This window comes from Bactrocera tryoni, chromosome 4 (assembly GCF_016617805.1).
Source record: "Bactrocera tryoni isolate S06 chromosome 4, CSIRO_BtryS06_freeze2, whole genome shotgun sequence".
NCBI classification, from domain to species: domain Eukaryota; kingdom Metazoa; phylum Arthropoda; class Insecta; order Diptera; family Tephritidae; genus Bactrocera; species Bactrocera tryoni.
The window spans coordinates 55,365,571-55,833,751 of NC_052502.1; the positions used below are offsets into that span (position 1 = coordinate 55,365,571).

Genomic DNA, 468,181 nt, shown 5'->3' on the forward strand with positions numbered 1-468,181 from the left:
AAAAATTTAACTCAACGGATAGGCCATTTGAGAAGTAGCCGCGGTCAACATTTGTCTTATCTTTATTTGTTTAATGTTCAAAAAATAAATGTCAAAGAATGTTCTTTCGAAAGATTGTAAACATCGCCCATTAAATTTGAAGTTTCTGTATTTTTTCTTTAAAAAGTGGGGAATCTCGAAATCGATCGCCCTTTGAATACTATGTAAATATTGAATAGGTATAATTGGAGAATGGAGCTATGTGTAGCGGAGGATGTGGCAATGTATAGAAGTTCACGCAATTGAGTAAAGTTCTCTGATTCCATTCAAAAGTGCGGAGTGGCCAGACACGATTCTTTTTCATATGGCTCAAGCAGCTCAAGACTTACGATCTTAGACCAAGAATTCTCTTGTTAGCCAAAAAACATCCGTTTGAAGTCGAGCTAAATGAGCTAAAATGAATATGAGAAGTTGAAACATTCCTCCACAGAGTTGTGCGCTGGATTTGTGACCCGCCACGTAAAAAAACACACACCCAATGAAAAGAACAAAACAGCTTCGGATGGGAGACCTCTCTTTTTACGACGATCACTGGTTAAAAAGATTCTTCACCGAAAGAAGGCGTCTTGATTATGTTAATCAGAACTTAACTGACAGATAGTTGCTAACCAAACATTTAGGAAATGAACAAATTGATCAAACATTAGAGCCATCATCGGCGATTGAACACACAACAAATTGAAGGCTGACTTACACTGTCACGTGCAGTAGAATTGCTTTCCTCAACGTGCACAAACTGTCTTCCGTCAGTGAAATGTGTAAAACATCACGTTTTATCGCAGATTTACAACCCCACATTGCTTTGATATTGAATATTATTTGCTGGATTTTACCGGAGATAATATTTGTGCAACGCATGTCCTCCATTGTCAATGCTATCATGGACAACATCAGCAGAAACGTGCGGAACCGCAACTGGCTTTTAGCCAGCAACATTGGACGCTGGAATGCGTCACGGAATGTCACGTGAATGTATAAACGGAAAGCTTTACGAATGTGTGTATGTCTGTGTGTGATCGAAGTCCTGCCGGCGCTGGCAAAGTCAGCATAGTATTTACACATATACAAATAAGTACAAATGTATTTGTGGACTCATGATTGTTATCATCACTGTCAATTGTGCACTTTGTCGATGATCACAACAACTTTATTTGTAAACAAATCCTGTTTTGCTATTTTCCATTGAACTTGTACACATATTAACGCACATTTATTTAGAAGACAGTTGCGACTTCTTCTGCGAAATTTTATTGTATTTTTATATTTTATGTTAAATTTATTCGTTTTGCTTAGTCGCATTCATATACATATGTAGACAGGTATATACATACATACATACATGCAGCCGTATTGAGTACTATATAGTGCAGAGGTTGTAACTATTTGCACAGCAATGAACTTGAATTGAGAAAGGATAATAACGGATTCAAGAAAATTGTAAATAAAAAAGAAAAAAAAATGAAAAGTGAAGCTCGGCGCTTTTCAAAGTCACAAGGATAAGCTATTGATTGAACTCTAAGTATATTGCGTGCACAATTTCATTCGTTCATTCAATACATTATTTGCCTTACGTTGCGCTTTTTATACACTGGCATGCTATTCAGATAAGCTGACAAGTGGCTACAGTTATGTGCATAGGAATAAGTACACTTTTGATATTATTGAAAGATTGAGAAAATGTCAAAAAGTGAAAAAGGTAATGATACAGAGAAACGGATTAAAATAAATTGAAAAGTGTACACTCTGTAGCAACATATTGCAAAATTATAAAAACAGCAGTCACTCTTTATTATTGATTTCATACATAGAAATATGTATGTACATATGTATATGTATGTAACTTACTTGGTATTGTTGTGATTCTGCCTACAGAAAGGAATTCATTCGCGCACGAATTCAGCAGCAATCATTTACACTCTCTTTCGTACTCGCGCATAATCAGTTTTTTTAGCGCACAACCAGGAATAAAGGGATAATTAACTTATTCCAGTGTGAGAGCGCTTCAAAATTAGCGTTTTTTATAACATTTTCCAATATGGCCAGATTGAAAAAAATAATAATTTTTGGTCATTTAAATTAAAACACCCAACATTTAGTACGAAAAAATTACTATATAGTGGTTATTTATTATATGGAGAAACTATTTACATCTTTTTAAAGTATATTCGAACAACTGACTTTTGACCTTTCAATACCCAATAACAGGATTTAAGCTTGTTAGCTCTCAATTATTAAATGTTTTTAATCATTTTCCAATGAAAATAATGCTATGATGCTTCAAATTACAAAACGTTTCATCAAATACCTTTAAATTTCACAAACTTATTTAATTTTCATTGTTTTACATTTTTTATAAGAGGTCTTGAACGATGCAACAAATCCCTCCGTTTACATATTTTTTTGGTATGATTTCAATCTGGCCATCGCTCTTTTCCAATTGCTAAACGTCAAAACCTCCCCAATCCAGTCAACTGTCAAAGTTTAGGTGGTTTTGACGTTTAGCAATTGTGCTCTCACTTCCAGTAATAGAGGAGTAGGCCATCTCTTTATCTCTGGCACAACTTTATCCAGACACTCAATGAATTCCAGTTGCTTTTGTTTTGTCTCATTCTCATTTCACCTGTCAATTATAATCATTAACAAGGGCCTTTTCAAAAATACATTAGCATACATACTTAAAGAATAAGTCGTCGTTTTGTTGTTGCCTGTTGCTAATTCTCTTTCTTCAAATTACTCGGTTGCACCGAAGCTAAATACCCTTCACAGGTGCATTTCTGTTAGTAACTATGTGTTCAGTTTGTATGTATGTATTGTAGCTATATGCTATAGTTAACCGATCTACACCATTTCTTCTGATATTACATATTTGCTTTAGAAAATAATCTATACCAAATTTCGTTAATACATCTTGTCAAATGTGAAAGTTTTCCATACAAGCCCTTGATTCCGATCGTTCAGATTGTATGGCAGCTATATGTTATAGTGGTCCGATTTCGGCCGTTCCGACAAATGAGCAGCTTCTTGAAGAGAAAATGACGTTTGCAAAATTTCAAAACGATATCTTGAAAACTGAGGGACTAGTCCGTATATATACAGTCAGACAGACGGACAGACAGACGGATATGGCTAAATCGACTCAGCTCGACATACTGATCATTTATATATATACTTTATAGGGTCTCCGACCCTTCCTTATGGGTGGTACAAACTTCGTGAAAAACTTAATATACCCTGTTCAGGGTATAAAAATCGTTTAAAATACTTTTGTTTCACTTTTATTACTTCTCGAATAACTTTAAATTAGCTCATAATAGAAAAATTAAACATTGCATATTTAATATAAATTCACGAATTCCATTGACTACCTTTGAACTGCTGATTCACTCGTTAGCTGAAGCGGAACTGACGAGCATCAACGTCAAACGGATGTAGGGTTGCATATCCTTCTTTACACTCTCGCAACAATGTTGCTAAGGAGAGTATTATAGTTTTGTTCACATAACGGTTGTTTGTAAGTCCTAAAACTAAAAGAGTCAGATATAGGGTTATATAAGTTAAGAAATTTGATGTTAATTTCTTTAAAAAAAAATTTTATTTATTACTTGTTCGTTTCATTACAGAGCTAAGACTAAACTTAAGAATTAATTTACTTAAAACCTAAGCTATGTTGCACTGGCCAACTGCTGACTTTGTTGCCGATTCTCCGAATTGGCTTATTTCGGTTGCGCGTGTTGGATTTCCGCTTCACGCCGAAAAATGAGCATTTATGCTGATGAAAGCGTCTGGCTTTTGCTGTGGGAAATATTGTGCAACTAAAGATGCATTTCCGCTATGATATGCTAATTATTGCTGATTATGTGTTATTACTTATTTAGTAATTGTTAACATTTGCCATGTTAACATATATACCAAAATGATCAGGGTGACGAGTAGAGTCGAAATCCGGATGTCTGTCCGTCCGTCTGTCCGTGCAAGCTGTAACTTGAGTAAAAATTGAGATATCATGATGAAACTTGGTACACGTATTCCTTGGTTCCATAAGAAGGTTAAGTTCGAAGATGGGCAAAATCGGCCCACTGCCACGCCCACAAAATGGCGGAAACCGAAAACCTATAAAGTGTCATAACTAAGCCATAAATAAAGATATTAAAGTGAAATTTGGCACAAAGGATCGCATTAGGGAGGGGCATATTTGGACGTAATTCGTTTGGAAAAGTGGGCGTGGCCCCGCACCCTACTAAGTTTTTTGTACATATCTCGGAAACTACTATAGTTATGTCAACCAAACTCTACAGAGTCGTTTTCTTCAGGCATTTTCATATACAGTCCAAAAATGGAAGAAATCGGATAATAACAACGCCCACCTCCCATACAAAGGTTATGTTGAAAATCACTAAAAGTGCGTTAACGGACTAACAAAAAACGTCAGAAACACTAAATTTTACGGAAGAAATTGCAGAAGGAAGTTGCATCAAGGCCTTTTTTAAAAATTGAAGTATATGGACCAAAAACCATATCTCAGGAACTACTACACCGATTTCAATGAAATTCGGTATATAATATTTTCTTAACACCCTGATGACATGTACGAAATATAGGTGAAATCGGTCCACAACCACGCCTTCTTCCATTATAACGCTATTTTGAATTCCATCTGATGCCTTCTCTATATAATATATAGTACATTAGGAACCAATGATGATAGCGGAATAAAACTTTACACAAATACGGTATTTGAAAAATATGTAAATGACGCATAATGAAATCTCGATTATCACTGTATCATGCGAGAGTATAAAATGTTCGGTGACACCCGAACTTAGCCCTTCCTTACTTTCTATAAGTATATTTCTTAAATCAAGTAATCAGTTCATAGTTCCCCATGCAATATATTTGTATTTTTAAGAAAATAAAAAAAAATGTCTCACAAAAACTTTTAAGTTTTAAATATTTTAGTGGAAATGCAACCCTTTTCCGTTTCCCCTACTGTTCTCGCTGATTCCGTTTCGGCGAATGAGTCAGCTGTTTGGCAATGACAAGTAATTTTTCTTTGTGACATTTAAAATTTGTAATCTGGAATAGTGCGCGCAGATAAATGTTCAAAAAATCAATTATGTAATAAGTAACAAGTGCAAGGGGGGAGAAATTGGAGTACTACTACGCCGGCTTTCCATATAACACAATATTCGTTTGCATATAGTTCTTGTACTTTCCACTGCACAAATCAAGCACTAATGAATTTATTCAGTTAAAAGTTTATACTAATAGTGCCTTTCAGATATGTCGTCTCAAATCTAAAAAATTGTGTAAATTGAACAACAACTGTTCAAGCCCCAGGTACCAAATATGGGGAATCCAAAGACTGTTGCTAACTTTTTACCGGGAATATCGGTCAAATTGTGGGATAAATTATTGTAAATCGGAGGAAGTACTTTTCTGATAATAGTATGTTCTTATGTTGAAAATTTATTGAATCGGGTTTAATATTTTCCTTAGCTTCTAAATCTAAGAAAGTTTTCGGGCTTCCGGTTCACTTTCTACTGCATACAAGATCGATCAATATGTGAGTTATTTGTATATTATATAAAATCGAAAGAAAATTTGTCCCAACCTTTTTATACCCTGAACAGGGTATATTAAGTTTGTCACGAAGCTTGTAACACCCAGAAGGAGTCGTCGGAGACCCTATAAAGTATACATATAAATGATCAGTATGTCGAGCTGAGTCGATTTAGCCATGTTCGTCTGTCTGTCTGTCCGTCTGTCTGTACATATGCGAACTAGTCTCTCAGTTTTTAAGATATCGTTTTGAAATTTTGCAAACGTCATTTTCTCTTTAAGAAGCTGCTCATTTGTCGAAACGGCCGATATCGGACCACTATAACATATAGCTGCCATACAAACTGAACGATCGGAATCAAATGCTTGTATGGAAAACTTTCACATTTGACAAGATATATTCACGAAATTTGGTATCGATTATTTTCTAAGGCAACAATGTAATTTCCGAAGAAATTGTTTAGAACGGATTACTATAGCATATAGCTTCCATACAAACTGAACACATAGTTACTAAAAGAAATGCACCTGTGAAGGGTATTTAGCTTCGGTGCAACCGAAGTTAACGTTTTTTCTTGTTATAACTAAGTAATATCAGAATTTTAGAACATCGGATCGGCTTTACACTATTGGGGATGGTATATACATATGTATGTAAAGTAAGGAAACTGAGGGAGTATTTTATTCAGAGTGGTATTGCCAAATATATTTAGACTTAAAAAAGATTTTTAAATTTCCGCTTTGCCTTGTACCTAATATCAATATGTAATATATTTTGGCAAAATTTACTTGAATCTTTATTAGATATGCTATAATTTAATGCCGAAAAAATTTGACTTTAGTTCACGTTTATCATAGGATTCAAACTGTTGATCGGTTACGTGTTCAGATTTAGTTATATACTTATATATTACAAATGTAGTTGCTATCAGAAGTACACCTGTGAAGGGAAGTAAGTGATACGGTTTCACTGAATGTCAGTAAACATCATTTAGAATTAGAAGAAAATTGTTCGAGGTTGTTGTTGTTTTTGTTGCAACGGCAGCAAACATTCTTGGAGTAATTTCGAGAAATGGTGCCGTGTTGGCCGGATAAAAATTCGGGTTCGTTCGCGTTACTTAATTTGTTTAATATAGATCACTGGTCACCATAAATAGATTATAATAATTTGTATGAAATTTCGAATCCGAAGATGGAACCAACGCTTTACAATAATTGTTTTTGTAATAAATTTTAATTTTTTTGAAAAATTCTTAAAACAATTACAACATCCGGTGTGTTTAATGTGAGTACCTGCCGACGACGGCCTTACCTTATGGAGCCCAAAAGCATAGCGGATCAAATCTATGCGTTGATCAGCGCCCCGAAAATGCAATTCGAGTACTTAACCAAGACCACCAGGATACTTTCCGAGGAGCCAGTCCGCATGAGCAGGTTAAAGCAAAGTTCCCTAGTGGTACCGGAATTAAGTCACCAGTCTACTACCTACAGAACTTCCATACTGCTTTGGACTGGTGATCAGGATATAACAATCAAAGCAAAATTATCATTTCCGCCTTAACCTTACTTTCTTGGTATTGTAGAGCGCTATCAACTCTAATATTTTTAATTTTTTAACTGTTACATTGTTATTCATTGTTTACATTGTATTTCCGATAAGTTCTGGGTTCATGACGTCATAATATTTAACATATTTAAATATTATAGATTCTTACGAATATATTCGCAGCAAACTAGAATTCTTGCATCGAAGCATAAAATTAAAAATAGCTCTTTCTTCTTCTGCATCAGTAAAAATATTATGTGTAAACAAGTAATGTTAGTGGTTTCACGTAAAATTTCTTTGCGATTTTCTTTAACGATATTGCCGCGTGTTAAGAGTCAACGGCAATGCTATTTCCAACTTGCTTGCCACATGTTGCAAGCCATCAAATATTGGCCATTGATTGAATGCGCCAACATAATGGTATCGATTAAGTACGTTGTTATTGTTATTGCCGTTAAGCACATAAACCGTTAGTTTACCCTCTACCCTTTGGCAATGTGTTGCAAATAGACCACGCCACACAACTCGATTGTTTTGCGCCAAAGTAGATGATAAACAGCACCAAATGCCCGAGCACGAAGCAATGTGTAGACGCGAGCGTCATAAGAGAAGCATTAAAATTATAGCAGATAATCGTTTATAGAAACAACAACAATGGTCGCTGCTGTAGTGCCGAACAATGGCAACAGGACAGGCGAACGGACAGTGGAATGGGCAGCGAAATGTGCAACATCACGTTGTAAATGCAAGTTGCAAGCATTCAAGTGAAGCGAACGCGTAACGATATTACACCGCTAATGCCAGCAGCGGCAAAAAAGACTAAGAGCGTAACAACAACAACACTAGCAAAGAAGTAAGCAAACAAAACGCTTTTGGCGGGACTAATAAAAGACGTATTAAGCGGCCGTTTCTGTGCGTGTGTATGTGTAGTTTCAACCAATTGTATATATGTTTGTATGTAATAAATCGCCACAGGAAGAAAATTGAAAAATATGAGAAAATATTGAACGTGCAAAGCGTGCAACACGCTGCTTGCAACAACGACCGTTAATACTTTCCTATGTAGCTGATGGTTTACGCCAAAGTGTGGTAGAGAATTGTGAACATAACTCACGGTTAGCGCATAAATACATACATACATACAAACATACACAGAGTCCAGCCTGCTTGGTTGTATTTTACCATAGGAAAGGTAAATATGTGTGTATGTGTGCATATTAATGCGGGTCGATCACTAATTATTGGAAAATTTTAAGGACAAACTTCTCGTTTGGGAGGAGTTTCTTCAAAACTATCTTATACTTTGCTTAAGCAAGTCGTCTATGGTTAAACCGAAGCTTCAATACCCTTTACGAATACAAGAGATTCCATACAAGAACTAGATTTTGATCGTTCAGTTTGTATAGTAGCTATATATTATAGTGATGTGATCTGAACAATTTCTTCAGAGATTGTACCGTTGCTTTTGACAATAATTTATGCCAAATTTCGTGAAGTTTTCTCGTCAAATAAAAGAGTGTTCCATAAAAGGTCTGGATTTTTCTCGAACAGTTGGTATAACAGCTATATTATATGCTGCCGGTATCGGCAGTTCCGATAAAGAAGCAACTTTTCGGGGAAAAAAGGACATGTGAAATTCTCGGATCGATATCTCATAAACTCAGGGACTAGTTCGCGTATACACAAACAGAGGGAGAGACGAAAAGACAGACGGAAAGGTATACGAAACGACGGAGATGGCGAGAATAACTCACCGCATCACGCTGATTATTTATACTATATATACTTTATGGGGTCCACGACGTTACTTCTGAGTGCTACTATTCAAGGTATAAAAATACTGTACAAAATCAATAATTAATCGTAAAAAAAAACACAACTTTCGGGAAAACTCATTTAAGGAACTTTGAATAACTGGATCTGGAATAGTCAGTGTGGTATGGTGTGAGTATACATAGTTATATCTACATTAGAAATATATAGGTAGGTAGGTAGGTAGGAGTGCAGCCCTATCGGGCTCAATTAGCACTTGATGTGCCATTTTGATACACTATTCGTAGAACCACCTGTATCTGCTATTACGTTTCACCTTCTCTCTCAAACCATTTTGAGGTTTCGATGAAACTACTTATGTCCGATATGCTTTTGGTGGAAATCCATTCAAGATTTGGTGCTTGGTGGATTCCGAGTGTTTTATGTCGGATCTGTGCTAGAGCTGGGCATTCGCAGAGAAAGTGGAAAATTGTTTCCTTGTTCCCTGCTACTCCGCAGCCACGGCAGATATCGTTGTAGGGCAATCCCATTTTGGACGCATGTTCTCCAAATGGCCAGTGCCCTGTTTTGGTAGCTGTTATTCTGTAAATACTTTTTCTTGACCTATTTAATAAATCATTTGTTCTTTTCCTGTCATATGTTGGCCATAATTGTTTAGTTATGACGCATTTTGTAATGTTTTTCCACCTGTTGTTTGCAATTTGCTGAAATTGTCTATTGATCTCTCCTTTTATCGATCCTAGCGGGCTTGGTATTAGCTCCGCCTCGGATTCATTGAGGAAAGCTCCTGCCTTTGCCAACTCGTCTGCTTTTTCGTTACCGAAAAAGTTCCTGTGTTCGGGAACCCAGATCAAGTTTAGCTGGAGCTTGTCTTTTATTGAGCTTAGTGCTCTCTTGCAGCTGTGAACTATACTGGAATTTTTCATGGGAAATACATATATAGAAATATATTTTTTTTATCACTTAAGCAGATGATCGCCTTAAAGAGTTAAGCCAATCTAATGCCTTTAAAAAAGGTCTTAACTTTGACAATTTCTTCTGGGAGAGAAGCAACCCGAATCGAGTTTCTCTTTATCAGTCTTTATCATACATCTATTTGACATTTGGATATAAAATGACGGACACTCTTAAGGATTTAGAGGTTGAACCCAACAACTCATTACGCCATTTCTTTGTTGTATCTAAAACTCCTATATAATATCTCATGAAACCCTCACAAAACAGCAAAGTGCTTTGAACTAATAACAAATTTGTTGCCAATATCAGTTTCAGTCATGACTTCTAGTTGTTCCATCCTCAGTCTTGTAAAAGCCGGACAATGGAGGTGAAAGTGTCATGATATTTCCATCTCAATACTCAATAGAGGAGATACAAATTTTAAGTACTTGCGTCCGTCAAGATTATTAGCCTTACCGCATTGAACCCTCACTCCCCAACGCTCCTAAAGATGAAACTTGCCAAGGATAAGTAGTTTGTTCGATCTCTTGTGTTATACTGTAAGACAAAAAAATCTTGTAGTCGCATAGAAGCGCTTTTCAAGCACACGCGAGGTCCATTGGTCCAGTGCTAAAACGCAGATGCATATAAAGATCCAACTCAGTCCTATTCCGATTTAAGCAGGACAAGTGCGCCCCTATCTGGATAGCTCATCGGTCCGTTGTGTAACCCAAACTAGTCCGATGGTGAACATTTATAGTTAGAAGGGACACTCCTTGACTTGCTTTGAACGCACAGTTAGCGAGCTCAGCGCTAGTACTTTACCCTGGAAAATATCGAATTTTTGTAAATCCGAGACTAACATAACTTCTAATTTGCTTTAAATTTATGAAGAGTAAATGTAAAGTTGGGGCTAATGGAGTTTTTTGGACCAGGTCAACATCTTTGATAAACACACCCAAAACTATTTTTGCCGTAGTAAAATCGAGAATTTTAATTAAGAGATTGTCAAGAATTAGTTTTTTTATGATGCTCCAATAATATATGTATATTTTTGTGTCTCCAGTCTTTCATTACACAAGTTATATATTATAACTAAACCCCCGCCTAATGTTTCCACAGTCGCGGTCAACATAATAGGAATAAGAAATAATAATATCTAATTTTCTTAAAAGATAGAGCATTTCATCCACTTTTACCCGTCTTTGAGTTAATAATTTGCTTACATATTTGGTTGAGGTTGCCACTTGAATGAAATTTTAAATTAAAAAATCAAAAAAAAAAGCAAATACAAAAATTTATAAGCAATTTATTATTTTTAAAAGGTGGCAACCCTTCACATAATATCCGCACCTAATCAGCCCTTCGCAAAAATATCTCCTATTTCAATTTCTCTTCTTTGATTTTCGTAATAATATTTCATTATGTTCTGAACAGAGTATATTAAGTTTGCCACGATTTTTGTAGCACCAAAAGGAAACGTTAGAGGCCGCATTAAATATATACCTAATATATAAAATATAACGCATATACCTGAATGATCATGACGCACTGAGTCCATTTAGTCGTGTCCAGCTGTCAGTCCGTCTGTATATATCCGAAAAAGTCTCTCATTTTTGAGATATCGGTCCGAAATTTTGCATGCGCTTTTTCCTTACCAGGAAGCTGCTCATTTGTCGAAACCACTGATATCGAACTGCTATAGCACATAGCTGCCTCACAACTAACCGATCAAACTTAAATCTCTAGGGAAAACCCTCTTTAGTAGGGAAAACTTTTTATTTGACAGAGATATCTTCACGAAATTTGACAGGTTTTATTATCCAAACCATCGCTACAATATCTGTAGAAATTATTCAGATTGGACAACTATATCATATAGCTGCCTTATGAATTGACCGATCCAACTTGAGTCCTTCTTTGGAATACGCTTTTATTTGACATGATATTCAGGAAATTTCCGAACATATTGTTTGGATCGAAATACTATAGCTTATAGCTGCCATTAAAAGTGACTGATTTTATTATTATAACATTATATTAAAGCTTAAGAACAGCCGCACTTAACGTTTTTTCACGTTTTGCAGTTACTTGATACCGACATTCCCATTATTTTGGCAACAGCTGTATTAGTATACACACAGCTAGCAGAAGACACAACCTTCCTTATAGACAATTTATGGCACTCCGTTTTCGGTGTTGCAATTGGAATCGTTATTGTTGCAGTTTTATTAGTTTCTAGCACTCAATGACACCGCGAACAACGTGCAATGGCATACTGTGAAATTGCAAATAAAGCGGCAGGATCATGGTCAAACATACATATATATAAGTATGTACTATACAATTGTTTATGAATACTTTGCTTATTTCTACATGTTTCTGTTTATTCGAAATTTTGTAGGTGTGCGTTTGATTGTGGCTTCTATTTATTTGTACCTACAGGATATCCGCTTATGGCCCTTAAAGTGTAGGCGCACACATTTATCATTTATGCACATATTTGTGCTTTTTAATGTCCTCTCTGCGTCGGCGAGGGTGCGAAGGCGTTCAAGCTTGAAAAATCCACATAAATTATTTAGAGTCCAGACAATATGGCATATGCATCGTTTTTTATTAGAAGCCAGGCCGGCAAAGGCAACTGCACGTACAAGTTCATGCATGTATATATACATACATACATACATACATACTTATATATGTATGTATGTATATAAATTAAGTAATCACCTACGCATTGCCGGCATTCAGTAGCAGTGCAGTGTACGCCCTCTTGTTTGTTGTACCCTTCTTTGCTGCAACGCGGTTGCAAGTTCATTGACAGCAGTAATTTGCATAATTAATTAACGGTACACATAATGAACAATTTCACGCCTGAGATAATTCAAATCTAATATGATGTCCATTTAACACGTTACATGTACTTAATGGCTATATGCTTAAGTACATAAGTACTTACGGTGTGTGTTTATATAATTTAGAAAAGGATGCAATTTTGAGTGCGTGAGAACAACTCATTTAGTAGATAAAATTATATAGTAACATATGTATGATGAACACTAAAATATAGCTGTATATAAATTATATCCGAATATGTGCCATTAAGAGGCAAATTTAAAAATTTCTTTAAAAAAATTGATGTTAACATTTAAAATTTGGAGGGATATGCTTGATGAAAAGATCAAAATTGTCTCCGAGAGACAACATCAAATTTTGTATTTAGAAGTTTTGATACATTTTGATACTCGGAAATTGTAAATAAAACGTAAATATTTAATTTTTCATCGACATTTATGTTGTCGCCTTCAAAATAGTCCCCACCAGCTGTAATACACTTATGCTAATGATTTTTCCAGTCCTCGAAACACTTTTTAGAAGCCCTTTTTGGAATGGCCTTCAGCGAATTTTGTTTTGGGGAACAAGAAAAAATCACATGGAATCAAGTCTGGTGAATACGGTGGTTGATCAATGGTATTCATTGCTCCCTCGGCTTTAAGAGGCTATACCAGTGTGACGGATGAAAAATTAGGCGATTTTCGTGAATTTTTTTAAGAGAAAGAACGCAATTGAATATTTCGATCTTTTGAGCATAGTAAGGTATATTTTCAGCAATATTTTAAGATTTTTTTCTTGTAAAAATGTTGAAAAGTAACGGAGTTATGGGCTGTCTTCGAAGGTGCCATGAAAAGTGCCCCAACTGCTGACATGATTCCGGCCAGACGAGTAGCTGAAACAAAAACCTTCAAAAAATTTATTAAACTTAAAGATATTTCCTATACAATGACCTACGATCTATAAAAAATATCAAAAATTAACAAAATGGTGTAATTTAAAAAAAAAAAATCGTTTTATTTTAGGTAAAAAATTGTTGTTTTTTAATGCCAAATTGACAATTTTCAACAAATGACAAATAATAGGTCATTGTATAGCAAATGCCTTCAACAATACTCAGTTTGAATTTGAAGTTGATCGGTTAATTTCTCGTTTAGTTATGATGCCAGCACTTTTGAAAAATGTCGTTTCGAGAAAAACGCGTTTAAAATTTCACTCATATATGATTATACCTGCGAGCGGTCCCTCTTTAGAATGCTGCCATCTAAAAACTATTCGATAGGACTAGCAAGAAATGTCGGGCTTACTTGCCTTCTCTCTAACAATGGTCTGACGATTTTCAGAAACCATATCTTTCATTTTTTTAATATTTTCTTCAGTTGAAGAAGTCGAAGGTAATCCAGAACGAGACATGTCTTCAACAATCTCTCGGCGGTCTTTGAAAGCTTTGTACCGTAAGCTTGTGGGTTTGATAACGAATTTAGCGGTAATGCTTATTGCCGAAACTGAAGCCCCTCGAAAATACATATAATACTCTTCACAGGTTTATTTTTCAAAGCATAAAAGTGTATAAAACTATCTTTGTCTTGATTTTAATCGATCAGTTTGTATGCTATATGCTATAGTTAGGTAGTTATGAGTACAGCCACTTCGGACTCAATCGGCACTAGATGCGCCATTTTAATAAGGTTTCATATAATCTTTAAATTATTGCTATTCGCTTCATTGTTGTGTTCAAACTATTTGAAGCCCTCCATGAAAGTATTTATACTTTTTGTAGACAGACATTCAAGCTTTGATACCTGATGCATTCCAAGAGATCTTTCGTTTGCTTATCATAAAGCTCGCAGAAAAAGTTTAGAGCCGTTTCCGTATTAACTTCGACTTCGCAGTTGCGGCAAATATTGTTATAGAACATTTCCATTTTTAACGAATGTTCTCCAAATGGTCAATGCGGTAAGTCCGTATGTTCTTTTCCTGGACCTACTTAATAACTTCTTAGTTCTTGTCTTGCCATATTTTGGCCATGACCGCTTCACAATCTTGCATTTAGTTACAGACTTCCATCTGTTCTGAGTTAATATGATGTTATTTATTCAAATTGCGTATTGAGCTTCCACTTAGTCATTCTTAGTGAACACGGTATTATCTCTAACTCGAATTCGTTTAGACAAGCTTCTGTCTTGGCCTACTCGTCAACTCAAATTATAGACAAGTGGAGTTGACCTGCTATTGAACCTTAAGTTTTCCTACATTGATTATGCGAAAATTAATCTTTGACGTAGTTATACAGCAGAACCCCAAAGACTTTCTATATGCTCAGTACTTTCCCTTTAGAAGATGTTAGCAGCGTTTGGTAGACGGCTGGAGAGGGAATGATATCAATATCCTTGAAGTATTTATTTTGGAACTCTATGTATACTTGTATTTGAGATAGTATTCTCCTCCCCTACTAAATTCTTCTCCATTCACGCTTAGAGGGAATTCTCAGTACTGAAATCCAACTTGCGGAGGATAAATTCCGACCCATTTAGATTTGTTTTGAGCTGGTACAGAATATTGCTATGCTTATAAAATTTCCTGTCCCAACTACATATGTATGTATATCCATGATTCCTATAGTGGTAAATGTTTCTACTTTTCTTATGAAAACGTCTTTGGGCATTTGATGCTGGAGTATATTTAGCGCACATTACTTCATAGCCCAATTAACTCCTACGCCCTTTGCATTCTATTTAATTTTCAGATAATACATTGCCCCTTAGTGTTAGCCACCAAACTAGTACTCCACATGTAAGAACTTGAGTAATGACGACTGTCTAAATTCACATCATAATATTCGGGTTTTAGGCTCTACTTTTTGCAGAGTTGGCCCTTGTACGTTTAATACGCCATATTAGCTTTTGTAATTCGTTGCTCAATATTCATTTTCCAAGTCAGCTTGTTGTGATTTCGAATTCTTGATATTTGCTTTAGACTATAGTGGTCCAATCTGAACCATATGTTCAGAGATTGAACCATTGCCGTAGACAATAATATACATACATATGTAGGTTAAGCTTCGTTACCTTCGATATCTTATCGAATAAAATAGTTTTCCATACTTGAGTTTTATCTTCAGAGTTGTTTCGTAGCGACAGCAGAGTCGAGTCATCAACATAACGTATATTGTGTGTATATGTTTCAAATGTCTGAAAAAATTGTATGTATGTAAATTCTAGAATCTAGATGAAGCGAAAACTTGTATTTCCACACAAGAAAGCGCCTCACCGCAAACACATGCCACAAAACGACCAACGTAAAAAAATCCAACTACATTTAGTTGGAAGGGGTAATTTTCGGAACAAAAAAAAAAAAAAGAAAATACACACCCCAAAAATAAGGATTGTTTTGATTTGCACATTTTATGTGATTTTTTGCGGCAACGTGGCTCTGTGTGCAAACATCTTGAACTGCGTAATTGCGGAACAGCAGGAAATGTTTATTGCAGGCTAAATATGCGCTGAAAAGCAAATCATTTCATAATAATTGAAAGCACGCGTTGAGTATTAAATGGGCATATTAAAAAACACACGCACACAAACATACATACATACATAAGTATATACATGCATTCATTCGAATCCCAACCCCCAGACTCTTTCAACGCTACCAAAAGGCGGACGTGCGTTCAGCCTTTAGGAAAACTGAGCAAAAAGTCAAGGGGAAAAGTTAAACTGCGGTGTTTATTTGCTTTGAGGCAAGGTGAAGTAGGGAATCGGGCGTAAAATTCCCGCACTTTTTTTTTTACTTTTTGTCACAAGGATTATGCGCCGCCAAATGTATGCAACAGATTTGCAAAATTAATATTATTCAAAAGCAGGATTTGACTTCCTCACTGGTTAGGGCAGACATGAATGATTAGAAGTGGTTGATAGTGAATTGGTGACAGCTGTCAATTTGACAGCGCCACCAGCGAATGTCACTTATGAGTATAGCAGGCAGAGAGATTAAATTTGTATGCCCTCACGAAGACATATACTTATGTAGGTATGTATAAATAATATAAAGGCGGAAGTAAATTCTCGAGTGCGCTTCTGGTTTCACTTAAAAGTTCCAAGGGCATTAGAGTTTTTGCAAATCCGTTCTACTGCCTTGTGTTTCTTATTATACCATATATGTAGGCTTCTTTTTAATCCTTCCATTGTGTGTCTGGAAACCTCAGTCGTGTTTTTTATCTGCCCCCTGTGTTGCTATCGATTTCGAACGATCGGCGTGATTGGATTGCCAATTCTTCTATTGAGGGTCGCGTATAATAACAAAAAGTAATCATGTGTACATACATATGTTGGGTATATGTGCCAGTAAAATAAATTTCCGCAAATCCCACGGATTACATTGCTGCTCTATTTATTTCTACAACAAACAATGTAATCATAAAAATTGGTTCAATGGCTGGTATAAATCAACTAATTGTTATCCTCATTGATCACTGACAGCGTCAGGTCGTGAATTACGAGTTTCGATTAAATAAATAAATGAAGTGGAAAATTTGTTTAAACGTTGAGACATTTTTTAGAGCGTGATTTTTAGGGTTGTTTTTCTATGACATGTATTAAAAGAGCAAGGAGTAAGAGAAATGATTATTTGTTGTAAAAGGATTCCATTTCGAAGTTCCCTACTTTTTTAAGGAAAATACACAGAAACTCCAAATTTAATGGGAAATGTTTTTTTATCATTTCAAAGGACATTCTTGGCTTTTATTTTTTGAAAATTATCTCTTTCAAATATTGGCCGCGGCTGCGTCTCAGACGGTCCATCCGTTGAGTCCAATTTTCGAAGACTCGTTTAAGTATTTCGACTGGTAACTGGCGAATGACACGCGTTATGTTCTGCTTCAAGAACTGAATTGAATTGAAATTGTCCGCATAGGCTCTAGAATGTACATATTTCCACAGGAAAAAGTCTAACGGTGTGATATCACACGATCTTGGCGGCCAATCGACCGGACCAAAACGTGGAATTATCTGCTTACCAAAGTGTTCTTTCAATAAATTCATGGTTTGATGTGATGTGTTGGAAGTGGAGCCGTCTTATTGAAACCAAATTTCGCCGAGATCACGAGCATCAGTTTCAGGTATCAAATAGTCGGTTATCATATCACGATAACAGTCGCCTTTGACGGTTATGTTCTCACTGGCATCACAAACACATACTGCACCGTTGTTCTGGATGAAATAGCAGCTCTTGAAACACTTTAGGTTGCTCTTCGTCCGAAATGTGGCAATTTTGTTTGTTGGCATGCCCTTTGAGACGGAGATAGGCCACATAACTGAACGAAATTTGACTCGAAAACGTCGAACCTTATTGGAACTTTTCAAGAGCCGAATTCCTTTAGGAAGGTCGAAATTTTAACTTTGGGAAAAAGTTCTAAAGTTACTAGTTGAGTTCTACACAACTAATTACCCAAAATAAAAGTGCGGCCAAATTGATATTTTGGGAATTCTCAACTTTAAAGTCTTTTAAGCAAACCTCAATCTAATTTTATTCCTTCTTTTTTTGAAGACAAGAGAACAAGCAGGCCTATATTAGCCGTCTTCGATTCGCCATTTCTCTAATCATTATCTTTGCGCACTGCTCTCTTGCCATGAAAATTACATGTAAAGCAACAAAAAAGTCATCAGTGAAATTCGTGTGAGAGAGCATGCGGATATCTCACTAAAATGGTATAACTGTTAACTTCAATGCTAACAAAATTTGTTTTGCATACTCGTATTTAGATTAGATTAGATAAATAAATTGGATTGCACCGCGACCTAAGGTATATTGTACGCTCTCCCAAGTCAAAACGAATCCCTATTTGGAAACATGGAACCAAATGCCTTTATTTTTCGCCGGCAGACTGCTGTGCAGTCAATTGACAGGTGTTCTGGAGTTTCAGGCTTGTCGAAGAACCGGCAATTTGCTCAAGAACGAGGCCCATGTTATATTAAAAAAGTGCGATTTGGGCTTACAATGCCCAGTGTAAAAAGCGAAAAATAGCTTGAGTTTGTCCTTTGGGAGTTTGATTAGATATTTAAACCATTTAAGGTTGTAACCACACATTTACAACTTGGCATGGCGTGTACCTTGAAGTTGTTGCCAATACCCCTCCCCGTACCTTCATCCTTGCGGGTCCTTTATGGTATGGGGACCAACCGTAAGGAAAGGTTCAGGTTCTACCATGTTGGTGGATACTGCGGAGCGGGCGAGCTCATCAGTCGTTCATTACTATACCTTTGTGACCGTGCATATGTCCGACACCCAGATAAGATGCACTTGATAACTATCTGATAGACTGTTCAGGCGTTCTATACATTCCTGCACCAATAGCCATTAGATCTCGTAAGCTGAGATCGCTTTGGGTGCCGCGTGACTGTCGATGAACATTCATTGCGAAAGTTGCGTTGAAGGTTTATCTCTACGCATCGACTTAAAGTAAAGATCTCTGCCTGGAACATGATTGAAAAAATTTCCATAGATATGGAAAGCTTGGTGAGGGGCCCTGCGACTTCTGTACCCACGGACGTTTTCGAACTCTCGGTGTACCACTTGACTGTACTATCTTTAAGTAGTAGCCCGAGAGTGCAATCATACTATTCAGCATGACTGCTGAGGGTAACCTTACAGTTTTTAACGAAGTTTACTTTTTTGGTAATGGAGGGACAACCTTGGGAAAAGAGCCAGTGGTGTTTCGCCATGCGCTGGGAAGAGACTACCTTACCTCTACCAAAGTCTTCTGCTGTCATTTGGAGCAATGTATGTTTGACTATCTGACCGATTAATAGGTGAAGCGGTGTGAGATCCAGCATGACATCTAGTGACGCCGCGAGGCTCAAGTCGCTGCTCGATATATGATAATCGCTTGCACGATTATGGTGTACAACCACCTGACAATCTTTGACTTGCAGCCCGCGATTTAGCAGCTAGCCGATTGCATACCATAAGTGCTTTTGACCATGGTCAGGTCAACATGCTGCTTCCACCGCAGAGAAAACAAAATTAAGAAGTTACTAAAACGTTTTTTGGCTCGGAGGGAAGAACTGATTTACCAAACGGGATCACAACACAATTGCCCATGCGTTAAAAGACAAGATGGTTTTCGATACCGATTTTCACAAAAACATTATATTCAGCAATGTAGCTCTCCCTTGGTTAAATGGGTACATTAATATCCGTAAACAAAATTGTCGCATTTGGAGTAATAATATACCATCATCCATAATGGAGACGCCTTTACATCCTCATAAAGTCTCTGCTTAGTGTGGTGGAGCGACCTTCGGTTCCAACATAACGATCCTGCTATACAAACTTGAAGGAAACTATTGGTCAACGCATTATCTCGCGTCGTGGACCTAGGGCGTAGCTTTCAGGGTTTGTACGATTTAACACCGCCGGACAATTTTTTTGCGGGGTTATGGAAAGTTGCTTGTTCACGCAGATAAGTTCGAGACGATTGTCGCCTTGGAAGATAATATTCGGGCATACGGATCCAAAATTCATAAAATAAGAGACCATGGTTTTTTTTCAACGGTGAATCTTTGTGCTTAGAATAAATAAAATCGCAAGTTGCAATAGTATGAAATGCTTGATTATAACCGAACTTGGCTCTTCCTTATTTGTTTTCTGTTGCCTTTACGACAAAATACCTCCGAGGGGGAATTCCTATGGCATTCAACGAAACGACGCTTATCGTCTTATTATACTATGCGATTGCGGCTTATTATTTACGAAAATATTAGTACCAAAATACTTTCTACCTTTTCTAGTAATTTAACTCTGTTGAAAATCAATAATTTTTTCCGAGAATTAATGTTCACACCCAAAAGTTATTAATAATATTATATTTTACTGCCACAACAAATGTGCAGACACACATGCCATCAGCAGGCCACACCACAAAGCAATTACCCAATATAACCTCGGCATTAACGGAGTTCCAATAATAATAACAACACAAGCAATAGAAATTATATAAGCACTTGTCTTCACTCAATTAAAGGGCCACACACGTGCATTCGCACCTTCGAGCGGACAAAGCGGCCAAAGTACTTGGGGAACTTGCTCAGGTAACTGAGAACGCGGATGTGAATTCGTGGTGGTCCGTGGCCTACAGAGAAATATGAATTCAATTACATAAACACATACACGAACGTAGCATTTGTTGTTATTGCTTTTGCAATGGTTTTTATAGCTTTGATTGGTGAGTCCAACAGTTTTGCAGACATACGCGCACAACCGTACAAACATTTCGGAGCAGGCGAAGTCGTTGGTCAAGAATATAAATAGTCATTTGAGCTTTTCATAATGACAAGTCTGCAGTGTTGACGCTTCTGACGGTATTTATGTAATGTGAATTGTCTAGACTTACATCAGTCATATTTATGTTTGTTGCAAAAAGTGTTTCGTCTAATATTTCCTTTAAGAGGTAGAAGCATTCACCTTATATTATTGCTTGCCCCATAAAATATATAAAAAGTTCCTAAAATTTTCTTATTTGTTAATAAAGAATTATAGCCACTTGGTCACTTTGAGCGGATTGGTATCTAAGGATCATCTGTCAGAATATCTAGCCTTCGGAAATTTCGAGAAAGTAGTAAAATTTTTTGACTTTGTCGGATTTATTCCAAAAACCATACATATAATTTTATGCACAGTCACTGTTACCTTATTAACTTGAAAAGGTGTAAGAGGTGGACCATTTTAATTTTTACACGCACAAAATACTACCTGCTTCTACTTGAAGGGTCGTGTTTCATTTCATATAGGAAAGTTATGAACTGTGGAAAATGAATAAGCATGAATTCAGACAGTTACGAGTGTCAAAAATGGTTGTAAGACCGAGACAAATTTTATCAAGAAACGAATAATGAGATCTGTTGATTCATGGCACTTATAAGTTTTATTGGGAATACCACCTTGTACTGCGGAATGAAAACTTTACTGAAACATCTAGAATTGAGAATAGCAATAAATTAGGTTAGGTTAGACAGCTTAAATTGCCGGCCATTTTAGTACCTAGAACTGCTATAAAATTGATCACAAAAACCCCTATGAATCGACACAGTGCTTAGAGCCGATCACATATTTGTTGAGTAGACCAATGTCAGTGTCGGCTACATTTTCAATAGCAACAATTTTATGAAGTTTTGGGACTGACGAACTTAAGTCGAGCAATATTAGAGATTATCGAGTATGTTTCAGGATTGCAACAACGATTGATCCTCGTCAACAAGCCTGGATGGCTGAAGATATTTCTTGTAAAAGGTACCTCAAAAGAGTATATTAAGGGGTTACATGGGTATTTCTTCAACAATTTTTTTCTCATATAAAAATTAATAAAGAAATTCTGAAAACTTTGGAATAAAATAATTTGTCAAAAACCTCCGTCCAAGTCTTTAAGAATTGTATCTGAAATAGCTGTGTAAAAACGATCGGTTGAGTAGTTCTCGAGAAATCTTGGCAACCGACTTCAAAAACACAATTTCGAGAAAAACGCGTTCAAATACGGCGCACTTAGCCTAGCTAACCTCGAGCGCACAAGTTATCAAGGCTGTATTTGCGAAACTTTTACTCGGATCAACTTGGAAAGTAGGACAATATTCTAGAAGTATTATAGAATTTAATAAGACAATAAATAAAATCGATTTTTTGAAACCCGTAAACCCATGTAATCACTTAAGTTTGCTTCGAAGTTTGTAACACCCAGAAGGAAAAGTCGGAAGCTCTATAAAATATACTAATCATCGGTGTGACGATCTGAGTCGATTTGACCATGAACGTCTATCTGTCTGCGTACACGTCTATATATACGGTAGTTAGTCCCTCGGTTTTGAAATATCGATCTAAAATTTGGCCAACGTTGTTTTCTCCCCAAGAAGCCGCTCATTTGTCGGAACCGCCAATATTGAAACACTGTAGCATATGCCATACAAACCGAACGATCAAAATAAAGATTTTGTAAGGAAAACTTCAACTTGTGAAGGGTATTATAGCTTCGGTGCAGCCGAAGTAAACGTTTTTTTGTTGTTTTACAATCAGTTCAGTGCACAGTCGCATAAAAATACAAGTATAAAACAGATTTTACAGTAATAAAGTTTTCAGGATGATATTTCTAGCTTTGCTCACATACTTCTTTTATAGTTTTGACATATTTTCATGTAATCGTTGAGAATAAGAAGAAAGTTTATACGCGAAATATGGGCTTAAGTAGCGAGTCCATGATAATAGCATCAAGGAATATATAGTGTTCAAAATGGTAGAAGTGAGAAGTGCGGTTAGTGATTCAGGACAGCGAGAGAATTTGGTCATGGAGTTCATGAGTTTCAAAAGTATTGTAAGAAATGTATGCAAGGGATAGTCTGTTAAGATATTTCACAATTTAGTAATCGATCTCTTATGTATATTTGTGTTTATATGTAATTAAATGTGAGTGAAACCATGGTTCATTATACATATATTCTACTCATATATTATACGTACTCACATGTATGTATTCTTATACAATTATGGGTTTTGACAGTTTGAAAGTTCATTGGTTGTGGACTTACCTGTAAAGAAGAAAAAATGTATAAATTTAAAGTTACAAAAATCGCTATTTTATAAAAAAAACTATCATATTTTTAATAAAAAATTTAAAATTTTGTGTAAAGCCTATCTATACATATGTATTTTTGTAGGTACATACTTATAATTATTATATAATTGAATTCCAAAGCTATCAGCATTTTCATTTCAGAAATATTTCTTGGAATGGCATTTTTCTCATTTGCGGAAATTATAAGTTCTTTAGCCAACAGGGAACAGAGTACGTTAACTCCTGTTAATATCGCTAAAGGCAAATTAAGAAATACATACATACATGCATATGTAATGTATTATGTATATGGTATATGTACGTAAACTTAATAAGTGAAGTATGCAGTGCGAACTGTTGCCTACTGTTCGTGCATCATTCAATGTGGCATGTCCTGCAGCGTTGAGGCTAAATATGTACATATGTCTACTGCGGGTGCAACGAAACCATTCAAAAAATTCTTCAATACTTTGATGTACAAGTAGTTGTTGTGAGTATTTCATGTCGCTGGTTTAATGTTGTAAGAACAGACTTGCAAACATGTGACATCCTACATATGTACATACACTTAAATGCTGTTGGTAAATGTTTAGTCAGTGGGTTGGTCGAGCACGAAAGAAATTGTGAGTTTTTTCCTTTGTACAGTTTGTGTAATTGGGAGCAATTTGATTGGGTTATACATGTAGCTTTATAACTGTTGCATACATATTAACACATTTCAGACGTATAAAGAACACTGCAGGAATTCATTATAACTTAAAATAAATATAGTATACATACTATGTACTTTATGGAAAAAGTTATGAGAGTTTTGTGACAAAAAAGTACCGGGATTATTCATTAATATTAATTTTGTCCGCTTCAAAGAATCCTCAACAGATGTAATACACTTATGCCAACGATCTTTCCAGTCTTCTAAACACCTTTCATAAGCACTTTTTGGGATGGTCTTCAGCTCCTGCAGCAAATTTTGCTTTATCTCTTCGATCGACTGAAAACGGGTTCCACAGAGCAGCAATTTCAGTTTGAGGACCAATAAAAAATCACATGGAGCCAAATCTGATTAATGCAATGGTTGATCGATGGTATTCATTACGTTTTGGCTTTAAATTCGGTCACAATCGTGGCTCAATACGATGGTGCATCATCATCGTGTAAAATTCATGATTTTCTTCCACAATTCCGGCCGTTTACGACGGATGTTTTCACGGAAATGCCTCACTATGGCCAAATAGAACTCCTTATTGACTCTCTCTTCCTCCGGAACAAATTATGATGCACCAAACCACGAATATCGAAAAAACAATGAGCATCATCTTGATTTTTGAGCGGCTTTGCTTGGTTTCGATTTCTTTTTTTTCTTCTCCTTTCCGATGATTATTGATTTGTTTGGATGTCAAACTCATAAACCCGTGTCTCATCGGCAGTTATAATGCTCCTCCATGAATGAGCTTTATCGGTACGAGTCGAGCAAGGACGCGTTTCATAGCCAAAATATCCACCACAATAATTCGAACGGACTGTCGAGAAATGTCGAGCTCTATGGCCATCTCTCTAACGCTTGCGTGTTGATTTAAGCAACATATTCTTCACTTTTTTAATATTTTCATCAGTTGAAGAGGTCGAAGGTCGTCTAGAACGAGGCAAGTCTAAAATCTAATTTTCAAAAGCGGAGATTTTTCGAAATTTTCATGGACCACTAGACGTGGTTTGACCCATGTACATTAAACCAATAAGAGGACGGGGCCACGCAATTTGTAGTAAATTGGCTTTCCAAATGGCTGCATGGCATTCGGGGAGTCAAACGAACTCTTATTTTAGTAGATATTCAATGGAACTGTTGAAAATTATGACTGGAAATGCTGAATTCTCAGTTCACGTGGAGCTGAAGGTAAAATTTGAAGATACAATTGTACCTAGTGTAGTTTTTATAAATAATTTTCATTTAGACTATGAAACTATGACGGTAGACAATACTTTGGTTAAACCCATTAAAATTATGGTTGCAGGTTTTCTGCCAAAATGTACCCGATGGTCAATCTATTTGTGACAAAATTATCGATAAATGCACGCAACTAATACTTTCGTAGACCACTGATTTCCACTATCTTACGATATACTGCGTAGGCACTTGAAAAGTCCATCATTATCGATTTTCTGTGAAATTAAGATATTCATAGTAATGAATAGCTTTCGTAAGCTAAATGGTACCTGAAAATTTAATCATAAGCTTAAACGCAAATCGCAAATAATTATAGTGTCTTGCGCCTAATAGTTCTATCGATATTCTATACAAATTTATTTGCGTTGCAACTTCATGTCGTAAAAACAATTGTTGCTACAAAACACCGACGATTTATGGCTTTTTCGTCAAAAAACGATCGAATTACATCAATTCAGTTTGAACTGCAGTAATTCATAGCAATCGAGAATTGTTTGCAATGCATGGGGGGCGGCTATAAAATTTTGCACGAGTGCCTTGTGGCAAGTGTTTTTATGACAGCGGAGGCTGTAAGCACCAGTAAATAAATTTGTACATACAAACATATGAATTTTTTTGCAAAATCGCGTGGTACATACATACATATTTGTATATGTATATACAATATGGTGAGCCAAAAAGTTATTATAACGAATTTACGTGTTGAAACTACTCTAATTAAAATGAAAAAAAAAATATCCCATGCAAGCAGGATGTGGCGCCAATTCGAAGAACCAATTGCCACCACGTCCTTCTCCACTTGATCTTTCCAACGGAGTGGAGGTCTACCTCTTCCTCTGCTCCCACCGGCGGGTATCGAAAACGTTCAAAGCTGGCCTCTTGATTCGCTGAACTATCGCCGTATATCTCGACCAGCTCATTGTTCCATTGACTGCGGTACTCCAATGTGCAAAGGGCCATTAATCTCCCGCAAACATTTCTCTCGAATAGTTCTAAGGCCGACTCATCAGATGATGTCATTGTCTATGCCTCTGCACCATATAGCAGGACGAGAATGATGAGGGACTTGTAGAGTTTGGTGTTTGTCCGTCGAGAGCGGACTTTAATTTTCAATTGCCTGCTCAGTTCGAAGTAACGCCTGTAGGTAAGAGTGATTCTACGTTGGATTTCATGGCTGAGATCGTTACTGCTGTTAACACTACCACCAAGATAAACGAAATTATCTACGACTTACGAAGTTATGACTGTGAACAGTGACGTACGAGTTAAGTGGCGAATGCTAAGACTGTTTGTTTGATGAGAGGAGATATTTTGTCTTGTCCTCGTTCACAACCAGACCCATACGCTTTGCTTTCTTATCCATTCTGGAGGAAGCAGAACCAACAACGCGGTTGTTGAGGCCAATGATATCAATATCATCAGCGTTTACCAGCGCTCAAAGTTAATCAAGGAGTGTCTCTGTCCCCACTAGAAATAGCCTCAATTTGGGTTGCCTGGTCATAGCGGAATCGCTGGAAACTGCCAAACCGATAAGCTAGTAAGAGGGAGAACCCATACCTCGCTCGCATCGGAGTTGAAACGAGTTTGATCTCCGTTGGCATCTTGCGATCCAGAACTGGTCTGGAGGAACTCGCGTTCACTTAGCAGGTCGACGACCAGCTTCTGTGTAACTGCGAGCTCTTTCTAGCCTAGAGTAAAATGTAGGTGATCTACTGAACTGTTTTTCTTCACAAAGTGCGTCTTGCGTCAATCGTAGGAGTTCTTACGAGACTTTGCTCTATACTAGGTACGTATGTTGTAAAGCTAAAAGTCCAGTCGGACGCAAATTGTCAAAGTTTTATGGAATAAGGTGAGGTGGAAATATCTAAGCTTCTTCTCTTATATTGCCCAGCCTTTGCAAGACTGAGGTTGGAACATCTGGGCAGTCATACCTTCAGCCAATCAGTAGTCATAGCAGAAACTGACATTTTCACCTCAAGGAATTTGTGATCCACTCAAAACATTTCGTCGATTCTTGAGAGTCTTCATGATAAATTATATAGGAACGCTGGGCACCCACCAATAACCGACGTTCTAAGCTGTTTAAGTAAGATTCCTATTAACGATTTCTCTCGTAGCCCTTGGCCCACCCTAATGTACACATATCTACATACCATACAAATACATACATAGATATATATGTACATGTAATGTTACGTATACATGTACTCAAGTTCCCCCGGTTGTGGGCAGCGGCGTGTGTTGTGTTGTGGCACTTCAGCTACTCACAAATTTTTTTGAGCTTTTTTCTTTGCATTCTTTTTCGCCGCAGTTAATTGCGCAGTTTCAGAATTAAACGCTTTTTGCAAAACAGTTGAGCTTGATCCCTTTTTCATTATAATATTTTTTGTATTTCGTTGTTTGCTGCTGTTCAAGCGTTGGAGTTTATTAATGCTTCTAGCGAAAACAACAACAACAAACACAACAACGTGTACAGCAATCATAATAGAACAATAAGCATAAACGCAATACAGCAACTAAGAAAAAAATAAATCCAACAAATTACAACAACATTGGCGAACTTAAGAGTCCATAAAAAGCGATAAGTTTCGAGCTTATTTGTGTAGACTTTCCACTTTCAGCAAGTTGTGCTGCAGATCGAGTTTATAGGTACCAATGTAAGACTAAATGCATATAAGCGCATACATACTTATGTATGAATGTATGTGTGTGTGTCTGTCTGCAAGTGTTTGAATTTGTTTTGAAATGCGATATTGGAGTGCGGTCGAGTGCGCGTGCGTCTCGTGGCGAAGGAGGTTATTACAAAAAGCGGCTGCTAACACACATACATACACACAAATACATTTGAGTAGCCATACACACATACATAAGTAATTAAAGTCGGTTTATGTTGCACAATTGCTTCTAAGTAAATGCAGTTAGTGCATTTGAGTAGGCGCATTCTACAGTTGTATGTCTGTCCCGAGGAATGAAATATGACTTCACATGAATTTTCAAGCATACACTGTGGGTTCAAAGCGGTGGTCTAGTTGGTGCAAAAATTAAAAATAAAAACAAGCAAAAACTTCAACTTCGGTTGCATCGTTGCTATAATACCCTTCTCAAATAAGATATTACCCTTAGAAAGAGTTGATTTTTATCGTGATATATATGTATGTATATGACATACTGAGGTTAGGTCAAAAGGTCAATCCTAAGATGGATCACATTTGGACAGCTTAGAACGACTGTTAGTTATGGAATCTATAAACTAATATGTATGTATATACTGAATCATATGAGCCGTATATAAAGCGCTTTGAGCCTGTCACAAATTTGTTGAGACGGCTTATATCAGTTTCTGCTCTGTCTTCTGGTTCGCCGAAGGTAAGATTTCCGACATGTTTCAGCCTCAGTCTTGCAAAGGCTGGACAATTGAGAAGAAAATGCCTGGATGTTTCGACTTCCCATTATTCAAACTTTGACAATTTGCGTCCAATTGGATTTTTACTCTGACAGCTTGCGCGCCTAATGGCTGATGGCAGGCTTACCCCACGTTGTTCAAAAGCACAGCAGATCAGGTCAATGCGTTGATCAGCGCCCTAAAAATGCTAGGCATTTTCAGTTCCAATTGGCATTGGAGAATATACACACTAAGCACCTTGGTAGGATTTGAGGCCCATCTAAAACCTTTGCCATACTTTACGTCCGGCACCATGTGGCAATGCAACTCGACATCCAACTGACAAAGTGCCAGTTATTCCCGCCTTCGGGCTGTAACCACAAAAACCACGATACTTTCTGCGGCCAGTTCACATGAGCAGGTTGGACCATACCATTAGTTCCCATACCGCCCAGATTCGTAATGTTCGAGTACATTGGTCATTCTGCATTTACATGCATCCAGTCTTCTCTCCCGTCCCACATAAACAACCCGACCTATCAGATGAGCAGAAAAACCAGACTAATACAAAATCCGAGTCTGGTTACCCTCAACCTGACATTAACTTGCGTCACATACCTGATGCTGACTCTGTTCACCCGGAAAAAATTGTCCTCCCGCAAGCGACCTTTGACCAGAAGAAGAAGGTCGTCCGCATACACACAACACTTACAGGGTTTCTCGAGCTGTCCAAGCAGAGATTCCATCATAAGATTCCAAATATATGGACCACAGATGGAACCCTGCGGGCAGCCACGAACCACTTCAATCTCCACACTCCCATTTAAGCCGACTAGAGAGGCCTTTCTGTCCGAAAAGTAACTCCGCCAAACTCCGTAACAAGATTCTGAACATAAAACCTTGTATCCTCAATACTGCGTCCTTTCCTGAACCCATACTGCCTACCCGACCACATACCCCGTGTTAGCTCTTTAAGTTGTTGCACAATAACTTTTTTCAACATTTTTCCAAGTACTGAAATGAGACTGATGCCCCGATAACAACGAGCATCGCTCCTGATCATTTCAGGGGACTTCAAGAGAGGAACAACTCCAGTACTTTTCCACTAGCGTGGAAAATATATCTCCCAGACGCCCTTATTATAAATGGCCTCTAGGTACTCTGGAATGAACTTCCCACAAGCTTTTCCACAATTCTTCGCTCAACCCATCATGACCTGTGGACCGTTTAGACTTGACCAGGTCAAAGACGAACCCCAACTCCCCATCATCTTATGGAGGAACAGGCACCTCTTGTGCTTGACGTGTCTGTACCTTCGGCCTGGGAAAGAACGCACCTAAGAACTCCAACAATTGCGGCAGGAGGAACTTTGTGCAGGGCAAGCAGTTCAACAGATCTAAGTCAGACTGATCTCGCAGTCGCAAAGGAACTACTCGTCGACCAGCGCCTGCTAAGCGCACGCAGGGTCTTTTGGTCCAGTGTTAGAATGCAAGACGCCAATGGAGCTCCAACTTGATCCCATTTCAATGTGAGCGGAGCTGAGAAGCTAGCCATTGCTAAATCAACTCAGCTCGTCACTCTGATCATACATACATATGTACATATATACTATATTTATAATTTACAAAGTCTCCGATGTCTCCTTTGGGGTTTTAGAAACTTAGCAAAACTTAATATACCCTTTTCAGAGTATACAAAAAACGTTCTAAAAGTATGTTACCGGAAATTAACAAAGAAAAACCTTAAGAATAGTTGAAAGAGAAATGCTAAATGATATAGTTTATCACTGTAATCTCATGCTGCAGAACTTGTGAATGACGGTATAAATAAAGTTAAAAATTGTATTCAATAAAACACTGAGATACTCTCAGAGTCGCTTGCTTTTGTTTTTGTATTAATTGCAACACCAAAATAAAGTTGAATGAAGTTGTCGTCCAAGGCCTTGGAAATGCTTTTAATGCAACGGCAAGGCGAAAATGCAACTCGAAATGCTAAAACCTTCAGAAATATGACCAAATGGACTGCCATATTATTCACCTGCCTACACGGGCTCAGTTCGTGGATTTTGTGAGCAAATTAATTTGCGTTTCATCAAGAGTCGCATTAAGCCACAGCGCATTTTCAAAGCAAGGTGACGCTTGTCAACCAAGATGAATGCAAAAAATTACAAAGTTGAAGAAGTGAATGAATGTAAGCGTGTCAGAAAATACGAAGGCAACTCGAGTGCTGACTTTTTGCATTTGCATTTTGGTTCGTATTGCACTTCCCAGCCGGTCAAGTGGTGCAACAAGTGAGAGGATTACTCGCGAAAAAACGAAAACGCATTGGATTACAATTATGATTACTCATTTACATCAATTTATTGTTTTGATTTAATAACTGTTTTAACTTCTTAAGTGGTAAGCCAAATTGGGCACAAGGCTTTCCAGGGCATTAAAGTCAGCCAAAAGTCGAAAGTGGAAAACTTATGCGAGGTTAAGAGTATTGTCAAAAATGTCAAGTTGGTAATGGCAATGGAAATATGGACTTATGTACATATGTCGACTTGATTAAAAATATTAACTAATTTATTATAAAATATTGTTCAAGTCTATTGCAATTATAGTCCATCCTTTCTGAAAGAAATTATAGTATATACATATTTCCTCGTAATCTTTCTTTACATTCTTGTGAAAATTTCAATATTCTTTGCTTTCCTTTAGTTGCGTTGCATTCAACCATTCCTCAGCTGCTCCAACATATTTATTTGCATTCGCATTGAGTTCAACTAAAAATAGAGACTTGCGAAGTCAATGGAATTTGCTAAAAATAAAGAGATATGTATTGCTGGAGGGTAACGGAAGATTCATGTAGCATTAAAGAGTATGCACACTGCGTAACCTCTGAAGGGCAATGACGGTGCAAAATAAGTGTTGCATTGTGACTTAAAGTACACATATGTATGTACATTTTACAGAGTGTGTTTTTAGAGGAGAAGTAATTTTATTGCATTCGACCATTTCAATGAATATAATAATGTTGGGTCTTATTAAAATCACAGTACTAATTCGTATATTTTTCTAGCACGGCCCTCCTTACTTCTTCAATTGGAATGTTGGTTTCCAATGGGTTAGCCATAAGTTAGCTGGTCCATGCTGGACTGACTTGACGTTTCTCTATATAAAGGTGTCTGACGGAATAAAATCACAAGACTTAGGTTTAGGTCGCCAGTTGACAGATTCAATACTATTTTCAGTTTTAAAGAATTATGTGCCAGGTGGCTTGGAAGATCTTTTTAGACTTGTTTGCACTTTAAACTTGTAATTTTATACGTAATCGTTAAAATTAGAAATGTTCTCAGTCATATCCAAACCGAAATGTGTTCCAAATTCCTTGCAAATTTCTTGCATAAAAGCTGAGTTTTTGAAATAAATTTCCATGTTTATTATATGTACGTCAAGTGTCGAAAAACGTTGAGATCTCAAACGGGTGTACATATGTATACCACTCAGAATTTTCTGTTCTCCGTTGTTATAGTGGTATGTTTGCCATTTTGCACTTTTTCCAAAAAAGAAAGGTAACCATTTGCTTGCAAGTGCTTCTTGCGCGAACAATTTTTGTTCCATTGGGCTCATTCATCACCTGTCACGATGTCATAGACGGATTTCGAAGCACCGCTGTCGTATTTTTCTGAACCAATCGACACGATCCTTTTTTCGAGCGATTGACAAATTGTGTGGTATTCAAAGTGAACAAATCTCTTTGTCAGTCAAATGTTCAGGCATATATTGAATGTATGTTAGTCTCATTTATGGCCAAAGTTATTTCAATCTCACAATAGGCATGATCATACAATAACAGTTTGCGCACATCGTCAATAGTTTCCGCGGATGAAGTTATACTTCTTAGTGATATTCCAAGAAATGCATATCATTTTGTATGGAAGAAAACTAGAAAAGTTAAATTCACATTTTATAAATTTATTATGCACATAAAATGAAGAATAAAGCAGAGTCTAAATGAAGGAACTTTGACTAGAAAAGTAGTTCTGTCTCTTCGTTGCGGAAGAGAATATGCAGCGAATCATCTCTCTTTTGTAATCCATCAACACGCGTTGAAGGCCCAGCAGTTATCGGTGCGCGTTCAGAAATTGAAATCATATTTTCATCACTTATCAATATACTTATTACATGTGCGCGCATTGACTTGCATGTTCATACATTCATATATACTTATATGTACATATACATATTTGCATACATTGCCAAACAAATAATGCACAAGCATACAAACATACATATGCGTACACATATGAATATGTCACCAACAAAAAATTGATCTTCACAAGTCAATAAGGCAGCCAAATTGGCGAAGAACAAGTGTAGTACATTTTACAGCAAAAACGATTTCATTCATGAACGCAGGCGCAAATTCCACAAGCGATCTCGCTTTATTCATAAAAATAGAGGCCGTAACATCTCCCCGAGCATGCCTTTGCCAACAAGTCGTCTTTTTGCGACGATGGCAAAAGCTAAAAATCATAAATTGCACAACTTTCTGGTGCTTCTCGCAAAAATCTGCGTCGATATGTATTCACGATCATACGTATACATACATACATATTTACGCATGTTTGTAGGCGAAGCTGCTACAGCGGTAAGGGGTGACAATCGGCGGCCATTACTTTACTTATGCCATAGAAATTCTATTGCTACGAATATGGAAATGACAACGAAATAAGGCAAATATGCATATTTCTAAATGTCAATAATTTCTTTGAAGAAATGAAAGGAATGAATGATCCTGAGAAGTATAGTCTTAACTTTTCAACGGCCAATGCAGAGCATTTCAACCAAAAGGAATTTATTCATTAAAATCACCACTCACAAGTCGTTTTATCCGTTGTAAGCGAACGATTTTCGAAGAAACATCATTTCTAATATGCCACAAGACAAAATTAGAAATGAACTTCTTAAACCTCACGCTGTCAGATAAAACGAAAATACTTCGTCATCGCGGGTCGATTTCCAAAAAATGGACCAACGTGCAGGGTATTTCAACAAAAGGTCACATAAAATAGTTAAGAATTCGCAGAAATGAAAGACAAACGAAAGAAAAAGCAGCATAACTTCAATAATGAACAAGCATACAAACATACATATGCGCAGCAGCAGCAAGGAAAGAGGTAACAATCGGCGATCCATTGTATATATTTTTTTCATGCATAACCAAACCATAATTAGGACAACGCAATACAAGTGTCAATGGTGGTGTTGGTGGTAGGCGCTTGAAAAGTTACGACGAGCACGTAGGTTCGAATCCCAACAGAATTTATTTTTAATTGAATATGTCACCAACCAAACATTGAAACATTGTTCTACAAAAACAACAACAGCATAAACATGGCAACATTGTGTTGTCGGTAGAAAAGCCGAGCTGTGCCGAAAGAAACGAACAAACGATCGCCGATTGTCACCGCTTCGCTTTCTGCTCGAACATCTTCGCAGACAAGGTTGCGTGGATTCATATTGAGCAAGGTTGCGCAACCTCAATCTATCGCAACCTTTTCCGAACTCGTATAAGAAGTATAATTTCAATAAAAAAACCGTAATTTGTAAGGGCACCTCTGATTTGATTATAGCATCACTGATCTTTAGATGAAGTGTATATTTCAGGATTTCAACCAAAATTGGTTCATCACATTATCTCCACATACTTATGCTACATTGTGAAAATGGATGAACTCGGACTATAACTACACCTACGTCCCTTAGAGCACAATTTTAAATTATTTAAACTTCTCTCATTTTACAATATATTGGGTAGTCGAAAAGGTCTGTTCGTATTTTGTCAATAGATGTCATTTAACCAAAAAAGTTGAATTCGGGGAAGTTGAAAAAAAGTTACAGCTGTTTAAAAATGTGTGAAAATAACCAAGAAATTCGCTATATTTTGAAATTTTTGTATAAAAAAGGGAAGAATGCTATGCAAGCCACCAATGAAATTTGTGAAGTTACGGAGACGATGCTGTTTAAAATTCGTGTAGCTCAACAATGGTTCGCTCGCTTCCATTCCGAAAATTTCGATGTGAAAGATGCACCTCGCTCTGGTCCACCTATCGTTGAAAAAGTCGATGAAATTATGTAAAAAATTGCTAGGACCGTCACATAAGCAGCCATGACATCGCTAAAGAACTTAGCATTCAACATGAAACGGTTTCGAACCATTTAAAAAAGGCTGGCTACAAAAAGAAGCTCGATGTTTGGGTACCACATGAAATGTCTGTGAAAAATTTAATGGACCGAATTAACATCTGCGATTCTTTACTGAAATGAAATGAAATCGAACCATTTCTGAAGCGAATGGTAACAGGAGACGAAACGTGGATCAAATACGTCAATAATGTGCCAAAAAGACCATGGACCAAGCGCGGTGCAGCTCAACAAATGGTCGCAAAGCCATGATTGATGCCTCGAAAGACTATTCTGACTGATTGGTGGGATTGGAAAGGAATAATCCACTATGACCTGCTCTAGCCTGGTCGAACGATTGATACTATATTTTACTGTCAATAACTGGTGAGATTGAAGTAAGCAATCGAAAAAAGAACGGCCAGAACTGATCAACAGAAAAAGTTTCGTCTTGTATAAGGACAACGAAAGACTACACACATCTTTGATGACTCGGCAAAAACTGGAAGAGCTTGGCAGGGAAGTTTTGATGCATTCACCATATAGCCATGACCTTGCACCATCGGACTACCATTTGTTTACGGTCAATGCAGAACTCTCTTAATAGAGTAAAGTTGGCTTCAAGAGAAGCCTGTGAAAATTAATTGTCGCAGTTTTTCGACGAGAAACCAGAAAAGTTACACACTGATGGAATAATGCCTCTAGTGAAAAAGTGGCAAAAAGTGTTCGACCAATGGTTCAATAAATTTCATTATAATATAATAAAATAAGTTGAAGTTTGATCAGAAATACGAAAAGACTTTTTCGACTATCCAATATGTATAAATTGAGAGGCAGTGATATTATTGGAAGAAAGCTTTGCACAAGAATTTGTAGTGGTTTTTAAGGTTTGCCATTTCACGTCCGAAATTAGCCGGGCGGCAACTTTTAATGTCGCCAAACACCAAATATGTGGGTCACAATGCATATAGCTGATTTTTTACCGCAAATATCGGTTCATATCTGAGGTATTTCTTAATGAAATTCTGAGGTATTTTTTACCGATAATAATGCGCCCTTGTATCCACAATGGGTAAAATCCGGCCAATATTTCCTTTAACCCGTATGTTAAATTTAACCACATTTGTTTAAATGTATACCCAATTTATTGGGGAACACTCACCACTGCTTTGATTAAAATGAATATATCTGTATTTTATGGTTTTATTTAACAATTTTATTTAAAGCACTAAGTTTGTATTTTAACAAGTTAATAAATATGATGCCGGTGCCGGCGATCAAGTTTCTTCGGATCGTGGTCGAAGTGCATAAATCTGGAACATTAGCGAGACAGTATCCGGCTGCTTTAGAATTAAAAGGTGAACGTTGCGCGCAGGATAGACGGCGATCGAAGTGTACAGCTGCAGCGCGGCGGAGATGGGCGGTGACGATGTCGAACGTTTTTATTACACCTAAAATGCTGTGCGTGAGATGGGTGTCGCAAAAACCTAAAGTTGAAGTGCTGTTGATAAGATGTGTACCGAAATGTGTCTGCTTGCTCGTTTTCCATCCTTTTTGATAAGTTTGTTGATGTATAGGCATGGTGAGTTGTGTTGTGGTGTTCTCAGCTGTGTCTATGATAAAAGTGTTTGGGAGAAGATGGGAAGGTCTCTACAACAGATGATTCTATACCCAAACTTTGATAGGAAGTTGTAAATTGATTTGAACAAGAATTGGTTTATGAAACTCGTGCTGGTAATTTATTTTCAACCGAAAAAACACCAGGCACGATCGTTCAATAGATCTATATGATAATACTTCCTCGGTTAATCTATCTATATAATAATAAAATATAATCTCTTCATAATGAAAGAGTCCTTAAAAGTCAGTATCTTAAATATGGCAAAAATCAAAGACAATGGCGGCTTTAAGAAGGATTATACTAAGCAACAACTATGCGAGTTGAGAAGCCATACTTTTCCTAGAGTATAGAGATAATTTCGTGACCTCAATCCACCACAACAACACTATAACAGTAATCAATTGATTGATCACTTGGGCGATGCATAGTTACAGATAAAAGGTATTGTTGGTCAAGAAAACTTTCAAAGAAAAAAACCAATTATTGTGGAAAAAATTCTCCAACTTAAACTGCTAACGTTGCCTCGCTTATAAGAAGAAAACAAAGCAAGAAAAACTCTACAAAGGCAATATGCTCATTGGAAGCGCTTGTTGCACATTACCACACAGTGGCAAAGTCAGCGAAACTTTTAAATAGCAATTTCTGGCTGACTAAGCAACTATGCGTCGCGAATGGGTTTTCGAACTTTGCAAAGGTAGCGAGGAAGGTGGAAGTGGAAAACAAAATAAATTACACATAAACTATTTAGGCATGAAAGCCAAAAGTTGGCAATAACTTTACGACCGACGTCGCATAACATTTCAACGAATTACAGACACACAACGACATACACACCTGGACCTAGATAGGTGCTAGTTTCCTTACATTCGCAGCTATCGCAACGCAATCGAACAGTCGTGGCAGCCCGCCCGCACAATGCCTTATCTGATCGTCGGCATTCGCAATGGAAAGTGAGTTAATGCATCGAACATTGGAAATCGAATTCATTCAATTGGGTTAAATTGCGAATAGTTGGAGATCAAATGGCTTTTTCTACCATTTGCGAGCGAGCAAGAATTTGGTCAATCGAACGGTCAAATGCCAACTGCGGCAAATGCGAATGAAAGTCAAGCCCAACCAGTTTGGGTAGTAAACAATCGAAATACTTAGAATGTGGCACAAATTGTTGCTTAATTTGGTGAGCGTGATGTTAATTGAGGGCTACCAAAAACTGCATTCTAGAAGGGTGAGCGAAAAACTGCCGACCGCATATTGTATGGCAGTTTAAGCCTTTAGAGAAACTGCCGCAGGGTTACAAATGACAAATGACAGATAAATAATTGAAAGGCTATTTCAGGATGTGCGTTGGCATATATCTATGTGGGTGCCACGCGAGCTCACATTTGTCGAAAAACAACGACGAGCAGATGATTCGAAATAGTGTTTGGAGGGGCTCAAGAGCGATAAACTCGAGGTTTTGCGTCGATATGTGACACTAAATGAAACATGACTTCATCATTTCATTCCGAAGTCCAATCGACGGTGAACCGAACAGAAATTTATGTAAATTTACACCTATTATTGAAAAATATAGAAAGTAACATACAAGAGACCTTAACCGAGCTCTAGTTAACCGAAAACGGAGGATATTTATCTGAGATTGTAGTGAAACATTCCTGGTAGAAACTTAAAAAAAAAAGATTGAAGAAATTGCGCGTCAAAAGTTTTGACGTGTTTTGAACCTATCTTAAATCTGTTTAGAAACTCTATTTCTATTTCCGCTATTTCACCTGGATGTCGAGTAAGAAGTGTGAAGAGTGACAACAGAGAGAGAGTGCGGAACATCCATGAAGGAAGTATTGAGATGATTATATTGTTCTGGTAAAATTTTTAATCTTACCTCATGAGTTCGAACTCCTATAACTATTGAAGTGAACTTTATTGAGGGCGAGGAGCGAACTAGGTCACCGATGATTAACTCTGGATAAAAAGAACCTTGCCTGTTTATTTGGAGCCAGCATTAACCAACAGCAACGCCAGCCTCGAAATCCAATGCAGGATAACTCTTGCCAACAGGTGCTACATCGGACCGAGTAGGCAATTGGGAAGTAAAATTCCCTCTCGACGAACAAAGACCAAACTCTACAAGTCACTATCATCCCGGTCCTGCTATGTGGTGCAGAGGCATGGACGAAGGTAACATATGATGAGTCGGCGTTATGAGGTTTCGAGAAAAATGTTCTGTGGAAGATCTATGGGTCTTTGCGCATTAGCAACGGCTAATAACACAGTCGATGGAACTTTGACCTATACGAGATATACAACGACGTTGACGATGGCTAGATGAAAACACTCCAGCTCTGAGAGTATACGATGCAGTACCCGCCGGGGGAAGCAGGAAAGAGGAAGACCAGAAGAACCTTGTTAATATCGGACCAGTGTTGGCGGAGCTGACTTCCAGCAAATCAGTAGTGAATCGCAAGAAGGCAGTTGAACTTCGTTTGCATTCTGCAGCAATTAGAAAAATGTATCTGACATAGAATGCTCATCAGCATTGCAGTATCTTGTAAATCCACTATATCCTGACCAACCAAACCAGTTGAGTTATGAAGTATGCCAAAGGAAAGAAGTGGAGACATCTCTTCACTAGTTAGCTGAGGGCGAGGAGCTCACTAGGGCTCCGATAAGCCCTGGATCAGAAAGACCTTACATGTATCGGACCAGTGTTCCACTATGTCCTGATCAACCTAGTTTCGCGTGTACAGTTCGCGGGCTCAAAACTAGTATTGCCGTCCTTTTATCTGTGGGGATAGTCAACTAGAATTTCATTAGAAGGCGGAATAAAATTTGTCTGCTATTATATTTTTTAGACTTTCAGTCCATTATGCTAAATGCTGCTCTTCCGATCGTGCAACAGATAATGCAAAAAGGAATCGCTTGAAATTACATAAAACATCCCAATCAAGCCATAAAACTGGCTAAAATTAGTACACAAATTCACTCCTGTAATCATCAGGCAGTACATCAGACAGATTTTTGAATTTTATTTTATTATGCAATATAAAAATTTTATTGAAATAATAGCAAAATGTATTTATTTCCGAAGTGTGTTATTTGATTTAGAGATAAACTTTTAAGCTCTAAATTTTTATGCACCATATGCTTCCATAAAGCACCGCCTTTCGCCTCTCGAAGCGCGAGTGTGGCGCATATCTATGCATCTCGGCACTAATCTCCCACCGCCTATCTGTCTGACTGCATGTTTATTTGCGTTATCCGGCTGCCAGTTGCCGTCTGCCCGCGTAGTTGTGCAATTTTTTGAATGTTGCAAACAAAGATCCGAAAAAAAAGAAACCAACCTAACCTCACTCCAAATTCTTTCGGCACATTTGTTTACACAATTGCAACATTTTCGCCGTAAAAATTGTCAACAGGCATTCAATTATGTGAGCGTTTGCGCCAATAAAGTTGTCCGATTGCCAACAACACCCTCATCACACCCCCACTCCTTTGCACGCCTACTCAATCAACAACAAAACATGTCGCTGTTTACTTCGACGCCATCGAATTGTGTCACATTCCATTTTCAGTTCTTTTTTAATCTTGTTTGTTGTATGTATGGTCTATGCTGTTGTTGTAATAATTTATATTGCAACGGTGTTGCAATTGCGTTTACAAATGTCAATAGTGTGCCGGCATTTTTCGGTGAATTGCCTGTTAAATTCATCAATTTCCAATCACTTTCCGATAAAGTTGACTTTTTTTGCAACAAAAAAAAAAAACAAAATTGGGGAGGATTGTTAGTTTGTGTAGTTTTTAAAGTTATTTTTCAAAATAAAAAGATTTTTGTGTAACTCTAACTCGACGAATTCATATCCCAGCTGGAGTAGATTCTCTATTTATATTGATGTTTGGGGACGGCTTAAAATTACTGATTTCGAAGCTATCCTTCACCGGTATATTTCTTACAGTATAAAAGATCTTTATCTTGATTTATCGGCCAATTCGAAGGGATATATGCTACCGAAACACTATTGAAAAATATGCTCAGAGATTGTAGTGTTGCCTTGAACAATAACCCTTGCCAAATTTCGTGAAAATATCTTTAAAAAAAAGTTATCCATACATGGACTTGACTTTGATTGATGTTAGCTAAATGTTATAGTTGTCCGATATCGATGGTTTCGGGGGTGAAAAGGACGTGTGTACAATTCGAGATCCATATCTCAAAACTAAGGACGCGATCGCGTATAAACGATCATGGTTAAAACGACTCAGCTCGTAACAAATAAGGCCTCAATACTTGAATATTCTGTTCAAGATATAATAAGCTGTTATAACTGCAGTTTAAAAACCATCTTACAGCAAGTCCCTTGCAGTGGTTCTATAAGTTGAAAGAGTTGTGTCTGGGGTAAGTGAGTTCAAGAACCAGGTTTTCTGCGTCCACGGCGAAAATTCTGAACATTTTTAGTTGGAAATTTCCGCTTCTAACAGTTGTACAGAAATAATTTAATAAGCCTACATCGTAATTGAAAACAACATCTTTTTTCTTCAAATCGAAAATCTTCACTTATTGCATTAATGAGATCACGAACTAATGTATTGCTGTCAAATTCACTCCGACAATTATAACGGAACGAAACCTTCAAAATCTATATTTCAATCATACTTGATCACAGACATGAGATAGAAGTTGAAACTAAACCATTAGTTAAATAGCTCCACAAATCACTGAATAAGTGTTTAGGAAAGATAGGAGAGTGGAAAGAGAACAACCTTCCTAAGAGATAAGAAAGCTATCCATACTTGCAGCTATGAACCATCTAGGTTATACTGCTAATTGGCTAGGTTAGACTGTTAATTGTACAAAATAAATTCGTTGAGCAAAAAGTGATTATCATAGTGTGAAGCACTATGACCCCCTTACACCGGTCCAAACTATCAACAAAGCATTTTTTTGATCCTTAAACGTCGTTTGCGTCAAGCTATTCGTCAGAAAAGGCCGAATTTATGGGCGAAAATCTTGGTTCCTTCATAACGATAGTGCACTATGTCATATTGCATTGGTTCTTCCCGACGTTTTTGCCATAAACTTAACTCATATCGTTCCAGAACTCTTGTACTATTACCCTGATGTGGCTCCGTGCGAGTTATGACTATTCAACAAACTCAAAACACCAATACAGAGGTACTGTTTGGGTACGGTTGAAGAGATAAAGACCGAATAGAGGAAGGTCTTGAAGGCTGTACTGGAAAATTACTATTCCAAATGTTTCGAAGACTGGAAAAAGCGTTGGTTAAAGTGCGTTTTATTGGACGGGTATTCATTTGAAGGGGATGAAATTGAGTTGAAAGAATAAATAAAGAACCTTTGATTACAGTAGTATACACTTAGTACCCATTTTGGTAGGGTGTATTCTGGCTTTTTCTCTTAAAATATTTGAGCTTTTATATCGATTTATCTAAATTTAAAATTTTCTCATCACTAAAAACAAAAATTTCAAGTCAATGAGTAAGGGTCAGTTCTATGGACACCATTATGTTGTCCAACGAGAGAGCATACAAATTTGGAATTCCTTCCACCAAACTTGAGTGCTGTCAGTGGACAAAATATTGATGTCGATAGGGTTAATAAGTACATATATCTAACTTGGTTAGCTAATAATATATTGGACTGTTGGCCACAAGACACCTCAGAGGTAGGACCAACATTAAGACAATAGAGTTTTAGGTTATGTTGAATATTTGTTGATGTTGTTGGACAGAAAAAAACATTTTGGAAAGAGAATGATCTTATTTCGTACCTCACATAAAAACAATATGTTTGTGTTTAGATGAAATTACAATACCTAGACTTTGGTATCCACTTTTGTTTCTTTGTTTTTTTAGACCCTATATAGTACGACATCCTACGTGAGTCGTGTATACACTAAAAACATTTCCTTTCCTATCATGCCTTTGCCTTGCCTCCGAACCGCTTTAGCGTTACATCAGGAAAGGTTTTCAAAGTGGACCAATTGCAGGTCAGTTTCTACGCACCCTGCGATTTTGTATTCAGCATCAAGCTGTTTGGCTCACCTTCTGTTGACTTGAATTCTCTGTGGCTGGAGGTTCTGTGTCCACATCTCTTTTTTAGTACGTAGTACATATTCCACAAAGCAGGTATTTTGCTGCCAGTTTTAGTCGCAGGCTATCATTTGTTTAGTAGATTTTTCGCATCGACTTATGTAAGCTTGTTTTTTAATATTCTCCGTGCTTCTTTCCATCGTCGACACTTAAAAACGGTATGGTTTGCGTTGTCTAGTGTCCAGTCCGTAAATACATGCAGTGCTTTCTGTTCGTTTCCCATGTTTTACAGATATTTTCGGAAATACCCGTGACCGGAGAGCATTTGTGTTAAGTAGTAGTTCAGCTCGCAGTGTTTCCTACTCCGTCAGATCTCTACCATATATCTTCGATTAGTTTAGCGGTCCATATTCCTTTGTGCTCTCTTGCCCACCGATTTTGCCAGAATTCAAATGTTTGCTTCCTCACTGGCTTAAGCACATGTGTATTTATATTCCATCATTCTACCATAGTCAGAGTGGTCTTCTCTCTTTTGCATGTAGATCTCTTGGAATTCTTCCTTTGATGATTAAAACCCTGTACCAGAAAATAATCGCTCACTCTTATATACGAAGTTTTGAACGACTGGTGAAGTGGTTTCTTTTATTTGGTACAAATCGCTGCAAATCGGTGACCAGTGTAGCTTCCAGTGAAATATGTGCCTGTTTTCATTTCTAAGAATGCTCACAGTTTCTAGACTCGGTACAAATATATTTCTGCACCGAGAAATGCAAGTTCAACTGCATAAATGTTATTGTGGCAATTGTCGGCAGCAGCAACAACAACAAAACAAAGCGAACACAATAACGAAATCAAAGATGACTGCACAGCAAAAAAGCCAGAATAGAAGGGCAAATAACAGTAGAATGAAAGAATCACAAACACAAGCACACATACACCATCATATTTAGTTGCTGTTTTCTTCAGCTTACTTTTAGCTTTTATATTTTTATCGTTTTGCTTTCAGTTTAGCTGTGTTTTTATGTGTTGCAAGTTTTATTTATTTTTGCTTTTGTTATCTTGTTGTAGTTGCAGTTCGCATGGGTTTGTTTACCTCTTCAAGTTTTTGTTATGTCTGCGAGCGCTGCGGGCAACAATTCGCCGTAAAGAGAATTTGCTGCAACAACAGCATCAGTGGTTGTTAGTGCAACATGGCTAATGCAACACTAGATACAAAAGTGAAAGAGAGAGAGATGTTGCAAGATATAAAACTTTACACGATAACTTTGCTAACCTAACGTTTTCGCCGATTCTGACATATTGACGGCAATTTTTAAGATTTTTTTGTTCTGATAATTTTTTCTTCTCGAAATTGCTGCTCTTCTAACGAATAATAATTGACAATAATTTTAGCAGAACAATATGAATTTTTCAGACAAGTCATATGATTACGCTCATTCATCTATTCCAGGTACTATTATAGAAATATTTGGAGAAATCTTTTTCATTAAATTTTTTATTTGGTAATCTGTGTAGAAGGACACAAGTCGTTAAGTAATTCTCATAATTCATATAATAAATTTCGACATCTCTTCTTCTCCGCGTTACATAAACTTGAGTTTACGGCTTCGTGTTTACAATCAGCTGTGTTGTTTGCCGCTGTTTGAACGACTTTAAACTTAATTTGGCATTTTTCTCTTCGCTATTTGACGTAAATTCCCGATTCCAAGTGCAGGCAGGTCCTTTTCCACCTGGTCCAACGGAGTGGAGATCTTCCTTTTCCTCTACTTCACCCGGCGAATACTAAATCGAAAATCTTCACAGCTGAAGTCTCCTCTTCCATATGGACAACATGACCTAGCCAGCACAGCCGCTGTCTATTGATTCGTATATCTCGTACAGCTCATCTTTCCTCCGACTTCAGTACTCGCCGTTCCCAATGCTCAAAGAACCATAAATTTTCCGCAAAACCTTTCTCTCGAAAACTCGCAACGTCGACTCATCAGATGTTGTCACCGTCCAAGCCTCTGCACCATATTGTAGGACGGGAATCATGAGTGACTTATAGAGTTTGGTCTTTGTTCATCGAGAGAGGACTTTACTTCTCAATTGCCTACTCAGTCCGAAGTAGCACCTGTTGGCAAGAGCAATACTGCATTGGATTTCCAGGCTGACATTGTTGGTGGTTCCAAAATAGACGTAATTATCTACGAGTTCAAAGTTATGACTGTCAACAGCGAATGTGATAACTGTTTGTTTGATGACAGAAGATATTTCGTTTTGTCGTCATTCTCAACCAGACCCATACGCCTCGCTTGCTTATCCAGTCTGGAGAAAGCAGTGCTAACGGCACGGTGGTTATGGCCAATTATATCGATGTCGACGCTATCGATATCGATGGCCAACGCCAGCAGCTGTACACTTTTATAGAAAATGGTACCTTTTCTATTTAGCTCTGCCGCTCGTATTATATTGTTCAGCAATAGACTGAAGAAATTAACGATAGGGAGCCTTCCTGTTTGAAAACTCACTTGATATTGAACGGCTGGAAGAAGTCCTTCTCGATCCCGACGGAGCGTTTGGTGTTGTTCAACGACAGCTTACACAGTCGCTTTAGATTTGCGGGGATGCCAAGCTCAAACAAAGAGGCATAGAGGCAGTTCCTTTTCTTCTGTCGATGGCGGATTTAAAATTGGCGAGGAGGTGGTGTGTGTCGATATTCCTTTCAAGGGTCCTTTCCAAGATTTGGCGCACGGTGAAAATCTGGTCGGTAGTAGTTTTTCCATATCTAAGCCACACTGATAAAGTTAAATCAGTTTGTTGACGGTGGGCTTCGGTCTTTCACACACTACCAACGATAAGACCTTATATGTATGTGATATTAAGGACGCTTATCCCACGGTAATTGGCGCAGATTATGAGGTTCCCATTTTTGTGGAGTATTCTTCGCCGCCGTATTTGAATAGCTCGGCCTACAATTCAATCCAATCCGGCGGGTCCGCTTTATTGTTCTTCAGACGGGAAATTGCTATTCGAACTTCTTCATGATCGGGCAATGGAACGTCCGCTCCATCGTCATCGATTAGGGAGTCGGGTTCGCCATTTCCAGATGATACACTTTCACTGCCGTTCAGCAGGCTGGAGAAGTATTCTCTCCATAACTTCAGTACACTCTGAATATCAGCCACTACATCACCATTTTGGGTCCTACAAGAGTGTGCTCCGGTCTTGAAACCTTTTGTAAGTCGCCGCATCTTTTCGTAGAATTTTCGAGCATTACCACTGACGGCCAGTTTATCAAGTTCCTCATTCTACGTCATTTCGGCTTCTTTCATTTTGTAGCGATGTCTTAGATACATATGTATATGTAATCAAATTTTATAATGATACCTTGAAAAAGCTTTCCATAAAAGTACTTGATTCCGATTATTCAGTTTATATGGCGGTTATATGTTATATTTGTTCGATATCGGCGGCTCCGATTGAGCGGCTCCTTGTGGAGAAAAGTACGTATGCAAAATTTTAGTTCGATATTTCAAAAGCTGAGAAACTAACACTCGTATATACAGACAGACCGACGTATGAACAGACCGCAGATGTTGCCAATCGGTTACGAAAACGCTTCCCAACCTGTCGGTGGAGTCTTATTAGACTCACCCTTTGTCGGCTAGCACCTAATCGGAGAATATGTAATTTTCATAAGAATTAGCAAGGAATTTGTATATACTTTCATATATGTATATAAACATATGTATGTATGTATGTACATATACTTATACATATGTATGTAGATTCCGAAAAGTTATCAAATTACTCTCGCCTTGCTGCCGCTGTTTCTGTCAAAGTGTCATTCTAAGTTAATTTTTCAATGACACTTTCGTACTCATTACGTTTTCTATCGTCGGCATTTAGTGTTCTACTTTTCGGATACGCACTTGAAGCATTTGTCATTGCCAGACCGTTAGGCTTCCTTTCGAAACTGACTAAGCGACTATACGAACATTGCTATATAAGATATAACGATATATATGGTATATATATACATATGTATGTATATGTACGGCATATCAGCAATTTGCGTCGCACTGTTGCTTTCCATGCAGCAGCGAAATCCGTCACTTGACAACACTTTGTGGGCTTTACACAGCAAAATGTCTGCTAAACGTACACTTCATAAATCAACAACGTCAGCGTGGCTTTCCTCTTCTGCTCACTACTGTAGATATTTGCATCAGCGTTGCGTGTGTAAGCGCAGCTTGAGTTTGAGTTTAAACTGCAGCCGTAATGCATTACTCTTCTTGTGTATGTTTGCCTGCATGCAAAGTCTGCCGAGTACTAACAAAACGGTATTAAATGCATACAAAACTCCTTGAATATTTTTTGGCTTTTCAATGTGCCGTCCGTCTGTCTGCTCCGTCTGCTTTAGCACCAAACTGCACTGTCTGTTTGCTGTCTGTACTCTGTCTTCTGCCTGTCTGCAGCCAAATATCTTTCCCCCGGTAGTCTGTCTGTCTGTCTGCTTGTCTATTTGTTGGATTGTCAGCATGTCTGTCAGTTTTGTACTAGTTTTGCATTGACAGTAGAACAAACAGGTAACATCAGGTAAATATTGGCACAGAAATTTACTCGCACTTGCAGTTAAATGGAAATTTAATTATAAGGCTGAGAGTAGGTGTATTTTTAGTAGACATAAGGTATTTGAATGGAAAAAACCAAAATCAAATAATGTTGCCAAAAGTACAAAAACTGGTTGGTTGTGAAATCATTGACTTACTTAAAAATGTTCTACATGAAAAGGTGGGTTCTTACAAGATGAGTTAAAAGGGAAAGTGAGTTTTCACAAAGTTATGGCCAAAATGAATTATATTATGAGCAAAAAATAGTAAGACTTTGTTCATATTTTTAAAATTCTTAATTTATTCTTCGAAATCTATCCAATCCAATCCTCGAAACAGTTGTTAAAGTCAATTTCCGGAATAGCGGTCTCAACATAACCTTGAGTTTTACGTGGTTTTTTCGGATTCGACTCACCTTTGCCACGATTTTCGGCCGATTGATCGTCTGTTTCCGGGTCGTAAGCACAGATCTAAGACTCATCGCTAGTAATAATGCGTTTGATGGCATCCCGGTAGTTGGAAAGCATTGTTTCACAGACGTTAACGTCACGCCGTTTTTCAAAAAAATTGAGAGATTTTGGAACCATTCGAGCTTTCACTTTTCTTAGGTCCAAATGATTTTTCAAAATGGTTCTCACTGGCACTTCCGAGATTTTAATGATGCCTTAAAAACCGCTGGTTCGAAATGGGTTTCAGATCCCTAGTCTCTTAGAAAAATTGTTCAGAATGATCGGCAGAACATTTCCCACATACGCGATTACATAAAAAAAAACACTCTAATGTAAGTAACTACAAAGGAAGTATAGGAAGCTTTCATGGGAGCCGAATATCGAAGAGAGAGCAAGAAAGGCATCGATTATTATCTTATATTGCTGTATAGGTGCCATTCGCAAAACGTGGGATCTCTCACTAAAAATGGTACTCTGACTCTATAAAACCATAGTCAAGCCATTATGTTCCACGGAGTTTGTATGTTGTGGAATGCTCTAGAAAAGACGACACTTGCAATTAAACTCGAGGGCGTTCAGCGGGTGGCGCTCATTAGCACTAAGATTCACCCCAACCATGTTACTTGACCATGTTTGACACATGGTGCCCATAAACATCCTCGGAAGGTATATGGCTGTGAAAGTTGCTATCACACTCAGAGAATCTGAGTTCCTAAAAGAACACGTGTCTGAACACTCGGAAATCCTCACATACTTTGACTTCATACCGGATCACTTGGATTATGGAGTCCCCAAACCGAACTTTTGCGGCTCCTTCTCTGTCCATATACCGCCGAGGGAGTTGTGGCGCCCTAAAATCGCTATCATTAGAATGCTCAGTAGAATGTCAGTACTCCCATATCCTCCTGTGTTATTAGATAGTTGGGCTTCGGGAGTTTAGCGAACGCTGGTCCACCATCGGTACATGCGTTGTCGCAAAATCTTTTTGGCCCAAGATCATTCGCAAGAGATCTAGTGATCTCTTTGCCCTTAGTTTGGCTAACCTAACTCCCTAGTTATGGGGGTTGTAACAAGTCATTTATTGGCGTCCATGCTGTATGGCTGGGAATCCTATCGCCTGCAGAAGCTGTATGGAAGAAGATGAAGTAGAAATAACTCAACACGCCCTTCTTGACGTTCCCGCGTTTGGGAGGTCAAGGCTGGAATACTTGGGAGCGCACACCTTCAAACACCCAACCGAACTGGCGGGAATTTGTATTCGCTTTGAAGCATTTTACTACATTATAAGTTCGAGCACAGGAGTGCACATAGCGATCCACGTGCGATCTCTCTAAATTAGCCATGTAGCCTAACCTAATGTATGTACATACATACAGGTATATACAAGCATACTAAACCAGATCGTTGCTGACAGCAGAAACTTAATTAGAATTAATGTCACACTTGCCTTTGATTACTTTCGCACCCTGTTTGAATAAAATGCAACATGCCATATTACTTGGTTTGTTATTGTTGCAACTCATCGGCTGGTTTGTTCAGTCGCTTCTAGCAAACGTTAGGTGTGCAGTTGTGACTTTATCTTCGTACGAAATTTTTGTTTATATTTGCACTCGCACGAACGTTTATTGTCAATATGTATGTGTATGTGTTAGTGTGTGATTGCCGGCAGTTATTTGTATGTTCGTTTGCTTGTTAGTTATGTTTACAGTAGTTGGGAGTTGCCAGCTGACATTTACTAGTTGGTTGTTAGTCCGTTGATTTTACTCGGTTTTTATTCGCGTCACACTCGTATGAAGCACACTTTACGGCGCGAAATTTCGTCGTTTTTCATTTCATTGCGAAAGATTTTGAGCTTCACGACCGACAATTGCTACACTTTAAGTAAGCAGCATCACGTTCGTCTTGCAACTGCAGTTCGTTTTTTCCCGCAGCGAACGCGAATGCTTCGTTAGTTGTTGTTTGTCGCAGATTTAACTTTCCGCTTTGCAATTAAAACGAAACGAAATGGACATCTTTGTTGTTGGCAACACTATTTTGTGGCATTTTTCTATTGTTGGCATTTTATACACTGGACATAATAGCTTCTAACGCTTTTTGATTTTAAAGAGTTCTTGTGGTAATGATGGTTTAAAGTGGTGCCCGGATAATGATATCTTCTTCTTCTTTATTGGCATATTGGAGATTCCAAGAGTAGCCAGGTCTTTCTCCACCTGGTTTTTCCAACGTAGTGGAGGTCTTCCTCTTCTTCTGCTTCCACCGGCTGGTACTGCCTCGAATATTTTCGGAGCTGTAGTGATTTCATCCATTCGGACGACATGACCTAGCCATCAAAATACCTATCCTATGACCGGGTTATGACCGGGACCCCACAATTAGTAAAACAATAATTTTAAACAATCTTACCTCGGCGTAGGTAGTGACCGATAAGATATCATCAAAAAGGCGAGGTTATCAGTTTTTTGAGGACGCAGGGCTGGAGCAGCCAGCAGCCGTGCAATCGCAAGATTCTTTTAACCCACGATAAATCGGAAGAGGTCTAGAGAGTTATTTGCTCGGAGAAAAGTTTACCTTTTATTGATTTTAGGAGTATAACAGGACACTGTTCGATCGGTATTCAGGCGGTAAGATTGAAGATTTTCTGGATGACAGCTGCGTCACCTGTTTGGAAGAAGGTCACCACATCCTCCTCAAATATCCTGATTTTGATAGATCAGGGCAAAAATACCTGGCATCTCGTATTTTTACTAGACATCCAGGTGAAATAACGAAAACATAATTACAACACCTAAGCGGGATAGATTCAGGCGGTTTTGCCAAAACTGTCTACCTTAACCTAACCGAACCTAACTATCGCCTCTGTTTGTAATTGAACTTGAGCTGGCCCGTTTGCGGTTAATATTTGGAAATAAAAACCATCGGTTCCAAAATAAGAACTAGTTCCGAGGTTGGTAGGTGAACATGCCAGTCAAATCTGAGTACTGAAATGCTTCCGAATTTACTCTCGGTACTCTCTGCTACGCTTTACTTTGATCCACCTCGGAACCACTTTTCCTTGCTTCCTTATTTTGGAACCTTTATTTTATATTGCGATATGAATATGCTAAACTAAGAAGTACATATATGTACTATATGTGTATATAAATTCATACAGGCATACACATCTCATGATATATACCCGACTTCTTCGTATATACCGATGTATCCAAAATATGTTAATGTTATCGTATCGTCTATCAATCTATTGCCGTGATGTGAGTAATTAGAGTTGGTATTGATTTCGCAATATTTGTCACACTTCACGTATGTGCATTAGGGTGGTTATAAAAAAAACAAATATGCAAAGGAAACGTGCTGTTTCGACGCGGTTGGACCATAAGGAGAGGTGTATCAGATGTGTGGGATAAGCCTGGTATGCAAAGAGGTGATTAGATGTATGCGGGGACTCGTTGCATGCTGAACATATATTTGATATGGCGGGGTCGATTCTGGATAAGTAGGAGTTTAACCTGCTACAGTATCTAGAACGAAGCTGCGCAAGGGTCACATTAGATTCTCGCGGCAACTCGAGCTCGTCGTCTGCAATGGGTGATGGTTTGACTCCAAGTACGCCATTCACTGACAGGGAGTGGGTGAAGGTGTTAATGGCTCCACTGTGAATGGCCGCCAGTGCATGTCTGAAGTTAGTTTCGTTGGAAATCAGATGAGCACATTTTTGGGCGTAATTGAGGAAAGACCTCATGATTCTCCTAAGAGGCGGTGCCGTTTCAAGCAGGTGACTGCAGGGATGCTTTCTACGGAAGCACTCCAGCAGAAACTGCTTGTGGAGGAGTTCATTATGTTCCTTAACTGGAAGCATGCGGGCCTCACTCTGCAGATGTTCGATGGGAGACATCAAGAGGCATCTCGTTGTAGTCCGGAGTGACTTATTCTGGCATGTCTGTAACTTCTTCGTCTGCATTGCTTGGCATCCAGGTGACCATATTAGTGCGGCTTAGTTAAGAACCGGTCGATTTAATCACGTCCGCCGGTCTGTCTGTATACTTGTATAAGTGTACTAGAACCTCATTTTTGAGACATCGATTTGAAATTTTACACACATGCGTTTCTATCAAATGAGTTGGTTATTTTTCGAAACCGTCGATATTAGACAACTAAAGCATATATGTAGCTGCAATTAAAGCTTAGGAAATCTCTTCTAGGAATTTTCAAGCATCATCTAAGGATAACCATAATGCATTAACATATCAATCTATATACACTATAACCATATGCATGTATGCATTCACTGACTTCAAAAGCTGTTTACAATTATATTTGTCTTATAGTTTTTTCTTTGCTTGCCCGCTACAGTCGGTGTGGTGCTATTTCTGTCAGTGACACATGTGCAACACGAAAACGCAAAATATTTTAGTATCTAAAACAAGCAACATTAGTAGCGGCAAACTAAAATAGCGCATATAGATACACACATACTGGCATAGCATGGGAATAAACAACGGTGTCAGCGTCGTCACGATTGCCAAATGAGCAAATGGCGGCGTGGAGGAGATCTTGAACGGCGTATTGTGCCAATGCAACGAATATTTGCGCCATGCACTTTTTCACATTTCAAATTGCACACACGGAGTAAGTATGTATGTTTGCCAAAGTGCTTTAATTATGTGGACGGTATGCAAATAGCAGGCGAGTGCTTCAGTAAATATGCGTGTGTGAGTTTCTAATTAGTATGTGTTGAAATATTTGCGATTGAAATTGGGGGCATCGTGAAATATAAGAAGTATTATCAGCGCATATGCAAATAATAGGAGACTCATGTGGAAAATTATATAAGTTATTTGTACTATATGCAAAGGGTAAATTAATTAGGAGAAAACACATAAGAACATATAAAGTATTATAAAGCTGAGTTTGCAAGATCCAGGATTTCAAAGCTTTTGATATCTTCTCAAATATATTCAGCTTTTAGAACAATCAATAAATAATGGTAGGATGCTTATCGCCTCATCAATTTAAGATTATTATCGGCGTGCTCTTTGTCTAAAAAATCAGACTTTTGAGATCTCGAGCTTTGAAGATAAGCTTCTGACAAGTAAGAGTCTGTTCAAAAACCATTTTTCCTTTTTATCTTAGGTCATTTTCGATGAGTTTCTAGGTTAAGCCCACTTTAGTACACTAGTCGCTTAAAACTTATAAATCGACCTACACTTACTAGTCGCAGGGAAAAGCTTAACATTATATTCTTAGTAAAAATCCTGAATGGAAGAGTTAGAAGTTCTGTTCTCCTGTCTGAAGTTAATTTGATAAAACTCGTTGAATCAATTTTTCTTCTTCACCGTTAGTTTAGTGCCACAGGACTGCTCTTTTTATACTCTTGCAACCTGTTGCTAGAGAGTATTAGGAAAATTACGAGTTCGTAGATGGGCGTAATCGGACCACTACCACTACTACAAAACACCATTAAGAGAAAACCTATAAAGTGCCATAACTAAGCAGTATTAAGATATAAAACTGTAATTTGGCATAGGGGATCACAATAGCAAGGGGCACCTGAGGGCGAAACATTTTGAAAAAGTGGGCATGGTCCTGACCTTTAATAAGTTTAATGTACATATGTATCTCCTAAATTACGAAAGCTACAACAAAATAATAGTATGAAAACTCCTACTTACAGTGTAAAAATGGATCACTCCCCTTATAACGGTACTGTTAAAAAGTACTAAAGGCACGATAAATCAATAACTAAATCGCCAGAGACATTAAATTTTACCACGAAGTTGGAATGAGAGAGCTTTATGAGAACTGGTGTGAAAATTGGACGATGGGTGTGGCACCGCCCTCATACTGGATTGGTTATTCGTTATCATTTCGCCACATTTTCTACCAATATCGTGCCGCAACCGCCGCATTCGCTTGATTTACCTTCGTGTAACTTCTGTCTATTCAACGAATTCACATGACCCCTCTGAGGACAACGTTTTGACTCAATTGAGGATATAAAAGCTGAATCGAAGAAGGCTCTTTTGGCCATCACGACAGAGGATTTTTCCAAGTGCTATGATGACTGCAAAATTGGCAGGAGGAGAAGGAGATGAAATGAACAAAACAGTAGTATTATTAAGTGCTCATGAAACACTTCGCTTTTATGTATTTAACATATTCAGTTATGAATAATTAGTTTACATTAAAAAAAATTATGAAGAATGGTATATTTGTTATCTGTCTTTAAACATGCTGTATAAGTGAGTGGTCTAATACTGCCATATCGAACTATTCGCTTCGGGTCTTCAATAATACAAATATTTTTGGGTCAGTATTTCTGTCAGTTTATATAAATAACTATTCACTTTCACTTTTTAGTTTGAAGTTGATTTTTTGGTTTTCAAAAATGATCTACCTTGGTCTACCAGCAGTATATGCTTTCTGCGATTTTCGTTTCATATTTTAGTGTTCAACAAACACTTCTTCGTATGATCGTTGTACATAGTATAAAATATTTATTTTATTCAAAAAAGGTAGGAAATAAGTTATCCGCAAAATACTCACAAAAGTAGAAAGTGAAAATTAAAGGTCATCATAAAGAGTTTTTCTTCTCTTGCTTTGTAAAAGTACTTTTAAAATCAAATGTTCATTTAATCAATATATTATTACATTTTATATTCAATAAGCATTTTAAAATATTTTCAGAGTATTCAAAAAATCGCATGCGACTTCTTTCATTTGACACCATGTCGCCAAATTTCTGCTAATTCATAAACAAAAAACTTTTCAAGGACAAGCAACAACAGCTACCGTGATGTAGTAGACATGAAGCGAGTGCATCACTTCTTCGCTATGCTGCGATGAGCAAACGCAAACAAAAAGGTGGACAAAAACAACGGACACCTTCGCCACATGCAAACTCCAACTCCCCTCATACAGCATCACCACTGTTAGGGAACTCTACACACTCACTACACATTTGCTCAGGGACAGTCAATTGGATTTTTTCAATCGCGATCGGTCAACGGTCAAATTGAGCGTATGTTCGTGTTTTGGAAAAAATAGTAATAAACGCGTTAGAAATTAATGGCAAAAGCGCTTTTTAAATCATTTTGTGTAATTTAAAATCTTGAGTTAGAGCTGTGCAAATTAAATAAAAACTAAAATTAAGTGAAAAGTTGTAAATGTTCTAGTAAAAGCAAAAAATGTGCGAAGTTTAGCGTTCGTTCTTTCGATGTTCGCCTCACGTCATTTTCTAATTTATCAACAACGTCGTTCGTATAACAAACAAACAAATAATACCAGTCCAGAAGAGTAATGAACTTAAAGGGTGTTTATATACAAATTACTTTATATATTATTTTTAGGGAAATTAAATCTATTTTAAGAATTGATGAAATAATGTGAATTCATGGAAATGCAGAAATAATCACATAAAATGCAAAACAACGTATCAAAAAACAAAAAATGAAATTGAGTTCTTTTTATTTCTTATGCTCACTACAGTATATTACATAAGTAGCATTAAATTTTCAGTTTCCGTTGGCAGATATAACCAATATATAACCTATACATAACCAATATAGAACCACTTTATAACCAATACATAACCATTTTATTTCCAATCTCAAATTTTGTTTCATATGAATGGTTTCAATTATATCGTTTTTCCTTCGCTTGTAAACTTATACAAATTGATGTTACGTTATTTTGCATTTTACGTGACGATTGGCAAATTTTCAATACTTTCATTTTTAATTTCAAATTTATTTCAATTAGAATAAAATTTAAGACTTTACTTTAAATTTATTTATTTAATTAAATTTAAAACTTTACTTTTAGATCGGATTTTAAGTAAAATTTTAAATTTTTTTAATATAAATTATTTGGAAAGTGTCATAAAATAAATTGCTCACTGACTTGAAAAATTTGGGAAGTGTTGTGTCTACTTATGCTTTAAGGGGTTATATCCACTTGAAAGTAAAATAAGTACACTTTAATTAAATTAAAAACACGCTTTTAATGCTTTGCAAGCTTAAAAGTCAAAAATAAATCTATATACTACAAGTAAGGAAGAGCTAAGTTCAGGATGCAACCGCATATTTATACTCTTGCAACTTAAAAGAATCAAAAATACTTTAAGGTGTAAAAGGTCAACCAGAGGATTGAAATCCAAGCAACTATGTATACATATACATATGTACATATGTATATACTATATATATTTATCAACAGAACGATAACTCATTATATGAAAAAATGCCTTCAATATTTTTCAAAAAGTCTTGCATGGGATTTTAACCCATAAATAAATCAATGTTAGTGATGAACCAATTAAAAGTGTCCACTTTTGAGATTTTGCGGAGACTTATACATTTTTTTAAATACCTTTTCCTATTTCCAAACACAATTAATGACACTTCAGGAATACCAGCTGAAGAGTGTGATTGGGAATCAATAGGAAATAAATAATTTGTAGCTCTCGATTGCTAGTTATGTACGTATTTAATATAGAACTTCGTACGAAATAACTACATTTTTAATTAAATTTTGTTATATCTCCTTGTGTAATGCAAATTCGTAAGTATGTTCCAGCGAAAACATTGTCATTTAATTGATATTTATATTATATGCTAATACACCCACTACCAACAACTTAAACTTCTCTATTCATTCTTTCTTTACCCGTCTTACTTATCCTCTCATAACTCTTTTCTCATTTCATAATTTCCATATTGATCTTTGATCTTTTCTTCAATCTCTTAAATATTACGTTAAATTAATAAACAACGCAGCAATAAAATATGTTTGCTTGCTCTTCTAGCAAATATTCCCTTTGTTTATATGTATAACAAAGTCGACTAAATTTCTATTGCAGCATTCACCTTTGGCACAAGCATGAAAAAAAAACAAAAATCACAGCTGTTAAAAATCAAATGCAATAAAACAAATGAGAGCAGGAGAATGATTCTCAGCGCAACTGCAGGCAATCCATGCAAATGCACTGAGTGCGCGCCGTTACTTGTGTTGTGCAGTTACAAAGAAGTTTCATTAAGAAAAATGTGCGTGCGAGTTGAACAAAATTGTAAATTCATTAATAACTCAAAGAAATAACCAATTTTAATGCAATTAAGAAGTAAAAATTTGTGCAAATACGAGTAATTAGTGTGAATGAGTGGAAGTATTTGAATACTCAAGGTGGAAAGAATTTAAAGCGAAACAGCGGTTTGTAAAAATGTGAAAAGTAACGTGTTTCAAATTTCGTATAAAATAGTAAAAAAAAGTGTAAAGGGAGAAAAGAAAGTGTGAAGTGTGTAAAAGTGTTTGGAATAATATTAAATTGTGGAACAGTATTGTAAGCAATATTGATGAGCCTTTTGTTTGCGTGCGTGTTAAGTAATGCATTGTGGTGTAAAAATAATAATAGCGCACGGAATTCATACCAGAAAAGTTTGCCGGGAAAATGCTGTTGACTATAAGGAACAACAAATGTAGAGGTGAGCCATTTAAATGTTTAGTTTTAGCTAAACTTTCGTAAATTATAAATTCAACGGAAGAAGAAAGAGGCATCAGCAGCAGAAAATAATAACCTTGTAATATGTACATATATGTTTGCTTTTAGTCTCTGTAGTGCAAAATCGGCACAAAGAACACAATATGTTGACAATTTAGAAATTTTAGAATTGTGTTGCTATTACTTATTCAACGTATAGCATAACATAGAACTTTACAACTTCTTTAAGGGGTTACATGGGTTTCCTCGAATAAAAAACAGTCGATTTTTTTCTCTTATAAAAAATTAAATATTTTATTAGATTTTTTTATTGTTACAAACATACACTGTTAGCAAAGAAATTCTGTAATTTTCAAAAAAAAATATTTTAAACTCGCCCATTGCGACGCCATTTCCAGTGACCCCTCGGAAAAAAGATACGCCCACGTTGGCAGGATAACTCCTTCCAGGAGCATCTAAAGTGAAAAAATATGTACCTGTTTTAGTAAAAACCGTAACTTAGAACTTGGACTAAGGTAAAAAACGGAAATTTGGATTTTTGGCAGACATTTTTACAAAAAAAATTAAAATGTCTGTGAAAATTTCGTCGCATTTTTTTTCAAATATATATTATAATCAAAAAATAACTTCGTCCAAGCCTTTGAGATCCAATTTAAAAAAAAAATCATGAAGATCGTTTGAGTAGTTCTTGAGAAACCGTGCCAACCGACTTCAAAAACAAAGTTTCGAGAAAATGCGTTTAAAGACGGCGGACTTAGCCCAGCTAGCCTCGAGCAGCACAAGCTGTATCTCTGAAACTATTACTCGGATTAACTTACAATTTAGGACAATATTCTATAGGTATTATCGATATTAATAAGACAACAAAAAATCGACTTTTGAAATCCGCAACCCCATGTAACCCCTTAAAGATTTTATCTCAAATATTTTTAAAATTTAAATGCACACGAATTAACTTCTTCTATAAATCGCATAACAAATGCTGACATTTATATTCAGCGCATGCGTGGAGCAAGTTTTGCGTGCCGCTGTGTGCGTCGTAACGTAAAAGCACTTCAAACAGTTATCCACGCACATTGCCGTTGTCGTCTTCACGCTGAGCGCTGTCGTGCTGCTGTTGGCGCGCTTGTCACTCAATTAATTAATGATGTGCTGACAATTTTTCACAGATATTTTGACTCGCTGTATAAATTGTCCAAACGATTAGTTACTTTCGCGTTTATGGCGAAGCAAACTGGTTGCGCTAACCGATTCGGTACAATGAAATATTGGTGAAAATTACGGTTTTATTAATTTCGACAATCATAAATAATGATAATAGTTGCTGCTTATTAATTCGCAATGATGCGAAAATATATGTTTGCGATAATTTTTTAAAAGAAGGTGAAAAGGTGCGCTGCACGCGGATTTGTGAATAGACAAAGCAAGACTTTCGAACAAAAAGTTTTTTGCCTTTTTTCTGGTTTTGTTTCCTTTTTTGTTTTTGTTTTTTTTTTGGATTTTCTTTCTTGTTTTGTTTTTCTTTCTTTTATTTCTTCGAAGTACCATTACTTTCATATACGACTGTTTGTTGCATGCTGCATTAAATGTTATTACATTTGTTGTTTTTATTGCTGCAAATAACATATGCAATCATTTCTACAAGTCTTTTCTTTCTGCTTTTCCGCTGTGAATTCTCATTTCGGCAGCACCTTTAGCCACACATAATACCGACATGCCGCCTATTTTGTCTGCTTTTGACTGTTGGCTATTTTTGTGTCAACATTTTGGCCCCTTTTGGCCTTTGCTGACCATTCGCCTAACTATCGGCCATGTCGTACATGAAATTCGTGAAGTGTCACTATTTGGCGGTGCAAATTTTCCGGTAGTCAGACCCTTAATGGCTAACCCAGCAGCCAAAGCTGGGCCAACACGTTGAAATAAACGCGAAAAAAGGGAAACCAAAAGCGAAAAAGCACAAAAGCAATGTGGCAAATGCGAGTGAAAGTGTTAGCACTTAAAAGGAGTTGCCACTAATGGTTGCACATAAAGAAAAGGCAAACAAATTGCGCTCGGACCGACCATTAGAGGGCCCACTCATACGCAATCAGTACGACAGCACGTATGAGTGACATTAATTAAGTTCGCAGCGCGACCTAAGCAATGTATACAATAACACAGCACAGCACAGCATGGCTTGGCATGCCATGCGGCATGGCAGCGCGGCACAGCACCTTAGGCAACCGTCAATTTAGTTTACATGTTTTGCAAATGAAAACTGATGTGTTGATATCGAAAATCATTGACGCGTCGCATTGAATTTGCATAATTTCTGCGCAGGCGCAACATTAATGGGCGCGCGCACAGTGGGAGTGCGCCGGTGTACGCCAGCCAACCAAATAAAACACATTTACATATGTAAATTTGTTGTTGTCATATATGAGTTTAAGCCACTTTGTTGCGCGCCGCCTTTGCTACTCCCACTGTTTTGCTGCCGCTGCTGCTGGTTGCCGCTACACATACACATATCCACACACACACAAACATGCTTACAAAGTACAAGTGTTCGCTTTGTACGTCGCAGTGTGTTGTGCGATTATGCAAAATGTGTTTTGTTGAATTTTTAATTAACTACAAAAGAAATAACTTAATATAAAACAATGGCAGTAACAAAAACTGAAAATAAAAACTAAAAATAGGAAAACAAAATACAAAAAAATTAACTTCGGCTGTACTGGAGCTATAATACCCTTCACAGCTGCATTGTTGTTAGCAGAAAAGAATATAAAAAGATATTTGTTTTGATTTTGAACGGCATTTTGTATGGCTATAATGATCCGATCTAACCAATTTCTTTGGAGATTATAGCGATGTCTCAGATATTAAGATTTGTCAAATTCTCTGACGATAGCTTGAAAAATAAAAGAGATTTTCATACAAGAACTTGATTCTAATCGGTCAGTGTGTATGACAACTATATGATAAAGAGGTCCGATCTGAACATTTTGCTCAGTCTCAGATATTAAGATTTGTCAAATTCTCTGACGATAGCTTGAAAAATAAAAGAGATTTTCATACAAGAACTTGATTCTAATCGGTCAGTGTGTATGACAACTATATGATAAAGAGGTCCGATTTGAACAGTTTCTTCGGATATTATAGCGATGTCGCAGATAATAATCTGTGCCAAATTTCGTGTCGAAAGCTTGCAGAATTTCCATTTTTTCCGTACAATGACTTAAGTCTGATCGCCCAGTTTGTGTGGTAGTGACGCATAGTATGTTATAGGCTGCTATAGTGGTCCTTCGCGGCAAACTCATTATAGCTTGTTCAGGGTATAACCATAACAAAACGGTAACAAAAACCGAAAGTGTGCAAAAACTGCGCAAATTCAAAAAGAGTACGTGGGAATTTTTGCATGGCAACTTGTAGCCGTGGTTTGGTCAAATCTGTTGCATTGTAATCCCAAAATGCCAAACTACAAAAAGTTGTATGTGTGTGTGTTTGACTTTTGTTTTTCCATTAACTCTGAATTTGTAAGCAAGTTTTTACCGTTAGCTGGCATTTATGATGCCCCTGATATGGCTAATGTGTAGCGTTTCGCAACTAAAATTTGCGTTTTTTGTTGCTTTTTTCGCAGTGTTGCAACACATCTGATATGCAAAGTACATAAATGTCGTACATGCAACAACATGCAGCATGGGTGCAACATGCCGCTTAGTTTGCATAAAATGTTAATTAAATCATTTAATTATGTCGAGAACATAAATCACAGCGAGTCAGTAATTATTCACCGGCGATAAAGTATTGGAGATCTCAGATAATTGACATTCATAGCAAATTAATTTGTATCTCTGCGATTGGTTTGTAATCTTGCTGTTGGCGCTACCAGTGTTATGTGTGTGTGTGTATTTGGCTAATATGGTAGATAGTTTACACCAATGAAGTAATAAAATGTCAAATAATGGTGGCTGACCGATGGTATTCAAAGCGAAAGATGTCGAGCTCCCTTGAATTTCTCTTACACTTCAATTTTCAAGCACCATCTCCTTGGCTTTTTAGGCTTTTCATCAGTTCTTAGACTGGGGGAATCCTCCTATTAGTCGTCTGTAATAAGTGGCCATCTAAGATGCTTAGGAAGCTCCTCTTTCAATTTTGTATCACGGACTTTTGAAATCCTTTGGAATTAAACATAACTTCGGTCGTCATTATAGCTTTCCCTTAGAGATAACAGTGCTATAGAGAGTTAGATAGAAACAAAGGTATAAGGGCCTATAACGATGGGCCCAAACTAGATAATCTAGCGGGAGGTGGTAAGAAGGAGAGATCACTGCAGTGTTCAAGGAACAAAGCAATTAAAGAAAGCTTTTTTGTTAAAAAAATATATTTTTATATATTTATAAATGTGACCTGGTGCAGTTATCCAAGCAGCTTAAAAATCGCGTCGATCGGTTTCATCGAAGATAGCGAAAAAATGTATTGACCTCTTAGTGGATTGAGCATCCTATTTCCCGAATAACCTGCAATGAATTCCAGGACATAGTGATATTCCAGGTAACTTTAAATTAGATAAAGTAGCCAGAGCAGGCCCCCCCTACAGCCAGAGCAGGCCCCCCCTACAACTATACAACTATACTTCGATAAAGAGAGAAAATACCATATATGCCCATGGCAACTTGTAAAAGGAGTGGAATCAATCAAAAGGAATAACACACGAATTCTAGTAAGATTGCTAACAGGTCACTGACTAATAAAAACGTTCAGAATGTTGGTAAAGGCCTTCGGGGATAATTGTTTATTTCTTGCAAGTGTTTTTGATTGATACAAATTATTCAAAGAGGGTTGGAAGCGCGTTGACGACGAACCACGTCCAGGACGAACATCACCATCAACTGATGATCAACACGTCTATAAAATAAAAAAAAAATTGATGCTTGAGAAACGACGATTAACAGTCAGAGATCTTACTGGCATTGAATACCGGTAGGTTCTGTGAAAACCATTTTAAAATATCATTTGGGCCTAAGAAAAATAAAACGGAAACGACCAATGGGCCGAGCATCGTGGCAAACTGTCCTCCACAACAACATCCTATCTTTGGATTCCAAAGGATAAAAAAACACCTATCTGAATATTGAGCTGATTAAAGGTACGAAATTCATCTTTCATCTTCTGGCTTGTCACTACAGGTATGTCTCCAAGGGCGACGAGCACTTTAACTTTTAATCAATTTGAAGTCTAATACATTCATCATCCTACTCAGCATAGAAAGTTAAACAAGCGCTTTCACTACTGCAAATTAAAAACTAAAGCTTTAGACTATACCCCCCAACTTCTAAATGAATAAATGAAAGATTAATATGAATTTGACCTGACCCAAAGCAAAAATCATACAGTTTTAGATACCAACACACATTCGAAGAATTTCTATATATGTATGTATGTATTTTAATTTGCAAGTGACAGAGCTAATTGATCAATGCTAAAAGTTGCTCTTGATTTTGCTATTTTCGTTAGCAAATCCATATGAGCGAAGACCAAAAATTTGTTTCGTCCAAAAAAATATTGAAAAGAGATAAAAATCTCAGCGGGCAACTAGCAAATTGCACCAACTCGCACGTTGTTGTTGCACAAATTCAAATGTGGCAACATGCTTTAACCATGAACGGAACGGACAATGGACTACATTGGCATCGAATTCGCTCAACCAAAGCCAATAACAGGCGAGTACACACAACAACTGTGCCGCGGCAATATTTTGCTAGCCATTCGGTGACTCACTATGACTTTACTTACATATGTAGTACTCGTATGTGGTGCATATGTGCCGCTCGCCCCTGAAAAGTTAGCGGATATGTTGGTCCGCAGAGCTGGTGTGAGATTTGTTGCGCTTTAGCTGCGCTGCTCGAAATTTGTGGAAATTAATGGTGTCAGCAATTCAACGCGCTCATACATAACCACACTTTTACATATGTATGGACTTGCATACGAGGAATTGCTGTTTTGGTTTTCCGCTTGGGCCCTGACGGCTATTGCCATAGCTACGGCGTAACGGTGTTTGTCAAAATGTTGTTGACAGTTGGCGATTCTCTTCATGCTGCTGACATTGTGCGGTTTCACATTCAGCTGAAGGCGGAGTAGCGGTCTTATACGGTGATAAAAAATGTGCATATGTATGTATGTGTGTATTCAATGATAGTGAGATATGTATGTATGTCGTTTTAGCAAATTTTTTTTGGCAGATTTCAATGCAAAAATTGTGAAAAGGAAGATTGTACGACGACAAGCGCGACGCTTGTCAAATTTGACTATTGTCAAAATTTATTGCCAACAAGTTTGACAATGTCACTTGTGTACATGATATTGATGGCGAATAGATAAAATTTGATATATAGCAGAGATTCATGAAATGCAATACTAATGGACATACATAAACATATAACTATATATTTATATATTTACTTTCACATATGCAATAGAAAGAGAGAGAGAGAGAGCGTTCGAAAGGAAGCCTTCAAACCAATAATTCCGGTAATTTGTCCGAATTCGTTTCATAAATGATTTATGTACATACATATAAGTACATATGTGTGAGTATGTATGAAATCGTGTGAGTTTTTAATTGTCTACAAGACAACCAGCAAAAAATTGTTGTACACTATAATAAAATTGTCCATTAATCATGCATGACTACAAGCGTAGTTTCAGTGAAAATTTCCTATGTGAAAAATGAAAATCCTGCTGCAATTTTTTAGTGCGAGAAAATCGCTGAAATATAAAAATATTTTTTTTTTTTTGTGGTTTTCGGTTTCCAAATGTACTATACATATGTTGTTGATAAAAATTCCGTCGCAAAAATTTATTGAAATATGGCAGAAAGGAACTGCATAAAATTCGAGCACCATGTGAGTGATGAATGAAAACTATAAACATTCCAGTAGAATTCAAGGGTCTTAATTACATACCATATACAGGGTGGGCCATCTAACGTTTTAAATTTGAATTATCTATATTTCGACATTGGAAACGTCAAATACCATTCGAAAAGTGACAGATATTCAGTAAAAAGTCTAAAATTTCCGAAATGGGTCGCCATTCACTAGAAGAAAACTGGGAAGTTTGACCGAGAATGGTCAATTTTACGGAAAAATCATCTTTTCGGACGAGGCTCATTTCCACCTCGATGGTTACGTTAACAAGCAGAATTGTCACATTTGGGGCGCTACGTGCCATACAGCAAACGCTACACTCAATCTTTTACGCCCTATCTTCGAAAATCGCATAATCAGCAAAAGAGGTGATGTGAATTGGCATCCAGAAGCTGCGAGTTAACTCCGTTGGACTATTTTCTGTGAGGAGCTGTTAAAGATAAATGTTACGCCAACCATCCAGAAACAATTCAAGATCTAAAATACGGGATTCAAGCTGCTGTAGCTGCCATAAGGCCTGAAACCATCGAGAAAGTACTCCAAAATTGGGTGGATCGGATAAGCTACTCTAAACTCAGTCGTGGTGGTCATTTGTCCAAAGTTGTTTTCCACAAATAAATTTCATAAAACAACCTTTTAAATAAATGTTAGACCTTTGAAAAATATCAAGCCGTTTTTTCTTTATTGACTTTTTAAATTTAAAATTTTAGATGGCCCACCCGTTATTTGTAAATCAACTTGAGCTTTTACTATATAACGGGCAACCACATTGATATTTTTTGTGATAATTTTCGTAATTCCAAACAAATTTACTTCAAGTCTGTCCTAAAACATATCTAAAAGTAACAATATTACAATTTTAGTATATTTTTTCTTTGGCAATTCGACATATTACCGATCCATATTCAAGCTATGCTATCCAGAGCTTATTTTGGCTGAATATTTTTAAATACATATTTTTATAGTAAAAGCCCAAAACTAGTTAATACTTGGTGTATCATGGGTTAGATAATGACGAAAAAGGTGTTAAGTGGGTTGGTTTTATGATCAAAGGGCAAATGGTCTCCAGCATGCTCGACAAATTTTTAATATGCCGGTCTTGCAGTATCCAAAATGAGGTTGACAGAGACCCACTTTAGTTTCGCGAGTTAACTCATTATTCTGGTAGTGATTATTCTGCAAAGACGCTATTTACTGGGAAGGAGTCAACCAAGATGTTTACAAATCATTTGTCAGTTACGTTCAATACTTCTCTTAATTCTGTTCATAAGCATCGTTTGAATCAATCCATATATTTATGTAGTAAGTAGTCATTGTTTACTCTCTTTGTTTTTGAGTAGTAAAGATAGAGATTCTCGAAGCCCGTTAAACATATATCCATAGTTTCCGTTTTTTTATATTCTGTTCATGGAATCAAGTCAGAAGGAATAGTCAGAGACTCTTTAAAGTATATTTATAGAAGTTCAGCTTGTACATATATACGAGAATCTGAAAATTTGCACACATCTTTTTCTTCTCAGTAAGCTGCTTATTTGTCGGAACCGTCGATATGGAACTGCTGTAGGATATAGGTGCCATACAAACTTATCGATCAAAAATCAGTCCTTGTATGGAAAACTATTTTACTTGACGAGATCCGAGGAAACGGTACATTCTCCATAGAAATTGTTTAGATCGAAATACTATAGCAAATAGCTGCCCTACTAGCTGACCGATCAAAATCAAGATTAAGATCTTTTTATACCATTTTATGCTATAAAATATGCACCTGTGAAGGTGCGGTCGAAGTTAACGTCTTCTCTTGTTTCTTTTTAATACTAAATACATCCTGCATGATGCACCACTTCCCCACTTGTTACTTTTGTTCTCTAACTTCTTGCCCAATAATTACTTGCAAATTTGGCTAAGTCAAGAGCTTCTTAACCAAATCTTTATCCACTTGATTTTAATATAAAATTAAAAAGTCCTTTTTAAACCTTTTGTAATCCATCATTCCATTCCAGTTGGTTATGGTAGTTCATGCCTGTTGTCTGGTCAACACTCTAAAAGTTCTGACCAATAGTTGACAGCAATAGAAATTTTGTAAATTTTATTATTTATACAGACGTTAGCTTTTTAGATAACATTTTAGTTTTCTACATTGTTTTCAAACACTTATTTTGGAATAGTGAAAAAATTAACGGATTACTTCTTTCTTGTAATTAAATAAATTATCAGCTTCACATGTTAAATAACTCGAAAAATAAGTTCACTCGCTAGTATGTATTATGTTGCAGTACTTGAACCTGCTAAGCTATTTGTTTTAAATTTATGCGCTGACATTGATTAATGATAATTTAAGTGGACCACTTCTGCGCGCTATGATCGCCAGTCAGTGCAAACTCAAATGCCATTCTGAGCAAACAAGGAAGGAATGTGTGTGGAAAAGTGTGGGTGATTGTGCAATAAATGGCTTCAAATTAAGACCACAAAATAGAAATATTAACGCGATGGAAAAGCAAGTGCTTAAACGCATTAGCTCGCAGAATCGCCCTTAAGCGCTTTAAACGCAGCCAATAATTGGAGAAAAGTCTGCTTGAGTTCATGAATGCCTTTGCCACGGCATTGGTTCATTGATGCTTTGAATGTTAACTATGTATGTTGGGTTGTGGTACGCAATCTTCCATTCTATAACAACTGACTGCAATGGAAAGCCCTTTCCAGCTGTCAATGATGTCAGCGTTGCACTATGAAAGGGTCATAGCTCGCGCCAAAGTATCTCGGCACAAGTGTGTGCAAAATAGGTTTACAAATCAAGTTTATTAAAGTTTAAATGACTTCAATTAATGCACATGCGGCATACACTTAAATAATATAACTGCTGCGCATGCGTTAAATTACTTTACAATAGCAAATACATACTATAAAAGGTCGAATTAAATTTGCGCAAATAACCGATTAAAAACTCAGAAGGGATGGAACGGCCACAAAGTCGTGTTTACGCTGCTGCAGCGCAAATATTTTTATTCAAGCATAAAAGCCCTTACTACGACTGAGGCATAATAAATGTATTAAATTTTATATGAAGTTCACAAACGAGCGTGGTGAGCGCACTACCGCGTACAATAGGTATTCGCCATTTGATTGCTCCGCCAGTGAGTGTCACGCTTTAGCTGCACTTACTACATAACGCCCTTAGTCATTCGACATAAAGCAGGAAAATGCTTTAAATTGCGGTAAACACATAGTAGACGTGTTCGATTCGCCATTTCTTTGCTCGCTAGATTTGAGCGGTGCTCTCTTGTTAAAGGAAAATTACATTTGGAAGCGCAAACAAAGCTATCATGTGCTTTTCGACACAAAAGAAGTTTGAAGTCTTACGGCAAATGCGGGAGAGCCGCTTACAAGTAGAAGGAAACTGCTCAAGGACACAAGACAATCAGTACTATTATATGGCAAAGAAATCTGGTGGGACTCAACAGAGTCCGCACTTTTATAAGGTAGAGAAATCTGGAGCTGAATACATTAAACGTAAAAGGCAGAAACGCAGACGGAAATTACTGTTAAGGTGTAGAGGACAGCAGCCCGCAGTGCTGGTGATAAGCGGCGTCATCCCGAACTGGGGTTCTTCTAGATCTACTCGCAAAAGAGCAAAGACAACTCTGGCTATGGATGAAGCATGGAATATAAATACACATGTCCTTAAGACAACAAGCGAGGAAACAAACACTTGGGAAACATAGCGAGGTGAACTCTTTAACACAAATGCTCTCATGACACTGATTTTCGGAAAATATCTGTAAAACATGGGAACAACAGAAAGTCCTACCTGTGTCGTTGTATCTAACTAGACGACGCAAATCATACCGTTTTTAAGTGTCGACGATGGAAAGAAGCACGGAGATATATTAGAAAACAAGTTTGGATAACTTAATATGGAAAATCTAGTAGAAACAAGTAAGGAAGGGCTAAGTTCGGGTGTAACCAAGCAGTTTATACTCTTGAAACTTGCAAGAATCAAAGTCCGAGAAATTCCTTCAGGAAAATATATGTAGGTTAGTATTGATGCGATTTTAAAATTGGCAGCAAATTGCCTCCTATGTACTACGAACGTAAAACGAGGAACATGGACGCAGACTCTCCGTCCTCGGAGAATTCGAGTCAATAAAAGGCGCAAAATAACGTAGTGCTACTTGCAAAATCTTAGGCGTCCCTTGACGCAATAGGTCCATCTGGGAAACCTTGCCCTGAAGTATTGCAAAAACGGTCCCAGAGCAAGGAAACAAAACCATGATAGAAAGGTAGAGTGTTTTAGTGGACACACCACTCATGTAGGGTGAAGATCTCTGTATTTGGTGCGAAGGCATTGAAAACATTTTTAGTCATTAATATTTAACAAGCATACAGGGTTTGTCCGGAAAGTAATAGGACTGATTTTCTTCCGCCGCGACTGTACTTCGGAACATGCGCGTACCGACTGGATTCGGTAGAGGGCGTTCCTAGCTAACGAACAAGCGGCTGGTCAGTTGTCTCCTAGCACCTGGAGAGGCAGGACAAACATTTTCATGCGACGTGTTTCTATGAGTGGTGCAAGCCGAAAATGCAGCGTTCGTTAGAGCAGAGGTACGCGATTAAATTCTGAGTGAAACTCGGTAAATCTGCGACAAAGACGTTTGATATGATCAAGCAGGCTTATCCAGATGTTGCTTTAGCAAGAAGTGGTGTGTTTCGGTTTCGCCAGGCTTTTTTGCGGTCCCGGGAAGAGGTCGCTGAGAAAGACCGTGCTGGGAGACCTGCGACCTCAACAGACACCGACATTTTGAAAGTTTTTAAAGAATTGTAACGATTGGTTCAATAAATTTTTTTAAATCGACTCAGTCCTATTACTTTCCGGACAAACCCCGTATCTGAAACCAATGCATTAAGGCCAGTCTTTTTATGACTCGGCTAGTGCAACTAAAGTCATGAATTTCTAACCTCAAATTAATATCTTTTCTGACTGTTGCGATATTTCACCGTAGGCTGTTTAAATTTAAATCATTGGGTGAGGTTAGTTCTACTTTAGCCATTCGCCAGTCACACTATTTTAGTTCGTGTTTACTCATTGTTGTTTTTTCTCCATTGTGCTTGTTGCCATTGTTTATCTATGTATTTATTTATTTATTTAACTTACAAAGGCTCATCCAATGTAATCACAAAGGGCCCTCACGGTCCACACTGAATGCCGAAGCGGCCTTAATTAATTTTGGTGCGCTTTTGAACTGCGCCCTTTTTCCACATAATTTAATCACAAATGCTTGTTGTTTGTTTCTTTAATTCATTCGTAGATATTCGGCTATTTATTTTTACTCACTCTCCGCGTATTCGTTCTTGAAATAATTCTAATTCAATTTGAGCTAATGATTTAGTGCTTTTGGGTATTCCGTTTGGAGTAATGTAAACATTCGTGCTCGTGCATACTCGTATACATTCGTGCAACATACATATTATTGTCTATGGTCTAGGTCGATTGATTCACATGCTGTTTCGGCCCGAGTGGAGTTTCAACTCAAATGTAAAAGCTTTATTTAGATTCTCTCAATTTGTTTGTGATCTTTTTGCTTGGATAAAATCAAATTTAATGATTTCATATAGTTAAGTGTTGTTGTATTTCTGTCATTTTGTACACCCACAATTTTCTGAGTTCATGTTTATTATATTTTCATACATATATCTACATACATACAAGCAGACTTGTAATAAAATTTATTAATAGTTTTGAAATATTTGGCACTAAATTTATAACACCCAGAAAGAAATGTCTGAGACCTTATAAAATATATCTATAAATACATACTATTATATACTACATACATAATATACCACATATACATACAAGTACATATACATAAGTATATCATCATGACGAAATGAGTTTATTTAGCCATGTCAGTTTGTCTGTATATACGAGAATTATTCTCGCAGTTTTTAAGATACCACTCTGAAAATTTTCCCACGCCCATTTCTCCCTACGAAGCTGCTCATTTGTCTGCACCGGCGATACCGGTCAACTACAGCATATACTGCATGTATTTTATTTGATGACATTTAGCACAGATTACCTCATATATAGTCAAGGCTACAGTAACTGAAGAAAATTTCGAAATGGGACTATAGCATACTATATATATGTATAGCTAGCATACTACTATAAGCGAAGAATAGTAAGACTTTGTTCATAATTTTAAAATTCTTAATTTATTCTTCAAAATCTATGTCGTCCCCCTCTAAGTAATCTCCTTTGGACCCAATACACTTGTGCCAAGCTTTTTCAATCCTCGAAACATATTATCGGAATAGACTTTAAAGCGCGTAGCGATTTACGTTCAACGTCTTCAATTGACTCAAAACGGGTTCTCCAGAGCGATCGTTTGAATTTTCCGTTTAGCCAGAAGTCGCACTGGGCTAAATCAGGCGAATACGGGGGTTGCGGCACGGTATTGGAAGAATCAATGCAGTATGCGACGATGCATTACCATGGTGCAAAATCCAAGAGTTGTCGGTCCATAATTCTGGTCTCTTTTTACAAACACCTTCACGCAAACGACGCATAAGTCTCAAATAGTATTCCTTGTTGACAGTTTGGTCGGTCGGTAGCAATTCGGAGTGCACCACACCTCGATAATCGAAGAAAACTGTCAACATTACCTTGACCCGCTTTGACTTGGTTTTTTCGACTTTGGCTGACCACGATAATCGACCGATTGATCGTTTGTTTTGAATGATTTTGAAACCAATCGTGCTTTCACCTTTTCTCGCCAAAATGATCTTTAAAAACGGTTTTCACTGATTCTTCTGCTATTCGAACGATGTCAGTAAGATCTCTGATCGTTAATCGTCGATTCACAAGCTTCAATTCCTTTATTTTACTGACATGTTGATCATCAGTTGGTGTTGATGGCCATCCTGGACTTCATTCGTTGTCAACGCATTCTCGACCCTCTTTGAATAATTTGTACCAATCAAAAACAGTTGCTGTCAACAAACAATTATTACCGAAGGCCATTTCCAACACTCTGAATGATTCGGCATCAGAAGTTTGATTCAGCACACATAATTTAATGGAACTTCTTTGTTGAATACTTTCACTCATCGTAAAAATCGCCAATTAGAGGATATCGGGTGTATGAGCTATGAGCTACATATGTATATATGAGCCTGTCCATTAGTAATAATATAATACTAATTTAAAACCCTGGAAGTACATCGGTCATCAACGGGAGGAACCCTGGTGAGAGAATTAAGTACTTAAAGGTCATTCTAGACAAAAAGTTATCGTGGAAACCCAATATCCATGAAAGAGGAATATACTTGTAGGCATAGGTTGTCCTATACTGCTGGAGAGTAGCTATTGTTAAAAGATGGAGTCTCGTAAAAAGCAGTTCTTAGACTCTATGAAACCATGGTCAAGCCTATTCCATATTATATAAAATATTCTATATTATATAAAATTTTTGTGTGGCGGAACACGCTAGAAAATACAACGCTCGCGAATATATTGAATATTGCATCTAGTACTGAAGATCATAGGCGTTAGCGGTTTGGCCACGAAAGATGCTTTCAAACTCAGAACACCTGGGTACTTAATGATTGCAAAGCACTTTGGAATCCTTACAGATTTTGATTACATTCCAAAATACTTATTAGACTGTTTTCGGCGCCTGGCCACAGCAATATACTAGGCAAAGGCCTTGCTTAGTCAAGTACTTTAGGCTCACTAGTTGCAGAATGGGACGGGTAGGAGGAGCTCCGTTGGCTTCTTCAGTTTCATTACTGAATGGTTGGGTCTCGGACTAGCTCAGCGGGCGTTGATCCACAACTAGCAAATTTGGTTCTTCTGGCGCAGGGTAAATCGTAAGAGTTCTAGTGAGATCTTCGTCATCTACAATATTCACCGTTGATTGGTTGAAAACTTCTAACTGAACACTGTTCGATTGGGATTCAAGCAGTAAGATTACACATTTTTCCGGATATCAGTTGCATCGGATGCTTGGAAAAGATTAGAAAGATAATCTGAACACTTCCTATTTTTTTAACGTGGTGAGATCACCGAAATAACAGGCCCTGGCCGGTTAAAATTCGGGTCAATTCCGCATCACTTGCTCTTAGAATATCCCGTCTTTGTCGGTAAAAGGCTAAAACAGTTCAGGTCTTATAATTTTAGCCATTCAGCTGAAATATCTGAAATAGAACTAAAGTGCTTTAGCAGATTTATGATAGTTTCAAGGGGCCTTTTCGATAGTTGATATCGAACTGAGTTTTTATCTGGTTTTCCAAAGTACATAGAATGTGATCCCGCGCAAAATTGAGGTAGCAGCCATCTAACCGAACCTAATCAACATTAAGCCTATTCGATTCTGAGATCAAGGTTAGTTTTCAACATTTTTTAATCTAAACTTTTAAATACGAATCAGCACTGTGCCAAAAGGAGGAATATACGTTCTTTACTATTCTCTTAAAGCAAAGACTATACTACTTATATCTTTAATATTGATAGAATATACATTTATTATACTTAGCATAGGTCGAGTTAGGTTATATGCTTATAAATCGTCAGTCCTTGATTTCCATACATATAACCCACCTTGACCTATGTTGACTGTAATTAAATCTATTAAATGCCATATATCCGCAAAATAAGACATTTGTATACTGCCTTAAAAACTAATTTCAATATTTTAGGAGAAGCAACTATTAAACGTTTTTTTTGTTATGTAAATGAAATGATTTTCAAAATCACCAACATGTCATTGGCAAAATTATTTGCTTTCCATTTTGAAAAAGAGATGCTCGCTCAGCTGTCAATTCATAATAATAAATATAACAAGCTTATGGACTTACTGTTTTTGGTTGTAACAGTAAATTAAGAACAAAACTGATTTGCGCAATTTTAGTTAAAATCACACAAACAAACAATCGTATTGACCTAACGAACTATTTTCGGCAACAAAATCGAAACGAAAAACATAATAATTTTTGATGGATGGACAGGCGTTATAAATAAATAATAAAAATTTGAAAAAAAATTTTATTTTTGGATACGAACTCGTTCGTTAGAAGTGCAAAAGAGCAGACAAGAATAGAAAATCAAACAAGAACAAGAAATAATATAAGTATATAAATAAAATGTGAAAAAAATCGCTGCTAGACATTGGAGGTGTTCGAATGAGCTCAACACACTTGTCGACATGAGCACTGCCAAAAATAAAGCAACAACCAGTTCGAGCGGCCAAAGCCAAAATGAAAATGAATGGCGAATCAAAAAGTAAAAATTCAACTGGTGCTGGTGTGGCGTGCCAGCAGTCGGCCGCCAACGGCATGACTCACAATTAGACAATTTTAGCGAGACTTTGATGGGGCGCAGGTTGATGTGATGCTTCAGGTGTAGCCCATACATATCATTACAAATATACATATGTACATACATATGTTTGATTGTAGCGATGGGTGTGTTTAGAAAGTCAGTGTTTCGAATATACCTATGTGCCTATTTAGACACATATATACTTACATACATACTATACATAAGTATATACAGAGATAAGTGCGAAACATATACAAAAGTGCCTAAGTTGCTTCGCTGACTCATGATGCCACCAAATAAAACACATCAAGTTTGTAGCACCCAACCGATTTGATTAACTGTGTGCCAGCGCGCATGTGTGGCCAGCTACATGTCGCTGTTTGTGGTTGCGGTTTTTGAATGCAAAATGTCAAATTGACAATTAATGCGAAATGAATGCCCAAGCGGTGATGCGCACATGAGCTTTATGCTGTGGCTCTGTTGTGATAATGTTGTTGTTAAACTGAAGGTGTGAGTGGTGAACAATGTAACGAATTGAATGCTGGCATACATGTGGAAATGTTGGCTAACGGTATTTACAATAAGTATCTTTTAATGCTATGTGGTTTAGGGGAGTGTTTATGCCGTATGTGGGCTGGGTAGAGGGAAGTTGCGATTTATCTCACTTATAAACCAAATAAATGCCCATTACAAAGTTGTATCTTAGTGAAATGGTTTTCCAACAATGAATGTTAGTGAGTTGGTCACGGTATCTCTTAGCACTTGCTAACATAATTGAGACTGTGAAGTCATTATAAAACAAATCATAACTCTACTCAGTGTTCCACTGGCGCTATTCAAATTTCAACAAGATGGGAAGGAGCATGGTGCTACTTCGGACTAAGTAGGCAACTGAGAAGTAAAGTCCCCTTTCGGTGAACAAGGACCAAATTCTACAAGTCACTCATCATCTTCGTCCCATTATTACTATCATTTTTGGATACAAACCGATTTGATTAATTGTGTGCCAGCACGGCTGTTTGGCCAGCTATAAGTCGCTGTGCCAACAGCTCCGTCAGGATCGGACCTTTCCGATCCGTTCGTTGCCAAACGAGGTTTCAGACAAGCCGGCTCCTATCGTGTCACTTCTTCAATCCACTCCTGTGGAAAATAAATGTAGCTGCTGGTATAAATAGAAAAGGTACAATGTTCTACAGGAGTATTGCTGCACGCCGATGATATTGATATATTTGGCCATAACCCGCGCCTTAGTTTGGCTTTCTCCAGGTAGGACAAAGAAGCGAAGCAAATGGGTTTGGTAGTGAACGAGGGCAAGCCTCGAAACCCAAGGCTAACTCTTGCCAGCAGTGGGAAGAGGAACACCTCCATTCCGTTGGAAAGATCAGGTGGAGAAGGACCTGGCTACACTTGAAATCTCCAATTGGCGCCAAACAGAGAAAGGGAGGAACGACTGTTCTTCTGTTGTAAACTCGGCTATAAACACGAAAGCGGTGTCTACGCAAATAAAGAAGAAGGTACCAGCTCCGGAAGTTAGCACATCTACAACAAGCATTTGTACTCTTAGAAGCAAGCAAACATCATCTCTTTTTGTAGTGGAGACATCGATATATAAAACTAGCTATAACCGTTTCGAATTGCTACTTCTGTACTCCGTTCTTTGAGCTCTGTTCCCTGGAAAAAAAGTATATATGGAAGCAGCAACCATTTAGTTGAGTTCGTTAAAAAAAGAGAATGTGTTACTATCTCATTAAAGTGGCGATCTCAATTTGATTACAGCACTCTATTTGCTTTTCATTTAAATTGTTTGATCGATTAGTCTCGCTCTTGTGACGAATTGGTGATCGCTTATGTTAGTTACCTATGTATGCATGTGGCTTGGGTAGTTTATGTGTCATACTCATATACCATACTAATTTTAAAATTTTATTAGTCTCAATGTCCATTAATAAAAATAAAGTCATAATATTGAACTTTCATGTTGTGACTTCTATATTTTTTTAATTGTTTAGTGACAATAATTTTATCATTTAAATGTATGCATATGTGTACCTCATATTATATTACTCACATTTTAATAGAACAACTCCATTATTATGTTGGCCGTGATGATGATGGTGGACACTACCATCCAGTGCGGATTTCAGCATTTGGAACGCCATCTCTTTGATTCTAGCAAAAGCTTATTTATGAGTTTGAATATGCACTTTAACATTACTACTTCACATTCACAAAAACACAATTTTCATTCACTTTAACTATTTGTAGATATTCTTTAAATATATTTCGGGATTTTAATTTACTTTTGCTTGAAAATTTTCAAAATTCACATTGGATATTTATTGAGCACACCAAAAATTTAATTAACTATTTTATTTATTCAAATTTTTTATATATGTACATACATTTTTTAATATATTTTATTATGAGATTTTTTTCGGTTTATTTTCAAGAGCTTTGATAACTTTAATAGAGATTTACACTGGAAATCATAACTAAATGTTTAGTAAAAATTTGGTTAACTTTTATAGTTACTTTTATGAGATCAGCTTACACTACACATGTATTAACTATTGTGTGAAGTAGAAACCACATTGAGTGAAAAACTCGGGAATGCAAAAGAAAAATGATTAAAATCACTTCACTTCTATTATTACACAAACATTTTGAGGTTGTGTGAAATGATGTTAACACAAAAGTTGTAGATCGTGTCCATATAATTTTTTTCATGGTGCTCGTCACTTTGTTAGTTTTAACCCTTAAAACTTCAGCCACGCCCCTTTCTTTACTCTTTCTGACCTCAGTTTGCCCGTAAATCAATATTCGTTTCATTTTTGTTCCTTTCTTTCCCTAAGATACTGACATATTATTCAGGAAAATTTTGGTCTGAAAACTCAACAATGCGCTATTTACCACGAACTAAGTATGTGGCATCATTTCGCTTGGAATTCAGCGCATTTCTTTTTATTTAATTGCTATTTTCATTACTTTTCGAAACCATCAACCCTTTCACAATTTTCCATTAAGTAATGAGAAGAAATGTGCAGGCTGCCGTCGATCACTTGCATTTCTAAATACATACTTTCAATTACCGTAAACATTCTACTTTGAATACATATCTATATATTTCTATGTATGTATAGTATAAGTGCATTTCGATTTCTTTGTGCAGCAGGGTGAAGCTGTTCTTTATCGCTAAAGGCCATAAGTGCCATTGAAATGCAATTAGAAGCAAAGAATGCAACATTATTGAGCAAAAATACACAATTCACGAGCTAATCTCGATTACGGAACAAATGTGTCCCACTTCATTACTTTTACAACAACGACAAGCATGTCTGGAATGGAAATTCTTCTGGAAATACAATGTTAATGCTGACAGAAATTTTACTACATTTCGTTTTAGAAAAAATATTTAGAACCCAAATGACTCGTTAAAGGGAGGTGGCAGGGTTTAAATTCCATGAGACATTATCTGCTATCAGCTACCTGCTGCATAATAAATTTGTCAGGTAAGCTAGAATAAACTCATCGTATGGGAGTTGTTTCAGGTTAGACTAGATTGAATTAGTCGTTGTTAATTTTCTAACCGAGATTATACTTAGAGCTTTTCAAATTCTCCCACGTGCTTCCAAAGGCCATGAAACGAAAGTTCTTTAATATATAACCAAAACATGTTGAGCTTATCAGAAATCAGCTAACGGCACTATTTTCAGTGGCCGGTAATTTCACTAAAGGCCTTCGCAGGCGAGAATCAGGGTGTTTCAACCTACAACTTAGTTTCTTCTTTGACGACTAGGTAGCATCCAAAAATTTGCCAATCATAACCTCTTTTATTGGAGAGATTTAATTTCCGTAGAGAACCTTTTACGAGTAAACATGACTGGGACAGCCTAAAAGAGAGTGGATGGCGAGTAGCGGAACTTACAACATTCATACAAAATCAAAAATGGAGTGGAAGCCCGATCCAATTGCTCGGCGATGGATCTCAGGCGAACCTTCAAGCTTACGGGATACTGCAGCATCTTTCAGCCGGAAGTCTTTGCGGTAAGGAAAGCAACTGAAATAGCTAACAACGCACCTATTGCTCGGTGATGTATCTCAGGCAACCCCTAAGCCAACAGAATAATGCATTATCTTCCAACCGGAAGCCTTTGTAGTCAGGAAATCTGAACAGATAGCGAACAACGCAGGAGATTATATAGAGGAGATCAATACTTGTATATACGGCGATAGGCAGGCGGCAATTAAAGCAATAATCTCACATCGCATTACGTCAGAGAATGTACGTAGAAGCAGGGAGGCAGTAGATATAGCGGCTAAATATATACTGGCTTCCAAGGACATAAAGGAATTAGCGAAATATCTGATTGCCGAAAAAACCGTCCATCTGACTACCGAACCAGTACAGCAAAAACGATATAGAATGAAAATTCTGAAAGGGCTGACAAACAGATCAGGGAATGGATGGAATATCTTAAGGACAAGCAAAATACATTTCGCTTACACAGTCTCGAAAGGACTACAGAACAGTTGTTGGTCTATTAGCATCACATTGGAGCCGGGTGGGCATAAGTAACGACGATACTGCTGTCGTTCCCGGTTTTATATCCGGTCAAGGATTGTCAACTCGGCACAATTCTGCCACTACAACAACAACAACGATACATGCAGAAACTGCAGGGGAGTAGGATTGAGAGAAATGGTGGAGCACCTGTTTAAATATGTCCAGCATTATCTAGCACTCGTCTAGATCTCTAGGTGCTTCGCAGTTCAAAGGACTACAACATATCATAAGTAGATGTCAAGTTGCACAAGAACCAGTAGGTCTGTGTGTAACGTGACAGCCGGTAACCTAACCTAGCTTGATTCGGAAGAGCCTTGCGAAAACTCAATTACTCAAGTTTGTCTAACGATCGCCATCTTGTGGTAGACCCAACCGTTCAAATAGATCGGTGATGAAACGCAATATGTTTTGTTCTAAGAAGATGATTGGCTATACTTACATATGTATCTTGCAATTTAAGGCATATGCCTCCAAGTTAGCTGGCAAACTATGGATGGAAGAAGGCTTAGTCGTTATTAAGAACAAAAGCAGTCATTGTATATTCTGGAATATTATGGATCGATGGTCATCACAAAAAGAGAGTGCAAGCAAAAGTTATTTGCTCTTCAGATGTTTAGTTCTCACCATCGCAAATAAAATGAAATTTTAATTTTTTCCATTATAATTAATTCACGAAAAGATTTATAATTTTTTGCCGTGCTGTCATTGCTCGTGTGTTACGAGTATATTGTTGGTGTTTTTGCCAATCCAATATATTAATAAATATTATCGCCAGATGACTGATGACACGACGCAACGCTGGTCATATTGCACAACAGTGGCTGCGTTCCAAATGCATAAGTGAGCGTGTATGTTGAAGCAATGAAAACGTCGATATGGCAACTATTGGTTGGTTGCTCGCTTGCTTTTTTTTGTTGCAGTTGTCGCTATGTACAAATGGCTGTAATTTGTAGCGATTTAAAGGTAATTAATCAGCCAAAATATGCTGCCAGCACATTATCGAACATTTGCTTGTATGTGTGTGTGTGTGTGTGTGTCGACAGCAACAATGCAAATATAATAAGCAAATGTGTGCAAGTTTGTACCACTGAAGAAAAATAGCACAAAAGGGAGACTGTGCAAATTGTTTATATTTTTGCTAATTTAATTTGCTTAGTGAAGTTTAAAAACCAGAGGCTAATGTTCGGTGGCAGAAAACGTATGCAAGAAAGAGAAATAAGCAAATGAAGTTGAAGTTTCGCGTGATTGTTATGAATAATCGGCATAGCCGGTAACACCCTCCATTTAGCTCCAACTCCAACTATATGGAAAACAAAATAATTTTTAACAAACATGCAAATACATAAACTGTATGTACATCTACATATATATTTACATATATAAAATCATAAAGCCCTTGTTAAACTGGTGTTTTAACGGGTGATCCAAGAAGGGGTACTTTTTTGAATGGTCTTTTCTTGGCAGATCACGCGTGAGGCGTGTCAAGCTGTCATGTTATTTCTGTACTTTAAAAAGTAGAGAGCTTCGAAGTGGATCACCCTTTACCATTCATTCGCCATGATAACCGACTATTTGATGCCTGAGGTTGAAGCTCGTGATATCGGCGAAATTTGGTTTCAACAAGACGGCGCCACTTCCCACACATCGCATTAATTAATGGATTTATTGAAAGAACACTTCTGTAAGCAGATAATTTCACATTTTGAACTGGTCGATTGGAAAACAAGATCGTGTGATATCACACCGTTAGACTTTTTCCTGTGGGGATATGTAAAGTTCAAAGTCTATGCCGACAAACTCGCTTCGATGCGGGCCTTGAAGCAGAACATACCACGTGTCGTGTGCCATTTACGAGTCGAAAGGATCAATCGAGTCATCCAAAATTGGACTCAATGTTGGACCACCTGAGACATAGCCGCTGCCAACATTTGAAAGAGATAACCTTCAAAAAATAAATGCCAAAGAATGTTCTTTCGAATGATAGTAAACATTTCCTTTTAAATTTGAAGTTTCTCGGTTTTTACTTTAAAGAAGTAGGGAACCTTGAAATGGATCACCCTTTAGTTATAAAGTTTCTTTTAGTACAAAAATATGGTATTTAAAAGTTTAAACTATTTACTGTTACGCATGAATCCTTATGATCTATTTTACAAGGCTTTAGAGTAATCTCACTTTTTTGGGATTTAATTTGGGGAGATATTTTTTAAACTAATGTAAAATTTTTTCTACTAGAACAATTTATTGTCGTTGTATCCACAATTTTTAATAATACACATTCAAGTTCACATTTGACCCGGACAAGTCTACTTGATTAGGAGCAGAAGTATTAAGGCCATGTAGTTGTCGAAAAACAGTTCTCAGGCTATTAACAGAATGACGTTAAATTCCTAAAAATTAAAGAAACAGTGCTTCAAAATCATCGTGTTGGAACCAGAGTGATCTCATCTCTTATGGATTAACTCAACACATTTCGCTTAAAGTTTTGGGTATGCCTCATGCCAAAATACTTAACTGCGTCGTCACATTCTAGTGTGATTGTGACTAACTTTTTGGCCGAGCACGATACGAGAGTCATAGCTCAGCCACTGTATTCGCTAGATTTGGCTCTCTGTGACTTGTTTTTGTGTTCAAAACTGAAGGACCTTATGACATATGGAGTTGAAACTTCACACGATCATAAAAACAAGTCGTACCAGTCTAGAAAAACCAATTTTATTGATTTGGTCCAGCCCGGTCCGAGTCAAATTTGATCTGGATACAAAACACTGCGCAACTGATTTAGAGATTGTTACTTGGCTGGCAGTATTTGATTGATATAAGAATATGCTGAAAGGAAAACCCAAGAAAGCATTTCTGGCTCCGCTACTGAAGGTGACATATTATTGACTTATATTACAAGCCCTAAACCAAACAAAGCTCGTTCAAAAAGAGAACTTCCTAATTTTGTTAACTAGGGAGACAAGTCGAAGTAAATAGTCGATTGTGTTTAGGTGTTGATAATAATAGTGATGATGAAATAATGTCGTGTTGTATAGTTGGTGTAGAAGGAATATTTGGAACTTCATAAAAGCCATATATCATTTTGCATCATGCATCCTGCAAGATCAGAACAACGATTTTATCTGTCCGAAAAGATCCATTGAACTATTGGCTTTCAGTAAGTTCAACTTAACCGAGTTGTAGGGTTCTAAGCGGATATTATAGAATAAGCCTATATGACTTTCGGTCAACAATAATCAAAGTGATCTCAAAGAAGGCGAAGTAGAAACTTTGCGCTACCTGCGCTTGCTCGACTTTCCAGATTTCGTTTAAGTAAGGTTGTGTGTCCTGAAGTCGAAATCAGCTTTATTTACAGATGTTTTATAATCAGTTAGAACTTTTCTGATAATTAAGAAGCTTTAGATCCATATTGGAAAGTTTTTGACATAAAAAATTATCAGTATCTCAACTAAACTAGTGTTATACCTGGTATTCTCATCGTGGAGATCAGTTTTGCGACCTAATCTGTTTAGGTAGCTAAAATTGTGTATTATTGAGTTGCCTCGATTTGACAGAACAAAATGTTTCGAGTACTGACGTGTATTTTGAAAGTAGACCTCATATAGTATTTCATAATATTATTATATATAAACACACAATTTCAATAATTGTTAAATTTTTTTATGTCATATGTCTACTATCTATATAAATTTCTTTGTATACGAAATACATATGTATATGTACGTACACATATATGTTTTAATATTGTATTTTTTGTCGTAAAATTTTAATTTTGTTTCACATTTCAAATTTTCGCTTTGTCCTCTCTGCATTACTTATCAGTCGGCTTGTCTCTGGTAACATGGCCTAGTGCTCTCATACAAACGAACTTTTACAATTAAAAATTCTGTTTTTGTGCAGAGTGCTGTATCAATTTTGCGTTTTGCGCATTCCATTATCAATTTTTCAATAACACACTGCTGATAATGCAGAGGAAATTGTAGTGCGGAATAATTAGTGCAACAACAAAAGTGAATATGGAAATGAAAGCGAAATAAAACCAGAAAAAACATTAGCTTCGATTGAATCAAAGGTGTTATGCTCTACACAGGTGCATTTTTAATAGCATAAAAGTTAAATTTTGTGAAGATAATTTGTCAAGTAAAAAAGCTTTCCATACAAGGACTTCATTTGTATCGCTCAATGTGTATGGCAGCTATATGGTATAGTAGTTTGAACTGAGAAATTTCTTTGGAAGTTATAGCGATGCCTTGGATTATAATCTCTTCCAAATTTCATGAAGATATCTTGACAAATAAAAAAAACTTTCCATACAACGGCCTGAATTGGATCGGTCAATTTGTATGACAGCTATATGCTATAGTGGTTCGATCTGATTAATTTCTTCAGAGATTGCAGCGAGGTCTTGGACTATAATCTCTGCCAAATTTCGTGCAGATATCTCGTAAATTAAAAAGTTTTTCCTACAGGAACTTGGTGTGGACCGTTCAGTTTGTATGACAGCTATATATATAGTAGTCCGATACGGGCGGTTCTGACAAATTGACAGCTGTTTGGTGAGAATAGGACGTATACAAAATTTCAGACCGATATCTCAAAAATAAATACGTACATATGTAGTATATAGAGGCGAACATGGCTAAATCGTCACGCTGAAGACTTATGGGCAAAGAATAGTAAGACTCTTTAAATTAAATTTCGCGCGAAAACCAAAGGTTTTAGAGGGTCTCCGACGTTTCCTTTCGGATGTTAGGAATATCTTGACAAGCTTAATATACCATGGTGATGGTATAAATACAAAAAATTTTAGTTTGTGCAAACATTAAAAAATATTTGTTTGTGTATTTGAATTACGTGGCCTTGACCAAAAGCCAATTTTAGCACCATAAAATAATTAAATAATTTTTTTCTAATTTGTCTATAATTATCTTGGCCATTTACAGTCTCCAAATGGCAAATGTATTGCTTATTTACACAACAAACAAGTAAAACGGTTCGTGGAAGAAAATATTATTTCAATGTGCATCAAAGGAATTCTTGGAGCGCCGCATTCCATTCTAAACAGATCACAAAATATTTTCTACCACAACAAACATGTGTCTTCTGCGAAATATTCACCACCCTGCACACCTGTGACGCACTCACCGATCGATAAAAACTCGCAGTTTATATGTATGAACTCACACAGACAACTATATTTCGTCTCGTATCGGAAAACTCATCATTGAATAAACAGAAAGGTAAGAAAACCACACCACAGAACAGCCAGTACAGGTGAAAAAAGATAAACACGCACGAAGGCAGCGACCAAGAAAAGTCGGCGCACTCGCTCGTCTGTCACACACGAGTCACACAAACGTCTACAAGTGCGAAAATGTCGCACCACATGCGGCGCCCGAACACGGAAGACTGCACGAGCGCTCTTCTTTTGTTTACAAATAACACTGGCGATTCACTTTAGACACCTTTCATATGTAGTATATTAAATCTTGTAGACTCACTTTATTCTATACCCTTTAATTGAACTTATTCGAAATTTCTCACTTTTCTAATTCAAATGGATATTTATGCTCCAGTTACACTTTAATACAAAATCAAAGGCAACCCCAAATAATTGGAAAGGGTTTTGTCAGTTCATTGCTTCACCTGAAACATTCACTATTCACAAATTCACTATAAACTATGCCTAGGCAGTTAGTTAGTGCTAATATCCGCTCGTTCATTTGCTCGTCTCGACAAGATCGATTCTACTGAATCCAGTAAACGCGAGCAGCCGTACGTCCGCGCCGCGTCCGCAGCATTCACTTTGAATTGTTGGCAAAAAGCGTACATTCATTCGTTGTTTGTGTTTACTGTTTACTGGCCGATCGCTGACGACGACGACGACGGCGACGACTCCATTGACGCGCTCCAATGCGGCACAACAAAACCAAACACACACCGCTCTGTCTACCCATTTGTTAGACACTTACACAAATACATACACACACACACACACATCCATAAATAGCTATGTGTGGTGCTCATGAGTTTCTGTGTTGTTTGGCTCTCCTGTGGCGGTGCACGGCACCACCTTCCATCGCGTGGCGGCACACCGAGTCGCACCAATTCTCTCATGAACTAGCGAACCGGTGCTTATGAGCATTTTTACTTTGTAGTTGTTGATTTTTTTTTCGCTTTTCAGCTTCTCTAAAAATCAAAAGCATTGCGCGCTGAAGAACTGTCTGCAATCGACGAGTGACACTGTAGTGTGACCAGTGCACAGTGTCTTCGTTTTTTCGCTGATCGGTTGGATTACTACTCCGAGAATTTCAATCAGATATTACTTAACCTTCTTTAAATAGGAAAATTTGTGGGAGCAAACTTTGGTCGAAAACTAATTTTTATCAACGAGACACCTTTTTTGTGTAAAGGAAAGTCGACAGCTTAAAGTCTTTTCTCCAGTCCAAATTCAACGTCAACTCTTCTTATATAACATTTATTGCCCAACAAGAGTCACAATGTTTTAAACTTTTGGGAATTCTCATACCTAGGTTTGCTAAATATGGAAGATGTCCAATTTGCTTGATTGTTTAGTTGACAGGGGCATAAATCTTCCGAGTTGGCAATCCTTCATCGAATAAAAATCCTGGTCCGTTCCGGTTACGTAGCTTCTGCTGTTGTGGGAACGGGTTGAAAGGATAGGTCGAAAGAACCGCCGACTGCTAACGATAGCTCTAGAGCAATCATTAACCTCATTGTGTTCTCAAGTGAGTTTTAAATGTGTTCCAACCAAGTATTTGATGTCGCTGGAGCTATATACTGCTTCAACTGGCTAAACACTGGATTTCCGCTGAAGTAATAGTCTAACCATTCATTATAAACCGCGTCAAGTTGGTGTTTGAAGACCTGAAATTTCCGTTACTTCAAGCAAACTTGGAAGGAGTTGAGTAATCATAGGTAGTTTAAGGAAACTGTTTACTCGCTCGCAACAGAGTGTTCCAACTTGTCTTGTAGCCTCTTTCTATAACATTAAGCTATGAAAATTCACCTTGGTTAAATGGATCGACTTAATTGCTGCTCGGCGATCCACCTTCGTGTTATGTGGATTTTTAAAGTTATAGCTTACTTGGGTACTCAGATGATATTAAATGAGTAACCTACTTAACCCTAGGTCTAAGAGGGTATTGTCTGCATGCGAAACCTAACACAGCGAGACCTAGTTTTGGGCCACGGATAGCATTAATTTTCGCTTGACTGTCCACTAGCTTGTTTATGAACTTTCTGGTTAGAAGTCCACTTGTCCTACAATTACAGTTTCCAAAGCTAACAGTTTCGGGCAGAAATACTGAATTGTAGTCATATAGTTTGAAGCTACTACCTACTGCGTATGGATTACTAGAGAAGAAGCCGACGCCTCTTCCTATGTCACCTTTTGAATCGTCATTGAATATAAAAAATCAGGCGTTGGAACTGTCGATCAAAGAAATCATTGATCCATTTTTCTCTACTGAGTGATGAACACGTCATGTTTTATTCCTCGTGGATCTCTTTTTCTCGGTCGCATTGCCGATTTTGCCCAAGTTCTTTAACAAAGTCGAGTTTTATGCCCGATGTAACTACGGGTTTGGCTCCAATGGTCGAAAATCATGAGCCGGCTGGTCGTAATCATTGCATCATACTTCAGTTGAACTTGTTTCTGTGTAGCTAAAGCTTTAAAGACATCAGAGGATAGCTTCAAAATTTAGCCCTATGTATTTAACAAATTCTTAGGGAATTGGACTTCTTCGATTGATGTAATTTTTTGTCTCGATCTCATATGAGATTCTATAAATAATTTAATAACAGGGTCTTAAGCTGGTTGGAGAAGTCTTCCTTTCATACTTTCAGTATGCTCTGGGCATCAGTCACTAAATCACCTCTAGGAGTTCCACAAAAGTATGCTCCGGTCTTGAAACCTTCTGTTAGTCACCGCATCTTTTCGTATAATTATCAAGCATTACCCCTTCGTACTCACGTATTTCGACCTCTCTCTTTTCTTTATCTGCAAATACGTTTCGATTTCTTCTTCAACTCTAGGTATCTGTCCTATCCTGCACGTGCTGCGGTTGATTGTAACGACAACCTGGTTTCGTTTGCGGCTGTACGTAAGGAGCTTGAAATGCCGTCTCACATGTCCTTTATACCGAGTTGTTGATGATTGCTTTCAGAGAGCAGGAGTCAAGTCGAGTAGAAAAACGTTCGGCTGCCTCTTGTGATTGCAGCAGAACCACCTCGGAGCGTACGCACGTCTAAAATACTGGAGACGCGTCTTTCGTCTATCACGTCGATCTGGTTGGTGGCTTTTCGATCCGGAGGCAGGTAGCTTGACGAATTTTTCTATGCTAAATAAACATATTTCGGGCCCCGACGAAGTCGATCAACCTCAACCCATTTGGGTATGTTTTATCATGGAGGACGTGATCTTAACTATATTATCGTCAGAAAATACTCATTTCTACCCAAACTTTTTTATAAAAATCTTGTTATAAACTAGCCAACAATATGATGTTCAAGAATAATGGATCTCCTAGAATCTTGAATGAGGAATTCAAATGATAGTCTTCTGCATTATGAAGAGATGTTGAATATTTGAGTAAGAGAGAGAGAGAAAAGAAAGTTTGGCAGCTTTTCTTAAAAATAGAGGTTTTTTAAGTAGTGTTGCCTTCAACTAATTTCCGAGATACCCGCACTTTGAACCACTGTTCCTTTGCAAGCTTCGTTACTCTTGAGAAAATTTTATTCTTTTTGCTCTTTAAGCACTTTTCTTTAGACACCATTGTAGGTGAGTTATTCTTTGCTTGTTTTATATGTATGGCTTGTTGCTGAACCTCGTATTTTGTGTGACGAGTATCTCTAACTCCAAACAAAGCGCAGTGCATTGTTTGATGCTGAAGGAGTTGGAAATATAACCCAGCAAATACAAGTCACTTCGTAAATACTTATACATATATATACATATATGTACATATATACTCGCATATACTCTGTGCACTTATTTGTACGTCTTCTATTATGTATGGTTGCATTTAAGTGGTTTATTTGTATTCAAATGGCTATATATTTGCAGATCCCTGCAGGAAATTCCTCTAGTAGGCACTTATTGCCATATGCCTCTTCAACTATCTTTATAAAAATGCCTTAAAAAACTAAAAAGCAAAATATTTGTAAACAATATTTTGTTCACAACATATCAATAAAGAGTCTAAACTGCACAAGCCTTGTTGTTCTTACTAGGCAACCTTAAGCCGTTCATAAGCAGTTCAATGCTATAAACTCCAGTTGCCGCAATGACATATAGTCACAAATCAACTGAATTGTTTTATTCTTCAACATTTTTTTTTTCTTAAAACAATTTCCTACAGGGTAGGTATGTAAATTCAAGTGTTGCACTCTTCACTGTATCTCGCGATTGGGGGTCGCAGCGGTGGCACTCTAAAAAAATCTCCATATTAATTTTGCTGTTAGAGGTTTTTTTAAAGCACACTTTGCCATAAATTATGATTTTGAAGATACATACTGTCTGCATAGCGTACTAATAGAACTACGTCTTCTTAGCTTAGAATGTTCAATTGTTCATTAGTCCCTTTCCGGTTGTACAGTATTTTCATTTGCCATGTCTAAATGTGTTAAATTGGCGTTGAAATGTAAAACACACATTCACTAAGCAAGTGTGGTCCCGTCGTCTTTACCTTCAAGCTGCTGCTAAAAGGCATAATCTTAAAGTTTCATAATACTGGGTACTTTTTACCTTGAACAGGGTATGTTAAGTTTGCCAAGATGTTTGTAACACCCAAAATGTCACCAAAAAGACCCAATAAAGTGTTTACCATCCATCAAAGTCCATCAAAGGACTTTTACTAAAATATACGATTACTAAAAGAAATTCATTCCACTCTTGACTAAATACTCCATCAGTCCTACCACCAAAAATTACCAATTGATGTATGGTGTAAATATTTCCAACTAAATCTCTTCAAGAAGACTTATATGTATATAAGATTCGCCTTCACCTCGCCTTTGAACTTTTTAATAAATATTGTATATCATTCCCCGACAACAACAACATTTGAGACAGAGAACGTTTATAATAAATTATAAATTATAAACGCTCTCTGTTTGAGATTTACGTGATCACATTGCCTACTACAAAATATCATTTCCTCTTTAATATTATAGGAATTTTTCTCTCATCCCATTTATCAACTTAGGCCGCTTTTAGGCGCAAAATTAAACAAATTTTGAACACACATATTGAACAGTTTTACAGCCACTGCAATGACACGTACAAGAAAATGCTTAACAGCTGGATGATGTCTTTGCTTTCGTTTACCGAACACACACATACCAACCTATGCAAACTCTTCCGACAACATTTCACACACAGGTGGCGCTGCACTGAACTCTAAGTTTTTTTCTGTAAATTCAGTGAAGAAGTGATGTTTGTGATGGATGGCAAATTGCTTTAACTGTTTAATATAGTTATATAACTATATAATATAGTTAATATTAAGATATGTATGTATATCTCATACATGGATTCATATATATGTAGCTCATAAAGATTTTTTAATGCTAATATGCATATTTTTAGTTTATGCACAGATAAAAATTCATACATATACACATATTATACAATTACAAATATGGATTCAGGATATTCATATATACATATGTTTGTTTGTATGTATGTTTATAGATATGGAAATTTCTTAGATGAGAGCATACATACATATTATAAAGTTTAATTACCAATCTTAGTTAAGAATACATATGTATATATGTATATATATATATATACTCTATATATGTAACATGGAAAGTTCTTAGTTGCATATGCTTAAAGCTGATATCTGTAGACTTAACAGTATAATTTAAAGTTAGAGTTAAGTTTAAATATTTTATGCCTTTTTGCTGTTTATATGTACATATGTAGGTAGGTAGCATAAGGTAGGGCGCCAAACCTTAAGCCAAATAATGTGAATACAGGTGCCTGTTAAGGCAACTATACTATACCTCACAGCAAATTCTATATGTGTGGAGTGATTTCACTGAAATGAATTGAAGTAGGCGTAAGGAAACTAGAAAAGTTAATATTGGCCTAACATTCGTCCTTCCGGTGGGTAATCTTATTATGACATTAGCAAGTTTTGAAATCGGTGTAAATTGACTTAATCTGAAATGAATTGGAAACAACCTTATTCTCCATACCATAAAGAAGATGTCCGCAAAGAAAAAAAAAAGAGTGAGAAACATGCACCGTAAGCAAACTATTAATCAAAGCCATGCAAAAATATTGCTTGGAGGATATAACCTGAAAAGGTTAAAGCAAATATGTAGGGTTAAAGTTATGATTTTGGTGGCAATATACTCATATATAGGACACGTCACGGCAAGAGAATTTGGACATAAACTTATCGGACTAATGTCGCAACTAAAAAATAAATTTAGAAACACTCAAGTATCTATTTCTTTATTGCTCAATAGAAGAAGGCGTATAGTTCTCGGGTTTCCAAATCCGTATAAACCTCCATTGACCATAAGCTCAAATCTTGAATTTATTAGAACGATGGGAGAAACATTATAAAGAGGGAATGGTACTATAGGACTCACGTTGTAGTATAAACCTCAACTAACTATTCTAAGCTCCGCCTCGAATATTATAAAAGTTATTTTACAATCTTGAAGGAAAAATATGAAAATATGTCATTAAAGACTAACTAACTTTATTCACGATACACCTACTGTTACTCTAATTACGGCAGTTGTCCTCTCCTCCGACTTCTTCAACCAACCGATTGATTATTTGACTGTTTTGGAAACACATTCATATTGTCATATGACTTACTTAATTAAAAATATTTGATATTTCCAATATATCCAAAAAGCATATAATAGAGCCCTATTGATCAATGAGCAGCTCAGAAGTGAGCTCTTTGAACTAAATAACTCTTTCAAACAGCATTTCGTGTTTGGGATCAACTAAAAGAACGAATTTAGTTTTATTGAAGTTATACTTCTTATACGAGTTCGGAAAAGGTTGCGATAGATTGAGGTTGCGCAACCTTGGTCAATATGAATCTACGCAACCTTGTCTGCGAAGATGTTCGAGCAGCAAGCGAAGCGGTGACAATCGGCGATCGTTTGTTCGTTTTTTTCGGCACAGCTCGGTTTTTCTACCGACAACACAATGTTGCCATGTTTATGCTGTTGTTGTTTTTGCAGAACAATGTTTTAATTTTTGGTTGATGACATATTCCTTTTAAAAATAAATTCTGTTGGGATTCGAACCTACGTGCTCGTCGTAACTTTTCAAGCGCTTACCACCAACACCACCATTGACACTTGTATTGCGTTGTCCTAATTATGGTTTGGTTATGCATGAAAGAAATATACAATGGATCGCCGATTGTTACCTCTTTCCTTGCTGCCGCTGCGCATATGTATGTTTGTATGCTTGTTCATTATTGAAGTTATGCTTCTGTTTATTTCCTTTGTCTTTCATTTCTGCGAATTCTCAACTATTTTATGTGCCCTTTTGTTGAAATACCCTGCGTTGGTCCATTTTTTGGAAATCGACCCGCGATGACGAAGTATTTTCGTTTTATCTGACAGCGTGAGGTTAAGAAGTTCATTTCTAATTTTGTCTTGTGGCATATTAGAAATGATGTTTCTTCGAAAATCGTTCGCTTACAACGGATAAAACGACTTTTGAGTGGTGATTTTAATGAATAAATTCCTTTTGGTTGAAATGCTCTACGTTGGCCGTTGAAAAGTTAAGACTATACTTCTCAGGATCATTCATTCCTTTCATTTCTTCAAAGAAATTAATGACCTTTAGAAATATGCATATTTGGATTATTTCGTTGTCATTTCCATATTCGTAGCAATAGAATTTCATAAGTAAAGTAATGGCCACCGATTGTCACCCCTTGCCGCTGTAGCAGCTTCGCCTACAAACATGCGTAAATACATATGTATGTATGTATACGTATGATCGTGAATACATATCGACGCAGATTTTTGCGAGAAGCACCAGAAAGTTGTGCAATTTATGATTTTTAGCTTTTGCCATCATCGCGAAAAGACGACTTGTTGGCAAAGGCATGCTCGGGGAGATAATAAATTATAATAAATTTATAAAATGTGAATTTAAATTTTCTAGTTTTGTTTCATACAAAATGATATGCATTTCTTGGAATATCACTAAGAAGTATAACTTCATCCGCGCGTAGGGACTCCACGCACCTTTTTTTTTATTTGAATAGAGTTGCCATATATTAGGAGCACTATATTATATTTCGATATCTTAATTGATCATTAAGGGGCACACATAGTCTGATCGCTTAAAAAACTGATTTTTGGGTAAAACCCAACCAGACTAAAAGTCTCTCACTCTATTATGTCTTCTCTGAACCACGCTGTGCATGAATACAAACAGTTTGATTTGTGCAACCTCCGACACATCGTCACACAAATCATCGACCGACAGCTGCGATTCGTTTCCTATAAAAAGCCTTGCATTCGTATGGAAGATGTTCTATAATCCGTTCTACCGCTTGATAGCATTAGTCAGTGACCTGCTAGCAATCTCATCAAAAGTTTTATGTCATTAGCCAGAGGCATATAAATTCTCTCTTTTTTCGAGTCTAATTTTAGGGTGATACCTGTTCCGGCTAATTCAGCTGATTCGTTGTTATCAATGATATCATTATGTTCAGTTACCCATTGTGTTTATCGTGAAATATACTGTTAGATCCACTAAAAGATTAAAGGATTTTTTTCGCTATCTTCGATGAAACCCTAAGAGACTAACGTGATTTCAAAGCCGCTTGGCTAAATTTATATATAAATTATTTCTTGATGTGAGCACACCTCTAGCCAGAAAAAGAAGGCTTTCTTTAGTTGCTGTGATCTCCGCTTGGAATACACTGTTGTGGTTTGGTTTGGAAGGCGATTCTGGTACCTAATTTTTCTGAAAAGACACAACATTCCACTTAATTATTTACTTTGGACCCATCCATATAGATCCCTTGTCCACCTCACCCTTACATTGCCTGTCTCAACAAATTTTGTGAGTGCCTCAAGGCACTTTATTGAGATTTATAAGCGTCACTACGATACATTTTTATAAGAGCTCTAGGTACCAAAACGGACCAGCGTTATGAGGTGTCCAAGTGAGATCCCCCCTTTTAAGATCGATGGATCGATCATTTAGCCCAACCTATTCTACTATACCAGTCCCCAATTCTATCCAATTCTATCTGTACACCATTGCACTGTGCTTCTAAGAAGGTGCCCCTCGAGGATGAAGTCCTCCCATTCACTTATGCTGCCCTGTGAAAGCAGCACACATACGATGTTTCATCACGATATCTCAATTTTGACTCCAACCATCGCTTGCGCCGGCAAACAGACGCATGTCTAGTTGTCAAAAAAACCATTATACCCTCTGCAACATGTTGCGAGCGTATAAATATTTTCAACAAATTGCTGTTACCGCTATTCAGCCAGCCGCTGATTTATAAACACAACAAAGTGAGGCCGATAGCGAGCAGGAAAATTGGACAACACGAAGAAGAATTGCCGAAAACTTGCAGTTTCGTTGCGAGTTAAAACTATTCACTGGTGGGCTTATGAGTGTATGTACATATGTGTGTGTGGACTAGGACTACTGATTTCCATAGTGAAACTATATAAATATAAATATGAGGGTGCATTCATTAATTTAATCAAGCGCATAGCTTAAAAACAAAAGCGCGAACAATGCAGCTGAAGGCAAATGCGCGACTGGAAAAGTGCACAAACACACAATAAAGATATATAAATGTACATATATGAATATATAAAAATATATCGTTACCTAAAATGCAAAATAACGTAACATCACTTTTCATCAGTTTACAGGCGTAGGAAAAACGATATAATTGAAACCACTCATGTTGAAACCAAATTTGGGTTTTAATTATAAAATAGTTACGACAAATGGTTATGCATTGGGTATATAATGGTTATATATTTGTTATATCCGATTGGGGAAGTGGAAGTTGGAAAAAGTTTTGGTTATGAAGTGGTTATGATAAATGGTTATATATTGGGTATACATATATGAGTTATATATTGGTTATATCTGTTTGGGGCAGCTTAATACATACAAGTATGTAATACTATGTAGTGACTCGTAAGTAATAAAAGACTCAGTTTCAGTTATTTTGATGATACGTTGTTTTGCATTTTAGGTGGCGATATACATATATACATACATACATACATACATATATGTATGTATATATAAGCCTTCGGTTATGGCGCAGTTGTGGCATTTTTAGCCATTTTCAATGCATTGCATGCATTCCTCTCTACAAAATGTGTATGTAGGTGTGCTTATAACGGATTGTGCAAAGCACTTCCTTGCATTTTTGTTGGTTGTTGCAACATGACTGACACTGAGCTGACAGTTTTTAAAAAATTATGTTTCACATATAAAAGAAAAATCAGCGAAAGCCCTGAAAAAAATACAGAACAACGGAAAATCCCTCACACACGTGCGCACACACATGCAAATGGAGTGTGAAAATCAAGCGCAGTGCGAAGGAACAAAGCTTGTGACAACGGAAAAAACGAAAGTAAATAAGAGTGTAAACAAAAAGTAAAATGACATAATAAAATTTCATAAATAAAAACAAAAACAAACACATAGAAAATGAACACTTTACACGGAAAAGGATTAAACAAGAATAAATGAAAAACTGCACACACACCCCCACACACAGACTAACATGTGCGCGCATTGTTTACAATGAAAAGATTATTAAAACGAAAAAAGAAGAACGCATAAAGTGAAAATGAAAACAATAACCATTTTAATATAAAAGCGAAAAATACGACAACAACAAGTGTTCGTTAGGCTCATGCCCTCAACGAGGCGACACACACACGCACACGTACAGCAGTATCCAGGCCCAGCCGTGTATTTGTTGCACGGGTTGGCAGGCCAGCAAGTTGCCACTTGTGGGGCACGCTGCATGCACTCGAGTGCCGTACAAGAAGTCAATGTCCTGCCACGCGAACGCAGAAGCCAGCGGCAGGCTCGACCACTTGCCCGCCCCCCACACAGTTTTAGCAGGGGTAACGCTGTACCAACGAACTTGTGCTTTCATAAATTCTGCAGCGCTTTCACTCGGTGTTAGTTATTAGTGAAGTTGTTGACTTGAGTGCGTGTGTGCCATACAGGGTGTGTCCTCGCATATGAAATTCTAAGTGTAACAAGTTTTTTCAATTATTGGTTTTGCTCTTAAAACAAAAACAAAATAAATTATAACAGTAATTATGTGATATAAAATTGGTTTTCGTATTCATTGTAATTAAGTGTTTTTTCTACTGGTGTATGTGTGCATTCATCCATCCACGTCGAAAGGCAGAGTGACAGTAACTTGATAGGTGTTGTCCGCCCTATTCTTCAGGCGTAGCAATCATTCATTAGTGTTTTGCTAAAGTCCGGAAACATAAAAAATTCTCCAAAAGGGTGGGGAGAAGTCTGCTAAGTATATGAATTTAAAAAAAAATAAACATTAGGGTGGGTCAAAAGTCAATGAGTGCGTTTTTTCCGTATTAATTGGTTGATAGCCGCCCCTAAAAAAGTCTCTTAATTGTAACGGGCAGGTCAACCGTCTTAGATTTTTTTGTTTATTTCTTATTATCATATAGAAAAACTCATTTCTTGCTACTACTTGACAAAATATCTCGTTCCAGAGAGGAATCTCATTCAAAGTTAATAATATCAATTCAAGTTGAGTATTATAGCACTAACCCGTGTGGAGCCTGGAAAAGAAAGAAAGCTTCAGCGGACATACTCCGACATATTCGATTTAGGGGATCGCTGAAGTCTAATTGCAGCTTCTGTTCACCATAGATACGGCTGCGAGTGGGCGTCGGACTTGAATCAAGCGGTTCGCTTTATAAATGTGTACAAAACTCTATACTACTCGCCTAACGTGGGCTGGACTTGGAACCCGCCACGTAGTAACCATTCCCATTGAAAAAGAGACAGCAGCCTCAGATGAAAGACCTCACTTTTGATGACGGCGATGAGCAAACGTAATAAGTACGTCCAAGAAGTGGGAAGGGCAGAGACGAGTAGGTCCTTATGACATTTAATAAATACAAATCCGGTCTGGGATTCGTGGTGGGAGAAACAATCAATCGTTGGGTCGTGGCATTCACTCGAACGCGATTATGACATACATCTGACACGATGTCAAAATTTTGCTAGGCTTGATTTTAAGGTCAGGGGGGCCAAACCTCTCCTAATGAGTGATCGACTTCGACAGGGCCCGAAATATGGTAGTTTTAGATTTCAGCACAAGAAAATATATCAGATGATGACTGACATCAGATGGCAGAAGTGAAAGTCGATTAGAAAACCGTATAGTTCGGCTCTGATTGTAGCTACTCGACGTCACACCTTCTTTGTGTTTGTTGACATCGAGGACACTAGAGATATCCATCCATCATCACAACATGATCGAACCAGCTTTGAACTCTTAGTTCCGGTGAAATTCCGGTATAAGGGAACGGTGGGACCATATTTTATGCTCTTTACATACAGCTGTAACCATTGGTTTTTAGAAATGATGGAAGAACAGCAGATACGATGAGGACTGTCATCCGCAGTGGAGAGAAAGCGGACAGCCTACATCGCGATGTTGCAATGGTATATGTATGAAGAGCTTGGGCATATACGCGGCGACTAACGGAAGGTTAATACTCTTGTAGAATCCCCAGAGGTGATCTAATGGCTGATGCTCAGAGCATACTGAAGTTATGTAGGGAATACTTCTCCAGTCGAATACGATGGTTTGAATAGCAATTACCCGCCTGAAGAACAACTAAACGGTAGGAGACGATGGCCTAGCTCTTCAAATACGGCGGCGAAGAACTGGTGTATGAATCAGTGTCTTTACAAGATATGGTCGGATAAAAGCATTGCTCTATATCTAAGGTCTTATCGAGCATGGTATGTGAAAGACTGAAACCCAACGTCAAAAAACCGATTGGATCTTACCTGTGTGGCTTTAGATATGGAACCCTTCACAACTTCTTCGTCGATTTTATTGCCGTCTTCGACAGCACGAAAAGTAACTTTATCTAGGCCGCTATGAGCTTATACTTGGGGGGACTTTTTAGGTTTAAGAGTACCAAGCGAAAAAAATCGTATTTTTTGACCCACTCTATTATCTAGATGTGATCCACGTCGACCAGATATATCTTTTATGCATTATAAGATCAATATAAACTCAGCGGAGCGCACTTAGAGTCACAAGATTTGGAAAAATGTTGGTTCAAATTAAATCTAATCTCTAAGTGAACCTTCAAAAAAAAGGTGCCTGGCGGTGAGGAAGGTTTTCTGCTTATAATTATCTCATAGCAAAAAACTCAAAAATATATTTTCCAATAGATGTTGGAAGGACTAGTCAAAATTTTGACCAAATGGTGCCTTTCCGAAATAATTTCGTTTTTTTTAATTCACAATTCTTAAAAAACCGAAACTTCAATCAAAATTACTCGAGAAATATTTCCAAGTAGGTCGACCGGTCTAGCCATTTCGGAGAAATGTTCCTTCGAGCCTCTGTAAACAGAGTTTCGAGAAAAACGAGTTTAAAGTTTCATGAGCCGATTACACTTTGCGATGTGAGGTCAGCAAATAGCTGCTCGTAGCAGATTTGGAGAATACGGTGGATGAGAAAGTAATTCGATGCCCAATTCATAGATTATGGCCATCATTTTCACTGTCTTGTGACACGGTGCATTGCCTTGGTGAATTAGTAATTTCTTTTTCTTCAAATGCGGTTTTCGGCGATTTTGTCCTTGAAACGGTTAAATAACGCATTGTAATAGTCGTTGTTTATGATCTTACCGTTTTGAAGATAGCCAGTAAATATTTTGCAATGCGCATCTCAAAATACAGACACCATATACTGGCCAGTCGGCTGTTACGTTTTTCTACGTTTTAGAATGAGCTCATCGTGTGCAGTCCATAGGGATAACTGTCGATTGGACTTCGGAGTGAAATGATGCGTTCACAGTCTTCTGTGCTCATTTCACCACGTCTAAACTTAGCATACCAATCCTTGATAGTAGATTTTCCTAGGGCAGTGTGCGGACACTCGTCATCAAGTCAAGTTTTAGCTTCAACTGTATTTTCTGTCTTCAGAAAGCAATTTTTTTAGAAATTCCTTTTATCTAGTTAAAAATCAAATGGATATAATTCTAGTAGTGCCTTCTCTGTGTTAGCCGGGGGACATTTCAATTGTACTGTTATGTATACTATTCTTGATTTTATGATAAAAAATCAAGTTTTTGAATTTCGCAAGTGGCTACAACCTCTTAATATGAGTAACACTTGTACCTTGTCACCAATAGCTTCATTTAACAACTCAGAGAAATTTTATTGAAGCTTTAAGAGAAGCGTTTTAACATTTTGGATTTAAAGACACATTTTTTTTATTATCTGGCAACTTTAATATGTAAAGCACTTGGCTCACATGTAAAACGCGCAAAGTACGCCCAAATATTGCGCATTGGAAGCTAACTGAAAAATATGAAAACTCAAAAAAAGTTGTCTCGTCATAAGCTGTTGCTTTTTGTGCAACAATTCGTGCACTCAACCTGCTTCCGCTTTGAAGCATCAGTTTGCCGTTACGCCTATTTGTTGTTGTTGGCGTTACTTACACGGCTTAGTTTGCGCCAGTTTGTGTTACTTTTTAAACGCTTATTTACTGTTATGCAAACACTTTCGCTGAGCATAAAAGCGCTGCTTATTTTGCACGCGTTAGACAACAACAAGAACACAAAAAGTGTGTGAGTGGAGTGGCCAAAGGAATTTGCTCATGTGTGAGTAGTTGAGTCACTCACGCGGAGTTCGTAGCTAAAGTGGTCTCAACACGGCCACTTATGCCACGAAAACTGCGTAAGCGCCCGTACGCAGTCTGACCAAACGATAAGCAGGCCAGCGCCGAAGTGGTGCGCCATGGCGTATACGCAACTCAGTTTGAATGTTGTGTTTATGCACAAACAACAGCAAAATGCGCTGCGCAGCCGAGGGAGTATAATGAAAGCAAGTGCGAAAAAATACAAAAAAGTAGAAAAATAACAACAAACAACAACAACACAAAATATTTATCGCAGCAGCGTTGGCCAAACTAAATAATTCAGCTTAGCAAACGGCTTGTTGCCGAAGGGGTGCGGCATGCCATGCTGGCCGGCACAAGTAGTGGCAGCACACTATTTAGCTGCTTAAAACAAAACAAATAATAATAATAGTGCGCGGCAAAAACTGCCAAACCCAGCAACGTGCCCGTCGTGAGTTCGTTGAATGAATGCCGGTTGTTGGGGAAGTTTGTGGCGCAAGTGGATTGATGGGCGGGTGTGGTCGGCTGGCATGCAGTGCGGCGCGCAAACAATGCTGTTGCATGTGAGTGAACGCCCAAAAGTATGCATTTCATAAATTTCGGCACTCATAACCGAAATTCCGCAAAAAAAGCCAAACAGAAAAACGAAAATAACTAAAAACTCCAGTGAAACACAAAGAACGAAAATAAAATGTCGGAAAACTATAATTGCGGCAAATAGCATCCGGGCGAGTGCGCCGCACAAATGCACAAATGTAGCATACCCCACTTATGTGTGAATACGCTATGTTGCATGCAACTCGACATGGTTTTATGTTGATTTTGATTTGGCTTGCAGCCACACAGCGCAAGAAACAAACAGTCTTGCCATACTTGTGTGTTCTCCGCTCCGAAAGCAAAAACCGGCGGGGGAAAAAGTAATAATAAAAGAACAACAAAACGCCGAAAAAACAAAAAAAAAACAGCAACTCTTGCATTCAGACGCAAAGTAATCAAGCGAATGTGAGCGCCGAATTTCGCAAATCTACATGCCAGTTGGTGGGTAATACACCAGCGCACAACAACAAAAAATTTTTGGGTTGGCAAAAAACGTGAATAAATTTTTGTGTGAACTTTCCTAATTAAATGAAAATGAATTAAATTTAATTTCTTTGGCAAAAGGGGGGAGCGTGGTAGCCAAATGGAAGCCACAACATGAAATTCTAGCATCCGTCATACATTTCAACACGCGCACACACAGCCAAACGCATTCTGGCATGCAGACACTATCGGATACGTATAAATGCTTGTTTTATGTAATATAGATGGTATATTAGGGTGGGGCAATAACAAAATGTAATAATTTTATTCTCAATCTCTTTTCATACAAGAACTTAATTTTCATCGTCCGGTTTGTATGGCAGCTATATACTATAGTGATCCGTTCTGAAAAATTTCTTTGGAGATTATATCGTTACTTTTGACAATAATTCTTGCAAAGTTTCGTGTGGGTAACTCGTTAAATAGACAAGTTTTTCATATAAGATCTTGATTTAAATCATTCAGCTTGTATGCCAACTATATGCTATAGTGCTTCAGTCTGAGCAATTTCTTCGTATGATATAGCACTGCTTTTGAAAATAATTCATACCAAATTTTGTGAAGATACCGTGTCAAATAAAAAAGTTTTTCATACAAGCACTTGAATCCGATAGTTCAGTTGTATGGTAGCTATATGATATAGTTGGGCGATTTCGTTCATTTCGACAAATGTGTAGCTACTTACAAACAAAAGCACGTGTGCCAAATTTCAGATCGATATCTTCAAAAAATTTAAAAAATATATTTTCACGGTCCCTAAAAAAAAAGTGTTGGTTCACCATAATACATATACTATGTACATATGTATGTATATACATATCTGTGTGTTTGTGTGCGCGCAGAGTCTCTGTTATTTGTACGTGCCTAAGTAAACAGGCGTGCGCTTGTAAAGCGCCAAACATGCATACATACACACACATACATAGATATATAAAAGCGAGTCAGAACTTTGCTGCAAGTTTACCTTTTGGCATACTAATTATTCATGCGAAACCGCGAAAAGTCATTAAATTTATTTGCAGCAAATAGACTCGCTTTCCAAACACATGCCCATACATACATACTGCTATACATAAAAAACATCACATACATGTATGCAGGCAAGCAGCTGCCGATAGTAGCTGTCTTAATTACGTGTCTTCTCGAGGCAGATAGGACGACACACAGACAAGAAGTTGCAAGCTTTCGACTTTGGCATAATAAAATTAATTTCAAAATTAGTCAAACACACACATACACTCTGGAATAACTCATTTATGTCATTTATGTACAAACACACACACTCACATATACACTTATGTCGTGTACTAACACACAATACACTCGGGCATTTGCATTTTGCATGAACTCTCGTGAAATTTTATCTGCGAATGTCACAAATCAATGCAATCAATGCCACTCTCTGCCTTCCCCCGCTCTCTCACCCTCTCACTCTCGCCAGCCACTAATTAGGTTGATAAATAATATTAAATTAATATTTGATTTCATTATTAATGCCATCGGGAAATTCATTGGTTGCACACATAATGCCAGGAAAAATGATTATCGCCACCGATATTCGCCGAACGTCCATTAAAGGTGTCGTCGCTTTGTCCGAAGTGTAATGAAATGAAATGTGTTGCGTAAGTGATAAGAAGGACAAATGAGCACTGGTCAATTATGCACATATCTGATGTGTGTTTTTGCAACTGACTCTACTCTCATATACATTTGTATGTTGTCATATATGTGTGTACAGTCGCTTTATGCTCTTTAGGGGGACACATTTACCATTAAATTTAAAAAAAATATTTTTTTTCTCCATATATCAACAGGTTTTATCTTCACATATAACAGACAAAAATTTTTAATCGATATCTCAGATACTTTTTGAGTTACAGCTTTCTAAAGTGTGGACGTTTACATAGTTTAATCAACACTATCAGTTCAGTGTTCTTCTCGAAGCAGCATTTTTGAATTTGCTACTGGGACAACTACTCGGAGGCAAACGATCCATTCAATATCAAATTGACAGTCAAAAACGAAAAAAATTTCTTTTTTTTCAAACACTGCCATTTTGCAAATTCTTCATTTTTTTCAACCGTATGTCACTGTGCGGGTAATATTTTGTAGTATTACGAGGGCTGCTATATATATTTCTGGCCTAATAATGAAATAGGAATATTTATCAACGAAAATGGTTTTATTGTTTTTCAAAATATTCTCCATCAAGATTTTTACACTTTTGCATGCGCTCAAACCAATTTTCGAAGCACTTTTTCCACTCCGATTGCGACTCCTCCAAAACATGGTTTTTGAATGCTTCAACAGCATCTTCTGCCGACGAGAATCGTTGACCACGCATTATTTTCTTGATGTGTGGGAATAAAAACAAAGTCATTGGGTGCCAAGTCAGGGCTGTACGGCGGATGACCCATTCGACATTTTGGCCGGTCAAAAAGGCGCTGGTTTGAGCCGATGTTCATGGTGCACAATGATTCGTCTTCTCTTGTTCGTTTTTCGAATTTCTCCGAAGACTTCAAGCAAACAAATGGTGGTGTACCACTCAGAATTGACCGTCCTACGTTGCTCAAGCGGAACAGTCGCCACATGACCAGTTTTGCCGAAGAAACAGGCGACCATTTGCTTCGAAGTGCTTCTTCCACGAACAACTTTCTTTGGATTTGGCTCGTCTTGGAAGACCCACACGGTCGATTTCTGTTTTGTTTCGGGCTTATACACATAGATCTATGATTCGTCACCTGTGACGATTTTATAAACGTCTTTTGAAGCACCGCGATCGTATTTTTTCAGCATTTCTTTACACCAATCCACACCAGCCTTTTTTTGAGCGATTGTCAAATTGTGCAATATCGAATGTATGCTGGTGAAATGCATAGGCATGCCTCTATCTGAAGGTATGTTACATGACGGTCTTGCATTATCAGTTCACGCACGGCATCGATGTCTTCTGGCACAACGGTTGTTTTTGGACGACCTTCACGGAATTCGTCTTTGAGCGAGCGTCGGCCACGATGAATTCGTTGTACCAGTTTTTCACAGTGCTATAGGATGGTGCTTCATAGCCATACAAAGATTTTAGTTCATCGATGCACTCTTGTCGTGATAATCCACGTCGAAAGTTGTGAAAAATGATCGCACGAAAATGTTCACGAGTTAGTTCCATTTTGTGGCCGAGATGAATTTTTTAATTCCCTGTAAATAAAACAATTCAAGATTAAATGACAAAACGTTCTGAGTGATGTTATGCTAAAAAATGTCAAACTTTCCAATGGAAATGTCAGATTGCACCTGGCAACACTTAGTGTTGCCTAGGCCAGAAATATATATAGCAGCCTCCGTATTAGTGTAGAGGATTTTTTTTTTAATCTCATCCACTACTCATATACATCAGGCTGCATGAAAAAATCGCATTACTTCTAAGGGAAAGCGCCACTATAAGTAGGAAAATTAGCTCGTGAAATATGCTACTGTCGCCGCTTCAAAGTATTCCCCCTTAGCCCCAATACGCTTGGGCCAAAGATTTTTCCAATCCTCGAATTAGTAGTTAAAGGCAATTCCCAGAATAGCCTTCGATGCACGTAGCGATTCACGTTTAATGTCTTCAATTTCTGGAATAGCGGCTTCCCCGGAGCGGAGTTTGCTGAATAGCCAGAAATCACACGGAGTTAAATCAGGCGAACACGTTGGTTGCGATACGAATTTTACGAAAAACTCAAAAGTGCATGATCGTGATGCAAAACCCAAGAGTTTTCGGCCCTTAATACCGGCCTCTTTTTACGACTAGCTTCGCGCAAACGATGCATTACGCTAAAAGAATATTCCTTGCTGATAGTTTGGCCATTCTGAAGAAATTCGGACTGCATCACACCTCCATAATCGACAAAAATTTTCTACGCAACCTTAATTTTTGACCTGCTTTGACTATTTTATCGGATCGGCTCACTTTTGCTCCGATATACGATGCAGTCGTAAGCATAGATCCAAGACTCATCGCCTGAAATACCACGTTTCATGACATCCTGGCAGTCGGAATCCAGTATTTCACAGACGTTAACGCGATGCTGTTTTTTCAAAAAAGTTTTGTGTTTTTAGAACCAGTCGTGCTTTCACTTATCTTAGGCCCAAATGATCTTTCCGATATTCCAACGATACCAGATAGATCTCTGCCTTTTAATTGTCGATTATCTAGCATCAATTTCTTTATTTTATTGACATGTTCATCATCAGTTGATGTTGATGACCGTCCTGGACGTTCTCGTTATATCTCGTTATATCCAACATGCTAAACGTTTTGACATCAGAAATTTGATTAACACACAAAATTTAGTGGAACTTCTTTGTTGAATAATCTCAGGAAAGCCAATTCTCTTTTCCGTCGTTCCGCAAAACAGGCCAAGCGTAAATGTTTTCAGGATTTCACAAGCAAAATAAATCCTTCGTCTAGTCCTAAGTTAATATGGAACGCTTTAAAAAAACTTTCTGGAGTGCCTAGAAATCTAACCATTCAATGCGTAAAGGGGCCAACAGGTTTGGTAACCAATCCATCCGATATTTCCGAGTTATTTGCAAACCACTATTCTGAAAAAAGATCAGATATTTCTTTCAGCACACAGTTTCAAACCTCTAAAACCACCACACTGTCCGACACTTCCTACTCTGTCTCCCCTCTTTCTTTTTCTGCTAAACAAATAGAAACCAGCATTTCACTGTCTGAATTCGAGTTTGCTGCATCTACCGTTAAGGGTAAGTCCCCAGGGCAAGATAAAATTTCTTATCCAATTATCAGACATATGCCAAAAAGTCTCAAGCTCCGATTGGTAAAGCTTTATAACAAAATTTTCAATACTGGTGTCTACCCCCAATTTTGAAAATCGTCCTGTGTTATACTAATACTTAAACCACACAAATCCTCCGATGAACTTGCTAATTATAGGCCGATTTCCCTCCTTCCATGTATGGGCAAAATTTTGGAAAAGATCGTGGCTAACCGCTTGATGTGGTATGCTCAGCCAAACAAGTTCATATCACCGAATCAAGTCGCCTACAAAAAAGGTCAAGGCACGTTAGATGCTTTAATCCAACTAGACTACTTCATTACTAACGCTTTGTCCAGCAAAAACCACGTGTCTGTACTATCTCTGGAGTTTCACAGAGCTTTCGACAAAATTGGAGCCCATATTATTATTCGACAACTCAGAAAATGGAAAATAGGCCAGAATATGATACGTTTTATTACTAACTTTCTCACAAACAGAAAACTCAAAGTCAACGTAAATGGTTTTCTTTCTTCAACACTCCCGCTTTCTAATGGTACGCCGCTAGGCTCACCTCTTTCAGCCCTCCTTTTGATCATTGCTTTCGATGATATTAGTAGGATGATAAAAAATTACATAGGAGTTGAGCACCAGATCTATGCTGACGATGTCCTAATCTACACAAATGTCTCTGACGTTAATTTAGCTCAATCCTTATTTACTAATATACTCGCCAGAATTGAGACTTGGTCACTGGAGTCTGGTGCTTCACTTTTCTTAGACAAAACACATATCCTTCATGTATGTAGGAAGAAAAATTGCAACGGTATTTCACTTACCCACAACCAAACTAACATCGAATGTAAAACACAGCTGAAAATACTAGGATTAATTTTTGACTCTAATTATAACTTTAATGCTCACTGTAAATATGTCAGAAACTCAGTTAATGACACGATTAAATATTATTAAATATCTCTCGTCTAAGCATTCATTTATTCATCCGAACACACTACTAGTCAATGTTGTCAGAGCTCTGCTAACTTCAAAAATAGATTATGGGCTCCCCATCTATGGCAATTGCTCCAAAAGCAGTATCAACCTTTTAAATGCACCTTACCATTGCGCAATACGGCGAAGTCTCCGGGCCTTCCCAACCTCGCCAATAAAAACGATAATGGCTGAATCTGGTTTACCAACTATTCAAAATAAAATTATAGATTCTTCGCTTCAAATTCTTGCGAAAACGGCTGAGAACACCAACCCATTAATAAATACAACTATCACCCATGCCACGAAAATAAGAAAAATTCCAAGAATACAATCGGCTATTTCGAGATGCTTAAGTTTCGCTGCAGAAAATAATATTTTACGTAACGCAACACGCAAATTCACCACTCGACATTCTCCCTGTCTGATCAATGATAAAATACTACAGAATAAGCTTATGTTTTTGTCCAAACAAAGCACACCAAACGAAGTCTTTCAACAAACCTTTGCTGAACTGGGATCTAATTACATAAATAATGGCTGGAAGTTATTGTTTACGGATGGCTCCAAGTCCATCGATTCCACTTCGTTAGCAGTTGTCACTGCCACAGGAGAAATTATTTGCAATTGGCTTCTTCCCTCAACGAGCTCTGTATTTACCGCTGAAGGATCTGCTATCCTTCATGCAGTTAATTACGCAAAAAAGACTAAAGGAAAGTTCCTCATCTGTACAGACAGCAAATCGTGTATGTCTGCAATAACGTCTCCTTCCAACCGCAATCCCATAATAGAAGTTATTAGGGACGCGGTCATTGGTGCCCCTCAGAAAATCCAAGTAATGTGGATCCCTGGCCATGCTGGTATTACAGGCAACCACTTTGCAGACCTCGCTGCGAAAAATGTAGCCAGGACTCCTGCTTTAACATACTACGTCTCATCCAAGCAAGACATTCTTAACCTTATTAAGCACAAAAGGCATCAAAAAAACGCAAGCGAATGGAAAACATTCAAACATCACTACGCGGTCATAAACCCAGCCAGAAATCGTATAATCTACTCGTCAACAGTTCCAACTAGCGCAATGAAGACATATACTCGATTAAGGATTGGACACACTATCATAACACACGCCCACTTACTATCGGGTAAAAGCCCATCCATTTGCCCCCTTTGCGATGACACCGCTTCTATCAAACACTTACTCACACTCTGTCCGATGCTTCACCCAACAGCCCACAACTCTGGCAACATTGATCTCATAAAACTACTAAGCGAACTTTCAGAAAAAAACGTGATGATTGTATATAGATTCTGAAAAACCAACGATTTGCTAAAATATATTTAAGCAACTTACATCTTTACTAACCCTTAGCAAATAGAATTTTTCACCTAGTTATAATTACAAGACGGCTGAAGGCTTCGTAGCCAGTGCTGCGTTTATGTATTTATATAATAAAACTCTTTTTGTTATATGAATTATTATAAATAAATAAATAATCTCACTCATCGTAAAAATCGCCGAATGCACTTTCTGTACTTCAGAAAGATAAGCGTACACCAAACACTAATGATTATTTTTATGTGACAGTTAGTAAAGATGTCCTTGACAATCATATCAATCTAGAAAAGAAAATATTTCGACGAATGGGTTTTCGCGCGAAATTTAAATTAAAAAGTCTTACTATTTTTTGCCCACCGTAACTAAAATATATGTATACAGGGGTAATACAAAGAAATTTTAATTTTTTATCAAAAATATGAATATAATATATATAGCATTATATTATATAATAATTTTGTAACTTGAAATTAATTTTTTTCTTCTTTACAGGTAAGTCCACAACCAATGAGCTTTCAAACTGCCAAAGTCCATAATTGTATGAGAATATGGTATACATACAAACATGTGAGTACATACAATATTTGAGTAGAATATATAATGAACCACGATTTCACTCACATTTAATTACATTTAAACACAAATATAAGTGATCGATTACTAAATTCTTGATTGGCTTAATAAACTATACTTTCAAAACTTATGAACTCCATGACGAAATTCTCTTATGATTGTAGAACAAAAAAAAAAACGTTCAGTTCGGCTACACCCAAGCTATAATACCCTTCACAAGTTAAAGTTTTCTCTACAAAAACTTAATATTGATCGTTCAGTTTGTATGGGATAACGCATTGGCGGTTCCGACATCTTTGGGAGAAAACGACGTTAAATTTAATTGCACATTCTTATTGAAAATCAGAGGTGTGCCACCTAATACCATCTTCAATGCTGTTCAAGCACTGCAAGGTACCAAATTCTAAAAAAGGTAGCTATTTCTCTTCGTGCCTTATCGAAGCCTTTACTGAATCTTTTCCAATTGTTTCATACGACGTGGTCTTTAGAATCTTATGCATATGCAATATTGCACGCCTTCGTCAGTTCCAGAAGCTTCATAACATTTTAGCCATATGTTTGTCGTCGTTTTTGCTTGGTGATTCAGTTTTATCATCGGGCTTGCAAACATTTTGGCCGTTCTCACTGCCTTTACACTCGAACCATACTTATTTAAACTTACTTAGTCCCACTTGCAGTTGACAAGTTGTCTACATAAGTACGTTTACTTTTTTATAATTTTTCTATATGAAACAAGATACTTTTGTAGAAGCATATGTTTTTTCGGGCATATAATACAACACGGCGCAGAGTTCATAGACCTGATGTCAAACGCTGCATTACTGTAATCAAACCTCTACTTTAAATAATATTGTATTATATATAGTATATTCGAAAAGGTTGCAGTGGGCACAGGAAAACATCAACCATCTTTGGATCAATTTAGTATTCATAAATGAATCAAGTTGTGTATTGTTTAACACCTTGAGGTATTTTTGGCTAGGAAAAAGACAAAACCTTATTCAAAGGAGTGTTAAGCAACCCCAAAAAAATCCAAAAAAAAAATACGTTTACGGTTGTTTTACTGTTCATGTTCATTTGTGGTTTTGAGGCGCTTCACAGAACACTTAAACACCTTTAGATTGATAAAATTGTAAAAAGGATTTACTGATCAGCTGAAATGCTTGCCGGCAAAATTAACCATAATTTTATACTGCAAGAAGACAAAGATAGGAAACAAAGGAACAGACTCTTTACACAATGGAAATAAGACAACCATATTGTTAGTTTAAATTAGTCATCATAGTCACCAGACGCTAATTCAACTTAGAGTATTTGGATTTCAGTGAAAGCAAATATTAAGAAAACATTTAACGTCAACAAAATTTTTATGCGGCTACTTCAGCATGCATGGAGGTCAATTTCAGCAGAATATGCGGAAAATTTAGTTGCAGTCTGAAGTAGCTCAGATTGTTTGATTCCTTTCCAATCCCACAAAACAGCGGCTACGCGTCTAACCTTTCGAGGCGTCAATCCTGGCTTTGCGACAATTGTTTGAGTTTCAGCACGGTTTAATCATAATCTTTTTCGCACATTATTGGCGTATTTGATCCACGTTTCGTCTCCTGTTACCATTAGCTTCAGAAATGGTTCGATTTTATTGCTTTATTTCGTTTCAGCAAGGAATCGCAGATGTTAATTCGGTCCATTAAATTTTTCACAGACAATTCATGTGGTACCCAAACACCGAACTTCTTTTTGTAGCCAGCCTTTTTTAAATGGTTCAAAACCATTTGATGATGAATGAAGTTCTTTAGCGATGTCATGGCTGCTTATGTGACGGTCCTGGTCAATATTTTCCATAATTTCATCGACTTTTTCAACGATAGATTTCAACCAGAGCGAGGTGCATCTTTTACACCGAAATTTCCAGAACGAAAGCGAGCGAACCATTGTTGTGCTACACGAACTGATACAGCATCGTCGCCGTAGACTTCATAAATTTTTTTGGGACTTGCGTGGGATTCTTCCCTTTTTTATACAAAAATTTCAGAATATAGCGAATTTCTTCATGATTTTCACTCATTTTTGCGCAGCTGTATTTTTTACAACTTTTTTTTTAGTGAAGTGAATTAAAAACTCACCTTTCCATCACCGTATGATATGACACAATGGTATTGATAGCACTGCAGATATACGACAGCGACGACATCTATTGACAAAATACGAAAAGACTTTTTCGACTACCTAATATTTTCTATAATTACAAAATTTTTCGCAATAAACAGTACCCACTTTGCTATTTATATGTAGTTCAAAAGGGCAGATTATCTTTATAGACTTCTCTTGTTCGATACAATTTCATAGCAATTTTGAGTGTTATGTTTCCATTTTCTATTGATATTTTCCATGGCGTGTTTTGAAATTAATTCACAATTTTCAAAGATTACAAACTCCTTTTTACTATTTTCAAAAATCCAGCTAATGTCAACAAAATTGCATTAGATCCGTTTGACTAAATTAGGTATTATTACTTAAATTCATTGAGTAAACTCTCTCGCAAATTTTGTTGTTGTTTAAATTTATATCTATGGACAGTGTAAATCTGCTATTTACATATGTATGCGCGTCGATAATTTCATAAAATTTTAATGGGCTAACTGCTAATGTGTTGGCTTAATGCGTTTCGTATCGATCGCAAATGGTTTACTTTTCGCTTTTAGTTGCAATTCACAATTTTAATGCGCAGACAATTTTCAATTAATTGCCGGTAAATAAATGGCTTTTCCGCCAAACAACAACAACAATGGGTGGCAAAACCCACTCCCACAAACAGCTGGTCACCCACAAATGTGTAGTAATTGTATGCCAAGGCAAACAACAAATAAATGGCGAACAAACAACCGAACGAGCCAGTCAACCAAAGAATCAACTAACTAAATAACTACAGACATTCGTTTAAAGCAAATGAATACGAAATTGAATGTCAAAATGCCAAACTAACGAAGGGAATGAATGCACAGCCAAATAACGGCACTGAATAGCGGCACAAGCCAGTGCTAAGCGCTGGTGCGCCTGCGTCTGCGCCTGCATGCGCGTTGGCGGCGCTGCCGAGCCGCTGAGCTGCTGAACGCCTGAACGATTGAATGCACAAATGCAATTTATATTCAAATGAAACAATAATAGCTGGTAAATCCGCAACAAAACTGCGGCTAAACAACATGGCAATAAAACTTTTTCGTGGTAAAACACGAACACAATTGAAACGAACACACAAACAAAGAACAAAAACGAAAAAACACGAATGAATGGTAAAAATAACGAAGCAACAACAATAGTTATATAAATTAATACTATTTGGAATTGTAAAATATAATCTAAAATGATTCGCGAGGCGTTATTGCTCACCAACTCGCACACACACACCCACTCATACATACACAGACACATAAACGGGCGAACAGAAACTCGCTGTATGTGTTTAGCTGCAGGGCAGTGCAACTTTTATCAAATAGACAATAATAACAACAACAAAAACATAAATTGCTAAAACTACAAAAACAAGAATAACAATATTTTAATGCGGTTGCAACAACACTCAAAGCAGAAGCACTTGTTGTATGACAAATGTTTTTATTTAGTAGACAACAATAATAACAACAACAAACAATAACTGTTACAACAACAACAACAGCATAACTAAATATAACAACAACAATAATAATAATTGTAGCTATAACAACAACAACAACTATAAGAACAACTTTAGATGTTGTTGTAATATAACTGTTTCTATGCAGTATACAACCAAAAACAACAACATTAACTATATCAAGTACTACTTCAACAACAAGAACAAAAACATTCACACAAAACCTCCTGTTGTTGTTAAACAAATAACAACAACAACAACACTGAGAACAAAAGCAGAGGTTGTTGTAATACAAATGTTTTTATGCAGTAACAACAAAAATAACAAATACTTTAATAATATCTACTGCTGGTTTAACAACAACAACAACTACTACTACTACTACAACAACAACAACATCGCTTAAAACACATCGCACACATCGCACTTGTTCTTGTAACACAAATGATTTTAACCATTTGACAACAACAACAATAGTAACTGCTACAACAACATCAAAAACAACAACAATACAAAGAAAATTTCAAACAACAACAACACCAGCTAGCACAAATACGCCGCAACAAAAGCACTTGTTTTTGTTGTTGTTGTTGCAAAACTGCTGTGCACCCTCAGCGACATTCCCATAAACTCGAAGTGCGCGCGGCGTGTTCGCCAGTTCGTTAACAACAATAGCTACACGCGGCGGCAACAACAACAAACGCTCTGACATTATTCTAAAATTCGACAATCGCTTATCGTTTATTTGATGCAAATTCAATAGGTGGCTGATCTCCTAAAGCGCCAGTGCATTAAAATTGCACACACTCACACACATACCAAAACAATGGCAATCACATACACGTGGCGGCGACGACGGCGACGGCGACGGGGAGCAATTGGCTGATTGCAATTGCGTGAATCGAAAGCTAACTGGGCTTGCATTAATTTTGCAGCAGCGAATTACGAATGCCCAAAGGAGTTGGCGTCCATGTGAGTAACCGCCAAACTCACACCTTGAATGCAGCAGCAGCAGCCTTGCAACGTGGTCGGCGATAGGATGTACTATTAATGCCAGTGGATGGCTGTGGGCGACAATCAGCATGCGCCGCTTTACCCTACACACACACACATACCAAATGCAAGTGCGAACGAATATGTGCCGGCAGCCTGGCACACGCTGAGCACAAATGTCGGTGCCTGCTTGTTTTTGATTATGTATAGGCGTACGAAGCTTTGCGTGTGTGTTTGCAGTGCTAGCTGTGAATTAGCTATCAAATGCTCATCAAAATTAACGTTATTAACGGAATGGCTTTGTGTTAGAGAATGGAAGTGAAAAATTAAAGGATTTTTTAATCCGTAATTTTCAACTGTGAATATTTAATGTTGACACAAAGTATATTAAGCTTTCTGTCACAATAATTTAAATGCGGGAAATATTTCATAATTTCATAGCGAAGTGAATAATTTACAGTTATCATAGCGAAACTGACTTTTATTTGGAATACTTGAGTGAAAATATTAGGGGGACTCACAAGGCATTCGGGAAGGTTTAAAATTCACACACTTCTCCAGTTTTCGAATAAATTTACAGGGTTTGTCTGGAAAGTAATAGGACTGAGTCGATTTAAAAAAAAATTCGAAATAGGCATTACGGAAGGAATTCTCCGGAATAGCCTTGAGAGCCGAGGTGCATGCTGCTTGGATCTCCTTTCATCGGCCTTTTCAGGCAAGGAAACAAAAATAAAGTCTGTGGGGGTCACATCTGGGCAGTGGGGCGGCTGCTGAAGAGTTGGGATGCCGTCCTTGGTTAGGTAGCTGTGAGCCGGGGCGTTGTCGTGGTGCAACTTCCAATCGACTGCGATGTCTTGTTAGACCCGCTTGATCCTTCGTTTGAGTCTCTTGAGGACTTTCACTTGGCGTTGACGGTTTGTCATTGTCAAAAAAGACAATGAGCATCGTTTTCACTTTGGATTTGCTATTTCATCAGCGACCTCTTTCGGCCCTCCAAAAAGGCCTGGTGCCACCGAAATACACCTGCTTGATCATATCGAACGTCTCTGTGGCAGATTTACTGAGTTTCTGCTCTAACGAACGCTACATTTTCGGCTTGCACCACTCACAGAACCACGTAGCGCGAAAATGTTTGTCCTGACTCTCTAGTTGTTCGGAGACATCTGACAAGACGCTCGCTCGTTGGGAATACCCTCTACAGAAATCGTTCGGTGCGCGCATGCTCCGAAGTACAGTCGCGGCGAAAGAAAATCAGTCCTATTACTTTCCTAACAAACCCTCTACGCTTCTCGATAAATCAAAAAACGGTTGAGCCAAATCTTTAACAATGAAAATTGGTGCAAAAGTGCTTGAAATAGGACTATTTAATTATAGATTTCGTAGAAACTCAGAACCGGTTTACTGACCGAAGAGAACAACCGGTACGTAGAAGTGCTGCTACCATGGACTCAATTAGCGCTGGATGCGCCATTTTGATGGACTATCGTTGCACCTCACAAACTAGCTGCCACATTTTCATCGACCAAGCTTTTTGGTGCCTTCAATGAAACGACTTATCAAGGTTTGGTACCTGATGGATTGGAACAGTTCGATGTCGGATTTATGACAGAGGTGGGCATTCACAGAGGAAGCGCAGAACCGTTTTCTTACTCCCTTCGATTTTGTAACTGCGGTAAATATCGTTAAAAGGCAGATTAATTTTTAGCGCATGCTCTCCAAAAGGATCGTTATACGAACTGTGTATCTTTATATACCACTTCTGAACCTATTTAATAAGTAATTGGATCTCTTCCTGTCATACTTGCACAATATCAACTTTATTAGCTTGCAGCTTGTTGTTGATTCCATCTGCCATTGTTCTAAATATAAACAAGGCTCTCATTTGAACGTTCCCAGCATTACTTTTATCAAACCGTCTCTGATTCGTTTAAAGAGATTCCCATCTTTGCCAAATTATCTGCTTTTTCGTTGGCAAAAATGTTCAAGTGACCAAATTATGGACAAGTGGAGTTGACTTTCCAGTGAGTCGAATGCCTTCCTACATTTTTTGACTACGCTGAAATGAGTCTTTGGCCACGACAAGACTATTTATGTGTATGGTATTCACGTAGTTCTTCAGTAGAACTCCTCAGGACTTCTTGGTAGACTTATAGACAGAGAGATATCGGGGTCGTTGATATATATCCCTGCCCTTACTCTGCAGTCCATTTTGAACCCGTCGGTATAGATAGACGTAGTATCTTCTTCCAAAGAAAATGTTGTACCTCTGAGTGAGGAAGATTAAAATGAGGAATTTTCCTTTTATTCGTTATTCGCAACTTATGGGTATAACCCATAGTAACTGATAGGTGTAAATTTGGTAGGGCTCTTTCCATAATCTCACTGATTTCGAAAGGAAATAGCCCTGATACCATCAACACTATGTCGTCTGCATATGCTATAACTTTCATGCCTTTCCCATTGAGTTGAAATGGTATCCAATTCGGCGCCTCCACCCACAAAAGCGTGGAAATGACACCACCTTGAGGAGCGCCGTGTGGCTGAGCCATTTCGTACTATAACCATTGAAGTAGTTGAGTGCTGGGCGTATATATCTTCGCTGTTTATAGCGTATAAGGTTCTTTTTACTTACTTTAAGGCCGTATTGGTTTGCTGTATTCGCAAGTAGTTCTGGTTGCTTCTCCACTGCGGTTTGCCGATTTCCAGGGAAGTGCGTTATGAGTTCTTCTGGCGATTCACCTGCAGAGGAAGTCCATTCCAGTCCACTCATCATCAAATTTGTGCCTATAACTTTTATTTAAAGCTTTTCTCAAGTGATTTTTTGGATTTTACAGTCACCATTCTACTAAGGAGGTGCTTTCCTCCTTTTGAGAACCAAGAGCGGTGCAGATTGTTTGAAGGAGGTGGTAAAGACCTTATGTATCCTTTCCACCTCTTTACCTAATTCTTAAGCGTTATATATATTATGCTATGTTTTCATCTTTTTGTTGCTTTTTTGGTGAATTTATCTCATGCTGTTCTTCTAGGGTTTCGGTATTATAGGGTAGTACTGGGTTTCTCCCGAATGCTAGAGAGGATCCAAAAGTAATCAGACATATGCACATGGTTCCTCGAACACTTTCCAGTCATCAACGACCAGAATATCTGTTTCTGTTGAAAATTTAATGTCTAAGTCTTGCCCCGATAATAAATTTTACCGAGCATGGAAAATGAAAGTAAGCTTATCGACCCCATTGCAAAAACTGAAAATGTTATTTAGAATATATTGTAAGACTTAGCGACTCAGCTCTGGTGTTTGTGTTGGAGCTTCCCCATATGTTGTGTCTGGCGTTGGCGTTACATCCTATTAGAATATCTTTCTTACAGGAGTATACATAAATTTCTATGCAATCAGAGAAAATCAAATTTATATATGGGAAACGAATTTTCAAAAGCCTCTATTATTGTTTTCCATCCAACTGCCTTTTGGTTTGAAGCATTGAAATACGGTTTCAACTCAACCCATGAAAAAAAATCAGAAAGCAAGTTTGAAACTTCAACTTGTTTTGGTATTTTCAACTCGGTGCCAGTGGGGTTGGTTAGGTTATGTTAGCTTAGATGGCTGGTCAAAGGTCGTAGTCCTTTGTGAAGCCATAGCTAATTTGCACAAGTGTTTAATTTCTGAAGGTATGCGCTCCCAAGTGTTTAAGTCTTGACCTCGCAAACGCGGGACAGTCAAAAAGGAAGTGGTGAGCTGTTTCCAACCCATCTTCTTCCATACAGCCTCTGCAGATGGCGTCTGGTAAGATTTCCAAACTTACAGCATGGACTCCATGGTACGTAATGCACTTGACTATGGTGTCGTAGACAGAGGACCACTTTCGGTGAGAGACCTGACCTTTTGCCAATGGCTTCTCTACCGTAGTATAAGGTCATCTTCGCCTTTTTTGTTCTCTTCGATATTCGGCTTCCATGAAAGCTTCCTGTCCGGGATGAGCCCTAGATATTTCATTGTATCTGTAGGTTGCAGACGGATGGCTCTTATTTGCGTCAGCGGTGCCACCAACTCGGTTGTACTTGGATTGTTGGCGAGACCACTTCCGACTGCCCAATTTGAGTTGGAGTTGAACCGATGGAACCGTAAAGGGGTAAAAGTGTCACGAAAGAGATTTAAAATTATTTTTTTATTTTATGCATCCAGAGTACGTGGCGTGTGTTTGAAATACATGCAACATGTGAACATTTTCATTATGCGAATTTCAGCTAACCGCAGCTATAATTACGAAAATGCCATTTATTCCACATTCATTTTTACGCAATTAATTGTAATACAATCACTTTTGGCCGTAACGCACACATGTCGGGCCCTCATTGATTTTGCGCGTACACCGGCGAGTTGGCGGTTCGGTGAATCTGCATAATAACAATTTTCACAATTTGGTGTCAATGTCAATAGCCTCAGATGTGGACAGCATGTGTCAATATTGGCAATGCAATCGCCAAATTATTATTAAGCTGACAAAGCGTTGCTTTTAATGCACTCTCTTTCGTGCCCAACAGCGACTTGCATACTAATTACGGTCTATATATTGGACCAAATTTGTTTATGTATTTGAGTTGTGGCTCAAAATTGATAGCGCTTAATTGAATTGTCACATATTTGGCAATTTTCAACATTTTCAAATGAATTTAAATTTCATTTTCAGGCGCCACACTCATTTCCGGTTTGTTTGCCTCTGCCGTAAATATAAATATACACCTATTATAAATATATGTCTCTGTGTATATCTCTGTGTGTGTGTGCTTTTAAATATTTGCGAAATTAGTCGCATAATTAATTTCTAATCGATTAGAGTAGTGTAATTTATGCGCCGCCATTAGTCGCACTGTGTAAGTAGTGGTGTAAGTTAAAAAAGACACTCGAAAAAACACTGGCACTACGAAATTTTAATTAGCTAATTAATTTAGCGGATTTTGGTAAATATATAAGCACTCAACGCCGTCGGCGTAGAAATTGTCTGTTGGCCTCTCAGCGTTTGCAAACTGGCAAATTATTATAATAAAAAATAAGAAAATCACAATGGTCGCGCGGAGCCGACAATTTAATTAGCTTGCAATTTATCATGCAAAATGTTGCGTATAAAATTCGCAAGCGGATTCAATTAATCTGTGTTTTGCCATTTTAACCTAGTTTAATGAAGTTGGTTTAGTATACAATATCTTTAGCTTGAAGTCTCTTTGGAAAATCTGCCTATTCAGCCTTTTACCACTAGAGAAGTTGCGGATCAAGTAGTATTAAATTGCAGCCATATACTGGCTAAAAGTCGTGAGTGCAACGGAAGTCAAACCACGAAAGATTAATGCCATAGATGTCTCCTGCCGTTTTTAGAGAATTGTTATCCAATCGAAGTAGCAAACCACACTCCATAAAGGGAGTATAACCAGCAAGTGGAATAAAATTGTTTGTTTGTAAAAATGTTCGAAGGGGCGTTTTATTTATTATCATGCCACATACTAAAAAATGTTCCCTGGGTTTCATTAAGGTGCATTACATATAATCAACAATTATATGAAGTAAAGTCAGCTAAATCTCGAAAATCCTGATATTGTTGACATAGCCCCCATAGGTCAAGATTTCGCGCCATTTTATCCATTTTAGTCACAAAGATATTCTATAATTTTCATTGAGATATCTCAAATATTGGCCGATATATGCAGTATAAAGTCACCTGAAAGATCGAAAGTCTTTATATTAGTTATATGGGGCACAAGGAAGTATTGATCCGATTCAACCAATTTTTGATAAACAGAGTTACTATTCTCAGAAAAGGATTATCTTTGAATTTCAATTGTATATCTCAGACATTGACATTCAAAAATCAGCTGTAGATACTGGGGTCCACCTATTCGGTACCTAGGGTCTTAAACAGTTTGGTTGAATTGTGCTATGTGGGAACTGGGCGTAGTTGTAGTCCAACTGCTACATAGCAATATAAGAACTACCAGGTATTAAATTTAGTCAAAATCGGTCGGTCGGGTCCCAAGTCCCCATCGTCCAATTTTCAGACTGAATCCCATAAAGCCCTCTCATACCATCTCGGAATTTGATTTATTGCGCTTTTAATAGTTTTAAACAGTACCGTTATATGTGGAGTGGAGGTAACATGAAGATGTGGTCAAATAATCGGTCACAAGCGTCGATCGATGAGACGGTGCATTATCGTGCAACAAACCCCAACTCTCATCTTCGCGATATTCGGGCCGAATACGTCGAATACGGCGCACTAAGCGCTTCAAAACTCGAAGGTAGAATACCGCATTAACGTTTTGACCAGGTGGAACAAATTATTTGTGGACAATACCCTTGGAATCATACTATAAAAACATATCAGCATTGTCTTCACTTTTGACTTCTCCATGCGCAATTTTTTGGGTTTCGGCTCGGCCTTCCATTCAGTACTCTGGCGTTTCGTTCGGGATCATATTAGAAACACCACGTTTCGTCACCATTCACAATATTGTGAAGGAAGTTTTTGTTCTCTTTGACCTCTTTAATGATGTCCTTCGAATGTTGGATTCTGAGCAATTTTTCGTCGTCACGCAATTTGTGCGAAACAAACCGTGCACACACCTTTCGTAATCCCAAATTTTCGGTTAAAATGCGCTAAATCGATATTTTAGAGATGTTCAATTCCATTTCCATAATTTTCAATGATGATTTCGGCTGACTTTTGATGAATTCACGCACAGTTTCGATGGAATTTCCGGTGATCACGGATTTTGATTGGCCCACATGTTGATCGTCATTTATGTCCTCACGACCACTTTGAAAACGTTGAAACCACTCGTGCACTCTGCTGCGGGATAGGCAATCATTGCCATAAACTTGTTTCATCAATTGAAACTTTTCGGTAAAAGTTTTACCAATTTCAAAACAAAATTTAATGTTGGTTCTTTGTTCGAAGCTCATTTTCGCACCGAGAACACAAACATACTGACACTTAAAACGCAATAACTTCAGTTCCAATCAATGAAATGTCATGAAATTCTCACTGGATAATCGACAAAGATACAGATTCCAACGCAGCAGTCGACATATAGATGGCGCCACCAGGGGGCGCTAGACTCAAAAGTCCAGTTTACTTTGGAAAGCTCCTTGTACTTGCGCTTGGTAAATTCGGTTGTTGTAGCTTTTGTGGTTTAGGAGATATGTACGTTAAGCTTATTAGAGGGCGGGGTCATGTTCATTTTTTCAAAATTTTTTTTCCCAGAGGTGCTTCTTGCTGCTGCGACCTCCTGTGCCAAATTATAGTTGTTTGGTTATGGTATTTTTTGATTTTCGGCTACTGATGTTTTGTGGGCGTGGCAGTGATCCGATGACGTCCATCTACGAATTCGTATTTCTTTTTTGTACTAAGGGACAGACAGATAGTCACCCGGATTTCAACTATATAACCAAGATCTCGATTAGTTTTAAGTGATTAGGCGTTTTGCAAATGTTATCCACCCCTAGAGAGACATTATATGTTATTATAATATATTAAGAAATATAAATTTGTTAAGTCCTACGTTAAATATTAGTCAGTGCAAGTGCTAAATATTGTACAGGCCGAGTGATCTCCTTGTAACTATATCATATCAAAAATATGGAAAATGACTCTGCTGGACTATTATGACAGGTCTATGGACCATGGTACATTGATAAACCTGATCATCTGTCTGTGTGTATAAGCGCGAAATAGTTCCTCAGTTTTTGCGATATCGATCCTCGCACACGTCCTTTTCTCACCAACTAGCTGCATATTTGTCGGAACCGTCGATTTTGAAACACTATAGCATAGGACTATAATCTGAAGGGACTGGGGTATACTCCGGTAATTTTGATCTCTCTCTCTCTCTCTATCCATCTACTAAACTCAGCTAGCTTCTTCCAAGTGGAAGTACTAGGTATAGAGAAAGTCTGTGGAGTTCTAATGAGTAACTGCGAGAGTATACAGAAAGCTTCTATATCCAAAGACAGCCAAGTGCCATTGTTAGCCTTTTTGCTACCAAAGATTCATCTCAGCATTGTCAGCAAATGTAGGAAAGCTGTCGGAGGACAGTCTACGTTGATGACGCTCTTTGTACCTAAGGGTACCTCAGCTGGTCCTCCAAGTGGACAAATAAAAGCAGCTAAGCCATCAAGTAAAACTGAAATGGATTTACCAGGTGGCATAAAATTCCGGAAGTCTCTCTAACCTTACGCGGAGGTTCACGCCCTACACATGTTGAAATACCTTGGGCTTAGCCTTGAAAGAAAGCTTTCATACTTTTAGAAACGAAATATTTAGGAGAGGGTAAAGAAGAGGCATCAGTTGTCTTCTACTGCTGTAGAACAGCTGAAGGGAAGAAGTGAGGACTCTTACCAAAGGTGTCAAGCCAATATTATTCTATGGTATATACCTCTGTTGGAGGACACTCGAGAAGGCTACACTCGCTAAAAAGCTTAAACTTGTCCAAAGATCAGCTTTCATCGGCTTCTGTGGTTCTCTGCGAACAATACACCAACAATAGTAATAAATGCTATTTTACACATAGCACCCGTGGATATTGCCAGCATACACATTGTCGCTGTAAGGCTCAAAGATGCTGGGAATAGGAAGAGGTCCAAAGGTCCATACTATTGCATCTCTGAAAACCTGGGTCACTACGTCGCACAGGCTAATCCTGGTGGCTGATTCCCTCTCACACAACGACGAGCTATATGTGGCCGAAAGAAAGTCCCGCAGTTGCAGGGGAACTTTTCTTTTCATCTTGCCACCATCCTAAGGGTTCTTATTGAACTAGATCCAATAGGCATTCAAACTGTAAGGTTAAAAATTCAATCGGACGCAAATTGTCAAAGTTGAAAGGAAGAAGGTGAAAACTTTCAAGCAATTTTTCCTCCGCAGGCTAGCTTTTGAAACATTTCGGCAGCAATATCTTCGACAAACCATGAAGGGTAGCCGAAAATGACTTAGCCGCCTTAAATGGATTCAAGAGTTTCATTTTGGTAAATTTTATAGTTGTCCTATATATGTATAAGCTGCTGAACTGAAATCGACCCTTTAAGCTTACCTAATCCTTATAATATTTCCCTCAGCATATATTAAAATTTGTTTGTTAATTTAAATTTTTTTAACTTACGTGTGTAACCTTGAACTCTTCCACATAAATAATAATTTCGAAAGTTCCAAAAATTTCGTTTCAAAAGTAAGCTTTCAGCTGATGAAACAAAAAAAATTATAAAAATTTTGTTACCTGCTCAAGTGATGGTTTCTTTGCCAAAAAGTCCAAATAGAAAAAAAACGTGCTAATTAATTTTGATTTTTTATAATTTATTTAACTGTTGTTGTTTTCGCTTACATCGATACTTAAGTATTACTAATTTTAGTATCATCATCAATGCATTTTTGTGTATATTCAATTGATGCTTTAAGTTCAATATGCTTAGTTTATATGTGTTAGTAAAATCTGGTATATACAGTGCTACAATTAGATACAATATTTAAATTCCATTTGCAAAAGTCAAATTTAAAATATTTCCACATTCCACATATCTCAGCGCTCGCCGCTCACCGCTCATCTCTCATACATAACGTTTTTTTGTTTCGCATTTTTGTCATTTCATTTCAAATCGTTGGTGCAGTCTTTGTAATCATTAACTGGCATATACTCTATATATATGTATGTGTATATGTATGTATATGTGTGTATATATATCTAAGTATGTTTGTATGTATGTTTGTTTGTGTGTGTATCTAGTTGCTACGTACAAAGTAAACGCAAATAATAAAGGCCTCACTGCTGTATGCGCCGCGCCGCTCGTCTGCTCGCCACCATGCCCCGTCCGCGCTCATACGAAAAGCCCAATGTGATAAATCAAAAACACATTTGCGTGATTAGCGAAGTGAGGAAGATCGCAGCGTTTGATTGTGCGATACAATGGCGACAATAACATATGTACATGGCTAAATGAACTCGTATCTACAGCGCTGTGTATGTGTGGCTGTTTGTTGGCTGTTGTACAGGACAGTGAAAAGTAGCGCTGGATATCCCTTAAGCCTTATAAATTACCACCACAAGTCAGACAGTAGAGCAAACGGCGACAAACCGTTCAACAGAATGATCAGAGCATTATACATTCTACTTACAGCCAACCGTACAAAAGCGCACATACATAAATACAAATACATATATATATATCTGTATCTATGTATGATGGTTGTAATGCATATGCATGCGGCAATGCTTGTAAGTATGCCGATATGTTAAGTCATGTGGTCGCTAAGCCCGCAAGTCGGTGTTGGTCGGGCTGCTGGTTGAAGTTGAGCGGATATTAAGTGTTGCCGGCTGCCTGACTTGGCTGCTTCGTTAGTTAGCTGCTTGGCTGGCTGGTTGTTTGGTTGGCTGGTCACAGGCAGTACAACTCAACTCAAAAGCACTCGCTGCTGCGCGCGCGTTTCCACACGACGCCAGGGCGAGGGGCGTCGCGCGCGCATATGATTTATAGAAACGAGACAAATCTTTGATGGCAGAGCCATCAATTGTTTCACCTTGTCGCAATGTCGGCAACGGATGCGCTAATGCAATGCAGAGCACAGCAACAACACCAACACACCAAAACCAACAACAATAATGGCAACGACAACAGCAACAATAAAGACATATGTACGTATACACGCCACCGCAAGCGCGCCAATCCAAGCCACTCTTTGACACCCATGGCACTTATTCCATTCAACGGCACTTCGCCACTTTACCACTTCTTCTCGCTCTCGAGTCCATTCGGCCACTCCATTCGTCCATTCCAACTCATTCCATTCCACAACACACCAGAGCAGACAGAACAGCACAGCACAGCACACAATCAAGAGGCAGCAAGCACATCAGCAACAATGTTGCACTGACAAATGACACTTCACCAATTAAGGTCAGCGTTTTAAGCAGATTAATGGAATCGCCTTTGTACTCGTATTTTTCGTTTTCGTTTTCGTTCTTGTCTTCGTGTCTGTTGTTGTTGTTGTGTTGTTGTCTCCTTTCACATTTTTCATGGAAATTGGCTCACCTGTTATGCCAGTATCGTTAATGCTGGATGTGGACGTCGAGAAGCCGGGCAATTTGCGCCAACCTTTACGATTCCAGAAGCTGCGCGCTTTCGACTCCGTCGGTACCACCGGTCCCGGATCCTCGGCTGCACGTATTTTGGCGCAATTGAGTATGCGACGACCGCACGAGGCGCGCGTTAAGAAGCCCGAATTTAAATCATCATCAAGCGTCAAGTGATGCGGTTGCTTCGTCGACGACGAACGCTGAAAGGAGCGACAACTCTGTGTGCCATAAGAAAAATTGCAGGATGTCGACAATGGTGCCGCACTATTGGCTTGCGTTTGACGCGTGCTCATTATATGCGACAATGCGGCATTGGTTTTGTGTATGCGCAAACTGCCAATATAGCTGGCACCGCTGCTGCCGCTAAAACCGCTATCTAAGTCGGCCGCACAGAAGGCGGCATTTGTTGACGACTGCACCGGCGAGAGTAGCTCATCTGTGGGACCTACAGTGCCCAACAGTTCGGAGAGATTTCCATCACAGATATTATCGGCTGACGTGGAGGAGAGACGTAAGCTGCCAGCGCCTCCGGTGGCAACAGCGCCGATATTCGGCTGTCCGGAAGCGGTGGTAACGCTAACGGTGGGGGCCTCACAATTGGTCGGACTGCTGCTGGGCGGACTTTCGGGCATCAGCATGGCCTCCACGGACAAATTTAATTCGCCCAGTATTTTATGATGACGACTCTGTACGCGCCGCAATTCCTCCTCGACCAACGATTGATTTAGCGAACCGGCCGAATGTGATGCGCCCGTTGGCCGCAGATGATGATGATGATGATGGTTGTTGTGGTGATATTGCAGTGCCGCTTCATTTGAGGATATCTCTTCGTAGAAATTCTCACTGGTCGCACCCGCCATACTGCGCAATGTAGCGCTATCACATGCTGTGGCGCCGCCATCTAGACCGTAATGCGCCTGGTAGGCATGACGTGCGGCCGGCGATGCCAACAATTTGTTCTTCTTACCCTTCGAGAGCAATGCGCGTATCGAGTTGGGCGGCGGTGGTGCATGGTGTATCGTGTGTGCGCTACCAGGTACCATCATTTCGGGCGGTGGTATGTTCGAGTGACGCATCGCGGCGCCCGGCTCATAATACGCATACGAGTAATCATGCTGCGAGTGCGGATGTGTGGCGTGCGCATGTTGATGCAACAGCTGTAAACTTGTGGTCTGTTGCACCGCAGACCATTTCGCGTCCGCGTTGAACAATTCATTTGCGCGACCGAGTGTTTTGCTATTGTGACGTGATGACATTCGCGTAATGTTTATGGGCTCCTGCTCGTCGCACACTTCAATGGCGTCCGGATCCGGGTCGGGGTAGCGTGGCAACACTTGTCGCCTGCCATAAGGGCTGACACCTATAGTCGTGCCACTGGTCGCCGACGAGGAAGACGGTGAGCTGGAGGCGGACGAGTGGTGGTTGTTGTTGGTGGCATTGTTCGCGGACGACGGGGTCAAAGTGGCGTTTACCGCAAGCGTAGCGGTGGCGTGTGTGGCTGCGGACACAGCAGGTGGCGCCAGTGGTTCCAAGTGCGTCAGTACATTGTCGGTGTGTTGTTGTGGATAGTGATGTGGCGGTGGCAATTGTTGTTGTAGTAGTTGCTGCTGGTGTTGTTGTTGTAGATGTAGCTGTTGCTGTTGTTGCTGTTGTTGGTGATAATGCTGATGGTGTTGATGGTGATGCCCGATGGCATTCGCATTCGCTTTGTTTGCCAGCGGTGTTGCTGTTGCTGCTGTTGTTGTCGCAGTCGTTGGCGCTCCTGACTTCGCGCTGGCCGTGGACATTGTTTTAGTGGCTGCTGTGGTCACAGTGGCACCGGTGCTGGCCGTTGGCGTTTTCGGTGGTGGCGGTGGATAATCGGGCGGCGGTGGAAAATGCAAACAATTGGCGACCAATTTAGGTGTTGTTGTCGACACTGACGCTTGGCGATTGTGCTCCGCTTCCGCGGCGGCCAATTGATAGGCAATATCCCGCTGCTGCTGCAGTTGTTGGTGTTGCTGTTGTTGCAGCTGCTGTTGTTGCTGTTGATGCTGCAGCGTCAATTGTTGAAACGGATGTATGAGTTGTTGTTGCTGCTGCTGTTGTTGTTGTTGTTGGTGCAGTAGTGCTGCCGTTTTTTGCAACTGTTGTTCCTCTTGTTGCAAGAGCCTTTGCTGTTGCTGCAATTGTTGATGCTGCTGCTGCTGTTGCAGGAGTTGCTGTTGTAGTTGTTGTTGCTGCTGTTTGATAGTTTGCGCTTGCCGATGTACCTGTGGCTGTTGTTGCGTGTAGAAATTCTGGTTCGGTGGCAACTGCTGGCATTGCTGCTTCAATTGTTGTAAGTCCCTTTGTGCTCGGATGGTACGTTTGCTGCCGCCTAAGCAATTCTCCATGGCACATGTTGATATATGACAAAGTGGTGGCAATGAAGTTAACTCCCGTTCTCTCACTGGCTGGCTAATGATATGGCAGTTGTTGTGTTGACGTTCAAGTACTCAAATTGTACGTTTATGGCGAGGCGCCTCAAATTCTCCTTCTCCTCACTTCTTCACTCCAATTCCTCCTTTCTTCTTCCTCCCGCAGTCGCTGCGTGCGCTGAAACGAAGAAGAGAAATGAATTGCTTACAATAAATATAACAACTTGGGTTGATGGGGAAAATTGTAAATAGTCGTCGTTTGAATACTCGCTGCGCTGGCTGCTGCTAACGAAAAACAGCATAGAATTTTAGGTAACAAGCAGCTCAGCGTCGAGAAGCAATTAATTTCTTGTAATTAAGCGATAAAGACAATTCCGCAGGCTTTCAAATAAGCAGCCGAACGGTATCTTCCATTCGCATTGTCAATTTGACTGACGAGCGCGCGTTGTGAGACGAAACTGAAACTATTGTGCTTTAGTTGCTCGCAGCATGGCTCAGATACTGTTTTGAGTTAGTCAGATAAGCGAAGCTCATTTAAGTTTCTTCGACTTACTGACAATTTTAATGCCTAATTTTTAGTGTTATTTGCCAAAAGAAACGGCGATAAGCTCAGTTGGACATTTGATGGGTAAAAAGATAACGCGAAGTACACAGTTTTTCAGTTTGTGAAGGTTACTTTGCTTTAGGTCGCGAAAGTATTTTTAAAGGTAGGGTAGGATTTCCAAGTAAAATTGAAAATACAGAAAAATTTTCATTTTCTCTTAATTTCTATCAAGAGGCTTAACCAAGCCGACTGCAGATCCCTAGCTGCAACATTTCCTTATATAAACATAGTTCCAGTTTCTTAAATTTACAGATATTTAAAAATAATATGAAGTAAAAACGAGACTTATGAATCTTCTTTATTGACGAAGACGCCGCTTACACGGTTATGGATGATTCCGAGATTGTTTTCAACTTTCCATTAGGGCCTTTTTTACGCGGCTGGTCCCAAACCTAGCGCACAACTCTGGAGAGGAATGTTTGGCCTTCTTTATCGTTATTGGCTGTTCAAACATTTTAATATATGAAGCGAAGAGGGAAAGTACAGTAAAAGGGGTTAAGATTTTAAGTTTGAAAAATTGATTTACTTGAAGGTCATTGAATTCCTTATATCTAGGTAGGTAGATTCGTAGAGAGAATGTCACACCTTGACCTAAAGGAGGTGCATTGTCAAGCCACCGGGACTAAAATCCCTTCACTATGTTATATCTCTGAGCTGCTGATGAAGTTCGCAATGCGAAACGTTTTCTTGTGATTATTTTATTTTTTGACCGATAGTTGCGATTATTTTTCTATGCAAAGCTTTGCATTTGCATAGGAGATGTATGTACTATTCTTCTTCTACTTTCTTGACAACAACTTTTGCAGTCATTGTATCATGTTCGCAGACATGCCAGCTGCCAATTAGACTATACCCTGTTAGCACTCCTACCAGAGTTCATAAACCATTGTACTACTAAGGTCACGTTTGCCAGCTTATTGAGCAAGTTAGGGATTGATTTCTCAGTGGAATCAGCTATATTTATAACATGTTTCTCGATTAAATATCTACAAATAGCTAGAGGTATAAAAATTTGTTCTTTTTCGATGTCTAATTGTAAGGTGGTGTCTGCTCTGGCTAGTTCATCTGATTCAAAGTTACCTAATATTCTTAGTATCAAATATTCTTGGTAACTTTGCTAGCCAAAGCAGGCACCACCGAACTGGATCTTATGGCAGATTTATCGTGAAGTGGGATGTTAGATGTACTCAGAGTTCAAGGAATTCTTTGATGAAACCCTAAGAGTACAAAAATATTTCTTGTTGTGAGAATAGAACAAGACGGTTTTTTTTCATCTCCACTCCGCTTGGTCTCCTTTGAAAAACACTGCAGTGGTCTGGCAGCCGGAAGGTGAATCTGGTACCTAATTTTGCAGAAAAAATGCCAGATTGGGCCTTCTGTATAGGACTTGTCTTATGTCCCTGTTCTACTCACACCTTTCACACACTTTTCTAAAAGGAAAGGCAACATTGGGGACCCAGATAAACATTTCCTATGATAAAATTACTAAGTATTGTGCTTACAGAGTTCATTTAAAAAATTGAATGTACAGTACACATATCGTCACCTAAAATGCAAAATAACGTATCATCATGGTTATATACATATATGGTGTAGTGAATCGTAAAAAACTCAGTTTCGATGTTTTTGATGATACGTTATTTTGCATTTTAGATGACGATATACTTTTCTTTCGTTTCCTTGAAAACAGCAACGACTTTGTGGCATACAGCAAAATAAATTTGCTTAAATTTTTATTACTTTGCTTACCATCTCGACTACATAGCTACTTATTGTTTTGGCAAGAAACATACGTTAATTCTAGATTTTTTTGATTTCTGGATAATACTTTATCTTCTAAATGATCCTACAAAAAGAAGTGCCAGAAGGGCCATATCACTAAATCGTGTTGACCAGTCAATGTCAATTGTTTTTAATAACTAATCTAGAAAATTTTAAACTTTTATTGTGTTTAAAATAATAAAAAACAATAATGAGTTTGGTCAAAACAGTCACTTCTTGGTGAAGAAATAAGGGTTGAATGCATAAGCAATTCGAAGCCCTATTTATGAATTTTTTACATCGCATTCATTGATTTGCGACACGGGGCGTTAACTTGTTGAAACAGCTCTTTTTTCTTCTTCAAATGGCGCCGTTTTTCACGATTTCGTTTTTCTAACAGCCTATTTAGAGCGTTCACTGTTTTTATCGTCTCGTTCAAGCTTAGCAAACCACTTTTCAACGGTCGACTTCCTTTGTGCAGAGTCCAATCTTCAATTATTAATTATTATCCAAAAACATAATATATGACGCATTATGTATGTTGTTTACTAGTAAGAGATTACTCTTCGCTTTTAAAGACAAAAAAAACACTAGCAAAATTTTTAAATGCAATATATTTTACTCGCAACTATTTTATACCCTTTGGAAGTTGTAAGCAACCCATGCGGACCTTTATTTTTGTAGCGAAAATCTTATGATGACCCACATTATAATTCATAATATCAACATTTATTGCACTAAATACATTCATTGAGTAGAGTGTGTTTGCTTTGAATTAATTGCTGGGAACCCTTTTCCATTAATTCCATCAATTTAATAAACCAATAATAAACTGTCCATATACGCTACCCAGGGCGGGGTTGTTTACCAAGCAAGTTGCTAAATTAAACCACCCTTCCGTTAGAAGTGCTAGAGCTTTCACGGTAAATGAAATTAAATGCCAGCGACACCCTTTCAATATTATTGACAAGCCAACACGCGTACATACATACATATGTAACTACAACAACACCAATATAGAAATGTTATTAATTCTCGCCGCAAAGTAACCCTTTTTTCATGACGCACCGCCCTCGCCGAAAGCGGCACGAACCAAATAATGATGGACGACTAATGTCTACACACATACAAAATAGTGACAAAAAACATTGACATGTATATATGTATGTATGTCTATATGCATATCCCTCCTCAAAGTCAAGTAAAACTATTTAGAGGGAGTCAAGTATCGCCACGCCGCCGCATCGATATTCTGCCGACCCACAAGCAGTCCTGTCCTGTCATTGTAATTAATGAATTTTTCCACAGAAACCGTTAGCACGACAAAGCAACAAAGACTAAATTAAAGAGCGCAAAAACTGAAATAAATTAAGGAAAAAAGCGCGCTCCTCACTAACTTGCCTCAAACTACTAACGCGCCACAAATTCTATGAATCCCTAGCAATCAAAGGCAATTTGAACGCGCTTCGTATGATTGTTTTTATTGTTTGTTGTTGTTTTTTGTTTTTATTACGCTTATTTTTTATTATCAAGTCCGAAGGCGTCTACGGCAGTTGACTTTCAATAAAAAAGCGCTGCTAATTACGATTGTGAATCCGCAATGATACGCTGCCACGCACAAAGCGCGCGCGCACACAGACACCCACACAATATAAGTATAAAAAATCGTTTACATGTAAATATAAACGTAGTTGTGTATGTGTATACAGCAGTGTGGGCATAAGCGCGAGATGGATGACTGGCTGAATATATGGGTTGACTCGGCGGCGGCGTTGGACTTGGGCTGGCGTGCGTGCACGCTTTCAATTACAGCCTCTTGCCGATGTAATGAATGAAAACAATTTGTCGTCACACCGCCAGCGCCTTCGCCGGCGACATACACCACTGCGCGCGCGACAGCTACAACGACAACACATTGACATTAGCACAGTAAACACATATGCGCGCACTCCGCACGGCACCCACTCCCTTCTCTTGTATGGGCCTATAAAGGACTTCAGACAGGCATGCGGCTTTGTGTGAGAATAGTGCGCGCGTCAGCGCCCCGCGCCCACAGCTGGCAATCGACGCGCGCGCATCGTCTCGTCAAGCGCTTATACTCAGCGCGGTGTGTGTGTAGTGCGGGCAATCACTTGGGTGGGGGAATTAGGAGCACATACTCGTACATCTACCGCATGCCACATACAGCGAGTATGTAAAATAGTGTGCTTGTGCGCGTAGTTGTCGCGCGGGCAAAGCCAAGGCAAAGATATAGGCGGCATTCATTCTTCTTTTTAGAATCTCTATGAATTGCAGTCAAGATTAATTGCTGCTAATTATGAGCCTTTGGATTTCACACCACCACCAACACCGCTGCCACTACTACAACAGCAGCGTTCGTCCATCAGTCGGTGTATACAAAGCTAGTGTGGCATGTGCCTACACTACCGCTAGCATCTTTTACTCTAATCCCTTCGCCATAAAGTCTGCAATATGCCGTTCAATGCCCACAGCCTCATATGTACAATATTACATATATTTGGGTGGAGTACGTGTATCGCCGCTTCAAACAGTGTGTCATAAAAGTAGTGATTGAATCTGTTGCAAACTTTAAACTGAAAATAGATTTTTTTTTTTGAAAGTGTGGCATCTCGTGAGACTAATAACGCCTTTATCAGACCTCGGAGACTGTCTTATCGTCCTAATAACATTTAACTTGGAAACTTAAAGCTTTTCAGAAACTCAAAAAACATCTTACTTGAATCAGGCTAGTTATTACCAGCTACAGGGTGCCTCATATTACATAAAACCTTTGTAGTGTGGTCTAAATTTGAGATCGTTTCTATGTTCTGTAAATTGTTATCGGTAGAACATCTACTCTTATGAACTTTAATCTCTTTTATTTGAAACCTTGTTAAATACATTCACTGTCGTAAATAAATCCTATATCTGGGAATGACTCAGAAAAGTTTGCTTGAGTGTCATTTACTAGAAGATACAAAATTCCTTATGTTACTGTCCCCTTGTTGGGAGGCTCTATTCTTCAGCCGGTGGACAGACTGAAGTTTTGGGCCTTATCCTGGATTGGAAGCCCACACAAACAGCCAAACAGTGAGGAGAGAACAAGAAGACATCGGTCGACTAATACTGTTGTAAAAGATCCATTGGAAAGAGGTGCGACTTCTCACAAAAAATGTTGTTCTAGCTCAATGAAACCGTGGTTAAGCCAACATTATTTTAAGAGTCATTATCTGGTGGTGGGCGTTTGGAAAAACCACACTGGCTAAGCATGAAGCATATTCAAAGAGCGTTCCTCATCTGCATCTTTGGTACACTTAGCACAACAACAATAAGGACACTCAATGCCATTCTACATGTTGCACATGGTTGGTAGCTGCTTTGATACTAATACTCGTATACTTAGGAAGCTGGGAAAATTTGAATCAAAGGGGGGAGGACACACCGAAATTCTTCACAACTTCGATTGTATTCCTTACAACCTATAGTTTACTGCATCGCTGAACCTTCTACGGGCGGTTCCGTCTCTGCTTAAACATTTGTGAGATTTGTGGGCGGGACGAAGCCATTGGAAAAGGGGTGCAGTCACGTTTTTCACAAATATATCGGAGTTAAGAGTAAGGATAGGATCTTCTGATGTTCGGGAGTTCTACATCAACTCTAATCTCAGGCTACCAGAACACTCTAGCGTCTAACAGGCGGAGGTGGTCTTCAAGGTAGCGGTGAATATAGCGATCCGAAGTGTAGCTTTCTTCAAAGAGGTGTGCATAGCCGAACGGCGAAGAAGTGCATGACTTCCTTAGTAATAGCTTCAAGCCTTTTCATATTAGACTTGATTGTTTGCCGGGATTGCCAAAAATTTCAAACCCGATGAGCATGCTTAGGAGGGCACCCTAACCCAATTTCATATAATTGGGAGAGAATCGGTTATCCAATGAACTTATAAACCTTCAGTGAGGTAGGTAAATGCAACCAAAACTTGTGCGACCGTTAGAGGTCCTCCGAACTAATTATACTTCGCAGAATCAATCTTGCGGCAATTATAGATATTCTGACTGGGTACTGATACTGGGTATACACACGGTGCGACTAAATGTTTTTTGGACGTTGTTTGCCAAAGCTATATGAAGGAAAGCCAGGTGGAATCATCTTGTCACTTTCCTATTTCCTTATTTCCAGACTAGGAATGAAATAACTCAGTAGACACACTTTTAAAGAACCATGCGAAGTATCTGAGATATGATAATGACCGTCTTAATAAATTTGTAGTAAGCTCAAAACGCTTCGTTAATCTATAAGTTGATGTACTTTAAGGAAATTTTGGGTAACACAAAAGACGCGGATTTGTCCAAGTGAGATCCATTGATTTTGGATCAACCCTACGAACTAACCCAACTTCACTGAAGAGGTGTAACCCAAACAATTTTAAGAGGTCTAAATGCTTTTGCAATCAACATTCAAGTATCACTAAACATTTCGGCTCATCATTGGGAATATTATAATTGTATACGTAGATTACCACCAGAAGACCGCAGATTAGTATATTCTGAGTGCCAGTTTTCTTTCAAGTAATCAGGAAAACCAACCGCAGAAGATGGATCGCTCTTCGCCACGACAATGCAAACTTTCTCACATCGACTGAAACAACTGCATTTTGGAGCACTCCAAACATCACTTTGATAGGGTATCCATAGTAAATCCTTGACTTAGCACCGGACTCTACACTGCTACTGTAAGCTAAGGGGTACTTACATAATATGGGCCTAGCTTTTTGTTCGAATCGCCAGTTCTGCGACAGGGAGCCTGAAACTCCAGAACACCTGCTAATTGACTGAATAGCAGCCTGCAGACACAGGATAAAGGCACTTGGATCCATGTTTCCAAATAAGGATCACATCCCCTTACTAGCACCTAGCAGTATATTGGAGTTTTTTAATATGCTGGGGTAGGAGGGTCGTTGCGACTTAGGAGAGGGCGTAATGGTCCTTAGGTCGCAGTGCTGTCCTCACCTATGAGAATGACTGCTTTTTATTGCCGTGAACTAAGAGATAAACGTTTTTCGGCACCTGATGAGGCGGCTAATGCCTTCAGAACGCATATTGTGTAGATACCTCAATTAGATTGGCAAAAGTGCTTCGACAAATGCTGTATATAGACCTTAATGGAGAATATTTTGAAAACGATAAAGCGATCTCCGAAGATTACTATTTTTTTGTTTCTGATGCCAAAATGCTGAAAGCAATCCTCATATAGAGTATGCTGTTTGAGTCATGTTTCATTGCAGTTATTAGTGGTATTACGAGTCATCAAAGTCTAATTGCTTATAGCCAAGTCAAAAATCTGACCCTGGGGACAAACAACTTACATTCCGGCCAGAAGTGGGGGTAAAACAAGCTTACAATAAGTTGCATAAATCTTGCCACTTTCCGCTGGCGATACTGACAGCCAAACAGCAAGAAGTGAGCGATAACAGAATTTATAGTCTGTTATTTATGCGACTCAATGCGGCTGTTCTTTTGCACACAAATGCATGCGCTTATTTTTTGGGTGTTATTTAGCCAATTCAACCAATTTAGCCGCAATCTGCATTATTTTTTGGGTCAAACTCATGCATAATCCTCACATTTGGCCCACAAGCGGACATTGATATGCGAATGCATGCGCCGCAACGGAAGTGTAAGAGTGTTACCTCATTTATATGCCGTATGCCATGTGCTGCCTAATTTGCTTCGGTATTGATATTTACTACCCTTAATGGCGATATTACGAATTTCTTACAAATTGCGCTTTTGCCCCGCACAGCTGGGAATTGGGTGCGAAAATTTTTCTTCCACACTGTGCAATGTGCGAAATTTTATATGTACATATGTGTGAATTATATGGTTGTGTTTGTATGTGCAGTTTGTGTGCGATGCTGTGTTATGTGTTGGCGACTGCCAAGCAAAATAACTTGACATGGTATTTGGTTATGCTAGAAATGTCATGAAGGCAAAACATGACATGTGTATGCCAACACTTACATGACTGCACCAAGACACACACACACACACACACACACACACACACACGAAAGCACGAAGAGTGGGACACAGACTAGCGCAGGCAGGCAGACTCCTTGCAACCAAGCAAATAGAATCGCCATCAAATGCCAATTCACATTCAAGCATACCTACGTAGGTAGGTATGTGGTATGTGGCATGTATGAGTGTATGCGCTGCAGCTCAAGTTGAGTGTGCCACAAAGCATTCAAGCGATTTGTGCACTACTCCTTTTGCCGCGACTGTGTGTCTGCCGCACGAGCGAGAAAAAAGCACACACGAATTACTGCAATATATTCTAACTGTGGCAGAAATAGTGAATTGTAGACAAAGCAGCGGCAGGGCAACAACAAAAAAGTCAAGTGCCAACTATTTGCAGCAACACTAAATTGCCATTGCTGCAGCAATCTAAGCGGACGCGTTGGACGGCGAAAAAGTGTTGCAGCTCGTTAACGTTTTGCGTACAACAACAACAACAACAGCAGCAAAAACAACAATAACAAGTAACGACAACAACCAAAACAAATAACAACAAGTAACAACAACAACAGCAACAAGTAACAACAACAACAACAAGTAACGACAACAACTAACGGCAACAACAAGTAACAAAATAACAGCAGCAGCAGCAAAAACAACAACAAATAGCAACAGCAACAAACAAAAAGTACCAACAACAAGTATAACAACAGCGGCAACAACGACAGCAGCAACAAGACAGCTTTAGTAGCAGCTTGCCACAAACGCACCAACGAACTGCGCCTGCTGCTCAAGTAACTGCTGTTTCGCTCTGTGTCTGTGTGTGTGTGTTTAGGCAAATTGCCGCTGTCTGCCAACCAGCCAGCTGGTTGTTGTGTTGTTGTCACTGTTGGTTTTTCTATTCCAGCAGCCATTAGTTATTGTTATTGTTGCCGCTGCAGTTGCTGTTGCACTATTTATGCTAGCAATTGCATGTGGCAGCGTGCACATGCAACCAGTCAACCAGTGACAACGCATCATTTGCCTGACTCGTTGCCTGCGTACAGCAATAATAAGAATAACAATAGCAACAACAACAATAAAAATAATAGCAGTCATAACAGCAGCACTAACAAATAGTGGCAGCACACACACACATACACATACATGTATAGGAGCGTTGGAGATTTACGCGCATGCAACGCATTTGTCGCTTGCCTCCTGCCACGAGGTTGGCTGCATAAGTCGCAGCAACTTGGCATAATTCGATTTGTTGCAAAGTAATGCAATTTGGCTTGATAAGTAGCGGAGTTAAGCTGATGAATAACGGTAATTTGGCGCTGCTTTTTCAAATAGTTGATGAGTGGGAGGGAGTTTAAAATGGATGCCATGAAATATTTCTTGTGAAAATTACCAAAAAGTTGGACTTTCTTGCGTAAAAAATGTTAGCATTTTAATTTTACTTAAGTGAAATCCTTTAAGGGTTATAGACGTCGGTGAAAGAGGCTTCCAGTCGCTCATCTTGAGACCCAGCATTCAATATCCAATAGTTCGACCGAATAGACCACGTCTCGCACGCAGTAAAGAAAATATAGCTGTCGATTCAGCGCCGTCCGCAGCAACTCGGACTGACGTATGGAACGACCTGGCGCATTTTACGTCGTGAAAAGTACGAAATACAGCTTGTGCTAGAACTGAAGACGCTTCCTAAGCGACATTGCTTCGCTCTGTGAGCTCTTGTAAATTTCCAAGAAGATCCGATGTCTTCGAACCATATTTTTTTCAGCGATGAAGCCCATTTCCGGCTGAATTCCATTTCATAAAGAAAAACAATGGTTTTGTGTGGTTTGTGGGCCGGTGAAATCGTGATAATAAACATTCCCCCTTAAATTTTAAAGTTTCTACGTTTTTTCTTTAAGAAAGCAGAAAGTCAATATACTGTATAAATGTTGATAGGCCGGATACTGTCCAAAAGGTTAACATGCGATGCAGCTAAAAATTTTGTCGGACGTTCTTTGCCATGGAGGTAGGCGATGTGGAATCATCTTGTCACTTCCTAGTCTATTACCCGGCTTTTGCTAAACTGAGATTCAAATACATATCTCCGTAGACACATCTTTGGCAAGCCTACCGATGTGTCTGGGATTGATATTAATCGCCTCAATAAATTGAAGTTGAGCTCAAAAGGCTTCATTGGTTTATGAGATGATGCGTTTTAAGTAGTTTTTAGGTAACACAAAGGAGGAATATCTCTCCAAGTGAGTTCCGTCCCTTTTGGATCAACCCTCTGACCTAAATTAATCTATTGCTATTTGGCCACAATCATAAGAGGTTTCGTTTCTGAGTTTAGTCTCATTTGGAATTCAAGTAAAGCGAAGTGATTTTCTGAAAACAAAAGCTATGGAGCCATGAAATACCTTGAGGTACTGCTATAGAATACAGTGTTGCAAACTTAGCAAGCATCTAATGGGGTATGCCTTCGTGTTTCCATCGTCCGTGGACCCATATTAGCCTTCATCGATTCGTCATTTCTATGCCCTCAAACTCTGGGCGTTACTCTCATGTAGAAAAATTCGTACGTAAGAGCAAAGCTGTAGGCATGAATTATGTCACTTCGGATAGGTCGGTTTTGAGTGCTGGCTGTCAGAGTAGTTGGTGTTCGATTCGCAACTCTCTAAGGTTTGTTCAACTGCAGACAGGAATTATTTTTCCACTTTCACATGAGGCCAAAGTCTATCATTGTAAAAAATATATGTATAATTCCGTGAATTTTTAATCTTGTAAGCTCCTACTTGCTGCACCCGCAACAAACTTCGTTGGAAAGAGTTGCGGCCCGTGCAAGAGTTCGATGGAACAAATTCATTGCAGCGGGTTCAAGTGTTTACGAGTAAAAAGTGGTCTAGCCTAGGTATATGTATGAGTATATATACAAGCAAAAGTAGAAATTTACATACATATGTATGTAGCAAGTGAAAACAATTCTATACTAAATGCTACACGTAAAATCTATAATTACTACAATTTCCATGAACTTATTGAACCGCCATCGCAGGCGCGCTCGCAATCACGCGTTTTATGCGTTCGCATTTGTACATTTATTTGTATGTATTAGTGCGCTTTATGTACGGGTGTGTTTGTGTGGCATTTGCGCCAACGCGATTTGCGATTTCGGAATCGTTTCACGGCTTGACAGATGTTGATTCATTCATCTTTGCTTTGTGTTTAAGTGAAAATTCAGAGGAAATACTGGATTACTTGAATGGCAGCAATGCTGATGAGTTGGCATTGCAGCCAATTGCCGCTGTTGCTCCGGCTGCAGCCGTCGAGACCTTTTTGTTGTGCATACTTGTAGTAAGTCAGCAGTTGGCAAAGTGGCATGCCACACCAATTTACCAGTGCATAACTACAAGTAAATTCCCGCGTGTCTACATAAATTCAAACTCAAGTACTTGGCGGCGTGCAAAACATTTGCGCAGTCATGTGCAACATAATAGTATAGTGGAAAGATATACTAATTTTGGGTTACGTAAAAATTATAAAGGAATGAGAGTAATATTTTTACATAAGTTTGTAGTGATAAGGTATTATAGTTTGGAGATTTTACTAAACTTTATTAAGTCCGAAAGCTAAATAAAAATGTTTCCAAAAAAATACAACGGATAAGGAAAAAATGTGGTTACACTATTTTTTAAATTTTCTGAAAGTTCGTGGCTAATTGATACGGATATATGGCAATAGTGGACAGAGCTAATACGAAATATTTTCCGTTATTAAAAACAATCAAAGCAAAAGCATCTATGCTCCCACATGACACATTCCGATAAACATCTTCGATTCTTATAGCCCTGACAGACGACAGCGCTAATATGCATTAGCGGGCTTAATTTACATTTACTTGCGCATTTGACCCATGTTAATGCAAGTTTGTAATGCACAAGAATTTCGTGCATTTAGCTGAATTTACCAAATTTGAGTAGGCAACACTGCTCAAAAATGGCCGATTTTTGCTATTTTTTGACAGATGTCAAGATGTCTTGAAGTCTGCTGGCTCCTTTGCGTTTATAGCATCAGAGGTAAGCAGTTTTATATTGCTAATTAAATTATGTGCAAGTATATTAACAAAAACAAATGTAAATATTTTTAGACGGCAGAAAATAAACAACGCACAGTTTGCTATCCATTTTTCCAATATTCTTAACTTTTTCGCACACTTTTTTCGCATTACAATCAATTATTGCTTTTAATTTCACTCTATTATCTTTGAACGTAGTTAATAATAAACGTATTTTTTTCGTTAAATTTATATTGATTTTCCAAAAATACCAAAATTTCTATTAATTTATATTTATAATTTATCTTATTCATTTATATTTCACTTTTTTTTCTAAATAAACAAATTTCACTGTCAGCTGCCTAAATGCACAAGTCTGACGTCTGTCACCATAAAATTTCAATGCACATTTGCGTTGCTTAAGGCGCATTAATTTTGCTCGTCTGTCAGGGCTATTAGTCTTCAGATACAACATCGAATCACTATTGATGCGTACCTTGCCTTTTATATTTCGGGATTCGGGAACAAAACAAATTTTAATCAACGAAAAATATACTTTGGCATGGGCTTGAACTAGTTTTCGAAGCACTGTTGCCACTTTGATTGAGGTATCTCCAAAGCATGAGTTCTGAATGCATTAATCGCCTCTTCAGGTGTCGAGAAACGTTGATCTATTAGATTATTTTTAAGAAAGGGGATGGATCGGTGCAAAATAACGACTATATGGTGAAAAACTCGTCAAATCTATGTTTTGAGTGCTCAAAAATGAAGTTGATTCAGTCGATGTAGGAGATCTAGCATTGTCGTGATGAAGAGCGATCCGTTTTTGCCGGTTGGTTTTCATGATTTCTTGAAAGGAAACTGGCAAAAAATGGTTGTATACCACTCAAAATTTACTGTTCTGCGTTGTGTGGTATGGTTGCGCTATGTTCAGTTTTTCTAAAAAGACAGGCAACCATTTGCTTGGAAGTGTTTGGTGCGTAAACAACTTTTGTTGGATTCAGCTCATATTGAAACACCTATAGTATACTGGTCCACTGCTGTTCACTTTCGGGCTCATTTGCGTATGTCCTTGATTAATCATCTGTCACGATGTCACAGACATGTTGCGAAGCACCGCTGTCTAATTTTGCTAACATTTCTCTCGACCAATCGACACGACCTTTTTTTGAACGATCGACAAATTGTGTGGAATCCAAAGTAAATAAATATTTCTTGCAATCAAATGTTCATGCCATATTTATTGTATGTATGCTGGCCCCACCAATCCCTATAGTTGTCTCAATCTCACGATAAGTCACATGACGATTTTGCAATATTACTTTGCACACATCATCAATAGTTTTCGGAACAACAACTGATTTTGGACGACCTTTCCGAAATTCTACTTGAATTGATATACGACCTCAATTGAATTCACCATACCATCGATATATACTGTCCTTGATGGAGCTTCCACGTCGAAAGTTGTAAATAAAATAAACGCGCGAAAATGTTCGCGATTTAATTCCATTTTTGGGTCGATAATAATATTTTAAGTTACTGTAAATAACACAAATAGCGCGCATATGTCAAATCTGAGTATGCAGACATTAAACTGTCAAACTTTACCATAAAATTGTGAGTTTCCAGATTGCCACGCTAGTGTTGCCAAATCCCCTCATACATAGATATAAAAGGCAACCTGCTCAGAGTGCTCTCCAGGCTAACAAAAATAATTTGCAACATCTTTTGATGGTGTGGAAAGCAAGGAGTTCCTATCGATAGGCTCTTAGAGTCTTTAAGAGAAATTCTTTGTTAAACAAACATATGTATGTATATAAACCATAACTTGCAATGATGGCGGAAAATATCTAAAATGAACATGTATCATCATAACAATTAATGTTGTTTGGCTGGTTTGGCTGGCCATTAGTCGTCTTCAGTAAAAATAATGTATCATCAAACCCAATCGTCATTCAAAATATGCTTATAACATGGAAGCTCCTGTCATAATCTGAACAGGGCATAGTTAAAGGTTATGATGCCACGAAGTTTCTAAAAAGGAATCCCTAAAAACAGTATACATAAATGATCAGCATGACGAACTGAGTGAATTTGTGAAATTAACCAGCCGGGGCGGAACTACAGAGAGTTCCCTCCCCAAAACTTAAAAGTTATACTATACATTATTTCCATCAAAAGTCACACTCCGCGAAGAAAAAGACTTTGAGTTGCAAGTACAAAATTATATAGTTAACCCCCCCCAGAATCCATTCTTGTATGGAAAACTTGTTCATTTGAAAAAATATCTGAAACAAATTTTGCATAGATCATTGTGCAATGCAACTTTGCAATCTACGCAGAAATTGTTCGGATCGAATCCCTATAGCATATAGCTGCCCCACAAACTGAACGTTAAAATTGAAGTGTTGATTTGAAAAACTTTTTTATTTGGAAAGTTATCTTCATGAAATTCGACATAGATGATTGCTAAAGTCAACGCTAGAATATCTGAAGAACGTCTACCGATCGAGCTACTATATGATATAGCCGCCTTAGAAACTGAACGATCAAACCTATATTTTTAAAGGGTATTCGGGATTCTTTGTAAAGGAAGTTAAGGCTGTTTTCTTGTTTTTATAAACCATTTTTGTTATATTTGTTGTCCTATTCTTTCTATTCTAAAATAATATTATCCAAAGAATACACATATTTGTATGTGTTCATACTTGTGCACACCACTGTACTTTTACGTAATTCCTGCTCGCAGCAAAAGCTGGCATGCGGCTGTGCAGAAAACTAGGAAGCCCATACGAAATTCTTGTAGCTATGCTAGCTGCTAAGCAATCATGCCACATGCGCCTTCAAACACTCACGCATGTTTGTATGTATGTATGTATGTATATGCGTATGTGTGGTATGTACTACTTAACGACGACGCACAAGTAAGATATATTTGGCCCCTTTGTAATGCCTGCATTTGGACGCATAATTCCTGTTTCCTATCATTTTTCATACTCATCATACGCACAAGTCATACTTACATGCTTACAAACATATGTACAAAGCGCACAAAGCTTAACAAACTGCAAGTCATCATGTCATAACCGAGTGTGTGGGTTGTGCGAATGGCTGTCTGCAGCAATTTCTACGAATTTCCACGCACACAAAACACACACACACACACAAGGAGACATGTATGTATGCAGGAAAATGTGGTTATAAGCAGACATTTAGAGATATATAGACAAATAAAAAGATATATATAGGTGGAGCTGTTATGTAAATATATTTATGAGTGTGTGTATGCATATGTGTGCGACTTCTTAGGGTGCGTGCACCGTCGTCTTCATCTCCATCAAGTCGAATGGAAATATTTGATTTTGTTTGATTTGGCTCATAATCTGCGTTGATTTTCAGCTCATTCTCGTCAAACATAATCCCCATACTTATCCACATGTTTACTACCCTCAATGGTCTACAGTGCCGTCACCGTACACCGTTATATGAGGCGCGCCGGCTTCGCAGTTAAGTTTGACCATATGCCATGCACCCTCAAATTGATGTGCTATTGCGTTTCATCGCTTTTTCCAACACACCGCACCCCGCGCCCCGCACCAAGCAAGCCAAGCCAAGCCAAGCCATCGCCTTGTCTCGCTGAGATTTCTTGTTCCTGCCCTTTTACGATTATCCGCTTATTTTTATTGAGTTTTTCTGGGCAGCGTGTGTGTTTGTGGCTTTGTTGTTGACAGGCTTCCTTAATTTTACGGCGTCACCATAAAGTCACTCAGTTGAAATGTGCATATCATGCCTGTGCATCGTAAAGTGTTCGCTTTAAACACTAATAAATTAGGGATTTTACAAACACAAAGCGAAAAATCCAATTTTCCTACACTTACGCGCATGCGTGTGTGCTTGAGTGTGTGTATAATTGTTAACACCCGCAATGCGCTTAGGTTTGTTGTTGGCATTTGTCTGTGCTTAGTTCAATTTTTCTAACCTCAACGCTTTTATCTGATTTCATTTTAAAGTGTTTGTGCGAATGCAATTTCGATCTTATTGCGAATGCTTAATGAAATCTTGAATGGAGGAATTGTTTAGGGTTTTTGTCGCAGCGCTGCCATAATGTGCTGCTTAAGCACCCCACCACACCAATGTCATATATTGTCATATTACGTATATTACGTAGTACTTAACGTGCGGGCATTAATGTCATGCCGTTATTTATTGATCCTTTTTGATTTAGATATTAATGGCTTTGATAAATATATTTGTGTGCCCTGCTAAAATACATGCCAATCGGGGGATAGTTATGTGTGAGTGAAATGTTGCCGGAAAAACTGAGCTGTCAAAAGGTCAACGGAGGTGATATCTTCGTTGCTGAGAAAGGTGTTGTACGCTTTTTAACACGAGTGTCGAACATGTGTAAAACTCGAAGGTATAGTTTTAGCAATTTTCCAACAAAATAGTACTGTAATATAATAATGCAGTGAGGAGTAATAAAAAAAAAATGTGTGCTTACAATTTTGCTATTTGGCTCGGCGAGCTTTTCTTTCATTTTGTTGAGTAGAGAGAGGCATCAAATATTGGGTAGTCGAACAAGTATTTTCGTATTGTGTCAATAGATGTCTTTGAAGTCGTATATCTACAGTGCTACCATTACCATTGCGCCATATCATACAATGAGTTTTAAGCTTTATTTAACAAAAAAAAAATTAATTAATTCGGAAAAGTTGAAAAAATTACAGCAGTTCAAAAATGAGTGAAAATAATGAAGAAATTCTAAATGTTTTGAAATTTTTGTATAAAAAAGGGAAAGAATGCCACGCCAGCCACCAATGAAATTTATTAAGTTTACGGAGACGATGCTGTATCAGTTCGTGTAGCACAACAATGGTTCGCTCGCTTCCGTTCTAAAAATTTCGATGTGAAAGATGCACCTCGCTCTGGTCGACCTATCGTTGAAAAAGTCCATGAAATTATGGAAAAGATTGACCAGGACCGTCATCATAAAACGGTTTTGAATCATTTAAAAAAGGCTGGCTACAAAAAGAAGTTCGGTGTTTGGGTACCACATGAATTGTCTGTGAAAAATTTAATGCACCGAATTAGCATCTGCGCTACTTTGCTGAAACGAAATGGAATCGAACTATTTCTGAAGCGAATGGTAACAGGAGACGAAAAGTGGATCAAATACGACAATAATGTGCGAAAAAGATCATGGTCCAAGCGTGGTGAAAATTTCAAGTGCCAATAAGAAAGAATTTTGAGAAAGGATTTGGGCTTGCATCCATATAAAAATTGTTCTCACGGATGAGCTGAAACCATTGACCACCGTGGACGTCGTGAATTTGCCTTGGAGCAACTTGAAAGCGATAACGATATTTTAAGATAATCAGCTTCTCCGATGAGGCTCACTTTCAGCTGAGTGGTGAGGCAAATAAAACTGTTGATTCCGGTACGACGAAATCTACAAATTATTTATTAAAACCATTGCATGCACCTAAATGAACAGTTTTGTGTGGTTTTTGGTCTGGTGGAATTAACGGTCCGTACTTCTTCGGAAACTGGAAGCTGGTGACACCGTCACTATTCATGGAGAGCGGTATAGATAGATGATAGCCAATTTTTTATGGCCGAAATTGGAAGAAGCTGATCTTGGCAACTTCTGGTTGATGTTCCGAGAAAAGTTTGGTGGTTGAATTACAAGGCGCGTTCCAAAGTAAACAGTACTTAAAAAAACAGAACAAATGGTTATTTCGTCAAAATCAATATATTTTATTCAAAATAGTCTCCTTCTGCTTCAATACAGCTTTTGGCATGGTCCAAAAGCATGTCGAACGATGTTTTAGCTCGTTGGCCGGTATAGCCGCCAGTATGCCGGTGCAAGCCTTTTGAATGACCTGTACGTCTGCATAACGGTGCCATAACAGGTGAATACGGGAGTTATTAATTGATAATATGTGATTTTTGGTCAAATAATCGTCCTTCGAATTTTGGGTTCTGAGCAATTTTTGGTCGTCAGTCAATTTGTGCGAAACAAACCGTGCACACACCTTTCGTAAGCCTAAATTTTCGGTCAAAATGCGATAAATCGATGTTTTGGAGATGTTCAATTCCATTTCGATGAATTTCAATGATGATTTCGGCTGATTTTTGATGAACTCACGCACAGTTTCGATGGAATTTCTGGTGATCACGGATTTTGATTGGCCCACATGTTGATCGTCATTTATATCCTCACGACAACTTTGAAAATGTTGAAGCCACTCCTGCACTTTGCTACGGAATAGGCAATCATCGCCATAAACTTGTTTCTTCAATTGAAACGTTTCGGTAAAAGTTTTACCAATTTCAAAACAAAATTTAATGTTGGCTCTTTGTTCGAAGCTCATTTTCGCAACGAAAACACAAACATACTGACACCTAAAACGCAATAACTTCACTTCCATTCCATGAAATGTCATGAAATTCTCACTGGACAATCGATAAAGATAGCAGATTCTAACGCATCAGTTGACTTATAGATGACGCCACCAGGGGGCACCTTGTATTTAAGAAATTATGACATAGAATGAACCTTCAAGAAGTTGTGACATTGAATGGCCTCCAGGTACTTGTGATTTAACACCATTAGACTTTTCTTTGTGGGGTTAAGTTATTGGTCTATAGCAATTAACCAGAATCTCTTCAAGCTTTAGAAATGAGCAGCGTGACAAGATGAGTCGATTAGGCCAGTCCGTCTGTATATACGCGAACTAGTCTCTCAGTTTTAGAGGTATCGATCTGAAGTTTTGCACACGTCCTTTATTTTCCAAGAAGCTGCTCAGTTGTCGGAAGCGCTAATATTGGACCACTATAGTATATAGCTGCCATACAACCTGACCGTCCGAAATCAAGTTCTTGTAAGGAATTGTTTGTATATGTGAGAGTTTTATAGCTCACAAGTTAACTATTTTACCTTTTTTCATAATTTTTGAACTAGTTGGCAACACCATAAAAATGTATTTTACTGATGAAACTTCTAACAAAAAGTTTAAATTCAAAAACGCAAAATTCCATCACTCAGTTTATGCGACATGTTGGCTCACATAAATCTGTTATTATTTTTTCTATTTACTCATATTTATTTGAACTTAAAGCAATTTCGTAGTAATTCACATTTATTTGAATATTCGGTTTGTGCGCCACACGCACAGTTTGCACGTAAAACCGCGCTTCATTTTAATTATTGCCGCTTCGCACACACACACACACACACACACACACAAAACAAATATTCATATTCATTCATGGCCACGTCCGTTTCCACTTTTCACGTTATTATTTAAGTCCTTTGGCATTTCACCTCCAACTCCGACGAAAATGCCAAATAGCATTGTTATCTCTTTACAATGTAAATGCTCGAAATGCAGCTTATCCCTTTCTAACGGCGCACATAACTCACTTTTGCGCCACCAGCGCCCGCACCAAGCTCCAAGCACAGGCACCCGAGGAGTGTTTGCCTGCAAGTTTTTATCAGCTTTGAGTATTCAATTCCCAATTCCGGCAACGTTGTAGGGATTTATTAGAAGAAGAGTGGGTGCGTGTGGGGGCGAAATGATGGATAAAACACAAACAAAATCAGCCCACTTGCCACTTCAGAATTATTATCTTCATTTAAGCCTCGAAGCGCGCGCGCGTATCAGCAGCGCTGGTTTTGCATTCCACCGAACGTACGAGAGTACACCGCTTGCCACATGCCACATGCCACACAACACATACCACTTGTGAGCGTTAACCGCACAGTTTAAAATCCCCGAACAACGGTACAAACCGCCGAAACCAATTCAAACTATTTGCCACGACTTCGCTCTGCTTTTAATTTTTATGGAGCTGCAGTGCATTGTCATAGGTGAATACTCAATTGGGCGGACAATTGGACGTTGCACGAAGCCATCAACACATGTATGTATGTGTTTGTGTGTGTGAGTGCTTTGTAAGTGAGTGCGCTTGTTGTGCTGACTGCGCGGATCATGAACCGAGAGCAGCAGCTGCGACTATCTAACTGCAACTTTTCAAAATGACTTCACATATCCACTTCCACTTCATATGTGCATGTGTGTGTGTGTGTATGTGCGTGTATAACAGGAAACGCAGTTTTTATTTAAGCACATTTAACGGTGGAAATTTGTAAAAAGTTGAAAACAAGAAATTATGCAAAAACAATTGTACAAAGTGCTGGATTTGAAAAAAATTCCGCAAATATTGGCAAATAAAGCGAAGAAAATGCAAACATTTTGAAACCATAAAACGCTTTGCATGATATAAACAACAACACAACGAGGTATTAAGTTGTTATGGCCGAGAAATCGCAATCACTGCGCGGCTGCCGCACCGCCGACCCTCCCTCAGCTGTCACAGTCGCTCCCGTTGCGCATACAAAACTGACATTTAATTGGTTTGAAAAAAAGCTATGCGAGCGAGCTTCAAATAAAAGCTACAAAAAGCGACTTCAAACATGCTAACTAACAACAAAAAAACTTTACTATCTCGAGTGATTTCATTGCTGTATACCCTGCACACATAACCTCTATAATGGGTAAAGTGTAGGTATTAAATTTTTAGAAATAAACGAAAATGTAAAGAAGTTTTCGTGACATAACAAGCTGTCTCTACAGCGTTACTTTAAAAAGCGAGTTTAGTCCTTTTTTCTTCCTTTACCGGAGTATAAACGGCTTACGCGTTTATAGCCGAGCTAACAGCAGAAGCGACTGGCGCTTTCTTTTTTCAATATTTGGCACCAATTCGTGATACGAACCCTACCTGAACTCTCCAACGGAGTTTCGGTTTTTTCGGGAGTGGGAGTGTTCGCTTCCATCCGGACAGCAAGACCTAGTCAGCGCAGTCGCTGTCTCTTAATTCGCTGAACTATGTCAATGCCGCCATATATCTCGTACAGTTTATCGCTCCATTGACTGCGGTACTCAAATGTGCAAAGTACCTTTAATCTTCTGCAAAACTTTTCTCTGGAACACTCCTAAGGCTGACTCATCAGATGATGTCATTGTTCGTGAATCTGAACCATGGGGTTATGGAGTATAGTTATCCTTCTGAGTAAGCAGTTACAGTCGTACAACTATACCTAAGTCCTACTCGTACGTCCTAGGCGCGCACCTTTGAAACGTGAGTAACGCTTGCGTAAGATGTGGTAGCAACACGGGTTGTGTGGAGTCCGTGGTCACGGCTAAAAGAGAGCAAGCTTCAGCGGAGCCACTCCAACGTATTTGGTTTAAGGGTTCGCTGAAGTCTAATAGCAGCGTCTGCTCACCATCGGTGTGGCTGCGAGCGGGCGTCAGTCTTAAAACAAGCGTCTCTCTATAATAGTGTATAAAGCGAGTTTAGTCAGTGGTTTTAAAAAACGAACTCTTTTACGGGACAGCTGGAAAGAAGAGGGGGGGTTACGGCTATCTCTTTCTCACTCTCTATCAACATTATTATTGTTTATGCTGGTCCATTTGATTTATGCTAACTGTTCGTTCGATTCGCCATAATTCAGATTGGTTGAGTGTTGATTTAGTCAAATTCATTAAATTTATGCCAGTTCGGTTCGGCCATCCTTGAAGTTTAGTTAGTGTTACTTAACCCTATGAGGGGGCATGCCATTAGCTAACGCCTGATATGACCAAATGGTGTTTTTGATGCGAATATACACCTTATCTCCCCCAAATGTCTACCTCATCTTCAAGTGGCACCCCCTGTTTAATACTAACGAGACTCTGACGAACTAGTAAAGGAAGAAGGCGTCTGTTTCGATCTGCTAGCCAAGAGGCAAACCGGCAGCCCTGGGTCCAGGCTCTGATGCAAAGAAGGTTAATCCACTCATCTCATCTCACATTACTTATCTTAAATGTAATAGATTACAGAAATCAATATAAGCAATGAAACTAATAATTCAACATTTTTACTGTTTTCGCACATTTTTACCGATATCAACAAAACTGACTTAGTTGTGGTCCTGTGTTCCACCTAGAAACTTGTGGAAAATATATGAGCCTTATGTCAATTGCTTGTTCGATTCACCACTCTTTAAGTTTAAGTCATTTTAATGCAGCTTTCGCAGTTTTATAAACTGACTCAAGATAAGCCTGTAAAGGACAAATAGAAACTGATTCAAGAGAGTATAGACAGTGCGAGCTGTTCGCCTTTCAATGCTGGATGAGCCGAAGGTTTAAAATTAATTGTATTAATTAATTGTACAGAAAAACCAAGGTACAGCATGAAAAAGGTTTCAATGATCTGGAAACTATTAAAACTCTAGATTTATTGCAGAATAGCGAGACATTTATGCTGATTCGGAGTATGAACTCTCTGTCGAATACTTAGCAGAGATAGGAGTAAATGAAACTCCTATATGATGGACCATAAGACACTTACAAATCTACAAATCGACAAAGCGCTTTGAGCCAATCGCAAATTGTTTGAGACGACTAAAGATAGTTTCGGCTACTTATGACTACTGTTTCCACTACTTATGACTTGGTAATAGTATCGAGAAAAAATTGCCTCAGTCTTACGCAGGCTGTACAACGGAGCAGAAAGTGTCTGTATGTTAACATAAGCATAAGGTTAGGTTAATCTGGTAAGCCAATAAGCCATGCATAGACCAGTTTTGTATTTTGCGATACCAGATGGAGTTCACTTGCTTAGTTCAAGAGGAGTAGTAATCGTTCGGCGCGAATTTTAACAGACTCTGCGGACTCATACCTCTGCGGACGATACCTCCTCCAGTGTATTATACTGTGGAGACACTAGATGCTTACAGCGTAGTCTTGTCAATGCGGGACAGGTGCAGAAGAGATGCTGTATTGTTTCCCTGGTACCCTGCTCTAGGCATATCCTGCAGTTTTCTCGATTTGATAACATAAACATTACTTATTTATAAAATCTTATGAGATCATTTTTATTATATGAGGAGCTGGTGTGGCAATGCCTTAATCAGACCAACGGTAAGGATCGGTTCTACTTGAGTAATCTTGAATGTACATTATCGACCTATATTTAAATACTGTTAATAATAGGGGTTTTCGAACTGCTGGATCTATGACTTAGATTATTTGCTGCCTCAGCGTGCATTAAAGCTGTGCTCTCGGCATTTTTTTGTGCTTGAGAGCATACATGGCACTACTGAAGCATTTGAATTCGAAAATGTCAACATTGAAAGCTCATTCAGAGACCCTAAGATGGAGATAGGAAAATCAGTCTACATTGTATGCGAAACATTATCCGAAGCCATTTGCGCAACATAAACGAAAACATCTATATTCATACGCACATATGTGTATTTAAGTGTGTCTGTGACAAGGCAAGCAGCATAAAGCGTGAGGTCTCTAGTGATTTCTTTAATGTCCGTTAATGTTTATGCATCCTGAAGGGCATAAAATGCGAGATATGCAAAGAACAAAATTGCTAACTGCAATGCAGGAGGGGCGAAAGCAGCACAGAAGTGGCACAAAAACCAAGGCAAATGTTAGTGTGTAGAGAGCGAGCGAGTGAAAAACACGCTAGAAAAATCGTTGCAACGCTGGTGGTAGTCATGCATGCATGCAACGGATTATGGTGCAACAAATCGCCTTACAAAGCTGCGGATAGCAATAGCATATATCCTATGGCCAACTGCTGCCGGTAGCCGGCAGCCGGCTGATGTGATATGCCGAACGCATGTGCGCAACACATGCGGGCGGGCGGTCGGCGTATGGGGTGTACAGTTATCGATTTCATTTTTTCAATAACTTTGATATTTTTACGATTTGTGACGATAGCAATAGGATACGCTTGAATACACCTACGCACACACATGCATGTACATGCATATCAACTTGGTAGTTGGCAACTAACTAGTTGGGGTTTATGCATGTGACTAAGATGCCGTTTTTTGCGTGCGTGGCGCGCAGCAGTGCAGTGGCACAGGCGGCTCTGGCGTGTTTATCGATTGGACGAACTAAATTATAACCAGCAATGGACACGCAGACAGGCAGACGGTTCACGGTGTGGCAGCAACGGCTTCTGCCCTGCTTAGCCATTTTTTATGTGCCCCAAACTAAGGTGCAAAGCCAGGCCGATTGTTTAAACTCGTGTTTATGCTCGTATATGTATGAGTATGTGTGGGTTTTGAGGACCTTTGCGTGCCGTGTCGGTTCGTCAGCGCCGTCGATCGGTGTTGGCGGTAACTGCAACAGGTAATTTGAGCTTTAAATACACAAAATTTAAGTTCATCGTAAATTCCGCTGCTCATTTGCGTTATTTTGCCACGCGAAATATGATATGCTCAACAGTGGAAGCGCAGCAAAGCGGAGCACGTTGAAACAAGTACCTAAGCACAACAACACAAACAAGTAAAAAAGTTTATTTTTCATAAGGATATTCGGATTTATAGCATTTCTGTGCCATGGCAGCCGTCGTGCAGTTGTGCAAAGAGCAAACACTAAAACAACAACAAGGAAAAAGGAGGCAGGCATGGAAAAAGGTTGTTGTTTCGGTTGCTATTTGCCAACTGTCGGCGCATGTTTCTCGAATTAGTGTCTAAATTTAGCCACTCAACTACTTATTACCTACTTATTTTCAAACTTGCAGCCGGTAGAAGAGGTCGGTATTATGTTCGCGCTGTGCCGTAATTTGCTCGGCATGTGAACTTTTTAATTGCGCGGGAAATGAATAATGTGCCATACACAAGCGTATGCAACTAAATACATACACATGAACGAGTGTATACACACAATATATTTCTATTGAAGAAAGTTGGTTATGGACTCAATGTGATTTTTTTTTTGTTTTTTTTGGAGTTGAAATTTTTTATGCAAGACTTATCATAAATACCTCGCATGTCTAGTTTTATAAAGCCTGATCAGCGTTCTGTAAAAAACAATAACAATGGGTGATCCAAGTAGAGGTACTTTTTTCAATAGCTTTGTTTTTTCAGTATTGTTTGATGAAATGGAAAGACTTCTGTCTGAACAACGTTTACAAATCAAATCGTTCGGAACCATCTTGAGACCCAGCATTCATTATTGGATAATAGTCGACCAAAGAGACCACGTCCAACACGCAGTGAGGAAAATAAGGCAACCGTGACTGAGCGTTTACACGAAGACCGAGGAAAGTCGATTTGGCGCCGTTCGCAGCAACTGGGACTGACGTATGGAACGACTTGGCGCATTTTACGTCGACATCTTAAACAGAAAGCGTACAAAGCGGCATCGCTTCGCTCTATGGGCTCCAAGTTCCAAGAAGATCCAACGTTTTCAAGGAAAATTTTGTTCAGCGATGCGACCCATTTCTGGCTCAACGTGTATGTAAACATGCAAAATTGCCGTATTTGAGGCGAAGAGCAATCTGAAGAGATTTAAGAGCTGTCATTTCATCCAGAAAAAACAACGGTTTTGGTGTGCGCTTTGTGGGCCGGTGGAATCATCGGCCCATATTTCGTCAAAAATGATGCTGGTGAGAACGTAACAAACATTGCCGACCGTTATCACGCCATGATAACCGACTATTTGATGCTTGAAATTGAAGCTCGTGACCTCGGCCAGATTTGGTTTCAACTAAACGGCACCACTTCCCACGCACCAATCAATGGTTTTTTTGAGAGGACGCTTCGGTAAGCATATAATTTTACGTTTTGGGCTGGTTAATTGGTCACAAAGATCGTGTGATTTCACACCGCTAAAGTTTTTCCTATGGGGGATATGTAAAATATGAAGTCTCTCGCTTCGATTCAGACCTTGGAGCCAAACAGCACGCGTGTCCTTCGCCAGTCACCAGTCGAAATGCTCGAACGAGTCATCGAAAATTGAACTCAACGGATAAACCATCTGAGACGCAGTCGTAGCCAACATTTGAAAGAGATAATCTTCATATAGTAAATACCAAGGAATGTTCTTTTGTATGATGACAAACTTTTCACATAAAATTTGTAGTTTCTGGGTTTTTTTTGCTCAAAAATGTAAGGAACCTCGAAATGGATCACCCTTTATATGCTATTGTGTCTGACAAATGATCACCCTTTTGAGGAGAAAGGGATATGTGCAAAATTTTCGTCCGATAACTCAAAAGCTGAGGGAGTAGTAGGCATTCATATATACAGACATACGGACATACAGTCGGGCATGGCTAAATCGACTCAATTCATCAGGCTGATTATTTATACGAGTATATAAGATCACCGACATTTCCCTCTGGGTTTTACAAGATTACTGGCAGATTAAATGAGGATAGGACGTGGTCATAATTAAATGAGAATAATGGAAAATCGGTTACATACTAAATCATTAAATTTTACACTCAGACATAAGGCCGAGAAACGATTCGCTCCAAGGTTTACGAAACTGTAATATACCTAGCTTCATTTTATATCACCATAACAACCAAATGTATCGTTCCAATTCCTGGGTCTGTATTGGTACTTTAAGTTGTAATCGTCAAAGCTATGTTATTTTGGCTGAATTCAAGACATTAAACTTCTTTAACTACGACAAATTCGTAAAAAGACGGAATTAAGCGGAAACAATTATATCATAAATCGCTGCTTGTAATATATATAGGGATATCTGTAGATTTTTTATTAAGAGCGATTATAATTTTTTTACGGCATCCCTTAAGAGCTTAACAATTTCTGGAAACTTTCTTTATACTTGTTTACTTCAGTACTTTGATCAAAGGATATAATAGCAGAAAAGAATATAAAGGAACTATTAAAGTTAACCATAAATTAGTTGATTTATTTTGAAGTTTATTCGGATTGTGCGTCTACTCAAGCACGTAAGCACAGGCGCACACACAAGGGTTAATATTTGAAGTTTATAAGCAAATGTAAAGCACACACACAAAAAAATAACTTTTCTGCCTCAAAATGTAAACTTTTTACAGCGCTAACTAAATGGACTACAAAGGGCTTACATATGCTCACACACATACCAACACATATGTAAATGTATACACATACATATGTATATATGAGTACATGCATTGCTATAAAGTTTGGCGAAAGTTCTTGTGGTACACGAGTAGTGAGTGTAGTTTTGCTCTTATTCTGCGAGCATAAGAAGTTAATTATATTTATAAGTTTGTAACATAAAGTAGTGTGGATGCTGTTTTCGTTTTTGTCATTTCCATTGTTTTCTTGCATTGTTGTTATCTCGCCTGGCATACTAAGGAAAGTTGAATCTTTGCCATTGCAAAAGCATGCAGTTGAACTTAAAAAGCTTCACATGAGTTAAGTTCAAACTTTTAATAGAATAAGCTTAAAACATACCACAGCTCTGAGGAGCGAGCGAAAATATTTAACACAATTTATGCTTGGCCTTTATCTGAAAAGGATTACGGTGCATAAATATTTTTATTAATTGGTTCGAAAATTCGATTTGAATGAAAATTGGGTTTTAATGGAATGAAAGTGGCTTAATATTTTTTTTTTCATATCACAAAAGTTATACTATGGAATATTTGAAAATATTGCGGATCGGCAAAGGTATACTGCGGCATCTACTTAACTTATAACAGAATTGACTTTGAACTTTGTGAGGCTTTCTGGCAAAGTATTAGAGATTAGCGAATCGAACAAAACATGCCAGTTGTTCAAAAAAATTGGCAGCACCAGCATTGAAACTTTGCGCAAACATATTCTCTGACAAAAGAGCTTATGACCGCGCCAAATAAGTTTCCCCTAAAGTTCTTTAAACAAATATACTTTATTCCCAGTCGTTTATTGAGTTAGGCTAGGTAAGTCTGTTAAGCCAATGAGCCACGCATAGCCCAGTTTTGGTTCTTTGTGTTACCAGAAGGAGTTCAGTTAATAGCTCCATGAGGAAATTTTAGCATACTCTGTGGCCTCACTATCGATATTTCTTCCAGTGTATCATACCATGAGGACCCCAGATGCTTACAGCGCAGTATTGCTAATACGGAAAAAGTGCACAAAAGATGCTAGATTGTTTCCCTGGTGCCTTGCTCCAGACATTTCCTGCAGAATTCTCGATCTGTCAGCCCCATTCTGCGGGCATATGCCGCCACCAGACGTTGGTTTATTAAAATCGATGAAACCAGAAAAAAAACGTTTACTTTGGGTATGAATACATTATTATTCTGATTTTGAACGGTCAGTTTGAATATGCTCGGAAACTGTAGCAATGCCTTGGATAATAATTTATGCCAAATTTGGTGGAGATACCTCGACAAATGAAAAAGTTTTTCGTACAAGAACGTGAGTTTGATCGGTCAGCTGCATGGCTATGCTATGCTATGTCTTAAAATTGAGGAATTAGTTCGCTTATAAATCCAAGTAGTGAAAATAGCGAACAGAAGACGGCTTCTTTATGTCATATAGTTGTTCGTCAAATTTCGCTTTCCTAGTCGCCGACAGCAACACGTTTTCAGAGGCGAAATCTTTATATTGAACGAAAGGACTCGACGAAGCAGATTGATAACATAAGCGCTAAACACGTGGTAATAGGCTTCTATCCTAGCTGAGAAAGAAACTACAAATACGGAAAGCGAGACGGCGAAACGGTGACGATCAGGAATATTTTGCTATGCGTTTGGCGGGAATGCCAGCAAACTATATACCATAAGCTGCTCCCCAATACTCTTAACTCATGGACCGACTTTTCATGCTCGAATCTCTACTGAATCGCAAAAAAATCGATCGAATTCTGAAGTGGACGGTTACTGATGATGACAAGTGGTTCACTTACGACAATGTTAAGTGGAAACGGACGTGGTCGAATTGCGGTTAGGCAAAACAAACGGTTGGCCAGGCCAGAATTCACTGTCAGAAAGTATTTGCTGTGTGTTTGGTGAGGCCGGCAAGGAAACATCTTCTATGAGCTCCTCACCTACAGTCAAACTCTTAATTTGGATTTGTACTGTCAATAATTGGACCATTTGTAGTAAGCAGTTACCCAAACATGGTCAGCTTCGATGAATAGGAAAGGTCTTGTATCATCAATAGTGACTCACCAGAAGTTTTTATGCAAGCACCTTATAGTTATGTGGAGTTGTTCATGTCTATGGCGAATGATTTTGTTGGTGAAAAATTAGCCTAAAGAGAATATGCGCTAATGAAATCGACTGTCCCAGTTTTTTCGCGATAGGGGCGTGAGTTTCTGTGAGAGTGACATTGTGCTAACTACTGGACCTTATACTTATTTTGGTTATTTAATTGTGCAAGATAGTACATGATATTTCTAAGTAAAGTATTTACTGATTCAACTCAGAAACTATGTATTTCACCATATGCTTCCTTGATCAAAGAGTTCCAAATGATGATGAGCGCCATAAATGATCGACTGAGGTGTAGCATAATTAAATATTTCAAAGACAAGTAATTAAACGACTAGGAAGGTGTGTTGACGCAGCGATGGAAAGCTCGGAAGAGAAAAATAGAGAAAGAGATTTGATTTGGTAGAGTGCAAAACACTTCGGGCGACAGTCACTGTGATAATAATTAATGTTTAAACCAAATGAGGATATATACATACATACATATACCTTAAATCACTTCACAAGCAAGAGATCCAATTCTATAATATAATATTTACCAATCCAAAGTTTTCACATCCAAATATATTCATTTGCAAATGGTGAAATTAGTTTTATTTCAATTGAAATATTTAAAGCAAACAAAAGCTACATATGCCCCGAAATTCCTTTGTGTACATTAACTTAGTCTACAAAAGAAACCGAGCAGAGCTCATCAAAGTGAACTGCTTAAGGAGCCTCCTTCGCTCACACGACCTAACAACTAAGCCAACAGGTAATACAGCAGAAATTATATTCCTGCCACAGCCATAAAACTGGCGAGCAATTTGTAAATGTTGTGTAGCATGGATAGGAGCAGGCAGCAGCGAGCAGCGAGCAGCGAGCAAATAACAAACAAACAATATTGGCCAACAACAAAGCAGTAAATTATCGCTTGAGTCAACAAATAAATAAATATGTACACATGTAAACACATACATACATACTTATGCACATATGGGTGAGCAAACGCTGCAAAGATGCTAGGCAAAAGCGCTGCCGATGCTAACAAGCTGAGTAGCTCAAGCAGGAATGGGGCTCTAAGGCAGTCGAAAGCTCCAGCAAGCAGGCTGCGCGTTGGCTTGCAAGACACAAGACACATGTTGGCCCCTTTATAAATATACTATACATACATATATTGATATATACATATGTATATAACGGGTGTTTATTAGACGTGTGGTTTTCAATGAGACAGTATTTATTTGGAGTAGGTTCTTTGGACAACTGTTACTTGATTTATATTAAATTTTTGCCATTTCATAATCAGCAGACCTAGACTGAAACTACATTTGTAGTTCGTGCTAATTTATTACCAAATTAATGATTCGACTCGCGCGGCACATCGGGCGCTGTGTCTAACATAATACGGTCGACATAATCACCCAGCAGAGTACATAATTGGAGCAACTCTAGATCGGTTTCGCACCTCGGATTCCCAGAGATGCCGTACAATGTGCAACGAAGGCGCTATTGCAGAGAAAACTATCCAAATGAGTTCATTCGACATAGCGCACAATAGTTGGAGCAGAGCCTATTCATTTTATAGAAGATTTTGCGCAGGCTTCTGTCTTATGGCCTTACAAAATCCGACTCGTGCAAGAACTGAAGTCGAACGTCCATCAAGCGCGTCACATGTTCGGTGAACGGACCCAAAACGAGATGGCCACCGATCACAAGTCTCAAATAAAATAAATATGTTCAGTGATGAAGCTTACTTTTGGTTCCGTGGATGCGTTAATAAACTAAATAGTCGCCTTTGGAGTGATGATACACCACAAGCCATTGTTGAGACGCCGTTACATCCTTAAAAAGTCACTGTTTGGTGTGCTTTAAAGGCAGAAGGAATCACTGGTTCATATTTCTTCGAAAATGAAGCACGCCAGCCATAATGTTACAGTCAATAGGGAACGCCATAAAGCCATGATGAATGACTTTTTCATACCTGAATTGGAGGATGTTGAAATGGACGCCCTTCGGTTCCAGCAAGACGGCGCTATATGCTGTAGATTCACCGCAAGAAACAATTTATTGAAGGAAACTTTTAGTGAACACGTCGTGAGCATGTAACGTGACCGTCAAGACCGTGAAATTTAACGCCTTTGGACTATTTTTTGTGGTGTTATGTGAAGTGCTTGTCTAGGCAGTTATGTCCGAGACGATTGACGCCTTGGAGAAGAATATTTGAAGCGTTATTGCTGGCATACGGGTCAATTGCTGCAAAAGATCGACGAAAATTGGACCTCTCGGCTGGAATATATACGAGGGTGGTCGTTTGCCGGAAATATTCTTCAAAACATAATGACAAGCTCGAATATTGATGATGGAGTTGGTGCGGGAATACACTGTCCACTGTCTAACTGAGTTAGGCATAAAGCAACCTTTTAAGTTACTGGACCACTACAGTATATTTTAAGCTGAGGTCTTTACTATTGCGAAAGCAGCGAAGCTGGACTCTAATGTATCTGCAGACAATTCCAGAGTCAACATCTAAGTAGACAGCCAAGCAGCAATGAAGGCAGTAACCTCGCATTTCGGCCAGAAGTCTTGCGCAGCAGGGCAGCGATGGAAAGTGTTGCCGAAAGTAAGCAACTTCACTTTTACTGTGTGCCAGGCCACTAAGGCAGCGAGACAATGAAATAGTGGACGAGATTACAAAGAATGGTGTACGGCTAACATTGAGAAACCCATGCATTGTCTATATGATGATCTCGGCAGAAGCATGGTAAAGAAAATCAAAACCCGATGGAACGAGCTACCTGGGTGCAAGACTGCAAAAGTCATATGCAAAGCGGTAGATCAGAAGTAGACAAAATTCTTGTTGACATTCAATAGAAGAGACTGTAGGAACATGATCGGAATACTAACTGGTCGCTATCTGGTGGTGACATACGTCCGCAGAATGGGGCTGACAGATCGAGAAGACTGCAGAAAATGCTGAGAGCAAGGCCCACGGAAACAATGGAGCATCTCCTGTGCACTAGTCCCGCATTGGCAAGACTACGATGTAAGCATCTGGGGTCCACACGGAGAAGGTATCGATAGTAAGGCTGCAGAGTCTGTTCGCGTGAGGCGCAGACATTCTAAAAGATCACTACTTCTCCTGGACCTAGGAAGTGAACTCCATCTGCTATCGCAAAGGACCATTACTGTCCTAAGCGTGACTTATTGGCTTACTAGTTTAATCTAACCTAACCTAATGACAAACTCTCATCTTTATGATAAAAAAAAACTACTAATCTAAAAATATCACCCTTTATGGCAAATATGCGGGACAATTGCCATCTAAACGCTGCCAGGAAGCGAATATTTTCATGCTTTACTTCTATTTAGTTTTTGTTTTATTTTGCATTTAAAGCTTACGGCTTTGCTTTTTTCTCGCTATTCTTCGTTAAATACCGCAAGTCAGCGTTGACGCCAGCGACTCGTTAAATACGAACGTTTGCACGCAGAATTTATTGGAATGCATTGCGGAGTTAACGGGCTGGCAGTATTTTTCAAAATCAATAGCTCGAATAAAATCTGAGCGTTTAGAAGGAAATCACCTCGCTAAAGGATTAGTTATGGCGCTGCAGAATGCGCAGCAATGCAATGAAGTGCACAGCGCCGAGATGAAAAGCGATATGCGAACGCAACTACATAGCTGACTGTCTGTCTGTACGTCTTTGCGTGTGTGTGTAGAAGGCAGAGCGCGCAAGCCATTCAGCAAACTATGCGCCGCGAAATAGCGCGGTAAGGTGAGAAGCTCGCTGTTGCCAGCTCAGTTGCCGATGAACTGCCATGAAAAGGTATTATGGCAAAGGCGGCAAAGCAATATTCGGTTTGATTCGGTCTATTGGCAGCAAGCAGCAAAGTTGCTTAAACGTTTAGCCGCATTTTAGCTCTGAACAACTGCGCTTAGGTAAAATACTTGCCAGGCAGGCAGCAGAGTTTACAAAAATTTACAAAAACCAAAACAAAAAGTCAAACTAAACGGCAGACAAAATCAGAAAAAGAATGCGCTGCGCCAATAGCGCTCGCTCTTCTCACGACGAGTGTTGTCCGCTGCGCTTTTAAATATCATAAAAATTGAACGTTTATATAAATATAAAATAGCAACAATAACGAGTGCTATCAGCAACGTGAAAGCTGCATTGAATGCAATCAACCGCACAAGAACAACAATCAAGCGAGTATAACTATTAAATAGTGAGAAGTTCACATTTTCCCGTGGCACTAAACGATTTTTTATTTGATGGTATATTTTGTAACGCTTTATTGCCGGCGCGTTGAGTTGGCCGCGCCATCCAGTCATCCAACCAGCCAGCCAGCCACTCAGGCAGTCAGTCCGGCAGTCAGTCCGGCAATCAGCCAGCCTGTTAGCCAATGCTAGCTACGCGTAGTGCTGGCGTGTGTTGCAGTGCCGTTGCGGCGGGTAGGGGTAGCGCGGAGCTGTGCTTCAGTTCAATTTTTGATTTAGTATAACTGAAGCATTTATATTCATTGCTTTTGATTTTTCAGCTTTTAAGTGCGAAAAGCGATATTTATGCATTTCAACGGCTGTCCAAAGTGTTATGTCCATAAATACATATAGCACTCGTACATATAATATATGTATATACATATGTGTAGAGAAAGCTTTACTATCACTTCTAAATTTCACGATTTCGATTTTAACAAAACAGTACCCGGAAATTGTAGAAAAAAAGAAAAATATTCATCAATATTTATCTTGCCGCCTGCAAGGTAATTCCCACCAGAATTCATAAAGTCCTCGAAACACCTTTCATAAGCCGTTTTTGGGATGGCCTTCAGATCCTTCAGTGAATTTGATTTTATCTCTTCGATCAACTGAAAATAGGTTCCAACCCGATAATAGTTGACTCGTTTGCATGTCCAACTCATAAACCCATGTCTCATCGGCAGTTATAATGCTGTCCATGAATGTGGGATTGGAGTTCGCAAATCAAGCATATCCAAAGCGACCTGTTTACGGTACTCATTTTGGAAAAATTCAGCTTTATCGGGATGAGTAGAGCAAAAGCGCGTTTCATACCCAAAATATCCATCAAAATCATTCGAACGGTCTCGCGAGAGATGTCAAACTCTCTTGCCATCTCTCTAACACTTGCCTGATGATTTTCAAGCACCATATTCGTTACTTTTTTTTATATTTTCAACAGTTGAAGAGGTTGAAAGTCGTCCAGAATGAGATACATATGTCTTCAATGATCTTTTCACCGTCTTTGAAAGCTTTGTAAGCTTGTGTTTTTGATACAACTGAATCAACATTTCTCCGAAACGACTAGGCCGATTATGTTGAAGTTTTTACACGGACTTCTTAGATATATTTGTCAGGTAATAATTAAAAAAAAATTATATTTCGATTTCGATTTAAGCCATTCGCTCCCCGATACTGCCTTCCCTACCAAAGAAAGTTGGAAAGAGGCGTATAGGAAATGAGCGCAGGGATAAGCAACTATACGGATGGCTCCAAAACTAGATAAATCGAGTGGTAGTGGCGTCTTTTCAGGAAAATCAGCAAAATTGAATACGATAATCGCCATCCAACTACCAGACCAACGCAGTGTATTGAAAACGGAGATCAAAGCAATTAAGGGCAGTTTTCTCGCCCGTTGCCACGACATTTGGGTCTACGTAACCGGAACGAACCAGAGCTTTTATCCGGTCAAGGACTGTCAAATCAGCAAAATACTGCCGCAATAACAACACAACAATAACCCTCTTGTTTTGAAAAAGAATATGCTCAAAGGAAGGAATATGTTTATATAGTATACATAGAATTTCAGGCGGCTTGGAATCACTAAAATCTCTTAGAGTTTCATCAGAAGTATTGAAAGAATGTCTTGACATATTTCACGATAAACCTACAATGGGTAACCGGACAGAATGATATCCCTGGTAATTGTGAAGTAGATGAAGTAGTCAGAGCAGGTCCCACTCTACAATTAGACTCCCGAAAAGAGGGAATGACTTTGGCTACTTGTATTATATTTAATCGACAAACATGTTATAGATACTCGTCTAGTTGAGTCTTGATGGAATCAATACCTAACTTGCGCAACAAGCAGACAGACTTGGCAGTTGTTCGATCAGACCGTTTCCGAAAAATCATCCTTAGAATATCCAAATATAACTGAGTATTAAATTTCTTTCGGATATCTCAAAATCAGACGAACAAATTTTTATAATCCATGAAAAACTTCGCCTTAAAAATCGTTGGTTCAAAACCGGTTTTAGACCCATAGTCTCAAAGGCAAAGGCCTACAGAATAATTTGTATAACATTTCCCGCAGACGTGATTTTCCTTTTCTTTTGGCTCCCTGTAAATCAACTCACTCGAATAAGTATTCACATAACCGAAGCGGCATTCAAAACAGGGTATAAGATAGGTTGAGTCCACAACTCCTAAAACTCCTCCGTTCCTACGACAGTCGGGTGTAAGTAACCGAAACGCACCCAGATTTTTATCAGACAAAGGACTGACACCTCAGTGCCATGCCTCGAAATTACTTCAAGAATGTTTTCAACATCTAGTTTCAACAACTAGACAATACCAATCAGAACATCTACCATTACAGCAAGGTCGACTAAGAGCCAGTAGTTCAGAGAACTTTTTACGTTTCGCTCTAAGGATCCCACAGACGCAAAAGTTCTGGTTGTTGACCAGCGCTTACCGATATCTTGGGGGGTCCATGAGTTCAACACTAGAATACAAGATGACAACGGGGTACCGACTGGCTTCTAACTGAATGAATGAAATTGGTTTAGCAGGTTATATAAGAGGCTTCTTATAGGAAGTCGGCCGCTCATTGTACTTAATTAGGACAAAAGCAGTTACGAACCAACTTTTCGTTTTTATATCTTGACCAGGAAAAGTTTTACAGTTGTCGAGATATCCCCACGGTATGATACACTGGAGGAGGTATCGACAAAGAGGCCGCAGAGTCTATTAAAATTCGCGTCAAGCACAGGCATCCTGAAGAATGACTACTCCTTTATAATCTAGCGACTGAACTCTATCTGGTATCGCAATGGACCAAAACTGATCTATTCGTGGCTTATTGGCCTATCAGATTAACCTAACCTAACCTATCCTAAGATATTTTTATGAGATAACGGTACCACCTCCGAAGAAATTGTTCAAATCGGCCTACTATAGCATATAGCTGCCATACAAACTGACTAATCAAACTCCAACCCTGACGCAGAGCTGACCCCTTTCTTCCCCACCGCAAATATTCCTTACCCACGCCACTGAGCCATCAACGTTGAAGTTTGTCCTGTCGCTGTTGGAGCCCCAAACAAATGGTCAATTCACGAAACGAGTTCTACTTGTCTGAAATGGCTATCTACTATATGCACTTTCACACACACACGCAGGTATATTACGGTACATAGGTATGGGCATGTATTTATTTATACTTGCAACACTTCTTATTGCACTAACACACACACACATACATGCAGAAATATGCAGTTTGTGCACGGCGTTGTTGCAAGTTTTTTAGCCAGCTTCTGTGGCAAGTTTCACCTTTGCTGTGCTGAGATTTTTTTCACATCCTCCTGCTGCTGCTACGGTGTGTTAAAAGGGGGCGTGCAACGTGCAACGCGGACAGATGAGCTGCTGTTGAGGGCATGTTGCACAGCAGCCGGCCGCAGCAACAGGAGAAATGCATGCATGTGTCGAGGAGGCACAGAGATAGTGAGAAGCAAGCAGTTATTGGTGCAAGGGCATTGATTGCAAAATGCAAAAAAGAAGCAAGAAAATAGAAAATAATAAATACGAATAACAAATAAGAGAATAAGAGAAAAAGGTGAAAAAATTGGAAGAAACGAAAAATACACACACACACACACAACCAAACTGCTGTGTGTGTTTGCAAAAGCAATAAAATACGAGTTGCATTGAGTTGTAGCTTTTGTTGTTCATTGTAGATGTTGTTGTTGTTGTTATTTGTGTTGGAGCTGTTATTTTATTGACTGTTGCTCTCTTTGATTTGCTTGCTATTGTTGGCGCATACATTGTTGCCACGGGTAACACGCGAGACAGCAGCAACAGCTTCAGTTACAGCCACACACACACACATACACTCACATACAAAACAACAGCAACAACACAGCCAGCGCCGGCAACTGCAGCAAATTTAAATTCAATGGGCGTACATTTGATGTGAAACTATTTTGTGTACTTCTTCCTTGCTTCCTTGCTTCTTCGCTTTTTTTTGGTTTTTGCGTAATGGCTAAATATATTTCCACAAATTGGTTAGAATTTGCAAATTTTTTGATTAGATTCGAGATAAATGCTATGAATAAACGAGTAATGATGTCATAGTGGCTCCGCTGTTGCGAGTCCATCAGACAGCGCGTTGCAACTGCGAGATGTTTAGAGGGATTTCTAGCAAGTTTGCTTGCCAAACAAAGTCATCATGATCTCTAATTTATCTAGATACATGAAATACACGCTCATTACTACTAGCCTTAAAAAGAATTAGGTTGGGAGAATCTTCAAGAAATGACAAAAAATGAATAAAAACAAAAAAAGACCTTTACTTCGGTTGCATCGAGGCTAGCATACCCTTCACAAATACAAAAAGCTCAGTTTGTATGGTAGCAGTTTGTATAGTAGTCCGATCTGAACAATTTATTTGGGGACGGATGATGGATGGAGTCTTGTGTAGAAGTTCACGCATGTGAGGAACGTTCTGTGATTGTCATTCACTTGGGAGTGGCTAGAGACAATACTTTTACACATGGCTCAAGCTGCTCACGACTTCCGGTCCTAGACCAAGTATCCTCTGGGTAGCCAAAGAACATCCGTTTGAAGGCGAGCTAAAGTGAGAAGGCGGTAGATTCCCTCCACAGGGTTGTGCGCTGAGTTTGGGACCCGGTTGAGAGACCCCCCTTTTGATGACGACCTTGGCAAACGAATTAAGGATTAAGATTTGAGGGCATGCACTTGGAATGTCCGGTTCATTAATTGGGAAGGTGCCGTTGCCCAGATGGTTGATAAAAGCCGACATCTCCGCAGTCCAAGAAGTGCGATGGACGGGACAAGGACTGAGACGAGTAGGTCCTTGTGGTATTATTTATTGTGGCCATATAAAATAACGCAAATTCAGTGTGGGATGCGAGCAAAGATGCCTTCTAAGAGCGCTTGGAGTGCGCCTATGAGAGCTGACCCCGCCACGTTGTCAAAATCGTGCTTGACGACTTTAACGGTAAGGTGGGTAAAGAAGGTATCTTTGGCACAATGGTCGGTAAATTCAGCCTCCACCAAGAAACATCCCCAAATGGGCCCGAAATATGGTTATCTGTAGTACTAGATTCCAGCATACGAAAATTCATCACCTGGCTGTCTCCGGATCGAAAAGCCACTAACCAGGTCGATCATATTGTGATAGACGTAAGACACGATTCCAGTGTTTTAAACGTGCATACGCTTGGAGATCCTAACATGGACTCGGAATACTATCTTGTTGCAGCGAAGATACGCACCTGCCTTGTAGAACAAAAAACGCACGTCAACAAACTCACGGAAGGATCGACGTCGAGAAGCTGCAATCACTACAGACAACTGAACGACTTGCTTTCCTGCTCTCTGAGAGCACTCATCAGCAACTCGGTATAAGGGAGCTTTGGGACAGCATTTTAAGCTCCTTACGTACAGCTGCAAACGAAACCATTGGTTTTTGGACAATGCAAAAGAACAGCTGGTACGATGAGCTGCCGTGTCGCAGCGGAAATACTGTCTATCTCGCAACATTACTATAGACCACAACACGGTTTTAGTTACCCAAAATTAGCAAGAAACAACCTCTGACATCACAGTCTCAAAATGACGGTAAACTAGTGTCTGTTTCAACAGTTTCATAAAACTTCAACTATTCCCAGCGGATCATCTCGTAAGAATTATACAATGGGGAAAACTGTGAGTTCTTCAATATTTCTTTTACGCGTGTTTGATAATACAGCCATACAAAGAAAATGGTTGCCATATAATGTTGGGCATAACCAGGAACAAGAAGAAGACGTCATTATGTTAGTTAGAACATTCCAGTGTTGAAGGTTTTTGATTCAGGCATCCACTCCGTTGGAGAGATCAGGAAAATACTTGGCTGTATTTGATATCTCGTATTGGTGCCAAAAAGCGCAAAGAAGAAACGACTGGCGCGCTGTTATTAACTCGACTATAACCGCGTAAGCGGTGCCTACGTAAATAAAGAAGAAGAAGAAGAAGAATTATATCAAAACAAATTATTATTTTTCAAGTCAAAAGATAAATGAAAATTGAAATTCGACCCTTCAGCTGTATAGACTTGCCACTACTTATGAGAATGATAGCTGAATAAATCCATGGAAACGATAATTTTTGTAAGCTTCAATTATAGCAGAGTTCCCATCTTATATGCAGCGCCTTTTTTGATCATATAAGGAAACAGTTTGAGTGTCAACTGAATTCAACGAGAAAAGAATTGGTTCCACAATGCGACCTAGGCATCTCAGCCCACCAAACTCATATACTCCAAAAAATTCTATTTTGCTGAGGTAGAAAAGTAAGGACTTGTCTTAAGCTTAGATAGACTGTACATAATCAAGCAAAGTTACATGTCGTTTCAGACACTCTGAGCTGATTAACAACCTAGAAGTAGTAGAAAATACGGCAGTTATTCGAGGAGAATCAAAGTACTCCATACTAAGAAAATTAGGTTAGAGCTCGGACTTTCTAAGCAGGTTCAAACTCATTACTGTTAAATAGCATGCCGTTATATAAGTAATAATATAAATCTAACCGCAAAGGATGTTACGGCAATCGTTGGAAAAGGTGGGCAATAAAAAAACGGACTTCAATTCCACCAGCGGCCTTTTGCAGAAGATCTGATTACCGTTACAAGGCATGAATATGACTTTAAAATTAATGCTGATTATTGGACTTTAATATTTCGCAATTTAGTAATTAGGACTCATACTCAATCAAGTATTGCTTACAAACGCCGCGCAACGATTAAAGCAGAAAGGCTGTGCGCGGTGGAAGAGCGAACGGACGAACGGTGCACCACGCTCACCGAAACTATTCCAATCAAGTTTTATATCTTAAGTAAAACATTTATTATGCGGTTACGGCAAGGCAACAGCGCGTTGCGCCTGCAACTGCAACGCTTTTGCGACACGACGACGGCAAGCAGCAACAACATGCCAACATGCCAAGTTCATATCAAATTTTCGAATCAAATGCAAAAAATTATTTCCATTTAAAACATTCTTTGCCACATTTCATTTTATTTGCCGCGCGCGCTCGTCTGATCGCCTGACTGCCTGCCTGCCTGACTGTTCGTTTGTTGCTTGCTGATTCCTTCATTTAGTTGTTGTAATGTGTGCGAGTGTCTTGTTTTCATTTTTCTTTTGTTCTTTGTGCTTTTCCGTGCTTTTATTGTGGCGACTGCTTGCGCTATCCTTCGCAGTTGGCCACATGCTATTGACTGGTGCGCCTTTTTGCCACAATCGCAGCGCCTTTTTGTTGTGCGATTTGTTGGCATTGTTGGTGGTTGTTGCTGTTTGTTGTAGCAGTTGCATGCGTACACAATAAATTATTGTATTTATGGCTGAGCGGAAGATTGGCAAGGCGGCATAAGCTGGCAGCAGCAGCCGCCAGGACGGCGGGTCAGCAGCGGCAGTGGCATGCCAACAAATGAGTTGATTACAGAAGTTGGTCGAAGCGATTGCGGTTGAACGAGCGGCCAATCGCATGCAACAGACAGAAATAGCCGCACCGACAGGCTGAAAGACAGACAGACAGACGGACAGACAAGGAGACAGGCAGGCAACAGGCTGTGCGCAGTCAGCAGTGTGATTGTGTGATTGCTGCCCGCGGTTGGTATGCAAAAATGTGTTGCAAGGACAAAATTCTGTTGCACAACTGGCGCACACACAGCCACACGCACAACGATAAATATTTATTTAATAGTAAATTAGTGTTGCCGTCGTGTTCTTGCCTTTTTTACGGCTGCAAACACACACAGAGACACATGCAACTTGATTGCTGATTGAAAATTGTCTATTTGCTGTTTGCCATATTGAATTAGTGGCATGGAAATGGCGAAATTCATTGCATGCCAAACCGAATGCAACAACAACAACAACAACAGCGGCGATGTTGCATGCCACAACAGCAACGCTTAGTGAAACAATTACGTACAAGAGATGCGTGCCACCGCGGCATGAGCACCGAACGACTAACAATACACAAATATTTGTGTTGTCGCATTGTTGTTGGTGCGCTTGCCGCATGCCACGGCAAAGCGTAAAAAAATGCAATGTGGCAAAGTAGTGCGCCATGCATTTGCAACACGCTTATGTGTGTTGCACGTCACAGCGCGCAAGCGAGATTTATACGTTTGACATCACAACACAACAACAGAAACAATAACAGAAATAGCAACAGCAACAGCAACATGAATGACAACATCAAGCGGCAGCTGCAGCAGCCACAGAGACAAGCCATAAGTAGGCAGTCATCATTGCGCGCAGCAATTGTTTAGCCGCCGTAAGCTGGCTGACTGGCATAGCTGCCAAGTTGCCGCGCTGATATTGCCACATGCGCCTGGTGCGGCTGTTGAGTGCGAACAAGTAATTAGAAAATCGCATCCTAAAAATATCCAATTCAAAAGTATGTGTACTCGTTTCTTTTCAGATGTGCAATTGCATTAACAGCGCCAACAACAACAGCAACAGCAGCAGCCACATGCTGACAACATCAGTCTCAAAGCGAGCAGCGATAAATTGGCAAAACAACGCGCGCGGCAAACAACGAAGTGTTGTAGTGGGGCCAAAGTGCCATGTACCAAACAACAAACTATGTGCAACACACACACACACAATCGCACTTAGTTAGATGCCAGGGAATGTGGCATAAACGTATGGGGCGGCGCGTCTCCCATCAGCTGCCACGTAAACGCTGCCGCGCCGCTGCACTCTTGCCAAACTTTCGTTTCGCGCGCTTCGTGTTGCAAGCACTTTAACTCAACGGCAGTGTTTTTCAAATTTTTTCCCGCTTTTTCTTCTCTTTCTTCTTCTTCTGCTTTGCGCTTTGTTTATGGCGCGGCATATTGGCGAATCGTGTACGCTGATAGAGCAGCAATGTTTTTATGAACACGAGTTAGCCTTATTAAAATACTAACGTGACTATTTAGCCCTCCACACCCGTGCGCTGCCTCCACTCTTCTTACATTTCCCACCCTCACTCACTATTGCTTGTTCGTTTAGTCACTGGTAATTTACTTTTCGGAAACACTATATTTACTGCTTTTATTAGGCCAGCAAAGCACTCTTGCGGCAAGGCAGCCACATACGCCGTGGGTAATGTGCTCGATTGCCTCGAGTCGGGGCTTTTTATGACTTAATCATCACCACGAACGAAGACTTTTTGGTGTAATGAAAACCAAAATGATTAAATGCTTACATCAAAGCCGATGCTTAGTGGATGGCATTAAAGGACACTCATGAGTTCTAACCAAATGAAAATGTAGGCGCAGACAAAAACATAGACGAATTCAGCATAAATTTGGTTACTAAAGCAAACACAAAGCCCACTAATCTTTTTATATGTACTCCAGATGAGCGACAGAGCGCTTGCACCGGTTGATACAAATTTATTTTTGGGGCGAATTAAGCTTAATTGCTTTAAGACATTTGAAATTTTCTGAATTTGCCGAAAGCGGTTATTGTTCAATTGCGGTAAATTTTTTTTATTTGGTATTCACACTACGGGAAAAGAAGCTGCATTTTGTAGTCTCATCCCATTAGCATATAGCATAGATCTGACATCAGAACAGAAAAAGTCATACTGCTAGAACAAAAGTCTTTCTTAAATATTTCAAGATACTTTTTTGGAACACGTCATTAGCTTTATCATCGAACGATGTTCGTGAGCACTACTCAGTTAAAGAAATCATATGGAACACGTTGCCTTTTTTGAGAGAAAATCAAAACAAAAAGCGACGAAAATTGTTAACTTCCGGACCGAAACTGTATGACCCTTCAGAGATGAGTTTCTTATAACATAAAAGGTTTAAGTTAGGTTAGGTCGTAGGGTTGGGGTTGATCCAAAATCGATGGATTTCATACGAACAGATATTTCTCCAATGTGTTACCCATAAACTCCTACCTACTTACACCAAATCTTCTTAGATCGATGAAGCGTTGTGAACTTACCACAAACTTACTAAGACGAAGTATTTCAATTTGAGTCGGGTAAAACAGACGAAATAGCTGCGGCGCGTGTAAACCTATTGGACTTTGTTCAGTCAGAGCAATCAAAATTCTTGCGATATTGATTTTGCTAAGAACAAGTAGTTCGGGCATCTATTGCGGTTCACTTGGAACTCGAGGATCTCGCAGTCGCACTATTCTGTTTGTTGGCCTGCACTTGCCGAGCTTCCTTCAGGTCCTTAGATCAAAAGTCAGAAAGAAGATGTCAGATCAGAAGAAGATGTGCGGCCCCATTTACTGCTACCTTGATGGCAGCCACCTCCGTTTGAAGGATATTGCAGTGGTAAAGTAATCTGTAACCAAAACATACTGAACACTTCTCCAGCCTGCTGAATGGCTGTGAAAGCATAACGCCAGGAGATGGTGAACCCGATTATCCTATCGATGACGGTGGAACGGACGTTCCATTACCCCACCATGAACAAGTTTGAATAGAAATTTCCCGTCTGAAGGACAACAAAGCGGCGGGGCCGATGAATTGCCGCCCGAGCTATTCAAATAAGGCGGCGAAGAACTGGCGACAAGGCGACTCTCTATCGTGCGACTTCTTCCATTTGCTGCGCGAGAAAGTAATTCGAGCTGCCGAGCGGAATAGAAAAGATACAATTTTCTACAAGAGTGTACAATTACTGGCTTACGCCGATTTCATTGGAATTAACAACCGCGCCGTTCGTAATGGTTTCTCCAGGTTGGACCAAAGCAAAGTAAATGGGTCTAGTAGTGAATGAGCACAATGCGAAATATCTCTTGTCATCGAACAAATAGTCCTGTTGGCAGTCATAACTTCGAAGTCGTAGATAATCTTGTTTATCTTGGAACCAGCAGTAACACCAACAACAACTTCAACCTCAAAATCGAACGCAGAATAACTCTTGCCAACAGGTGCTACTTCAGACTGAGTAGGCAATTGATAAGTAAAGTTCCCCCTCGACGAACAAAGACCAAGTTCGACAAGTCACTCAACATCCCTGTCCTGCTATATGGTGCGAAGGCATGGGTGATGACATCATCTGATGAGTCGACGTTACGAGTTTTCGAGAGAAAGGTCTGTGTAAAATTTATGGTAATTTGCGCATTGGCAAGTCCGAATACCGCAATCGATGAAATAATGAGCTGTACGAGGTAAACGACGACATTGACACATTTTAGGGGAGGGAGAGCCTACGCTGGCTAGGTCATTTCGTCCGAATAGATGAAAGCACTCCAACTTTGAAAGTATTGGACGCAGTACCCGCCGGTGGAAGCGGAGGTAGAGGAAGACATCCACTGCATTGGAGAAATCAGGTGGAGAAGGATATGACTGATCTCGAATTGGTACCGAATAGCGAAAAGGAAGAACTGCTGGCGCTCTGTTGTAAACTCAGTCTACGCCAATAAAGAAGAATAATATACTTATTCAACTTTTTTAATCCCTGACATATTTCGTTCGTAGGAGGTTTTTCGGATCTACATTTAAATGATAATACTCAAAGGCTGTAGAAGTAGATCTTTATGGCGAGAGGCATTAGTTTCGAATGTGCCTTTTGGTTACGGCAACTTTGAAATCTACAAAGCAGTAAAGAGTAATTTATTATTGTCGCAATCACAACAGTCAAATACAAATTAGAAAACTGAAAACATGTTTATTTTATCGCTGAAACGCGATCAGCGCCTTGATACAGAGGGAAATGTAGTGTAAAAATGGATTCTGCTAACCTTTCGACGCAAACATTTTTAATTGGAATCTAACTCATTATAATTCTATTTATTTTAGCACAAAGCTATGCAGCCAATTTTCCCCTGATAAAATTGCAGCTACATACTTTCCGAGATACTTAGTGTGATCCCCTCAAGATGCGCAGGCACACACACTAACAATTATTGTTAACTAGCAGGGAGATGAGCTAATTTCTTATGAACCGAAGCAGCACAACATTTTCTAGCTCATCCTGCGCTGCAGCGCCCGCGGCACAACCAAGCCAAGCCAAGACAAGGCGGAGCAGAAAAACGCTAAGCTCGACAAAAACAGCTTTTATGCGCAGCGCAGACGGACGGACGGCCATAAACATTGCTACAGATGCGGCAGTTAAATGTGAAATACAGCTTTAATCGCCGCCAACACACAGTGGCAAACAGGCAGTCAGCCAGGCAGGCAGACGGGCAGGCGGGCGGCAGCACAGAAGCAGCGATGCGAAGCCAAAGATTGCGATCTGTCGCAACGACAATGGCAATAGTACAACAGAAATCGTTGAAGTTATGTTTTTTCGGTCGGTCCGATATCCGTTGGCTGGCCTGGTAGCTGCCACTACTGCACTTGACTGCAGTTATCTTATTGTTAATCGCTTTTGCAGCAGCACAGCACAGCGTAAGCGCACAAAAAGCTATAAAAGGAAGTCGTAGACACTACAAAGCTACTCCAGCGCTTGGCAACTGCATGCAGAAGACCTGTGTATGTGAGAGTGAGTGTGTGTGTTGCGTAAAATCTTATGCAAATAGAAGTAATTTTTTTCCAACAACGTAATACACTTAATTGTGAGATTACGATTACGTTGATGAGGCTGACGCTGGCAATGGCGCTGCTGATGACGATGACGATGTCGATGGCGCGGTGACGATGCCATCGGTAATGGTAATGGGAATGCAAATGAAAATGGTACTAAGTACATTTTCTTTTTATGTGCGCGGCTTGGCTTGTATTGCTGCTGAAATGCCATTATGCGCGCACGTACCGCCAATCCCCGGCATTTTGGCAAACAAGAAATTACGCTGTACGTGCGCGCCGTGCATGGGGAGCGGAAATTGGCAGCAGATAGCGGCGCAGCTTCAATAAAAAGTGAAAGTAGCTTGAGAACACATCTAATTGGCTCTAACAACAGCGGCGGCAGGTGGTGCGACGGGGTGGTATGAAGTGCTGCTGCAGTTCTTCAACATCAAATTCCACTTCAACTTCAATTTCAGTTGCAGCAACCGCTTGGCGCGCCTCCAAATGCATACATGTACATGCCAGTGTGTGTGTTTGTGCGTGTGAGTGCATGACGAAATTGAATTGACTGCACATATGTGCACGAGCCATTGGACTGTCCGGCATGTCGACCGTTGCCGGTGTGTGCCTCACTTGTGCCAGTCAAAGTTCGGGTTTGGCGTTTCACCTCTCAAATGGACCCTGTCTCGCACTTTGGTCTGCACTCTGTCGCCTTGGCCCGGCTGTCTGTCTGGCTTCTGTTGCCTTTATTGCGGCCAGAGACTCAAAACACATGCAATTGCCCGCCTCCGCTCGCTTCATTGTGCACACACACACAAACGCCTCTTTACGCCCATCGACAATTTGCACTAACGTACCACACTAACAACACGCTGTATGCTGTATTAAAGCCTATCCGCCCCCGGCACTGTGAACGCTTTCAGTAAGATTAAGATTTCTAAGTAGGTTATATACTAGTGATGAATGCCTAAATATTCAGTCCCGATTCTGCGCATCCCAAAGACTCTGAGTTTTGAGTTCCTAAGGGCACAATAAACCATAGGTCGCAGTGCAATTCTCATCTATTCCTCTTATCTGAGATCCAAAGCCGTTCCACACGATGCTGCTCAAATTTATTTCACAGGTCCTGTGAATACTGTTATCTACGTTTATATCGATACTCAGCACTTTTCGAAAGCTCACTACTGTAAATAGACTCCAAATATTCAAAACCTGAATATGGTATATTAAGTTTCTGGCGAAATTTGTACCACCCAGAAGGAATCGTCGGAGACCCTATAAAGTATATAACGAGCTCAGTCGATTCAGCTATGTACGTCTGTCTGTGCGTTTATCCGTCTGTCTGTGACATATGCTGCTGTCATATACGCATACTCGTCCCTCAGTTTTTGAAATATCGCACATGCCCTTTTCTCCCCAAGAAGCTGCTCATTTGCCGGAACCGCCGATCGGACCACCACAGCATGTAACACATCTGTCATACAAACTGAGCCATCAAAATCCAATCCTTGTGTGGAAAATTTTTTATTCAACAAGATATCTTGACGTTTTATAGTTTCCGTGCAACCGAAGCTAAAGTTTTTTCTTGTTTTTAGACCAATAATATATTTAACTAAATTCTAATTTGGAACCTACTACTACTATTCGTAACACCACCACCCATCTTGAGACCCAGTATTCATTATTGGATAATATTCGACCGAATAGACAACAACCAGCACGCAAGGAAGAAAATATGGCAGCCATAGTTGAGAGTGTGCGCGAAGACCGTGGAGAGCCGATTTGTCGCTGTTCGCACCAACTGGGACTGGCGTATGGAAAGACTTGGCGCATTTTATGTCGAGATCTTAAACTGAAAGTATACAAAATACAGATAGCGCAAGAACTGAAGCAGCTCGACCTTTTCAAGCAACATCGCTTTGTCCTATGAGTTCCTGAAAAGTTCTAAGAACTCACTTTCGAGCCAAATTCTTCTCAGCGATGATGGCCATTTCTGCCTCAATGGGTATGTAAACATACAAAACCGCCGCATTTGGGACGAAGAGCAACCTGCAAAGATTAAAGAGCCACCATTTAATCCAGAAAAAGAACGGTTTGGTGTGGTTTGTGGGTCCATGAAATCATGGCTCAATAGTTCAACAAAAATAATGTCGGTGAGAACGCAACCATCAATGGCGACCGTTATCGCTCGTGATCTCGGCGACATTTGGTTTCAACAAGACAGCGCCACCACAATATATCATTCAATAGATTTATTGAGAGAACACTTCGGTGAGCAGATAATTTCACGTTTTGGGCCGATCGAATGGGACAGAATCGTGTGATATCACACCATTCGATTTTTTCTTGTGGGGAAATGTAAAATCTTAAGTCTATGCGGACATTCCTGCTTCGATTCAGGCCTTGGAGCAAAACATCATGCGTGGCATTCGATAGTTACCAGTCGAAATGTTCGAACGAGTCATCGAAACTTCAACTCAACGGATGGACCATCTGAGACGTAGCCGCGGCCAACATTTAAAAGAGGTAATCTTCAAAAAATAAATGTCAAAGGAGGCTTTTCGAGTGATAATAAACAGTTTCTATTAAATTTGAAAATTCGTGTCAGGGTCACCTCCTATAAAAAATTTAAATTATGCTGAAACAGGGTTGGCACTCGCAATTAATTAAAAAAAACAATCTACATATGCTGAAATAGGGTAAAAAAATTAAAATTATGTTCAACTAGGGTTACCACCGACCAAAAAATTAGGATTAAGGATTTTTTAAACTAGAGAAATATTTAATTTGAATGCTAAATTGAAATGAAGACCTTCCCCCAATCAAGCTCACCAGCTCATTTTGAAATGTGTGCCGTGGATCCCGTCGGATTTCGATAACCTACGCCTATCTCTAATACTTGCACGTACCCACAATTATGTGGACCCACCAACACATGCACAAATATACATACTATATAGTTAGTATTATAGAGAGTGCTGCTTTATCATTAGTGGCGCTGTATACAGTCGCATTATGCCGAGCCACACAGAAAGCTAATAATGTAGCAACTCGTCTTGCTTTTGCACTATTTCTGCCACTTCTCTGCTTCATTGACTGCGCTCCTTCTAATGGGTGATTCTGCCACTTCTGCTTGGACTGCTATGACATGCATTTTTGTTTATTTTATAAACGCACTGCCGCTCCACAATACCGCCCTACACCCGCCTCGACTAACGAGCATTACGCGACGCTTGCAATTTTCTGAACTCAGTTTTTCTTCACTTATTTTTTCGCACTCATTTCCCTCGTAACTTCATATGCCTTGGCAGTCGCGTGCTTAAGCATTTGAAGCTCAACTACTCCCCCGCAGCAACAAGATGCGGAGAAAAAGGACGCACCCCTCATCTCCACTCATCGCCACTCATTTATTTATTCTTCATGTTGTTTGTTGTTGTTTTTTTTGTGTTCGTAGAACCCCACTTGTGACCCTCGCTACTGCTCGTTGCGTACTTTTGTACGCAACTCAGTTGTTGCTTGAAAAGCAGGACACATGGCTATTGGCAAGGAAATAAGTTAGCAGCAAGAAAAGCGGACCGGAAAGAATAAAGCGCACCAATATGAAAAAGAAACTGAGGAGGGAAATGAGACGGCGGCGGCCTTGGGGTGAGCGCCGACGAGCGCAGAAAGGACTTCTCTCGTAAGAGTTTGTTGACAGGATACGCGTCCGCCTGCCTGCCTGCCTGCCAGCCTGCCAGCCAACCACCCGGCCGCCACATGTCTGCTTGTGCGACAATGTAGATGCCACATGTGTTGTGGCGCCGTGCTGAGTTTGCGAAAAGACGCAACTGACGAAGATGGGCAGCCGCATAGCCAATCTTTCAGTCAATCCTGCCGCAACAGCAAGACCAACAGTAACAACAACAAAATGCTGCAACATACTCGTAACGAGCGTACAAAAATGGAAACGTATGCATGACGAGATTGAAAAGGATATTGCCCGCTTAGCTCAGCCAAGTTGCAAGTACAGCGCACGGCTCATCCTTGTCCTCTCGACCGTCTGTGCCTGTGTGTGAACTCTTATATAAATGCATGTGGATCGGTGTGTGGCGCCTTTGTGTTGCGCTGCTACATAACAAGAAAATTGCAAAGATTTTGTCGACGTCGGCGTCGGCGTCACTTCGTTTCGTAATGCTGCTAGGGAAATATTGTTGGAGCAAGAAAAAATTTTACTTTTCTTAACCCTGTGACCAGCTGAAAGAAGTGGGTGCGAAATTGAAGAAATTGAATTGGCAGCGTCTAGGCAAGTTTGCCTTTTCCTGCATATACATATGTGTGCGTGTGTGTGTGCGTCCATGCATATGTTCCAGTTAGTTTAGAATGGGTTGCAATCAACGAAGATGCCGTCGCTTTAAAGAGAGCACAGCAATCAATGAGCGCCACACACACACCCACACACAAGCCAATGTGCGAAGAAATAGAAATACAAAAACAACAACAAAATTTAGCCTGCAACTTAATATTGATGGAAATTAGAGCTGTGCGAAAGAGGCTTGGCTTTGAGGCCCCCAAAAAAAGAAACCGAAAGGAAAATTTCCTAATAAATGGTGTTCTCTTGCGGCCTATATAATCATGAAAGAGCCATATATTATCAATCTTATGACGACCTTTGTAATTGTAGATTGCCAGAAAAGGAAAAAATTCACAACAACAACAACAACGGAAGCCAATTTGTTTGTGCTTGTATTTTTTATAATACTTGGGGCGCTATTGTACCGCTAGTTCATTGTGTCTGTGGATTTCATATAACGTCGGCATTTATATTGATTTGAAAATAGCAGAAGAGTTGTTGCAACAATATAGTCCTAACTGTTTAATCACGCTAAAAGTTTGTCATAAAATGTTTGGTAAACTTTCGGGGTGCTTAAACGTGGTTTAACTTTTGTACCAACTGACTGAAAAAGTTGCTCAAAAATTGGTTTTAATTTCGATTCAAAAGTGTCCTAGATCAAGAAAAACCATTGAAGATTCTTCAGAAGCTCGTTATTTTGCGCTTACAACTCAACGAAGAGAAGCCCCAACCGATCAAAGATTCTTTCTAGAAACGAGATCGGAACTAAATGTGATGATTTCAATGCCGAAATCAAACTGAAAAGTCTCTTTGGTTGGACAAAACCGAGAATTCGACATCCACGAAACAGCAACAACGACAACTGGCAACATACTAAGCCTAATTGAGTTCGTCGATGCTCCAAGCTATAAATACTCGAGTCTCGACACAAAGATAAAACTTATGGCATCGTCATAGGTACGCTTCTGCTGCAAATTGTCTGAGGAGCACTGACAGGGATCCTCATCTGGCTGCAACCAATGTATTATATGTATTATATGGTCATTTCAAAATTTTCGTCTAGTAACTCAAGTGATCTCAACTAATAGTAAATAAGTAATAAAGCCAAATATTATATCGGAATTGGGTGACTTCTGTTTTGCTCTGCGGACGAACGGGGAAAACGCTATACGCCATATATCAAGTACTATATAAGTAGAAGTTAGATAAGACTCCAACGTCGCTGCAAAATTGAAGGGAGGTGAATATTGGAAAGAGTATTTTACGAACATGAGATAAAAGACCGGAGCTCGGGAATATGAAGAGACTGACCATAAAAGCGGACGAAAATATAACCACAAAGTATGGTAACTTGCAGACGAGTTCCTTCAAAATTAGAAAATGAGAACCGGTAACTACATTTAAGAGCATATCAAATTATACCCTTAACAGAGTACATTTGCCACAAAGTTTGTAACACCCAGATGGAAACGTCAGAGACTCTATAATGTGAATATATATGGTCAGTTAAGTCGCTTTCGACTGCCAGTTCGTCAGTCTGTCTGTATGTAACCGAACTAGTCCCTAAATTTTTGATCGATTGATCTGGAGTTTTGTACACGTCCTTTTCTTCTAATTGTGCGGTCAAAGCCAATTAAAGAGTGTCTGTCATCACTAGAAATGGCATCAAGTTACTTCATTATCAGACTCATTTGGGTGCAAGATGAGCTAACCAGAGGGGACGCCCTTGCCCCGTTAACATCGAAATGGGACTGAGATCCCAGTGGCCAAGAGTAGGACGCAGGCGATGTACTGAACTAGTAATCCTTATCAAAGATCATCTTGCCACAATAATAGTGGACACTGCCCAGTAAGCATTTATGTGTAAACCTAAGAGCTTTTTGGATGCAAATTACCAAATCTATATAGAGGAAACATCCAGGCACTTCCTCATCCCTTATCCAGTCTTTGCAAGACTGAGGCTGAAACATCTCGGTAGTCTTATCGTTGGCCGAAACTAACACAAGCCGGCTCAACAAATTTGTGATGGGCTAACAGCGCTTTGTCGATTTATAAGGGCCTTATGATCTATTATATCAAAGTTTTGGGTACCAAAACCGGTCGGCGTTCTAAGCTGATCTCTATTGGGATTTTAACTTTTTTTCTTAAGAATCTGCTTATATGTCGAAACCGCAAATACCGGACAACTATGTAAAACAAATAGGAGCAATATAAACAAACCGAGCAAACTCAAGTCCTTGTCTAGAAATCTTTTTTTTTTGTCGAGATATCTTCGCGAAATTATAGTAGTTTGTTATAATAAGTGATCCAAGAGGTACTCAAGCTGTCATGTTATTTTTGTTCAGTATTGTTTGGCATTTCATCATGTTTCTGTAAAGAGTGTGTTTCACGCGCTTCACTCAACTTATGGCCAACATAAACGCCCTACTGAGCGTACTATTCGGAAAGCCTTCACCCAACTTGAGACCCAGGATTCATTATGGGATAATATTCGAACGAATAAACCACGTCCAGCACGCAGTGAAGAAAATGTGGCAGCCGTAGCTGAGAGTATACACGGAGGCCGTGGAAATTCGATTCAGCGACGTTCGCAGAAACTCGGACTGACGTACTGAAGCCGCTAGACCTTCCCAAGGCACATCACTTCGCTATATGGGCTCTTGACTAGTTCCAAGAAGATGCGACGTTTTCGAGCCAACTTTTGTTCAGCGACGAGGTCCATTTCCGCCTCAATGGGTATGTAAAGAATAAAAATTGCCGCATTTGGGACGAAGAGTAGCCAGAAGACTTCAACCTGAGGTTCAAGAGCTGTCAATTCATCCAGAAAAAATTACGATTTGGTGTGGTTTGTGGGCCGGTGGTATCATCTGTCTACATTTCTTCAAAAATGATGACGCTGAGAACGGCACAGAAAGAACCGTTAATGGCGACCGTTATCGCGCCATGATAACCGACTATTTGATGCCTGAAGTTGAAGCTCGTGATCTCGGCTATATCTGGTTTCAACAGGACGGCCTCACTTCCCACACATCGCATCAACCAATGGATGAGAGAACACTTCGGTCAGCAGATAATTTCACATTTTGGGGTGGTCGATTGGCCACTAAGATTTTGTAATATCACACCGTTAGACGTATTCCTGTGAGGATATATATAATCTAAAGTCTATGCGAATAATCCCGCTTTGGTTTAGGCCTTGGAGCAAAACATCACGTGTGTGATTCGCCAGTTACCAGTCGAAATGGTCGAACGAGTCATTAAAAATTGGTTACAACGGATGGACCATCTGAGACGTAGCCGCGACCAACATTTGAAAGAGACAATCATCAAAAGATAAATGCCAATTAATGTTCATTCGAATGATGTTTCTGTATTTTTTCTTTAAAAAAGTAGGGAACCCCGAAATGGGCCACCCATAAAGGTTGTATAGACAATAAAATACACTCTTTAACCTCGCATTATATGCTGTTGTCCAATTTTGAGATTCTGGTCTGCCTTTAATATCCACAAAAACGTTTATTCCACCGTTATTTCGACTAAAATATGTAGGGAATCTTAACTTAATGCGCAAAAAGTCAGAATATCAAGATATATATGTGTCCATGAGCAAACTAGTCCATTTATGAGCTTGTTATGACTTCTGCACTGGTGGTTTACCCGCCACCGTCGGCAACACGCTCGTATGTATGCAAATTTCGGCATGTAAAAATTCAGCTGAACAAATTTTCGTTGAATTGCTTTGCATATTTTTGCAGCGATTTCTGTAATCTCAACTTCGGCTATAAATACGCTCTACATATGTGCCTGTATATGTTTATGTATGTATGAAATAACACTTGAGTGTGTGTTTGTGTGGACGGCCTGCACATGCCAAGCAACACGAAACTTCCTTCATTTCCTTTTATTTCTTTCGCCAGTTTCTCCGCAAATTTTTATAATAATATCAATGCATATGCGAGAGCGTCAACACACAGACACACACACACACACATGCAGACGAATAAACAAATGTATTATATTATATATTTAGAAATGTCAATGCGTTCGCTGCGAATGCGAATATCTATCTATCTATCTGTCTGTCTGTCCGTCTGCCGGTGGCATATGTCATGTTGTCATTGCTGCCGCTGTTGTCGCATTTGTTGCTTGTTGTTGTTGTTGTTGCTGCTGCCATTGCCGTTGATGTGCTGCGTTTGTGCTGTCGTCACGGCTGCCAAATGTGTTTCTGCGTTTCATTAAATTCTGAAATTAACGAGAATTTGTCACAAAGTTGTGCTGCCATGACGGATGAACATTGCAGGACCACACACAGGCGCTGTAAACGTCAACAGATCATGCTGCTTTTAACCATGTGCATGCATGTGAGTCCACATCCGCTTGATCTGGCGGTCTCTCTAATAAACTCAAACACCCACACATACACACACACAACCTCACTGCATGCCTGTGTGTGTGTGCGGCTTAGTGTCCAGAAACAGCGTGAAAAGCTCGGTAACAGCCACGCCTTCTTTATCTGTTTTTTTGCGCGTCGCTGTATAGCTGCCGCTGTGGGTGTGTGTGTGTGTTCTTGTTTGGCAGTCGTGTAATGCCATTGAATGACAACTTTTACGAACGAATGACAAATGAATAAAACATTTTCCTGCAATTGCATTTTTAGACGTCTAACAATGTTTGTTTATCTATCGTGATGGCTGAATTAGTGTGGGTCGCCAAAAAAACGTGAAGCAACGTGTCTTTGCCAATTTGGAAATAAATTATTATTTCGAAACAAAAATAAAACTCGAAAAAAGTTAACATTTCAATGCTTTAGAATTCCGATTTGAACAATTTCTTCGGAGAATATGTGATTGCCTAGGATAATATCCTATGTTAAATTTCGTGAAGATTTCTCGTCAAGTGAAAAGATTTTCCATACAAGCATTTGATTTCGATCGTTCAGTTTAAAAGACAGTACTATGCTATAGTGATATAATAACGGCCGTTTCGACAAATGAGCAATTTCTTTGAGAGAAAAGGGCCTCAGCAAAATTTCTGATCGATATCTCAAAAACTGAGGGACTATTTCCTGTAACAGGTTTTCAATAGAGACGCTAGAAAAGCAGACCAATAGAGATAGCAAACGACGCCAAATTTTTTCCCGCTCTTTTGAAATTTCTCTTCAGTAAGGTTTGCCATTTCATCATGGAAAGATATACGATCCAACAACGAGTCGAAGTTATTAAAGTTTATTACTGAATTTCGGAGTCAGTGGCTTCAACTTTAAGAGCGCTACGTCCAATTTATGGTCGTCATAATCATCCTGTTAGATCAACAATTGAGAGTCTTGTGGAAAAACTTGAATCCACATGCACAATACAAAATGTTCCGGTGCCAGTGAGACAAAGAAGTGCCCGTAGTGTCGAGAATATTGCTGCCGCTCGCGCAACAATTGAGGAAGACCCAAATCAGACTCTCACACGTCGTTTTCAAACGTTTTGTATTTCTGTGTGGCGAATTTTGCAAAAAGATCTTCGCTTCATCCTTACAAGATCAAATTGACGCAAGAACTGCAGCCATTTGTTCACCAGAATCGTCGTATGTTCGTGAATCGGGCTGAGCATGAACTTGAAAATTATCCGGATTTTCATCGAAAAATCATCTTCAGCTATGAGGCTCGCTTCTGGCTGAATGACTTCGTCAATAAGCAGAATATGCGTTCTTGGTCAGGTAGCAACTCACACGTACTGCATGAGTCACCATTGCATCTCGAAAAAATTATAGTTTGGTGCGGTTTATGGGCCGTCGGCGTCATTGGGCCGTACTACTTCCGTGAATCGCTATCGCTCAATGATAACCGAGTATTTATGGAGCGAATTGGTTGATATAGACTTGGACAATATATAAAACCAAGTTTGGTGAACGTGTTATCTCCCGAAATGGCCGAGTCAATTGGTCCTCTCGGTTGTGCGATTTGACGTCTTTATACTATTTCCTGTGGGGCAACGTCAAGTCTATGGTCTATGCCAACAAACCAGCGACGATTGATGAACTATGAACTTCGTAAGAATATCGAACGTGCAATTGCAGCAGTATCGGCCGATTTATGTTTGAAACCCGTCGAAAAGTGGGTTCAGCGTCTGAACTTTTGCAAGCGTGCCCGTGGTGGTCATGTAAAAGGAATCAAGTCCATACATAATGGCATCGAATGTGCTTTCACAGGTATAAAGAATTACAGTGATAACCCAAGCCCGTTTTTATTTATTAAAAAAAAATTGTAGAGCTCTCATTGAAAACCCCGTTACTAGAGAACGGTGAGATCGATTTGAAAGTCTTGTAATTTGAAACCAAAAAAGTGATAGTCCAACAAGTTAATTGAGAATTAAATAGCATGAAAGCTTAGTTTGAAACGAAGTGGTAGTGCTCGTGCTTTAAGTTTCTAGGAAAGTAGGACTTATTTTGTACTAAAAACAGATCGCATGTAATGAATACTATTAAAAAAACGGATCTCCAACAGAAGATTTCTATTTCTATAAGGCTTTAGCACCCAAGGTAAAATAAAGAGCTTCAGATTGGCAATGATGGAGCGTTGCAAAGTACAAAATTTAGAACTTCTTTCATTAAAGTTATGCTAGGTTAGAGTTCAATTACGGATATAATTACAGACAGTGAGTTTTTAATAGAGGAATCATAGCAGTTTCGCAAACTGTGGAATGAGTTTCATGATTTTCGATAGCTAACGGAAAAATATGGAGATTAGCTCATGTGTGTCCGAGGTGCTAACATTAAAAGCAAAGAGCTAAAGCCGAAAAAGCGTTCCCACGACAGTCGGGTCTAAGTAACCGGAACGGACCCGGATTATTATCCGTCTAAGTACTGCCAATATAACTACCGACCCGACCTAAAGAAAATCCAAGCAAATATTATATGCCGTAAAAACATACGTACTTCCTAAGCATAGTGGCTTAGTATAAACATATCGACGATAGAAAAGTTTTGAATACATTTAAAAGCAAACAACACGGTCGGTCGGGTTCTTAAGATGACACGTAAGCAAGTATCCCCGCATGGGTTAGTAAAAGTGTCGTACTGCGTCGCAACAAAGCATATATCCGCTGATTGTGACATTAGCCTATGGATTAATGAAGCTTTGACATAACGAATCAGCTATTGCTAGTGATAAATTGATTTTTATGAAAGCCATAACGAAAGGGACGCAATTAGATACAAATATACGTACATTGGTTTGGATATCTTTATGCGGACATATTGTGTGTGTGCTGTTTACAGCTTGTCAACTTGCTGATGGGCGATAGATTTCATATGAAAACGGCGTATGTAATAAGCGCAAAGAAAGTTATTGGCAGTTGGAGCTTGTTAAGTCACTTTTTTCTAGTTACTGGTGCATTTGATGGAAGCGAGATATTTTTATGTGCTAGTTAGATTATAGCTTTTGTTGCTAAATGAGTTTTAGGTATTGCAGGGTATATTTTGAAATATTTGGTTCATTATGAATAGAACTGAAATTACCTCAAACGGTATTAAAATAGCTAGTACCAGCCAGTGGAGCTTCTCAAAACTGAGATAGCGCAGATTCAGACATCAATTTTTGTATGTTGAGCCGCAAAAAATCGTTGACAGAAGTAACGAAGGGAGATAGGTCTCCAAAATCGGCGCCAAGCTATAATTAGCTGTGGTTGAGCTTGTTTTCCAACGATCCCGTATGGATTTTTAGATCCTACTTCTAGTACATTAAAATTTTGAAGCCTCAGAAAAATTCCAATGAAGGTTGTGAAAGCTTAATTGAGACTTTTCAGTGAAAGCTTGAAATCTTGTTTTAATACCATATACATATTATTTAATCGCGCCCATTCACATATTATAGTTCTAATTTTTGTGATTGACAAATTAAGTTTTTTTTAATGAAAGCTTGAAAGCTCACTTAAAGATATTTTTTATTCGCCCCCACTTCACTCAAATACGAATAAACATAAATAAAATTAGGGTTTCATATCTGTTTATTAATTGATTAAAACTTTGATGTCTCAGAAAATTTTCAATGAAGCTTGATAAAGCTTTCACTTGAAAGTTATTCGTGTTTCAAGCACATTAATTCAACATTTTTTAGTTGAAGTTTTCATATAATCGTTTTCATTCGTGTATTTACATAAACTTCAGACACATTTATTGAGCTTCCTTTAGTGAAAGCTTGAAAGCTTGCCTACAACTGTTTTTTAATTGCGCCGCCTTCACGTACAGTATTTTTAATTTTTGTGATTTTCTTGGCTTCTGCCTTGCTAGATGAGCTTTTTAGTGAAAGCTTGAAAGCTCGTTTCAAAATAGAGATAAAATGTGGGTTTTATTTGTGTTTACTAGCTGATTAAAACTTTGATGTCTCAGAAAATTGTCAATGAAGCTTGATAAAGAAAGTTATTCGTGTTTCAAGCATACTTTTTAATTTTTATAGTGGAATTTTTATGTAATAGTTTTCATTGGTGTAATTATGTTGACTTCATATAGAGTTATTGAGCATTAGTGAAAGCTCGCCAAAGCTTTTGTGGTTATGTTGGCTTCTGGCTTGCTACTTGAGCTTTATTTAGTAAAAGCTTGAAAGCTCGTTTCAAGATGGCTTTTATTCGCGCTCACTTCACGCAAAATATGTTTAATTTTCGTACTTATGTTGGCTTCTGACACGTTCATTGAGCTTTCTTTAGTAAAAGCTTCATAGCTCGTTAAAAGATATTTATTAACCACGCTGACTTGTAAGTAAGAGTTCATTTTTGTGTGATTAGGTTAATTGAGCTTTCTTTAGTGAAAGCGTGAAAGCTCGCTGAAAAAAATTTATAAAAAAACAAATTTTTAGAGCTGCACAGTGAAAAGAAGCCATCAAGCTAATATTTATCACTTGCAACGCCTTTAATGGTTATTCAAAAGAGAAAAAGTAATTTTTGTTTCGCTTTTCGTACATTTATTACATTAGATGACACCATGCCACAATATTGTTGCATTATGTGGCATGCAGCGAATTTTTTCACATCAACTTGTGTCTTTTCCAAAAATTTTCCAAGGCGAAAGCAGTAAATAAATTTATTTGCGAGTAAAAATGTAATTTTATGCTCATAATCCTTACCCACTTCGAAAGCAGGTTACAGGGTTAACGGTATTTGTTTATTATATGCGCTGCAACTAACTCGCATATTTGCATTTGCACTTTCTCTATTTGCGCGCTGCTAGAATTAATAAAAAAATAATGCCAGCGAGCTGTTGGGATGTCTAAGCTGGAGGAGGGCGAAAAGGAAAGGAAAGGAAAAGAGCGGGGAAATAAATGTGATACTGTGTTACCCTTTCATAAATAATTTCCAACATAAATTTTATGCAAAATTTTTGCCAGACGACCCCCTAAGACAGCCAACGTGAGCTCTACTGCCAAGTGCATGCGGCTAAGTGTGTGCGGAGGAGGGTGTGAATGCAAATATGAGTTGCAAGTTGCATGTTGCGAGTATGCAAGTGTATGTGTGTCCGTTGCAGCGCAGTGCATGTTGCAGTGTCACAACATTTACTTTTGTGCATGTCAAAACTTAAAAAAGTAACACACACAAAAGTTCCAGTTGCTGCACTTTTCCTGTATACTTTCGTTATTGTTGTTGTTGTTGTTGTTGTTGCAATATGCAGCACGAGCGGGTATTTGTTGTGTCGTGTTTCTGTTGCTGTCAGCGTTGTATAATTTATGGTCCATCACCCCCGTTGGGCTGCTGCTGCTGCTGCTGCCGCTGCCGTTGTAAGCCAACGAATGCGCTGGCGTGTGAGTGTGTGTGTGTGCGTGCAGTGTTATGCATACATTTGCACACAAATTTATTTGCAATTAATGAATGTCAACACTGTCAACAAGTTTTTCGTTTTTGTATGCGGATTTAAATGTATAGTTGCCGACGGATGACGAGTTCATTTTTAGGTGTCGACCGTCCAACCGGGGCAAGGGCGTGTTTCCCACAAACACACAAGCACACTCGTAAAAATCTTTGCACTCGTCATATTACACAGCTCGCATATGCAGCGACAACTGAGAATATGCAGTTAAATAAATAAATAAATGAATACTTTTAGAAAATGCACAAAACTGTAACACAAAGCTCGAGTAGATTTACAATATACAGTGGCGGTAATAAAAATAGCAATATGGTTACTGATTGTTTTTCCGTGCTTGGAATATATGGCAAGGCTTTTTAAGCAAACAAGGCAATAGGTCAACCGCGGCTACATCGAAGCTGTAATACCCTTCACAATTACAAAATATTTCTTACAAGAACTTTCATTAGACTGTTTGTATGGCAGCTATATGCTATAGTTGTCCGATCTAAACAATTTCTTGGGAGATTGTAGCCCTACCTTATAGAAATAAATTATACTAAATTTCGTGAAGATATCTCGTCAAATGAAAAAGTTTTCCATACAAGCACTTAATTGGGATCGTTCAGTTTGTATGACAGCTATATGCTGTAGTGATCAGATATCGGCTGTTTCGATAAATGAGCAGCTTAGCTTCTTGGTGTGAGAAGGACGGCTGCAAAATTTCAGATCGATAACTCAAAAACTGAAGCACCCTGTTCAGGGTATAAAGAGTTCATAAGCTTTTACTTAAAGCTTTTGTGAACGCGACCCATTTAAGCTTGACACTGAACTTACAAAAGCGATTCTTCTTGAAAGAATTAGCAAAGAAAACTAAAAAGAAGGTCTAAGCTCATGCAGTCATTTCTATTTAGAAAAATTCTCCATTCGAAGTAAAGTTCTCTTGTTGAAGCTGGTTCCTGAGTAAGGATTCAGGTTTGGATCTCCTTTTCCGGATTTCTGGAAAAAGGTTCATTTTCTAAAGTAAGGTCGCCTTACACAAGCAAGATATTATTTGTGGAAAAAAGTTATCTTTCTGAAACCTAGTGCAACATTCCGCTTCTGAAGCAACATCAACTCTCTGAAACACGGATTATTTAAAGAGTAACAACAAGCAACTATGAGAGAAGGTCTAAAGTCAAGTAGCCATGCTTACTCAGAAAAATCCCATATCTGATACAGAAAGATCCTTGATACCGAAACAGGCTTTCTCTTATTCAGAATAGCAAGATTTTCATTCTGGAGAAAAGTTATCTTTCCGAGAAGAAGTTCTGCTTCTAATGCAAGATTCAAGGAGCTAAGAGAGAAGGTCTAAAGTTATGACGTCACGATACTAACTGATCGATGAAAATCAAGTCCTTGTACAGAAAACTATTTTTTTAAAGAGATATCTCTTCACGAAATTTGGCATAAATTATTCTCCGGGACTTTGCTGCAATCTCCCAAGAAATTGTGCGGATCGGGCAACTATAGCATATAGCTGCAATACTAACTGATCCATGAAAATCAAATTTTGTATGGAAGACTATTTTATTTTAAGAGATATCTTCACGAAAATTGGCCTGTGTACTTTTATCCAAGGTACCGCTGTAATCTCCGCAGAAATTTTTCGGAATGCAGTTCTTGTAAGGAAAACTTTTTTATTGGACGAGATATCTTCATGAAACTTGACATAGATTATAACTCAATATATCGCTGTAATCTCCGAAGGAATAGTATAGATCGGGCAACTATAGCATATAGCTGACATACAAACTGAACGATCAAAATTAAGTTCTTGTTTGGAAAAGTATTTTATTTTAAGAGATATCTTCGAGAAATTCTACACGAATTATAACCTAAGACAATGGTGTAATCTACGAAGAAATTTTTCAGATCGGACGACTATATCATATAGCTGTCATACAAACCGAACGTTCAAAGCCAAGTTCTTGTAAGAAATTTTGTTGCTACTATACAACAGATTTTCAGATTTTTTAGATACAATTAAGTTTTTAGCACTAAATTCTTCTTTTCAATACAAAAAGTCATTTAACGCCTTTTAGTGCTATTATTTTAAACGACACTCTCCGTATAATGGCCATTTGAGAGCGCAGTGAATTGAAAATGTTTAAATACTTGGAGTGGCAGAGCAAAAACTTATCAAGTGACAAGTAAATATTGTATGAGGCAAGTGAATTTGCAAAAGAAATTACTCAAGTGGAAAGTAGAATTCGTAATAAGTGAAGCATAAATAAGTTTATTAGTTCCGAAAAATTGCAAAAACAAACAATATGCCACATAACACCTCTTAAGTAAATATAGAAATATGTTTGTTTTTCAAATTTTGCATTTCGCACATAAATCATGAAATGCCTCTTTTACAGCTCAAATGTCAAACATATTTTGCAAACCGGCATTTTCGACACATACATACATATATACACTTTATAACGACTCAATTTTTAATGCATTAAATGCGCTGAATATGTGGCCGGCATGCGTTCGCTTTGTTGCCACACAGCACAGTGCAACGCCTAGCCAATTAAGGCCAACTCATTCATTCTAAAGTCTAATAAATTTATATGACCACTATATAAATTAATATGTACTTTGATATCGTAATAAATATTTACGTGCTTATATTTGCTTACTCAACACGCACACAGGCGCGCATAACAACACACACACAGACATGCAAATTTCCACACAAACACTTGCAAGGAACAAAAGACAAGGCGCAAAGCATAAAGCGCAAAGGCAATTGTAAAGTGTGGTGAAAGTACGAGAACTTGTGGCAGGAAAAGCCGGTGGTGCGGTAGCCGCAGCGAGCGCAGGTGTTGCTACAAATGGGCGTCTGGAAATGCGTGACTTACATGCATAATCAATGGTTAGACGCAGGCTATTAATTGTCCCGCACACACACACCCACACACCCGAACACAACTACACTCGCACACACACGTACACCTACAAGGCGCTAGCACACAGCTACACTAGTAAAACGGTGCGAGTGTATTGTTTTAAGGCAGATTGACCGGACAGCCAGACACATAAATATTTAAATGCGCATGCAACAAGCGTTGCCACTATCAGTGGAATATAGACTGACTCTGGATTTGCATGTATGCAGGCAACAGTGTGTTTTAATTCATGCGAGTGGCATTAAAAATTCATAAAAATTAAATAATTTAATAGTTTTCCAAATTTTGGACATTTTAAGCGCTTTTTAATTTAATGACTATTTCTCGAGTTTTAAGTGTTTGAGGAAGTCATGAAACTCCAATAAAAAAAACTGTGAAAATTTTAAAATTAATGACTAGAATTTATAGCTTTAGAAAAATAATAAACTGTAATAAAAACTATTTTTAAATAGTAAATGCACCACGAATTCCTCCTCCACTACAATTCATACTTTAATCTTTCAGCAAAGAATCGTCCATATTGGACTTAAGGGCACGGCAGGTGCGAAATGTTTTAAAATCGATATTTTTTTGTTTTGTGTTTTTCATTTTTTGATTTTTTCCGATTCTTGATTTTTGATTTTTCTTCGATTTTTTCCAATTTTTGATTTTTTTCGTTTTTTGATTTTTTTCATTCTCGATTTTATTCGATTTTCGATTTTTTCTTTAGATTTTTCGATAATCAATACCCTCAAACACAGTCTACTAATATTTTAAGGCGATATTTCAAAGAAAATGTAAGCACTCAGTTCAGTTAGCTCCATAAGGTTATCTCCAAGCAGAGAGCTACGTAGATTGCCTTTTATACCGGAACAACAACAAATTTTGGACGACCTTCCCGAAAAATCATCTTGGCGTAATCTGCGACCTCGATTGAACTCACCATACCATCGATAAACCCTGATCAAAAATTCTCGTCAAAAATTGAATTAAGTTCATCTATGCGCTCTTCGACGAACTAGTTCGCTCTGCGGCTGCTTCCATTATGATGGGGTCACAACCATGCATTGTGGTGGGGCAACACACCATAAAGGAGTTGCTCCGCACGGAGGAGAGAGTGGGGAGAGAACGGCACTGCCAGCAGGCAGCAGGAATGCGCCACGCGAACGTACTACTGAGAGTTACAACCTGGCAAGGTTTAGATACATGATCAACCTCCCAAGTGACAAACTTCGTTTTCTTTTCGCGCTCTATACAGGGCACTGCAAGCTCAGGAAGAACTTGTCCAACAGGGGCATAGTCCCGCCGGTTTTACAACATGGAACAGGAAACTCCAGAAGACCAGCAATTTGTAGAAGCAAGCTCAAGGCTCTAGAATCAATTCTGGAATTATTCAGAGTGCTGAACCTTTGTGACCATATGTGCTATAGGAGAGGGCATAATAGACCATAGATCACAGTGCAAATCCTCAATTATTTTGTATGGGCCTTTCTATGGCCTTTTGATAGCAAGAGAAATCGAAGTAAGTTCAGAGAAAATATTGCGAAAGCCAATTTTTACTTAACGGTGGAATGGTATTACTCTTAAGATAGGTCAGATTTAGCGGTCGATGCTAACAGGGATCTTGTGGTACCTAAGATAAGTTTCCAAAAACTCTAAGAACCAAAGTTCAGAAATCCGGATATATGATGACACGTATAGATGAAAAATTCTACATTCATTAATTTTATTGAAGATTAATAGATCAGTTAATATTTAGTAATTCGAAGTATTTAAAGATAATCAGCTTTTAATATAAACTTAAGCAACATTAATAAGAATATATGAATCGAGACAAAGAAAGGTAGTCAGTCCTGCCTACTTGACTTCGAAACATCAGTGAATAATTTCGTAGCTCCGTTATGCTCTCTGCGAAGAAACAAATTGATGTTGCCTGATCAATGATATGGCTGAAATTTATCAGCCTGCTTCAGCCATATCTTTCTTCTGAAGTTTACCAGCCTTCTTCAGCCATATCTTTCCTTTAGAGTCCTTGTTTGATTAGATTTATTGAGCAAAATATATTTAGAGAGCTTTGAAAAATAATTAAAAACGTCAAGTTACTTTCTAGTTATAGAAAAGGCATTGGTGGAGTTAATCATAGATTACATATTAATAAAATGGTTCTTTACTCATTCTGAAGATGTGGCTTGCAACACTAAAACTTGTAACTTTGGTAATTACAATTCTGCTTTAAAATTTTCTAAGTGAATACAAGTGACTTGATCTTCGTTAAGGCATATAAAACAGTCAGCAAAAAAGTCTAGCAACTTTGTCATTACTGACGGGAAGAGGCCACGTTCAACTGAGAAAAATTAGGAACATGAATGAAATTTCTCATAAACGACACCCGCAAACGTTTTGAGGTTGTGTATAATTTTGTATAGGAGGCTGATAATTATACTTCAATTACTATTAAATCAAGTAAAGTTTAGGGTAGGTTAGGTTAAGTTAGTTTGGTAAGCTAATGAGCCACGTACAGACCAATTTTGGTCTATTACGATACCAGTTAGAGTCTGTTACTTAAGCCATTGGTACGTAGCCCATTAAGTGATACCTTTTCAAGTTTAAATAAATAGTAAAAATGTGTGAAGTCTCTACGTGCTTATAAAATATACCGTTATCTCAAGTTTACTAATAAAACGTCGCTAATTCTAAAACCAATTGCCATAGCTACTGAGGAAACCCCACATTGCTTCGGTTAATCATTTACCAGATGAATGCCAGTTATGGTAAAGCATGTACCAACTATTTTTGTAGAACTCTGTTGAGTTCCTATTACATAAATTCTACTGTCGTTGGACTAGACTGAGTTTATGGAAACTATATCTAAGAATATGGATATTAAGAGCACAACCTGCTTCAGAGTGGTACTATCCACACCGCAATTTTAGCCTTGACCTCGCTAACTGTGTGATGTATAGACTCCCTATCTCTAGCAACGGGTTACTACATGATTAGACTGGTTTAGATGCCTGGCAACAGTTGTGTTGCCGGAAACTGTAAGGCTGATTAGCTTACTAGGACATGTACTACAGTTTCAATGACTGCGGAATGGAAACGGGTAGGATCTCCGTTGGCTGCTTGCGGTTCACTCCTGCATTATCAGGCCCCAGACCAGCTCATATAGCGTTGATCAAGTACCAAAAGCTGTGCAAACAAAAGGTCCTTCTGGCTTAGGGTAAATCGCATGAGAACCAATGAACACTTCGTTTACAGTAAACTATAACTTTCAATGCTTGTAGGAGTTTCAACTGGACAAAACTGGTCTAAAAGAGATTCATATGATAATATTTAACATTTTACCGGATACTAGTTGCTTCAGCTGTTTGGAAAAAGGTGACATAGAATCATCTCAGCACTTCCTTCTCAAATGTGCCGCCTTTGTCCGACCAAGGCTGAAACACCTCGAATCTCATACTTTTAGATATCCAGGTGAAGAAGTGGCAATAGAAATACAGCACTTAAGCAGATTTGAGTTAGATTTAAGGCGCTTTGTTGTTTGCTGATATCCAACTACCAGGGTGATGAATACGAGCGGGTATACAAGTTATCAGAGCCGTGTATAGCAGCCAAAAGAGAAAAAAGAGTCAAAAGCTTAACACTATGGCTGCAGCGGTGGCAAACCTCTCTCAAAGGACGGTGGATCCACAGACTGATACCGGACATACATGGATAGACATGGATTAGAAGTTACTTGTTACAGAATTCAGAGCAACATTAGTTCGAATTGTCCGACGTGTTCAGAGTGCTTTAAAGACTCTGAGCATATATTCTTTTATTGCCCTCGCTTTTTAAGTGCAACGGAAAAACTTAAAACTACACTCGGTGGTAGTTTTACGGCGGAAAATTTGACGACACTTATGTAAGTGTCAGTCCACTGAGAACTGAAAAGCTGTCAGCGAAGCGGCAGGCACAATCATGACAAAACTGAGACATACTTGTATAGAGCAGATTAGGCGTTTGTCAGTCCGTGCCATAGAGGAGATTTAGGTGTATCATCACTCCCACGAAGTAATACTTAATCAGGTGGTTACGTGGTAGAGTCTGAAGTAGGTCAGGTTTAGCGGATTGAAGTGGATTATCCAACTACAACAGTTTTTTATCTGGCTTCATGAAGGACTGTATATAATAGTCTAATGTCGCTATTCTGCTTTGCCCCGATACTATACTGTATCTGCCAGAATACCAAACTGAGACTCCTGATTCACAGAGTCACAAAATTACGATTGTGACAATTAGAGACATGAGACAATCGTGACAAGCAGAATACCGACATAAGTGTGATTCCCACCATGTCGAGGTATCAGTCATATAGCCTAACATAATCTAACCTATATGGACAGTGCGTCTATCTAACCCAAAATCGAATCATTAATAGAAAATCTCACAACACATCCACTTTTTTCAGAAGGCAACAAGAATATGGAGAAACTAGAGGGCCTTCAAAGATAATTAGGTTTCTTAGACCTATGTATAGTATATTGCTTCGAAAAAATAAATAATTTTAAAATAATGGCGCTTTAATTCTACAAAATCTATTTAAAAGTTTGCCACTGGTATTGCTGTTGTTGTTGCAACGGGTACCTAATTCAAGTTAGGATGGTAAGGATTAGATAAGTTGCCGTTGTTCATAGGTAGGCATAGGAAACGTGCTGTTTCAACAGGGTCGGACCAAAGGGAGAAGGGTGTCAGATGTGTAGGGGTAGCAGGGTATGCAACGAGGTAACCAGTGTCATGTGGGGATTCATTGTACGCTGGGAAGATCTAATCCCATTTAGATCGGTAAGTCTTGGTCACTGGTATTATTTATCATCGGTATTTTGTTGAAAAAAGATATTTTTTTTACCGTTAATTAAGTTTTATCACCGAATGTTACAAAATGCACCCCTGTGCTTAAGCAAAACAAAGCATAGAAAAAATGAGCCGAGAAAAAGTGGCGTACTGGCATATGTTGCACTAATGACAATTTAAACATCAACATGCTTGGCTTGGGGTTTCGGCCACAATACCCAAGCGATATATCAAGTATACGGCCAGCAAACAACACACTCGAAAATTACCCATTAGCCTGACTGTTGAGCCTTGAGGACCTATTGTACAGGGTACGTACGGCGAGTCTACATGCGCTTGATTACTCAGAGTCATGCCACTACATTTGTTGTTGTTATTGTTGTTGTGAATGTGCACGACGATTGCTCGTATAGCGGTATACAAATGTATTTAAAGTGTGAATTGAATTTGTAAACTTTCAACACTTTTACACCCTTTCTATAATAACAATAACAAAAACAAACACACAAAAACAATGAAAGGCCAAAGCAAATAGAACCTTAAATGTCGAATTTGGAAATGCAGAGGATTGCCAGCGGTAAGCTGTCTGCCGGTACACGTAAGGCGAGCGCAGAGAAGGATAGAGAGGGAAAGAGAGAGAGTAATAGCGCAAGAGCGAGGGAGTGGTGAGAAGGCGGCGTGCGAGAAAAAACTGCATGCGCCCAAGTGAAGTGGTCACATTGGCTGGCTAGGCAAGTTTGTGAACTTGAACAAATTCGGGTTGGGATAATTCGTTTACGCTCAATTGAACTTTGTGCAAAAATTTATTGTATTTGCATATCCAGCTTGGGTGCTGACTGCTGCACTCGTACACACATACACAAACGATCACAGATTTTCATAAAAGGACAGGGTTGTATGTTGGGGCGTGAGTGTGTTTGCCTAACCGGAACCGGATGCAACGATAACAGCATTGTGGCCATGCATAAATTGCTTTTTCACTTTTGTGCACAAACACACAGACACTCGCTTATATATGTATATACATACATATACATACATACATACAAACATATAGAAACGTATTTTATTGTACAAGACACAAATGCAACAGGAAGCGCACACACACACACATACACACATACACACATATTTGGCAATATGTATGTGTGTGTATGCGCATTGCCAGACGTGCAGCCGCAACTGGCGCAACAGTTCAACAGGCATTCGAGGTGCAAATGGAAAATTTTCAAGATGCCCGGCATCAGCAGCAACAACAACAAGAACACGACGAATAACAACAACAAGACGAACAACAACAATAAAAAACGTACAACAACAACAACAAAACTACAACAACAACAACCATTCGACTGACACACAGACAAAAAACGGTATAATGGCATGCCGCGTGAGTACATAAGCCGCATGGCACAGCTCGGCTCTGCTTTGCTTGTGGCGAAAAGAAAGTGCTTTCGCTTATTGCTCCTTGGCCTGACTTTTACTACCAGCCGGCATGCCTACGCCAGCCGCCACTTCCTGCCGCCAGCGCCATATTCGGCTCGGGCGCATAGTTTGCACATTTGCCTATTTGCCTGCCAGACGGCAACGGCAACGCCAGATTGCTGCTTGAGTGCCTAACTCCATGTATGTGTGTGTGCGTCTGTGTTCGTCTACAATAAAATGCAATAAGTGCCCTTCTTACGTTTTTTGCTGCAGCCACAAATTCGCAAACTATTTCAGGTTAGCAAGAAAGTGCCATCAACTATTGCACGCACCACTTGAAAATTAAATAACCCAGCAAGGCAATGGCAATGCTCGAGCGCCTGCATTAAGCACACCACCAACACCAACACACACACACACAAAGCGAGAGGTGTGCATAAATATGCAAGTAAATTATGTAAGCTGCAGGCGGAGTTGCCATGTAGTTTTGCTGAAATATTTTCATACCTACTTCCGTAAGCGCAAAAAAAAATATTATAAATATACATATTACCAGCAGCAGCTGCCCCACTAAGACTGTCTTTCGGCGCTTGCGACGTGGCGCCGTTATGTAGGCCACTTAGCGTGTTTATCTTGCGACTCTGTCATTGATAAATAGTGAAGTTTTGTCAAGATGGATTATGCTGGTTGCACATAAATGTTGAATTACACACTTTCATAAAGCTTGATAAGCATTTTATATACGAGTACACGACGTGCGTGACTGCTACTCACGAAGTACTGTGTTCCGATCCCGTGCGCAATATGGAGAAAATAGAAATAACCATCTCTAGGCAGGCAACCTTAAACTTGTGAGTGCAACGTTCAGTTGAAAGTGTTGTTGTAAATATTGGTTAGAAGGTCCAGAACAAACTTAGAACTACATAAGTGAAACTTCGGTTCGTGAAATGCAGTACTAAAGCACGAAGTGAATGTCACACCACCGATACCATTGATATAACCTTAAATTACAACACACTGAAAAACGAAGTCGAAGCCAGTCTTATAAACACTATATTACGGTCATTCAAGAGAAAATCTTTCGCTACTTGAACAAGGAAAAATATTAACTTCGATTGCATCTTCACAAATAAAAATTTTCCATAGAAGAACTTGATTTCGACTTTTGTGTGGAAGCTATGTATTATAGTGTTCCGATCTCAACCAATTCTTCGGAGATTTCACCTTCGAATCAGTGCCAAATTTTGTTAAAGAAGTTTTCAATACAAGCACTTGATTCTATTCCGATCGTTGACTTTATATGGCAGCTATATTCTATAGCTTCAGCAGCTTCTTGTGGAGAAGACGACGATAAAAACTTAGTCCTCAGTGTATTCTATATAGAGAGAGACTTCAAGAATATATCCATATAAAAACTTCTAGTTCGTATGGAAGTTATATTTTTTACTGGTCCGATATCGGCTACCAGATATTCCAAAATTGTACCTAGAAGAATTCAAGATACTACGTAGAAGCTCTAACTCATAGCTTTCCAAATTGTGAAGAACGAATCATTTATGTTTTTTTTAACCCTTCTTTACCACCATCTTTTAAATTATAATCTGAGCACTTGAGTAATTCGTCTATTTGTAGCTTGAGAATAGTTCCTGAGAAATTGGCTAGATTCCAGTGGAGAGTACATACTTCTTTAATACACAGGGGTATACATAGCTCATTGGTTGCTTGTATATGTAGCATCCAATATTCCAATGTGTTACCGGAAAAATATCGTGAAACGGTTAGGCTACCAAAGTTTGGACTTAAAGGGCACACATGTTGTGATGGACCCAAAAAGCGATTTTTGGGAATAAAAAAAATAAAAACTAGTGCATAAAATTTTTTATTTAAATTTTTATAGTAGAAAGTAAATTTTTTCGGGCTACGATTCCAGCCTTGTCCGTAGATGACACCTCGGTTATTATAGGTTAGGTCGTAGGGTTGACATATCGATGGATCTCATCTGATCAAATTCGTCCTTTATTCATAGACTCCTAAAAGTGGATCACCAATCCTGACAGAACGCCGAAGTGATTTGCGTTTACTACAAATTTATTAAGCAACTTCGCTAGGCTCGCCAAAGGTGTTTCTACCGAGATATTTTAATCTCAGTCTGACAAAAGCCGCATGTGAACCTATTGGACAGTGTGCAGTCAGAACATCTACAATTGCGGCGAGATTGAATTTGCTCTAAACCAGTAAATCGGAGGACCTCCTATGGTCCAATCTGGACCAGAAAGATCTCGCAGTCGCACAAGTTTTGCTTGTTGACCAGCGTTTGTTCAGCTCATTGGAGGTCCAAACGTCCAATGTCAGAACACAAGAAGGCATAGGAAACCCGACTCGCTTCCAAAGGGACAAAGTAGGGAAAAATGTGCTCTTCCGGCGATTCCGCTGTATCCGGATAAGCGTACGAGTCTAATATGGAAAAAGACTAAAGCTTTTGTAATGAAGTTATGTACTCCTTGGCTAGTCCAGACCACATAGTCAGCTCAAAGCCAATATAGGATGAAGCTTAAGAAAGTTGTCTAATAGAAGGTATTGTCTTTCCATTGATGCACGGTCGAAATGAGATACAAAACTGGCAAGAAAAAATTAATTTTGTAAACATTTTTGACCCTCTTTGATGTGCCAAAAATCGATTTTTGGTATATGGAGATCTATATAAGGATATCTAAAATAGTGATCAGATCACTTGTCTCCGAACAATCACTCAATAACATTTGAACATTTGCAGTATTGAGAAAAAGAGTTTAAAAATGAACTGTTAAAGATTATTGAGCTTCGTTATAAAAGGCATCGAGTCACTTTGTGATAAGACTAGTATGGGTGCCCCTGCGCAACCGCAGGTAATTGTAACGCTAACGAGTTGACAAGGGCAGGCACCCAAATCCCGCTTTTAAAAGAATGCGAACTTCTTAATTGTGGAAGTGCTAACAGCCCATTGCGCTCACGGCATCCATGCTGTAAGATTAAGAATCTTACTGTTATCGATTTCAAATTTGAGTTTGTTATTTTAAAAGGTAAAAACTAGAAAAAAATCGAAAAAAAAGATTTTTCTAACTTCACACTAGTTGCGTATTAGCGATCAGATGAGTTTCAGCTAGCTAAGGTAAATTATGTTGGTGTTCCGTGCAGCTCGAAATCAACCCCCGAATGCTATTTTTAGAAGCAGTTGTAGACTATTTAGGATAAGATAAGTTCGCCCGCTCCGCAGCATTCACTAACATGGTAGGCCTTGAACCCTTCATCGCGGTGGGGCCTCATACCATAAAGCAGCTGCTCCGCAAGGAAGAATCAGTAGTCAGAAAGAGGTATTGATAGCAACTCAAGGCATGCGCTATGACAAGTTGCTAATATTGGCTTACAACCTTCGCAGTTTGAAATGTGTAATCAACCTCCCTAGGGACAAACTTCTCGCTGAAGACACAGGCCACTGTAAGCTCAAGAAGCACTTATATAACATGGGCTTAGCTTCTTGCGTAAATTGCCGGTTCTGCGACAGTGAGCCTGAAACTTTATAGTACCCGCTAATTGACTACATAGTAGTCGGCAGACGAGGGATAAAGACGCTTGGATCCATGTTTTCAAATAGGGATCACATCGAATCAATAGCAACTAGCAGTATATTGGAATTTATCATTATGCTGGAGCTAAGTCGGTCGTTGTGACTTAATAGATGAAGGCAATAAAAATCAGGTCGCGATCCCCACTTATTTCTTTTCTCTTAACTGTCGAATATCTGATCTTTACCCGGTTTTGTGAACAACTAGGAAGCGCCGCTTCGTCTTGCAACCATATCTTCATATAAAATTAACTCGATATTTTGTTTATGAGGAATGTGGATATATCAAAGAAAGTGATTGCCAATTAATTGCAAGAAACACATTTTGAAAACTATGTCCTATAAAGTAACGAGTGAGTACTCAAGAAAGCACAGCAGGCCACCATTTTCGCTTTGTAGTTACATTTACGCACATAAATAATGCTTTGGAATGGCCTACAGGCCCTTGTATAGTTGCCTTGAATGCCTTTCAACACGCCGCTTACAAGTCTGCAACATTGTAATGTTATTATTGCTGCTTGCTGGTTTTTGGTGCAACAGTTTGCAGCTGCTGCTGCTGCTTCTAGCCATTACAATACTGCCACGCACACATATGCACACCAATTTACACGTATACTTCGGTTGTATAGTTTTTGTGCGCTATAAAAGCTGAGTAGCGGCATATTGCAACAGTGCAAGGCGCCAGGCGAACGCTTGTTGCAACTACTTTTGATATCGCGCACTTATTCTATATTTTATTTTCCACACTACATACACACAGAAATAAGTTGTTTAACTCACCGAAATTTCGTCAGGAACAAAGGAGCAAAGCGCGCAAACGGAATGAAATATCTGAAAAGGAAAGAAAATAAACAAGTCAGTCAGTGAAAATATAATTTTCTTTGCTTATGTTGCAAAATGTGGCATAATGTTGCCATGAATTTGCATTTGTCGGCAAAGGCGCTTTGATAGCGCCGAAAATGTCGAAAATGCCGGCACAATAACAACAACAGCAACGACAGTACTAACAGGCGCACGCCTCCGCCCGCTGCGCCGGGTCGTCGTGTGTCAAGAAGTTCAAGTGTGCAACATGAAGTACAGTTGAAGTATTTTAATTCACCTTTCGGCATTTCATATGTGCCAAACACACACACATTCAAGCAAACATGTGTGTCCATGTGTGTGTGAGTGTGTGTGTGTGTGTGTTTTTATAATAGTTTGGGCATGCTTTTGTGTTATTATTAGAAATTGCATGTAATTATCGTGCAATAAAACACACTTACACTGCCGTGCTGCCACTGCTTCTTCTTCTTCGTCTTCTCTTCATGTTTTTCGCTTTTGTTGTGCAGCTTTTATGTTTTTGCTCCGCAAGCAGCGGCATGGAACTTTGTGGCAAGTCGAGTGCTAAGCGGCAAGGCGCTATTTTTCGTTTGGCTTTGTTTGCCTCGAAAGTTTGGCATTCATGCGAGTGCGCTGTTGTTGTTGCAGGCAGCATGCAAATGAATTAAATTAATTTCCATGAAAATTGCACAGCTCTAATTACATTGCTAGCAAATTATTAATTGGCCTTTACTCTGGTTTTGACATTTTAATTGCTTATGCAAAATAAAATTACATTTTGTAGCAATCGCAATCGCATTCGGGCGCAGTCGGCAGCCAGCGGCGAAAGTGCAGCAAAACTCAGTTGTAAGTTGTGCAAATTATTAGCGCATACTTTGAGCGCTTGAGCTGCTTGCCATCTCTGTCTCTAACGGATTCATACTTTGCTCTGTGGCAGCACTCGGTTTGGCAGCGTGCGTCCGTGTGTTGCACACACATTTGATTAACTCGTGCAAAAACTGGAGCAGTAGAAGTTGTTCAAAAGCGAAATCAGCAACCGAAACTGAAAAGCAGTGATAACTGTATACAAAAAAGTGAATTACCACTTCTCGCTGCCAGAAGCATTAAGGTCAAAGATTGCAATGGTTGACCTTTTGAATTTTGTTCGAATTCGAAAAGCGAATTTATAACAACTTTGGGAGCGAGAATTTGGCTTGGTGTGGAATGTTAAAAACTCGCACAAAAGAAAATTTGACACACCTTTGGAATTTACTTTTGCGAGAGAGTGAAATCATTATTTGCATATACGAGCGATATAGATAAAGACCTAATTCATGCTTAATACCTACTAAAAAGTGATCCATTTCGAGGTTCCCAACTTTTTAAAAAAAAGCACACAGCAACTTCAAATTTAATGAGGAATGTTTATTATCATTCGAAAGAACATTCCTTCGCGTTTATTTTTTGGAGATTATCTCTTTCAAATGTTGACTGCGGTTGCGTCTCAGATGGTCCATCCGTTGAGTCCAATTTTCGATGACTTCTTCGAGCACTTCGACTAGTAACTGCCGAATGGCATGCGTGATGTTTTGCCCCAAGGCCCGAATCGAAGCGGGATGGACTTTAGACTTTACATATCCCCACAGGAAAGTCTTATGATGTGATATATCACGATTTTGGTCGCCAGACCAATACCTGAAATTATCTGCTCATTCTCAATAAATACATCTATTGATGGGATGTGTGGGAAGTGGGATCACGAGCTTCAATTTCAGGCATCAAGTGTCGGTTATCATGGCGCGATAACGGTCCGCTTTACTATGACGGTTAATTCTCACCGGCATTATTTTTGAAGAAATGTAAACCGACGATTCCATCGGACCACAAACCACACCAAACCGTTGCGTTTTTCTATATGAAATAGCAGCTTTTGAATCTCCACACCTTTGCATGCGTTAGAACCGATTGTTGTTGTTGTTGTCCCAGTCCCGTTAGGGTGGTAACCTAATTCATCCAACGGTATGCCCAGGAAACGTGCCATTTCGACGTGGTCGGACAATAGGGAGAGAGGGGTGTCAGATGTGTAGGGTTAGCTGGGCATGCAAAGAGGTGGTTAGAGTCGTGCTGGGACTAGTTGCATGCTGGACATATGTTAGGTATGTCGAGGTCGATTCTGGATAAGTAAGAGTTTAACCTGCTGCAGTATCCAGAACAAAGCTACGCATGGGTCGCTCTCGATTCTAATGGATTGGGTGGTGGTATGGGTGGTGGTTTGACTCCAATTACGCCATACACTGAGGAGAGAGTTGTTAAGGAATGACCTCTTGATGTTGCTAGACTTCAAGCAGGCGACTGCAAGATGGTTTCTACGAAAACGCCCTAACTGATCAAATACATATTTTAAGTGCTCACACAGTATCGCATTGTCGTGTTCAAGAGTGACCCGCCTCCGGGATTGGTTTTCACGATTTTTTGAAAGACAACTGTCAGAAAAATATATCTTGGCAAATGCCAAATCTCAAGCCGGTGGTTTCATGTATTCCGTTGTTCCAATTTAGTGCAAATTGGATGGATGGAATGGAAAATATTACTAATTTTTTACTTTTCAATTTAGAATCTAGGCGAGAGATAAATTCTGAAGCGGGGGACAGATGTTTAAATATTTGATTAGGTCTTTTCACACAAATAGTAATTCTCGAAAACCCGATTGCTATTTTGCTCACCTAGGAATGAAAAAAAATTCATGTAACGCGCGAATTGTTCCACGGTCCAACTTCAAAACTACAACTGACTATAATTTTATTTATGGGATGAATCTTAATCGCCTATCCTGGCTCATAGAATGGGACCTTGACATCTCCGCCAACTGAACGGGGTTACGCCCTAACAGTTAATCCGGAGGAAACAGAAATATGTCTTCATTAACCTCTGAGGATAAAACTATTGTTTCCCGAAAAAACGAATCTACAGGAACACATTGCAAGTAGGTCTTCCAAAGTCCATCGAATTTGAAACTCCTGCGAAGAGTCATTTCCACATAATCAATTGGCTATACACAACTGCCAACCGTCCCCAACTGTATATGAGGCGGTGGTGTGGTGGTACGCATTATCGAAAAAGCGCCGCATTAAACCATTGGAACAACCTGCTTGCTGGGGATTACGGGCACAATGAAAACTAGATCAACAAAGACTCTGGAAGCTAACGTCATTAGCCGGTCAATACTTATTTAAGTGAAGTATGAGGTCAAATAGCTCATGACTTTAGTAAATTGGAGACAGACTCCGCATAGCAAGTTGGCAACGCCACCGAGAAAAGAAGATCCATGAATAAATTAGCACAACTTTTTTTTTCCTTGTAGAGCAGAATGGACCAAAGGTTCCGTGATCTACAGTTCCAATGGCGAAGTTTACATGTTCTCCGATAGATCAAAAGGTAAAATACGACCTGGAGCAGGCGTCTCCTGTAATAATGCATATGCAAAAGGTGGCAATCTTTCTGGTGGCAACTGTTGGCATAACAGAAAGTGCCAAGTGTTACTGAAGACTGCAATTTAACGATTGCAAGACGTTCTCAAGAATTGGAACTCAACCACAACTTGGCGGATTAAAAAAAGGATTTGGGCTTGCATTCATATAAAATTGTTCTTACTCAAGACATGAAGCCAATTTATCACCGTGGACGTCGTGAATTTGCTGAATTTGCCTTGGAGCAACTTGAAAGCGTTAACATCGGTGCGTACCTCTTTCGAAATGAAGCTGGTAACACCGTTACTGTCAATGGAGAGTTGTATTGATCGATGATAACAAACTTTTTATGATCGAAATTAGAAGAACTTGATCTTGGCAACTTCTGGTTCCACGTGCAGCAACCGATTTATTGCGAGAAAAGTTTGGAAATGCGATTATTTCAAGAAATAGCGACATTGAATGGTTCCAAGAAGTTGTGATTTAAGGCAGGGGTTAGGGTTTCAAGGTACAAAGGACTTTTTTTGTGAATTTATATCTTAAATATGGATTCAGTAATTTTATTCGGACCTTTTGTACATTACATTTTTTTACCTTGTAACCCTAACCCCTCCCTTAACACCATTAGACTACTTCTTGCGGGGATATTTGAAGTGATTGGTCTTTAGCAATAAACAACACTCTCTTCAAGCTTCAGGAATCAATATTGTATATGCTCTTCATAATATACGACTTTATTTAGAGGCAAAAATACGCGAAAATTGGGTTAATCGAATTCGTTCCTGCGGAAGATATATTCAGAACTTAATTTAATCGATTGTAGTTCACATTAAATAAAAACGTATTGCATTTTATTCTTTTTTCTTTGAAAACAAATTATACCACCCTGTAGGAATAGAAGGAAACGAAAAGGCAGACGAGTTGGCCCGCCCAAAGAAATAACTGGATGTTCCCTGGGTGTTTTCTGTTACCCTTTGAATAAGTTACACCCAGATATATATGGAAAAGATTTTTTTCGCAATTTTGTATTTTGGATTTCCGTTGATTTTACAATAAAAAAACTTTCTCACCGCTGGAATTCATTCTTCCCGAGATCGGTAACGAGGTCAATAGAATCCAAATTTTTCAAAATAAATTGCCGATCGTTAAAGTACATTAAATTCCGTAAATGTACTAAAATTTTTTAATTTCATTATTAAAAATAAAAAAAAAATCTCAAAACGTTTGCTTTTCTGACTTGTAAGAGGATATAAGAAACAATTTTTTTTCAAAACAATCAAAATAGTGTTGTTTCGTCTGTCGGATATTTATATGTATTAAAGTTTAAATTTTACATTTTGAATCCAAACCCGAAGCGGTAACTCTTTTCCACTCAGCAAGCATTCTAAAAACACTTGCAGAGAAATTAAAAGCAGCTTTTCAAACAGTTTAAGGCTGGCAGCAAATGATATGTGAATTAAATATATTACACAACACACACACATATGTATATATTTTTTATATGTACTCTGGTAAAAGACAAGTTTCCCAACCTAATCAGCATAAAGCGAAAAACATGCACTGGGGCATGTGGCATGTGGCCGGAGAACGGCAACTGGCTCAATTTCCATTAGCCCCAATTTGGGCTTATATAATTTATTTTAACGCTAATGTGAGCGTAATTTTTAATTAGCCCGAAAATTTGTCTAGCTTACCCACCCCACGATCCGAGCAAACACACACACGTGCACACATATAAACACATATGAGCGCACCGCAGGTCCAGAACGGCATTATGGTGTGTTGCAACATGGCGCACGGCTGGTGGAGCGTGGCAACGAATCGTTTACGTTGCATTATTTAATAAATTGCTTTTGTGTCACCATAGATTTTAACAACACAATAACAGCAAAAACATTGCGGCAATTGTCACACGCATGCGGGTGTTTTTGCACCGACGCCGTGCTGGTTGTTGCTGCTGTTGTTGCACAACTGCATATGCTGCTGTAAAGGCAATTTAAATGACCAGCGCGCACTGCCGTCCCCAGCGCGCATGGTTATGCGGTGACCGTGTGCTTGTTGTTGGCGTTGTTGCATATAGCACCACCGCTGCGCGCTGCGTTTGTGTTCAAGTGTAATATGCCACATGCGCCAATTTCAATTTGGCGCCCAATAAAACATTCATGAACACCTTTTACGCTATAAAATCCGCATCAGCGCCACGCTGGCAAGATAGGCCACACACACAAACGCCGGCGCGCTTGCTTTTGCAAGCGCACATGCCACATGCGCTTCTATCTGTCTGTCTGTCTGTCCTTGTGTATGAATATGCTTATGTAAATGTGTGGCAAAGCAAGCGTCACATTCGCATGTAGCATGCACACATACAAGCGCGCGCGCGGCAGTGTCAAGTGTCGCCTGTGCAACGTGTTGGCGAATCTGTTGCTGTTGCTGTTGCTGGCGCTGCTGCGGCGCACTTAAAGCGACACCAAGTGCAAATTGCATTTCGGCAATAAGCAAAAGCACAACACCAGTGACAGCAGAGATTGCAAAAAGCCGCAACAACAACAACAATGCACCTTGCTGCAGCGCACACCCCACCGTCGGCGCGCCCCAAACGGGCGCAACATTTGTGTCAGCTGCGCGCCTGCTTGGCGGTTTGCACTTCAACAGCCACTTGCTGGCACTTGAGTTGCTGTTTTGTTGCCCAATTTTAGTTGAAATATTGTAATACTGGCTTTTTCTCTTTCATTTCGCCGCCGCGTGCTTCCATATAAACACACACACTCTCACAAACATGCATGTATAATTCACATTTGTTGTGCATGTCTGCGTGTGCGGAGATCGCATTTCCGTGCGTTTCATGGAAAAGCAGCTTAAATCTCTCAGCGCAATGGAAAGAACAAGCGAAAGCACGGCTTACACTTTCGTTTGACAGAAAAAGAATGCGAAATATTTTGTTACCCAGGAAAGCTCACTTAATGAATGCAATCAACAAACATGCCGAGAGTGAGAGCACTTGTCGAGAATACATACTGTAAATTAGTGACTAAGACTAAAGTTGTAAGCAAATAAAGTTCGTGCACTTAGAGAGAACTTCAGGTTGCTGATGATCTTCTTAGAGATCTCCTCAACTCTTAATATATTTTAGGTTAAGTTAGGTCGTCGGATTGATCCAAAATCGATCGATCTGAGCTTGACAAGAGCTTGGGGAGCTGGTCAATTACTAGCACTTGCACAGTTGCAAGGTCTTTCTGGTTCGAGATAAATGCCAAGAGGACTGGTGAGCTCTTCGCCCTTAGCAGGAAAACTTTTTTTTACTTGTTGAGGCTTTAACTGATCAATTCAAAAAGTAGCTGTATGCAAGTTGTCGAAGTTGTGCAGAAGAAGTTGGGGAATAATCATCTTAACACTTCTCTAGATTGTCCGCAGAGTGGACGCTTAAAACCGAGGTGACCGCATTTATGCTCCTTATGCAATATCAAAACTGAAGCATATTGGAACACATACATACCTACAGCCATGAGTTGAACTCCCTGGAATCGAATTGAATTGCTACAAGCAGGTTTCTGATAGGTATAAGATATTTTGTTGATAGACAAGATCGAACTTTTAGAGTTTTCCGCCATTAAAACTTTAATCTAAAAGTATAAATTTGATGCCCTTGAGGAAAAGTCACTGACCTTAATCAACACAATTACATGGAAATCCAAGAGCAGGACTCCTACGAAATAAGAATTTTCTACAATGGAAATGGAAAAGGTATTACGCTTTCTTCCTTCAATCTTCTAAGTTCAGTATGTATTTCCATCGGCCCGTCAAAACACTCTGTAAGTCATAATAACATGTCAGTTTCTTGTTCGAATCCGCCACTCTCTAAGACTAAGGTCTATACCTACATTCGGTGACCAAAAATTAATGAAGCTGATTTTTGATAACCCGTTGTGATGTGGACTGTATTCTAGCGAAGGCGTTCTGTATCGACCGAAACAAATTAATGGGGTGAAAAGACAAGATCATGGGCTAAAGGGCTGGTATGGTAAAACTTCCCAGTCACAGTTTTAGTGTTTAATCCGGACATTGTCATGATGAAAAATTATTGTAGAATATTCAATCGTAAATTCCTGGTAATTTTCGGCAATGGCTCGCTTCAATTTGGATAGCTGCTGAGGTTACCGTTCCCTTTTAATAAGTTTTATTCAATATTAACGGCTTATCCAAGTAGAGGTCTTTCAATAGCCATTTTTTGACAGATCACGCGTGAGGCGTGTCAAGTTGTCATATTATTTTTGTTCAGTATTGTTTGCCAAAAAATTGTTTACGAAAATTGACGTTCTGTAAAGAATGTGTTTCACGCGCTTCGCTCAACTTATGTTCAACATTATCGGCCTGAGACCCAGCATTCATTATTCGACGAATAGACCCCGTTCAGCAAGCAGTGTTAAAAATATAGCAGCCGTAGCTGAGGTTGTACACGAAGACCGTGAATTGATAAATCTTAAGTTGAAAGCGTACAAAATACAGCTTGTACAAAAACTGAAACCACTGGACCTTTCCAAGCATAAAACAATGCATTTATTGAGAGATCACTTTGGTGAGCAGATACTTTTACGTTTTGGACCGGTGGGCACCAAGATCGTGTAATATCATACTCTTAGACTTCTTCCTGTGGATATATGTAAAGTCTAAAGTCTATGCGGACAATCCCGCAAAAGATCATGCCAATCATCAGTCGAAATGCTCAAACGAGTCATCAAAAAATAAATACCAAAAAATGTTCTTTCGAATGATAGTAGGCATTCACCATAAAATTGGAAGTTTCTTTGTTTTTTCTTTATAAAAGTATGGAACTTCGAAATGGATAATACAGGGTTTGTCCGGAAAGTAGGAGGACTGACTTTCTTCCGCCGCGATTGTACTTCGGAGGATATGATCAAGCAGGCTTACCCAGATGTTGCAAGAAGGCAAAAGACAATCTTCCGAGTGGCACACGCCGCCGTCTCCTCGCCCAAAAAAGGGAAGAATGAGCAAATCCAAAGTGAAAACGATGCTCATTGTTTTCTTAGCATCAAAGGCATCGTCCCACTATGAATTTGTTCCTCCTGGACAAACCGTCAACGCCAAGTTTTACTTGGGTCCGATAAGACATCGCTGCCGATTGGAAGTGGCACCACGACAACGCCCCGGTTCACACCGCCTTTCTTGTGAACAGCTACCTATCCAAAGCCGGCATCCCAACGCTTCCGCAGCCGCCCTACAGCCCAAATGTGGCCTCCGGACTTTTTTATTTCCTTGATTGAAAATGCCGATGAAAGGTAGGGATTTTGAGAGAACAGAGGGGATCCAAGCAGCATGTACCTATTCCGTGACGGTTTCAATACTTGGAAATCGAGCCTATTACTTTCCGGACAAACCTGCTTAGCGCACCTCCCTGATCCCACCAAATAGACAGCATTTTTTTCGCGTCATGGATATTCGGCTTTGTTGTGAATTTGGCTTCACATCTGATCTTTTGCCTTTAGTGTTGTTGTAATGATTACATTTTTCGTCACAAGTCATAACTCAATACAAGAATACTATTCTTGTGTTTGGAAGCAATTTTCATCGAGGGTGTGCTTCCAGTTTCTTATCTTTAAACCTTTTTTGGGCTTCCCAAGAAGTTTTTCGTCTTACAAGCTGGAATCACGAATTGTATACCATATATGTGTACTGAAAAGGACGGACTCGTAGTTTTGCCAGAAATCGAGATAAACCGTGCTTAACCCTTAAAAATTTAACCAAGCTGCTTCTTTCCGATCTTAGATCGCCCGTTTTATCTTTCATTTCCAATGGATCTCAGCCTATTTTTCCATTTTTCTCTTTCGAGTTTTAACATTTTCCAAGGTTTAATACACTATGTCTCTAATAAAGTACTTTCCTCTTATAACAAGCAATAAATATTGCTTGCCATTATTTGCCATTTCAAAGTCCTATCCATTTCTCTCCTCGCCACCAACAAAAGCACCACAAATTGCGTCTTAAAAGCGACCTTTTCGGCTTTTATATACAATTATAAGTGTGTATAAGTAAGTTTGTATGTGTAGCTAAGTTTGAGTGTGTGTTTGCGCTCAACATACTTGCGGGTGTATTAGTGAGAGCTCGCGCGATAAAATCAACAAGTTTACCAAAAGATTATTTTAATTTTTTCGGTTAAACTTTGTCGCGCCGGAATGTACTTCAATGGAGTGGAATATGCACCCACTAAATACAAGCACTAAAACAACAACAACAACAACAGCAGTTAATAACAACAACGAGCTGTTGTCTAGTGACTGTGCTTTTGGCTTTTTGGCAACGCACCAAGAGCAAGTGCAAATGTTGAAAACAAAATACAACAACAACAAAAACAAACAATGCAATAACAACAACAATAAGGACAACAAAAGTGCAACAAAAAAAGCTGTTGCGCATAACAATGCCAACAACAATAACAGTGCCACCGAAATGGTTGGCAGTAGCAACACCAAGTACAATACAACAACAACAACAACTACTACAATAACAACAACAATCAGCCTGACATTTACTGCTTGCATATGTGTATGTAAGCGTTGCATTGTATGTTCGTGCCACTTGCAACGCGCCATTGTTCTTGTTGTGTGTCTGCTAATGCAATCGCTAGGCTTTGGCTGGCTTTGGCCCGCTTTTGGCGTTAACATTGTTTGCCCTTTTGTTGCTCGGCTGTAATTTGTGCAAATTTCCATGCCACTACCACCGTCAACGAAGCCCGCACTTACATTTGTATGTAAGGCAGGGGATATGTGGTGGCGTATGCCAGTCAGGCAAACCGCAACTCGCCCCCGCTAAGCATACTTACACTTCGAGCGGCATTTTCGGAAGCTGGCAGCCATTTGCCAAAAACGGCAGACAAAATTGACTACGTGGCTGCAACTTGACTGCCAAAAATGCACCAAACTACAGCTGAGAGGTACGCCTGTGGTCGCGGCAAGTGTTTGCAGGAGGATGTGTGTTGGTGTGTGTAACACATATACATTTATATTAATATCGTTAACTGTAAGTAACTCCATGAGTGCGTGTGTGTGGTCCGTATCAGCAGCAAAAACGCCTGCGACTTTGTCATTTGGCCAAGTTGACACCACCGTCCCACTGCCGACGCTTAGCAGCAGTCCAGACGCGTCGTTGTGGCAGCAGCAGTGGCATGTCGTAATTTCACCAACGCAGTCAGTTGTTATTGTATCACATTGCAATTATTTCGATTGCTGCTTTCGATTCGTTCATGCATTTCGATTAGTTTTGTTTCCTTGCTAAGTTGCTGGCTCTCCAGTTCGGGCCGTTAATGAGGCTGAACCGTTGGCTTGCTGGCAGCTCGCCTGCTTGGCTGCATGCTTGAATGCCCGCCTAACTGCCCTACTGTCTGCGGCAAGTAGTAATGAAATTTCACTCTTAATTTGCAGCAACACAAAAAACGGTGAAAAAATGCTTGCCCCAACGGGCGCCATCGTACGTGCTAAGGGTGGTCGTTGGCCGGTATGGATGTGGGTCAGAGTCGCAGGCATGGGATTTCGTTTTTCGTCTCTTCGTTGGCTTCATTCGAAGTTTTTAATTCATATTGCCGAACTGGGGGTGTTTAGAAGTGGACAAGTAGTGGATATCAAGTGATGCTCGTTTTGCAAGAAGACAAAAAAGTTTAATTTGCTCTAATTGTGTAGGAGTACAAAAAGAAGTTAAACAATTCGGCAGCTCTGCTTCTGGTGCCGTAATTAAAATTATGTTGAGGGGGCGGTGCGAACACGTAACAATATTTTGCAGGTCAGCAGTTTTTCTAATTTAGTTTCACTTTCGTGCAAAAGCTGATAACATCAGGGGGCATTGCTAGGGGCATTCTTGGATGGTGAGAAAATTGCAAAACACTATATTTCGACTATAAAAAAACAAAAATGGTAATAACTACTAACAATAAATGTTACAAATTTCTTCTTATATATTTTAAATGCTAAAAATTGAAAAAATATATTTCTACAACCATGGAAGTTCGTGCGAATTTTGAATGATGAAGTTATAAGTGAAGAGTAAATTTGATGATTGTCCGACCACTATGCCGAAAACCCAAATTTAATCGCACTAAATCGCTCAAAGCTCATCAGGATCGGAAATGACCTCTCCGAGCCGTTCGATACCAAACGAGGTTTCAGACAAGGCGACCCCCTATCGACTTTTTTAATCTACTCCTCAATAAAATAATTCGAGCTACAGTACTAAACCGAGAAAGTACAATCTTCTATAAGAGTGTACAACTGCTGGCGTATGCTAATGATATTGACATCATTGGCCTTAACAACCGCGTCTTTAGTTCTGATTTCTCCACGTTGGACAAAGAAGCGAAGCAAATGGGTCTGGCAGTGAACGAGGGCAAGACAAAATATCTCCTAACTTGGCACCGACGTCACTGTTGACAGTCATAATTTCGAAATTGTAGATAATTTCACCTATCTTGGAACCAGCATCAACAATAACGTCAACCTCGATATCAACCATACTGCGTTGATCTCTTGTCAACAGGTGCTACTTCGGACTGAGTAGGCAATTGAGAAGTAAAGTCCTCTCTCGACGGACGAGACGGAATCTAATGTACTACTATTGTAAACTAACAAGTGATATGCCAAAAGTTAAGATGAATTCTATAAGCTCCAAAATTAGATAAACCACTACAGTCGAAATTTATTTGAGGTCTTTCATAATAACTGTCAAAATATACTTCGTGGAATTAAGTCATATTCTTTTTTGTTGGATTAGTTTTCCTACTCTAAAAATTTTTTTTGTCCTTGCATCCAGTGCAGTTGAAACAATGTATTTAGTCGTGGTAAGCACAGGTGTCTACAGGCACAGTTCTATAAATAAAACATGTCATTCATTTGATGGATGGACAGATTAGTTATCTATTCTGTTTTCTAAAATGTTTTTCGTGTTTCACATGAGACACTAAACATGTTAACATATGGAATGCATTACTTATGCTATTGAGTGTTTGATACTTTTAGAACTTTACGGAATTTAAAAATTATCAACAAGGAAGGATGTATAAATATATTCTCAACACCTTCGAGACTAAATTTGAAATAAGAAAACTACCAAGAGAAGCCATCAGAATGTAGTGAAGTATTATGGAATATACTTTGTGACAAGAAAAAAACACTCGAAAATTGTTATTAAATTCCCTGGGTAAATTATATTTGAAAACAGGAAAAAACGTTAACTTCAGCTGCACCAAAGCTAATATACCCTTCACAGGTGCATTTCTTTTAGTAACTATGTTTCCAGTTTGTATAACAGCTATGTATATGCTATAGTAAGCCGATCTGAACAATTTCTTCGTATATTATATTACGAGGGCTGCTATATAGTACATATACACACTAAGTGTTGCCAGGTGCAATTTGACATTTCCATTGGAAAGTTTGACATTTTTTAGCATAACATCACTCAAAACGTTTTGTCATTTAATCGTGAATTGTTTTATTTACAGGGAATTAAAAAATTCATCTCGGCCAAAAAATGGAATTAACTCGTGAACATTTTCGTGCGATCATTTTTCACAACTATATATACAGACAGACGGACGGACAGACAGACGGACATTGCTAAATCGACTCAGCTGAACATACTGATCATTTATATATGTATATACTTTATAGGGTCTCCGACGCTTCCTTTTGGGTGTTACAAACTTCGTGACAAACCCTGTTCAGGGTATAAAAATGTATTTTGCGAGGTGAAGGATATGATGCTTGAAAATCGCCAGGCAAGTGTTTGAGAAATGGCAAGAGAGCTCGACATCTCTCCCGAATCCGTTCCAATGATTTCGGTGAATATTTTGGGTATCAAACGCGTTCATGCTCGAAACGTCACGATAAAGCTTAATTTTGTTTCAAAACTATTACCAAAAACAGGTCTGTTTGGACATGATTGATCGTGCACATTCCGATCCCACATTCATGGAGAACATTATGACTCCCGAGGGGTAAAAATGAATCGAAACCAAAACAAGTAAGGAAGGGCTAAGTTCGGGTGTCACCGAACATTTTATACTCTCGCATGGTAAAGTGATAATCGAGATTTCATTATACGTCATTTACATATTTTTCAAATACCGTATTTTTGTAAAGTTTTATTCCGCTATCATCATTGGTTCCTAATGTTTATACTCGTATGTATAATACAGAGAAGGCATCAGATGGAATTCAAAATAGCTTTATATTGGAAGAAGGCGTGGTTGCGAACCGATTTCACCCATATTTCGTACATGTCATCAGGGTGTTAAGAAAATATTATATACCGAATTTCATTGAAATCGGTCTAGTAGTTCCTGAGATATGGTTTTTGATCCATAAGTGGGCGACGCCACGCCCATTCTCAAATTTTAAAAAAAGCCTGGGTGCAGCTTCCTTCTGCCATTTCTTCCGTAAAATTTAGTGTTTCTGACGTTTTTTGTTAGTCGGTTGACGCGCTTTTAGTGATTTTCAACATAACCTTTGTATGGGAGGTGGGCGTGGTTATTATCCGATTTCTTCCATTTCTGAACTGTATTGGAAATGCCTGAAGGAAACGACTCTATAGAGTTTGGTTGACATAGCTATAGTAGTTTCCGAGATATGAACAAAAAACTTAGTGGGGGGCGGGGTCACGCCCACTTTTCCAAAAAACTACGTACAAATATGCTTCTCCCTAATGCAATCCTTTGTGCCAAATTTCACTTCAATATCTTTATTTATGGCTTAGTTATGACACTTTATAGGTTTTCGGTTTTCGCCATTTTGTGGGCGGGGCAGTGAGCCGATTTTGCCCATCTTCGTATTTAACCTTTTTATGAAGCCAAGAAATACGTTTACCAAATTTTATCATGATATCTCAATTTTTACTCAAGTTACAGCTTGCACGGACGGACAGACGGATGGACGGACGGACAGACATCCGGATTTCAACTCTACTCGTCACCCTGATCACTTTGGTATATGTAACCCTATATCTGGCTCTTTTAGGACTTACAAACAACCGTTATGTGAACAAAACTATAATACTCTCCTTAGCAACTTTGTTGCGAGAGTATAAAAACCACGCCAAAGCCGCTCAAAAGTCGAGGTGATGCTCATTGTTTTTATTCGGTATTCGTGATTTTGTGCATCATGAATTCGTTCCGGAAGGACACATGGTCAATAAGGAGTTTTTTTGGTCGTATTGAGGCGTTTACGTGAGAGCTTCCGTCGAAAACGGTTGGAACTGTGAAAAAGGAATTCATGGATTTTAGACGATGATAAGAACAACCGCAATGTGGCATAATTGTGACCGAATTTAAAGCCAAAAATGCAATGAATTCCATCGACCAACCACCGCACTCACCAGATTTGGCTCCGTATGATTTTTTCTTGTTCCCCAAACTGAAATTATTGCTCCGTTGAACTCTTTTTCAGGCGATCGAAGAGATAAAACAGAATTCGCTGTAGGAGCTGAAGGTCATCCCAAAAAGTGCTTATAATAAGTGTTTCGAAGACTGGACAAATCGCTGCCATAACTGTATTACATCTGGTGGGGATTTATTTGAAGTCGACGAAATAAATATTGATGTATAATTGAATATTTTGCGTTTTATTTAATTATTTTTTTTCACAAAGTATGTGTACCGAGAGACCGGATATAAACTGATAGTTCGAAAATTTAAAATTGGCATATATTAATTCAAATCCCCAAACAATTAATGAATGACATTGTTTTCCATGTCTATATATTCACTTTCCGATTTATGCCACTATTTTAAGCAATACTGCAAAATACCTTGAACAATGCTTAATAAATATTTAAACTCGGTGCTGCTATATGCGTTTTCAAATAGACTGCCTTCAGTAGCCTTCCGAAAAAAACAATTCCGTTTCAGTAACCAACACAAGCAAAATGACAATGATAATCCACAATAGGAATGAGTGTACTCAAACTTTATAAAAACGCACAATTAGTTGAAGCATTTGTGAATGGTGATAAATGTTAACCGACAATGCGAATATTAACCGGATCTGGGTAATTTTAAGTATCCGATTAATTGTTAGTGCAACCAAATTCATAAATATGTGCATACCCCGGCAGTTCAATATTAAAATAGGCAGATAGTTTGCAATCAGAAATTTAAGACTGAATATGAACTAGTCCGAAAATGGTCTTTTACCATTTATTAAGAAGTTATTCTAACTAACTTCCACGGCTTATATAACTAAAGAGACAAAGCATAGCAGCTTTCTATACACTACGTAGGGTATATTGAATTTGCCACGATGTTTGCTACACCAACTGTGACGAGCTGAGCCGATTTAGACCGTCCAACTGTCCGCCTGTCTATATATTGCGTAGTCGAAAAAGTCTTTTCGTATTCTGCCAATAGATATCGTTGCAATTGTATATCTCCAGTGCTACCAATCACATTGTGTCATACCAAATACAAATTTAATTTGGGGAAGCTGAAAAAAAGTTACAGCTGTTAAAATAAACTGAAAATAATGAAGAAATTCGGTATATTTTGAAATTTTTGTATAAAAAAGAGAAGAATGCCACGCAAACCACCAATGAAATTTGTGAAGTTTTGAAGAGACGATGCTGTATCAGTTCGTGTAACACTACATTGGTTCGCTCGCTTCTGTTCTGGAAATTTCGATGTGAAAGATACATCTCGCTCTGGTCGACCTATCGTTGAAAAAGTCGATGAAATTATTGAAAATATTGACCAGAACCGTCACATAAGCAGCCATGACATCACTAAGGATCTTAACACTCATCATAAACCGGTTCGGTGTTTGGGTACCACATGAATTGTTCGTGAAAAATTTAATGCACCGAATTAACATCTGCGATTCTTTGCTGAAACGAAATTAAATCGAACCATTTCTGAAGCGAATGGTAACAGGAGACGAAAAGTGGATCAAATACGACAATAATGTGCGAAAAAGATCATGGTCCAAGCGTGGTGAAGCTCAACAAATGGTCACAAAGCCAGGATAGACGCCCCGAAAGGTTACGCTGAGTGTTTGATGGGATTGCAAAGCAATCATCCACTATGAGCTGCTCCAGCCTGGTCGAACGATTGATTCCACATTTTACTGACAACAACTGATGAGATTGAAGCAAGCAATCTTAAAAAACGGCCAGAACAGATCAACAGAAAGGACTTCGTCTTCCATCAGGACAAGGAAAGACCACACACGTCTTTGATGACTCGGCAAAAACTGGAACAGCTTGGCTGCAAAGTTTTGATGCATCCACCACATAGCCTTGATCTTGGACTACCATTTGTTTGGGTCAATGCAGAACTCCCTTAATAGAGTAAGGTTGGCTTCAAGAGAAGCCTGTGAAAAGAAATATCTTCACCAAATTTGGCACAGATTATTCTCTATTATTGTGCAATCCCTGAAGAATTTGTTGAGAACGGGCCACTTTGGCATATAGCTGCCGTTCAAACAGACCGATCAAAATCGAGTTACTTTATGGAACCTTTTGTATTTCTGATGGATTTTATAGTTTCGGGGCAACTGGATTAAGAATAAAAATGTAACTTCTCTAAGATACTGGTTTGATCAAAATTAAAGACTACAAAAATATCATAAAGGGTCTTTCTAAGTGAAAATGCTAGCTGCTAGCACAGAAAAAGGTAATGACTAGTGGGGCCTCAGGTTCATAACAGCTTTCAATTAATTAAGAAGCAGGACTACGCTGTAAGCATCTGGGGTCCCCATGGTAAGATACACTGGAAGAAGTATCGATAGTGAAACCACAGAGTCTGTTGAAATTCGTGTCAAGCGCAGGCATGCTAAATGATGACTACTCCTCATGGACCTAGTAACTGAACTCCATCTGCTGCAAAGGGCCAAAACAGGCTCATCGGCCTACCAGACTAACCTAAACTAATAACTAGTTCACTCCAGGTGGGTTTTTCGGGCACTACTTAACAACTAGTTCGTTGCAGGCATAATTTTAGTTATATAAAATATATATGTATGTGTATAAATATAAAGCTTCATGTTATATGTGCGCTAAGCTTTGTAATATTTTTTTCTATGGACTGACTACAAACTTTTCGCTCGAAAAAATTTGCTTAAAAAACGGTTATATAAGCTTCATTAAGCAATTAATCATGTTCATACAAAAATAATATTTCGTTTGGCATTTTTCTGTGCAGAACTTTTAAACAAATTAAAGCTAGTATATATTAATACATATATATACATGCATATATAATATATATATATACAATATACATGAAAAGCTATTAGCACTGATGGCATTCGGTGCCATAAAAAGCCTGATCTGCTCTCTTTGCTTTTACCATAATTAAGCGAGCTCGTAATTTTTCGTCGCATTTGTAAAAACCGAAACCCTACCTCAACCTGCAGCGCCGAAAAAGCTTGTCGGAAAAACCGCTGAGCCATAGTTAACATGTAGAATTGCGCAAAAAGCGGCAAAACCTCACCTCAACTAATCAGGCCGCACTCAATCACATTGGAATCGGTGCAACCTCGGCAACCTTTAACAAACTCCATTAAACTTTTTAGAAACGATTCGATTGTCGCTTTGCTTTGTTTCGCATTTTTGTTGATCTTTTTGGTTTTCTCTTTTTGCTGTTTTTGTTGTTGTTGTTTTGTCTTATTTATTTGCATGCGAATACGAATAGTGTTTGGTATTCAAATTTTATGTTTTCGTTTTGGTTCGATAGCTTTGGATGCCGTTGTCAATTTGCATGTGTGTTTAGCTGTGTGCGTGTGTGTGAGTATTTTTAAACGAGCTGCTTTTGTAAATGCCATATGCCAATTGTACGCGAATTACACTATTTATAGCGCAGATTTAAATTTGCATACATACACACACATATATATGTCTATACATATACAAATATGTATATCTATATTGACCGTACAAATCCATACCGACTCCCGATATATATCAAACACAAACGAATTTCCAATTTAATTGAGTCGCGCACATTTAGCTAGTTGCTTGCTATGGACCAACTACCGAACAACTTTGGTTTTTTGGTCGCAATGCGGCCATTGTGGCAAGTGTTGCAAGCAACTGTAGTACATAAAGTAAAATAAAGCAGAAAAGGGAAAAAGGTTGGCATTGCTATATGCGCCGCTGTTACTGTTTATATTGCTTTTATAGTTGTTGTTATTGTTGTTGTTTTCGTTATCGTTGATGCTGATTGTATTGTAATTCGGTGGCGAAGTGCAAATTGTACAAAAGCGACAAATTGTCAAAACCAAAATAAAAATTGGTTGTTAGTCGCAGCGCAGTGGTGGCAGCAACAACAACAACAGCAGTGACAACAGCAACAGCAGTAGAGGCAGCAACAACAGCATGAGCAACAACAACAGCAGTGGCAACAACAACAACAGCAGTAGTGGCAGCAACATCAGCGGTAATAGCTTCAGTGGCAACTACTGACACAGAAAGAGCACCAAATCGCTGTCAGCCAACCAAAGTTCAATCAGTTGCGCAGTTTAAGTACACGGGAGGTGAATCGAAAAATACCTTGCAAATTTGTTGTAAATATTTTGTTGGATTTTAATAAAATATAATGAACGGTGGCTATTATTGATTTCCTTTATTTTGAGAAATACCGATTTAAACAGAATGCTGCTAAAGTAGAAAAAAACAATTGGTATAATAGAACCTCATATAAAGTTCAAATAAGAAACGGTTAAACTAGTCTAAGTGGCATTAAATTTCAATGGATAACTTTTTTTTTCAGTGTGGTGAATCGAACAAATAACTGGTATAAATTGTGAAGCGCTAGAAAGGCTAGCAATTAAGTACACTAAAGAAATATAACTGGACAACTTTGTTGGTGAGTAACGAGCCGAACAAACATCTGGTATAAATGTAAGAGGCTGGTATAATCACATAAAACTGAAATGGCAAACAAGTAAGTACACAAAATAGGTATTAAATATAACTGTTTAGCTTTGTTGGGGAGTAGTGAGACGAACAAAAAACTGGTATAAATGCAACAGACTGGTAAAATCGCAGAAAATACTGGCAAATATTAATGAGCTCGAAATCAAAAATTTTAAAAGACTAAATACACAATAAATAGAACTAAATGCATTTTTTGACAAGTGGCGAGCCGAACAAACATGCGGTATAAATGGAAGCGACTGGTATAATCGGAAAGAGCTATAATGCTAAGCAGTTAACTACTCGAATCTTGTTGGAGAGTAGCGAGCTGAACAAAGATCTGGTATAAATGCAGCAGTCCAGTTTAACCACATCAAACTCATATATCAAATTATTTCGTATACTGAAGAGGCATCAAACAGAACTGGATAACTTTGTTAGAGAGTAGCGATTCGAACAGAAAACTGATATAAAGAAAATCCTGGTATAACTATATAGATCTGGAATGGCAAATAATTTAGTAGACTAAATACGCATTAAATAGAACTAAATAACTTTGTTTGAAAGTAGATAGTCGAACACATATCTGGTATAATGCAACAGACTGGTGTAATCACATAAAACTGAAATGAGTAGCAATTAACTACTCCAGTCAGGCATCAAATAAAGCTGGATACTTTTTTTGAAGCGTGCTAATAGAACAAAAAACTGGTATATAAGAAAGAGACTCTAAAATCACATAGACTTCGAATAGTAAATAAGTAGTTTAACCACTCTCGTGCTGTTAGTTCATACATATAACTTTTTGTTGCTTAAACAATCTAAATTTACAAACACAGCAAAAAAATCCCTTTGTTTATACCACTTTATGGGACTTATAACAGTTTTTTTGGTACTCGATTTAGAGCAGAAAATGAGTGAATAAATTTTAGACAATGCCAAAGAAAACAGTTCAGAATGGGGTTTCTACAAATATTCCCTTCCCATTGGTGGAACATCGATTTGGAGCCGCGAAGTCCCGTTTCCAGAAAAACCAAAAAAAGTTAATGTCGGTTGCACCGAAGCTGAAATACCCTTCATAAACAAAAAAGTTTCCGTACAAGAACTTGTATGCAATCGTTTAATTTGTATATCAGCTATACGATATAGTGGTCTGAGCTGGAATATGTGTTCGGAGATTATGTTATTGTGTTAGGTTATTTCTGTAGATATTTTGTCGAGGAAACAAGTTTTCTAAACCAGAACTAGAGTTTGATCGGGCGATTTGTATGGCAGCTATATGCTATAGTGAAACAATATAGGCGATGCCGATAAATATGCAGCTGCCTGGGAAGAAAGGAGCTATTGCACAATTTCATAGCGATATCTCAAAAACTAAGCGACTATGGACTAACATACCTAAATATACTCAGCTGGTCACGTTGATCATTTCTAAATTTATGTGAAATCTCAGATATTTCCTTCTAAGTGTCAGAAACTTTGGGTCGCACTTAATATATCTTATTCAGTATATAAATATTGTTAACCTAAAACTAAAAGCGCATATTTTTAAACCACCTCCAGCGAAATTGCAACACTCCATTATCAAATTTAAAACGACAAAGTCCGATTTTCGACCGAAATTCATTTGTTGTATTATTGGATTTGTGAGCACGATGCCGATTGCTGTGAAAAACGAGTCAAACTAGCAATTTTAGTGATGTGATTGTGGTCACAGTGCCGTTGAACAATGGGCCGACCGCTGAAACGAGTCGAATTCGCAAAGCGCCCACTTCCACCAAGCAATCAACTGTATCGGTTAGGTGCCCAGTTTCAGTCAAATTAGAAGTCAAAAGTTGGCAGTCAGCACTTTTGGCAACATCAAAGTGAATGACCGCCAAGCAGCAGCTGTAACATCAGCCGCCGCAGTTACAACAATCGCCGCAGCATTGGTTGGTGGCAGCAATAGCAATACGGCTCAGTTGACAACAATAATGGTGGCGGCGGCTGGGTAGCTGCTGGCTGACGCGGTTTCCTACACCAATTTGCAACTAAATTAATAACAACTTCCCGCCGACAGGCAAGTCAACGGGCGCGCAAGCAGTCCGCAACACAAAAACGGAAGGTAGCAAGTGGCAGGGAAAATGGCTCAAGGGATTTGCGCGTTGCGCCGCTACATGTCCACCGAAGTCGAAGACGTTAAGCAAGGATTTAGATACGCTGGTTTTATTACAAAAGCCGGTGGTGGCAGCAACAAATACTTTGCATCTTATGCATGTCAAGTAAAGTAAGTTGGCAAAGGTGGCTTGGCTTTTGCGAGCGCCATTGCTGAGTGGGTTGCGCGCAGCCACCTTGCAGTCAGCTAGCAACTCCTACAACACCGACACTTGGCAGCGCAATGTTGTCCGCGTATTGAGCAGTAGTTGGGGCAGTGGCAACAACAGCAGCAGCAGAAATGTTGTTACCCTTGGGCAACACATTAACAGCATTCATAATTCCTAGATTTACTCGAGACCATCTTTTCCTCACTTTGTGAGTTCATTTACTGAAACGCGCCCGCGAACAGGTGAGTGCGCCGCGAGCGCGCGCGTTCACAGTGGCGGCGGTAGGTGGTGAATTCGCTTTTTATCTACCTCATTATTTAAGCTCGCAATGTGCTGCGCTGTCTGTGTGTGTGTATTTTTTAATTATTTCAAATGGGAACTACACACAATTATCCTTTTTGTCCTTACTTCAGCGCGAGGAATGGCGCAAACTTAGCAAAGCTAGCGCGCGCGCCCCTCACCACACAAACATACACAGAAACACACTCACAGAGGGGCGCGCCGCGTCACCGCGCGTACATGCAAATAATGTTGAATTTATGCAGGCGTATCGTACCTGGAAAAGTGACATTTCATCGGTGGTGGGGTCATTCTTGAGCGTCTTGTCGTTTGCTGTATGCGCTTGAATTTCTTCTTCCTTACCTTAACTGCCATTTTGCTTGCCCCTTTTGATTTTGCTTTTGCTTTTGGTTTTGCTCGCCTGCCGCCATTCAGTGGGGAGAAAGTGTGCACAAAGCGGCGCGCACAAGGATAACGGCACAGCACGAGCAATGCGAAATAGCGCTTAGTAAGCGGTGAGTTGTGAGCTGCGAGCTGTAAATACTGAGCAGCCAGTCAGCAAGTTAGCAAGTCAGTCAGTCAGTCAGCAATGAGCGTTGCATAATGGTGAGCGGTGAACCAAAGCACATTGAATGGGTTTGGCGTGCATTGAAGTGCATTGCACCCTATACATATGAATTGCGAGCGTACATGACAAAGGGGCACGGATTAGTGGTTTGAGGGTCAATTGGAGGGCGTTAGAATACTAACGATTACACTCACTCCAATCTCCTACAGTGCATTGAGTGGAAAGAAAATAGTATTAAAAAATAAACTTTACTCAAAGAAAAGCATATTTATACAGGGTGCTTTTGAAATGCGATATAAAGGAAAAGATGTAGTACACAATGTGGAAAATAGAAGGAGCAAAGTAAGCGGAATACTCTGGAAGACCAATTTTGTTTAAGAGTTTTTGGACACCATAAAACGTTTTTAAGCTACCATATACGCTTCCTCTGGACTACCATGATTCAGCGCATCATGCTTTTTCACTGATGGTGCTGAACCACAGAAGGAAATACGTACTTGTCTAGTTCAAGTGTGGTGAATTTTAGTATGTTAAATTAAAGTGCGGTGAATTTGGCCATGTAAAGTTTAAATGTGGTGAATTTGAGTATAGTAAGTTCAAGTGTGGTAAATTTTGTTATGATGAATTCAAGTGGTATGAGTTATCCTTCGAGGAGTTTGGATTCAGGATATATAGTATGTCAATATGAAATAGAGTAGACTATACATATAATAACTATTTATGATGTAAAGAAAAGTGAGCCACTCATATTTGGTCAGACATCGCAATAAAACATAAATTTGAACCAAAATTAGTATTCACTTAACATTTTATACAAAGAAAGCACTACATAGCCGAAATAAACCAAGAAACCCAGGTTAGGACTAACAGTACTGTGTCATGTGCTTTCGATTAATTCCCACAACAGAAATTGTTCCGGTTTTTATTGAGCCAAGGGCTGTTATTTCAATGATCTAACTCTGTTTGGATCGATAAGTAATAATTAATGGATATTGGCTCATACTGGTGACTACGAAATTTCAGCAAATATTCTAATAAGGCAGAAAAAACTTTCAGACCGACCGTTGAATTATATCATTTCTCATTTCGTTCTGGCAGACCTCGGAGAACTGAGCGCTTGATTCTTGAGCTCTTCATGGGTTACCGGTTGAAGTCATACCCTTTTGAGCAGGAAGGCTTCTCGGACTACTTGCCTTTCACTGGGTCATTAGCGTTAAAAATAGGCAATTCTTTGGCAAATGAATATACTTTGGCTTTCGGCTGCCGCTGGTATTGTTACATTCCTGGAACTAGGCTTAGCTTCAGCTCAAGGGTTAGTGACAGCCTTTGCACCTAAATCAAGCTTAGCTCCTGTCTTTACGCCGGGTACTTTCAAGCACCTTACAACCGCTACTCCCTTCTGGGGACAACTAGTTCCCTCCGGCTTCTTTACAAGACATACGGCCTACTTTAATTCATTTTTGTTATTCTGGTGAATTTCTTGGAACCACGAGTGTAAGGGAACGTGTATCCGCTTCCTCATAACCCCCTTTACACAAGTACCGTTTTCTTCTTACGGAGGGAGCCAAGTAAACGTAAGCTCCGTTCAAGACTGGGCTATTTGAGGGCCCCAGAGAAACTGATTCTCGTCACAGGTCGCATGACGCCTTGATTCAGCCCTTTTTTGTACTCCCAACCATAATAAGACTTCTTATTTGAATGCTCTGCCATTGAGGACTAACGAACACTCAACTAAGAAATCAGACTTTAGATATGTATATATCTGTCCACTGCAACAGGGCAAATTATTACCAGTCCATCCCTGTCATCAGTGCACGGCCGACGAACAAAGACCAAATTCCACGGGTCCCTCATCATTCCCGTCCTGCTATATGGTGCGGAGGCATGGACAATGACATCTTTTGATGAGTCGGCCTTAGGAATGTTCGATAGAACGTAGTGCTGTACGGCAACATTGACATAGTTTAGGGAATCAGGAGACAGCGGCTGCAGCTTTGAAGGTTTTCGATTTTGTACCCGTCTATACAAGCAGAGGAAGAAGCAGACCAGAGGAGACCGATGTATGAAAGGATTCAACATGGGCAATACATTGCTTTTGTTGCCGATTTATAAAAAATTGAGTTTTGAACTCTAGAAAACAGGATCCCACTTGTACAGGAAGTATTGTCGTCGTCCTGTGAGCAGAGCAAAAGCTATTAGACTTAGTAAGATGAGCAGTGATCGAAGTTTTCCGGAATGCAGCCAAAGCAGGAAAGAACTTCAGCTTATATATATTGAAAGGGAATAATATTGGAGCAGTTCGCAGAACTTTTAAGCTTAAGTGAACAATGGTCTTCAAGCTTAAAGAAAACGAGATTTAAAGCTTGCCTTATTCATATTTTTTCCTATAACACTATTAAGAAGCGGAGAAGTGAATAAACGTAGAACCATTCAAATTTTTACAGTTTTAATGCGTTAAAATGCAGCACCGTGCCACCCGACACTCAGCGCGGCTCAAGAGTGCAACAAAGTGCGTGCGTTTACGACTTCATTCGAGTGCGTCGGTGTGCGTATTTATGTGCAGTCGACAGCTACGCACGCACTAACAAATACGAAAGGCGGCTTGGAGGCTCTTAAAAATCACAGTCTCACACAGTCGGCTGCTTAGTTACCTACGCTGCGTGGCAACAAGGCATTGCCGGCTACTGGTCTTATTGCAACTTGCAACAACCGCCACAACTGCATGCGTTGCTACGACTGTAGTATATTTGAAGTCGCTGCTGCTGTATTGTGCGAACTAAATCAGCAGTTGCCAGCAATTTTTCTTTGCTACGAGCTGGCTTCCTGCCACAACGCGTTGCGCTTGGTACATGCTAAGTTCTTTGTGTATGTGTGCGAATCGGTTTGTTGGTAGTTGGGGTATGTGTTTCATAAGTTCAGTATGTGGTGGGTATTCGTTTGCGTTGGTGTGTTCACCAGCTCATGGGGTGCCATGCGGGTGTTATGGATACGTGTGGCACGCTGTGACATTTTTCAAGTGTCGGCTTGAACCCTCTCGTTTAGGTTAAAAATGATATCTTCTTGCATGTTGTGTGCACCCAGTGCCTGCTCATAAACACAATAGCGCACCCTAAAGTTATTTACATACAAACAACTACAACTCCTTTGCCCCACACACACACACACGCCACATACGAGTAGAAAAGTGTAGGAGTAAATGGAAATGTCCTCGCGTCCATATACACTATGCGCTTATAAATTCAAGTGTATCTGCTACGCACACCCACACATATATACAGACAACCATACACACACATAACGGCATATGTACTTATTACCTTCTTTCATGGAGCGCATGCAAAATTGCCATCAACGCTATCCTATCAGAGTGCACTCGGCATGAATGTCATCATCACCATCACCATCGTCGTCATGATCAGCTCACAATTCATAGAATCTTCTTCGTCATCATCATCAGCAGCAACGCCATATCACAGTTCCCTTCAAACAACATAAGTGCCACATTTGGATTTTCATGTGTTTGTTGTTTTAGGTGAAAGTAAATTGTTGCCTTTTTGAGCAAAGATACAATGCCATAACTACCTTTTTCTGCTAAGAGCTAAAGTAGGAAAACAAAAATGCTAAAACGCTAACAACATAAGAGCACAACGTTCACAACAACAACAACAACAGGAACAAGCACAGCAACGGCATAACAACAGCACTTGTTGTAAGTATTGAAATTAAGCAAACGGGGAATTGGGTGTCATTTCACCAGCTGTGGTGTGAGTAGTTCAATGTACTGCTCCCTACTGTTGTGCATGGTTGCATTTCGAGTTGTTTTAGCGAGCTTTCAATGACGCGCCCACAACATGTGAATGCTTTATGGTAATTTTTCTTACAAGAATTAGTCTTTGTTGCAATTAAGAATCACTATATAGTATTGTGTATTTTATAAGCCAGAATATGACGCTTTATTTAAGCCACAAAAGCACAGCTCACACAAAAGTTTCAGAGCCCTGATCCGCAGAGACGTAATACTTCCAATCACTCGGTTATGACGGATACAATAAAAGATCATAAAATAAACGAAACATAATTCTTAGCAGAACATGATTTTGATTGTTTAGTTTGTACGGCAGATACATATATGGTATAGAAGTTTGATTAGAGCACTTTCTTCGTGGATTGCCTTGGACGAAAATTTTTGTTACATTTCGTGATGTTATCTAGTCAAATAAAAAAATTTTCTTAAAAGCACATCATTCTTTGTATGGTGGTATATTCTTCAGTGGTTCGATCTGAACAATTTTTTTCGATATTGTATCCTTATCTTGGAAAATATCCCTTGCCGAAGATCGTAAAGATACATTGGCAATTGAAAAAGTTTTGCAAAGAAGAACTTAATTTGAATCAGTCAATTTGTATGACAGCTGTAGGATATTGGGGTCAGATCTGAACAATTACTCCGGACCATGCACCATTTTCATATAAATCTTATCTTCTTCAATAGCCCTTTATTAACATATTTATTCAAAAAAGAAACTGATGGAAGCTTAACGGTCAATGGCGACCGTTATTGCACCATGATAATCGATTATTTGATGTCCGAAGTTGAAGCTAGTGATCTCGGCGAAATTTGGTTTCAACAAGACGGCGCCACTTCCCGCACATTGCATTAATCAATGGATATATTAAGAGAACACTTTGGTGAGCAGATACAGTGTTTGTCAGGAAAGTAATAGGTTTGAGTCGATTTAAAAATATTTATTGAATCAATTGTTACATTTCTTTAAAAACTTTCAAAATAGGCTTCTTCTGCGTCACTGCAGTGCTGCCAACTCGATTTCCAAGCATTGAAGGCGCAAAGGAAAACATGCTACTTGGATCCCCTATGTCATCTCAAAGTGCTCGGAAGATTGCCTCTTTGTCTTGGGATCATACTCAAAGGTTCATGACTCGTCACCTATGATTACGTTATTCAAATATTGATGAGTACTTTTGGGATCACCTTCGCGGACACCTTGTTCAAGTGTTCCGTCACAATGTCATGAACCACCGATTTTGATAAATTTAATATTTGAGCAGTTAAATGAATACTTAGTCGACGGTGCGAGTTCAAAACTTTGCGCACTCGAGTTACATTGGCGGTGTTTGTGGAAGTAGCAGGTCTCTCAATACGGTCTTCATCAGCGACCTCTTCCCAGCCCTCCACAAAGGCCTGGTGGCACCGAAACACATCACTTCTTGATAAAACAAAATCTGGGTAAGCCTGCATCATAATATCAAGCGTCTCTGTTGCAGATTTACCGAGTTTCACACAGAATTTAATTCCGTACCGCTGCTTTAACGAACGCTTCATTTTCGGCGTGCACCACTCTTAGAAACACGTCGCGTGAAAATGTTTATCCTGACTCTCCAAGTGCTCGGAGACAACTGACCAGCCGCTCGTTCGTTAGCTAGGAACGCCCTCTACCGAATCCATTCGGTGCGCGCACGCTCCGAAGTATAGCCGCGGTGGAAGAAAATCAGTCCTATTACTTTCCGGACAAACCCTGTAATTTGACGTTTTGGGCTAGACGATTGGCCAACAAAATCATTTGATATTACACTGTTAGACTTTTTTCTCTGTGGGGATATGCAAACTTTAAAGTCTATGCGGACAATTCCGATTCCATTCAGGTCTTGGAGCAAAACATCACGAATGTCATTCGCCAGTTACCAGTCGAAATGCTTGAACGAGTAATTATACTCAACGGATGGATCCTTTGAGACGTAGACGCGGCCAACATTTGAAAGAGATAAACTTCAAAAAATTAATGCCAAAGAATGCTCTTTCGAATGATAATAAACATTCCCCATTATATTTAAAGTTTCTATGTTTTTTCTTCAAAAAGTAGGCAACCTCGAAATGGATCACCCTTTAATTAGGAAAAAGTTGGAAAGATTCCCACGGTTTCTATGAGAGAGAGAGAGAGATCTACCAAAAATTCTTACGTTAAATAAACAGATTTTTTTAAGTCAGGAGGCTTTGTGTTTCTTGAATTCTCACAATATATACATACATTACTGATACTATATCTCTATATACTATCCCTCTAAAATAAAAAATACAGTGTGTTTGGGATATACGAGGTTTTTATAAAAAGTATAGCAAATTTTAAATTATATTGGTACTTTTATCCCTTACTTGCGTTATTAATAAATCTTTGACAGCTGTATTGCTTCAAAGCGTTTTGGTTCGTCCTCGATTTTCGCGTTAAAATTCCTCACTTTCGACCAAAAACAGATCAGAAGATGTTGGACTCAGTCCGCGATGACATAGGCCTCCTCCATAGGGCCATCACTGATGACGAAAATGAGGAAATCAAAGCTGAGTAATCTCATTGGAAACTGCCACATGAGCCAAAACCGAAAAAAGCGCGCCAAGTACGGTCAAATGTGAAGGTTTTGCGAAAAATTTTTTGATTGCATCATGAGTTCTAGCCAAAGGGTTTGGTCAATAAAAATATTATCTGCAAGTTATTCGCAATTTGTGCTAAGCAATACATCAGATAGGCCCGGACTTGTGGAAGAACAAAAATTGGCGTTTGCACCATGATAACGTCCCTGCTCACGCAACGTTGATTGTGTGCGAATATTTGGCCAAAACAACACACTAAGCATGCTAGTAGTTACCGTATTGCCCGGACCTGACCCCCTGAGACTTTTTTGTTTCCAAAACTGAAGAGGTCCACGAAATGACGGCCATACGCTATGATTGAGAAGATAAAAACGAAAGCGATCGAGGAGCTAAACAAGGTCAAAAAATTAGTTTTTTAAGTGTTCTGAGGATTGGAAAAAATACAAAATAAAAACAAAAAACCAAAAAAAAATTATATCTTTAAATTTTTCACATAAAATTTTGAGGTTATGTGAAAAAGGTGTTACGATATTTTGATATTCTCTGTTTTTGAAATTAGCAAAAGTAAAAGAAATTTTTATTCCTTAACACTTGAAGACCCAATTGAATAGTCGATAATTGATAGTCCCTGCATTTTTAAAACTAATTTCAGACAATCAAAATATTAAATTTTGCGTGATTTACACTCACGAATCGAGCAACAATAAAAAAATCTCATTGCTTTGCTTTAGATGCAAGTCCAATGTACCGCCTCCACCCTCACCCCTCGTCAGCGTGTGAAATATTAAATTATTATTCACCGTTAAATCAATTTGTAGTAATATTAGAAGAACAAACCGGCTATTCGCAGAATAAATAGTGAGATTTGTACCTCCCGACCATGAGCGCATTGTCTTCGTGTTGTCTGTGGCAACGTGCGAACTTCATTAGCCAAAGGCAAACCACGAACTAACTTATTTCCGCACTAGCCCTTTGTTGTTGTTGTTGTCTGTTGTACTCACGAAAACCGCAACCGCAATCACCAGCAGTGCAACTTTGACCGCAACTGCAACACCATGGACCACGACGAATGCCACGCAACACACCAACAATCCAACAATACATGGCAGTATTCATACGTACGTACAACAACAATAAATTACAATTAATAATGAAAATTTATGTATCGATAATGCTCACATGCACCATTACTAAGGTATTTAATAAATTTAGCCAAGTGTAAATGCCAGCTGAAATGCGACCATTCACGTGGGAATACCGTAAACGGGTTGAAATGTATATTTGTCGTGTGTAAGTAAGCTCGTATATTCCGACGAAGTAAGACGATGGAATTTATGCGGTGATATATTGCTTGCTTTAAAATTTGAAGCTTCAGCAGGAGAATGAATGAACTTAAGGAATTTGGCTTGGAAGGGTGACACTAAGAGCAATTGTGGGAACATGAATCTTAAGGTAAGACACACATAAATATTCGAAGAGGTTGATATAAGCCTTTTTATTGTTTGAATTGAAGAGCAGATTACAGGCACACAAAAAATCCGAGAGGTCGTCAATTTTACAACCGAAATCGAATTTATGCATCGCTGCGGGTCAAAGGCGTCATTTACGAGTATGTACAAACATTTCCAAAAAACCGCCGCGGCTCGAATAACTTATAGTAGAAAGGACTAATTTCCGACCAATTTTTTCTTCCAAAGCATCATTCGTCTGCATATACAAGCGACCACAAAAAACAATCCAATAGTGTTTAATCGTACGTTCTTTGAGATCACGCTACAGACCCACGACGGGAGATAATAAAGATTCTTTGGCCTACCGACCAACATCCTTCAATCCAATTCCCAGTAACCTTTTGGCCGACTTCATTTTGGGATAAATACGGAGTAATAATTCCTTCTTTCCATAGAGACTACTAAACGTAAATTCCTAAGGATGTATCGGCATCTCCACAATGGCTCGCGGTTGATCATCAGTCCCAGTGCGAGCTTTCAAGCCAGATCGGTGGCCTTCTCATTTTGGGGCCATTCACCGAACGTGCGAAGCGCTTGATGAACTTTCGGTTCAGTTCTGGCAGGAGTTGTATTTTGTAAGCTTTCTAAAAAGTGGATGGGCACAGCTCCACTGATTGCGTGTTATGACGGATGCACTCATTCGGGTCTTCTTTAATACTCTGCTCCACAGCAGCAATAGCACCTTCAGTGAGCACTTCACGACGTTTCTGAGGATGTATATTCTCAACTAGAGTGGTGCGAAACCGATTCATGGTTGTTCGAATTACCGACTCGGCTGGGCGACTATTTAGCCGAATATTGAATGCGGCGCTTGGTGCGTTGCGCGAATCATTACTTTGGTAATAAATTTTCACGATTTGCAAACAGTTAACCGCTCTTGAACCGTGGCTCACTAAATGAAACTTTGGCACTAATACTGAAAAGTCCATACAAGTGCTGACTCCTAAGAAAGATTCTGTCTCAGTTTGACGAACAAGCAACTCATACAATAAAGCAATACTCAAACCAGTCTGGTCGTATGGAATTTAAATCAGGGGGAGCTCAGCTGATTCCAATTTTTAAGTTATTCAAGCCTTTCAAAATAAAGTTCTTCGCGCTATGTACCTCTTTGTGTTACAAATGCATGACGTCATCGATACTTAAAAATGTAAAAGAAACTATAGAAGGCTTCAATACTCATTACCTCTCTCGTTTGGAGAACCATGACAACGTACCGGCGATCCAACTGCTGGATACCTTCCTCTACACCATTACCTTCTTGACAAGATTCCTTGAAGAAACAATATTTTCAAACAAACCAAAACTGTCGTAATAAGCTCATTTAAAGAAGGGTTGACCAATGTATGTTTACCAATGTATGTAAAAGTATACTTTGTTCAATCCGTTAAAATATCCCACAAAATGGGTGAACTATCTTGAAAACACAGCTTGTTCAAGAATTGAAACCACTCGACCTTCTCAAGCGACATCGCTTTGCTCTAGAGGCTCTTGAAAAGTTCCAGAAATATACGAAGTTTTCGAGCCAAATTTTGTTCAGCGATGGGACCCATTTCTGGCTCAATGGGTATGTAAACAAGCAAACTTGTCGCATTTGGGACAAAAAGCAACCTGAAAAGATTTAAGAGCTGCCATTTCATCCAGAAAAACAAAAACAGATCAAATCAAAAATGATGCCGGCAAGAATGTAACCGTCAATGCGGCGGCTGTTACCGTGCCATGGTAACTGACTATTTGATATCTGAAATTGAAGCTCGGTATCTCGGCTTCAAAAGACGGCGCCACCTCCTAAAGATCGCATCAATTAATCGATTTATTCAGATATCACTTTGGTGAGCCGATACTTTCACGCCTTGGGCCGGTCGATTGGCCACCAAAAATTGTGTGATAACACTTCTTCTTCTTCCTAATTGGCGTAGACACCGCTTACGCGATTATAACCGAGTTAACAACAGCAGTGATAACACGCCGCTATATTTTTTTCTGTGGGAATAGAAAGTTCCGTCGAATTATAATAAATATTCCCCATTAAATTTGAAGTTTCTTCGTTTTTTCTTTAAAAAAGTAGGGAACCTCGAAATGGATCACTTTTTATAACATTCGACTCCACACTTTTTTCACTCGCTTACGAAAATCATTCCGTGGCATGATAGCTACTTACATTCTGGTTCACTGCGTTGATAGCCAACATTTATAGCTGTCTAGCTTGACGTTACAGCCGCAGGATGCGCAACAATGTGCACGTACCACAAGTTGGCAGTAGTTGTTGCATGCAATATACATAAATGCATGCTTGCCACAACATTATCCTGCTATGCTTGTGTAACGAACAACATACTTGTACGTATGAAAGCATAACTTTATTGATAATAATATTTATAAGACAAGCAGCGAGGGATAACGAAAATGTCTTATGCGGTAAAAATGTACCGAAGAATGGGAGGGCGAAAATTCCACTTAAATCAATTTTGTAGGGAATTGAAAAGTCAGCAACGGATTATATGAAATTTTAATTTTGTGGGTGATGTGAATTTCAGATAACAACCAATATCTAAAAGCATTGCGAGTTTGAAAACTTTTTCATTCGAAAGCTCAAAGCTCGAGCAGGGTGAATTAATCAGGTAGCGGCTTCATAACTTATTTTGGTATCTCGTGATACATTTTTTGCGATATCTCGATTGTTCCTGAAGACTTCTACGGTAAAGTTATTCATGAACTTTCATTCGAAAGCTGATGAAAGCTCAAAGCTCAAACAAAGTGTTTCAATTAAATGGCGTCGGCTTAATTTCTTCCTTTTGGTCATTGTTTAGGAAGGATTAAACTTATTTTGATATCTTGTGAAAAATTTATTTATGGTAACTCGAACCAAAAAGCCCCACACGCTTAGGGTATAAAACCTACGGCACGATTGACCTCCTAAGCTCCACGACTGCTATATAAACAAAGCGTTATAACTAAACACATAGAGCAGTTGCCACTCATTGCGTCGCACTGCTACGAAACTGGTTAAGTTTAGTGCTGCAGTAGGCGCCACATGCAACAACCGATGGCCGGCTACCGACTACCGACTTGTGCACGTTTCCTTCTCACACAAATTGAAAGACAGCCGCGCAGACAGGCAGTCAGTCAGTCAGGCCATCCATGCCACAGCCACATAGACATAATGCAAACACCGACATAGGTAAGTGTTGCTACTGCTGCTGCGAACGCTGCTGGTAGCTAGGCCAGCTCCTCGAGTGTGTGTGCGCTTGTGTGCATTCGCAAAGTGAAGGTTTTGCAGCCAATTACGACATTAATTTATGGCCAACAGGTGTCGATGATTTTGCTAATGGCAGCTGATGGATTCCGACTCGACGGACAGACACTGATGCTGACGGGTTGCAGCCACGGTTTCGGCACACAACCTCTGCAGCAACAGCGGCAGTTCGTGATGGCGACGGTGTCGACGGCGGCGGCGATGACACCGTATCATGTCAGCAATGCACCAATAATGTGGCTGCATCAACAACTTCCTTATCAAGTTTATAGTTATAGCTTTCGCTGCATTGTTGTCGATGTTGTTGTTGTTGATGCTGGTGACTCCGTGCATTCGGATGCCACCGTGTTTAGCATGTTTGTGGCCATTTGCGCGAAATTAACATAAATATCAGTAGATACATACATATATACAGACACTTTGCTGTGCTGCGCCCAAAGTGGTGTCGTCATCGCCGATAAAGTTACATAAATATAATTAACAATAATGTGACAACTTTTGCGGTCGCTCGCAATCAGGCACAATCGCCTGCAGTTCCTTTCGTTTGTAGGCGACCAACCTGTCAGCCTAAAAGGTGGAAACGGCTTGACTGCTTGAGCCCTCCAGCGGAGATCTTTGTAACTTCCGGCTCATGAGGGGCATGGTTTCAAGGAGTGAGGAGTTAGTCAATATGTTGTGACATGTATATTAGATTCAGATAACGAATAAGATAATACGAAAACCTTTGAGAACTATGCGTTCAAATCTTGTAAGAAGTATCATAACATCAATGTAAGAAGACCTCAAATGCGATCAGGAAACCCTACACAGAATATGTCTTTACAGGCGAATACAAAGAAATAAATTCAATATTTTTCTCTTGAAAAGTGCCAAAAAGATCCGACGTTTTCGAACCAAATTTTGTTCAGCGATTAGACCCTTTTATGGCTCAATGGGCATGTAAGCAAGCAAAATTGGCGCATTTAGGACGAAAAGCAATCTGAAGAAATTCAAGAGCTGCGATTTCATCCAGAAAAACAACGATTTGGTGCGGTTAGTGGGCCAGTGGAATAATCGTTCCATATTTCCTCAAAAATTATGCCGGCGAGAACGAAACCGAGCCACGATAACCGACTATTTGATGTCTGAAATTGAAGCGCGTCATTTCGGCGACAGTTGGTTTAAACAAGACGGCACTACGCATCAATCAATGGATCTATTGAGAGAACACTTCGGTGAGCAGATAATTTCACGTTATGGGACGGTCGATTGGCCACAAGGATTACCAAGATGTGAGAGCACTCCGTTAGATTTTTACCTGTGGGAATAAGAAAAGTCTAAAGTCTATGCGGACAATCTCGCTTCGATTCAGGCCTTAGAGCAAAACATCACGCGTGTCACCAGTTACTGGTAGAAATGCCCCGAATGAGTCATCAAAAATTGGACTGAACGGATGAACCATCTGAGACGTAACTGCAGGAAACATTTGAAAAAGATAATCTTCAAAAAATAAATGCCAAAGAATATTCTTTCGAATGATAATAAACATTGTTTTTTCTTTAGGTAAGGATTAGGTTTTCTTTTAAATAGGGATCGTCCAAATAGATCAGCATTTATACCTGAAACTGGCATCCCAAAATAAAGTTGCAGGGAACCATCAGAAATCCGATTGGAGTTCATAAAGTACCTACAGATACGTATTAAATAGATTAATAGCGGTTAGTTATAACGATCTTCTTTGTTTCTTTGAAGCATATATACTCGTAATACGCTGAGACGTTCTCAGACGAATTAGATTTTTCGTACCAGCACTACTTTTTCCCTTCCAAAAAATAGAGACAAGTATATTATACAAGGTTTTTATAGATTCTCGTCTCTTTCTTTCATCTAAGAGAACAGTTTTCTTGTACAGTATGTTCAATATTTAGTCTTCCAAAGTCGATAAGTCAAAAGAAGGACCTTAGAATAGCGATTCAGACAGTTCTTCGTTTCAAGAGTTAGCAAGGATACAGAACAAAAGTAAGCACCGATCTTGAAGGTACCCAGGATTTAAGTTTTTGAAATCAATCGGCGCGTTTCTTGTCTTTAAATCAATATGCTGTATTTTAGTTCCGTGAAAAAATGTCTTTACAAAGTAGTTGCATCTTTCTTTCTTTTGCTTCCGGCATTCACCTATGGTCACGAGAAGATTTCACCAAAGACTTTCTCTTCGAATACAACAAAAGACGTATTATAGGAAGTTGTTTCCAAATTTCATCACTTATTGATAGGGGTATTATATAATATATATATCGGGTGATTTTTTAAGAGCTTGATAACTTTTTTTTTAAAAAAAACGCATAAAATTTGCAAAATCTCATCGGTTCTTTATTTGAAACGTTAGATTGGTTCATGACATTTACTTTTTGAAGATAATTTCATTTAAATGTTGACTCATGTGGTTTCAACAAGATGGCGCTACATGCCACACAGCTCGCGATTCTATGGCCATTTTGAGGGAAAACTTCGGAGAACAATTCATCTCAAGAAATGGACCCGTAAGTTGGCCACACCAAGATCATGCGATTTAACGCCTTTAGACTATTTTTTGTGCGGCTACGTCAAGTCTAAAGTAAGTAAATGTCATGAACCAATCTAACGTTTCAAATAAAGAACCGATGAGATTTTGCAAATTTTATGCGTTTTTTTTTAAAAAAAAGTTATCAAGCTCTTAAAAAATCACCCGATACATATGTATGTACATATATTTATTGAGAACATGAAATGATTTACGTAGACCTTTAGTCAGATAGTATTCAATAATTAATTCTCGTAAAAAACTGGCTTTAACCATGCAATATGTATAGTTGTCCAAAAACTCTTCGCCATTCCGATGCTTTTAAAAATATTATACTGGACGGTGACCGTAATTGAAAGGTTTTTCAATGTGTATTCAGGGGTCATATCGACTTGGTCATATTCATCAATTTCTGTCCCACAGGACGCGGAAACCGCAGACTGATAATGGACCTCTATTAGAGGATAGCTGTGGGGACCTGTATTTGATCCTGACCCAAATTCTAAGTGGACGTATGTGCTTTAGAAGTTGCCTGTGCGGACTAGATCATGATATTAGTCCGAGCCGTCCAAAGTGTACAGAGTATATAGAAGACTCTTAGCATGTATTCTTTTATATCCCTCTTGAATACAAAGAAAAAACTAAATGCTACACACAGTGGAAATTTTGACGGCACTCATCTGTCAGTCCGCTGAGGAATGGAAAGCTGTCGACGAAGCGACAGTCTCAATATTGACAAAACTGATTAGACGTCCGTCAGTGCGTACCACAGGGAAGATTTTAAATGTTTTGACACACCCACGAAGTTTTTCGCGAAATTCTGTTTATTCTGTTTTCATAGTTGGTGAGATAATTTTCATTTTGAGAAGTTGACATTTCAGATAATTTGAAGCAGAAATATCTTCCAGACTGGCAAAAAACTCTTTTTGGAGGTCCGGAGGTCTGAAGACGAGATCAAGGAGATCAAAAATCATTCGGAGAATTCCAATAATTCTTCACAGCGAAGACACTTTCACACTAAGCATTTACGCTTGGTCTTTATATGCAAAGGGACTATACTCTCAAAACAATAATGAAAGAGTTCCTCCTCAGAGAGGTGCCACTTTTTCATGCACAACTGTAACATAAAGCACTTTTTTATTCCTTTTTGCACATTATAATTGTTGTCGGCTTTTGCGTCGGCGCGCAGCTGCCTGCTACACGACTGCTTACAACGCGCCTGCGGCCTAATCGAGGCGTTGCGCTAATTGATTTTCCCGCTTAAGTTAACAACGCGTAATTTTCGTTGAAATGCTGTGCCGCCAACGCCGTCAGCTCTTTGCCGCAAACGAGCGCATGCTCTGCAACAACTGGCTGGTTGGCTCGCTTGCCGCGTTGTGTTGTTGTAGTCGGCGCGTCTGTTTGTGCAGAGCAGCAGTTGACCTCGTCTGTTGACAGCCAAGTAGGGAGGTGGCCTTTTAGTCTTGAGTGCAAGCATTACTGCACTTTTGTTGCTATTATGCTTACTTAAGTTGCTTGATTTTTTCTTGCCGCTGCTGCAACGTCGTTTTCGCTATGCTTTCACGTTAATAGCTAGTGCGGCATATTGTGTTGTTGTTGTTATTTCTGCATTCCTTGCATTCACGTTAAGTTGCAACGCGTGTCCGTGCACACGTCCGTCTCAGCGACTCACTGTCTCGGCGCGCCGCACCCTGCCGCCCCACGCCGCCGCGCAGCGCTGCCTGTGCACACGCGTCTTGCGCACATTCGTAGCGGCGTATCAAGGCACGTTGCATATTGGGCAGCGCGGCGCGGCGCAGCAGACGAGCGTCGGACATTGTTGGACGTTTCACATACATTGCGCACATGCACGTCATCTCGTCTCAACTTTATGCCTGTCCACATTTGTAAATGATCAGCTTCGCATTGCAAAGTGAAGGGCGACGCGACTGTGAGACATGCTGCATACCGCCTCGGCACCGCACTGTAATGCCGGCTGCCAGCAGCACCCTAAGTACAAACCACTTACGGTGGCAATGCCATCGCCACAGCCATCGCCATTGCCATAACCAGAATCAGAACCAGAACCAAGACCGGCCGCCGCGCTAAGTAATTGATGCCTGATGCCTGATGCTTAAGGAATTTTTCTGCAATATGGATTTGCTATTAAGCAGATAAGTTTGTGAATATGCGGCCAAGTCTGCCGTCAAGCCGGTCAGACGCTCTGCTAAGAGTCTGTGTCGGTGTGTGTGTGCAATGCAAACGTTGCCAGCATATTAAGCAATTTCATGATTCTTAAATGCTCAACTAGCGCACAAAGCGTAACCGAGAAAAGAAAGGGAATCTAAAACGACGGAATGCATAGAAGGGCCCTGGCAGACGCTAAGTAGGGCAAGCCAATGGAGATTTCGTCAGGAATTCCAAATAGTTTTGTGTAATTGCAATTTGCTCTCCCCCGAGTTGTGCGCTGGAAAGCTTAAGAAACTTGAATTCGTTAAAAAACCATAAATTTTTGGTAAAAGTAAGCAGATAATTAACTTGGCCTTTCACCAAACACAAATCGGCGACACTTCTTACGAATTCTTCGTTTGATGTCCCAAATAAAAAATTGCTTAATACAGAAAGTAGTGAATATGTCAAAATTTATTTATCTTTAATGAATACTAAGTACTTTCTATTTGAGCAAGGTTGTTAAGGAAAGAGAAAAGCAACGACGAGCAAGTAGCTACAGCCCGTACTTTAGTGTAGGTTAGTCACTTCGCTTTAGGTCGAAAAAAGCCGAGTCTAAAAAGTATCAATAATCTGCATGTACTTAAACATTTAGTTCTGCTTTCTCCAGCTTAATAAGGAAGCAAAGCAAAGGGGTTTAGTGAAGAACGAGGGCTAGACGAAATAAATCCTGTCATCAAACAAACAGTCGTCGCACTCGCAACTTAGCTCCCACGTCACTGTTGACGGTAATAACTACGAAGTCGTAGATAATTTCGTCTATCTTGAAACCAGCAACAACATCAACAACAAAGTCAGCCTAGAAATCCAACGCAGGATAACTCTTGCCAGCAGGTGTTACTTTGGACCGAGTAGGCAATTGAAAAGTAAAGTCCACTCTCGACGGACAAAGACCAAACTCTATAAGTCTCTCATTATTCCCGTCCTGCTATATGGTGCAGAGGCATGGACGCTGACAACATCTGATGAGTCGATGTTTCGAATTTTCGAGAGAAAAGCTCTGCGAAAGTTTACGGTCGTTTGCGCGTTGGCCACGGCGAATATCACATTCGATGGAACGATGAGCGAATTAAGAGACAGCGGTTACGCTGGCTTGATCATGTCGTCCGAATGGATGAAATCACAGCTCTCAGAGTGTTTGACGCCGCAGTATTCGCTTGTGGAAGCAGCGGAAGAGGAACGCATCCACTTCTTTGGAAAGACCAAGTGGAGAAGGATCTGGCTACTACTAGGATCTCCAATTGGTTGCAAACTGCGAAAAGAAGCAACGACTGGCGGGCTGTTGTAAATGTGGCTATAACCGTATACGCCAAAAAAAAGAAGATTTAAAATATAGAACTTTAAATATGTGAACTAGACGTAGCTTTGCTCCGACAGCACTAACAGGAGCGGCCTATTCCACGCTGTGTCTATTTGTTATCCCTGCGAAACTCATACGGTTACATGGAATAACGTAGGCCTGTAGATCAAGCGCCGAATAACTCTTACCAACCGGTAGGCAAAAAACAAATACGCTCTATATGTTTCTCATTATTTCCGTCCTATTATAAGGCGCAAAAACAGGGACGATAAGGACCCCAGATGAGAAAACTAGGTCTTTGGAACTCTACGCCGACATGGATATAGTTAAGCGCTTAAAAATTTAACGAATACGTCGATTACGTCATGTCGTTCGCATCGAAGACTTTTCTCTAGCGAAAGGCTCCCTCGATTCGAGACCAAGGAGTGGACAACGAAAGCACGGGCACAGGAAGTACTTTTACAAAATCCAGAATTGGTTTCAAGCAAAACTTTGGGAGTGGCAAATCGAATAATTTGGTATAAATTGTATTGAGATACAACAGAATGCTTAGCAAAGTTACAGCAGTTCTTACAAAGTATTCATACATGTAGACTCTACCATATTTTTGCAGAGATTGCAAAATGAAACTCTTATATACCGTACGCACGATGCTTCTCGCCATTTGGCTCTCGAACGAAGTGAGTATCTTCCAGAAGTATTAGTGAAAAGGGACTCTGATGAAATCGCTATCAAATAAATCAGATCAAGAGTCCACAAACGGTGCAGAATGGAGATGAATACTATGAGCCAATGGTCAATAGAAAGTATTATACAAATTCTATTGGTTGCTAAGGTGAGATGTTTATATTAGAGCAAAGTTACAGCAGTTCTTACAAAGTATTCATACATGCAGACTCTACCATATTTTTGCAGAGATTGCAAAATGAAACTCTTATATACCGTACGCACGATGCTTCTCGCCATTTGGCTCTCGAACGAAGCGAGTATCTTCCAGAAGTATTAGTGAAAAGGGACTCTGATGAAATCGCTATCAAATAAATCAGATCAAGAGTTCACAAACGGTGCTGAATACTATGAGCCAATGGTCAATGGAAAGTATTATACAACAAATTCTATTGGTTGCTAAGGTGAGATGTTTACATTAGAGCGCTAAAAAGGGGCTGGGCATTCTTGGCTTAGGTGTAATTGATCAATAATGTCAAAATGATTTCACTAAGAGACTTAATAAGCGCTATTTGCTTCCGGATGTATATAAATAAATTACTCAGTTTGGCCTGAGCTTATCTTTATTAGTTTATAATTAAGAAATATTGGAAAAATGAAGCTGAAGTTATATGGGTTTCTACTTACTTCATGAAAGATGGAATTATTTTAATGTAAACATGACTGTTATTCCCAGCTTACCTGCAAAAAATGAAATAAAATTGAATTAATGTAAAATTTTATGATATACATATGTATATGATATAAATAAGTATAAAGCTGTGTAAATAAGTATACATACATATATCTAACGCATTGACATTACAGAATAAAAGGAATGGATACTGATGCCAGGACTCGGCGACGGAGTTTTTCTCCCACCCTGATTCCCACACCGAATTTGTGCTCTTTTATTATATATATATTTGAGGTGCTTTTTACGTGACGGGTCCCAAACCCAGCGCACAACCCTGGGGAGGGATGGTTCGCCTTCTCACTTTAACTCGCCTTCAAACGGATGTTCTTTGGCTACCCAGAGGATACTTGGTTTAAGACCGGAAGTCGTGAGCTGCTTGAGCCATATGTAAAAGAATCGTTTCTGATCACTCCCAAGTGAATGGCGCTCAGAGAACTTTCCTCATTTGCGTGAACTTCTACACATGACTCCATCCTCCCCCTAGTGTGCCCCAAACTACTATACACTCAACACTATCGCTTAAAGGGGGTTAGTTTACCCGAAGTTACGTTCAGCAGTATAGCCCAGTTATCTTTTGCTCTATGAGAAGAGGTTGCGATCAGCCAGCTTAAAATACTCTGTTCACTTTTGCTCTATATGCATCCGCATGGGTAAGATTGAGTGAAATGATAGTTAATTTCGGCCGAGGACTTAGCTTTATGAAAAAGGTAAAGGTTTGTCATTATGTTTTACAACTGATTTCGGGCAAGTGGCAGTCGCGGCTGGTGCGAATAAATTCACTTTTTGTAACAATTAGAGTCGTCCGTCAGCAATAATGCACCGAATAATATAATGTGCTCACCACAACTCTACTTCAAAAAATTTATAATTTCGTTGACCGTATGACATGAAGCCTCGTTTTGTTGGAACCAGAAGTCGTCCACATCAGCATCCTTCTATTCAGGCACGAAAAAGTCATTAGTAATAGCTCTACATGGTTCCCCATTAGTAGTATCCTTGTGGCCTTATGGATATGGAAAATGTGGATCAATATCATTCAACCAAAAGTGAGCTTCATTGCTAAACAACATTTTTTAGTGAAAATCGGTATCGATTGTCATCTCGTTTTGGGACCATTCACCGATCATTCGAGGAGCTTGCTGGTCGTTCGCCTTCAATTATTACAGAAGTTGGATATCGTAGGGGCGCAAGCCTGGATCCTAACACAAAGTCGTCCACAAACTGGATGGCGCAGATCCAATTATTGCGCGCGTTGGCCGTTGGATTCATGCGGGTCTTCTTCGATACTCTGCTCCATGACAACAATAGTAACTTCAGTGCGCACTGTATGGGCTCCCTGAGAATACGCATTATCCACGGTGGTAAACGAAATTGATCTATTCTCGAATTACCGGATCTGCTGGGCGTTTATGTCTTCCGAATACCGGACGCATAAGACATAATATAATATAAATTTGCACAGGCATTTAATTTCCACTCCCATCAGCACGGTGAGATGTCTGAAGGTATGCGCTCCCCAGTGTATAAGTCTTGACTTCCCAAGCGCGGTGAGTCAAAAAGATAGTGTTGCGTTGTTTCCACCTCATTTTCTTCCATACAGCTGCTGCAGATGGAGTCTGTTAGGATTCCCAGCCTTACTGCGCGGATGCCAATAAGGCAATGGGCCATCAAAAGCATCAAAACTAGGGAGAGGCTAGCCTTACTGAGAGTAAAGAGACCACTAGATCTCTTTCGATCGAACTTGGGCCTTAATGTCTGCAACTTCGGCCTGGAAGACACTGCAATAGTCAGGAAGTCTGAAGCTGGAGTTGACAAGGGGCTCCTGTAAACCCCTTCACCAACCTTCCCACCAAGCTTTGATGTTTCCAGTACGATCTTGAGCTTTTGCAAGGATTTATATGTTTCTGAATTCAAAATACTCAGAGTTTTAGTCTTCTTAGTTGGAATTAATTTAAACGAATGCAGAGTTTTAGCAAATATCGAACCACAAACTAAATCCTTGACTAACAAAAATAATCACGTTCATCGAATTGGATTAAATGATTAAGTATTAAGACCATTTAGCATGCTCATATTGCTAATTCTACAAAATCTACACAAAAGGCTTGTGGAATAATATCCCAATCACGTAAGATTTTCTCCACCATTACCCTGCAAGCAATAAGACGCACAAATTCCACACCGCCAAAGGCAATTAGCACTTGGAACTTGAAGAATCTCGATGGAAAATTTCTCCATTACCAAGCCCAAGCACGCAGCGGATTGCGAAAGTGCGAGCAGAAGAGGAGGATGCGGGCGCAAAGTGGAACACACTTACCGGGAAAACAGCAAAATACACGCAGCACCCATTTGCACACACACATACTCAAAAACACATACAGAAATACAATAAGAACACGTACGATTTGTTGTAAGAAAGAGTAAGATCGGCAACATGACGATAAATTGCAACAAAATTGTTGCACTTACAATAAACGAGCACAACAACGGCATTCCATCATGAATGCACCACGTTACACGTTAAGTCAATTAAACGTTGCTTCCGACTCGTCACACACACACACACACACACACTGACACTTACATTGGCTAGGCCAATACGCCGAAGAACAAGTTACGGCGCATAAACACACAATGCCAGCAACAACAACAACAACAGCGGCAATAGTAAATTTATGCTGTCGGTGTTGAGTGCATTGCTGTTGTTGTTATTGTTGCTGGCGGCTGGCTGCTATGTGGCAATGTACTTGCTGACTTCTCGGCTCTGGCCGGTCTCGACTTGACTTGCGTTGACTTGACGCAGCTTAGCGGCGCGTACATGGCATGTGAAACGTTTTGCCGCAACAACAACAACAACAACAACAGCAATAACCACTCAACCACGTTGGCTGTATGTGTGTGTGACACTGCAGCAGGCGAAGTAACCTCGGCAGCACATCAAGTGTCGATGGAGTGTTTATTACGCACATGCCAGGGCAACACTTCGTCCAAACATTCTTCAAATTGTCGTGGCTGAAGAAGCCGCAATGCTGCAGCACTTCAACTGCATGCACCGTACACCGCTGCCGCCCGCCTGCAGGCCGCTAGCGTGCGCTCGGAGCAATCATAGTTGCCAGCAACTATTCAACTTTATAATAACAACCGCAATTGCAACAAATGCCGGCAACAACAACAACAACACCGCTGCGCAACAACTCGAACTGCCATTACAGTAGCTTTGCTAAGCGACAAATGTTGCAGGGGCACACGAAAGAGCATACGAAGTGACAATCACTGCCATACGGTGGCACTGACTACTTGCAACAGCACTGTATTTGGGCAGCAGCCGAAAGCCGCAGTTATGAATGTGGCACGAACTCACAGCTCGATGCATGTAGTTGTTGTTATTGTTGTTGCCTGGCACTCATATGCGGCATGTGCACCGCATACGACGAGCGAATATAACTGCCGTGTGTTGCATGTAGGTATATTAGTTGTATTTACAAAATATACAATTTGATATTGCAGCCGCAACCGACACAGACACGCTGCTGACACGTTGAGCTGCTACGTGCGGTGAAAGTGAATCAGCAGTTGCCGCATAAACTGGCAGCGCATCAGTGCCGCACCACACCACACTACCTGTTACCGGCAGCCTGTAGCATGCACCGGCCAGCCAGCCATCCATCCATCCATCCCGTCAGCCAGCGCGGTAGCCAGCCGTCCGAACACTCGTCCGTTCATCCATCCGCATCGACGTGTCTGATGCTGCTGCCACAGCCATGAGATTTGCTACGACTACACGAAGCTACTGGCTGCTGGCCGCGACTCGCGTGCAGGCAACACTCCAAGCTGTAATCGAACTACTCGTACACGTACTACTCTCGACAGACAATTGTATATACACAGCTCTCATAGTTGCCACAGCAATTGCACTTCACATACTTATTGCCACGTCAACTGCCACTTGGTTGTTTGTGTGCCGTGTGCGCCTTTCTTACTTTCATTATGGCGCATACACGTTCCAAACTCTTTCAACTTACTCACGGTCCAATAAAAGAAATAGTACGCGACGTCTTGGCGAAGTTTGTGCCGCCGCGCTTATGTTTGCTGGCAGGCCGGCTTCGACAGCAGCTATTTGATCACTGTTTGCTTTGGGAGGGGGGTTGGTTAAGCGTTTCTAAATTGTTGTTAGCGCCAGGGCCGTAGTCAAGACATTTTCAGAAATATTAAAAACAGTTCGGCAACAGACTACAATTCGTTTCGGATTTTTTCAGATCTCGCATTTGAATGCTGGTTACGAAGCTTTGAAGCTGTAAACTGTTTTGGAGTCGCATTGATATTTCACGAGGGATGTAAAACTACTTCTTAATAAAAGAACGAGTTTTTTGTCAACATGACCATTTAGAACTTTGGCTGATAAAGAATGCACTAAAAGATTCAATGAAATTCAAAGAGGTACCAATATTCGGACTAAGCTTTAAAGCTCAAAACAATCGGACCTACTCGTTGTTGTTGTAGAAGAAGAATTCTGTCCAGTTGACAGACCTTGGCCGGATAAATATTCGGGTCCGTACCGGTTGCGTAGACCCGACTGTCGTGGAAACGGGGACCCACTCGTCCAAATTTATTTGTATGCTTATAACGAATCATTTTCACATCAGCACCATTAAACTTATTCATCCAGTCTGGAGAAAGCAGAGCTGGTTTTTGAAGCCAATGATATCAATATCATTGACGTACACCAGCAGCTGCACACTATTAGAAGATGATACCTTCTCTATTCAGCTCTGCAGCTCGAATTATTTTCTCCAGGAGTAGATTGAAGAAGGCGCATGAAGGGTAGTCGCCTTGTTTAAAGCCTTATTTGGTATCGAACGGCTCGTAGAGGTCCCTTCCGATCGTGACAGAGCTTCTGGAGTTGCTCAAGGACAGTTTACACAGTCCCATAAGCTTTGCGAGAATACCAAGTTCAAACACAGCGTAATAGAGGCAGTTCCTTTTCGTCCTGTCGAAGGCGGCTTTAAAGTCGACCAGAGGTGTTGTGTGTCGATCTTTTACGACTTGGCGCATGGTGAAAATCTGCTCAATAGTGGATTTTCCAGGTCTAAAGCCACACTTATAATGTCCAATCAGTTTGTTGACAGGGGGCTTCAGTTTTACACACACTATGCTCGATAAGACCTTGTATGCGATATTAAAGAGGCTTATCCTACGGTAGTTGGCGCAAATTGTGGAGTCGACCTTTTTGTGAATTTGGGAAGAGCAGACTTAAATTCCAATCATCGGACATGCTTACGCCCGACTATATTCTACAAAGAATCTGATGCATGCTCCTAATTAGTTCTTCGCCGGTGTGTCTTAATAGCTCGGCCTGCAATCCATCGGACTCCGCCGCAATGTTGTTCTCCAGACGGGTAATTGCTATTCGAACTTCTTCATGGTTGGACAATCGTCATCCTACTTATTAGATACTTTAAGATTCCGGGACACACTCCTGTTTACAACCAAAAATATTTTTATACATATATACAGATAGCCCAGCGGCTTGGAAATCAATGAAGTCTCTTAGGCTTGAAACGAAGACAGTGAAAGAATATCATAAGAATACCTTGATCCATGTTGGGACCTAACATCCTATTTAACGATAAACCCACAATGAATTCCAGAACACAGTGGTATTTCTGTTAAGTGTTAAGTAGATGAACTAGCAGGCATCACCTTACAATTCGACTCCCATAAACACGGAATACATATGTATGTAATTATAGATATACATATGACTACTAGAATATAGCTGACTCTAGATGGAGATCCTTAATTTTGCACAGCAAATTTTCAAAGTACGATATAAGAACTCCAGCTGGAATGCTAACAGGTCACTGTCTAATTGGTATGTCAGCAAACTGGGAATGCCATACAATGACTAATAAAACAGCTGTCAAGATATTGCGGAAAAAGAGACTATAACATATTCTATGCGAATACAAGATAATTTTTATAGTAAAAACAACCGAAACTAACGCTCGAGCCATTCTTGACGATGTTTCGGATATTTTTGTATTGACGAATTTCATCTTGAGTACGAAATGGTTCAGAGAGGTCGTAATCAAGTGAGGGGATTTTGGTGGTTGGAAGTCACCGTCACAATGGGTCATCCAAGGTCCTAGGGACGTCATCAGAAATCGATTTTTCAGAGTGCAAAGTGGTTCATAGAGGGAGTAAAAGAGTGACGTGAGTGAGTATAAAGCTATAAAATAACTTTGAACTCGGACTGTCAAAAAAATTATCATTAAATTCTCTCTCATTCTCGTTATAGATAGCGGTGTATGGGCGACTCGTATAAGGCAAGTTTTCGATGACTTGACGACTCAAATGCTTATGCTGGTGATAGATTGTTAGATTTCATTGAAAACACAAAGTATCAAACAAACTCGTTGTATAGCTAAGTGAGCAAAATATTCGAGAAATAAGGCAATCTGTTTGAGACATAATGTGAGGACATTTCAGGCACGTGGCAATATATCTTCATAGGAATAACTTTGATAGATTTTTGATTCATTACTCAGTGGTTAGTTCTCATTCTAAGAATATTCAGCTGACTATCGCGTTAACATATTTTTAATTTTCTTTGCGCCAGTTGCTTGCAAGCTCTCGACCAATTGACAGCCCTCCACTCATGCTAATCCGTCCCTGGCACGCCCAAGAGTTTAGTTTAGTGGTTAGCTGGTTATTTATTGCGGATTCATGCTGTACACACTTTCCCAATATAGTTTTTCACCAGCCAGCCAACAACACCAACAGCTACGCAACGCATACCACTACAAGCTGCACGGCTTAATTGGTTTCCAATTAATTCCGAGTCCATGTTGGTTTGCGTTGCGTTGCATCACCCAAGCGATCAGTATTATAACCATTAGCTATCTTGAAGTAACCGTAACTCTTTGCTTTATTTCTTTGGCACTTTTTCACTGCATGTTTGTTCGCATTCTCTCCAACAGCCAACATTTGTTCCAGCAGCCAATTGTTGCCATTGCGCTGACCAGTTGAGCAGCTCTCAGCCACGCAACCACGCAGCCACTCAAGCACTCAACCACTTCCCATTTCTATGAGCCAATTGCAATTGATACATATCGCCAAAAAGCGTTGCCCCGCTGCACACATCGCCGCCGGTGTGTCGATAAGCTAGAAGCGCTATGATTTCGCCTGCCACAGAGAAGAGGCAACAGTGAGGAGAGAAATATAAACTGGCACATGCAATTATTTTAGCAGTATGAGAAGGGTGTGCGGGCGCTGGTGGACATGGCGTACATTGACTGCAGCGTAGACGAGTTAGTGCGAACACTACTTAGCCAGTGTTTATTTTATCCGATTAATTCGTGTGACGTAAAACATGATTTTAAAGATGGCGCTGGCGATATTCTATGACAACGTACATGTTCTGAAATTTGTGGAGCATACTTGTTGCGCTTCCGGTTTTCGCGAAATGCCACGATTTATGCTACACCGCGCTAAGCGCTGCCAAGTTGTGTTGTGTGCTTTGGTCGTCGTCGCCGCAAGGCTTATTCTAACTAAGTATGTAAGTATCTATGGTTATTGTGTGGCTATGCGCCGTCATTGCTTTATGGTAGTAAAATTCAGTTTATGGCGTTTAAATGCCCACCAATTAGAAAACTTAAATTATGGTGCACTTTAGTTGAGGTGTTTACCGTACAATTTTACTATCTCTCCGGGAATGATTTTATTGGTTGGCGCAATTATTTTGGCGCCTCGCTGGCGTAAATTCCTACGCTTTAAGCCAAAAACACTTATGCACGGCTACTCTTTTGTCTGTTCGTTTATGTGTGTGTGTGTGTATGCGTACCCAATTCCGAGAAAGGGATGTGCAGTGTGTGTCGATATATATCGTAGCATATAGTATAGATATATAGTGTTGGCGTAATAAACTTTGTGAAAATCAGCTTTATGGCTTTGTTTTCCTTTAGCCAAACGCTGAGTTGCTTCAGCAATGACTAATTTTAAGCAAGTAAGCGTGCGGAACTCGTTTTTACTTAAAAAAGGAAGTTAATGCAACTAGAGATAGGTTGCATGACATTTCAAGAGCATAACTTGAAATTTTAGTTCTTGTGCTAAGAGCTTAGCAGCCATTTAGTACTTCACTTCAGTCTGCGATAAGCTTCATGCAATTGGAAATTCTTTTACAAGTAATTCTCTCAGATCAAATGTGTTTCCTCAAAACTGACTTCAATGGAAATTGAGAGTAATTCGACCTCATCTTTAAATAATCACCCCAGACATTGGAGCATGGAGCCATGTGTAGGAGTTCACGCAAGCGAGGAAAGTTCTCTGAGCGCCATTCACTAGAGAGTGGCTCAAGCAGCTCACGACTTCCAGTCTTGGAACAAGTATCTATGCTCTGGATAGCCAAAAAAACATTCGCTTGAAGGCGAGCTAAAGTGAGAAGGCAAAAGATCTTTCCGCAGGGCTTGGTTCCCGCCACGTGAAACAAACTCCCAATGAAAAGGACAATAGAGCTTCGGAAGAGAGACCTCCTTTTGATGGCGACCACGGCAAATGTATTAAGGATTACGATTTAAGGGATGATATGTCCGGTTCCTTAGTTCAGAAGGTGCCGCTGCTTAGCTGGTTGATGTCCTCGTAAGAGTAAAGACTCACATCAACGCCATCCAAGAAGTGCGTTAGACGGGACAAGGACTCAGACGAGTAGGTCCAAAGCTGCTTTTTACAGCACGAAAATGCTGCTGTGTCTGAATTTGGTATTCCCGCAAAAGTACTACGGCTGTGTACTGCTTTATAATAAATATATAAATAGCTGTCCTTTGTTTAGAACGCACAATCACAGTCAAACTGTCAATCCGAAGAAAATAGAAATCTGTCTGTTCAAAAGAAACCCGCAAAAGGTCCTACTTGCTGGACGGGATTACAGGCGCAATGGAAAATACATCAACAAAGGCTTTGGAGGTTATTCTCTATATCCGGCCAGTATTTGTTCACTTAACTCTCATGCGGCAATACTGACGATCAGCAAGATGAAATGATCTCACGCTTAACCTTGTTAATGAACTCGGGCTGAATTGGCAATACGACCGAGAAAAAGAGGTCCATGAAGTATAAAACATGATGTTTTCATTACCGAGTAGAGAAGAATGGACAAATGGTGATCGACAGTGCCAACAGCGAAATCTTCAAGCATACGGACGGATTAAAGGTGAAATAGTAGCAGAAGCGAACTGCGTGTTAATCCATACGCAGAAAGTGACGCGTGGGCTTCTGCTTTAACGAGCCAGTCTATAAACCTTTTAGTGGACAGCCAAGCGACTATTAAGGCAATCCGTAACACCAATACTAAGTCACACTGCGTTCGGTTATGCAAACAAGCATTAGATAGACGCTCAATAGATAGCTAGTCACAGAGGAATAGAAGAAAACAAAAAGACAGACGAATATTGCCAGAGTCTCATCAGCCTCCACGTATTACTCCGTACTCCGCCGTAAACACTTCTCTAATTTTCTCAAGCTGAAATCTTAAGGGTAGGTGCCCACAACTCCCCTAAGGTACCTCAGATCATTCAGCTCCTTAAAGGATGGTTTGAAGCAATGGACTCTGGAGGAACACCTCAGGTTTTGGAACACTAGCAACCCACAGCTTCTACTTCTAGGCAAAAGAGGACTTAGTCATATTGTAGAGGTGATCTCAACAGAGACAACTTGGGCAGTTGGAGTGGAAAAAAATCAGGTTTTATACCAAATCCACTAAGTTGCTTAATTTGGTTACCGACCGAGAGCACAGTTGTTCCAATGACGACCTAAGTGCCGCCGCAAGTGGTTTGGCGCTTCTACGTGCCACTTTTCAACCAACCAAGAAATAGTAAATATCAACTGGAAAGAAGCGAAAGAGCTGTATAGCAGCTCTACTATCGAATTGGATACTTCCTTAAATGAAGCCGCATACCAAGGAGGTATATTTGGTGCTATGGATGGCTGCCATTTCTACTTGAATGACACTACAGTGATCTGACAGTCTGAAACAAGAGTGGAATGAGAGCTCGCGGCAGAAGACTCGCCCTTCAAACTACCTATTGGACTTCGCTCCAACCTTAAAAAAACTTTCTGCGCTTCTTTTCCAGCGATTTCGCACCACCAGCATATGCGCGGAAAAAATGTCACTAGAAGTAGGTTCCGCGATGCACTGGTCTATGAATGGATGAAAACACTCCAGCTCTGAGAGTATTCAACGCCGGGAGAAGCAGAAGAAAAGAAAGATCCCCACTCCGTTAGAGAGACCAGGTGGAAAAGAAATACGAGTATACGGAGCGAAAAGACTCAATATCGGAGATTTAATTTATTTCTAAATCAGAATCAGATATAGGTTTTCCACGACCTCAACATCTACTTATAAGATCTGGCAACCCACTAAGTAACTTAATCGCCGCTGTTTTGTTTGTTGCTATTACTTCACTCAGCTCTTTCATAACATGCACCAGACTAACTGGAATATTACGACGCCCTCAACCGGCATTTTCGTTGGGCAAAGAGCATAAAATCAAATATGTAAATTTATTTAAGCTTTAAGTCGCAAAACTTCAAAACTAACTACAAGCGTAAATGTCTCCCACACTCACTCACACACACACAAACGTTTATTGTTTTTATTGTAAGCTGTTGAAATTATGTGGCAATGTTGCAAGTTTATGGCATTAAGAATATTCCATGCATTTTCGTTGCTTCGTTACGCACAAGGTCTGCAGACAGGCACGGATGCGTGAGTGCAATGACGAGAGGTCGGTCGGTCGGTCGGCAACTTTCCGCAGGTTCATTTGTATCTAACTACGCGTATCTTTGCAAATTTTATTCATCCAGCCAGCGTGGTATAACACTTTCATAATGTTGCCACAACCACGCGACCGAGAAATTGTACAATTTATCAGCGTAAGCACGACTGCACACATCTCGCTACGCGCATATACGCGAAAACATACGCACATACACACTTGCACTCACATGAGCATTCCCTTCTTTTGGGGTATATCAAAGCTCACTTCCGCTAAAATGCATCACACACACACACCAACTCACACACATATATACATATGTGCGCAGTAATATGCGTTGTAACAGCAAAAGCAAGCATTTGTCTAGCATGTCTCCTGCCTAATGATGAAGCGCAAACTACCAGTCAAATGTATGCAACACACGTTGTTGCAACGCAGCCGCCTTGTATGGCTGCATGTGTGTGCCTGGGCGTGAGCAGCTTCATATGCGCGGCAAATTATACTAATATGGGTTGAAATAAAACAAAGTCGCTGAAAAATTATAAATGAAGCAAGTAAGGGTGACACACATACGATTGGAACTAAAAGTTATAGGCGAAACGTAAGTTGCATAAACAATTCAGTGGTAATTGTAAGTTTTATGGGCATGGCTGGGGCTTACGATTGGCGTGCTCGAAGTAGGTTGCGCCACACCCATAAAAAATATATATAGTTACGAATGTTTTTGCAGAAAAATCATCCCTGGTCTATATTTCTGCTTTGTTTCCCAAACATACCAAAAATACCGTTTAAGAAGAAAAACCGTTAACTTCGTTCGCCGAAATAGTTTTGAAAAGTACCGTTATGTACGAAGAAAGCTTGGAAGAGAGCTGATTTTCCATACTGTTATAGGTTAGGGTTAGGTTGAATGGTGGATCCTAGTAGGGATCTTACTTGGACTACTTGAAGGTCGTTCCATTGTGGTACCAAGAACACACAAAATTAAGCATAAAGTCGCTCATAAATCGACAAAGGGTTTTGAGGGGATCCCAAATTTGTTGAGGTGGCGAATGTCAGTTTCGGCTATGCCTCCTGGTTTACCAAAGGTATGACTGCCGAACAGTTTTAGTCTCTGTTTTGCAAAGGCCGGACAATGGCGAAGAAAGTGCATGTATGCCTTTACCTTACCTTCCTCAAAGCAGGTTAGGCCGTTTGCGTCGGACTGGGTTTTTAGCCTTACAGCATGAATGTCTATTGGTCAATATCTTGTAAGAACTCCTACGATTGCGGCAAGATAAACTTTACTAAGGAAAAACAATTCAGTAGAAATCCTACGTTCTACTCTAGTTCAGAAGCGCTCCATAGGTCCAGTGATAGATCCCAAGATGACAATGGAGATCCAACTTGTACCCACTCCGATGTGAATGATGTACGCGTGCCAGGCAAACGGATCTCATGATGAAAGAGCTTGTTGTTATTTCTTGTGAGGACACACCTTGATTAATTTTGACGAAAAGCTCCCTAGAGAGAAATGTTCATCAAACCTTCCATCCTACTTTTCTTCAGCGCCTTCTTCCCAACCACATAACCCTCGTCGGTATGTGAACAGAGAAAAAACGGTCTCTACGACGCAGTGATCCAAGTTTTCAGGAATGCAGTTGAACGTGGAGAGAATTTCGGCGTATCCTTTTTCGGACCCCTTCATATATGCCAGCTTCCCTGAGTCTTAGAGCACTATTCGCAGTAATATACTTATTGGAGACGTTCAAGTAAATAACACAATATAGACCATTATTACCTTGACTACGCTTTCGTAGATGTCCTCAACAACAATATAAGACAACCGATTCCTTTCTTACTCTCTCCTCAATGTTTGGCCTCCATGAAAGCTTTCTATCAAGGATGAGCCGTCTTAGGTATTTCACCTTATCTACGTATTGAAGCGATCAGCTTTCGAATGAGAGGAGAGGTACCCCTGAGATCGTATACTTCCTGGTAAATAAAACCATTTCAGTTTTACTCGGGTTGACGACTAAGCCGATTCCATCCACCCAGTTCGATACCACCTTGATATACCTTTCTTTGCTTAGCTCGTAGATGGGATTTAGAAATTTCTCTTTAACTATAAGAACAACGTCGTCAGCATAGACTATCACCCAACTCGTACCAGAGTTGCAACGAATTAATTTTTACTTCAAGAAGAAGGAGGATGGAGTAACATTTTCTATGAGGAACAAGCATAAAAAAAACAGTTTATATCCAACAAGATGGGGCTTTTGCAGACACAGAACTAAACAGTCTTCTCTTGGTGTGAGCTTTCTATGACAGATCATGCTGTTGTTTCCATTAACCTTCAAGATGAAATTTTCGTAGCGTTCGCAAACAGTATTTGTTGGAAACGACACATGTTCGGTTGTTTAAGTTCTTCTTCAAGGCTGTAGTTATAGCCAAAAAACTAACGAAACGTCTTGTACTGGGGTATAAAGTCTCACTACGAAGTACTCTACATCGTTCCAGCTGCCTTCGCCTGCGCAAACAGATTTGCGCTCGCTAAAATTTTTGGCCAACGGCAGAACGGTGCAGTCAGCTTTGGTGAGGTGTGCGTCTTTAACAAAACTGCAAGTGTCAGAATTCTGACAGATTTCGACAGGCAGCGTACACGAACGCACAAACCGGTGCAATCGTCTCTCTGTCTCTCCGAAGCGTAGAAGCAACGCAGTGCAACGTTTGCCAGTAAATGTGTGCGGTAAAGCGCCTTAGGAACGCGAAAGTATACATCCGCACATTAAACACATAGATGTGGCAACATGCAACGTGCAACATGCAGCACGCATTTAGACAGCTTTAGTAGACCCAAGTGTTAATATAAGAATATTTAAGTGATGGTGATGAGTAGGAGCTGAAAGGTGTATTCACCACTTCTACGATTTTTCTAGTTGTTCACCGCAAATGTGGTGTGACTGCTTGTTGTGATTATTTTAAGGGGCACTTCAAGTACAGTGGGCACATTTGCAATTTCAGTTGGAATGGGAAACAATTTCTAATTATTGTTTTTTAAGTCAATGTGGACATTAATTTGCTTACGAAAACAAATAAACTGCATGTAAGCGTGCTTAAGTAGCTCATTTTTTTGTAAGATGCGCCTCAAATACTTGGTGAGGGTTTCTGGAGTTTGAAAAATATAAAAAAATAGCATCGTGTGTTAAAATTCATATAAATACGTATATGAGTTTAGGTGTTTAGTCAATTAAGAGTACACAGACACTTCAAATCATTCAAATACCCTTTGCGATTTGTTTCTTGAGAAACTTTAAAAAATAGATTTCAATATTTTAGGTATGGAACCACGACGTAGGTTTAATGGGATATCAAAAATATAAATAACCAAAGTACTTATTCGGAAAATTCACTTGGAAACGGTATTAAAATATGAATAACCAAAAAATAACCACCTTAAAGAATAGTTACGACCTGAATTATTTCTGTATACATATAAGTTTCATTTTCTAGAGTTTGCTTTATATTTATTTTTATAATGAGGCTTTCAGGTGTGAAGTTAAGCTAAAATAGTATAGAAAATGCTTGATAACCTTCTGTAGTACAATAACATAGCCTATCATTGACTAATTTCAACAAATCCTTTGTTCAACTTCAAAATCATATCATCAAATACTGGGAAATTTCTTTCTTCTACTATCCTCATGATTAAATCATATTAGTGTTAAATTCAAGGACTCCATTCTTACATTCAATTCAGCCTGAGTTTTAAGCACACAGCCTTTAAGTTCTAACAAGGCTAGCACATATTTCAAGATCATTTTTTTAAGACTTATAGGTGCATTGATAAGAAAGAGTGTTAACCATAAGTCACCAATATCGATAGTCGTAGACATGCCTCTCACAAATAATCACTCATCTAAGATCACACAAATATATAAATAATAACTAATGACCGTTTTAAGTAGCTTTCTAATTTAATCAATTAGCAAGAGTGCGGTCAATTTACTAATTGACTAAAGCAACTGATTGTCAGAACCCTCTCTGATGAAAAGAAGAGCTTCATTATACACTAAACAAGATACAAGATGTATACTAAGTTATAGATATACATTTACCATATATTTTGTAAAACCGAGAGAGAATCGTTGGAGATTCTAAATCGGCTTACTGAGCGTACTATTCACAACACCATCACCCATCTTGAGGCTCAGCATTATTGGATAATATTCGACTGAATAGACCACATCCAGCACGCAGATTAGAAAATATAGCAGCCGTAGATGGGACTGTACACGAAGACCTTGGAGAATTGATTCGGCGCGGTTCACAGCTACTCGGGCTAACGCATGGAACGACTTGATTTTACGTCGAGATCTTAAATTGAAAGCATACCAAATACAGCTTGTTGAAAAACTAAAGCCACTCAAGCTTCCCAAGCGATCTCGCCTTATTCTATCGGCTCTTGAAAAGTTCCAAGAAGATCCGACATTTTCGAGCGAAATTTTGTTCAGCGATGTGAGGCGCATTTCTGGCTCAATGGGTATGTAAACGATAAAAATTTCCGCATTTGGACTGAAGAGCAACCAATCTGAAGAGATTCAAGAGCTGTCATTTTATCCAGAAAAAACAACAGTTTGGTGTGGTTTCTGGGCCGGGGAAATCATCGGTAAGAACGTAAACGTCAATGGCGACCGTCATCACGACATGATAACCGACTATTTGATACCTGAAATTGAAACAATTGTTCTGGGCGACATTTGGTTTCAACACAACGGCGCCACATCCCACACATCGCAACAATCAGTGGTTTATTGAGAGGACACTTCGGTGAGCATAATATCGCGTTTTGGGACGGTCGATTGGCCACCAAAATCGTCTGATATCACACCGTTAGCCTATTTTTTTGGAGCAAAACATCACGAGTGCCATTCGCCAGTTACCAGTTGAAATGGTCGAACGAGTCATCGAAAATTAGACTCAACGAATGGACCATCTGAGACGTAGCCGCGGCCAATATTTGAAAGATATAATTTTCAAAAAATAAAAGCAAAAGAATGTTCTTTCGAATGATAATAAGTATTCCCAATTAAATTTGAAGTTTCGGTTTTTTTTTTCTTTAAAAAAGTAAGGAGCTTCGAAATTTATCTCCTTTTAGCTACCATGCCGATCAAACTAAAATCCCAGTATGTATGAATAACGTTTTTTTTTTTGACAAATTATAGTTACGCAGTTCGGCATAGATTATTATCTAAAGCAGGCCTATAACCTCCAAACAAGTTGTTCAGATTGGGCAACCATAACCTATAGCTACCATATAAACTAAGCAATCAAAATCAAGTTCTTGAATGGAAAACTTTTTTATTTGACAAAGTATCTTAACGAAATTTGGCACAGATAAGTCCCTAAGGCAGTGCTCTAATTTTTGAAGAAATTGTTTAGATCTAACAACTATAGCATATAGCTGCCATACAAACTGAACGTTAAAAGTCCACATTTGAGTATGTTATAGTTTACCATTCACTACATCATGTTACGCATATAAAGCGTAAAATTTTCAGTTTCCGCAGTCATATTTAACCAATATATAACCAATACATAACCAATACATAACCAATATATAACCATTTTATAACCAATATGTAACTCCTTTATAACCAAAACTCAAATTTTGTAAACATGAAAAAAATCGTGATTGAGTTTTTTATTGTTTACGATTCATTAAATCATATTGCATATATGTACATATGTATGTATGAATGTGGCATACAATTTTCAGCATCCGCTGTCAGATATAACCAATATATATTCACTTTATAACCAATATATGTGACCTGGTCTACGAAAAGGGAGCTAACGTGCGAAAACTAGTTTTCTGGGAAAAGCTGTTAAAAATAATCGTCAGTTTCTCGTTATCTCATTAATTGTTCTCCTTTTTTTTGACACCTAAGCCCCCTTTCCGTAGACCAGGTCACATATAACCATTTTACTATCAAAACAAAAATTTTGTTTGAATATGAGTGGTTTCTATTGCAACGTTTTTTCTTCGCATATAAACTTATAAGAATTGAAGTTACGTTAGTTTGCATTTTAGGTGACGAAATAACTATTTTTGGTATGCGAAAAATTTTTTTTAAAGAAATTTGACTCTATAAACTTAAAGATTATAGTACAAAAGCTCAGATTCAGGAATTTTCTCAAAGAAGCTACTCAATTAAAGACCTTATATTCAGAAAAATTTCGTAATACATTAGAAAATTATTTTTAAAATTTTTATTTTCAATATTTCTCACTTTAGAAAAGAATATGAATTATACGGAATATATATTGAAATTTAATGTTAATTTTTGAGAATTTTTTTCAATTTAATTTTTGAAACAAAAATCGAATTGTGCCTGAGGCTGCAAAGCGCGGCCGCCCAATCATTAGTAATCGCCACCTGAATGCATTAAAAACTTAAGAAATTATTAATGCAACAAATATTTATCATATTTTTATAAAAGAGTCCTCTGTCAGCCATATGTAAAGCTATAAAAGCGCATGTGTAGTTATGTTATGTTTGTGTGTGTGTGTGAGATAAACGCTTGGCTGAAATGCGGCATGAACAAATGAGGCTCGCAACACCTCCAGCAAAACTCGTTACGAATTCAATTTAAATGTGGTAAATTTACTTTTAGTGCTGCGATTTTTCACAAGACACACGCACACACACGCACATACATAGGCAAATAAACACGGCAGTGACGCTTTAGAGCAATGTAAATACAAAAGCAAATATAAACACATGCGTGGCAGTGAGGCACATATATGAGTATGTATGTGTGTTGTATAAACGTATGTGTGCATCTGTGTGCGTCAGTAGCCAAAGCGTGGATATAGCAAATGATTTAGCTGCCTTAGCTCGGTTTCTATGCCGTTTGTTGTTGTTGTTGTTTCCTTTTGTTTGCCTGTCAATGAGGAAGTTGAAGTTGAGGAATTTCATTTGCCTTTGCGCCGTTACTTTTAATTACTCAATTATTGCACTGCTGTGCGTGTGTGTGTGTGTGTGGTGCACCAGCAAGCGTAGGGGAATTGGGTTTATGATTTCATTTCAACAATTGCCGCCCCAGCAGCCATAAGTCTGCTCATCCTGGCTGCTGCGCTGCCCCCTACCACCCTCCCCAGCTATCTCGGTCGTCGTTGTCGGCAATCGCTGTCATTTGAAATCTTCGGCATGGCAACGGAGCTTCCGCTGTGCGCCGAGGTGCCCACATTTTGGGTGGTCGTAAATTAAGTTCATTCTCGTTAGTACGTTTGACGCCTTGCACATAAATAAAAATCGCTGTTGAACATGCAACAATTGCCGCAAGTATACACAGCACGCCGAGCCAGCAACAAGCCGCAGCAGCTCAAACAGCTCTCAGTCTTAGGGGCGGTAGCGCGGTGTGCGGCGTAAGCTGAACTTGAGGGAACTTGATCTGGTGGTGCCTCGACGAGTTTTCGTTTTGGGGCGTGTACCAGCGCCACAAGGCATTGCAACGTAATCGCGGCGAAGTACCATCATTTTGTGGCACAGCGCGTTGCGTACACAAACACCCGGCAGAGTAGAGGCGAAAGACCACATTTCCGACGTTATAAATACACACACAGTTGCGCTGACGTAGCTGCGCAGCATACCAAGCACGCTGTTGTTTGTGGCAACACATGCACATACACATACATATGTGTATATGCAGCGCGAGATGCTCGTGCAAAACGTTCAGAGATCACAAATCGCAAAAATATTAATTCGTGACAAGAGTTTTGTTTGCCTCCTTTTGGTGTCTCGGCGAAGTTTCGTTGTGTGCGTGAGTGTTTGTGTTGTGGTTGCATCGTTAGCGTTGTTCGTTTTTTTACCTTTCAATTGGATTGGAATGGTGTGGATTTTCATTAGCGTGTGCTTGTAAAGTGCATTTAACACCATCTCAAGAATGGATAAGTGCATCGAGGCAGAATGCTGGCAAGGGAACTCTACTTCGTTACGAAATTGCTTATGAAAAAGGCTTTTGTTACGTCATTGTAGCTATTGCGAATATTATAAGATATATATTCATAGCAATTTTAGATCAACCAGAATGCAGTCGGTGCTAGAAAAATACAGGGTGTACCAAAAGTTGTTTTGCTTTTGAAAGACAAACTATAGCAAATATTTTCCCAAAATGTCGAGGTTCCCCTAACATTGATGAAAACTACTGAACTGAATAGAAAATTCTACGTTTAAAGTGCCTAGGAAACGAAACCGTTCGTTGGTGTCTTAAAACTAGTTAGAAAATCAGTAACGCTTATTTACTTTTATAGTTCGTTCACGCTTTGTCATAATCGCGAGTTGAATGAAGAAGGTTTCTAACGAAAACTAAATTTCTTTAGGAAAGTTTTGTGCCAAACACAGGGTTGTAAATCCGTAAGGGAGTGCATGGATTTCACGGCTTCGAAAAATCGATTTTTCATAGTTTCATTATAATATTTTCCCAAACACTCAAGTTGATCCAATTAAAGTTTTGGAGACACAGCGTTGAAAAGTAACGCGCTCGAGGTCAGTTACATATACAGTCCCTTATACTTATTTTTCAACTGTGTTTTCAAAGTCGGTTGTCGAGACTTCTCACGAACGACTCCACCGGTCTTAAAGTAATTTTACGACGTCTTCGAGATATAATAAACAAGATCCTTCAAGAACTTAGTGTAAGATTTTTTTATTTAATTCCAATTAATTATTAGAAACAAAGACGTCGAGAAATTTTCACAAAAATTAGCATTTTTTTGTAAAAAGTCTGCCAATAATACAATTTTCACTTTTCTTACCCACGCTCAATATCTAATTCCTGTTCTTAATTAAAGCACGTACTTTTCTATAATTCAGACGATCAGACACGAGAAAAATGAAAGCGCACAAAATACAGCTTGTGCCAAAACTGAAGCTGCTCGACCTTAACAAGCGACATAGCTTCGTTCTATGGGCTCTTGTTCCAAGAAGATCCGACATTCTCGCGTTAAATTTTGTTCAGCGATGAGGCCCATTTCTGCCTCAATGGTATGTAAAAAACGGAATTACTACATCCTTAAAAAGCAACGGTTTGATGTGGTTTGTGGGCCGTTGAAATCATGGGTCCATATTTCTTCTCAAATGATGCCGTTGAGAACGTAACAGTCAATAGTGACTGTTATCGTGACTTATAACCGACTATTTGATGCTTGAAAGTGAAACTCATGATCTCGACGACATTTGGTTTCAAGAAGACGGCGCCACTTCCCACACATCATACGAATCAATGGATTTATTGAGAGAACACTTTGGTGAGCAAATAATTTCACGTTTTGGGCCGGTCGATTGACTACCAAAATCGTGTGATATAACACCGCTAGATTGTTGCCTGTTGGGATATGTAAATTCTAAAGTATGTGCAGACAATCCAGCTTCGATTCAGGTCTTGGAGCAAAACATCACGCGAGTCATTCGCCAGTTGCCAGCCGAAATACTTGCACGAGTCATCGAAAATTGGACTCAACGGATGACCATTTGAGACGAAGTCGCGGCAAGCACCAAAAGAGATATGTAATCTTCGAAAAATAAATGCTAACGAATGTTCTTTTGAATGATAATAAATATTCCTCTTATTCTTCTTTAAACTGTCTTTTTTTGAAAGGATACCCGCACTTAGGTTCTTTATCTTCTTTATTTCCGAAGTTCTACTAAACCGATTTTCCTATTTTTATGCATTTACTCAAATTTAAATTTTTAAAATTAAAAAAAAAAAAATCTGAAAAGTCAAAAGTGTGGTAAAAAAACTTTATTTTTTTGCTTTTACAGGCAGTCGCCATTTCGTGAAAAAAAATGAAAATTTTTCGAAGAACCAGAGATTTCCACATTCGTTCTGTATACTCTTTCAGGTGAAGTCCTGCTTACCCAGAATCGATCCTGACATATCAAAAATACGGGGAGCGTGCATCGAGTCCTCGCATTACTCTAAAAACCTCTTTGCATGCCCAGCTAACCCTACACATCTGACACCCCCTATTGTACGATCCCGTCGAAATAACACATTTCCTGGGCGTACCGTCGGATGACCTCGATGACATCCTTTCTGAATGGGGACTACATAACCGTTACAACAATAACAATAATGTTTTCCTACTATCAGATTGCCAGGTGATTTGAAATCACGGATATGATTACGTGACTTCATAAGCTGCTAATTTTAGAATTTTGAATGTTTTTTCATTTCTTTCTGGAGTTCTTATAATGTTAGTATATAACTAATAAAAAAATGACTACCAAAAATACTTACTTTTTCTATTACACTTAAAAATTGCCTGAAATTCATTCCTCTAGATTAGAATACCCATTTTAATTATTTTTAAATTTCCTTACGATAAGTTAAGTTAAAATATTCAGATTGTAATAAGCCGTCTCTTTTATTCCTACAGTATCAGTTAGGTATTGAGATACACCAAGGTTACCAGAAGGTCATGTTTTGGAGTTACACTTAACCTTCAAAAGACGCACGAAAAAATCACACGTCTGTGGCAGGTATTACAAAGCTCTCCGCGGCTTCTACGTGAATTGGAAAACAACTTTGATACTCCAATATATTTCACAACTTTCTAGAACTATAGTAAACTGACATTGAACGATCTTTCAGACAAGGCAACTCCATTTCGAGAAAATAATTTGAGGTGCAGCGCTAAATCGAGAAGGTACAATTTTCTACAAGAGTCTGACTTCTCCAGACTGGATAAGGAAGCGAAAAAATGGATCTGGTAATCCCAATTCACTGTTGACGAATATGATTTCGAAATCGTAGATAATTTTGTCTATCTTGGAACCAGATTAACATCAACAACAACTTCCGCCTCAAAATTCAACGCAGAATAACTCTTGCCAACTTACTTTGGACTGAGCAGGCAATGGAGAAGTAAATTCTTTTTTCGACGAACAAAGACCAAACTCTACAAGTTATTCATCATCCCCGTCATACTAAGTATATAGTGCAGAGGCAGAGACATGGACGATGACAAAATCTGATGAGTTGGCGTTAGGATTTTTCGAGAGAAAGATTTTGCGGAAGATTTATGGTCCTTTGCGCATTGGCAACGGCGAATACCGCAGTTGATTGAACGAGATATACGACAACATGGAAATAGTACAACGAATTAAGAGACAGCGGCGACGCAGGCTATGTCATGTCGTTCGAATGGATCAAAACATTCCAGCTTTGAGAGTATTCGACGTAGTACCCGCCGGGGAAGCAAAGGAAGAGGAAGATCTTTACGTTGGGAAGACCAGGTAGAGAACCACCTGGCTACACTTGACGCCAAACAGAGAAAAGGAAGAAACGCGCGCTATTGTAAACTCAGTTATAACAGTTTAAGTGGTGTCTACGCCAATAAAGAAAGAAGAACTGGAGTGGAAATTTTCATTGCTTTCTTGAGAGGGTTAAGGAAACTAAGTGGATATTTTTCAGATTTTCTCCGGTACCCAACATCACGATGCATCTCTATACCCGACTTGTCTCTTACTCTTCTTTGTGTCTCTTATTAAGGCGGTGCTAATGGCGTGCGAAAGCTATGGACAGACTTTTCTAAATATTTATCAACTTTAAACTTGTTGATAAGTAATAAAATTTACAGTTACTATCAACAACGCGCAATTTAAGTTTCATTTTAGTATTTAGAATTAAAAAAAAAACGAAATTTGAAGAACTCAGCTTGGAGCTAACACTTTTTCCGCCATCTTTCTTTCATGGAAAAGTGCAACAGCTTGTCAATGAAATCAAATTTGCGCGGCGAAGATGAAGTTTAGAACGCGGACGCAGCATCATCAGCAACAGCAGCCAGCGGTTGCTTGCTAGCAGCCGTTCTGATGGCAGCAACTTTGCGAGCGAACGATTTGTGGCAAATCGCTTTTCAATACCGACTTTTTCGACGGATTTTCCGTTGCATTATTTAGCGTTGTTTTTTTTGTGTATTTGTATTTGTTATTGCCTGGGTGCTTTATAACAGCAATTTTTCCCGCATTTTCTACTGCGGGTAATACCAATTTTTTTTCAAATAAACAACAATAACAACACAAATGCTTTATCTGGCTGGCAGGCGAGCACAATTGCACTAACTTGTTGCCGCTTAGCGTTGTTGTAACGCATGCTTAGCGTGCATGTAGCGTGAATACTCGCGTGAGTGTGAGCGTTTGGATCCTAGTATGAGTGTGTGTGTGCGGGACTTGGAAGTTTTCCTAAACGATTTTTATGTGCACATTAACCGCGTGTGCCCCCCGCCGTTGTGGCGTCGTGCATCATAATTCATGCGCAGCGGCAGCGATTACCCACAACCCACACCAACAGGCAACAACAGGCAACAACAACAACAACAACTGTAATGGCAACAGCGATAATAACAACAGCAATGGTAACAGTAACAATAATAATGGCAAGAATGGCAAATCCGACAATGGCAGCAGCAACAACAACAAAGCTAAGCGGCAGCATTGTATTGCTTTCTATTTTTCCACAGGATGTTGCAAGCAGATCATCATCATGGCCATCTTTAACGCCATTTATGCCACGCAACCAGCCGCACGAACGGCATTGCCGGCAACAACAACAATGACAGCCGCAACAATCGCGCTAACATTGTGGTGATTGCCAACAACAACAAAAAGCAACTCATCAACGAAATCCAACTGTGTACAATGAGGCAGCCGAAAAACAGTTACAGCCAGAACAACAACAAAACAAAAAATGCTGTGTGGCAAAGCTGTTTGCAAAAGCAAGAGCAACAACAAGCGAATATGATGAAAAAATGTGTATAAAAAGCAGAACCTCAAAGCTTGGCAAGCAATAAAAATTGTATAAATAACAACAACAACAACGAAATGCAAGAAAACAGCATGGATTTATTTATAACGGTTCTCAGTTGTCTTCACCGTAATTGTTTCCTTTATATATCCGCCATTTTTTGCCGGTACGTTTCGTTCGATGCTCTGCTCTGCTCGGCTCGGCTCCGCACATCAGCGCTTGGATTGAATTCCCAAACATGACACGCTCGCTCCGCCTGCATATGCACGCGCCTTTGGTCACTACCACCACCGGTCCCAGCGGGTTGTGGCGCAACTTTCTGCAACCTTTACAAAACTAACTCGCTTTTTTCGCCACATTTCCCGCTTGTCTTGTGTTGGGCTAACGAAAACCGCCGAAGATCGGCCGAATTAAAGAAATTATAACAAAGCTGCAAACTGCAGAATTGCGAAACGTCGAAACGGCAAAACTTGTTAGCAATGTGGGCGGCGATTTCTTGCTTATGAATTCGGCTTAGGCTTTTGTCTGCTGCAGCTTGCACTCGGCGGCCGAATACTGCGCTACATTGAGCTGCAAGCTAAGCCGCTTTGGAGTTTAGTAAGTAGACACGTAGGCTTGCACTTATTCACACTTATAAATATTTGTCGACGGAATACAGGGTGATATATTGTATTACTATTATATATTTATTTGAAAGACCGTTATTTTGCGATATCCCGCCAGTTTCTTGGCTGACTCTTCATCGCATAACGGGTGAGCTAAGGACCACTTCAACGGCGGCGCTAGTGAGGTTACTCAACCTACCACCGATATTACAGCAACATCAACTGCAGGATTGGCGGCTTTACATGCTCGACTTAGCTCGACAAGCTGGGGGTTGGTGAATAAAATATGGCACGTACATACATTAAGTTTAATTTGGAAGTGAATATTTGAAGTCACACTAAAGAAAGCGGAATATAGCGCAGGAGCAAGCGACTCGCTAGCAGAACATACAACATCTTTACAGACGGATAAAAAAGGCTAATGGGGAGGGTGCCGGAATCTGTTTTACAGGGCTGGATCTCAGGCGACCCCTTTAGCTAACAGACGGATGAAAAGTTGCTAATCCACCCTATTAGAGTGCCGAAATCTGTTGCGCGGAACTGGATCTCAGGCGACCCCTCAATCTGTCTGCAATACTGCAGTATCTTTCAGGCGGAAATTTTTGCGGTCAGGAAATCGGTTGAGATAGCTAAGAAAGCAAAATGAAGTTTAGTCTCGGGAAAGCGGCTGAGATCGCTAAGAATGCAGGAAACCATATAAAGAAGATTATACGTCGATATCCAAGCGGCACTAATCTCACATTGTATAACGTCAGGGAATATTCTTAAAAGCAGAAAATGTAGTGGCTGCCGGGAAGAGACTACATATATATTTTGGATTTCTAGTTACAAAATTGTGCCGGAAACTAGTAAAGTGAACGAGGGCTGGCAGACCGATCAGGGTGAGACGAAATGCCTTATGGACATGCAAGATCACTTAGTACTTGCAAAAGCCCCGATGATAAACACTCACGTTTTTTACTCACTCGGTCTAGAAAGGGCTGCAGGATGGTTGTTGTCCCATTGACAGATCACAACTTACAGAAATCAAATGCCAGAGGGATGGACTTTAGTAACGAACCTGGAAGTAGGCAACGCTTCTGTCCAGTCTTATCTAGTCTCGTCTGGTCTTAGGTAGATATCTAGGAGACTTTAGTAACGTCCATTAAAGTAGGCAGTATTACTAAAATAAACTATGCAATAATGATAAAGTTCAAATTTCCGAATTTCATTTGAAACCGAATACCTTTGCATCCATAGAAAAAACTTAAAAAAAAAAATACAAATACGAAGACCGAACAACATAGCAGCGAACATAAAGCTTGTTGTCCGAGCACGAGCAACTCGGTGCGCACCCTACTTCCACGTCGTTTACTCGTCTACAAACTACGAACTTTGGCAACAAAAGTCGTCCTGTGTGAACCAGTACTAATTAGTTTGGGAGCTATTGAAATCTCGGTTTCTTATGCTCTTTATGCTTCTTTCAAACTGGAATTAAGTGAAGTCCTCGCGAGATTTTTTTTCATTTTTCGTGACTTTAGCTCATTTAAAAATCACGGCGACCGAGAATTGAATAAAAAAATTGTACGCGAACTTTTTTAATTCTCTTCAAACTTCAACGCAAAACAGCAGGCTACTACCAGGAGAAGATTTAAGCCACTCAAAGTTTATACTATATTTTCTTTGCAATCTCTACGGCATGAATTAACAGCCTGTTCCCATTAATAAATAAGTTAATACAGATACTTTAAGTCATAAGTTTGTCGGCGAGTACGTGCAACGTGCCGCAAACAACGCGAGCGCGCTCTGCTCTTTAAGGCCACACTTTATGAGCCCAATTGAAGATACTAATTTTCGCCATGTTCGCTAAATTACCGTGCAATTTGATGTTTGCCAGACAGATTTCTGACTTTGGCTTTGTTGTTTCGCATTTTTTTTCTTTTCACATTTATTTTCTCCATCTTTTGTTGTTTGTTAAATGAGTGTGATAATTTTTAGTGCAGAGGCAAGACTTCGGCGGCGGCTGCCATTATTGAGTGCGCGAAAACTTAGAAAACTTTCAGTCTCCGGCAAGGAAATGGCCTGTTGGTTGTGATTTAATGGCTGATATATATAGAGAGCTGTTTGTGTCTGTGAGGGTAGAAGACACTAGTCCTCGGTGCATGAATGGCAATGTTTTTGTAATCGTTTGTTTATGCGGCGCACTTAGAGGTGGCGTGGATAATCACGATTGTAATAAGACAATATTTATGATTCCGAGTGTTTAACTCGCATAAATTTATGAGTTTGCTGCGAAAATTAAAGTTTAGCAACTCACTGAGTTTGTGCTACAGTATTGCGTAGAAAGGAGGAATTTTAAAAGCACGTAATTCTACGAAGTGCTGTTGTTAGCATCTGGCGAACTTCACGAAAAAATATTGCTCAATATTTGCTTAAGCCTATATTTGTTTGTAGAAATCTATTAACTCGTGTCGAAACCCCATAGGTGATCTAATTACTAATGTTCAGAGCCTACTGAAATTATCGAGGCAAACCTTCTCCAGCCTGCTGAATACTAGTGAAAGCATGACACTAGAAGATGGTGCACTCAATTCCCCAATCAATGACGATGGAGTTCCATTGCCCGACCATGAAGAAGTTCAAATAGAAATTACCATTCTGAAGAACAACAAAGCGGCAGGGCCGATGGACTGCCGGCCGAGCTATTCAAATACGGCGGCGAAGAACTGATAAGGAGCATGCATCAGCTTCTTTGTAGAATATGGTCGGACGAAAGCATGCTCAACGATTGGAATTTAAGTGTGTTCTGTCCTATCCACAAAAAGGTGGATTCCATAATCTGCGCAAACCAACGTGCGGAAAGCCTCATCAACATCGCATATAAGGTTCTGGTCAACAAACCGATTGGCTTTACACCTGACAAATCAATAACTGACCAGATATTCACCATCCGCCAAATCTAGGAAAAGATCCATGAAAAGAGGATCGACACACACCACCTCTTCGTCGATTTCAAAGCTGCTTTTGATAACACGAAAAGGAAATGCCTTTATGCAGATATACAATTATCTGAAAAACTTATACTGCTGCGTCAGGTTCGTGATGGACCTCTCCGAGCAGTTCGATATCAAACGAAGTTCTTGGAGGCTTTTGGAGAAAATAATTCGAGCTGCAGAGCTGAATAGAAAAAGTACATTCTGCTAGAAGAGTGTACATAAAACTGCTGGCCGATGACATCGATATCATTGGCCGTAACAACCGCGCCGTTAGTTCTGCTTTATCCAGGTTGGACAAAGAAGCGAAGCAAAGGGGTCTGGTAGTGAACGAGGGTAAGACGACATATCTCCTTTCATCAAATAAACAGACGGCGCACACGACTTCATAACTTCGAAGTCGTAGATAATTTGTACATCTTGGAACCAAATATTAAGAGACAGCGGCTACGCTGGCAAGATCATGTTGTTCGAGTTGACGAAAACACTTGTGGAAGAATCTTGGTTTGTGGGCTTACTTATGAAAGAACTTGATACCGAACGACCATCCAGCGCTTTGCACGTTCTCTGAATGGGACCACAACGAGGTGGTACCGATTCCGATTATCACAAGAAAATTTTGTTAAGTAATGAAGTACAATTTTGTTTGATTAGGTACGTTAATAGCCAAATATGTCGCAGTTGGAGTGATGATAATCTACAAACCATTACTGAGACGTCGTTATATCCTCAAAAAGACACTTTTTAGTGCGATCTATGGGCAGAACAAATCATTGTTCCATATTTCTTCAAAAATGAAAGCGGCCATAATCTTACTGTAAATGATAATGTAACTATAGAACCATGATTTATGACTATTTCGTTTCTGAATAGGGGAATGTCGAATCTTTGGTTTCAACACGACAATGCCATACAGCCAGCGAAGCAAGCAATTTATTGAAGGAAACTCTTGGTTGAAACAAACTTGGGTCGATGGCTTGAGGGGTGGCCTCCAATCTCCAAGATGATGCGATTTAACATCGCTTCACTATTTTTTGGGGTTATGTCAAGTCACTTGTTTACACAGATACGTCCATACCCGACAGGCATCTTGGAAGAAAATATTCGGCACGTTATTGCTGACATGAGGCCGTATGTTGTGCGCCTGTGGCGTGCCCTCAACACTGTTGAACTATTTTTATGGGGTTATGTGAAATCGTTGCCTTTGCAGATGAGCTCTAAGCCTTGTAACAGAATATTCACCAATTTATTTCAAAGTGGTCTAAAGAATATCAATATAATTACTATAAAACCAGAATACCCTGAACAAAATTCTGACACTTGCCAACTATTAGAGGCACATTGTATTTTAATTTAACATTTTTGCATGAATTTGCGTAAGAGAAATATTCAAAGCTGAGTGAGGAGCAGCAATATATCTTCAACTTGGCAGTTTAAGCGCCTAAAGCCAAAATTTCTCGGTCGCAGTAGGCGAACCAAATTTCGAAAAATGATGAATGCTCGAATATATGTAAATAAAGCTATGCATTTAGGCTTGTCCTGCCACCATTTGTCAGCTGCACATACACACACACACTCACATGCTTGAATATGTGTTGTGACTATGTGTGCACATACGAGCGAGATGACTTTTCCTTCCAGCAGTGCAGTTAATCCTTCAAGATTTCCAGACTACCCACTCGGCCGACATCATTATTATTTTTCGAGAGATTTTTATGCTATTTTGCTTGAAGAAACCTTAATTAATTTTCCGTTTTGGTACTTGAAACGTCTTTTTGGCAATATTTCAAAAATGCAGAGATCAACCAAGCGAACGGACAACGGGCCAGCGGCAGTGCGACAACCGGTTTATCGGCAGAGCTTACTGTGGCGCACTGACAATGGCCAGCACAGCACAGCACCTGCTGCTTCTTCTTGCTCATGCTTGGCCGCCACCGCCGCTTGGCGCTGACCACTTGTGCTTAAATAATCCTGCTCAAAGCAATTTATACAGCAGACAAAATTTCGGACAGCATTCACGGCAACTTGTTTATCTTTGGAAACGTTTAAGAAAGCAGAAATTTTGTGTGGCCGACATGTGAAATTCGAGCTGGCCGCAATGCAACGGCAAGCTGACACCAGCTGTGGCATGCTGGACAGCACATAACCGAGTAAAATATATAAAATACACAACTGTTTTAAGAAAATAATTGGAAAAATATTCTCTGCTTAAGTGCCTACAGACGTCTCCTAGCACGGCCTGGCTTTTGGCGAAGTAAGAAAAAGTTGAGATATTTCGTGTTTCCAATCACTCGGCTGGCCATCAGGCGAAATTCTTGCATTTAATTTTCTTTCACTTAAGACAAAGTGGCATTTTGTATGTTACTGCATTCATTTGCATTCGTCTGACGGCCTCATTCGAGCGGTGGCACTCTTTCTGCCACCCTCAAATGCCCACACCCTCTGCTGGGCCGCAGCTAATAAAGTAAATGGTTGACATAATTTACAATTACCAGATCTGGTTTATTAACTTTTTATTGCTCTACTTTTCTCACTACGAAAAAGGTTTGATAAGTCAGCGGTTTTTGGAATTTGCCGCTTTCAGCCGCAAAACGCGAAAAAGTGAAATGTTATGACTGAGGCCGGTTAATTTCGACTTAAGACTTAATTATGCTCATCACTCCACTAGAAGGTCATCACTAAAGCTATTCAAAATCTTATTAGATACTTTGGGTTCTGGTTTACAGTCTCTCAGTATAAAGAACGAGAAATTAAGAGCTCGGGTTCAACAGCGGAAAAAATCTGCGACTTAATACTATCGCAGGAATAAGTCTCTGAAGTCTTCCTTGCGGAGCCAACCCGGATTTTCTATCCGGTCAAGGACTGTCAGCTCGACAGAATTCTGCCGCTACAGCAACAACATCAGCAATAGTAAGATGAGCTCTGCTGTACGTTGCTGTAATGTGGTGGACAGGCTTACGAAAATCTATATACCGGAAGCTAATCGAAAAAAGTTCAACGGGTTTTGCATACCTAGAGCTTTTAGAACCTCCGAAATATTTAAGAACCACTCAAAAGGCGTCTCTTGAATAAGGACTAAAACCTTAACCTGTATATCACTTTGCTAAAAATTTTGGTGGGACTACAACTGACCGCACGATAATTGACTAATAGAACCTGTGGGCATAGTTCGGTGTGTATTGGAACTTTGGTAGGCACCGATTTCATGATCTCACTTTCAAATGAAGAAAAAGATTCAGAGTAAACTGAATGAGTTTACAGTTCTTGGGCGGATAAAAATGCAGGTCCGTTCCGGTTACGTAGATCCGACTGTTATGGGAATGGTTCAAGCAGAATTTTTTTCCAATGGGGTAGTTTCTAATGCATCAACTCCACGGTTAACGTCTACGAAGACCAAGCAGAAAGTCAGGCAATAAACTCGTATAACGTCCAAAGTGTCTTGCGTACCAGAGTGGCGGTGTAGACTGTCGATGGAACAAGCAACTTCACTTCTACTGGGCATCAAGTGCAATTAGATAGTGAACAAAATTGCGTAACCGACATTGGTGAAACAATGCATTGTCCTCACGAAGATCTAGGCAGGGGCATGGTATGGAAGAGCGGAGGTCTAAACTGCAAAAGTAATGTGTTAAGCGGTAGATCTGGAAAACACGAAACTTCTACTGGCGCTCGATGGCAGAAATTTAGAAATATGGTTTGAACACTCTCCTCAGTCTGGTGTAAGACGGAGCTGACAGATCGAGGAAAGTGCGGAAAAAGTCGATATCAAAGGAAACAATGATACATCTCTTGTGCAATTGTGCTGCAATTGACAAGGCAGCGCTTCAAGTATTTGGTGATACTATAAAATAATTTAAATTTCACGTCAACCACTGGCAGCCTAAATGATGACTATTCCCATTCCAAGGGATGACTACTATCATCCTAAAGGATGTATACTCCATCGACTACCTGAAAAGAGAATACTACAAGTAAGTACTTGTAAGTTCGCCACTATGTTTGTAACATTTGAAAGAAAACGTCGGTCTAGTCGCTCACTTCTTGAGATACCCACTTGCACACGATCTTTTGTCACCAAGAAATCGCATATAGCATATAGTTGCATTATAAGCCGAACGGTCGGTATAAAGTGATTGTATGGAAAACTTTTTCTTTGGACCAGGAAGATACCAAGTTTATTATCCAAAGCAACGCTATAACCTATTCAGATTCTATATATAGTAGATAATATTCAGACAACTATAGCATATAGCTGCTATACGTAGGTTGCTATGTATATTATATTTCTGGCTAATAATGTAAATAGGCATATTTATCAATGAACATGTTTTTTTTGTTTTTTTTTTTTATTTATTTATTTATTTTTTCGATTGCTGTTTTGTTTCGGGCTCATACGCATGGATCCATGATTCGTCACCTGTAACGATCTTATAAACGTCTTTTGAAGCACCGCGATCGTATTTTTTCAGCATTTCTTTACACCAATCCACACGAGCCTTTTTTTGAGCGATTGTCAAATTGTGCGGGATCCAACGAGAACAAACCTTTTTTACGGCCAGGTGTCCATGCAATATCGAATGTATGCTGGTAGGAGAAATGCATAGGCGTGCCTCTATCTGAAGGTATGTTACATGACGGTCTTGCATTATCAGTTCACGTACGGCATCGATGTCTTCTGGCACAACGGCTGTTTTGGACGACCTTCACGGAATTCGTCTTTGAGCGAGCGTCGGCCACGATTGAATTCGTTGTACCAGTTTTTCACAGTGCTATAGGATGGTGCTTCATAGCCATACAAAGATTTTAGTTCATCGATGCACTCTTGTCGTGATAATCCACGTCGAAAGTTGTGACAAATGATCGCACGAAAATGTTCACGAGTTAATTCCATTTTTTGGCCGAGATGAATTTTTTAATTCCCTGTAAATAGAACAATTCACGATTAAATGACAAAACGTTCTGTTATGCTAAAAAATGTCAGAATATATATAGAATATATATAGCAGCCCTCGTACAAACTGACCGAACCAGCTAAAGTCATTATATGGAAAACTTTTTTATTTGAAGAGATATCTTCACAAAAATTGGTATGGTTTATTATCCAAGGAAACAGTGAAATTTCCGAAGAAATAGTCCAGATTAGAACACTATATCATATAGCTGCCATACAAACTGATTGATCAAAATCAGAATTAAGATCTGTAAATACCCTTTTATGCCATAGATAGAAATATGAAGAAAATATAGCTTCGGTGGAGCCGAAGTTAACATTTCTCCTTGTGTTAAATGAGAGAATTTACTTCGAAATAAAAATAATCAATACAAGCCAGAAAAGCGGAATGTCATCAAGAGTCAATTAATGATAAATGACATATGGAAAAATTATTAGTTAGACTGCTTTCGCTAAACTTCCGAATTCGTCCCGGAAATGCCAATCAATGTTAAATATTATAAGATCTAATCATGCAGAATTTCGAAATTATTTTTTTTTTTTCAAACAAGACTAGTTTTCCGAACCTGCTTTTGTAAAGCTTTCAACATTAGTCACTAATATAAATCCAAGTCATTCACGAATTCATCAACACATCCAACAAGCCTCGCATTCCGATTTTTTATTTTATTTTTTATTTTCGCTTTCCACTTTTACTTTATTGGCAAGTACATGTCAAATAAACAAGTAAATGTATTATTTTCGCTCCGGGCAAGTGTGTGCGCTATTTGTTTGCGTGTGTGACTGCCCAACCTTTGACCATACAGAAATCCATAAATGTCATCAACGTCATTTCTATTAAGATTTATTGACGTGTGAATGAACGGTGCTCGCCTTCAATATCATTACTTTTTTTCACATTCATATTTCTTCCGATGCACAAACACACCCACAAACAAACAAATACAATAATGAGACACATGTGTGTGTGTGTACGTTGAACGCCAATTGGCATAATAAAAGCCAGCAAAGCAAGCCTCCCTCTGACCATATAACCGAGTATTTGTGATTTTTTAAATGCCGTCACCAACAGCATTCACTCCATTAATGTCATTAATGTGGTAGCCGAATGAATGATTCAACCGAATCTTTCATTTGGATTGTAATGTGCGTCATATTTTTCCGACTTCAGGCTGTCGCTTTGTTTGGTTGTGTGCGCGTTGCTGAAGCTGCGTCTGCGCAATGGCACCGCGTACACCGCAAAGCCTCATAAACATCAGCGGCGGCAACAACAACACGAATCACAATGGCAGCGCTCATCAGAAGCCGCAGCACAAAAGCAAATTACCTCTTCGCAGTTCACTTTTTATTGCCTCTTTCGCGGATTTTAGCAAATTGATTTAAATTGTAGCGTTTGTGCCGATTTTTACTGTTATCGTTGCTGTTGTTGTAGCAGTTGCCTTTCTTACTTTGTACGGCGCGCCTCCGGGTCCGGTCCGTGCCGGCGGTGTCTGTCTTGGCAGCTCAGCTTCACTGAGTGCTCGCTGGCTGACTGCTTGGCTGTCGCTTGTCTGTTGGCGGATTCCGGCTTCGCTCACCGTTCCGTTCGTGCGCCGCTTGAGTAACTGTGTCTGTCTGCCTGTATGCCTGCCTGTCGGCGAGTTATGGTTTAACAGTTGGCAATTGCGCGAAATTTATTGTGCAGCCTTTGTTTTCTTCCTTTAAGATTTCTTTCCGTCTTGAATCCAATTGTTTCTTAATACTTTTCTACACTTTTTTTTTTCTTGGGGCTTAAAGCTCTTTAGGAGCGTCATTAGCTTAAACGGTGTCATTTCTTGGTAGAGAATTCAATAAAAATTATTTTAATTGCCACTTTGTATGCATAAATTATACGCATATTTGCGTGTGCCGACCGCCAAATGTATTTGGGTATGTGACAGGCATGCGAAAGAATCTTAGATTTATGTAAATATGTGCGAAATTCGAAAGTTCCTGAGAAAACGATGCAAGAAAATTCTAAGAAAGCTTTGTGATATCTTTTTATTTTAAGTATTAAAAGTGATTTCGAAGACACAATTAAGCAAATGTTTCAAGCCTGGCTACTGTAAAAACAGGAATGAAAACCTGACAAGAGCCACCCAGATTACACTCGAAAAACTGTTAAATGGTGAAAGCGACGGTTGAAAAAAAAACCCGAAAATCCACCGTGACAAACTTGTCTTCCCACCACCCGACCAACGCAAGGTGAAGACAGCTCTAAGGCGGTTTAAAAACAACAAAATCCCAGAGTTCGCTGGACTACCGACTGAGCTATGCAAAGCCGACGGCGAGAATCAAGGAAAGGCGCATGTTCTAGTTGACAACAGAGCCGGCAGCGCAGCCATTTCCAGGCAAGCAAAATAACCGAAAGAGGTTGGTCTTATGGCGAATGAGGAAAAGACACAACAAAGATAAATTTCACTAATAATTTTAGCCTGAAGATCGGGCGCAGAACAGATGCTACTTTGGTATCGACAAGCAATATAAAAGTAATATGTTTACGACCCAGACCAACCTACGGTTGTAGTGCCAAATAAGAAGAAGATTTTGGGGAGACTGAACCACAAAGCCAAATCTTTTGCCTACGCATCAACGTTAATTCGACAACCGATATGGTCAAATTCAGGATGTATGTAGGTTGGAGCTAAAATCAGTTAAATTTTCTCAATTCCATATACATATCTCACTTTCTCTATCTCCTCCCTTCCTTTGTTGTTGTTGTTGTTGTTGTAGTGGCAGAATTCTGCGAAGTTGACAGTCCTTGGCATAAAAAATTTGGATCCGTTCCGGTTACGTAAACCCGACTGTCGTGGGGACGGCCTCCGCTGCTTTCTTTATCTCCACTTTCCCTCTATGTCTATATATCCTTCATATTTCCCTTGCGAAACATACTTGTTAGAGCTCCGTATATTTGAAAAGGTTTCCAGATGTCGGATCAGATGTGCGATCATTGACTTCAAAAGACTTTGGAAAGACTTGTTTATGGCACGATGCACGAAAGGAAGTTTCTGACTGAGTCGGACGAAGAAAATGTTCGATCATCTGACGTAGGACCAACGGATATCTGCCTTCAAATAGAAATAACTGAATACAAGGAATTCGACCAAACAACCCACTAGTACCATTTCTTCTACGTCATGTTCAGTTCTTTTTTTGTGGATGAAGGCAAAATATTGTTTACATTTAACTGTGAACAATTTTGAAGATCCCATTACCAACAATTTTACCAAAGTGAGCTAAACCGAATCTTGAGTCCCTTACTCTAGATTAACTTTAATAAATTTTCAATGACGGTCGTTTTCTTTTACGGTATAGGAGGGATGGCAATATGGAATCTCGGACATTTTCGGCTATAATGTGTCGCGATGGACTGAATGAAACTCCTCATCAGAACGGTAGTAGCTTCTTCTCAGTCGTACTTTTCGTTTACTTTTCAAGCGATGGATATGACTGAAACAGATTTAGCCTCCGCAGTTGTGATCTAAAAAAAATTCGGCTAAAAGACCGCGACGTCTGGTTCGAATAAATTTCAGCCGAGATGCACAATTTTTGACACCTTTTCCAGCAATTGGGATCATTAAGACAGAGATCATGTGCCGAATATTTCCTTTCAAAGCGTTAAACGTCAGTGCCTTATCTGTGTATACAAGCGACTTCATTTAACCCTGAAAAATGGTCGGACAGTGTTTTATTGCGCTCCAAAAGTGCATCATGGGATAAGCTTCCTCAATAGCGCATATAAGGTAGTATCGAGTGTACTGTGTGAAAGATTAAAGAACACCATCAACACACTGATAGGACCTAATCAGTGTGGCTTTGGGCCTGGAAAATCAACAACGGACCAGATATTCACCATGTGCCAAATCTTGGAAAATCGTAATCGAGTATGAAACAAAGAGCAGCAGTCAAAAAGACCAAACTCCAAAACAAGTATTGCCTCATTGAAAACCACACTACTAAGAGACTCCCGTTATAGGCTCTGGATTTCAGTCATAAGCCGATGGAACTGCCAAAATTTGTTACGATTCGTCGTAAGTCGAGAGATTGCAATGAAATCTTACCATTTCGGAAATGGGACTTCGCATTTGAATTCCATTAGGAATGCCAGATATAAAATATAGATTATTTATAAGCATATTATTTTCATCATGTTATTTAAAATATTGAAACAACTAAATAAAATGTTATACCTTAGAAAATCCAAAATAAAAATCTGTTATTTCTAAAATAAATCTAAGTCAAATACATATGGATATACTTCTGTATAGTATTATTTTTGACAAAAAAAAATCGCCGAAACTGCAACATTCTGCGGCAACTTCATTGTTATCATTGCTCTTCTTCCGCTTCTCCGTTGAACAAAAGGAATTCTCCACAGACGCCAAGTTTCGGTTACGGATGGTTTAGTTTGTGCAATATAATAATTCAGTTTACCGCAAATTAAACGCAATTTTGTGGTTGTTCTTGTACATATTCATATATTAGACACATATACGAAGGCCTGCATGAAAACACAAGACACAAGTTGGCCAAGAACATCAACGGCTTACGGGTTGCGGCTTGCGGCATGAAAAGGAACGATTACAACTGAAACAATATGCTGTGCTTGCAAGATTTTGCTCACATGAGTCAAGTTAATGATGAGCTTGCTTTCGTTCAAACCGAAAGTATATAAAAGTAAGCAGAGATTTCTTACAAACACATGCGGGTTAAAATTATATTCAAAAGAGTTTTAGAGAAACAATGGCAAAGCAAGCAAGAAACTCGTTTCAAGAATAGCGAAAACATTTTAATCCCTTTAAGTGCTAAGCTTGGTTTGAGGGGGAGAGGCGAAGAGAAAGAAATCAGTGGATACAACTGTAAACTAGGTTGCGTTATTCTACCGAAGGCTGTGGCTTTTCCTATACAAAGCTTTCCATTTGCATGGAAGATTTTCTAAAATCTCTTCTTATTCTACCTCCTGATAGCTGCTAAAATTACCGTTGTATGATATTCCCGATCTGCTGGCATATCTATCAATTAGACAGTAACCTGTTAGCACTTCAACTACAGTCTTAAACTGAAAAGACACTGCCTCTCACCCGATTGTGGTGTAGCTTAAGACCTACTAAAATGTACTCTTTGATGTTACATCCATCGGTTGGGATCAAGGTAACTTTCCTGCTACTGATTCTTGCTTCTTCAGAGCTGATGTCGATTGTGAAAAATTGTACGATCCCTTCAGCCTACCAGGTGCTTAAAGACTTTGGTGCTCTACATAGTTTACTACAGCATACAGCAAGAACTACAGTTCTTGCTCGGCTCCCAAGGCCATGCCGTACGAATTTGATCATCTGCATTCAGCGTACATTCTATTAGAACTTGCACATTCCGATAAGGCATTAAAATCTTTGCCAAACAGTTTTTACGACATCCTTCCAATGACTGTCATTCCGAAATGTGGAGCTCTGAAAAGTGTGCAACATAAGTTGGCAAGTCAGGCGAGCTCGAGATGATGGAAGAAAAAAGTGAATTGGCATGTGGAGCTCTGACAAATCTGCGGCAGCTTAATTTGCGTTCGCTTGCAAGCCGGACGAACTCAAGTAGCCAGAGGATGTCTCATCATCTCAATTTGATCTTCAGCCTTTCTTATTTTATGTTTCTCTTGATCACAGGTCTCACTAGGTTAGCTTAGTTGACTGATAAAATATCGCATGTGGACTCCTATATGTAGTTCTTTGAGAAGCCATAGAAAAGAAAATACTCTGTGTTCGAACTTATAAAGTTTCGATGGAATGAGTGAAGGTATGGGCTTCGAAGTGTTTAAGTCTTCACCTCCCAAACGCGTGACAGTCAAAAAGGAAGTGTTGTGTTGTATCCACCTCATCTACCTCCATTCAGCTTTTGAAGATGGCGTCTGGTAAGTTTCCCAACCTTTCAGCACGGACGCCAACAGGGCAACGGCATGTTAAAAACCGCACAACTAGGGCCAGGCTAGCCTTACTGAGGGCAAAGAGACCACTAGATCTCTTGCGGTCGATCTTGGGCCAGAAGGCTTTTGCAACAGCGCATGTACTGATCTCACTAAATACCACACCTCTCAGAGCAGTTATAAGCACATGGGGTTCCGAACATCTTTTATATTTCGACTTTCGACATTTTTATTAATGATGATGAGTTGGTGACAACAGACACTTGCAAATGACATAGTAACACCAACTACATGGACACAAAAAAACCTAATTTAATTTTATATTGTGCAGAGCAGCTGCCATAATTTGCGCTAATTTATCTTGGCTTAAAGTCAGTCCAGTGACAAATGCACGACCGTGCCACCGAAAGCATATTACAATATTTAGTTTATGTAATTGGTTCATTAATTTTACGAAATAAAATATATAATATAACGAGTTTGCCGTTTATAGCGAATTCAATTATCATCAAAGCGGCGGCTGGGTTAGACCGCAGACCGAGGCCAATGAAGCCGGCAGCAGGCCATGAAGGGAGAGAACAGTGTTGCCAACAATAATGTGAAATTTAAAACAAAAAACAATTTAAGCCGCAGCAAACATAAAATGCTTATAAACTAATTAAGTGACACATACAAGCAATCATACAGAGAGGTGTACGTATGTATGTACATAGCCATGTAGATATATGTATGAATGTATGAATGTATGCGTATTACGAGTATATGGGGTATATGAGAAGCAACATACGTTCGGAAGCAAATGAACATAAATATTTCACAGAGTTGCATGTATAGTATGTCAACACACATAACGGGTGATCCAAGTGAGGTACTCTTTTCTATAGACATTTTTTGACAGATCACGCGTGAGTCATCTCAAGATGCCATGTAAGTTTTGTTCAGTATTGTTTCGCGTTTACAAATCGTTCAACTTTATTACCAAAAATTCACGTTCTGTAAAGAATGTGTTTCGCGCGCTTCACTCAACTTATAGTCAACATGAGCGATCTACTGAACGTACTCTTCGCAACACCATGACCAATATTGAGACCTAGCATTCATTATTGGATATTTTACCGAATAGACCAAGTCCAGCACACAGTGAAGAAAAAATAGCAGCCGTAGCTAAGAGTGTACACAAGGACCGTGGACCGTGGAGAGTCGATTCCACGCCGTTCGGAACCAGCAGCTCGGACTGACACATGGAACGACTTGGCTCATTTTATGTCGACATCTTCAATTGAAAGCGTACAAAATCCATCTTATGCAAGAACTGAAGTCCCTTCTTCATCATCGTCATCATTCAGATATATCGTTTCTCTCTGTGGGCGCTTGAAAAGTTCCAGGAAGATCAGACGTTTTCGAGGCCCATTTCTGGCTCATTGGGTATGTAGTAAACAAGCAAAATTGCAACAGAAATTCAAGAGCTGTCATCTCTTAAAAAAAAACAACAGTTTGGTGTGGTTTGTGGGGCAGTGGAATCATTGTCCATATTTCTTGAAAAATGATAGCGGTGAGAATGTAACCGGCAATGGCGACCGTTATCGCATCACGATAACCGAATATTTGATGCCTGGGTTTGAAGCTCGCGATCTCCGCGACATTTGGTTTCAACAAGATAGGACCACTTTCCACTCACCGCACCAATCAATGGATTTATTGAGAGAACCCGCCGTTGAGCAGATAATTTCACGTTTTGAGACGGTCGATTGTCCACCCAGATCGTGTGATATCAGTGAGTGAGTGTGAGTTTTTCCTATGGGGAATATGTAAAGTCTAAAGTCTCTCGCTTCGGTTCAGCCCTTGGAGCAAAACATCGCGCGTGTCATTCACCAGTTACCAATCGGAATAGTCGAACGAGTCATCGAAATGCTCATTGGACTCAACGGATGAACCATCGAGACGTAGCCGCGGCCAACACTTGAAAGAGATAATCTTCGCAAATTATTGCCGAAGAATGTGCTTTTGAATGATAATAAACATTCCACATTAAATTTGAAATTTCTGTGTTTCTTTTATAAGAAAAAAGGGAATCTTGAAATGGATCACCCTTTACATGTATGTATGTATGTATGTAAGCAGAGACAAGTGCAATCAATAGAAGCGACACGCGTTGTGTTACAAGCACCGACCCACCGCTGACAGCCCATTGACCAACTACACCACTAACCGCATTGCCACCACATTCACCGCATTTTCGAAACTTTCATACATTACATACATACATGTAACTTATTTAAGCAAAAAAGGAAATATATAAAAATGCAAAAACAAAAACAAAATAAATAAAATGCCAGCATTTTTCATCCAATAATTAATTATTTCATTTGCAGCGTGCGAAAAGTGGGCTGGGTCGATTGCTGCTGTTAAAGGCAGGCTAAGTGCCACACACGCACATACTTATATATATACACACACCTAAACCGACATGAAACCACACATACACACACAAACAAACATATGCACTTTGCCCGCAACAAAGAAAGGGTGAAAGGCAGCCCCGCCACACAGCGTTGCCACACTTATTTATGAACAGCCAATGTTATTGTTGCAAATATGTGTGAGTTAATGGTGCAAATGCGCTTAATAACAATTATCTCCACTGACATATAAAACAAAAGCGAGGTGAGTGGGCAACAACCACACACACCACAACAACAACAATAAAAAGCGCGAGCGTAGTAATAATAACGCTGCAGTCATAAGCGAGCATAAAGCGAGGCAACGAAAACAAATGGCGGCAATACAATTAAAATGGCATGAAACGAAATTAATTGAACGTCAAAATGTTCGCATCGGAGCGCAAATGCACTTTAACCCTTGGCAAAGCGCACATGCCACACATACTCCGCTGCTGCGACTAAATCTTACTTAATTAGTGGTTATACCGAAAATTTGCGGCTTGACCTTTTTTCCACGAGCGTTCCACCTGTTTGTGTGTCTGTCTATTGCGTTTAATGAAATCAAATCTGTAACAAATTGCAAGCTGCGGTGGCCATGCTGCCACGCTGCATAGAGCAAACTTTCTAATTATCTGGGTTTGTATGTCAGTTGATAATGTGATGGACACATTTGCATATTTTTTCATTTTCGTTTAATTATTTTGTCATTCCGGATATAGAAATATTCAAAACAAAAAATTTGCTTTTGTTATTCGGTTTAACTGGCTTCCGATCGCCAAAATGTTGCAAATGGCGAATCGAACAAGCAACTGTTATATATTACATATACTAGCGTAATAATACGGAGACATGGCAGCATTAAAAAATAATGAAACGAATTTTACAAAAAATGTGTTTCATTCGCCAAGCATTGTAACGGGTGATCCAAATAAAGGTCCTTTTTTCAATAGCCTTTTTTTTGACAGATCACGTGTGAGTCGTGTAAGACTGTCATGCTATTTTTGTTCAGTATTGTTTGGTAGTTCATCATGAAAATACTTTCGGCTGAGAAACGTTTACAGATCGTTCAACTTTGTTACGAAAATTTACGTTCTGTAAAGAATGTGTTTCGCCCGCTGCGCTCAACTTATGGTCAGCATAATCGGCCTACTGATCGTACTATTCGTAACACAATCACCCAATATAAATAGCAGCCGTAGCTGAGTGCCTACACGAAGACCGTGGAGAGTCGATTCGGCACAGTTCGCAGCAACTCGGACTGATGTATACAAGTGGAACGACTTGGCGCATTGCACGTCGAGATCTTTAATTGCAAGCGTACAAAATACAGCTTGTGCAGGAACTGAAGCCGCTCGACCTTCCCAAGCGACATTGCGGAAAAGTTTCAAGAAGATCCGATGTATTCGGATGTTCAGCAATGGGTGTGTAAACTTTCGATCCTTTAGTTGCGTGTTTTAGTAATCCGATCTGAAAAAAATTTCTTCATAGATTGTACCATTGCTTTAGGAAACAAATCAAGCCAAATTTTACGAAGATATCTCGGCAAAAAGCTCTCCATATAAGCACTTGTTTCCGATCGTTCAGTTTGTATGGCAGCTATATGTTATAGTGGTCTGACATCAGCGGTTTCGATAAAATAAGCAGCTTCTTGAGGAAAAAGAAGCGTTTGGAAAACTTCAGTTCGATATCTTATATGTATACTGAGAGATTACTTCGCGAATATAGAGTTAGAAGAGTTGACTAAAATTTCCAAAATTTTTCAAACAGCAAATATTATCCCAAAACTACTACGCAATATGCGCACCGAGCCGTTCCTAAAAAAGATGAATCTACGTAAGGAAAGAGAAGAACGAAGATTTTTATCAGTCTCAGTACTGTCAACCCATCAACATTCCTTAAAATAGGGTTCAGAACAATTTCAGAAAAAAGTCATCTGTTTCCAACTAGGATCTTTTCTGTCTTCCATAATTAAGTTCAATAAAAAAGTAAGAAGTGTATTCATAGACATTTTACGGACAGTCTGATGGGCATTAATAGCTTCTGTAGCAGAATTGTTTGTTCCAGACCTGTTCAACTTCCGCTAATTTCTATGAGAAATGGCGTTATGGCAGTTATCACAACACGACTGTATTGAAATTAACGAGGCAGCTAGAGAATCAACAAAGGAATATCTTTGATTTTGCTGTGAAATGTGGAAAATATTTAGGAGCTTATATAAAAGTGTTTTTTAGAAATGTTTCGGGCAAATGACCGCAGCGGCGCGGTCGTTGAGTGGAGCGAATTTCTGCCGAGAAGCCCACTTTCGACCATTTTATGCAGCAATTGGGGCCATATGTCATCAATAACGCGCCGAATATTTTGCAAGGTGTCAATCGTCTAAAGCTTACCTGAATAGACAAACGTTTTCGCATAACCCCATAAAAATAGATCAACGGTATTGAGGACACGCCGCAGGCCCATGACATGAGATAATGCGCTTACCAAAATTTTCCTACGTTGGTTGTATGGCATGTAGCGCCATTCTTTTGGAAACCAAAGTTCATCGACATCAACATGAATTGAAGAATGAGCCACCAAAGTCATAATCTCAGCGTTCCAAATTGTATGTAACATTATGGCCGACTTCATTTCTTGTGTTGTATGGACCAATGATTCCCTCTACACACGCCGTAACTTTTTGATTACATCCCAAACAATAGATTGCAGATTTTCATCACTTCAAATGCCAAAATTTTGCTGATTAAAGTACGAATTCAACCAAAAAAGGTTGCTTAAGCGATGAAAAAAAAATTCTTGTCAAAATCGGGAACGGTGGCCATGGCGTTTTGGCCCCATCCACCGAAGGAGCGACAGGCTTGATGGTAGTTTAGCTTCAATTCTTGCACGGGCTGGATTTTGTAAGCCAACAAACCAAATAACACTTTAAAGGTCTTCCATAAAGTGATGCATGGACTTCTTTGGCTCTTCTTCGATACACTGCTCCACAGCAGCAAAAGCGTTTGCGGAGCGCACTGTACAGCATCTCTGAGAATGCGTAGAGTAAACTTGATTCGAAACCGATCCATGGTTGCTCAAATTATCGACTCTGTTGGACGATTATATCAACCGAAGCGAAGTCTTAAGCGCTATGCGGCGCGTGCACTGAACCATTATAAGTGCATTAAAATAATAAGTAACGGTTTGCAAACGTTATTCCGGAATAAATCTGCTCATTATGAAATAGCGAACCAAACTGAGTATAAATGAAGTAGCAACTGTCAAAAAGACGAACTTCGAAAGAAGTATTCCCTCACTGAAAAAAACCCGTCTTAAAAAACGTCATGTTGCTTGTCGAAAGTTCGACACTCACTAAAAACTCAACGAGCGAATTAAATATTAAGATCTGGAGATCACGATATCTGGCAGATAGTGGATCATGTGGTTTAAGGATCTATCGAGTGTACTGTGTCAAATATTAAAGCCCACCGTTAACAAACTGATTGGAACTTATCAATGTGGCTTCGGACCACAAAAATCAACAACTGACCAGGTATTCACTATAATAAAAAACCCATGAAAAGAGGATGGTTTTGACAGCATGCAAAGGAGCTGCTTTTATGCCGCTGATACCACCGCAAAATTAATACGGCTGTGTAAACTGACGTTAAGCAATACCAAAAGCTCGTTCGATATCAAACGAGGTTTCAGACAAGGCGACTCTCTATAGAGCGACTTCTTTAATCTACTTCTGGAGAAAATAATTCGAGCTGCAGATCTGATATTGATATCATTGGCCTAAAGGAGAAGTCGTAGCACTCGCGACTTGGCGCCCATGTCACTGCTGACAGTTATAACTTTAGCTTCGTATATAATTTTTTCTCTCTTGGAACCAGCATTAACAGCAACAACAATGTCAGCCTCGAAATTCAACGCAGAATAACTCTTGCCAACAGGTGGTTATTCGAACTAAGTAGGTAATAGAGAGGTAAATTCTTCTCCCGACGAACAAAGACCAAATTCTACAAGTGCCTCGTCATACCCGTCCTGCTATATGGTCCAGAGACAAGGACGATGACAACATTTGATGAGTCGACGTTTTCGAGAGAAAGAATCTGAGGAAGATTTATGGTCCTTTGCGCATTGGCAACGGCGTATATCGCATTCGATGGAACGATGAGCTGTACGAGATATACGACGCCATTGACATAGTCCAGCGACAGCGACTACGCTGGCTAGGTCATGTCGTGCGTATGGATGAAAAAACTCCAGCTTTGAAGGTTTTCAATTCGGTACACGCCGGTGGAAGCAGAGGAGGAGTAAGACCTCGACTTCGTTGGAAAAACCGGTTGGAGAACACTTGGAATCTCCAATTGTCACCAAACAGCGAAAAGGAAGAACGACTGGCGCGCTGGTATAACCGGGTAAGTGGTGTCTACACCAATAAAAAAGAAGAAGAAGGCAATGATTCATTGCATTATAATAATAACACTGTTGAGAGCTGGGTAACACCTCATTTATATGAGTGGAACCGCCCTAATGTCATTACTTACATACATACATACATATATGCGGCATATGCATACCTCAATATGTACATATGTACAGGTGTTTGTGTATATCATGTGTATGTTAAGCATTTCGCGTAGTTTTCGCATGCAAAGCTGCGCGCATGAAGCGACAGATGAGTGACGATGACTCCACTGAACAAATGTTGCTGTTGTTGTGGTGGTTTTTGTTGTCGCTGTCATTTGTTTGCATTGCTACCTTAAATGGCATGAATTCTTAAGCACTCACTTGCGCAAAAAAGAACCACCAACACCACACACACACACATATGTCATACACACCGTGCAACACCTACATGCCACAAGCTTCCGATTGTGTTTATGTAAATATGAGAAATTAAAATTTGCACAACGTGCTCACTTGCAATTGCCACTTTTACTTGCTTATGCATAAAATAGCAGAGCCAACAACAATCAGATAACACTAACAATGCGAGCGAGTGCGACTATGCAACTCTGCATGGTCACATACATAGACGCTGCCACCTTCAAAACAGTAATTCGCCTACTGAAATGGACAGCGGTTCCACGGAGCTGCCGTTGTTGTTGTGCTGGCGATGAAGTTTTAGCGACGATGGCGATGGCCATGGCGTTGGTGACGTTGACGAGGGTGGATGGGTAAATGCTTGATCGGCTGGTCGATGGAATCGCTCGTCCTTTGCGCAAATGCTACCATAATCGCTGATTTTCTTGTGCGTATTAGTGTTGTTGTTGTTGTTCTTATTAGTATTGTTGTTGTTGTTGCCGCCGTTGGTGATTATCATTTTATGGTATGTAAACAAAAGATATGAAAATCGCACTGACAGCTGCGCGAGCTTTCGGCGCCAATGAACACAGGCAGTCGCACCAACACACACACAGGTACACAGAGGCACATACAATTAAACCGCTATCACAATTCATATTAACAGGTAACAATGAGAACAATGCTTTTGCACCGGCAAATAAATGCGTTTATGAAGCGACTTTAATGAATATATATGCATTCAGAGACAGACACTCACACATGCACACACTTGCGCTGCGCTGCGTCGCTGAAGGTGAAGTTGAAGTTGAAGGCGAAGTGCGCACGGAGTTTAGTGGCTGTCTATAATGTTGCATTCAGACAATATAATTGCATATTATGCTTGTACATTTGCCCACACACACACACATACATACACATGGTAATAACGTAAGCCGAGGTGAGTGTGTATGTAGACTTAACATAGATAATTTACCTTTATTATGTTGGGTGGTTATTGGCTCTGACTACCGTTGTCCTTTGCTCGTTTGCTGCTGCTGCTGCTACTGCTCACTATTGGCTGTCTGTCCGTCCGAATTCCGAATGGCGATTCGCTTGTCGTGGTAATTAGCGCAGAAATGCGTATGAAATTATGCACAAATTAATGTTGATGGCTGCAAAAAGGTAATAAGAGCCATGCATGTAGTTAGTGAAACGCTCAGTGACAAATGAAGTTATACACATATACATACATACACACATACATAAGTATGTATATGAACATGCTGTTATAAACATATATATTTATTGGTATTTTTACTGCCTGCAGACGCTATTTGTACACTGCTGGGAAATAATATGCCTAATTTATTTTAATATTAATAGTTTCGCTGAAATAGGTGGCAACATTGTTCAGTTATGTAATATAAAAAACTAAATATATGAGACGCAGATTTTTAGTTATAATAACCTGCACAATTTAGAGGAGTTTCCATACAAAAACTTTATTTTGATAGTTCAGTTTGTATGGCAGCTATATGCTATAGTTATTCGATCTAAACAATTTTTTCAGAGATTGCACCTTGGATAATGATCTATGCCAAATTTGAATAAGATGACCCCAAAAATAAAAAAGTTTACCATATAATAACTTAATGTTGATTGGACAGTTTCTATGGCAGCTAGATGCTATAACTTTCCGATATACAAAATTTCTTCAAATAATTTAGTGTTATCTTAGATAAAAGTGTATGCCAAATTTCATGAAAATAACCCTACAAACAAAAAAGTTTTCCTTACAAGAACTTAATATTGATCGTTCAGTTTGTATGACAGCTATATGACATAATGATCCGATCTAAAAAATTTCTTCAGTTTATTTAACATTACCTTTGATAATAACTTATGCCAAAATTTCATGTAGATACCCCCACACATAAAAAAGTTCTCTATATCAAGACTTGATTTTAAACGGACGCTTTGCATGGCGATTATATCATATAATGTTCCGATATCGGCGGTCCTAACAAATGAGCACTTTCTTAGCGAGAAAAAAACGTGAAAAAAATTCACACTGATATCTCAAAAACTGAGGACTAGTGCGGGCATAGACAAACGGTAAAGTTAAATCGATTCAGCATGACATTTTGATCAATTATATGTATTCTTTATAAGGTCCCCGTTGTTTCCTTCTGGTTGACAAACCCTTTTCAGCGTATAGGAAATAGTTTTTATAAGAGTTTGAACACATATTCTGAACCACAGACTAGCTTTAGCGACCATATCCGATTCATATCTTACTGGCTATGTTCTCACTAGCAAAAACAAAAAATCTTTGTGAAAGCAACATCAGAGTTATCCAGCTTAAAACAATACAAAAGAGTAAATTCTAACCACTCACACTGCTTTTAATCCATCCGCATTCTATTGCGTGAAACTATTTTATTTAATACAGTTGTTTGTTCGATTCGTCACTTTTCAAGAAAGCAGAGTATTTTACTAGTAATCAATTAGTATCCTCTGTAAAATATAATATTGGGAGAGTATTTGTTTAATGAAAAAAAATACGCTCAAACGATCATATCATTAGAATTGAAGAGCGAAAAAACCTATCATAGACCGACAGCTGACTGGAATATACTATACGTTCGACGTTTTGCAAATGGACATCCAAGAACGCCCAAAACTTTAATGACTTTATTGGAAACAACGCAAAAGTCTCAATATTATATGTATATAAGTACCAGCAAAATGTTGAGCTTCAAAAATTTAAAGAAATGTAATGCGATCTACAGCGTTAGAGTTTTCCGATTTTTTTACGGCGTGGCGGATCTCGAGCGCTAAGATAATCCTATTTAAGATGGAGTAATAATAAAGATGATATGTGGCTATCATTTTTCGGGAAACAACTTCCTTAAACTAACTTGGTTAACACGACTTTTTGCACGACTCTTGGATAGTACAGAAGGTGCAATTTCGGTCTAATTGGGTTAGCCATTCATTAAAATGTTGTAATCATGGTAAAGTGGAAAACATACATCCAAAGTTTGTTATCTCCATATAACACATCGGAACTTAGGTTTAATAAACTGGCTCAATTTGTGAATGCCGTATTTAGTGTGGAGTAGTACTACTTGCCTAGTTGAGGATCAATGGGAAATCATAATTTGAATATCCTGCCTTGAATAAAAACAGCGACAATTAAAAATGTTTTGTCGAAACTAGTAGGTTATCCAAGTAGGGATTCTTTTTTCAATAGCTTAGAACTGAAGCCGCGCGACCTTACCAAGCGACATCGTTTCGCTCTAAGAAGATCCGAAATTTTCGAGCCAATTATTTTTCAGATTCAAGAGCTACCATTTTACCTAGAATGATCCGGTTTGGTGTGGTTTGTGGGTCGATGGAATCATAGATTCATATTTTTCGAAAATGCTGCAGGTGAGAACGTACCAGTAAATGGCGACTGATAACCGACGTCATGATAACCGACTACTTGATGTCTGGAATTGAAGCTCGTGATCTCGGCGACATTTAGTTTCAACAAGACGGCGTCACTTCGCACACATTGCATCAGTCATTGGATTTATTGTTAGCACACTTCGGTGAGCAGATAATTTTACGTTTTGGGTCGGTCGGTTGACCTCCAACATCGTATGATATCACACCGTTAGACTTTTTCCTGTAGGGATATGTAAAGTCTAAAGTCTATGCGGACAATCCCACTTCGATTCAGACCTTCGAGCAAAACATCACGCGTGTCATTCGCCAGTTACCAGTCGAAATGCTCGAACGAGTCATCGAAAATTGGACTCAACAAATGGACTATCTGAGACGTAGCCGCTATCAACATTTGAAAGAAATAATCTTCAAACAAATAAAAGCGAAAGAGTGATCTTTCGAATGATAATAAACATTGCCCATTAAATTTGAAGTTTCTGTATTTTTTCTGTAAAAAATAGAAATATCGAAATGGATCACCATTTACAAGAGTGTTGCTTTAAGCCATTTGGACAAATACAGTCAAGGTATATAGTTTCCACTTCTTTAAGTCCATTTCATGGGTTATACTAGGCCTTCGTTGGCCTAAAGCTCTCCGAATACATAACACAAATCCAAGCTATCGATTATTGCCAACAAAGGTTAATATACTATTCTTTAGATCGTTCTTAGTATTTCTTTTTGGACAGTTCTGAAGTATGACAGGCTCCAAGCTAGGCCTTTTCAAGGCTAAACTCAAAGAAAATCAGCTTTCAGGCGACCAAATGCTTTATCAAGCTATTTGTTAAGTCTCAGTAAGTTATCTACGTACCTAACACTTGACCTCGACCAATAGAACCCGCTTTTCCTTGCTTCGAACGTTTCCGGTATATCCTTACGAGCTTTGATCCTGGTATGTATTAAGGTCAAAATTATCAAAGCTTTTACAAATTGAAGCGGAATCCTTAAATTAAAGATCACAAATGAGATTTTGGAATCACATGGCAGACATAGCTACTTAATTACACTGCAAAAGTGAAGAACAAACTACCTGGTAATCTCCGTATGGAAGACTAGTAAGGTTTCGTAAAGCTTCGTGCTGATAATTTCAACAATTAGAATGCAATTTAAACAAATTTAGAAGGACTTCACATCCCATCTACCTATGATATATGTATACATATCTATGAGTTTTACATAAAAAAATTTTCTGAAGAAATTCTTTTTTTCTTTAAATTTCTACATAAAATTATAATTTGTTGTTGCTGATACTTCAATATTTTACCAATTACTTAGTTATTAATATCTTTAGATCATAATTCTTCCGAAAATTTGAGACCAAATTTCAGACTGCTTGAAATATTCACCGCCACTGTATATAATTACAGATGTGATTATTCGACAACATGCAGTAAATGATTATTTTCGAAATATGTGTATGTACGTATGTATGTAAAGTCGTGTATGCACAATTTAATGAAATTGCGAAATTGCATTAACTCGGACATAACTTGTGTGCAGTTTAACGCTCGATAGCCGATGTTAATCCTTTTGATTAAGGCTGAAGACACAGTGGAGCGAAGAGCAAAAATACAATAAAAAAAATAATAAAAGAAACAAATATATTTAAAAATATTTAACTACGCAATTTCTCTGTAGAAAGCATTAATTCATATTTAAATGCTTTCAACTGAAAAAAACTAGTTATCTACCAAGCAACTCCAGCAAGGTGTTACATCTTTATAACGACATGTGGAGATCAAGTTAAAATACTACATATCTAAAAGATATGTTAATGGCGTTAAAATATGGACTCAATTACACATAAACGCCTTGTGTGTTTGCCATTATTATTGAAATTATGAGACTGAGAGGATAAGATTTGGCGGGTCCACTCTTTCAACTGAGGCCAATTAAAAAAGGATTATTCACTTGTCTGCTGACTACTAGTTGATTGTATGCTCGTGTTGCACCAACTAATCATGGTTACATTACGAGAATATCATGCATTATAACACATGTAAGTTCAACAGTTATTAAATTGGATTAAGTCATTAATGTACCCCACACAGAGAAAGTAATTATTTATTTAACACACTATTGCAATATTTTGCACTGGAGTGTAGTCGTTGTACTCTCTTATTATAATTTAATAGTTTTTCCATCCTGGGCAGAATATACGAAGCTTGTAACACCCGCAAGGGAATGACGGAGCCCTTTAAAGTAAGTATATATGTATGTGTGACAGATCATCATGATGAGCTGAGTCTATTTATCCATATCCAGCTTCCTGTCTGTATATAAGTATGCGCACTAGTGCCTCCGTTTTGAGATCTTGCTCTGAAATTTTGAAGACGTCTATTTCTCTCCAAGAAGCTACTCATTCGTCGGAACGGTTGATATCGGACCACTATAGCATATAGCTGCCATACAAACTGATCGACTAAAATCAAGTCCTTGTAATATAATCTGTTTATTTCAGTCTATTGTCAGATATGTATGTATGTCTCGGTGGAGAGTGGAGCCTTCTACACTTCTTCATGCAAGTGAGGAAAGTTCTCTGAGCGCCATTCACTTGGGAGTGACCAGAAACGATTATTTTACATATGGGTCAAGCAGACAAAGCATACACAGAATTAACCAAAAAACATTCATCTCCAGTGTTGTGTCCTGGGTCTGAGACCCGCCTCGTAGAAAAACACCCCAATGAAAAGGACAGAACAGTTTCAGATGAGAAACCGCCTTTTGATGACGACCACTGTAAACGTATAAAAGATTACGATTTCAGGGCATGCACCTGAGTCTCTTCCTCGTAAGAGTAAAGGCTGACATCACAACCGTCTAGGAAGTGTGATGAACTGGACAAGAACTGAAACAAGTAGATCCTTGTGGCATTTACTACAGTGGCCACATAAAGTAACGAAAATTCGGTGTGGAATTCGTGGGGGGAAAGAGACGCTGTCGCCGAATATTGGCATTCACCGTGGTGAATGAACACCTAACCACAATCCGCTTAAAAGAGAAGTTCTGCAACACATCGCTAATTTTCGCCCCCGCCCCGACGGAAGAGAAGGACTATGTGACCAAAGACGCCTTCTATGAGCGCTAGGAGCGCACCTATGAAAGTGCCTCCGCCACGATGTAAAAATCGTAATTGGCGACTTAAACGCTACGGTGGGCAAGGAAGGTATGACTGACACAACGACCGGTAAATTCAGCCTCCATGATGAAACATCCCAAATGGGCTGAGGCCACCCCCAAGCTACCTGACTGTCTCCGGATCGAAAAACCACCAATCAGATCGATCACGTTGTGAAAGACGGAAGACACATCTCCAGTAGTTTAAACGTCCGTACGCTCCAAGGTCCTAGCGTTGACTCAGACCACTATTTGTCGCAGCCGAGATACCCACCCGCTTCTGAGTAGCGAAAAACGCACGTCAGCAAATACAAGGAAGGTTCGACGTCAAGAAGCTGCAATCACAATAGACAGCCGAACGATTTTCTACTGGACTTGCACTCCTGCTCTCTGAGAGCGCTCAGCATTTCGGTATAAGGGAACTGTTGGACGGAATTTCAAGCTCCTTACGTACAGTTACATTCGACCACAACACTCACGTGATGAGATGGATACCGAGAGTTGATAAAGTGATGTAGGAGTAAATATGGTGGTAAACTCAGTCCAACCATTTCACTAAGCTCCTGATACCGAAAAACAGCGACGTATTAACGTCTGTGAAGCTATGCTTTATGACTTCCTGTGTGTCACGAAAAACATTATAACCAGCGATGAATCTTGGATCTACTATATGCTTACGACCCGGAAGCAGGCTATCAATCAACCGAATATCGTGGCAAAGAGTCAGAGCCGAAAAAAATACAAAAAACAGGTAAAACATCAAGGTTATGTTAACAGTTTTCTTCGAAATTTTCATCCGGTAGTTATGTAATAATATATCAAAATCAACTTTTCCAGCTTTAAACCCGCCGAGGTGAATTTAGGTTTCTATGTGTTCTTATATCAAAAAGGGGAAGCATTATCTCATTTTTCTTGATATACAAAAATTAAATAAAAAGTAAAGTGCTCATACGGCATTATGTTGAACATTCAACAAAAGAAAATATAGTATACTTATTCAGCTATACATGCACCAACGAAGAAACATAAATATTTAATGCAAACAATAGATAATACAAATAATGCATATTACATAATCAAACGAAAAACGTCCTTGTTGATATCTTCAGTGGTGATATTTGCTCACCACCCCTATTTGTTGCGAGTACAAAAGGGCTTGCCACTTTGATACATGAGCGCAAATTTAAACCAAACAAAACGGAAATCAAGCAAGACTTTGCGCCACGAGCACATAGTTATATGTATATATGTGCGATTATATGTGTGCCGCCATTTGTATGCGTCCTCCCCCCCTCTTTCAATATTTGTACAGCTGCCACGTATATCATTATTATTGGTTGATTTTATTTCACACAATTTTGTCTTTCCAGAAAGCTCTTTACAATTTTTATACCCAACGCATTGCTACGTGCAGACTGCCTAAATCTTTAAAGGAAGAACATATACAGTTATAAATTGAATATGTATGTATATGGGTACGGGGCAATCAGCTCAACCGACTGACTGACTCCTAGTGTTTTGTCTTACGATTTGACAGCTGTCAGTAGCACAGACTCGTTCCCATTCTACTAATAGCGGTTCTGGGATCCGCATTCCTTGCTAGCTCATCAGCTTTACAATTTCCTGTGATTCTGCTATGGCGCGGCACTCATGGCAGTCTCACAAAGACAATCAATGCTATTGATAGCGAGTTAGACACTCCTCCACGAACCCAGAACGCACTGTAAATGAGTTCAATTCCAGTGTCGCCGCTCTGCTCTCTGAGTGAATGGTCACTTCTCTGAAGAAGGCTGCACTCCGGACCAGCAGACACCCCTTCTTTTGCCAATGGATCCGCTACAACAGTATAAGACAATCGACGCCTTTTTTTGCTCTCTCTTCGAATATCGGCGTCCATGAAAGCTTCCTATCGAGGTTGAGCCCTACATAAATATTTCACAGTATTCGCCGGTTGCAGACGAATGTCTTCCATTTGCGGCAGCGGTGCCACCGGGATCTTATATTTTCCAGTGAATAAAACTATCTCGATTTTACTTGCGTTGATAGCGAGACCACTTCCGACCGCCCAAATTTTTACGACGGTGGGGTACCCATGCGTCAACTCGTACACGGTACTCAGGAAATTTCCTTTCACCATCAATGCTACATCGTCTGCATAGACAATCACCCGGCAACCACGATCCTTAAGTTTTTTAAGCAGGTCGTTAACGGCGTTGAAAAGGAGAGAGAAGAACTCCACATTGTGGCGTTCTCCAACTCACATCACATTCCTTTTCAATCATTCTGTAGTACAGAAGACTGAGTGTGGTGTTTGAGGTTTGATTCAACCCCAAGACCGTCCAGAGCAGTAACGACTGCTTCTGGCAGGACGTTATTGAAAACTCCCTCAGTATCAAAGAAGGGCCCATACTGGAGGGCAGTATCCACCGATTTGCTTTTACAATAAGTACTTTACGCTCCTGATAAATTGTCCCGCGAAATGCGCCTCCTTATGTACCAGTACATCAGTCTCTCCTAAGTTTTGAGCAGGAAGGAGGAGAGGCTGATGAGCCTAAAGTCTTAGCCTTAACGTGGAAGCCCCAACCAGCCTTCGGGATGTACGTAACTCTGACTCGTCTCCAGGCCCCCAGGATTTAATTTAGATAGGTGCCAACCAGCCTGTTGCAACTGCGCTGATATGAACGAGTTGATCGCCGAGGTCAAATGTCGTTCATCCAGGTTAAGATAGGTTTAGGCTAGTTGTAAAAAAGTAACATAAAATTGTCAAATTTCGACTGAGGTGGAGGTGAATTATAAGTTGTAATAAGAACATTAAATTTCGGAAGCGTTTGGTATGCTACGGAAACTACGGATACCTTATAAATAAAACCCAAAAACTACTCATTAGTCGGAATCACCGATATCGGACCACTATAGCATATAGCTGCCATACAAACTGAACGATCAAAATATGTCGGATGGAAATCTTTTGGACTTGACGAAATATCTTCACGAAATTTGCAACAGATTATTGTCCAAGGCAACAGTATTAGCTCCGAAGAATTTGTACAAACCATACCGCTTTAGTATATATGTAGCTGCCATACAAACTGAACGACCAAAATTAGAAAAATGGAATCGAAGGCATGTACTCAAAAGTAAACGGCTACAGACATCACCTTAATATTCCAGTCGATGACGCTAAAATTCCGACTGTCAATAACCCTAAGCTTTTAGATGTGACACTCGCCAACCTGTGCTTATTCACTCCTCACACAACCGCGATTATTGCTAAAGTCCAGAGCCGCAACAAAATCCTCAAGTCGCTTACCAGCAGCACATGGGAAAAAACAAAGAGACGTTGTTGGCAACATATAGGGCAATCGGCCGGCCGGTCCTCAACTACGTCGCCTGAATGCATTGAAACGCGGACGAGGAAGCTTCAGACACGTCAGAACACTACACTCCGGACTATAACGGGATGTCTCTTGATGTCTACAACGAACATCTGCATAGTGAAGCCCATATGCTCCCAGTTAATGAGCATAATGAACTCCTCTCCAAGCAGTTTCTGCTGGGGTGTTTTCGTAGAAACCGTCTCTGCAGTAGTTTGCTTGCAGCGGAACCGCCTCCTGGGAACGGCGACATACATAAGATAATACGCCGACCAGACCGCCCTGACCGTCATTCACAGTGGAGCCATAAGCACCTTCACCGATTTCCTCTCAGTAATAGCGTTTTTGGAGTAAAATCATCTCCCATTGCAGAGGAAGAACTCGAGTTCTCGCTAGAATCGAGAGCACCCTTGCAGGTGCAGGTTGAAATCAGACTTATCCAGAATCGACCACGTCATATCATATATATGTCCAGCTTAGCCTACACATCTGATACCCCTCTCCTTATGGTCCAACTCCGTCGAAACAGCACGTTTCCTGGGCCTACCGTTGGATGACCTCGTTGACAACTTATCCGAGCCTTTCCACCCTAACGGGGATTAGATACCGTTACAGCAACAACAATTATTCAAAATTCAGTCCTCCTTCGCAAAACTTTTTTATTTCACAAGATATCTTCACGCAATTTGTGATTTTGGGAATGGAAGTTACCGATGAAATGTTTTTGGACTATTTTCTCCTTTCCACTTGGAAGTTACGCTGTGAAAATTTGTACAAAATGCATGCTTTAGCATTGAACCTGCATTCCATAACGGCACAAACTTTCCATATTCCAACCAATTGACTATGAGTTTTATAATTCTTGGCATAAACGATTATCCGAAACGTTTAATATTTTATTCGCGTCGTAAATTCGCATTAACTTTTTCGCCTGCGCGGAGGGAAAAAATTGCTTTCTCGCACCCGCAGCCGCCGCGAAGTGATGAAAGGAAGTATTTTTAATCCAATATTTTGAGAAAAAAGAGCGCCCAGAAGAGTTGCACATTAAGGCATACTTATGCACACACACATATAGGTACAGATAAGTGTATTTGTGAGCGCGTCAGTATGTCTTAGTGCCAACTGCATACACAAAATTGAATTTCAACTTAAACTTTCGGCTTTTTTCGCATTTGCTGCGCGCTTCTTTTCTACTCTACTCGCTTCTCTTCTACATCTATGGTATTTATTTTCCATCACTCTTGCCTTTCATCTTTAATTTGCGTTCGCAAGCGATTGCAGTTATTACAAGGCAGCTTATCGGAGTCGGCAACATTGTGGTAGTGACTTTGCAGGCAATAATCCAGTGTGTCCGTGTGCATGTGTATATGTGTGTGTATACTTAACGAACTATGCATGTATGCGTGTGTGCGTTGTTGTTTTTGTAGTTGGTGTTGTTGCAATTGTTGTAGCTGCTGTTGTAGTTGTGGTTGTTGTTGTTGTTGCAATTGTTGTAGTTGTTGTTGGCCGCGCTTTATTATTCTTCTTGTGTAAATTTTTTAATTGACATCATCTTTTAATATCCAATAAAAACTTAAGCCTGCAACGAGGCCGCACCTCAACAGCAGCCGATATGCAACGCCCGTTCCGCCCACACGCGCCACCTTCCAGCCAGCCTGCATGCCCGCCAGCTGTAATAACAACAATAATGCCATGCCAACCGACGTTTATGCTGATCTTATGCTGCGCCAAATGCCAATGCAACAACCAACAACAACAACAACAGAAACAACATTCGGTTGTTTTCTTTTTGCCGCTGTCGATATTTTTTTCGTATTATTGCTGGTATATTTTATGTTTGCTGGATTTCGTATATTTGCTTGCGCGCTTCGGTTGCCGTTGTTGTTGTTGGCCAACTTAAGCTACCTTGCTCGCTGGCTGGCAGTTGGTGTATCGCGCCTCAGGCAAATTTGCACGCGTTGAATCTCCTTTCGCAAGCGGAAAAAAACGAGCGCGCGCTTCCCCTTCTCGGAACATCATAAATAATTGCAAAAGCATACCGATGGCGATGGCGATGGCTAGAGCGCGGCGCTGCCTTTAGAGGTGAGCGCTGCCGTGTGGGTGCTTGTGTGCTTCAACTTGCCCGCATCTGTATAGGTGTATGATTGCGCGCTGGCGAAAAAACGCGGAAATGCGATTAAAATGCGCACCACAGAAAGAAATGCAATTTCACAGGCACACCGATTGATGTCCGCATCCACTGGCATTCCCATTCGCATTCGCACACGCACACGCCCCGACGGTCAGTTGAGTTGGTCAATTCAGGGTCTCTCAGTGGCTCGCATGTGACTTTGAAAGCTTCGCGACATATGCGCACGAACAAAAAACCGACGACGACGACGACGACATACGGTGGCAGGTTTTTTAAGCGGCACTTGATAAAAAATGACTAGCAACCATATTCGGTGATACATACCTACATGCGAACGTGTGTGTGTCCGTATGGAATTGAATTAAATATAACTTAAGTATGCGACGCTCTCAACACGTCTTGCACAGTGAGTTTTTTTCCTCGACTGTAACCTTGCTTTTGACAGAGTGACTGATGAACAGTAGACCTCATCTGATCGCGGGGGGATCAGTTCTTTATTCTAGACTACATGCTTCGCTGTATCATCACTTCTTTTCGATTATATTAAAAGCCTTTAGAAGAAAATTTTAACGAAGAATTAGTTTCGGTAAGACCAGCTCCAGGTCAGTTAGAAAAAGGTAATATTAATGAAACCGTGGATTAATTCTCCTCAAACTCGGGAGACTAAACTACTAACTTAATGCTCTTCCAGCTCAAGAACTAATGGTGATCTTCAAAAACCGGCGTTGTATTATCGATCAATTTTGATTATTCGTCTATTCATGAAGCCTGTTCCGGAAAATCTGAAGTATTTTCAACAAATTTAGCGCACTACTATCGTTATATAGACAGCGTTTGAGTGATGTATCCAGTTATGTCCGAAAAAGGTATGAGATCACAGTATTTTCTGCACTCATGGAGGGCGGTACCACATCCATTGTCCGAATTTCACAGCAAATCCCATAAAGCCTTGCAATACCATTTCATAAAGGTAACATTAACGAAACCGCAAAAGTCATGCGCGAAACGGTAGATCGGAAGTACACAATATTCGTATTAGCACCCGATAGAAGAGACTGGAGGAACATGATCGGAACATTAGCTGTTCACTGTCTTGTGGCGACATACGGCCGCAGTTTCAGGCTGACAATTCGAGAAGACTGAAAATGTCTACAGCAAGGCACTAGGCAAACAATTGAGCATCTTTTGTGCACGTCTCGCGCAATGGCAAGACTACGCTGTAAACATCTGTGGTCCCCACGGTATGAAAGACTGGGAGAGGTATCGATAGTGAGGCCACAGAGTCTGTTGAAATTCGCGTCTAGCGCAGGCATCCTAAAGGATGATTACTTCTCATGGACCTAGTAACTGAATTTCTAAAGGCTGACTACTAGTCACGGACTTAGTAACTGAACTCCATCTGGTATTGCAAAGGACCAAAAGTGGTCTAGCTCTTGGCCTACCAGCCTAGTCTAACCTAATTTAGTCTACTCAACTGCCATACTTTTGAGAAGTATTCTGAAGTATAAGAACCGATTCTATTTATTGCCATTATTTTGTTTTAGCCGAAGATAGGAAAGGACCATAATTTCTTTAGTAAAATTTATGATCGCAATCCACTAATACCTCGTTTTGTGAAGCAGAATCTTAAATTCAGACAGCTAATACAAGACACAGGAATCGAATAATGTTAAACAATCTGCTGTAAGTAGGGTAGAAATAATACGAAATAATTTCTACGGCTATGTTTCAATACTAACAATCTAAAATAAATTCGGCAGCTAAGGCGGAAACAACTCGAAAATCTTTTTAAAAATCAGCAAGTTGCTAATGTGTGTTTAATTAAGAGACAGTCGTCAGCGTATTGAAGCAGATCATGGCTTTATTGTGGCCACTCCCACTCAAACAGTCTTTGAACTCTGCTTGCAACGGTGCATGGTTTTTGGGAATATTTCATTCTCGAGCAACTCTTACTTGATGAGCAATATTTTACCACTAACTGCCCTATTAAAGGGTTATTGAAGTTACGAAAGCCCTCTGGTTTAGAGTGGAACGTAAAAAGTTTGTTGAACCGTTAGAACCGTTGGTACCGGACTTAGCAAGGTTCAGATCGCCGGATGTCCTAACTGGACACTGTTCCATTGGCATTTTAGAGAACTCAAGTTGTCAAACGCCAAGTGTAATTAGTCGTGAGCTTACGAGAAATCAGCCTATATACCTGACCCAACCTAACCTAACCCTACAATCTCATCACAAACTTCATACCTTGAGTTTAAAAATATTTTCTAAGGTCGATCTGTGTCTAAGAATTTTTTCTAAGGTTGACCTCTATCTAAGAATTTTTTTCTAAGGTCGATCTTTGCCTAAAAACTTTTTTCTAAGGTCGATCTCCGTCTGCGAACTTTTTTCTAAGATCGATCTCTGTCTAAGAATGGTTTTCTGAGTTCTATCCCTGTCCTCCAGCCAAACTGATTGCTTCTTGTATGTGTAAAGTCGATAGACTGCTACGTTATTGCGTTTCGTAACAAAATTTATCATGCTCACACTATACTGAGGGGCAAAACTGTGACGGTTCAATCGACTAAAATATATATGTATAACACTTGAATGTTTCGTAAACTTCTCGAATAGCGTGGAACAAATATGTTGGAACGTTGCACACCTATTTGAAAATTCTAAGCTAAAAAACTTTTGCGTAGTGAAATATCGAAAACTTTAGAAGATTAAGTTGAAAATATTTATTGAGGAGAGTTGCCACCTGTTTCAACATTTTAATTTAACACAATTGCTAAAGGAACGCAATATTGATTATGGGCTACCACCTGTTTGAAAAAATATAAAATAAAGTTATTAATATGGTGCAATATTGCTAAAGCTTATAACTCTGCTCGATACGATACAATAATGTTTAATTAAAAGTATTTAGTATTTGTATTTTTCCCTATTTATTTATTTTTTTTTTTTGTAAAAATAACATTATTTTGAAACTATGAAGTTTTACTACCTTAACTTGAAGTTTTCTTTATACTGCCAGCGTTGCCCATGACAAAAAACAAATTAAACTCACTTTCGCGGCAATGTAAAAATGTTATGAAGGAGACTAATTTAAGCTTTATTGTAAGATATAATATTCGATTGAAAAAATATCGTTTTTTTTTCATTTAAACATACGTTTTTTTTTATGTTCACGTTGACGTGCAATTAAAACAATTTTGGTACTAAAGCTGCAGTTGCCGAGTACTATTTTCACTCTCTCATTGAAAAAACTTAGCAGTTAAAATTGGCTTGAATTGCGAAAGCACTTCACAACCGATTCCTAACCAAAATTAATTGATCCAAGTGTGCTCAAAACATATCACTAATTGTAAATAATTGTAAAATTATTTTAAGATTATTTATTTTTCGCAGTCTTTACTCCAAATCGACGTGTCTTAATATTATTATACAAGTACATAGAATTTTATCAATGCTTATACTATAGAAAAACTGTGCCATTATTAATTAAATAAAAATTCAACTAAAATTTTACAAAATTTTTTAAGTTCTTTTGAAACAGCTCTAAAAATGAAATTTAAGTTTTGAATAAAATTACATATTCTTAACATAGTAAGTGTTAAATCTTTTTTTAATTTTTATGCGTATATGTGTTTTTAATTATTTACAAACATTAAAAAAATCTTAAAAAAATTTATTTTTTAAATGTAAATTTAATAATTTATTAAGGGTTTAGTTTTATTCATATTTTTTTATTTATTAAGATTCATAATTTTTACATTAAACAATTAAAAATAATATTTGAAAAGTTTATATTTGAAAAAATTTATTTTTTATATTTTATTTTAATTCATTTCATATTTAAGAAAATAAAAATCATTGAGAAAATATCAAAAATAATATTTTAACTAATATATAAACAAAATTTTTAAACAGTTTTAAAATAAATTATTGTATATACATATAAAATAAAAGTATTGAAAAATTAAAAATTACACAAGAATAAGTATGTATAAAAATTCATTATTTAAAAGCTTTTTAAAACAAAAATATATAAAGAAAATAAAAAGTATTATAAAAATGTTAAAAACAAAATTTAAATTTATAATAAATTATACGTTTTTTATTTTTATTTCCCATTCTTTTTGTATTATTTTTGTATAAATGAAATTTTTTTTTGTTTTGTTTTAAATTTTGTATTCGTAATATTCATTATTTATTGAAAATTAATATAAAAAAAATATTAAAAAACATAACATAATTTTTTTGTGGTGAAAAAAAGTTTAAAATAAGATATTTTGTAAAGAAAATAAAAATTGTCAGGAAATGAAATACTAACATTTTAATATTTAATAAATAATACATTTTTTAATTAAATTATTAACTTATTTTATTATGTTTTTTTATTAATATTAACTTAATTTTGAATTATATTTTTTCCAATTAACACATGATAAGTAATTAATTCTTTAATTATTTTTCTTAATTTTCTTTATTTTTTTATATTCATTATTTATTTCTTAAGAAATTATAAAGAAATTAAGAAACACAAATAATATATATAATTATTTAGTTTTTTATTGATAATAACACATTTTTTATTAACTTATCAAAAGTAAACTTTTAAAATGTAACAAACAAATTATTTTTTACTTATTAAATTAATGATTTCTTTGTTAATAAATTAAATTAAAGTTTTAAAATAAATTATTTTATAAAGAAAACAAATTATCAAAATGTGTTACAAATAATGTTTTAAATTAAATTAGAAAATATAATATAGTTGACATAGCAAAAATTTCAAAAGCAATTTAAAAATGAAATTTTTATTACATTTTTATTTTTATTAATTATGCTATTGTATTTTAAATGATATTGTTAATATATATTGTATTATTAGTTTTTTTTTTTGTTTATTTATAATAATTATTATTTTTTTATTATTTGTTATTCACTTAATAAAATTTTATTTTTAAAATATTATATTAGACTGTTTTAAATATTTTTTAATTGTTAATTGTAAGTTATATATCTTCCTCGTTTTAAATAAAGTTTTTAATGTTTTTTGAATATTATAAAAGAGACATTATCAAAAAAAGGTTAAAATTAAAATTTTAAATTATATAACCAAATATAATATAGTAGATATAGAAAGAATAATAAAAAATATTAGAAATGCTTAAAATATGGAAATAAATAAAAAAAATTAACTATAATTTTTAGCAAATAATACTGTTTTAAATTAGATTATTCGTATATTTTGTGTTATTTTTTTTATAATAAATATTTCTTTATTATTTTATATTAACTTATTAAAAATGTAATTTTGTATATTAAAATAATTTTTTTATTCATTTATTTATGCTCTTAATTTTTTTATTAAAAAGTTAAGAAAAAAGTAAAAATAATATATTTTGTATTATTTTTTATTTATTGATTTAAAATAATAATTATTTTTTTTATTTTATATTAAATTATTAAAAATATGTTTTTAAAATGTTAAATTAAACTTTTTAAATATTTTTATTTATTTATGGGCATTTTTTTATTAAAAAATTAAAAAAAAAATTAACATCATTTATTTTGTATCATTTTTTTTTTGTTTTATTAATTAATTATTTTACAATAACTTATTAAAAAGTTTTCTTTGTATTTTACTTATTACATCAATTTTTTAAATATTTTTATGCTTAATATTTCTTTTTATTAAAATAAAAATTTTATAAAATGTAAAAATTATAATTTAATTAAATAATATTTATAAAAAAAAAAATTATCAGGAAAGTATTAAAATTATAATTTTGAACTTTTTAACAATTATTTTTATTATAAATATTTTTTCTTTGTTTAATAATAAACAACTAATTTTAATTTTAATATTTTTATTAAGGTACCAAATGTTTTTTTTTTAATATTAATGTATTTTTATAATAAAAATATTTTTATATTTATTACTATTTTTATTATTATTTTATTAAAAAATTAAAAAAAGTTAAAAAATAATAACAATAAATTTCGTCAATTTCGCACCACTGTGCGCCACGGCTTGAAAAGCCAAGCAAAACTTTTGCTAAACGGATTACATGAGAATCAAACGCAACTGCCAACATGCTGACGCACAACGCTACCGAATGCAGCAGCTAACCGTGCAAACACGAGCAAGCACACACATGCACATATGTACATGTGCAAGCATGTGTGTATTGTTCTGTATGCGTAGCAAAGGCCACAGAAGCGGCAAATTGGAGTACACAGGCGGAAAAAATGATAACCCACCGATGTTGCCGTACCGTTGAAAATTATATATTTCTGCAAGTCAAACGGAATTTTTTAATAAAATGAAAAACTCGAAAAACGAAAAGAACAAACAACACGTGTGTATGTTTGCTGGCAGCTCATGCGGCGCTCTGCAACGCTGCGGGGCAAATAAAAATGCTCCTGGCAAATGGTGCAGCATAAATATTTGCGTTGCGTTGCGTTGCGCTGCTCGGCAACGGATTAGTGTGTGAATTTTTAAAAATTCCATCATTTCAATGGGCGATTCTAGTTTTCTCACAGTGCACCGACGACGACCGTGTGGCAAGTGGGTTTTTTCAAGCCAACAGAGCGAGCGTACATACTAACCGTTTTTTTTTGTTGTTGCAACAGCATTTCACATCTATATGTGTGTGTGAGTTCGTAAGCCACATGTGCGCCGGTGATGAATGCGAGTGACCAAAGTGACCGTTGACTGACTGTGTCATTGCTGTTGATTTTTTGATTTTTGCTCTTGCAACTATTTGAGCCATTTCAGTTTTTTGCAGTTAATGCCACCGCTGCCCTTGTGACTGCCACTGTGGTTGTTGTTATAGCTGTTCATCGACAATGCGCTCTAACAAAGCAGCGCGCAGTTAACTCCTGACCAAAGCGACCAAAGCTCTGCGGAGCAGCAGCGGCGAGTGAGGGCGGGGGAGGTGAAAGTAAAAAAGTCAATGCGATGATGATGGACTTTCGACTTATCCATGCATCAAACAACAGCAGTAACAACAACAACTACAGCAATACAATGGCAACTGCAGTCAATAGCTTACCAGGCATCCATCCGTCGCAGCAACAGCAGCAGCTGCGTTAACCAAAATAGTTGCAACACTGCGAAATGTGCCACGCAACGCAACAATCAACCAAACGACGACGAACTGTCTTAGTTGCAACATGGTATTTGCTGATGATACTGTTATTGCCGCTGCTGCTGTTGTTATTTGTATTGTTGCATGGCATATGAGGCAGCAACAACGCAGTTCGCAAGTTCAAATGTTGCTGTGGTTTGCAGCCACAGTCAGTCACTGCCTGCTGTTGTTCTTGTATTCATCCGTCGCACCATTCTGTTGCTACCACAACGATGCATGTTGTTGTTGCTATTGTAGTATTTTTCTCATTGCTGTGTTTGTTTTTGTTTTTGTTGTTCTTATTGTCTTTGTTGTTGTTGTTGTTGTGTTGAATTCCACTTGTTGTTGTTGCTGCTGCATCAACAGCTTATTGGTTCGGCGCAAACCCACAAAGCACGCTTGTCAGCGCGTTGCATTTATCCGCGCTCTGCTCCGTGTTGTTGCCACGTTGTGTGCATTTTCGCAAACTTGTTGTTGTTGCGGTTCGTTTTTTTTTTTGTTGCTGTGTGTGTTTTTTTCGCTACACCAATGCGAATGCGCATTATTTGCGCTGAAAAGCGCATAAATAAGCGAAAATCGCTAAAGCAAATGTCCGCATGTCCGCATATACTTGCAACTTGCAACATGTGTACAAACACAAGCACAATCGCTTCGATAAACATATAAAAATGTACACACATAATATTATTGTCGACGCTACGAATATCTCTGCAACTACACAATGACAAACAGGCAAACGGTACTTGGCGGATCGAATGCTCTATTGACAGAAGCGCGCGCGTTGAGCACTGTGTGACGTCCTGTTGCCACATTGCACGGCAAGAAACGGTACGGTGCAACGGCCATGGTTGAATGTCTTTCAACTCGGCAAGCTTCGGTTTTGCAAGTTAGAGAACTCAATATGGTTAAAGAAGCTGTGTGTTTCCTGCCTGGAAATTGTTCTCGGTTCCAAAGCGTTCCTCAGAAGGTGTGTCTGTGTTTTCTAGATTGCGTAATTATTCTGTACAAGATGGGATTTATAGTCACCGAGGTCAAGATGGAATACTATCGCCTCTCAAATAGTGAGTAAATTCAATTAAATGCTCGAACAGAGCAGTTGTCAATTAAGTCTATTTATCCGAAACGGATCTAGATTTATACAAGTTAAGGGACATCAGCAGAACTCCTCGAAATTTGAGAAATTTTTACTATCATTACAGGGACAAATAATTTATTGGTCGATGTAATGTGTGGATGTAATGTCCAGATACGTTTTCGTCCGAATGGATGAAAACACCCCAGCTCTGAGACTATGCAACGCAGTACCCGCCGGTGAAAGCAGACGAAAGCCCAGATGGAGAAGGACCTGGCTACACTTGGAATCTCCAACTGACGCTTAACAGCGATAAAGAAGAACGACTGATACCCTGTTGTAAGCTCGGCTATAATCATGTAAGTGGTGTCTACGCAATAAAGAAGAATGTGGATTAAGACAATTATCAATATCTAAAGCTGTGAACTGTGGCAGTGAATTAGACTTTAAAGAAAATACTACTTACATCTGAGTAGTCTTCTCAACCTCAGCAGCACTTTCCCAAGAGGTAATCAGCAGTTTTTGCGAACTCTGCTGTGTCAGAAGCGGAGACCACATGTCGCAGCAGATTATTACCCTTAAATATACTCATGAAAGTGTTTCCAAAAACCTTCGCTGACTTTTACTATGCGCCTTTCGACTTTTCCAAGGAAAGGCTTGTAAAATTTTTCAAACTGGCTGCTTACCTCAACGAATTCTTCAAAGAATCTCGTTTATATATTGACATAAAAAAGATAGCAATATCAGTTTGGGTTTGTAGCCATCGCCCGTTTCAGAACTTTGGTAATGTGAAAAAGAACTAAACCTATATCAGTCTTGAAAAGCACAACTTCAGATCACTCAGATACCACCCAGAAGATCACTTCAAAACAGACATCAGATCACCTGATCGCAAACTAGTAAACTATTTATATATCTTACTTATAAGGTTCAGATAAGTCTTACGGGTTTCATTAGAAGCTAATAGTATCATTCTAGCACAAAGAAAGGAAACGAAAGTACAGTATGGTTATCAAAAGGTTAGTTCTCGGGGTTCTTTATTTTATACATATTTCGAGAATGAGTTGCCCCCAAATTAGAAAGCAGTAAGACAGCCTACCGTGAAATTAGCTGCAGAGGAGCCAATGATAAAAGTTGGGGCTCTCACCGCTAATAGTCATCTGGCTCTATGACACCACAGCTAAAAATGTTCTATGTGGTCTTTATGTAGTAGAGGGCTCTAGAAAAGGCCATACTTGCAAGGAAGCTCCCCGTTCAACTAGCGTTGCTCATCAGCATGTGTGCTGCACTAAGGTCTACTCCAACCATTCACCCAATGTCAGTTTGCATATTACTCGTAGTGACCATAGAAGGAGTTGGAAGGTTTATGGCTGCGTAAGGTTATATCAGATTCAGCAAATTTGGGTTTCTAAATGAACACATGTCTGCAAGGATATTGTGGGTGGGTAGAAGCCACCGAGTTTCTTTACGAATGGGTCAAAGCTTGGGAGGAAGGTTAGTGGAAGAGTATATTTTCAGGAAATCTCTATCAACTTCAGTTTCATAATTCCTGACTATTGCAGTGTTTTTCAAGCAGAGATAGCGGCAAATTTACTGTACCAGAGTGCAGTCTTCTTCAGATGATTGCCTAACCTCGTTATCAATAGCATCAAATCACTTTTTGATAAGACTAATGTATGGGCCTGGCCAAAGCGTAATCGCAGGTAACTCAGGTAACTTGTAAAGCTGACGAACTGGCAAGTAAAGGTACCCCTGCCCTTCACTCTCCTTGTCGTGTTCCACTACTGGATAGCTGGATTTCACGGGAGCTTGTCCAGCGCTAGGTTCATACGCTGTGGGAAGATAGTTTTGGCTCAACATCGATCGTAAGAGATTCAGTAAGCTCTTTGACATCGGCGTATCAAAGTTGATGTTGTATGATTACGATTCTTACCGGACGCCACCATTTGGGAGCTGACACTTTCTGACACCCCACCGAATTTGTGGAAATAGCAATCAAACACGTAACCATTTTCTGACTTATAAGTCCGAATGCGGGAGTTCCATTTTTACAAAGAACTGCACATAGTAGTCCAAGTTCGATTTCTGAACATACCATCAACCTAGCCTAACTTACGTATGTGCCTATTATAAGATGACTACTGGATAGCTGGACTTCGCGGGAGCTTGTCCAGCGCTAGGTTGATGCGCGGTGGCGGCAAGATAACTTTGATCCATGATCGATCGTAGGAGATCCGGTAAGCTCTTTGATCTCAGTAAGACCAGTCTCTCCCTAGTTGTGAGAGCTCTAACAAGTCATCGCCATATCGGCGTCCTGTTGCGCTTCTTTCGCGTTTCAGTGCTTAATCGTAGTTCCTTGCCATCCACTTCCAGCTATTTTCCGCTCAGTGTAGGCGCATCGAGAAATTGTCCTAAACGCATGTAACATCGACTGTTTGTTCGATTGAATAGTGCAGTGGCGCACGGTTGGTTGGACGATTGACCGACCGAACGATGCATTCATCCATCCGTCCATCCATCCAACCATCCAGCTAACGACGATCAGCTATTCCGTTGTCCGTGTCAGGTAGTATCGAGCTCGTATTTCTGGTTAAATGCTTTTGGCAGACGTCAAGTGCTCTTTCGCATTCGCATTACGTGTACACACACGCCTTGACGTATGAAATGTCACAGTGACATTTTCATTGCAGCAAAACAACTCGGCAAAACCCTTTGCACTCGCCCGCGCACCAAATTGACTGCAACAAACACAGGCATAGAGGCATATTAAAGCTACGCCCTGTTTGTGCGGCAAGTCCCTACGTGCCACATGCCTGCTTGAACGTGTGTGCGTGTGTTTGGCCAATGTGATCCGGTTAGCGATTTCGTATGTGCAATTTTGATGGCATTCACATGCCTTAAATGGTGAAATTGCAGCGTTTTTGGCCAGTGAATTTGGTTTTATTTTTATTGCTGTTGCACGCTCGCCACTGTGGATGCTCAAACGCGAAATACGCAACAAGCAACGGCGAAATGTTGAACGTGTAGGACGCGTTGGCCATTTCGCATAACATAAATACATAACACACACACACATTGCATATAAATAATGCAACAGCCCCGCGCGGCTTAAGCCTTTAAACACGTGTGTATGCGTGTGTGTGTCTGAGCGTCGCATAAGTATAATGCGCCGTAATAATGCCCCGAAATGTTGCTCATTTTATCATATTGCATTACATTAACTATCAACCGCTGCAACAACAACAACACCAACAACAGCAGCAGCAAGCGTAACTATCAGCCATTGCATGCAGCAAACGCACTGTGCCGCCTGCTCATTTGTCGGCGACGCCGTATTTTGTGACCACGCATAACAGCACACTAATCTGTGGCAACAGCGCGCGCACACAAAACAACTTACAACAACTTGCAACAACTAACAACAAAATGATTTATTTACCTTTTAATTTACATTATTCGATTTTCGATATTGTATGTTATCGTTGTCGTTGTCGTTGGCGCTTGTGTTTTGCTAATGCTTTACTGATTTAAAATTAATTTGTTGCCAGCAGCGTAGCGCCGCTGGTCACGACCTGCTATTGTAGCACAGTTATTTAATTAGAGGCATAAACGTGCGCATGTATCTTTGGTTGCATGAGTGTGTGGTCATTGCCGTTTGCATATTGTGTTGCAAGCTCACCTCGAAGGCTTCTGATCTTATGTGGCATTGCTATTATTTAGCCAACATGTTGTGCGGCGCGCATACTCATATTGTATGTTGCCACAGATTATGCAACATGGTTTTCATTGTCTGTCTGCGCTTGGAATTAACAGCTTCCTTATTAATGAGTACGCACTTAATATGCTAATATGCATAGGTACGTAAATCTTAGTGCGTAAGTGGGGATATGCAAGCATCTATTAGGCATCTGCGCGCACATACAGGGTTTCCACGGTGCACTTATTAACTGGCAGCAATGAAAGCTGCTTTGAGTAGGCAACACATGAAGCAAGCTGAATTGACTTGTTTAGCTTAAAATAAGTAGAATAAAACAAAAAGCGGATTTGAAGCTGAAATACCCTTCACAGGTCCAGAAAGCCTTACGATGTGTTACCCGACGTCTGCGTACAATGCCAAAAAACTGCGCAGCAATCACTTTCACCGATGAGAATGCTCCGAGTGTCATCAATCAAGCAAAATATTTCAAATCCATAGGCCCTGACGGTGATGCTAAGTCACCTAGGTTCGACAGGAGTGAGTTTCTTCACCAAGGTCCTGTCGCTGGCTACCGATATGTGGAAAATCGGAAGAGTGGTCCCACTACTGAAACCTGGGAAATCGCCAACAAAGGGGAGTCCTATCATCCAATAACTCTCCTCTCTCCCGTAATGAAGACACTTGAGGCTTACTCCCATCTGAGCCTAACAAATCACCAGCATGGCTTCCGAAAAGTGAACAACACCACCACAGCACTTAGCGTCATAAATGCCCAGATAGTTCATGGCCTCAACTAGAAACCACACTGCGAGAGGACGATCCTCGTAGCATGGACTTGTCAAAAACCTCTGACACAGTCAATCACACAACGCTACTTGAGGACATCGAAAAATCTACACTTCCTCCAGGGTTAAAGAGGTGGACTATGAACTACCTAAAATATCGAAAATCCCCCTTACTAAAATTGAGAAAAGTTAAACATTGGGTGCCGCAGGGTGGTGTCTTCTCCCCGTTGCCGTTTAACTTCTACATCTCGAAAATCCCTCAACCACTAGAAGAAATTTCTATCACCTCGTACGCTGATGATTGCACGGTAATAACGTCGAGCAATTGAATCCATGGCACGTGCTCAAAAGTGCACGGAGCCTTGCGCTCTCCCCACTAAATCTACAGCGAGTATATTCACAAAGCCTTAAGATTCCGACCCCTGCTTCTTCACTCCTCACACAACCTCGATTTTTGGCAAAGTACATAGTCAATATCACAAACAATATCTTCAAGTTGCTAGCCGGCAGCACATTGGAAAAAGCCAAAGAAACGACGTTGGCAACATATAAGGCAATCGGCCGGCCGGTTCTTAACTACGCTGCACGAATATGGTCACCTGGATGCAGTAAAACGCAGATGAGGAAGCTCCAGACATCTGCGCAGTGAGGCCCGCATGCTCCCAGTTAAGAAGCATAATGAAGTCCTCTTTCAGTAGTTTCTGCTATGGTGTTTTGTAGAAATCGTCAAAGTAAGCTAAGCCGAATTTCGTGAAGACACCTTTTCAAATAAAAGAGTTTTCCATACAAAATATGATCAGTTTGTATAGCAGCTACATATGTATATGCTATAGTGCTCCGATATCGGTGTTTCCGACAAGTGCGAAGCTTGTTGAGAGAAAAGATCGTGGACAAAATTTGAGATAGAAGTCTTAAAAACTGAGGCACCAGTTCACATATGTAAGTAAGGAAAAAAGAGATCCGAACGAGCCAAAATCATACCGTCCACAATACACACCTGACACAGCAGAAAAGCTCTATGTAAGGCTACTTAAACACAGACTCGAAGCGGCTATCAACGAAACTGAAGGACTCCTGTCTAGACAAAACGGTTTTAGACCCGCAGATCAACTCTAGGAGCTATAAATGCGTTGTAGACGCCATATAGCATAGATGCCATAAATACAAAAGAGTAGTGTTGCTGGCGACTGTAGATGTCCAAAACGTCTACAACAGCGCTAGATGGGTGGATATGATCGACGCTCTCGAAAAGAGCTTAGTAACAGAAAACTGTACCAAACTAGAGAGGGATCACGACAAATAGCGGTCACGTCAGGAGTAGCAAAAGGATACATTCTAGTCCCAGACTTATGGAAAAGTAGCTACGACGCGATTTTTAAACTTGAAATGTTAGACGAATCGTTAATTGGCTACGCGGACGACATTGTAGCAGTAATTACAGCACGAGACACAAAAGAAACGCGAAGAAAGCTTAATCAGGTCATAATAAGGACGCAAGCTTGGCTCGACTCACACAACATTCAGGTCGCTACGGAAAAAATAGAGTTACTTCTGCAAACAAATAAAAACATACCCCTCGAAATAAGTATGCAAACGACTACGGCTATCCTTAGGGTGCAAAAAGCAGTAAACTACCTAGGCGTAAGACTGGACCCCAGACTAACACACCGCCGTAGATTCCCTGGTTGGTCCAATAAACGCAGATTATTTAATCAGCGTCATGCTGGAGAGTGAAGCAAACTGGGGTATTATCCAGAAATTCGCAGCTCTGGTCGACCTATCGTTGTCGAATGAAATAAGGATTGACGCCTCGAAAGGTTATGCTGAGAGTTTGGAGGGATTGGAAAGGTATCATCCACAATGAGCTGCTCCAGCGTGGTCGAACGATTGACTCTACATTTTACTGTCAACAACTGATGACATTGAAGCAAGCAATCGAGAAAAAAACTGCAAGAACTGATCAACAGAAAGTGCTTCGTCTTCCATCAGGACAACGCTCGACCATACACATCTTTGATGACTCGGTAAAAAAAGTTCTGATGCATCCACCATATGACCCTGACCTTGCACGATCGGACTACCATTTGCTTCAATCAATGTAGAACTCACTTAATGGTGTAAAGTCGACTTCAAGAGAAGAATTTTTTGTCGCAGTTTTTCGCCGAGAAACCAGAAAAGTTTTACACTGATGGAATAATGTCTCTAGCGGAAAAATGGCAAAAAGTGGTCGACCAAAATGGTACATATTTGTTTATTTATTTATTAGTAAAAATTAAAAAAAAAATTAGTTGAAGTTTGACTAGAAATACGAAAAGACTTTTTCGACTACGACCAACTAGTTGGCTACTCCAAAATGTTTGTATATTAAACACCCTTTAAAAGTCACTTTATATATTATACCTTCCTTTAACCGCACACACCCACACACAAGCATATATGTACATACATATGTATTATTTAATGGGCCGAATGCACAGCATACATTCCCAATCTATTTCAGAAAGCATTAAAATATATTTTCTATTGGTCGAAAGCGTACTTTCCTGCACTTAAGTAACGTATGCAAATAATTTCGAATTTTACCCCACACACACACGCAAATATGCACTAAAATATGCAACAGCTGAATGGCAGGAAAACTAGTGCGCAGACAACTGCATGTGCATGTGTGTGTGTGTGTGTGAGTGTGTTTGAATAAGCGTAAATTTAAATGTATGCATAGGATATTATAGAGTCTAGTTGATAGGCAAATTCCAATTATAATATTTAAGCAATTGGTTCGATCGCCAGCTCAAGCGCATTTATGGCTTTTCTGCTTACGGAGCGTCTGAGTGTTTGGGTGTTTGTATGGGAATGTGTGAGTAAGCGCTGTTTATTTTCCCAGCGTCTGCTGCAACAATTCTCATAAGGTGTGTCTTCCGAGCCGTTTAATTGCTTTAGAAATATATTTGACAAGTATTTGTATATAAGGGTGTGTATGTTATTATAACACAAACATACATATACTATATATATGTATGTACATTGAACTGTTTGCGTTGAAAGTCTTATCAAAAGTCAATACTTTTCGCAAGTGATTTTCGTTGAATTTCTAAAGTTCCATACAAAGAAGTAAGTAAATATATGCATGTACACATGTATATATGTACATACATACATACACACATACATACATATATTATATGTCATAAAATCACTTAATCTCCTTGCTCAGGCATTGGCTGTAGCAAATCCCGCCGCAAGTTGGCAATTGCGTTGACTCTTTAATTTAAACCGAATTGTTTGTAATTTAAAATAATTTCATGCACTCACACAAGCACACGCACACACATACGCCAACGAAATGCACAGACATGTGTGAATCGTTTTGAGAAATGAGCTCAAGGGCACTTCGGCAAAAATCACTCACCGTAAAAGCAAGAAAGTTCACACACACACACACACTCACACATACAAGCGCACATTTCTTTAACTTACGCTCAATCGACAATGGCAACGACAACGATAACAATTATTATGCGTCGATTTTATTTCATTTTTGCTTGATTTACCGGATCGTTACTTGTTATTTCTGCTGATTGGTTTTATTAAGCATATTATTCATGCAAATCATTTTAACACCAGCATTGCAATGTGTCAATTTTGATTATTTTCAATTTTCAATTATATCGATCGGCAAATCGACTTATGCGGCATATCTGGCATACATGCACACACACACATACGTATTGTACATACATATATACATACATATAAGAAATTTTAGGTAAATAAAATTATCTTCAAACCCCATACTTATGTATGTGAGCGTACAAGACTCCGATTGAACCAAGAGTAGAGGCTTAAAATACTAAGAAGATCATGACTGATTTCCAAAAAAAAAAAAATATGTATCATATGTTTACATTTACAAGTAGTGAAAGTAAGAAAAATATCACGCACAATTTTGAATTCATAGAATTTTAGAGCGATAATCATTTTCGCGCCGCGCTCTCACAGGAGAGAGAGAGAGAGAGAGGTACTAGTAATGCTAGGATAATCCACATTCTTTTGTCGAAAGCTCTACAAATTAAGACAGAATTTCGACACATTTTAATTATAGTTAAAAAGTGGGATAATTTTTTTTCACTGGAAAACAGAATCCCGGAAATGTAAAATCTACAATTTTATTACAATCAAACTTCTTCAAATAGCGAAATCATTCGACGAAATTTTGTAGCGCAAAAAGTTCCAAAACACTCGTAGTCATACTAGATCGCGACCATGATGAAAATTGAACCGATTCGAATAAATCTTGAAATCGTTTCGTGTAATATTTGGACGGCTTAAAGAGTTGAAAAATAGAAGGTTGCCAGCTGTTCAATAGTTTTGAAAACAAAAATATGTTCAGAAGAATTAAAATGCGGTTATCTCATTAAATAATCTTAAGAACAAGATTTAAAAAATTTCTTGACTAGAGTTGCCACATGTTTGAAAATTTTGAAGAATTTTAAAACTAATGGAATATTTCTATATTGTCCTTAAATGCAACAGATTTAAGAATAAATTTCATAGAAGATATTTTTGAAAAGGTTTGCTTACAGTTTAAAATTTCAATTTTCAATAATTACAATAATTTTAAAAGCAAAAAAATTTAAATCAATCGAAAATGTATTTATAAAATCTTAAAAACAATATATAAATACATTTTGCTTAGGGTTGCCACATGTTTGAAAATTTAAAAAAATTACAAATGAATGGAATACTTCAATATTGTCACAAAATTCAACAGATTTAAGCATAATTTTCATAGAAAGTATTGAAAAGGGATGCCAACAGTTACCTTACCTTACCTTACCTTACCTTTTACCTACAATAATTTATAAGCAAAAAAATAATTTTATAAGCAAAAAAAAAATTAAGTCAAACCCAAATGTGGTTATATAATTTTACGAAAAAAATGCATATTTTTTTACTAGGGTTTCCACATTTTTGATAATTTAAAAAAATGTAAATTAATAGAATAATTCAACAGATATAAGAATGTTTTTCATAGAAAGTATTGAAAGGTGCTCCCACCAGTTTAAAATTTTACTTTAATAAAATAAATGAAATATGAAACAGAAACAAGTTGCCACATGATTGAACATTTTAAAGAATTTTAAAACGAGTGGAATGTATCAATATTGTCATAAAATTCAGCAGTTTTAATAATAATTTTAAATAAAGTATTTTTTAAAAGGGTTGCCACCTGTCCAAAATTTTACTTTAATAAAATAAATAAAATACATACATGGTCATATATATGATAGTTATATTACAAATGCTGAAGGTGTGTGAATCCTTCTATATTGGAATATCTTTGAACATGGTTCCAACATAATAAAAATTTCAGTTTACATAAAAAATATAAGGTTGCCAACTGTTAAAAAATTTTGAATAATTTTAAAATCGATGCAAAATTTCAATATTGGCTTCAAAGTCTATAAAAATAATTTATCTCGAACGAATTTTTTAAGAGAGTTGCCAGCTGTTTAAATTTTTGTTTTAATAAATTAAACGAAATATATTGTTATTAATAGTTACAACATTTAAAAGGTTTCAGAATCCTTCTAGGCAGGAAATACTTTTGGAAAGTGTTGCCACCTGATTGATTCGACAAATTAAATAGAAAATTTAGAAGAAGACAAAAAAATAACAAGATTATTATTATTATTTGTGAAGATCTTCAAGAAACTAGCAATTTAAAATATTTTTTGAAGTGTTGCCAACATCTGAAAATTTGTAATTCAACAATATAAATGAAACATTGCAATATGAGCTTAAAACGCAAAACATTTTTTCAACGAGGTTGCCACCGGTTGGCAAATTCAATTCAATTATTTTATAAAATAAAAGCAATATCACAATCGGACACATCTTCAGTCAAGTCGCAAGAGAAAATCAGAAAAACAAATTTTTCCTGTTTCATAGACTAAGTAATGTATATTTATAACAATAAAAAAGTATTAGGATTTAACAGAAAAAAGGTTTTGAGTAATATATTTCTCCGGTAAAGAAAAATATTGAAATGTCGACTGGGAAACCTAAAAGGCTCTGAGAGGGATTCACTATCCGAAAACTTAATATGGCTTACGTTCAGACCACCAGTATTCATCAAGTTTCTGGAATATATTATTCTAAATTAAAATCCAAAGTATGTTTATAGATTATACTAAAAATATAGACCAAAGGTAATAGCAACAAGCTCGTTTGGCACTTTCGTAAAATAGTGTAGTTTTTTATTTTTGCGAACAGGTACGATTTAACCCGATTCCTAGCATCAACTGGAGTATACCAGACAACTCAGAACTGATTTTTTGAGAGGCTTGTTGCCCGAAATGAGATACTCCATAGTAGGTTACTCAAAAGTTCGCAATAGTGCCCCGTTACGTGCGCCTTAATCGATTTTTGCTCTTTATCAAAGCTAAGCGAGATTTCTACATCAAAAATGTTTTAACTTTTTCAGGTCACAAAAAGGGGGATAGAATTTATTTAGCGGGTTGTAGTTTTTATGATATTTTTAGAAAAAATCTAAGTCTGGTTTTGGTATGAAATTGAAGATAAATTTGTTTGTATTTTTTTGGAGCATTCTTGTTTATTTTGCCCTAAAATATTTCCACTGCACTAATTTGCTAAATCTGTTTGTTTATTTAATAATTGATAGCTAAGCTATGATATTAGTAAAAATAATGCAATTTGGCACCACTTTACTAAAAGATAATTTTAAATTAAAATACCACAAAGTATACTGAAAACAAATAGGGAAGAGCTAAATTCGGGTGCAACCGAACATTTTATACTCGCGCAAATTGCAAGGATTAAGACCAGGGAAGTACCTTCAGGTATTAGTTATATGCTCTCTAAGGCGAGTTTTCAACCAATTTTATTCATTCTAAGCACAAATATGTACCGTTATAAGAAAAACACATTATCTCAATTTTATTAAGTTAACTTACATATTTTGCCGATATATGCGGTATAAAGTCACCCGGAAATCTTTATATTAGATATATGGTGGCTACGGGAAGTACTGAGCCGATTCAACCCAATTTTGATACGCAGATAAACCATTGTCAGGAAAGGATTCTCTCTGAATTTCAATTATATGTATATCTCACGCATTGACCAAAAAGACATTGGGCCCACTTATTCAGTACCTAGGGTTCAATATACGCAATTTTTAGTCATAACGTGGCTCACCTCCAATGCACAATTCGTGCAGAGTTGTGTGCTAATATGTACATATATGTAATTCATTCCTGATTTGTATACTGGAAAGTGAAAGTTTAAATGGGATTTAAAATTGTATTAAGTATAAATAGTAGATAGAAAGTAATTGAGGTTTTGCACTGCGACCTATGGTCTATTGTGCCCTCTCCTACATCACATATAGTCCACTCTGAATAATACCAGAAGCTTGCTGGGTGCGATTGAGGTGTTGTGATCCCTGTCCACGTAGATAGTATATCCTAAGGTCTAAAGCCCGCTTATATAAATCGCTGCGCAATCTAGAATCAAGTATTCAGGCGTTTCCTGTTTCATGTCGCAAAACCGGCAGTTTGCGCAAGAGACTATGCCCTTGTTGGACAACTGTTTCTTGAGCGTGCAGTGTTCAGTATAGATCACGACAAGGGCACGGAATTTGCCTCGAAAGACATTGATCATATCTCTAAACGTTGTTAGTTTATAACCTCAAAACCTCCAAGTAGTATCTTGCCGTGGCGCATTCCTGTTACCTGCTGCCAGTGCCGTTCTCTAACCAATCTCCCCTCCATTCGGAGCAACTCCTTTATGGTGTGGAACCCCACCGCAATACATAGTTCTGGTCCCATCATTCTGGAAGCTACCGCATAGCGGGCTAATTCGTCGGCCAGCCCGGCTCGGCACGCAGATCAGTTGTAAACGGTTGCAAACTGATAGGCGGTTCAGCGATCCTATACACTCCTTCACAAATAGCGATTTGACTTCATAAGCTGAGATCGCTTTTAAAACCACTTGACTCGGAGCCGTCATTGTACCACTTGACACTGCTGCCCCACAGTAGTAGGTCGAGCGTGAAACTTCACCTTACTGCCGAGAGTAGCTGTACGCTTCTTTGTGAAATTTACCCTCATTGTAACCTTTCTTCTTTTGGAAGAAGGACCAGTGGTGTGTCTTCCCCTAAAGCGTTTATATTGAGACGAAGTCTGTGTTATATGGGAAATAGGTTCGATTTCGCTCATTTTCGCACTGTGACATAAAATGGGAAAATAATCTCACGTTCCAAATTTAGTCGAAATCTGTCGGTCGGATTCTCAGATATGTGATGTCACCTAAAAGTGGCGGTACCACACCTATCGTCCAATTTTGACCCCTGTTCCACCAAAGGCACAGACGGACGGACAGACCGTCATCATTTATATATGGTATATACATATAACCCTATATCTAAGTATATGGCTTAGTTTTAGGTGATAAATATATACAACCGTTAAGAGAACAAAACTATTATTCTCTGTAGCAACATGTTGCAAGAGCATAAAAAATAATATTCTATTGTTACTAAAAAATACAGTATTATATTGTGTATATACAAATAAAATTTACTACAAATATACACATTTACATATTCATATGGCGAAAAAAAGTTATAATTAATTAAAATAATGTAATTCAAAGCATAAAAAAGCAAATTAAATGGACCATAAAATGCGAAGTGTATGTAAATAATTGTGTAATCAAGCATATGTTGATGTGGAGCAACGAAATTATGGCGTCAAATTAATTACCAATAAGTCATTTTGAATATTTTTATGGCATTTGCATGAAGTTGGCATGTGTTAAAATGGAAAAATACAACAAAAAAGACTTTGAAATGATAAATGACAAAGCACTGAAAGAAATTCCTGCCACAAAAAGAGAAATAAAGCGAGTAAATGGAATTTTTGTAATTTAATGCTGCCTTTATTTGAATAAACGAAAATAGAAAGGCTTCATTAAGCTTCTGGCATGCTAAGCAAGGGCTGCACTGACCAACTACCCCTCTCACGCGCTCGCTCTCCCGCTCTCTGGTAGGAGTGAGAGTGGTATTTAAAAGTTAATGTTGCCTTGGACATTAAATGCTGGCAAATGGCGCACTCCTTCACTAAGTTAAGCACGAAATCCTGCACTACTTCAAAGTGAAATGTAACTATTGCCAGTGTCGTTGAAGGTTAAGTGGAAGACTGCTTTGCTTATAGAAGGCTGCTTTATTCCTAATTCTATTTTATGTATACAACTTGTATTGTTTCACCTCTGGAAATAAGTTAAATTGAAGGTTGACGAGCGTAAAAGCATTTAATTTCACAAAGATAAAAAAGTCAATTCTTGGACTTCCGAAGGTTCAAAATATAAGAGTATGGAAGAGGAGAAAACACATATATGAGCTTGTATTACAATACCTCAAAGCTTAGAACCGATTAACTGAAAAGAAATTAAGGCACTGAAGATGAGTCAGACTCACAAATTCAAAACGCAAATTTCACGCAAGCTACAGGAGTCTCTGTTAAAGCAAGCATTCACTGAGAGATAAATAAGGAGAGAGAGGGAGAAATTTCCATAAAATCCCACGTACTTATTGGCAAGAAAGAAAGCGAGCAATCAATGCGAGATAAATAAGGAGAGAGAGAGAGAGAAATTTTCATAAAATCCCACGTACTTATTGGCAAGAAAGAAAGCGAGCAATCACTGAGAGATACAGAGAGAGAGAGTCAGAAATTCTCATAAAAACGCTCGTACTTATTGGCAAAGAACTGGGCAGTCGATTTTGACAAGTTCGCCATAGAAAAAAACGGATAGTAATCACTTGATGACAGTTCCAAACTATGAGGTGGATACATAAAAACCTCCCAACCGAGCCCTCGTAGTTTCTGTGGAGTCACTCTGAATGTGGGTGCACGCTGGCGTTGTCCTGCTGACACACAGTTCCTCTCCAATAGCCCCAAGCTGACCACTTCTTAGCGATCGGATCGTACTTCGGACGATCAAATTGTTGTCAGCCTTGATAAAGTAAATTTTTTGGCCGAGACGACCATCAACTTTTTGTCGTTTTCGAAGCCGCTTTCGAAAGCACTAACAGGAACTGCTTATTCGAGGGCATGTCTATTTGGTAACCCTGCGAAACTCATACGGTTACACAGAATGACGTCGAGTACAACCATCAGGTCCTTCAGACTAGGTTTTAGACAGCATAATTCAGTATTAAGCTGTAAAAAGTAAAACATGCTGCTAAACTGAATCGCCGTGGAAACTATCTACTCTAAAAGTACAATGCTACAGGGGACGTAGGTGATATTGACATCGTAGGCGTAGTGTTTTCCAGCCTAGAAAGAGGAGCGAAAGTGGTTCGTCGTGTGGTAAGCGAGGGCAAGACAAAGTATCTGGAGGCCACACAAAAGCTGCGTTAAAATCCGCAAGGAGATCTCCGAGCCGTTCGATACCAGATGAGGTTATAGAAAGGGTAACTCTCTCTCATGGCGCTACCTACTCTAAAAACAAGACAAAGTACCCGGAGGCCATACGCACGGAATCTGACGTGGAAACTACGTCATTGTTGGCGGCTACAAATTTGAAGAAGTTAAGGACTTTGTATATCTCCGAACCAGCATAAATTCCACCAATAATACTAGCCTGGCGATCAAGTGCCGAATAGCTCTTGCCAATAGGGATCGGTAGGAAATTGTTTGGCAGATCTCTCTCTCGCCGATTAAAAATTACGTTCTATAAGTCTCTCATTATTCCCATCCCAACTTATTATATGCTTCAGCGGAAGGCTCCTTCGATTCGGGATCAATGAATGGAAAACGAAAGCATGGGCACCCACGTATCCAATGTAAGTATTAACTGTATAACGACCTCTCTGCTCAAAATTGAGCAGGAAGCATTTCTCCAAAATCCAGAACTGGCTTCCAGCAAAACCTTAGGAATGGCAAATCGAACAATCAACAAAATAGCAAACCGTATATACAGAGCATAGATAACTGTCGAATAGAAGCGGCTATTATTTTTATCGATAGCTTAGAATAGCGTGGATGTAGGTTTCTACTTACTTCATTAAAGATATAATTATTTTAATATAATAATGACCATTATTCCCAGCTTACCTGCAAAAAAAATAAACAAAATTGCGTTAATTTGAAATTTGATGGCAGGTATGATATACAAGTATGTAGGTTTATAGGTCTAATAAAATAGTATAAATATAAAACAAGTTGAAATTACAGAATAAATTTAGTTATATTTTGAAATTTGCTTATTAATAACGAGTGATCCAAGTAGAGGTACTCTTTTCGCCCTCCGGCTCAATGGGTAAACAAGCACAATTGCCGCATTTGGAATGAAGATCAACCTGAAAAGATTCAAAAGCTGCCATTTCATCCAAAACCAAAATCATAGGTCCATATTTCTTCAAAAGTGATGCTGATGAGAACGAAACCGTCAATGGCGACCGTTATATCGCCGTTATAACCGACTCTTTAATGTCAGAAATTGAAGCTCGTGATCTCGGCGACATTTGATTTCAACAAAACGGGACCACTTCCCACATATCGCACCAATCAATCAATGGCTATATTGAAAGAACACTTCGGTGAGCAGATAATTTCACGTTTTGGGCCGATTGTTTGGCCAATAAGATCATGTGATAGCACTCCGTTAAACTTCTGTGGGAATATGTAAAGTTTAAAATCTATGCGGACAAGCCCGCTTCGATTTAGGCCTTGAAGCAAAACCTCATGCGTGGCATTCGCTAGTTAGCAGTCGAAATGCTCGAGGGGGTCATAGAAAATTGGACTCAACGGAAGGACCATCTGAGACGTAGCCACGGCCAACATTTGATTTCTCGAATAAATTTGAAATTTGTGTGTTTTCTTTAGGAATCTGGAAAAGGAGCACCCTTAACAACGCGAGCTATAGATTACTCAAGCCATCTATTGGAAGAATAATGGATTTCTTTTTACTAAGATCTTATAGATGCCGCTGCAGTCGTATATCTACAGTGCTACCAATCACATTGTTTCCTGCCATATAGTGTGGCAAGGGTGAGGTTTCAAGCTTCATTTAACCAAAAAAAAAAATTAAATTCGGGGAAGTTGGAAAAAAAGTTACAGCTGCTCAAAAGTAACTGAAAACAATGAAGAAATTGGAATTTTTGTATAAAAAAGGGAAGAATGCCACGCAAGCCACCAATGAAATTTGTGAAGCTTACGAAGACGATGCTGCATCAGTTTGTGTAGCACAACAATGGTTCGCTCGCTTCATTTCTGGAAATTTCAATGTGAAAGATCTCTGGTTGACCTATCGTTGAAAAAATTGATGAAATTAAGGAAAAAATTGACCAGGACCGTCACATAAGCAGTCATGATTGACGCCTCCAAAGGTTATACTGAATGGTGGGATTGGAAAGGAATAATCCACTATGAGCTGCTCCAGCCTTGTCGAACGATTGATTCTACATTTTACTGTCCACAACTGATGAGACTGAAGCAAGCAATCGAAAAAACGGTCAGAACTAATCAACAGAAAGGGCTTCGTCTTCCATCAGTACATCGCTAGACTACAGACATATTTGATGACTTGGCAAAAACTGGGAGAGCTTTGCTGGGAAGTTTTGATGCATCCGCCATATAGCACTGACCTCGCACCATCGGACCACCATTTGTTTCGGTCAATACAGAACTCCCTTGATGGAATAAAGTTGGCTTCAGGAGAAGCATGTGAAAATTACTTGTCGCAAATTTCCGCCGTGAAACCAGAAATGTTTTACACTGATGGAATAATGTCTCTAGCGAAAAAATGGCAAAAAGTGATTGACCAAAATGGTACATATTTGTTTATTTATTTATTATAATAAATATAAAAAAATAAGTTAAAGTTTGATTAGAAATAAGAAAAAAAATGTTCGACTACCCAATATTATATAAAGAAGACGGACTTTGTGTAAGTAATTTAAAGCTATCTTGGAATTTAAAGTTTCCAGCTTACAAGCTTTTAAAAAGATCTGGTCTAAAAGTACAAAATGCATTTTTAAAATTTTTATAAAAAATAGTATTTTATAAGAATTGTAATTTCAGCAGAAAAATCTCAATAGAAACGTGCAAAATTACTTCGAAAATCAAGCGAAAATGCTGACATTCATTTAAGTGTAAAATATCTGTTTCTAATTGCCAGCAATAACTGCATATTTTGCTGTGTAAATTTAATAAGCCTTTGAGATCATTTTGAGAAATTTGATTTGGTTGGGCAGCATGCTCTGCAGGCACTTTGAATGTCACAGAAAAACGACATTATATAAGTAATGTATGCACATATATATGTATGCTAAAACTGTACGTATGTAATTTTGTATGTATATATACATGTATATTGGTGCATTATTTCTCATAATGACGAAGCGATAAATGACTAATTTGCCAACTTAAAGTTTTTATTCATTTGAATCTGGAACACCCTTGCAGGCATGACTCTATGTCTTCATATGTACATACATATGTATATGTAGATATATGAATATATGTATATATAAAATGTGAGTGGCATGGAATGCTGAAAATGTTTCAAATTGCAAAGTCGCAATAAAATGGCTTAAGTGGCATTAAATGAAACCTAATGGAATTTAAGAAGCAGCCAAAATACACAAGACATACATGTATACATATGTATGGGTAAATGTGTGAATATATACATACATGCATGCGGTATAGGTATACATCATATGGAGTCAACATATGTACATACATACACATATAAACAGGCGTAGATTGCAATCGCCTAAGTCGTCGGCATGTTTGGTGGCTTAAGACGTTTGTGAATCTGTTGGAACGCTATACATTATACACATACATACATACACAAACATACACATGTCACACATACATACATATACATGTAAACATATGTCTATTTACTTGTGCACTTCTTTATAGCTGTAAATCTACAGCACAAATGCGTGCGTACGCTCCACTGAAGTCAGCCGGCGAATGAGCGAGTAATCCTAATGGAAAACGCTCCGACTGCCTGCGATGTAAATTAAGAATTCATTTATAGGCGAGCTTAGCGCCGCAAATATGCAAACAGACAATAGCTGGTACAACGGCTTACTTCCATGCCAAATGTATGTAAGTATGTGTGTATTTGCATGGGGCTTTCGGTAGCGTGCAAGCCTACAGGCTAAGCAAGTATTAGCGCCACAAAAGATCGGTTGCGGAAAGTAAGGACACAGTCGAGGCGCCTACGTGGCTAGGTAAGTGGGTGGCAGTCACCATAGGCTGTTGCTGTTGTTTTTCTTGTCGTTGGAGTTGGCGTTGGCGTTGGTGGCGTTACGCTTCGAATTGTCAAAATTGCAATTGATATGCGTTAAGTCAGTGGTAGAGCTTAAGTCACATAAAGGGTGAATATAGGGTGCGACAATGAAGCAAGAATAATTGTAGTTGCTAGAAGAAAACATACTAGAGTTCATATCTTCGACGCAGAGGAGATATTTCAAACAGTCCTTTGCGCACTGGCAACGGCGAATACCGCAGTTGATGCAACGATGAGCTGCACAAGATATACGACAACATTGACATAGTTCAGCGAATTAGAGATAGCGGCTACACTGGCCAGTTCCTGTCGTCCGAATGGTTGAAAACACTTCAGCTATGAGAGTATTCGACACAGTACCCGCCGGTAGAATCAGAGGAAAAGTTAGACTCCACTCCACTCAGTCGGAGAGATCAGGTGAAGAGGACCTGACTACACTTGGAATCTCGAATTGGCGCCAAACAGCGAGACGGAAGTACGACTGGCGCGCTGTTGTTAACTCGGCTATAATGGCGTAAACGGTGCATACGCCAATAAGGAAGAAATAGAAGGGTATGTTAGGGAAGGTTCGCCGGCTGATCAAAAACTTGCACTTGGAATACGGCTTATTTGAGCACTTTGTGAAACCATAAAAATAAAATTGCTGGAGTCGATTTTATAGGTACGCCAAGCACCTTGTAGACAGTTCAGGTTTGCTCAGGCGTTTAATTCCCAACAGCTTGGTGGGATATCTGAAAGTGTGAGCTTCCAAGTATTTAAGCCGTGATCTCGGAAACGTGGGACAATCAAGAAGAATGTGTTGCGATGTTTCTATATTGTCGTTCTCTCTGATAGAATTCGCAATCTTACAGAAAGCACGCCCATAGAGCAATGGCCTCACAACGAGGATAGCCTTACTGAGGGCGAAGAACTCATTGAATCTATTGGCCCAAAAGATCTTGCGACAGCGCATGAACCGTTAATAGCTCTTCTCTGGCCAAGGTAGCGCGAAGCCCTGAGATCCAGTAGTAGAACACATGAGGAGAGCGGAGCACCGACCCGTTAACATTCTACTGATAGCGGTGCGAGAATACCTTTCCTTGCCAGCTCATCAGCTTTACAGGCTTATTACAATGTTAGATATCCTTAACCAGCTATGAATGCACGGTTAGTGGCTCAAAGTTAATATCACTTTTTTTATAGTAGGAGGAAGCATCAAAACCCGGAGTGCGCAACTTTAATCCGCTAAACCTAACCTACTCCCTACTTAAGACTCTCTCACGGAACCACCAGATTCCTTCATGGGAGTGACAAGACATTTTACGTCTCCTCTATAGCAGGGACGGACTAACGCCTATTCTGCTGTAACTGTTTTTTTATTTAGTCATAATGGAAGTTGCCGCTCCGCGAACAGCTTTCCACTTGTCAGAGGATTGACGCACTGCTATCAGAGTGCATAGTCAACCCTAAAAGAAAATTTACCACAATCATGTGTTGAAAGCAGTGATTAAATTTTGTTCTCCGGATTTCCGAGAGAGAGTGTAACGTTTAATGTTGTTCAAAGGAAAGATTAGCTTCCGCAAACACTTTTAAGATTTACTGCCTAATTAACTGTCCTTAACCGGATATAAATCTGGATGCGTGCTGTTTATATAAGCCCTGTGGAGACAATAATGGCTTCTAGAGCCCCAAATAACACAGCCTTTTTGCAAGTATTATTTGATTCCAATTGGTCAGGTGGAAAGGAACATATTTTCCGCCTATGTGGGGTTGGAGACCGACCAAAAACCTCTACCGTGCTGTGGGTCCGACACCCGGCCGCTGTACGACTCTACACTGCATTGAATTTTCAATTCCACCTGCCTTAAGTTTAAACCACAGCCATCATAAATCTCCCCAAAGGGCCAAACCTGATGAGTAGTTTCGCGCGAACTCCACGGGCTAACTGCTTCCAGTGGTACCATATTTAAGTCTCCGTTCAGACCTCGTAGCATTTGCTACTACCAGTTCAGCACCCATCGAACTCAATGACTGGTGAGATTTGTCGCTTGAACTTCAAATGTCTTTTTGTCAGAAGGAATCTCATTCTAATTTTATAATATCGGTTCAAGCTGAGTATTACAATGTATCTGACAAGACTATCCCAAAATTTTGAGAAAGCCAAATAACAAAATGAAACGTCGAAGACCTCACAAAGTGTACGTATGAATAAATGATTCCTGCGACGAGCTGAGCAGATTTAGCCATGCGCTTCAGTATATACGCGAACTAGCTAGTGCCTCAGTTTTTGAGATATCGACAGAAAATTTGCCACACGTCTACTTATCACTAAACCGATTCTAATTTGTCGGAACCGCTGATATCGGACAACTATAACTTATAGATGGCATAAAACTGACTGATCAAAGCCAAGTCCTTGTAAGGAAAACTTTTTTTGGCAAGATATCTTCACGAAATTTGGCATGGATTATTTTTGAAGACAACGGTACAAACCCTGAAGAAATTGTTCAGATCGGACCACTAAAACATATTATTATTTCTTTTTTTAGGTTGGTAGTACTGTCAGTCACATTTATGTCAAATTTCATGACAAAATATTCATTAGTGTTTGAGATACGTGTCGTTCGCTGCTAAAAGTGAGTTTTTCGAAATTTGAAGTGCAAAGAATTTGCATTAAATTTTGTTTACGGAATCAATTTTCTGCTGCGGATACGTTGAGCCTTTGGTGATTAGGCTATGTTTAAAGAAAATGTTTACAAGTGGTATAGAGAGTTCCAAGCCGGCCGTGAACGTGTCGAAGAAGAAGAGCGTCCAACAACCTCAACCGACGAAGCTCACGTTCAACAAATCAAAGATTTGGTGTTGAAAAACCGTCGATTAACAATTAGAGACCTTGCTGATGAAGTTGGCTTATCGAAAGGCTCAGCCAATTCCATTTTGAAGGATGTTTTGGGCCTCAAGCGCGTCAAATCTCGACTGGTACCGAAAACATTGAATTTTTTGGAAAAAAGGCGTCGCGTTGAAGTGTGTGAAACGATGCTTTCCGACTACCAGGGTGCCATAAAACGCATTATAACTGGCGATGAGACTTGGATCTATGCTTACGACCCCGAAAAAACCGATTAATCGAGCGAATATCGTGCCGAAAGAGAGCCGAGACCAAAAAAATCGCGCCAAAGTCGCTCAAAAATCAAGGTCATGTGGACTGTTTTCTTCGATTATCGTGCTGTTGTGCATTATGAATTCCTACCAATCGGTAAAACAGTCAACAAAGAATATTATTTGAGCGTTATGCGTCGTTTGCGTAACGCTATCCGCCTATAAAGTCCGGAATTGTGGAAAGACTTGGTTTTTACACCACGATAATGCACCATCCCATACTGCCCTCGTAATTTGTGATCATGTCGCCAAAAACTCAACCCATATCGTTCCGCAACCACCGTATTCACCTGATCTGGCGCCGTGCGACTTCTGGCTGTTCACCAAGCTCAAAAGACCGCTCCGGGGACACCGTTTTTATACGATAGAGGAGATTCAAGCCGCAGCGAAGGCGGAACTGAAGGCCATCCCGGAAAGTGACTACAATCAGTGTTTCGAAGATTGGAAAATCGGTTGGCATAAGTGCATTGCATAGGGAGGGGATTACTTTGATGGGGATGAAATTGATTTGGAAGAATAAATAAAGAATTTTCAAAATAAATACAATGTCACCTATTTTGGGCACAGTAGTAGCTGTCATAACAACTGACCATTCAAAATCAAGTTAAAGATTATTTATACCCCTTTTGGGCTATAAAAAATTCACCTTTGAAATATATTATAGCTACGGCGCAGCTAAAGTTGACGTTCTTCCCTTTTGTTCCCAAATCAAATAATCAAAATTAAGAAGTTACATTTTTTTGTCCAAAAAATCCTCACTCGCACTCTGCATTTTGGTGCTTCGACGAAGGGTTGTTGATGAGCGGTTTTAACTGTGATTACTCAACAGCTGAGTACAGCTTGACATGTTGCAATAGTTTGTGATATACAATACGATAACTACTGGTTACCAAATGGATTAAAAATATGCTATTGGACATAACAGACGGACAGCTCTACTGGATTACGTCGTGAGCTGGGTTGGCAAGGCGACACCATATGCAAAAAATATGCACAAATCCCAACCAGAATAGTGGATGACACATAGCACATCATAAGCGCAACACCGGCGCGCTTACTACAAGCACCACCTGATAAGTTATTTAGTTAATGCCGGCTAAAGCACCCTTTAAATAGACATTTATTTGCCGAACGCGTTGTCATTTGTGTGCGCCTTTTGTGTGAAATCGTATAAAAGTAAATAACCGTTCACAATTGTCTCACTTTATATATGAGACTATGTATGTATATTCGAGTGCTTGCCACATTCTAAGGCACAGAAGCCATTAGACGCCATAAAACGCTATGAAATACGAGACATGAGCAGCTTAAGCATTTTTTATTGTTTGCATTTATGTAGATGCGCATAGCAGCAGCGACTAACTGCACAACTTGCACGATTCCACACACAAACACACACATACACATATACACCCACTCATGCATATATACATTTATATGTGGCAGTTCAAACAACTCAGTCTGCGTCACAATTAGAAGTCGCTTTTCTCGGGCACTTTTCACATTTACAGGCTCACTGCCAGTGTCACTGCTGGCGCGCCGTCAACTAGTGTCACCACCGCGCAGCGCACCATACCCACACCTCCACCACCAAAAGGCGCGCCCACCCTCCTTTACGGCTTTGCCGCATACTGTGCCGCCTGTCTGCTACTTGCCACATCCTAAACGCTACAAGGCACCACCCCACTTGCACTCAATGCAGCCAATTATATCGAATTGCCGCTGCTGAATATAGTGCGAATTGATTTCCCCCCTGTTCATTTTTTATTTATCCTCCTCATCACGTTAATTCATTAGTTGACACTCAGCGCTGTTATGAAGCGACGCGGCGCGGCGTTTAGTACGGTATTTGTGTTGGAGTGGTGGTAAGGTCGCGCGCGCGCGTGAAAGTGGGCCGCTCTTTATCATACCATCAATATCTATTAATAACTTATTGACGAGCTACTCCATTTGGGAATGTCGCCGCTGCGCTTGTTGGCACGTTGCTTTGATGGCTTTCTCATCCGCTCAGTTGCACGTATTGTTGTGCAACATCAAAGTGCAGTCACACATACACACGAATAACTAAGGAACAAGCAACTAAATATGATAGCTGATGATGGTGGCGCTGCCGCTGTTGTTGATGTAAACAGCTTCAATTCGAAGCGCACCTACTTTTCTTGGCGACATTGGCGCGCAATGTCAACGTCAGCAGTTTCACGGCGCTTGTTCAATGAACGCGCGCAAATGTCTACAATAATATAACTTTTCCGCTGCGCGCACACATACACACACGCGCGTACACAAAGCGCGACACTAATAACGCGCACCTTCCTTGCATTGCCATGCAGTCGCGTGTGATAATGCGCTTCATTGGTGCAACCTGCAACCGCCGCCGCCACCACTGCGCGCATTTCCTTGCGAAGGCATTTCAATATGCTTGGCAGTAAATATTTGTTTGTATGTAAGTCTGCATGTGCGCCTTCGTCGGCACGCAGCAACTAGTCGTCGCCGTTGCAACAGCTTGGCGGCTACTGGCTGCGACCAACACTTAAAGCTACTTAAGCTACACTTTTAACTTATCAGCATTGTAATTTTTCGCTACAACAACAATAATCAAAAAAATATATATGCACGTACATATGTATGTAGTTGAAAAATGAGTTGCAACAACAATGGCAGCAGCTTATGCAAAAAATATTGAAATTGCTAAGCGTAACACTTTTGACGCGCTGCAACGCGCACACAATGCGCTTTGCTTTGCCACATTGCACAATGCGTCGCGTTGAAGCCAAAGGGCATTCCTGCCACCGCGCGCTGTGCATGAATGCAGCAGTGGTGCTTGCAATGCCCGCCACCACCTTTCAGGTATGCTATATGTATGTGGTTGAGAACGCGCTCGAGCTCACCAAATATTTGAAGGCGAGATTGGAGTTGCCCTGTGCGAAAAGCGAACAGTAATGCCAACATATTTATTTCGACTTTATGCAGTACTCACAAGAGCTTTTATCACTAGTGAGTTACGTCGTGATTTTGGACTACTTTGGCACTAAAAGAGAAATTTTGTTCTCTCAGTAGTTCGGCTAAACTAGCCTCATGCTGGACGGCTTTAACGTACGCTTTAAGCTTAGAAACATGTTCCTGCTGTCAGCGGAATCTCATACAGAAAAGTGTTCTCTGCATAACAGGATCAAAGATGGCCAATGAAGTGGGAGCTGGAATCTATTGCTCGGAGCTGGAATATATTGCTTGAAGTTGGAATCCATTGCTCGGAGCTGGAATCTATTGCTCGAAGCTGGAATCTATTGGTCGGAGCTGGAATCTTTACTCGGAGCTAGAATCCATTGCTCGGAGGTGGAATCTATTGCTCGAAGCTGGAATCTATTGTTTGGAGCTGGAATCTATTACTCGGAGCTGGAATTTATTGCTCGGAGTTGGAATCTTTTTGCTCGGAACACAATTCAATTGCTCGGAGCTGGAATCTATAACTCGAAGTAAAATCAAACATCTTAACACCGCAGTATCTTACAGGGCGAAGCTTTGAAGAAAGTGGCCGATATTACTAACAAGGCAGGAAACAACATAAATATGTCCAACAGATACGTCGACAGACAGGCGGTAATTAAAGCAATAATCTCACACTGTCTTACGTCAGAGAATGTCTTTGGAAGCAGGGAGGCCGTAGATTTAGCGGCTGTTGGAAAGCAGCTGCATATAAACTGAGTTCCAGACCACAAAGGAATTCCGAGAAACAAAATAGCTGATGAGTACAATTCGTCTGGCTGCCGAACCAGAAACACGAAAGTCACTAAAAATGGTATACAATGAAATCATCGAAAGTGCTGACAGACGGAACAGAATAACGAGGAATGACTTAAGGACATGCAGATCATAAAGGAATTCCGGTAAACGAATTAGTCGATGAGTCCAATCCGCAATCATAAAATTCTCTAAACACAAGATACGAAGGAAAGTCGATGAGTCCAATCCGCAATCATAAAATTCTCTAAACACGAGATACGAAGGAATCTCCGAAAGACGAATGAGAGTGAGATGAAATGTCTTAAGGACATGCAGGGTCGCCAAGATCACTGCATGGTGGTTGTTGGAATGACAGGTCACAACTTACTGGCATCAAATGCCCAGAGGATGAGCATAAGTAATTCCGACAGTCTTAGACCAAGTATCCTCTGGGTAGCCAAAAAACGTCCGTTTGAAGGCTAATCATCCCTCCTGAGGGTTGTGCGCTGGTTTTGGGACCCGACACGTAGAAAACGCCCAAAATGAATGGAAACAACAGCCTCGGATGAGAGACATCGCTTTTTAAGACGGCACTGCAAACGTGTTAAAGATTACGATTTAAGGGGATGCACCTGGAACGTCCGGTCCCTTAATTGGGAAGGTGCCGCTGTCTAGCTGGTTGATGTTCTCGTAAAAATAAAGGCTGAGATTACCGCCGTCCAAGAAGTGCTATGGACGGGACAAGAACGAGTAGTTTCTTGTGCCATTTACTACAGTATATAAAGGAGCGCAAATTCGTTGTGGGATTCGTGGGATTCACCTCGGTGTATGAACGTCTAGCCACAATCCGGACAAAGCGAAGAGAAGGACGATGTGACCAAAGATGCCTTCTTGGCAACTTTAACACCAGGGTGGGCAAAGAAGGTATCTTTAGTACAACGGTGGGTAAATTCAGAATGCCAGAATTATCAAAAAAAAAAATAAATCAAAGAAGAACCAAGAAAGACGTACCCAACTTTATTAGTGATTGTAGTATCTAAGCAAAACAAGCTTTTTCATGTTCTTTAAATAAGGTTAGCCTTAATTTCAACGCTTTGTTTAGAAATCAGCTGATTATTTACGACAATCTCGAAATTTGAAATTGGTACAAAGAATCGTTAGAAAATCAGAATATTGAGCATAACAAGCTGATGTATAGCAATAACCTCGAAAATGAGTAAAGAAAAATACTTTCAAATCACATCATTACTCAGTTAAAGCAGGCAACCGACAAAGTTTCCTACCGGGTCTACACAGACTAAAGTCAAATGTTAGTAATAGCGTGCTACTAACTTCGGTTCGTTGCTAGCTGGCCATTTTGCTCTTCGACTTCCACGACATTTACTACGAGTATTTTGAAATATTGCTGGCAAATGTGGCATATACGTGGAGCACTTTTACTTGCACAGAAGTGTACTGTGTGTATTTAGTAACAAGTAGCGCTGCATACTTCAACTATACAAACATACATACATACATTTGTGTAAGTACATACATAGTATATACGCTTGCGGTTGGTTTTCCAGTCGAGTTAGTGGTGCTCAACGCTACTATGACAGGCATGACAAACATATTCGCTTTGAAGATTTGCATAAGAATGTGAACTGGCGTGCCACAGACGCTTTAATTTTCTTAACCCATTTTCAACTAAGTTAAAATATTTTAGTTTTCGTCTAATAGAATTTATTCGAGCACAGCGCAGCCTTCCGCTTGCAGTAGTAGCTAGAATAGGTCGCTTTGGAACTATGGTTTATTGAATTAACGTGGTTGGCAACTCAAGTATTCTTTTGATCTTTTACCGTTTTTATCACTTCCGCTTTTCTTACTTCCGAGTAGTTGTGGCAATAACTTTATTTCAAATAGAAAAGTAGTAATATCTGCTTAAATGTAATAGTTTGTATATTGGGGTGAAATCTTCCATACTCAGGTGGGGTACCGTAGGGCTCCGTATTAGGTCCATTACTATGGAATGTACTAAACGATGGGAAAATCTAGAAACGGTCACCGCAAAACTCACTGAGGTACCTTGACATCATGATTGATACGAGACTGAATTTCAAAGCGCATGTTGAAAAAGCGTGTGGCAGGGCGGCTTCCGTAACAACGAAAAAAGGAGAGACAGGCGAGCCTGGCAGACTGGCAAAGACAAAGGGATGCGGCAGAAATAGGAAGATGGACGCATAGTCTCATTAGGAAGGTACCGGCCTCGATTGAGAGACAACACGAGGAGACAGACTTTTATTTGGCACAATATTTTACGAGGTATGACTTCCACAGATTTGACCCCAATGACGACACAAAATATTCATTCTGCGGCAGTGCCGATAAAAACGCTGAGCATATCTTTTTCTCCTGCTCGAGTTATGTAGAGGACAGAATTATCATGGAACGAATAACAAACCAGAAGATGGCGCACAAAAACTTTATAAGACAATTAACGCTGTGATATTTGCGAAAATGAAAGAATGGGCCGCAATAGCGATCCAAAAAATCAGGATACGAGAACGGCAGCGGAGAATCTTAAGACCAGCTGAATAATCCCATTAGGGAGTTCGTGAAAAGGCATTCTTACCCAGCTTGGTCATGCAAATTAATGGCCAAAGGCGGTTCGGCAGGTATAAATACAAGCTAAAGTAACCCGAGTTGAGGGTTTAGTACATAGGCGTACTGTTCCACAAGTCCAGTAAAGTTAGATAATACTAACTGGATGTGATTCTGAAAGTGGTGTACCTTTAGCGACAATATGAATCGTGCATGCTGCTTTTTCTACAGCGGCATCATCTTAGGAAGCTTCCCCCTCCGAAAAAAAAAACAAAATACAAGAACTTGATTTTGATAGTTCAGTTTATAAGGAACTATATGATATAGTATTCCGATGTGGAAAACTTCGTAAGATATCAAAAAAGGTTATTACCAAAAAAATCATGAAAAAAGACCACAAAATAATGTTGGATGACCGTAAAGTGAAGTTGATCGATAGTAGTTGATAGATATCATAACATTCTCGAATATTTGGGTATGAGAAAGCTCTGTGCAAACTGGTTTGTGGCTCACTTATGACCAAAAACAGCGACGAGTCGATGATTAGGAGCAGTGTTTGGAGATGTTCAAACGCAATAAACTCAAGTTTTATCTAGCACTGGATGAAACATGGCTCCATCATTTCACTCCGCAGTCCAATCCACAGTCATCCGAGTGGACTGCGTGCGTGCGTGGAAAAACGAAAAAAACAAACAACTAGCCAGATTATAGCTTCTGTCTTTGGGTTGTGCATGGAACAATTTTTATTAACTACCTTGAAAAAGAAAAGACCAACAACAGCGACTATTACATACCGCATATAAATAAAGTGCTCTTGCGCCAAAACAATGCACCGTGGCACAAGTCACTAAAAGCGATGGCAAAAATCCATATATTGGGCTTCGAATTGCTTCCGCATCCAACGTATTTTCCAGATCTGACCCTCTGCGACTATTTCCTCATCTCAGATCTCAAAAGAATGCTCGATGGGCTGAAATTTTCGCCGAGTGAAGAGGTAGTCACCGAGGCCTATTTGAAAGCAAAGGATAAATCGTACGACAAATATGATATGGAAAAGCTGGAGTGTCGCTGTAATTGGTGCATCCCAGCATGAAACGAACTATGTTGAACAAAAAAACGATTTTTCCACAAAAAAAAATGTGTATTTCTATGGTAGGACGGGAACTTTTCCAATGACCTTAACAATGAGCTTAACAAGGCTGTAGCGGTATGATATTGGCGGTTCCGACTAAAGAGCAACTTCTTATGAAAAAAAGGACGGGCGCGAAATTTTAGACTATTATCTTAAAAATGAAAGATTAGTTCGAGCATAAAAATATTATTGGAATATCGCAGTGAAATTTTATATACATATGTATATATATAGTGCACGGTATAAACAAACTATTATATAATTAAAAATTTATTGTATATCCATATTAAATGTTATAAACTCATTCATTTCAATCTAATTAGAAACTTAAGCACTAATGGCTTTGAATGCAACACTACATACTTGTGTGTATATTATATAATAATACATAATATCTATGTCTACAACGACATCTATAATACCGTTAAGTAAAGTAATTATGAGAAATATTTCCGACAAAGTAATATTTATTTACAGTTAGCAATTATAATATCTTGTCTGCTCTAATTTATGAACAGCCAAATCGAACTTTTTCTCGTCTCTCTCATCCTTAGTATACTTTTGAAAAGCTCCACTGGCCCAGTATTGCAAAGAAATTAGTTACTATGTGGCATAAATGAAACTAGGTTAATTGTTTAATTTTAAAATCTGATACGGATTGAAAGCTAATTGGTGAATAACAATAAAAATAAAAAAATATATACATATGTACAAAGGATATTAAAATGTCAGAAAAAGATTTGTGTTGCAACCAAAAAGTAAATCAATGCTGCTCAATATATGTACATATGTATGTATGTATGTAAGGAGCATTAGAATGGGCTGATTTACATGAAAGAGAACAAAAATCGCGAATGCGGGAAATATTCTTTAGATCATTATAAACGACTTTGTCTGAGGGACTATGGGTCTAAAACAGTCTTTTAGAGACTATAAAACTTTTCTTCGTGAACTTTGGAGATATTAAAATGAAATTTAGTCCGTAGGTGCATTCTAATTTTCTATTGAACATTTGCCGAAATCGGTCAGGTCGCACAACTATATAACATATCTCCCATACAACCGATTTTTTTATCACTGACTCGAAACCGATTTTAGACCCATTTTCTCTTAGGTAAAGTTATTCAGAATCAACTGTAGAACCGTAAACGGGATTTTTTAGAGATGAAATATAACGTGGAGCGGATTTATGGTTGCAGTTTGGGGAATCGATTTCTGTGAAAAAGCGAATTAAATGTCAGTAAAAAGAGCATAAAAGTATAAGTAAAAGAGAGCAACTTCTCATGTAAAGCCTTTAAATCGGGAGAGGCTCGATATCGCCAAAAATGCAACCGGCGAACACAAAATTCCCCATATGAAAACTCAAAAATGAAATCCTCAATATGAAACAAAAATCCCAAACACAAAAAAAAAAATTCAATATAATACAAAATTTTCTAAAAAACTAGTTCTTCGGCAAAGAACGGAGGATTCTGATATACGGGATTTTTAATTTGGAGATTTTAAAATCAGGGATTTCATGCCGATTCGTGCATAGTTTTTATCCGGTATCTCCAAGGATGTTTGAATTTAATATTTTAACTTACAATGGCGCCTTCAAAATCTGTTACCTTTAAACTAAAAAGTGACCACACTTTACCAAAGACCCAGTTACTGAATATGAGGGCCACATATAAGACCGCCGAGAATATAAGACAAATATCTCTGACATCTTCATAAAACTCAGAGAGAATCTTTACTTCATAATATGACCTTGTGTCAAAAATTGATAAAATCGGCGAAGTATTATATCTAGCGCACATATACTTAAAATTCCGGTTGACTTTAAACCGTATATTAACGGTCAATATGTGTGTGTGTTCCAGTCTCTACAGCTTTTCGTTTCCTCGATCTGCGAAGCTCCTTGGTATCTAAGCTGATTTCCAGATAAGACCGGACATAGGAAGAGTAGGTGTTCCAGAGTCTCTATATCGTTTCTCGGAACGCCTTCGATCTGCGAAGCTCCTAGATAGCTAAGCCGAGTTCCAGATAAGGTCAGACATAAGAAAGGGACTGTTTGAGAGCCCCATCATCTATTTCGCTTGCCGGAACGCCCTCGATCTGCGAAGCTCCCAGATTTCAAAGCCGAGTCCCAGATAAGGCCGGAGACAAAAAAACAGGTTGTTCGAGAGTCTTATTAGATATTTCGTTTCCGGAAACGTTCTCGATCTGCGAAGCTCCTAGATAGCTAAGCCGAGATCCAGATAAGACCGGGCATAAGAAGAGGAGGTGTTCGAGAATGTTAACAGCTATTTCACTTCCCAGAACGTCCTCGATATACGAAGCTCCTACATATCTAAGCCTAGTTCCAGATAAGGCCGGAGATAAGAAGTGGCGGTATTCCAGAGTCTCTACAGCTATTACTTTTCTCGGACCGCCCCTGATTTGCGATATTGCGATACTCTTAGATATTTAAGCCGAATTCCAGAAAAGCTGTAGCCGTCAAAGCAAAATTATATTAAAAACTTATAACTTTTTCGACTTTACTCATTTCCATTTTTAAAACACTTTGTAAGCAGGCTTGTCGTAAGGGATTAACGGTGGAAAACATTGCCTCGTATTGTGAGTTAAGAAACAAATCGGCGACTCGCTATTCACCGCAAATTCTTATGACAAGAATGAGTTAAAGTAAATTGAAAGGTGTTTAACAAAAGACCGTTATTGCAAGCAACTGCAGCTTAGTTGTAATAACTGCTTTTCCGTGAAGGCATAACGTTTTGTAACAGTTGCCTTAGTTCCTTGCAGACACCTTTGTTGTTAGCGTCTACTATTTTTTCTTGCACCCACTGGTGAGGAGGGCCAAAAGTCACTGCCGTTCGTTGTTAGCCAACTTACGCAGCAGCGCTGGAAGACCAAGAAGAACAGGAAGAGACGATAGCCGAACGACATGGCATGACGCTGCTGGTAATTACGACCCCTTTTACACATAACACCAAGCAAACGGATTATTGAAAACTTCACTAATTGGCTTACATTTCATTTTGTAGTGTTGACCATGTAAACCGTTTCAACTCTTTACACATAATTTAATTTGCATGCGCCCAAACGATATTTGCAGAAACTTCAGTGTCGACCACGACAGCGTTGGCAGACGACGTGCCAGCGCGAGCGCCCCGCTCTCCGAACACAAACGAACGCCGGCCACATAACTGTGCATATGAGAGCGCGTGTGTGTGTTCGATTGGTGCTTTGAATCGCTTATAGTGGATGGTGGATGGTGCTTGGTGGTTGGCGTGGGTGGTGTTTATACTGCACGCAGAGTGTATGGATATTATAAATAAATGTGTAAACTACTAAGTTTCACCCAGCTCTCCAGTTGTAGAGCAAAAATAAAAAAACAACAATATCAAATCAAAACAAACAATACTAAAAATCCGGAAAGACGAAAGCGCAAAACGAAAAAACAGCATATTGTTGTTTTCGCCTCCAGGAGGCCACTCAATCAAACGTGTTCCGTTGTTGCCACCAGCAACTTTACGCCAGCTCGTGGCTGGCTGGACGGGTCAGTAGTCGTCATCCCCATCGCCGTCATCATTGTCGTCCGGTTGGCTGTGTGTTGCGCGCAGCATTTGTGGCTTGGGCTTTAACGTTAACTGCTGCACCCAACACCGACTGCGCGCCGAACGAGTCAAACTTGAAACCGTATTTGTGCAACCGTATGAAAAATTCTCAAAAACCAATTTTCAATGCACTTCATTCACTCTCAACTCAACTCGATCCGCACGCCTGCCAGTTGTTTACCGACACCGATGCCGACACTGACGCCGTTACAACCACCCCGACAAACACACACGCACATACAGTAGGCACACACATGCGCATTTAGCGCCCCCTGGCGCCCTTTGGGTGCCGCTGGCACTGAAAAAATACCACAAATTCATCGAGCACTTTCCACTATTGTAGATTGGCATACCTCTAACTCAATTTTAACGTTTAGTTGACTCGAATTCTGAGTCAACAAGCAGCGACGGCAGCGCCGTTTGGCTTTTGCTTCAATTTAGTTTGAATTCATTCGGTTCAAGTCTGCTTTTTTGACTTTTTGTTTTTTTTTCGTTCGCATGCTTTTGTTGGAGCACTGAATGTCGCCCGTCTGCCGCCTACCGCCTGCCGCCTCGTCTATGACTGGATGACAGTCGTTTGTGCTGCGCCTTTATGGTCTGGTTACAGACTCCTCAGCCGGTCGTGCGACCGCGTGTGGCACTCGTAGAGCATCGCATCGCAAAATGTAAGAAAAACGTGGCAAAACAAAAACGAAAACAAAAAGTAAGACACACCAACTATTACTTATTTAAAAACTCTATTACAGTATTCCCATTTCCACATCCTTTTGGGTTTCTCTTTTATTTCGCCTTATTTCCTCTATGGCCTTTGGTTTGCTCATTTTTGGCTCTGGCTGCCAGCTTTGGCAGCGGCTTTGACTTTGGCTGGCGCATCAACAATGTGTGATGTGTGTGCTCTTTCTGCAACTCAGCCTTTTTGGAGTTGCTTTCTGCGGTGTCGTAATGTTACCGTACATCAACGGCAACAGCAACAACTACTAGCAGCAACATCAACATTACCAACATTACCACCATAACCACCATTACGAACCGGCTGCTTCCCAGCGCTCCCCTGCCAAACGTTTATCAAATGTACGTACTGAGTCGCATTGCGAAGAGAGCGTGGCGTCGCCGTTTAGCGGCTGCCAACAAACATCTTAGCATACACATCAAGCAGCATCATCCACGGAGAAGGTGACCAGATGTTGGAAATGTGAGGCATATGGAAAACAAATCGTCTTATTGAATCTGTACGGAAAGATTTCAGAAATATTCAAATTCAACTAGGACTGCTTCCTTCACCCTAGGACTATGCACCCAAACCGAATCGATAGAAATTATTTTTCCCAAATTGGTACAGCCTTTTTTATGTTCGAATACATTGAAACTATTCAATAATCCAGCGAATGCAGCTCCAAAAATTAGCTCATATGTTTGGCATCAAAATTTATCCAAATCCTTGCTTTGTCAGACTTCGGCAAACATGAACTTTCACCGGATGTATCACTGATCGCTGGAGTAGCTTATCGCTCTTAGTGGACCAAGCCCGCTTCACTGTGTTCGTTAGACAATACAAGGAGGTCCTTTCGGGTTATTTTTACTTTGCTGCTTTCTAGCGAAGCAAAGGGATCTGGTAGTGAACGAGGGCAAGACGAAATATCTTCTGTCAGTCGTCGATAATTAACACCAACAACAACGTCAGCCTCGAAATCCTACGCGGAATAACTCCTGTCAACAGGTGATACTTCGGAATGAGTAGGCGATTGAGAAGTAAAGTCCTCTATCTACGAACAAAGATCTAGTTCTACAAGTCATTCATAATACTCAACCTCCTATATGGTGTAAAGGCATGGACGATGGCAACATCTGATGAGTCAGCAAACGAGTTTTCGAGAGAAAGGTTCTGCGGAAGATTTATGGTCTTTTGCGTATTTGCAACGACGAATGCCACGGTCGATGGAACGATGAGCTGTATGGGATATACGACAAGATTGACATAGTTCAGCGAATTAAAAGACAATGACTACGCTAGCTAATCATGTCGTGGATGAAAACACTCCAGCTCTGAGAGTATTGGACCGCCGGGAGAAGCAGAAGAAGAGGAAGATCGCCACTTCATTGGAAAGATTAGGTGGGGAAGGACCGACTGGAGCGCTGTTGTAAACTCGGCTATAATCGGCGTACGCGTAACTAGGATTCCGAATCCCCTCCCATTTTCGTTTTTCATTAAATACATACCATAGTTCTCTATAAAAATTCACATCTGGTCACCCTGCTATGCCAGCACTCCCTGTAGCATCGACAGCAGCCTTAATTGTGTGTATTTATGTGCATAAATGCTGATGTGTGTATGCGAGTGCGTTTAAAGCGAGCACATTTATACTCGCAAGCGTGTCGGTGCCATCTTAATGGTCTGAAACAAGTTTCATTTAAGCAAATCTAAGGGAACTCCCCTGTTGCAGCTTATTTCCTATTTGAGCACATATGGCTGCCCACTTGAGAGTTGATATAGCTCTCTTCTGGACATTTATTAAATAAATAGTATGAACACAATGGACCAGTGTTTTGATTGAGTAAATTGGGAGTAAATTAAAAATGAGTTTGCTGGTGTATTGACAATTATGCGGGCTTCAATGTAGCTGTGTGTGTGTGAGAATGCATTGGATGCAAGCCGGATGGATACGTGAGTACATATGCAGGTATACATACATACAGCTAACTACAGTGAAAAGTAACATACTAAAGAAAAATTGAAGTTATAGGGTTGCCAGCAATTTAGAAATTTAATTTTAAAAAACCTTATAGCAGAAAAACAATCTTAAATATGGATTTCAGGGTATAGAGATGAAATAAAACAAATATTTTCAAAAAGTGTTGCCACCTGTTTGAGAAATTATGTCAATAAATTTGATGAAGTTATACAAATTTTAATGTTTATGTGAAATGAAATGTGCTTCAAAAGTCTTAGGCACTTGAAAATGCTTTGGAGTAGAGTTGCCAACTTTTAATTTTTTTTAATTAATTGAATATATTGAATAAAAGGAACCACATATTTTTCATAAACTAAAATTTTAATGGCAGACTATAAAAATGATTTAAAGAAAGTTTTTGTAAAAAGAGTTGCCACCTGTTTAAGAAATAATGTCAATAAAATTGACATAAAATAATAAAACTTTTATATTGATATATTTGGAAAATAATAGGCACTTGAAAATATTTTTCAGCAGAGTTACCACATTAAAACATTTTTTTTAATAATTGAATTTTGGTTTAAATTTTAAACCGATATTTTAAAAACTGAGGGACTAGAGTATGACATAGCTAAATCGACTCACCTCATCATGCTGATCATTTATATACATTTTTTACAGGGTTTCCGAAGCTTCCTTCTGGATGTTACTCTTCGTGGAAAACTTAATAAATCATATTCGGGGTATACAAACTTTTTTCGTATGATCTTCAAAGAACAGCAGTAGACTACTTCGAAATTTCAGGTATGGACTTCCAAAATTTCTTTCAATATAGTCTTACGGGTATATAAAATATTTTTTTCGCTCTAATCAATTGAAAAACTATTCAAAAATATATGTATGTAGTTCCGAAGTTTCATTGGTTTACTCCGAATATTTTCGAAGAAATAGGCCCCAGAACCACTGCGCTTCAGCGGCTGTATGTATAGGTACCAAAACTTTGAGGCTCGTTCCTCGAAACGGCTATGTAAGACAAGCTATACCGATAGAGGAATATAGGCAGCTAGAAAGAGCATGTGTTTTCAGTTCATATGTTTCATATGATCTCAAGCCTTCTTTAGCTCTAGCTGGTACATTTACGGAAAGTCAGTTTTGGCTTTGCAGTGCCAACCAGCAATGGATGCATAAGGACTGAACAGCCTATCAGATCTTAATCAAGTGCACCACTGGCTGATGAGCTCATTGCGGTTGGTCCTCATGCCATAAAGGAGCTGCTCCGCAAGGATAAAGGAGTAGGTAGGGAAAGGTATTGGCAACAACTCCAAGGCATGCGCCATTCCAAGTTGCTAATGGGTGGTTACAACCCTAAAAGGTTTAAATATGTAATCAACCTCCCAATGGACAAACTCAGGCTACTTGTCGCCTTCTACACTGGCCATTGTAAGCTTAAGAAGCACCTATATAACATGGGCCCAGCTTCTTGTGCTAAATGCCGGTTCTGCGACATGGAGCCTGTAACTCCAGAGCACCTGCTAATTGACTCCACAGCTGTCTGTAAGCACAGGATAAAGGCCCTTGGATCCATGTCTCTGCATAGGGATCATATCGTCTTAATAGCACTTAGTAGTATATTCGAATTTTTCAATATGTTGGGGCTAAGTGTTTGGATCACTCTTCTGAAGGATAAGACAATACGCCTCAAATTATGTATGCTCCGATATATATTCATGCCATTGAAAAATAGCTTCGAAACGCTTTTTTGCCTATGGACTGACAGCTTCAGTGAACGTGCACATTGTTGTTGTGCCTAACTGGTCTTAATTGAGCTCGGAAACGGTAAAGCCAGGCTCAAATATTGGTGATCCGTTCAAGCAATAAAATTGAGGCTTTGAAAAATCATTAAGCAACCAACGCTTTCGGACACAAGTCTGCAATCCATGTTAATAGCGAGTACAAAACCAGTGCCGGCAAGCAATATGTAAGTATTTTGGACCGGTTTCTAATCAAGCTCACTGTCTACCCACATGAGCAACGTACTTGCCGCACTTTGATATATGAATGTATGCACACACACTACTTGCCACGTTTACTAAAATTGGTGAGTACGCACGTGTGTGTGTGTGTGTGCATATGAGTGCTATATTGCGGCTTTCGGCGAACATGTGTTTACCGAATAGAAGTTGCAACTTTTATTCTTTCTCCGCCGAATTGTAATCACCATAGTCGTTAGCCTTAATGTTACCACTGGTGACGGCTTAAAGAAGCAGAGCCATCATCCAGCCAGCGGCTAGCGGTCCAATGGCCAACAACAGTCAACAGACAGTCGGAGAGTCGTCAAGTAAACATCGAAAACTTTTCATCATCAACATGAAAATAAGTTTGCAACCACATTCACATTTCAACACAGTTTTGCACAAATTGTGGCAACCGCAAGCTCGTCATCAACACGATTGCCGGTTGACTGTCTGTCTGGCTGCTTGACTGCACGGCTACCAATTTCGTTTACTTCTCTTCGTCTCTGCAAGCCAGACGTTGAACTACAAGCAGGCTGAGCATAAGTATGCTCGTAAGTACGAGCGCGATCCGAATAAGTACGTAGCCTTAATGGCGCCACTACCGCAAGAGATTTACTATGGTGTTGAGCATTCTCGCAGACCGTCAAAACATTACCCGAATTGAACTCCCAGTTTTGTTTTGACCGGTTGAGGGTGTGCTAATTGAGCCGGTAGGCATCTCTTAAGGTGGCGTCGGTCATATTCTGTTTTAAATATAAATATGAGTAAACCCGACGGCGCAATGTGTCCCACGTTTGATCACGTTCAATTGTGAGACCACTCCCCAACAGTGTTTGAAGCAGTTTAAAGACAATCCGAAGGAGTTGCTGTGTCGTTTCGTGACCATTGTCTCAACTGAGACCAAGAAATAGTGGAAGAAGAAATCCTCACTCGGTCACTCGGCCGTTCCCATGACAGTGGGGTCTACGCAACCGGAGCGGGCCCCGAATTTTATACGGCTAAGGACTCACAGCTCAGCAGTTTGCCTCTTAACTATTTCAGGGCAATTTTCTGCTGCTAAAACTACAACAATTTCACCCTTTGTCCATGGTCTGAAGTTTGCAAAGACTCTCCTATCGATCAGAGGCATGATGGGCAACGTTTGGTGACCGTTGACGTAAGGTAAATGCCCTGGTACACAACAGAGACCAAGGAATAGTGGAAGATGAAGTCTTCACGCGACCATTCCCACGTGGGGTCTACAAAACCGGAACGGACCCAAATTTTTATCCGGCTAAGGACTGTTAACTCAGCAGTTTTCCTCTAAGTTATTTCAGGATTATTTTCAGCGGCTAAAACCACAACAACTAGAGAGTGAAGTAAATTCTCCGAAGTTTGCAAAGACTCTTCTATCGACCGTATACATGCTGGACACCGTTATTTCATATCAAGATTCACAAGGTGTGATCGAATGAGGTTAATCACAGGGATCCGCTTTGCAGACTTCCAGAAAATATAGTTTTTAAACGGTTTAAAAAAGTTGAAGCATCGCTGGGTCAAGTGTAGCGACCGACAGCGAGACTATATTGAGAGCTCAATCGCAAGTTTTCCAAAATTTCCACTCTTCACTTTCTTGCTTCTGTAGGTTAAGTAATTATCGCACCGTCCTCGTGCATGTAAGTGCGTGCAACGCCACGTTATAAGGAATGCGGCTACGCATAAGAGCGAACGCCTTCATATAACACGAAAAAGTGGTCGAAAAGTAAAAACGAAAAAACAACAACAATAAACAGTAATAATAAGCGCAAGAACACATGCTCCGCTTAAGCTTGCCGCCGGTCGGTGGCAACAAAATACGGCTACGGCTGATTACTACACTTTATTGCTCGGTTGCCACACACTTCCACTTGCTGAGCTGAGCTGTGCTGATCGCTAGCCGCTGGTGCTACTTTGTTACCAATAACTATCCGAAAAATTGCTGTTAACCAAGAGTCAACTTATAAGCGCACTGCCGCTTCGCCACTCCGCCACAAAGTGCCATGCCTGCCATCTTTTCGTCACTATTTGACTTTTCAATTTTCGATTCTATCAGCAAAAGCGACAGCCAGCAATGCCACAACGACCACGACGCCTTCCGCCAGGCAACGTTTTGTACTCCGTAGCTGCTGTAGCGGTTGGCTTGCGTCGTGTTCAATCATGCTGCACGTTCCTGCTTGGTCTGTGTGCAGTTGACCACAATGAATTGGTTGCATGATGAACGAGACGAGGTGAAAGCCACTCTGCTCTGCTGCCGCTGCCGTAAAGAAGAAATTGATTTCTGGTCAAAGTGTGGTGGCACTTTTCTTACCACTTAACTGCGAACGGAATAGGAAATGAACATAATTCTCATGTTTTCAATATACTTTTCTAACATTTTTATATTTTTTTTTTTATTTTTGTATTTTCACAATTTCTTCCTTTGCCTTATTGCCGTATTGCCATCTTGTTGTCATTTATTTTTGAAAAGGTAAATTTCCACATTTCTTGACCTTTGTGAGTTTGGGAATAGGGCAGCCGCCGTTGATTGCGTTGTGCGCTAGATGACCCTTTTTTCGGCACGCCGCATGCCCAACAAGTTATGCCGGTGCGAAGGACCAAAAAAACATCTCTGTGTGTGTGCAGACACTTATTGTTGAGTATTCAATTTATATGATTGCTTCAACTCGCACTCTCAGACCTTTAACGGTATTAATTTTTGAAATGCAAGCAATAGCTCTCGGGGACATATATGTATATGTTAAAAAGAGCGACACACACACACACGCATGAAAACAGACGTGAGCACAGGAATCAGCACATTGAACTCTCATTGACTTAAGGGCTGGCGGCTGGCGGCTGGCGGCCGGTTAGAGCGCAAAGGTGGAGCAGGAAAATTGTTGTTGGCAAAGTGATGCGGAAATACTGAATTTCGAATTTCTAATCAATTACACCGAATTATTATTATTACTATAAATAAAGAGACACTGCTGCCAACTTAAATGGTTCTTAGTAGGCAAATATCATATGAAAGTGTGTGAAGTAAATTGCTGCTTTGTCGGACAGCGAGCTCGCCGTGACGTTTGATAGCATAATAAATTAACTCTTCGTCTCGTGACGTTTCTAGAAATTTTAGAGCTTGTAAATTATTCCTAATTTCCGTCATTCATCTATCATCAACGCACTGCGTAGTAAAGCGCGCTCGGTTGCTTTGTTTTGTACACAAATTCTTTAGTTTTGTTCAGTGGTGGCTAGAGCGCGTGATTAAGACCAGCCTCCGGTGGAAATATATAATTATAGATTTTTTCCGCTCAAACAACCTTGAATGCTAAGCAAAGTGAAGAAGTGTAGACGCTGTGTACTTATATGTCGGCGCTTCAGTTAGTTGGAGGCGGTCATTTGGAACACAGGCCACGTAAAGCGCGTTCGAATATCCGCTACTTCTTTAAAATGTAAATTGATTAATGATCCCTATTTGTTAATTAAAGGCAAGTATGGTCAGTATGGTGTCGGCAAATGGAGTACACTGCGTGATATTCGTAGCATATTTGGCGCAAAACTGTTGAGGCTCGTTGAAACTCGGAGTTTGCAGTACACATTTTTAATGATAAGCCGACTTAAGCAACACTTTTTTTAACGTAATTAGTATGGGTTCCATATTATTTACTAAATTAAATTATCTAAAAAAAGGTGGCAACTCTACTGAAAAATATTTTCAAGTGCCATTGACTTCTGAAACACATATTTTTTGTATAAATATTAATATTTGAATTAGCTCATCAATTTTATTGACTTAATTTCTGAAACAAGTGGCAACCCTTTTTAAAAATATTTGCTTCATTTCATACTAATAGTCTACCATTAATATTTTCGCTTAGGAAAAATATGTGTTTCCATTTATTTAATATATTTAATTAATTTAAAAAAAAATAAAAGTTGGCAACTCTACTGAAAGGCATTTTCAAATGCCTATGACTTTTGAAACACATATTTTTTATATAAATATTAATATTTGAATTTCATCATCAATTTTATTAACTTATTTTCTCAAACAGGTGGCAACCCTCTTTAAAAATATTCCCCTTATTTCAACTTTAAAGACTGATATTCATATTTAAGGTTGTTTTTATGCCATACTTTTTTTTAAAGTAAATTAAATTAATAAAATTTCCAAACAGGTGGCACCCTTATAACTTTATTTTTCTTTAGTATGTTACTTTTCACTGTCGTTAGCTCTGTACATATAATAAAGAATATTTTTTTTAAATAAGGAACGAGCAGATATTATTTTAACTGAGATTATGCCTTAACCTTACTTTTGGGAAACTAATTGAGTATAAGTACGATCAAAAATTAAAAAATTGTTGCAAGATAGGCTATTATTTTAAGTTTTTTTTTTATTTTCTCTGTTTATTACATTTCTAAATAGATGGCAACCCTCAAAATTTCATTTATAAAATAGTCACATCGACAACCACTTGTTTTCTCTTTTCTATTCTATTTCTAAATAAGTGGCAACCCTACAAATTTTATTTCTCTACACTAGTACATTTGTAGAGTAATGTGCTGCATCTGATTAAGTAAATCAACTATTTTAACTGCAAATTATGAACGGTAGACACAAACAGACGTCATAACCTCACTTTTGGGAAATTGCGATGCGTGAAAATGCAGCGAGTTAATTTGTATATGCTGTATTGGGTATACTAAGTTTGCCATGAAGGTTGTAACACACAGAGGGAAACATTGGAGACCTTTAAAAGTATATATTATATAAAAGGATCAGCGTGATGGGCTGAGTTGATTTAGCCATATCCTTATGTCTGTCCATCTATCCGTCCTTATATACGCGAACTAGTCTCTCAGTTTTTGAGATATTCATCTGAAATTTGTAACACCGCCTTTTCTCTTTAAAGCGCTGCTCATTTGTTAGAACCGCCGATATCGAACTATTATGTCATACAACTGCCATACAAACTAAACGATCCACATCAAGTTCTTGATAGAAAACTTTTTCATTTGACAAGATATCTTCCTAAAATTTAGTATGGACTATGATCCAAGGCAGTGCTATAATATCTGAAGAAAGTTACCAGATCTGATCACTATGTCATATAGCTGCCATACAAACTGAACGATCCACATCAAGTTGTTGTTTCAAAAACTTTTTCAATTGACGAGATATCTTCATGAAATTTTACATAGACTATAATCCGAGGGAATGCTATAATATCCGAAGAAATTGTTCAGATCGAATCACCAAACCAATATAACCTTTTATGTAAATAAATTTGAAACCAACAATCTAGTTGTTTAAGAATAATTTCAAAATTATTTGTGATTTGCTATTTTATCAAAACATACAGTTGTGAGCATATTAATACGGGTAGGCCCCAAATAAACGGTAAATGTATAGTCAAATAATGGGTATGTGGTTTCCACTGCAAGCATACACACAACTCTTTTGAGTAAACAACAAACAAAGCAAGCGCCGTTAGAGCTTAAATTTGGATGGCTTTTCTACTTTTTTTACTCGGTTTATTTTCGGTCATCCGATCGTATTTTAGGCCATTCCATATTTTTAGCAATTTATAATTGAAAATAACAAACAAGCAGTCAAATGAAAATTTCATTTAGATATTTATTTTTCTATGCCTGCAAGCAGCTAGCTACTAAAAGGTACGAAAACAAACGAAAAACCCGGCAGAAAGGTCAAGAAAAAATGCCGATATCCATCAATGGTGGTTTAGAGCAACATGGGACTAGCAGCTACTGTCCAATTGAATTGAATTACTTCAAAATAATTCCATGTAAAACTTTGCCCCGGTACATGCCATGCTGCGCCAGCAACTCAGCAACTTTCCGCACGAGTTTTATGATGCAAACAAAAGCAGAAGGGCAAATAATAACAACAGCAACAGCAACAATAAGAGCAACAATAACAACAACAGCGATAAACTTCAACTTCTATGGCTGCTTATGCCGCGCGCAAAAGTTGGTTCTTCACCAACGCATTACCACTTGTCAGCATTAAGCGCATACGATTTATAATCTCTCGAAACTTTTCTTTTTGCGCCAAGATTTATTGAAAATATAATGCGTGATTTTTTGTTAACAATTCATTTTTCATATCCTGCCTACACATACACACACACACGTACACGCACACGCCCACAACTACACAAAAGATGCGGCGGAATGAAACAAAAGTGCACACACAAACAGCGACAAATAAGCGTGTAGGTGTGTGTGTAAAAAACTAGAATTTCGAAAAAACATCACACAGCCAGCGGAAAATGTCAGACAACGAGCACGGCGGCGGCGGCGGCGGCGGCGGTGGCGGCGGCGCTGTGAAAAATGGCTAAATGGGGTGGAAAACGACAACAAAATACACGCACACAGCGGCACACGCTTGACGCTAACGTTGACGACGGCGACATAGACGGGTACTCGCTTCTCATAAATAAGATTAGTCGCAGTCGCTTGAGCAGACGAAAAAAATTTAATCAGGGGCAAAAACTGCAAGTAACTGTAAGTCGGCGCAAATTCGGTAAGAAATAGATTGCTTCAAGTGGGTGGAGCACCCTTGCTTGCTTGCTTGGTTGGTTGGTTGGTTGGTTGGTTGGTTGACTGACTGAGGCTGAAACTGAAGCTGGGGCTGAGGCTTGGTGTGTTGTGTTGGTTTGACAGTGGCCTTCCCAAATATGATAAATAAATTTGTTGGTTATTCAAAATCAGTAAGCGTGACTCGGAAAATATTCGATAAAATAAATTTGTTGATGAATATGCACTACCCACAAATTACAGTCTGTCAGAAAAGTCGCTGTACGCAAGCATATACATATCTATAAAAAATTTTATAAGCAAGTATGTGTGTCTGTACACACATATATGTATGTCTGCCTCGCTTTTTCTGCAACCATAAATAAGCAAAAAGCATCCTTAACGCTCCTCATTCGCGGTTTGGCGTAGCGCTGTAATGCAGCAGCAGTTGCCTTTGTTCTTTGTCCGCAGCTGTTAGATAGTTTTCGTAGCCATTTAATTTCGAAAATTCGAAAAGAAGGCGGCTGACTTTATTGTAAATTTATTATATTTAAGCAATTTACTGCCAACGAAACACGCTGCCGGCCGGTGGCATTTGGCGGGTGGCGACGTTATGCTGATTTATGTTAATTTCCTTCTGAAAATTGTGATTTTTCATACACTGCGCTCGCAAAAAAAGAAGATTTATTGACTTCTGTTTTTTAGGGCTTACAGATGACATCAACCGATTTGGTTTAATGGTTAGAAATATGAAGCATTGAAATGCTAATAAATATTTTACAAATTTGACAGTTATGTCCTTGCTGTGGTGAAGACTTCATAGGCATATACATACATACATATAGACAGCAGTCGACAGAGAAATAGAAGACTTTGACAACTAACCAGTATTTCGAACAAAATCAAAAATATTGTTGATTTTTCCAATGAAATCCTTAAGTGGCAGACAAAAACTAGAAATCTAATAATGGGAAAAGAAACAATTTACTGAGTTCGAGGTAGTTGACTTAATAAATCCGATTTGATACAAAGTGTTTAAACGCAAAAAACATCACCATTATGAATATTAACGACTTTGGGGAAAATATATTTTCGAACAACTGCAGTCAACCTCGCTAAAAGTTCTAAATATCTTTTGGAACTTGCTAAAATTTCAACCAAATATGCGCTTCACTGACTTTGAACACTTTTCCACTTCAACAATTTTTAACTCCTATTTCTTTAACCTCTGGTCACAGCTCTTCAGACATCAAGCAAGTCACAGTATTTCGATAACATCACTCAGACTTTTAAACCGACTCCAACTCCACCCAGATGGATACGACGGCGACTGTATAAAATAGGACCTCCTAGTCCCTTAGTTCTAAAGAAATCGACTGGAAATATTTCATGCCCATATATATCCCCTAGAAGCTACCGTCGACGTCGATATCGGACCAGTATAGTGTATACATACATACATAGCTGCCATTCAACCGCTCGAAATCAGGATAAAGATCTTCATAAAAGATTTAGCTTTAGGTACATATACATAGTTACTAACGACTAATAGAAGGTTTCAAGGCGGCGAAGAGCATGCATAATCTTCTTTGTAGAATATGGTCGGACGATTGGAATTTTAGTGTACTCTACTCAATCCACAAAATAGGAGACCCCACAATCTGCGTCAACTACCTCGTCAACATGGCATATAAGGTTCTGTCGAGCGTAGTGTATGAAAGATTAGATCCCACCATCAACAAACTGATTAGACCTTATTAGTGTGGTTTCAGGCATAGAAAATCAAAAACTGACCAGATATTCACCATGCGCCAAATCTTGAAACAGATTTGAGAGGAAGACCGACACAAATCACCTCTTGTCGCTGCTTTTGATAGTACGAAAAGGAGCTGCCCTTATGCCGCTATGTTTGAACTTGGCATCTCCGCAAAGCTAATACGGATGTGTAAGCTGACGTTGAGCAACGCCAAAACCTCCGTCAGGATCGGAAAAGACCTCTCCGAGCCGTTCGATATCAAACGAGGTTTCCCTAGCGCGCAACTGCTCAATCTACTCCTGGAAGAAATAATTCGAGCTGCAGAGCTGATTAGAGATAATCTTCTATAAGAGTGTACAGCTGCTGGCGTACGCCGATGACACCGACATCTTCTGTTATCAAACAAACAGTTATCACATTTGCGACTTGGCTCCCACGTCACTGTTGACAGTCATAACTTAGTCGTAGATAATTTCATCTACCTTGGAACAAGCATTGACACCAACATTGTTTTCAGCCTTGAAATCCAAAGCAAAATAACTCTTGATAACAGGTGCTACTTTGGACTTAGTAGGCAATTGAAAAGTAAAGTCCTCTCTCGACGAACAAAGACCAAACTCTACAAGTCCCTCCTCATCCCGGCGAGTACCGCAGTCGATGGAACGACGAGCTATACGAGATATACGGCGACATTGACATAGTTCAGCGAATCAGGAGACAGCGGCTGCGCTGGCTAAGTCATGATGTCCGGATAAAAGATAGCACTCCAGCTCTGAAGGTTTTCGATTCAGTACCGACGGTGGAGGTAAAGGAAGAGTAGGACCACAACTCCGTTGGAGATATTAAGTGGAGCAGGACCTAACTGCACTTGGTATCTCGAACTGGAGCCAAATAGCAAAACGAAGAAACGAATGGCACGCTGTTGTTAACTCGGCAATAGCCTCCTCAGCGGTGTCTAGGTCAGCAAAGAAGAAAAAGACTATACTTAGAATACTTCTTTAAGAAATTTTTGCTCTCGAAACTTGAATTTGTACAAAATAATCCGATCGAAACGTATGTAGGTATTTACAAACATTTAGTTATGTAAATATTTAACCCTTCATCCAACAGATGTGCTGCACTTTTCAGACATTAAAATTCTTCTCGACATTTCTTCTTAGAAGAGGCATTTCTAGAGGCAGAAGCCTAGGTTAATATTTATCTTAATGAGAACGAAAGAATGCAGTTTATTTACGAAGTCATACATAAAAGTAATGACAATTACTATGCAATAACAACAAACAATGAAAGATATCATAGCAAGCATATGTGGGCACTAAAGTTGCCAGATGCAACAAAGTCAGCGCTAACGGTTAACTGCCTTAATATATAGCTGCTTAAGCAACTATTTGCTATAAATCATTGCTGCTGGCCAGCGCAATAGGTGAGAAATGCATTTTATAGTAACACTTAAGCATTCCACTGAATGGTGTTTATGTGGGCAAGGTTACTCAATTTATTGTAAAAGTCACTTTTAACAGCACTCCAGACGCTGGCAGTCACAAAGATGCTACAACAAAATGTGCGTAAGAAGACGCAGATCGATTGTTGCGCAAGCAAAGGCAGAAGGAGGGCAGAGGGAAGGCAGAAAAAAAGGTGCTCGTATAATCCAAATGTTTACAGACAGCGCCATGTGGCAACTGCCACACACATGCGACTACAAGTACAAAAACATTGCCACTGTGCGTTCTCGGCTGCATTTACTACTTTTTACACTTATCAACCTCAAGAAAACTGCTATTTTATGACGTTATTTAGATTATAATAGCAGATAAATCTAAACAGTGGTTCAACTTAATGACCCAAGTGGTTGCAGAGAAAGTCACAACAGTCTCCAACAGTCTCTCGGTGCTTGTTTGCTTGGTTTGTGTGTGTGTGTGTGTGTAAAAGCAGCTGCTTTGTTTTTCTACCTAACTGTAGGTCATGAAATGCCATGGAAATGCCTTGAAAATATGTGCATATCTCCGGTTTGTAAAATGAAATTAACGACAAGAAAATTAATGAGCACTTTTTTGTGGCTTTAAAGAGTTATGGAAATCAAAATGACATTTTTATTTGACTTTATATGAGCAATAATTTTATTTGTGCACTTAAATCATACTTCAACTCTTTCTTGCAGCGAACACATGTTTATTGTATTAGCATGAAGATTATGACAGAGCGGGAGGGAGAGAGAGAAAGAGAGACTTTTGAAAACAGGCTAACTTTGTTGTTGCTTACACTTCTTTAATCACTAAGATGAAATAAAGCAATACAAAGAGAAGTGACGAATCGAACACGACAGCCAAGATAAGATAAAATAGATATACGATATTGATAAAGTCCAATATACGGTTAGGTGCTGTGAGGCGATGTGATCACTATTTGGAAACATGGATCCTCGGGTCTTTATCCTGCGTCTGCTGTGCAGTCAGTTAGCAGGCGTTCTGGGGTTTCAGGCTCCTTGTCGCAGAACCGACAACTAGGCCCATGTTGTATAAGTGCTTTTCAACTTGCAGTGACCAGTATAGAATGCGACAAGTAACTTGAATTTGTCCCTGCTGAGGTTATAATCCCTTCCTAAAGCTACTTGGTATGCGCTAGTCTTGGACTTGTTACCAATATCTCTCTCTGGCTACTCCTTCTATCTTGCAGAGCAGCTTCTTTATGGTATGAAGACCCACGATGAAAAGTTCAGGTCTTACCATATTAGTAGATGCTGCGGAGCGGGTGAGCCCATCAGCCCGTTTATTTTCGGCTATACCTTTGTGACCAAGCACCCCGATAAGGTGCACTTGGTTACGTTCCGCTAGGTTATTCAGCCGTTCTCTACACTCCTGCACCAGTAGCGATTGGATCGCATAGACAGAGACTACTTAAGACCCGCTTGACTATCGCAATGCTTATACGTTCGTTGCGATAGTTGCGTTGGAGGATTATCTCTGTGCACCAACTTATAGTAAAGACTTCTGACTGAAAAAAGATCGGAAAACTTCCCATAGGTATGAAGAGTTTTGGAGTGTGGTGTTGCGACTCCTGCACCGATTCCCTTCGTTTTCGAGCCGTCGGTGTACCACTGGATTGCACTATCCCTAAGCGGTAGCTCGAGAGTGGAATCATTCCATTCGTTCTAAGGGAAACCTTGAACTTCATGGTGAAGTTTACACTTTTGGTAATGCTGTACCTTGGGAGAAGAGCAAATGGCATCACACAACTCTTTCATCCGCTGAGATGAGATTACCTTGAGCATGAGAGAGACGCTGGAACACCTCCTCTGGTATGCCCATTTATTTAGAACTCGGCTTAAATATCTAGGAGCTTCACAATTCAAGGGACTGGATGAAGTATCACAATTATATATCAAGTTTCTGTTAAACTTCGAAAAAAAAAACGCTGACATCCTACACGACGTAAACTTCAGATTCTTTCGAAGATTATATTGTTTGCCTTAGACAATAATCCATGCCATATTTCGGGAAAATATCTTGTCAAATGAAATTTTTTCATACAAAAATTGATTTTGATCGTTAAGTTTAGATGGCAGCTATATGTTTCAATTATCCGATATCGGCGGTGCTGACAAAACTTCTGAGCAGCTTCTTGGAGAGACGGAAACGAGAACAATTTAAAATTTTCAGATCGATATCTCAATACATGGGGGACTCAGTTCATCACGCTGATAATTTATTTATAACGGGTGATCCAAGTAGAGGTACTTTTTATATAGCCTTTTTTTGACAGATCTCGCATGAGTCGTGTCAAGCTCTCATGTTATTTATTGTAGAGTCACCGAAGTTTCCCCCTAGGTGTTTCAAACTTCCTGGCAAACTTGACATAAAAATAAAGGCTAGATAGTTCTCAAATTCAAATCAACAACAAAAAGAACGCAACACATGTTTCACATCTTCAATATTAACAGTGATGTTTAATACCATCAAGAAAATATTAACAGAGTTGAGCATGCATCCGACACTGGCTTATAAAACATAAATTTAACTTGGCTTTCTATACCGTGAGATTTTATTGAGAATGATAAAACACACCTTTAAGTTAAGTTCTGTTATTACTCTATGAGTTAGAGGTATTTTCTAATGAGGCAACTGTCAGTCACTAAACGAGTTGTGTGACTCATGCTTGTATAAACAACACTTAACTCGAAATGATAATACTTGTTGGTATTTATTTGGCTGCACCCCTATTTATGGATCTTCCGTTCCCCACTTTACTTTAATGTGCATGCTTATTATCTCTTTTATGTGGGCTAGAAGAAATACAATGACACTGATAATGTACAATATATGGAATTACAATGAAGCGCTCGTGCTTTTCTCAGCATCTGTGGCGCCATGCAGGCGCTCATTCATGCGTTTGGAGCATTGAAATGCTCTGCTTCAGCTGCCACTTGCGAACTTGGTTTTTCTTATATCAAAAAAGATGTTTCTTATATGAAAAATGATAGTAAGGAATTATTTGAAACATCAGCTAGTTGAAGTTGACTTTTTAAGAGCCATAACTTGACCAAAAGTTGCAAAAATCGTCGCTAGATTTCGAAATATATATATATATATACATATATATACTGTATTAAATGTGTTTCAATGCATAAATAATTTCAATAGCGTAGACATACAATTCCTTAGAAGGTACAAATGGTGTGTAAAGCAAGAGAGTCAATTATGCCTTAGTTATAATAAATGAAGCTAAATTGTGTGCTGTTTTTACGACACAATAGCTGTCATCGATTCGCCATTTCACTATCGCTATCTTGTCAAAAAATGTTTATTTAGTAGAAACAACAAAGTGACTGAACTGAATACGATATCAGCGAATATGCAAATGCCGCTTTACTATTTAATGTTCCATTTTTTTTACAGATTTTAGGCAAGTATTACTATTGGAGATGCTTCAAATGTTAAGTAACTCTTGCAAATAACAGTACAATTTTTTTATAAAATGTATTTACTTATTGATTTTATTAACTCAGGGAGGTATTCTAGTCTAGAAAAAAAACAATTTATTTTTTCTTATACCATTTTCAGAGTTCAAGGGGTTACATGGGTTTATGGGTTTCAAAAAATCGACTTTTTTATTGTCTTATTCAAGTCTACAACACCTCTAAAATATTGTCCTAATATTTGGTAGTCGAAAAAGTCTTTTCGTATTTTGTCAATAGTTGTCGTTGCAGTCGTATATTTCCAATGCTATCAATCACATTGTGTCATACCGTATAGTGTTGAAAAGGTGAGATTTTAAGCTTCATTTAACCAAAAAAAATTAAATTTAGGAAAGTTGAAAAAAAGTTACAGCTGTACAAAAATGAGTAAAAATAATGAAGAAATTCGCTATATTTTGAAATTTTTGTATAAAAAAGTGAAGAATGCCACGCAAGCCACCAATAAAACTTATTAAGTTTTCGGAGGCGATGCTGTATCAGTTAGTGTAGCACAAAAATGGTTCGATCGCTTTCGTTATGGAAATTTCGATGTGAAAGGTGTACCTCGCTCTGGTCGACCTATCGTTGAAAAAGTCGATGAAATTATGTAAAGGATTGACCAGGACCGTCACATAAGCTGTCATGACATCGCTAAGGTACTTAACATTCATCATCAAACGGTTTTGAGACATTTAAAAAAGGCTGGCTGCAAAAAGAAGCTTCATGTTTAAGTACCACATGAATTGTCTGTGAAAAATTTAAATAAATTTGCTGACGCGAAATGAAATCGAACCATTTCTGAAGAGAATGGTAACAGGAGACGAAAAGTGGATTAAATGCGACAATAATGTGCGAAAAACATCATGCTCCAAGCGTGGTGAAGGTCAACGAATGGTCGCAAAACCACGATTGACGCTTGAAAGGTTATGGTGGGAGTTTGACGGGATCGGAAAGAATCACCCACTACTAGCTGCTCCAGCCTGGTTAAACGATTGATTCTCCATTTTTCTGTGAACAACTGATGAGATTGAAGCAAGCAATCGAAAAAAACGGCCAGAACTGATCAACAGAAAGGGCGTCGTCTAGACCACACACAACTTTGATGAGTCGGCAAAAACTGGGAGAGTTTGGCTGGGAAGTTTTGATGCATCCACCATATAGCACTGACCTTGCACCATCGGACCACCATTTCTTTCGGTCCAGAACTCCCTTGACGGAATAAAGTTGGCTTCAAGAGAAGCATGTGAAAATTACTTGTCGCAGTTTTTCACCGAGAAATCAGAAAATTTTTACACTGATGGAATAATGTCTTTAGCAGAAAAATGGCAAAAAGTGATCGACCAAAATGGTACATACATACTTATTTAGTTCATTAAAGTTCAATTTAAAAATAAAAAAAAGTTCAAGTTTGATTAGAAATACGGCTACCCTATATTTCAAGTTGATTCAAGTCTGCCAAAAATCCAATTTTCAGGTTTTTCTTTTCTTTCGTACAAGTTCTGTATTCTTAAAAAATATTTCATTTTTATATGAGAAAAAAACTGTTGAAAAAATCATGTTTTTACCCGAGGAAGCCCATGTGAGCCATTAAGGCATTATATCCACTTGCAAATCATAAACATATGCTTTTTGTGAAAAAACATACAAATAAATAAAATGAAAGTACATTTACAAAATTTAATACACTGCGAAAATTGGTGATTCATTTTGGAAAATTTTGGATTTTCTTGAACCCAAAGCCGATCACTAGGAAAACCTCCGAAGGTGACAGGCAATAAAGACGATGTTTCTGCTTTAAATTATGTCAAATATAAAAACCAAAAAATGTGTGCTACTTTAAATGAACTAGCCATAATTTTGATTTTTGTGAAGTGGCGAATCGAACAAACAACTGGCATAAATCAAATATTCGCTTGTATTGAACTCAAGTGGATACCTTCCTAGTTGTTCGACACACAATGATTCTGAGGGCCGAGCATATTTGCAGGGCTCACAAGAAACGTAAAGAGAAGTGGTGAATGGAAGACAGTTATGGCTTAAAATCGTATATATTTATATGGAAAATATATATTTACAGCAGTGACTTCATAGCTCTGCTCAGCGCTGCGGCTATCTGGCAAAACCCTGGGTAACATTTTTTTAATACACCAAAGTAATATTTATTACAGATATACATATTTATATAGTTATATATAAACAATATTAAATTACATAAATATACCACCACATACAGCTGCAGAAGCATATGCATGTGTACTCATATTAATAACATTTTAATTGCTTTTTATTCCTACTGACCTGCAAATCCACATCGAACGTAACGCGTCACGTCGCGTCGCATACCAAGCGAGTCGTATAAGATGCAGAGGCAACAACAACTATAAAAAGTGGTGATAAATAAACGGTTGGCAAAAATCGCCTGCTGCAGAGAGATGGATGACCACTTCAATCCGGTGCGCATAAATTAGATTTTCATTATGAAACGCATCCGCTGCTGGCTAACTGCCTTACTGACTGCTGACCGACTAACAGCAACGCGGCTGTTGGAGCGACAGATATACGCAGTATACAGTATTACTATATATATTTGTAGGTATATAGATATTCGCACTTCAACTCTTCAATGGGTCTGCTCGACTTGGTTATAACTTTCAAGTATCTCACTAACGCGCGCACTAACACACACACGCGTTTTCACTGGCGATTTGTAACGCTGTTGCTACAAGTGTGTCGGTATGTATGTATGTATGTATGAACGGAATTACGCGTTAGACACTTTACGCTTGTATGTATGTATATATAAATATATGTGTGTGTTTGCATGCACTTGAGTATGAGTTTCTTTATATAACTATTATTTACACACAGCGGGACTGCACATACACACGCACGCACTGAGAACTCAGAATGGACTCAGTTCATGGGGGGTGGCACACATCGAACTAACACTAAAGTAAACTATTTTATTTTACTCGTAAGTACTTGTATATTTTATGCCACTATTTATTTTTTTCTTGCTATTCCATCCACTCACTGCTTCGCCTGCGCTAGTTGCCCGCTTTATAGTTCACACTAATTCAACACAATTTCCGTTAAATTAAATATGAAAAAAGTGCAATGGCACCCACACTAACGATGACTTTCCTTTTGGCCGCCGCCGTCGCCGTCTGACTTGGCTTAGCTTCGCATACTTTATGAAGTCGCCTTGCGCGCTACGATTGCGTTCGGTGCGTTTGCCTTTCATGCGCTACATTAGGTCCTTAAATGATGGCGCTCATGCGGCAGCTCCTCTGCTACTGCTCAGGCTAGCTGTTTGCACTGGCTCGTTCGCATTTAAGCAAACAGTGGTGACAGTTATTACGACATTATGACCGAAACGAACGGCGCTGCATGAAGGAGTTAGATTAGTTGGGGCGCGCGGTACGGAAAATAGGCGAGAACCTTTTGCGACGTTCTGCGCTTGTGACGCTTGGCACTAGTTGCTGCTACTTATATCAAAAACTGCACACGCGTCTAATGCGTAAGTTGCTTTGCGCGTTTGCGCTTAGTATTTGTAAAAAAAAGTGAACTTTTGTGACGCGTCCTCTGCACTTCAAGTGTCGTTGGCGTTGAAATATTGCAAACGCGTTGCGTTTTTGTTACTATAAATTCAAGTTGCCTTACGCGCGTTTTACGCTAAAAAATAAACGACTTATGTGCTTCGCCACCTACACAACACGAAGGTGGACACGGCGCTTTCCAACTCAAACTCCAATTCAAACTGCAAACTTGCGGCTGTGTGCGCGCTGCTGCCTTTAGCAGCTGCTGGCGGTGCTAGCGCGTGGCGTTAGTGCTGATGTTTGGTCACAGCGGCAACCGGAAACATTGAGTAAGAAAAATGTGTTGACGCGCGCCGTTGGTAGCGTTTGCGTAAGCTGAAAATTAGTTTAGTTTTCGCGGCTTCCGGACCAGCTATATACATACATATATATGTGTGTGTGTTGGTTCGTTACTTGAAGTTGGAATTTTTAACGCGACTCCCGACCTCGTATTGGCCAACGCGCTGACATTTATTGCTGCAAGCCACTACGCGCTTGCTATGCGCTTGGTATTTGCAGTGCCAACACTGATTTCTGTTTTTTTTTTGGCTTGTTGCCGCCTGTGGCGCAACGCGTTGCTGTACGTTGTTGTTGCTATTGCAAAAGTTTTTCACTTCGGTTTCTCCTTTAAATTCGCTTGCGCGGCGCAACAGGACCGCAAACCGATACAGTGTGACGTCGCTACGCTGCGGAAGTAGAAGTAGCGTGTTTGCGCTTCGCGCGCGTTTGCTACTTCCGTGATTGAGTTGCCCACTGCGCGCTCTATCTTCTACGTACATACGTCTTGTAGTTGCTTATTTTGCTGGCACAAATACACAGCGCGCGCGTGCGACTTTGTAGTGCTCCGACTTGTCTGCGCTACTTAGTTGACTTCCTTGCTGTGGCGCCTTGCCGGACCGCGCGCTTGCTTGCTGATAGGATTATTTGCGTGGCTTCGCCTCAATTATTCAGCGTCACCGCAACCAATGCGCCGCTGTTTGTTGTGTGCCTGCCTGCCTGTGCCTGTGTGTGCGCGCTGTCAAGTGGCAATTCTTCTGCACAGCATGGGCGTGCGGCGCTTATTCTATTGAATTTATTTGCCAGCTATATTCAATTTGTACACTTCACAGCAGTATAGGCAAAGCCGCCGTATAAATTATTAGTTAAACTGTGATAAATTGCGACACAATTCTTTAGTGCGTTCGCTTATTTCTTATATAGGTATGTATATGTAGAGTTATTAGCGCAAATCCGGTTAAGTCACACACACAGCTATATTTATACCAAATGTTCGTATACTTTAAATGGCTTAAAACCGCAAAGTTTCAGCGCGGCTGCAGTCAAAAGCTACAGTTTTAAGCTTATTTTTGACCCACTGTGCTGGCGTTTTCCTGCTTTTTTGGCTATGTTAAGCCATGTAATGCGCGCTTTGCCACAAATATTTACGCGCAACAACAAACACTTGCACAAAATGTTTGCTTCATTAAACACCAGCGCAAAATACCAAACACACTTCGCGAATGTTTCACTTACAGTAGTTTTATTATTGAAATTTTTTCGTTATTTATTTTACTATTTTCGACCACAAATAGCTTTTGACTTAAGTAGGTGCGATATACAAATATTGAGCTGTTTATTTGCTATTTAAAAAAATTTTAATTTTCATATTCTTTTTCAATTTTTTTATTTTTATTTTAAAAACTTTTTATACCAAAATTTCCATTAAAATTTTGTAATTGTTTTATTACTTTTTGTAAATATTTTATTTAAATTAAAATTTTTTTTTCCTATTTAAAAATTTTTTTATATTTAATTTTAAATTTTTTTATTTTTAATTTTTAAATTTTTACTTAATTTTAATTTTTTTATTTATATTTTCAAATTTTTATATTTAATTTCAACTTTTTTATATCTATTTTAATTTTTTTTTTAATATTCTGTTTCACTGTTCTTTATTTTTAATCAATTTTTTATTAAAATTTTTTCTTTAAATATTTTTTTCGCTTCAGTTTTTATTAACAGCAATGTTTTGATTCACCGTTTTTATATTTAATAAACAATTTTTTTTATTTCTATTTATAAATTTTGTAATTTATTTAATTTTTCACTGTTTTTTATTTTCATAAAATTTTTTTCTTCAATTTTTTTTTCTTCCAAATTTTTTCGTTAAAGTTTTTGTGAACAGCACCGTTTAGTGTTAATTTTTTTATTATTATTCTCAAATTTTTTGTATTTAATTTTAAATTTTTTTATTACTATTTTCAATATTTTTTATATTCTATTTCACTGTTTTTTATTAATACATTTTTTATTAAAATTTTTTCTCCAACATTTTTTCGCTTCAGTTTTTATTAACAGCAACCTTTTATTCACCGTTTAATTTTTATATGCGATTTTTATAGCGCCACAAAATTTTTTCACCATGAAATTTGATATAAGCAGCCTTTGTGGCATGTTTTTGTACATTGGAATTTTTCAGCAATTGTTTCTGGTACTCGCATTGTTATGCTGCTTGCTTTTTCATGACTGCATTCTTTCGTTATGTGACACACACACACACATATGCGCGTAGTCATCGAAATTTCCACAAAACCGTTCAAACAGCTCACCGTGCTGCTGCTGGCTGCTTTGAGCCGCAAAAAAAAACAAAAAACGCGCTCACACACACAACAAAATACCAAAAGGCAAACAAACCGGTTTCAATGTATTTTCAAATGTTGTTACTCGCTGCTGGCCAACTAGCAAGCGCACTCACTTTACAACACGCTCGCCACTGCTGCCGTGCAACACTTTTGCCGCTTGCGTCTCCGGTGCTGTCGTCGTCGTCACCGTCGTTATTGTCGGCACAGCGTAAATTAAATTCAATGGCAAATGGCGTTTGCTTGCTACCAATTCAAACGTAGCATTAAGTTTATATTTTAGTTTCTACACACGCTTTATTTCCACCAACCACGAATAACTCAACTCAAGCCCACTCACGACAACGAAAACTTGTAATTTATCAACTAAAAATCTCTGTTTACCGAAATCAAAAAGTCAACGCTATGCTTGAGCACGATATTGCCCGACCATGCCGCCGCACACAAAAACACACGTCCTATTACGAGCGTTGCCAAACTGACACTGGCCAGACAATTGAGACAGAGACTGAGCAAACTTGTCTGTGCCTGAACTGACTGCACTAACTGAACTGCCTGTGCTGTGCACAAGAAGACTCCAGCGCGCCGCTGACTCGCTGACTTGCTGCTGCTGTGTCGATTGTCGGCTGTCGCCTGGCGCTGTTGGCGTACGAAATGCAAGTTTTGCGAATTAACCAAACAACCCCACTGCTGCAAACATATTTGCACTGACAAACCAACACGCGAGCACACACACACTCGGGCGCACACGTACATTGGCGTTGAAATGCAGGAAGAGTTTCGGAGCATAAAGGAGCACAAACATGCGCAACACCAATAACAGAGAGTAACAACAGTAATGTCAACAGCGTGACGTTAAGGTTGGGTTGTGGTGTATGTGTGTGGTGCTGCGCGAAGGTGGAAAAAATGTTGTTAGTTAGTTGTGGTGTTGTTGTTTTATTAGTTTTTAAAACGAAATTATAGCAACGTCGGCATCATTGTTTCGTTCGTCCACAGCACGTACGCCGCCACCGTCAACACTTTATTACCAGTAGCAGCGCTGGCAAAAACAACATGGTACACCCTCAACTCACTCCACTACTGAGTCATCGTCGTCGACTTCGACTTTAGCTCCCCCATTTAGTCAAAGGCTTCGCTGGCTTCTATGTCAAACTCATAAACGTGCTGCTCTACGCAGACTCTTTAAAACACACAGAATTTGAACATGTATAATATAACCGTGGCACATACTCTCACACACATATATGCGTGTATATGTGTGCGCTAGCTGCGGGCGCGTTTTAAGAGCGGAAATAACAGTGAAAGAGAAGCGCCCAGGCATTAATTTCCTACTTACTATGCTGTTACTGTGGGACGATATTATGATGGAATATGATAATAACTAAATAATTTGAGACAAAGACTCAAATTTCGTATTTAAGACTAAATTTATTATGCGGAATCATTGCGAGTGTTGGAAAAGGCTAACGATGATTCAGTTTTACGAAAAGCACAAGCTTACGAGTGCTACAAAGCCTTCAAAAACGGTCGTGAGATCGTTGAAAACATTCTTCGTTCTGGACGACCTTCAACCACTTCAGCTGATGAAAATATTAAAAAGTGTAGAATATGGTGCCAGAAAATCGTCACATTAGAGAGATGGCAATAGAGGTCGACATCTCTTGGGAGTCTGTTCGATTGATTTTGGTGGATAATTAAGGACTCAACTCGTCCCGATAAAGCTGATTTTTTTTAAAAGAGTATCGTAAACAGGTCCCTTTGGACATGCTTGGTCCGAATTCCCACATTCATGGAGAGGATTATAACTGCCGATGAGACATGTGTTTATGAGTTTGACATGCAAACAAGTCAACAATCATCGGAGTGAACCCGTTTGCAGTCGATCGAATGGATAAAACAAAATTCTCAGAAAGAGCTGAAGGTCATCCTAAAAAGTGCTAAAGAAAGTGCTTCGAGGACTGGAAAAATCGTTGGTAAGCGTATTACATCTGGTGGGGATTACTCTGAAGGCCATAAAATAAATATTGATGAATATTTTGCGCAGAATTTATAATATTTCCTATATTCCTCCAACATCCAGGTTATTCCGAATCATTAAGTTCTGATGCGCCTAAATTTCATTTTTTTTACATATATCTAAATTGAATTATTGCTAAATACTTCTTCATATCAAAAATATCGGATCTGATTTAAATCTTTTTAAGCGGCTAAAATTTGTCTTTAAGATGAACTAACTATCAGTCTTCCAAATAACAGTCCAATAATAACTGAGTTGGCTCGGAGCGTGACGAACCAACCGAATTCAGATAGATACAAGAATATGCTTTCAAATTTCAGAGTCAACAGCTACGCGGCTGGCGTTAACGAGTTTTTTTAAAACCACGATTTTCGACTTGGTAGAGTCATAAAGAGGAAAAAATTAAGTAATCACCTTCGATTTTTTTAAAAATGTTCATCAGGAAGGAAAACCCCAAAGGTAGCGGCACATGCGGACGACATTGTCATCTTAATAACGGGTAGGTATGTAGAGACCATTAGAAGTTTTATGACCACCACTACAGTCCAGAATTGATCATCACAAACGGGTCTGGGATTGAACCTGGAGAAAACGGATCTGCTTGTGTTCACAACAAAGCACTAAATTCTTCTATGGAGGTTCCATTTGATAAATGGGACACAACTCACTCTCAAGGACCGCACCAAGTACTTTGAGGTAGTCTTGGACAGCAAACTGCTGTGGAAGCACAATGTGGAATAAAGAGTGAGAAAAGCTAGCAATGCTTTATATGCTCAGCACAACCTGGGGGTTCTCTTCCTCTCTCAGAGTGCATGAGAGATGCTTCACAGCTATTTTAAGACCAAATCTATTCTACGTACGGAAGTCCACGTACTGAAAGCCAATGGAAAGGGCTCAGAGGCTCGTTGCGCTGTGCATAACAGGCTTTAAGAACAAATATTGACTGCAGGAAAAATTACATAAAAAGCTTTTGGTCATAGCTCGGTGAGTAATGGTGGTTGGGCAACTACATGAACTCACTTTTGAACTGGGAAAGAAGGTTCAAAGCATATATAGAAAAAGAAGGCTGGCGTAAAGGTATGTTAGCTATGCGCAACACTCTAAACATTTATACGGATTATTCGAAATTGGACGAAGGAGTTGGTACTGAAATATGCTGTCCAGAGTTAGGCATAAGGCAACCTTTTAAGTTGCCGAACCACTGCAGTATTTTTCATGCTGAGGTCTTTGCGAAAGCCGCACAGCTGGCCTCTAATGCACCTGCATGCAATTCCAGAGTCAACATCTAGGTAGAGTGCCAAGCAGCAATGAAGGCAGTAACATGATGGGCAATACTTCAACAGAAAGGCATCGAGTGCTGTCTGCCAAGAATGGAGACTCGAATACTCCGGCAGGATGGGGCTGACAGATCGAGAAGACTGCAGGAAATGTCTTGAGCAGGACACCAGGGAAATAATGGAGCATCTCTTGTGCACTTCTCCCGCATTGGCAAGACTATGATACAGTGGAGGATAGTGGATCGATAGTGAGGTTGCACAATTTGTAAAAATTCGCGACAAGCGCAGGTATACTAAAGGATGATTACTTCTCAAGGACCTAGCAACAGAACCCCATCTGATATCGCAAAGCACCAAAACTGGTCTCTGCGTGGCTTATTGGCCTACCAGATTACTTAACCAAACCTTACCTATAATTTCACTGTAATAGATAGTATGGTTTCATTCGTAACGACTGAGTGAATTTTAGGTGTGTGATTTAGTTATTATATTTTTCTTATATTATTGAATCTGATACCATAAATAGACATACTAGATACAGCACACCGCTTTTAGTAACAGTGAAAAATTTAAACATACTTTAGAAGGGAGTATACGTCATTTTTACATTTAGTTAAGTTCCGGTTAGATAATAGAAACAAACCGGGTCACCCTCTGAATTCTGTTGAAAATATGAGTCAATCTCTTGGTAAGAATTCTTTCATTTGATATGAATTCTTGTGTGCGGACTTATAACATAGAGATAAACTCATATGTAAAATAAATTGTTTCATTCATTGAATTTTATTTTCAGAAATATATATTATCAGATGTGTAACAATTTTTTAAATTTGGCATTACACAAACCGATTCTTAGTGGGTTATTATTAGGATCATTTATAATACTTCAAAAATATGTTTAACTTACCTTGAACCGCTCTGGTTATGCGCCAAGAATAATGATCGACAAGTGTTTCCTAAAACGAAAAATAAGAGAGTAATGTTAACTATTTGTTTTGGTAAATATAAATGGGTTTCTAATAATTTTTAAATCTTTTCAGCATTTTTTCTGATTTTATTTATAAAATACTATGCTGTTGGATTAAAATTAACTATTTTCTAATTTTCTTCTGTCGGCACTAAGTTGACCATACTACTTAGTCCCTACTCTACCAAATATTATATACTCCAACTGAGCAAATTAAAAAATTAAAAATAAAAATAATTGCTATTTCCTCAAAACACACCACTGTGCAGCGCTCTTCAAAAATTGGTCGCTTTGTCTTTACTCTGCATTTCCATAAAAAACATACCACAAATATAAATATTTTGATATGCCTGCATATCATTTGCGTTACAATGACGCTTCAAAAAACCCGATACTCATCGACAACTGTAGGCACATGCGTCTGTGTACGTATGTACTATACTATATGTTTGTAGGGGCGTGCATACTCGCGTGTGTTCGTTAGGGCCAGAAAAACGTGTTTGGCTTCCTTTGCTCTGCCTTTTTTCCCGCCTCCGTTCGTTGCGTTTGCCTTTGTTACTGGTTTTTGGTTAAGTTCCCAAATCGCATTCTTCATCAGCACAACTCGTTTTCTGCGCGCTCTCACGCTCTGGCGATGTAAATTTGTTTCTTGCACTTAACATTAAGGGAGTGTAACATAAAATTAGAGTTCTCTTTAAGAGCATTGATTCTTAATTGTTCTTTTTCATACCTTCGACCACAACTTCGCTAATGTAAGATTGCTTCGTGTAAAGAGCGAACAGTTTGTTTGCTGCTTCGTGCTGCGTTTGGTGCGGTGGGGAGCGTTTGCGTTTAGCAGCTGTTTTGCATTTTCTTTTGAGCATAGCGTTTTCCACATTTTGCCGGCTTCCTTTTGGAGTGGTAGTTCGTGTTTAGTTTGTTTTTGGTTGTATGCTTTGCTAATGTGATTCGGCGTTTTGTGTAAATATGTATGTACATATGTAAGCATGTTTTTATGGGGTGTAAGCGATATGAGTGGGTGGTGGTGGCTGTGGAAAATTCCGTTTACTGTTTTTTTGCGGGTTGCTTAGGGAGTTCGTCAATGCTGCCAGTCGGTTTTAATGAATGTAGCAAGTCAAAAGTGCCTGTAATTTTATGCTTCTGCAGTACAGGGAATGCCTTGATTGACTAATATGACTGCCATCAAATTGTATACTGTTTCTTTTTAACCTAGAATATCTGGTCGTATTGGAAATTTCCAGTTTGCTGCTGAAGTCTTTTGTTTCATATGGGCACATATGTATGTACATACATAATTCATTGTGCACCTTACGAGGTCTGTTTTAAAGGTCATTAACTTTTTCAATATTCCATGTGCCATAACATTACATGTCTACTACTGTTAACACCTTTCTGTATACACGTACACTGTTAAATTGAAACTCTGTTATTAGCATTGTGGATTTATTACAACACACCAGAGACCAATAAACAGCAAATAAATTTGAATAGCCGAAAATGTATGCGGGCGAAGGTGAAGGTCATAGTGAATGTTAAAAGAGTAAATCTGAAACTGATGAATATTTCACCAACATAACAACGCTAGAATATACAAATTGGTAGTAGCGTAATACATAAGTATTGTTAAAGGCAGCTTAAGGCCGAACCTATTCTAGATTTTCTATGCTGTGCATATTTCTACCTGTAAAAAAATAAGAAGTTGTTTTATAAAATACTTGTTCATTGACGAATAAATTTAATTTATTTATTAGAAATCATTAGTTAATTCGTCTTTATATTTATGGCTTAAAGTTTTATTCGGTTTCGCTGGTTGCAGAGTAAATTTGAACAGCTTTAGAAGAAATATACTTTATTACATTAACTGTAAAATCACTTATATTCTACTGAAAATAATTGATAATACTAACAAAATGTTTTGTAATAACTCTGAGGATCTTTGTTCAGGCTTCTGTGTTTGATAGTAAACTAAACTCTCTCTCAAGGACCGCACTAATTACCTTGGGATTGTCTTGGACAAAAAACTGCTGTAGAAGCACAATGTGGAGGAAAGAGTGAGAAAGGCTATCAATGCTTTTTATAAGCGTGTAGGCATATGCACGGAACAACCTTGGGGCTCTCGCTCTCTCTCATACACTGGTGCTACACTACTATTGTGTGGAAAGGATTCAGAGGATCGCTGCGATATGCAAAACGGGAGCTTTAAGAACAACACCAACGGCGGCTCTTGAACTGGTACTAAACCTGCCACCTACAGACCTGCTGAAGGAGAATTTACATATAGAACCTTCAGGTATAGCTCGGGAGTAATGGCAAGCACACATGATCCCACTTTTCAAGATGGTTAGCGGTTTAGCTGCTCGCAATATTTTAAAACATTTAAACAGATGGCTTGAAAATGGAGGATAGAGTTGGTGCTGGGGGTATACTGTTCAAAGTAAGGCATATGTCAGCATTTTAAGTGCCGAACCACTACAGTATATTTTAAGCTGAGGTCTTTGCTATTACGAAAGACTCAGAGCTGGCCTCATATGCACCAACAGGCAATTCCAGATTCAACACCTACATAGACAGCCAAGCAGCAATCAAGGCTGTAACCTTCCATCACATATGGGCCAGATGTGCCCTGGGAAGCAGGACAGCAGTGGAAAGTGTTGTGAGAAACAAGCAACTTCGCTTCTACTAGGTCACAAGAGAATTGAGGGCACTGAAAAAGTGGACGAATGAAATACACCAATAATGATGTACGGCTAATCCCCGAAAACGAGATCATAATTGGGAAACCCACGCATTGTCTATACGATGGTCTGAACAGAAGCATGGTAAAGAAAATCAAAACCCCATGGAACGAGCTACCTGTGTGATCGCAATACTAGTTAGTCACTGTCTGGTAGCGACAAACGCCCGGAGAGAAACTTTAAGCATACCTTGTGCACTTGCTCCACATTGGCAAGACACGCTAGTCTAGTAGTACCACAAAGAACCAAAAGTGGGCTATGCGTGGCTCAATGGCGTACCAGATTAACCTAACCTATACTATACTATATATTATAGCTGTATAAAATACTCAATTGTGGGCAACTTTTTATTTAAGTAGGGAAAACATCAAAGGCCAAAGTGTGTAACTTTAAACCGCTAAACTTAACATACTACCAACTCAAAACTATCCAACGGAACCACTTGACTAAGTATTACTTCATGGGAGTGATAAATGTCTTACATATAAAAGTCTCCTCTATGATACGAACTGATGTACGCCTAATCTACTCTATACGTCTCAATTTTATCATAATTCAGGCTGTCGCTTTGCTGACAACTCTCAGTACAGTGTAGTTTTAAGTTTCTCCCTTGTAATTCCAAAACATGAGTAATAAAAGAATTCGTATTCAGAGTACTCTATGAACTCTGCTCTTTTGGCTTCTAAAGACGGCTCTGACAACTTGTATACATGCGCAAATTAGTCATCCATGATGTCAATGATGGCCCGATCTAGTCAAATAAGAACCGTACCAAAACGAAAATTCAAAAAGTTTGGATCATCATCCCATGATTCCACCGGCCTACAAACCACACCAAACTGTGTTTTTCTGAATGAAATGGCAGCACTTGAATCTCTTCCGGTTGATCTTTGTTCAACAAACGGATTATTTACATACCCATTGAGCCATAAATTGGCCTTTTTTTGTGTGACAGCTGTTGTTTACAAATTTTTCAACTTCACTACGAAAATTCACGTTCTGTAATGGATGTGTTTCACGCTCTTCGCTATATTTATGGTCAACATAATCGGCCTACTGAGCGTACATCATCACCCATCTTGAGAACCAGCATTCATTATTGGATAATATTCGACCGAATAGACCGCGACCAGCACGCAGTGAAGAAAATTTAGTAGCCGTAGCTGAGAGTGGGCAGGAAGACCGTGGATTCGGTGCCGTCCGCAGCAACTCGGACTCACGTATGCGTCGACTTGCCGCATTTTACGTCGAGATCTTAAATTTAAAGCGTACAAAATACAGCTTGTGCAAGACTAAAGCCACTCCACCTTCTCAAGCGACTTGGCTTCGCCCTATGGAGTTCCGAAAAGTTTCAAGAAGAACGGACTTTCCGACCCAAATTTTGTTCACCGAAGAGGCCAATTTCTGGCACAATGAGTATGTAAAGAAACAAAATTGCCGCATTTGGGACGAAGACCAACCTGAAGAGATTCAACAGCTACCATTTCAATAAAACAACAAACAACGGTTTGGTGCGTTTGTGGGCCGTTGGAATCATCGGTTCAAATTTCTTCCAAAATGATGCCGTTGAGAACGTAACCGTAACCATTATTGCGCCATGAGAACCGCCTATTTGATGCCTGAAATTGAAACTCGTGATCTCGGCGACACTGGGTTTCAACAAGACGACGCCACTTCCAACACATCGCATCAATCCATGTATTTAATGAGAGAACACTTCGGTGAGCAGATAATTTCACGGCTTGGGCCGGTCGATTGGCGACCAAAATCGTGTGATATCACAGCGTTAAACTTTTTCCTGTGGGGATATGTAAAGGCTAAAATTTCTGTGAACAATCCCGCTTCGAATTAGACCTTGGGCCAAAACAACACACGTATCATTTGCTAGTTACCAGTCGAAATGCTCGAATGAGTCATCGAAAATCGGACTTAACAGATTTACCGTCTGAGACGAAGCCGCGACTAACCCGAGTTAATTTTTACATAAGTAAAAATGAGTCAAAAGAATATATTTTGAGCTGCACCGAAATGTGTACTCTTTATTTATACTCTTAAGACTAACTTATTACATGGTTCTTACTTCTATTTATACTAACTAATATGTTTACTTATTACTAGTTGATAGTTTGTTAAGATACAGATTATATTATTTGTTTAGGTTTGCTTATATATATATTGCTTGCTTAGATACAATTGCTTTGTTCTAAGATAAGGTTGTGGTATTCAAACTCAATGTTGTTTTGATACTTGTTTGTTTAGGATTATTTGTTGTAGTGACAGTGCACTTCAATTGTTCTAACTCAAGGTTGTTTCTGCATTCTGTTTACTGAAACAAAAGGTTGTTTTGATGTTTGTTACTATTATAAGGAATACATTCCTTAACTCCCGTGAAAGAAATAATCTTCAAAAAATAAATGCCAAAGCATGTTTTTCGGATGGTAATAATGATTACCCATTAAATTTGAATTTTATGTTTTTTTTTTAAGTAAGGACCTCGAAATGGATCACGCTTTATATCTTTTGTGAAGTCAGAAAAGAACCTATAATCAAATCTCGTGTTTAGAACACGCGCCCAGAAGAGATCACAAATTTGTTCAGGCGTTTTATTTGCATTTTCGCTGTTTAAGTTTTGAGTAAATTTTATGTTTCGCTAATCTCTGACAAGTACCTATAGTTTGTCAAGCCATTCTAACAATTTTTGAGTAACCCAAAATCTCTATTATATTGCTGAAAATACAACCTTATTTTGGTCGACCATTTTTTTTTCTTTTCAGGCCATTGCTAAGAGTTTTATTTGTATTACTTCATACCAGTTTTGTTATTTTCATGTTGAGAATTTTTCGATTCTCCTAATTCTGCTTTACTAATTCTACGCAATTCATAATCCTTATCGTTTACATTCGCGCATTTCATAAGTTGCATAGTATTTTCTGCCGCCACCAACCTCCTTCACCGCCTACGCACTTGCGAAACTTCCTGGCAGCGCGGCAACTGCATTCATTCGCATGAATATAAATGCAAGAAAAAGCACAAGCGCATTTTCACAACTTTTCTCCGAATTTACGAGCGCTTTATGTATAATTTTTCTCTTTCACACTTGCTACTGCCACACTTTGCCACTTTTTTTTAGATTTGCTACTACGCCGCTTTCTTGCCAAGTCGAGTGGAGTAGAGTACTTTGGCCAGCAACTAAAGTGACAACAACAGCAACACGAAAACGAAAATCTTTGCATTTTTATATTCACGCTAGTGCGATTTTTATCACCGCTCCCGAGTGCAAGTAATTTTTACACAAACTTCTTTCGTCTACTCTGCTACGCTGCTTCTTCCGGTCTTTGTTTTACAGCCGCAAAATGTCAAAATGCAACATGCAGCCGACAACAAGCGGCAGCGGCAAGGTTGCAGCAACCCGCATTTCCTACACAGGAGGCTCTATATACATACATATGTATGTCCATATGTATATATATTTATGTGTGTGAGTTTTCGGCTATGTGTGCGTGTCTATATTACGCCAGCGCTAAGTGCTGATGACGCGCCACATTTTCTTGTTTTTACATCGTCATTCATGCCCCATCCCAGCTGGCACTGCTACTGGTAGCGCTGACACCCACCTCCCCTAAGCTTCGTGCTCCCTCTGGCACTGTCCTACCACAATGGTGCCGCTTCCTAACTACACGGTATTGCATTGGCGCTGCTTTAGTTGGCGTCGCGGCCCGGCAATGCACTTTATCCTGCCGCTATGCCCACACGTACTCGTACTACTCCGAGCCGTCAGTCGGTCTCGCAGTCGTGCTCGTGCAATGACAATGACATTCAGTGCCGTCAGTGTCGTCAATGCCGCAGCTCGCAGCCGCAAGGATGGTAATGAGGTGGTCGGTCGGTCGCTCACTCTTCGTGGCTTTGCCGCCGCTTGGCCAGCTCAACGCTCTTCAAGTTATCAGCGGAGAGTTTTTTCAACGCTCATTCATTTTTTTATTTTTTGTTAGTTTTTTTGTTGTTTTTGCTCTTCTTTGTTTTTGTTATTGTTTGGTGCTTTTACTTTTTTACGTGAAACTTTAGTATTTCTTGCTTGGCAATAGAATGAGAAAAGTTTAAAAAGTGAAATGGTTTCTGTTGCATTTGCAACGAATGTAACGGAATGAAAGTGTTGCACTCAACAATGCTTGGTGGCATCATAAAAATGTTGATGCCGATGTCGCTGTGCTGTGTCATCCGTTCCAGCGACCATTGTTGTTCCTGCAAATATTTGCTGCTTGTGGAAACATGCCAGCTCAGGCAACACACACATACACATATACATAGGTATATAAAAACACATACACACATATGTTGTTCTTAGCTCGTTTGCGTTTTCGGTTTGTAAAATTGCAGATAGTAAACATAAAAGTGTTCTTTTCAACTCCTTCTGTTTTTTATTTATTTGCTCCAAGTTTTCTAACGGCAATTTTTACTGCTCTTCGAATTACCACCGGATGTAACCATATCATCCTCAGTTGGTAGTTGCTTCATTCGATTCAATTGAAATTCGTAGCAATGTAAGACGCTCACTTTTTAGGGGATATCGCTTGCCGCGCATAACGGTGCAAGTAAGCGTTGCCATGGTGTAAAGTCGTAACTATTTCCAACACAATGTAATGAGATTGGCACTGTTGCACGAAAGCTGCTGATGGTGGTGTCTTTAAAATCAACATTTCCTTAGAAATCTTGACAAAAGCGAAAACTCAAAGCAATAAATGCGGTTAGCTGTTTAGTCAAACTCTTGGATAGTCGAAAAAGTATTTTCGTATTTTGTCAAAAGATGTTGCAGTCGTATATCTTCAGTGCTACCAATCACATTTTGTCATATCATATAGTGTTGGAAAGGTGAGATTTCAAGCTTCTTTTAACCAAACCAAATATTTTGAAATTTTTTTTATAAAAAAGGGAAGAATGCCAGGCAAGCCCCCAGTAAAATTTTTGAAGTTTACGGAAACGATGCAGTATCAGTTAGCGTATCACAACAATGGTTCGCTCGCTTCCGATCAGAAATTTTGATGTGAAAGATGCACCTCGCTCTGGTCGACCTATCGCTGAAGAAGTCGATGAAATTATATAAAGGATTGACCAGGACCGTCACATAAGCTGTCATGACATCGCTAAAGAACTTAACATTCAACATCAAATGGTTTTGAACTATTTAAGAAAGGCTGGCTACAAAAAGAAGCTCGATGTTTGGGTACCATATGAATTGTCTGTGAAAAATTTAATGGACCGAATTAACATCTGCGATATTTTGCTGAAACGAAATGAAATCGAACCATTTCTGAAGCAAATGGTAACAGGAGAGGAAAGGTGGAACAAATGCGCCAATAATGTGCCAAAAAGATTATGATCCAAGCGTGGTGAAGCTCAACAAATGGTCGCAAAGCCAGAATTGACGCCTCGAAAGGTTATGCTAAGCGTTTCGTGGAATTGGAAAGGAATAATCCACTATGAGCTGCTCCAGCTTGGTCGAACGATTGATTCTACATTTTACTGTCAACAGCTGATGAGATTGAAGCAAGCAATTGAAAAAAAACGGCCAGAACAGATCAAGAGAAAGGGATTCGTTTTCCAACAGGACAACGCTAGACCACACACATCTTTGATGACTCGGCAAAAACTGGGAGCGCTTGGCTGGGAAGTTTTGATGCATCCACCATATAGTCCTGACTTGGCACCATCGGACCACTATTTGTTTCGGTCAAAGCAGAAGCCCGTGAAAATTACTTGCCGCAGTTTTTCGCCGAGAAACCAGAAAAATTTTACACTGATGGAACAATGTCTGTAGCGGAAAAATGGCAAAAAGTGGTCGCCTAAAATGGCACATATTTGGCTCATTATATTACGAAAAGACTTTTCCGACTGCCCAATATATATATAACAGCTTGGATTTCGATCCTCTGGTTGACCTTTTAGACCTTAAAGTATTTCCTGGCATTGATTCGTGCAAGTTGCAAGTGTATAAAATGTTCGGTTCTGCCCTGAACTTAACTCTTCCTTACTTATAGTATATAAATTTATTTTTAACTTTTAAGCTTAAAAAGCATTAAAAATGTGTTTTTAATTTAATTAAACTATGTTTACTTACTTTACTTTAAAGTGAATATAACCCCTTAAAGCATAAATAGATACCACTTTTCCCAAATTTTTCGAGTCAATGAACAATCTATTTTATGGCACTTTCCAAATAATTTACCTTAAGAAAAATTTAAATTCTCACTTCAAATAAATATAAATAAATTTTAAATACCCGTTTAAATTTTATTCCAACTTTTTCAGCACATTGAAATTAAAAATGAAACTATTTGCAAATTTGCAAATGGTCACCGAAAATGCAAAATAACGTAACATACATTTTTTAAGTTTACAGGCGAAGAAAAAACGAGTTAATAGAAACCACTAATATTGAAACATAATATGAGTTTTGGTTATAAAATGGTTATATATTGGTTATATCTGCCAACGGAAACTGAAAATTTAATGCTACTTACATATATGTATGTATATGTAATATATTGTAGTGTGTCGTAAGCAATAAAAAACTCAATATCTTTTGTTTTTTTTTATAGTAATTTGTTTTGCATTTTAAGAGATTATTTCATCATTTATTTATGAATTCTTAAATTAGATTTAATTTCCTTAAAATATGCAAAGTAATTTGTTCACAAACACGCTGTTCTTACCTTTAAATTTTAAAGCAACAAATGTATTATTCTCCTGGACTGTTATTATTTGTTTGTTTGTTTATGAGAACGACGTTGTTGGTAAATTAGAAAATGCCGTTTGGCAAACATTGAAAGAACGAACGCTTGACTTCACGTTTTACGAAATATATTTAAATAGAAACTATTTCACTAATTCACTAAAGCACTATTTATGAATGATATGCAATATGCTCCGCTATTAGCACCATTAACACATATGTATAAACACAAACATGCATACATATATAGAAAACAAAATTACCGGTGCACACTATTTTATTTCACTTTAAGCACATTTTTTGCTTTTACTAGAACACTTACAACTTTGCTCTTATTTTAACTTTTCACTTGATTTTAGTTTTCACTAAATTTGCACAACTCTGACTCAAGATTTTATATTAAACAAAATTATTTAATAAGCACTTGCACTATTAATTTATAACGCGTTTATTACTATTTTTCCCGCAACACGAACGCACGCACAATTTGACCGCTGACCGATCGCGATTGAAAAATTCCATTTGAGTGACTGTGAGCACAAGTGTCGTGAGCGTGAGTGTGAATGTGTAGAGTTCCCCATCTCAGCGGTGATGCTGTTGTGTTTGTTGTATAAAGTGGAGTTTGCATTTGGTGAAGGTGTCCGTTGTTTTTGTCCACCTTCGTTTGCGTTTGCTCATCACAGCATAGCGAAGATGTAAAGCACTCGTTACATGCCTACTACATTACAGTAGCTGTTGTTGCTTCTCCTTGAAATGTTTGTTGTTTATGAATTAGAAGCAATTTATCAATAGAGGTGTTAAATGAAAGAACTCGATTGAATATAAAATGTCATAATATAATAATTGGAAGAGGACTATGAAAGAACTCGCGTGCGATTTATGTATATTCAAGAATCCGAAAATATTTTAAATGCTTATTACATATAATAAAATATAATAAGGTGATTTGAAAAAGGACTATTTTAAACAATAAAGATTAAATGAACATTTGGTTTTGAAAGTACTTTTACAAGGTAAGAAAATAAGAAAATCTTTATGTTGACCTTTAATTTTCACTTTCTACATTTCTTAGTATTTTATCCTTAACTTACATATTTCGTACTTCTTTTGTATAACTTAAAAGATAATAAAAAAATTGTATTTTATAAAAAAAAATAACAACAACGACTATAGGAAGAAGTGTTTGTTGGGGACTCAGCCATATGGCACAAAAATCGCAGAAATCATAAATTACTAGTAGACCAAAAAGATCATTTTTGAAAATCAAAAAAAAAAAACTACATCAAACACTGAACCCAATTTTCGACGGTTTTCAAGAATAAGTCGGCCGATACTGCAGCAATTTTACGTTCGATATTCGTACGAAGTTCATCAATTGTCGCTGGCTTGTTGGCATAGACCATAGACTGGACGTAGCACCACAGAAAATAGTCTAACGGCGTCAAAACGCATGACCGAGGCGGTCAATTACTGTGCCATTTCGTGAGATAACACGAAATAACAAAAATTTTGGTCCTGTTGGAACCACGTTTGGTCCAAGTCCATATCATCCTATTCGAGTCAAAATCATCACCGAAGAAGTACGGCCCATTGACGCCGCCGGCCCAAAACCGCACAAACCCCTAACTTTTACGGGATGACTCATCGCTGAAGATCATTTTCCGACCCATTGCTGCAACATTTTCAAGTTGTTATTCAGCCTAATTCACGAAAATACGACGAAAATTGCATACTGTTCCGGTGAATATTTTCGAAGTTACACCCAAATTTGAAAAGGCGTTTTAGAGTGATTGGAAGTGCAAGGCCAAACTTTAAACGCGTTGTTCTCAAAATGGTTTTTTCAAAGTTGGTGACACGAGCTTCGTAAATATATTAAAATAGTTAAAAGTGGACGAAATCTTGACCAATCGCCGACATTCGGCTGACTTTGCTCCATATGATTGGTGATTGTTTGTAAGGTACTTTAATGAAACCTAGAAATGTATGAGGCGTGATAATAGATTTGGAACGCAAAAAAATAGCGAAACATATTTTTCTTTGCTTACCTTGCAACAAATTGGAAAGAAATGTACAAAAAATTTTAAATTTTAGTATAGTATTTCTAAATTCTTTTACATATGACTCAAGCAGCTCACTACTTCCGGTCTTTGACCAAGTATCCTCTGGGTAACTTAAGAACATCCGTTTGAAGGCGAGCTAAAGTGAGAAGGCGAAACATCCCCTCCGCAGGTTTGTGCGCTGGGTTTGGGACCCGCCACGTAAAAAAACACCCCCAATGAAAGGAAGCAACAAGCCTCGGATGAGAGACCCCCCTTTTGATGACGACCATGGCAAACGAAATAAGGACTACGATTTGAGGGCATGCACCTGAAATGTCCGGACCCTGAATTGGGAAGGTGCCGCTGCCCAGCTGGTTGATGTCTTCGCGAAAATAAAGGCTGACATCACCGCCGTCCAAGAAATGCGATGGACGGGACAAGGACAGAGACGAGTAGGTCCTTGTGACATTTACTACAGTGGCCATATAAAGATATGATACTTGCGCTCAGTTTGGTGTTGGATTCTTGGTGGGAGAGAGACTCCGTCGCCGAGTACTATCATTCACTCCGGTGAATGAACGTTTAATCCGCATCAAAGCGAGGTTCTTCAACATATCGCTGATTTGCGCCCACGCCCCGACGGAAGAGAAGGACGAGGTGACCAAAAATGCCTTCTCTGAGCGCTTGGAACGCGAATATGAGAGCTGTCCCCGACACGATGTCAAAATCGTGCTTGGCGACTTTAACGCCAGGGTGGGCAAAGAAGGTATCTTTATCACTACGGTCAGTATATTCAGCCTCCACGACGAAACATTCCCAAATGGGTTGAGGCTGATTGACTTCGCCGGGGCCCGAAATAAGGTTATCTGTAATACTAGATTCCAGCATAAGAAGATTCGTCAGGCCACCTGGCTGTTGCTCATGTTGTGATAGACGGAAGACGCGTCTCCAGTGTGTTAGATGTGCGTGCGCTCCGAGGCCCTAACATCGACCCCGACCACTATCTTGTTGCAGCCAAGATTCGCACGCGCCTCTGTGCGGCAAAAAACGCACGCCAACAAACACAAGGAAGGTTCGACGTCGAGAAGCTGCAATCACAACAGACAGCCGAACGATTTTCTACTCGGCTTGCACTCCTGCTCTCTGAGAGCACTCGTCAACAACTCGGTATAAGGGAACTGTGGGACGGCATTTCGAACTCCTTACGTTCAGCTGCAACCGAAACCATTGGTTTTCGGAAAGTGCAAAAGAACAGCTGGTACGACGAGGAGTGCCGTGTCGCAGCGGAGAGAAAACAGGCTGCCTACCTCGCAACGTTACGATCGACCACTACACGTGCGGGATGGGATAGATACCGAGAGTTGAAGAGGGAAGCGGGACGCATTTGTAGACAGAAGAAGAAAGAGGCCGAAATGCGTGAGTACGAAGAGCTTGAGAAGCTGGCCGACAGGGGTAATGCTCGAAAATTCTACGAAAAAATGCGGCGGCTTACAGAAGGTTTCAAGACCGGAGCATACTCTTGTAGAACCCCCAAAGGTGATCTAGTCACTGATGCCCAGAGCATACTTAAATTATGGAGGGAACACTTCTCCAACCTGCTGAATGGCAGTGAACGCACAACACCAGGAGAAGGAGAACCCGATTCCCCAATCGATGACGATGGAGCAGACGTTCTATTACCCGACCATGAAGAAGTTCGAATAGCAATTGCCCGCCTGAAGAACAACAAAGCGGCAGGGGCCGACGGATTGCCGGCCGAGCTATTCAAACACGGCGGCGAAGAACTGATAAGGAGCATGCATCAGCTTCTTTGTAAAATATGGTCGGGCGAAAGCATGCCCAACGATTGGAATTTAAGTGTCCTCTGCCCAATCCATAAAAAAGGAGACCCCACAATCTGCGCCAACTACCGTGGGATAAGCCTCCTCAACATCGCATATAAGGTTCTATCGAGCGTATTGTGTGAAAGATTAAAGCCCACCGTCAACAAGCTGATTGGACCTTATCAGTGTGGCCTTAGACCTGGAAAATCTACAACCGACCAGATATTCACCATGCGCCAAATCTTGGAAAAGACCCGTGAAAGGAGAATCGACACACACCACCACTTCGTCGATTTCAAAGCTGCTTTCGACAGCACGAAAAGGAGCTGCCTTTATGCCTCGATGTCTGAATTTGGTATCCCCGCAAAACTAATACGGCTGTGTAAACTGACGTTGAGCAACACCAAAAGCTCCGTCAGAATCGGGAAGGACCTCTCCGAGCCGTTCGATACCGTGCGACTTTTTCAACCTGCTTCTGGAAAAAATAGTTTGAGCCGCAGAACTAAATAGAGAAGGTACCATTTTCTATTAGAGTGTACAGCTGCTGACGTATGCCGATGATATTGATATCATCGGCCTTAACACCCGCGCCGTTAGTTCTGCTTTCTCCAGACTGGACAAGGAAGCAAAACAAATGGGTCTGGCAGTGAACGAGGGCAAGACGAAATATCTCATGTCATCAAACAAACAGTCGTCGCGCTCGCGACTTGGCACTCACGTCACTGTTGACAGTCATAACTTTGAAGTTTTAGATAATTTCGTCTATCTTGAAACCATCATAAACACCACCAACAATGTCAGCCTAGAAATCCAACGCAGGATAACTCTTTCCAACAGGTGCTACTTCGGACTGAGTAGGCAATTGAGAAGCAAAGTCCTCTCTCGACAAACAAAAACCAAACTCTATAAGTCACTCATAATTCCCGTCCTGCTATCTGGTGCAGACTCCTGGACGATGTCAACAACGGATGAGTCGACGTTGCGAGTTTTCGAGAGAAAAGTTCTGCGAAAGATTTATGGTCCTTTGCGCGTTAGCCACGGCGAATACCGCATTCGATGGAACGATGAGCTGTACGAGATCAGCGAATTAAAAGACAGCGGCTACGCTGGCTAGGTCATGTTGTCCGGATGGACGAATGCACTCCAGCTCTAAAAGTATTCGACGCAGTACCCGCCGGAGGAAGCAGAGGAAGAGGAAGACCTCCACTCTGTTGGAAGGACCAAGTGGAGAAGGACCTGGCTTCGCTTGGAATATCCAATTGGCGCCACGTAGCGAAAAGAAGAAACGACTGGGGCGCTGTTGTTAACTCGGCTATAATCGCGTAAACGGTGTCTACGCCAATTGAGAAGAAGAAGAAATGTGAACATAACTTTTTTTTATATTTATAATGAACTTTAATGACCCATTTGCAATTTTCCCACCAGAGACGTTATTCCTTCAGTATAAAACTTTTCTGATTTCTCGGCGAAAAACTGCGACAAGAAATTTTGACAGGCTTCTCTTGAACCAACCAACCTTCCTCCATTAAGGGAGTTCTGCATTGACCGATACAAATGGTAGTCCGATGGCACAAAGTCAGGGCTATATGGTGGATGCATCAAAACTTCCCCGCCAAGCTTTTTCAGTTTTAGGTGAGACATCAAAGATGTGTGTGGTTTAGCGTTGTCCTGTTGGAAGACGAAGCCCTTTCTCTTGATCTGTTCTGGCCATTTTTTCGATTGCTTGCTTCCGTCTAATCAGTTGTTCACAGTAAAATGTAGAATCAATCCTTCGACCAGGCTAGAACAGCTCATAGTGGATGATTCCTTTCCAATCCCACCAAACACTCAGCCTAACCTTTCGAGGCGTCATTTGTCGAGCTTCACCATGCTGGGACTATGATCTTTTTGTTCGATTTCATTACGTTTCTGCAAAGAATCGCAAATGTTAATTCGGTCCACTAAATTTTTCACCGACAATTCATGTGGTACTTAAACATGAAGCTTCTTTTTGCAGCCAGCCTTTTTAAAATGTTTGAAACCCGTTTGATGATGAATGTTAAGTTCCTTTGCGATGTCATGGCTGCTTATGTGACAGTACTGTTCAATCTTTTCCATACTTTCGTCGACTTTTTCAACGATATGTCGATCAAAGCGAGGTGCATATTTCACAACGAAATTTCCAGAACGGAAGCGAGCGAATCATTGTTGTGCTGCACTAACTGATACTGCATCGTCTCCGCAAACTTCACAAATTCCCTTTTTTATACAAAAATTTCTAAATATAGCGAATTTTTTCATTGTTTTATGAACAGCTGTAACTTTTTTTCAACTTCCTCGAATTAATTTTGTGGTTAAATGAAGCGTAAAATCTAACCTTTCCAACACTATATTGTATGACACAATGTGATCGGTAGCACTGGAGATATACGACTGCAACGTCATCTATTGGCAAAATACGAAAAGACTTGACAATGGTATTTCTGTGTGTCGAAAATGGGTTAAATCATGTTAATACTTCCCTTAGTCCCTATATATCTAATATAAAGATTTTCGAGCTTCCGGGTGATTTTATACCCCATAAATAGGTCTCTATGTGAGTTATCCTAATGAAATTGAGTATGCGTTTTTTTCTTATAACGGTGCATATTTGTGCTTAGACGGAATAATATCGCCCTAGATCACATACATACAAATATGTATGTTTGTGAGTAACAAGCCTTATGTACTTGAAGTTACTTTCCTGGCCTTGATCCTTGTCAGAGTATAAAATGGCCTAACTTACGGCCTAACTTAGCCCTTCCTTACTTGTTTTTTATTTTGTTTTAGTTGTTTTAATTTTTTTTTCTTATAATAAAAACATATGTATATTAAATATAAACAGAATACCGTAAAATTAAGCTTTTTACGCGCTCTCAAGCAAAAAAGGTTAATGTGCCACAATTAACGGATTTTGTGCTTTGTTTTTGTTACTTTCATTGTGCAATATTTTGTTTACTTAAATTATTAATTAATTAAATTATTGACCTGTGATATTAGCCAGCATATAATTATGGAAGTATCTGCTTTCTAACGGTGCTTTATTTATAACAAAACAAAAAACCAAAAGTAAACATAAACGAAATGGCAACTAAAACTGTGGCAAGTATAGGTATTTGTGGCTGTGACGTCATGCGCAAAGTGCAACAAAAAAGAAGGGAACAAAACAAATGCGCTTATTTACATTACAAATGATTTAAGCAGATTTGTTACACTATTTTTATTTCATTTTACACATTTGTACGCAACAGCGGCAACAACAACAACAAGCGCTACACGCAACACACGCAATGCGCTTTACACAATTACAACCGATAATTATTGGTTAATTAATTAAATAAATAATAATTACATAAATCAATTATTGAGAATTTACAATTATGCCGCTGCGTGGCACGTTGTTGACTCAAACCCGGCCGCCTGCAACACGAACAGCAGTGAGTGTCGTTAGCAGGCGTAAGGTTGCTCCAAATGAATGCTTTGCCTATGGCTTTGAATGTATGTGTGTATGTATGTATGTATGTTTGAATAAATGAAGGTAAATATTTGTGTGTTAATGGATGTGCATGAATGTTCATTTATTTGCTTGCGGTAAATAAAGTGCATGTGTGTGTGTATGCAATTATATCATTGCACCTACCCAAATATACAGACAAACATAAATATGTACGTACATACATACATTTAGTGAGCGCTCGCAGTATTTGGTCACATCAATAACGTCATTGTAGCGCAACAATAACAAAAACAAACGAAAAAGGCTGCACTGCAACAGCGTCACTGCAACGCATACACACCCATACATACATATAAGAGACCCATAGTAGTGTAGCGCTAAAGACGGTTTGGTTTGGCTGGAAGGTGCACCGCACCGCATCGCATGGCCATGGGCATGGCTTAGGCGGCGATGGCGTGCATGTCCGTGTCGAATATTACACACATTTACAATTTCTTGCACACATGACGGTGTAAATCATTTTCTAATCAGTAAAAGTAGATCGCACGCACCACTAAATTCTCAACGAACTAAAATACAAATAAACGCGCAAACAACAGACACACACATACCTATGTATGTACATACATGCAGTTGCATGTCGCTGCGCTGGCATACAAACGGACAATATGAGTACGTGTCTGCCGTTCAATGTGGCCGATACACCAATGTCAATTATTGTTATTGTAACTTGGTGTTGTTGTTGTTGTTGTTTGTGTTGTAGCGTGTTTTGTTCGGTTGTGTTCATGTCTAAAGTGCTTCTAAGTGCACTTTACCCGCACAATATCAACAGCACAAGCAGACAATGTCGATAAGCCTCATAACGCATCCCAGGGAATCACATTGAACTGCTACAAACATACATACATACAAACAGACACCTAGCTGTGTATGTATGTAGGTATTTCTACCTAAACATATATCGATTTGTAATGCAGTGCCGGTAGAATCAAATGACCACCATCACCGTTGCTTTCGCACAGTGTGTTTGAAGCATATAATGTAGAGCAAAAATTTTAGTCTCTACCGAAAATCAAAAAAAAGCGTTGCCATATGTTTTCATATTCTTTTTCAAAAAATTAATCAGCTGAAAAACGCAGCAATATGAAATTAAATTAAAAGGAAGAGGCAGTTAAAGCTATTTTTAAGAAGAGTTGCCACCTGTTTACTATTTTTTTCATCTACTTGTACTAAATTTATAAAGCAAATAAGAAATTACTATGTGGTTATCATAATAAAGTAAATAAATTAATCTACCAAAATTATTTAAAAAAAAACGTTGCCATCTGTCTTGAAATTCTTTGTCAAAAAATTATTCAGCTGAAAAACACAGCAATATGGAATTTATTTAAAAGGAAGAAACAGCTAAAAATATTTTTAAGAAGAGTTGCCACCTGTTTATCTTTCCTCTATTCTTATTGTACTATCTTGATAATAAAAAAGAACTGCTTACTACGTGGTTATCAAAATAAACTAAAAGCGAAAAAGCGACTATACATATTTTTGAGTAGGGATGAAAATATTTTTTGCGAAGTGTTGCCAACTGTCTATAAATTTGTTTAAATTACATTAAATGAAAAGATATTTCGATACATATACCAAAAGGCAACATTAAAACTAAAAATAAGTTATTTCAGGAGAGTTGCCACCAATTCATAAAATTTAATTTCAATAAAAATAAGTAAGGAAGAGCTGAGTTCGGGTATAACCGAACATTTCATACTTCGGCAAGGATTAAAGTTAAAAAGTACCTTCAATTTCATTAAAAATAAAAACATATGTATTCGTATAAAGCACCCGAAAGGTCGAAAATCTTTATATTAGGCATATGGCCTAGGGAATTATTATGGTGGCAGTTTGGCGGACATTTTTTCAAATAATAAATGGCATAAAATTATCTGCATAGCAAAAAACAGAACCCATTTTAACCAAATTTGAGTGTTTTATTTCATTTTATTTTTTTTATATATGACTTAATCTCTCGAAAAAAAATGGTTTAGTCGAATACTCAGTAGAATTTTGTACAGTGGAATGAATATTGTTTCGCAATATTAAGTTTTTTTCACTTTTGATATGCTCTAAGGCCAAAGAGAGTCATTGGCTTCCATGTTTCGACGCTACACGCCATACAGCCAACGAAACGATCAATTTATTGAAGCAAACTTTTGGTGAGCACATAACTTCGCGTTGTGGGCCGGTGTCGTGGGCTCCAAGTTCGTGCGATTTAACACCACAAGACTATTTTTTGTCCGCTTATGTGCAGTCCGTAGTCTACGCAGATAAGCCCTTGTCTTTATGATAAAGCAAAATTCTTGGGCATTACATGAAATTATACTATATGCTTTTTAATTCATCTTGAAAACCACAGGTTTAAGAAAATACCTTTTATATTACGCTGTAGCTCTGAGCCTAGAATGTTCCTATAAATCTAACAGCTTAATATTGTTTCTATGAGGGAAAATTATTGTTTTTTTATCATAACTTACCTTCTGGATTTCTACGTTCCTCTTTAACGATGTACTGCAGTATCGTTGAAATTAGCTTGGTAACCAGGCGCGGTAGCTCGGTAGGAGTTTTTCCAGTCTCAAGTACGTGTCATGTCAAGAAATATTTTAAAAATTTATGCAATTTTGCGTTAAGCATACTAAGATTTTTGAAACCATTGCTGTGATTTCGTAACCACTCAGAAAGCAGGCGCATGATTTTTAGTACAAGCATATTTTCAGTTGAAAAACTAATTTTTATACCCCGAACAGTTTTCCATAAAGTTTGTAACACCCAGAAGGATATGTTGGGGACACTATAAAATATATTTATGTATATATAAATGATGAGAGCGACAAGTTGAGTCGATTTAACTATATCTGTTTGTCAGTCCGTACGTCCTTCTGTCTGGTCCGTCTGTATACACGTGATTTAGTCGCTCAGTTTTAGAGCTATCGATCTGATATTTTGCATTCTTCTTTTTCTCCTCAAGAATCTGCTCATTTGTGGGAACCGGACGGATAACTATAGATTACAGCTGCCATATAAATTGAACGATCGGAATCAAGTGCTTGTTTGGACAACTTTTTTTATTTGAAGAGATATCAACACAAAATATGGTATGAAATATTATCTAAGGCATGAGTGAAATATCAGCAGAAATTGTTGTAATCGGACCACTATAGCATATAGCTGCCTTACAAACTTAACACTCCAAAATAAACTCTTGTATGGAAAACTTTTTTATTTAAAGAGATATAATCACGAAATTTTGTATGAATTATTGCTTAAGCCACCAGTAAAATCTCAAAAGAAATTGTTGCAATCGGACCACTATAGCATATAGCTGTCATATAAACTGAGCAATCGGAAGCAAGTGCTTGTATGGAAAACTTTTTTATTTGGAGAGATATAAACACAAAATATGGAGCGAATTATCTACGACAACTGCGCAATATGCGTTAAAATTGTTCAAATCGGACCACTATAGCATATAGCTGCCATACAATATTTCGTATGTGTGAAGGATATTTCAGCAACCGAAGTTTTTTTACCTTATTTCTTTCACCAAACTGACTCAAATAATTCTTATTCTACAACAAAATGTGGTACTCTGTACAGTAGTTAGCTTGAATGTTGGCGTTTTGTGAAGTAGCAGTCCTGTATCCTGCAAAAATACAATAATGAATTAAAAAAAAAAATCAAGCGATATTTATTTTATATACAAAATATGACTAAAAATTTTTATTAGCCTAAAATTGCTTTGCAAAATAGCCTCTCTACAGACAATAAGAAAAATTTCAAACCAAAATTTTATATCAATATTTTATAGTAATGAACCCACGGTGCCAACGCCTCCTGCGTCGCTGCGGGGTTACGCTTATTCACATTGAACGGCATTCGTCTTGCTTGTAGAACATTTGTACGAGTGTTTACATAAGGATAACAAAAACAACAGTAAGTCAAAGAGAGCGCAACGCAACTCGAATGGTCACAGAGTGCGATTACGTGGCTGCGCGTTTGTGGCACCAACGCCAAACGATGCCAACTGCAGTCTGTTTGTCTCGCTGCCTAACCAGACCAACATTTACACGACACACACACACACACACACACACTTAGAATTGTATGCGCGGTGTTTATTTGTTTGTTGGCAGCAAGTTGTGCCGAATTGATTTCAGTAGGTTGATGCTCATTGTATTAGCAGTTAGTGCGACTTTGGAAAGTTTGAAACGTCATGCAGCAACTGGTTTAAATTGTGGCATGCGATACACATGAGCACAAAAACTTTCAATAGCCAACAACAACAAAGGAGTAGAATGGAGTCAAATAAACAAGCATAGTCAAGTGGACGGACAGTGCACAGGCGAGCAGGCGGGGCGGCGGGCGTTCAAAATGTCAAGCAGCCGCACAGTGGTCGGAGTTGTGGCAAGTATGGCGCTTGTGCAGCGTCGGGCGGCAAGCGTGCGGCGACTGTACATATTTAATATTTGTTTACGCGCTGCCAAAAACCATTCACACACACACACACACAGGCGCACATATAAACGTAAAAACGTGCGTGCATGAGTGTTGTAAGGAAGCGCTGCCATTGCTGCAACAAAGCACGGAGTACAATGGCATTGCAACATTGCGAGCGGCTGTGCGAGTTAATGTCACGGCGTCTATGCAGCAGCGCGCTGCCATTTGCAGCAGCCAACATGCAGCTCAGACACACACCCACACAACAACAACAACAACATTATATAAATATATGCGTGTGTGTGTGCTTGTTGCAGGAGGAAGTGGTCGTTTGGCTTCGGCATTCAACTTGCTTTTGACTTCTGAACACACCCACACACACGCACACGCACACGCAAGCGCTCACAAGCCAAAGCCAGCTATCTATTGACGAATCGAAAGGGAAAGGGCGTGCCACAAAGCATTGCCCTCTTGACTGCTCCACTGCATGCATGCCACACTCACACACACAACAGCTGTTGCAAGCACAAATTTAGTTGCGCTTGTTGTCTGCCGCTTCGGATGTCGCCAACAGCATTGATGCATTTCCATTTCTCCAACGCAAAAACGAAAAATACTAAATTTCCTTGTTGCAACATTGATCCTCTTCCGTTGTGTCTCGCTGCTGCTGTTGTTGCGTGCTACTTGTGTTGTTTTCTATGCCAATTGTTGTTGTTGTTGCTATTTACTTCTACTCCAAATCGTAGCGTTGGTGCATTACTCCAGCTTTGTTGTTGTTGCAGTTAACTGCAGCCGACGTGACATTTTCCATAAAAAAAGTTCACGCAAAGTTTTTAGAGCAGCGCGCAACAAAAACAACAACATGTGCTGTTTACTGGCATCTTAGACGGCGGAAGCTGCGTTTTTCCTCTCATGTTTATGCCAGTTAAATAACAATAGTTGGTCGCTGGGACTTTGGCGTGCACACATGTGCGGGGTCATAAAGCAGTCAACTAACTGGGGTGGCTTCAAGTGGCGCTGAAATGCCGGGGTAAACATATTGTAAATAGTCGATTTTTTATTGGCTTAGTTTAAGTATTAAATTGTAAAAATAATATTTTCTACTTTTTTGCTGATGGTTTTGAACGCCTTACTCTACAATTTGTCAATATTTTCCCTTCGTTGTGGGTTTCCGCCTATTGGAAGTATGTACTTTGCACTACCAAGTCCTTCAACACTTAGACAGACCTATATTTGTGCTATCAAAATCACATATCATTTTTAATACAAACATTGCTGTCAGAACACATATACTGACAAAAAAAGTGAGAGGCCAAAATGCGTGAGTACGAAGAGCTTGACAAGTTGGCCGACAGGGGTAACGTTCGAAAATTCTACGAAAAAATGCGACGACTAACAGAAGGTTTCAAGGCCAGAATATACTCTTGTAGAACACACACACAGTTGATCTAGTGACTGATGACCAGAGCATTCTTCAACCTCCTGAATGGCAGTGAAAGCATAGCACCAGGACATGGTAAACCCGATTCCCCATTCGCTGACGATGAATCGGACATTCCATTGCTCGACGATCAAGAAGAATCGAATAGCAAATACCCACCTAAAGAACAAAAAAGCGAGACCGATGGAACGGACGGAAGTATCCGCAACGATTGGAATTTATGTGTGCTTTGTTCAATTCACAAAAAGGGAGACCCGCAATCTGCGCCAACTACCGTGGGATAAGCTTGCTCAACTTCCCATATAAGGTTCTATTGAGCATATTGTGTGAAATATTAAAGCCCACCGTCAACAAACTGATTGGACTTTATCAGTGTGGCGTTAGACCTGGAAAATTAACAGCCAGCTAGACACTCACCCTGCGTCAAACCTTGGAAATCGGCTATCAAAGAATTTTCTTTACTTCTGTGAACTTCTACACATGACTCCACACTCAACGTTTTACCACGTTTACTCTAGCAGACAATGGACATTCTCAGAGATGCCTAGCTGTGCGCAGCAAAGACCCTATTGTTGCTGAGAGTCTATCAAAGAGCCGAATGAGTCTATCCGTCATCGCATATAATAACACTAATCAACAAATCTGAAGAAAAAATTTGCGACTGATGTGCTAAGAGGTCTGAGGGGTATTTGAAATGTCCTGATTACGAAATTGAGTTTACAATTATTCAAACACGTACAACTATTTCTGTCATTTTATCAATGGTGGGGGTTTGACCCCTACACCCCTATACTGCAATACAAAAAATCCCACGTGTTAAGGAATCTAGGCTCTAACATCTCAGTCGTAGTAAGAGAGTAATTGGAACAGTACCTATCGACTTTATGGGCTTACAAAATCCAACTCGTGCAAGATTTGAAGCCGAATAACCAAGCGCGTCGCACGTTCGGTAGAAGGCCCAAAATTAGGTGGCCAGCGATCACAATTTTAACAAGAAAATTTTGTTCCGCGATTAATCCCACTTTTGTTTGAATGGGTTCGCTAATAAGCGAAATCGTCGCATTTGGAGAGATTATCAACAATAGCTTGTGTATTTCCATTGCTTTGACCTCAAAACACAATGTGCTCTATGAGAAAATCATTGGCCCATATCTCTTCAAAACTGAATCCGGAGCTCGCTATGGAGCCATGATTGCAACAAGGCAGCGCATACATGTCAAGAAACAATCAATTTATTTATTATTTTGGTGAGCGCATTATCTCACGTCATGGGCCTCCAAGAACGTGCAATTTAACATCGCTGGACTATTTTTTTATTGCAGATAAGCCTGAGACGATTGACTTCTTAGAAGGGAATATTCGACGCGTTATGACTGACTTACGGCCCCGATTGCTGCAAAGAATGGTCGAAAATTGGCTCAGTTCGAATTTGTTGGAGTCAGCTGCGGCGTAAATTAGAAGCATTTTATTTCTTCTTAAAAACCAAATTTTTAAAATGCACTCTTTACTTATATAAAACCGTCCGACAAATGTAGAAAAGTATTTATTATGAGATAATATTCAACTGATTAGACCACGTCCAGCACGCAGTGAAGAAAATATACAGCAGGTAAAAAAAGTAAGTTATCAAAGTGAAATATATATCAGCGAAGTGAATAAAATTTAAAAGTTTATATTTTTCAAACGAAGTATTTTTTTTTTATTGAGACCATAGTTGAAAGTATCTAAGTTAAGTAACTTTAAAACAATTAAGCTGATGGTTTAACCGCTAGTGCTATATACACTATATAAATTGTAATTGTAATTAAATTACCTTTTTCATTTTTTTTTTGTTTTTTTTTTTTTAATTTTAAAACAAAAGAGAAGTGCATTGCTTTTATAAAAGGAAAACATACACACATACAGTAAATTGTATATAGAAAAAATAAGTTATCAAATTGTTTAATATCCACAATGTCCATAATTACGTTTTGCTAGTTGACCCAATCGTTATTTCATGAAGTTGGTAAGCTTCAAACATTAATTTTAAAGAAAATTATTCCAAATGTTATAGATGCAGCTCTTCAAATCAACCTGGTTTTAGGGTTTCTCCTCAGTTATACGCATCTTAAGGATTGCCCAAGCTTTTTCAATTGGTAACAAGTCAGGGCTTTGAGGAGGCCATTTCAATACACTCACATTTTCATTTGGAAGATGTTTTGTGATCATTTTTGCAGTATGAATGGGCCCGTTGCCCTGCTGAAGAAGGATATCCGTCCCAATTAGTCGGTGACCCTCGGGGATGGCGTACTCCTTTAAAATATTTTAATAAACTGCAACAGTAACTTTTCCTTCCAGGATTACAATATTGCCAGGGCTATTCGTAGATAAGCAACCCCAAACCATTAAGCCCTTTCTTACCGACTTAACTGTGGGTAGAGTGGACTTGTATAATGGTTCTTGTTCGGGTGAGCACCAAACGTAAACCATACAGTAGGAATAACGAAGACAAATCATCGATTCATCAGTCCACAGCGCTTTATGCCAAAAATTTTAGGTTTTTAATATGTGCTCTTTATAAAATGCTTGTCGTTTTTTTTTTATTTGTCTCATTTAGGTAGAGTGACTTTCTTCCAACGCGACTGTGAATATTGGTTTGGTGCAATCTGTAACGGACAGTGTGCACTGAGGGGGCATTCATGCCTTCTTTTATTAGCTGTGCGCGAATTTTCGAAACTGATTTGAAGGGATCAGAATTGGAAATATCCAATATTCGTTTATCCACTCTCCCGTTGTTATTTTTGGGCGCCCTTGCTTCTTCTTCCTGATGACTCGATTTTCTTTGTTGTAGGCTACAATAACTTTCCGTACTGCGACCTGGCTTTTATTACATTTTTCAGATTTTTTTCATTTTCATTTTCATTCACCGTAAAAAAATCGTCTTAATATTTTAAAAAATTAAATAAAAAAACGAAAACTTTAGTTACCAATTCAATTTCAAAATTTATAAAATAAACAATTCTTGCACGTTTAATGCTTTTTTGTAATAGTAGGAGAGCCTGGAGTGCTAAATTTGCAGTTACTGGAGCGTCATGGAGACTTACTAGATTGCCACGATAACGTAAAAAAAAAAGAAAGTCTAGGTGAAGTTTTCCATTTTAGTGGGGAGAAGAACTGGTAATTATTTTCAAAAATATAAAAAAAAAAACAGTCACATAAAAATACTCAAGCGCGTCAGTCGTTTATGGTACTATATACGCGCATTGTATTTCTGATAGTCGATATATATTAATCTGACAATCAATGCAAGGTTGAGGGCCGTAATGAGAGGTTACAAAAAAAAACAAAAGTTATTCGAGCGTGTCAGATTTGCAAAGCGAATGTTAATGAACTTGTAAAAAGTGTGCCATTTAAATCTCTGACAATTTCGACGTGGCCAAAAGTCATTTATTGATTTTAAAACTTGTAAAAAGAAAGGTGACCTTGAGATACTCGAGCGCGTCAGATTTTTATGCAGGGGGATGAACTTGATGTCAGAGTCTTCCCAAAAGATAACCCGACTATTATATAGAGGCATATCGTTAATCTGACGATTTAAAAGTGGAAGAATTCTGTTTGGCTCTTGTTTTTGTTACAGAATGTAATAAAGAAAGTGTATACATATACATACATATATGTATAGGAAATTTAATAATTTATTATTATAAAAATAGAAAAAATAAAATTTAAAAAAAATGTCAATTTTCGTCATCGTCGAAGTTGGTTTCCACTTCTTGAACTTCCTCGTCATTTTGTATTTCTGTAACTAAGAAAAAATTTGAAACTTTACAATTTTTTACTTCTTTTATGACAATATAGTTTTCAAAAAAAGATTTACCTGCATCAGAAGTATCTCCTAAAATATTAGGTGTTATGACGATGTCCTCGTACGCTTCAGGAGTTTTCCAACAAATCAAGTCGGCTCCAACTTTCCATCTACGTTTTTCCATCCGTAATCTGTAGGCGACAACTCCGTAAGATTACGATTGTGAGCGTTTCTCCACAAACACGCAATATATTTCGTTCGCAGTAAATGTTGTTGTAGCTCTGATCGGCAGGGTGGTAAGTTACAAGCATCGTAGTTACGCACATTTAATGAGAAGGGTTGAGACGTATCAGTTACTTTGTACGAGAGAGTAAGAAACAAATAAAATTGTCAAGCGTCTACTAACAACAACCACACTATGGTGATCAGTACACTTGACCTTTTTCGACGATTTTACCTGCATCGCCCCACGGAAACTGTCAGATTATATGATTTTCGTGATTCTGACAGAATTACCTTTAAAATGAAAAAAAATCTATCGCGCTCGAGTATTTCAAGGTGACGTTTTTTTTTACAAATTTGTCACCCTGCTATTTCTCTAAGTCACCCTCAAACTGTCAGAATATTGAAATATACACTCGTCTTCATGTATTTAATTTACCATCTCTTAATCTTACGCGCTCGAGTTTCCCGAAGGATCGATTTTTTTCTCTAATCTGACGAACTCCCCCCAACGCACGCCTCCATATTAAGGGCTCATATTTGGTAGGGGTACATACAAAAGTCCAATGTTTCTCCCCATAAAGTTTTCTGACACGCTTAAGTAACTGCAAAAATCCCATCTTGGGCTCCTCTACTCTAATTTATTTTCAAGTTTTAATATGAAAAACACAAATTACTGCACGTGATAACTTACTTTTTCCACGCTTTGTCACTGAATGGAATGGAACGACTTGGTCCATTTTACGTCGAGATCTCAAATTGAAAGTGTACAAAGTACAGCTTGTATAAGAACTGAAACCGCTCGACTTTCCCAAGCGACATCGCTTTGCTTTATGGATTCTTGAAAAGTTCCAAGATTATCCGACGTTTTCAAACCAAATTTTGTTAAGCGATGAGGCCCACTTCTGGCTGTAGACAAGCAAAGTTGCCACGTTTCGGACGAAGAACAACAAGAAAAGATTCAAGAGCTGCCAAGGTTTGGTGTGATTTGTGGACCGGTGCCATCAACGGACCATATTTCTTCAAAATCATGCCGGTGAGAAAGTAACCGTCAATGGCGACCGTTATCGCGCCATGATAACCGACTACTTGATGCCTGAACAGTTAGTTTCAACAAGACATCGCCACTGTGAGAACCCTTCAATGATAATTTCACGTTTTGTTCCGGTCGATTGGTCACCAAGATCTTATGATATCACACCGTTAGACTGCCAAAATAAGATTTTTTATTAAAGAAATAGCATATGTTCTTTCTAAGTGGTAGTTATTTCTACTTGTGGTACTAAATTAAATTTTGAATACTTAAATTTTGTTAAGAAATTTGGTGTAAAATAGCACTGCACGAATTGCCTTAAATCACTTAAACTAACTGGACAATTTTTAATATATATATAACTGTATAGTTTGTCTGTGCAAATTCATCGGCTATGCCGTCAAACACCTGTGCTAAATGTACACATCACCAGGTGAAAAAAATATTAAAATCATTTAATTTCTCAATTAAAAAGCGGCAGCGACACCCGCAGCAGCTGCAGCTTCGAACAACACAGCGACACTATCAACACTATTGATCGAGCAAATAAAGTCGCGTCTGCACTACAACTCACTTCACCGCCGGTAACACCGGCAAACACAAGCCAAATATGTAACTCAGTGCCATTGACTTCTATCCAGAGGATTTTTTCTGCTGCAACACTTTGTTTGCTTTGTGTCGGCGCATAAAATCCTTTGAACTACACTAAAAGTGCTGCCAGCGGAGCATATGCCACCTGCGGCAGGGCACTATCATGGCGCTGGCAAATAATATGCCAATGAAAATGCAAAATAAAAGTAACTTTTAAGGAGAAAAAGCCACGCAAAAGAAAAGCGCAGATTTTGCAAAAACTCAAAAACAAAAAAAGCAACAAAAAATCGAAATGAAAACCAAAGAAAAAAAAACAAAAAAGAATCGAAATGAAAACCAAAAGCGAGTAGCAAGCGAAAAGCCTCAACTTCAAAAAGTGCACATGACTTTATGAATTTTTTAAAAATGTTGACAAATATGTTCATCATACGCCCAGGCGAACCCAGCACAGCGAGGTCGTTGTGTGAAGAGCAGCGCTTAACATGCAAATGCTACACAAGTACGTATGTATGTACATGCATATAACGGTATACGTGTAAGTGCCGCTATTATCTGTGCATGCAGTCAGTCAGTAAGTCAGTCATCATTGCCACACTGCTCGTTAGTCATCATCGCTGTCAGCGTCCCACAGTCGTCGTTGCATAGGCTGTCACGTAGCATTTACTGCATATACAGATTTGTTGCTATGAGTTGCACTTCATTTTTTATTCGTTTTGTGCGGCAAGTTCACTGCACTGCCAAAAGCCTTTCCGCCACACAGCGCAAATACAACGTGCATTGCACCTGCCCGCGCGCCGCTCACCACCCGAATCGTTGGATATTCACGGCAACCGTCGTAATGCTATTTACATTTTCATTCACTGCCGCATGCCACATGCCGCATGCCAGTTTTACTATGCGCGCACCCATTTTCAAATGCCGGTGGCTGCCTGAATCGTTGCATTTTATTGTTGCAATTAATAAAAGAAGAGGCAGAAAAAAGTGAAACACGAAGTAAGGCAGCAGCAGCTATTCGTGGCATCCATGCAATCACTGCCACAACTGCCTGCCACATTGGCTGACACTTGCAGTCGCGTCCAAACATGAGCTTTTACGTCGAGCTTTTACTCACACTTTCGCAAGCGCACGCCACAGCACAACATAGCACGGCACAGCAGCGTCAACATATTGCACCGGCATTATCCTGCACCAGCACCCGTATAGGCACACTGCCGCCGGCCCGGCGTCATGTAACGTCTACAAGTTGAGCGCAGCTACTAGCGTGTATGCCGCTGCCGCGCTCGCCGCCACATTGGCATGCACAACAATTTGCTGACTTCAGTATGGCTTTAGTATGCGCGCGCGCGGGTATGAGTTGTGCGCGTGGTGGCGCCTCACACCAGTGCAGCGTTGCCCACGCGCCACCAGCTCCTTCGGCCGTATCCTTGTCAGCAACAGCGCAGCGCTGACAGTGTGCGCGCATAGTAGCGGCGGCACTAGTAGTAGAGTAGTGTAGTAGTAAACTCGTAGTACGAGTGTAGTAATTTTGTGAATGAAACGGCAATGGCTGTCTGCTTCGGGTGGCGGCAATGCGCTGCAGTTGACTTTTATTTGTTTTCCAGTTTTTTGCCGCGCAACGTCTCTATTTTTAATTTATTTTTATTTTTTTCCTCTTGTTTTTTAGTAATGTTGTTTTTGTTTTAAATGTTGTTGCTGTTGTTGTTATCGTCAACGACTCGAGACTGTGCAGACGGGCGCGCACTTGACTGCCGCGCATTGCCGCTATTTGAAATATTTAATATAGTTAAACGAGTTAATTAGTCGCCGCTGAATGAATGCTGAATGATGCGCGGAGGCCTGCAGACGTTCAACTATTCAACGGCAATGGATGGCACTAACAATAATTGCAGCCAACTACAATAATAACAGCAATATCAGCAGTCGCCATATTAAGGAGTCGCGTCTACGCGTTGCATAGAACGCCGCAGACATTTTAAGTGTTGCTGCTTGGTGGTTCCATGGGTACGACATGGCGCGCGGTGGCATGCAGTGTGCGGCATGCGGCGGCATATTTGTGTACTAAGTGATGAATTTTGCTGACATTGCGCCGTCTCTACGTCACTTCCGTCGCCGACGACTTTTTATCATTATTTTACATGAATGGGTGTTTTTGCTAGCTGCTTCTATCCGACTGGGCTAAAGTCGAGCGCAGACTCTTTAAACAATGGAAAATTAAAATTTCTTCATTCATTTCACTCTGCCAAGCGTCACAGCTGCCAATGCCATATTTTCTAATTTCTATGTTTCTACGTTTTGTTTTTGCTTAATTCTCCGCAGTTAGAGCTAACAGCAAAGTGTTTAGAATACTTAAATTAAAAGAATACATTTTTAAGCTTACTGAATTAAGCTCTTTAGTCACGTAATACAGTTAAAATCGTTGGACTGCAATGAAATTGTGTTACGCGACGAAAATCCGTCGCATTCGCAGTATACAAGACCCGACCGTGGTGAAGCAAAAACGAATTTAGCTATGTGTTTCTTTCGTAAAGTTTAAAACAGTTAGTAGGTTGCCACCCATTTCAAAATAAAACCAGAAAAACCGTTAACTTTGGCTGTACCGAAGTTATAATAACCTTCACAGGTAGCATAAAAGAATATGAAAATATATTTATCTTGATTTAGATCGATCAGTTTGTATTGCTTTTAAGCAATTTCTTCGAAGATTAAACTAATACCAAATTTCATGAAGATATCTTATCGAGTTAACAATTTTTCCATACAAAGACTTGATTTTGATGGATCCGTTTGTATTGCAGCTAAACGCTGAACGTCAGGAGCAGCACAAGGATCCATTCTAGGTCCAGACTTGTGGAGCAGTAGCTACGACATTATACTAAAACTCGAAATGCCAGACGAAACGTACCCAATTGGCTACGCGAACGACATTGCAGCAGTAATTACTGCAAGAGACACACAAGAATTGCGGAGAAATCTTAAACAGGTCAAGCTACGGACGCAGGCATGGCTCGACTCACACAATCTCCAGCTTGCCACAGAGAAAACAGAGTTACTACTGCTAACAAACAAGCACATACCCCTTGAGATAAGCATGCAAACAATTGCAGATATTCTTAGGTCACAAAGAGCAGTAAACTACCTAGGCGTAAGACTGGACCCCAGACTAACCTTCTTACAAATCCAGCACGCCTCAGGAAAGGCAGCGAAGATGATCTCCCAACTGAGCAGAGTAATGGAGGCCCCAGCCAAGAAAAGAAAAATCTACTAATGTCGACGACAGCGTCCTATTGTACGGAGCTGAGATCTGAGCAAACGTGCTTAAAAAGGAAAACCAGCGTAAGGTTGTAGCCAAAGTGCACCGCACTGCAGCCGTCAGAGTTGCATCAGCCGAACAGTGTCAGGCGATGCAATATTAGTTATACGTGATTAGAGATTGAGAGTCGCGGTAGATGGACGGTCAGACTAATAAAAGATCTAAACTTATGGATAAGCCGTCCATTTTGAGAAGTCGATGTTTACACAACCCAACAGTTATCCGGCCACGGATACTTCAAAAAGTACCTCCACAGAATGGGAAAAGTCGATAAGCCGTCATGCCTATACAAAAACGCGACAGAAGACGGCGCTGAACATACATTATTTGAATGTTTGCGCTGGCAACGAGAACGCACCGCCGTAGAATATCTGGTTGATCTATAAACGCGGACAATTTAATCAGCATTATGTTGGAGAGTGATGCAAACTGGGGAATTATCCGGAAATTCCAGAAAATAACGCTACGCAGCAAAAACCAGAAGCGGACGCAGGTGCGTAGATATAAATCTTTGAGAAAAATGGAACGCCACCCTGAAGTAATGCAAATGTGGTCCAGGGTGGGCGACGGTTACTTAGAGGGTTTTTAGTGACCTGCAAGTGGCCGTTACAGCAACGGTATGTCATTTTCTACCCGCTCACCCGTAAAAAACGCTTTAACACGTCAATAAAATAAGAGAATTGATGCTTGAGAATCGACGATTAAGAGTCAGAGTTCTTACTGGCATCTTTGGAATATCGAAAGGATCAATGAAAACCATTTTGAAAGATCATTTGGGACTAAGAAAAGTAAAAGCCACAAAATCACTAAATTTTTTCGAAAAGAAGCGTCGCGTTAACGTCTGTAAAACAATGCGTCCCGACTACCAGGATGTCATGAAACGTATTATTACTGACGATGGGTCTTGGATCTGTGCTTACGACCCGGAAACAGACGATCAATCGGACGAATATTGTGGCAAAGGTGAGCCGAAGCCGAAAAAACCACGAAAATACCACGACAAAACATATAAAAAATCAGCGTTTTTTCGATTATCGAGGTGTGGTGCACTCCAAATTCCTTCTGACTTGCCAAACTGTCAACAAGGAATACTATTTGAGTGTTATGCGGCGTTTGCGCAAAGATATTTGTAAAAAGATGCCGAGAATATGCGCCACATTTTTAAATGTGTGTCTACCGAGTTATTTCAATCTCAGTCTAGCAAAAGCTTTGCTATAGTGAAGCAAGTGACAATTCCACCCCGCCTCCTCCCATATAACTTTGACAAAGATACACTAAATATTTAGCCTTTCCGCGTGTATACCGATAGGACCTTGACCAGTCAGTTTGCCAGTTTGCTAAGTGCAAGTAGTTCGGAGGACTTCTTACGATCACGTTGGCCCACAAGGATCTCGCTGTCGCACAAGTTTTGGTTGTTTAGCAGCGCCTGTCAAGCTTATTGGAGGTCCATTGGTACAGAGGACATCGGACAACTGACTTGTTTTTAATCGCATGAAATTGGGGTATAGATGCCACCTCTAGCGGTGTCTCCCGACAGAAGCCTCCACATCGCTCATTTAATTTCGATCCAAAGGCAAAGGCTATTGAAAAAGTACCTCTACTTGGTTCCTATTATAACAGGCTAAACTTGTAACAGAACTTATGGCAGGACCTTACTACTCAAAGTTTATCATACATAAATTCATATATATTTACATCAAATTGAAATGGAAAATTTAATAGCATACTTGTTTCTCTGCCATCTACATTTTAACCAAGAGAGCAGAACCATAGAAAGAAAGTGGCGAATGGAAGGCGACTATTTAAAACGTTAAAGTAAAATAAAATGGTTTTCACAATGATTGCTGCTTTGCCTAACAATGTTGCAGCGAGTCACTTAAAGGTCATTAACTTAAATTTAACTTCAAATTGGCAAGAAGCGTAAACTGAACTGCAAATTATGAAAATGCACATGGTATAATGATAAACACAACAATAACAAGAGAACAACTGCAACATAAACGCTGAAACAAGCGAGCAAAAAATAAGAACTTTGAAGTGATGCGAGCACAAACACACACACACTCACACACAAACACAGTTACTTATACTTTTTTACTTATGCCTTTTTATAGGCCGTCAAGCGTGGAAAGGACGAAACTAACGGAAACGAAAGCGGCATAAATCCCAGCACAAAAATATTTATATACACATTATAATATTGTTGTTATTGCAGCGCGCATATGCGTATGTACATATGAGCATATATTATTTTTTGTTACACCAACATGCCTGGCTGTGTTCGTACAATGCTGTTATGTGCTACACCCGCACTTCAGAGGATGATACAAGCGCGGCTGCAGCGGGAGCCAGTGTATGGCCTGGAGGCGTACAGCAGGCCGGTTGTGTTGTTGCCACGGCGGTGTCGGGGCTGATGATGGCATCACTTGCACTTGCTTCCACACGAGTGCACTGCACTGCAGCGCACCACATCATGCCGCGCAAGTAGCAACGCGGCGCTTTGGCTATTGACTTCGCGGCGCTTGTTGCCGCTGCCTTGCGCCTTGTTGCACTGCCTGCCTTGCGCTGGAAATGGAAATGTTGGCGCAAGCAAACCAAGTAGTTAGTCAACTGGTGAAGGAACAAGCAAACGAACAGGCAGCCAACCGACCGACCGACAGCAATTCGCTCGCGCGACAGCACAAAATGCAAAGCGGAAACGGAACTGAGGGTTGACGGGCATGGCGGCCAACGAACAACGAGTAAAAGTATTTCACGCGCGCACACACAGGCAAACAACTATACACATGTATGCGTGTGTGTGGAGCAAATACAGCTATATTTATTTAAAATGCTAAAGAGTCAGCGAACGCGCGAAAAAGTTTGCCGCGAAATAACATTGCCGCAGCGCGCAATGCAAATGCAACGATCGACGAGGGGCGAGAGACGCCCCCTCAGCGCATAGCGACATAGTTGAGTGGACGAGGAGCAGCTTTAAATAAGCGAGTGCGAAAAAATTAAATTGAGCCGCTGCGGCGCGTAATTCATAAAACTCACAATGACAACAGTGTGGCAGCGGATTAAGATGCAAAACAAAAATCTCAACGGGCGAAGCGTTCTGCGAATGCAACGCCATAAATGCATGAATTCGAACGAGTGCGGCATTTCGCCGAACGCTGAATGTCGAATGAGCGCGCGCGAACTGTGCGCTAAATGGCCGCTGCGGTGGGAATTTAAATTAAAAATTGCAAAAAAGGAGGAAAGCGAAATGCAAATGTCGAGAAATGTGAAATTGATAAACATCGTCTTATTAAAAAGTTCCAACCAACCGAGCAAACCTGCAAGCCAACACCAAGCAACGCTTCCGTCCGCTCGACCCACGCGCCCAACGCTTGCTGCAGCAAGTGATTACCACGAGTACAATCCCGGCAAGACGGCAAGACGCAAATAAAAGCATCAACGTCAACTCGGAAATTGATCATAAAGACCGATAAGAAAAGCAAAATTATTATTAGAGACACAACCTGGATGCCGGGGGAAAATGCGAATGCAAAAATAGAAAATACAAAAAACGACACCAACACACACTCAGACACACAGATAGACAATTTCGTTGAAACAGCTGTCGTGTTGCAGCTGCAGTAAGTTGCGAGCTAACTCCTGCAGAATGTTATAGAAAATCTCAAGCTGAGTAAATTGCAAATGGAGCGCCTTCATGGCTAGCCAGTGTCCATTGTCGCTGTGCGCTTCAGTTGGCAGTTAGGCGGGAGGGGTGGAAGAGTAAATGGTAGCAGATATGAACGAAATAATCAACGCCCAGAAAGGAGCTTAACATGTTAGCTTGCCTTCATTGGAAACAGTGGCAAGTTTTGCTTTAAAGTGCGGAAAACTTATTCAGAAAGAGTCCAAAATATATGCAAAAGGTTAGGGACTTAATGTATAGTTGATAGAAAGCTTTATTTTTCTAATTCCCCGAACGGGTGTTAGAAAGACAAGATTTCGTAATAAAAAACTGATCAGACTGCTATTTGATTGCTTGACTGGGTGTAATTTCAGAACGCTGCCAAGATGGATACCTGCTAGACGAAAACGAAAGTCAGGCGATTGTAAAATCCTCTCTGGACGTATAAAGATCAAACTCTATAAGTCACTCATCATCAACCATTCTGCGAAAGGTCCCTTGCGCGTTAGAGACGGCGAATAACGCATTCGATATACGACGACATTAACATAGTTCAGCGAATTAAAAGACAGCGGCTATGCTGGCTAGGTCATGTTGCCTGAATGGATGAAAACATTCCAGCTCTGAAAATATTCGACGCAGTACCCGCCGGGAGAAGCAGAGGAAGAGGAAGGCCCCATTCCGTTGGAAAACCCCATTGACTACACTTGGAATCTCCAATTGGCGCCAAACAGCGAAAAAGAAGAACGACTGTCGGGCTATTGTTAACTCGGCTATAACCACGTAGACACTAAGAGTTTTAGTTTTTTTGATTCCGAATCGATAATTTGTATGTCAAAGTTGCACCAAGCTTTGGAAGGACACAAATATCGACAATAAACTAGGAATCGTTGAGGAGTACGACTGTCATGAAAACACTATTTCCATTGCTCGGGAGCTGAACATTGCACAAGAAAGCATTTGGAATCAATAAATAAGACTGGATACTAAATAATGCAAGACTAGCACACGAGCCTCATGGACCGAATTTCCAGCCGAGAATTACAGCTAAATCGCAACAATATCGATCCATTTATGAATCACATAGTTAATATTAGCTGCTCCCACAAGATCAAAATCCTAATTCGGGCCTGTCAACAACAGGACAACTTGTCAACAATTGGTCTAAAGTAACAATCGCCTTAAAGCGGCCAACTGTGGCCAATATCAAAGACATGTTTTTCCGTTCAGAACAAAGCCAGAAAGTAGACATCCATTTTGACTCACGAGAAGCTTTGATTGGGAGATTCCTATGAATCCGGCTTATAATTCAAACTTAGTGTTGAGTAATGACTACCTCATTCCGCCTATGATGAAAGATTTTCCTGATCAAAAATTCGCCTCAAGGGAAATTTGTGAACATCGACAGTTCCAAGTTTTTCCCAATAGAGGTGAGGGTTTCAATAACGGCGGGATTATGAAATTACTTTCCACATGATAATAAGTTATTGTCGATGCTTAAGGGATTATACAAAACTTTCCAGAGATTTCAGTAGTTTAAAGGATAGTAACGTCCCTCAAAAGGTTTATTGGTTGCTTAATGTGTTTAGATTATTTTTTCGTAGAAATGGTTTCATTTGATGTAAGGTTGTAGCCAATGCATATCTCTCATCTTCCTTTAATTTTCTCGGATCTCCCTCATTACGGCATGGAGATCTACTGATCTCCAACCTCAAAGTAAATAAAACTATCTCCAGAACTTGCGGGATCATTGTTCTCGAAGAATCGTCAGACACTTATTTTTGAACCATTTTCCCGTAACAGACGTAATACGTATCATACGAACTAAAAAAGCTAATTTTGGATTCATCATATACAATTTATTCAATCATTTGAGGTCCATTTGTGAAGTTTGGTCAAAACTTTTTTTTGCAGGTCGACGACCATCGCCTGCCTGTCATCCATTTGATTCCTTCTGATTCAACGAACTTGCTCCTCAAAGCGCCAAGTCGTTCCATACGTTTGTCCGAATTGCTGCGAACGCCGCCGAATCGACTCTTCGCGGTCTTCGTGTACACTCTTAGCTTCTGCTATATTTTCTTCACTGCGTATTGTACGTGGTCTATTTGCTCGAATATTATCCAATAATGAATGCTGCGTCGCAAGATGGGTGATAGTGTTGCGAATGGTAAGCTCAGTAGGCGATTATGTTGACCATAAGTTGAGCGAAGCAGGCGAAACATATTTTTTACATCACGTGAATTTTCGTAATAAAGTTGGACGATTTGTAAGCGTTGTGCAAACTTAAGACTTTCCAAGATGAAATGCCACAAAAATACTAAACAAAAATAACATGAAAGCTTGACACAACTCACGCGAGATTTATCAAAAAAAGGTTATTGAAAAAATACCCAATACTTGGGTCAACCGTTATATAAAGTAGTATTCTATATTTTATATGTTGAAATTAGCAAATCATTTCGCCTGCTACAAAACACTGTACGCCTCCATTTGCAGTTAGATTGACAACATAAGTTGCCTGTTGGCTGCTGGTTATTGCAACCAGAAGTACAAAAAACAATAGGCAGTGCACACCATCATTATCAACATTTTTTCGCCACACAATCTGCTAAACGAAAATTCGCTGCAAAGACCCACAATTTCCAAAACCAAATGTGCAAAAATGAAACACAACAAAAACTCATTCCGACACAAAAATGAAAAAAACCGACCAAAACCGAATGAGAGAAATGAACAGGAAAGAAATCATTTGCAGTGGAAATGATCTAAACTCAAATTGCATTTGTAAGTTACAAAAGTCCGCACAAAGCACCCATTCTCACTCGACCAACGACAAGCGACGACATATTGATGGTGCAAGTGCAGAGGTCAGCACAACGGACCGAGGCGATAGAAGTAGAAGTCGGAGTAGTATCTATGAATGAAATGACATTGCAACATTGCGCTCGGAGGCAACGAGCAGGCGGCGGCGGTGACGAACATGAAAAAGCGATTGTACTATTTTGCAGTTGTCCGCTTGAGCAGATCCTCACAAGCCAGCTGTAACTACTCTATGGTGACTCGGTGTGTCGCACGGTATCGATAGGTGTCTAGGTGCTGATGGTGTGTGTGTGTGTGAGTGAGTGGCACTGCGACGAAAGTCGTTCATTTACCCTCGAGCTGCACAAATGTAAACAGACGGTGGCAGTTGAGATCCGCCTGTGGCGCGACTCCTGTAATGAAAATGAAAACCGACACACATACAGGCACAACGGCATAGCACACTCCTTGATTAAATTGGCATCATTTTGTGGCTTGTTCCATTAGCTGATTTCTGAGTGTTTTACTCCAGTTTTTCTTCTTCTTTTTTCCGTTCTAGCCACATCTTGTGGTCGGCGCTCACCTGCTGTTTGTTTACTGCCGCTCTCCTGCGCCTCCCTCATATATTACCCGGTCCAAGTTTTATGTATGTCTATAGATTGGTTTGTAAATAATGTCGAAGTCATTGCCACAGCCAGTCTGTCTGCTGGCCGTTTGAGGTGTTCGGTGATCAATAAATACAAATGAGTTTCGAAATTGCTAAATCAGTTCGCGAAATCACGCTCATCAAACAACTAGTGTTCTTTAATTATTCTTGGTAATGTTTTGTGGCAACCATGCGAAATCAAAGTTCTTAACGGTTAATGCGCTAAACTTTATTCCTTTGGCATTTTTACACGCTCTCTTGTTGAGTTGAATCGTCAGCATGGTCCCGCAATCCCGCCAATTTACCGCTATTCAGTGTAGTTGTAGTTTAAGACATTTTTAGCATTACCCTCGTGTGTTTTTTCCGTTTTTACCGTTATTCTCTATATCCACTAGCTTACATTTCAACAGTTGCCATTGCATTTCCATTTTTATTTTTACTCTGTGCTCATTGCTTCCTTCGCCTTTGACTTGTCTTTGCTGCATCAGCGACTAAAGCGCCACTGCTGGCTGTCCTTCGCGTCTAGTATTTCTTTTTTGTTGTTGGCTGATGATTGCTGCTACAAGTTGTACGCTGCTCAGCTGTGCGCTCTGCGTTTTGCACTTTACGCTTGAATATTGAAGTGCCGGCTCGTCGCTGCCGTTGCTCATCCTCGTTCGTTCGCGGCGCGTCGCATCATCTGGCATGTTGTTGCTGGTATGCGCTTGGCTGGCTGAGCTGGCTGGCTGACTGGTCGTTTGGTTGGTTGTTCCTTTGCTAGTTGGTGGCCAACTTCCGTTTTCTACTTTAATGTTGTTATCCGTAGTATCCTTTTGGTGCCACTAATTGAGACAAAAAGGATGCGGCGCAAAGTTTACTCTGTTGAAAGTGGAAGTTTCAATTTTTTCGCAATTTTTCCTCCCCAAATAACACATATCCAATACTCGCGCCAACTCACATGCATTTATAGGTTGTGCTATTTTTAGCTTGCGTAAAGTTTCTGCAACATATTATTTTCGAATTGAAAACGGTTTCAATTTACTTAAACTAAACTAAATGAAGTGGTGTGCGTTTTTAATGACTTTATACCATAAATTGGCCAAAAATTTGCGAAAATTAATTGAAATATCAAAAAATTCAGAATTTTAGCAAAATTATTTTGAGGCATCCTTTCAATACTTTTGCTTTATATATTGAGGTTATAATAACTTACTCAAACAATTATAAGTCTTCGACTTGAATATCAAGGCAGTATCAGGCGAAGTATACTTGCAAGTGGCTCTAAGCTATTGAAACTAAATTATTCCAGCTGTGTCAATGACGCTTTCATCTTACGGCCTTGTTTGACAGATCACTAGGTTTTAAATTGAAAGTGTACAAAATACAGCTTGTCCAAGAATTGAAGCTGCTCGACCTTTCCAAGCAACATCGCTTCGCTTTATGGGCTCTTGAAAAGTTTCAAGAAGATCCAACGTTTTCGAGCAAAATTTTTATTTGCGATGAGGCTCATTTCTGGCTTAATAGGTATGTAAACAGGCAAAATTGCCGCATTTTAGACGAAGAGCAACCTAAAGAGATTCAAGAGCTACCGTTTCATCCAGAACTACGGTTTGGTATAGTTTGTGGGCCAGTGCAATCATCAGTCCATATTGCTGCAAAATTCCGGTGAGAACGTAACTGTCAATGGCGACCATTATCGCGCCATGATAACCGACAATTTGATGCCTGCAATTGAAGCTCGTGATCTCGGCGCAACTTCCCGCACAACGCATCAATCAATGGATACATTTCGGTGAGCAGATAATTTCCCGTTTTGGTCCGGCCGATTGGCAACCAAGATCGTGTGATATCACACCGTTAGACCTTTTCCTATGCGGACATTCACGTTTCGATTGAGACCCTAAACTCACGAACGAGTTTCATTCACCGGTTACCGGTCGAAACGCTCGAACGAGTCTTCGAAAGTTGGACTCAACGGATGGACCATCTGAGATATAGCCACGACCAATATTTAAAAGAGATAGTTTTCGAAAAATCAGTGGCAAAGAATGTTCTTTCGAATGATCATAAAAATTGCCCATTAAATTTGAAGTTTCTGTGTTTTTCTTTAAGTGGATCACCTTTTAAAGTACTATAAATATAATATCGACGTAAATGTCCAGCAAAGTCGGTACAATGCGCACCTTTGTTGGCGAACTAAAAAAATCCAACTTCTGAAAGAATTGAGCCCGAACATAATTCAGGTTTGGCTCAACACGAGATAGCCACCGATCACAAGAAAACTTAGTTCAGTGAAGAAGCTCACTTTTGGTGGAATGGGTACAGTTAAAATCCAAATTGTCGCACTATTTGAAATGCTCTGTTCTCGGGGTGGAGGGAATCATTGTCAATCAGAGGCGATGAGCAATGCTATAGAACCCTGGTTAATAACTTTTTTGCACCTGAATTGGAGGATGTTGATGTGGGCGACGATCTTTGCTTCTAACAATATGGTGCTACATGCCATACAGTCAACGAGACAACCAATCAGCATATCATCTGGAGTCGTGGTATGTGACGTGGCCTTCAAGATCGTTCGATTTAACGCCTTTCTACTATTTTTTGCTCAGTTATGTGAAGTGCTCGTCTACGCAAATAACACCGAGACGATTCATGTCTTAAAAAGACTATTCGTGGCGTTATTTCTGACCTAAGGCCCTAAGTGCTGCTGGTCGAAAATTGATCCTCTCGGTTTGAACTTATTCGACCCAGCCGCAGCGGCGAAATATATGTTTAAATTTTCGATTTTAACCTACAAAAATAGGGAAGTATAAGAATCGGATCGAATGCTTGCCTTGCGCTCAAACGCTCAACAGAGTTTAAAGGTTTAGTACGTAGGCAAGTTCGACATATTGCGAAATATAAGTAGGTACATAGATCGAGCGTTGTCCCGAAAGAGGTGCACTGAGCGTACGGTATGAATCGCGCATGCTTCGGTAAAAAAAAAAATAATACTAGTTAGCAATACATTTAACCATTGTTTAACTAAAAACCATAATAGCTGAAAAATCTGCTGAGAATTACAAGGAACAGCTACGGAAACGTTATGATATGAGCTATCAAGACTTTCAGTACTTTTTCAACATAGAACAATGATAGCTGAATAAAATACTCAGCTCTAGAGAGAAAGGTTTAATAAGGAAATCATATACATATGTATATGTACGTTCCGTGGTAGAGCTAAGTAATTATCATGATGAAAGACATTTTCTTATGATAGTGATTTACGAATAAGGAATAATCTCTGAGTAAACTGAAACTGATGGGGCATATGTTACAAATCTCTAAATGCTCATATCGCCCAAAATTGGTGGAAGCTATTCAATAAGTTGAGACATGGCTAGAAATTTACCTAAAAACTCGGAGCTTATTTTCACCTCCGTGTTCAAGAAATTAAGTCTTATCAGGAAACCACATCGCCACAAACTACACAGAGATTACTAAGAACTACGAAATGCATATTTATGAAACTATTTTTCGAAGAAAGATTAAATGTTCAAGCTTTTTTGAATATTTCAGAGCTACCTCTCTTCAGAAAGCTCCAATATCTCCCTTCGAGTTTCACCAAAATTTTTTTACTAAATTTTCAAAGGCTTTTCACACAAAAGTTTCACGTACCAACTGTTTGTATTCTCGGAAAAAAACTGGTTTTTGTTCGATCACGCTTCGGATCACCACAATTGGAGTGAACTTATTAAAGTCTTCGCGCACGTCTCAGATTTATATTAAAATATTCTAATGATAACTTCATGAAAAAATTCTTACACATATTGTACAACACGCTCACAAAAGTCCACACAAGCATAAGTATGTATGAGTAAATATTTATGAATAACTGTCAGTGGTATTTTTGTATGTATGGTAATTAATAAAGATTGAAAAAGGGTTCGAAAAAACAGTCGATTGCATGCCATTGCATCATGAATATAAATTCTTATTGTGGTATTTACATATACACACACGTATGTATGTACATATCGCCATATACATAAACATATGTGACTTATGCGCGTCATAAGCAACGACGCATTCCAAAAAGCTTATTTCTAGATGAAAACATTCACTTACATATGCATGTAAGTATACTATATTTACGTGCCTTCATGTGCATACATATGTACGTTGGACATTAGTGAAATTATAATTTTTCTCTTACCTTCAAAAACCGATCGAAAGGTAACAGAAAATGTCAACATACTCACGATACAGTCAGCTAATGTGCGCGTACGCGTATGGGTTCAACCCGATTTTTTCTACACATTTTTGTTTAGAAATATCCGTACATTTCTGCAAAGTAATTGAAAATACACAGAAAATCTCAGGTTTGAGATAAATTACTTTGTCCAAGGAATGGTGGGATTTTTGGTTTATTGAATATTGAATACTCGGCTTTGCGAATACATACATACATACATACACATGTGAAAATTTTTTGAGGATTTGGAAAATTCGCTTAAAATTATGGAAATTGTGTAAGGACATGAAGACTGGTATCGATCGAGATGAACAGAGGACATTAAAAGTGAGAAAAGTATAAGCAGCTTAAAAAAAATTATGAAGATTAAGAAATTATGGCAACTCAAGACCAACTCATAACTCTATTTAATAAGTAAATTTCCCCTGATAAATTCAAATAAGAAGAGCAGCCAAACATGCGTTCAATAAACATCATCACAAGGTCATATAAGGCATAACATTTAATAACCCCTTGCTCAGAGTTATAAAATTTTACACCCGAGCTGCTATGAGAGGGTCTTGTGGGAACTGGAGTCAAAATTGGACGATGGACGTGGCACCGCCCACTTCTAAGTGAATGATAATGGGAGAGTGTATTTTGCTCATAATAGTGTATCTATCCTAAAATAGATAACAGTGGTAGAAATCTTAACCTATATCCCATATAACTATTAACAGGATTTTCGAACTTCCCGCTGACTTTGCTCCATATTGTTGGTGATTGTACGTGAGGTACCTTAATGAATGTGAGGTACCTTAATGAAATCCAGGGAACATTTTTTTAGTATGAGACGTGATAATAGATTTGGAACGCAAAGAAGTAGCGAAACAGGTTTTTCTCTGGTTACCTTGCAACAAATTGGAAAGAAACGTACGAAAAATTCAAAATTTAGTATATTTCTCACAAAATAATGTCACGAATAAAAATTTGATAAGTAACCCGCACTAACGTTTGAATGTGAACATACATACATAGGTAATATGTATGCATAGTCATTTACTACTTTTCCAACTACCAACAACATACACTTCTCTATTCATTCTTTCTTTACCTGTCTTACCTATCCTCTCGAATCTTTTTTTCTCATTTCATAATTTCCATACTTGCTAATTGATATTTCCTTATACTAAATTCTCTCCTTCTCTAAAATAATAATAACAACAACAATAAACATTTGCACTCATTAATTTTAAACTCATATACATTATGTTAACATCCTAGCTGTAAGGATTGGAAATTGGTGAATTACATATGTATGTACATATGTATATTCATATATAACATACATAAGTAGATATAACAGTTTTAATATAAAACGGATGTAAATACATACAGAAGTACATACACAAGTATGTAAGTATGTGCTCATCCTTACCTTCTATTGCCTGCATATACATATGTACTTATACATACATACATATTAATTTAATTTCTGTCAATTAATCGTACGTAAAAACACTTTAAAATCACTAATATTGATAAATTTCTCACTAAACTTACATTTACTACTGCATATATGTATGTATACATACATACATAAGTATATATTTGCTGCGTTCATAGCGCAGAGTCGGGAATCTTCGAGTGGAAGCACATACATACATACATACATATACATATATGTACATATGTATTTCACACAAGCAAGCTAAAACATGCTTCCCACACCAACTAAATTGCATTTGCACACTTTCACTTAATTAACACACACTACACTTATCACTTTACATGCACAGATTCTGATAATTTTTAAAGAACGCCCAAAAAACTTCACTAAATTATCAACTTTTTAGTTTTTCACAAACTTTGATCTCAATCACGTACCGACGCGCCCTTACCGACAAACGACTATCGGAGAAAACAGAAAATGTTAACGATCACGAATGAAAATGCATTAACATTCGGTCATTCAATTGCACTTATAATTTTCTGCAGCGCTGCTCACCTGCTTCGTGATGACGAGACAGTAACTGTTTTGTTGTATACGCAAATATGTATGTAACATTCATACACTGTTGTGCATGCTGTAACGAAATTACAGAAGATCACTTGGCGGATTTGCAGTAACATAAAACGAACAAATTACATTGCTTTGTTGTTTGCTCAGGATTATAACAGCAATTACAAATAGTTTGTTAACATCAATGCTAATAAAGAGTGACTTTTCTTATACTTTTTCAATATGTTGCTAAGGAGTGTAATAGTTTATATGTTTACATACTTATGTATAAGGTTATATATAAATCTTCACGACGACGAGAAAAACTGAAATCCGGGTGTCTATCTGTCCGTCCGACTGTTCCTGAAAGCTGTAACTTTAGTAAATATTAAGATAAGTATATTGATGGAACTTGGTAAACATGTTCCTTGGAAGAAGAAGCTTGATATTGTAAATGGGCCACAGAAAGCCATTATTCGAAAAGATTTCAAGTGTCATAACTATGGTACGTCGAAACTGTTATTTGGTACAACGAGTCGTATTTTGAAGGGCACCTCTTGTCTAAAAATCTTTAAAATATTTTTCCCGCCTCTAAAAGGCTTAATGTACATATCGTCACCTGAAATGCAAAATAACGTATCATCAAAAAATTCAAAATTGAGTTTTTTACTAATTACGATTTACCACATCATATTACATACATACATATGTGTCACAAATTTTAAGCCTCTCCGATCAAAAATACCCAATCTATATTACAAATTCGAAAAAACGTATCATCAAGTGCTTGATTTCGTTAAACAAAATAACGTATCATCACTCATGTATGTAAATATAACAGAGTGTGTTTTTTTTTTATATCGAAGTTAGCCTACATTTATTGCTTATGTTTATTTTTAGTGATTAATTTCAATATGCTTTGGTTAGTTTAGGCTACATGGTTGATCAAACGTGGACGACTATATACATATGTATATGTAGTCATTTGTGAGGCCATAGAAAAGAAGAACCTCTGTGTTCGAACTTATAAATTATCAAAACGCTTTCCGCCAGTTCGGTGGGATGCCTGAAGGTATGCGCCCCCAAGTGATTAAGTCTTGACCTCTCTAGCTCAAGACAGCCAAGAAGGAAGTGTTGAGTTGTTTCCATCTAATCTTCTTCCATACAGCTTCTGAAGATGGCGTCTGGTAGGATTCCCAGCCTTACTACGTGGAAGCCAATAGGACAATGGCGTGTTACAAGTCTCTAAAGTATGGAAAGGCTGTCTTACCGAGGGCAAAGAGATCACTAGATCTCATGCGAACGATCTTGGATAAAAGACTTTTTCGACAGCGTCTGTAAAAATTGTGGCCGAGTAGTAATAGAATAAGATACGAGAGCACAGATCCGCCCCCATTCTACCTATAGCGGTTCTAGGGTGCCTCTTCTTGCTAGCTCATGTTTCCTGCGATTCCGCTGTGGTCTGGCACTCATATCATTCTTATCACAAAGACACTCGATGCTATTGATAGCGAGGTTAGGTCTTCGATCAGCTCTGAATTCTCTCATTATTAATGAGTTCAACGCTGGAATCGCCGCTCTGCTATCTGAGTCGATGGTCACTCCTCAGAAGGATGCTGCACTCCGGAATAGTAAATCTACTGCTACCTTAATGGCTCCAATCTCGGCCTGGAAGACACTGCAATACTTAGGAAGTTGGAGAAACTAGAGTTGATAGAGAGCTCCTGAGAGTAGACCCCTCCACCTTTGACCCATCCGTGAAGAAGCTCGCTGTACCTTTTCTCCAAGGGCTTCTTCCCACCTACAACTCCCTCGGTATATGGGTAGAGAAGGAGCCGCCAGAGTTCGGTTTAGCGACTCCATGATCCAAGTGCTCAGACCCGTGCTTTTTTAGAAATTCAGCAGCCTATTCTTTTGCAAAGTTTGACAATAACTAAGAAAAAATTACAACATTTATTCAAATTTTTAATTTTTATACAAATTTAGATTGATCATACGTTATTTTGTTTCATAAATGAAAATCCAAAATAACGTAAGACACCTACTATAAAATTTGCTTACTATTTTCTTTATTTTTTTTCTAAAATATACCTTTAGTTTCATGTTAATTCAGATTTGAAAATTTTGTTTCAATATCTCAAGTGGTTTTCTTTTTATACGGTTTTTTGCTTCTCCTGTAAACCTACGAAAAGTGATGTTACGTTATTTTGCATTTCAGGTGACGATATACATATGTATATTTCTAAAACCACTTTGGTTATATCAATCAGGCTTGCACAAGACAAATTTTTTCAATGACAATGTGAAAATAGGTGCAAACGGATAATAACGGTTTTGTTGAAAACTACTAAAAGTGCGATAAAACACTAACTAAATATGGCAAAGACATTTCGTGCGCTTCGCTCAACTTATGGTCAACATAATCGGCGCACTAAGCGTATTATTCATAGCAACATCACCCATCTTGAGACCCAACATTTATTATTGGATAAAATTCGACCGAACAGTCCACGTCTAGCACACAGTGAAGAATATATAACAGCCGTAGCTGAATTGTACACGAAGACTGTGGATAGTCGAATCGGCGCCGTTCGCAGCAACTCGGACTCTCGTATGGAACGACTTGGCATAGTTTACGTCGAGATCTTAAATTGAAAGCGAACAAAATAAAGCTTGTAAAGATCTGGAGCCACTCGACCTTACCAAGTGATATCGCTTCGCTCTATGGGAAAATTTCGTTCAGGCCCATTTTTAGCTCAATTCAAGATTCAAGAGCTGCCATTTTACCAAAAAATAACAACGGCTTAGTGGGGTTTGTGGGCCAGTGGAATCATCGGTCCATATTTCTTCAAAAATGATGAATGAACGTAACCGTCAATAGCGTACGTTATTGTGCCATGATAACCGACTATTTGACGAAGTTGAAGCTCGTGATCTCCGCGACATTTGGTTTCAATTTCACGTTTTGAGATGGTCGATTAGCCACCAAGATCATGTGATATCACACCATTAGACTTTTACCTGGGGGAATTTGTAAAGTTTAAAGACTATGCGGACCGTCCCGCTTCGACTAAGACCTTGGAGCAAGACATGACGCTTGTCGCCAGTTATTGGTCGAAATACCCGATCGAGTCATCGAAAATTGGACTCAACGGATGGACTATCAGAGACGTAGCCGCGGCCAACATTTGAAAGAGATAATCTTCAAAAAAAAAAAAAAACAAAAACCAAAGAATGTTCTTTCGAATGATAATAAACTTTCCCCATCAAATTTTAGGTTTTTTGTGTTTTTTCTTTAAGAAACTAAGGAACCTCGAAATGGATCACCTTTTACTTATTGTCTACAGCAACGCTACAATAATTGAAGAAATTTTACAGATAGGACAGTTATGTACATACTTATGTACTTATATCATATGTATAATATATCAAAATCAAGTTCCTGTACGGAAACTTTCTTATTTGTGTATTTTCTGGTTTTCCATACGAAAGCTGGTTGAGATACTTATGATATCTGGGTTACGGATTTGAAATCGTCATTAAAGTTCCCTAATATCCTGTACCCACTCTCCAAAAATGCTGTTGTGCAGAGTGATATTTCATATTTTTGTTACACAGTGTTATTGTTAATAATAATTTGTAATTAACGACAGGGCGCCGATGCAACCAATGAACCGTTTAATTGAGTAATAACCCATATACATACATATATAAGTATGTATATATTGAATAAAGGTTTGTATTCTACAGCAACACATGGCAACTACAAATTCAATTCCTATCTATCGCTGAGTAGAGTTGAGTTGAGTTCAGGCGAATGGCTCGGTATAATAGAATGCTTAAGCCTTCATTGCAGTGTTAATTCATGCATTCCATAGATGCCAATCGACAGAATAGTTATGTATGTACATACAAATAACAACAAATACTACATCTACAACAACAAACCAAACAACAAATCAATGAAATCGCAAAGAAGTTGTTGGAAAGCTAAACAATTAAGAAATTACGAGACTACTTGGCTCGCTGCGTTCATGGACTACACTAACGTACAATGGATATACATATTTACATAGTTATATACATATGCATATAAAGTTACTTAGATATATTTACTTACAGCAAAATATTTATGTATTCACAATAGCGCGGGTAAATGTAACTGACAATTGTGCACCACTCGATTCAACTATAGTAGATACAATAGCTTTTCAAGTGGCCAACGCATTCAATAAATTTAAACGAAAATCTGTACAGTGTTGGCGAAAACTTAAACAGCTTTTGGGAATATTTTTCGGTAATCACAAAATGATAGTAAAGCGTGAGCGATCCAGAAGAATATTAGAAACAAGAAAAAGCGTTGACTTCGGTTACACCGAAGCTGTAATGCCCTTCACATAAAGAAGTTTCCAGCTCGTCACAATGATCCTACACCATGAAAAAAATAGTAAGACGTTGTTCATAATTTTAAAATTCTTAATTTATTCAGCAAAATCTATATCCTCCCTCTTATTGTTATAGCACTTGGTCCTAATACACTTATGCCAATGTTTTTTCTAATCCTCGAAACACTTCTTAAAGTCAATTCCCCGAATAGCCTTCAATGCTCGTAACGATTCAAATTTAATGTCTTCAATTGAATCAAAACGGTTTCCCCGTAGCGGTCATTTGGGTTTGCTAAATAGCCAGAAGTCACACGGAGCTAAATCAGGTGAACACGGTGGTTGCGGTAGGATATTGGTTGAAATTTTGGCGACAAATTCAGGAAAAATCAATGCAGTATGTGACGGTGGTTAACAGTTTGGCCGGCCACGATATTCGGCCGATTTCCGGGTCGCAGCTATAGATCCAAGACTCATCACCAGTAATAATGTGTACATTTCATGACACCCTGGTAGTAGGAAAGCATTGTTTCCCAGAGGTTAATGCGACGCAATTGTACTTTCACTTTTTTTAGGTCCAAACGACATTTCAAAATGGTTTTCACAGGTCCCAGAAACTTTATTCCGCATATAAATAATTTCTTTCAAATCGCCGAATGCACTTTATGTACTTCAGAAAGACAACGTATACTAAACACCATTTTGATGTGACATTTTGCACAGGCGTCATTGAGAGTTATACCAACAGCAACAGAAAATAAAATATTTCGACGAATGGGTTTTCGGGTGAAATTTAAATTAAAAAGTATTACTATTTTTTGCTCATACTTGTATATTTTATAAGAATTACACTTTCTTCTAGGTGTTACTAATTCGTGGCTAAAATCCTGTTCGGGATATAAATTCCAGTAGGTCTCAAGGAAACAAAACTGAAAACGTATTATGAAGACAACTATTCTCTGGTTCTATGTTTTTATTGTAGAGAAGAAACTTCTTCAATCTGTAGAATGCAACAAGCATTGATATTTCTGTATTCGTATAGTTGAACTAGTTGACATATTAGGATGATTTCTTCGGTAAAAAAAACAGTTAAAATATCCACTTAATCCCAGTGGGAAGAGTAATCAAACGTTTAACTTTAAAATTTCATTCATAACCGTTCTTTTAAGGATGAAAAATGTTTTTATTTAAACTGGCGGTCTCTCAATAACACGAGCTTCGTTACCTTAGCCGCAAACTAAAGTCTTCTTCGGCTTATATTAATGCAATATTCAATATACAATATATATTATGGAGACATCTAGTGAAAATCAAGAGTACCCAGGTCTGGTTAAAGAATACGCAATTGTACTGTGTACTAAGCTTCCGCTTCAATCTAACGAACGAGGTTCTTCGTTATTGGCGTAGTCACTGCTTACGCGGTTATAGCCGAGTTTACAACACCGTTTCACTGTTTGGCGCTTTGATATCATTGACCTCAACAACCGCGCCGTTAGTTCTGCTTTCTCCAAACTGCATAAGGATGCTAAGCGAATGGGTCTGGTAATGAACGAGAACAAGACGAAAATACTCATATATAAGGCAATAATTAGACCGACCTGGTCGTAGAGAATCCAGATCTAGGGCAGCTCAGCTGAACCTAATTTTAAAGTTATTCAAGTCTTTCAAAATAAAGTTCTTGGCAATATAGTGGACGTAATTTTTATGTGAGAAATGACGTTTCCATCGAGACCTAAAGTTGTCCTCAACAGTGGAAAAGATTTGTTGTCCTTACATTTCTCGATTGGTGATCTACGATAAAGTTGTTGCGATCCAACTGCTGAACAAAGAAGACTAAAAAGCACCACCGGTTAGTCCTTCCCTTTCGATTGAATTAACCTCAATCTCTCACATTCATTTACGCAAATTTTAATATTAAACAAAAAAATATCGACTGCAGACTTTTCACCAACGGCTTTCCGACGCTGTCTAAAAAGCTCGAAGGCTCAAGATACTTTCACATCGACAGGCATATTTTATTACAGTAAACCGTAAATTACCATTGGAGGATGGAGCCATGTGTAGAAGTTCACGCAAGTGAGGAAAGTTCTCCGAACGCCTTTCACTTCGAAGTGGCCAGAAAATATTCCTTTACATATGGCTCAAGCAGTTCATGAATTCCGGTTTTAGACCAAGTATCCTCTGGGTAGCCAAAAAAATATCCGTTAGAAAGTGAGCTAAGGTGAGAAGGCCACCCCCAATGAAAAGTAGAAAACAGTCTCGGAAGAGAGATCTCCCTTTTGATGACGACCACTGCAAACGTGTTAAGGAGGGCAAGTGTCATATCCAAGTGTCCCATCCAAAGCGCCTCCCTGATATTTTGCAGCTGTGGAAAAGCTGGTACCCTATAGTTGCGGGAAAAGACAGCAAAAGCTTCGCCCGCCAATGGCATTAAAATGCAGAATTCTCGCGCTTAGCTTCAGATGAACTGCTTCAAAGCTGCGTAAGTTTTCACCAATACTGTGTGTGTACTCCTGTAAGTTCGCAAGTAGCGAACAATAAGAATATTAGTCGGTATGTAAGTATAGCGGCAGTTGTCCAGCGTAGCGCGCAATGCAACGCGATACAATAACTTTCCATCTCCATTCTTTTGCGCCGCGCACATTCACCGCTTCTTCACTCCTTACTTGCGGATATGATTTTACTTCTGGATGATCACAATCAACAGAACACAGCCGAGTCCGGGGACAGTTGGCGGGCACGGAGCTGACAACAACTGCGTTTATTTATGAGCAAAGTTTCTGTAAACAACAAATTGCTGGTGCACATTTTATTTTCTTCGGCTGAACCATGTTTTTTGTTGTCTTTCTTGTTGCTGCCACTGTCATTGCCATTGCCTTTACAGTTGTTTCTGTCGTCTCAATTGTTATTGTTATTATTGTTGTTGCTATTGCTGTAGTTGCTTCGGCGTTTCTGCCGCTGATTAACGATCATCGATAAAGTACAAAATTGTCATGTTACGAGGGTGAATTTTTACAAATTGCCATTAAAGCAGCGCAAATTATGTTGGCGATAGTGTAAGAGGGTTTTTAAAAAGCTGCCAGTGGACACAAGCGAAATGCAAAGTAACGTGAAGTAAAGGAGCCGAGCCGAGCTGAGCTGAACTCGACTGAACCGAAATTGGCTGGTTGTGGTTGAAATATGTGAAGTGGACAAAAGACAGCGAGCGCTGTCGAATGTGGCGAGTTTGTGGATGGTCGTCGGGAGGAAGCAAAGACGGTAAGATTGGAAGAAATTTACTTCGGTTATCGTATCTGGACGAAGTTCGAAAGGGTGGCAAGTGGAGTGAGACAGTTGGGTGCGCTGCTGTAATTCTTCTTGCTTTGTTTGCTTTGTGCAAATAACTGTTGATCTTAATCTGCTTTAATTTGGGATCGCTGCAGATCAATCTTTTTGTGGGTACTCAATTGTTGCTGGCAGTCTGTTGTATTGCTCCATGTGTTTTTTGTGCATTGTTGTGACAAATTGTTGTGGGGAAAATTGGGTCAATTAATAGCAAATTAAATTCAAATCAAAAATATCATCAATCAACGAATTAAGTGAGCCAATTGGAAGGAGACGCTACTCATATACATAGTTACGCTAACAGAACCATACATATTTATACATATATTTGTACATACATACATATGTACATAAGTATGTACATACATACATATATCTTTAGTTGAGAATATGTGACGGAAGCACTAAGAAAATTTGCTCGCAATGAATAAATAGCAACACGCACAGTTTCTATTGGTAGTGACGACGTAGTTCAATAGATTCAAATCTGGGCTTCCTGACGGCTAATTATCTGAAGCTATAAAACCAGGAATATTGACTTTAAACAAGGAGCAGAGTCTTGCTGTAAGATCTCCATCGAAGGGCGTATTGCTTAACTGCTTTACACGCTTTACGAAATATCCTATTGGTATACCAATTTGCAAAAGTGGGTAAACAAATTTTATCGAAATACTAAGTTTTTTCACAATCAAGATTAAGATATACAGGGTGGGCCAAAAGAAACCAAGGGATGTAAAAGTTTAACAACTTCTTCGTTTATAAATTTGTTTTATCTTTTCTTTCAGATTATATAATATACAAAAGGGAAATTTTTTTACACTAAGTATGAAAAAGGATGTCTCTTAAATGACCGCCGTTTTCAGCTTCGCACTGATGGGTTCTTTTTAGAGCATTTCCCATAACATCTTTCAAAACTTGTGCCTGTAGCGTTCGAATTTCTGCACCAATGTTTGCCTTGAGTTCAAGGATTGTCTCTGGCTTGTTCACATACATTCGCTCCTTCAAATAACCCCAAAGCAAATGGTCGGGTGCTGTCAAATCTGGCGATCGCACTGGCCGAATAATTTCCGAATTTCTGGAAATTATTCGCCCTCCAAAAATTTTACTTAAAAGTGCCAATGTGTCTCGGGCAGTATGGGCAGTAGCTTCGTCCTGCTGAAACCACATACCAGGTCTGTTTTTAAGAGCAGGACGTAAAAAATTTTCTATCATAAACCGATACCGCTCTCCATTTACGGTTACAGCATTTCCATCTTCATTCTCGAAGAAGTAAGGCCCAATGACATTTTCAGATGTGATCCTACACCATACTGTACACCTGATGGGGTGTAATTGGCGTTGATGAATGGCTCTTGGATTTTGAGAACCCCAGAACCTACAGTTCTGCTTATTAACATTCAAATGAAAATGAGCTTCATCACTCAAAATCAAATTTTTAATAAAGTTGATTTTATTATTGGCCAACTCTTGAAATTTAACTGCAAAATTTAGACGTTGCCGATGATCTGTGGGTTTTAATTCTTGCACCATTTGCAGCTTATATGGGTATAACTGTAAATCTTTTTTTAAAATGCGCCGTAGTGACGTACGAGACATTCCTAGCTGAGCAGAACGCCTTCTGGCAGATGCTTCTAGTGCTTCGTTAACACTTTGCTGTACTCGTTCAATATTTTCCGCAGTGCGACTTAAACGTGGTCTACCGGTTCGAAGCAAATCTGTTACGCTGCCATGTTGGTGATGACGATCAACTAAGCAACGAATCAGTGCTTCAGAGGGCGACATTCTGACGTTAAAATGTCGACGATATGCTCTTTGCGATAAAATAAATGATCTCTGGTTTAAATAATAAAATTCTATTGTTCTGGTTCTCTGTTCAGTTATTTACCTTTCTCCAATTGTTCTCTATATAATCTGAAAGAAAAAATAAAAAAAAATTAATAAACGAAAAAGTTATTAAACTTTTACACCCCTTGGTTTCTTTTGGCCCACCCTGTAATACATACATAGATCTTTAATCTTCATTCAACATCTAAGGTAAAATTTACTAGAAAAAACTAGCAAAATGTTTTCCGTTGAATGCGAACCCATGGTCAGTTAACTTTTTGTATTCAGTTATTCATATAACGGGTCTGTTTTTGATCTATGGTTTCGATGAGGCAATACTTTTATCAGAGTAGATTTTTTGACAGCTATTACTTGATTGGTGCTTGAGAATCGACGATTAACAGTCAAAGATCTTGCTGACATCTTTGGAATATCAGAAGGACCAGTGAAAGCACGATTGATTCCAAAATCACTCAATATTTTCGAAAAAAAAACGTCACTATAGGGTCTGTGACACAATACTTTCCGACTACCAGGATGGCGGATTTTGTGAAAGGATCTTAGTTTGCAGGCTCACAAAATCTAATTTGAATAAGAAATGAAGTCGATCATTTATCAAGAACGTCGCATGCTTTCTTTTGATTGAACTGAAGTGATGAAAACCCACAAGCTATTATTTAGACGCATCCTCAAAAACTTAATGTTTGGTGTGCTCCGCATTTCATTAAGAATCAAGCTAGCCATCATGTTACAGTCAATGGGAAACGTTGTATACTTTTTCGTCTCCGAATTGGATGATGTCGATGTGGACGACCTTTGGTTTTTTTGGAAAAGGTGCATTTCAAAGCTTCAAATCTCTAGGAAAAATAAAAACAATCTTATGCTAGTTTTAGAGAATATACTTGATTTTGAAAACGCAATTGTTTAAAATGAAGCTTAAGCTACTCATCGCTGCATATGACTTTTATCATGGTAATCGATGCAAAGGCCATCGCGTTCTACACAAAAAAACCTTGACCTTGTGAGAGAACAAGGTACATGGTCTATACTTTTATTGTAGCTTAATCTTTAACATATTTTTATACATCACTGATATGGGTTGGATCCGATTCAGAAAATATTGTACAGACTTTAGCGATGTGTAGACTTTAGCGAAATTTTCTGGGTTGTCGAATACTTTTCAGCGACCTAATAGTTTGGGGTTACCCCAGTGGAAATAAAAACTTCTATGGTACATTTACGTGGAAAAAAATTGTCAAGCGCTTTTCATTATGGCATTTAAGAAACTCGTAAGTTTGATATTTCCTTGCTTAACATGTTTGCTATCAAAGTTGTCAACTGTGAAGCCAAATTTGTCAGTTAGATGACCAAAATTTTTAAGAATATGACAGTTTCTCTGTTCTGTCGTGTGGAACACCAAAAGAGTGGTGCTTAAAGTGATTTGAATATGCTTTTTTGATAAACACCAAAATAAAAAGTGTTAAAAAAGAATTTTTATCTGGCGCCATTGGCATTAAAGTTCACAGCTCTCGGAAAACAAGCCATTATATTTCATTGTTTTTATTTTGAAATAAATTATCAAGTCGAAGCTATACCATTTACATATCAAAAGCTTGCAAAGTATTTCAAAAAAAGTTTCTTATGAGTCACAAGAGCTAATTTTTCCTTTGGGAAAATTTGAAATCAAGATAACACTGATTGTTTATTATACATACTATTTGTTTGTACAATGGAGGGAGCACTTGAACTTCCGTTTTGTTGTCTCCAGCAGCCAATCAGTTGGGCAGACATTAAGCAGGCAGTGAAGTGAACGAATAAAAAGTGACCAATTGCCGATGTCGAATATTAGTTGTTTGAAGTTGAAGCTGAAGTAGATGTTGAATGTGCAATGGACCGGAGCCACAGTAGACCGCTGGCCACTTACAATCAAATTCCTTCACAGCTTTTGTGTGAATCAGTGACACGTTGTCAGGCGAGCGGCTCGATGTTGTTGCTGTTGTTGTTGCGCTGATGTTGAGACCCTTATGTTTGCGGTGCATGGCCCAGTATCCGACAACCATTAGCTAGCGTCAATTCATTTATTTGGAGTGTATGCTCTTCACTCTTTGTCTTCGCTTTTATTTATTCAAGCCATTTAATTTTTTATTTCCATGTTTCTTCATTGTGGACCGAAATACACTTATTGCGCTGTCATTTTTTATTTGTTTGTTGGTGTTTTTGTTTTTGTTACGGTGGTCGCACAACATTTCTACGAGTGCAATTGATTGTCATTCTACTTTTGGCATCAGAAAACAACGACAACAACAACAGCAACAGTAAGGGAACAAGAAACGAACAACAATGAAGACAGCTAATAGCAGTAGCAGGCAGCAGTGACAGCCGTGGCAGGCGTACACAAACGTCCTTCTGCAACAAGAGCGCATAGAAATTGCATAAGCAAACATGCCACATGCGCCACAAAGGCCGCGGACCGCGCGCACCCAGCAACTGGACAGCTTGCACCGCCAGTATGCTCGATCAGCATATGAATTGAACGGGTTTCGGATTACAGCGCCACCAGCTGAAGTTCTGAATGCCTGCCTCCCTGCTTCCAGCCTCGAAAACTCCTCGACTTGGCGGTCTGGCGGGCGGGTTAGGTGGCTGTCGGCGGTCGGCGGTCGGTTGTTGTGCTCCTCCAGCTCAAGTGGGTCCTCCTGAAGTGTGTGCTCTCAAGTGTAGCTAGCTATCCGTGGGCAATAAAAATTCGTCGAGTGCAGCAACTACAACAACAACAGCAGCAGCGGCAGCAGCAGCAAATAACACCGGTGGAACGGAGTGTCGCTGTTGCTTACATAAAAAATAATGTGGAAGCATTGCGAAGCAATGGCAAAAGTTAAAGAAGCAGCAACGAAAGAAATATCTGGAGCTGAGCGTGGCAGACAAAAGCTTTTTCTTTTCACTTGAATTTATTTAAGTTGTGATTTCATTTGGCGCCATCCGCTCTGCGCGGACGCCAGACGAGTAACGTGCTCCGGCAGCGGTACCGATTGGACGTGAGCTCCAAAGCACGGGCAAAGCGGGCAATCGCCATTAGGAGCAGTCGAGCGCAATTGCTTTGAACAAGCTGTTATTTTTGGCGCATTTTCTTTTTTCTATTGTTCGGTTTTATTTGCCGCTTTTTACTCGAGCAAATTTTTTTTTAAGACACACACCGATTTAACTGTTTGTATTCGCTTTCTTTTGTACACGATAACATTCAAATGTGAGTGACAGCCAAGTAGCGCAATGGAAGCTGCGCATTCCATCGAAAGCTAGAGTTTCTGGTAAACTTTTACAAGCGTTCTTCGGTTTCACTCGAGACAACTGGCCGTTGATTTTTACCTTTACGCAGTTTTCTTACAAATTCTGCCTAAGTGCTGTAAAATCTTGCTGAACTTGTTCCTCCGTTTCTGTTTGGGCACACTGACTTTCACTTCTCGTCCGTTGTTGTAGTCCATTTTTATAATATGGGAAGAACAAAGGTTTACATTTAATTTCATTTATCCCTAGAACTCATAAATATCATGAAAGCATAAATATTCAAGTCAAGAAAGGAGCAAAGTATCAAAGTTTTCCAATGGTCATTATTTCTTCTTTGTTTCTCTTTTGACAAACTCTAGGGCTTAATACTTAAGTGCCGTAGTCGACCTTAGAAGTACTTACGCATATATTCCCAAAACACAGATGTTAAATATTCCCAGTTATCAAATTTCTATTTTAAAAGATTGACTCCTTAGAAAATAGAGGGGTTCATACCCGCAAAGCTTGCTGACATTTAACAAGTGATCCAAGTAAAATACTTTTTCCAATAACCTTTCTTTTGACAGATCACGAGTAAATCGTGTCAAGCTGTGATGCTAATTTTGTTCAGTATTGTTTAGCACTTCATCATGGAAAGGCTTACGACTGAACAACGTTTACAAATCCTGCAACTTTATTACGAAAATTCACGTGAACATAATCGGCCCACTGAGCGTACTATTCGCAACACCATCACCCAACTTGAAAACCAGCATTCATTATTGGAAAATATTCGACCGAATAGGCCATATTCAGCAGGCTGCACATAGGAGCATTTACCCTGAAAACCGGACAACCGACGGTACTCAAAATTGATTTTTTTTGTTACCTAAGTAACCGTTCTACAATGAACCGATTAAATGAATGACCTTCAGGCCGCTATACTGCCCCACAAGTAGTAGTAGACTTCGTTCCGAACGCACGTGCTTATTCGCGAAACTCTCCATTGTTCTCGAAATTGCAAGTGGTTTTTTTTATTGCGTGAACGGAATTCTTGAAAATATTTTTATGGATTAAGGACAACATGTATGTATTTAATATTAATGATATAAAAATTAATTTAGTTAATGTATTATTATGTTTTTTCGGAAAAACAATGAATCATTAAAAAAACTAATTATTTTTTTAATTTTTTAGAAATTAGTGTTTTTGTTATAGTGTTGGGCGAGGTCGAGCTATGAATTATTTTTCCTAGTAAACTACAGGGCTTCTACTTAGCATATAAGCTTAAACATTTTCCCCGAACTACAACCACACCTATGTATTTCCCATATAACACAATTTAAAATTCCATTTGATTCTTTCAGTTTCCAATACACAAATCAAGAATTAATTAATATAACGGAATAAAATTTTGCGGTAATAATTCCCTTAAAGTAAGCCACCTTTTGATTAATAATTGTCTAAATCCAAACAAAACTGTTCAAGTCCCTAGGTACCGAATATGTGAACCCGATCCCTATAGTTGACTTTTGACCGAAAATATCTTTCAATGTGTTAGATATGAAATTGAAACTCACATAGAATCCTTTTCTGGCAATAGTATTTCATTGTGTCAAAAATGGGTTGAATCGGGTCAATACTTTCCTGAGCCCTTCTTCTAGGTCACTTTATGTTGGATATATCCGCCAATATTTGAGTCATCTCAATGAAAAATTGCAGAACATATTTTATTCATAACAATGTATCTTTGCGCCTAAAATAGATACAATTGCCCGAAAACTTGACCCCTCCAACACAACCCCCCACCTATATATCCACTTGACCTTGCTCCATATGGTTGCTGATTGTATGCAAGGTACCTAAAGAAACCGAGAGAACATTTTTTTGAGTATGTGGCATATTACTTGTATATGGGATGAGCAAAAATAGATAAAATCTGGTCGGCACAACCCGCTTCTTATATTCAATATAAAATGTAACAGCTGAGAGTGAGATTTTCTCTTAAAAAATAGGAACCTCGAATTTGATCACCCTATATTATCCCAAAATGTAGAAGCAGAATATTTCCTGTCAGTGTTTGATTAAGGAGTTTGGAAGCCAATCTTTATACCAGAATGATATGATATCTAAGATAATCTAAGATATCCCCACTTCAAGCAAAAATAAGTCTTGTATTTTTGTTTCTAGAAACGAACGACTGTACGCATTTTAGGAAAACGGAAAAGTAGCGATATCGGTCGGGGATTCGACTTTTTCTTGAAAATCGTGCAGTAAAATCAAAGAGCGGGACTCTTCTTCTTTGATGGGGTTTCATCGTGACGCACATAATTTTTGATGAACCAGGCCTAGTGCACCAAAAACGGCTACAAGGGAGGATACCGTGACAAAAGTACACGATCCACGTACAGATTGACCGCCGATTAAAGGTCTCGAGATAGCTGAAATATTTGGCATCTCAAAAGGTCATAGTCCACATGAGAAAGCTACGTCACAATGAGTAACACGTTTTTTTGCTTTGGACAAGAAGCGAAACCGTAAGACCATTTCCCAGCATTATTTCATGCGATTTCAGCGCAACGAATGAGTTTCTGTGTAACCATCGATGAAAAAACGAACCGCTGGTACATTGCAGAGACTATGGAACACTCGAAACAATGAACTATTCCCGAAGAACATGTAATGCAACAGACGAAGACTTATCGATTGAAAAGTTAGTGGCCATCATTTTCTGGAGTTCACAAGTTTAGTTTAGGACCACTTCAGTTTTCAAATTATGTGCTGGTCACCGCAAGCGCCAGTATCTGACGTTACGTATACGAGGTATTCAGAATAATGGGTAAATGTCCCTTCGTGGATTTGGAAATCCAATTGTCAAATTATAAGGCTTGGTGATTTTCATCTGTCTTGTAAAACGTCGGCGCTCTCAGATTCTCTGGTCATGCTTTTTGAAAAAAAAAGATCTTTGATCAATTTCTTTTAAGGAATGGAAACCGCCAAGCTCTAACCTTAGCGGCTACAGACAAAGTGAACAATTATAATACAGCTGAAAATTATAGAGTACTTAACACTAATAAAAATTGTTTGGTAAATGGTCAAATTCGCGAAATTTTATGAGGGTCGAGACAGCATTGACGACAAATCACGCCCAGGACGGCCATCAACATCAACACTGATCACTGAATGATCAACACGCCAATGAAATAAACAAATAGTTGCTTGAGAATCGACGTTTAACAGTCAGAAAAGATGATTTGGGCCTAAGAAAAGTGAAAGCACGATTGCTTCCAAAAACACTCAATTTGTTCAAAAAACAAAAACACGATGTCTAGAAAAGTATTATTACTGGTGTTGAGTCTTGGATCTATGCTTACGACCCGGAATCAGACTATCAATTGGCCGAAGATAGTGGTACATGTGAGCCGAAGCCCAAAAACCACATAAAATTTGGACAGAAATCAAGGTTATGTTGTAAGTTTTCTTTGATTAAGAGGTGTCCTGCACTCTGAGTTCCTTCCGACCGGCCAAACTGTCAACGAGGAATAACATTTGAGTGTTATGCATGGTTTGCGCGAAGTTTTTGCACCATGACAATGCCTTGGCATACCGCATTGATTCTTCGTGAGTCAAATTTTCAACCAATTTCGTGCCGCAACCGCCGTATTTGACTGAATTAGCTCCGTGTGACTTCAGCACACTCAAGCGATCACTCTGGAGAAACCGTTTGAGGGCATTAAACGTGAATCGCTAAGCTGCTCTGATTCATGTGGCTAAGCCCAGTGAAGGCTATTCCGAAAATTGACTTTAACTACTGTTTCGAGAATTGGCGAAAACGTTGGCGCAAGTGTATTGGGACCAAGGGAGATTACTTTGAGGGGTACGACATAGCTTTTGAAGAATAAACTAAGAATTTTAAAATTGTGAACAAAGTCTTACAACGTTTATTGAACTCATGAGATAGGAATATAACTTCAAAGTTTTATTCCTTAAAGTTAAATACCATATAATTCACTAAGAGCTAGCTGTTTCTGCAATTCGATGCCACTGCATAAAAGCATTCGTTACACAAATTTTACAACCAAATTCTCGCTTTTGTTCGTGATATTTCGCCTACTTTAATCCGCTGCAAATTCCACTCAAATATTATTTCGCGCACATATCAGCTGCTTTCGCACACAAGTGCCGCATTTTACTATTATTATCTGCGAATTTCAAGTCGCGCACAAGTTCACGCACACTTAGGCACACACACAAATGTAGATTTGACGCAATATTTCTGGATTTCCCATTCAGTTTTGTGACATTTATGCAGTGGCAACCAAGCCATCAGCCACCATTTTCTCATCAACAGCCATCATCTTACGGCTATGCATGCCCGATGATGCCGGCAAACTAACGTCTTCAGCGCGCGCCGCTTTAATGGCAACTCCTTGGTCCTTGCGCTCCTGGCCAACACGCTACGCGCTGCTTGCATGCGCAATTCCCACTTGTGAAATCCAATTTTATGCTCAAATCCGATTAACGCCGTCAACGATCAGCAACAACCACAACAACAAACACACGTACACAATCACAATGGCAACAACAACAAGAATGACAATGCGAGAAATTGTAAAAGTACTCGCATAACAGTAACAACAAAGGCAAGCGTGGCGTGGCATGGCAGGCAAATGCCAAGTGACAAAATTTATGACCGGATGTGAGCGTTCAACGCCATGGCGTGAATGCATTTACCCGCACCAATACACCTCAACACCTCGCTCGGCACCCTCGCCCCCAATGCAGGCGCCCGCGGCGCGTCAGTGTGGTGGCCGTCACAAAGTGGACAACGGAATGCAACACCCGCGCGCCGCAAATGCAAGCGAGCGTGTGTATGTGTGTGTGTGTGTGTGGACTTGCGTATTTGCTGCTCTGATTCATGTGGCACTTATAATGCAAATGTTGCATTATAACATTGAATGGACACACTTGTGTGTGAAATAATTGGATTTGAGCTAATTTAGATTTTTATTTTACGCTCAGCCAAGTGATGACGCAGCACCGGCAACACCAGAAGCACCAGCAACAGCATCAAAATGCAATTTCAAATGGTTAGTAGGTTGTTAAGTGCCAAACGCTGAACGTATTGCCACATAGCAACAACAACAACAAACACTGCAATAACAACAACAAACTCCGCAACAACAACAACAAACGCCGCAACAACAACGCTATATAATCCAAATAAAATTGCCTTAAATTGAGCAACGAGCGTGTCATCTCCACCGGCCAGTCACCATAACCGCCACGGCTGCCACTGTCGCTGCCGCTGCCGTCACAAACGCCGCCGCTGCAGGGTAATTAAACGTCGCACTTACACAATGTGGCCGGTTGGTTGGCTGGCTGGCTGTTTTGTGATGCAATGTGCTGATGAGCCAGTGCTGGGTAATTGTTGTTCGTGCAATCCGAGCAGGTGACCCAACGCCGGCGTGTCCGCTTCGAAGGTGTAAGGTATCTAACTAACAAAATTCGAGTTTGGTAACGTAATTGAGTATGTGTGCGTATGGAATTAAAAGAGTGTATAGAAAATATTTATGATTTGGGCCGCATATTTCCTGAAAGGAATGGTGCTTGAAAATCGTCAGGGAAGTGTAAGGGAGATGGGAAGAGAGCTCGACATCTTTAGCGAATCCGTTCGAATGATTTTGGTGGATATTTTAATCGCAGCGACTTCCTGATTGCGGCACGATATTCAGTGAAAAAGTGGCGAAATGACCACGAAAAACCAATGCAGTATGAGATGGTGCATTATCGCACTTCTTTGTTCAATAAATTTAGAAATAGTAGAAATCGAAGAATTCACTTTTAAAGCCTCACAAAACGACGCGTATCTCAAATACTAACGAATATTTTGACGTGAAATTCAGCATAGATGTGACTTACAGTACCACCAACTTACAGAAAACAAGAATTTACCGATTCGGAAAACACGCGAAGTATAAAAAATAAAATTTCACCTTTCAGACTGTTTGGTTGCCTGACCAGTGCGGTATTGCAGGAAACTGTAAGGTTGATCAGCTTGTTAGGACAGATACTTTAACCTCAATAACAGAATCAGAATCAGAACGGGTACGAACTCCGTTAGCTTCTTCCGGTTATCTACTAGACTGTTTGTCCTAAGCTTCGCTGTGCAGTGGCAAGGATAAATCGTAAGAGGTCAAGTGAACCTTTCGCTCTGAGCAAAATGCACCTATAAATGGTTGTAAGAGTTATAACGGAACTGTTCGATCGGAATAAATATGGTAAAACGACAGCTACATCAACTGTTTTCAAGAAGATGAGATAGAATCATCTCAACACTTCCTTCTCGAATGTTCTAATTTTGTCAAATCAAGGAAAAAAAACACCAGGAATCTCAACTTTTAGACATTCAGGTGAAATACCTGAAAAAAAAAAAAATAAAAGACCGAAACAGATTTTTGATAGGTTCTGGGCATGTTGCCGATAGCTTATCCAACTACGGGAATTTTTCATCTGGCTTCAGATGTAACTGTACAAAACAGTCTAAGTGTAGTCCCCCGCCATGGTGAGGGATCAGCCATCTGATCTAACCTAACTCGGCTGACGGAAAAGTATTTCTCTAGCTGCCCCTCTTAGTACTCCAATACCACTTGATCATGAAATTGGTAAATAATACAAACTTACTAAATTTTAAAAGTAAATATATGTCTGACCTTTCTGTCTGACCTTCGGAAATTACAAAATGCACTAAATCTCTATACAACTGCTTTTTGATTTGATTGAAGGGGATATTTAGTGTATTAATTGAAGACCTTCACACAATTTAAACCCTTAATCGTACTAGTATTAACACATTTTACATTTACCGACGGAACACTTTGTTAATGTCTAAGGGGAATCATATACGAAGTTTGGAAAGAAAGTGAACGGATGAAGTACAAAATGTGCGCTGTCGCAAAAAATAACGTTTCTTGTGTATTTCGCCCAAAAGTTATTGCTGCGAGAAAATTAAAACTTTTATGAATCGATCCAATGCGGCAACAAGCGAGGCCATGAGACCGTGAGACCACTCCTCAGCTGTGTTCGGCACTATTGAAGCGTAATCCGAAGGAGTTTTTATATCGTCTCGTGACCTTAAACACAACATGGATTTACCGCTACAATCAACCAATGGACTTCATCTGGCAAGGCTGCTCTGAAGAAGGAAAAAATTATCCTGTGACCGAAAGGTGATGTACGAAGTTTTCTGAGATTCACGAGTTTTAATCTATATTGACTGCTTGGAAAAGTGCAAAACGACTACAGGGATCTACCATGTTGAATTATTGGGGCGATTTAGCGATGAACCTCTCTTTGTATCCAAACAAGAAAACAATCACTCGCCGGAAAGAAATTTAAGTTGAATGGGAAGATTATCGCCGCACCGAAACCTGTGTACTTTTCGGAATTTCAGAACATGGGTCAGTTGTATCGCTTCACCAGGAGCATCTCTTGTTGACGGATTAGCTATGGTGAGAAATAAAGCGTAATCAAAAATGTTTGTTCTTTTGTGGACAAAGTTCATATATCGCTATATCCTACTGTGAGCAAGGTAATAGTAAAATGAATTTTTCGATTTTTACATTGGTTGGTTTTCTTGAGCAAGGAACTTGCATTATTTTTTCTTTAAGGAACGAATGTTCTTTTGCGAACCTGTTGAAAATGTTGCGAAAAACCTTTGGTGATCAAACTATGACACAAAAAGGCTTATAAGTAATAAAGCGAGTTCGCGCTCAGAACGTCAATTGTAAATTGACAATAAGAGACCATGCTGATAGTAATGGAAAATCATTTGCCTTAGGTCAAACCATTTTGAAGAGATTGTTGCCAAAATCGCTATTTTTTTGGAAAACAATCGTCCCTTAGATTTGTGTGAAATTTTGATGTCTAACTATCAGGACCACTTCCAAAGCATCACCACTGGATCCAAGACTTGGATTTAAGCATATAACCCTGAAACCACTGGCCAATAGCGAATATCGTGCAAAAGGTGAAGCTAGATCGAAAAGATCACAAGTCGATCAAATATCAAGGTAATGTTGACAGTTTTCTTTGATTATCGTGGTACGATTGCCTGTATTACGCGTTGCTATACGTCTGAACTGGTCGCAATTATGGACGAACAAATCTTGGTTCCTTCATCTCCATAATGCAATATGACACCCTGCACTGGCACTGCTTCTATGAGACTTTTTTTTTAACTCGACTCATATCGTTCCGCAACCACCGTATTCTACTTACCGTTTTATCACGATTAAGGAGATAAAAACGATATCGAAAGAGGTATTGAAAGGATATATCGGAAAAAGACTGTACGGCTTCAGGAGATTAGGCGGGGTATATGGTCGGATAGGCAGTATGGGTTCAGGAAAGGACGCAATATAAGGGATGCATGCTTTTAAATATGTTCAGAATGTTGTTAGGGAGAACGTCCTTGACATTTGTTGACATACACATTATTCACTTCAAGGGGGTAGTAAAACGCTACCTAGAGTGCGGAGATCGGAATAATTCGTATCTTCCCGGAGTGCTTCATTTGGAGTCTATATATTTGGAATTTGGAACTCGGGCAATTCGAGGCCTCTGTAATTGTGCGTATGCGGACGACTTTTTACTTCTGGTTGAGTTAGAGCGGGCGGATGTGTCATTCCTGCGAAATGATTGGATTTCCGATGATGACGTGAAGATATCTGGGGAGAAAGAGGCTTCTAGATGATAGGTCGGGTGACTAACGAGCACAACCGGCACCTTAAGTTTGCTATTGCTTACGGGGCAAGGGCTTTTGACTGCGTTTTGCGCTGGTCGAGATTTGGGTGCATGTTATTGAAGAATGTCCGATGTACTCGGACATTAGGTAGCTGAATGGTATTGGGAAGAGCTGGACTGATGGACGTTTAGAAGTTGGCGGGGTGATATCCACTCATAGGAAAGCCGAAAAGTTAGAGTCATGATGGTTTGGTTAAAACCCGAATGCGGGAAGAACTGACACTATGTCAATTGAATGTGGAATAGTACTGCAGCAAAGTACAGCAGAGATTTTAGTTCAACTTACTTTCGGATCACAATAGTACGAGTATAACGAGCAAATTCCTAAACTTTATCTTATACTTAAAATGTTGAACGTTTTAACGCAGAGACAGCTTCTGACTTTTCATTATGACAAAAATTTCGATTCATTATAATCTAGTTACAAAAAAAATAAATAATAATTAAAATTATGTTAGGAATATCTAGGACAGTGAGCTATTTTCGAATAACCCATTAGCACACAGCCGAGTACTTTTTAAGTATGTTCGTGCATGTGACAAAACATGTGGCCTATTTGGTAGAGTGCCAAGCCAGCTACACTTGGCCGCCGGCGCCAATCGGATGTGCTGCACTGACTCGTGCCGCAGCAGCTGAGATGGGACACTCAAAAGCCGGACATTGGCCATACAAATGCCAGCAACAACAAGAACAACAGCAACAAGGTGCAAAAGCCAACAGAGCTGGACGCGCCGACACTAGTCAATGTCACGTGGGCAATAATATTTGACATCCGCAAGTGAGTGCAACGCAGCGCCACAACCAAATGCAATGAGCATAAATTTAACACAAACTGACATTTTGCTGCATTTGCGCATGTTGCAACGTCTATTTATACACACGCACTTACTTTTTTACTAATTTTTATTTATTCATTTTGTTTTTTGTCTGCGTTTTGTGAGCTTTTTAATTACTGACAAACAAATAAAAGTATGAATTAAAAATTGAAATGAAAAAACCGAAGCAAAAACATTTCAAGGCTCACTTCCTCTTGGCGCTGTTATGCAAATGCCGGGCAGCGACAACAACAACAACAACATACAACTTATGTGTATAAGCGCATATAAAAGCACAGATTTTTTCACACAAAAAACGTGTATTTGTGTTGGTGTAAATTTGTATGGCATGTTTGAATGTGTGTGTTTGCTTGTTCGTTGCACGTAGCATGCCTGCATTGGCAGTTGAACCGCCCATTTTAAGACACTCCTCTTTGCGCAAACAAAAAATGCTCCTTAAGCGTTTGCAGGACCAAGAGCACAGGAGAGCGTGAGGGGCGGATGGTGCCTGTCATCGTCATCTGCATTTGCATCTTTAAGGACTGCTCACCCGCTTTGCAGCTGCTTTGTGCATGCCACACAGCCACATATTGCTTAAACACATACATACATACAATCATATCATAAAGGCGCTGAAAACGTGAGATTTTAAGCTTGCGTGTGTGTGTGATGTTTGTGTTTTCAAATTTAAAATACCAAAGTTCGCCACCATTTTCTTGCCGCTGTTGCCGCCACAGCAACATTGCTGTCAATACAGTGTTGTTATTGTTGCTGCCACTGCTGCCATTACTCCAATTATGAACATTTTTATGAGCTCATCGCCCGCGCGTCCGCGCTTTTGCCGTCGGCGTTGCCACGTTTTTTCCCGCCAACATCGCTTCATTCGCAATTTCGCGTGTCACACACAATTACTTCAGCCCTGCAAGTGTGTGTGAGTGTGTATGTGATTCATGTTGATTGTTGTTGTTATTAGAGCAATGAAGTGCCTTTCGCGGAACACACGCTCCCGTTCGGCAGTTTCACTCAACGTGGGTGTACAAACATATGGATGTATATATGTGTGTGTGGCATGCAACGCGTTGTGGCACATAGGATTTGTAGATTTAGCTGCAGTGGCGCTGTTCGCTGTTTCACCACGTACTCGCTCGCTGCTCGCCAACGACTTGAACGGCTTCAACTCCTTCAACGTCTATTGCCATCTTGGGAACAATGGCGCTGCAGTGACAACGCCAATAATGGCCAGGCAGGCAGTCGCGTTGCCCGGCATCCATGCAGTCAACAGTCAGTCAACATAAAATTCGCCATGTTGCGTTGCATTGCGGCATTTGTGTGGCGGATATTGTTGGAATTTCATGTCCGTCATCGCTTACGTAGCTGCGGATGTATGTATGTATACTCGCATGTGTGTGTGTGCATGAGGGTACTCAAATAAATGTGCATTAGTCTGTGTTATTTGTGTTATCCTGTCGGGGAATGAGGTAATTTCTAAGCGAACATCAAGTAGGTATGTTGTTGTTATCGTTAAGAGTATCCATTAGAATTCAACGGGAAGTAAAGTAAATAGCAGCTAAGAAAATTAAAGATTGTAGCGAGTTACTTTAAGAAGCAGTCTTTAAAATGTACTTAAATAAACGAAAGCAGATATGATCAAAGCTGTCTCTGCTGCTTATTGAATCTTAACAGCCGAGATGTGTTTGTTTTCCGCCGAAACCCACATAAAGGGAGTTTTTTCGACAGTTGTTTGCCAAGAAAAAAATAAAACGCATAATAATTAACGTTATGACCAAAACCCAGCCCTCAAGTATAGTCCAAAGGTATTAACACGCATGATTTTGAAGACCACGTCACATGCCCACGACTCGAGATGATGCGTACACCAAAAGTTGTCTTCGATAAATTGATTGTTTCGTTGGCTGCATGGCATATAGCGCCGACTTGTTGAAACCAGAGGTCATCCCCATCAACATCCTCAAAATCAGGCATGAAAATGTTCACTAATTATGGCTCTACGAGTATAACGTTCCTCATCGACAGTAACATTACGAACGGACTCATTTCGGAAGAAATGTGGACAAATGATGCCCTCTGTCCAAAAAATACACGGAACAGTGATTTTTTGAAGATGTAACGGCTTCTCAACAAGGACAAGCTTCAGCGCTGAACAAAATTCGCGAAAATCATCTCTTTTAAGGCTCTTTCACCGAACATCTCTTGATTGCCGTTCGGCTGTAATTTTTGCACGAGTTGGATTTTGTAAGCCCGCTACGAAGAGCTTGATAAGCTGGTCGACAGGGGTACTGCTCGAAAATTCTACGAAAAGATGAGGCGTCTAATAGAAGGTTTCGAAACCCGAGCATACTCTCTTAGAACCCCCAGAGGTGATCTAATGACTGATACTCATAGCATACTAAAATTATGAAGCTAACACTTCTCCAGTCTGATAAACGGCAGTGAAAGCATAACACCAGCAGATGGTGAACCCGATTAGCCAATCGATGACGATGGAGCGGACGTTCTATTACCCGACCATGAAGAAGTTCGAATTGCAATTATCCGTCTGAAGAACAAAAAACCGGTGGGGTCCGATGGATTGCCGGCCGAGCTATTCAAAAACGGCGGCGAAGAACTGATAAGGAGCATGCATGCATGCCCGACGATAGGAATTTAAGTGTGCTCTTTCAAATTCATAAAAAGGGAGACCCCACAATCTGGGAAAACTACTGTGGGATAAGCCTCTTCAACATCGCATATAAAGTTTTATTGAGCGTAGTGTGTGAAAGACTGAAGACTACCGTCAACAAATTATTTGAAAGTCGACAACTAACAAAAATTCACCATACGTTAAATATTGGAAAAGACTCGTAAAAAGAGGATGGACACACACCACCTTTCGTCGATTTAGCTAGTTTGAATGAGATACTATTTGTATATGCTTAAAAGAGGAACACAGGAACAGTGTTAAAAAGCTTAAGGTTAGGTCGGAAAGAACTTGGATGTTCCGAATATGGATCCCATCATGATGTAACTAAATAATTAATTGAACCCTTAAGCAGTATTAATAAAATCGTAGAGACCCTGTGTGCCACCGAGGCACTAAGAGAAAAAATCTATAAATCGCAGCAAAATGTGGCCGTTTAAAATTAATTGCCTGTGTTAATAGTAATAAAAACAAATTTCGTTTTTAAAACAGAAATACAATTCGATGAGATATGAGAAAGCAGTTTCCAGATTCAGCTATATTACCGATTTACTTTTTTGTTTATAAACAGACTTTAAAGTCATAAAATAGCCTGGATACATAAATACACACATATTGATGTGCATGTTGGTCATAAAAATATGACATAGTCGAAAAGTTGAACGATAAATGTCCACTACCCTCAAATAATCAAGATAAAGTCCCAATGGTCATTGTCAAATGACATTTCGTGCGTGTAGCCTAGGCATACAACATTGATTTGCTTTTATCTGCATTGTCCTTTAATGACTTCACTCAACTCATTCACCAGCCAAATGCAGTGTAAACTCCATTTGGTGACTACACCACCGCACCCCACTCCCGTCTGCCACGCCGGCTGGGCAAATCTGAATGAGACGCAACGCTTGTCTCTGCATACGCAATTAGTCACGACGACCTGTGATACGGTCAGTTGTGATTTGTAGGTGCAACAGGACACTACCGCTCGCATTCACTCCGAGTGTTACGCTTGACGCGCTCAGCTTGTAACGAGGTTAACAAACGTTGTACATACGTACGGACAGCCGTCGCTGTAGTGACCGATTTCGATTGAGTTTAAGCGGAAATTTTGGCAATTATTCTTGACTACTATGTGCTTTCTTTGAAACCGACGAACCCGCTGCTTACTTCCATGTGAATTATGCGAGTGTGGGGATTTCTAAAACGAAAATGCCGAAAAAGAGTGTAAAAGACTGGGCTGTAAAGGTGGTCGAAACGTTGACCATCTTTCGGCGTAGTTTAATTTTTCAAACGAAAGAGTTTTTTCAAAATTCCACCTTACATGGTGTACGGTACATAGCCGAGTCCGGACGTCCGGTGGGTGAAAAGTAGGTGAAAGTCAATCAAATTTGTGATAAGATTAATAGCGTGTAGGTGAACTAAAAGGAAGACATAAATCGTTTCTCTTGTAGATTTATGTGGTTTTGCTTTACAACAATCGGCGCTGTGACTGCATTGGTGATAATTATGAGTTTGTGGGAGAAATTTCAAACTAATCCAACCATCACAGGTGAGTATTTTTATACTAACGGAAGATTTTAATAACGAGTATAATAGTTTTGTTCATATTTCTTTATTAAAATGCATGGAAACCAATTTTCGAGTATACTCAAGTAATGTCAAAAGTACCGGATATTGTGGCCTTTTCACCTGACTTTAAACGGTTTATGCTGGTGAAAATGGGGGAAGTAAAACAAAGTGATCATTAAAGGCTTGCAAAAATAAATTAAATTTTGTAGATTTGAAGATAGATGATATTTATCCCAGACTATAAAAAATAAATTCTAAAAGGAAATGTCTATATGTAGTCTGGTATTTGTGTAGTCGAAAATAAACCTATTAGAGGGGAAACCACTCTCACTACCAAATTTTTAATTTATGAATTACTAGCTGACCCCGCAGCCGTTGTCGTGCGTGAAATTATGTGTTTTGAAATGAAAAAAGTTGAAATAATATTGTGTCGAAAATAATTTATTTTCGAATTTTCAACATTTTTTTTAATGTAGTGCAGCTTAATAAACATAGTTTTTTGATTTCTGTTCTGGTGCGTAAATATACAGAGGAGATGGGTTTCCAACTCGTCAACACGCCACATACAATATCTGGCCGTGTGAAAAACATAGCATTTCTCGATTTCCTTGTGTCCTGTTGATTGTCAACGCAAAGGCAATTTTCCCTGGAAATTGAATACGTTTGAACTGAAATGGCTGTCCCTTGTATTCGATAACTGCGTCAGAATCAGTCGGGTTCCATTACACAGTTTCGGCGCATGAAGATTGTGAAACAAAGAATTTGGAAATTCCACTGGATAATTTACGGTTTCGTCTTTCTTGTCAAGACGATCGATCTATTTATATGAGCGCAAACCTCCCGAAATTTGACTTTAAATCTTCCAGTTTAAGTCATTAACATCGGTATTTTTTTCAACTAAAATTGCGCCTTGAGTGTACGCGGCAATTGCAGTTACGATAAATAATAAAGGTCGGATAAACATTCGTGATGAGTTCATCTTCCGTTGAAGTGAATTGACAAAAGGGATGTGAAATTGATATCAAACCACTGGAAGTATCAAGCGAAATTTGCCCATTTCCAATTCTTAGCGAATACAATGTAAAATGTCATCGGCAATGTAATTTTTTCGTATCCCATAATTAACGCGAATTTAAAGGCGGATATGTCGAAATGATCTTCGCGAAAACTATGCGAACTTCAGTGGCATGCGAAGTAACTATCGCATTGTCCTTCGTCTGTTTCCAGTGATTATCAGGTTCCAGCAAATGCAACTGCTGGCATGCTTCTCAAAAAGTTGCACACATTGTACCATTCACAATACGCAATGACGTAAATGAAGTTGAACCGCGAGACGCACAACAGTCGGAAAACTTTCATGAATTGCAAAAGTAAATATCCTACAAAGCGCTTTATTGCAGTTCACACCCATTCGATACTGCTGATCTCATATCGTTCAAGGCCAATAACCACTATGTTGATTTCTTTAGTGACGTACTTGCAAACGTATTTGATCGATTTCACCAATCTGCAATATTCAACATTGACATGAGTTTTAAATGTGAATTAGCCAAAAGTGGCGAATATGGTACGATCCATGTGTTGTCAACTTCGATGTGTTGTTAACGTCGATATTCACGCCTCTAAATGCTAAATGGTCTGCCATTGTCGTCTGGTGAGTGACGCCGATACAGTTAATATCCATCATTTCCCATTTCCGTTTCTGAAAGAAAAGCACATGAGTAGTGTTTCGTGCATTTATTGTCAGACATACAAGCCAAAGTGGGATTGTAAGGTTCGCAAGGTCCATGAACCATATTGGTTTTCACCACTTCGTATAATTCTGGATCTATCTCTGAATCAGGAATTTCCGCTGAAATGATTTCATCAATTTGATCTGGTGTAATCACCATCCGCATCCAAAGAAGAATGTGTGCGTGCGGCAAACCTCTTTTTTGCTACTCAACAGAATACATTCAGCATCTAACAGCACCATATATACCATAGGTTGCTTCAAGATAAAGACCATCAAACATCGCAGCTATTGTTTAAAAAGTCGTGCTGTGATATCGTTACGATCGCTAGCTGATTGACCGCGATCCATAATTCCGCACGTACATATGTATGCCATCGCATTTTTGGAGTAATGCTAGCCTTTTCTTGGACTGCCATACGTTGATGGCAAAAAGAACGCCGACCAATATTAGCGCGACCTCTTCGTGGCTTCGTAACAAATTTCAATCAGTAATTGATCACTTCGTCTGAAACACACATAAAGTTTTCACTGAATAATTTTCAATAATTTTTCCTTTGGATAGCCGGAATAAAAAAGCAAGCGACCGCAATTGAACAATTCAAATAATTTACAAATCAAAATATTGAAAAACAAAGCAAACAAAAATTGAAAAAAATGTGTATGGAAAATGTTACTTTTTGGAATTGTCCAATTTTTCGACTTCTCCTCATGAAAATTATAAGGTATTTGTTTCTAAACCTTTCCCGATCCACAACAAACAACCTTCAAAAATTTCATCAAGATTGGTTCAACCGTTCTCTTAGTGTTACTAACAAACAGACATTCATTTTTATATAACGTTTGTATGGGGAAGAGAGAAGGGCTGTTTTTAGGGGTCCGGAAATTATTCGAATTTTTCTCGCTGTAAAACCCATCTTTGAACTTCAACGAACATTTAAGAAAATGAATTGACCAAATTGGTCCAGGCGTTATTGAGTTATGCGCGTACATACAGTTTGACGATTCATTTTTATTTATATATGTATGTAAGTACGCCAAGCAATTCTGCGGCATAAGTACACTTCAAGAGCTGCTCGAAAGAAACCGCTGCTTTCCCAGATAAATGTTGAAAAACGTTATACTTTTGCTGTTAACATGGTCAGCACGCCGGCAGGTTATTGGGATGATGTCATTTTCTGTGACGAAACTAAAACCATGCTGTATTATAATGATGGACCAACCAGAGTGTGGCGCAAGGCATTAACAGCGTTGGATCAGCGCAATATCATTCCGACTGTTAAATTTGGAAAATTGTCGGTTATGATTTGGGGATGCATCAGCAGCAAAGGGGTCGGAGAGCTGGCATTTATAGAAAATACTATGAATGCTGAGCAGTACCTCTCAATTCTCAAGACCCATTTGAAGCAGAGTGCCGAAAAATTTGGGTTTATTGCCGACAATAAGCCTAAATTTAAATTTTACCAGGATAATGTCCCCAAGCATAAAGAGCTTAATGTGCGGACATGGCTCCTTTATAACTGCCAAAAGGTGATTGACACACCTCCCCAGAGCCGGACCTTAACCCAATTGAAAATTTATGGACACACTTGAAAAAAAAAGTGGCAAAAAGGCAGCCCAAAAATCGAACAGAGCTGAAAACGGCAGTGATTGAAGAGTGGCAAAAGATACCCTCTGAATATGACGTCCAAAAGCTAGTTAATTCCATGAAAAAACGCCTCCAGCACGTAGTTAATGCTAAGGGGGGACATACCAAATATTAAAATTAGATTAAGATAGTATAAGTTATTAAATATGTTTGTTAAACCGTAGCTAAGGCACTTTGTGGAAAGAGTTTCTTGACAGTGTCAAAAATGTGTAAACTACTATTTTGTTGAATTAATCTTTAACCTTGCAATATTTTGTTTTTGTTTTTGCACTTATTAACTAAGCACATATTATTCAACAGTCCTACATTAAAAAAATTAGATGAAATTTAACAGAAGGTGTTTGTTTTTGTATGCAAAGTAAAAAAATGCTGTAAATTTTCAGTGTGTAAAGAGTTTCTTGACAAACTGTATGTAGATAGATTATAATTACATAGCTTTTTATTATTTTGAATAACTGCATTTTAAGCGCGTGGCAACAATAAAATTTATCCTATCTTCAATGTCAACATGCTCAGGGTACTAAGGATTACGTGTGCCATGATATGTCAATTTTGCCGCAGTCATTTGCACGAACAGACGGATATGCGGACAAACAAACATCCAGAAATCATTTCGCTTCCCGAAAATCTTGATGTTTTTCATTTCTTTCCACATTGTATGAAGTATCTTTAACGAGCTAGATAAAAAATTGTTTTGTTTTGATGTTATTTCCACAAATTGTAAGCAAATTAACAGTGGAAACAAGCTCTCGAATCCAGATTTTTACGAAAAGATGCGGCGACTAACGGAAGGTTTCACGACCAAAGCATGCTCTTTTAAGACCTAAAGAGGTTATCTAGTGGCTGATGTTCAAAGCATACTGAAGTTATAAAGGGAACATTTCTCCATCGTGCTGAACGGCAGTGAAAGTGTAACATCTGGAGATCTGGCCAACCCGAAAACAATGGAATAGATGCTCAATTGTCCGACTATAGCAATTACTCGCCTAAAGGACAACAAATCGGCAGGGGCCGATAGATTACGCTATGCCCAACGAATGGAACCTAAATATACTCTGTTTAATACGCAAAAATCCAGTCTTATTGAGCGTAGTATGTGAAAGACTGACTGAAGCCCGCCGTCCAAAAAATATTTGGACCTTATCAGTGTGGCTTTAGACCTGGAAAAACGACTATCTACCACATTTTCACCATGCGCAAATCTTGATAAAAACCCGTGAACGGAATATCGACAAACAACACCTCTCGTCGACTTTAAAGCCCCCTTCGACAGCACGAAAAGGAACTGTCTCTATGCCGCTATATCTGAATTTGGTATTCCCGCAAAGCTAATGCGGCTATATGAGCTGTCGTTGACCAGAAGCTCTGTCAGATACCAAGCGAGAACAAGAAAACTCTCTATCGTGTGATTTCTTTCAATTTTATACAAAAATGTACAACTGCTATTGATGATATTAATATCATTGACCTCAACAACCACGCCTTCAGTTTTGCTTTCTTCATATTGGATAAGGAAGCGAAACGTGTGTGTCCTGTTGTAAACTCGGACAAGACAAGATATCTCTAACATCAAACACGCAGTAATCGCACTGGCGACTTGGCTCGAAAGTCACTCATGACAGTCATAACTTACAAGTCGTAGTTAATTTCGTCTATTTGAACCGGAATCAACACCAACAACAATATCAGTTTTGAAATCCAACGCAAAATCACTTGCCAATAGGTGCTACTATGGACTGAGTTGGCAATTAAGAATTAAAGTCCTCTCTCGACGAACAAAGACCAAATTCTACAAGTCCCTCATTATTCCCGTACTGCTATACGTTGCGGATGCATGCGCAATGACATCATCTGATGAGTCGACTTTAGGAGTGTTCAAGAGAAAGATGTTGCGGAATATTTATGGTCCTTTGACAACGACGAATATCGCATTCGATGGAACTATGAGCTGTACGAGTTATACGACGCCATTGACATAGTTCAGCGAATTAAGAGACAATGGATATGCTGGCTAGATCACGTCAATGGATGATATCAATGGAATGATTGATATTATATGTGCACTTTGGACGCTAGTTACCTCTTAAATGGAATAAGTCACTTCTTTTTAAACAAATTATTCATGACTATTCTCAACTGTCAAAATATTGATATCTACCCAACACTTATGCCTTTTATAACTTCGAATATTTATACCAATATCTGGTATTATCTTTATTTATATATTTATATTGTGGCAAACTTTTATATATTTATAGGTTTGGACACTGATTTCCATAATCAAAATGTAGTCTTTCCCAGCACAATTGTCTGTCCGGAAATACCGTTCGACCATGACAAAGCTTACGATTGGGCATACAGAACATTATCGTGAGTAGAAAGCGACAATGGAACTCGCTCAAAAGGTTTCCGTTATGAAAATAGATCTCATTAACAGAAATTATGATCACCCCACGGCAACTATGATCGCACCATTTCTTGAGCTTTTAACATCATTAAACTTCGACAATGTCAACGAAGCTTATGCGCTCTCGACATCCATCTCGGCAAATATTTTGAAGGAAATTAACTTGAGAGAAGCTGCATTTAAAGTAAGATTTAGCAGCCTACACAAGACAAGGCTTCTGGATATACAGATTTTGATTTCGTTCTTCTTCAGGTACACATCAGCTGCGAAGACACCTTAACGGAATGCAAATACCGCGATGAGCCTATATCGTGTTGTACACACTTCGATCGAGTTTACACAGAGCATGGCATTTGCTTCGCTTTCAACAGTCGCTTCAAATCAGATGCAAAAGAAGAGTAAGTTTCAGGCAAGAATGAGAGACATATAAGATCCGTTATTTACAATCACACTGGGTAGATCAATCAAATTATTTTCAAAATTAATACAGTTAGAATAATGTGACCTAGATTCCGATTCGGAGCGAAGAACTTAAACGATCAATCTTGAATTCTATCATTCTTGGGTTTCAATTTTAATTAAAATAATATAAATACCGTTATTTGCTATTATTAAGACAAGCTTTTGGTTTTTTTCATTAAATATTTATTTTCGAAATTTTAGTGTCAATGGAGCGGCGCCACATGATCTTTATGAGACGGATAAGAAATGGGCTTTATATTTCGTGCCGAATGGTACAGCTAAGGTAAGTAGAAATCTGAGTTTTCACAGATTTATTGTAATGTAAATTAAGTTCAAATGAAACATGTTTTGTTATTTTCGTACATTAGAAGAATACAGAAGGTATTTAAAAAGCTACATAATTAACTGAGTAAAGCTTATTTGATGATCACTACCGCTTCTTTGACCGCCTCACCGGGAATGGTGGTCTGGGAGTCAAACCAATTTACAGTAGAACACGAATTTTGAGCTTGCGTTGCCTTGATCAACTTCATTCTGGATGAAGAAGTAAGCTAAACTTATACTTATCCAGAATTGACTTCTACATACTAAAACTAAGTAAGGGATGTAAAGGGTACCCGCATGTTTCTAACCAACTCTGCATATCGCATGAAACCTATACATCCAACACCTCATGCTCCGACAAAACTCCGACTATTCTAAGAAACTCCAACGAAACTATCGGAACGAACATATAATTACACTCAGCGACAGTCAAGCGGACCTTAAAGCGATCTCTACGTACGAGATCAAATCGCTATTGGTGCAGGAGTGTATAGAACGGCTGAACAGCCTATCGGATCGTGACCAAATGCACCTTATCTGGGTGCCCGGTCACAAAGATATAGCCGGGAGAACTGACTGATGAGCTCGCCCGCTCTGCAGCATCCAACCTTAAAGGGTTTAAATATGTAATCAATCTTCCAAGGGACAAACTCGCTTTCTACACTGGCCATTGTAAGCTCAAGATGCATTTATATAACCTGGACCTAGCTTCTTGTTGTTGGTGTTGTAGCGCCAAATTCTGCCGAGTTGACAGTCCTTGGCTGGATAAAAATTCGGGTCCGTTCCGGTTATGTAGACCCGACTGTCGTGGGGTCGGCCTAGCTTCTTGTGCAAATTGCCGATTTTGCGACTTGGAGCCTGAAACTCCAGAGCACCAGCTAATTGACTGCAGATCAGTCTGTAGGCGCAGGATAAAGGTCCTTGGCTTGGATCCATGTTACCATATAGGGATCATATCGCCTCAAAAGCACTTAGCAGTATATTCCAATTTATTAATTTGCTGAGGCTAAGAGAGTCGTTGTGACTTAGGACAGTAATAGACCTTAGATCGCGGTGTAATCCTCATTTATTCATCTAATATAATTTAATCTACTTCATTTATTGTCTATCAAGGTTTTCATTTTTTCAAACGAGGAATATTTTGGCAGCGACTTCAATGCACAAATAGAGTGGGAGGATAATCAGAAGGTCGAAGCACGTATCTCCAAAAAGAACACCTATACCACAGACGACGCCCGACAACTAACAATTGGGTAAGCGTGCGGTATAATCATTACTAAATATTACAAATTTATTTCCAACAAAACAGTCAGCGGAAATGCATCTTTTATGACGAGGTCAAATTGCAATACTTCCCCGAGGGTTATACATTCTCCTCCTGCATGAAGGAGTGTCGGATGAAGCGCGCCATTAAGTTCTGCAAATGCAATCCACCATTTTATAAACCGATACGTAAGTCTTCTTACTATTTTTAAGGCTCATATTGAATTCCAATTGCGAATTATTTTGCAGCGAGCGTGCCCACATGCGGCGTGTCTGATCTGTTGTGCTTGGAAAAGAATAAGGCGAACATTACGAATATACGGAATTGCATGCAATGTGAATTAAGTTGCTCGAAGACGGTCTTTAATATTGAGAAACTGATTAAAAAGTTCGTACACAAGCAAAAATAATGTTTTAATACTTTTTCTATTTTGATTATAAGACGCTATGTATTCCATTTTTCAGCACCGAAAAGACCGATGATACGGGCGTTTTAGTGGAATTTCTTACGTGGCCTATTATACGTTATAAACGGGAGGTACTTTTCGGTTGGGTGGATCTTTTGGTGTCCTTCGGTGGTATTGCAAGTTTATTTCTGGGTTTCTCGCTGCTATCTGGTGTGGAGATTATTTATTATTTCACATTAAGAGCCTGTTGCATGGTGTACAAAAATAGGGTAAGTCGAAAGCAAGCCTCCAAAAATACGATATATTAAATATGGAAAAAAAAATTTAAATCTACTTCGAAAGAGTATTGTATATACATACAGAGGAAGAAGTTTTTCTATTGCCCCTCCAACTTACTAGGTTCAAGGGAACATGAAGACATGTTGCATCAACCGTTCCCACGACAATCAGGTCTACGTTACCGGGACGGAACCGGGTTTTTTTTCAACTCGGCAGAAATCTATCGCTACAACAACAACCTACAGCAACAACTTACTTGGTTCAAGGAAATATGAAAACCTTTAGTATAACACTAGATAACCACCAAAGAGATGTTTTTAGCAAAACATAAGTTGTTGTAGTTCCCTGAAGTAATTAGGAGGAATGTTGGCAGTGTTGGCTATATGAAAAGGGGAATCTGTTCCGGATCCACTGCCCTGAGAACGATGCACCACCAAAGAGATATTTTTAGCAATTCATAAATCAATAATGATCTGGTCTCAAATTTGAAAGTTTGTTCTTCATGATCGTAGCAATCTAGTCGCCTTTCTCTTAACCCATTCATTTCACGATACCTATACAAATGCAATTGTTGTTGCAACGACTACTGCTGAGTTGGATATAAATCAATATATTTTCTTGTTACACACACACTATCATTTTGGAAATAGGCAGCTATTCCGACAATACAGACGATCCCCAGAACTTATGCTCATATAGGTTTGATGACAGTGCCTCGATTTCTCACTTTTAAACCGGTTACAGAAGCAGTACCGCAATAATCAAGTTCAAACGTTAAATAACATAACACAATACAAAAATATTTCATAATCATTTTGGAATTTTGTGTATTTTTTTAATTCCAGCAAGAATTATATGAAATCGAAGAGGAAATCAAAAGAAGACCGCCACCAGCAATCAATCTTTCACTGCGCATTATGTCCTATGTTTCAAAGCCTGCACCACCCGGAGTAGATCCTAACTTGATCCGGAACAATTTGAATAGCAAACAACGTAACGAAAAATCCATTACACTGAGTAAACGAAACAATTTTAATATGAATGTACCAGAAAACATCAAGGAGATCAACCGGCGTCGAAAGGCCGATAAGGTAGTACTATATATGTACATATGTATGTGTGTTTAAAGTACTTAACGAAATGCATTTTAAATATCCAATAGGACTATACCGGATATTCAAAAGGGCTCTACAAATCTACAAAGATAATACCGCAATACACCGATTCGAACGACGAGTGGAAATATGGACAATATCTACCCTGATCACATAATCATAAATAATTTAAAAGAAAAAGCTTGCAGTTGATATCACGATATCAGAAAACGAATAAAAAATAAGAATAATTAAATAATAATGTATTAAATACTCACACAAATTCAAATTGCACATAATATCAGCAAAGTTTTGATGTTCTTTCCTTGCAAAGGTCAACAAGTATATTTGGACAGTATATTTCATATAAGCATTTTGCCTTAAACATTACGCTTAACTTTTTTCATAAATTACACTAATAAAGTTTTATCACAGCACAGAAGAGTTTATTTTAATAATTTTCACAACTTTTTGAAATTTGTTCTAGAATCTGAATTGATTTGCCGCTTTTTGCGTCTTCTTTTATAAATTGTAGCATGCGACATCTGCTGGAAGCTCTATTTCAGCTGTTTTCGAATCCAATGCATAGATGTCGCATGAAGCGCTTCGCAAAGAAGAGACGCAAAAAGTAAAAACAACACAAATTATAAAGTCGGTTGATGGAATGTGAATGAAACGGTAAAGCAAAAATTAGAGAAGCTGAAAAGTTCAAGAACTTGCTCCACTTGGATAAAAGTGAACGTTAAAATATATTTTTAGTGCGTTAAAAAGTGAAATATGCAGAAATTAAAATACGATTAATAAAACTCAACCAAAAACAATTGAACAATATTGTTCGGTTAGCAAAGGGAGGTGGCTACTAGAGTGTGTTGCGCTTTGGCCTGCTGGCACTTATTTTTTTACCTGGCAAATTGTGAAACTTGGCAGTTCGCAAAGGCGTTGCGATAATTGTTAATTAAAAAGTACATAAACCGAAAGCAGGTTAATTTCAATAAGATTCAGTGAAGTATTGCAACGTGTATTGTGCAATTGCGCATAAAACAAAACGTGTGGTGCTCAGACAAGTGAAACAAAGTAAATATAAATATTAGGTAAAGAGGAATAAGAGGTGCACGCGGAGCGGAGATGCCCTTTTATGGACTCTATATACCCGGAAAGGAAGGTAAACAAATTTTTCGCATTTTTAATCGAAAATATACATAAATACAACTGTGAATATAAAAAAATAAAGTATTTGGGAATGTCAATTCAAGCAACAAACTTTTACAAAATTGTATTTGTTTCCATGCTTACGTCCAAGTATGTACTTATATTTTGTTTTAAAGTATTGGCTAGCTCATTGAACTTTGATAATATCTATTCGCAAATAATTTGTACAATATTTTCTTTGTTTGTTGCAAAAGGTACCTGCACAGCTAACCGGCTTTCAGATGTAGTGGCAGGTTTTTGAGATGGCATACGTCTTTGTACATATTTGTAGCTATATTTATGTATATGTCAAAGTATCGCCGAGCATGTATACCCCGGATTTTGTTTACATTTTCTCATGCGTAATATAATTAGTATTTTGTTAATTATTTATTTCAACTAATTAGCCTTATTAATATATATATTAAAACTCAATTATTGATGTTATATGTATACCAATAGTTAATAATAAAGTTAAAAGAGTTAAATCAAACACAACATTGTTCAAAATGTATCTATATTTTATATGATCGAAAACAGTTGCAATAAATGTCGTGTATTTATCTAGTAAATAACATATGTATGTATAAATATATGTAAGTAAATATATTAATACATATGTATGTACATACATATGTATGTATATATAGATACACTCTTCCTACGACTGTAATAAAATTGAATTATCTGTTTTTATTTATAACATTCACCTACGCATATTAACTCTCTGGTGTTAACATTTTTGCTATCAGTAATGCTTTTCAATTATCTATACATATGTATAATAAGATGCGTTAATTTGCAATTTACATTTGTAATTTTGCCTGTGTTACACATAGTAAGCAATTTTTTATTACTTTAGAGCTATTTTCTAATTGCTATTCATTTCAGTAAGTTTGTGTTGTATTTGTTGTTTGAAACGGGTGTGCTCAATAACATCGACATCACGATGACGTGATGATTTGCGACTTGATGACGAAGAGGCGTGTCATTTCAATTAAAATAAAGTACAAATAAGTAATAAAAGATTGTAGAGACTGTGTTACAGTTGTAAACACATTTGTTTCTATTCACATAATGTTAAGGCTATTATTTGCATTTGTAGAAATATTTTGTTTATTTCTCATTTGTGCAAATGTAAAAATCTAAATTGATTGCCGTTTTTCTCATAGCAGAGGCAATAACAATGAAGTAATATATACAGCTCATTTAAGTTCATATTTAAACACACCGAAGGTCTTATACATATGTACATACATATGTATATCTATATAAATAAGTTTAAAAATACTCATAGTGTTTGTAGCGCGTATGTAGTATTGAAAAACATCTTCTACAATATTGTAGCATAATTATTAACAAATTGTCGAAAAATACTCTTTGTTTTAGTACGCATGTTCCTAAACTAAAAAAAAGACACAAAATACACCTTCCCAAAAGCCGCTCTCACACATTGCCATATTGAGTATTAATTGACGCGGCTTTAGGCTCTGCCATCAACCATATGTTTGTTTCCAATGTTTTTGTTTTGATTTGGATTTTTATTTATCATATCGCATTATTGTTTTGCACCTGTTTTCTTTGTTTGATTTCGCTACCACTATTCACTCGCACTTTTTAATTATCGCCTTTACGACACACTCTGCTTGCTATATTAAGAGTGCTCGCGTCCGCCACGAATTTTTGAAAATTTGCCAACAATTTGTGATGTGGTAAGAAAACACGCGATTTCGGCGTTGTATACCATTAAAAAGAAAAAGGAAACGATTAACGATTGTCTGACATGATCCCAACACAATTTACAGTTTTAATTGTTGTCATGCAAATATAATGACCCAATCACCATATGCATCAATCTTTGTCTCTTTATAGCTGATATTCCACATGTGTATTGTAACAAGAGCGAAGCGCTGGATGTGCTGAAACTGCACAAGGAGGCACGTTTACGTGAATTCAATAATGAAAATGATGCGAATAAATTTGCCAACACTGGGCATGAAGTGGTGGCGCCACCGCGGCACGCCGATGGCAAATGTATGTATTGCGGCAACAACACGTATAATGAATTATTTTCATATTTTAATATCTCAATAATTTTCTTATCATAACAGCATCCATTGCAATGGAAAAGGCGGCATTTCGTGGGCCTACCAAACAGGAACTTATTGAATTTCGAAAAATTATCGAGTCCGGCGATTATGAACGTGTGAAAACCATGATTTGGGATAATCCACGTTATTTGGTGAGCGCTGGTGATACACCCACCACACTAAAGGAGGGATATCGTTATAATGCTATGCACATTTGTGCAATATCCGGCAAACCGCGTATTGCTGAGTTGATTTTGAAAACAGTAAGCGATACAAAATTTGTGGACTTGCTTACGGGAAAAAAGAACGACGAAAAAATGTGCAAGGAATTGTGTGTGAATTTATTGGACTACTATCTGAATATACCGGAAAAGGGGCGCAGTGAGACGCCACTACATTTCGCAGCGAAGACCGGTGCATTTGAAATGGTGGAGCTGTTGACTACTTTCCCGGAGTGCAAAATGACTCCCAATTCGGAGGGCTTATACCCCAAAGATGTATGTACATACTACAATTTTAGCGTGTGAGATATAAAAATAATGGAATTTTTCTGCAGATCATATGTTCACGAGTTCCAAGTGCTACGCCAGAATTAAAAAAGAAGATTGAAGTATTGCTCGAGGAACGTTTTTACGTGCCCGTTTTACGCTCCGTGGACAATGCGGTACCGCCGAAAATTGGACAACCGTTTTCTGCCAGCAATCCACCGGTAACAAATAAAAATATTTTCACTTCTTATTTGCATTGAGGTTAAATTTTAGTATTGAAAAATTGCTGAAGTTTTTAATATTTTAAACATTTAATTTTTTTTTTGTTTTTGGAAAATTGTTGAAATTTTTAATATTCTACTCTTTTTTTATTTCTTCTTGCTTTTGTTTTCAATTTATAACCAGAATCTCAACTGTGATCCACTGAGCCCTGAGGTTAAAATAGAAGCTTTAGCCGGTCCAATGAATAAGGACCAGGCCAACGTAAGTTTTGTATTATTTTATCGTGTATAGAACAAAGACTTATGCTTCTTGTTGTTTAGCAATTCTGCCGTCGTTGGAAAACGCCACCACGTCTAGGTAGCAGCGCTGGCTTGTCGCCGGTTACTTATAATTTGTTTATTTCGCCCGTTAAAACGCGTTGCGTTAATGGCACCCCTTCTAAGACATCACTCGCTAACATCAGTAACGGCAGTCCTACGATCAGCACACCACTCGCAAAAGCCAATCGCCGCGCCTTGTTCAATTCCACTCCACGTCGTGCGAGTTGTGAGGTAGTCAACGAAAATGGCGTCGCCAATGACACATCTTCGATAGCTGATAAACAGAATGGCAATCATAAGAATCATGAGGAAAGTGTCGAAACTAAAAATACTAAATCGAATTCCACAACAACAACAACAATCGAACACGAAAAGAACAATAATAGCCGTGAACAATTAACCTCGCAGAGCACGGACATCAATATTTTAAAGAATTTAACATCGCAAAATACACCAGTGTTACAAATGAAACGTGAACTATTCTTCACCTATCGCGATCCTAATCCTAGTACACCAGTCGAGCGCAAAGCGCCCGAAATTATTCAACCCGCTAATACCTCTGTGCTCGACGAGCTGGATATTAGCGCCATTGACGAAAATAATGAAAACCAGCCGTTGGACCAGCCGCAGCAGCAGCAAGCAATCAAATTGAAAGGCAGCATGCTAAAGACAGCGCTGTGCCGCAAGATGCCGCAAATGAAGGATAATTTCAACACTTATCGTGATAATAGTACGGCCTCCACACCAGACTCGGACTGTTGTAATGATTCGATGCGCAGTTTGTTGTTGAACGATCCCGACCATTACGACAGTCCGGGTTTCAAAGAGCGCCACATCAAAATCACAGATACCGAAAAGGGCTTGGAATTGATTGGACGCGAATTGGCAAAGGAGCAGAATGTCGAATGGCGCGAGTATTGGGACTTCTTGAATTCCTTCATCAATATCGCTTCTGAGGACGGCTTGAACAAACTCGAAAACTACTTCGGCCAGCGACTCAAAGATGAGGAGATGACAAAGAAAACGGCGCAAGCAATGGCGAAATCGGCTGTAATTTTAGACAGCGTTTGCAATGCCCTCGATAAGTTGCATTTTCCGGAAAATGGCAGTTTACATGATTTTCGTAATGGTTTCAATAATGATCGAACGCGCCACGCCAACATGACTGGCACCGGTGAGGTCGCCACAACGGCGCCACAGTCCACAACCCCTTACACATGTGTTGAGAAATCGGTGCAAGTGTTCGCCAAACGCATGACGAAGACCATTATACACAACATGGATAACATGGTGTCCATCAATGACACACTTCTGTCTGAATTGAAAAGACTGAAATCGTTAATATGTAGTTTTAAGGAGGACACACGATTCCTAAATGTCAATTTTTCCAAAGTACATTCGAGAATTGGCAATTTAATTTCAATTTATTTGGCGAACTCACAAGAGGTAACGCCAGCAATGAAAGTAAAAGTGAGTAGAAAGCCTTAGCATAATAAATACCAACAATAATACATAACTAATGCATATTGCTTTCGACAGCTTCAGGGTATTATCAAACACATGCTTGCGCCCGGTGAGCGGCGTGAACACATCGAATGTGTTTGTTGGCGAATACTTAACATGTTGGAGTCTCCAAGTAAGTGTCCTTTCCAAGTGCAAAACAAATATTTACACCAAAAAAATTATAAAATTAATAAATGCTTACTTTCAGCTGCTCAAATACTGCCCGAACAACTTAAAACCGAGGAGATGTGTTCGCACGAGTGGGAGAAGGAGCGTGAATGCGAGTGCCAATGGGAGACTAATCTCAGTCGCAAAACAAGTCGACGAAATCGTATGGAGGCGCGTTATCGCAGTCATCAACAAGCTAGGCAACATCATCAGCAACAACAACAACAAGATACACAGAAATCGCAACGAACTAATGCAGATAATGGCATTGAATGGCGTGATCCTTTGCCATGCACTGACGCAGAGACCGTCTCACTTAATGCCAATAATGCCAAAGAACAGTGGCGCGATCCCGTTGATTACAATGAAGGCGGCGAGCGGTGGCGCGATGTTAATATACGCGACGAGTCGCCAGACAACGATGTTTTTTGGGTAATAATAGCGATATATATGTATTGTGGTATATTTACTTTGCATTTTGGTTTAACTTTTAGAAAGTTCTAGGAATCTAAACTTTTAGTTAATGTGGTATATAATTTCTTAAAATAAATTCTTATATAGATAACTTAAACCTGATATTAGCTTATTCATGAGCTTTTGTATAATTTTTCAGTCCGATTTTGGTGACACTGATTCCGACAATGAAGAGGAAGTGTGGGCCACGCCACCCGAAAGCCCATCTCACTGGAGTCTATTGGATGAACCTGTGGTGGAGGCATTCAAAATATTTATTTATGGGTAAGCAATTAATTCAACCCGCCAATTAGGGTTCTGTCTTATTTACTCTGGATCTGGTGATAAATAACATATTGAAAGAACTCGAAGGGCAAGGCTGTCGGGTGATAGTCTTTGCAGATGATGTAACTCTCATGGTGAAAGGACAATTCCTAGCTACTGCTTACGAGTTGATACAAGGATATCTCAATGTGGTAGCTGCCGAGCGAAAAGAAGTGGCTTAGCTATCAATCCAAATAAAACTGTACTGGTTTTATTTAACCAGGAGGTAGAAAATCCCTTATTGGGCAGCACTCGCTTTCATCCTGTCGAAAAGGTGAAGTACTTGGAGGGTGACAAAGACATTGGTTACCTTGTATTGTTGGGAAGTAGTGGGGACTCTCACTAAAAGTTGTGATTTGGCTTTGCGAAACCGTAATTAAGTCAATACAGTTCCATGAAATCCGCTCTCACTGGAGAAGAGGCGCTGTGAGCTTCTTCATGGATGGATTGAAGCTCAAAGGGAAGGTTGGAGGGGGAGTCTTTTCTCAGATTGTCAGACCACTGCTACGACTCGCTAACACTGAGCTCAAAGCCAATCAAAGAGTGCATGACCTCACCAACTGTAGCATCAATCCCATTGGAACTCACGCGGTAAGGCTAAAGATTTTGGAGAACGCAACTTCTCAAGACTGCAAGGAGGAAAAAGAGGTGGAACCATCTAAACACTTTCTACTTCAGACTAATGTTAAAGAATATGGGCTACGTAACCTGAACGGACCCGTATTTTTTTTTTTATCCGTATTTTTTTTTTAAACCGGAACTTGGCATAGGCCGAACGTTAACGTTTTTTTTTTCTGATCTAATCTGTCCTACGTTATTTTATGTATAAAGATTCGATTTAACATGGAAATATTTTCACTAATGTTTTACAAAATATATTTTTTTTGTTTTAGAAATGAACCGACGAAACGGGATGTCGACGTACTGAATGCCATCATGCATATCGATATCGATACCTCAAAATATGCCAATATTCACTCGTGGAAAACGGCTATGCTACGCTTCCCGAAAGAGGAAATGGATGCGTAAGTGATATTCATGTACATAAAATATATATTACAACGTTATAAAATAATATATAAATTGGCGTTAATATACCAGGAAATGAGAGCAGATGTATGTATGTGTGAAAGAAGTTTGTTAGTCCCAGTTTAATAAAAATAAAACATGCGAGAGGAGAGTGGGTTAAATGTTTGAAATTTTGGTTTTACTTGTATTGTCGTCTTTGTGCTGTGGTATGTATTTGTGCGTGTTCTATGTACTATATAACTTTACAACAATTTACATATACAACAATAACGTACTCGTATGTACTTTACAGTTTTCCATCGCTATCCATTGTAAAGAAGTCGCACTTGTTTACGTCAACGCGTACACCGACCCGCAAGGAATTTCCACTAACGCCGTTCGCACAACGGCAGTCCATATCGAAAGGTGTTACCAGCACACCGCTCACAGCCAAGTTGACGGGAAGATCGGCATTTCCAACACAACCACAACAGCATACAACAGCAATCATCAATCAACAGCGTGCACTGCCAACAACAGCGAAGCGGTTCTTTGCGCGTCAAACGCTCGCCAACCTCCTGGCACCATTCCACGCCAACAACACACACTAACAACTGCTGTTCCAGACGGCCTCTGGAGTTTGTTTTCCAATGACACATTCAAAACTCATTAATTTCGTTTTACACTCGCTCAGTGCGTTCGTTTTGGCTAACCACTCTAATATTTGTACATTTATATCGAAATTTAGGCTGTTTTCAAATTGATATATTTACTAGCTGCGGCATCTTCATGCGCATTTTGTAAGCATAGAAATGCATTTCGCGTTGGCTTATTTTATTATTATTAATTTTGTATAAGTTTTTTTATTATTTTTTTTTATTGAAATGTTCTTTGCAGTTACTCCAATTAGTTACAAAAACAAAACATGTTAAGTGTATGTATTTAAAAAAAAAATTCTAAAAACGAAATGTTCTCCTTAATTACATAATTATTATTTAATTACACTTACTATGCTGTATTCGATTCGAACCGTGTTGCCACATGATTTTATAGTATTACACTGTTTAAATATTTAGCTGCCCATTTATACTTGTCTTTGAGAAGCTTAATGAACGTTACGCAGTTAAAGGCTGATTTTTTAACTTATATACTATACATACATATATGAATACATTACTATTATATAATTGAATTTAATGCAGTGTCAACTAATGGCTAATCAAATATTGTTGCGTAAACTACTTTGTCCTTTAATTGCAATTCCGTCAATACAATGTATGTGTGTGTGTGCAAGCATCGCATGTTGGGCTTGATAAAATAATTATTTGAAGAATTAAAATACTTAATAAAAATGTGTTTCTGTATACAAAGCTATTTAAATGCATTAAAATTCTGTTTATGCATAAGTTATGTGTTTTGTAATAATCGAAACTACAATATTCTGATAATTCAAAAAAAATATTTTTTTAATAATAAATATGTGCTCAAGCGATGCAGAATAATTACAATAATGCAGTTAATATTTATGAAACGTGAATGAAAAGGAAAAGTAGCTTCGTCATAGACCTTAAATGTATATTGGTTCCCACGACAGTCGGGTCTACGTAACCAGAGCAGATCCGGATTTTTATCCGTCCAAGGACTGTCAACTCGGCATAATTCTGCCGCTAGAACAACAACAACAACAACAACATTGGTAACTTATCCAGTAACATGGAATCTGGGAAACCGTTATGGTGGTTTTCTAGTCTAAAAAATCGATTTCTTTCTTTTTCTATTCAAGAATATGTCTGCAAGCGGATTTTTTAAAATTCAAAGTATTTTCGGAGACCCGACAAACTGAAACGCGCGAAAAACGCGTTTTCGCGAAACTGAGTCTTTTAAAGCAATAACTACGACTTTTCAGGTTCCACTGAACCGATTTACATGAAGTTTTTGCAGTCCTCTACAGACTTGTCTATATCTGGAATTATCCATATCTTCAAAATTTAGTTTTTACACATTTAAAAAAATCGAAACAGTCAAAAAATGGTGTTTACGGAGTCGGTGAGAAAAAGTCGTAATGAGCTGAACCGATCGACTGGAAATTTTAAACGAACTTCTTGATATATGTAAAGAATCGAAAGCATAAGATAATTTCCTTTTTCTAAGCCACTCTGAAGCGTAAATTTTTCACAAAAAACTACTTCATCATCTGTATGGATCTATTGTAGTCGAAGTCAGACTTGCTCAAGCTTAAGAGAACTAAAAACTATTTCTCCGAACTTTCTCGCTTATTCTCTACCGCTCCTCCAACATTTTCCCACTAAATCGACCCTCAATAACCACGAAATACTGGGTGTTACATTTGAAAGTCTGTTCACCGCTATAGCTGCTGTGAGACACTTAACTCGACGGGATTTTTGACCAAAATATAAAGCTAGAACCAAATTCACAAATCACAAGAATCTGCAGGCTTCAGATATTAGAAAATATTAACACTCATAAAAGCCCCCAAAGTCATCTAACTACATCTAGTTTACCGTCTAGACAGTTAGTACGGTGTTTTTGGAGAAAAATGGCGTACAAATTGATGTCGTGAAACCCTATTCTTATACGACGCCCAATAAAACTTCACTGCTATTTCACCTAACACTTCAAACCCACTCATCTAAAATCTTTGTTTAATCACGGCTTCGGAATCGTTAAAAATGTTGTAGAAGAGTCTACATTAGCACGAACAGAAGTGTTCCAAAGCATACAACAAAAGTCGTGAAGCCATCAAAATCTTGCCTCTTTCGAGTCGTCCATTCACCTCTATTAATCTTTGTGTTTACAGTAACTTAAAATATTCATCTTGGCCTATTTTCGTCGTTCATTAATTTAGCAACTGTACATTGCAGAACTTAGTTCGATTTTTGGCGATGAAGTTTCATCAAGTACCTCTGTTTATCCATGATATGGTGAATTCAATCGAAGTCGCAAATCACTCCTAGACGAATTTCGTGAAGGTCGTCCAAAATCTATTGTTGTGCCGGAAACTATTGATGCTGTGCGCAAAGCAATATTGGAAAATCGTGATGTGGCTTATCGTGAGATTGAGACAACTATAGGCCTTAGTCGGTTCAGCTTACATTGAATATTGCATAAACATTTGATTGTAGAAGGTTTGTTTACAGAATTTGTCGATCACGCAAAAAAGGATCGTTTCGATTGGTCTAGAGAAATGCGAGAAAAGTAAATTCTGAGTGGTATACAACCATTTTTTTGCTAGTTGCCTCTCGAGAAGTCAAGAAAACCAACCACCAAAAACGGAACACTTTCCCACCATAATCCACGGTGAAGTTCTGACTTGACACCGAATGACTTCTTTTTATACCCGTTTGGAAAAAATTAACTAAGCCGTCAACGATTTTCAACACATGAAGAGGTGGTTGATGCGTTCAGAACACATGTTTTGTAGATACCTCAATCCTCAGAGTGGCAAAAGTGCTTCGGCAATCAAACGCATGCAAAAGTGTATGGATCTTAATAGAGACTATTTTGAAAAATATACAGCGATTTTTGATAAATAAAATTTGTGTTTGTTTTTTAATCTCAAAATATAACCTTTTTTATGTTCCCTATGTGGCTTTCCAAGCTGTTTATTTACGACGCAAAAAGTTTGTCTGGCGGTTTTTACCATGGAAAAAATTTAACAACGAGTTTGCTTGAAATTTTGTGATTCCAATCACGTCTACGGAATCGTCCAAGCTGTTGCGGAAATGTTTGGGGGAGTCTATCTTATCACGAACACAAGCATTTGAGTTGATGAGGGGCTAAGCATCTGGATGACATCCGGCTCAAAAGTAATGAAAGCATAAATGGCCTATGTCAATGGTTTGCTGCATGAGATTAGAGTTGGCTGAGTAGAAAACGGAAGTCTTGCTCATAAGCACAAGGAAGGTTGAAGAAATGGTATCACACACAATAGGGGAATGCGACATTATTTCACAGCCGCAGCTGAAGTATCTGGGAATAAAATTGGACTGCAAATTAAAATTTAAGGAACATCTGGCGTATACTTTGGGTAAAGCAAACAAAATATATAATTCCTATACGAGTAACAAGTGCTTTCCGAGCGATAACAAGCGACGCTACTAAAGTTCATTGTCGTCCAAGGAGACGAATTCCCGCGATTGAACCAACTACTAGAGGCGTCTGTAGGTGTAAAAAAAAAGGACAAAAGCAAAAGCATCACATTATGGCAGCGACGGTAGCAAACCTCTGCCAAAGGATGGTGAACCCACAGACTAATCCCGGACCTATATTGGTGGATAGACAGACAACATGGGAACTTAGACTTCCACCTAACCCAAATACTGTTTCGATTCCATAACGAACTTAGTCCGTACTGTCCAGAGTGCATAGACCACTTTGAGCACGTATTTTTCAATGCCGTCGTTTTCAAATGTAAGGGAAAAGTTAAAAACTTCACTTAGCGGTAGTTTTTTGGTGGAAAATTTAACAGCACTCATGTGTCATCTGGTAAATGAAAAGCCATCAGCGCAGCGTCAACTCTAATTTCGACAAAACTTAAACATATACCTAATATAGTATATTAGGCGTCAGTCAGGCCGTATGACAGATGAGACGGAAAGTCTTTTGGGAGTAGGCTAGGTTTGCGGATTAAAGTTCCGCACTCCGGTTTTCAATGCTCTTCTTCTTCTTCTTCTTAATTGGCGTAGACACCGCTTACGCGATTATAGCCGAGTTAACAACAGCGCGCCAGTCGTTTCTCCTTTTCGCTACGTGGCGCCAATTGGATATTCCAAGCGTAGCCAGGTCCTTCTCCACTTGGTCCTTCCAACGGAGTGGAGGTCTTCCTCTTCCTCTGCTTCCCCCGGCGGGTACAGCGTCGAATACTTTCAGAGCTGGAGTGTTTCGTCCATTCGGACAACATGACCTAGCCAGCGTAGCCGCTGTCTTTTAATTCGCTGAACTATGTCAATGTCGTCATATATCTCGTACAGCTCATCGTTCCATCGGATGCGATATTCGCCGTGGCCAATGCGCAAAAGACCATAAATCTTTCGCAGAATTTTTCTCTCGAAAACTCGTAACGTCGACTCATCGGTTGCTGTCATCGCCCAAGCCTCTGCACCATATAGCAGGACGGGAATTATGAGCGACTTATAGAGTTTAGCTTGTGTTCGTCGAGAGAGGACTTTACTTTTCAATTGCCTACTCAGTCCGAAGTAGCACCTGTTGGCAAGAGCATTCCTGCGTTGGATTTCCAGGCTGACATTATTGGTGGTGTTAATGCTGGTTCCTAAATAGACGAAATTATCTACAACTTCAAAGTTATGACTGTCAACAGTGACGTGAGAGCCAAGTCGCGAGTGCGACGACTGTTTGTTTGATGACAGAACATATTTCGTTTTGCCCTCGTTCACTACCAGACCCATTTTCTGTGCTTCCTTGTCCAGCCTGGAGAAAGCAGAACTAACGGCGCGGTTGTTGAGGCCGATGATATCAATATCGTCGGCATACGCCAGCAGCTGTACACTCTTATAGAAGATGGTACCTTCTCTGTTCAGTTCTGCAGCTCGAACTATTTTCTCCAGAAGCAGGTTGAAGAAGTCGCACGATAGGGAGTCGCCTTGTCTGAAACCTTGTTTGGTATCGAACGGCTCGGAGAGGTCCTTCCCGATCCTGACGGAGCTTTTCGTGTTGCTCAACGTCAGTTTACACAGCCGTATTAGTTTTGCGGGGGATACCAAATTCAGACATCGCGGCATAGAGGCAGCTCCTTTTCGTGCTGTCGAAAGCAGCTTTGAAATCGACGAAGAGGTGGTGTGTGTCGATTCTCCTTTCACGGGTCTTTTCCAAGATTTGGCGCATGGTGAATATCTGGTCGGTTGTTGATTTGCCAGGTCAAAAACCACACTGATAAGATCCAATCAGTTTGTTGACGGTGGGCTTTAATCTTTCACACAATACGCTCGATAGAACCTTATATGCGATGTTGAGGAGGCTAATCCCACGGTAGTTGGCGCAGATTGTGGGGTCTCCTTTTTTATGGATTGGGCATAGCACACTTAAATTCCAATCGTTGGGCATGCTTTCGTCCGACCATATTTTACAAAGAAGCTGATGCATGCACCTTATCAGTTCTTCGCCGCCGTGTTTGAATAGCTCGGCCGGCAATCCGTCGGCCCCTGCCGCTTTGTTGTTCTTCAGGCGGGCAATTGCTATTCGAACTTCTTCATGGTCGGGCAATGGGACGTCTGCTCCATCGTCATCGATTGGGGAATCGGGTTCGCCTTCTCCTGGTGTTGTGCATTCACTGCCATTCAGCAGGCTGGAGAAGTGTTCCTCCATAATTTAAGTATGCTCTGGGCATCGGTCACTAGATCACCTTTGGGGGTTCTACAAGAGTATGCTCCGGTCTTGAAACCTTCTGTAAGCCGCCGCATTTTTTCGTAGAATTTTCGAGCATTACCCCTGTCGGCCAGCTTATCAAGCTTCTTCATACTCACACATTTCGGCCTCTTTCTTTTCTGTCTGCAGATGCGTCTCGCTTCCCTCTCTTCAATTCTCGGTATCTATCCCATCCCGCACGTGTTGTGGTCGATCGTAACGTTGCGAGGTAGGCAGCCTGTTTTCTCTCCGCTGCGGCGCGGCACTCCTCGTCGTACCAGTTGTTCTTTTGCACTTTCCGAAAACCAAGGGTTTCGGATGCAGCTGTACGTAAGGAGTTTGAAATGCCGTTTCACAGTTCCCTTATACCGAGTTGTTGATGAGTGCTCTCAGAGAGCAGGAGTGCAAGCCGAGTAGAAAATCGTTCGGCAGTCTGTTGTGATTGCAGCTTTTCGACGTGGAACCTTCCTTGTGTTTGTTGGCGTGCGTTTTTTGCTGCACAGAGGCGGGTGCGAATCTTGGCTGCAACAAGATAGTAGTCCGAGTCGATGTTAGGACCTCGGAGCGCACGCACATCTAAAACACTGGAGACGTGTCTTCCGTCTATCACAACATGATCGATCTGGCTGGTAGTTTTTCGATCCGGAGACAGCCAGGTAGCTTGATGAATCTTTTTGTGCTGGAATCTAGTACTACAGATAACCATATTTCGGGCCCCGGCGAAGTCGACCCTCAACCCATTTGGGGATGTTTCCTCGTGGAGGCTGAATTTACCGACCATAGTGCCAAAGATACCTTCTTTGCCTGGACCCTGGCGTTAACTATATTTCGTCGCCAAGCACGATTTTGACATCGTGGCGGGGGCATCTCTCATAAGTGCGTTCCAAGCACTCATAAAAGGCATCTTTGGTCACATCGTCCTTCTCATCCGTCGGAGCGTGGGCGCAGATCAGCGATATGTTGAAGAACCTCGCTTTGATGCGGATTGTGGCTAGACGTTCATTCACCGGAGTGAATGATAGTACTCGGCGACGGAGTCTCTCTCACACCACGAATCCCACACCAAACTTGCGCTCCTTTATATGGCCACTGTAGTAAATGTCACAAGGACTTACTCGTCTTTGTCCTTGTCCCGTCCATCGCATTTCTTGGACGGCGGTGATGTCAGCCTTTATTTTCACGAGGACATCAACCAGCTGGGCAGCGGCACCTTCCCAATTAAGGGACCGGACATTCCAGGTGCATGCCCTTAAATCGTAGTCCTTATTTCGTTTGCCGTGGTCGTCATCAAAAGGGGGTCTCTCATCCGAGGCTGGTTGTTACTGTTCATTGGGGGTTTTTACGTGGCGGGTCCCAAACCCAGCGCACAACCCTATGCAGGGATGTTTCGCCTTCTCACTTTAGCTCACCTTCGAACGGATGTTCTTAGGCTAACCAGAGGATACTTTGTCAAAGACCGGAAGTCGTGAGCTGCTTGAGTCATATGTAAAAGAATCGTTTCTGGCCACTCCCAAGTGAATGGCGATCAGAGAACTTTCCTCACTTGCGTGAACTTCTACACATGACCTCATCCTCCATTCCTACTATAAATAAAACCATTTGAGCCATTGAAATATCACCCTCTACTAATGGCTAATGTACATATTTATAAGTTAATTTTAGAATAGCGTTGGCTTTAAAAAGATTAAATTAATCATTAGCGTAATGTTTAGTATAAGGCTAACATATTGATTGATGTTTCACAAATAATAAGTATAAACCAAATTTACTGGCATAATCCAATAACGAGGAGATAGAAAAAATATATTCCACTTTAGTATAAAATATATTAAATTCCACTAGAATTACATTGACAAGCATACCACTCTCAGGCGCATTCCTTATAAAGTGTTATTTCTTTAAAATTCTCTCTATAAAAATAAAAAAGTTAATTTAAAAAATCTCCAGAAATTCGTGAGTTTTAATTATCTTACTTCAACCGTAAATTGAAATAGCTGCTAATTGTTTAATAAAAACAAAATAACAGTTACGTAATGCACACCAATGCTTATGTGATTTTCGGTAAGCTTAGACTGTTAGCCGGAAGTGTTGGTGCTAATTTGCTTATAAAACTTAAGTAATTAAGACAAGACTGGAGGGATGCTATGTTTAATATAAACAATCATGTAGATATGTATTTATATTTATATGTTTGTATTTATATAGATTTGGATATGTTATGTTCATTATGAGATGAATGCGTTTGACCTTAATTTTGGAGAACAACTTGCGTTAAACATACGTTGTACATATGTAAAATGATTAGTTTTGTGTTGGGAAACATTTTAATTGCTGTATTTAATGATTTATCAACTTAAATGGTTGCAGAGTAAAACCTAAGAATGAAATATATGATAGATACTACTATGGGCAAAGAATAGTAAGACTTTTTAATTTAAATAAAGCCATTCGTCAACATATTTTTTTGTAGATTAGTATGACTGTCAGTGACATCTGTACCAAATGTCACATCAAAATAATCATTAATGTTTAGTATACGCTTGTCTTTCTGAAGTACATAAAGGGCATTCGCCGATTTTTACGATGAGTGAAATTATTCAACATAGAAGTTCAATAGTTTTAATAATCGCTGCAAAATCTAATTTGAGAAGTGTTTCGACTTGTGGAGACTATCTTCAAGACGACAATGACAAACAAAAATTTCCGTTATTTTTTGAACACATAAAATATTTCATAAAATTAAAGCCGACATATTTTTCCTACCTGTAGCATAAAATTTCTACAACAAAATTGGTTTTATTTTCTCATCATCTACGGATTGATGGCAAAAAATTTTGAAAAATTATTTTTTAATAATCGTTTAATATCTACATACATACATATGTCTAATTATACTTATGGCAATATCATGCTCTTGAATATTTGCAGGAACTATTTTTGCTTTTAATAAAAAAAATTTAAGTTTACGATCCCAAAGCACATAATGTAGGCAATTTAAAAAGACCTTTTATTTAAAGGAGCATTCTAGTTTGAAAATTGAAAGAATCGAAAATTGCTTTCATATATCTTAAATATAACTCCTAAACGGATTTTTAAAACTTCAAATTATTTTTAAAGTTATGGCCGTTTTACTCATGGCAACTCGGTTGGTTTAATCTTAGCTTAAAACTTTGAGAGGTTAGGGTGTGTTTCAAAATTGAATTTTTTTTGTAATATTAAATATTAATAGTAAATTGTGCTTAAAGTATTCTTATAAAATTCAAAACGATCTGTGTAAATTTCTAAGAGATAGAGTCTTCGGAAGTGCCGTCAATCAGGCAACAGTTTCTCAAAAAGTTATTCAGCGATTTTGTTTAAGTCTTATATCCATCTTTGACATACAATAATCTAGTTATTGAGCGAAGGATGTTTTTTTTTTATTATAACGAAGTTTTTCGATCCATGTATGTTGAAAAATTTCCCAAAAATATGTTTTTTGTTCAAAATTTATCGAAAATTCTTCCTTTGTTCAATAACGAAATTTTTCCGTGTGCTAACGAAATATTTTTAATTTTAAAGGAACCAATATTGAGTAATGTGGTCCACGACTATGTTGAACGCCATTGAAGATGAGTTTACAATGGCTGAGTTTTCGGCACTTTTAAATACAATTTCACAAAATATTGTTTAAATATGTAACTTTGATATGCTGAATTGTTTAAATAAAATAAATGATTATAATATTTAAAAAAATAAAAAATTACCCCTTTTGAAACTCTGAAACCCACCTAACCCCTTAAACAGGGGTTTCTATAGGTATCTCTAGTTCTAATCTGCCGACATACTTGAACATTCAAATGAATATTTTTTAAATATCTCTCTATCATATGAATGTACATAATCTTATTACTAATAAGTAATATTTTTTAAAATTTCGTGAATCAATTTACCTTTTATTTTTGAATAGCCGCCACTTTACGATATTTTTTGTGTGCTCTTGAAATAAAAATAAAAATTATTTTACGTGAATTGATAATAAAAAAAATCATTTACCTTGCATCAATTACCACAAACCGCTCGAATTTCAGGCTTCCAGACTAGAATGCACCTTTAAAAAACACTTGGTATCATATTTTATTTGAATACTAAGGAAGAACAGCACTAATAAATACTATTTACTATTTTGGCTTCCAAACTGTCAAAATATATTATTTTCAACACACAATTGAAAAGGATTATTAAACAATTTTGAAGCATACTGGATGTGGGTTATAAAATATACAAATTATGAAAACATTTACTGGATGCATTCCACAAAAGCTCTTTTCAATTTGCTAACAGCGAAAAAGCTCACCAAAGGAAAGCAATAAGGAGCAGAAGCGTTGCGTACGCAGCTTATAAATTTATGGGTTTCAGGTGTCTACCAGAGTTTCATATAAAAATTCATCAGGAAACACTTACCTTGTATTAGAAATCTCCACACATCCAATCCTGTCATTGTCTTTTTCTTTATTTTCCACACAGAACTTTCAAATCTTTTCTTTTTGAAAATGCACAGCGACCACTGACTACACTTACACACTTTCCTAACCTAAAATCTATAATTGCACACTTTTCAAACAAACCTATAAGAAAACACTGCACTCACATTTATTTCACTTAAATACACACTCACGATTACTTAACTTTCGATTTTGAACTTTTATTTTTTCACTATTTCCCAGCAATAACGAAATTTCATCTGACGCGCACTAATTTTTCTACGGAACTGAATAAATGGCGGCGGAACATAGCGAAGCACAGTTTTGCACTTCCCATTGGAAATTGGAAATATATCCATTAGCCTTCCGTGAGAGCTTAAATATAAGAAATAGATGACGCTGGAGTTTAATTCCTCTCAAAATGTATCAAGTTTAGTTTAAATTTATTTATATTTTTAAATAAAATGATCTATGGTCTTATTTTGAAAAATTACCTCACCAAACGACACCAGGATCAAAATAGCACTTTTCGTAATTTGTGTCTGATCGTGCAGTGAAAGCGAGCCAATCTTAAAACAATATCTGCTAGGTGGCACCAAAGCATAATAATTACTTGTGATGCCGGTATACATACATATGTATATGGAAAATTCGACTAGGTTCGTATTACCCAGGAAGTACCGAAACTAAAATACGTTGAAAGAATTAACACGGAAATTGACACATACTCACAAGAACTTGGTGTAGGAAGGACTACACGTATACAAAAGTTTCGGTTAGAATTCGAAATTTCTGGTAGCGATTTTGGTTAATTAAACGGTTATTTAACCGATAGCTTTTCGGTTAGAATTGTGAATCGACCTAAAGGAACTCATAAAAACTTTAACCAATGTTGCTGGTAGCGCTGTTGGTTAGCTAAACGGTTATTTAACCGATGGATTTTCGGTAAGATTTGTTAATTGGTTCGTAAGAAACTCATAGAAACTTTAACAGAAATCTCTGACGGAATCGCTGTTGGGTAACTAGCTGGTAGTCTAATTAATAACAGGCTTGCTAGGTAAGAATAACAATATGTTGGAGGAAGTTGCAGGAACAATTGGAAAAATATTCTTCCAAAGGATCCCAAAATCAAATTAGCACAAAAAATTTATTTTTGGTTTCATTTGGCTCCTTATCGAAATATATGTAAGTTGTCATGAGCAAGGAATTAAAGCTTCTACAATCTTGTTTTGCTGGATGGCGCTAAAGTATTATTATTAGCTAAAGTTGTGCTCTTTATTTATTAATGGGTCAAAGGAAGTACACTTAGTACCATAGCAGAAACTTTTTAGCTCGAGCGTGTTCTTCTGTACTCTTAAAAACTTTAAAGGCATTACAAAATGGATTGTAGGGACATGTCTCAAGACCTGTTATTAAGTAGCACAATAACATTGCTGGCAACACTGGTATATATTTACATATATAAGATATATAAAATATTTGTAAATACAGCTCTGCGCATTGGAAACTTTCCGGCGCCATTGTCAGTTGCAAGCAGTTCCGAAACTCTTTCCGCGCGTCGTGTATTAAAATCCGTGAATATTGTGAAAATCCTAAAGCATATTAGTAAAAGTTTTAATTTTGGTGTAAATTTAAGTGTTAGTGCTAGTGTTAGTGTTGTAATTAAGTGAAATTAAAGTAGTTGTGGGATTTTTCACTCGGTTTTCGGGAATCAAATATAGTGCGTTCGTGTCGTCGCGATAACAATTATGCGCGAGAGGTTAACTCGCGAAATTTTCTTAAATACATATGTGTGTTAAGGCGTTGTCAACCTTTTTCGTAGAACAATT

General features: G+C 39.0%; 3 protein-coding genes and 3 pseudogenes across 6 annotated transcripts; 3 read left to right on the forward strand and 3 right to left on the reverse strand.

The window, feature by feature from the left end:
* Positions 1-33,460: 33,460 nt before the first annotated feature.
* LOC120776220 lies at positions 33,461-33,603 on the reverse strand (annotated as a pseudogene).
* Positions 33,604-90,366: 56,763 nt separating this feature from the next.
* Positions 90,367-90,508, forward strand: LOC120776217 (annotated as a pseudogene).
* A 10,805-nt stretch (positions 90,509-101,313) lies between these two features.
* Positions 101,314-101,944, reverse strand: LOC120774611 (annotated as a pseudogene).
* Positions 101,945-120,375: 18,431 nt separating this feature from the next.
* On the reverse strand, positions 120,376-386,074 carry LOC120773994 (homeobox protein prospero-like). Of its 4 annotated transcripts, none has more exons than XM_040103262.1 (5): positions 375,934-376,126; positions 366,432-366,480; positions 285,806-285,983; positions 198,454-198,504; positions 120,376-124,747 (listed from the first exon to the last, which is right to left on the reverse strand). In XM_040103262.1, the coding sequence occupies exon 5, from the start codon at positions 124,543-124,545 to the stop codon at positions 121,993-121,995; it is 2,553 nt and encodes an 850-aa protein (XP_039959196.1). In that variant the 5' UTR covers positions 124,546-124,747; positions 198,454-198,504; positions 285,806-285,983; positions 366,432-366,480; positions 375,934-376,126; the 3' UTR covers positions 120,376-121,992. The 4 variants fall into 4 exon arrangements, with proteins under 4 accessions (XP_039959196.1, XP_039959194.1, XP_039959195.1 ...); XM_040103260.1 differs by lacking the exons at positions 366,432-366,480; positions 375,934-376,126 and adding exons at positions 358,333-361,231; positions 362,286-362,734; XM_040103261.1 differs by lacking the exons at positions 366,432-366,480; positions 375,934-376,126 and adding exons at positions 358,333-361,231; positions 362,615-362,629.
* A 51,506-nt stretch (positions 386,075-437,580) lies between these two features.
* On the forward strand, positions 437,581-448,037 carry LOC120773995 (sodium channel protein Nach). The gene is made up of 12 exons (XM_040103264.1): positions 437,581-437,929; positions 438,014-438,111; positions 443,770-443,881; positions 443,949-444,102; positions 444,171-444,316; positions 444,582-444,663; positions 445,818-445,957; positions 446,014-446,156; positions 446,217-446,355; positions 446,433-446,643; positions 447,499-447,744; positions 447,816-448,037. Exons 1-12 carry the CDS (start codon positions 437,772-437,774, stop codon positions 447,915-447,917), a joined length of 1,731 nt encoding a protein of 576 aa, XP_039959198.1. The 5' UTR covers positions 437,581-437,771; the 3' UTR covers positions 447,918-448,037.
* An 835-nt stretch (positions 448,038-448,872) lies between these two features.
* Positions 448,873-456,227, forward strand: LOC120774307 (ankyrin repeat and LEM domain-containing protein 2 homolog). The gene is made up of 11 exons (XM_040103838.1): positions 448,873-448,909; positions 450,808-450,969; positions 451,047-451,522; positions 451,582-451,734; positions 451,919-451,996; positions 452,056-453,525; positions 453,595-453,691; positions 453,767-454,158; positions 454,340-454,464; positions 455,397-455,528; positions 455,825-456,227. Exons 1-11 carry the CDS (start codon positions 448,873-448,875, stop codon positions 456,120-456,122), a joined length of 3,420 nt encoding a protein of 1,139 aa, XP_039959772.1. The 3' UTR covers positions 456,123-456,227.
* The last annotated feature ends 11,954 nt before the right edge of the window (positions 456,228-468,181 follow it).

Coding starts and splice junctions, on each gene's coding strand:
- LOC120773994 (XM_040103263.1), bottom strand. CDS start 124,545: ATGGAGAATTGCTTAGGCGGCAGCAAACGTACCATCCGAGCACAAAGG.
- LOC120773995 (XM_040103264.1), top strand. CDS start 437,772: ATGCCGAAAAAGAGTGTAAAAGACTGGGCTGTAAAGGTGGTCGAAACG. Junction 444,317..444,581: donor AAATCAGATGCAAAAGAAGA/GTAAGTTTCAGG, acceptor TCGAAATTTTAG/TGTCAATGGAGCGGCGCCAC. Junction 447,745..447,815: donor GGCGTCGAAAGGCCGATAAG/GTAGTACTATAT, acceptor AATATCCAATAG/GACTATACCGGATATTCAAA.
- LOC120774307 (XM_040103838.1), top strand. CDS start 448,873: ATGCCCTTTTATGGACTCTATATACCCGGAAAGGAAG. Junction 451,523..451,581: donor AGGGCTTATACCCCAAAGAT/GTATGTACATAC, acceptor ATTTTTCTGCAG/ATCATATGTTCACGAGTTCC. Junction 451,735..451,918: donor TTTCTGCCAGCAATCCACCG/GTAACAAATAAA, acceptor ATTTATAACCAG/AATCTCAACTGTGATCCACT.